Source organism: Narcine bancroftii, chromosome 14 (assembly GCF_036971445.1).
Source record: "Narcine bancroftii isolate sNarBan1 chromosome 14, sNarBan1.hap1, whole genome shotgun sequence".
Lineage (NCBI taxonomy): Eukaryota > Metazoa > Chordata > Chondrichthyes > Torpediniformes > Narcinidae > Narcine > Narcine bancroftii.
Window position 1 is genome coordinate 23365908 of NC_091482.1, and position 468562 is coordinate 23834469.

General features: G+C 41.9%; 1 protein-coding gene across 1 annotated transcript; it reads right to left on the reverse strand.

The window, feature by feature from the left end:
- Positions 1–33873: 33873 nt before the first annotated feature.
- On the reverse strand, positions 33874–397829 carry LOC138749949 (calcium-binding protein 8). The gene is made up of 6 exons (XM_069912045.1): positions 397712–397829; positions 353813–353956; positions 323158–323270; positions 55332–55485; positions 52147–52149; positions 33874–34403 (listed from the first exon to the last, which is right to left on the reverse strand). The coding sequence occupies exons 1-6, from the start codon at positions 397827–397829 to the stop codon at positions 34276–34278; spliced, it is 660 nt and encodes a 219-aa protein (XP_069768146.1). The 3' UTR covers positions 33874–34275.
- Between the last annotated feature and the right edge of the window lie 70733 nt (positions 397830–468562).

Here is a 468562-nt window from a genome sequence, read left to right on the forward strand (position 1 = left end):
GATTGACAAAATAAAACAGAAAATGGTGAACAAAGGGAGTGAAAAACAAAAACATAATCTGAACAGATGAGACGTGAGAGAAGCATTGGGATATAAGCCCAGTGTAAAATAGGATTGATTTTTCTCATCCTCTTTCCAGGATAAAATATAGAGGAAGAGGGTGGAATGGTTGGTGTGGCGGTTAACGATTGGGTCAAGGGTTCAAATCCCGCACTGTCCAAAAGGAGTTTGTACCTTCTCCCCATGTCTGCATGGGGTTTCCCTGGGTCTCCAGTTTCCTCCCACCTTTCTAAACATACTGCGGTGTAGGTTAATTGGGTGTAAGTTGGGCAGAATGTACTCATGGGGCAAAATGGCCTGTTACTGTGCTGTATGTCTAAATTGGGTTAAACAAAACCTTGACTGCTATACACCACACGTTATATTAGATGAGACAAGGCTTGAGATAACTATTCAAATTCAGATTCAGATGCAGTGTTAAAAAAGCCATTGATACTGTTCTGTTTAGCCACACTGCCATCAAGTGGAATGCCATCAACAGCTTGTCATAACGGCTTTGTGTTTAACACTGTTTAGAAAATGTTCAAGAGTTTGTGTAAGCTCTAAATGGTGGTAGACGCCAATAAAACGTCAAAAGGTTCTTCAACTCAGAATGAGGTCAAATCATTTGGATTCGCATTTTGATGTTGGAGAACATGAATCAATAGCAACTAGCATTATCACCTTTGGATAGTGAGGGTCTGAAGCACCTCTGTTGGGTGAGCACGTAGTCAGGCAATAAAGACGGTTTCCGTGAAAAGGAGCAACATACTTCAACAATGAGCTGCAGGTCAACATGCAATGACATTCCAAGAGGGATTCACGGCAGTAAAGGTGAAAGCCATGAAATGTTTTACGCTGACCTTTCAGAGAGGTAATATTAAGCAACACACTGCAGGAGCTTAACAGGTCAGGCCACATCCAAGGAAAGCAATAGGCAATCAACGTTTCGGCCGTAATAGCGAGAAAGAGGGCAGGATGTGGGGGAGGAGCACAGGCTGGCAGGTATCAGGTGAGAGAAGAAAGTAAGGAGCTGGGAGATGATAAGAGGAGGGGGCAGAGGGCCAAAGAGGATGAACTCTGATAGGAGTACTGTAGATCATAGAATGAAGGGAAGAGGTAGGGTGCTAGAGGAAGGAAGGTGAGGTGATGGGCAGGTAGAGAGGGCAGGGACGGGAATGGAGGAATAAGGCCAGAGTGATTGGGGAAATCCATTGGGGAGGGGGAAAAGAGATCAAGGGGGAGATTACCAGAAATTGGAGAAGTTAATGTTTATGCTGCCTGGTTGGAGATGGCCAAGATATTCTAAGGTGTTGTTCTTTTAATTTGGCTGTGGAATCAACTTGGCAATACAGTAGGCCATGGACAAACATGGGCAATGGGAGGTGGAATTAAGGTGACTGACTGGCCACTGGGAGATCCTGGCTGTTAAGCTGGACAGAGCCAATGCGCTCCACCAAGCGATTTCCCCAAGATACGTCCAGTCTTCCTGATCTAGAGGAGATGGCATCGGGAGCACCAGATGCAATAAATGATCCACAGGTGAAGTGCTGTTTCACTTGGAAGGACTTTGTGAGGGGCCTAACTCGTGCTGAGGGAAGGTGTAGGTGCATGTGGACCACTGGGTTTGGTCGCAGAGATAAGTACCGATCGGGGGGGGGGGGTCAATTAGTGGGGAGTCAATTAGTGGGGAGGGACGAGTGGACAATAGAATCACCGAGAGAGAGAGTGATCCCGGCAGAAATTGGAGAGGGAAAGGGAGAGGGAGATGTATTTGGTAGTGGAATGCCATTGGAGGTGTCAGGAATAGGTATGATTAAGATGTTGGTTGTGGAGATTGCAGGTGAGGACAAGGGAAACTCAATCCCTGTTAAGTCAGGGGTGGGAGGATATGGGAGAGGGCAATTGTATGGGTAATGAAAATGCAGGTGAGCGCTTCATTGATAGCAGTGGAGAGGAATCCACTTTTACTGAAGAAAGAGGATATTTCAGATGTCCTGGAATGGAAAGCCTCGTAATGGGAGCAGGTGCAACAGAGATGGAGGAACTGAGAGGAGGGAATAGCGTAGACTGGGTGGGAAGGGGTGTAGCCCAGGTTAGAGTCAGTAGGTTTGCGAAAGATGTCGGTAGATAGTCTGTCTCCCAAGATCGAGACAGGGAAATGAATAAAAGGGAGAGAGGTCCTGGAGATGGAGCAAATGAATTTGAGGACAGGGTGGAAGTTGATAAAATTGACAAGCTCATCATGGATGAAGGACACAGCATCAACTGTTAATGTAGTGCAGAAAGAGCTGGGGACCATTGCCTGTGTAGGTTTGCGACATGAATGTTCCATTTAGCCAATGAAATGGCTAACGAGTACCCACGGCTACACCTTTAATCTGAAGAGTGTGGGAGGAGTTGAAGGAGAAATTACCGAGTGCCAGTTTTTCCAGGTGGTAGAGGGGGACTAGTTGGGTCTGCTATCCTGGAAGAAGTGGAGAGCCTAGAGGTCTTTCTCATGGGGGGAGGGGGGAAGAGTCCTCAGCATCTGGGTATGCATAGTGAAAATCAGACGGTCAGGGCCAAGGAACCGAAACTAGTTAAAGAGGAGGTGTCGTGGGTGGAGATGGGAATAGACTGAACCAAGCAAGCAGAATGGATTTGAGATGCAATGAGACGAGACACTTTTCGATCCAACCTATGCAGTTCCGAAGTGATGCATTGCATAGACAACAAACATTACCACTGCCACTTTGAGCTGCTTTCTGCATCATTTCTGAGGACCAGCCAAAAATAGAACCCCACACACACACACACACACACACACACATATATATATATATATATATATATATATATCATGCTTTATCACTGCTGAGTGCCCCATAAAACATAACCATTTGGAAACCCGCCTGTAGAATAGGCCTGCCAGTGTTTATTTTAGAATGGAGAACTCACACTGGTCTGCGCCCAAGATGGTGGCTCCCATGCTTGGTAGGCCAGACTTTGAGGGTTGCAGGCTCTGGGAAGCAGCAGACTGGCCCAGGGCACCAGACCGGGTGATCAACCCTCCCCCCCTCCACCCACCCCACCCCACTCTCTCACCCACCCACCCCATTGAGATGCTGAAGCCTGGGAGAAAACACTACAGGGAAGGCGCCCCACCTGCGGACTCATGCTAGTCTGCAAGCGGCCAGAGCCAGGCTCGGGGGAGTGGGGGGGTCAGGATCCGTGAGGGTTCCGAAGCCATCGGCCAGGGCTCAAAGGGCCTCAGATGCTGACAGCGGGGGGAATTCACATCCAGGGGCCAAGGAGACTGTCTTGGATGCCTGGAACTCGGGTTCACTACTGGAATGGACAGGAGTCCATGGGCTATGGAGGTTACGGGAGCACAGGAGGCAGCTGCTCCGGAGGAGGTGGTGGGTTCCACGGACGCAATGTCTCTTTTGCTTCTCCTTCTCTTCCTGGTAGCGGTGTAATAGCCCCTCTTTGTGTGCTTTTTCAAGGCAACCAAAGTAAACATATTTTGTGTATTTATGTAGGTGCCAATAAAAGAACCTTGAAAGAGAAAATACTTTCTTGAAGGCAAAAAACTCTGAACTAAACAGGGTGCAATAATGTCTCTGGTGATGCAAAGTATTTCTTGAACGGATTATTCAGAGTCAATTGCTTATCAATAAAGCAGGGCTGTAAACCTTGTAAGGTTAATTCTCACCATCACTGTGGGTCATTTTGCATCAGCAAGGGTTACAGTTGTTGGAATCTAGGGGTTAAAATATCACGGAATATATGACTATGTAACAATTTTATATTAGCGCCTTTGGAAGACTACACAAAAGAGTCTGGAAAAACAACCAACTGAAAAACCTCACAAAGATAAGCGTATACAGAGCCGTTGTCATACCCACACTCCTGTTCGGCTCCGAATCATGGGTCCTCTACCGGCACCACCTACGGCTCCTAGAACGCTTCCACCAGCGTTGTCTCCGCTCCATCCTCAACATCCATTGGAGCGCTTACATCCCTAACGTCGAAGTACTCGAGATGGCAGAGGTCGACAGCATCGAGTCCACGCTCCTGAAGATCCAGCTGCGCTGGATGGGTCACGTCTCCAGAATGGAGGACCATCGCCTTCCCAAGATCGTGTTATATGGCGAGCTCTCCACTGGCCACCGTGACAGAGGTGCACCAAAGAAAAGGTACAAGGACTGCCTAAAGAAATCTCTTGGTGCCTGCCACATTGACCACCGCCAGTGGGCTGATAACGCCTCAAACCGTGCATCTTGGCGCCTCACAGTTTGGCGGGCAGCAACCTCCTTTGAAGAAGACCGCAGAGCCCACCTCACTGACAAAAGGCAAAGGAGGAAAAACCCAACACCCAACCCCAACCAACCAATTTTCCCCTGCAACCGCTGCAATCGTGTCTGCCTGTCCCGCATCGGACTTGTCAGCCACAAACGAGCCTGCAACTGACGTGGACTTTTTACCCCCTCCATAAATCTTCGTCCGCGAAGCCAAGCCAAAGAAGATATTTACTTCATGGTTAAGGGAAAAGAGTAATGTAATTAAGTGGCAATCACAGCATGGAGTAAAGTTGGCTGGGTACAGTAGGGGTAGAATTGTCTGATCCCAAAATACAAGGGAGAGGAAATGTATGAAACGATTTAGTAGGAATGCTCAAAGTGAAGGAGGTGTTGAGTAGCACAGGAGACACAGGCCAGACCAGAACAAAGAGTATCCTATAAGAAACAAAGGGAATGGAAAGCCAGTCCAGGAAGAAGATTAAGGCATGAGGAGGTGTTAAGGAGAACAGAAGAAATTGGCCATACAGGAACAGAACGATGATTGGAAATATCTGGGGTAGGAACTGATTTCTGTTCAAAACAATAGGGTGGTCTGATCTTGAGGATTTAAGATAAGAGATCTACACCCGAGATAAACTGTAGAATAGGAAATTGCTGGTGATATACTTTATGTAAGAAATCTAGCAAAGAAAGCTAACTTTTGTTCTGTATGGTAATTTGGATCTATATAAAGTGAGCAGACTGGACAATAGGGGTCAGTCTTGGGGAATAGCTCCACTGTGCAGGTGACTTATGAACTAACGACTGACCCAGAGCTCTGTTAAGCTTTATTCTTGTGCTGTGTAATAAACTGATTGTTGAACACCGAATACCTTCTCCTATCACTTCATTCTAAAGAACATGCTGGACTCAGACGACACGTAGACTAAATTAAGGGTAGGGTAAAGCCAGAGTCCGACACAGTGAGGTTTAATCAAAAGAGGTTATTTTTCTTCTCATACTTTGATGAAGGGTTCTAGCCCGAAACGCCAGTTCTGTATCTTTACCTTTGCTACATAAAGGACACTGTTTGACCTGCTGAGATTCTCCAGCATTGTGTGTTTTTTCACTTCAACCACGGTATCTACAGAATTTTGTGATTCACTTCTTAATCAGGGAATTATCGGTTCAGCAGCTCTCCATGGACTGTACGTGGACACGTCAGCAGAGGGAGCTCTAGCAACACCTTGACGTTAGAATGAGTTGGAGTGAAACACAAAAGTCTACAGGCGCTGTGATGGTAGTCAAACCACAGAGAAATGCTGCAGGAACACAGTCCATTTCTCAGTGTCCATAGGGGGTAAAGATAAAGGCATGAACCATTCTTCAAGGTACAGTATAACCATATAACAATTACAGTATAGAAACAAGCCCTCTAGTCCGCCCCGATTTAAGTGAACTCCACTAGTCCCACCTACCCACTCCCTCTCCATAACCCACCAGTCCCCTCACATCCATGTGCTCATCCAACCCTCTCTTAAATGACAAAATTGACCCTGCTGCAACCACCTCTTCCGGAAGGTCATTCCACTCAGCCATTGAGAAAGAGGCCCAGGCCATAGTGGAAGCTGTACAGCTGTGAATGCAGAGATCGGGAACAGAGGGAAAAGTAAAGAGAGAGACAGAGAGAGTCAGAGAGGAAAGAAGACTTGGTTGGGGAAGGGTGGGGTGGCTGACAGAAGCCAGAGAAGTAGATGTTAATTCTGTGAGATTGGAAGGTGCCCGGACTGATTATGAGGTGTTGTTCCTCCCTTGACTTGCATGGCCTCTCTGTGCTATCTGAAGTACCAGGATGTAAAAACAACAGGAGAAGGAACAAGCTCAAATTCTAATAGGTACTCTCAACTCCTAAGACATCATCCTAAAATAATCCCTTCTTAACTGCAGACATGTTTGCGAAACATTGGCTCTTATAACTCTTTTAAGACAAGGAGGCACTGGGCAGGTAGATTTCAACTGGCTGGGTAACGTGGATGATGTGGAGGGACATCATTTAATCATTTCCCTGACTAGCAAACAGTAGATGTATAAGAGACTTGCCTTTGAAGCTTTGGAACGGAAGGGGTTGTGGGGGGTGGGGGATTGCATAAGCCTGGGATATCAGAAATGTACTGGAAAGATCATAAATCTTTGTTGGAGAGAAAAGAGGTGGATATTGGAAGCATGCTTAACACATTCCCAAATGTCCTAGTTTAAAATATCTTTATGGTTCATGTAACCTATTTTATTTATCGCTGAAGATAAAGCAATACAACATGAGAAGTGGCCCTTCATCCCATGTGGCTGTGCTGAACATTATGCCCAAGTTAACGTAAAAGTCTTTTGAACATTGTTCTATTCCTTGTATATTCATGTGCCTATCTAAAAGCATCGTAAACGATACTATAGTATCTGGTTCAGCCACCAAACCAAACCCCTCACTCCATGCACCTATTTCAATTCCGCATTCCATTCCCTTCTTAACATGCACTGCCAAACAGAGACCACCTGCAAATTGGAGGAAGACCACCTTATCTTTAATCTGGGCACCCTCCCACCGGATGGTATGAACATTGGCTTCTCCAGTTTCATTTAACACCACCCACCCCCCCCACCCCCCAACACACTTCCTCTCCATGTCTCCCTTCTTCCATCCCGGTCTCTCTCCCTCCCTTCCCTTTCCCAGAGCCAAAATCAATTCTCACCTCTCTTCATATCATATCCAATTAACACCTTTTGTTGGTCTGGACTCCTCCCCCTGCCAATCTTCAGTCTGATACCTTCCAGTTCTTATACCTTGGAGAGGGGCTCAGGCCTGAACCGCTGGAAGTATATCTTTATCTCCTATAGACACTGCAAGACCTGCTAAGTTCCTCTGGCATTTCTGTGTTAATACTACAACCACAGCATCTGCAGACTTTCACACTTCACCTCTCTTGCAATATGATGTCAGAAATGAACCTATCTTGCTTCTGGGTCCACGGAGGTCAGTTCAATAATGTTCAAGGGCCATGCTGTTGGCATATGATATTAATGACGTCTCTCATTTAGCTGAGTATCAATGACTAAAAATAATCGATTCACTCAGAGGAACTCAGCGGGAGGGTAATAACGGTTGTGCTTTGAATTGAATCCCTTTCGCCATTCACCCTGTCACCTTCTATTCCACGTTTCTCCTTCTTTAGACTTTTGTACTCGAAGGAAAGCTCATTTGATAACTCTGGATGTTTGAGAACTTACAGTAAGCAGCAAGCCTGTCAGCATCTCGAGAAGGGGAAGACAGGATTGTGTTTTGGATTGTTACAGTTCCTGATAAAGAACACACGTTAAATTTTTCAATGACTGCTCGGAATTTTGAAGTGCAAAGCGTTCTTTTGACGTGGAGGGAAATTAACTTATGAAAATATATTTTTAACAAAGCAAGATGAATTAAAAGAACCACCTCCGTCACTCCTCTCCGAGAGGAGAGGTGATGATGCTGACATGTTTGAACGTGCCTTCTCTAAGTTCTTTTGATGCAACACAGTGTACGTTTACAAGGATTAATGATAAACGGAAGATATAGCTTGATCAGTGCTTGTACCATAGTGGAAAGGTTGAGTCAATGAAAGCAGAAATAGATTGCTTGGGAAACTGTATAATAAAATACGTGGTGCTTTCACTGGGCATTCACTTTGTATGAGTTTCAAGAATGAGGTTTGCAATTCAAGGGACATAATGTAATCGATCATTGGATAGTCTATAATTTGAAAAAAAGCACCATCAAAAAGAATTTTGCATAAAGGAACTATAGCTTTCAAGGGAATGTATAGTTTATTCTAGTACTGTGGGGAGCTTTTCGAGAAACACTGAAGACTCTTCATTTGTGGACCTGGGTTAGAGGAATCAAGGCAGCCTATGGGAGAAGGTTCTGGATCCCAAATTGGTTTGGCCATAGGACATTGACAATGATAGTGGAGGGCTGCTTTTATAATGGGACAGCAGTTACGAGTGGTGGTCCAAAAGAATCAGTTCTGGGACTCTTGTGAACGATGGGGATGTGAATGCAGGTGGCGTGATCAGTACGTTCGCAGATAACATGGTAGGGTCATTGACACTGTAGCGGGGAATCGCAGGTGATTGGTGAAATTGGCTGAGGAATGGAAGATAGTTTATGATAAATGTCGACTGATGCATTTTGGGAGTACTATCTGAGTCTCGTGCTAGTCCATGAATGGTAAGTTTTTTGCAAGTATTGAATAACCGAGAGACATGAAAGTTCCAAGATCTTTGACAGTGGCAAGCAGGTAGATTACATAGTCAAGAAGACATATGGGATTCTGTTTTATATTGGTTGCGAAATTGAGCATTAGAGCAGGGAAGTTATGTTCCAAATTTATGAAATACACTGCACAATGAAGATTTTGCTTCCTGAACACTTATAGGTGTAATTTATGGATTGTGGCTTGTGGCTATTCTTTGGAGACCAGGATGATGGTCTTCGTTCCTTAGGGCTCTCAAAAGTGGCCCACTGAGCGAAGACATCTGTACGTGCATTTGTTCTGAGGTGAGAATCCTCTGTGTGAAATGGACAATTCGGCTGATTCCCCCTGTCGGGGGAATTAATGAACCACGCCGCGACCAAAGTAATCGTCACTTCGACTAACCTGTACCTGGGTTTTGCAAGCCTCATGGAAATCACACATTTCATTTCACCTCTGCAGCTAAAGCCAGAGGTTTTTTTTTTCATATTTTTATAAATTTTATTTTTCATTGCATCAATACATGTACAGTATTTATCCATATCATACGAATAATAAAAACTCTGATGCAAAAGGAATATATTTTTCACATTTTCACCCCCCAAAACAGTAGGGAAAAAAAGAAAAAAATGGGAAAGCAAAAGCCTGTCTAACAAACATTTATCTTTTAATTGATTAATTTCAAATTTACATAATAATCTTAAATTAGGGTCGGTTGGGTGGGGGCGTGGAGGACACTGTAGGTAAGGTCATAGCAATAAAATCCATGGAGGGTTTCCAAATCTTACCAAATTTTTCTGGTTGATTTCGTAAATTGTACTTTATTTTTCTCTCAACCCTACAATATATGGTTTCCACATTTTCTCGCTATTGCTACATATAAAAACTTCTTCTGATAAATATCCAAGTTCAATTGAAAAATTTCACCCAATAGAAATATTCTGGGATCCTTCAAATTCTCATCTCAATAAAAGACATATTTTTCCAAAACCTATCTACATTTTCACATTGCCAGACTGCATGCAGGAAAGATCCTACTTCTTTATTACATCTAAAACATTGATCAGGGCAATTTCAATTAATTCCATGTAATTTGTATGGAGTATAATATAATTGATGTCAAAAATTAAACTGTACCATTTGATATCTGACATTAATTATATTAGTTACACTTTCATAGCATAATTTTGACCATACTTCCTCCTGAATCTGAATATTTAAACCCTTTTCCCATCTCAATTTAGATTTAATAATTCCTTTTTCAGGAAACTCTCTTGCAACCAAAACCAGAGTTGTGATAACTGTTCATCCGAAAGGGTATTTCTCACACACACACATTCACGCATAGTTGGGGTAAATTTGCCTAGTGTTATATTATTAGTAGTTATTAATAAATTTATTGTTTTAAAATAAAAAATAATAAGACTGTCTTGGTGAATTCTATTGCTGATGGGCTGTGACATGACATCTGTCATATTTTAAGTTTACTTCAAACATGCAAAACCAGGAAGTTGAAAATTCATTTTCTGAACTCACATTTGGGCTTCTCTCCCTGCTGATCTTGGTGCAATCACTGATGAACATGGCGAAAGGTTTCACCAGGACATTGGGACCACTGAAAAGCGGTGTCAAGGCAATTGAAATCTATCAATGCTGGTCAACTATTGTTGGACACTGACACGAGAGGCATCAGATGCTGAGGACAAATGAAAAGCAAAGACAACACATTTTTAGGTCAGTTGAACTCATGCAATGTGTCAGCGTCATTATTTGATTAATCCTGCTAAATACAATAAAACTAATTTAATGTTTCTCCAACTTCCTACATGATACTGCAAATCTGAAATTATCTTTGAGTTCAGCTTGAAGTTGTCCCCAATTTTTTTTTCAGGAAGCAAACCCTTTGAAAAAATTAGTTGCCCGATGATTATTGATCAGACTTCAGTGTGTTATCTTGGTCACCACACTAGAGAACAGATATGATGCCACTGCAGAGGTGCAGAGGAGATTCACGAGGATGTTACTTGGGATGAAGCATTTCAGTTATGAGGAGAGACTGAAGAGCCTATGTTGGTTTTTTCTGGAGTGGAGGTTAAGAGGGAACATGATTAAGGCATATTCAGAGGTGCTTTGACAGGATTGATGCCTGGAAACTTTTCTCTTTATCACCAGAGGACATAGATTTAGGGTAAAGTATAAGATTTAGAGGTGATGAGAGGGGAACCATTTTAGTCCAGATAGTCTACCTGAAACGGAGTAAATAGTGGAAACAGATTCCATTACAGCTTACGATGAGTGTGTAGATGAGCATTGAATTGCCTCGAATCAATTGCTGGAAGATGGGATTAGTCCGAATAGGTGTCCACTGGTTTGCACCGATGTGGGGTGGGGGGGGTGGGTGGGTGGGGTGCCGTTGAATGATCTGTTTCATGCTCTATGACTACGACTTTAAGACACATTTGTATACATGCACCAGGAATTTTAAAATTAGGCTTAATTGTTAACATATGTGATATCAAACTTTCATTCCAATTGAAAAAAATAACTCTAAAGTTTTCTCTCTTCAAGTTGATTTTCTCTCTGAATCATTTTAAAATCTAAATGTAGATGCAACTATTTATTTTTTATGGATGTATTCAGAAGGTAGTTTGTTGTGTACAATGTTAATCTTTTGAATTACTCATCAGTGATGGATGTTATATAAAACGTGTTTTTTTTTAAATTTCAGAATTTTCATTCACTGAGTGTGGATGTCACTATAAATGTCGTATTATTATCAATTGCCACTTCCTTTTAATATAAGCAGCCAGTTAAACAAAACTGCTGTTTCTGTGTTAGCAGACATGTGGGCCAGACCAGTTAAAAGCAGCAAATCTCCTTATCTGAAGGACATTACTTTGGCTGTTGGTGCAGTAATTTAACTGTGTGTAACCCTCACTTGCAGAGATAGATGGAGATTCATTGGGGTGGAAAGGATGTCAACCCTTCAGAAGCCTCCCAAGATTGGACCCAAAACATAAATGGCATCATGAAGAAAGCACGTCAGCACCTCTACTTCCTCAGGAGTTTGCGAAGGTTTGGTATGACCCTGGCAAGTTTCTACAGATGTGTGGCATCACGGTCTGGTATGGGGACACCAATAGCCCTCCAAAAGGTTGTGGACTCAGGCCAGGACATCACAAGCAAAACACTTCCCACCATCGAGAAGTTCTACAGGGAATGCTGCTGTCAGAGAGCAGCAGCAATCGCCAAGGATCCACATCACCCAGCACACGTTCTGTTCTCGCTGCTGCCATCAGGAAAGAGGTCTAGGTGCCACAAGACTCGCACCACCAGGTTCAGGAACAGCTGCTACCCCTCCACCATCAGACTCCTCAATGACAAACTCAATCAGGGACTCATTAAAAGACTCTTACTTGTACACTTTATAGATTTTTTCTCTCTGTCAGTTTGTTTACATTTATTTATTTACATGTATACATATTTTCTTGAGTACAATAAGTTGTAATTCTGCCGTGTCCGCAGGAAAAAAGAATCTCAGGGTTTTATGAGATGTCATGTATGTTCTCTGACAATAAATGTGAACTTTGAACTTTGAATATTGATGATCTTTCGAGAAGTATCCTAATCTATAATTAATGACCTGTTGAACTTTTCCTCTTAATAGACATCTGATTTGACAACCAAACAATGTTATGTCATCAGTTCATTTTGAAAAGGCAAGTGCCATTTGTAACCACTCTAAGTATTGAAAATATCCCATTCCCAAGGTTCAAATCAAGAGGCTGCCATTTGGCTCCTGGTATATCACATTTTATCTGTGTCAACATTTCAACACCCGTTCTCCTGAAGAATTAAGATGTTTAAATGTATTTGGAAATAATCACTGATGCCACTGATTAACTTGGTGTTAATTAGTTCTTTGCAATGACATGAATCCAACTGTTAACTTATTTTTATTAACCCAGCCTCAGTTTACAAATTGGAATGACTGAAATCTTGCCATGTGTAATTTGGCTGATGCCCCAGGATATTTTGGAAATCTCTTTCATGGGTGATGGAACACTTAATTAACTTATTGTAACTCAATTATACTTAAAGCAGCCAGGCAGAAACTGCAGTCAGAATGACCCTAACAAATAGGAGATGAGAGAGGCCTTTTACATCAGAGGACATATTTAAGACATTTTCCAATGTTACTTCCTGTCAGAGTCATTCATACAAAGAATGTGTCCATGATTCCATTGTGCTTCATAAGTTTTGATCCATAGAGTGTGACAATATGGGAAGCAGTAAATCCTTATTGTCCAGGAATTCTACTGGATCCTGGTTGTGGTGATTGGGAGTCAGTGATCCTTCTGACCACTAGAGGGCATCGAAGACAAGTGTTCCACCTCAGGTTAGATGCAAAGTCGTGAGTTGTTAATAAAATATAATGAATACAAAAGAACCCAAGTTTCTTTATTACAATTTTAAAAAATCACATGGAGAGTGTTAAGCCTCCTGACGCTGTGAATTGGACTGGAAATGTCAACCATGAGTGACCGTTGTTCAAACAACGATTCCGACTGCATCCGCAAGCCATTGGACTCGATAGAAAACCGAATTAAAGATTGCACTACTACTTACTGTGGCGGGATCTCAAGCACTAAACGTTTTCAGCACATTTGTTTTTGCTGAGGCAGATGACCATGGTAAGTTCAACAATGTCATCAATATGTTTGATGAACATTACTCACTAAAGAAAAATGAAACGTTCGAGAGGTATGTGTTTCACTCGCGTGCACAGCTATGGGCAGAGAGCTTTGATACTTTTTTAACGGACTTGAAATAGAAAGCAAGAACATGCAATTTTGGATCACTGCAACACTCAATGATCCGCAATCAATTGTGTTTGAAATTATTGACAAGAAAGTTGGAGAGAGAGAGAGCTTGCTACAAATGATGGAGCTTACCTTAGCTGGAGCTGCGTAGATATGCCTCGCCAGTGAATTAGCTCTGCAGCACGTGATAAACTTCGGTGAGAGTACAAGGGCCAGTGAAAATGAAGGCACAGCTGTAGCCACAGTGTCTGAACACATACATTAATAGAGAACAAGACTTAGGAAACAACAAAAAGACAATTGTAAATGAATTGACCCTCAACATGCACCAAAGGAATGTCCCGCCCAACAAGTACAAAGGACAGAATCACTATGCAAAGCATTGTTTTTCCCAAGTGAAAGTGTGCACAATATAGAAGAAACTGCTTTCAGTGATATATTCTTCGTGAGCATGGTAGCACAGGAAAGTTTCAAACCAGCAGACACTGATCAGCCAAGCATGAACAGAGTTGAGCAGGACAAGTGGATGGTGCCTTTACATGCAAATGGAGCAGCTATTCCTTTCAGGTTAGACACAGGGGCAAAAGCTCATTTGATCTGTGAATGTGACATCAGGGCAATGAAGATAAAGCCACACATCCATCCAAATTCTGTTCACCTCGAGGCCTACAATGGAGTCCACATTGACATAAAAGGCACATGTAGACTCAAGGTGAAAGTTAAAGGTAAATGGCACCTCCTCATGTTTTCAGTAGTCCCAGATGGACATGACTCATTGCTTGGTAACAAAGCACATGAAAACTTAGGCCTAGTCAAGAGGGTGCACCACATTAACAGGACAGCATAGAGGAAATGCTAGATCAATTTCCAGACATCTTCAATGGGTTTGGTGTTCTACCATTCACCTATAAGATACAGTTAAAGGAGGACGCACAGGCAGTAGTGCATGCCCCAAGGTGGGTTCCAGCGCCAAACTGGAACATGACCGAATGACACCACTAGGGTCATAAAGAAAGTGGAGGATCCCACAGAATGAGTGAATTCAATGGAATGTGTCAAAAAGAAAAACAAGTGTTCATGGATCCAAAAGACTTGAATGCCAGTATAAAGAGGGAACATTATCAGATTCCAACCAGGGATGAAATTACAAGTGAAATGGCCAGTGCAAAGTTTTTCAACAAATTGGATGTGTCCCATGGGTTCTGTCAAATAAAGCTGCATGAAGATAGCACAAAATACTGTACATTCAATACACCATCCAATACTCCTGTTTAAGGATGCCTTTTGGAATTTCCTCAGCTCCTGAAATGTTCCACAGGGCAATGGAGCACATCATAGAGGGCATAAATAGGGTATGCGTATAAATGTATGACATGATCCAATGGGGAGCAAAACAACGAGATGCTCATCAATGTGCTACAACGCATGCAGAAGCGTGGATTAAAGAGAGCAAAATGTCAGATTAGTGTTAAGAAAATCATCTTTCTGGGAGATAAGCTGTCGGAGGCAAGGGTGGAGCCAGACAAGAGCCCAGACCCACTGACAAAAAGGGCACATTGAGAGTGCTGGGAATGATCAATTTTATTTGTAAATTCATACCAGACCTGTTTCCAAAACAATGTACCTGAGGAAGTTGTTACAAGGAAGAATGGGGATGACTGAAGACCATTCTAACTACAGAAATGGTGCTTTTGACATTCTTTGACCCATCCAGAAGGACGAAAATATCTACGGATGCTTCAAAAGATGGAATAGGTGCCGGACTTCTTAAGGCTGTGGGAAGGTAGGAAGCCAGTTGCATATTGTAATGCGCGTCGAAAGAACCAAAGACTTGCAAACCAAGGCTTTTATTAACTAAAAGACTGGAGCACATCACAAGTAGGTTGACCAGTCCAGAATGACCTGGTCTGGCTAGGAGCAATCCTTTAAGACCTGCCAGTAGGTGGGGCTACACTCTCAGCCAATCACAGTCATCCTACACTACCATCTGTACATATGTACATATACACATTGGTGATAGAATCTGTACTATCACATTCACACCTTTTTTGAGAACCGACCCCAGGGTGGATGGAGGTTAGGGGCTGTACTGGTCAGGGGGCCTGACCATCCGGCGTGACCGCCGTGGCGCCGGGATTGGGGTCGCCAGAGTTGTGTCGCCGGGTGCGGCCACTGCTCACTCAATTCCCCAATGGCGTTGTCGACAGACTGGCCTGAACTGGTGGGGTGGTGCTGATCCCTCTGTTGAAGCACATGATCTGGGGGAGAAGGAATAGGGGGAGGTTGGGTTAAAGGCACTGCTGTGCCTGATCCGGCTTGGGCTAGGTCCCTTACCGAGATTGTGTCCTCCCATCCGTCCGGGTACTCAATGTAGACATAATGTGGGTTCGCATGGAGCAGAGTCACTCAAGGCTGTAGACTGTAGGTCGATGTCGAGGTGTTCCAGCTCCATCCCTTCAAAATTTATTTTTAGTTAATAAAATTCTAATGCGCGTCAAAAGAACCAAAAACATTGATCCAAACCAAGGCTTTTATTAACTAAAAGACTGGAGCATATCACAAGTAGGTTGACCAGTCCAGAATGACCTGGTCTGGCTAGGAGCAATCCTTTAAGACCTGCCAGTAGGTATGGCTACACTCTCAGCCAATCACAGTCATCCTACACTACCATCTGAACATATGTACATATACACGTTGGTGATAGAATCTGTACTATCACACATATGTATCAAGGACAATGACCACATCTGAACGTTGAAATGGGCAAATAGAAAAAGAGTGTTTAGGAATGGTCTATGGACTAGAGGAATTCCACAGTTCTGTATATGATCTACCAACATTAATGGCAGAAAATGTCCGCAAGCCATTAATAGTCATAATTGAGAAAAGTCTCAGTGAAATGTCAACACAAATCCAAAGACTGATGAAGCTACAATGTTATGACTTTGAATTGGTGTACACACCAGGGAAATGTACTGTGGTACCGGATGCTCTGTCCAGCGCAAAGATGCAGAGTGAAGCACACAATGAGTGTTCCACAGAGACAGATGTGAATCTCCATGTGAACCCGATCACTGAATCTCTTGCCATATCTGACATGAAATCCAAGCAGATCACAGCTGAAACAGAAAAGGACATAGTTCTACAGAGGTTCATCAAGAATCTGAATGAAGGGAGGCCTAAAGGTGAATGTCAGCCTTACTATAACATCAGAGCTGAGCTGAATGTAGTCAATGGGCTTCTACTCAAACAGAGCAGGATTATCATTCCTCAATCACTGTGTCAAGAGAAGCTGAAAAGGGTGCAAGAGGGGCACCTTGGAATGGAAAAATGCAAGAGGAGGGCCAGCACTGCCTGTTTATTGGCCAAGGATAAATACTGACATTGATAGGATGGTTTCCAGCTGCGAGACCAGTCTGAAACATCACACAAAGCAGACAAAGGAACCCATGATAATAACTGACGTACCAGAGGAGAAAGTTGGAATTGATCTGTTCCATCTGGATGGAAAGAATTACCTGCTGGCTATTGACTATCTATGGAACTATCCTGAGATTGCGCTGCTTCCTAACATCTGCTTGCCTGTATGGTCGAATAAATGAAAATAATCTTTGCAAGACATGGAATTGCTCAAATTGTCTACAGTGAAAATGGACCATGCTGTAGAGAATTCTGTAGAGAATTCCAGATCTTTACAGAAGAGTATGATTTTCAACATTTTCAACATCCTCTATATCTCCAGTCAAATGGTAAAGCAGAGAAAAGAGTTCACAAAGTTAAATAACTGCTCAATAAAGCTCAAGACTGGCTTAGATCCTTATCCAGCTGTGTTGAGTTACTGAGCTTCTCCACTTGAATATGCAGGTCACCCGCTGAGCTGCTGATGAGACATAGACTACAAACCACACCTCCCTTCTCTGCAGATCCAAACAAGAACAGAGATGTCAAATGGAAACAAAAGCATCAGCAAAGGAGACAAAAAGCAAACTATGACAAGTCAGCAAGAAGCTGACTGGCACAACACGACACTGTGAGACTCGGAGATTCCAACACCTGGGTCAAGAAGGCCATTGTTCTGGAGGAAGTAAATCCAAGATCCTACACTGTCAGAACAGGGAATGGTCGAATACTGAGGAGGAATCGAAAGAGCCTGCTGAAAACACAAGTGATACTTCAAGAACAGACAAGAAGACCATTGTTCTGGAGGAAGTACATCCAAGATCCTTCACTGTCAGAACAGGGGATGGTCGAATACTGAAGAGGAATCGAAAGAGCCTGCTGAAAATACAAGTGATGCTTCAAGAACAGACAAATGAAGAAGATACAGCCCGTACCACACAGAGGAAACACCACTAGTAGAGGACCAGTGGAGCTGACACATGCACCTGTGTTAAGAAGATCCACACCAAGGTGGGGGGGGGAATTCGTAAGCATTCTCCCACCCCCAGAACGAGGTATTGTGACCCACAGCCTAGTGTCACAGCAGGATCAATGGCTGTCACCATTACCTATAATCCCCCCAAGCAGTTGGAATTGCTCTGCCAGTGCCAGCACCAGGGAAGCATGCATGCCTGTTGCCTGCAATGCATTGTGGCAAGGATGACAATACAAAAGAGGAGAAATCCATGGGGGCCATGCATGAGGAGCACGGGACGGGAAGGGTCCGCGCAGCTGCCCGAGGCATCACATCCAACCTGTAGTGCCGAGGGCCTGTTGAAACTACCTTAGTCTCCACGCTGATGGAAGCTATTCCCCTCTGCTGCCTGTTAGATAGGTGCATGGAGGCAGGTAGGCAGCTGGTAGCTCTGTATTTTTTACTTTATATATTTTTTGTATATGTGTGTGTGTGTGTGTGTGTGCAGGCAGACGATAATGAACTGAACTTGAAATGCAGTGTAGAGAAAGAAAAAAAGGCTTGCTTCTTGGAACGTTTATCACAGTCTACCACACAACACTAATGGGGGGGGGGGGGGTCATAGAAACCCTCAGGCACGATCTGTGAAGTGTACATCCTGGACAGCGCAGAGTCCCTTTGGACACCCGAGTGCTCCTTAATGAGAGCAGGACACATGCTCCAGATGCTGACACCAGAAGGGAGTTTACTGGCACGTGCAGGGCAGCACCACCACTCACAGCCTCCCCCACCCCCACTGAACAAGTTTTCGAAGGTCAGATCGTGCCCCCTGCAGCTACCTTAATGCTAAGACTTGTTATGGCACCGACCCTATCCAAGCATGTTATTAAAGTACCCGAAAGGCTGAATCACTAAAAGAAAAAGAACTGCACACTTAAAAAGTTTGTACTGATGATGTTTGTGTTTAACTTTAAATTGAAATGGACACTGCATTACCATGTAAATTGAACATCTTAAGGAAAGGGAATGTGGTGATTGGGAGTTGGTGATCCTTATTAACCACTAGAAGGCACCGGAGACTAATGTTCTACCACAGGTTAGATGAAAAATGGATGTCCTACAAGGTCGTGAGCTGTTAATAAAATATAATTAATACAAAAGAACCCAAGTTTCTTTATTACAATAAAAGAAATGTCACACTGGTGAAGCTGTAAAAATCACTGCAACAATTCTCTGACGCCCAATGATATTTCAGTTGTATACCCATTGCTAAAAATTTCAATTCCCCCAGGCCTAAACTTGCACTGGACATTTTTTTCTCAAAGATAATATGTTGCCAGATCTAGAGGATAGTTTCAGCATCTCTCTCTCTCTCTCTCACCTCCTCTCTCTTTATTTCTCCCTCACTCACTCTGATTTCCTATTTTATCTCATTCCAAACAATTGAATTGAGTTGTTTATTGTAATGTGTACCAAGATACAGTGAAAAACTTTATTGTGTGTGCTATCCAGGCAAGTCAATCAATACTTCAGTACAGCAGATAGTGCAATATTAGCAATAGATCGGAAAGGTTGAGAAAGAGAGAGAGAAATGGGCCAAACACAGGCAAATGGACTAGCCTGTTCAGCCTGGACTGGTTGGGCTGTCCATGCTGAACAAGATGGTGCAGTAGTGCAGTAAGTCAAAGATTGCGGGGTCTGTGAATTATTGGCATCTTCCTTAATCTAAAACTTATGTAAAGAGGGAGACAGAGAACCTCTACGAGGTTATTTCTTGATTAGGATATGGCTGAAATGGAGCTGCCTCTCAATCTCAGAGGTATTTTACATATTGCACCTAGTTTTTGTGTCCTGTCTACAAATTGAATCCCCGATGAAGGTGCTGACAGAGGATCTGTCTTATTTCCCATTGTGAGGCCTTCAACAAAGAGAACAACCAAAACCTTTGTGGTCTGATTCCTGATTCACCTCATTACAGTGAATCGTTGAACCTAATGTGGCAGAATTGGTATTACAGGATGAGGAAATCTAATACAAGTCCATACTGATATATAAATATTTGGTCCATTTTCTTTTTAACAGAACACATTTCCATTCCCTTGAGTGTCAGACTTTTTACTGTGAAGAAAGAAAGGCATATTGCAAATCTAAGAGTAAAACACTAAAGTGTGCAGAAGCTGTGATTATAGTTAAAAACACAGAGATGCTGGAAAAACTCAGCAGGTCTCACGGTGTCCGGCCTGAGCCCTTCTTCACAAAGAGCCCTACCTTGAAAAAAGGCTCAGACTTGAACCAATATATCTTTACCTCCCATTGATGCTGCGAGACTCACTGAGTTTCTCCAGAAGTCTTGTGTTTTGATTTGAAAATCTAAGCCGCTATCCAAATGCCTTACTAGGTATCTTTCAAATTGACCAACGTGCACTGGGAAGAAGCCGGTTTCGTCTCAGGGGTGTGCACAGATTAAAGATCTCCATCAGGGGGTTGCATTTATTGTCCCCCTGAGATCAGAAAGGAAAATTATCCAACCATTCATTTCCTGGTTTCTATTAAGCATACCCAGTTGAACAATTGGCATTTGTGAAGGGATGTGAGCGTCATTCTCAATCCCACTCTTGTCAAGATCTTGCCAGTTTTCATTTCAGTACTTACAAGTAAAGAGTGGAAATTAAGGAGAAAAATTTGGTTCAATTAATCAGTCATCCGTGCACAGAAATTTAGACCTAACTCTGTATCAATGCACAGGATATCGTGCAGGTAACTGAGGCTGCATTGTACATAAGATAGACCTTGGCATTTTATTATTGGAGTTCATATGTAAGGAATTATTATCCATTGCATTTAGGTGGCCTATTAATCTGAGACCTTCCTCTAAAACATAATTGGGACCCTTTTTTAAAAAATGTAATCAAATAATTTGTCCATTAATCAGAATACACCAGTCTTCAATACTTCAGTCACGTAAATTGAACTGTAGCTTGAGGTTTGTCACATTGTGTTGTTTCTGTCCATCTTTTATATATATTGCAGCAACATTATAAAATGGGAAAATGCCTTCCTTTCAATATATTAGCCAAGCGTGGATCATTCAGCATTCAACAAACTTCATGTCTTAACCAAGCTATTTATTTGAAACCTTGAGCTATTGCCCAGTAAAATCGTTATATTATATGGAAATATCCTCGAGCATTACCTGATAATAAATTGGAAGGCCACATTTTATTAATATGAATGATCTTATTAAACCAGTATTAAAAGTGATTGAAGTACTATTTCTTAAAAATAAGCAACATTAACTAGCGATTCTAATTTCTCATTAAATGGATTTTCTGTATCTGAATAATGATTGCTCCATTTTCCAAGCCTTTATTGAGCCATCCATTTGAAGAATAGAAGAACCAAATATTTATAGTTACAGCATATTATAAATGTTCACAAGTTTCGCAGTCAATAGCCCCTTTCACACTGCCGATTCCATATGGGTTAACCAGCTAATTTAGCGGGCCCATACCCGGTAATCGTGTGGTGTGAAACGTACCAACCTGGCAGGGTGAGTTAAATGCAGCCAGGCTCTGATTCTTGGTGGGGGCCCATCTCAGAGCTCAGCTGAGTTAACTCATTAATCGCCTTTTGGCAGTGCGAAACCCTAACCCGCTCTCCCATTGTCACCGCTGGAGGTGGGAAACCCCTTAAAATGGCATGTTGCCGATTAACCAGATGAATCACAGTGCAGTGGGAAAGGCTCCCGAGTGTAGCAGGTCCAGTGAGTTTAGCCGCTTCCTTGGAGGGTTGGCCGTGTGAAAGGGAAGCATGAATTCCTTTTGAAGAATTGGCGCCATAAGAATGCAGGAAAGCAGTCATTTTTGCACCATGTATTGCCACAAGCACTAATATGATTTAAGGTCACTATTTTTGATGGCAGAAAGAAGGATGAATGCTTGCTAGGACATTGGGAAAATCTCTTTCAACCAATGGGAAGCCACATTATCTTGTACCTTTGTTTAAAATCTCATCTGAAATCGGGCCTCATTGCTGTTCCAATATCCCAGCTGATATTACTGTCTCAAACTCTGACCTTCTTGACTCAGAGGCAAATATGAGAGCCAAGCTGTCAGATTACAGGAGATTGGGTTTCTATTTGCCACAGGCCGAACAATAATCTTACAAACCATTCATAGCCCATCAGCAAATCGCAAAGTTTCACATCTTTAAATTAGAAAATAGCTTGTGTTTTTATAGATGGTGGAAGAATTGTGAAAGGTGAGATTAGACCTTTGATACCATGCTTTACAATAAAGTATATCTAATAAAGCTAGTGAAATATTAATCAATTGAAACACATAGTCTTCAAAATGTTAGAACTCCAAGTTTGTTCACAGCCCCCATCATAACTTAAATCTGCATATATTTGGCTCTGGTTATTAGTGTTGGCTCATACTCTGCAGAGGGAACATTAATAGGTGTGATTTTCTGCCTGAACTCTCTCCAGCCAGATGGCGTTAACACCGACTTTTCTGGTTTCTGATAACCTGCTCTCCTCTCTCTCTTCCACCCCCCCTTGCCTTCCCCCTTCCAACTCTCCTCCCCCCTTCCCCCTCTATTCACCTTGACACCCCTCCTCCCCCCACTTGCTGCTGCCCCCTCCCTTCACCCATCACTTCCAGCCTTTGCGACCATGCATCCCCCCCCCCCCACTCTTTTGTTCGGATGCCTGCCGACATTTGTCTGTACCTTGATGAAGGGCTCAAGCTTAAAACGTCGGTTATGTATTTTTACCTTTGCTAGATAAAGGACACCATTTGACTTGCTGAGCTTCTTCAGTGTTGTGTTTTTACTTCTAACCATGGTGTCTACAGTTTTGTTTTGCAGATTTGCACAATATAGTTGTTGACATGCTCAGCGGTTTAAACCAAACAACAATTAGAACTATCAGTATGATCTGAGAATGCCACCGCATGGAAAGACATTTTGTGATCTAAGCCTTAATTTATTCAGTTGAAAGTGCTTTCCAATCCCCAGGAGCGAATGGGAAATCAACACAGTAAGGCATGCACAGTATGCTCTGAGAGGTTATATTTTCTCATGTTTTACTACAAAGGATGGATGTGTTGGCATTGGAGAGGGTTCAGAGGAGGTTTACAAGGATGACCCCCACCCCCCACCCCCAGAGTGAAAGGATTTCAGGTGAGGAGCGTTTGAAGGCTAGGGGATTGTACTCGCTGGGGTTTAGGAGAATAAAGGAGAATCTCATTGAAACTTCTTGAACACTATGAAGTGGATGTGGATGTGGAGAAAATGTTGCCTATTATGGGGGAATCTGGAACCAGAAGGGGGCAGCTTCAGAATACAAAAACGTTCCTTTAGAACAGAGATGAGGAAGAAGGTGACGAGATTTGTAGAATTCATTGCCGCGGACAGCTGGGGATGCCCAGTCATTGAGCAAGGCAGGAGAATGGGCTCGAAAAGGATGAAATAGCAAGGCAGACTTGGTAAGTTGAATGGCCTAATTCCTCTCCTATGTCTTATTATCACATGGACTTCTTGAAATATTCCATTCAGTGTCATGTGAAATACAGGCGTCTTGTTTGAAAACTGAAATGTTGCACCCACCATAATCGCCTTTCATTTTGCTGTTTTGATTTTAATTTTCCATGCAGGTTCCTCCTGGGGCAAATTCAGGAAAATGAATTGGGCAACTTGGTCAGTATGGACAAGCTGGGCCAAAAGGCCTATTTTTGTGCATTAAAACTCCACGACTCTAATGCAGGGTTTCCCAAACTTTTTATTTCCACTCACATCCCATCTCAAGCAATCCCTAGGCCATAGGTGCTCTGTGATTAGTAATGGATTGCTTGAGGTGGTGTGTGAGTGGGAAGGGAAGGCTGAGAACCACTGTTACTGAAATATTTTGTTTGAGAAAATTTGTCATTGGCCCATTTACTTTGGAGTTATGAAGCCGTGCACATAACGAGTCAATGTAGTACGATGAAAACAGTGATTCTCAACCTTTTTCTTTCCGCTCACACACCACCTTAAGTAATCACAGAGCACTTAGGGCAAAAGGAATACATAAAGTGGTATATGAGTGGAAAGAAAGAGTTTGGGAAACCCTGCATATTTCATCTTGGCACTTTCCATTGGCCAGAGGTAAATATGAGTATTCTGCACATGGATCTAATTGCTTTGCAGCAATTTTCGATGCTAAAAGCTGTGTATAAATACATTTTCTGCTGCTGTTTAAGATTAGGGCAACAAGGTGAGCAATGCTATTACAGCACCAGTGTCCCAGGTTTGAATCTGACATTGCCTGCAAGAAATGTGTACATTCTCCCAGTGACCACATGGGGATCCTCCCATATTTCACAGATGTACAGGTTTGATAGGTTGATCAGTCATATAGATCTAATTGCTTTGTGGAGGGCTCATGGGCCAGAAGGGCCTGTTACTGCACTGCATTTCTAAATTAACCATGTAAAAATTACAGTATGGAAACAGGCCATCTCAGCCCCTCTAGTCCACACCGATTTAAGTGAACTCCACTAGTCCCACCTACCTGCTTCCTGTCCATTACCCTCCGACCCCCTCACATCCATGCACTCATCCAACCTTCTCGTAAATGGCAAGGTTGGCCCTACTGCAGCCACCTCTCTTCCGGAGGACATTCCACTCAGCCACCACTCTCTGAGTGAAGAAGCTTCCTCTTATGTTACTTCAAAACTTTTGCCCCTAACCCTTAATTTATGACCCCTCGTTCCAATCTCCCGACCCTCAAGGGGAAGAGCCAATTCACATCGACTCTGTCTATTCCCCTCATAATTTTAAATATCTCTATCAAATCCCCCCCCTCAACCTTCTACGCTCCAATGAATAAAGACCCAGTCTACTCAATCTTTCTTTGTTTTCTAGAGACTGCAATCCAGGCAACATTTTAGTAAATCTTCTCTACACCCTCTCTACCTTATTGATATCCTTCCTAGAATTTGGGGACCAGAACTGCACACAATATTCCAAATTAATGAAAATTAAATAAATATGAGCACTTAAGAAGCCTGAGACTTCCGAAAATGTCAAAGTATTTGAGGGGGAGTGGTGAAAGACTGCAGAATGTTTGACCACCTTTCCAAGCCAGAAACTGTGCTTGTTCCAATTTAACAGCAATAATCTTACTTCGTCTATCTATTTATTTATTAATTATCCATCTCTTATTTATTCATCTATTTATCAATTTCTGTATTTATCTATTTATCTATTTAATTATCTATCCATTTATTTATTTATCTGTCTGTCTATTTAGTTATTTTCAATTTTTTAAATTTAAATTTAAACGTGCAACACAGTAACCAACCCTTATGGCCCATAAGTCTGTGCCACCCAATTATGCCCAAATGACCTACATTTTTTTAAAGGGTGGGAGGAAACCCACGATTAAAACAGGGGTTTTCAAACCTTTTTCTTTCCCCTCATATCCCACCTTAAAACCCCTGTCTTAATCGTATCTAATTGACTTGTTCTGTGCATGGTTTCATAACGCCAAAGGAAATGGGCCAGTGACAATTCTTCTCAAGCAAAATATTTCAGTCATGATTGGGTCTCGAGCAGTGGTTCTCAGTGAACACCACCACATACCACCCTAAGCAATCCGTTACTAATCACAGAGCACCGATGGCATAGGGAATACTTAAGCCGGTATGTGAGTGGAAAGATAAAGGTTGAGAACTACTGTGAAGAAAGGCCAAACCTTATCAAGAAGGAGAAAAAGAAAATCATTCGCATTTAATTCCAGGGCTGGTGTAAAACCTCACAAAATGCCGTAACAATAACACACTGTAAATAATTATTTGTGCAAAATTCTTCAATAATCTCAGACAAGCTTAAAATCAAATGAAGCTTCTGATTATTTTATTAACATAAATAATTTGACAAAACCCTGAGAAATATTATTAAAACAAAAACAAATGGATCAAGTGCAGAAACAGTTTTGTTTTGCAGATTTGCACAATATAGTTGTTGACATGCTCAGCGGTTTAAACCAAACAACAATTAGAACTATCAGTATGATCTGAGAACGCCACCGCATGGAAAGACATTTTGTGATCTAAGCCTTAATTTATTCAGTTGAAAGTGCTTTCCAATCCCCAGGAGCGAATGGGAAATCAACACAGTAAGGCATGCACAGTATGCTCTGAGAGGTTATATTTTCTCATGAAACCAGATACATATATGTTTTCCATTTTTCTATTTTTTTTGGTGGGTGAGAATACACTTAGCTTAGTAAGCTTTAAAAGCAGGACTAAAGACAGCCTTGAAATTATTCTACTTACTGCAGGCCCCATAAAGAGTTCATATGGTTAGATCATCATATATAAATCTGAATCAAAGTTTTTTTTTGTTGCCTGGATTACTTCAATTCAGGTTCTGCACAAATGGCAGTTCACCGACAGCCTACACTTGTTCTGGCTATTCCCACCAACCTGCTTTGCATCCCCGTTATCCAGTGAAAGTTAACCCCGAGATTGAGGGGGGGAGGGGGGAAGACTCCCATTTCTGATCACATTAAACCACTTCACAGTGTTAATACCCCAACCAGGTGTGCAGTGCTGCCGGAGCTCACCGGAGCGCCATTCTACCACCTCAGGGGAGGGGCAGCTCCGGCACCTCCTCGGTCTCCGTTTTTGGTGAGCTCCGGCCCCTAAAATAATGAGCTCAACCATTTATCATAGGTTGAAGTTTATTGTCACTATGTAGATTAGAAGCTCCATTATAAAATGATGCTGTGCTAACATTTAATAGAGGTAGATTGTGACTTCATTGACACATTTGAGATGGGTGATTGCCAATCAACTGTTCACATCTCTTCCCTTTTCATTATAACCTGCTTCACATTATTTCACAGAAGCTACGCCAGATCATTGGTAGGAGAATAATCGATGCTGTTAATGTGACCTTACTTTTATTGATGATTTGATTAAGTAAATAATAACAGCTTTGACGGTGCAATCTCCAATTAGATATTCTCAGCTCACACTTATAATTTTTCAAAGAGAGACACAAGATTTTGGAATCTGGAGTAAAGAGTGCGACACTGTAGGGACAAAGGAGTGTTAGGGCAGCAGCATCCATGGAGGGAAATGAACAGTCAATGCTTCGGGTCGGGACCCTCTCTTTGAGCCTCCAAAATGAATGCTGAGTCCCTCCATCTCTTTATTGTTTGCTCTAAGTTTTCGAAGGTCAATTCTCTGAAACTTAGTTAAAAGATTTTTGGAACACTGTGGCAAATAACTTGTGTGTTGCTTCCAACAGAGGTTAGCTCTTAAAATTGACATTAACATTGCCATTGTTACACTCAAGCACTCTCTTGAAGTTCATCATTTCTTTGTCCTGTGAAACTCTGTTTGGTGAGAAAGAATGGCTTGAGGGATTCTTCGCAAATTCTTTACATGACTTTTCATTCTAAATGTTTAAAATTGAACTTAAGAAGTATAATTTTATAGCACATAAACATGCTCTCCTGTGCTGATCACAGAAAGAGCCAAAATATTGCATTCTAAATCCAAAAGGTCGAGGATGATCTTGGCAGCTGACCATGCATTGCACTCCACCATTTCAAAGTCTTCAATTGACTGCTACCAAGGAATTATTTGGCAACACTCCTGGCTCAGATCTGGTGGAGTGAAATCAAGAACTCTCTTAAGTTCCTTTGGGAAAAGAACCCCTTGCACAAACCATCAAATGCTGGTAACTGGGACTAAATTGTAGTGTCAGAGTTGGGAGGGGTGAGGGAGCAGGAAAGTGAATAAAAGCTCAGTATGGCACTGAGCCCTTGAGTTGTATCAAGATTCAGTATTTATTAAACACTCTGTAATCACAATTTGGCACTTCATCTTGTTACAGAAACTGTTCTGCACAAGTTTTACCCAACTTAGTGCTGAAGAAAACAAAGATAATGCAGGAGGCAGAGTTTATTAAAAGGGAGAGAGGTGGATGCTTCTAATAAACCATCATTTCCACCGGGATTACCTCAGAACACCCTGTAATGAAACCTCATAAAGTAATGGTGGCATTGTACATCACAAGAGGGCCAGATAAAACACGAAAATGGTGAACTATAACGCACACATGTTTGAGCATCTTCATTCATTGGTAAATAACACGTAGCTCTTACGATCATAAGACTGCAGCATATCCAAAATAATATAAAAATAATTTAAATTTCACTTTAAAATTAGAATATAAATGATGTTGCTTTAAGTGCTTTCATTCTGGAAAATGTAGTAAGAGGGCGAAGAGTTTCATTGCTGTAAAGTGACAAAATGACACATCATGTTATAGGGGTGGGGGGGGGGCGAAAGATTTTGTTAACCGCGTGAATGTATGTATCTACGTAATTCAGATTGGATAAATAATATTCTCTCACATTATTTATTAAAGCATGCCAAAATGTACTATATATCTAATATTTACAACATTTAAACACTTTTGTCCTTTATTTTTCTTTTACTTTGTAACTATTCTAAAACAGAAGTTCTGAATTACAGTCATTGTGGAGAATCATGGAGCTCAGTTTGAGTCCTCACAGAAATTCCATCTTCAGTTCACAGTGATAATCAAGGTTTCTTTATTTTCTGACTCTAAACTATCATAATTCCATTTGATGCTTATTTTGCTGTTTTCTAACCAGTATATCCACACTCCCAGTTTATACTCAGCAAATGAAGGAAAACTGCAGTAGCACAGAAGTAACAGCACTTTTCTGCAGACTAAGTGGCTGTAGCGTGTGCAACTTATGTGCAAGGGTCAAGGCAACCTTACACTCTATTCTCTGCACTATGTACGGAAGATACAGCGGTGCGTAACGCTTGTCCCTGATAAAACTCCAATGCTCTTCCAGGGTGCCCCCTTGTCACCAACTGGGATTCTGTTCAAGGGAACTTATTTCGAGTTCCCATTCATCCAGAGATGGCAGTCTGTTGCTAAAGCACAGAGGGTCCCAAGGTCAGCCCCTGAAATGCAGAGTTAGCTGGTTACAGCAAAGGGATGGAGCAAGAGGATGAAGATCAAGTAAGATCCTTAATCCTGATTTCCCATCACTTCAAGAGCATGTGCTGAGACGCTCATTGCCTCGGGCTTCGGGAGATCACAGAGTGAAGGCACGGGTTAGCGTAGAGGTTAGCCCAGCGCTATCACAGCACCAGTGATCGGAACCGGGGTTAGAATCCCCCGCTGTCTAAATGTAGTTTGTACCGTGTCTGCGTGGGTTTCCTCCATTTTTCTCCTGCCGTTCAAAACATACTGAGGGTTGTAGGTCAATTGGGTGTAAATTGGGCGGCACGGGCCTGTTACTGTGCTGTATGTCTAAATTTATTTATAAAAATTAAATTCTAAATGAGAATTTAGAAGTTAGACTACTTGAGAATGCCCTTCTTCTTGCACATTTGGATACAAAGAATTGGGAGCTCTGCGCAGTACCATGATATAATTTGAAGGAGAAAGGAAATTATTGAAGCAACAACCGTATAATATACTCTCTTGGCTTGACTGAGAGTATTTAACCCAATATCAAAGGATCTTAAACAAATTCAGAAGGCTGTTGCAACAAGAGAGTACATTAGTGGGCACTAATGGAAGTACAGACTTCAAGTTAATGATCTTCAGTTAACTATTTCCTCATCATGTCAAACCTGGAGGACAACCCCATCATGATGGAGAAGAAAAGGTGGCATAGACTCGTGGGGAAAAATCTGCTGTGACCATGTCATGCCTTCTTTCATTTTATTCTCAATTTCTAATTTCCACTGGAACTGTGAATCTCTGCAGTTCTGATCATTTGGAGTAGAAGGGCTATTGGCCATCAACCAAAGATTCAAATGGGAGCAGCATAACGTGTTTAGTGATGAATAAATGGGCTGGGAGAGAAGTTGGGAGTGGTGGGGTGGGGGGGGGGGGGGAGGGGAGGGGACTAAAGGAGAATAATAATGAAACAAAATACTGATGATATCATTTAACTCAATAAAGACCAATTGTTCTGGTTACTAAGAGCTGTAGCATGTGGAATGAAGTGGTAAAAGAAATAGATGCTGGAAATACTCAGCAGGATGGGATGATACTCATCTGTGGATGCAGAAACAAAGTGAGATTTCAAGATATTAACTTTTTGTCAGAGCTGATTATATCCAGCACTTTCTGCTTTTATTTTAGTTCTCTACATTTTCATGCTATTTAATTATAATGCTCTGTGCAGTAGAAACGATCGTTCCTCCCCCCCTCCCCCTAAAGGGATCATTAAACTCAAATTCTCGAGAATATTTCTGGGAATGGTGGGCTTGAATTAGGTCAGGCTGGATAGGGCTGGACCTTCTCTCCTTGGAGCGTTGGAGTCTGAGGCGTGATCATATAGATAGAGGTATGTCAAATCACAAGGGGTATCGATAAAGTAAATTGCCGTTGTCATTTTTTTTCCAGGAAGAGGAATCTTAAAACTGGAGGGCATAGATGTAAGGTGAGAGGGGCAAAGTTTGGAAAGGACCTTTAACACACTGAGGGTGACAGGTTTGTAAAACAAATTGCCAGAGGCAGGTACAATATCAACATTTAAAAGACTTGTTTTTACATTCGGTTTGGTTATGTGAGGCGGTTAAACCCTTTTGGAATAAAATTACGGAATTTTTGGAAGTTATGTTTAAATTAAAAATCACTTGACCCTAAGATATTTTTATTGGGTTATATTAAAACATTGAGTTTGGAATTAAAATTAGATAAATTTCAAACTGCTTTAGCAGTTCCATTGAAAAATGAGACCGAATTGAATATCCAATGATGGTACATGGAGATGAGATCATGTATTCCTTTGGAGAAAATAACATATAATTTATTCTTTTTGTATTAAAACTTAGAGCCCCTATATGGAACAGATGCGATTAAATTATTAATGTTTTCTTTCTCATACATTGGTGGTGCGGTCCCAATCCATGGCAAATGATTGAATGGCATTGTTATAGATTTCCTTCTCTTTCTCTTCTTTTCTTTGGGGTAGTTGAGAGGGAGGTTGGGGGCTTTTATGGGATAAAACATTATGTATTGGATTGTATTCTGATTGTATGATTCATTATTATTTCTAAATAAAATTTTCAAAAAAATGTAAAAGACATTTAGACATGTACATGGATATGAAAGTTTGGAGGGATATGAGGCAAATGGGACAAGTTTTGTCAGCCTGGATAAGTTGGGCTGAATGGCCAGTTTTGGTGCTGTAAAAACCAGTGACTCAGAGATACTTATTGCTGTCAAAGGGAGGGAATGACTTGTATCTACCCTTCTTTCTTCTTTGGCTTGGCTTCGCGGACGAAGATTTATGGAGGGTTATGTCCACGTCTGCTGCAGGCTCGTTGGTGACTGACAAGTCCGATGCGGGACAGGCAGGCACGGTTGCAGCGGTTGCAAGGGAAAATTGGTTGGTTAGGGTTGGGTGTTGGGTTTTCCCTCCTTTGTCTATCCTTACTTAGTCACTAGATGGAGCACTTCACCAAGGTTTACATCACCAAAGTCTTCCTTCAGGAAGACTAATGACAATCACCGAAGGGCCTGGCAGAGGATCTGTATCTTACGGCTGACTCCAGAGCTTTCTGGGGTTGCTTTGACCTTCAAAAACCTAGCATAAAATTGAGCTCATGGTGAAAGCTGGCTTTTAATAATCAATTGATATCCAAAGACGGCACACGGCACTTCATAATCAATTGATCACAATCAGGACAGACTTGGTCTGGTTTGTTTATCAACATTGTGAGTTATATAATGACAAAATCCTCCAAGTATTATATTTTTGCAACATTTTTAAAAAATAACTTATAGGCCACATTTTTGAGAAATGTTACAATCAGCAGATTTGCTGCTCCAAGATTTACGAATTTTAAATTAACAAAATGAGATGTTCCTGATAGAAATTCAACAGACCTGGTGCTTAACTAAGGGAAAAAACTAGACTTTTTCCAACAGTGCTTCTCACTTTAGGCACAGTCACCTGAACCCTTAGTGCCTTTGAGACAGAAAGAAGGCAACGGGAGGAGGATTATTGGAAGATATTGGGGTTGGAGAAAGGTAAGAACATGAAATAGTAGACTTGATTGGATAAGTAATTCTAGAACTGTTGAAGAATGGAGAGTTTTGTGACACGAAGAATAATCTGCTGGACAACTGCGGATGGACAAACTAAAACCAGTGCACTTCACTCTGGTGAATGAAAAAGCAATGGGATGAGTGATTGCTGACAGCAGGGGGACTGGTGAAGATCAGGGATCTATCGACTAGTGAAAAATATAACACCGATGAAGTGCAAAAGGCTGTGAAATAGTGAAGAATGAAGGACATTGGAGGTGGTAAAATATTGTTTCTCTTGCCGTTGGTGTTGGTGGGAGAATCAGACATTCACCTGTCCAACAGAATCCCGAAACTGCCTTGGATGTTTTTAGGAGCCCATTGACCGATTCAGATTAACAGGGTCAACCCTGGATGCTACCAACCGGCACAATGCTGACTTATGTAAATTGAGTCCAAACAGGAATAGGTGTGATTGGTACGTGAGAACAGCAGTCAATGCCCAATCAATATATTGGCCATCTCAGTGGATGCACAAACCTTGTTTCTTCAAACACGAAAAGCCTCACACTCAGATGATCTCTGTCAATCAATTTAATGGTTTTGTAAGAAGTTATGTGGAACTATGTGGTATAAATAAAAATAATAAATTGGGACTGATGACAACAATTGTAAGTTTATTATTGAGTGCCTTCTGTTGATGGAGTAGTTGGCCATGTCATCTTTTCTCTGTGCAGGATTGGTTGAAAGGCGGGGAGATTGAAGCCAAGAATCTTGACCATGTGGCCAGTGCTGAGGTATTTATTTAGTCCCCACGGAGTCTTTGATCGGGATAGTGGGCCTGTTTCCTTCCTATGGTCATTGACTACAGAATCCCAGAATGGACAGCATAATTTTCAATGCTTTTGCTGTGCTATTCACTCCCAGTCCAAGGCTCAACAGAAATGAGCTGGAGACTGACCACCATGAGGTTTAATTTTCATTGGCTGGATAATATTGGAGAGAAAGTCTTCATTAGCACTTCATGGTTACACTGACAGTTTTCCCTAACCTTGGAGCAAATTCCCAGGATTATGATGGATCTCATTTTACTTGCGTTGCTATTCCCATGAATAGCAACACCCCCAATAATTATGTGCACCAATCAATGAGGACGCCGGTGAATGAGCCTCATAGGCAATGCACCTCCCAATGAATGTGCATTCCTCTGTGTTGACTAATGAATAGACACTTTTCTGAAGATACCAATTGTTCCAGCAACAGGGTCAAGAAGTGAGTCAGTCAGTGATTGAGTATGACAACTGATGATTGGTGATAGGGCGGCATGGTTATTGTAGCAGTTAGCACAGCATTGTTACAGCGACCGGGACTGTCTGTGAGGAGTCTGTTCATTCTCCCCATGTCTGCGTGCACTTCTTCTGGGGGCTCCGGTTTCCTCCCACCCTCCAAGACATTCCGGGGGCGGTAGGTGTAATTGGCCAGCACAGGCTCGAGGGCCAGAAAGGCCTGTTACTCTACTGTATGTATGTCTAAATTTAAATTTAGCATTAAAAAAAAACTGGAAATCATTTTTTTTTCTCAATTAACTTGAATGAGGGGCAACGTTTTCCCTGCAACATGTTGCCGATGACATCACTGCTACTAGCAGAAGCCCAATGAAATTAGATCAGGTAATGCTGATTTTGCAGGCTAAACATTGCTACTGTGACAGGCTGTAACAATGTACGCTCTCCTTTCTGAATCAGAAACAACAAATTCCACTGGGTTCACCAAATGCACCAGAGAAGGGCAAGGTTTGTCTGCCTTATCAACTGGTAGCAGTCCAAGTCATGAGACAAGTGGTGTGACGTTACTTCAAGCATTACTCTATGGTTCCCACAATCAGAGTAGACCCCACAGCACCAGAAACTTGAGTTGTATCTATTGCTTCTCCTGGATGTTTACTACCACAAAATGTGCAACAGATTCACTCCCAATCCAAGGCTCAACAGAAATGAGCTGGAGACTGACCACCATGAGGTTTAATTTTCATTGGTTGGATAATATTGGAGAGAAAGTCTGCATTAGCACTGACAGTTTTCCCTAACCTTGGAACAAATTCCCAGGATTATGATGGATCTCATTTCATTTGCGTTGCTATTCCCATGTATTGCTATAATTCAGAACTTCTGCATCTTATTGCATTATCAAAAGCAGTCTTTAATAATTCAGCCCTTTCATAAAAAAAAGATTCTTGTCTGTGGGTTCTCATGTTTGTGAAGTTAAAATGAATCAATTCCGTTTGGGCTCCATGTTCCCAGTATCAACATGTTCTACTCCTCTATACATCTTGCTGTGTTTCTAATCCAGGAGTCGGTTGGAGATAGATTACCCACTGACGGAATCGTGCACTGCCAGCGCACGCCAGCAGGTGGCGAATTAGGACGCTACTCCATACCATTCCTGAGTATCTGATTTGCGGCAATCAACATGACACTTATGATGAAGGCCACTCCAAACGCACAGATCAGGCTCTTCCTCACGCATGTCTGTCTGTTCTTCTTTTGGGAATGCACTGGCGGGAGGAAAGAAGAAAACCGTGAGGGCCAGACAATAATATCAAAAGGCAAATACAAACAAGAAAACAATGGAAATACTCAATATTTGGGGAGCCAGGACTTGGGTTAGCATTGGTTGGGATAGCATGGCTGAAACTAATTTATCACAGATGACTCGTCTGAAGGAGATGCAAATAAAAACTGAGGAGGGGAGAGAACAGAATAAAAGGGAAAAGACCCTGCTGTATCCCGAATACGATATGCAGTAAAAGCCCCGTTAACCCCTCATGCTTGGAATTTTCCCAATACCAGAGTGGAAGATTTTGTTATAAAATGGCAGGAGTTGTGGAATAAAAGTTAGACCATAGACTATAAAACCATAAGGTTCAGGCGAATCTGCTAAAGGGAGCAGAGTGGTCAGGGCTGTGGCTGTGGGAGTGGAGGAACAAACACTGGGGAGCCAGATGTCAAAGGGTCATGATTTGCAAACAGATAGCGAACTACTGAAGTTGTATTGTCTTGGTATATCTTTATGCCACTGCAACAAAAACTGGCAATTGTCTTCAGTCCATTATGGGTATAGAGGAGTCACGAGTTCAACTTTGGCTTTGTGCAACTACAGCAAATCATCTGATAAGCATACTGCCTGCTCGTGAGCAACAGAGCCAAAAGTCCTTGGCCTTCACCCATCCTACACACAAGCCCCTTTGCCACTGGCACCTTGTCCCAGGGATTAACTGTCAGCAGGTTGGCGGCAAATGACATCATTTCACACCGGGAATTAACCACCTCCACCCCTACTCATATCCCTGGCATTTGCTGATGCCAATGGGCTGATAAACCCAGTGGAAAAGGGACACCAGAAAGTCACCCGTTTCCATTTGAAGGTAGAACACTCCAATCCCCGGGGAGGAGTTGCGTCCAGCGGAAAAGCAATTACTGTCCTAGTTAAGGGTGCCCAGTGGAAACACCACAAACGGCTTTCTCTCCTGGGACATTGCACAGCCAATTAATCCTGGGATGCTAGTGGAAAAAGGGGCGTCAGATGAGGCAGTATATTATCTACTTGCTTAAATGCATGGATTTTTAAAAAACGTTCCGGAGTTGAACGTTAATGGGGTGTAATTGGGCAACACGGATTTGTGGGCCGTGTTACCACACTGTATGTCTAAATTTAAAAATTGAATATCAACAACCAAATATGATGACAAAGTGAACTAAGCCTTGTTTTATTTCGACAAGTTTCAATTTAAATTCTATTTAAGTAAAAGATCTTGGGGCTGAATATCAAAGCAATACTCAACCTTTAGATTTGTTGCATGCAGAGTGCTAATTCATCCGAAACTAGACATAGAAATTGTTTAATTTCAAAGAGATAACACCAGTAAAATATATCACTGTTCCATTTTATCTCAGGAGGAGAGACATCATAAGGACTATTTTTCTCTTCAAACTTAATTTGTGAAATCTCTTATGAACACGTAAACAAAAGCTGTGTTCCTTAACTCAAGTCAATGTCATAAATGGAGGAGATGTTATTGTTGTTTGAAATTTTGGTCATAAAAAGCTTCTGTTTTCTTATTAACTAATGAAGTGACGTAGAAAAAAAGCTATACTTCAAATCCTGCTGTTGTTCCAGAATTGATTGCAAAATGGCTTTGAAAGTTCCACAGGATTCAGGATGACTTGCTTCCACTTGAAATCTGCAAGTTCTGACGTGGCCAATAAGACCACTGTGTGAACGACAGACTCTTTCACAGAGGCGGGAGGTTGGGGGTCGACGGGTTGGGTGGGTGGTCTTCTCCTTCTATCACACGTAAAGGGTCTTTCTGGGCTTCCAGCACTTCTCCTCAAGGTTCTCAATATTCTGAATGCTCCTCCTCAACTTTGAGGTGTCATGAGGTAGAACTCCAAGGAGTTAATGGGGATGTTCACTTCTAATAGGAGGCTTTGAGAACATTGTAGAATCTTTTCCTCTGATTGCCTACAACTTCTTCCCATGACAAGATGTTGGAATAAACTGTTTCTGTCAGGATTGTGGTGTGGCCTTGCCAACAGAGCGAACTAGGCTTAAAATTTGGTCTGGAAGAAGATTAAAGATTCAAGATTCCTTTTTTGTCATGTAATAGAACAGAACATGTAATATTACACAAAATTGCTTTCTGCTTGCCATAAAGCAAACAATGAATCACCTGGTTCCCTTACAGCAAGAGATTCCTTCAGAAGCACTGAGTGCCCATGGATTTCCTCCAGTGCTCCAGTTCAATTCACCAGCAAGCCAAGCTTCAGATCCAAACCTCCAATAGGATGAGGTAGCCCTCAGCTCCCAAGGCCCTTCAGGAATCCTTCTTGCTGACAGCACTCTCTTGAATCCCCAATCCAATACCTAGTTTTCATGAGAGATACTCCAGCACCCCACAGCCCATGTGGGTCCCCCGACCGCAAGTCGCCTGCAGCCTTTGTGGATCACTGAGCCCCTCGCTGGCATGCTGCTGTGGTCACCATCTGTTATATGTGGATTGTGGAGGAAAACGTGGCCTGCCTTCCCTGTCTGAAATTTATTTGGAAGTCACATCACCTTTCAATCAAGGTTGAACTCCGGTCACCCATTAGTTCACATCTTGCCATTGGCTAATTTAAATCACCTAGTCATTATTGGTTAAATGCCCAGATCAGAATGGTATAAAACATCACTGCATAGCACATTTCTTTCTCTCTGCCTCGTTGTCCAAGCCTCAGACATTGCTCCAGCTAGGTTGCTACTGTGGACATCACTGGAAGTGTCATGGGTAAGATGTGCACTACACCGAAGCTGAGCCATAGAACTGCGAAAGATCAGTACTTGCAGCGGGCCACACCCACATTGGTACATGGAGCTAGGTGTGCGTGTAAAAGTTCCTCTCTGTAGAGTGTGTACTCAATTGTGTGAGCATGTAGAGTATAGGGGGCCATTGGTATTGGAGTCCAACCTGTGCCCAATATGAATGTCTATATCGTTGTTTAAGTAATGTAGTAATCGAGTACCATTTGACGTTCTTCCCTGTTTGTCTCCTGCGTGTTACGTGTGATTGTGTGTCCAGACTCGTCTCTCTGTAAGCCCACCGAACCTGATACCCTTCCAAACACAACACCGTCCTGTAGAGTTATCGCCTCTGTTTCTCCTTCTCCTTCCTGCTTCTGGTGCGCTGCACCAGTCCCCTGCTCCCTGGAGTCTGCAACCCCTCATGGCCACTGCCGAACACAGGAGCATCGAACACCTCTTAGGCCCAGACCTGTGTGACTGCAGGATTTTACTTACAGACACCATCGGCTCCTTTAACATCCAGTTTAAACCCTGTGCAGAGCTGTCGGCGCAGTGTCCCTGCTCTCCCGGGTCCGCACCAGCGGCAGTGAGACCATTGTAGCAGCTTCACCAAGTTTTCCTCCTTACATTTATTTTGCTGGAAGTGATTGACGACGGTACTTTTCCAGTGTCTTGAGATGCCACAGCAAATTAGTCTAGCTCGCAGCTTCATATAGGAAGGCAGGGATCACTGCAGCATTATAAACCATGGTTTTCATGGCAGATCCAGGACCTTGATCTTCAAGCACCCTTTTCAATCAGCAGTGGTGAACATCATCACTGATGGCTGCTTCGTGGAGAGGTCATTCCCAAAAACTCTTTTGCTCAGTCCGCTCTGAAAATCTACACTGCCTGAGAGCAGTGCAATGCCATGGGGATGGATTGGAGGAGCCCCTTCCACTCACTGACGTTGGGTTTAAGGCTCTTTCTTTTGTACGAGCCAGTGACAGAGTTGACAATGGCTTGGAGCTGACCTCAACACATCTGCACACTGCGGCTCGATTTGTGAGTGTATTTGGCACAGACTAACCCTGAATAAATGAGTAGGAGGAGGTTCACCAGGTTGATTCCAGAGATGAGGGGAGTAACATAAGAGGAGAGATTGAGGCATCTGTCACTGTAGTCACTGGAATTTAAAAGAATGAGAGGGGACCTTATAAAAACATGTAAAATATGAAAGGCATAGATAAGGTTCAGTAGGTTGATTCTATTGTCAGAAGAGTCCAAAACTCAGGGGCATAGCCTCAAGATTCAGGGTAGTAGATTTAGTACAGAGATGAGGAGGAGAGGAGAGGTCTGACATGGCGGCGATGCCGGAACCCCGCTGTAACAGCAGCGCTGCCGCTGGTGAGGTCCCTCATAGAGCAAGAGAGTGGAGATACAGCACGCCCGTGGGGTCCAACTGCCCAATCAATTGTGTCAGCTCTGCGCGGGCTTTGAATGGTCCATCGAGGGAGCCGACGGTTATTTTAATTGAAATCCCATGACCATGGGTCTGCGCCCAAGATGGCAGCACCTATTAATCGGCAGCAGCCACGAGGTGTTTCAGTCTCTGGGAAAACGGGGGACAGGAGCAGAGCACCAGAGGACAGGAAGACCACCCCTCCCCACCCCCACCCCCCCTGCCGGCTGAGAGGGAGAAGCAGAGGAGACAATCCATGGGATGGTGACCACGGTGGCGGACCAGTCAGGGGGCTCTGCGGCTGAGGGACCAGTCCATGCGGCGGGCTTCTGGCGACTTGAGGTGAGAAACCTGCGGAAGCTGTGGGCTGTTGGAGACTGGCTCGAACTGGCTGGAGGGGTGCCAGGTATCAGAACCGGGATGCGAAGAGGTCCCGAGGGTACTGAAAGGTTCCTGACCGTGTTGGAGGTTCGGATCTGGATCTCGGATGCTAATGGTTTGGACTGGACTCTGTGTGGCTGTGGAGGCTGCGGATGTGCTGGATGCCAATCTATGGACACTTAGTGACTCTGGGTGGACTCTCTTTTGCCTCTCTCTTTCGGATTGTAAGTCTGACTGTAAGAGGCACTTAGGCAATTCCTGCCAGTGGTGAATCTGTCTACCTTGCAGCAGGCAAATTGAAATTTGGGGCACAAATCAGTGGTGACCTTTGGTTTAAGTTTAATAGAGTTGAAAGGTATATTACTGTGGCAAAGCTCCAATAATGGCGCGTGACTAACAACATATTTTCATCATTATCGAATGTTACTCCTATTACATTTCTAGTTCAAATTTTGGATGTTATATTGTAGTATTAGAACTTTTCCAATGAGCCCAGTAATTTAAAATTCCAATGAGTTTAAAAGCATCATGGGAAATAGGACCATGGCATGTTTAACCAGTGTGCAGAAAACAGGGCCTGTTACATTCAAAGGGACCATGAAAAATAGGGGATTGGTGTGGGGAAAGGGATCATGGGAAATGGGGCTGGAGAGGGTAAAAGGATCATGGGGCTGGAGAGGAGAAATGGATCATGGGGCTGGAGAGGGGAAAGGGATCATGGGAAATGGGGCTGGAGAGGGTAAAAGGATCATGGGGCTGGAGAGGAGAAACAGATCATGGGGCTGGAGAGGGGAAAGGGATCATGGGAAATGGGGCTGGAGAGGGTAAAAGGATCATGGGGCTGGAGAGGAGAAACGGATCATGGGGCTGGAGAGGGGAAAGGGATCATGGGAAATGGGGCTGGAGAGGGTAAAAGGATCATGGGGCTTCAGAGGGGAAGGGATCATGGGAAATGGGGTTGGAAATGGTAAAAGGATCATGGGGCTGGAGAGGGTAAAGGGTTCATGGGAAATGGGGCTGGAGAGGGTAAAAGGATCATGGGAAATGGGCCTGGTGAGGGTGAAAGAATCATGGGGCTGGAGAGGGGAAAGGGATCATGGAAAATGTGGCTGGATAAGGTAAAAGGATCATGGGAAATGGGGCTGGAGAGGGTGAAAGAATCATGGGGTTGGAGAGGGTAAAGGGATCATGGGGCTGGAGAGAGGAAAGGGATCATGGGAAATGAAGCCCGAGATTAAAGGATCATGGGAAATAGGGCTGGAGAGGGTAAACGGATCATGGAAAATGGGGATGGAGAGGGTAAAAGGATCATGGAAAATGGGGCTGGAGAGGGTGAAAGAATCATGGGGCTGGAGAGGGTAAAGGGATTATGGGAAATGGGGCTGGAGAGGGTAAAAGGATCATGGGGCTGGAGAGGGGAAAGGGATCATGGGAAATGGGGCTGGAAAGGGTAAAAGGATAATGGGGCTGGAGAGGGAAAAGCAGGGGTCTCAAGCTTGCAGCCCGCGGGCCAACTGCGGCCCTCGGGACGATAGTTTGTGGCCCCGCCTTAATATGAAAGTTTAAGGTTAGTGCGGCCTGCGAGTTTGATATGATTGGCACTTTTCAGTGTTGTGTGCGGAGCTGAACGAACCTACCAATCACGGTGGGGTATATTGCTCTTGGGGGCGGGACATCAGCTGGGCTTATTGCGAATATAAGCATATTTGTATGAATTTTCTATTTGTCATTATATGCACGCGGCACATGCGCAATTTCCGCGGCTGCTCCCGCTTCACGCGCTTCGGCGCGTGAACTTCAATAAGTCCAAGTACAGGTCCAGACTTACAGACGAGCAGCTTCAAGCCCTACTGAGGGTCTCAACTGCCTCCTCCCTTAAGCCAAATGTGGCTCGGCTATGCGAGAGGAAGCGCTGCCAGATCTCTAGGAGTAAGAAGTAGGCAGAAGAAGACATGTTCATAACAGTTTATGTTCAATGTTCCATTCATGTTCAGAAAGTTAAAGGTTAAAGAACTGTTAATACAGACATTTGAATCTGAATAATAATAATTACATTTCTCCAGTCAGCAACTATATGTGGTTTCTTCAGTCTTCTATATCTGCTGTATTATTATTATTTTCATTATTATTATTTTCATTTTATTTATTTATTACTGATTGATTTTATTTTTTTTATGAATTGTTAATTTTTTTATTTTTTCATCTTATTTTGTGTTAAAAAATAAAAATAAAGACATTTGATAACATTGGAATGTTTTGTAAGTGTTTTTCTTGTGGAAAACTTGATGCGGCCCAGCCTCACCCAGGTAAATTGAATTTGAGACCCCTGGGGTAAAGGGATCATGGAAAATGGGGCTGGAAAGGGTAAAAGGATCATGGGGCTGGAGAGGGTAAAAGGATCATGGGAAATGAAGCCCGAGATTAAAGGATCATGGGAAATAGGGCTGGAGAGGGTAAATGGATCATGGAAAATGGGGCTGGAGAGGGTAAAAGGTTCATGGGAAATGAAGCCTGAGATTAAAGGATCATGGAAAATAGGGCTGGAGAGCGTAAAAGGTTCATGGGAAATGAAGCCTGAGATTAAAGGATCATGGAAAATCGGGCTGGAGAGGGTAAAAGGATCATGGAGTCCGAGATTAAAGAAAGCATTGGAAATGGGGCTGGAGGGGGTAAAGAGATCATGGGAAATGGAGCTGGAGAGGGTAAAGGGATCATGGGAAATGGAGCTGGAGAGGGTAAAGGCATCATGGGAAGGGGCTGGAGAGGGTAATAGGATCATGGGAAACAAGCGGGAGAGGGTAAAGGGAGATGTCGATTCATCAGGATCTCCGAACAATCAGTTAGAGGATCATCTGGGCTTTGCTTCTGACATGAAAAAGAAATTGTTTGCTGAATTAACAGCACTGACCCTGTTAACAGTAGTCAGTTCAGTTGTCATCACGGAACACCAAGCAGTTTAATTAGTGCCGTTTGCAAAGGGGTTTGTACTAACATCAGTGGACCCTGACACAAATTATTGAGCCATCCATCTAGTTTATCTGCAGTGCATGGCCAAACCATGTTAGCGATCACTCCCAGAAATGCTCAGAGGTTAGACATTAGCAAGAACAGACCAGTGAACGCTTTGATGTTATTTTATTACATGCAATTCAAGAATCAGATTGCTGCGTCCATATCCTTTTGCCTCTCTCATCTATTCCTTTGATCATATTTAACATATTTTCTAGCTCCCGGGTGGTATTTTCAGATTCTGTAATACCAATTAATAGCAATTATTTTCTTTACATGTACTCTTCAAGGTATTAGAACATAAATATATAAGAAATAAGTGCAATAGAACCCCATCAGACCCGTCAAGCCTGCTCTGCTATTTAATGAGAATGATCTGATTATCGGCTCATCTCCACCTTCCCTCTGTCAGATTCCTTTAATTTCAGCCACATCCGTTCACTCTGCTCCCTATTTCACTTCTCGAATCACCAGAGATCCACACTGGAATCATAACAACAAAACACCACTGAGAGACTGGCCATATTCCTTCTGGTCCTTGGCCGGCAAAGACAGCGCCAGTGTGCATACAAAATTATTTGGTGTAAGTGATCACAAGCTGGGATTTCACAACTTTTGACCTCACAGCAGATTTCCACAGCAGCGAAAGCAAAAAGATGACACGTGCCTTTAGAAACACTGCACCATTTACTCCAATTAAAAAAATTAAATCAAACCAGACATTAAACTTAAGTAAAACATAAAAGTCTGCATATGCTGTGAGTGAAGTAAAAAACACAATGCTGGAGAAACTGAGCAGGTCAAACAGTGTACTTTATATAGCAAAGATAAAGATACATCTAAATACACTGTTTGACCTGCTCAGTTTCTCCAGACAATAAACTCATTGATTCACAAGTAGTTTTATTAATATATGACCAGCAGTGTTCCTGAATTAGTCACAGATTCATTCAGTTTTACAGCACAGAAGCAAGATCTTCAGCCCAATTTGTCCCCACTGACTAAGCTATTTACCCAAGCTAGTCCCATTTGCCTGCATTTGGCCACACATCCTTCGAGGTATCACAGGTCCTTCCAGGCGGAGTCCTAGGAGGATGGAGAGTGGCCAACGTTGTTCCTTAGTTCAAGAAGGTAAATTGGGATAATTCAGGAAATGATAGCCAGATGAGCCAGTGGTAGGGAAGCCATTGGGAAGAAAAATTAGAGAAAGGCTCTACGTACATTTGGAAAGCTGCAGCCTGATTGGGGACAGTCAGTATGGCTTTGAGTGGGGCACATCATGTCTTACAAGCTTGACTGAGTGTTTTGAGGAGGTGAAGTATACGGACAGGGTAGTGGATGTTGTCTTCATGGACAGCATTTGACATGGTTGGCTGATCCAGAAGATAAGGGTTCCTGTGTTCCTTGCTGAATTAATAGTTTGGATTCAGAATTGGCTGGTCCATGGAAGACAGAGGGTGGTGGAGGAAGAGTATTATTCTGACTGAAGGTGTGTGACTAGTCGCATTTTCCTAGTTTGTTGCTGTGATCCCTGTTGTGGTTGATGTAAATAAATGACTAGGATGAAAATATACATAGGAAGGTTAGTAAATCTGTAGATGACAAAGATTGATGGAATTCTGGACCATGCAAAGGGCAACTGAAGAATACAACAGGATACAGATGTGGGGAGAGAAATGGGCAGATTGTCTAAGGTGTTGCCCTTTGAAAAGTTGAAGATAAGAGGAGGGTATACAGTTAACATCAGGATGCTGAACAACTTTGATGTACAGCAGGATCTGAAGTCTGTAGCTCACTGAGAGGGTCCAGACAAGTAGATAGGGTGGTAAAGAAAATGAATGGCATGCTTGCCTTCATCACTTGGGACATAGATGTAAGAGTAAGAAAATCATGTTTGCAATTCTGGCCATCCAATTGCAGGAAGGACATGGAATCTTTGGAAGGTGTATAGATGAAACTTATTTGCTGGATTAGGGGGCATGAACTTTATGGAGAGATTGGACACACTTGGATTGTATTCTCAATGGTCAGAGGCCAAGATAGACCTGATAAAACTTCATGAGATTATTATGAACCATAGATAGGTCTGACAGTTTCTCCCAACCCCCAACCCGGGTAAAAATTTCTAATGCTGGATTACATTTAAGGTGAGAGAGGGAGAGTTTAAAGGAGATGTTTTATCTACAAAGGTGCCCAGAATATGCTGCCAGGGATAATGTTGAAAGCAGATACAATATTAGCATTTAAGAGGCTTTTAGATCGACACTTAAATATACAGTGTATGGAGGGGTATGGTTTATGTGCAAGTGGAAGAGAGTTTGATTTGACGTTGTTGAAGTCAGCCCACGCCATAAGAAAACAAACAGCAGAACTAGGCTCTTTATTTCACCTTGGTAACTCTAGTGGGAGTGAGGGGGTTCAAGAACGTTCAGTAAGTCCTTCACTACACTGAGCCCAACACACAAAGCATCGGAGTGTTCTTTTGGGCATGAGACGCTACAAGTTTCACACATCTGGTGATTTTGTGTTTATACTAACATGTCCTCCTGTGGTGTCTGCAAACAAAAGTGTTTCCTTCACTCAAGGATTATTTACAATCTTGTGGTGTCAGTTACCATCCTACTACAACACAGAGAGAGTCATATAGGAAAAGCAATTATATTTCCACCATCTTACAGGAGACTACTGCATTTTCAATGCATTAAACCTTTAAGCATATTCCTATTACAATATAACAATTACAGTATGGAAACAGGCCATCTCGGCCCCTCTAGTCTGCACCAATTTAAGTAAACTCCACTAGTCCCACCTACCTGCTCCCTCTCCATACCCTACCAGTCCCCTCACATCCATGCACTCATCCAACCTACTCTTAAATGACAAAATTGACCCTGCTGCAACCACCTCTTCCAGAAGGTCATTCCACTCAGCCACCACTCTCTGAGTGAAGAAACTACCACTTATGTTACTCTAAAGTTCTGCCCCCTTAACCCTTAATTTATGGCTCCTCATTCCAATCTCTCTTACCCTCAAGGGAAAGAGCCTATTCACATCTACAAATTTATTCATTTCACAACAAGGTATTTGGCAGAGCTGTGCTGTGCTATTATCTGCTGTATATTCAATACCCTTTCAATCCTTATCTCTGTCTAAATGTGTTAAATACACCACAATTGTACCTGCTTCCATCACTGCCTCTGGCAGCTCCCGGTCCCTTCCGTATATCCACCACTGTCTGTGAGAGAAAAAACTGCCCCTGATCCCTTTTAAATCTTTCCCCTGTCATCTTAAATCTGTGCCCTCTAGTTATTGACACCCAAACCCTGGGAAAAATACTGATTATTTACCTTAGCTGCATTCCTTATGATTTAATAAATCTCAATGAGATCCCCTCTCAGCTTCCTATGGCTCAGGGAGAATTGTCTGATCCAGCCACATAATTAAAGCCAGTCCCAGCAAAATTTCCGAAATCATGTTGCTGAAGAAACAGGCCTGCAATCCAACTGCTAAAAAATCACATCATCTAGGGGCTGGGTTAAATAAGCCAGAGTTGTGACCAATGACAAATGAATAAGGGATTCATAACTTGTGATATTTCAATATTTTAATGATTGGCCATCATCAAGGCACTGAAACAATGCAAGAAAAGAGTAAAATTTTCTGGGGCAGCGCAGTTAACCTAGTGGTTAGCACAACACAATTTCAACGCCAGCCACCCAGGTTCGAATCTAGCCCTGTCTCTTAGGATTTTGTACAAGCAGGTACAATTGTGGTGTATTTAACACATTTAGACAGAGATAAGGATTGAAAGGCTATTGAATATGCAGCAGATAATAGCTGTGTGGGTTTCCTCCAGGTGCTCCGGTTTCTTCCCACCCTTCAAAATGTTCGGGGCTTGTCGGTTAATTGGGGTATTTGGGCAGGACGGGCTTGGGGGCCGGAAAGGCCTGTTATCGTGCTGTATGTCTAAATTTAAATTTAATTTACAGGATAGCTTCCTTATATTATTTACACATACTGTGTCTTTGAGTTGACAGAATGAATGTTTGTGACCCTGTTCTGTTGTTGACTAGCAGACCCCTCATTTGACTCTTCTTTCTTAAGCACATACTCTACATATTCCCTGAAGATACCACAGTAGTGGGTTGTATAAAAAGGGGAGATGAGTCAGAACACAGGAGGGAGATCGAAAACGTGTGCTCCAACAACATCCTCGTACTTAATGTTACTGTAAACAGTGGCTGCCATTGGCTGCTTTGTACCTGCTGCAATCGCACTGTAGTCACTGTACTCACAACAGCACATCACGCATGCACGGGCTCCATGAGGGCGCTTTGGTTGAATTGAGTACTAGCAGGGAGCAGACGCCATGCTACGGGCTCTCTCTCCCCCTTTCTCTTTGATTGTGTAAAGTTGTTTGGTTCACCTCCTCTGCCAACTTGTCTAAGTGATTCAGCACACAGTAACGAATGAACATGGTGTCAGAAGTGGGACTGAGAGCATCCCAAGCCAGGGGCCTTCCAGTCGATCGCAGCGAGTAACCAGAACCACATTTGCATCAGTCACCCTAGCAGCGAATGGATTTAGTCGGCGTTTGAAGGAAATGTAGCGGAGAACTGGTGTATTTTTGAGCAAGAGTACCACATATTTATTGTGGCAGCGCACAGCAACAAGCCTGCCCGTACCAGAGCGTACATTTTGCTAAACTTGGCGGGGCTGGAAGCCACTGCAAGAGAGAGGTTGTTTGTGTACGCAGATGAAATGCGCAAAGGGGAACTCGTCACCAGCTCAGCTGAGTCGAGGGAGAACCCCGAATGTTTAAAATGAAGATTCAGGGAAATGTGCAATTCACAGACAAACATGATGATGGAAAGACACAGGTTTAATAGTAGAGACCAAAAGCCTGGCAAGTCAATCCACTCATATGTCAGTGATTTGAAAATCAAGGTGAAAACCTATAATTTTGGAATGCTCTTTGAGGAATTAATTAAAGATAGGATGGTTTGTAGTATTTGTGACAGCAGTATGCGGAAAGCACTTCTGTGTGACAGTGAGCTAACGCTAGCAAAGCCCATCTCTACCTGTCTGGGGTACAAAACTACCAAGGAAAGCAGCAAAAATCTGGCCTCTCCACAACACCAGGCCATGAGCATTGACAAAATCCAGACGGGACTGGCGAACAGACAGTGGCTGGAGGCCAGGAGAAAGAGCCATCCAGGCCACCCCACACCCTCATCCAGGGCAAGGTGCGGCAACTTAGGAGGCGATCACATGCCGAGAAGAGAAATGGCCCAGCATTCAGCCAGCAATGTAGAACCTGTAGGAAGTGGAGCCATTTCAATCCAGCAGATCAATCCAGATCAATCCAGCAAATCAATTTACAGACCAGACCCAGAAGGGATGATCAACCAGTTGGAGCCAGAACAGGGGAGAGACAGCCCTGATGATGAGTACTATGTCAATGGGCTGGCCCCACGGATAGCAGGTAACCCAGCAGAAACCCAGATCAGAGGAAACAATGAAATATTTGTATCCATGAAAGTCAACGGCACAGCGGCAGAGATGAAGGTCGACACAGGAACAAGATGCAACGTCATGTCACTAAAGACATTCAACCGGCTAAAAAAAGTGGAACAGGGTAAACCATGTGTCAGGTCAATGAGTCTGGTGGTGTACAGAGGCAGCAAAATCTAAACCAATGGCTACGGTGCTATGTACAGGGATGATTACATTCTTTGTGGCTCACAAGGACATCATGCCTCTGCTCGGCCTGAGCACATGCGTGGACATGTTCAGCAGAGAAGTATGCCAGATAAACCCCTCCGAAGAAGACCTATCGCAGAGAATCTTTTTCCCGAATATGGCGAGCTTTTCACGGATGAGCTGGGGAGGCCGCCGGTGACATACAGGTGAAGCCCGTGGTTCGTCCGGAGCACCACATACCGGTGAGAGAGAAGGTCAAGGCCAAGCTGGACAGAATACAGGTCTTGGGCAAAATCACTCCAGTTTTGGAGCCAACTGAATGGGTGTCACAAGACTCAGGAACTGCTACTACACCCCTCCATCTTCAGGCAAACTCAATAAGGAATTTTATTTCTGCACTTTATTGATTCCCCACCCCCCCCCCCCCCCCTCGGCTTTTCAGTCAGTTCTTTTAGTGTGTTCACTGTGTAGTTTTTTTTTGCACTACCAATAAGTGGTAATTCTGTCTTGCCCGCAGGAAAAATAAATCTCAAGTATGTACCTGACAATAAATCTGACATGGATATTAGAGAACCATAGCACAATGATAAATGATACATTACACTTTGCTCCCCTTCTGTTTTTAAAACAAGGAGAGATACAATTAATATATTAGAATATGCATTTCATGAAAAACCATTACATTGTTTGAAGTGTCCCATCATTTCTTTTGGTGTGTAAAAATGTTTAGTTGTATCAGAATTTCTCAGACCAGGCACAACATTTATTGGACCCTGCGCTGGATTCACTTGAACAAAAGTTCATTCTTGAGTGTTCACCAGATTTATCTCCAATAGTCTATTTACACGAACACCCTGGAATCTGCCACCAATTTCAAACAAATATCTTTTAGTTCTGCAAATCTTTACCTCCCACATGACTAGTTTGGTGGAGCTTGCTTTGTTTGAAACTGTTTTCTTTCAGATTAGTGTCACCGAGACTTTATAAATTAACTGCACAGATTCAACTCTAGAAGCTAAGTTTGGTTGAAGGAGCATCAGTGTGTTCTCAATCTCTTCGTCAGGAGTCCTGCTGTTTATACCCACTTTGCAAAGTTATTCTGCACACAGCAGCAGGGAGACCAACTAACCAATGTTTCATGCTGAGTTTTCAATAACCCTCAAATATTTGCTTCTTAAGAGCGGCCTCAACTTCTCTGACCGACCTCTCAATATTTTCATTTGGGGCAGAATGCTTTGAGAATTTTTTTTTACCATTCTATTTCAGAAAATCTGCTGATTAGGAATTGTTGCCCGGAATAACCTCTTCAAGTAAGCCTGAACGAACTAGGAGAGCTTCAGTGGCTTGGCTTTCCCTGTATTCAGTTGTCTGCACTTGTATGCTTACTGTTCCATTTCACATTTCTTTTCAGCAAGCACTGGGATGGCCTGAGGCCGATAGATGGATTTTCAAAAAATTGGGGAATTGAGTGTTATGGGTAAATGGAGCTAAATCCACAGCCATGATCTTTCCCGTTTCATGACCCAGCACCTGAGCTTTGCTTTGCTCACGTACTCAGCAATGTGGTATAAAAGCGATATTACATTTATACAGGCAGTGAATAGACCTTAATCACTGAGAAAGTTTAGTGCCCCTTTATTGAAAGTTTATATGGCTGCACCATTTCATCAGATGCAAGGATCGACAATGAGATAGACAACAGACTTGCCAAGGCAAATAGCGCCTTTGGAAGACGACACAAAAGAGTCTGGAAAAACAACCAACTGAAAAACCTCACAAAGATAAGCGTATACAGAGCCGTTGTCATACCCACACTCCTGTTCGGCTCCGAATCATGGGTCCTCTACCGGCATCATCTACGGCTCCTAGAACGCTTCCACCAGCGTTGTCTCCGCTCCATCCTCAACATTCATTGGAGCGCTTTCATCCCTAACGTCGAAGTACTCGAGATGGCAGAGGTCGACAGCATCGAGTCCACGCTGCTGAAGATCCAGCTGCGCTGGGTGGGTCACGTCTCCAGAATGGAGGACCATCGCCTTCCCAAGATCGTGCTATATGGCGAGCTCTCCACTGGCCACCGTGACAGAGGTGCACCAAAGAAAAGGTCAAGGACTGCCTAAAGAAATCTCTTGGTGCCTGCCACATTGACCACAGCCAGTGGGCTGATATCGCTCAAACCGTGCATCTTGGCGCCTCACAGTTTGGCGGGCAGCAACCTCCTTTGAAGAAGACCGCAGAGCCCACCTCACTGACAAAAGGCAAAGGAGGAAAAACCCAACACCCAACCCCAACCCACCAATTTTCCCCTGCAACCGCTGCAACCGTGTCTGCCTGTCCCGCATCGGACTTGTCAGCCACAAACGAGCCTGCAGCTGACGTGGACATTTACCCCCTCCTTAAATCTTCGTCCGCGAAGCCAAGCCAAAGAAAAGAAAGAAAAAAGAAAAGAATATTCATTTACAAAAATGCACAATGCTGGAGAAACTCAGCAGGCCTAACTGTGTCCTTTATATAGCAAAGGTAAAATACTTCCATACTGTCTTTGTCACAATCCCACATAGTGCTTCCCTCATTTTTGCGGAGATGGAAAGATGCTGTCCCTCCCACTCATACTCAATGGTTGTCGGATGTGATGGCGTGTCTGCCTCTAAAAAAGAATTAGGTGTTCTACTTCTGCAATGGATCTTGACTGTCTTTTTCTTTGGGCTCCTTTTCTCAATTTACTATCAAAACTTTTAGATTATTCATCTCTGCTTTTTTCTTGTGACCTCCATTGTTATTATTAGTAGCAGTGGACTCCTTAACTTGGCCAACAGCCCTCACAGGGTGGGGTTTGATTCTTAGTTGAGGTTCTTTTCTTTTACTTCCTTCTATTTAATAACATGGGTTCATATGTACCTTGTTCATTATTATTTGTAACTTGATATTAATTTACTTTATTTTTTATCATGTGCACCTATCTTAAAATCAATAAAAAGATTGAAAAAGAAAGGTTAAAAATACATAACTGACGTTTCAGGGTTCATCAAGGTATGGAAAAACGTCAACATTTTTCCGTACCTTGATGAAGGGCTTCAGCCCGAAACGTCGGTTATATATTTTTACCTTTGCTGCGTAAAGGACACGGCTTGACCTGCTGAGTTTCTCCAGCATTGTGTGTGTTTACTTCAACCACGGTGTCTGCAGATTTTCATGTTGTACTCTACTAATTTATAAATCTATTAGTATGACAGTTGTGGAAGACTTACGTAATGTGGGTCTTTAATTTAAAATTTTTATCGAGTGATGAGACATTTCCCTACCCAGAGCACATGAAATCCTTTATCCCATGATAATGGCATATTTCAAGGAGACACTCAATGGAAAATATATGAACTTTGGGAGAGGTAAAGTTCTCCATTTCAAATCAGAGATGAATAAGAACTTGCTAGTGTGAACCAAAGCAGGGGGCGGGGGGGGGGGGATCTCAGCTAGGTTATGCAAATTGATCGAAGACAAACTGGCTTGAGTGCATTGTAGAAGAGCAGACTGACAGCTACTGTCTAGTTACGCACATGATGAGTAGTTGATTGGGGAAGCTCCCAGCAGGTAGATGTCACATTTAGATTTCACTCCAGCAAGAATCAACATGCCTGAACACAAAATGATGTATAATGAATGATATGAAGACTGACAATATCCAAAGAGGAAATCATTTTCGGGAAATTCTACCTTTTGCTTTCCTTTTTTTCAGATTTCAGATTTTTTTTAACAGATTTCAGATTTAGTGTCATATATGACATCACATACAACCCTGAGATTCCTTTTTCCTGCGGGCACAGCTGAATTACCACTAATTAGTAGTGCAAAATATAAACTGCACACAGCATAAACATGTAAACCAACAAAGAACTGTAAACAGATCACAAATGTAAACAAACTGATTGTGCAATACAAGGAGAACAAAAAAGAAAATCAATAAAGTGCACAAGTAAGAGTCCTTAAAGGAGTGTCTGAGTTTGTCGTTGAGGAGTCTGGTGGTAAAGGGGTAGCAGCTGTTCCTGAACCTGGTGGTGCGAGTCTTGTGACACCGACACCTCTTTCCTGATGGCAGCAGTGAGAACAGTGCAATGGCACTGGGTGGTGAGGGTCTTTGATGATTGCTGCTGCCCTCCGATGGTTGCGTTCCCTGTAGATGCACTAAGATTCAATTTATTGTCATGCTTCTGCCTGCGATAAGGCAGACAGATTCGCCATCGGCAGGAAGTGCCTCTTGCAGTCAGAGAGAGAGAAGCAAAAGAGAGCTCACCCAGAGTCACTGAGAGTCCATAGATTCACCTCTGGTGCTTCCGCAGCCACTCAGAGTCCAGTCCAAACCATTGGCCACACAAGCTCCAGATCCAAACCACCAACATAATCACGAACCCTTCAGCACCTTCGGCACCACCTTACATCCCTGGTACCCCATCAGCCAATCTCCAACAGTCCACAGCCTGGCGCGAGTCCCCCAACAGCAGTCTCCAGCAGCTCATAGCCTCCGTGGGTTGCTCACCTCGAGTCACTAGCAACCCACCACACGAAAGACCAATGTCTTTCAACCACAGGGCCCTCGCACTGATCCACCGCAATCGTCACTGACCCATGGGTTATCTCCTCTGCTCCTTCTCAGATGGTGGGGGGAGGAGGTGGGAGGTGATCTCCCCGTTTTCTGTGCCCTTTGAAAGTCCTCTGGTTTCCTGGAGTCTACAACCCATCATGACCTGCTGCTGCTCAGAGGTGCCACCATCTTGGGCACAGACCCCTCAGTCACAGAATTTTAATTACAGCTACTGTTGGCTCCTTTAACAAACAATACAAAGCCTGTGCAGAGCTGGCGGCAGTTGACCAAGTGTTGGACCCTGCTGTATCTCCACTCTTTGCTCTCAGTGCTCCGGCAACAACACTATTTCATGATGCCATGTGGGGAGGGTTTTACCTGTTATGTCCTGGGCTTTTGGAGGGCTTTACACTCAGGGGTATTGGTGTTCCTGTACCAGACGGTGATGCAACCGGTCAGCGCACTTTCCAGCACACATCTGCAGAAATTTGCCAGGGTTTCTGATGTCATACTAAATTTTCACAAACTCCTAAGAAAGCAGAGACGTTGACGTGCTTTCTTCACGATGTTCTTGGCATGTTGGGTCCAGGAACGATCCTCCAAGACAGTGACTCCCAAGAACTTAAATGTTCTCACCCTCTCTACCTCTCATCCCCCAATGATCACTGGATTGTATATCTCTGGCTTTATAATCCCCATCTGCAATTCACCAGGCTGATCAATCCAAGCCAGTGTCCCAGGCCCTTCAATCGATTCTCTTTAATGACTGGGTCACAAATACCTCTGATCAGCACCATCTCAGCTTCTTTGTGTTCTCCTCCTCCTCTCTGAAGCTGAGACTCAGCTTCATGTATTTGTAGGTTTGCCTCATGTTGAACCAGGACAAAGAATATTGATATTTAATCTCCTTGGGGAAATGAGATATTTCTCCTGAATGCCAATGCAAAACAAAACCTTGCCAGCATTCCCATCCCACCCAGATCCTATCATTTTATGGTCCCAACAGGATTCAAATCCATAGCAGTGTGGTTGCCGGTTTTATTTTTAAATTCACTCCGTGTGTAAACTCGGATTGCTTTCCGTCAACTTTGACAGATTTTCCTTTAACAACCTTCAGGAGTCAGCAACAAAAGATTTCAAAGTCACTAAAAGTTGCAGGCAACACATGAATTAGCAATGGAGAGGACAGTCTGAAAATAAGCAATACATTACCATTAATATCGGAGTGCGGTAAAGCCACAAAAGTCTATAATCTTGCAGCTACAGGCTGTGTGTGTGTGTGTGTGTGTGTGTGTGTGTGTGTGTGTGTGTGTGTGTGTGTGTGTGTGTGTGTGTGTGTGTGTGTGTGTGTGTGTGTGTGTGTGTGTGTGTGTGTGCGTGCGTGCGCGTGGGTGTTGGACAGCTCGAAATAACAGAGGAGGTTCTTGCAATCATTCTACCTCATCTCAAAGGGTTGGCAGAAATGTTAATTAATTTTGTGACATCATTATTTCCAAGAATTAATTCAAAAAGGGATGAACTGCGTAAAGGTCAGCCATCCAAGAAAGGCACATTTGCTATTGATATGTTGTCCGTGTAATTTCATTTGGGGATACCAGTTTGAATCAATCCATTCAGCATTCACAGAGGAGCGATGAATCCAATTATTGCTAGCTGGTGATAAAATTAAAGTAGGAAAAAGAGTTAATTTCTTAAAGGGGTGTTCAGCCAAGCGCAATCATTAGTTTAGCAATTGACTCAGCTCAACCATTTTTTTTTCAACTGCGTTGCTTATGGAGAATTCCAGCTTGCAACCAATTTTATTTGCTTTCAGGAAAAATGGGGCTTCTTAATCAAGATGTGGTCATAAATCACCTTTGCTGTAATAAAGCAGCCTGATTCATAAAGTCAGAATTTATGGAGCATAATTTGCACAACCATTGGAAGGCTATAGGTAGATGGTGAATGAAGAAAACAGGGATTGTAACATGGTCACATCAGATCTATTCCAACAATAGATTACTATATGAATGGCAATAGATTAAGAGATTAGGAAGTGCAGAGAGACCTAGGGGTACTTGTACATCAGTCTCTGAAGGCGAGCATGCAGGTACAACAGGCAGTTAAAAAGGCAAATGGTATGTTGGCCTTCATATCAAGAGGGTTTGAGTCTAGGAACAAGGATACCTTACTACAGCTGTACAGGGCCTTGGTGAGACCCCACCTGGAGTATTGTGTGCAGTTTTGGTCACCTTATCTAAGGAAGGATGTTCTTGCAATGGAGGGAGTGCAAAGGCGATTCACCAGGCTGATACCTGGAATGGCAGGAATGACTTATGAGGAAAGATTGCGCAAATTGGGATTGTACTCGCTGGAGTTTATAAGATTGAGAGGGGATCTCATAGAGACGTATAAAATTCTGGCAGTACTGGACAGAATGGATGCAGATGGGATGTTTCCAATGGTGGGGGAGTCCAGAACCCGGGGCCATGGTTTGAGGATAATAGGCAAACCATTTAGGACCGAGATGAGGAGGAATTTCTTTACCCAGAGGGTGGTGAATCTGTGGAATTCATTTCCACAGAGGGCAGTGGAGGCAGGTTCATTAAATATATTTAAGAGGGAATTAGATCTATTTCTTCAGTATAAGGGTATTAAAGGTCACAGAGAGAAGGCGGGGACGGGGTACTGAACTTTAAGATCAGCCACGATCTCGTTGAATGGCGGAGCAGGCTCGAGGGGTCGAATGACCTACTCCTGCTCCTATCTTCTATGTTTCTATGTTTCTATATCTGGCAGGAGGAAAGTAAACGATTCTTATCCTGATTGAAATAAAAATAGCAAGCTTACATGCAATCGTGCATCTATGGATAGTGGGGTGCACCTTGCATTAAAGAGATAGGCAAGGTTTGTGACTGTGCCCAGTAACACATGTCAGGGAAATCCGAATCAGATGAAACTTTTAGTGCCCCTCATTTGATTCCGTTTTGACCCAAGATAACGCAATAAGTCATAAAGTCAGTGCATTGGTAAGATTTGTACGTTGGGCTTACCTTCAAATTCAGTATGACAATTACTTGAACTTTCATTCAGGCTCTCCTCCTCTGTTACGATGATGTTCTCAATGTCTTTCATTGTCAAATGGTCCCGAAATGCATGAAATAATATGTGCTTCAGTTCTTCCAGTGTAATCCTCTGCATATCAAACTGGTGGAAAGATAAGAATCAATCCATGTCCAAAATTAAATAATCTTTAGTTAATTTGACGAAAGTTCAATATCTCACAGAGGCTGCACCAGAAGTGTAGCAGTAATTAATCTTCCTCACCGTTGTTTCCAGCCATATTCATTGCTTCTCTGAGTAGAAGGATCCCAGCCACATTTCTGCCCAAAACGCTGCCATTGCAGGCTTAGTGAATTGGCCCAATGCAATGCAAGTTTCAGACTTGCTTGATAGAAATTTAAAAAGAAAATCAAGTCTGTAACCTGCTGATAATAAACCAGGTTATTCATTTGTGGATATTGGAATCCATATTCATATTTAAAAGGCTGGAGTATTATCCTTTGGTTGCTCTGGAAACAAATTTTCTCATGGTTTCTCTGTATGTGACAATAGATGAACTCAAAATTGCCATACATGGCCATATTTCTAGACTGGCAGCCATATTGTTCATCATGTTGACACTGCTCCCAACATCATAAAATTGTATACTTCTACCTCAGTAAGATCAGTAATTCCATCTGCTTTGTTGAAATCCTTACACCTTTTGCTCAGATTCAACCATTCTAATGCTCTCTTGATCTTGGGTTCCATGTGCTTATCTCTGTAAACAACTTTTCCTGCCCTGTCCTCTCGAACCAACTCCCATCACCCCATGAATCACTGTATCCCAGCCAAGAAACTTTTCATATTTTAAGATTTTTGCCTCCCCACTATCCTGTTTATTTTGTTGGGTCTTGTGAAGCTCAACAGCATGTGCAGATCACTGTCCTTCTCCTCTTCAATATCCTATTTTAATAATTCCACCACTGTCAGTCATGCCTTTAATTGCAAAGAGCTCAAGTCCTGTAAATCCTTCCGCAAAGGGATAAGCAGGTAGATGGATTCCTATTATCAGATCAGCCATGATCACGTTGAATGGTGGACCAGACTCAAGGGGTTGGATGGCTCCTATTTCTTGAACTCTCCTTCCTTGTCATAAGCTAGGGCTTTTCAGTTTGGAACGATGGAGAATGAGGGATGACTTAATTGAGGTATATAAGATTATAAGGGGTATATATGGAGTGGACAGCCATCACTTTTTTCCCCAGAGTGGCAATAGCAAATACCAGAGGACATCTGTTTAAGGTGAGAGGAGAAAAGTTCAGGGGAGATGTCAGAGCTACATTTTTTATATATATACAAAGGGAGTGGTGAGAACCTGGAATGCACTGTCAGGGTAATGGTCGATGCAATAGGAGGATTTGAAAGATTCTAAGATGTCTTACGCCCACCCCTCCTCTTTCACTACTATTCGGGGCCCCAAAACAGTCTTTCCAAATGAAGCAAGACCTCACTTGGGAATTTGCAGGGGTAGGGGTTACATACTGCATCCGGTGCTCCCGCTGTGGTCTCCTCTTCATCAAAGAGGCTGGATGCAGACTGACAGATTGCTTCATTAAGCACCTCCGCTCTGTTTGCCGCAACAGTTCTCCCAGGGGTGACCAACTTCAATTCCCCGACTCAGTCCCTTGCTAACATATCTGTCCATGGTCTTGTGCACCGTCAGATTGAGACCACACGCAAATTGCAGGGTCAACACCTCTGGCCGCCGTCCAACCAGATGGAATTAACATCGTTTCCATTAGCCTCCCCCTTTCTCCATCTCACTACCACTCTCTCTCTCTCCCTTCCTTCCTTGTCCCTCTTTTTACTTTCCTCCATACACAGAACCAAAACTACCACCCCCCCCACATCAATTCTCACCTTTCCTCTCTCCTGTTATCCTATCCCAATCAACTCATTTGAATTGTTAACATATTTACAGGCAAAGTTTTAAAGGACAATGATTTGTTGTGTTGCTCTAATAGAAAAGTCTTAAACAACAGCAACAATGTTTAGATCATACAGCAATTATGCCCTGCTAGTTAGGCTAGTCTGCTGTGCACAAATTGACTCCCACATTCCTATGTTATAGTGGCTACATTTCAAAATTCGTTGTTATCCTGTGGGCATGAAAGGAATTATACAAATGTAAACCCTTTCTGTCTTTCTTGCATCTCATTGTTTGTGGCAATTTGCAGATCATTAATTGACTGCTGTAATTATTTTAATAAATTTGTCCTTTTCATTCAGCATTTAGTGAAAAACTGAGTACTGTATATGCCATGCGCTGCCTTATTCATCAATGACAAAATAACTAACTGAATTGGAAAAACAATGTTTCAAATGCATAACTTTGAGCAGCACAGACAAGATGCTGGGCCATGGGCTGATGGAAGATAGCATTTCCCCTGCTATTTCCCACACATGGAATTATCAATCTCTGGCTTGTGCCTACGAGATGTGCCAAATGCAGGGCAGTTTTTACCTCAGTAGTCGAAGGTTCTTCAGAACATATGCTGTTCTCTAGGTGTGAATTTTACAGGCACATTAGTAAAGCCCTGTCACAAATGACAGATCTGTTTATTCTTTGACAAGGGCAAGAAGGAGAAAGAGGACATTATATACTAAAAAAGAATTTCGCTTGACAATTGTGCTGTGCTAGATATAGGAGTCCATTAAGGTGATGGAAATCAACAGCATCTGATGGCAGGGATGTCTGAAGAGTCACAGAAATCAGTGCTACAAGTTGTACCTGATAAATCAACTAGAATTCTTCAGTGAACACAACAGATTACACATGAGCAAAATTGTGGATATTTTACATTTTGACTTTCAAAAAGCCCTTGACCAGGTCTTTCACAGGAGAGTTATGACTACTGCGAAAGCTCACAGGATCCAAGATTGTAAATTGGATAATTAGTTGGCTGGATAATGGGGAACAGAAGGTAGTCGTTCTAATTGCATTGTTGGCAGCATTATCCCTTGGTAATAATCCTATGACCTTTTATTGATAACCTCTTTGAATGTTTTTTTAAATACAATATCTAACTTTATAGATGATACACAGGGAAAATTCAGAATTTATAAATCTAAAATTAAATTTAGACATACAGCAGGGTAACAGGCCATTTTGGCCCACGAGTCCAATTTACCCCCTATTAACCTACACCCCGCCCCCCTCCCCATACCTCTGGATGGTGGAAGGAAACCGGAGCCCCTGGAGAAGACACACGCAGTACGAACAGACAGCATAGGATTTGAACCCTAGTCCGCTCCTGATCACTGGTGCTGTAAAGGTATTGCATTAACTGCTATGCCAATCGTGCCACCTCAGAATATTCTGAGGTGAAAAAATGATTCAAAGAGCAGGCATTTAGCAATTGTAGATTAATATTCTCTCTAAATTCTCAGTAATCTAATGCACAGCAGGGATACACAGGAGACTCAAGTTTGACTAGAGAGCATCAAGACAGGATATCTATGCACGATATCAGTAAACTATTTTAAAAGTAAATATATACTTGAGAGCAGCAGATGTCAAACGAAACCAAATGTGGAGCAAATAACAGTGTGTTAAATGTGCCCACTTTAAAGTGTAAATAATCCAGATGAGGAAGGGATAAGCTTCAAGATCTGAATCATTGCAAATGCTGAGTTATTCGCTAATGGCTTCCTCATTTAACATGCTGTAGAAGTTTAGGGTGCATACTTAGTGATGGAAATGCATGTATCATAGAGAGATGTTGGTTCTCACAATGTCAATCAGCCTCTCATCTTCTCACCCTGAAAAAAATGAAACATTCTATGATTTTTCTACAACTCTGGGACACTCGCCAAGTCCCATGTAGGTGTACCGCTGCTGAAAATTCTGCACCATCTCCACTCAACGTTTGTAATGTCTTGGGAGGGAATAATACCATCCGTAATAATAACACCTGATCCTGATGCAGGGCCTCAACCTGAAATTTCAACCATCCCTTTGCATCCAGTTTTATTCTTACTCCAGATTCCAGCATCTTCAGTCTTTGGTGTATCTGTCTTAATAATAACACGCTCCTGCCTCGCTGTTCCTTCATTATTGCTGGGTCTAGATCCCGGATTCTTTACCCAAAAGCATTCTGGGAATAACTTCAGGAGTAAAACACAAAAATCTAGAGACACCATGTATGAAGTAAAATCAAAGCTGGAGAAACTCAGCAGGTCAAACATTCGTAACGACCAAGACCAGCAGCAATAGAAATTCACCAAGACAATGGTATCTTCAAAACAATCATTTTTGTTAATGACTATTAAATAATATAAAATTTTATTTAACTCTAAATTTAACCCCCAACTATGCGCAAATATGTGTGTGGTATGGCAAAACCCAAACCATTACAGTTCAGGCATGATTCTGAAAAGATGATTCAAATTCAAAGTTCAATCTTAAACATCTTGTGTTGAAACTTAAATCTTTAATTTGATGTTCAGAATTAATTATGAGGTATGTTCGGACACCTAGTCATCAGACTTCTCAAAACTCACGAATTCTTGTCAAGTTGCTTTCAGAGAAATATTTCTTCATACGAATGATTTTACAATTCCCCTCTCTTGTGTAGAGGTGACACAACTTATGATTTCTGTAATGCTTTCAGAAACCCAGGTAAGGGTTAAACAAAATAACCATCAGAATAGTTATAATCCAACTGCAAGAATGATATTGCTTTCTTTTACCCAGGTAAGGGTTTGCCAACAGTGAGCATTACAACAGCAGCATCACTTCTCTCCCTCTCTCCCCCTCCCCCCTCTCTACCTCTCTCTCAACAGCCTCTCTTTTTAAATTTTTTATTTTATTTTTTACACTATGAACCATACTGACCAAAATACACACAAACATTTCCCTCTTGAATATACACAGTGTCATTTTCTCCCTTTTCCCCCTCCCTTCCCTCCCTCCTCACTCACTCAATGTTCAACATATACGATACATTAAACCCATTAAACAATGTCATCACACAATGAAAATAAACAAGAAAATTGTGTCATCTACTTTTACACACTGGGTCAGTTCATTTAATCTTCTTCTCCTTCTGTCATTTTAGGGGGTGGAGGTCCACGGTAGGCCCTCTCTGTTGTGTTCCATGTACGGTTCCCAAATTTGTTTGAATACTGTGACGTTATTTCTTAAATTATATGTTATTTTTTCCAATGTACCATTGCTGTATTTCCAGGTTGACATAATACATTTTTTTGCTGCAGCTGAGGCTATCATAATAAACCTTTTTTGCGCTTCATCCAGTTTGAGGCCTAATTCTTTACTTCTTATATTACTCAGAAGTAAGATCTCTGGATTTTTTGGTCTGTTGCTTTTTGTGATTTTATTTAATACCTGATTTAGATCTTCCCAAAACTTTTCCACTTTCTCACATGCCCAAATTGCATGTACTGTTGTTCCCGTTTACTTCTTACAGTGAAAACATCTGTCTGATACTGTTGGGTCCCATTTATTTAAATTTTGGGGCATGGTGTATAGCCTGTGTAACCAATTATATTGTATCATGCATAACCTCATGTTTATTGTATTTCTCATAGTTCTGGAACATAGCTTTTCCCATGTTTCATTCTTTATCTTTATGTTTAGAACTTGTTCCCATTTTTGTTTTGGTTTACAGCTTGTTTCCTTGTTCTCTTTCTCTTGCAGTTTGATGTACATGTTTGTTATAAATCTTTTAATTATCATTGTGTCTGTAATCACATATTCAAAATTGCTTCCTTCTGGTAACCTCAGCCTGCCTCCCAATTTGTCCTTCAAGTAGGTTTTCAGTTGGTGGTATGCAAACATTGTACCGTGAGTTATACCATATTTGTCCTTCATTTGTTCAAAAGATAATAATTTATTTCCCGAAAAACAATTTTCTATTCTTTTGATCCCTTTTCTCTTCCATTCTCTAAAGGAAAGGTTATCTATTGTGAAAGGGATTAGTTGATTTTGCGTCAACATTAGTTTTGGTAGTTGATAATCTATTTTATTACTTTCTACGTGAATCTTCTTCCAAATGTTGAGCAGATGGTGCAGTACTGGTGAATTCCTATGTTGCATCAGCTTTTCATCCCACTTATATATTATATGTTCAGGTACCTTCTCCCCTATTTTATTTAGCTCTAATCTGGTCCAATCTGGTTTTTCCCTTGTTTGATAAAAATCTGATAGGTATCTTAATTGTGCTGCTCTATAATAATTCTTAAAGTTGGGTAGCTGTAAACCCCCTTGTTTGTACCATTCCGTTAATTTATCTAGCACTATCCTCGGTTTCCCCCCTTTCCATAAGAATTTCCTTATTATTTTCTTTAGCTCCTTGAAGAATTTCTGTTAGGTGAATTGGTAACGATTGAAATAGGAATTGTATCCTTGGGAAGATATTCATTTTAATACAATTTACCCTTCCTATCAGTGTTATAAGTCTTTCCAATGTTCTAAGTCGTCTTGTAATTTCTTCATTAATGGCTGATAATTTAGTTGGTATAAATGGCCTAGATTATTATCTAGTTGTATACCTAGGTATCGAATTGCTTGTGTTTGCCATCTAAATGGTGATTCTTTCTTACACTTTGTGAAATCCGCATTATTCATTGACGTTGCTTCACTTTTATTTGTGTTGATCTTGTACCCCAATACTTCTCCATATTCCTTCAGTTTCTTATGTAATTCTTTTATTGATATTTTTGTTTCTGTTAAGTATAATATGATGTCATCTGCAAATAGACTGATTTTATATTCTTTCTCTTTTATTTTTATCCCTCTTATTTTATTTTCAGTTCTTATCAGTTTTTCCAGTGGTTCTATAGCTAACGTGACCAGTGAGGGAGATAGTGGACATCCCTGCCTAGTTGATCTGCTTAATTTAAATTGGTTTGATATAAATCCATTTACTGTCACCTTCGCCAATGGTCCCTTATATAATGCTTTAATCCAGTTAATATATTTCTCTGGTAGGTTGAACCTCAGTAATACTTTGAATAAATAATTCCATTCTACTCTGTCAAAGGCTTTCTCTGCGTCTAAGGCAACCGCCACTGTTAAAGGTAGTTTCCTTGTACTGCATGGATTAAGTTAATGAACTTACAGATATTGTCCGTTGTTCGTCTTTTCTTAATAAATCTAGTTTGATCTAGTTTTAGTATTTTTGGTACACAGTCGGCCAATCTGTTTGCTAATATTTTAGCTATTATCTGTGTTAAGTAGAAATATTGGTCTATACGATGCTGGTGTTAGTAGATCTTTCTCCGTCTTTGGTATTACTGTAATTATTGCTGTTTTGCCTGAATCTGGCATGTTTTGTGTTTCTTCAATCTGGTTCATTACTTCCAGGAGAGGAGGAATTAATAAGTCTTTAAATGTTTTATAGAATTCTATTGGGAGTCCATCCTCTCCCAGCGTTTTATTGTTTGGTAGTTTTTTTAATATATCCTGTATTTCCTCTAATTCAAATGGTTTGATTAATTTATTTTGCTCCTCTTCTTGCAATTTCAGTAGTTCAATTTTAGCTGGAAACTCATCTATTTTGTCTTTTTTCCCTTCGTTCTCAGTTCGATATAGTTGCTCGTAGAATTCCTTGAAGTTTTCATTGATCTCCATTGGATTATATGTAATTTGTTTGTCCTTTTTCCTTGATGCCAATACCGTTCTTTTATTTGTTCTGTCTTAAGCTGCCCAGCTAGTATTTTGTGCTTTTTTTCTCCTAGTTCATAATACTTCTGTTTTGTCTTCATTATGTTCTTCTTCTCCTTGTATGTTTGTAGTGTTTCATATTTTATTTTTTTGACCGCCAATTCTCTTCTTTTTGTTGTATCTTCCCTTATTGCTAATTCTTTTTCTGTACTTACTATTTCCCTTTCCAGCTGTTCTATTTCCCGATTGTAGTCCTTCTTTATCTTAGTTACATAACTTATTATCTGCCCTCTGATGAACGCTTTCATTGCATCCCATAGTATAAACTTATCTTTCACTGATTCCGTATTTATTTCAAAGTTCATTTTAATTTGTCGCTCAATGAATTCTCTAAAATCCTGTCTTTTAAGTAGCATGGAGTTTAATCTCCATCTATACGTTGTCAGTGGGATGTCCTCCAGCTCTATTGCTAATAACAGGGGTGAGTGATCCGATAACAATCTAGCTTTATATTCCGTTTTCCTAACTCTCCCTTGGATGTGGGCTGACAACAGGAACAGGTCTATCCTTGAGTATGTTTTATGTCTACCCGAATAATATGAGTATTTCTTCTCCTTTGGGTGTTGTCTCCTCCATATATCCAAAAGTTGCATTTCCTGCATCGATTTAACCATAAATTTGGTTACTTTGTTCTTTCTGCTAGTCTTTTTTCCAGTTTTATCCATCTTTGAGTCCAAATTAAGGTTAAAGTCCCCTTCTATCAGTATATTCCCCTGCGTATCTGCAATCTTCAAAAAGATATCTTGCATAAATTTTTGATCCTCTTCATTAGATGCATATACATTGAGAAAATTCCAAAATTCTGAATATATCTGACACTTTATCATTACATATCTCCCTGCTGGATCTATTATTTCCTCCTCTATTTTGATTGGTACATTTTTATTTATTAATATAGCTACACCTCTGGCTTTTGAATTATATGATGCTGCCGTTACGTGCCCTACCCAGTCTCTCTTTAATTTCTTGTGCTCCACTTCAGTTAGATGTGTTTCCTGCACGAATGCTATATCAATTTTTTCTTTCTTCAGTAAATTTAACAACCTCTTCTTTTTGATTTGGTTATGTATTCCATTAATATTTATAGTCATATAGTTCAACATGGCCGTTTCATACTTTGTTTACCTCTCATTTCCACTTCCTCATCACCACCTTTCCTCCTTATCCATTTCTGATTTTTTTTTTTGAACACACTGTAAGACAACACTTCTAAAACATAAAATATTTCCACTATTCCCACATCTAAAATTCCCTTAACCCCAAATGTCCCCACCCCCCCCCCCCCTCTGAGTTGCCCCTTGTCCCTTCCTGGGCAACCACATCTCCCCTCTCCATTTGGACTGTGAACCTGCTCACAAACATCAACTGATTTCGCAGTGACTGTTATTCTCTCCCACCCAGCCTCCTCCAGAAAAGACTTTTATCTTCACATATAACAAAGCTCACCCTCTTAATTCTCCCCTTACTTCCTTTCTTCCCCTTCTTAGTTCTTACTTATACATTATTTTTCTTCTTTATATGAAGTTTGTCATCATTCTTGTTCTTGTTACATCTCTTCATCTCTCTGTCTGTTTTGCAGGCATTTTGCAAATTCCGGATCCGAGAACAGTCTGCTTTGCTGCCCCGGGATAACTATTTTAAGCACCGCTGGATATCTTAACATAAATTTATAGCCTTTGTTCCATAGGATCGATTTTGCTGCGTTAAACTCCTTCCTCTTCTTCAGGAGCTCAAAACTTATGTCTGGGTAGAAAAAAAATTTGACCTTTGCATTCCAGTGGCTTTTTGTCTTCTCTTATTTTTTTCATTGCCTTCTCCAATATATTTTCTCTTGTCGTATGTCTCAGGAATTTTACTAGAATGGATCTTGATTTTTGTTGTGGCTGTGGTTTTGGGGCTAATGTTCTGTGTGCCCTTTCTATTTTCATTCCTTCCCGTATTTCTGGCATTCCTAGGACCCTGGGGATCCATTCTTTTATAAATTCTTTCATATCTTTGTCTTCTTCATCTTCCTTAAGGCCCACTATCTTTATATTGTTTCTCCTATTATAGTTTTCCATTATATCCATCTTCTGAGCTAACAACTCCTGTGTTTCTTTAACATTTTTATCAGATTCTTCCAATTTCCTTTTTAAGTCGTCCACTTCCATTTCTACAGCTGTTTCTCGTTCTTCCACCTTGTCTACTATTTTCCCTATTTCTGTCATGACCACCTCTAATCTACTCACTTTTTCTTCTGTACCTTTTATTCTTCTTTTTATTTCACTAAATTCTCATGTCAGCCATTCTTTTAATGCTTCTATATATTCTTGAATTTTTTTTTATCCATGTACTGTCCATTCCCTTCCATTTCTCTGTGCAGAGCTTGATGCTCTCACTCCTCTTCCCCTGTGTCCGCTCTAGGACCTGTGTCCTCTACCTCTCTTCCTTGTATCTGTGTCTCTTCTGACTTTCTTGTTGGGCTGTTTGTCTCAGTTTGCTGGATGTTTTTTTTTTATTAATGGTGTCTTGATGTTGGTCCTCTTCCTCTGTGCTGGTCATCTGCTGTGTCTCTGATTTCCTTTTTTCATTTTCCTCCCTCCTGTTCCCATTATTTTTATATCTTCCCGCTGGGAGCCCTGCTGTCGGGTCTTTCTCAGCTGTTCATGCTGTGGAGTTCCACTCCACAGCTGGTCCCCCCTCCCATCAGTGTTGTCTTTGTCGGGCACACCACGCATGCGTGATTCCTCACCGCATGTGCGGTTGCGCACCTCTGTTCGGCTCCACGAGCCATCCTTGTAGTCCTGCGTTCAGTGGGTCGCAACGCTTCAGGGTTTCCACTGACCTCAGGGAGTGGGCTCCTCTTTCCATGGCGGGTCCATGCTTCTTCGTACAGGTAAGGCCTTCACCTTTCTCTTCTGGCATCTTTCCTTCTTCTTTTCTTCCCATTGTTTTTGGCTTTTCTTTCTTTGCTGCCATTTCCTCCACACCTTTATTTTTTATTTGTTGTGGTTTGTGTGTCTGTGGCTTTGCTTTTTCTTTACTTTTTTCCTTCTTTTCTGGAGAGGGCTGGTATTCTCCAACCGGCCACTACTCCATCATGTGACTCCTCCCCTCTCAACAGCCTCTCTGAAGCCACTTTAATTCTATGTCCCTCCCCTGACAAGGAGAACACAACAGCAGTCCATCTCATAGAATTTCACTGCATTTCTGTCTCTAGATGATTCACTGATGAATTCAAAATGCTGCATCAGTGTCTTTAATCACATGACTGCTTTGATCACTACTGGCTCTATTAGCTTCATTTTCCCAAAAAGATGAGTTAACAAGCAGATGGTCTTCTGTTTAAACAGAGATCCCTTTGAGTAAGCACTCAATGGAGAACAATTACACTAGTTTTATGGCTCTGAACTGAACAATGATATGGTTCTTCATCTCCTACTTGATGGAGCCTCCGCATCTGCTTCAAAATGGTGTTATGGGCGTGCTTTCCCTATCCAACCCACAAAGTAACCTTACTATAGACAGAAAATTAGGTGGTGCTCCTTCAATCATGAAGGACGTCTTGGTATGTGCTGTACATGAGCCATGGACATACATGTCAGCATGGGAGTGGGGCACAGAAGTGAAACGGTTGGCCACTGGGAGATGCCCATCACTGATGCGGACAGAGCAAATGTGCTAAGCAATCTCCTCCCAGTCTGCATCCAGTCTTTCTAATGTAGAGAAGGCTACAACAGAAGCACTGGATACAGTAGATAACTCTTGCGGATACACTTGGAAGAACTATTTGAGGCCCTGAATGGTGGAGAGGGAAGAGGTGTGGGCTCAAGTGTGGCACTTTCTGCGGCTGCAGGGGAAGGTGCCAAGGGAGCGATTAATGGGAAGGGATGTGGACAAGGGACAAGAGCAGACCCTGGATGGTGGAGATGGGAGGAGAGTGGAGGATGTCTCTGATAGTGACGGAAATTACAGAAGATCATGTATAGGATGCAGAGGTTGGTTGGGTGGTAGGAGATGACAAGTGGAATCCTGTTTTTGTGGTTATTGGGGACAGAGGGGGCCAGGGCAGCTGAGCAGAAAATGGAAGAGATGCGGGTCAGTGCTACATTTTTGGTAGAAGGAGGACATTTTGGATGATCTGACATGGAAGACCTCATCTTGGCAACAGATTCAAGGGAGTCAAAGGAATTGAGTGAAAGGAATCGCTTCACCAAAAGGACTACTGAAGTCTAAGAAGGAAGCTAGCCCTCAGCTTAATGGCATGAAGGATGGACAGTAAATATTTGCCTTGCTAAGAATGACCTAGAACCTGGAAATAAATTAACTAAAAATCTATTGGAATTTTTGTCTTTCTGAAGCATTGCATACTGACGATCCACAGGAAATTGTTTGGGATCAAGATTGATTTATTTCCATCCTGGTTATGTGAGCACTGAGATGATTAATGAGATAGATGTGGTACCAGATGGGGAAGACAGGATCGGTGGGTAAATCTCTTGTGAGATGGAGTCCTCCATCCCCTCTTAACACAGGGCTCATTTATGTTCCTGGTGCATGACGTTGAGATTTCCAATGCCAATTCAAATGGTCCTTCCCCTCCCTGAATGATCAGGGGCCAGAGGTCCCTCAGCATTTGTGGGAATGTTTTATTTCTTTAAGGCTTTGAGTATATCTTTGAACCTTTTTCTCTCTCTAATGATAATTTCTTTGCGTGGCGCAGCATCTGTTTCGATGATGGACATTGGAGCTATGTAGCCGGCCCAAAGAAGTGCCTAGGTGCAACTAGATTCTCAGTACTTAGAGTTATACACTGGAGAAGGGCACTGATATAGGATAGCTTATTCTTCAAGTGCATTTAGAAGATTTTCGAGGGTCCTGAGATACCTACTCTGGGTAGTCCCAGTCTCAGGGACTGCTGAGCTGTGCCATACCCCAAGTTTTAGTTTTCAAACTGTCTTTTTCTCAATGCACCATGCACAGCACAGACACTAGCTAGTTGAGGTTGGTGGTGAATTTACTAAGAGATAAATCTAAAGATATGGGGAATGGTCCATGCTTTCCAACTTCTAACCATTATCTTTTATAGAAAGCAGTGTTGTGCAGAATAGTCAGGTTGGTGGAGGATTATCTTTGCAAATGTTGACTATCCTCTCATATGCATTAATGATGATGAAATGCCATTCTGAGTACAAGGATATTACTCCATGCTCAGCCACTGTTGACATTCATGGAATTATCTGCCCAAGGAAGAAGTAGAGACTACCTCATTAAATATAGTTAAGACACAGTTGGATAGATTTTTGTATAGTAGGAGAATTAAGGGTGATGTGGAAAAGGTAAGCAGGTGGATCCAAGTTCATAGCCAGATCAGCCATGAACATATTCTTTCTCTTTGGCTTGGCTTCGCGAATGAAGATTAATGGAGGGGTAATGTCCACGTCAGCTGCAGGCACGTTTGTGGCTGACAAGTCCAATGCGGGACAGGCATACACGGTTGCAGTGGTTGCAAGGGAAAATTGGTTGGTTGGGGTTGGGTGTTGGGTTTTTCCTCCTTTGTCAGTGAGGTGGGCTCTGCGGTCTTCTTCAAAGGAGGTTGCTGCCTGCCGAAATGTGAGGCGCCAAGATGCACGGTTTGAGGCGTTATCAGCCCACTGGCGGTGGTCAATGTGTCAGGCACCAAGAGATTTATTTAGGCAGTCCTTGTACCTCTTCTTTGGTGCACCTCTGTCTCAGTGACCAGTGGAGAGCTCGCCATATAACACGATCTTGGGAAGGCGATGGTCCTCCATTCTGGAGACGTGACCTACCCAGCGCAGTTGGATCTTCAGCAGCATGGATTCGATGCTGTCGGCCTCTGCCATCTTGAGTACTTCGATGTTGGTGATGAAGTCGCTCCAATGAATGTTGAGGATGGAGCGGAGACAACGCTGGTGGAAGCGTTCTAGGAGCCGTAGGTGATGCCGGTAGAGGACCCATGATTCGGAGCTGAACAGGAGTGTGGGTATGACAACGGCTCTGTATACACTAATCTTTGTGAGGTTTTTCAGTTGGTTGTTTTTCCAGACTCTTTTGTGCAGTCTTCCAAAGGCGCTATTTGCCTTGGCGAGTCTGTTGTCTATCTCGTTGTCGATCCTTGCATCTGATGAAATGGTGCAGCCGAGATAGGTAAACTGGTTGACCGCTTTGAGTTTTGTGTGCCCGATGGAGATGTGGGGGGGCTGGAGGTCATGGTGGGGAGCTGGCTGATGGAGGACCTCAGTTTTCTTCAGGCTGACTTCCAGGCCAAACATTTTGGCAGTTTCCGCAAAACAGGACGTCAAGCGCTGAAGAGCTGGCTCTGAATGTTAAATTCTGAATATTAAATGGACGAGAAAGCTTGATGGCCCAGATGGCCGACTCCTGCTCCAATTTCTTATATTCTAATCAAAGCAGGTCTAGTTTTTGCTCTGCAAATGCTCAGTTTGGTTTAGTTGCAGATGTGTTCTTGCTGTGATACATAATATCACAATCAGTCAACGTACGATACAGAGTCTCAGCAGCAAAATTCAGAAACAACAGCTTTTAATGATGAAGCCAACACTTGACATCAAATCCAGTGTTATGTTATTTCTATAATTATTGGGAGAATTATTTTCTAAGTATTGGTCATGTTTGGAGACCGGGCACTCTCTGAAGAATGGGGAGAAAATGGATCTCACTCGAAACTTGTGCAGAAATGTACAATTCCTCCATGGCACCGAGACAGGGAAGAGCACACCAGAAATTTATGCTCACTTCAAAGACACACAATTAGTGTGCCGTTACATGGCTTGAGATTGATATGAGCAAGTGAATGGAAAGCATTGAACCTTTCACATAGCTGATAGCAATAATCAAATCCAGGTCCGACAAAGATAATCTCGCCTCCAGTCAATTACACCAGTGTACTTCAATACCTTGCAAACACATTCATCAACCATCTCTATTAAATGGGATTCAGAAATATGTTGAATCACACCATTACCCACATTATCCCATACCTCAGAGTTATGTAAAGGGTCAGCTACTCAGCTGCAGTAGGCATTATTTCCCTGTCCCTCATGGGGCAAGCTGATACATAGCTGCCAGCAAAACCTGCATACGAGTGGATGATTATCTCAGAGCCTTGGTGGAGAGAGTGCTTGATCACTGGAGCAGCAGCTGCAGAATTCATAGGTAATGACAATATAACCATATAAAAATTACAGTATGGAAACAGGCCATCTCAGCCCCTCTAGTCCATCCTGATTCAAGTGAATTCCTCCAGTCTCATTTACCTGCACCCTGCCCATAAACCTCCAACCCCCTCACATCCATGCATCCATTCAACATTTTCTTAAATGACAAAATTGACCCTGCTGCAACCACCTCTTCCAGAAGGTCATTCCACTCAGCCACCACTCTCTGAGTGAAGAAACCCCCCTCTCATATTAATTCTGAACTTTTGCCCCTTAACTCTTAACTCATGCCCTCTTGTTCCAATCTCACCTACCCTCAAGGGGAAGAGCCTATTCACATCTACTCTATCTATCCCCTTCATAATTTTAAATACCTCTATCAAATCCTCCCTCAACTTTCTAAGTTCCAGTGAATAAAGACCCATGGAAAATTACACATTCCACTTCACCATCCTTACACACTCCCTGTTGATTTACAAAGCTGATGCACCCCCCTCTAATCCTTCCCTCGCCATCACACTGCCTTTAGTCAGGCCCAGACTAAAACTCTTCTATTTCTTGCTGAGGCATATATTAATTTCTCCCAATCATCTATGGGACTATCCAGATTGAGTGAGGTGCATCTATGGGACTATCCAAATTGAGTGAGATGCAATATGTTTGTTTGTACAGGTTACAGTTTCCCCTGGAGTAGGTCTCTTGAATCTAGAGATTTTTTTTCTATGACAAGCCCTCCATCTCTTCAGTAACTTCAGATTCCCCGAACCAGCTTTCCACCGACATATACTACAAACCCTGCAACTCCCACAACTACCTTGACTACACTTCCTCACACGCTGCCCCTGCAAGAATTCCATTCCCTTCTCTCAATTTCCCCGTCTCCACCACATCTATTCCAAAGATGAGGTCTTCCAGTCCAGATCTGAAATGTCTGCCACAAACGTGGCTTCCCCTCCACCACTATCAACTCAGCACTTACCCGCATCTCCTCCATTTCCCACTAATCTGCCCTGGCCCCCTCTTCCCCCAGATGCAATAAACATAGAATCCCCCTCATCCTCACCTACCACCCCACCACCCTCAGCATCCAACACATTGGATGCTGAGGCTGGAATTTCCGGCACTTACTACAGGATCCCACCATCAGACACATTTTTCCTTCCCCTCCCCTCTTGGCCTTCCACAGGGACCGCTCCCTCCGTAATTCCCTCCTGCACTCATCCCTCCCCACCCAAGGCAGCCATGGCACCTTCCCCTGTGCCCACACCTCACCACCTCACCACGGTCCGAGGCCCCAAAATAGGCCTTTCTTGTGAAGCAACACTTCACTTGTACATCCAGAGGACTTATTTACTGCATTTGGTGCACCTTCTTGTGGCCTTCTCTACACTGGAGAAACCGGTAACAGACTGGGAGATCGCTTTGCTCAACACCCTCTGCTCCATTTGCAACCACAGTGACTTCCCAGTAGCCAACCACTTCAATTCCAAGTCACACTCCCATGTTCGCATGTCTATCTATGACCTTATGTACTGTCCCACCCAGACCACCTGTAGATTGGAGGAAAAACACCTTATATTCAGACTGGGCATCCTCCAGCCACATGGAATGAACATTGACTTTACTGACTTTAAACCTGCTCACCTTTTTTTTCTCCTCCCCCTTTCCTATCTTACCAGTTCTTCCACCCACCCAGCCACCCCTCCTCCTCCTCATCATTGCTGCCCCCTCCCTCCTTTCTCCACCTGTTATCTCCTCCCTTTACCACCCCTCCCTCTCCCCCACTCTTTTGTTTGGATACTTGCCAGCATTTTCTCATACTTTGATGAAGGACTCAAGCCCGAAACATCGGTTCTGCATCTTTGCCTTCAATACATAAAGGACACAGTTTGACCTGCTGAGCTTCTCCGGCGTTCTGTGTTTTTACTTTCTTCTACACAATGTCTTTAGCCACACCCTTAATATCATAAAACTATACGACATAAGAGAAGATATAGGCTATTCAGCCAATCAAGTCTGCCTCACCATTGAATCATGAGGTGATCCATTTTCCCACCCAGCCCTACTGCCCGATCTTCTTCCTATAACTTTTGATGCCTTGGCTAATTAAGAACATATCAATCTCTGCCTTAAATATACCCAATCACCTGACCTCCACAACCACCTGTGGCAACAAATTTCACAGATTTACCACACTCTGGTTGAAGAAATTCTGTTCTAATTAGAAGCCCTTCAATCCTCAATATCTGTGTGGTACCATCCAGCATATGACACAGTACGTAATCTGGAAAGTCCTCACCATAAATCCTTACAATCTGTCTGGCTACCTCAAGAAGCGAACTATTGAAGAAGGCTGAGGGGGTGGGGGGTGGGGGGTGGTGGCGTGCAGAATAGTTATTGACTCTCCCGATGGAGAACTGAGAACAAAATGAAAATCCAGCCCCAACCTTGCACAGAACTGAGTCTATTTTCAGCACCACGGAAGTGGTTGCTATCCCGATTTCAACATCATACAGTTTTCCCAAAGTGATGTTACTGGTGCACAAAATCTGATTTCAGGCATTAGGAAGCTTCTCCTGGTGCTGCACTGCTGAATGGAGATGTTGAGCCATCTCTATTCCAGGATTGATCTTGGGGAATGGTAGAAGTATCGGGATTTCTGGCCCTTCTCTCCTCTGGCAGGATGCCAGTATTCATCTTCCATCCCTACAGGTCCATCACTACCTTTGCTGTAAGTCAGTCACCTGTCCAGAGTGTTGCTGCCAAAGTTTTCTTGGCCTAATGTTCACCAGGATCATTTTTGAGGGTAAACTGCACCCTATGGGCATTCTGTAGCTCCGAGAAGACTGTTTCCTTGGAAACTTACCAAGCAGGTGTATAATTTTAAAAGTTTAGGAAATAACATTTGAATGAAGGATTTCTCATGACTAGTTCAGAAGAAGGGACACAGGGTGAAATTTCGAGTCTCAGGTAAAAGCTGCCACGCACCATTTTGATTTAACGAGAGCTGAAAAATTCCTTTATTATTGGTTTGAAAATATAAACTTGTGGATTGAGGACTGAGTACTCAGCCCCGATTGATTAATTTCAAAATCAATCAGAATAATCACAGACTGAATTGGATAATAAACCACCTTTCAATGCTTCGTGATGCCCAATCACCGGACAGGCAGTAGAATTTTTATGTTCAGTGTCACTAAGGTTTAAATGCAGCTGCTTATCCTCACACAGCAAGATCCCACAAACAACACTAAAAAGCATGACAAAATGATCTGCTTTAGTGATATGGACTGACTGGTGAAAGCCGAGCGTGACATTGAAGGAACCTGCTTGCACTCACCACATATACTCGTGTAATAGTCGAATTGCGTGGACTAATTTTTAAGGGTAAAATTTAGGGGTTCAGCTATTACACAGACACTACATTTGACCGCAGTAAGCCGTTCAGAGCATTGGGAGCTCAAATGGGCGGCCAGCCGGCTTGGGGCGTCGGACGCTCTGATGGGCGGGTAGCCAGGACCACGGTTGGGACGTCGGGATCTCCAGTGGGCAGGCAGCCGGGGGCCAAAAATGAGGAGGTCGGCTTTTACATGCGATATATTGAAAATACCAGATTTACGGGCCAGAAATAGGGGAGATGGCTATTGCGCAAGTATAGGCATTCACAAGCAAAAGCTGACAAAGTCTTTTAGAAATGCTAGGTTGGAAAATAGCTTCATCCCACAGGCTGTGAGGTAGATAAATCGGTATCCTGTAACTGAGTAAATCTTTCCAAGATATTCATACTTAATTATTTTAAATTATATCTTTATGTACATGATTATTATGTACTGTGTATTGTATGCCCTGTGGTCTGGAAATATGCTGCTTCTTGAATGGCATCTGTACAGTTCAATGATAATAAACTTGAAATTGAAGGTAATATTACATGGAAAGATGACATCACCAACAGAGCAGGGTCTCTACAGAATCACCCTGGCACCTCAAATCACATTATTTCCCCTCAACTCTGGTACAGATTGAAGACTTACATAAAAAGGTAACTGGGACTTTATACTTGGGGACATTAACATAAAGGCAAGGGAGTCATGAACATGGAGGCAACACTCATCCGATTATATTCAGAGTTCCAAATTACAATACTGGAAAACTATTTTGGAAGAAATAAAGAAAGAATACAAAAAGAAACATAGTTAAACAGCAGAAAAAGGGATTAGAACAAAGAGTTTCATTCAAAAGACAGACACAATTTACATTTTTGATCCTTCTTTGTGCAAGAAAGAAACTTTAAAGATGAATTGATTATATTACGACATGTGTTCTGTTTAAACATTTGTTTGATGTTTAACAATATATTTTTACAATATAGTTTTAGTTGGGCAAATTTAACTATTTCCTGGTCTTCAAAGATTAATTATTTTTGCAGTTTCTTAGCATATTTCACTGGGCTATATGTTTGGTTTCTCCATATTTAATTGGAATGGCATCCAGGAATGAACTTCCACAAATTTATGAAAATGCAGATGAGATGGACAATGTGAAACAGTCAAACATCAATCACAGAACCAGCCATAGCCAGCAGTCCATCTCAGCACCCATGGAATTCTGCTTCTGTGAAGAGTGTAGGAAGAAAGAGGGATAGAAAGAAAGCAATGATTTTGGAATACAAAAATTCCACTCGGCCCAGTACTATACTCCTATGTCTGTGTGGCCGAACACCGCTCTAAGTCCATTTACAAGTTTGCAGATGGCATCACTGTTATCAGCCAGATCTCAAAAAGTGATGAGACGGAGAGCAGGAAGGAGATGGAGAGCCTGGTGTCATGATGTCTTGATAACAATCTCCCCCTTGATGTCAGCAAAGCAAAAGCACTGCCATTGACTTCAGGAAATGGAGGGAAACACACACCACTCTGTGTTCATCATGAGTGCTTAGGTAGAGATGGGGAGAGCTCCACATTCAAAGGAATAAATAACACCGCAAAATATACCCTGGTCCAAACCTTACAATGAAGAAAGTGCACAGATGCCTATAGGAATTCAATATATTCCCACAGTCTTTTACCAATTTTTACAGGTGTATCACATTTTTTTTCTGGCAACTGATCTTCCCAAGACTGCAAGAAACTTCAGAGAGTTAAGAACACAGCTCAGGTCACTCACCAGGCAAACCAACCTCCGCTTCATTAACTCTGTCAATTTAGACGTACATACAGCACGGTAGCAGGCCATTTCAACTCATGATTCCTTGCTGCCCAATTTACACCCCATTACACTACACTATGCTTTAAAGGGTGAGAAGAAACTGGAGCCCCCTATTGTTTCAGGAAAGTTGCTGACATATTAAAGGAGCATCCCATCTCGGTCAGCCACTCTTCTCCTCACCACCCCCCCCCCCAACTATTGTTGAGCAGAGGATACATGAGCACAAACCTTCAAAATTCAAGGGCAGGTTCATTCCTGCTGTTATCTGACTTAAATGGACCTCTCACTGGTATTGTTTTAACTGTATTTTTCTATATACCATACTCTTTGTCTTTCTAACATTATATTCTATACTTTAATGGATTGTAATACTACAACCTGCATCATTTTCTTGCAAAAGCTACTGGACTAACATATGTGTTGACTTACCTGGATAGCACTCAAAACAAATCTTTTTACTGTGCATTGATAAACGTGACCGTAAATAATTCAATCAGTATCTCATTGCGATATAAGTGTTTCACTGTCAGTTTCCATTGAACAGGTTTGTAGAAGATGATGCTCTGGGACTGCAGAAGATGCTACCCAGCACCACTTACAATTGACTGCTGTTTCTACAATATTTACAATGCCAATGAAGTTGTGAAGTGAGAAGCTTAAACAAGCCTGATGACAAGCTGTTGAGAAAATGGGGCATGTTCCTTCCTTTATTTCTATTTGTTACGTTCATTTTCCAAATTTGGAAAATGGCCAATCCTTTTGAGCAGAGATCAAAGAACTTTACATAAACCTTCCAGAACATGCCTGCATGCTTACAATACCCAAAATACTTGATACTAACTATTCGCTCTAAATATTTCGCAAGCTGCAAACAGTACCATCAGTTGGTGCCTTGGCCAATTACTTCACCCACAAATGGAATGTTTTCATTCAACACCTACAAGGCACTTCATCTCACACTCAAGTGCCTACAATATTCTGCAGTAATTATTATCTTGGCAGCTGAATTCTAATCCACACATTTCACATCCATGTCACTACTGCATGGTTTTTAGGGGTACAAAGTTTCAACTGCAAGTTCACAGTTGCCATAATGGTATTATTTGCCCTTCAAAAAAACCCCAGATCGAACAAATTTAAGCAGCTGAAATACTTTGCGAAAGAAAGTGCTTATTTCTCTAGCTCCAAACATGGGGCAAACAACAGAGGAAGAGAGCAAACAGGACCCAAATGAGCAGAGCTGTGGCCTCTCAGCTCCTGTAACCTGGGTTCATTCCTGACCTCTGGTGTTTCTGTGGGGCAGGTCCACCCTCTCACTCTATGGGCTTCCCTCAGGTTCCTTGGCTTCCTCACACATCCAAAGGAAAAGTGGCTAGTCGGTTAATTGGTAGGTGTAGGTGAGTGGGGAAATCTGGAAGAAATTGAGAGGAATGTGAGGAAAATAGGTTACAGGGATAATTAGTAGGAAGAATGGGATTATTCAGATGAGCTGGTCTCAAGAAAGAGCAGTGTATTCCCCATTGCAATTCTGAGAGAACACATCGTCCCAATAAGTTATGAAATGATATGGACTGAAGGACCTGTAGTGTGCTGTCCTATCCTAACCATGATACATGTCCAAAGAAAAGCTTTATTCCATGATTTTAACCCCTGGCTCCAGGCAGCCTCTGCAGCCACACAGCCTCCTGTCCGTTCCATTGGCAAACCCATGCTCCCAGTTATGAAGCTCCAAAACAATCAGGATGCTTTCAGCACTGAGGGCCTCACAAACCTCTGTCCCAATGTTTAGGTCAACATCCCGTGGACTGTGTGAGCGCTGAGACCTGGATGTTGGGCTCCACTGTGGTGGCCATCTTCCCTGTACAATCATCTCACAGGCTTCTCCTTCTGGGTAAGGGGGGTTGTACAGAAAGATTTTTCCCTCTCTTCCATTGCTCTGCATTGGTCGGCTTATCTCCTGAAGCTCGCCACCCATTGTGGTCCGCTACCAAGCATGAGTGCCGCCCTCTCAGGCTCAGACCTTCATGCTTTCAAAGATAATAAATAAAACACCATCATCCCCTTTAACAGGCCACGTAGCCTGTATGGTGCCATCAGTATCAGGATCAAGCAGTGGGATCCTGTGGAGGAGAGCAGTGTCCCAGGTCCACAGCAGCAGCACCGCCATTTAGGCTTTTTAAAAAAAAAATCACATCCTCTGATTCCTTCCTGTCTTCAACTCATTCCAATTCTTTCCTGACTTCAAAGAATGTCAGGTGTTTCATCAACCAAAAGATTCCTTTCATGAATCCATTGAAAAGAAGACATTATTTTAGTACAGGACTTGATGTGTGCTTTCATGACAGCTGCCAAAAGGCTCATTAAACCAATTTAAGTTGCCTGCCAAGACACATTTATTAGCATTTTAATTTTAAAGTATAAAGGGTCAAAATACTAAATAAACCCAGGAACAATTTACTGAATGACTAGAGCCCATTGCAGTTCAATTTTACCAATAAAGATACATACAATAGCTTATACAGTAAAACCCTTGGTATCCAGCACCTATGGGGATCAGTGTATTTTCTGGTTGCTTGAGATTATATGGTTGCATGGATTTGGCGAACCAACAGTGAATACGCACCAATTTTAAACTTGCCTATTTTTTACCTATTGATTTTCCTCAATTTTATTTTTGCCGGTTGCTTGAATTCCAGATGCCAGGGATTTTACTGTATAATATGATTCTGAATGAAGGCAGTAATGTAGGTGACAAGGAAAAGCAACAACTGTCCCAAGTTGCTGCACAAGTTTACAATTAATGGAAGCCCTGGATATCAAACGGTTTGTATTTAACTCAGGATGCAGGAGACCTTTGGAAGATGCAGAAAACCATTCTGGGGCACATAGTCAAGGCCACAAAAATTTGACCAAGACTTTATTCAGCACATTTCCTCTGAACTTTACCTGAAAAGAATGTTATTTCACCCAACTTCTGAAGAGTTTCCTGGGGAATGAATGCTTGATTGTTGACACCTTGCAGAGGTCTCCTTTGGTCTTCATGTGAGGTCAGGCAGAATTTTATCAGCTGCTGCTGGAGGGAAGGATAGGAGAGTGAAGGATGACATCCTTCCACCTCCTGTGTGATACTTCCACCAAATATCGCCACCAGGAACTCCAATGCCATGCCCAAAAGTATGCTTGGACCAGACGTCTTCACTTTCTGGTATAAGTTCTGTACCACTGAGCAGAAGAAAATCTGTAGCAGTGGTATCAGTCAGCACAATTCTACTAGATCACTAGTAGAATCCAGTTCAAATCCAGCACTGTCTATGTGCATTCTCCCCATGTCTGTGTGGGTTTTTTCTGGGTGATCCAGTTTCCTCCCACCCTTCAAAATGTAATGGGTTGTAGGTCATTTGGGTGTAATTGGCACAGGCTCGAGAGGGCCTGTGAATGTGCTATACATCTAAATTTAAATTTAAAGCCCATGCATCCCTCTCTGAGCTTCAAAACAAGGCAGCTCCTTGTTGCAATACATTATTGTGTTGTGTTATGAGCCCAGAGGACCCAAAAACCCAGGAAGAATAGAAATTCACCAAGACAAATGGTTACTTAAACAAAAGTTGCTTTTAATTATCTTTAAACATGAAACCAGATCAAACTTTAACATTACTATTAACTTACTTAACTTAACCCCCTTCTAATTCTAAGCACACGTGTTTATATAAGTTCAGAAAAGTTCTTTGATTCACAATCCAATCTCATTCCTCACTCCTGCAAGTTCACTGGTTGCAGGCAATTCTTATACTGTGTACAGAATTTAACATTTATGAATTTCACCAGGCTTTGGTGCTTGAAAGGTAAATGGTTAACGCTCAGGAAGGTTCTTGTTGGTTTTCAGAGAGAGATTTGTTGCTCGTTGGTCACCCTCAACTGATCCCCCCCAATCAACCACCTCAGTGTCTTGCCAAAGAAACTTGCCCATCAGGGTTTACTAGATGATAACCTCTTTCTTTCAGGTCACCACAGAGTTCCTCTTCTGTTTCCCTTATTTCAAGTTTCCCTTATTTCCTCTTGTATGGACCACAAGAGCTTTGACCAGGCTGAACTAAGAACTCACAACTCATCTTCAAAATTGGGTGTTTCCACAAGCTTGTCAGATTGTCCTGTTCCAGTCCCAGCTACTGCTGCTGACTGTAGAACTGTAGCATTGAATTGTCTCTCTAAACCACAAGACGCTCTTAGAACAGCAAAGTGCACTCAGACTGCGGCACCCAACCCAATCATCTGAGCTCATTCATCTGTTGCTTTCCAAAAAAAATAATCCACTGCTCCACAGCATGTCCAATTAACACCTATTTGTGAAGTCCTTACAGGCATTTTTCATAGATTTTGCAAAGGCACCCGGAGCCTGGGCTGTCTGGCTTGAGCTCGGGCATTTTAAATGAGATCTGTTTTGAAGTGTTTGTATGTGACCTACACTAAAAAAAACCTGCCACAATTTATCTCCTTTTAAAACATATCTTTATACAGTATAAAATATAACATAATCCATCACAGTTGGTGCATTAGAATTCTTTCCACTAAAACCAATGACTTCAATGGAATGAATTTCAGAACCAGGAATTTTCATGCTTCCGGAGGTAAAGACTGTGGCACCCACTTCATTCCTGCATTCATCTGAAGGATAAAATAACCACAGTTGTCCTTATAATATGAGCCACAAATAATTCAAGAACATGAAGCATTTTAAAAAGTTTTATTTTAAATTCTTCTTGATTTAGCAAAGATGCTACCAAGGGGTTTGTGGATGGAGTTTAGCGGAAAAAGAATAACAGGCCTCAGCAATGTGCATTTGTGAATACAGTCGGAGAGGAATCCCTGATTGTAGCAAAATAGAACATGGTGTAAAATGTCAGTACTTGCGGAAGATGGGTGGGTGAAATTTCATGCAAGATGTCTCTTACATTTTCATTTCAGTTTTTAAACATCACAGCTTTTGCTTTTCATCTGTTAAGGGTATAGTTATTCATCTTCATTTTTCTATTACAAGAATTAAATAATCCACAGTTCTCTGACATTTTTGAATTGCATTGTTTGGCACAATGAAGTAAAACAGAAAAAAATTATATCTATAGGAAGGACTTCATTACCACATCTCCTTCCAAATATGATCCCGACCTGCAGCTCTGAGAGGGAACATTAAACAGGCAATTGCTTCTGCAGTATCTGTCTGACGCGTATTCATTTTAATTATAGCTTCCATTAGGTAAATTCATTCTTAAATTAGCAGTGAACAAAAAGTAGTGAAGCCAATAGTTTTGGCTTAATCAAATGCAGCCAGTTCCTGTGATCTCTGAGGAGCCCTTTGCTTCAGGATTAGTATTCCAGCCAGAACCATTGCCAGCCACAGACCAACCCCTCAAGTTGAAGCTCAATCCTCACAGAATTCACTTCATTAAATGAAGTTAAACTAAGTGTACGGCAAACATTGTAGGAGTACGTTGAAGAAAAATAGAGCCACTTATACGTACAAAGGTCATTGATCCAACTCAATCTTCAACAAAATTGTGCATCAGTAACATGAGATCATCAAGCTACATGCATATGAGAAAATGGTTTTCAACATCAACTCTGCCTCTACCGAGATGGACAAGGACAAGATGTCCTGTTAACAATCCAGGATCACTGGCACTTTCTACATTACGTTATTATGCAAGGGGCCACAAAGAAGAGGCTCGTTGCTTCTCCATCTAGGACTGATGTGATGAGCATGAGAAAGGGATTGAGTCAACCACAAACACAAGATATTCCTGGTCTGAAAGCTGCACTTTTCTTCAAGAGACAGGAGACCATTTTACAGGTAGAAAACTCATGATCCAATCCAAAGAAGAGAGAGTGCAGGAGGGTCAGCATCTCCCGGTTAGCCAGGACATGGTGGATTACATCTACAGACAAAACAACTAACTCCCCAAGGCACTGAGAACCGGGAATGGAATGGATTCATCAAGGACACAGAGGGAGTTCTTCGTCCATGATTCTGTCCTTGGCACAAGTGCCTTGGCTTCTCTCTGGCAGCAAACGTTCTGAGCAACAGCCAAAGAAGAAGAATGAACAGGAGTACAGAAACAAGAGAACACGAATGTACCATTCAGGTCCCTCAGCCTCTTTAACCCTGGATTCAGGTCTGGTGATCTGCAACCTAACTACACTGAACAAGACATTTTTTCACGAGGATAGTTCTCTGAACAAAAATTGGGGATTATGGTAAACTATTTCAAGGTGAAGTTCAGATTTGCTGTTTCACCTAGGAAGTTGGAGAATCATTAAATTAACTTTTGTTAAATGTAGTATGTTTAATCACATGGCGATGTTGACACATTGCATTAGTTCAACTGACCTACAAATATTTTGCCACAGATTTTCAATTGTACTCAGCATCTGATACCTCTTTTCCATAGTCTCAATGTCCTAGTGAAACTTTTCATCACGGCCTATTGTAGGTCGGTGGTGAAGGTGACCCCGCGGCCTACCCGGATTATTTGTGCATTTGGAGTGGGCAGTGGAGTGAGAGGGTAGAAGGGCTCAACAGGCTTGGGCAGTATTAAGGACAGTAGGTTTACAGGTGTTAATTTGGGGACTGGAAGTATGAGTGTGAGATCAGTGTGGGGTGTCAGATGGGGAAGGTCCTAGAGTCTCCCAGCCTCCCAGATGGCCATATCTGCACCCGATGTGTCAAGCTGCAGCTCCTAAGGGACCATGTTAGGGAACTGGAGTTGCAGGGAGAGTGAGTGAGGAGGTGATAGAGAGGAGCTATGGGCAGGTAGTCATGGGAGATGGCCAAGTGGGTAACAGTCAGGAGGGGGAAGGGAAGAGATAGGTACTAGAGAGTACCACAATGACTGTGCCCCTTACCAATAAGTTCTCCTGCTTGAGTACTGTTGGAGGGGACAGCCTACCTGGGGGAAGCAACAGTGACAGTGCCTCTGCCACAGAGTCCAACCTTGAGACTCAGAAGGGTAGGGAAAGGAAGAGAGGGCAGTAGTGATAGAGGACTCTATAGTTAGGAAGTTGTAAAAATGGTTCTGTGGATGCAGGAAGAAAAGACAGATGGTGGTTTGCCTCCCAGGTGCCAGGATGTTTCAGATTGTGTCCAAGATATCCTGCAGTAGGAGGAAGAACAGCCAGAGGTTGTGGTACATATTGGTACAAATTACATAGGTAGGAAGAAGGAAGAGGTCCTATAAAAAGATTATAGGAAGTTAGGAAGGAAGTTGAGAAGTAGACCTCATAGGTAGTAATCTTGGGATTACTGCCTGAGCCAAAAGACAGTGAATATAGGAATAGAATGAGGTGGAGGGTAAATGTGTGGTTGAGGGATTGGAGCAGGGGCCAGGGATTCAGGTTTCTGGACCACTGGGATCTGTACTTGAATTCCAGGGGAACCAATATCCTGGTGGGGATGTTTACAAAGGCTACTGGGGAGAATTTAAACTAGAATTGTTGAAGGGTGGGAACTGAACTGAAGAGAATGGAGAAAATGAGTTGGCTCACAACTAGAGAAAGCTTGGAGACAGTGCGAGAGGGAAGATAGACAGATGATAAGAGAAGGGAAGTGCTCAGATGGACGGTTTGAGATGTGTCTATTTTAATGCAAGGAGCATTGTATCGAAAGGAGAGAGAGGCCAGAAGCCGGGGAGACCTACTCCACAAGGTCTCCCCTGACAATGACCCCTGATATCAGAAGTGACTCTGCGCACATGCGAGGAGTCGTGCGTGCGCAAAGCACATAAAAAATGGAGGAAATTTTAATCAAGGTTCCAGCTCTAGTGATCAAGAAGAAGACCTGGAAAAGCAAAGGAAAGAACAAGAACGAATGACAATCAAGAAAAAAGTAGAAAAAGGTATAGCAGCTTCTTTATCTTCTGGTGAATTAAAACAAATGTTAGACTTTTTGACAATCCACGGAAGTGCTAACTGATGAAGACAGGAAGAATGGTGACAAGATGGAACGATTAATGCAACAAGCGGACACTAGATTTAAAATCGTGGATGGAAAAATTAAAGGGAATGAGTTTGAGATTCAAAATATTAAAGATCAAATGAAGAAAGCACAAGTGGAGGCAGCTGTTAAGCATGATGTTAATGCAAAAAATAGACATTTTGGAAAATTTCAGTAGATGGAATAATATCAAGATGGTTGGACTTAAAGAAGGGGATGAGGGTCAAGACTTGAAAAAATTAACTGCAATGACTTGGAGATAGGGCATTGAGACCTAAACCTCAACCTGACCCAAAGGTCCCATCCAATACTTGTCAGATTCCTTCAATATGAAGTAAGAGAGAAGATATTGGAGCTGGCACCGAAACAAGCTAAAGACAATCACCTTTGATTTATAAGTTTTGATTTGTTGAAACAGAGAAAGGAGTTTAATCTGGTTAAAGATGTATTGTGGAAAGAAGGCTATGCCTTTGCTTTGAGATATCCAACTGTTTTGAAATTATTCGTCCCGGGAGGGAGGAATAGATTTTTTTTACTGAGCCTAATGAAGCAAAGGTATATGCGATTCATTGCCTGTTAAAGATCAGCCGATGGTTGTGGATATTTGAATTCATTATATAACTGAGAGGTTGAAAATACATAGAGTTTTGAGAGAGTTTAAAGGGGGAGGAAGGTTTAACCTATATTGTGCGTGATCTAATATACTGGATAAGATTAACGGATTAAAAAGTCTATTGATAAGCTTATAGTAAGAGATGGTATTTTGTTCCGAGTGAGTTAGTGGGGAATGTGATGCTGACCACTAAGCCATGGGCACTAATGTGACCAGTTTAGCATCCTGTACACATCAGGGTAACAGAGATACTTTAACATCACGCACCTCTGGGGTTTTTCCTTCTTTTTGCTTTCTTTCTTATCTTTTCTTTTTTTTTTGGTTCTTAGCCTGGACTGTTTATAGATGTAAGATATTCCAAGTTGGATAGATCAAGAGGAATTATGGTTAAAAATAAGGTAACAAAAGATCTAAAAAATTTTATGAATGAAATGAAACTTATTGATAGTTGGAGGAAGATGCTTCTTGATACTAGAGATTATTCATTTTATTCTTATAGGCATAAGATATATTCGATATATTCCCATATAGATATGTTTTTAATCGCCTTTCAACTCCAGACAAGAATTCATAGTATTGAATATCAAGCAAGGATATTTTCTGACCTTTATTTATGTCAGTTTTACTGGAGAAGGAGCAAAATATAGGTTATAGATGAAGGTTTAATTCAGCATTGCTGAAGAGGAAAGATTTTTGTTAATTTATAAGGCAACAGATAAAACTTTTTATGGACCTGAATGAACATTCTGTAAGTAATAGGTTTGTGGCATGGGATTCTTTGAAGGCTTATTTAAGAGGTGTGACAGTGTATATAGATATGTTTTTGGGAGATAAATTGGGGCAGCTTTGTAAGTGTATGTCATATACAAACACTTTAAAACATCTTATTTAAAATATTGGAGTTCTGCCCCATGGTAGACATATTAGCTCCACAGCTTTTGAAAGAGCTTTGGAGACTTCCCAAGAGACTTCACTAATGGATTATTGTTTACAAAAGGCAACAGATGAAAGATCTTGTTGGAGCCGCCTTCTATCTGGAGTAGAGCTTGCTGTTCTAAGAGGGTCATGTGGTTTTGCAAGCAGAGAGAGTCAAACAGGTTTACTGTCTAAGAGAGAGAGACAGACAGACAGACAGACAGACAGACAGACAGAGATCATTCTACAGTGTTGCAGTCAGCAGAAGCAGCTGGGACTGGAACAGGACAAGCTGGCAAGTGGAAAGCCCCTTTTGGAAGACGGCCTGGTCAAAACCCTTGTGGTTCATGCAAGAGGAGAGGACGTGCTGTCTAATGTTTCACTTGGAATAAGGGAAACAAAAAGGAACTCTGTGGTGACCTGAAAGAAATAACATCATCTGGAGAACCCTGAAGGGGCAAGTTTCATCAGCCACTGGAGTGGCTGATGGAAGTACATCAGTTGTGAATGTCCTGGAGCAACACATCTCTCTCTGAAAACCAACAAGAACCTTTCTGAGCAGTAACCATTTATCTTTCAAGCACCAAAGTCTGGTGAACTTTATAAATGTTATATTCTGTGCACAATATAAGAATTGCCTGCAACCAATGAACTTGGAGGAATGAGAAGTGAGATTGCACTGTGAACCAAAGAACTTTTCTGAACTTACACACATATTACATACACGTGAGCGAAGAATTAGAAGGGGGTTAAGTTAGGTTAGTTAAGTTAAAGTGTGATTCTGTTTTCATGTTTAAAGATAATTAAAAACAACTTTTGTTCAAGTAAACATTTGTCTTGGTGAATATCTATTGCTGCTGGGTTTATGGATCCTCTGGGCTTGTTACAGAGGACAAACAAAAAGTTACACAACTAAGGTTAAAAAAGAATATATGTCAGAAGTTAATTCTTTGGAAAATAAAATAATAAAGATGGAAAAAGAACTGCAAAGTTGAGGGAATGGTGAACAAAGGAAAATATTGGATTTAAAGAAATTGAAACTTATTACAATACAAACATATAGAGAAGGACATAAGACAAACCCGACAAAAATATTATGAATTGGGAGATAGAGCACATAAAGTTTTAGGATGGCAATTGAAGAATGAGCAAGTATTGAGAACAATAGTAGCTGTAATAGAAGATTCAGGTCATTTTACTTATAAAACACAAGGTATTAATGATGTGTTTATAAAATTTTATAAGAAATTATACAAATTGGAATCTTTGAAAGATGGGGATAAAATAGATGAATATTTGACTGAAATTATGTTTCCACTAAACATAGAAGAGAAGACAGAATTAACAAATCCATTTACAATTACAGAATATTTATTGATTTATTTACCAAACAATGAGGCTCCAGCGGAGGATGGTTTCCCTCTGGAATTATATAAAGAATTTAAAGTTATTAATTTCAATATTTATGGGGTTGTTAGATCAAATGGAAGATCTTTGGGACTTACCTGAGTTTTTTAAAACTACGTTAATAACAGTTATCCCAAAAAAGGAAGGACCCTTTGCTGCCATCTTCATATAGAGCAATTTCACCATTGAATACTGATTATAAAATTTTGTCCAAACTAATAGCTAATAGATTAGCTAAATGTTTACCTAAATTGATTAATATGGACCAAACAGGTTTTATTAAAAATAGAAGATCAGTGAATAATATTGTTAGACTTTTAAGTTTAATAGATATGTTTCAGCAAAGAAAAAATAGAAGCAATGGCTTTAGCTTTAGATGCAGAAAGGCATTTGATAGATTAGAATAGGATTATTTATTTAATGCTGACAAATTTTATAAATTGGATAAGAACATTATATAATTCTCCAAAGGCTAATGTGATTACAAATAGACAAAGAGCAAAAATTGTTTGGTTGGAAAGATCATCTAGACAAGGATGTCCACTATCTCCTTTTTTATTTGCATTAGCTACAGAAACTTTAGCCAAGGTGATTAGAAGTGATAATGAGATTGATAAAGAATGATAAAGAACACAAAATTAGTCTTTTTGAAGATGATGTAATACTATATCTTATAAACCCTGAAAGATTGATTGGCGGAGTATGAGTTAGTATCAGGTTAAAAAATATTGATAAAAGTGTAGTGATGCCCAATGATCGAGACAGATTATATTCAAGTCAAAAAAAGGACAAAATTTAAATGGCAGAATGGGGCAATTAAATATTTAGGAATTCATGTTTACAAGAATTTAAATAATTTATTTAAATTAAATTTCATACATTTATTGAGGAAAATTAAAGATTTACTAAAATGGTAATGTTTGCCAATTTCTTTATAGGAAGGATTAATTGTGTGAAGATGAATATCTTTCCTAGAATAAAATAACTTTTTTCAATCTTTACCAATTTTCGTACAAATAATGTTTTTTCAAGGTTTAAATAAAAGTGTAAGAAGATTTATTTGGAGAGATAAAACACCTCGGATGGCATTGGAAAAATTAACATGGAAATTTGATCAAGGGGGACTTCGATTGCCTAATTAAAAAAATTATTATAAAGCATCTCAGCTTAGATTTTTGGCTTTTTGTTAAAGACAGCAAATTGAAATGAGCAAAATAGCAGAAAGTAATTCTGAACATATTTTATATAAATGGCACGAGGGATTATTAAAAGGAAAATTAGATACACCAATTTTGAAGTATACTCTTAAAGTATAGAATGAAGTACATGTAAGATCAGTCGGCTAAAATGATATTAAATCAAAATCCTTTAATTCCTTTTACAGTTAATAATTGTTTTTTCGATGTTTGGTATAATTGTGGAATAAAAAAAATAAGAGATTGTTTTTTGAGATCCATTTTTTTGACTTTTGATCAATTGAAAGGAAAGTATAATATACCACATAACACTATTTTTTTCTTATTATCAACTTAAATTATATTTAAAAAGAAAGTTAGGGAGGAATTTTAAATTACCAGAACAAAGTCCATTTGAATATCTAATCATGGAACATTTATTGAAAGATTTATTACTAATATTCAGAAAAATTATTTATTTAAATCTAAATCCAGATGGGAAAAATATTTAAATATACAGATTCAAGAAGAAGTATGCTCAAAATTATGCTATGAAAGTGTAACTAATACAAATAATGTTAGCTCTCAAATGGTACAATTTAATTTCCTACATCCATTATATGATACTCCATACAAATTACATGCACTTCATTCAATGTTTAATAGGATGAAATAAATAGGATTTTTACTGCATGCAGTCTGGCAATGTGAAAAGGTAGATACATTTTGGAAGGATACAAGTATTTTATTGGGACGAGTTTTGAAGATGCAGATTTTGAAGGATCCTGGAGTATTTCTATTGGGAGATATTTCCCAATTGAAGATAGATATTTATCAAAAAAAGTTTTTAAGTGTAGAAATAGCAAAAGCAAAGAAATTTCTAGTTGTAACATGGAAATCGGGTGATACTGTGGGGTTGAATAGATGGCAAACAAAATTATTAAATTGTACACCATTAGAAAGAATAACGTAATAATGCACGAAATCAACCAGAAAAATTTAATTAGATTTGGAAACCCTACATGGATTTTATTGCTACGACTTTAACTGCAGCGTCCACCACACCCCCATCCAACCCACCCTAATTAGTTATGGTTTAAGATTATTATATAAACTGCAATTAATTAATTAAAAGATATAAGTTTATTAGACAGTCTTTCCTTTTTCTTTTTTCCTACTTTTTTGGGGAGGGAGTGGGGGGGGGGGGTGGGTGGGAGAAAATATATAAAAAAACTGTATTCTTTTTGTGTCATAGTTTTTATTATTCTTATGTTATGGATAGGTATTGTATATGTTTTGACGCAAATGAAAAATAAAATTAAAAAAAGAAAATCAATAAAGTGAGAGTCAAAAAAACAGAAAGACTAGAGATAGCTCAGGTTGGTAAGTTGATGGAGAAGATCCTGAGAGGCAGGATTTATGAACATTTGGCAGGTATAATATGATTAGTCAACATGGTTTTGTCAAGGGCAGGTCGTGCCTTATGAACCTGAATGATTTGTTTGAGGACGTGACTAAACACATTAAAACCATATAACCATTACAGTACAGTAACAGACCATATCGGCCCTTCTCGTCTGCACTGATTTAAGTGAAACTTCACCAGTTCCACCTACCTACAAAAGTATTGTGCTCAGTTCTGGTCACCTCACCACCAGAAAGATGTGGAAGCCTTAGAAAGGGTGCAGAAGAGATTTACAAGGATGTTGTCTGGATTACGGAGCAGATTGACTGAACTTGGCCTTTTCTCTTTTGGAGTGGTGGGGGATAAGTGACTTGATAGATTATGAGAGGCATAGATTGTGCAGAGAATCAGAGGCTTTCTCCCTGGGCTGAAATGGTTGCCACAAGAGGACACGGGTTAAAGGTGATGGGGAGTAGGTAGAGAGGAGATATCAGGGGTAAGGGTAAGTTTTTTTTAATACAGAGAGTGGTGGGAATGGGATGCCGGCAATGGTAGTGGAGGCAGATATATTAGGGTTATTTAAGAGAATTTTGAACAGATATATGGATATGAGAAAAATAGAAAGTCTAGTGATTTCTAAAGCAGGGACATGTTCGGCACATCTTGGTGTGCTGAACGGCCTGTATTGTCTGGTAGGTTTTCTATGTTTCAATGTTCCGCACTGACCGCACCAAGATCAGCATGGAAGAAGTCCAGGTGTAAATGCAGGAAATTAATTTTAAATGACATGGTTTTGTATGCTTGAAGCAGGCTTATAATATGACAGGAAATCACAAAAATAGCACATGACGGTAAATGATAGGAATATTTTAAGATGTTTTTTTTGTGATCAGCAGCCCAAAATCCATAAAATGCACCCAAAAATGTTCAGGAAGCAAAATCTTCATTGTCCAGTGCTATTAATCCATTTAATATGGCATCGTGATGCCTGCGCTCACCTTTGCCATAGTGCTACGGCTGCAAGAAACACCTGTTTAATAAAGGCAATTATCGCCACATGTACTGCTTAATGAATAATGAGAGAAAATGTAATGGATGATGTCAGTGTCTAAAATGAGTGTCTAAAATGGAAATGATGAAGCAATTTCAGTGCCCAATGCCACTGGTGGTGGAAAACAGAAATTGTCACCATTTTGTGTTTTAATTTTAAGAATATACTTTCTAGCAATTGCAATTGAGTCATGTCTGTACCTGCGTTCATTGTACCAGCATTCCAAATGACAATGCATCAACATCAATCATGCTTCCACCTTGGACAGTGGGCCCCATGAAGTGTTGGAGAGGCAATTACATGGGGTCCTCCAGCTCCTCTGTAAAGTGGAGCTAGACTGTGGTCCTCTTGCAGTGGTTGCGCCACATCTCAGTACATCTTTCAGCACGTACCACATTCTCCTGCGCCCTGGAATGTGACACTTGTTGGCACGGTTGGTTTAGTGGTTCGTGCAACGCCTTTCCAGCCCCAGTGATCGGGACCGGGGTTCAAATCCCACGTTGTCTGCAAGAAGTTTGTAGGTTCTCCCCATGTCTGTGTGGGTTTTCACTGGGGGCTCCAGTTTCCTCCCACCCTTCAAAATGTTCCAGGGTTGTAGGTTAATTGGGTATAAATTGGGCGGCATGGACTCGTGGGCAAAAATGGCCTGTCTAAATTTAAATGTAAACATCTCTGTAATAGAGGTCCACACATTACAGGAAGACCAAAGTGGGTCATTCACTGAGTTGATGGTCTTCCAGCAATAGCTGACAATTGGCACAGTAGTGCCAATAGAACAGACAATAATCATAGAGTCCTCTGTTGCACAGCTACTCAAATGGACAATTCATGAGGGATGAGACAATTGTCTGATCTATAAATATCACCTTGAGGCAACTAGGTGGTGGATCAGACTCTGGCTGTGCAAGAGGAGAGCCCCTCTTACTGCTAGCCATTTGAGGTCTTGGTGCTTGTTTCTGTTCTGGTGAAATATATTCTGGCAAATAACATCAATTATCTATTTAGAACATCATCCCATAACATCCATGCTCTCCTTCTCCAATGGGGCCTATAGGGCATTCCATACTGATCACTGTCTGATGTGTTTGTGGTCAATTATGCTTTTCTGCAACAAAGTCTATCCGAATGGAACATGGCTCAACCCATCCTTTGCGACAGTAGAAAGAGGCAGAACATCAGCATGTAGTGACCCTTGGTGATTACGAGCTCAGGCACTCCACAAAGCTCGATGCCTCAGAGAGTGCTGTCAGGATGAAGGTTATGTTGGGAAATAGTCATCCAGTTAAAGCTAAAGGATGAGCTATCCCTCCCTGTCCAATTCAGTCAGCTACTGCAGGCCAAACAGCCACCGGTTTCTGCTAACATTTTAGTAGGCGTCAACTTAATCTTCACCTCATATATTTGCCTTTTCTTTTTAACTTTTAAGATCTGCTAAAAATTGCCAGAGAGGGTTACAATTTATTTTTCAATATTTTATATTTTTTTGGCAGAAGAGCCTCACAGCGTCCACGAGAAGCAAAGGGATATAGCTAACATTTTGGCCTGAGCAGTGACTCTGAAGGACTTTGTCAGTTGCCGGTCCTTCAACCTCGAGGCATCTCCTCCCTTCAAGACAGGGTCAGCCAGTCCACTTTGTGTGCAATACTGATGGCAATCCTTCTCTACCTTAATGACTTTATGGTCTGTACAAATGAGGTTGTACTGACCACCCTCCTCCTGTTTGGCTCTGAGTCGTAGGTCACCTACTGTCACCACCTTGAGTGCTTCCACCAGCCATGCCACTGCACCATCCTCAACATCCACTGGAGGGACTTCATCACCAATATTGAAGTTCTTGAACAGGCAGAGGTTACCAGCATCAAGACGGTGCTATGCTGAGCAGGGCATGTCTCTAGGATGGAGGATCATCGCCTGCCCAAGATTGTGCTGCTTGATGAACTCTCCACTGGCCATCATGACAGAGGAGCTCTGAAAAAGAGGTACAAGCACTCTCTGAAGAAATCCCTTGGTCCCTGTCACAATGACCGCCGCCAGTGGTCTGCTCTAGCCTCCGATCGCGCGGCCTGGCAACACACCATTTGCCAGTCTCTCTCCTCCTTTGAGAATGCACACAGGGCTGGGCTGGAGGACAAAAGGAGATGGAGGAAGAACCGTGACACAGCAGCACCAAACCCAGAGCAAAATTTCCCTTACAGCCACTGCGGCCAGGCATGTCGGTCCCGCATTGGCCTCGTCAGCCACCAGCGAGCCTGCAGCAGACATTGATGGCCCCCTTCCTAAATTTTCATTCACAAAGCCAAGCATGAAACCAATGAATATTGGAGAGCTGCTTAATGAACCCCATTTTCATATCTGTATATCCTATTCTTTTATTACTCAAAGGTCACTTTAATGTTTCATTATAGCCATTAGTGTAAATGTCAAACCTTTCAATTTTTTTCCATTATCGTGGGCAGAACACACTTTGCAAAACATATTTTGCAGTGCACTGTATTTTTTGCATATAATTTCTCATGTAATAAATGATAAATGCAAGGAACAGGATCCTGTTGGCTACTGACAGTACAGTAAGTTCCTGGGCCAGTCACACAGGCCGTCTCCTGTTGCACAAGCTGTGGGGAGGAATGGGGGCTCCGAGCAGAGCAACAGTTCAGTCTGAGGGGTGGGTGGGTGCTGGGGAAAGGGACTGGTACCAAACCACAAAATTGGAATCACAAGTAGCTCTTGATGGACTCCCACTTGAATGATCATGTTAGAATAATGGGTAAAAGAGCAGAAATCCCAAAGGTCCCTGAAAGCACATGCACGCACACGCCCGCACACACACTCATACAACACACACACGTGCATGTGCACACATACACACATACTCAACACACACACACAACAATATTATTGCTGTCTGTGGTTGAGCAGACTACCACTGACAACATGGCGCTTTACCAACTGATAACAATCCATTTTTGGATATATAGAAATGGTATGTAGTCCTCTTCTTTCTCATTCTTGTGGGATTGAGGGTTACTTGTTTCCAGTCCAGTTTGGCCAACATGGGCCCCACAGACTCTTCTTCAGATGGGGCAGATGGTGACAGAAGGGTGGGAGTGCAGGAAGTTTGTAAAGTGTTGTGCTCCTTTTGACATGTATGTGAGTCTTTGCCTTCTCCCGAGCTTCTCAATCCTACCGTGAACGTTCCTTTTGAACTTTGAGAGGTGGAGAGCCAAAGGTTCCCAGGCATGTTGGATGTGGTATTTCTTGAAGGAGGTTTGTGTGTCTTCCTATTCAAGTACACTTTCTCCTCTGACCTGCAGGTTGCCAAATGTCTTCAACACGTAACTGGAAGACCGAAGCCTGGGCAAAAGGGGTATCGCCTTTCCTCTGGAATGAAGGCTTAACCAATATGCTGGGACCTCATCCAAAAAAAGAACCATCAATTCTGCTCCGATAGTAATAATAACCATTGTTGGGCAGCACATCGTCAACAAAGAAGACCTTCACAACGTGGATTTTCTCCATCTGCTTGTATTTTCTCCAAGGCATGTTGGCAGGTTAAGTGACTATTGTAAATGATCCCACAGTGTGGGTTAATGACAAAAAGAATCAAAGGATACTGATAGGCACGTAATACAGTAGAAGTCCTAAAGTCCAGATACCAGAAAACCACACCACCTGAGATTCAGGACTTTTTGAAAATATTCAAACTTTTTAAATTTAGCGGGCTTTTATGTGGATGTGTGCCTGCGTTAGCACCACGGATGCACAGCGACAACCATATATATTGCACAGGTATTTACAAACCCATAATAATGGATCCTAAAGTGAATAAACTTGGCGGTACGAAGAGAAAGAAGAACACGCTGAAACTGAGTGACAAACTTGAAATAATCAAGAAACTAGTACGTGGTGTGAGAATATTGTTCTCATGGAAATGTACAATGTCGGAAAGTCCATAATTTATGATATAAAAAAAATAGGCTACTGCAGAAAAGTCCATGGATGGTTAGTAAATTTGTGGAACAGAAGCATAGCTTCAGTCTTCAAGATGCGCTCATGGTGCAAAATAATCACAAAGAAATTAGAAATTTGTAATCAAGGAAATGTACGAAGATATTTAAAGGAAGCAAAAGAAACATTAATCAGTGCAGCAGGATGCAGTAGAAGCTGCAAGTTTTCCATTCATAAACAGTACAGCTTTTTTCCTTAAGTATGAATTTTAAAAGTACTGCCCGAGAATCCAGAAAATCTGAAAATCCGGACCGACCCAATCCACGAGCAGTACGGATTTTCCAGAATTCTACTGTATAAAGGGAAGGATATGAGATGAATAGGACTCCTTCCCTGGGAGCCAGCATGGACCCAAGGGCTAAATGGTCTCCCTCTGTAACATGAGAAGTTAAATTACAGATCAAAAGTTAAGATCTGCTGCACCATCTATTAGCGTACATTTGTTGTGCAGAGTTCATCAGACTCCCAGGATAATTAGCCAAGAAATCAAAACATGATAAGGAAAATAAAATGAAAGGTAGCCATTCTCATCTGGTGAATTTCACCCTTCTCTTACAACACCGGCTGTTCAAAGTCTCTTGCTCCCTCACGTTTGACGTTCTCTCAGTCTGACACAGTATTTGCTCATATTTACTGGAGTCATGGACACACAGTGACAAGAGAAAATCACAGAATGGGGGGAGGGGGAGAGGGAGGGGTGAAGTGTGTGTGTGTGTGTGTGTGTGTGTGTGTGTGTGTGTGTGTGTGTGTGTGTGTGTGTGTGTGTGTGTGTGTGTGTGTGTGTGTGTGTGTGTGTGTGTGAGAGAGAGAGAGAGAAAGCAAAAAAGATCAGAGAGACACAGAAACAGTAAAATTTAAAGGAATAGAAGAATGAAAGAGAACAAACATAACAGAAAATGGGCTCAGATTCATATTTTATCTAAAAACAGAATTTTTGGAAGTATGATATATGGGAATTTAAAATTGCGCATTGGTGAAATGTTGCAGTTCCCAGCTGAGAATACAGTAGGCTGCACTCTCGACCAGGCTGACCATCAATATTAATCTCACTTATATGCATGATATGTGAATGTTAAATTGGATGTTAAATTTTATGCAGATTGCATTTTAATTATCTTTTATTTTCTGTGGGGATTGCAAAGCATGTCCACATTTATAAATCTTCAAATACATTTCCCTTTTAACCTTTTAAATGGTGCTTTCTTAAACATAAATACAGTCCTATTTTGATTATAACATCCAAAATTTAAAATAATGATTGCTGCAGTGAGTACAGCCCTCTGTTGGAGTTGTACAAGGGATAATAGGAGATTTGCTTTAATTAGAGGTAAATTGCTAACAGCCAGTGTCACTCATGGTCAAAAAGCTAGACAAAGCTAACTGGCAAAATTGAGAAAAAATGGCATAAGAACATAAGAAATGGGAGCAGGAGTCGGCCATCCGGCCCTGTCGAGTCTGCTCCACCATTCGATGAGATCATGGCTGATCTGCTGATAGGCTCATTTCCACCTACCTTCCTTTTCTTCATATCCCTTAATTCCCCAACTATGTAAAAATCCATCCAACCTTGTCTTAAATATAGTTACTGTGGTCACCTCCAGTGCTTCAATGGGCAGTGAATGATTGGCTCAGTGTTCTACCATCTGCTGTACTCTGACCATCAATATCCTGGCAGCATGTCCGATTACTGTCACCACCACCATTACCTCCATCCAAGCTCCTCTAAGGACGTGTTGTGCAAGTCAGTTCTGCAAGTCATCTCGGTCAGTTCCTCACTAAAATAAAATGAAAATGATTTGAAGCCTGCATCTCATTTCAGCACTTCTCCAATTAACTAGGTGCAACAATGTGAACGAAATATAACGTCATGTCATTCATTGATCTCTAACAATCAAGAAACGATTGGTGATCAACAGCATGGCATGAGCAAATTTAAGCAAGCTTTCGTCGCAGAATTTATTTTTTATTTCAAGCTGATTGTCCATGCCATTTTATTTGAAGAGAAAAATTGGTTAGGACACAAGCTCTGGATAAATTCTTCAGCTTTTGGTTGCAAACGTTTCATGCAGAAGTCAGCCATAGGCTGCTGTCGCCATCGGTGATGGTGCTACTGCTTCTGTGGCTGACGTTGTTCTGTTGTAGCCATCGGGGAAGAGATACAGGAGTATTAGAGCCAGAACCACCAGGCTGAGGAACAGCTTCCTCCCACAGGCAGTGAGGCCTGCTCATACTATCCCTCTATGACTCCACTATTTATTTAACAATATTTATATATTTTATATAGATATATACATACTGTATATGCTTCATTTCTCTGAATGTGGGTTAGTTCTATATGTACGTTTGTATGTTTTTGCACTGAGAACCGGAGAATGCTGTTTCGTCGGGTTATAGAATTAGATAATAATATACTTGAATTTGATATACAACCTAATCCATCCCTACTGCCTTTTCACATCTCCATGTGCTTTCTCCCCATCTCTCCAACCCTCCTTCACTCCCTCATTCAGTACCCCTTCCTTCCCACCCTCCATTCCTTCTCCCTCTGTCCACAACTCCTCTTCTTTCCGCCTTCTTCCTCTTGCTCCCACTCACTGCTCCCTCCCTCCCTCCCTTTTCATTCTGCACTCCAAATCAGTAGCAGTTTATTGTTTTTTAAAAATCCTGCACGGTAACAGCCCCTCCCAGCCCACAAGCTCTAACAGCCCCTCCCAGCCCACAAGCTCGTGCTGCCTACAAATACATCAATTATCCAACAAAGCCAATACAGTTTTTGGAAGGTGGGAGGAAATGGAAGCACCCGGAGAAAACCCACACAGACACGGGGAAAACACACAAACTCCTCACTGACAGTACTGGATTTCAACCAGGGTCACTGGCACTGTTATATTAACCCCTACGCATAACCATGCATTAAAATGGCATTGTTTGATGCCAGGGGTGAAGAACTCAAATTTTCTGAATTGAATGCCCAGGTTAGAAAAAAATTTAGAATATATAAAAGAATCTGCCACCTTATAGGGTCAAGACAGGTAATCTCCATTGAAAAAGTTTATCTGTAAAAAGTATGAAGTCATGAGGTTGAAAGTGACATTAAGTTGGGATGAAGCAATTTTGTGCATATAACTGCATGTCTTAGGATCAGTCACATTTTTTGGCAAGGATCTTATGATTCCTGGCACAGTTTTTCAAGTGTCAACAATGACATTTATCAATGGTGAAATACCCAAATATGCATCTTTAATGTGATTTTCAACCTCATTGGTTTGAAAAACACCAGAAGCTGTTCACTCACAGAAGAACTCGCTTTTACCAACACTAAATGCCCAGAGATGCAATTTCAAAAGGGCCAACCACATGCAACTTGTATTCACAGACAGATTACTGGCCCCTCCAGCCCGGGTAAGAAACCTGCATAGGAGAAGGCCACTCCGATATAAGACCTACGACCCAAGGACCTCGCTGCCACGTCCCAGCTTGCTTGGCCACGGCACACGAACCATGGGTGTAAAGGGTGGGGCCAGTACTGCGCGCACTGCACTCCACCTAAAAGCTCCTTTGCGCAGGCCCGAGGACAGGTCCACGTCCTCCCCCTCCACGTCCTCCCCCTCCACGTCCTCCCCCTCCACGTCCTCCCCCTCCACGTCCTCCCCCTCCACGTCCTTCCCCTCCACGTCCTCTCCCTCTACGCCTTCCCCCTCAAAAGATGCTCACAAACTCAAGCTAGCATGCTGGAACATCAGAACCATGCTAGACAAGGCTGACAGCCACCGACCTGAACGTCGGTCTGCCCTCATTGCACATGAACTCCTCAGACTTGACATCGACATAGCCGCTCTCAGTGAAGTCCGCCTGGCAGATGTAGGCAGCCTCCAAGAACGCGGCGCGGGCTACACACTCTACTGGTCTGGCAAGCCTTCGGATGAACGACGCCTATCTGGTGTAGGCTTCATGGTCAAGAGCTTCATTGCCTCCAAACTCGAAAACCTTCCGACAGGCCTCTCGGACCGAATCATGACCATGCGACTCCCCCTTCAGAACAAGCGTCACATCACCCTCATCAGTGTCTATGCTCCAACCCTCCAGGCGGAACCAGCAGAAAAGGACAAGTTCTACACCGACCTGCGCAACCTCATCCAACGCACCCCTACAGCCGACAAGGTTGTCATCCTGGGCGACTTCAACGCTCGTGTCGGCAAAGACTCAGAAACCTGGCCAGGAATCCTGGGCAAGCATGGCGTCGGCAAGTGCAACGACAATGGGCGCCTCCTGTTGGAGCTCTGCGCAGAACAGCGGCTTGTCATTACAAACACCCTTTTTCAGCAGAGGGACAGCCTTAAGACCACCTGGATGCATCCCCGATCCAAACACTGGCACCTCCTGGACTACATCCTGGTGCGAGAAAGTGACAAACGAGATGTGCTCCACACCAGGGTCATGCCTAGCGCGGAATGCCACACTGACCACCGGCTGGTTCGCTGCAAGCTCAACCTTCACTTCAAACCAAAGCCCAGGAACAATAAAGCCCCCAGAAAGAGGTTCAATGTTGGAAACCTGCAGTCAGACGAAGCGAGAAGAAACTTCCAGGCAAACCTCAAAGCAAAGCTCGACGATGCAATCCGCCTCACGGACCCGTCCCCTGAAACCCTCTGGGATCAGTTGAAGACTACCATACTGCAATCCACTGAAGAGGTACTGGGCTTCTCCTCCAGGAAAAACAAGGACTGGTTTGACGAAAACAGCCAGGAAATCCAGGAGCTGCTGGCAAAGAAGCGAGCTGCCCACCAGGCTCACCTTACAAAGCCGTCCTGTCCAGAGAAGAAACAAGCCTTCCGTCGCGCATGCAGCCATCTTCAGCGCAAACTCCGGGAGATCCAAAATGAGTGGTGGACTAGCCTCGCCAAACGAACCCAGCTCAGCGCGGACATTGGCGACTTCAGGGGTTTCTACGAGGCTCTAAAGGCTGTGTACGGCCCCTCACCCCAAGCCCAAAGCCCGCTGCGCAGCTCAGACGGCAAAGTCCTCCTCAGCGACAAGATCTCCATCCTCAACCGATGGTCAGAACACTTTCAATCTCTTTTCAGTGCCAACCGCTCAGTCCAAGATTCCGCCCTGCTCCAGCTCCCTCAACAGCCCCTAAGGCTAGAGCTGGATGAGGTTCCCACCCTGGATGAGACATATAAGGCAATCGAACAACTGAAAAGTGGCAAAGCAGCAGGTATGGATGGAATCCCCCCAGAAGTCTGGAAGGCTGGCGGCAAAACTCTGCATGCCAAACTGCATGAGTTTTTCAAGCTTTGTTGGGACCAAGGTAAACTGCCTCAGGATCTTCGTGATGCCACCATCATCACCCTGAACAAAAACAAAGGCGAGAAATCAGACTGCTCAAACAACAGGGGAATCACGTTGCTCTCCATTGCAGGCAAAATCTTCGCTAGGATTCTACTAAATAGAATAATACCTAGTGTCGCCGAGAATATTCTCCCAGAATCACAGTGCGGCTTTCGCGCAAACAGAGGAACTACTGACATGGTCTTTGCCCTCAGACAGCTCCAAGAAAAATGCAGAGAACAAAACAAAGGACTCTACATCACCTTTGTTGACCTCACCAAAGCCTTCGACACCGTGAGCAGGAAAGGGCTTTGGCAAATACTAGAGCGCATCGGATGTCCCCCAAAGTTCCTCAACATGATTATCCAACTGCACGAAAACCAACAAGGTCGGGTCAGATACAGCAATGAGCTCTCTGAACCCTTCTCCATTAACAATGGCGTGAAGCAAGGCTGTGTTCTGGCACCAACCCTCTTTTCAATCTTCTTCAGCATGATGCTGAACCAAGCCATGAAAGACCCCAACAATGAAGACGCTGTTTACATCCGGTACCGCACGGATGGCAGTCTCTTCAATCTGAGGCGCCTGCAAGCTCACACCAAGACACAAGAGAAACTTGTGCGTGAACTACTCTTTGCAGACGATGCCGCTTTAGTTGCCCATTCAGAGCCAGCTCTTCAGCGCTTGACGTCCTGCTTTGCGGAAACTGCCAAAATGTTTGGCCTGGAAGTCAGCCTGAAGAAAACTGAGGTCCTCCATCAGCCAGCTCCCCACCATGATTACCAGCCCCCCCACATCTCCATCGGGCACACAAAACTCAAAACGGTCAACCAGTTTACCTATCTCGGCTGCACCATTTCATCAGATGCAAGGATCGACAATGAGATAGACAACAGACTCGCCAAGGCAAATAGCGCCTTTTGAAGACTACACAAAAGAGTCTGGAAAAACAACCAACTGAAAAACCTCACAAAGATAAGCGTATACAGAGCCGTTGTCATACCCACACTCCTGTTCGGCTCCGAATCATGGGTCCTCTACCGGCACCACCTACGGCTCCTAGAACGCTTCCACCAGCGTTGTCTCCGCTCCATCCTCAACATCCATTGGAGCGCTTACATCCCTAACGTCGAAGTACTCGAGATGGCAGAGGTCGACAGCATCGAGTCCACGCTGCTGAAGATCCAGCTGCGCTGGTTGGGTCACGTCTCCAGAATGGAGGACCATCGCCTTCCCAAGATCGTGTTATATGGCGAGCTCTCCACTGGCCACCGTGACAGAGGTGCACCAAAGTAAAGGTACAAGGACTGCCTAAAGAAATCTCTTGGTGCCTGCCACATTGACCACCGCCAGTGGGCTGATATCGCCTCAAACCGTGCATCTTGGCGCCTCACAGTTTGGCGGGCAGCAACCTCCTTTGAAGAAGACCGCAGAGCCTACCTCACTGACAAAAGGCAAAGGAGGAAAAACCCAACACCCAACCCCAACCCACCAATTTTCCCCTGCAACCGCTGCAATCGTGTCTGCCTGTCCCGCATCGGACTTGTCAGCCACAAACGAGCCTGCAGCTGACGTGGACTTTTTACCCCCTCCATAAATCTTCGTCCGCGAAGCCAAGCCAAAGAAAAGAAAAGTCGAACCCCTGTTATCCAGATTTCATGCAACTGGCAGCCCCAAGCAACCAGCACTTATCTGCCATCTACCAGTCCCTATAGGTGTTGGAAACCAGGGATTTTACTGAATTACACACACACACACACACACACACACACACACACACACACACACACACAGCTTGCATTGAAGGCGGATCCTTCCCTGCATCTTCATACGCATTGTCACAGGCCAATCTGACTTACAATGGGCATTTGGCTCAGCTGAACCCTCCTCTTCCCGATGGCATTGTACTTGTACGCAATTTCTGAAAGAATCCTGCCACCGCAGCAAGTCATCATTACTTGTCTTCTAGCTATCTGTCACAGTCCATTGTTACTGTCAGAAGCATTGTGGTTTTGGAGCCTCGCAATAATTGTCTAATGACGGCGGCATTGATTGCTTTCAAAGGTTAGACATAGTTAACAATTAGCCTGTGGTCACTTGATATGACATCAAACAAGCAGACCAGCTTGTCATCTCTAATGAATGATCACCAGAAAGTTATCCAGGGAATAGGCAAATATTACTTAACAATGGGAGCTTAAAGATTTGCAGCATCCATTCATCTTGTGGTCAAACCTGTGCAAACAATCAGGAAGTGAAAGCATGGAAAAACAGCAGCCAGTTACATTAAAATTCTTAATTAAGCACAAACTGCACAAATGGAATGGGTCAACAATGTAAATGGTGCAAGATATTTGGTTTTAAAGGTCATTCAAGTAAATTTTATATTAGATTTAAATTTAGACATGCATGCCCTTTCAGCCCTTGAGCTTGTTCCACCCAATTACAACCAATCGAGTTTTGAAGGGTGGGAGAAATCGGAGCAGCTGGAGGAGACCCATGCAGACATGGGGAGAACATAGAAACTCCTTACAGACAGGGCCGGATTCGAACCCAAGTCACTGGTGTTGTAACAGGATTGCGCTATCCAGGCCGCCCTGATTAATCTGCTTCCCTGGCGTGAGCACTGCACTGTTGAATGAGATCATGAAATAATCATGATTGATTATTTCAACCTCAGTACCACTCTTATTGTTTAAGCCCCAAATCACTTGATTCCAAAATGGACTGATTTCTGATGGGAATAAACTCAGCAACTGTTTTTCCACAGCTCTCTACCGCAGAGAATGACAAAGAACTATCATGTTGTGAAGGAATACATTTATTCTCAGCTTTGAATATCTGATCTCTTATTTTAATACAGCCTCTCCCTGACTTACGACCATCTGTACATACGACCAAAATATACTGTATAAATAAAAAAAAGAAAATCTATGTAAATATAAAAATTACGCTTTGTTAATGGCAGCGTTACCAGTGTTAATGGTTGCATCTGATAGTCACTGTCAGACAATATCCCACCATTGTGTATATCATAGCATCGCTCAGTTCTCACGATAAAAGAATGCTGTCCAGGTAAAGTGGGCTGTCAGGAGAGCGTGCGGCAGTGGGATCAGCGTGGGGACTGTTAACGGGCTGTCGGGAGATTGTGGAGCAGTGGGATCAGATTGGGGACTAATAGTGGGCTGTAGAGAGAGTGCGGGGCAGTGGGATCAGTGTGGGGACCGATAGTGGACTGTCGGAGAGTGCAGGCAGTGGGATCAGTGTGGGGACTGATAGTGGGCTGTCGGAGAGAGTGTGGGGCAGTGGGATCAGATTGGGGACTGATAGCAGGCTGTCAGGAGAGCGTGGGGCAGTGGGATCAGCATGGGGACTGATAGTGTGCTGTCGAGAGAGTGTGGGGCAGTAGGATTAGCGTGGGGACTGATAACGGGCTATTGGGAGAATGCGGGGCAGTGGGATCAGCGTGGGGATTGATAGTGGGCTGTCGAGAGAGTGTGGGGCAGTGGGATCAGCGTGGGGACTGATAGTGGGCTGTCGGAGAGTGCAGGCAGTGGGATCAGTGTGGAGACTGATAGTGGGCTGTCGAGAGAGTGTGGGGCAGTGGGATTAGATTGGGGACTGATAGTGGGCTGTCGAGAGAGCGTGGGACAGTGGGATTAGATTGGGGACTGATAGTGGGCTGTCGAGAGAGCGTGGGACAGTGGGATCAGATTGGGGACTGATAGCGGGCTGTCTGGAGAGTGTGAGGCAGTGGGATCAGCATGGGGACTGACAGTGGGCTGTCGAGAGAGTGTGGGGCAGTGGGATTAGTGTGGGGACTGATAACGGGCTATTGGGAGAATGCGGGGCAGTGGGATCAGCTTGGGGACTGATAGTGGACTGTTGGAGAGTGCAGGCAGTGGGATCAGTCTGAGGACCAATTGTGGGCTGTTGAGAGAGTGCGGGGCAGTGGGATCAGCTGGGGACTGATAGCGGGCTGTCGAGAGAGTGTGGGGCAGTGGGATTAGCGTGGGGACTGATAACGGGCTATTGGGAGAACGCGGGACAGTGGGATCAGTGTGGGGACTGACAGTGGGCTGTCGAGAGAGTGTGGGGCAGTGGGATTAGCGTGGGGACTGATAACGGGCTATTGGGAGAATGCGGGGCAGTGGGATCAGCGTGGGGACTGATAGCAGGCTGTCAGGATATCGTGTGGCAGTGGGATCAGCTTGGGGACTGATAGTGGGCTGTCGAGAGAGTGTGGGGCAGTGGGATTAGCGTGGGGACTGATAACGGGCTATTGGGAGAATGCGGGGCAGTGGGATCAGCGTGGGGACTGATAGTGAGCTGTCGAGAGAGTGTGGGGCAGTGGGATTAGCGTGGGGACTGATAACGGGCTATTGGGAGAATGCGGGGCAGTGGGATCAGCTTGGGGACTGATAGTGGACTGTTGGAGAGTGCGGGCAGTGGGATCAGTCTGGGGACCAATTGTGGTCTGTTGAGAGAGTGCGGGGCAGTGGGATCAGCTGGGGACTGATAGCGGGCTGTCGAGAGAGTGTGGGGCAGTGGGATTAGCGTGGGGACTGATAACGGGCTATTGGGAGAACGCGGGACAGTGGGATCAGCATGGGGACTGACAGTGGGCTGTCGAGAGAGTGTGGGGCAGTGGGATTAGCATGGGGACTGATAACGGGCTATTGGGAGAATGCGGGGCAGTGGGATCAGCGTGGGGACTGATAGTGGGCTGTCGAGAGAGTGTGGGGCAGTGGGATTAGCGTGGGGACTGATAACAGGCTATTGGGAGAATGCGGGGCAGTGGGATCAGCGTGGGGACAGATAGTGAGCTGTCGATAGAGTGTGGGGCAGTGGGATTAGCGTGGGGACTGATAACGGGCTATTGGGAGAATGCGGGGCAGTGGGATCAGCTTGGGGACTGATAGTGGACTGTTGGAGAGTGCGGGCAGTGGAATCAGTCTGGGGACCAATTGTGGGCTGTTGGGAGAGTGTGGGGCAGTGGGATCAGCTGGGGACTGATAGCGGGCTGTCGAGAGAGTGTGGGGCAGTGGGATTAGCATGGGGACAGATAACGGGCTATTGGGAGAATGCGGGGCAGTGGGATCAGCGTGGGGCCTGATAGTGGGCTGTCAGGAGAGTGTGGGGCAGTGGGATCAGTGTGGGGACTGATAACGGGCTATTGGGAGAACGCGGGGCTGTGGGATCAGTGTGGGGACTGATAGTGGGCTGTCGAGAGAGCGTGGGGCAGTAGGATTCCGTGGGGACTATGTGCCATCCTAACATATTTCTGACTTAAGTCTATTTCAAGTTACGACCAGTCAGTGAGAATGGAACTCTAGCGTGTGTCAGGGAATAGATGTACTGTGAACTCTGATTTCAGACACCCAGCTAGGGTGCCCGCAACTATTCTGTAAAGCCCTTAGAGAATTTCTATAAGTAAGTCGTTTTCTTCTAAAGTTAAGAGCATGCAGACCTGATCTGATTAATCTCTTCTCATACAACAAGCCTGTCATTCCAGAAATGAGTCAGATAAACTTTGCCATATTGCAAATATACCATTCCTCAGGTAGAATAATTGGAGCAAGACACTGCTACTGTTGTACTCAATTCCTCTTGCAACGAAGTCCACTATACTGTTTTCCTTCCTACTCGCTGCATTTTGCCTTTTGTGACCTGTGTAAATGAAAATCTCGGTTCCTCTGAACAGTAGTCCCTTTCTGTTTCTCACTGTTTAAAAAGCACACCACTTTTCCGCATTTTTGAACTAAATGGACGACTTCATATTTTCACATTATAATTCCATGTCATGACCTTACCACAACAATTTAACATGTTTCTATCCCCTGGACTCTCTGCATTTCCCTTACAAACCCCAACACTTCCACTAGCAAAGTTGGAGTTATTGGTAGCATCGATCCTTATAGTACACTGGAGGCTAAAAATTAAAAAATAACCCCTTTTTTTCCAACTATCTTTTGTTTGTTAACCAATCTTCTAATAATCTCTTGTGTAGCAACCTAGAGATAGCTTTCTGAATATCCAAATACATAATCTCAATTTCAATGTTCTGGTCATTTCAACTTTGAAAACTCTGACCAATTATCTTTTATAGACCCACATTGACTTTGTCCAATCAAATTATTATTCTATAAGTGCCCTGTAATCAGTTACTCTACAAATAATTCCACATTTTCCCAACGTCTGATGTCAGGCTAATTAGAATTTTGGTCTTTGCTCTCTCTTTCCTCTTTTGTTAAATAGTGGGATTGTAGCCACTCACCAGAGGCTTTAATCGGCCCGGCTCGGGAGATTCTGAGTGATGTCATAATGTCACAGTGCGATGGCATCATTTGGATCATACAGGGCTTTCAAAAGTTGCGCCTGACCGTTTGAGTACATGACTTTTACTGAACTTCGACTCGATTGCGTCTGATCACTTTCTCGTTCTTTATTTCTCACTGCCACACAGTTGCTGCAGGATTACAAGTTGCCATCTTGCAATCAAAGGGAACTCCGTGGAAGTTTGGGAATTGAATGCATCCAAAACAGCCACAGTCATTACCTTCAAAATGTTCAGAGGCAGTTCATCAGGTCTTGGGGATTTATCTCATTTCAGTCCCATTTCTACTTTGCAAATGTTTTACTGAAGCTCCTCATTTATTCTAGTTCTGTAGTTCTCCGTTATTTCTTTCAGGATTCTGTGCCTTCTCACATGAAGAGTGATGTAAAATATTTGTTTAATTTCACTGTGATTTACAAATTTCCTAATTTTTAAAAATATTTCAGTCAGGAAGGGGTTCATATTTACTTCATTTTTCAAATCCATTGGCCTTGAGCAATCCACAGATGCTTTGGTTATTCTCTGGACCATTTTACTGTCCCTTATCTTGCCGAATTCTGCATTTTTTTCCAATCTTCAGGCTTGCTGATTTTCTGAAAACATTCTAAGCCTTTTCCTTTTATGTGTAATATTATCTCTAACTTCAATAGCCATAGCTGACCCACTTTTCCTGTTGGGTTATTGAGGATGAGAGGGATATGTATTCGCTGCAAGCTATGTTTTTTTTTAACCAAAAATAAGACTTTATTCACAATAAATTCAGGTGCATGTGCAATGAAGGGGGAGTGTGACTGTGATGCACGCCCCCCCCCCCTTCCCCCCGAGAGTGCTGACCCTGCATGACCATTTTGGTAAGTTTAAAATAGCCTTAATTGTTCTTGAGATCACTATATTCAGTGATTACCATTGGCATACCTAGCTTTCCCAACACTAAAACTGTGCCCCTTCCCCAATAAAGCTTACTTGCACATTTTGCACTTGCACTGAAATTGCTCCCCTCCCCTCTTAAAATGTACTTGCATACTTTGATTCTATCACTAATGTGTCTATGTACAGATGGTAGTGTAGGATGACTGTGATTGGCTGAGAGTGTAGCCACATCTACTGGCAGGTCTTAAAGGATTGCTCCTAGCCAGACCAGGTCATTCTGGACTGGTCGACCTACTTGTGATATGCTCCAGTCTTTTAGTTAATAAAAGCCTTGGTTTGGATCAACAAGTCTTTGATTCTTTCAACGCTCATTACATTGTTAAAGCAAAACTTATGCTGGCGGCAGCTGGCTCAATGCAGGATCAGTGGCCGTCTTCGTTACCCATAAGCTCCCCATGCAGCTGGAACTGCTCTGGGCAATGAAGACAGCCATTGCTCCCACGTTCAGCCATCTTCGCGAGCTGCTGGAGTGGCCCCGAAACGGCCCAATCAGATGCCAGAACGACGCTCCGGTGAGCTCCAGCAGCACCGCACCCCTGCTGCCGCATAAATGAGATGGGGGAGCCGGGGCTAGGAGTGAAGTGGATGGGGGGAGGGGCTAGGAGTGAGGCAAACAGCTGGGGCGAGGACAGTGGCACCCTTTTAAAATTAGTGATTTTAGCCTATTTAATCAGACAACTATGAGATACAACACACCCGTAGACTATGGTAAATAACCCCGATTGAAGGTGATAGATAATTGGCTAAAATTGCTCATGTAAGGTTGGTGATTTTAGCCAATTATCACCTTTAATCGGGGATATTAACGTAGACTATCAGTGTGGTATCTCATAGCTGCTCCACAATGATGGAAACGAAAATGTTTCTCATAATTCATAGCCCTTGAAAATCTGGGGCTGTCGCATATGCTACTTTCACCACTATGTTAATCTGGCCCTAAACCCTTCTCTTTAAAATTTTAGAGTCCTAGTTTTTCAACTGTCTCAGACAATGGTCCTAGCCCAATTTCAGTGAAACCCATCTCAGTGGAACAGATCCCTCTTTCACAGAAACGGTTAAGTCTGATTTGTAATATATAAAGTGCACTTTCATCCTTGCAGAATTATACTGGCTGATTCTTTTGAGTATATGAGAAAGTGTCCCATGAATTGAAACTATCCTCTAACGATACAATTCCTTATCACTAGAGCATCCAAATTCAGAACCCCATTTTAAATTACTTGCTCTTTTACAATAATTGCTCCAGTCTCTGCTCTCTTCCCCAGAGGCAACAATAAATGTGTACCTGATGGACAAGTGCAAGACTAATGTTTGGATCTCCATTCATTGTCATGGCCTCCTGTCCCTGTTAATGCACTGATCTGCAGTAATCACTCTAAGGCTGTGATTACCTCCAGAAACAAAGCATCCTAACATCCAGGCTTAATGCTTCTATGGACAATATTAAATTTACCCCTCCTTAATATAGTTCAGCAACTGAACCTCAAACTAAGAGTCAAAGATCTTCTAGCCACACACTGTTAAATCACGTGTGGCTTCCATAGCCCTATTATATCTAATCACCTCTTTCAACCTTTGCAAGTTAGCGCCTTTAATGGCTGGTACAGATTGGGTACCTTTTTATTCGTGATAATTTCACTTGTTTTGAACAATTGGTGGTAAAATTTAAGTTACCTAATACTTTTTTTAGAAATCTACAAATTTTGTTCCGTCTCAGATCCCTGACTTTCCAGAAATCCACGAGGCAAACATCCTTGATACACTTTTTGATTTCCAACTTTCTCATAAAGGCTCAATATCTCTTATTTATAATAATTTGCTCGATTTAAGAATAGCCTCATTAGTTAAAATCACCACACACACACACCCACACACACGCACGCACGCACACACACGCACACACACCCACGCACACACACACACACACACTGGTTCAGTGATATTATGTCTTGATTAAGCTTAAAAAAATTAGATATGCCTTTAAAGAGTCAAATATTAACTTCCAAAAGACGTGGGGCCCATTTATCATAATCTTAAGAATTTGGGTTGTTCTGAAGCTTTGGTGCTGAACTGTCCATCTCCAAGTTATTGGCACTTGATTCCTATATGTTAACTTTGAACCTTGCGTAGTGGTAGGGGTTTTGAATTTTTTTTTAAAAATCTTCCCTTACAGGTTTTTTGTGTGTGTGTTGTTAAATTCTATTTCTTTAGTAAAATTGAGCTCTGAATTTTTTTTAATCATGAGTTGTTTTTTGTTATAATTCATTTTTTTTCCTCTCTTTAATCTTACAGCAGAATATATATTGTTTAATTGTTTATAATGTAAGCACCAATAAAAAAAAATTAAAAAAGAAAGATGTGGCTTCAATTGTTCCCAATAATTTCCAGGAACACACAACTGCAGCACATCACCTGCCTCGCATCCTTTGTATTAAGATGGGCAGACAGAGTTACTTTCCCAAGTACCTGAGTTCAACTTGCTAGTTCTATCCTGATTACCCAATTTCCTGCTAAAGTCTACTTGTTTGCCCTTTTATAGAATCCCAATTTAAAAGTTCAGATAAAGAGAATTGAATCATAAAGCTTGAAGAAAAGCATTCAGCCCTACAACATCATAGCAGGAGATTGTCAAGGCTCTGCCTAATCAATTAATCACCTCATCGCCAGAACATAGGGATACTTGATGACGATTGCTGCATTCATTTCCATTCGCTCAGATGATGATACGGTCAGTGTTTGATTACTGGATAATCTGGATCCTGGAGTATTGCCTGATAAGTGGGAAGTTACAAGTGCATCATACAAAATACCAACCATTAATGTCACCCAGCAAGAAAATCATTTTCATTTGGCGGTCGGAGGCAAAGGCTTTTCGAAAACCCCAAAGGTTATCAACAACCTGAGGTCACTCGTGGTAAGAAACTTAATTCAATGATCAACGATATTGTAGCAAGATGAGGTTTTTGCATTCTTTCTTTGGCTTGGCTTCGCGGACGAAGATTTAAGGAGGGGGTAAAAGTCCACGTCAGCTGCAGGCTCGTTTGTGGCTGACAAGTCCGATGCGGGACAGGCAGACACGGTTGCAGCGGCTGCAGGGGAAAATTGGTTGGTTGGGGTTGGGTGTTGGGTTTTTCCTCCTTTGCCTTTTGTCAGTGAGGTGGGCTCTGCGGTCTTCTTCAAAGGAGGTTGCTGCCCGCCAAACTGTGAGGCGCCAAGATGCACGGTTTGAGGCGATATCAGCACACCGGCGGTGGTCAATGTGGCAGGCACCAAGAGATTTCTTTAGGCAGTCCTTGTACCTTTTCTTTGGTGCACCTCTGTCACGGTGGCCAGTGGAGAGCTCGCCATATAACACGATCTTGGGAAGGCGATGGTCCTCCATTCTGGAGACGTGACCCACCCAGCACAGCTGGATCTTCAGCAGCGTGGACTCGATGCTGTCGACCTCTGCCATCTCGTGTACTTCGACGTTAGGGATGAAAGCGCTCCAATGGATGTTGAGGATGGAGCGGAGACAACGCTGGTGGAAGCGTTCTAGGAGCCGTAGGTGATGCCGGTAGAGGACCCATGATTCGGAGCCGAACAGGAGTGTGGGTATGACAACGGCTCTGTATACACTTATCTTTGTGAGGTTTTTCAGTTGGTTGTTTTTCCAGACTCTTTTGTGTAGTCTTCCAAAGGCGCTATTTGCCTTGGGGAGTCTGTTGTCTATCTCATTGTCCATCCTTGCATCTGATGAAATGGTGCAGCCGAGATAGGTAAACTGGTTGACCGTTTTGAGTTTATTGTGCCCGATGGAGATGTGGGGGGGCTGGTAGTCATGGTGGGGAGCTGGCTGATGGAGGACCTCAGTTTTCTTCAGGCTGACTTCCAGGCCAAACATTTTGGCAGTTTCCGCAAAGCAGGACGTCAAGCGCTGAAGAGCTGGCTCTGAATGGGCAACTAAAGTGGCATCGTCTGCAAAGAGTAGTTCACGGACAAGTTTCTCTTGTGTCTTGGTGTGAGCTTGCAGGCGCCTCAGATTGAAGAGACTGCCATCCGTGCGGTACCGGATGTAAACAGCGTCTTCATTGTTGGGGTCTTTCATGGCTTGGTTCAGCATCATGCTGAAGAAGATTGAAAAGAGGGTTGGTGCGAGAACACAGCCTTGCTTCACGCCATTGTTAATGGAGAAGGGTTCAGAGAGCTCATTGCTGTATCTGACCCGACCTTGTTGGTTTTCGTGCAGTTGGATAATCATGTTGAGGAACTTTGGGGGACATCCCATGCGCTCTAGTATTTGCCAAAGCCCTTTCCTGCTCACAGTGTCGAAGGCTTTGGTGAGGTCAACAAAGGTGATGTAGAGTCCTTTGTTTTGTTCTCTGCACTTTTCTTGGAGCTGTCTGAGGGCAAAGACCATGTCAGTAGTTCCTCTGTTTGCGCGAAAGCCGCACTGTGATTCTGGGAGAATATTCTCGGCGACACTAGGTATTATTCTATTTAGTAGAATCCTAGCGAAGATTTTGCCTGCAATGGAGAGCAGCGTGATTCCCCTGTATTTTGAGCAGTCTGATCACGCTGCTCTCCATTGCAGGCAAAATCTTCGCTAGGTTTTTGCATTACTAGCCAACCAAATATGAACATTTATTATTTATTAATTTTTGTCTTCCCTCCTTTACATTCATAGTCCTTTTTTCTCTCTTTATAGCATCTTAATTTTACTTATGTTTCAGGGAAGCTGCAAGTTCCGTGGCATCTGTGCATTGAACTTGTGTATATCAGATTTCAGATTTATTGACATCACATACAACCCTGAGATTCTTTTTCCTTAGGGCAAGGTAGAATTACCATTTACTAGTACTGCAAAAAAAACTGTACACATATGTACACAAGTAAACACAATAAAGAATGGTAAACAAACTGACTGCAATACAGAGAGAAAGAAAATCAATAAAGTGCCCAAGTAAGAGTCCTTAAATTAGTCTCTGATTCAGTTTGTCATTGAGGAGTCTGATGGTTGAGGGATAGCAGCTGTTCCTGATTCTGGTGGTGCTCGTCCTCTGGCACCTATACTTCTTTTCTGATGGTAGCAGAGAGAACAGAGCGTGCGCTGGGTGGTGGATCCTTGATGATTGCTGCTTCTCTCCGACGGCATCCTTCCCTGTAGGTGTTCTTGATGGTAGAGAGGATTTTGTCTGAACTGTGATGTCCTGGGTTGTTTCCACTACCTTTTTCAATAGACAATAGACAATAGACAATAGGAGCTGGAGTAGGCCATTTGGCCCGTCGGGCCAGCACCGCCATTTTAGATCATGGCTGATCATTACCATCAGTACCCCTTTCCAGCCTTATCCCCATAACCCTTAACTCCGTTACCCACAAGAGTCTTATCTAACTCTCTTTTGAACATAGTCAGCGAATCCGCCTCTACCACCCTCTGTGCAGAGCATTCCACAGATTCACACTTCTCTGGGTAAAAAAATGTTTTCTCATCTCCGTCCTAAAGGGCCTACCCTGTATTCTTAAACTATGCCCTCTACTCCTCGTCTCCCCCATCATTGGGAACAAGTAATCAGACTTCACCTTATCTATCCCCCTGATGATTTTATATACCTCAATCATGTCCCCCCTCATCCTTCTAAACTCCAATGGACACAAGTCCAGTTTTTCTAGCCTTGCTGCATATGACAACCCTGCCATGCCTGGAACTAACCTTGTAAATCTGCGCTGCACACCCTCTATAGCTAGTATGTCCTTCCTCAAGTTTGGAGACCAGAACTGGACGCAATACTCCAGGTGGGGTCTCACCAGGGCCCTGTATAACTGTAGAAGGGCGTCTCTGTTCCTATACTCCAATCCCCTCTTTATGAAAGCCAACATTCCATTTGCCTTCTTCACAGCTTTCTGAACCTGCATGCTAGCCTTCAGTGACCGGTAAACAAGTACACCCAGATCCATTTGTATTTCCCCACTCCCTAGCTTGTCTCCATTTAAATAATACTCAGCTTTCCTATTACTTCCCCCAAAATGAATAACCTCACATTTGTTCACATTGAAATTCATCTTCCATTTAGCCGCCCACTCCTCCAGCCTGTCAAGTCCCTCTGCATTTTCCTTACATCCTCCTCACACCCCACACCGCCACCCAGTTTAGTGTCATCTGCAAATTTGCTCATGTTATTTATAATCCCCTCATCCAAATCATTAACATAAATTACAAACAACTGAGGACCCAACACTGATCCCTGAGGCACTCCACTCGTCACATCCTGCCATTCTGAAAAAGACCCATTTACTCCAACCCTTTGTTTCCTATCTCTTAACCAATTTCCTATCCATGTCAGCACCTTACCTCCAATACCATGCTCCCTGATCTTGCCCACTAGACTCCCGTGCGGTACCTTATCAAAGGCCTTCTGGAAGTCCAAATACACCACATCCACTGGCTCTCCCGAGTCCACCCTCTTTGTCACATCCTCAAAAAATTCCAGAAGGTTAGTCAAGCATGACTTACCCTTAAGGAATCCATGCTGACTAGCCCTTATACTATTATTACTGACTAAGTGTTCTGCTATTTCTCCTTTTATGATGGACTCCAATATCTTCCCCACCACTGATGTCAGGCTAACCGGTCTATAATTTCCCGTTTTCTCCCTCCCTCCTTTCTTAAAAAGCGGCACCACATCAGCCACTCTCCAATCCTCAGGGACCTCCCCGGAATCTATGGAACTTTAGAAAATGTCGACCAGTGCCTCCACAATTTCCATAGCCACCTCTTTAAGCACCCTAGGATGCAGCCCATCAGGCCCTGGGGATTTATCAGTCCTCAGTCCCAACAATTTACTCATAACCTCCTGCTTCTGGATCCGGATATCCATTAGATCCCCTACCTCCCCAGTAAAGTTCCCCAAGTCTCTTGGTACCGCATGACCACTACCCCCTAACTGATTATAACCTATATCCTCCTTGGTGAAGACAGTTGCAAAGTATTTGTTAAATTCCTCTGCCATCTCCTTGTTTCCGGTAATAATTTCACCCTTGCCCATTTTCAAAGGGCCAATTTTAGACCGAACCAATTTCTTCCTCTTCACATACTTAAAAAAGCTTTTGCTATCCTCCGCAATATTATCTGCTAATTTCCTCTCGTACTTCATTTTCCCATCTCTTATGGCTTTCTTAGTTACCCTCTGATGTTCTTTGAAGGTTTCCCAATCCTCTAATTTCCCACTCCGCTTCGCTATCTTATAATTACTCCCTTTGGACTTGATAATGCACTTGATTTCCTTAGTTAGCCAGGGCTGCCATCTGCATCTCCTAGAGCCTTTCCTCCACTTTGGAATAAATTTGTCCTGAATCCTGTGAAAAATGTCCATAAAAACCTGCCATTTTTCCCCAGTTGTCCTCCCAGCTAGTGTATCTTCACATTTTATTTTGGATAGCTCCTCCCTCATAGCTGCAAAATTCCCTTTATTTAACTGAAGTACAGATGCTTCCGACTTCCTTTCCATTTCCCTTTCTAATTGCAGCTTAAAAGTAACCATACCATGGTCACTATTCCCTAATGGCTCCCCTGCATCAAGGTCACTTATTAAGTTTGCGTCGCTGCACAGCACCCAGTCCAGAATCGACTTCCCCCTGCTAGGTTCCAAGAAAGTATCTCGTAGAAATTCTATAAACTCGCTCTCTTGTGTTCCTGCCCCCATCTGATTATCCCAGTCCACCTTCATGTTGAAGTCCCCCATAACTACCACTTTGACATGCCACTCTTAATTCCTGATTTATACTACTACCGATATCTGAGCTACTTTTCGGAGGCCTGTAAATGACCCCCATTATATTCCTCTTGCCCTTGCAATTTCTTAATTCAATCCAAGCAGATTCTACCTCACCTGTTTCAATGTCCTTCCTTTCAAACGCCTGAATCTCATTTCTTACCAACAGAGCTACCCCACCTCCTCTTCTTAACTTTCTGTCCTTTCTAAAGGACGTGTACCCTGGAACATTTATTTCCCAATCCTGCCCTTCCCGCAGCCATGTCTCCGTTATTCCGACAATGTCATAACGTCCCATTGCCATTTGCGCCTCAAGCTCATCCATTTTATTCCTTACACTCCTTGCATTCATACACAATACCTTGATGCCATACCTCCTTTCTCCCTCCACCTTGGTTCTTGGTGCATTCGTTCTTATTCTCCTATCACTTTTAGCTCCCTTATTCCTTATTGTTTCACCGTCTATCGGAACCACCCCTATATTCTCTCTCCTATCTACTTCCCTATCAGTCCTGTTACCTTCCCCCTGCCAAATTAGTTTAAATCAGCTCCGACAGCTTTATTAAACCTAACTGCCAGTATATTGGCCCCCTTCGCATTCAGGTGTAAACCATCCCTCCTGTACAGGTCCCGTCTTCCCCAGAAGAGATCCCAATGGTCAATGAACCTGAATCCCTGCACTCTGCACCATTCCCTCAGCCACATGTTTAACCTCTTGATTTTATTATTCTTTCCCCCACCCTCGCACAGTACAGGAAGCAGCCCTGAGATTACAATCCTGGAGGTCCTGCTTCTCAACCTCCTTCCGAGCTCACGGTAGTCTCTCTTCAGGATCTCCTCCTTCAATCTATCTAAGTCATTTGTGCCCACGTGTATCAGGACCTCTGGCTGGTCTCCTTCCCCCCCCAGGATACTCTGAACCCTATCCGAGACGTCACGTACCCTGGCTCCTGGGAGGCAACACACCATACGGGAACACTTGTCAGGTTCGCAGAATCTTCTGTCCGTTCCCCTAACGATGGAGTCCCCAATGACCACCTTGTTCCCCTTCTTCTCCTTCCGTACCACTGTCTCCTTTGGCGCTACCTCTGGCAGGTTATCTTCCCCTACTTCATCCAATACTGTATATTCGTTGCTAAGATCTGTAGCCACTGGGGTGCTCTCCACAGAGCTAGCAACTTTTGCCCCACTCCTGACAGTAGTCCACTTTCCTGACCCCCCCAATCCAGGGGTAAGTACTTCCCTGGGTTTATGCTCAGGGGTACTGGTGTCTCTAAAGCCGACACAGTCGATTGTGATGCAGCCGGTCCGCCACACCTCTGTGGAAGTTTGCTGGGTTTCCAATGTCAGACCATACTGACAATAAACTTTCATTCATTCATTCAATTGTTGCTCAAAGTCCTTTCAACGTATGCAAAATATGTTCAGAGTATGATGATGTAGCCCCCGCCCACCCCCCTCCAAAGCAGATCCCACGATTGACTGACTACAAGCTACCTTTTCCACACGGATTGCCTTATGAATTACTTATGGACAATGGCCCTCAATTTACATCAGAACATTTTTAAAAATTTACACGTGACAACAATATTGTCCACACCCTATCACCCAAGTACTAATGGGGAGGCAGAACATTTTGTACAAACATTCAAAAAAGCAATGAAAACCATGAAACTTCTAAATTCCTTCTGGACACACAAAATCACAGATTTCTTATTGGGGTACAGAAACACGCTGCATTCTACCACAAAACGCACCCCAGCAAAACTAATGTTTGGCCGCAACCTGCGGACCAGGCTGTCCACAGTTCATCACAGTTCATCCAATTGCAAAAAGCAGCATCGCCAACAGACCTCACTTAGAACATTGGAAGTGGGCGAGAGAATTCTGGTCCAAGATTATAGACAATATAAAGACCCATGGGTGGTAGGAGTAATCTTACAAGAATTGAGCCCCAGCTCATACTCTGTTCTAATGGGGGACAGATTGTGGAAGCGACACATTGACCAATTACGAGCATTGACTGACACTAAGGTCCATGAACTGCCTCATGAACTGGAGGAGACCTGCCATGGCCTGCCCCGACCATCCCACCTCTCAGGCTGAGTGACGGGGTTGGGGGGGCAGAGACGGTTGCGGAACCAAGCAGTCCAATGAGGAGTCCAGCAGAGGTTAGTCTATTAGAAGTAAAGGATGAGAAAGCATCATGTCTCCGAGTCTTAATTGTGAAAGTGCATACACAACAGTACTTATGCAATCAAATGACAATAAACTTGTCTTGACTTGACTTAAAGATATGAAATTCATTATTAAATCCCGGATCAAATATAACACCAAGGTTGTGATCAAGCTCCAAGGAGAAAAATAGGATTGTAAGTAAGATAACAGAGCTTGTAACCAGTCTAGAAAGTGATGATATCATTCTTTTAAATATTTAATTGGAGAGAATGCATGCTCATCCATTATTGGATGCAGGACAAGCATTCTGCCAACTTGGAGTCAGTGGAGAGTTGAATAGAGGTGGTGGGAAGGCAGTTCTTGGTGTCATCAATATGCATGTGGAACCTGATACTGCACTTTTAGGTGATGTTTTCAAGGAGAGGCATGTAGATAAGAATTCAGAGGTGGGCTAGCATAGATCCAAGCTTTCAAGTTCAAGTTTATCTATCATATTATTGTACAAATACAACCTGATGAAACAGCATTCTCCAGCCTTGGTGCGACTCACAGCAAACACCCTTACAATCAAGCAATACGTATGCACAGTACCGATATTCAAGTATTTAAATAAATAAAGGTTTCTGTTAAATAAATAGGATGGTTTGTAAGAGCCCATTCAGCATTTTCTCTGCCCCTGGGAAGAAGCTGTTTCACAGTTTGGTGGGATACTTCTGTATTGCTTTCCCAATGGGAGTTGCTGAAAGATGCTGTGTGTGGAGTGGAAGTGGTCCTCAATGATTGTACTAGTCAACGATCCCAGTAAATCCCATTGATGATGGGTGGGGGGGGGGGGGGGGGAATGGAAGAGGGGGAGGAAGAAACCATTACTTTCTAAATGTGTTACCTTTAATGTTCCCATCTGTAAGTGCCACTCCAATTTATGGAACTACTTGGCCTGGAAATAGACGATCCAGGGATCATTGGGGGGATCAGAAGTGGAGAGGGTGAGCAAATTTAAATTCCTGAGAATCATTATCTCAGAGGATCTTTCCTGGACTTAACATACTAATGTCACTGTGAAGAAAGCAAGTCAATGCCTCAACTTCTGAAGAGTTTTCGGAGGTTTGGTGTGACATCGAAACTTCTACAGATGTGTAGTGGAAAGTGTGCTGACCAGCTGCATCACAGGCACCAATTCTCCTAAGCATAAAGCTCTGAAAAAGGTGGTGGTTATCGAAGAGTACATCACAGGAAGAACTCTCCCCATCATCGAGAACATCGACAGGGAACACTGCTGTCAGAGAGCAAGAGTAATCATCAGGGATCCACACCACACAGCACGAACTCTGCTGCCTGCCATCAGGAAAGAGGAGTAGGTGTCACAGGAATTATACCTCCACCATCAGACTCCTAAACAACAACCTCAATCAGACACTCATTTAAGGATTCTAACGTTACACATTATTTATTCGTGGATATTTATTTCCTGTATTATGCAGTTTGTTTGCACTTCCTTTTTGTTTATAAGTATCTTTCCTTTAGTGCAGATTTTTTTTTTGCACTAGTGATAAGTAGAAATTCTACCTGGCCTGCAGGAGAAAGAATCTCAGGGTTGTGTGTGATGTCTTGTATGTACTCTGACAATTAATCTGAACTTTGAACTTTGTTAGTGCCTCTATCACCGCCTCACAGCGATGGTCCACCAGTACCTTTGTGGAGGCATTAAGGGCTGATGAGCATTATATGATGGCCTTGTCAGCAGCCAACACATCGCAGACGTGACTATACATAAGGTTTGGCAGGTTGAATAATCCTTATCAAGAGTACTTGTTTGGTATTCGTCACCTCCATGGGGATGATACAGAAAAACATTGAAGTGATGAATATATAATAATTTGGAGTGTATCCAGAGAAATGTGCAGCAATGCTAACAAAAGGTTCAGGACAGAGAGCAGGAGGTTAGGCAGTAATTGCCCTGACACCAGTGAGGAAAATGTTGAACCTAACAGGGTAAAAGGTCCCCTCCTTCAGGCACAGGCAACATCCAAGGTGAAAGGAAGGTTCCTGAGATAATCAAAACTCATACCTCATTTTAAGATGTCGAATCAAAAAAATGTTTAGAAAGGATTGTAGAATGAAGAGAAAATAGGAAGCAATTGATACAAAAAGTAGTTTAAGACTGTGCCATTTTTAAAAACAGATTTTGTAAAATGATGGATAGCTTGCCTTTATTTCAATCAGTATTAATGTTTGTTGCATATGTATTTCCAAATATGTTGAGAATATCTGTAGATGAAGGAGCAGCTGTTACATATTCCAAGCAACAGATGTTGGAGCCAGTCAAGGACAACTTTTACATGGCATATCAAGCTTTTCTGATTTTTTTCCAATTCTTTAGTGCCAGAACTACCAACAATGAACATTGGAAAACATCCTGTATTTACTGAAAGGATACAACCATATAATAGCCTTTTCTAATGGGATGTATGGATCTGCCATAAAAATTAATATAAAATACAACAGAAGGATAAGGAGATGCACAGAAATCTCCAGGTGCTGGAACCTGGAGCAACAAACAGCCTGCTGGTGGAACCCAGTGGGTTGAACAGCATCAGAGGGAGGACAGAAACTGTCAGTGTCTCGGGTTGGAATCCAGACCCCTCATCAAACAGATTATGTTGTGTTTGTATTGTATATAGATATATTTTTGGGAGATAAATTGGAGCAGGTTTTTTAGTGTAGGTCACATACAAATACTTTAAAACAGATCTTATTTAAAATACTGGAGCTCTGCCCCATGTCGGCACCAATAGCCTTTGCAAAAGTTTTGGAGAGGGCCTAAGACTTCACTAATGGGTTGTTGTTTACAAAAAAGGCAACAGATGAAAGAACCTGTTGGAACCATAGTCTGGAGTGGAACTTGCTGTTCTAAGAGGGTCATGTGGTTTGGCAAGCAGAGAGAGTAAAACAGGTTGTCTCCCTGAGAGAGAGAGAGAGAGAGAGAGAGAGAGAGAGAGAGAGAGAGAGAGAGAGAGAGAGAGAGAGGAGAGAGAGAGAGAGATCAGTTCTGCGGTTTTATAGTCAGCAGCAGAAGCTGGGACTGGAACAGGACAAGCTGGCAAGCTTGTGGAAACTCCCATTTGAAAGATGGGTTGTGAGTGCTTGGTTCAGCCTGGTCAAAGCCCTTGTGGTTCATGCAAGTGGAGAGGACTAGCTGCCTAATGTTTCACTTGACTTAAGAGAAACAAAAAGGAACTCTGTGGTGACCTGAAAGAAAGAGGTTATCATCTGGAGAACTCTGAGGGGGAAAATTTATTCGGCAAGACACTGAAGTGGCTGATTAAAAAGGAATCAGTTGTGGGTGTCCAGCAACCAACAAATCTCTCTCTGAAAACCAACAAGAACCTTCCTGAGTGGTAACCATTTACCTTTCAAGTACCAAAGCCTGGTGAACTTGATAAATGTTAAATTCTGTGCACAGTATAAGAATTGCCTGCAACCAGTGAACTTGGAGGAATGAGAAGTGAGATTGGACTGTGAACCAAGGAACTTTTCTGAACTTGCACACACATTATGTACACTTGCACTTAGAATTAGAAGGGGGTTAAGTTAGGTTAGTCAAGTCAATAGTGATAAGTTAAAGTGTGATTCTGTTTTCATGTTTAAAGATAATTAAAAACACCTTTTGTTGAAGTAACCATTTGTCTTGGTGAATATCTATTGCTGCTGGGTTTTGGGGTCCTCTGGGCTCGTATCACAGACACTACTGGAGATCCTCAGCAGGCCAAGCAGCATTGAGGGAGAGTTAACATGTTACTTTGATATTTCTCACAACCTGAAATATTAAGCCTGTTTCTCTCCGCAAATGCAGCTGACCTCTTGGTATCTCCTTTAGCTTCTTCTATTTTCTCATTCCCCAAAGATTTGAATTTTCTTTGCTGTTTGATTAAATGATAAAAGATCCTGGGAAAAGTAACTGGAAATTAAATAACATTTTTTTTTAAATTATGGTCAGATTTGTTTTAAATCATAGTAGATGCCAGATAAGTGAACTTGCCGGTTGCTTGAGATTGTGTGTTGCGTGGATTGGCAAACTGACCGTGAGGGTGCGCCAATTTTAAACCTTTGGATTTTTTTACCTGTTTACTTTCCACAATTTTTTTGCTGGTTGGTTGAGGCTGACGGTTACTTGTATTCCGAATAATGGGATTTTACCCTAATTGGTTAATATTTGGAACTCATTACCATTGGAGGTAGTGGAATTAGAAACAATCATTAAATTATGGTCAGAGTTGGAAGCACATTCCTGCATAATCATATACACGACGCAGGTTAGGAGGAGAGGTCATATGGCATGTTTAACTTTCAGTGGTTGGGCATAGCTTATAAAAGTTGGGACGTTACGTTGCAATTTTACAACACACTAGCTAGACGGCTCTTGGAATTTTGTGTGACACACTATAAAATGGATGAGGTTTCACTGGAGAGAGTAAAGGGGAAATTCACCAGGCTATTGCAGGATTTGCAATAGAGATTAATATTTCCTGGACCAAAGGAGGCCCAGGACTGACCTGATAGAGGTATATATAATTATAAGATGCCTAGATAGGGTAACTAGTCAGATTTGTTGCCTGTAGTAGGGGTATCAAATGTTAAAGCTGCTAAAGAAGGAATTTTAAAGGGAATTCAAGATGAAAGTTTACACAGAGTAGAACATTAAAATCCCCAGTATCTGGCACCTATGGGGATTGGTAGATGCCAGATAAGTGAACTTGCCGGTTGCTTGAGATTGTGTGTTGCATGGATTGGCAAACTGACCGTGAGGGTGTGCCAATTTTAAACCTTTGGATTTTTTTACGTTTACTTTCCACAATTTTTTTTGCTGGTTGGTTGAGGCTGACGGTTACTTGTATTCCGAATAATGGGATTTTACCCTAATTGGTTAATATTTGGAACTCATTACCATTGGAGGTAGTGGAATTAGAAACAATCATTACATTTAACCAATATTTAAATGGAACTTGAATAGGCAAGGCATGGAAAGATGCAGACCTAGCAGGCAAATGGGATGATTGTAGATGGGCATAGTGGATTGGCATGGACAAGGTGGCTGGAGTTGTGCTGTACAATTCTATAGCTCATGACTGAATGTGGATTGGTACAGTGTAGGCTCCTGTGAGCTGTGTATGTGTCATGTTGTTATTCTGCTATCTAGCACAGAAGCAAGGGGATCACTTTCATTCCCTTACACTTCCACCTTCATTCAGCTGACAGCCAACTTCCATTTCCACCTCTCACTGTAGTGACACATGGAAATAGACCTGGAATATTTTGCTCTGTTACAGGGGAAGCAGAAAAACAGAAAATAACTATGCATTCCTCACTGTTGGGAGAATAAAGTGTCCAACGCTAGTACAGCTTTGTTTGAAAAGTTCAGTTTTATAATCAAAATTGGCAGCTATTTACATTAATTTGCATTTATTCCATTCCTGAATAACTTTGTAGCCAATTCTCCTACGTGTAAATTGTCCAGTATTTGAAATGGGTAAAGAACTGGGCTCAGGCAATCTTCCCAACATTCCAATCTCCACATCATTATTGCAACTACCAGTGATGCTGACTGGATGATCAATCAAACATAAGAAGTGAATTCACATAAAGGCTAAAATTGTTCAATTAATTTGATCACTTTAGCTTTTTTTTCTTACTTTCCAGAAGGATGGTGCAATCTGCGAAGAGGAGAAGAAGCTTGTGACGATTAATTAAATGCTAGTTAAACATACCAATGAGATGACAAGGCAATGCCACCAACAGATAGGCAGATTTACCATTGCAATTGAACTTTGGAGAGAAATAAAGGCTCATAGCCAAAATTGGAGTCTTAGATCCTGTGATGTTTTACATTGACTCCAATGACATATTGTGTAATACGTCAAACAAGACACAAGGGATTTGAGAGGGACATAGACCTTGCATGGGCAGATGGTGTTAGTTAGGTTGATTTCATGGACAGTGCAGACAGGTTGGTACTAAGGGCATGTTTCTGTGTTGTATTGTTCTATGTTCATTTTTATTTCTCAAACAATTACCTTCAATGTATGAAGAAGATGTCATCTTGATCAAAGGGCATCACCTTTCCTTTGTGAAACACAGAAGTCTGCAGACATTGTGATTGCAGTCAAATAAAGAGGAACTCAGCAGGTCTCACAGCATTCATAAGAGGTAAAGGTTGCTGGAAGAATTCTTACCTTGAAGAAGGTCTTAAGCCCAACACTCTGGTTTACCTTCTATGGACGCTATAAGAACAGTTGAGTTCCTTCAGTATTTTTGTGTTTTTAATTTTATCACCTTTCTTTTGTTGGTTTGATTATTTTTAGGGTTTCTTTTAGATCCAAAGGAGAGTTTGCACGCCCAAGATATTCTGAACAGAGAAGGGCCGAGTGCTACCTATGAATGCAGTGGGCAAGGCTCAGTCTTTCTTTGTTAATTTTCTGCCCTTAATTCCAAGGAGCACAGCAGGTGCTGAAAAACAGACAGTTGTCCTTGACAGTAGATGTGATCAACTTACAAGAAAACACTGTAATACTATAAGAGGCAACGAGTTCTTCCCAACTGGTCATGACTGAAATTCATTTGGTATTCCACATGAAAAACTTTCTGTTAGATTACACTTGTAGCACCACAGCTAAAATCCAGAGCGCATTTTGCGAGAAGATATCTAGATGACATTAGTGTCTATATTTACACACAATTCAGGAGAAGTAGAATGTGTTGGAACCCATTCATTTTTTCCCAGTGCCTTGATAAGAAACAGTGTTGATGGATTTTAATCCATTTGCACCTTGCTTCACCTTTGGAGACCAATTCTTTTCTTTTGTTGACAAACTAAAAACCAGGTGCGACGGAAGGCTTGTTTCTTCTCTAGGCAGGACGGCTTTGTAAGGTGAGCCTGGTGGGCAGCTCGCTTCTTTGCCAGCAGCTCCTGGATTTTCTGGCTGTTATCGTCGAACCAGTCCTTATTTTTCCTGGAGGAGAATCCCAGTACCTCTTCAGTGGATTGCAGTATGGTAGTCTTCAGCTGATCCCAGAGGGTATCAGGGGACGAGTCCGTGAGGCGGATTGCATCGTCGAGCTTTGCTTTGAGGTTATCCTGGAAGTTTCCTCTCACTTCGTCTGACTGCAGGTTTCCAACATTGAACCTCTTTCTGGGGGCTTTACTGTTCCTGGGCTTTGGCTTGAAGTGAAGGTTGAGCTTGCAGCGAACAAGCCGTGGTCAGTGTGGCATTCCGCGCTGGGCATGACCCTGGTGTGGAGCACATCTCGTTTGTCTCTTTCTCGCACCAGGACGTAGTCCAGGAGGTGCCAGTGTTTGGATTAGGGATGCATCCAGGTAGTCTTCAAGCTGTCCCTCTGCTGAAAAAGGGTGTTTGTAATGACAAGCCGCTGTTCTGCGCAGAGCTCCAACAGGAGGCGCTCATTGTCGTTGCACTTGCCGACACCATGCTTGCCCAGGATTCCTGGCCAGGTTTCTGAGTCTTTGCCGAGCGATGAAGTCACCAAGGATGACAACCTTGTCGGCCGTAGGGGTGCGTTGAATGAGGTTGCGTAGGTCAGTGTAGAACTTGTCCTTTTCTGCTGGTTCCGCCTGGAGGGTTGGAGCATAGACACTGATGAGGGTGATGTGACGCTTGTTTTGAAGGGGGAGTCGCATGGACATGATCCAGTCCGAGTGGCCTGTCGGAAGGTTTTCGAGTTTGGAGGCAATGGAGTTCTTGACCATGAAGCCTACACCAGATAGGCGTCATTCATCCAAAGGCTTGCCAGTCCAGTAGAGTGTGTAGCCCGCGCTGCGTTCTTGGAGGCTGCCTACATCTGCCAGGCGGACTTCACTATGTCGATGTCAAGTCTGAGGAGTTCATGTGCAATGAGGACAGACCAACGTTTAGGTCGGTGGCTGTCAGCCTTGTCTAGCATGGTTCTGATGTTCCAGCATGCTAGCTTGAGTTTGTGAGCATCTTTTGAGGGGGAGGACGTGGAGGGGGAGGACGTGGACATGTCCTCGGGCCTGCGCAAAGGAGCTTTTAGGTGGAGTGAAGTGCGCACAGTACTGGCCCCTTCTGTTGCGCATACAGCCATCTTCAGCGCAAACTCCTGGAGATCCAAAATGAGTGGTGGACTAGCCTCGCCAAGCAAACGCAGCTCAGCGCGGACATTGGCGACTTCAGGGGTTTCTACGAGGCTCTAAAGGCTGTGTACAGCCCCTCACCCCAAGTCCAAAGCCCGCTGCGCAGCTCAGACGGCAAAGTCCTCCTCAGCGACAAGATCTCCATCCTCAACCGATGGTCAGAACACTTCCAATCTCTTTTCAGTGCCAACCGCTCAGTCCAAGATTCCGCCCTGCTCCAGCTCCCCCAACAGCCCCTAAGGCTAGAGCTGGATGAGGTCCTCACCCAGGATGAGACATATAAGGCAATTGAACAACTGAAAAGTGGCAAAGCAGCAGGTATGGATGGAATCCCCCCAGAGGTCTGGAAGGCAGGCGGCAAAACTCTGCATGTCAAACTGCATGAGTTTTTCAAGCTTTGTTGGGACCAAGGAAAACTGCCTCAGGATCTTCGTGATGCCATCATTATCACCCTGTACAAAAACAAAGGCGAGAAATCAGACTGCTCAAACTACAGGGGAATCACGCTGCTCTCCATTGCAGGCAAAATCTTCGCTAGGATTCTCCTAAATAGAATAATACCTAGTGTCGCCGAGAATATTCTCCCAGAATCTGTCGGCCGTAGGGGTGCGTTGAATGAGGTTGCGTAGGTCAATCTGAGGCGCCTGCACGCTCACACCAAGACACAAGAGAAACTTGTCCGTGAACTACTCTTTGCAGACGATGCCGCTTTAGTTGCCCATTCAGAGCCAGCTCTTCAGCGCTTGACGTCCTGTTTTGCGGAAACTGCCAAAGTGTTTGGCCTGGAAGTCACCCTGAAGAAAACTGAGGTCCTCCATCAGCCAGCTCCCCACCATGACTACCAGCCCCCCCACATCTCCATTGGGCACACAAAACTCGAAACGGTCAACCAGTTTACCTATCTCGGCTGCACCATTTCATCAGATGCAAGGATCAACAATGAGATAGACAACAGACTCGCCAAGGCAAATAGCGCCTTTGGAAGACTACACAAAAGAGTCTGGAAAAACAACCAACTGAAAAACCTCACAAAGATAAGCATATACAGAGCCGTTGTCATACCCACACTCCTGTTCGGCTCCGAATCATGAGTCCTCTACCGGCATCACCTACGGCTCCTAGAACGCTTCCACCAGCGTTGTCTCCGCTCCATCCTCAACATTCATTGGAGCGACTTCATCCCTAACATCGAAGTACTCGAGATGGCAGAGGCCGACAGCATCGAGTCCACGCTGCTGAAGATCCAGCTGCGCTGGGTGGGTCGCGTCTCCAGAATGGAGGACCATCGCCTTCCCAAGATCATGTTATATGGCGAGCTCTCCACTGGCCACCGAGACAGAGGTGCACCAAAGAAGAGGTACAAGGATTGCCTAAAGAAATCTCTTGGTCCCTGCCACATTGACCACCGCCAGTGGGCTGATCTCGCCTCAAACCGTGCATCTTGGCGCCTCACAGTTCGGCGGGCAGCAACCTCCTTTGAAGAAGACCGCAGAGCCCACCTCACTGACAAAAGACAAAGGAGGAAAAACCCAACACCCAACCCCAACCAACCAATTTTCCCCTGCAACCGCTGCAACCATGTCTGCCTGTCCCACATCGGACTTGTCAGCCACAAATGAGCCTGCAGCTGACGTGGACATTTACCCCCTCCATAAATCTTCGTCTGCGAAGCCAAGCCAAAGAAAGAAAAACCAGGTTTGAAATTAAAACAAAAATACGAGAGATATTTTGCATGTATGGCAGCATCTGTGAAGTGTAAAACGAAGGGAACATTTCAAGATGATGATCTTTCTCATCAATTGATACACCCTGATCTGCCAGAGTTTCCAGCACTTTCTAATTCTATTTCCTAATTCATCTGTGTGAATTAACTGTGTGAATTTCTTTTGCTGTTTGAGAGATATTAGAAGGAAATGCAATAATATTTATAATTAATTGAATCATTATTGAATGTTTCACTTCAAGGAGTCGTTAGATTTACAAGAAATATGAAGCCTAACATTTATAATGAAGTTAGCTGTCAACTCCTTTCTCAGTTTCCTATAGCAGGGTAGAGGTTTAACAATGGGTTCACAGCATACGATTAATGCCTCCCTCCTCAAATGTCTCCTGAGCTCAGGTAGGATAGACACTTCTTCTTTCAAGGCATCCAGCTCTGCCTTGATCTAATAATTGATCTGCATTAACCACCAAACTCTGTTGCACTGACATTGCTAATATAAAATGAATGGTGACAGAGCTATGGAGTAAGTTCAATTTGCCCTCTACAAGTTCTCAGCTGGAAAATTTACACGGCAGTGAGTCAACAAGGCATACTAAATTGAAAAAATAATGTTTGATCCTAAGTCTCTTGTTTTGCAATGACAAAAGCAATCTCTTTAAATGGTTAGGGATTATGCAGTGGATAGGGATGGCAAATATTCTACTTAGGCCTCAACAGATGAATATTTGCTCACTCAATGTTAATCTAAGTACAAGTGAGCATTTCAACACCAGTAGGTAAATAGCAGAGAGAAGTGAGAAAAATAGGGCTATAGCTCCAGGAGATTTCAGTTTCCCAAATATTAACTTGAATTACCTTAGCGTAGAAAGCTCAAAGTGGAATGGAGTGCTTTAGTTGCAAAGGTCTGTTTTCCCTGGAGATGAGGAATTCGAGAGATGATCTGATTGTGGTGTATAAAATTACCGGTGTAGATAGGGTAGGAATTTTTTTTCACCTCATTAGTATTGAATAAAACTGGAAGTCATCGGTTTAGGGAAAGGAGTAAGAGATTTATAGGGGATCTGAGGGGGCCCTTCTGCACCCAGAAAGTGGTGAGCACTTGGAATGCATTGCTGAAGAGAACGGTGGAAGCAAACTTGCCAACAGTATTTACGAGGTGTCAAAGACTTGAACGCCTCGAAATTGAAGGCTACAAGATAAGCGCCGGAAGATGGTATTAAGGTGGTTGGGAACCTGCTGCTGAGTATGACTGTTGTGGGCTGAATGGACTGTATCTACATGACCCTTAATAAACAAACCAAGTTTCTTTTTCTCTTTAGACTAAGCGAGATAGAAATATTAACAATGAGATCAATTCGACAAATCTGTGAATTTGCCAAATGTTGTTTCCTTTTATTGATTTAGAAATACCTTACGTTGTTAGTGAAAATCCATTTCCTCAAACCTCAGACAGTTAGTGTGTTACTGCAGATCTGATCTTTCCCAGTGGTGGATGATGATACAGATTATTCTTCCGCTGACCTTTGAATGCTAAAAAGAAAATAGGTCTGATCGATGCTGAGCTATATGAAATGTATAATTCTGTCTACAATTTTGACTTCTGAGACTAAGGCATTGAATAATATGCTATATTACATTTTGAAGCCTATCCCAACACAGTAGTGATTCTATATAGACTTTGGGAAAAGTGAACACTGTTGTGGCATTGATCATAAGGTAGATGGTCGCAGACGTGTTTTCCCCAGGGTCTAAAATGAGAGGCCATAGATTTGAGGGGGCAATAGGCAGGTAAATGGATAGGAAATGTTTAGAGAGTTATAGGCTAAAGGTAGGCAAATGGGACTAGCTTAGGATATACAATTAACAAACCAATAACGCTTTAGTAGAGAGGACCAACTTCCTTGCAGTTCACTTAACTAGTGGCTTGTTGTGGACCCACAACATCTCCTCGCTTGTCAGGAAGTGACGCCACTTCCTGAGAAGACTCAAGTGGGCAAGGCTACTGGCCCACCATCATGTCAGCCTCATACAGGAGCTCTATCGAAACCATCTTGGCCGGCTGCCTCACAGTGTGATACGGTTGCTGCAGAGAAATAGGTCAATCCACAGGACCAGAAGAGTGGAAACAAGGCTCATTGGAGAGTCTCCCTCCCACATCATCGGCGTGAACAATGGGGATCGTTGTCTGAAGAGAGAGCACAAAAATCATTGAGGACCCCTTCCACCCTCCGCACAGCGTCTTTCAGCGGCTCTAGTCGGGAGGTATCAGAGCCGGCACCACCAAGCTGAGAAATAGCTTCTTCCCACGGACGGTGAGAACGCTGAACAATCAAAGGAACTGCTCACACTAACCATCCGAGACTCTCATATTCAAGAAACAACATTTATTTATTTGAATATATGAATTAATAGTCTGCATTATATATTGTTTGTCTGTATGTGTGTTATGTCTGTTTGTGATTCTGCATGTTTTACACTGAGGACCAGAGAAGGGTGTTTCATTGGGTTGTACTTGTGCAATCAAATGACAATAAATTTGATGACTTGATCAAATTGGTTGATATGGATCCCTGAAGAGCTTGTTTCCTTGCTGTAAAATTTAAATTGTCCTTTTCCCTCTGATAGGAAGATACTGTAGAATCCAATTGCCTATGAATCCTACAACCATCAAGGTAGTAGTGCCAAATAACTGGAAGTGACTTCTAAAAGCCTTAACTCGACACACTTTCTCTTGTCTCCTCCTCAGGATGTCAACTTGGTGCAGGTTGGCATGTTTTGCAGTCATGAGGACCTGCTATAAACTCAGAGTTGTTATCTATTGAATGAAACATTATGAATGAAACTGCCTTCATCCCAGGTTCTGTCATATGTCTGTGGCTGAATCGTTGGGAGCTTCTCTGTTATATTTGATGGAATGCCAATTAACATGTTAATATTCACTGATTCTTCTTTCCTTTCTTGGGCTGGGAGATGCTCATCAGTTCCAGTCTCTCATATTTGGGACAAGAGGTATGGGTTCAAGCCTTGCTTCAAAGCTGAGCTCATATATCAGTATTGTAACAAGGGAATGCTGCAGAATTGCAGATGCTGTGTTTCAGATACAATATCAAAACCTCATCTACCCTTCCAGGTTGATGCAAGAGATCCCATAATAGAACTTGAAAAACATCAAGAGAGCTCAGTCACAAATCTTGGACAACCACTGAACAAACTTGATCCAAGTTTACCTACTGTTTGACTCATTGTCTCCTTGCTGTCTGTGAGGTCTTATTGAATGTAAATTGGCTGCAATATTTTCCTTCATAATTACATGATAATACTCCTGAAATCTTTTATTAGTTAAAAAAATTCTTTGGAATGTTTGAAGTTGTGAAAGATGCAATAAAAATGTAATTTGATTCGTCATTATCACCCACATTTCAGAACCCTAGCAAGAAGGAAGAAGGTAGCAACACTAGAAAAAGAGCTGCCTTGTAAACATAAACCACAGCAGTAACCTCCCGCAGAAAAGAGGAATATTGATAACCCAGCATCCAAGGAAGCCAGCAAAATTCCCGTAGAACCACCCTCAGGGTGGGCAGCTGGGGAAAAGAAGCAGCAGATTGGTGGGTGTGATCTCAAAAGAAAGAGAGCAAGAAGGAACTAGATCATAGAAATTGCTTGGTGTTCTAGTTGTATTACTTAATGCCACATTCACCATTGTGTATCACACAGCGCCGGTACAGTTTGGCCAAGGACTAATTTCCTCTCTTCGCTTTAAGCCATTTGTTCTCTCTTATTAGTCTTGCATGTAATTTATTGCAACCCTATGGAGTCATGTTGAGTTAAACATGAAAGTCTGCAGACACCAAATTGAAGTACAAACTCAATGCTGAAGAAACTCAGCAGGTCAAACAGTGTACTTGAGTTTTTTTTTCCTCTTTTTACATTTAGAAATACAGCTCTGTAACATGCCAATTTGGCTCTACAAGTCCTTGCAGCCCAATTTACACCCCATTAACCTATGTTTTTGAAGGATGGGAGCCCCCAGAGAAAGCCCAAGCAGAAACGGGGAGAACATATTACATATATGTACATATTACAGATACGGGGAGAACTCCTTACAGACAGTGCAGGATTCAAACTCATGTCCGGTCCCTTTTGATGGTGGTGTAAAGGCATTGCACTAACCCCTACACCAACCATGCCACCCAAAATATCAAAGATAAAGATGCATAAAGATACATAACCAACGTTTTGGGATTGAGCCTTTCATCAAGGTATGGGAGTTATGTTTACCACAATAAGTGACCTTTGTGCATTGTTAATCCAAAACAAAAGGAACCCTATCATAACCTGGTGACGGTTTGGAGATGAAAGATCCCATGATACTATTTCAAAGATGGGCAGGGTTATTCCTTATAGCCCAGCCAGAATGTGTCCATCCAAATACTAAAATAGTTGCTGATCATTTTAGTGGTGTTCAGGGTCTTGTGCGTAAATATGCTGTTGAATTGCCTACATTACAGAGTGACCACTCTATGTTCTCTTTCTGCCCAGCAAATGAGTGCTATTCCCTGAACTGAAAATTCACCGTGCACAACACACTGTAGTTTAACCCTCCAACCTGGTGGACAGCTTTGTTGTTGTGAGACCATGCCTAAAAAGTCAGTTGTTAACTTTTGAATGAAATGTTATCAACTAAACTACCTTTTTTATTGAATATTTTATTTAATTGTCCATACATGCAGTAACTACAATTATTATAATATACAAATACCAAAAAAACCCAAATTGATTACATACGATGGTTTTCAGCCTGCCCCAAAACCACTCTCTCCCACCCAACCTCCGCCAAAAAGAAAAAATACAAATTGAAAAGTAAAAAATTATAAGTATAAAAAGATAATAAAAAAGAAAAAGCAACAAAGAATCTTGGACTGTAGAGAGAGATGTTGTGCAGTACAACTCATCAGTTCTAACACAAACATATGGGAGAAGAATTCTGCAGGGCTAGAGGGGTAAAAAGGCTATCACTACAAATTTAATCACATTATCTGAGTATATGGGTACCAAATTTGTAAAAACATAGATTATTTATTCCTTAGATTGTAAGTAATTTTTTTTTCCCAAAGGGATACAACTTTGAATTTCAGCATGTCACCTTGGCAATGCTAAAGATATATCCGATTTCCAAGTGATTGCAATATATTTTCTCTGCTAATGCTAATTTAACAAATTTCAAATGATAAATTGATAATTTTAATTTAGGAGTTTGACTTGAGTAAACTTGTACCTCTCACTTTGTTCGTTTTAGATTGGTCACAGTGTTCGAACTACCGAAAGAAAATAGACACACACACCGAGAGCAGTTCAGTTTATACAAGTCTTTATTAATAAATCTAAAGCTGAATTCACACTACAATATGCAAGCCCTTCCCAATTATACTTATCAATGCCTGGACTGGTCCCAACTGCCAAATCAAGGCAACGACTGCACACTTGTCTGGGCGCCGGTAGCAGCTTCTCCACCTCCCCGGACCGGAACTTCGGTTTGAAATCTTGAAGTTCTTCTTCTTGCTGAGAGATGTTGCCACCTCTTGGAGAGTCTCAAACTTCAGCAGTGGGACCATGGCTTATATTACCCAAAAGTTGTTTACTTCAGATCATATCTCTTTGAACAAATGATTTAATTATCTTCAAGGTCTTCTGACAGTCTGCAACCAACAAAAGACAACTGCATCTCTTCGCCTCATGGTGGAAGTTGGATAATGTCTACTGATTCATATGCATCCCTGGGCCCCATAGTGTAAATTTAGATAATGTCTTCCTATTCAACTGCATCCTGGGCCTCATAGTGGAATTGAGATTATGTCTTCTGATGCAACTGCATCCCTTCTTTCATAAGCTAGTCTAAATCCTCCATTCCAGAGTTGTACCTTAAATATTTCCTAATAAAAACAGGAAAAACAACTCCTTGTTGTAACTTCTTGTAAAAAATTACTCATAGACACCCAAAAGGGTCTCACATTTGGAGAAGACCATGTTGAATGTACGAAAGATCCTAAATCCTCACCACATCAAAAACATTGATCTGATAAATCTGATTTCAATCTATTCAACTAATGTGGTGTAAGATATAATTGATGTTAAAAAAAATTGTATTGAACTAATCTGTACTTTAAATTAATAGAATTAGTCATAGAATCTCTATATAAATTTTACCAAATTTGTTGATCTATTGTAATATTCAAATCTGTTTCCCACCTCTGCCTAGATGTGTACAATCTTAATTTAGGAGTTCCTACATCATAACAAATATATCAAAGAAATAATTTTTTTGACATTCCCACTCCTAATAAGAAGTTCTACCTCAATACAATTAGACAAAAACATTGTTGGCCCTAATTTATCTCTCAAATATGCCCTTAATTGAAAATAACTAAAGAGTAGTACATGGTAAATCATATTTGTTCCTCAATTATTCAAACAACATTAATTATCCTCTTTCATCTCTCTTTGGCTTGGCTTCGTGGACGAAGATTTATGGAGGGGGTAAAAGTCCACGTCAGCTGCAGGCTCATTTGTGGCTGAAAAGTCCGATGCGGGACAGGCTCTTTCATAGCAGTCTTACATTAACAATCCTTTTATGATATCATATATTTAAGAACTGATTATCTCTTGAAAAAAAAACTAAAAGAGGATTAATCAATGGCATTTAGGTGATAAAGACCCTCCACCAATATCTTGATTCATTTTATTCCAAACATTAAGTAAATGCTTAAATTAAACTGGTTCTATTAACTGCCGGTGACTGTATTGTTGGCAGCCTCTGGTCATATGTGATGGAATATCAATTGATATGTACAAGTTTGCTGATTCTTCTGTCATTTCTTTGGCTGGGAGATGCAATAGTGCAGTCATTTACATTCATAAGACTCCGCACACAGCAAGGAGACAATAAATCAAACAAGAAGGTAATCTTTGATCATATCTGTTCAGGATTTAACCAAGATCTGCAACTGAGCACTCTTGCTGTTCTTTGAATTCTATGACAGGACCTCTTGCACCAAACTCGGTTTGGAAATCCATTCACAAGTCTGTGTTGCGATTCAGATCTTAAACCTGCAGCCTCTCTCTTCACAGGGGTCTTCACCTCTCTGCTACCACCTAGGAAATTCATCTGTGACAGCCCCAGAGGACCCCAAAACCCAGCAGTAATAGAAATACACCAAGACAAATGGTTACTTCAACAAAAGTTACTTTTAATTTTCTGTAAATATAAAAACAGGATTAAACTTTAACTTATTACTATTAACTTAACCTAACTTGCCCCCTTCTAATTCTAAGCGTACATGTATTTAATGTGTGTATATCGTCAGAAAAGTTCTTTGATTCACAGTCCAATCTCACTTCTCACTCCTCCAAGTTCACTGGTATCAGGTAATTCTTATACTATGCACAGAATTTAACATTTATGAATCTTCACCAGGCTTTGGTGCTTGAAAAGTAAATGGTTACTGCTTAGGAAGGTTCTTGTTGGTTTTCAGAGAGAGATTTGTTGCTCGTTGGAAAGACACAAACTGATTCCTTCCGATCAGCCACTTCAGTGTCTTGCCGAAGAAACTTGCCCCATCAGAGTTTTCCAGATGATAACCTCTTTCTTTCAGGTCACCACAGAGTTCCTTTTCTGTTTCCCTTATCTGAGATGAAACACTATACAGCCAGCCATCTCCTCTTGTATGGACCACACAGGCTGAACTAAGAACTCACAACCAGTCTTCAAAATGGGATTTCAAACAAGTTTCCAAAAGCCACTGCAGAAAACCTGCTCTCTCTCTCTCTCAGAGAAAGCCTGTTTGGTTTCTTTTCTCTCTCACTCTCTCGCTCTTGCTCTCTCTCTCTCTCAGAGAAAGTCTGTTTGCTCTCTCCCTCTCTCTCTCTCTCTCTCTCTCTCTCTCTCTCTCTCTTCTCTCTCTCTCTCTCTCTCTTCTGTCTTCTCTCTCTCTCTCCCTCTCTTCTCTCTCTCTCTCTCTCACCAGACCCAATCTTCTCAGTCCTTTCATCTGTTGCTTTCCAAAACAATAATCCATTACTCCATGTCCAATTAACACCTACTTGTGAAGTCCTTCAGCAAAGCACTTTCCATTGTCTTTACAAAGGCACTGGGAGCCTGGATTGTCTGGCTTGAGCAGAGATCTGGCATTTTAAATGAGATCTGTGTTTGTATTTGTTTGTGACCTACACTAAAAAAAACCCACAATTTATCTCCTTTAAAACATATCTATATACAATATAAAAATATGACATAATCTGTCACACATCGAATAATCATGGTCTTGTGCTGTGAAGAAATAACTGACAATTTATGTCCAATTTCAGTCCATTGCTCTTTGATTAGCTGTGAGCCTTATTTCAATGCTGCTGTTTACCTACATACACCAAACAGAGAGAAAAAGGCAGAGGTCCATCCTTCCTTCAAAGGCTATGCAGTTAGTTTGACGCTTGTAATATGAGCAGATGCTAGTGTGAGAGATGAGAAAAACTGATATTGCAATATGAACATGAAGAAATGAAGAAAATAAAATTGATAAATAAGTAAATGAATGAAGCCAGTACAAACAACATGAGACATGGATATTAGAAGGCAGGAAGCTGACACTGTCTGAGTAAGATAAGAATCTCCTAGAGAATCAGCAAGTTCACTAACTAAAGGAAATAAGGACAGACAATTGATGATAGAAGTAGAGTTAGTCTGAACGAGATAAGGGTCTCCAAGCCCCAGATAGAATTAGCAAGGCTTGCATAAATAATTAGAAAACCCCTAGACAGTATTAGCCAGTTCTACATCTTCTTTGGCTTGGCTTCGCGGACGAAGATTTATGGAGGGGGTAAATGTCCACGTCAACTGCAGGCTCGTTTGTGGCTGACAAGTCCGATGCAGGACAGGCAGACACGGTTGCAGCGGTTGCAGGGGAAAATTGGTTGGTTGGGGTTGGGTGTTGGGTTTTTCCTCCTTTGCCTTTTGTCAGTGAGGTGGGCTCTGCGGTCTTCTTCAAAGGAGGTTGCTGCCCGCCGAACTGTGAGGCGCCAAGATGCACGGTTTGAGGCGATTTCTTTAGGCAGTCCTTGTACCTTTTCTTTGGTGCACCTCTGTCATGGTGGCCAGTGGAGAGCTCGCCATATAACACGATCTTGGGAAGGCGATGGTCCTCCATTCTGGAGACGTGACCCACCCAGCGCAGCTGGATCTTCAGCAGCGTGGACTCGATGCTGTTGACCTCTGCCATCTCGAGTACTTCGACGTTAGGGATGAAAGCGCTCCAATGAATGTTGAGGATGGAGCGGAGACAACGCTGGTGGAAGCGTTCTAGGAGCCGTAGGTGATGCCGGTAGAGGACCCATGATTTGAAGCCGAACAGGAGTGTGGGTATGACAACGGCTCTGTATACGCTTATCTTTGTGAGGTTTTTCAGTTGGTTGTTTTTCCAGACTCTTTTGTGTAGTCTTCCAAGACACAAGAGAAACTTGTCCGTGAACTACTCTTTGCAGACGATGCCGCTTTAGATGCCCATTCAGAGCCAGCTCTTCAGCGCTTGACGTCCTGTTTTGCGGAAACTGCCAAAATGTTTGGCCTGGAAGTCAGCCTGAAGAAAACTGAGGTCCTCCATCAGCCAGCTCTCCACCATGACTACCAGCCCCCCCACATCTCCATCGGGCACACAAAACTCAAAACGGTCAACCAGTTTACCTATCTCGGCTGCACCATTTCATCAGATGCAAGGATCGACAACGAGATAGACAACAGACTCGCCAAGGCAAATAGCGCCTTTGGAAGACTACACCAGTTCTACATATATAATTAGTAAGCCATACACAGATTTATCAAGTTATGCATATTTAATTAGTAAACCCTAGACAGGATTAGCAAACTCTGCATATGAAGGGACTGTAGCTCGAGAGTTGGAAAGGTGTGAATGGAGACAAGGGCAAGGTTATGAATAAGGACAATGGGGATAATGACGTGAGAAGACACCGACAGGATACCCCCTGGTCCTCCAAGTGCACAGAAACAGCACGTAGGCAGGCAGGATTGTCTAATGCCAAACCTCTCCAGCAGGAGGCAGAAGAATGTAAGGGGGGTGGGGTTATTCCTATACTGAGATAAACTGTATAAAAGTTGGGTGAGCCCCAGTGTATGTGTGTATTCCCAGGGTAAGGGGAAGCACCCAACTTTGCATTGTTGTATAATAAATGTTCTTTGTTCTCAATTTTTGTCTCGAGCAATTTCTTTAAAGGTAAATTCTGTTTCTAACACTAGAGATGTTTCTGCAACTGACGCACAGCTCAATTGTTCCCCGAACAAAATGAATTCAAAGCAAACTATTACATTAGCATTGAGATACATTTCCAGGATTTGGAGGGCTGGCAAAATTAATGATAAAGGGATAATTTTAGCATTCGATATAGAGATGCATTACTGGAGCACCACTGTGTCAAGAAGCAGGAATGAACCTTTGCCTTCCCTGGTTAGATATGAAGGACTCTTTGGCCTCCCCTAGTTGGCTGCACGGCTCTTTCCATCCAAGAGAGTTCTCTCTGGTATCAAACTCATTGGCCAGAGATTATCCTAAATTTGCTTGAAAAGTAAATGGTTACTGCTTTGGAAGATTCTTGTTGGTTTTCAGAGAGAGATTTGTTGCTCGTTGGAAAGACACAAACTGATTCCTTCCGATCAGCCACTTCAGTTTCTTGCCGAAGAAACTTGCCCCATCAGGGTTTTCCAGATGATAACCTCTTTCTTTCAGGTCACCACAGAGTTCCTTTTCTGTTTCCCTTATCTGAGATGAAACACTATACAGCCAGCCATCTCCTCTTGTATGGACCACACAGGCTGAACTAAGAACTCACAACCAGTCTTCAGAATGGGATTTCAAACAAGCTTCCAAAAGCCACTGCAGAAAACCTGCTCTCTCTCTCTCAGAGAAAGCCTGTTTGGTCTCTTTTCTCTCTTTCTCTCTCTCTCTCTCTCTCTCTCTCTCTCTCTCTCTCTCTCTCTCTCGAGCTGTGCAGCATTTAAAGGGGAAAAAGGCAGCTTCCAGTGGGAGGTGAAGGAGAGAGACCACGGGAGTGAATCTGTCAACACATGGAGCAGCCACTGTTTGTCCCCTGCCCTTGGAAATGTATAGCCACGCATCACAGCCCTGAGTAGCTGCACTGATCACACCAGCCCACCCATCATGAGCCCTCAAAGGCAGCCCTTGCATATTGTCCCAGTAGTTCACTCCTCGCTGACCAGTGAAAGGATACAGTCTCCGCTTCACCTCTGCAGCAGTGGCGGCATGGGACAAGGATTTGTGGCAGGCTCCCAGCACAGTGATACATGGCCCACTCAAATGTTTCTTTTTAAACGTATGGCGTGCACGCACTAATGAATGTTCAGACTTCATGACAAAGAGGGCTACAACCAATCAGTGTACGCAGAGATCAAAACAGATGAACTATACTTCACACGGTACAGTGAATATGGTAATGAAAGGAATTTGAATATAGGATGTTGTCATCGTCATGTGCTTTAAATAATAATAATTTTAAAGGGCAGATGGAGAAATCACCCCACTATACAATTAATGCAAACTGCATTGCCATTCAGACGTTAATTGTACATAAACTTCTCACAGAAAATGATTTCCTAATTATCACCACAAGTACCCTTCTAATGACAGAACAGTTGTTAATTACTGCCAATCAGTCTCTTCCTCAGAAATTAAACAATTCCTTCAAATTTTGAACCAATTTAGAAGATTTTTTTTATATTGAATTTTCTTTTATTTCCTCTTAAGTCATACCTTTCTTGGGCTCTCAATATTTCTCTTTCAACACCAGATTTAGCACTGAATTCACCCTCATAAATTATCTCCTCTCGTTGCTCTATTTTTCACCAGGTTTTGATAACGGACTCTGTATCCATTTGATCACTTAGAGCCAAAGATGGACTGTGGCTTTTGTTGTGCGGCATTTACAGATAATATTGCCTGGAGCACCTTGTCAGAGGAAGTACAGTAAGTGGATAAAATAGCAACATTTAAGAAACATTTGACTGACACAAGAATAGGCAGGGAATGGAGGGATATAGATCAAGGGCTGACAGACGTACAGCTCATGATGATAGGTATGGAATTCAAAGCAAGTTATTTGAGAAAATAAACCTGGAATTTAAAACAAAAAGCTGGCATCGGTAGTGGTGACCATAAATCTATCAGACTGTGGGAAACATTAGAGGGAAGAAACCCTCCAATAACTTCCTGCTCTGGTCCAGGTTTGATTCAACTCATATGGCGTTGCAGTTAGCTCATGTCTGAAAGTGTCAAACAAGCCATTTTTTTTTTTGCAAACGCAATTAGCATGAGAAATAAATTTTGGGCTCAGCTGCAATGTACATATCCCAGAATAAATACCAAAATATCTATATAGAATATTAATCTATCTCAGCGATTGTTATATCCGATCATGCTTCTGTCATTTTGACTTTGATTTTTTTTTGACGTCCCTTTTGCAAAAAGACAATGGAGGTTTACTACCACTTTACTTACAGACAAAGAATTTAAAAAATTTCTGGAGAAGCAAATGCAGTTTTTCTTTACTACTAATTCCTGCCCGTCGATGTCTAATTTGATGTTTTGGATACAATGAAAGCTTATATGAGGGAACAAATTATTTCTTATACAGCCAATATGAAGAAAAAGACTAATAAAGAAAGATTAGAATTAATTCATCAGATTAAGCTCAAGATATATATCTGGAATTATACAAAAGAAGATTAGAACTTAAAACCAAAATTCGACCTTCTCTCTACATATCCTATTGAACAACAATTGTGGAGAGGCAAGAGTCATTTTTTATATTCATGGTGAAAAATCGGGTAAGCTAACTGGCAGGACAACTGAAGGGAATCTCATTTAAAAAAAACAAATGAACAAGGTTTGGATGAGAGACGATAGAATGACAACAGATCATTTTAAAATTAATGAGACGTAAAGAATCATGCACACCTTTTAAAAATTTTTGATATACAGCAGAGTGACAGGCCCTTTTGACCCATGAGACTGCCCCTCAATCACACCCTGGTACATCTTGGAGGGTGGGAGGAAACCGGAGCCCTCGGGGAAAATCCATGTAGATACAGAGAGAATGTAGTTACAGAAAGCCCAAGATTCGAACCCCGACAGTTGGTGCTGCAACGGTACTGCACTATCCATTACGCCAACCGCGCTGCCCCTAACTATATAAGATGTTAGTGAGTCTACATTCGTAGTGCTACGGCCAGATCAATACATGATGGATCCTATAAGTTAGAAAGAGTAGAGAAAAAGTTCACGAGGGTATTTCCAGGACATGTCCTTACAGAGTTATATAAAATCCTGAATGGCATAGAGAGGGCAGGTGATCATTGCCTTATTCTCAGGGAAGGGCAATCTAACACTAGGAAACACAGGTTGAAGTTGAAAGAGGGTGAATAAAAGTAGTTTTAGATCTATAAAAGACCTGAGGGGCAACCTTTCACATAATGGGTGGTGGGTATATGGAACTTACAGCGAGAGGATGTGATAGAGAGAGTAACATGAAGACAAGTGCAAGCATGGGAAAGGTTTCGAAGGATATGAACAAATGCAGGCAAATAGACAGCTAATTTCTCTGCTCTACGATTCTATGATTAACTCATTCAGGTCTGTGCATAGAATTGATTAATGCAGTTTTCATCTGCTTGGCGCCTACTTTTTCAACGCTGCCCTGATACTTTTCTAGGATGAGGGAGCCATGGAAACCGTACATGGCCGTAAACAAACACTGCTGGCAGGAACTGACCTGTCATGTCATGAATACCTCCCTTCAATGCACCATAGCTAGCCTACAGTGCAGGCAAGTGCTTGTGCCGATCTGCCTGTTCCTGCAGATTGATGGTGTTTTCCCCTTGTAAGAAGTTTGGCTCCAACACTGCAGTGAGAAATAACCTATGGGATAGGGGAGCTGTCATCTACAGCAGGCTCAAATGACCCTGAGGAAAGTGCAACTTTTTTTTAAACTATTGAACTTCATATGTCCTTAACGGTTAAATTCAATGTGGTCATGACATTCAGCATCAAATGTTACCCCGACTGAACCTCCTCGGACATTTCTAGAGTCCTCCATATTGATTTACATGGAGAACAGACATACATGCACAAATATATTTGAGATGATCATTATACCTTTGAGAAGAATGTACTATTTTAATACCAGACTATCTGCTTATGGAGTCCAGGCTATGTGATGTGTAAGTCAGGTGTCAAAAGTAATCGAATCCATCAACTCTGGAAAGCGTGCAAGGTCACAATTCCTCTGCCTGAAATTGATTAATAAAGTGTTTTATCTGCCAAGTGTGGGAGGACAGCTCTAAGGGAAGGTTATGAAAAGTCTCCATGTAACAGCATAGTTCCTGAGATTCTTTATTCTGCAGTTCACCTCTTTAACCATTTGTTTCCAAACTGGAGCAAGAGCAGGAACTGACAGAGAGAATAATTTAACAGGCTAGACATCAAAGTCTTGACTTTAAAATGCAGCAAAAAGGCACTGAGTTTTGATGCTATGACCTGGATAATCTTGAACCTGCCCTGGATTGTTGCAAGATTTCTCACTGCCTTCGAGCAGCCCAAACTTCACAGTTCTGATCCAGTCCATGCCAACCCCCAGATTCTTCACCCCAGCCCCAGCATAGTCTCCTCATTCACCTCTTAAAGTATTCATCTGGTTAGATTTCCATAGTCAAAGGGCAACCGCGTTAAAGACGACACCCTGTTGAGAGCGAAGCATCAGGTTTGGTAGGTCTCAAACTCTGGACATAGTTATGATGGGGAAGGATCTTATGTACAGAAGGCAATTGTGAGAAATGGTAACAGATGCAACACACACACACACACACACACACATACACACAGAGTTTACAGTAGCTATGAGAAAGTAATAGTGGACAATTAATAACAAAGGTGGCGAAAATAGCGTGGAAACAAAATACACACACACAATGAACTGGTACATACAATGATCAGGGAAAAATCACTACAATGCCCCAGCGCCCTTTGACTCAGGGCAGGCATGGGCCTATGCTACAATGGACACTAATTAAATGCTCCCAACCCTCTTAACAGTGCACATCTTACCAACATTTTCTCCAGCGCCCTTCCACATCTCTAGGCCTGAAGTGAAGCAGGGTAGTCCCAAGCTGGCAAAAAGAAAAAGCACAAAGAACACATGGCACCTTTATAATGCTAGAGGGTCCAGCCAAGGTTGTTAGCAGGAACTAATGGCTCAGTGCCAGGAGGGTTAATCCAATTACAAGACCCAATGGCCCAAGGCCAAGTACAGGCAGGCTGGAGAGTCCAGTCCAGGTAATTTACATGGTTCCAACAGCAAGATGTGCACTAATGGGTGAGGCAGAACCAAACCTTGATTTGCTGGTGTGTCCTCCGACTAGGTAGAGGGCAGTGCTGTCACATGACAGCCACAATCCTTCCCAGTACAGCATCACAAGGCCACAAAGATTTTATTCCACTTATATAAAGTTTTGGACTAAATTAAGGGGAACAACACCTTTGAATGGGGATTGTTAAGGACCTGAGATAATCACTACTGAGACCCATGACTCCAACAAAGGAGGACATTCTCACTGCTGCACTGGGGGTTGTCATCACTGCTGTCCTGCTATTGATTTCAACAGGAGAACAAATCAATGGGCTTCCTGGACCTTGCACCATCACTACCCTGATTTACGCCACACATGGGAGGGAGAAGGTGCCAACCATCTTTGTCGGGAGATGATGGAGGAATCAGGATGAGTTCTCAATGCTTTACTTGTTCATTGAACTATCAGCTGATTTGCTGATTTGAAGATAAAGAGTAAAGCTTTCTGAGACTGTTGAAAACAATGGATGTTAAATGCTGAAATCTTTTTTAGGTAACAGCCCAGTAACAAACCCTTCCAGCCCATGAGTTCATGGCACCCAAATACCCCAATTAACATGTAAACCTCATACATTTTGAAGGGAGGGAGGAAACTGGAGCACCGGGAGGATACTCACACAGACGTGGGGCGAATGTAGAAACTCCTTACAGACAGCACCAGATTCAAGCGCGGATCACTGGTGCTGTAATAGCATTGCACTAACTGCTATGCCACCCTGCTTTTCAGTATTTGTGCTTTTCATGGGATTATAGTTGACTCAGAGCTTTGGCCTGAGAGACCAAATGACGTGATTAGTCAAGTCCCCAGCTTCAATCCTACTCTCCAATGCTGTCTGTGTGGAGTTTGCACTTTTTCCCTCGACCTCATGCATTCTCCCAGATGCTCTGACTTTCTCCAGCATCCCAAGGACGTGCAGGTTGTTCACTGTCAATTCCAACTACATTGAGGGGAAGAATTAAAAGGGAATGGATGGGAATGCAGGAAGAATAATAACTGGATTTGCATATGATTAGTACAAATGGGTGCTTGATAGTGGATGTGGTCAAAGGGCTTGTTTCCATGCTGGATGACTTTATAAGTATAGAGCATTTTCTGTGTTTTGGAGTGTACAAGTTTATGGACAGGTATCAGTGTCAACTGAAACAAACTCTATCTGATTCACAAATAGGGCAAGCTAAAGTGAAGCTGGAGTGGCCTCTCCGGGGTGCAAGACAGGGCAGAATTGATATGGAGATCCATCTGTTGCCCATGCAGTGGGATCGCCTCTCCATGCTAATTTCAGTCCAAAAGAACTATGAAAGTCGATACAGTTTGGAGCCAGCAGCATTGCAGAAGTTACCGTGCCACTGCTGGGTACAGCAATCAGCCACCTTCGGGACTCCTACTCCGGATTTTTCCTCGGGGTTTCTCCAAAAGCCTTTCCCATGAGCGGGTATAGCCACAAAGCAGCGGAAGTTTGAAATCAGAGTTTTCCTTCTCCTAGATGAGATACCATCCATGGTTAATGAGCCCCATCTGCCCAGAGCCACTGGTTTTAAGGTGCCAGTGGCCTGCCTTTGACCTCCTGTCAGTGAGAACAGCTTCGCCGGGAATAAGAACTATATCATGCGTGAAGGCCAGGAGTTGGATTTGGTTGTCAGAGGCTGTTTGAGATGCCCGCCATGAAAAGCATTTGTGTATCAGTGGGAGCTCGTCCCCACGACCACCCTTCAGCTATGGCAACCTTTAGAATCAGGAGTCTGAATTATAAGGGCAGGCTGATACTTCATGTGGATCCCAGATGGACCCTCATTGTTTCTAAGATATGGAAGATGAAAGACTATATTATTAGGCTTGATTTGAATATCTTGTTGCAAGGTTGGCAGGAGTTCCAGGCTTTGGTAAATTGAGGAAGAAAAACTAAAGGTAATATAAGCCTGTGTTTGGGATTAATTACAAGATATTATTTTGATGTGCGATGCAGAACATTAGCTAGTTTATTGGTGGGTTACAGGTAATTTGTGGACACTCAGTTTCCAGAGATCCATTGGCTACCACACCTGGGCCTGTACTGTCTGCATCAGATGGATTTCCCAGAGAAATACAAGGAATGAGAATCCACACATGTCCAATAGATTACTCATTCCTGACTGGAGGAAATTGGGCTCATCTGAGAACAAAAATATCTCCTCTCAACAAAATCACATTTGGAGATGATGGTGATTATTTTAGTGGATGTAGTATGAGGAATATTAAACATCCTGACAAGGAGAAAAGGACAGTATTGCAAGAAATTAATGCTGGTCATTGTGGTGAACAAACACTTTGCAGTGATTTGCAATTAGCTAAGGAATTAAATTGTTTATTTTAAATGGATTAAGATCTCAATTAAAGTCAATGCATCACAAACACAACACCCATTCTCACTACAAATGTGAAAATAATTCTGGGTATTTTTCAATTGTCTTTAAATAATAATTTCATTGAACAACAAGATCTATTTATCTGTCCAGGATTAGCACACATCTCAATTTCAGTGTCAACTCAATTCAACATCAGAGGAGGATTGTCAATTAATTGCCATCTACGCAGGCGATTAATATAAGGCAAAAACACAATTTTAGCACATTAATTGTGGGCAGTAATGAGAAAGCTGGTGTTCTAAATAAAAATGGCTTCACAAGTGTTTTCACAGGCCAGCTATGTTGCATCAGATATCAAAGAGCTTCCCCAACCTGCCACTAACTTACACTTCTCAGTCACCTAATCCCAAGTCTCCCTGTCAGTTATCCTCTTCCACCTATCCCTATCAGTCACCCACTCTCACTCCCTCCGTCAGTCACCAATCTCACATTCACCCAATCAGAGCATAGAAGACAAGAACATAAGAAAGAGGAGCAGGAGTCGGCCATCCGTTGAGCCTGCTCTGCCATTCAATGAGATCATGGCTGATCTGATGATAGGCTCCTCTCTACCTGCGGCCTATTCCCCATATCTCTTAATTCTACTACTATGCAAAAATCTATCCAAGCTCGTCTTAAATATTTTTTCTGAGGTAGCCTTCACTGCTTCAATGAGCAGCGAATTCCACAGATTCACCACCCTCTGGGAAAACAGTTCTTCCTCATCTCTGACCTAAATCTATACCCTGGATCTTGAGGCTGTGTCCCCTCATTCTGGTCTCCCCCACCAATGGAAACAATTTACCTACCTTTATTTTGTCTATGCCTTTCTTCATTTTGTATGTTTCTATAAGATCCGATCTCATTCTTCTAAATTCAAGTGAGTACAGTCACAGAGAACTCAATTTCTCCTCATCTGTGGAATCAACCCGGTGAACCTCCTCCGCATCGTCTCCAAAGCCAGTTTATCATTCCTCAAGTAAGGAGATTCCATGCATTTCTCCAGATGGGACCTCACCTGAACCTTGTACAGTTGCAGTAAGGAGATTCCATGCAGTTCTCCAGATGGGACCTCACCTGAACCTTGTACAGTTGCAGTAAGGAGATTCCATGCAGTTCTCTAGATGGGACCTCACCTGAACCTTGTACAGTTGCAGTAAGGAGATTCCATGCAGTTCTCCAGAAGGGACCTCACCTGAATCTTGTACAGTTGCAGTAAGGAGATTCCATGCAGTTCTCCAGATGGGACCTCACCTGAACCTTGTACAGTTGCAGTAAGGAGATTCCATGCAGTTCTCCAGATGGGACCTTACCTGAACCTTGTACAGTTGCAGTAAGGAGATTCCATGAAGTTCTCCAGATGGGACCTCACCTGAACCTTGTACAGTTGCAGTAAGGAGATTCCATGCAGTTCTCCAGATGGGACCTCACCTGAACCTTGTACAGTTGCAGTAAGGAGATTCCATGCAGTTCTCCAGATGGGACCTCACCTGAACCTTGTACAGTTGCAGTAAGGAGATTCCATGCAGTTCTCCAGATGGAACCTCACCTGAACCTTGTACAGTTACAGTAAGGAGATTCCATGCAGTTCTCCAGATGGGACCTCACCTGAACCTTGTACAGTTGCAGTAAGGAGATTTATGCACAAGCACTCCTAAGTCCCACTCCCACTCCTCCCGTCAGTCACCCATTCTTACCTCCCCGCCAGTCACCCACTCCCACATCCCCCTGCCAGTCACTCATTCCCACCAACAATTGTGTCTCTGATGAGTTGCATTACAGTTAAATAATTGCCAAATTTTCTCTGGAAGTGACAGAAGTTGTACTGGAGGATATCAGATGCCAGAAATGAGTGACTACCGGTCAGTGAGCCTTCTATCAGTTGTGGAGAAATAATAAAAGAAGTTCCCAAGGAATAAGATTTATGTACAGTTTGGAAAGGCAGAGGTTGATCAAAAATACTCAGCATGACTTTGTGTGGGGAAACTCCTGCCTCATTAATTTGATTTGTGTGTGTGTGTGTGTGTGTGTGTGTGTGTGTGTGTGTGTGTGTGTGTGTGTGTGTGTGTGTGTGTGTGTGTGTGTGTGTGTGTGTGTGTGTGTGTGTGGAAGCTTTACGCAGGCAAGAATTCAGATGTGGTCTGTTTGTATTTTAGTTGGACATTGACATGGTTCAACATGATAGGTTGGTCCTGAAGGTTAACCATATAACCACTTACAGCACAGAACAGGCCAGTTCGGCCCTACTAGTCCATGCCGTAACAAATCCCCACCCTCCTAGTCCCACTGACCAGCACCCGGTCCATACCCCTCCAGTCCTCTCCTCTCCATGTAACTATCCAGTCAATCCTTAAATGTAACCAACGATCCCGCCTCAATCACATCTGCCGGAAGCTCATTCCACATCCCTAAAGAAATTTCCCCTCATGTTCCCCTTATAATTTTCCCCCTTCAAAATTAAACCATGCCCTCTAGTTTGAATCTCCCCCACTCTTAATTGAAAAAGCCTATCCACATTTACTCTGTCTGTCCCTTTTAAAATATTAAACACCTCTATCAAGTCCCCCCTCAATCTTCTATGCTCCATAGAAAAAAGCCCTAGTCTGCACAACCTTTCCCTGTAATTCAAACCTTGAAATCCTGTCAACATTCTCGTGAACCTTCTCTGCACTCTCTCTATTTTGTTTATATCTTTCCTATAATTTGGGGACCAAAACTGTACACAGTACTCCAAATTTGGCCTCACCAGTGCCTTGTACAATTTCATCATAACTTCCCTACTCTTGAATTCAATACTCCGATTTATGAAGGCCAACATTCCAAATGCCTTCTTCACCACACCATCTACCTGAGTATCAGCCTTGAGGGTACTATTTACCATCACTCCTAAATCCCTTTGTTGCTCTGCACTCCTCAACTGTCTACCATTCAATGTATATGACCTATTTAAATTTGCCTTTCCAAAATGTAGCACCTCACATTTATCTGTATTAAATTCCATCAGCCATTTCTCAGCCCACACCTCCAGCCTTTTAATCACCTTTTAATCTATGGTAATCTTCCTCACTCTCCACAACACCACCAATCTTTGTATCATCCGCAAACATGCTTATCCAACTCTCCACCCCTACTTCTAGATCGTTAATATATATAACAAACAATAGTGGACCCAAGACCGATCCCTGAGGAACTCCACTAGTCACCGGCATCCAATTGGACAAACAATTTTCTACCACTACTCTCTGACTCCTCCCATTCAACCATTGCTGAATCCATTTCATTACCTCCTTATTTATACCTAATGCCTCCACCTTTATTCCTAACCTCCTGTGGGGAACTTTGTCAAAAGCTTTACTAAAGTCTAAATAGACAACATCCACAGCTTTCCCTTCATTAACCTTTATTGTAACCCCTTCGAAAACTCAATCAGGTTTGTCAAGCATGATCTACCCCTGACAAAACCATGCTGATTACTCCCTATCAATCCCTGTACCTCCAAATATTTGTAAATACCATCCCTCAGAACACTTTCCATCAACTTGCCCACCACAGACGTCAGACTCACGGTTTACATTTGGACCCTTAAACAGCGGAACCACATGTGCAACCCTCCAATCCTTTGGCACTACCCCCGTGGCCAGTGACATCCTAAATATCTCTGTTAATGGCCCCACTATCTGTCCACAAGCCTCCCTGAGTGTATCCCTTAAGGCATTTGGGATCCAGGATGAGCTGGATAATTAGATCCAAAATGGTTGGTAGCAGGAGGCAAAAGGATGGTGGTGGGGCAAGTCTGGGGACCAGAGATGTATTTCCGGGATTGGTGCTTGAATCTTTGCTCTTTTTGAAATATATCAAGGAATTAAATATGGATGTAGGAGGTTATATCTAAAAATCAATACATAATAGGAAAATTTTAAGGTGATTTTCAAGATCAACAGCTCAAAATCCGTAAAACACCCCCAAAAGTATTTAGGAAGCAAAATCAGTGATAATCTGTGAAGTGAATGGCTCCAGCAGTTGTTCTACCACTGATGGTCTCTTCTTTGTCTGTGAACGTGGCACAGCAAAATGCTCACCAGCCACGAATGACAGCATCGGAAACTTTGAAGGGCTGCAGACTTAAAATTCTTCTTTGGGAATAAATCTTATCCATCATAAACATGAGTGCAAAGTGTACTTCTTGTTCCATTTATAATCAAGGAGTATCATAAGCCATGTTCCATCCATTTGTGCTTCAGTCAATTCTTTGTCTTCATGCATCGTAAGGCCCATATTCAAGGATGACTTGAACTGTCGAATCCTTCAGGCTCCATCATTCATTGTGAAATCATTTGTGCATGCATTCCAGGATTCCAGCCTGATAGGTATGATCAAATAGCTGACAGGCACTACCTCAGACTACAGGGCAGTGTATTTGATCAGGCACTTCCCACAGAACGGGAAACAGCACTGCAGAATTGCTCACAGACTCAGTAAGATGGAAGGAAGGTAACCGCTAACAAATCCCAACCAGTGGGAGAATTGGTGAATCAGGAAATGAGGAAAAGACAGCTCCATCAGGAGAGATGAGACTAGAAATGGTTACAATGGAATCATAAACTGTTGAGTGTATGAAAGCATGAATGTGAGAGCTTGTTGCCATATACATCTGTGCAACATACATTTGTATCAAAATTCTTGCATCTTGCAGGCATGTAAGATACACCACCAACAAATTACCTCAATATGCAATGAATCAGACAACAAAAAAATAAATATTAAGGATAGATAACTAAATATTGACAGATGCAGTCAGTACAAAAAAAAAGTTTCAATAATGGAGATAGATCTTTTCATGGTCCTGGAGTAATTTATGGTGAGGATTAGAGTATGGGAAGATTCAAGAGCCTGATAGCTGTTGGGTGGGGGGTGGGGGGGAGGTGGAATCTTAAACCTAGAGGGCTTCTGTCCCTTCTGTCTGAAGGTAGAGGTTGTGACCAAGGTGATTGGGATCCTTCATGAAGTTAAACTGCCTTCTTGAGGCAGTATCTCACATAGTTGGCTTCAATGGATAGAAGATCAATGCCCATGGTAGATTTGGCTAGGCTTGCCACTTTCTGCATTCCTGGATACTCGTGCAGGTTGTGATGCCACCAGTCAGAATCATTTCCATGGTACACCTGAACAAGTTCGCTAGAGTATCTGACAACATCCTCACAAAGTAGAAGTGTTGGTCCATCTTCTTTATGGTTGCCTCAATGTGTTGGCTCCAGGAGAGATCCTCTAAAATGTGGACACCATAACACCAATGAGGACATCTTTAGTCAAGGAGTCCTCGGACTGAAACTTAAGCCCCTGTTTCTCTTTGCACAGAGGCTGCCAGTGGTTCGACCATTCTCTGTTCAGATGTCCAGCATTGGCAGCTTTTCCTATCTTCAACTGGCTTCCGGATGTGCACTGCACACCAGCCCACCACTGTAATCACCTGCAAACCTCCAAGTGCTCGAGGAAAATCCTAACTTCTTCAAAGCTAAATTGCATTATGAAAATAAATGTCCCAGTGTACAAAAGAATTCTGATGTCTCATCTAAAGGAATTTCTTAAAAAAGGAGAAAAATATTGGTTTGATTTATGGAGGTAATTTCGGAGAGTGACCTAGGCAGCAAAGTCCCAGGAATAAGGAAAGTTAGGACTGAGGCGGCTGCTTATCTAAAGTCTGAAGTTTATTGAATGGGGCTTTTGGAATTGGTTTTTACTCTTATTTGTCTATACCTGTGGTCACTGCTTGCAGGGTCCTAAATGAGACGCAACATTCTCTGGATGTGCCCTAGTCTGATTCAATCATGTGGGATGCATTTTTGTCGAGTCAAGTTTATTATCATCTGATTGCACAAGTACCACCCGACGAAACAGCTTTCTCTGGTCCTCAACGCATAACTCGCAGACACACAGCCAGGCAAGCAATACATATGCAGAACAAGTATTTACTTCTACAAACAAATAAATATTGTTTCATGAATATGAGAGACTTGGATGGTTAGTATGAGCCGTTCCTTTGGTTGAGTCCATATCAGAATCAAACATATACGTTAGGGAACTATTTTCTGTGTTCTCTTTTAAAAGGACAAGGAAACAACATAGGTAACCATTCAACATTACTTATTTAAAACTTTCCTCTAACATCAATCAAATTGACTTCAGCAGATGAAGTGTGGAGAGGGAGAGGGAGGTGTGATCAGTTTTGACCTTTGAATGATCATAGCAAGCATCCTGATGTACATCGCTGTAATGGCAAAAGGGTTAAGTGAACAGGGAGGCAAATCAAAATAGGGGAGGTTGCGTTTCCCAGAGGAGTCACTTTTTATCCAGGAAAATAACTCTAGATCTGCCACAGCTGGCAACTTCCAGTGCATGCATTTCAACCTACTCCAACCAGAATTGATTGGGGAGTCTGAAACTGCTGCCTAAAGGTGTTTATTTGAGCTACATTGAGAGTTACAAGTATCTACAGATTGCCTTTCACTATGTTTGTCAGCCAGAGTAATAATGAATTCAATCAGTAGCTTCTGAATGGATAAACTCAGCAGGTCAAACAACATCAATAGGAAGTAACGACTTCAATCCTGAGCCCTTCGTCAAGATATAAGTAAAAAGCCTACAGATGCCTGAATGAAAAGGTTGGGGGAATGCAGTCTAACAGGTGAGAGATCATAGGTGGATATGGGTGGGAGGGTGGAAGAGAAAAAAGCTGGGAAGTGATAGAGGGAATGGGTAGCTCTGAATGGAGGAGGAAGGGAAGTGGGTGGGGAGCTGGAGAGAGAGGGATAGGGAAAGATAGACTGGGGAAGGGTTTAACACAAACTGGAGAAGTCATTGTTAATGCCATCTAGTTGGAGAGTACCCAGATAAAATTTGCAGGTAACCCTGGTTTGCCATGGCTACCCTTTTGACTTAGAGAAAGTGGGATGAGCGAAAGGAGAAGTTATTGAGGGTGAAAACAAGCTCTGCCAGGCGGAGGAGGGAGGTGATGGAGGGGGACTGATGGAGCCTGTTTTTGAGAAATAAACAAAGAGCTTCGAGACCTTAGGTATGGGGAATGGAGGTATATAGATATTGGAAATCCATGGGGAAAATGAGGCGGTCGAGTCAAGGAAACTGGAAGCTGTTGAAGTGATAGATGTTATGTGAGGTATTGTTGGAAGGGAATGGATCAGTGGGGACAAAATGGAGTTGAGGTAAATGATATCAGTTAGGTGGGGCAGGAGCATGTGGAAACAATGGGTCTACTGGGACAATTGGATTTGTGGATCTAGGGTAGAAGATAGAACCAGGGATTGCTGAGTTTAGGAAAAATGAGAATAGAGGCCATGGGAAGGAGATGACTGGAAGTGATGAGGTCAGTGATGGTTTCTAGATATTTCATAGTGGGATCCTGTTCAATGCATATAGAGCAGGTGTCTAGTCAAGGTAGAGGTCCTTGTGCCTGACCTCAAAAGCACCATCCTTGTCTGTGGGTTTGATATTGAGGCTGGAAATGGTGTGGAGAGAGTGGGTGGTGTGATTAGAATAAGCAAGGAGATTAGAATAAGCAAGGAGATTGGTGAAGTCAAGATGGCTGATGTCTTAGCAGCAGTTGGAACAAAAAGAACCAGAGTGAGCAGGAGGCCAGAACGCAATATCCAAGAGGAGGAGGTATGAAGAAGGCTTAAGGCGGGAGAAGGGGTCTTCAGTCCCCTCTCCATTCAGAGATCTACCCGCTGTCCCTATCACTTCTCAGCTTCTCTTCCTCCCTCCCATTCATATCTACCTCTAACCCCTTACCTGTAGCCTGCACTCCTTCCCCAGCCCTTCCTCTCTCCCTCTCCTTTCCTGTCCACACCACTCTGTGATGAATAAGGGGTGGCTTAAGGTGGGATGGGGTGGGAAGGGAAGATTGAGAATCCAGACCCAATTGTTACTGAAATATTTTGCTTGAGGAAAATGGTCATCGGCCCATTTCCCATGAAACCATGTGCATCACGAGTCAATTGGGTATGATTAAAATAGTGGTTTTCAAACTTTTTCTTTCCACCCACATATCACTTGCTAATCACAGAGCATCGATTCCTTAAAGTAGTAGAAAAAGGTTGAAAACCACTGTTCTAAACTAATCAAAGCCTATCAGTTTGTTTAACTTCATTCTTTTGGAGTCATTGTTGATGCATCACTCAGGTTATATGATTAGAGTTCACATCATTTCTACTTTTGAAAACCTGATGAAGAGTTCCAGCCACTGGCACTGTATTACTTTAGTTCATGTCATCTGTGGGATTCTAGTCATACTTTGCTGAACAAAAGCTGCGCTCCTTTCAAGACCAAAACTGGAAAACCCCAGGTGAAGAGGGTTCTGCTCCTTTGAACTCTTTATAATCCAAACAAAGGCAGAAATGAAGAGAAACAGCTGTGATCTGTAGCAGACAGATGTGGAAATGGCTGCCACCAGCCTCACTGCCACTGAGTGAGTTTAACCAGTACTCCCAGCTCTGCTCGACCCATCCCCAGCCCCTTCCACCAGTTGTTGCAGATCGGGCAGGGGGTTGTGGGGAAATGGCCAGTTGAAGTGTCCCATTCCCACCCAGAAAAAGATGCCTGCAGGGCCTGCAAATCCATTCCCATCCATCTCGCCAGTCTCCCAAACACTTGTTTGCAGGTGATCGAAACCTGGGGAGGACCTGCATATTGTACTTGAGATGTAGACTCCAAGCTGCACATTACTGTAGACATGGTCCAACTTGACACTGCACAGTTGGAGCAAAATGCTCTGCTCCTTTTTTTAAGTGTCTTTCACTTAGAAATATTATTATTGAATTTTCCTTTATGATTCATTTTTATCTCCGTCTGCTGCACTTGTGTGTACAGACTCTAGAATTCTCTTGGACTTCGTGTTATTAGCTTTTCATCATTTATGAAAAGATTCAAATCTATTCTTTTTTGTTTCAAAATGAATGACCTCGGATTTACCAAAAATGAAATCCATATATGTTTATTAATTCACTCAATCAGTCAATGTTGTTTTGTAATTCCCTGCACCTACCTATGTTACCTACTGTGCTACCAATCTTTGTGTCAACAGCAAACATAGATATATAGCCCTCTGGAGATAGAATGAGGAGAGTAAGATATATCTAATTCTAATTCTAGAGTTCATGGAACAGGGAGACAAAGGAACAACTGCAGAGAGCTGTGCGATAGACTGTTGCCTAATCAACTTAGGTACTAGTAACTCACATACCTGCTCAGGTAAAGTTTAAAACAAAACCTTTCCCAGGTGAGGAATAGTATGTGTGAGGGTAGAATCCCAGAACATGGAATACGAGGGTAAGGTAGCTTGTGCTGGCTGGCCTCCCTCCTTTCCTGTCACCATCGATCACTGAGCCTGACGATTTGCTCTGTTTTTTGGTTAACCAACGGCTCAGATTTTAAATTCTCATCCTGGTTTCTAAATCCCTCCATGGCCTCACTTGTCCCTATCTCTGTCATCATCTCTCGCTCTACCAACTACCATTCTCCAAGGTTCCTGACACCGTATGTGGACCCAGCCGACGAGAGGAGAGGGCCATACTGGATTTAGATCTGGGAAATGAACCGGGTCAGGTGGTGGACCTCTCTGGGGGGGGGGGGGGGGGGGGGGGAGGGGGGGGAAGCATTTTGGTGAGGGTGACCACAACTCCCTTAGCTTTAGCATGAAAAAGGATAAAAAACAGACAAAATGGGAAAGTGCTTAACTAGGGAAGGGATAATTATGAAGGGATGAGGCAGGAGCTAGCGAGAGTAAATTGTAAACAGATATTCAAGGGCGAATGCACAGACGTGATGTAGAGGAAGTTTAGGAACCACTTGTGCTAAGTTCAGGATAGGTTTATCCCACTGGGACAAGGAAAATATGGTAGGAAAAGGAAACCATGGCTGATGAAACAGGTGAGGCAACAAATCACAAGGAAGAAGGAAGCTGGTGTTAGATATAGGAAGCAGGAAACAGGAAGGGCTCATGAGAAATATATGGTAGCCAAAAAGGAGCTTAAGAAAGGAGAGCTTGAAGGGGGCATGAGAAGGCCTTAGAATGTAGGATTAAGGAGAACCCCAAGGTGTTCTAATGTGAAGAACAGAAGGATGACCAGAATGAAGGTCGGGCTGTTAAAGGATAAAGGAGGCAACATGTGCCTGGAGTCGGAGGAGGTTGGGGAGGTCCTAAATGAACAATTTGCTTCAGTATCCACAAAAGGAAAGAACCTTGATGCCGAAATTGAACAGGCCTGTGTGCTGGACAATGTGGAGATTAAATAAGAGGAAGTGTTGGACCTTCTTTTTTTTTTTTTTCTTTTTTTTTCACACCATCAATCACATTAGCCATGATATACACTATTTCTTTTTCACACATATACAGTGACTTTTTCTCCCCCCCCCCCCCCCTTCCTCCCAAACCACCCCCCCACAGTGTTGGACCTTCTTAAAAACATTAAGATTGATAAGTCCCCGAGGACAGATGCGATACACTCCAGGTTTCTCAGGGAAGTGATAGAAAAGATAACTGGGACGGTAGCTATGATCTTAGAATCCTCTTTGGCCACAGGAGAGGTGGCAGAGGATTAGAGAATGACAAATGTAGTCCCCTTGTTTAAAAGGTAATAGGGAGAGTCCTGGGAATTATAGACCAGTGATTCTTACATCAGTGGTGTACAATCTATTGGAAAAGATTCTTAAGGATGGGATCTAAAAGCATTTGGAGAAGTCCAGTCTACTAAAGGATAGTCAGCATGGCTTTGTGAAGGGAAGGGCATGCCTCATGAGCTTTAATGAGTTTTTTGAAAAGGTAACAAAAGAAATTGATGAGGCAAGGGTGGTAGTTGTGGTCTACGTGGATTCTAGCAAGGCATTTGACAAGGTACTCCATGAAACTCATCCAGAAAGACATGATGCATAGGATCAGGGGAACCTTGGCTATGTGGATTAAACATTGGTTTGCAGATAGCAGAGAGTAGTAGTGAAGGAAAATATTCTTCCTGGAGGTCAGTGACCAATGGAGGATCTGTTCTGGGACCCCTGCTCTTTGTGATTTTTTTTATAAATGACCTGGATGAAAAGACAGAAGGATGGGTCAGTAAGTTTGCGGATGAAACGAGGATTGGAAGAGTTGTAGATAGAGCTGGTTGTCGGAGATTACAAGAGGATATAGATAGGATGCAAAGTTGGGCAGAAAAGGGGCAGATGGAGTTCAATCCGGATAAGTGTGTGAGGTGATGCATTTTGGAAGGGCAAACTAGAAGGCTGACTACAGGGTTAATGGTTGGTTACTTAAGTGTGTGGATGAACAGAAGGACCTTGGAATTCAGATCTATACATCCCTTAAGTTGATGGGACAGTTAAGAAGGCCAATGGGAGGCTGGACTTCATTAATAAGGGGATTGAGTTCAAGAGTAGAGAGGTCATGTTACAACCCTACAAATTTAGGGTAAATATTGTGTTCAGTTCTGGTCACCTCATTATAGGAAGGATGTGGAAGCTATGGAGAGAGTGTAGAGGTGATTTACCAGGATATTGCCTGGATTGGAAAACAAGTCTCATGAGGCAAAGTTAGTCGAGCTGGGACTTTTCTCTTTGGAGAGTAGAAGGATGAGAGGAGACTTGATAGAAGTCTACAAGATTATGAGAGGCATAGATAGGGTGGACAACCAGCACCTGTTTCCCAGGGCAGGAATAGCAAACACCAGAGGACTTGTTTATAAAGTTAAAGGAGTAAAGTTTAGGGGAGGTGACAGGAGTAAGTTTTTTTGACACAGAGAGTTGTGGGTGCCTGGAATGCCTTGCCAGTGAAGGTGATGGACGTTGAAACTTTAGGGGCATTTAGGAGACTCTTAGACAGGCACATGGACAAAAAAAAATAGGGTTATGGGATAGGGTGGGTTTTGTCCTTTTTTTTGAGGAATACATGAGTCAGTACAATCCTGAGTGCCGAGGGGCCTGTACTGTGCTGTACTGTTCCATGTTCTATGTTTTTTACTGGAATTCCGCTGATTCTGGTTTCTTGATCATCCCCAAAGTTATCGGGGTCTTTGAGTGCCAAGACTCTAAATTCTGGAAATCCTTTCTGCCCCTTCAGCTATTACTCCACCTTTCAGTTGTTCCAAAGGCGACCTCTTTGACAAAGCTTTGTCATCTATTGCAACGAGATTTGCCATGAAATTTTGTTTGCTAAATTTTCAGTGAAATTGCCTTGGGATAAGTTCATTATAGGCAAGCTGGTGTGTTTATGCTTGTCACTGTATCACACAATGTTTGGGTTGCACTGACCAAAGCTAGTCCCTTTTAAAAAAAACTGATAGAGCAGCATGTGGCGACCACATCCTGGCTATTATTCACCTGCAGCCCTTGATACTGATATTCTTTTATTCATTTTATTAGTCGCAGACCTGTCACATCATTTATGATGCCATTAATCATCTGCCTACTGCAGAAAGCTGTCAAGATGTAGTCCATTCAACTTGTGGTGTAATTCAGACAATGTGCTGTTTGATAGAGTGAAGGGCAATGAACCAAGTATTCATCTGTTACAAAAATTAAAGTATTATTCACTGGACCTCTTCCTTTAGATTCAGAGACCCAGAAGTTCACACATTCAGCACTGAGCATCTGAAAATCTCTTACGACCAGAATGATTGAATGGGTTTCTACAATAGATCATGCCACGTTGTATATTTTGACCAGGCACTTCCAAACACTTACCATTTTACACCAGTGGCGCAACTACCATGTCAGTCTCACAAGGACTGACGTCACCCGTATACAGCTCGCCTCTGGAACATGGTCTGGGAAATCGTGTTACAGTGTTCCAAGGAGCTGCTGAAGTTGGTGGGCCCCACTAGTACCATAGCGCTGTTGTCTCGTTTACATATAAAAGAGTTCAGCCCAGCACCAGAAACTCAACCAGTTATGCCTTTTTTAGGTTATTCGCTACTCGTTACCTCAAGAGTCAAGGCAGTGCAAAATTGCACAGTACAGGTTGTACCTCGCTTATCCAACGCTCTGTGGTCCAGCAAGTCCCGTGGACTGGCATGTTTGAATCTGCTGCCGTTAGTACAAACAGACAGCGTGGGACTTGAACCCCAGTCCTGATCATTGGTACTGCAAAGGCCTTGCGTTTACTGCTATACTAATTGTGCCATCCCACAGTATTATTTCCTGTTTTATGCTTTGTTCTTTCTTTGATATGTTTACATAAGGGGTTCCCCTCGGAGTCAATTTCTGTTCCCCGGCATCTTCTGTGGTTCGGCAATGGCCAGGTCCCAACATTGCTGGATTAAAGAGGTACAACCTGTATTCGCTTTTGTCTGCCATAAGACAGATTCGCCTGAAGAGCCTCAGAAAATGTCAGAGAAAGAGAAGGAAAAGAGTCCCCTCAGAGTCTCTTAAGTGTCTGTGGATTCATGTTCTTCACTCTCACAGACACTGCAGCCACACAGAATCCGGACCAAACCATCAGCAGCCCAAGCTCCACATCTGAACGTCCGACACGATCAGGAAACCCTCAGACAACGATCCGAAAACGATCTCAACCCAAAGGCCAACCCAAGCACTGACCTTGTGATCCAAGCCCCGGTCTGAGCATTGCCCCACTGCATTTTGAGATCATTATGGAAACACTGGGGGGCTGCAGAACATCTATCTTGCCTGTTTATAATGGCACACATCAACTTCTTTTCTTTCTTTTTAAAATATTGTTGAGTTTAACACATAAAAGTGCAGTCAGAAATTTAGAGAGCACATAACAATTCAATCGTATACAAGTAAATGTGCAAATGAAGGAGAAAAAAACAGAAATATTAAATGAAACTACATTAACAATTATTTGTTAACCTCAAAGAGAATTAATAGGAATAATCTATATAAGCGTTAAACCCATTTATTGAGATAAATGATATATAAAAAAAGAAAATTAAAGAAAAATCTAAAAACTACAACTCTACTCAAGGATATCTCATATAATTGAAAAGAAACAATAGTGTGGAACCGTTGAGAGCCCCTAATCAACTTCTCAAACAAAATGACGGCACTATATTCATCTACCGACCCAGAGTTAATGTACATTGGCTAGGAAACTTTGCCAATTGCTCAGCACTTTGAGATCCAAGTCAGCAATGTTATTAAGTGAAAGTTTTCCCTATCTTTGGCATTTTAACATAGGGTCAGGAAATTCATATACATTAGTGAATTAAAGTGTTATTACTATTATTATAAGTTTTGTGGCTTTATGACAAGAGATACATAACACAGCACTCAATAAAATATTTCACTCTTTTTGCCAAAGTGGAACTGTGTCCTTTCATAGCCACCAACTTAAGTTGCTTTTAAACTGAACCAGATGAGGTCAGTTGTTAGGATCTTATAAGCACAAAAGAATGCCATTCAGGCAGTCGTTTAAAAAACCTTTCTATTTACTGTCACTCCTGCACATTTTCCCCAAAGCCCATGCATCGTTTTCCTGTCCATATATACATATTTTAAAGAAAAGGAAAAATAAAGAAAGTTTTTATTGCCTGTGGTGGTACACCACCGGCCTACTGCAAGGGGAAACCTCTGTAAATGCAGGAGTGTAAGGGGACAGGACAGCACCTGGCCGGCTGTCAATAAGTCGGCCTGAATGGATCAAGCCCCACCCGGTCGGGTGTCAATCACCCTCTGGGATATAAGCCTGCGCCGGCCTCCCGAGGCCTCACTCGGAAAAAGGTACAGGAGCCTAAAGATGAGCATCCAACGGCACAAGGACAGCTTCTTCCATCATATACCTGAATAATCAATGAATCAAAGACACTGCCTTACTTTTCGTGCATTTTTTTATGTTGTAAGGTGGTTATAATGTGAATGTCTGCACTAGGACACCAAATTTCATGACTTGTTCTTGACAATAAATTCTGATTCTGATATTACTGCTGAGAAAGGATTTCAGGATTTGAACCTAATGAAGGAACAGCAACAATTTTCTAATTCAGGGTAAATGTATGACTTAGAAAGGAAGCTGAATGTTTTTCTGTTCATCTTCCTTCTTCTTGGTGTAGAGATCAGCTTCAGTCAGGATAAACTAGGGTAGTAAATGCAAAGCGTTTTGAGGATAAGTGCTGGAGAATAAAAATGAATGGTTGAGGTGATGAATGGGTGGCCTTATACCCTACTACTTTGTTCTGGGTGGTTTTGAATGTCTTGAGGATTTTTAGAGCGACATTCATATTGGTAAGAGGAGAGATTCCATCACATGATGTGTACCTTGTAAATGTTCTATGGTGTCAAAGAGTTGACATGCTCCATGGAATTTCTCATCAGTGACGTCGCGCAGGATATTGTTGGTGAGGGACTCGTGCTGCGATGAACTGGGAATGGGATGGCTGACCTCCATCAACCCCCACCATCCTCCTGCATGAGAGAAAGATGGCTGTGGTCGATGGACAGCCCAATTGACTTCAATCACATTGCTGCTTTAACATCATTCTCTCCTGATCTCTCGAATTCAGATCTTTGGTCCAAGTTTGCTTGAAGCTGAGGTCCGGAGTCAAATGGATGTCACTATATCTAAATTAAGCATCAATGAGCAGGTTAACGAGTGAGGAAGTATCCCTCGTTATCAAGTCATGCTAATGGTTTATGAGGTTACACGACACTAGAAAGTAGGTAGCGAGAGGTATGTTTGTTTCTGTTTTAGTTTGCTGGTTAAGGTAGTAATGTGCCTTTTTTTGGGCATGAAATCTACTTGCTATTTGGTGAAATACTAAATTAAATCACACTCCTGTTCGGCTCCGAATCATGGGTCCTCTACCGGCATCGCCTACGGCTCCTAGAACGCTTCCACCAGCGTCGTCTCCGCTCCATCCTCAACATTCATTGGAGCGACTTCATCGAAGTACTCGAGATGGCGGAGGCCGACAGCATCGAATCCACGCTGCTGAAGATCCAACTGCGCTGGGTAGGTCACGTCTCCAGAATGGAAGACCATCGCCTTCCCAAGATCGTGTTCTAGGGCGAGCTCTCCACTGGACATCGAGACACCAAAGAGGTGCCTAAAGAAATCTCTTGGCGTCTGCCCCATTGACCACCGCCAGTGGGCTGATCTCGCCTCAAACCGTGCATCTTGGCGCCTCACAGCTCGGCGGGCAGCAACCTCCTTCAAAGAAGACCGCAGAGCCCACCTCACTGACAAAAGACAAAGGAGGAAAAACCCAACACCCAACCCCAACCCACCAATTTTCCCCTGCAACCGCTGCAACCGTGTCTGCCTGTCCCGCATCGGACTTGTCAGCCACAAACGAGCCTGCAGCTGACGTGGACATTACCCCTCCATAAATCTTCGTCCGCGAAGCCAAGCCAAAGAAGAAAGAAATCATCTAAGGGTAATTCAAAACATGATTGTTCCAGTATATTGAATTTTGATGTCAAAATAATTAAATTATTCTGATACTTAATGTTTATATTGCGATCTTAATAAATTAATTTACTTTCACCCTCACCTCGTGAAATTCTGTCAAAGTACTCACAGTTCCAGAACCCACAATTTTCTATAATTTTGCACTGCAAAGCAAACTGAAAACTGAAATGGCTCTGATTAGCGTGGATAGCATTTAAATCAATAGAAGCACAGGAATTGTCACCAGTTGATCTCCCAACCCAAAATATATCAACAGAATCATAAATCCAAAAACTCAATCATCTCACACTGAGAAAATGAACACTTTATATTATTTTAATATGGAAACAGTCCCTTCCCGTCCATGAGCCCACGCTGCCCAATAACACCCAAGTTCGTGGATTACTAAGCTCATACATTGTTGGAACATGGGAGGAAACAGGAGCACCCAGGGGAAATCAACGTGGACACAGGGAGAATGTACAAACCCCTTACCGACAGTAGCAGAGAGTGTTGCGCTAACTGCTATGCTAAGCTAAGCGTGCTACCCAGGTAACCTCAATAATTAAGAAGTTCCTTTTACATAATGTGCTTAACCATAGTAAAATATCTTGCTGTATTCCACAACTGTCATGGGGAAAACTTGAATACAGAGACAGAGAATATTTTGTATCTGTTAAATTCTCAGAACCTGGCTATCGCTGGAAATGACAGTCTTTGACTCCCCACCCTAATTGCCCTTGAATTGAGAGGCTTGTTTGGCCACCTCAGAGGGCATTTTAAGAGCCAACCATATTGATGGGTCTGGAGGCACATGCGTAACAGACCAACAAGAATAGTAGATTCCATCCCAGGAAGAACAGAGAACTAGATATATTTCTGAAACAATGTAGTAGATTCGTGGTCGTCATTAGCTGATTAATAATAGATCATGAACAAAATGCCATGATAGGATTTGAACTTGTGCCTTAAATACAGGAAGAGAGGTGTAGGGATATAAATGTTTCACAGAAACAATTTGAGGTATGAAACAAAGCAGATGAAAGAATGTCTTCAAAGGGGTTGTAGGGATCTCTGAAAGCAGAGACACAGACTTCCAGATAGCTTTTGATAATGTTCAACACAAGAGATTGGTCACAAAAAATAGAAGTGTATGTAAATTAATGAGAGCTCTCAATTATATGCAGTTATGCAGCACAAATTTAAGGTTTACCTTTTAATACAGTAATTGCATGTCTTACCAAAATAATTTTGAAAAATAGTAACATTTTGGATAATATTTCCTGTGGGCCAACTGTAGTCCACTCTCTGATCACAGGCCCATGCTGCACATTGTTCAAGCCCTGTTATCATTGATCATTCAGAAAGACGAGGAGACCATTGGCCTATTTAAATTAAAATCAAAACACTTTCCAATGGAAAGCATTTTGTCCCAATTCCTTGATGATAATTACAGATTTATTTTTTTTTAAAAAAGGCAACTTGTCATGTCACTTAACGGCCCCAAAGATTAGATGCAACATTTTGACACTGGTCAGAAGTAAGGACCAAAATGACACTATCTGCAAGAATTTAAAAAAAAACTTACATTGAATTCCTGATAACACAAAGTTAGGTGGTAAATGTAATAGCGTTAATGGATGCAGAAAGTTGAAGAGGGACATTAATTGGTTGTGTCCATATAAAACTGCGGCAAATAGTTGAAAGCAGTGATACGAGGCCTTTCATCAGATTTCTCATTTCCTCCATTCCTACAAGGAGAATTGAGGTAAACACAAGAGCACTATTGTTAATGCTACTTCTTTTACTATCTATCTTTTGTTTTTAATTAGTTCTTTTTAATTTAATATAATGTATACTATTGTAGTTGGATTTTTCAATAAGTATCTGTTCAGCTCCAGCAAGTAAGAATTTCACAACTATCACATTTTGACGAGAAATTAGAATAAAATTTAACCAATTGAATGGAAAAGTAAGTTCGATGTACTACTTTAAATTGCGGTAATGAATGTCAGGCACAGAGAGAAGTTGAATTAAACAATTTCAAGATAGAATCCCACGTAGCGTCGGAAAATTCTTGTGGGAAATCTTGCTCCTATCATTTCTTAGTCTTGTCTTGTGATAGATGTAAGACTGAAGATGGTTTTGGTCATGGTTCCTTGCTTTCCTGTTAATGGGAAAGTATCTTCCGACCCTTGTCTTTAGTTCTTCATATTAATTTTGCTCCTAATCGTTTTCTTTCCCTATCTGGAATAAGTAAGTCAGATGATTTAAATTTGTCTGGGCCTCAATCCCACATAGTGTCTTTACTCTTCTTATTACCAGAAGAGCTATACTTGAGAGATGGAAGGATGCTGCCCCTCCTACACATACCCAATGTTTATCTGATGTGATGGCATCCTTGACCCTGGAAAAAATTAGATGCTCTATTAATATAATGAACCTTAATTTTTTTAATTCATGGGGTCCTTTCCTTAATTATTTCAGAATTTTTAAGATTACGGATCCCATTTTACGGTTTGGTGTTTCTTTTTTTCATGCATTAATGGAAGATAAATGTTGAATCACAAGGGAAGGGTTAGATTATTAGAATAATTTTCCTTTTATATATTTTTGGGGCTATTTTTGACTCATAAGTTGTTTACAGCTATTTGTTGGATGTATATTCTTGTTATTACCTATGTGCAAGCATATAAAAAGCTCAATTAAAATATTGGAAAGAGAGAATTTCACTGCATATATTGTACTGTGGTGGCTCACCACTCGGCAGGTGAACCGGCCCCGTTTGTAAGCAACGCGGCAGGGCAGCCAGACAAAATGGCACTATCAGGGATGTTCCCTACCTCCCAGCACGGGGCTCAGAAGCCCGCGCTGGGGGACCACGTGATGCCCGGATGACGTCAGCGCCCTCCAGCATGGTTCTCAGCCAGGTCTGGGCTGGGAGTATAAGTACAACCCAGCAGCCTGCAATAAACGAGTCTGCTCACTGAGCTCAACCCGTCTTGTTGTGTGTTCTTTCAGTAGCAGTGTAGCTGCCGCTACAATTGGTGACCCTGACTGGTTTAAACGTCTTTGAACCCATCATGAATGAGCCTGGGATCGGTGCTATAGCCGTGAAACTGCCTGAATTCTGGGTTCAGGAGCCGGAGACCTGGTTCGGTCACGCGGAGGCTCAGTTTCACCTCCGCCAGATTTCGTCGGACATAACCAAATTCTACCCTGTGGTTACTGCCCTGGACCAGGCCACTGACAGATGCGTGCTGCGCCTTGTTCAGCACCCACCCACCGAAGACAAATACGAGACCATCAAGCAAGTGCTTACCGGATCCCTCAGACTATCCAGACACCAGCGTGCCGCTCGGATGCTGCACCTCGACGCCCTGGAGGACATGTCCCCGATAGAGTTGATGGATGAGATGCTCGCACTCATGGGTGAGCACACCAACTGCCCACTCTTCGAGTGCATTTTCCTCAACCACATGCCCAGGGACATCCGGCCACTGCTGGTCCAGGAGAGCTTCACCGACTCAAGGAAGGTCGCCCAGAAGGCCAAAGAGCTATGGCTCACATGATTCCCAGAGGGCTCAGCGGCCCAGCAGGTCACGAGGCATGGGCACGACCATGCCAAGCCCACCCCGAGCCCTGTGGTAGAGCATCCAGCCCCTGCAGGGGCCCCCAAGAGCATAACCAAGGCCACAGTATCTGCTCCAGGCCTCTGCTTCTACCACCAGCACTGGGGAGCCAAGGCTCGGAAGTGTCGTCAGCCCTGCTCGTTCCAGGGAAATGACCAGGCCGGCCGGTGTTAATGGCTGTGCCAGCTGACCAAAGATACAGCCTCCTCTACCTGCGGGACTCAGTCAGTGGCCGGCGGTTCCTTGTTGACACTGGAACCCAGATCAGCGTCATCCCAGGAACCGACCTTATGGACCTCCCCTCCGTGTGGCCAACGCAACAGCAATCCAGATGTATGGAGACAAGACAGTCCACTTCCAGATCGGTCAATGAAATTTCGCGAGTTCCCGACACTCCTCAACCCACAGTTCTCCACTGCTTCGCCGCGCTACGGGGTGTTCCACCACATCCCCACCCAGGGCCCACTGGTTCACACCAAGGCATGCCGGCTCCCGCCTGACAAGCTCCAGTTGGCGAAGGAGGAGTTTTCGCATCTGTTGGAACTGGGGATCATTCAGTGGTTTGACAGCCCGTGGGCCTTGCCGTTCCACCTGGTCCCGAAAGTCTCCAGCGGCTGGAGTCCCTGCGGAGACTATCGACAGCTCAACGAAGCAACAGTTCCTGACCATTACCCCATCTCTCACATCCAAGACTTTATGGTCAACCTGCACAGTACGAGGGTTTTCTCCAAGGTTGACCTGGTGAGCGGATATCACTAGATCCCAGTGCAGACAGTTCGTTTGGCATGGGCTGCGGAAGCAGATCGCGGGCTGGGCCAGAACATGCACCCATTGCCAGACATCCAAGGTGCACATGCACACCAGGGAGCCCGTACAGGAGTTCGAGCACATCCCGGAACGGTTCAGCCACATTCACATGGACATCGTCGGGCCCTTACCCGTTTCCTGGGGCACCATTACCTGTTTACGATGGTGGACCGCACCACTTGCTGGCCTGAGGCAATTCCGATGCCAGACACCTCCACCGACTCCCGCTCCCGAGCACTGTTGCATGGTTGGGTCACCCGGTTCGGCATCCCGGGTCACCTCACCAGCGATCAGGGTGCCCAGTTCACATCTGCGCTCTGGGCACAGCTCACCAATAGGTTGGGGATCCAGCTACACCACACCACGGCCTACCACCCGCAGGCCAATGGACTGGTCAAACGTCTGCACCGCCACCTTAAGTCAGCATTCATGGCCCACCTCACCGGTCCTGACAGGGCGGACGAACTGCCTTGGGTGCTCCTGGGCATCCGCTCCATTCCCAAGGAAGATCTGCAGGCGTCATCTGCTGAGCTGATGATGCAGGCACTACCTGGTGAGTTCGTCAACGCACCTCACAATCCCCAGTGGTCGCCGCATGAACTACTTCCTCACCTCAGGGCACAATTGGACTCATTTGAACCCCCACCACCACCCAGGCATGGCACCCGCCTGTCTCACGTTCCTGGTGAATTGCTTTCCACGGAGTACATTTTCGTTCGGCGGGGCCTGACCGCGACACCTCAACAGTGAGTGTACGAGGGGCCGTACAGGGTTGGACAGCATTCCAGCTCCACGTTCATGCTGAACATTGGCAGCAGGCAGAAGCCAGCACACCTCGATCCAACTGAGCCCGTGGTCGTAGCCCAGCCCAAAAAGCGAGGCCACCCAGCAAAAAAGGACATTGGCGCCAGTTCTGGGGGGGGCGCTGTGTGGCGGCTCCCCACTAGGCAGGCGAACCAGCCCCGCTTGTAAGCCACGCAGTGGGGAAGCCAGTCAAAATGGCACCATTGGGGGTGTTCCCTTCCTCCCAGCACGGGGCTTAGAAGCCTGTGCTGGGGGACCAAGTGATGCCCGGGTGACGTCAGTGCCCTCCAGCACAGTTCTCAGCCAGGTCCGGGCTGGGAATATAAGTACAGGCCAGCAGCCTGCAATAAACTAGTCTGCTCACTGAGCTCAACCCGTCTGGTTGTGTGTGTTATTGCAGGAGCAATACTGCCGCTACAGTACAATGTTTATGACAGTAAACTCATTGTCATTATGGGTGGCACAGTTGCCAGAGCGGTTAGTGCAACGCCTTTACAGCACCAGTGATCAGTACCGGAGTTCGAATCCCGCTCTGTCCATACGTTCTCCTCATGTCTGTGTGGGATTTCTCTGGATGCTCCGGTTTCCTCCCTTCGTTCAAAACGAACAGGCTAATTCGGTGTAAATTGGGCAGTGCGGTTTGTGGGCCGAAATGGCCAATTTTTTTTTTTAAATCATCATTATTAACAGTGTCCCTCAATCAGTATCAGGTTTGCAAATGAACATGAACTTCTGCACCAAATTGTTTTGTGTAGGACAATAAAGAACAAAGGTTGTAAATGCAGCCACTAATGCAGAGCAGGCTTCATCAAAATGTTTGATCAGGGTTGCTACCTATTGGATTCATAGTGAACATCACCACCAATAATGCAGTTACAGAAACTATACATATTGATGTGTCAACCTGTGCAGTGGGGCTGTAACTTATCTGGATGGATGTCTCCAAAACCAGTACAAGCAAAAGCACCAACAATATTACAAATGTCTGATTCCGTCTTAATTGCATAATCACTTAAATAGAGAAGCAGAAATGGGGACTGGATAGCAACTACATACCCTGCAGCTGACAGAGCCGGGTTCAGACCAGCTACTTTAGCTGGAGGGGTTTTTTCAAAATGAGCACTTTTGATGAATAGTTCATCTTTTCCGGAGGAAGGGGAATCAGACCAAGTCTGGTACTGCAATTATTTAAACTGAACGGATATACAGCAGGCTGATAAATCTTCAGGTTCCATGGATTTGTTCTGCTTGCTGCTGGTCAGGTATCACAGATATAGAAGGGTTAATAGTATTTTTTTTATTTACAGCATGATTCTGGCCTCTACTTTGATGAAAACTGCATTTACTTGCTGCATTTACAACCTTTGTTCTTTATCAGATATTCGACCACCAACAATGGATTAGAAAACAACCCCTAAAGGAAACCCAGCAAGTGATATGAAACTGGAAACCTTGCAAATAGACAAGGTAATGTCAGTACTGCACAATTGTTCAGCAAAAGGAGGTCCCTCCCATCCGATAGCCTACAGGTCACCCTTGGGCAAGGTGTAGTACCTGTTCAGTCTCCTAATCAGGGTCATGTGAAGCCATGGATTGCAGATGGTGGATGGGTTTTACAAGCAGATTCTATAAATTGGAATTTATGGTTGTAAAAGTTAAATTGCTGGGCAGATGAATTTGCTGGTCAATGGCCAGGGTTACCTGCCCAGTATGGACACTGCAACTGAAGAAGGCAACGAGAAACCACTTCAGTATTTTTCCCTTTGTATAATCATGAACTCAACATTGACTGCGGTCTCTGCTCAAAGATGGAGCCTTCAGCGAAGGAGAAGAGGCAACAACTACAATTTGGAGGGTCAGAGATCATGACAGATGATGGAGAGTCCTGATTGCCAATGCTGAGCAGCAAAGCACCTAAAAGATGATGAACGGCATTAACTGAAAATGAAAACAATGCCACTGCATTTTGCAGCAGTCAACCAAACACCTCACCCCAATAGCTGTGGTCTCACTGCAAATGGTAATGATGAATCAGTCAGAGTTAACTGAAAACAGATTAATGAGCCCAGTCCCACTTTCCTTCGTTGATCAAAATCAGATCATATCTATAAATCTGCTGACAGTACCATGGTAGTGGGTTGTATAAAGGTAGGGGATGAGTCAGCATGAGGGAGATTGAAAACTTGGCTGAATGGTGCATCAACAACAACCTCGCACTCAATGTCACCAAAGCCAAGGAGCTGACTTAAGGAAGGGAAAACTAGAGGTACAATCCAGTGATCACTGGGGGAACCAGAGGTGGAGAGGGTGAGAAAATTCTTGGGAGTGACTATCTCAGAGGATCTCTCCTGGAGCCAACACACCAATGGCATCATGAAGAAAGCACGTCAGTGCCGCTACTTCCTCAGGAGTTTGTGGAGGTTTTGTCTGACATTGGAAACCCTGGCAAATTTCGACAGATTTGTGGGGGAAAGTGTGCTGACTGGATGTCCTACAAAAGGTAGTGGACACTGCCTAGGACATCACAGACAAAATCCCTCCCAGCATCGAGGATATCTACAGGGAACACTGCCGTCAGAGAGCAGCAGCAATCTTCAAGGATCCACATCACCCAGCACATGCTCTGATCTCACTGCTACCATCAGGAAAGGTGTCTCATGACTCACCACCAGGTTCAGGGAACAGCTGTTACCCCTCCACCATCAGACTCTTCAACAACATGTTCAATCAGGACCTCCTTCTTTTGCAATGAATTGATTTTTTTTCTCCTCTCTATATTGCAGTCAGATTGTTTACATTTTTTTTGCACTACCAATAAGTGGTAATTTTCCCTCACCCTCAAGCAAAGGAATTTCAGGGTTGTAGGAGATGTCATGCATGAACTCTGACAATAAATCTGAAATCTGAAATATCTCAAATTTAGTGGAACAATGCTTCATTTTAAAGCATGCCTACCATCATCTCGGCTCCCATTTTCTACTTAGAGATATATTGTGTTCTGAGGTTTAGCTGCTCCATATTTAAGTAAACCTCGCATTTGCCAAGACAACTGTCCACAAGGAGACTTGATAAAATTCCCTGGTACTGCACAAGTATTGCATTGATTCTAAAGCAATCCAGGATATCGCCCGCTTCATTATTATATAAACACAGGTTCTTTCTTTTAAATATTGTAGGATGGGGGAGTGGGGGAGGATAATGAAGTACGGAATTCCAACTCCTGAGTAAGAATCAATTGGTGTAGAAGAAGCCGATTGACAAATAAATTCAGTTGCATTAAGTGACCACAGTCCACATCTTTCTGCATGGATATTATATCAATAGCATATATTTTATAAAAACCATTAACTTTTGTCAAAGGGAAACCTCAGTCACATTTAACATTCTGATTGCTATCAGATGTTGTTAAATAAACTGCAGTTTTCTGAACCCCAGCTCAGAACCAAGTTAACTTGATCATGGCACCCTGCAGATTTAGTTAGACTGCTGCCACAAGTTTATCTTTTAATGTTTAACCTTGTCTGTTGATATCCTTCTTCATCTTGATATTTAAATATGCAGGTGACAGAACACAAGGAGTTTCCATAGAATATTACAGTATGAAAATAGGACCCTTTGGCCCTTCTAGATTGTGCCAAACCATTTTTCTGCCTAGTCGACCTGACTTGCACCCTTTCCATAACTCTCCATACTTCTCCCATCCATGTACCTGTCCAAATTCTTCTTAAATTTTAAAATTGAGCCCGTATTCCCCACTTCACCTGACAGTTCGTTCCAGACTCCCACCACTCTCTGTGTGAAAAAGTTCCTCCTCGTGTTCCCCCTAAACTTTTCCCCGTCACTCTTAACCCATGTCTTCTGCTTTGTATCTCACCTACCTCAGTGAAAAAAGTCTGCCTACGATTATTCTGTCTATCCCCTCCTAATTTTAAATACTTCTACCAAATCTCCCCTCATTCTTCTACACTCCAAGGAATAAAGTCCTAACCTGATAACCTTTCCCTGTAACTCATTTCCTGAAGTCAGGGCAACCACCTAGTAAATCTTCCCTACACTCTTTCTATCTTATTGACAGCTTTCCTGTAGTTAGGTGACCAAAACTGTACGCAATTCTCCAAATTTGGCCTCACCAGTGTCTTAAACAACTTTACCATAACACTCCAACTCCTAAACTCAACATGCCAAAAGCTCTCTTTACAACTCTATCCATCACTTTCAGAGAATTGCATATCTGTATTTTCAGATCCCTCTGTCCTACTTCACTCTTCAGTGCCCTACCATTTCTTGGTTTGTCCTTCTAAATCCAACACCTCACACTTGTCTACATTAAATTCCATCCAGCATTTTCAGTCCATTTTTCCCAGCTTGTCCAGATCCCTCTGCAAGCTTTGAAAACCTTCTTCACTGTCCGCAACACCTCCAATATTAGTATCATCTGCAAACTTGCTGATCCAATTTACTACATTATCGTCCAGATCATTGATATAGACAATAAACAACAATGGTCCCAGCACAAATCCCTTAGGCACATGATAAGTCACAGGCCTGCAGTCTAAGAAGCCATCATACATCATTATTCTCTGACTTGTCCCGTCCAGCCATTGTTGAATGCAGTTTACTACTTCACCATGAATACTGAACGTCTGAGCCTTCCTAACCTCCCATGTGGGATTTTCTCAAAGGCCTTACTGAAGTGCATGTAGACAACATCCACAGCCTTTCCTTTGTCAACATTCTTGGTAACCTCCTCAAAAAAACTCTATAAGATTGGTTAAGCATGACCTACCACACACAAATGCATGTTGATGATCTCAAATCAGTCCCTGATTATCCAAATAATTTCATATCCAATCCCTAAGATTGCCTTCCAATAATTTACCTATTACTGAGATCAGGCTCACCAGCCAATAATTTCCAGGGTTATTTTTGGAACCTTTTTTAAACAATGGAACAACTTGAGCTACCCTCCAATCCTCTGGCATCACACCCGTGGCTAAGGTCATTTTAAATATTTCTGCCAGAGCCCCTGAAATTTCTACACAAGCCATGCTCAAGATCCAAGGGTATATCCTGACAGGCTCTGGGGATTTATCTACCCTTACTTGCTTTAAGACAGCAAGCACCTTCCTCTTTAATCTGTATAGGTTCCATGACCTCACCGTTTGTTTTCCTTACTTGAATCTGTGCCACTTTCTCGAGTAAATACTGATGCAAAAAAACTATTTAAGTTTTCCCCTTTCTCTTTTGACTCCATACAAAGCTGACCATTCTGATACTCATGACCAATTTTGTTCCTTACTAACTTTTTGCTCTTAATATACCTTCGGATTTTCCTTCACATTCTCTGCCAAACCAACCTCATGTCTTCTTTTAGCCTTCCTGATTTCTTTCTTGAAATTTTTCTTGCATTTTTATACTCCTCAGGTACCTCATTTTCTCTATATTGCCTATACCTGCTATACCTATCTTTTCTTCTGAACCAGATCCCAAATCCCTCAAAAGACAAGGTTCCCTATGCTGCATTTTTAATCCTAACAGGAACATACAAACTCTGTATGCTCAAAATTTCACCTTTGAAGGTCTTCCACTTACCTTGCACATCCTTGCCCAAAAACAACTTATCTTATTCCACACATTCTAGATCCTTTCTCATCTCTTCAAAATTAGCCTTTCTCCAATTTAGAATCTCAGCCTGAGGCCCAGACCTATCCTTCTCCATAATTCTAATGGCATTATGATCACTGGACCCAAAATGTTCCCCTGCACATACTTCTGTTACCTGTCCTGTCTCATTCCCTAATAGGAGATCCAGTACAGCAGGCTCCCTAGTTAGTACCTCTGCATATTGATTTAGAAAACTTTCCAGAAGACATTTTACAAACACTAAGCCATTCAGCATTTTTACAGTATGGCAATCCTAGTCAATATGTGGAAAGTTAAAATCTCATACTATTACAACCTTATATTTCCGGCAGCTGTCTGCTATCTTTCTACAGATTTGCTCCTCTAATTTTTGTTGACTGTTGGGTGGTCTATAATATAATCCCATGAGTCTGGTCATACCTTTCCTGTTCCTCAGCTCCACCCATATAGCTTCAGCAATTGGCCATGTGGCCTAATGGATAAGGCGTCTGACTTCAGATCAGAAGATTGCAGGTTTGAGTCCTGCACTTTTAGGGGTGGCATGGTTGCTGGAGCAGTTAGCCTAACACCTTTATAGGGCCAGTGATCGGGACTGGGATTTGAATCCCGCACTGCCTAAAGGAGTTTGTATGCTCTCCCCATGTCTGCGTGGGTTTTCCCTGGGGGTTCCAGTTTCCTCCCACCATTCAAATCTTACGAGAGGAGTAGGTTAATTGGGTGTATGTTGGGTGACATCGACTCATGGGCCAAAATGGCCTGTTAGCATGCTGTATGTCTAAATTTAAATTTAGATGAGCCTTCTGGTCTGTCATACAGGTGTGACATTTTCCCTGACAAGCAATGCCATTCCCCCTTTCAATTCCCCCCATCCCCCCCCCCCCCCCCCCCACATTCTATTGCACCTGAAGCAACAGAAGCCCGGAACATTGAGCTGCCAATCTTGCTCCTCCTGCAATCAAGTTTCACTAATGGCCACAATGTCATAATTATCTGATCTGATAAATCCATTTGGGTGGTACTCAGTGGCTGGTATAAATAACAAGGGAACAACACCATCACCAGCACGGAATAGTGAAGCCGTCCAGTCAAAGTTACAGCTCATAGATCTTCTCTGCACACTTTCCAGCTTAATGATACATTTCCTCTAACTGGGTGACCTGAACTCTGCACAATACTGCAAGTGTGGTCTCATCCATGACTTGCACAGTGTAACATGTCATCTCTGATACTGTACTCAAAGCCCTGACCAAAGAAGCCAAGCCTGCCAAAGCCTTCTTTACACTCAGTCTACCTGTGTCGCCAATTTCACGGAGCACGTACCTGCAACACTAAAGTGCTCCAGCAAGTTTATTTCTTGAGCTGCTAACAATTCCAAGGATTGGAATCGATCAAGCCCTTTTGAGTTAGCTATCTTTACACATTTTAAGGCCTTCAGCCCCTTCTGTAATGTGGAATCTTCAATTTACATGATTTATTTCCCTGAGTTCCCTAGACTCCATGTCTTTCTCCATAGTAAATACACGAGAAATATCTGTTACCACTTCGCTCATCTCATAAGGTTCCACAAATAGATGACCTTGTTGATCTTTAAAGGGCTCTATTCTCTCCACGGTTAATCTTTTTGCCTTTAATATACTTCAAAATCTCTTGAGATTCTCCTTAACCTTAACTGCCACAGCAGTCTCATACATTCTCCTTGCTCTCCCGATTTCCTTCTTAAATTAACTCCTGTATCCTCTATTCTCCTTAAAGAATTAACTTGATCTCACTTGTCTATAACTTACATGAACCACCTTCTTTTTCTTGAACAGATCTTCAATATCTCTGATCCTTCAGGATTCTCTTATCTTACCAGCAGTTCCCTTTACTCTTACAGGGATGTGCTGTCACCGAATACTCCATAGTTCTCTTTTTAAAAGCCTCCCACTTGCCAGTTTATTGCCCTCATCCTTAATGAAAAGAAAATCATCATTATTGGTGTTGAGAAGTTACACAACGAATAGTCATTAAGAATCAGAGGATGATCCCAGCTATTAAAGGGCCTGTGACTCAGGTTCGAATCTGGCACTGTCTGTCAAGCGGTTGTACGCTCTCCCTATGTCTGCATGAGTTTCTTGCGGGTGCTCCGGTTTCCTCCCACCCTACAAAATGTATGGGGTTGTAGGTTATTTTGGGTGTAATTGGGCAGCATGGGTTGAAATGGCTGGAATTGGCTTCTACCCTTTTTAAAATTCATTGAGATTATAAATATCTTCACAAGAGGATGGAGCTGGATAAAAGGATTTAAGCAGCTGGTCAGCAGTGACTAAAGATTTGGAGCAATGCCACAGTCTGGTTTAATACTGATTCTACATAACATGGAGCCAATTTCTAAGGCCTATCAAATTTGAATGGGGTGTTCTACTGTCCCTCCCAGATGATAGACCCCAAGACTTTTGTGATGTCGCAAATGGCCAAGGGTAGTGGCTGGTGCTGCTCTTTAGTCTCTATTTTCAGAGTTGTCAGGTGGTGAAGATTATACTCACTGCTCTCAGGATGGGGAGAATCCACACTGCTAATCAGGGAGCAAATCTTCAGCCACTGAGAGGATGCAATCACGGACAACTCTGGCAATGGTCGACGGCAGGGAGAGCTCTCTATGGTCACCACAGTCTTGCCTTGTTGATGGATCTATTATAGCACCTTTGAGATCCCTTGTAATTTTCTTCCATCCCAAGATGAAAATACTGAGGCTATAGATTGGTGACTGAAACTCTTCACCATTAAATTTTAGCAGTTCAGTCAGGATAACCTCTGCTGCTAAGGCCTTGTTTTGTGTTTGGAGATTTGGCCTTCTGAACCACTTCCCAAGTTAGGAGTGGCAGCAAGGCTGGTCTGACAGGTTGCTGTGGAACGGAATGCAGGGTACTCACATCAAGGACATGATTAAATAGATCTTTGTTGTTCCCCCCAAGGGGGCTGTAATAGCACAGATTCTATCACCAATGTGTATATGTACAGATTGTAGTGTAGGATGACTGTGATTGGCTGAGAGTGTAGCCACACCTACTGGCAGGTCTTAAAGGATTGCTCCAAGCCAGACCAGGTCATTCTGGACTGGTCGACCTACTTGTGATAGGCTCCAGTCTTTTAGTTAATAAAAGCCTTGGTCTGGATCAACAAGTCTTTGGTTCTTTCGACGCGCTCTACGGGGCATCCCTGTTTTTGTCAGGAAGGAGCAACAGTGACTGCACTTCCGGAGAAGAATGAACCAGGCATGGCTACCGGTGACCATCATGTCAACCTTCTACAGGAGCTCTATCGAGAGCGTCCTGGCTGGCTACATCACCGTGTGGTACGATAAATGAATTGGAGGTCAAACCACAAAACTATAAAAGTGGCAGAGAGCATCACTGGGGGGGGGGGGCGGGGGGGCATCGATGTGATCTACTGTGAGAGTTGTCTGAAGAGGATGTGCAAAATCATTGAGGACCCCTTCCACTCCACACACAGCATTCTTTCAGCTGCTCCCATTGGGAAAGAGATACAGACATACCAGCACCACCAGGCTGAGGAACAATTTATTTCCAACAGCAGTGAGATTGCTGAACAACTGAAGGAACCACTCACACTAACCCTCCAAGACTTTCATATTCACGGAACAATATTTATTTATTTATTTGCCTATGTGAGTATTTGTCCAGCATTGTTTGTCTGTATGTGGGTTATATCTGGCTGTGTGTTTTGCACTGAGGACTGGAGAACATGGCACGGTTAGGATAGTGGTTAGCACCGTACTGCTACAGCACCAGTGATCATGACCGTAAGGAGTTTGTACGTTCTCCCCATGTCTGCGTGGGTTTCCTTTGGGTGCTCCACTTTCCTCCCACCATTCAAAACCTACTGGGGGATTGTAGGTCAATTGCATGTAATTGGGGCAGCACAGGCTTGTGGGCCGAAAGGGCCTGTTACCAAGCTATATGCCTAAATAAAAAGAAACAGTGTTTTGTTGGGATGCACTTATTCATTCAGATGACAATACATTTGACTTGATGTACCTTTTAACTCTCAGTCAGAGCGGGCTTGAGATTTTCACAACAGGTGTTTTTTTATAGGACTGAACAACCAGTGCATGTCATGGCTGTCAGTGAGTTATGGAGCCTCCGTGGTTTTTCCATCCTGGATTTTCATGTGGATAAGATCCCAGTAGAATTGCTTTGTGTTATGGATAGAGTCATGGAGTTCACAGATTACCACCCTTGATGAATAAATTTCTCCTGATCTCAATTCTATAAGGCATGCATTATATCCTGAGGTTGTGACCTTAGTCCTGGGCTCCCCATCCACCGGAACATCCTCCCTGCATTTAGCTTGCCTATTCTTGTTAGAATATACATAACTTTCCATAAGCTCCCCTCTCATCCTTCTGTATCCAAGAGAATACATTCTCTCTTCATACGTGAACCCTGCCATTCTGCGAATTGTTTCGTAAACCTCTGTTGAACTCTTGGGTGACTAGGGGACCCAAACTGTACACAAAACCCAGATGCGGGTTCAACAGGGCTTGTACATAGGCAGTGAGACTATTCAAATCTTCTTGCAATAGAGACCAGCAAACTATTTAACTTCCTAATGGCTTTGTTACACTTGAATGCTTCAATATCTTTGAATTCTGGTCACTGAATGGTTGCTTTCAGTGACCAGAATACGAAGACACTCAAGTTTTGTTTCAGCTTCCGTTATCCCCAAGCTATCACCATTGAAATGTAGTTTAACGTGGGTAATTCACATTTATGTGTGCTGAACAAAACTTACACACATTTGCTTTTCACCCAACTTGTTTAATGTAACTTTATTTAAAAAGAACAGCAAAAAGGAATTTCACCTGAACCAAATTGTGTTTGAGACTGATGCTGGACAACAAAACCCCTAATCTATTGAGCCAGTAAATGTTCAGCATGCCAATTTTTTAAAACATAGAACAACACAGGAGCAGGTCCTTTGGGCCACAGTTCAAACATGATGCCCAACACAGTTTATGGAGCATTTCCAATGCGATATGCCACAAAAATGTCCTAAATTAGAGCGTAAATTAGACAATAAACCCTCTCAAGACTCTCCAACACTCAATAAAATTATAGCTGATCTAATCGCTCGACTGCTCCTCCATAATGTTTGATTCTTCCAAAGTCCAAAAATCTCTCTCGACACTGAATGGTTCAGCGCCAAGGACTCTCCGGGGAAGAGAATTCACAACCATCTGAGACAAGAACCATCTTATGTGTTTAAACGATGCCTCCCTGCTCTCAATCTTTCCAACAAATTAGTTTATTTCTTCTTATTTGGATATATTAAACTAATGTTTGTAATTTTCCCAGCCTGCAATTTTAAAAAATGTATAAACCTTATTCCATAATAAATGATATGCAGAAAATAATTAGTAGACAGTATTTTGGTTGTAATTTGTGTAAAATGCCTGGGGTTTAATCTTCTTTTTGCAAATAAGTGATGATATGCCTGTCATTAAGTTCATCATTTATTGTTAACGATGCTGATGTCAGTGCCAGAATAATAATGCACATAGTCCAGTGCATAATGACATGGTGACATTAGCTCAGTTAACAAACCAGGCGACTCTAATGCTCAACTGCCTTATGTCACTTTCCCTTCACTTCTGTCTAACACATGTGGAGAAGAAGCAGCGCTCGTGGCAAACATAATCAAATAATCTTAAGGCAATTTCGTCTTCCTCTAAATGAAATTGGCAAAAATAGTTTAGGAATGAGTCCATAGGACGATATTGGAACAATACATTATGGAAACAGTTAGGGAATATCCTACCTTGTATAATAAAAGTGAATTAGTACTCCCTTTTCAAGGGATCCTCTAGGGAAAAATAAGAACAATGTGATCCACTTTTTTATTGCATTCAAGAGAAAAAGAAGTCAGGAAATAGCCAAAGGGTGGCACGATTAGCACAGCAGTTAACACAATGCTGTTACAGCCTGAGCAACCTGGGTTCCAAACCAACACTGTGTGTGAGGAGATGACCTGTGTGGGTTTCCTTCCACCCTTCAAAAATATATGGGGTTTGTAGGTTAATTGGTGTATTTAGGTTGCTTGGATTATTGGCCGGAAAGCCCTGTAACGTGGCTGTATATCTATTTTTTTTATTTAAAAAATGTTATATTACAAAGGCATTGGGGAAAATTAATTAAGCTGGAGCAGGAAATTGGATTAAAAAGCTTGCCATTGGTTAAACATTAGAAATATTTATAGAAGTACTTCATTGTTTTGAACAAGGAATAAATGCTTGTTCCGTGGCTGATTAGAGAGGCCACAACTCATCAACCAGTTGGTTTATTCATTTACAGGATTGTAAAGCCTTACAGCTTTCTCCCCACAGGGCTACGTGGATTCATTTGTTGAATATAGTTGAGGCAGAACACAAAGGAGGTATTTGGATTAATCAAGAAAGTAACTGGAACCCAGGGCCTGCTGTGATCCTATTAAATAGACTCCTATTAAATGGCCTCTGCCCATCAATATTTCTTGCCTATTCTTGTTCATGAACAGACTCTAGTGTGATCTCTGTTCTCCTTTGTCCCCACGATTAAAAATGTCATCCTTATCTTAAATCCTTCCCTGACTTTGTTTGTGCCATTTCAGTGACCTCTTCAGCCCCACAACTTCTCCACCCATTCCAACAAATTCATTCTCTTCTTTACCCTCCACTTTGTCACTATGCTTTCAATAGCCATGTCCCACTCTGGAATTCTCACCCTAGATCCCTCTATCTCCTCAGTGCTCTCTTCCTTTTGGACAAAGCTTACAGTCCAATTCCAATTTTTTGAGTTGATGACAATTTATTATCCTAACACTTTGAGATGTGCTTGTAAGTTAAAGGCACCTATAGTAACTTCAATCTAATAAATAATCACTTGAAGGCTAAGTGAGACACATATACTAGTGACACGTTTTCAATTACTTTCAATACAAGTCCAGATGTATTTTAATTCTTTATTTTAACACATAAACTTAAAATGATCTTCTCTAACATTAAAGTTAAACATCTGTATAAACTTCCAGTAACATTTATGATGACAGTCAACTAAAGTTATGAGTGTTTCACTCACCAGCCTACTGCAGGGGGCAATCTTTGTACCTGCAGGAAGACCACTTAAGGGGCTGATTCCACCTGGCCAGCTGTAAATCAGCCGACCTGAATAGACCACCTAAGGGGCTGACTCCTCCTGGCCAGCTGTCAATCAGCCGACCCGAATATAAACCTGAGCTGGTCGCACGGGGAGCCACCAAGGCTTGAACTGGTGTTCAGAATTTTAATGGAATAAAGCCTGTTGTATAGTCTTTGTGCTTGCTTGCTGCTACCTCAGTGCACCACACCCTTCTCAACGGCTCCATGTTTATAATATTCTATCTAAGCTTCCAATTTGCCCTCCACCCCACCATGCATGAACACAACAAAGATGGTCATGGAAAGTAAAACTAACTCGGGACACTTCCGACGATCCCGGGAACCAAACGGGACGTAAGTAAAAGAGTTACACATCTTAACCACGACAATACCGCCCCTAATTATTATAATTACATAATGTCTTAAATAATAATTACTCAATAATACAAATAACACATAAAATTTAAACTTTATACAGATCTTCTTTCTCCATAAGGTCAGAGGTTACCAGTACATAGCCTTGAAAAAGAGTAATCTTTACCACCACTCTGGATCAATAAAGTCTGTCACCCATGTCTCCAGATTTTTGAGTTAAAACGTCCATCAGTAGACCTCAAATCCTCCTCAGACAAAATAACCGCAGCTTTCTCTTTGAGTTTAACGTGAGGTACTTCTTCAGCATGTCGTTTGGCTTCAGCATTCTGCTTCTCCAAGGAAGAATTTGAACATCAGATTTTGAAAATTCATTTGATCCTCTCAATTTCAATGAACGAGCCTCTAACCTTCTCTGCAACAGATTTGTTCATCTTTTTCTTCCTTTTCCACAGTTGGTAATAAATAAGACGAGATTCAAACGACATTATTTCTTCATCTTGTTTCTCACATTGCTGAATTGAAATGCAATTTCTCCTTCTTTCTGCTTTGTTAGTAACTGATTTTCAAGTTACATCCTTGTTTGTTTTCCGTAGTCAACTCTTGTGTTATGACTTGTTCTCACTCAAACGTTGAATCTCCTTCTCCAACCTTTTACATTCTGATAATGCTGAATCTCTTTCTTCAAAAACTGTATTAATTTCTTCAGGAGATATTTTTTCTTTCACTTTCTGACCTTGCGAATTTTATTTACAATTAAATCTTTATCTTGTCACCCTCTTTCTGGATCTTTCCTTAGTCACTTTCGAAACTAAAGAATCATTGGATTCATTCTCATCCAGTTTTGTTTTATCTGGAAATCAGAAGCCAAGTGTCTCCGTCCATCCCACATTCGATAGGGTAATTTATCTAAGATGATTTGCATGTTACTAGGCATGTCAAGCTCACTAATGTCAATATTTTCTATGGCATTACAACATCTTCTTAGAAAGAGAGTGTTTGTTCATAGAGCCTTTGATCATTCAGTTTTATTGATGACCATTTAAGAGCTTTATCCATAGAAGCTAAAAACAATTCGATGCTTGTTGCCAAAATTCTTCTCTAGAAAATATTTAGCTCTGTCAAATCCTCTATCTGAGAACTCGTTACAAGTTCCGTTGTGTCTCCTTCTGTATACATTTCCAAATAATAAAGACAGTCTCCAGGGTCTTGACACTTGGTTTCAATATTGCATCTAAAAGATCTCATGAACTCTTGGTAATGAAGTGGGTCTCCATCAAAAGCTTGAATCTCCTTCTTGGGCAAAGAAGATAGAGACTGTAGCTGGATCAAAGATGCAGCTATTTCGGTGTTTCTTCTCATGGATGATAGTTTGCTGCTCTCTTCACAGCCTCTTGTAGCAGGTAATGTATCTGAAAACCTCATGTGTAGGTTCACCCATATTTCTGATGCTTGACTCGAACACCAAGGAAGTTGCAGCATTTGGCTGAATGCAGGCCACAGCTCCGTGGTGGATTTTACCACTGGTACACGTGGCTTGGCTACACCACGCACTGGAAGGATCTGTTCTTGTATATACATGTCCGTGGTACTAAGATATCTGTCTTAATAATTGGTTTTGTTTCCTGTGGCTCTTTCTTAAAATATGATTCTAAACCATCATATAATTAGGTAATCTACTTCGATCGCCAGATACCTCTGAACTTTTTAGTGCATTCGACGAGGAATCAATAACTACTCTCCTTTTTCTCAATTCCATCTGCTCCTTTTGCCTCCTTGGCTGCTTCCTTATCTGCTCCTCTTTCTTCCTTAGCTGCTCCCGCTTCAGCTCCACTTAGCTGCTCCTCCTCTTTTCATAGCTGGTCCACTGACATGTCCTTTTGAGGTACATTTATCCTTAACCATTCATGTTCTGGGAGGAGTCACGTGATGGAGTAGTGGCCGGACGGTGAACTCCAGCCCTCTCCAGAAAAGTCGGGAAAAACAAGAGAAAACACAAAGGCACAGAAATAAAAGTTACAGAAAAGTGAGTATAAAGGTGGAAAGAAGATGGCGACAAAAAAAGAAAAATCGAAAGCAACGGCAAGAAGAGAGGAAGAGAAGACAAAGGAGGAAAAAGGTGAAGGCCTTACCTGTCCGAAGAGGCCCGCTGCGGAGAGAGAAACCCGCTCCCTCAGGTCGGTAAATAATGGACTACAAAAATGGCTCGCTGAGCCGAGTAAAAGTGCGCAACCGCGCATGCGCGATACTTCACGCATGCGCGATGCGAATGAAAAAAAACACACCGACGGGAGGGGGGTCCAGCTGGGGAGTCGATCTCCACAGCCGGCAACGACAGCTGCAGAACACCTGCAGCAAGAAGAGACCACAGAAGACAATAGAAACAAGAAAGAAGAGGAGGAAAGGGCAACAAAGAAACAACAGATGGTCAACCCAGAGGAAGAAGAAGAGGAAGAGTATGGTGAAATAGAAGAAGAAAAGATAGGCAAGGCAAAGGATATACTTGCTCTTATTAAAGGATACATGGAGTAATTTAAAGAATGGCAAACACAGGAATTTAAGGATTTAAGAAAAAGAATAAACAACACAGAAGAGAAAATAAATAAAATGGAGATGACCTTAACAGAAATGGGAAAAAAAATGGACAAGATGGAAGAGCGGGCAGTAGCAGCAGAAATGGAGGTAGAAGACTTAAAAAAGAAATTGGAGAAATCTAATAAAAAAACTAAAGAGACACAAGAACTACTAGCTCAAAAAATAGATACAATGGAAAACCATAACAGAAGAAATAACATAAAGATAGTGGGCCTTAAGGAAGATGAAGAAGGCAAGAATATGAGGGAGTTTATAAAAGATTGGATCCCTAAGACCCTAGGATGTCCAGAACTACAGCATGAAATGGAAATAGAAAGGGCACATAGAGTATTGGCCTCTAAACCACAACCACAACAAAAACCAAGATCTATTGTAGTAAAATTCCTAAGATATACTACAAGAGAAAAGGTACTGGAGAAGACAATGGAAAAAGTAAGAGAGGGCAACAAACCACTGGAGTATAAAGGGCAAAAAATCTTCATTTATCCAGATATAAGTTTTGAACTCCTAAAGAAGAGAAAAGAGTTCAATACAGCAAAGGCGATTTTATGGAAGAAAGGGTATAAATTTATAGTAAAGCATCCAGCGGTATTGAAAATATTTATTCCAGGATAACAAAACAGACTATTCTCGGATCCAGAAGAAGCACGAAAATTTGCAAAACAATTACAAAAATAGACTGAGGGAGGAAGACGGGTAATGAGAGTTAAAATGATCACGATTGATATGTATGTGGGTAAAGACAAAAATAGACTGAGGGATGAAGACGGGTAATGAGAGTAAAAATGATCACGATTGATATGTATGCGGGTAAAGAGGTATAAGAGTGAATAGAGACAATGAGCATACATGAATGTATCTGTACTTAGAGGAAAATATAGATAGTATAGACAAGAATTAATAAGGGAAGGTAATGGAATAGAGAGAATAAGGAGGGAATTAAAAGAGTGACCTTTGTGACATATGAAAAGTGAAATCTTTTCTGGGGGAGGCGGGGTGGGGGGAAATAGCGGTCACTGCAAAATCAGTTGACGCTTGCGAGTGGATTCGCAAATTCAAATGGAGAGGGGAGATGTGGTTGTCCGACAAGGGATAAAGGACAACTCAGGAGGTGAAGGGGAGATTGGCGATAAATAAGATAGAAATAGGAGAATAAGGAAAATGTTAGATGTTGTAGGAATGTTGTCTTATAAAGAGTTGAAAATAAGAAAACAGAAATGGAAAAGGAGGAAAAGTAATGATGGAAAAACGGAAAGAGAAGATAAACAAAATATAAAAGGGCTACGCTGAACTATATGTCTTTAAATATTAATGGAATACATAACCAAATTAAAAGGAAGAAACTACCAAATTTAAATGAATAAATGTATTCCATTAGAAAAAATAACATATTGGTTAAGAAATAATATTGAAATATTCGAACAAGTATAGGAGCCTTACATTAAATACAATAGCGAAAACCTACTGGGGACAAACATTACCTAAGTTGATGGAAGGAGAAGGAAAGAAAAGAATGGACTCAGTAGAATTTCTGGTGTAATTTTGTTGAATGACAACATTGTCTGACTGGCTTAATGCAACCTAGATTGTATACCTAAAATGGATGAGAGGGGGGGGGGGTGGGGGGGTGGTTTGGGAGGAAAGCGGGGGGGAGAAAAAGTCACTGTATATGTGTGAAAAAGAAATAGTGTATATCATGGCTAATGTGATTTATGGGGTGAAAAATAAAAAAATTTTAAAAAAAAACATTCATGTTCTGCACCAGTAGCAGCCTTTCCATCTCTTAATTTTAAACGTGTTGATGTTGCATTAGAAACTCTGCAGCTTGAGCCAAAACAACTTTGTTTGCTTCTCTTATGTTCGCTATTTGATGTCCTGTCACCTGTTTCTATTCCTTCCTGCAGGTGAAATGTTAATTTAATACTTGACTCCATCTCTAATTCGAATTATACAACCATTGCATCTTCACCACCATTTGGTGACACCATCATTAGTCTTTTCTTCATCACTTTTTGGCTTCCGCGATGATCTTGCAATATCTTCATTCCCATCAACCAAAAACTTGGATTCTTCCCTTGCCAGATTCAGTCTTGCAATGAGAACACTTTTAATTCCAACTGTATCTAGTTTCCATTGTCTCAGTTCTTCTCTGAGATCCGCAACCTTCAATGTCTTCAATACATTGCTTCTTAACAGCGAAGTCAACAGCTGCTTCAGCCATTTTTACTCGTCTTGTTCCACTATCGTTCGATCCCACACAACAACGAGCGAAATCAACAGTTCCCAATGGACTAGCTGCAGTGAAATCAAAAGTGTGTTCAAACTTTCCACAAATATAGAGAAGGAGTCCACAGACTTAAGATTCTAATGGCTATAATGTGCTGCTATTAACAAACTAGTTTTCACCGCAGCATCCGTCAATAATATCGCTGATTTTCAAGAAACAGCTTTCACCAACGTGATTATAAAACACTTTGTTATTAGATTAGAAACTTTATATCCCTCCCTGGCCGAAGCTCATAGCAGATGGATGTGGATTACAAACTGCCCCCAACTCAAAGCATTTCCAAGATGGCCGACGTATTACTTTACATATCAATCCAAAGCACAGAGAGTTTCTTTTCTATTTTCTAACGTTCAATTTTCTGTTTCAAACAATAAACTTTAGTTGACTATATATAGCGACCGATCCAATAAATAGTCACTTGAAGGCTGTGAGACACTAATTAGTGATGCTTTTTCAATTAGTTTCAATGCAAGTTCAGATGTATTTTAATTCTTTATTTTAACACATAAACTTGAAATTATCTTCTTTAATGTTGACATTAAATATCCATAAATAACATCTGTATAAACTTCCAGTAACATTTATGATCACCCACCCTTCTCTATAGCTCTATGTTTATAATATTCTATCTAAACTCCCGATTCGAACTCTATCCCACCCTCCATGCTCCATCCTCCAAACATTCCGCGCTTGCTCCAGTCAGCACTCCAACACCCAAACACACTACGCATGCTCCTGGAACCCCGCATGCACACAACAAAGAAAGTAAAACTAACTCAGGACGCCTCCAACACTCGCAGGAACCAAATGGGACGCTGACCTAACAAGGTAAGTAAAAGAATGACACATTTTGACCACTACAATACCATAATCGGTGACTTCAGTTTTCATTGGTACTTATGACATCAAGCAGTTGAATGACTGCATCAAATGGTACATCACTAGAAAAACTACCATAATGTCTGGTATGTTAAAAATGTGGTATATTTTAACATAATGTTACACAGAGCTGTGGACAATGTTCCCTCTAATTTTTAGCAGTCAGTGCGCACAAGAATCTTAGGCTGTGCAATTTTTTCTCCTCTGTGACAAAAGGATGTACGCACTGAATGCTTCTGCAAATGTAAACTTGATATTGTTTCAAGCACAGCCTATCTCTCGTGGCTAATAAAACTGTATTGGCATGTTTTGATATAATGCAAGTATGATTAACTACTTGTTTAACTGACGAGTTAACAGAAACAGTTAGCTAAGAGATTATTTTCCAAAAGTGTAATTATTAACGACTACATTATTTTAGATAACTATTCTTTTGGGCGCACATTCATTTCCTTTGTGCGCTGGTGGCAAAATGAGTGTGCGCGCACACAGCTTAGCGGGAACAATGAGTGTGGATGCCTGAACGGGGTGCCAGGGATATGTGATAGCACCAGATGCAATAATAATTCTTAGAGGTTTTTACTTAAATGCACGAATTTATACAGGGAAGGAAGGGATATAACCATGTGCAGGCAGATAACTTGGCATTGTGTTCAACGCAGACATCACTGGCTGTCGGGCTTATTTGTGTGCTGCATTATTTTTACATTTTCTTTTTTTTTAATTTAAACATACAGCGCAGTAACAGGCCCTTTCAGCCCACAAGCCCATGCTGCCCAATTATACCCCAATGACCTATAATCCCAGTACGTTTTGAATGGCAGGAGGAAACCAGAGCACCCAGAGGAAATCCATGCAGTCACGGGAGAACGTAACAACTCCTTACAGACTGGAATGGATTCAAACTCTGGTTGCTGGCACTGTAATAGCGTTACACCAACCGCTACGTTAACCGTGCCACGCCATTCACCAGTGGAAAGTGCAGTAGCTAGCTTCCACTCATGTAGAAACCTGCTCAAAGTAAGAGTTACTGCAAGTTCGCACATAGTTTTATAAAGATGGATTGTACCACTGGACATCACAATTGTCTTCAGGGTAGAATTCAACCTCTAAATCTTCCCAAAATCTTTTTTTTTTCATTATTCTTGCACTATTTAATTTATTTTGTAATATTGTGTATATAAATGCTGCCAAACAATGAATTTCAAGACATACTCATGACAATAAATTCTGATTCTGATTCTGACACAAGATGGGAAAGTAAGTTTTAAGATAGAATTGCTGAATGTATGGAAATGTCTTTCTTCTAACCTGACAGCCAGTGTCATAAGGATTAATTTCATGGAGAAACTGAAACCAAACCCCTCTCATCTTAAAAGTACCAGGAGCCACTGGATAGATTCAAGGCAGCATTGGTGATATGTTTTCCTCTATATCTGTTTTGTTGGATCATGAGAATGTAGGAAATGGAAGGTAAGTGTAGGCTATGTGACCCTTGAGACACCTCTGCCATCTTGATTGGTCTAAACATTGTTCTCAACACCAGTTTTCTTAAATTTTGTTATTTATTTACATAAGTTGGCATTCGGCCTTGCCCGCAGGGAAAAGTATTTCAGGGTTGTATGTGATGTCTTGTATTTCTTCTACTGGCTATCCCTCCCATAGGATGATGCCAGTTCCTTTCAGTCAGTTTGTGGAGATGTATACAAGGATGCCCCACTCCTCAGAAAGAAACAGTGTGTGTGTGAATGGATTTAGGTGAGTAGGGGTTTCACAGGTCCAGACCCACCCTCTTGACATCCCCTCCCGGATCCAGCGGTATAGTGAGATCCAAGATGGCTGGGAGGAAAGTTCTGTTGCAGTGAATGGCCAGACCAAGCATTGATGCAAGGGTTGTCCTTATCCGCATTTCATGGCACGTGCTTGCTAGATGGCTGTTGACCCAACAAGAGAGTTCAACCGCCCATCAACAGGTCTTGTTTTTCATCCTGCAGGGTGTCTAGCCACCCTCCACACCAGGCAAACTTGGTGAGGGAGCCAGTTTAGTCACCAACCACCCCACCATGCAGCAGGTAGTACTGGCATACATGGTACCAGTAGCACTCAGACAAGTGACCTTCCATGTATTTACTCTGAAAATAGATCTGAAATCAGTTCCATACTAGTTCCCCAGAACTCTTGGTTCCTCTGTAGTCCTAAATTAGATGAGTCCTGGGAGTGACTATGCTTAATGACTCACTGTCTGTCTATAATACACAACTCGTAAGGGTAGCATGGCCAGGAGGTACAGCAGATGCCTCTGATTCTTCACAGCTTTAGGAGCCTAGTTAAATCAAGGGTTATTGTGTGGAATTTTCACATCTTCCCTGTGATTCTGTTGGTTCCTGCCTATATTCCAAACTGATCACTGGAAATGACCCTTTGGTTGTATGTAAGTGGCAAAAGAATTATAAGAGAGATGATGAACATGTGTGGAAATAAAAAGAACAGGGGACAAGGAGAGGGGGGGAAATTGGACTGATGACAGTCAAATATAAAACAGGCTGAATGGTGTGTTCGATATTGTGGGAAGATTCACAAACCTCAAAGAGAGAAAATACTTCATCTTAGTCCAAAGTAATCTACAGTTTATTGTGAGACCAAGACCCCAGTTCTGGACTCCTCATCGTATCAAACCAGCAAAGCTCTTATCAGAATTTTGTATATTTCACTTCTCCTTCCTCCAAACTCTGGGGAATATAGACTAAATCCATTAAATACTTTCTCATATGATTCCTATCCTCACAGGAATCAACCATCACTGCACAAAAGCAAGTATATCCTTCCCTAAGAGGGAGAATGAACCATTATTACTCCTGGTTCAGATACTTCCTCTCTCATCTATTCCATCACAACACTGATGTGTTGTACAGAACCTAAAGTCTCCATCATTTTCTGCATTGCACCAAAACAACAGATTCATCACAATTTGATGACCAAAACAATTCATACTTTTAAGGCTATAAAAATAATGTAAATTAACCTTTAAACTCTACAGAATTCAGTGAAGAATCATGATACATTCTTCGAAAAAGACATTATATTTCGTTCTTTAAAGCAGTATACTTTACTCCTGAGAACTTACATATCACATAATTGCTAAAAATTGGAGAGATATATATATATATATATATATATATATATACACACACACACACATATATACACACACCTATATATTTCTTTGGCTTGGCTTTGCGGACGAAGATTTATGGAGGGGGTAAAAGTCCACGTCAGCTGCAGGCTCGATTGTGGCTGGCAAGTCCGATGCGGGACAGGCAGACACGGTTGCAGCAGTTGCAGGGGTATATAAAAAAATTATATATATAGATATATATTTATATATATTATATATATAGCGATGCATATGTTTAATATTCCAATTTACAAGTCTACAGCTTGATCTAACTTTGAGAAGATTATTTGAAGTGTGCAGGGTAGGTAAATACTGAAAGAGTTTGTACGTATTCTTAGTGTTCTGTCCTGCCTGATTCAAAAGCCATTCTCTTGTTGTGCAAACATTTTTCCTGTGACAAAAGTACATGTCCCCTGAATGCTTGTGTAAATGTAAACTTGAAATTGTTTCAAGATAATTTTGGAACAGCCTGTGGCTAATAAAACTCCATCGGCATGTTTTACTATAAATCAAGTATGATTGCATTCCACAAAGTAACATATTTAGTTAAGATTTTATTCTATACTTTAAACTAGGTAACTGATCTTTTGCGCACACATTCATTTCCTTTGTGCGCTGGTGGCAAAATGTGTGCGCGCACACATGCGCACAGTTTAGAGGGAGCAGGCACTGGTAACAAACCAAATCTCCTCCAACTCTTCATGAACTCTAGCTATTGGTGAGCCTTCTTTGTAATTGCATCAACATGGAGGCCCCAGGACAGATCTTCAGAGATGTTGACACCCAGGAATTTGAAGTACTTACCCCTTTCCACTGCTGACCCCTTGATGAGGCCTGATTTGTATTCTCCAGATTTCCCCCTCCTGAAGTTCACAACCAGCACTTTGGTTTTGCCAAAGTTGAGTGCAAGGTTATTGTTGTGACACCATTCAACTGGCTAATCTATCTCCTTCCTGTACGCTGCCTCAGAACCGACTGTGATTCTGCCGATCACCACGGTGCCATTGACAAATATTTAGATGGCATTTGAATTGTCCCTGGCCACAGAATCATCCGTGTGGAGTGAGTAGAGCAGTGGGTTAAGCACGCATCCTCGGGGTGATGCCTGTGTTGATCGCCAGTGAGGAGGAGACATTGTTTCCCATTTGTACTGACTGTGAGGAAGTCAAGGATCTAGTTGCAGAGGGGGTGCAGAAGCACAGGCTTTTGGGAACTTGACCAGCACTGAGGGTATGAGGGCATAAATCAAGCACTTAGCTAATAAAACTGTCTGCTCATTATCGCATGGTTGTTTTTTGAAAGCTTTATTTCCTATATTATACATTCCCTTTATACTGACATTATAACTGTACCACTAAAGTACAGGGAGACCCCAGGTCATGAATGAGATCCATTCCTATATCTATCTTTAAGTCGAATTTGTAGATAAGTTGGAACAGGTATATACAGTTCTTATTTAGTGTCAGTTAGTCAAATGTTTTTCTTAGTACTGTAAAAAAAGCATTAAAGAAACTTCTTAAAACAGTTTAGATAGAAAAAAAGTTCATGATTAAAAGTTAAAACCTACTCTTACATAGGAACATAGTAAGTCGGAACAGGAGTAGGCCAAAAATGGCCCATCGAGCCTGCTCCGCCATTCAATAAGATCGTGGCTGATCTTGTACCATCAATGTCCTGCACTCTGGACGGGGCACTCATGAGGTAACATTATGCGCATACGTGAAATGGGTGTGCAATTTGTTCGTAATTACAAGTTGTCTGTAAGTCAGATGTTCGTAACCCGGGAACTCCTTGTACTTCATTGGTTACAAAGCACTTTGAGGCATGCCAATACTGTATAAGCTGCCTTATAAAATTGAAACCGAGGAGCAGGGAAGGATAACAATTCCTTTGCTTGAAATCCCACTGCTGCAACATTCAATGAAGCTGAAATCATCATGTGCTTCAGAACCTTGTACCTTCATATACTCCATCTGAGTGCAGTCAGAGGACTGAAGTTGAAGCCACAGTGGAGTAAGGTCCTGGGGAAGTGCTAGGGAAGGGTGGCCAAACTATGGCCTATGGGCCAACTGCAGCCTATTTCCCATTTTAAGCGGCCCATTAGAAGCTCAAGGACACCTGCATGGGTGCCCTCTCAAGCACCCACACGGTTGGTCCTCCCAGCTCATGCTCATATCTGGCTTTGCACAACAGTAATGTCGCAACCTCAGGTTTCACCACACTGTGGTCTCCGGGAGGGGAGAGCATGCACAGAAGCAGAGCGGTGACTGAAGGGATGGGAGTTGGACAAGTGGAAAACAGAGGAGGACTCCCACCTCACCCTCCTCCCTTCCCCCCCCCACCTCACCCAGCCCCCAAACACAAAGTAGTTCCTCACTGTGTGAGAGCCCAGGCAGGGACCACCAGTTCAGTTGGGGAAGACCACAGCTGCCTTAGATCTGGTTCCCAGCCAGCATCAGGTCAGCATGCAGGAAGTCAAGCCCTGTCCTCCCTCGAACTTGGGTTACGTCTCCACAGCGAACTGCAGAGCCTTGGCCTCCTGAGCTCAAGATTCAGCCCACATAAAGAGAACAGGAGAAAATCCTCCCCCCCCACCCCTCCACCCTTGAATCCATTTATGCAGAAAGAGGATTAGGAAAGCACGTTAGCACCTCTATTTTCTCAGAAGTTTGCGGAGATTTGGTGTGACATCAAAATCCTGAGCAAAATTTCTACAGAGGTGTAGTGACCAGCTGCATCACAGCCTGGTATGGAAGCACTAATTCCTCAACCAAAAAGCTCTCAAAAGGTAGTGAACACAACCTAGTACACCACAGGCAAAACTCCCCCCACCATCAAGAAAACAGTGCACCTGATGCCAAATGAGTTTTGTGGAAGAAGTACCCAGAGAAAGTTTGACACGAGATGACGGAGCAGTGAGATCATGGGAGTAATGTGTAATATAAAGCAAACAATCAATCTAAAGTTAAAATTGACAAATTCATGTTTAGTATGTAACTAGATTGCACAGAAAGCCAGCTGGGGAATGTTCCTTAAAGGTTCTGTATCCAGAGAATCAAGAGAGCTTCAATGTGGATCTCATTATAGCAATCCAGGAAGATATCACACCAATACTTGGAGCCCATAACAGTTCAGCAGATGGGACTGATAGTGGAAAGCTACAACAAAATCATGAGAAAACTTCAATGCAATCAACTCAAAAATGAATGCACAGATGTCTCACATGGAACAGGGAAAATGGATATGCAAATTTTGCAGATGGGTCTCTGATGGCAGCCAATTAAAAAGAGGCACCCTCCAACCACAGAGGAGCCAAAGACCGTCCACTGCCTAGTGTTTGATGTGTAGCGAGGGCGAAGCTCTAATAGACTGACAAGAGAGGTAGGTAGTAGAAGACACTAGTGATCCAAGAAACATCATAGATTCGATCAAAAGTGATCAAGACTGAGGAGGATTTACAACATCAGTGGAAGAGGCGGTGGACCTGTTCTGGAATACAAAGCTAACAATGAAGTTTAGGAGATATTGTGCTGAGAGAAGCCCTCAGCTACTGGGCAGTTATTCTGGTTGTCTTTTTTTCCTTTTGCTGTTCATATTAAAGGAAGAATGTATCCTTTATGAGAGAATAACAACTTGCCCAGTGTAAGGACTGTGACTGATTTGCTTTCTCTTGCACAATCTGTAAGGTAGAACATGCCAGAGCCTCTGAGGAGAAGCTGCCTGTCAAATCAGGCATACAGTGGAAAAATGCTGTCGAGCTGTGTGCAAATTCTTTTGCTTGATAAAGCACTTGGTTAGCTTAAAGTAACCAACCTTTGCCCACCACCTTATATAATCAATGAGTGAGAAACTTACTTAATTTTGAGAAGAAAAATTTAGTCACAGAGCTCTGGGCCCTACACTTTAGTCCACTATATCTATGCCAATCATCAAATACTCTGAGTACTGCAGCCTCCTATTCCTCATCCAGACACCAATGAAATGTGAGGGTTTCTGCCTCCATCATCCCCTCAGGCCACACCTTCCCGATTCCAACCACCCTCTGTGTAAAATGATTCCTCCATCAGTCCCCACTCAACCACCTACCCTTTTGCCCTCTGGAGATAAACATCTCTGCATCTGGAGATTTGTAGGTTATCCTTCAAAATTCGGTACAAGGTCCTCTCTCAGCACCCATTGCTATTTGCTTGATGAAGGGTTGAAGGAAAAGAACTAAACCTGAGATAAACTGCAAATTCCTTCAATGCTCTCAGCATCACTGGAGAACAAAACTTTAATGGGACAGGTCCACATGATTCTACTGATAGCAATAGGAGAAAAGATCAGCTCATAAATCACCCACACATATTTAAAAATTGACTTGACAATAGTAGATGACTGCAAATAGATTTGGGACCACATGCACCTGCCCATATTCTTGCCTTGTCCCAGCCCAAAGCCTTTAAACTGGAGATGCTGAAAGCGATTAAACTCATGATAGACCTACCTCTCCCTCAGGACCCAAACAAATCATGTTGGGCGCATAACTAACAGTACAAGGAACCCATCCTGCTTACAAAATCACTGACTGAACACTTCAGCTTGCAGCTTCTGGCATCCTGTAGTTCAGTCACACTCCTCATCCTCCACATACAAGAAGGGTGATAGGACACTGCCACATCAGTCTCAATGATTTGCCCATAATGAATCGAGTTGATGGGAAAGGTTCATTTCACTGAGAAAATTCATATTTAAGGAACGATCAAATTGCATTCAGGATGACTAAAACAGAGCTTTAAAATAAGGTGCTAGTGAGAAGTGGGGTTTAAATTCTTCAAAATTATGCAGCCTGTTATTTCAATATAACCTTTATGCTGACTTGAATATGACACTTAGAGAATAATGAGGCATCAGACTGACGTGATCAGTGCCCAATGAGTGATTAGCATTTATAGGGCATTAATTTGATGCATAAGTAAGTACATTTCAAGTGTCTGAACTGCAGATTTCAACGGTGGGCATTCATTATCATGACTACCTCCAGGAAAAAAATAAGTTCAAAGCAAATGTAATTTTTTTTAACTACTGCCTTGCAACGTCTTCATGTAATGTTGTTTTAAACAAGCAAAACTGATAACATAATAGTGTGGTTATTAGCTTGAAACATACTGCATCATACAATTTAAGGGAGATAAATTAATAGGGACATTTAAAACTTAAGAACCCCAGATTAACAAATTAATCAGCTCTTCAAGAAGTCAAGTAGGCAATCTCACCCAATCAACCACATATTAATAGTCAAGATTTATTGCCACCAGGAATCTAAGAGACTGGAGGTCATTTAAATTGTTTTGCCTATGCAAGGTATTCAACTGAGATTAACGATTATAATTTGACTTCCCTGTAACTTTTATATTCTTTATTTTCAAATATGACCATAAAACAAAGAAGCAGAAACAGGTTATTCAGCCCATCGAGTCTGCCCTGAGCTGACCCATTTTCCCACTGCTCAGCTTATTCCCCATAACCTTGATGTCCTGGCTGATCAAGAACCTATCAATCTAACACACATGTGCTGCAGAAGTTTGTCTTGAAATGCCAGCAGCATGAGATTTGGGGGCATGTAACTCCCATTCCTTAACTCTAATTTTCCAGCCCCCTAATACTGAAAATGAGTCAGAATATCCACTGTGGATGAAGACATAATGCTCTTCGGAGATTTATGATTATGGGTTACAAGAATTATCAGGTCCTTTACAATAGTGATTGTGGAAGAATGTTGAACATTCAGAGATGGGTTGAATCCCACTGAAGTGGCCAGTAGTGCATCCTTGCTGCTTCTGGACAACAAGGAATTCTTGGACTCAAAGAATCCATCTAGTGCACAGTGTCTTCAGCCAACTGCCATCAAGTCAAAGGTACAAGGGCATCGAAATCAGGACCGCCAGACGGGGGGAATAGTTCTTCCCACAGACTGTGAGACTGATGAACAGTGAAGGAAGAGAAGTTTAGGGGAGCATCATGAGTGCCTGGAATGCCTTGCCAGGGATGGAGGTGGAGGCTGAAACATTAGGGGCATTTAAGAGACTCTTAGATAGGCACATGATTGGAAGCCAAATAGAAGGTTATAGGGTAGGGAGGAGTATATGGGTCATCAAAACATCAAGGGCCAAAGGGCCTGAACTATGCTATCGTGTTCTACGTTCTATCCTGTAATTATGACGATGATCCCAAATATTCACAAATATTTACTTTGATTATTTACGTGATCTTTATCTATTGTGTGTTTTTCTGCCTGTACCATGGTCTGGAGAGACACTGTTTTGAGATAATGTATAAGAGAAATCTTTAGAATATTAGAACCCTTAGAAACTTTTTAGTGTCTATGTTCAATGCCTAAGAAGAGGTGAAAGGTTAGAAGCAGCATGGTGTTTTTGGGCCTCTCACTGACTGGTACTAATTGAAACAACCTTGTGGTGCCTAAAGAGGGAGGAAAAACTGAAAGTGCAGGAATGCATGAAGATAAGGGATCCTAATGTTTTCTCTGAGTCTGAAACACTTGTTTCTAAACAGCATGTTTCTCAACCTTGATGTAAAATCTACAAGACTACAAGTGGGGAAGGGAGTTGCTGCTTGCCCAACATGTAATGCTTTACTTTTAGATCATGAGGTCGCGACTGATGTAACCTTTTTCTAACTTGCTTAATCCATCCCTTTGTTGGGTGGAGATCCTACAGGATTGCTTCAACTGTGACAGCAGTAAAGGGCTCTTCTAAGTAGCTACCTAATAAAGAGTTAACCCATAGATTTCGGTGTGCCTTGCCTGCTTGTATTGGGAGCGATGCAAACCAGAACCACAGTTTAATCAGGTTGTATATGTGCAATCAGATGATAATAAACTTGAGCTTTGTTACAGAAATAATTACATTAATTTCATTTGGTTTTTTTTCCAGGTCAATCTTCCAAGCAAATCTACAGTTAAAACAGCATCTCACTCCATTGGATTGGAGCCCAATGTACGTCTTTAAAGAAACGTTACACCGGTTTTCGGGTTTCTTCTCACCTACACAGAAGACCAAGTTCCAACTGAAACAGCAGACACAGAGCCACATCTCAGTGAGCAGGTACTGTGGCTAAGTCTTGCTGCCTGCTCATTCAGTTCCATTTTATAGAAACTATAAAACTATATTCTTCTGGTGAATATCTTGAGCTTCATCACTTGTCTTGTTACCATTGCAAATACTTTCACTGAATTCTCAGAAGCTGTCAAAATGTTGGGAATCCACACGAGATATCATCTTAGCTATCTCTGGATTACAATTGTTAATGTCTTTTAATCAATACAATATTCATATATTCTTATCTTGATGGTGTTCTGTACCTGCAGTCCAGTTTTAACTTGGTCTTCTGTGCAGGTGAGAAGAAACCTGAAAACTGATATTGCTCGTAAGCACAATCAATGCTGCAAGTACCTGCCTCACCAACATCATAAAAAGTGACTTCAATTTCTTACATTTGTAGGAAGTAGACTTGCATATAAAACCCATAACACTTTTCTAAACCTTACAGTGTGCTTTCTCATCTTTAAAGATCTAGAGTCCAGACATCTTTGACCCACCACATTCCTGCCTTTTAAAGTAGGGTGCCCAAAACCTTTTTTTTAAATTGTGTCCCATCTTGGACCTTTTTTTTTCCCCTCCCTACCTTCGCCCACCAGATCTCCGCTCGCAAGTATAAACATCGGATAAAAAAAAAGATATATATTTGTTCTTTTGAGGAATTGCATTCCAAACCAAAGTAAAATCAAGCATTCATTTAAAAGAGCTACACTTGAAAGAACAGTTGATGTATGAAATGGCATCTTGTGAGAAGCGTGGTGCTGCTGGCTGACATACAATCTGTGGTATCTTGAAGATCACAGTGGCTTTTGTTAAATAATGCACAGAATGTTAGTTTTGGTTCCATCAGACAGAACCATAGAATTGTAGTCATAGATACTTAATAAATATAGCTCACTCTGGGATTTCTATGAAGCACCTTTTAATAAACTGACTTTCAAAATGTTCAGATCTTTGCTCCTACTGTAAATTTACCATCCCTCCCTGTGTGAAAGAATGAGATTTATTATGTTTTTTTATTCATTATTCTTTTCTCCAAAATGAACGCGTTTGCTGTTACTGCCCACTTATTTTACTGCCGTGATAAATCTGCAGGTGTGCTGCATTCTTCTCCGTTATGAATAAACAAAACCAGCCAGCCACGCTTTCATCTTGCATTCAAATCATTTACAAATTGGAAAGATAAACATGAAAAATTGATTCCAACCAATGAAAATGAAGTTAATTTTCACCGTTGCTTCAAGATTTCGCCCTGCTATAAATCTTCGTCCGCGAAGCCAAGCCAAAGAGAAGAAAGAAATCTGATGACGACGGCTGGCTCTTAGACAGACATCCTGGACCCGATATTTTCCTTTCTCTTCTTGCCAAAAATACTCAGTCTGTCATCTTATCTCTTATCGAGCCCAGTGCTGCTTACTCTTTGTTCTACATTCTCAGCTTGAGATCACTTTAGGTCAACTGGATTAGCTTTGGTTCACTGCTTAAGGCAGCTGGATCTAGTTTCTCACTGAAAAGCTGGACATCCTGTAATGTGACACTGAAGCAAATTAGAATTATCATAAATCTTTTGTGGATGAGTTATTTTTTACTTCAAAGGCAGACTTCCAGGTATAAGTTATTGGAAATTTAAACAAACAGCTGATTTTCCAGGGATTGTAGCTTGGTTGAATGTAACTCTGATGTTAATTCAATCTAAATTTAATATTATTGTGCACTGTTAGACAGAATCAGACACACACAAAGATAAAGACTGTACAATCCACAAAGACTTCCACAGAGCCGGGCTGGCTGTGGCTGCAGCAACTCTGAGTGAGGCCTCGGGAGGCTAGCACAGGCTTATATCCCAGAGGGTGATTGACACCCGACTGATTGACAGCCAGCCAGGTGTTGTCCTGTCCCCTTACACTCCTGCAGGTACAGAGGTTTCCCCCTGCAGTAGGTCGGTGGTGTACCACCACAACTTGCAACCCAAGAAATCAAATTTTATAAGTACATTGAACTATGAGCTAGTGCCCTGTTACATTGTCATTCTAACATGTGTACATGTTAGGTGAGATGCATATCCAGGCTGTGTTTCAGCTTTCCACCTCTTTGGGCTGTGCCAACTTTATCAGAAGCAATTTGTCAGCTTTTTCTAGTCTTTTTTTTTCCATTCCAACCATGCTAATTAAAGTTGAGAATTTATATCTGATAAAATTTGTCATTTGCTTTGCTCTAGTTATTCTCGACTCTTCCATAGACCAGAACAAAGATGCAGGGAATCTAGCAGATTCTTCTGTTGCAAAGATAGGAGGGTTATTACCATAGACATTTTAAATTATGAAAATATTTCATCAGATAAATACAGAGAAAATGCTTTATCTGATCCAAGCTACCACTGGTAAGACACATTTATCACACTTCCCTCACAGTCCTTGGAAAGACATTGTGAGCCATATTCCTAAAGGATTTCAGGATTAATTATGGAAGTACTTGCAGAAGGCTGCTATGTAACAACTCCTGGTATTTGAACCCAGTGACAATATAGTTCCAGGTCACAATGATGTCGAGCCTTGAGAGGAAATTGCTTGTGATAGCATTCTTATGCACCTGCTACCTTTAAACTCCGAGATGATAAAGGTCCTGGGTTTGATTCTGAGGTCTGGGTGAGTTATTGCACTGCACTTCATGAATCGCGCATGAATAGCCACTCTTTAGGAAGAATATGAAAGGTGGTGGATTGAATACCAATTGTCCTGGATGGTGTCAAACTTCATGAATGGTGTTAGAGCTGCAATCAACTGAGCAAGTGAAGTGTCCACTGTTATAGTTGCGATGTGTCTTGTTGATGATGGTAAAAAGAGGTCAAAAGATGAATCACTCCTCTCAGAATATTCAGCTTCTGGCCAGCCTTTGTAGACTTAGTATTAGAATAGCTAGCTAGTAAGTTAAGTTATTGATCATGGTTGAAACTCAAAATATTGATTAGAATTATAGTTCATAATGCATTGAATGACAGGGAGGGGGAGATGATCATCATCTGACCAACCGTGCAGAATGAATTAATTCATTCGGCAGTCTATGTCATTACTGTGGAGGTGTAAATAGAACTGAACACCACTCAATCATTTAGCAAACATCAGCATCTCTGATGGAGGGATCATTGTTGAAGCTACTGGGACCTTGAGGAAATTCTGCTGTGTTGTTCTGGAACTAAGATGATTGAGAATTAACAACCATTGCCATACAGTAGAGATGGTTGTTAATTCTTTCTCATTGACCTCTGTTATCAAGGTGCCTTGAACATCCTGCTCAGGTAAATGCTGCCTTGAAAGCATTCAATCTCACCTTGCCTTCACATTCAGCGCTCTCATCCATGTGGGAGCCAAGGGACCTGTTGATCCTTCAAGTAAGCATCAGGGACCATATAGTGTACATGAGCTGAATAGAGTATTTTAGGGACAGTACAAAGTGATGCATTTTAGGTAGAGAAACCAAGCCAGGACATACAGAGTGAATGGCATTTAAAGATCCAATGCAATCATCGAAGTTTAACATAAAAAACAAAGAATTTGGAATTGATTTGGATGGTGCACAAAAAAGATTTGTTAAGATAGCTCTAGCCGTAGCAAAAAAATGTATTATGTCAACCTGGAAATTGGAAGATAATTTGAAAATACAACAATGGTATATAGAAATGAATAAATGTATTCCATTAGAAAAAATAACATATAGTTTAAGAAATAATATTGAAATATTTGAACAAATATGGGAGCCTTACATGAAACACAATAGAGAAAACATACCAGGGACATTCACTACCTAAATTAACGAAAGGAGAAGGAAATGAAAAGAATTGACTCAGTGGAATTTCTTGTTTATTTTTATTGAATGACAACATTGTTTGACTGGTTTAATGTATCTTAGATTTTGTACTTTAAATGGATGGGGGGGAGGTAGGGAGGGTGGGATGGGAGGAGGGAGGGAGGGGGGAGAAAATGGCACTGTATATATTTGAAAAGGAAAATGTATGTATCATGGTCAATGTGGTTTATGGTGTGAAAAATAAAAAATTTAAAAAAAAACTAAAAATGCTGCAAACAACCAATAACACCAGCATGATGTACTTAGAGAGAAGCAGAGTTTCAAATCAGAGACCGTTCATCGGTTGGGTACAGTGAGGAACTACAGGACCCCCTGAGTCTCTCCAACTTCGTTTCTCCAGAAAACAAGTTAATTTTACTGCATTGAACCACCGTTATGCTGGGATTGGCTCCTCCTGGCTGGACACTCCTCCCGAGATCGATCCTACCCATAGCCCCTTGTATGCTCCCCATTCCACTCTGCCTCGATCAGTCAATGAGGTGGACTATAGTTAATAAAGGCCTGATAGTTTCGCAACTTCAGCCTTTTCTCATTATTGACGGTGCATCATTTATGGTGCAGAATGAACAAGGAAGAGAGGATGGGTCAAAGCGAAGATCCTTAACAGAGTGAGACCAAGGTTTGATGAGGTGATCGCAATATTTACAGAATCACCTGGTTAATAGATTAACAAGAGAGAGAGAAAAGAGAAAAAAATTTAAAGCTGAGAAATGCAAATCAGAACTGTTAATGAAACTTGAAATCAAAAGGAGAATTCTGGCAGTTCAGGTGTTTGGTGAAGATGAAAGAAAGTAAGTTAATAAGATTACAATCGAAGCCAGCTCTGATCCCCCCCTGTCTGTAAGGAGTTTTTAACCTTCTCCCCGTGTCTGTGTGGGTATTCCTCCAGGGGCTCCAGTTTCCTCCCTCCATTTGAAATGTACCTGTGTTGGATGGGGGGTGGGGGGGGAGAGGAGGGGGGATGTAGGTTAATTGGGTGACCCACACTCATGGGCCAAAAGGGCCTATTACCGTGCAGTATGGCTAAAGAAAAGAAACGAGAGCTGCATCATTCCCTAATGGAAGAAGAATCGTTATTTCTCATGCTTCCACTCGGTCTCATTGAAACAGTTCTGAAGGTCACAGAGTGGGAATGGAATGGAGAATGAAACAGAGAGGCTCAGGGTGTTCCACTGACATCCCATCACTTAACAGGTGCTCTGCAGAGCCATTACCCAATCTGCTTTGGGTTTCTCAAGTGTCGTGGAGACCACGTCAGAAACACTGAATGAACTAGGATTAGAGCTGCGAGTGAATTGCTGCTTTACTCAGAAGGAGTATTCATAGTGAGAATGGAAAAGGTAAAAAGAGAAGGTGTTATATCTCCACATTTTATTGTGTTCCTTTCCTTTTTGACATCTTGGCACATATTGACTTAGGCGGAGGGATTAGTGCCCCATCAGTGAGCTGCGCCGCACTGTTTGCCACCTGGCGCTTTCAATTTGAGCTGGTACCACCATAGTCACTGACCACCTGCTGGAAATCTCTGACCCATGGTTCCTGCTGCAGCAAGGGACAATAGCCTGGTCCCAAACTGAGAATCAAGTCGGATCGCAGGGATCACAAAATAAGTGAATCAGCTCTCCATCTCCACCATGAGACAATTAAGATGTATATTTAATGTTGTCAGTATTCTTCAATCTGGCTTTTCTCCTCTTAATTTCTAATGGAAGTAGCTCCACACTATAAGGTGATTAGTAGTGGTATCTTGTTTACAAAATGGTGGACCTTAAAATGTGCCACCAGCAGCTGTATTCAGATCAGATACTACTTATTGTAATTAAACAGAAATCTCATATTACACCAAACTGCCTTTAATCTGTGTATAAATAATTCATTATCCTGCTGCCACCTTGTGCTCCACCCTCCCCAATTACTAATGGCTCTCAAAATGCCATTCGCCATTGGCATTTCCTGGTGCCACTTACAGTTGGAGAAAGAGAAGCAAAAGAGTGATGGAGTGTCCATGGATTCGCCTCCAGTGCTCCCTCAGCCTCTGCAGCCACACAGGACTTCAGTTCAACTCAATCCATCGGCAATCTGAGCCTAGATCCGAACCTTTGATGCGATGAGGAAGCTTTCAGCACCCAGGACCCTTCAGGTGCCCTTCTTGACCTCAGCACCTTTTTAGGATCCTGTTCTGGTACCTGAGCCAATCTCCAGCAGTTCACAGCCTGGTGCAAGTCCCAGAGGCATATCTTCGCAAAATATTGCCCATGGCAGGGGTGGCCAGTGCGTCAAAATAAATGGCAATAAGGAGGTCTTGCAAGAGCTGGTCTTGGTGGCTGCCATGTTGTATTGGGCGTTGTATAAATTGAGAGCAAATAAAAGGACGAGGATCGGTGATGGGTGGGGGATGGAGGCAGTGCTGACCTGGGGGTGATGGGTGGTGGCAATGGCTCTGATGGGGGGGAGTGGTGCTGGCTCAGTGGTGTACCCCCCCTTCAAGTGGCACTCAGTGGGCATGCCGTGCTTGCCATAACCTAAGTACACCACTGGTGAGTCGTTTTACCTCGTTGCCAATAGCCCGTGGCCAGTATCGATTCCACGCCTGCAAGATGCCAGCAGCTCACTGCCTGGGTGTGCATCCTTCAGCTGCCGAGCCCCTCACTGGTCTGCCACTATGGTCACTGCCCTTGGAGTTATCTCCTCTGTTTTTCCTTCTCAAGAGGCAGTGTTCTCCCCATTACTAGTGCCCTGCTCACAGTCCACTGCTCCCCCGGAGTCTGCAACCTCTTATGGCCACTGCCGTACATGAGTGCTAAGACCCCACAGTTGCAGGATTTAAAATAAAAACACCGTCATCTCTTTTAATTGACTGTTTAAAGCATAAACGGAACTGATGTCCGTTGGACTGGGAGGTAGTACCAGTACTCTTTGGGGGAGCGCTACCTCTCCACTCCCTGCTCTCCCTGGGTCCGCACCAATGGCAGCGCTGCCATTACAGAATCTCTGGCAGTGCCATCATTTTTGGGGGGAATGGAAATGGGTCACCTAAACAGCAGATGGACCATGAATGCAGCCTTTTTCAAGCAACAAGCATCATCCCCTCATTATATTGTATACTATGTTGACAGTTGTGTGATTACATAGTCAAGCTATAAAAAGTATTTAGACACATACTACAACTACATTTTTTCCTACAGTGGGATCGGTCTATGTATTTAATGTCAAGAGACAAATAAAGAATTGCAATACCTCTTTGTACTCTGCAGCCAGCAAAGCATACTTGATTTATTTCTTTAACAATTACGTGAAGTTGCATTCATGACAAATTCATCTTCTTGAATTTTTTCTAATGTGCTAAATCTACCCAGTGTTAGACACGGAGGCTCGTGTTTCTTCATGAGATTATTTAGCATCCAAAAGAAATCTTTTGAAATCCTGATTCCTTTCTATCATTGCACAATTTTATTTCTGTTCTTTTTTCACATGCGAACTGGAGAGTGCAGACAGGTTTTGTTCCTCCAATTTGCTTCAATCACCAAGACCACCTTAAATTGGAGGAACAACACCTGATTTTCCGTCTGGACACTCTCCAGCCAGATGGCATGAACATTGACTTTTCCAGTTTCTGCTAACCTGCTCTCCTCTTCCCCCTCCCCCTTCCCTTCCCCTTATCTGTTCTTCTCCCTCCCTTCATCCAGCCATCCCTCCCTCCCTTCTCCACCTATCACCACTCTTTTGTTTGGATGCCTGCCAACATTTTTCCATACCTTGATGAAGGGCTCTAGCCCAAAACGTCGGTTATGTATTTTTCCCTTTGGTATATAAAGGACCTGCTGAGTTCCTCCACCTTTGTGTTTTTACTTCAACCACAGTGCAGATTTTCATGTTTTACCATGATAGGTCAATAGTAAAGTGAACTCCAAGGAACTTAGTGCTCTCCTCTTTCTCCACTACAGAGCTCTCACTGTGTAGTGAAGCATAGTCATTCCTGGTCCTTCTGAAGTCCATGATCATCTCCTTCATCTTGTCCATGTTGAGACTCAGTTTGAGCAATTCACCTACTGACCCCATATATTTTTGGAATGTGGGAGGAAACCAGAGCATCCAAAACCTTCACAGGTCACTGGGAGAATGTACAAACCCCTTACAGACAGAGCCAAATTTCAAACCCATGGCGCTGAAATAGCGTCGTGCTAACTGCAATGCTAACCTTGCTGCCTGGTTATAGCTGAACCAAAAAGCCTTTTTTCAGTATTAGCCTATGTTGAGGAGTTAAAAAGCAGTTGGACCATGGAGTGAATGCAACTAAGCAAAATGTCATGTTGTGTTTGGCCTGACAACCAAATTCCAGTGGATGTTTCAGAACAGAGCTTTGTGGGCAGTGGGAATCTTGGTCAGTGGAAGCCAGTTATAGTTGTCACTGCCGTGACAGTAAACATTAACACAGAACAAGGAGTGCAGGAATGATTCTATTGTTCATCATAGCTCAGCTATTTGATACCTTAACCACACAGCTGGACTGAATGAAGAGCAATGGTTTTAAAGTCATTAGATGGATGATGGAAATCTATGACTGGATTTGGCAGGTCACAGTGTATCTGAGAGAAAAAAAGTTCATGTTTCATTTTCATTAAAACTCACAAACAATAGAGATAAAATATGTTTTAAGATGCAGAGAAAATTAGCAGGGAAAGAAAAATAACATGAAATTGAGGTGATAGTGCAGGCTGTGGAAGGGTAGGAAAGGGAATAGTGGAAAACCAGTCTACCAGAAGTGTTGATAAGGGAAGCCAAATAGATATCTAAGATTACCTGGAGAATAAAATTATGAATGCAGGAATTGTTGATTATCTAAAATTGTGGAACTCATTACAGGTAATCTCTGGTCTGCTGAACCATAGGTTGGGGAATGGTTTTATTTATTGAAAAAGTTAAGGTTGCAGGCAGTGAAGACCTTGAGGGATTTCAATCTCATTATTTTGTTACCTATCACTTGTGGACTGTAAGCTTAATAAATCAATGGAGATTATCAGTTACCAGTGAGAGATTAAAGCCTGTCGCTTGAACCATGCAAGTGTGGCTCAGTGCTTCACAGAGTGACCAGGAATTTGATCGCCTCTAGTACCAGCCACAGCTTCAACCAATAACAACACTTAAACCAATGAACTGAACCTTAATCCAACTCTGAACATATCTGCCAGCTGTTTAACCATTGGTATTTCTAACATCATCTTGCAGCAGCTAAAAGAAAAGTTACACGAGTTTCAAGTACCAATGGCAGGAAACTTGCCTAAATCTCATAATGTCCTTAATAAAACTTCAGCAGAAACTTCCAATGTTGCTTATTTATGGTCGCGGCATGGCTATCAAGGACGCGGCATGGCTATCAAGGAAGTTTAACATTTAGAATGAATTTACATTCATAAATTGTTTCAAAGGCCTACTCAAACATCAAGTGGTCTGTAAAATATAATATCTCTTTGCACATTTGGACAACATTCCTGCAATCTGAAAATGCAAAAGGGATCTGCAAACCAGCTCTGCCCTTCTAAAGTTTTCTGTGTGACATTATGTATTTTTCTCTTTTCTTGACTATAACCAATTAATTTAAAAAAACAATAAATTCCTGGTAAATTTGTCATCACTAACAGTGCTCATTAGGAGAATCAGCCTGAAAGAAACCATTCAGCAATGGAACAAACTTCCTGGCTTACCCCCAAAACAGCCATCATTTCTATATGGGTTCTAAAGCCTTCCTACCATTGTCAATCTGGTAATTAAAAGGTCAATACTTTAAAAGTAATTGTAATACCATGGTTGGCGTGGGGCAGCACGGTGAGTGTGACGGTTAGTGCAATGCCTTTACAGCGCCAGCGATCAGGACCGAGATTTGAATCCTGCGCTGTCTGTAAGGAGTTTGTACATCCTCCCATGTCTGTGTGGGCTTTGCCCGGGGGGCTCCGGTTTCCTCCCACCATTCAAAACCTACCGAGAGTCTAAGTTAATTTGGTGTAAATTAGGCGGCATGGACTCGTGGGCCGAAATTGCCTGTTACCGTGCTGTATGTCTATATTTTTTAAAATGTTAAAAAACATTTCACAATGATACCTGACACCTATTACATCCAGTGAAGGCCATTTTTCTGCTGACCCTCCCTAATAAATATATTTTCAGCTGATTACATAAAATAATTTGGTAAAATATTACAGGAAAAGGATCCTTTTATTTATTGAGCAAATTGTTATGAAATTAGTTGGTTAAAAATTAGTGTTGGATGCAAGGCTAAAGGTGATTTTTAAAAGGGAACAAAATACTTAATGCAAAATCAGGGAACTGTGGTGTGATGATGTTAAAGAAAAAATATACAAATTCATATTGCATCTCTCTCTAAATTTTTTATAGGAATTGAGCTACTTTTGAAATGTGATCATGAATTTGAAGCAGCAAGCTCCCACAAACAGTATTGGGATAATAACAGATAACCACTTGAGAAAAATTGATAAAGGGACAAAGATTGGCTAGGTGACCAAGATAACTCATTTCCTTTCTCAAAACCTGCATCATTCCAGTGTTTTTCAAACTGCCCCCCCTCCCAAACTAACATTCCACCTTAAGCAATCCCTATACCATAAGTGGTCTGTAATTAGTAAGGGATTGCTTAAGGTGGTATGTGAGTGGAAAGGAAAAAAGTTTGAAAACCACTGTTTTAATCGTAACTCATTGACTCATTATGTGCACCGTTTCAGAGCTCCAAAGGAAATGGGCCAATTACTATTCTTCTCAGGCAAAATATTTCAGTAACACTGGGTCTAGAGCAGCGATTCTCAACCTTCCCTTCCCACTCACATCCCACTTTTTTTGTTAATTTTTTTTATTTTTCACACTATGAACCATATTAACCAAAATACACACAAACATTTTCCTCTTGAATATACAGAGTCATTTTCTCCCCTTTTTCCCCCCTCTCTTCCCTCCCTCCTTCCCACCCCCCTCCAAATCCACTAAACGTTCAACATATACAATACAATAAACCCATTAAACAATGTCATCACACAATGAAAATAAACAAGAAAATTGTGTCATCTACTTTTACACACTGGATCAAGTCATTTTGTCTTCTTCTCATTCTATCATTTTAGGGGGTGTAAGTCCGCAGTAGGCCCTCTCTGTTGTGTTCCATGTACGGTTCCCAAATTTGTTCACATAATGTGACTTTGGGGGCGTGGCAAGATGGCGTAAGGAACAGACGTGCCTTCCAGTCCTCTCCTGACTCTAACTTATTGTTTTGTCTTTAAGTGCCCGTTAAAACTTTTTTTTAAAGTTTATAAATAGTATGAGATGTTGAATTAATACCTAATGGTACATTTGTTAAAAAAAAGTAAAAGGAAACATCAACAGATTGTTAAAAAATTATATTTTCCGAAATTATCTGAGCCTGCTTGTTTACAAAAAGCCACGACTCAGCGTGAAATGGATCCAGGAAAACAAGCGAAGAATTCGGCCTTGGAGCTCCGTTCTGATTCCATAAGTCTTTCTGAAGGTCGTTTTCAGCTGCCTTTAGAACAAAGGTCTGGCCGGATGCCAGTATTTCAAACAATGTCTACTGAGACTTTGACTGCTGAATTAGCTGGGGCGCCACCAGTTGGAGAGTTAAAGAGTTGTTATTTGACTGCTATACCACCAGTTATAACAGCTCTTCCAGATACTGATGTAACAAAGCTTTTAAAGGAGGTTTAGATCAAAGATAACCCTGATCATCAGCCTTCTGACACTTCTGGGGGGTCTGTGGCAGGGGCTCTTACACGGAGTCAAACTGCAAGAAAAGCTACTAAATTAAAAGAAGGGATAGAAGGTCCTCTGATTCCACAAGAACAGCAGGATCCCACCATGTCTGGATCTACTGATGTTGATATACTTTTCAAGAGTCTTGAACATAAGATATTTTCTTCAATGATGCATTTAGGTGATTCTATGAATAATCTTACTTCTAAGATTAATGCATTGGTGGATGTCAATACTCAACAGATGGCTGATTATGGAGCTTTTAAAGTTGAAACTATTGAAAGACTTGAGATGTGTGATCAAGGATTATCTGATGTACAAGATCAATTGCAAGATGTGAATAAAACAATTGAAACGTTACAGATTCAGAATAAAAATTTAGCAAAAAAGGTTGATTATTTGGAGAACCAATCCAGACGGAATAATGTGAAAATTGTCGGCTTGCCAGAAGGCATAGAAGGGCCAGATCCAAGAAAATTTTTCACTGAATGGATTCCACAAGTGTTGGGACAAGATAAGTTTTCTGAAGGTTTAATATTGGAACGGGCTCATAGAGCTTTGAGAAGGAGACCTTTTTCAGGACAGAATCCAAGACCTGTTCTGGTTCACTGTTTAAATTACTGTGATAGAGAGACTATTTTACGTATGGCTATTAGAAATGCACAGCAAAACAAATCTCCTTTGATGGTTCAGAGTAATCGTGTTTTCTTCTATCCGGATTTGAGTCAGGAAATTATGTTTCAACGACGTGAATTTAATTCTGTGAAAGAATTATTGTGGAAAAAAGGATATAAGGCAACATTTAGATACCCTGCGGTACTGAAGATTTTTCAGGATGGATATCAACCAGTTCTTTGATAATCCTAAAGAAGCTATGGATTTTGCTCAGTCTTTACCAATTACGCAATTCCAGGAACGACGTAGTCCTCCACGGTCTCCAAAGAGGGCAGAGCTGCAAGAAGGGAATTTGATTTCTGGAAGAAATGGAAGAAACGGTGGTCGCAATGGCAAAGGAAACTCGTTTAATAGATAAGGAACATTTGAAACTCAAACGTGAATGGGTTGGGCACGTTTTTTATTCTTCGTTTAATTCTAAGGCAAAAGGTGTGGCAATTTTGGTACATAAGAATCTACCATTTTAGTTACAGAGTGAAGAGAAAAATGGTGGAAGATTATTAAAATTAAATTGTACAATCTTTAATGAGGCATGGACTTTGCTAGATGTTTATGCTCCTAATGTTGAGGATACAGCTTTTGTTGTGGATATGTCTTTATTACTTGGACAATTGAACTCTAATGTGATGTTGGGGGAGATTTGAATGTGGTGTTGGAGCCTTTATTGGATAAGTACTCAAGAGTAATTAAGAAGTCTAAGATGGCAATCCAAGTGATTAATATGATGGCAGATTTGAATTTAATTGATATTTGGCGAAGAGTTAATCCTACAGAGAAAGATTTTTCTTTTTATTCCTCGCGACATAATTCTTTTTCTAGAATTGATTATTTTTTAATATCAGCATATTTGCAGGATAGGGTTACATCTGTGGAGTATAAGGCTAGACTGGTTTCGGATCATTCATTATTATTATAATATTTGAGTTCACAAGATGTTCAGAAAGCTTCAAGATGGAGATTTAATACTATGCTATTACGACGCGAATTTAATTCTGCGAAAGAACGGTTGTGGAAAAAAAGACATAGGGCAACATTCAGGTATTCTGCGGTACTGAAGATTTTTTAGGATGGAAATTAGCCAAAATTCTTTGACAATCCTAAAGAGGTTATGGACTTTGCTTAGTCTCTACCAATCATGCAGTTTCAGGAACGATGTAGTCCTTCAAGGTCTCCAAAGAGAGTAGAGATGTAAGGTGGTATCCAGATTTTTAAAAGAAATGGAAGCAATGGTGATCGAAGGGGTAACGTTGATTTTAAAAAATAAATCTTTTATCTTTTTTTTGAAGAGAGTTTAAATAGTTTAAATAATGATGATAGTTTAATGAAATGGGAGTTGGGAGAGGGAACTGGGTGGGCACTAGTTTCCAGAAGTCATCAGCTACCTGTGAGTTATCTCACACCCAATATTTTGGGGGAGTTACCGCTTTGGGCGGTTTAAACAGGAGGAGGTAGTTGTGACCTCCGACCAGTTTTTTTTTTCTTTTTAATTTTTGGGTTAAGAAGTGAAGGTTTTTTTTAATTATTTTTTTTTAAATAAATAATAATTTTTTTAAAACTTTTTTTGTTTTGATTGTAATTGAGAGGGAATTAGGAGGTTTTTTTTCTCTCCTTTTTTTCTCTTTTTTGGGTTTTTTTTCTCTTTTTTCTTTCATTTTTAAGAGGATGATGTCACAGAAGATAATAAGTCAAAAATTGAGGATGTTGAATTAGATGAAGAGGAAGATGAGGGGAAAGGTGATAAGAAGAAGAAGAAAATTAAGTACAAATACATTGAGGGAGAAGAGTTTAATAAAATTAAGTTAATTTTGATAGAGAATTTTGAAGATGTTATAAATGAAGAATATGGAGAATTTTATAAGAGTCTGAACTTTTTTTTCTTTTTTTTTCTTTTTTTTATATAATAAAAAGTTCTGTATAATAAAAAGTTTATCTGATTGTTTTTCTAAGGGATGTTTTTGTTCTCTCGATGAATTATAAAGGAAACTTGGTATTAATGGAAATTCTGTATTTATGTATTATTAATTATGATTTTTTGTATAACAGACGTGGTTGATATATGATTTTAATATTTGAATTTAGTTTTAAAGTGGATTTCATTTGTTAAATACATGAATTATGTTTGATTTAAATATATGTTTAAGGGTATTATTTTAGTATTGATATTTTTTTTGTTGTTAAGTTTTATCCTTTTTTTCATAAGTGGGGTTTTTTCTATTTTATTTACAACATTGTTAATTAATTCTTTACTATTTATTTTGGGGGGAGGGTTGGATTAATTTTAAATTAGATGATTAATGTTGTGTTATAATTATTGGGGGGGTTAATTTGTGTAGTTTAATGATGTAGTATTCTAATTTTTATTATCTTATTTTTTATTATTTCTTTAAATGTAATTTTTATTTTATTCATGTCATAAAATTTTAAATAAAGTTTAAAAAAATAATAATAATGTGACTTTATTTTTTAAATTATATGTTATTTTTTCTGATGGAATACATTTATTCATTTCTATTACCATTGCTGTACTCTCAGGCTCTCTTCTGATTTCCAAGTTGGCATTATACATTTTTTTGCTACAGCTAATGCTATCATAATAAATCTTTTTTGCGCTTCATCCAGTTTGAGGCCAAATTCTTTACTTCTTATATTACTTAGAAGAAAGATCTCTGGATTTTTTGGTATGTTGCTTTTTGTGATTTTATCTAATACCTGATTTAGATCTTCTGAAAACTTTTTCACTTTCTCACATGCCCAAATTGTTGTTCCCATTTCCTTCTTACAGTGAAAACATCTATCTGATAATGTTGGATCCCATTTATTTAACTTTTGTGGCGTGATATATAGCCTGTGTAACCAATTATATTGCATCATGCGTAACCTCATATTTATTATATTTTTCATAGTTCTGGAGCATAGCTTTTCCCATATTTCAGTTTTTATCTTTATGTTCAGATCTTGTTCCCACTTTTTTTGGGGTTTATAGCTTATTTCATCATTTTCATTCTCTTGCAGCTTGATGTACATGTTTGTTATAAATCTTTTAATTATCATTGTGTCTGTAATCACATATTCAAAGCTGCTTCCTTCTGGTAATCTCAGTCTGCTTCCCAGTTTGTCCTTTACGTAGGTTTTCAGTTTGTGATATTCTAACATTGTACCGTGAGTTATTCCATATTTGTACTTCATTTGTTGGAATGATAATAAATTATTTCCCAAAAAACAATTTTCTATTCTTTTAATCCCTTTTCTCTTCCATTCTCTAAAGGAAAGGTTATCTATTGTGTGAGGGATTAGATAATTTTGCGTCAATAATAATTTTGGTAGTTGGTAATTTGTTTTTTTCCTTTCTACTGAATCTTCTTCCAAATATTGAGCAGATGGTGCAGTACTGCTAAACTTCTATATTGCACCAGTTTTTCATCCCACTTATAAAGTATATGTTCTGGTACCTTCTCCCCTATTTTATCTAGCTCTATCCTGGTCCAATCTGCTTTTTCCCTTATTTGATAAAAATCTGTTAGTTATCTTAATTGTGCTGCTCCATAATAATTCTTAAAGTTTGGTAGCTGCAAACCACCTTATTTGTACCATTCTGTTAATTTATCTAGTGGTATCCTCGGTTTCCCCCCTTTCCATAAGAATTTCCTTATTACTTTCTTTAGCTCATTGAAGAATTTTTCTGTTAAGGGAATTGGTAACGATTGAATTAGGTATAGTATCCTTGGTTAGATATTCTTTTTTTTCACACTATGAACCATATTGACCAAAATACACAAAAACATTGCCCTCTTGAATATGCACAGTGTTATTTTCTCCCCTTTTTTCCCCTCCCTTCCCTCCCTACTTCACCCCCCCCTCCCCACTCACTCAATGTTCAACATATATGATACATTAAACCCATTAAACAATGTAATCACACAATGAAAATGAACAAGAAATTTGTGTCTTCTACTTTTACACACTGGGTCAGTTCATTTTGTCTTCTTCTCCTTCTGTCATTTTAGGTAGTGGAGGTCGCGGTAGGACTTCTCTGTTGTGTTCCATGTATGGTTCCCAAATTTGTTCGAATACTGTGATGTTATTTCTTAAATTATATGTTATTTTTTCCAATGGAATACACTTATTCATTTCTATGTATCATTGCTGTATTCTCAGGCTATCTTCTGATTTCCAGGTTGACATAATACATATTTTGCCACAGCTAAGGCTATCATAATAAATCTTTTTTGTGCTCCATCCATATCGAGTCCAAGTTCTTTACTTCTTATATTACTTAGAAGAAAGATCTCTGGATTTTTTGGTATGTTGCTTTTTGTGATTTTATTTAATACCTGGTTTCGATCTTCCCAAAACTTTTCCACTTTCTCACATGCCCAAATTGCATGTACTGTTGTTCCCGTTTCCTTCTTGCAGCGAAAACATCTGTCTGATATTGTTGGGTCCCATTTATTTAACTTTTGGTGCGTGGTGTATAGCCTGTGTAACCAATTATATTGTATCATGCGTAACCTCGTGTTTATTGTATTTCTCACAGTTCCGGAGCATAGCTTTTCCCATGTTTCATTCTTTATCTTTATGTTTAGATCTTGTTCCAATTTTTGTTTGGGTTTACAGCTTGTTTCCTCGTTCTCTTTCTCTTGCAGTTTGATGTACATGTTTGTTATAAATCTTTTAATTATCATTATGTCTGAAATCACATATTCAAAATTTCTTCCTTCTGGTAACCTCAGCCTGCTTCACAATTTATCCTTCAAGTAGGTTTTCAGTTGGTGGTATGCAAACATTGTACCATAAGTTATACCATATTTATCCTTCATTTGTTCAAAAGATAATAATTTATTTCCCGAAAAACAATTTTCTATTCTTTTGATCCCTTTTCTCTCCCATTCTCTAAAGGAAAGGTTATCTATTGTTAAAAGAATTAGTTGATTTTGCGTCAATATTAATTTTGGTAGTTGATAATTTATTTTATTCCTTTCTACGTGAATCTTCTTCCAAATGTTGAGCAGATGGTGCAGTACTGGTGAATTCCCATGTTGCACCAGCTTTTCATCCCACTTATATAGTATATGTTCAGGTACCTTCTCCCCTATTTTATCTAGCTTTAAACTGGTCAAATCTGGTTTTTCCCTTGTTTGATAAAAATCTGATAGGTATCTTAATTGTGCTGCTCTACAATAATTCTTAAAGTTTGGTAGCTGTAAGCTCCCTTGTTTGTACCATTCTGTTAATTTATCTAGCGCTATCCTCGGTTTCCCCCCTTTCCATAAGAATTTCCTTATTATTTTCTTTAGTTCCTTGAAGAATTTCTCTGTTAGGTGAATTGGAATAGGTATTGTATCCTTGGGAAGATATTCATTTTAATGCAATTTACCCTTCCTATCAGTGTTAGTGGTAAGTCTTTCCAATGTTCTAAGTCGTCTTGTAATTTCTTCATTAATTTAGTTTGTATAGTTGGCCTAGATTATTATCTAGTCTAATTCCTAGGTATCAGATTGCTTGTGTTTGCCATTTAAATGGTGATTCTTTTTTAAACTTTGTGAATTATTCAATTATTCATTGGCATCGCTTCACTTTTATTTGCGTTGATCTTGTACCCTGATATTTCTCCATATTCCTTCAATTTCTTATGTAATTCTTTTATTGATAATTCTGGTTCTGTTAAGAATACTATGATGACATCTGCAAATAGACTGATTTTATATTCCTTCTCTTTTATTTTTATCCCTTTTTTTAAATTTTCTTTTCTTATCAGTTCTGCCAATGGTTCTATTGCTAAAGCAAACAGTGAGGGAGATAGTGGACATCCCTGCCTAGGTGACCTGTTTAATTTAAATTGATTCGATATATATCCATTTACTGTCACCTTTGCCATTGGACCCTTACATAATGCTTTAATCCAATTAATATATTTCTCTGGTAGGTTGAACCTCTGTAATACTTTGAATAAATAATTCCATTCTACCCTGTCAAAGGCTTTCTCTGCGTCTAAAGCAACAGCAACTGTTGGCATCTTATTTCCTTGTACTGCATTCATTAAGTTAATGAACTTACACACATTGTCCGTTGTTCATCTTTTCTTAATAAATCCAGTTTGATCTAGTTTTACTATTTTTGGTACACAGTCAGCCAATCTGTTTGCTAATAGTTTTGCTATTATCTTATAATCTGAGTTAAGTAGAGATATTGGTCTTTATGATGCTGGTGTTAGTGGATCTTTCCCCATCTTTGGTATTACTATAATTATTGCTGTTTAACATGAATCTGGCATGTTTTGTGTTTCTTCTATCTGGTTCACTACTTCCAGGAGAGGAGGAATTAGTAACTCTTTAAATGTTTTATAGAATTCTATTGGGAATCCATCCTCCCAGGCATTTTATTGTTCGGTAGCTTTTTTAATATATCTTGTATTTCGTCTATTTCAAATGGTTTTATCGATTTGTTTTGCTCCTCTTCTTGCAATTTCGGTAGTTCAGTTTTAACTAGAAACTCATCTATTTTGTCTTCTTTCCCTTCGTTCTCAGTTCGGTATAATTGCTCATAGAATTCCTTAAATTTTCATCGATCTCTGTTGGGTTATATGTAATTTGTTTGTCCTTTTTTCTTGATGCCAATACAGTTCTTTTAGCTTGTTTGTTTTAAGCTGACAAGCCAGTATTTTGTGCGTTTTTTCTCCTAGCTCGTAATACTTCTGCTTTATTTTCATTATGTTCTTCTCCACCTTATACATTTGTAGTGTTTCATATTTTATTTTTTTGTCCGCCAATTCTCTTCTTTTTGTTGTATCTTCCCTTGTTGCTAGTTTTTTCTGTACTTACTATTTCCCTTTCCAGCTGTTCTATTTTCTGATTGTTGTCCTTTTTCATCTTAGTTACATAACTTATTATCTGCTCTCTGATGAAGGCTTTCATTGCATCCCATAATATAAATGTGTCCTTCACTGATTCCGTATTTATTTCAAAGTACATTTTAATTTGGCGCTCAATAAAAAAATTCTCTAAAATCCTGCCTTTTAAGTAGCATGGAGTTTAACCTCCATCTATATGTTCCTGGTGGGATGTCCTCCAGTTCTATTGCTAATAACAGGGGTGAGTGATCAGATAACAATCTAGCTTTATATTCCATTTTCCTAACTCTCCCTTGGATAGGGGCTGACAACAGGAACAGGTCAATCCTTGAGTATGTTTTATGTCTACTTGAATAATATGAGTATTCCTTCTCCTTTGGGTGTTGTCTCCTCCATATATCCAAAAGTTGCATTTCCTGCATTGATTTAACCATAAATTTGGCTACTTTGTTCTTTCTGCTAGTCTTTTGTCCAGTTTTATCCATCTTTGAATCCAAATTAAGGTTAAAGTCCCCTCCTATCAATATATTCCCCTGCGTATCTACAATCTTCAAAAAAATATCTTATATAAACTTTTGATTCTCTTCATTAGGTGCATATATATTGACCAAATTCCAGAATTCTGAATATATCTGACACTTTATCATTACATACCTCCCTGCTGGATCTATTATTTCCTCCTCTATTTTGATTGGTACATTTTTATTGATTAATATAGCTACACCTCTGGTTTTTGAGTTATATGATGCTGCCGTTACGTGCCCTACCCAGTCTCTCTTTAAATTATTATGTTCCACTTCAGTTAGATGCATTTCCTGCGCGAATGCTATATCTTTTTTTTTCTTTTTTCAGTCAATTTAATAGCCTCTTCCTTTTGATTTGGATATGTTTTCCGTTAATATTTATGGTCATATTGTTTAACATGGCCATCTCATACTTTGTTTACATCTTATTTCCGCTTCCTCACCACCACCTTTCCCCTTTACCCCATTTCCATTTCTCAGTTTTCTTTTTTTGTATGCACTGTATGACAACAACTCACATCCCACCTTAAGCACTCCCTTACCAATCATAGAGCCCTTATGGCATAGGGATTACTTTTTTTTTTTTTTTTTTTAATTTTTTATTTTTCACACCATAAATCACAATAGCCATGATATACACTTTTTCTTTTCCACACATTTACAGTGACTTTTTCTCCCTCCCCTCTCCCTCCTCCCAAGCCACCCCCCCACCCCCCCCCCCTCTCATCCATTTTAGGTATACAATCTAGGTTGCATTAATTCAGTTAGACAATGTTGTCATTCAACAAAAATACACCAGAAATTCTACTGAGTCCATTCTTTTCTTTTCTTCTCCTTCCATCAACTTAGGTAATGTTTGTTCCCGGTAGGTTTTCGCTATTGTATTTAATGTAAGGCTCCCATACTTGTTTGAATATTTCAATATTATTTCTTAAACTATATGTTATTTTTTCTAATGGAATACATTTATTCATTTCTATATACCATTGTTGTATTTTCAAATTATCTTCCAATTTCCAGGTTGACATAATACATTTTTTTGCTACGGCTAGGGCTATCTTGACAAATCTTTTTTGTGCATCTTCCAAGTCAATTCCAAATTCTTTATTTTTTATGTTACTTAGGAGAAAGATCTCTGGATTCTTTGGTATATTGTTTTCTGTTATTTTATTTAATATCTGATTGAGATCATCCCAAAATTTTTCTACTCTCTCACATGTCCAGATTGCATGAATTGTTGTTCCCCTTTCTTTTTTACATCGAAAACATCTATCAGATACTGTTGGGTCCCATTTATTTAACTTTTGCGGTGTAATGTATAGTCTGTGTAACCAATTATATTGTATCATACGCAGCCTCGTATTTATTGTATTTCTCATCGTTCCAGAGCATAACTTCTCCCATGTTTCCTTTAAATTGGTACAACATAGAACTTCTCCAGTATTACACCATCTCCTCAATATATGGAAGAAGATTCATGTAGAAAGAAATAAAATAAATTACCAAATACCAAAACTAATATTGACGCAAAATAAGCTACTCCCTTTTACAATAGACAACCTTGCCTTTAGAAAATGGGAAAAAAAAGGGATTAAAAGAATAGAAAATTGTTTTTCAGGAAGTAGATTCTTATCCTTTGAACAAATGAGAGATAAGTACAATATAACTGGAGATACAGCGCTGGCATATTACCAACTGAGATCCTACTTGAAAGATAAATTAGGAAGCAACTTGAGTTTACCAGAGGGAAGTAACCTTGAATATGTGATTACAGATACAATGTTAATCAAAAGATTTATAAAAAATATGTATATTAAACTGCAAGAAAAGGAAAATGAGGAAACAAATGGTAAAACTAAACAAAAATGGGAACAAGATTTAAATATAAGCATAGGGATTACTTAAGGGGGAATGTCAGTTGAAGGGGGCAGTTTGCAAACCACTGATTTAAAGTAAGGCAGACCCTTGGTTTAATGTCACATTCTTCAAACAAGACAATGCGTACAACATTAGGTAAAATTTCTCTGCCAACAAGAGGTGACAATTTCCTCATAAACTGCAAGACTTGCAAAGAGAGCCTATTATCAGATTAGTTCATGCAAGGTAGAGATGCATTTGTTCTTACCCTCAAAAGTGTCTGCCCTGGTTGTCTCTTTCTGGCCTTTTATAGATGGCCAGAAGAGTTACAAAAAGTAAGGCTTCTCCTCCTTGCAGCAGAAAATATCTAATTGAGAAATGTTTCCTCACCTAAACACCATTGATAAATAGCTAGAATGCCAGGATGAGGTGGATCTAAACGATTAACAACCCCCCCAAAAAAAAAATTTCCATTAATGCGAACCAGCTCTACACTACATGAAAAAAGACTTTCATGTAAAAGTTACTTTTAATAATCTTAGAATGTCCCAAAGCTATTTCCAGCCAATTAATTACTTTCAATTTTAGTCTCTCTTATCCTGAGGACAGCTCTTCAATCATCTCTCAACTTGTTTCTGGTGAGGTCATAAAAATTACATAATTTATAGTCTTTATCTTCTTGGGATATGTGAGATCAACATCAAATGCACTAAGCCCCATCTTCCTGATTCTATGCATTGTAACTGCTATAGCAAGGGACTTTAACTCAAACTGCACCACATGGAAATGTATTTAGACATACAGCACGGTAATAGGCCACTTTGGCCCATGAGCCCATGCCAGTACAACCCCCAATAGAAACGGTGGGAAGAAACCGGAGCCCCAGGGGAAAACCCATGCAGACATATCTTCTAGAGCAGATATGCAGTGGAAAGACAATGCCCTGGACGTGACCAAGTTGAATTAGTTGGAAAAGAATGGGTGGATAATCATTGGAATTATTTATATTCACAATCTGACAACATCAGTCCCACACTGATGGTGAATCAGGGAATCAGTTCTGCAGGTGTCACACTTTGTACACATTCTGCAGGCACTGCAAGACACAACTGTGGAATCATAAAGGGGTTGGTAAACACATGCACAGCTAATTAGGAAATGGAAATATTATGAACCATTTTAAAGGGTGTTAAGAGAATCAAGTTGCTTTTTTGATATTTGTCGGAGTCAGCATTTAGAGAGCTATTAGGAATAGGGGAGGGTGGAACATAAGGTTGGAGCAGTGTGGTGAATTATTTATATACCTTTGTTGTTAGGAGTTAATAGCCTAGAAATTCAATCACAGGAGTCTACTTTTTTAATCACTATATAAAAGTCAATATTTTCTCTGGAGTGGGACATGATTACAAATGTTTTCAAGATGGAATTTTGCTTCAGTGGAAATAAGACCGTGTAATTCCTGCCACCAATCGTAGTTGTGTGGTTGGTGCATGTTTCTGTGTCAGGTAAGCATGTAATGCAGTAATTTTCCATGCAACACTCTGACATTAAAAAAAAACTGCTGGTACAATTCTGTCTGCAAGGACTGGAAGTGTGTCTGTTTTTGAGCACCCTCAGTCCTGAAACAGCATGGTTTAAAGCCAGCCCTGAGCAGAGCACAGACCCCAGCCGTCGATCCAATCTGGAAGATATTTATCTCTCCCATTCTATCTCCAGCCATTCCACCAACTTTCTAACCTTCTGTGATCTCACAACCCCCAGGCTCTGACCTTTCAAGTCACAGCCATAATCTCCTAACTCCCAAGTTCCAATCAAAAGTCCACATCTTTTTACACCCTCCCCCCCCACCCCCCCACCCACCCCAAAGACCCACAGGCCCAGTTTCCCGAATCTCCTAAAAGACTCCGATCCTTTGACTTCCAGGTTACTGACCATCTGATCCGCAATGACCAATATCTCAGAGGCCACGAAAGCAGAGCCAGATGAGTGAATTGTCAAATTGTCAAATTGTCAAAGACAGGTAGAAAATCGGACAGAATATAAAAAAACAGCAATGAAACACTAGAAGATGAAAAATAAATTTTTAGTGAGCAAGAAAGGGCCAAACAGAAAAATAAAAGTTACTATTGTAATTAAGGGAGGAAGTAAATCTGGGGGGTTCGTGGTGGAAAACAAGGAGATGAATTAGACAGGTATTTTGTGTCAGCCTACAGATTACAGGATGCTAGTAACAACCTAGAAATAGCTGCAAATCTGGGATTGGAGGAGAGGGACAAAATTGGAAAATAACAATAACCAGGGATGTGGCACTGAGCATATTATTAGAGCTGCAGGTTGACAAGTTTACATCTCTTCACCTGGGGTCTTGAAGCAAGTGGCTACAGATGTGGTAGACATTGTTTATCTTTAATCTTGCATAATTCCTTGGATTCAGGGAAAGTTTCAAGTTCAAGTTTCTTATCATTCTTTCAATGCTTGGAGCACCCTTGACTTTTTTGGCTTCCAAGTCAACTGATAATTTGGTAGTCAGGCACACTGTACTAATTTGGTTTCAATTTAGAAAACATTTTGGTTACTGATTAGCCTGATTCTATGTAACCCCCTTTTTTTTAAACCTTCGGTCTAAGACAGGGGTGTCAAATTCAAATTAACGGAGGGCCAAAATTTAAAACTTGGACTAAGTAGAGGGCCGAACTAAATATTTATTGAAAATTTTCAACAACATCTGCATGTTTTCTCTTCTTTCAACATATGTAATGTTAAATTTTTTCTTATTAAAATAAATGTTTAATAATAGTTTTGGATAAACTCTTTCCAGAAGCATTAACAAATGAGAAATAAAATATTCAATAAATAATATTTCTCTATAGAGGATTTGTCAAATGTTGCTAGTGCGCTGTCGAATAGTAAAATCTGAGGGCTATTGAGAATGTGGGAGAATAACATGATTCCTGAAACAATCAAATGGGTGACTGATTGTGGGCATGAACTCTAGCAGGGTTATTTGCCATGCCCTTTTTCCATTGGTACAGATATCCTTTGATTTACACACTTTTCAAGTTTTCTGCCTAATGAGCGTATCCAGGTGCAGGACCATTTTTAACCAGGAATATATTTATCACTGTGACATGAAACTATTGGAAGATTGTTTTATCCTGAGATTAAAGTTCATAATACTTACTCAGGCCTGTGAGCGGGAGGGCGGGGTTTGCGGGCGATCGGGTTGGACAACGACAGTGCGGGGACATCGGCTCTCGCTGCAGGGCGGCATCTCGGCGGATCAGCGGCCCCGTCACCGTGAGTCGCAGGTCGGCCTGCGGCAGGGAGAGGGAGTGGGCAACGGTCCTGGCGAGGTCAGGCCCCCCCTGAGTTTCTGCCAGACCCCCCTTGACCTGCTGAGTTTCTCCCGGACCCCCCTTGACCTGCTGAGTTTCTGCCGGACCCCCCTTGACCTGCTGAGTTTCTCCCGGAACCCCTTGACCTGCTGAGTTTCTCCCAGACCCCCTCCCCTTGACCTTCTGAGTTTCTCCCGGACCCCTCCCCCTTGACCTGCTGAGTTTCTCCCGGATCCCCCTTTGACCTGCTGAGTTTCTCCCGCATCCCCCTTTGACTGCTGAGTTTCTCCCGGACCCCCCTTGACCTGCTGAGTTTCTCCCGGACCTCCATTGACCTGCTGAGTTTCTCCCAGACCCCCCTTGACCTGCTGAGTTTCTCCCGGACCCCCTTTTCTTTCCGTGCCGATGTCCCAGGACCTTTCCAGGGCAGTCTCCGCGCTCAGGACCGCGCTGGGATCCCGGTCAGCGGTGGAGGAGCAGGTGAGCGCGGCTAATCCCGATCCAGCCCACGCCATTCCCGAGATTGGCGGGGGGGGTTCCACCCTACCTGCCCGACCAGCCTCGCTCTCCACGTGTACTCCGGGCACCCGCCGCTGGTCCAGCGGCCGGCGCCCCCATCGCCCAGCGGGGAGCCCCAATCTTCCCTCCGGCATCCTGACTCCATCTGCAGCTCCAAGAAACGCTGTGCCACTGGAGTTCCGGGCGCTGGGAAGCGGCCTTGGCTTCCCCTGACACCGGCCAGGCCACGCTGCTGTGGGGGGGTGGGCAGGGGGACACGACAGCGTGTTTATAAAATCACCCACCACTACTTTTCAAGGACCAGGATTTTTCTCTCTCTCTCTCTCACCCTGGGACACAGCGGTTACTGTGCATGCACTATACTGGCGCGGCGGCCAGCGGGCCATCTCTAATACATTTTTGATATGATCTTGACATGTGTGGTCTAAGATATCGGTTATATTCAATGGCTTAGCTTAGGTATCCTATCTTTTTTAGATCTATAATATTGACCAAAATCTTGCTTCTTTTGGACAATTATCTATTAAATTTAAAATAGCTAAACATCACTTTTTTTACTATTTACAGATTAGGAGCTTGTTAAATTCTTTAACTTTGAAGCTTCCACAGGACTTAGATCCTAACCTTATTTGGGAAGTATATAATTTTAAACCTAATCATAAAGGATGGCTTTCAGCCCTTTTTGAACTACTTTTAAGATCTAGAGATAGATCCCTGGGTGGTATTAAGAAAATATGGGAACAAGACTTTCAACAACCATTTGCCGAGGCTACACGGGATTCTATTTTAAAACATGTTCCCTCATCTTCTCAACATTCATTAATACAATTTAAAATAGTCCATCAGGCCCACTTTTCCAAGGTTCTGTTAGCTAAATTTTATCCTAGCATCTCTTCAAAATGTGATAAATGAGGAAGGTATTTTGTATCATATGTTTTGGTTATGTCCTCTCTCTCTCTCTCTCTCTCTCTCTCTCTCTCTCTCTCTCTCTCTCTCTCTCATTTCTGGCAAGGGGTATTTCGTATTTTATTGTAAGTTCTTGATATTAACTTGACTCCTCGCCCTTTTTTTTGCTATATTTGGAGTGAGTGGCTTTTGCTTCCCTCATGGCGAGAAGGGCCATTTTGCTGAAATGGAAAGACGCTGTCCCTGTTGACGACACTTTCCATTTTCTAGTATTTCCCAATTTCAAAACATGTCATCCTCTACAGAAATGTAAGCATCGATATTCCGAATTACTAACTTAATATTCCAATAAATCAAACTTTGTAATTGCAGCTTTATGTAGCCTTTAATTGGTTGATAAAACATTTTTGTATAACTTTGCATTGAGATTTCATAACTTGAGTAAATAAAGCATACTGTATAATGATAACGATTTCTTCTTTAAGCAATTAAACCAAAATTAAGATGATTAAGATGAAATAAGATAAAATAAGATGAAATAAGATTAATTCAAAGAAAAGTATCTCGACCTTACATCTCTGCCATGATTCTTCAAGGAATGAACAACAAGCAAGCTCCAAGTCTGCACGGATATTATGACATAGGACATCATAGCAACTATGGTAACACTACAAACAACACTTCTGCTTAAAGGGATAGGCACAGAATTACTAATAAGCAAAAACATAAGGTTTTAACCTTTACAGTCCCTCCCATTCATACTCAATAGTTGTCGTATGTGATGGCATGTTTTTCACTAGAAAAAAATTATGTGTTCTACTACTGCAATGGATTTTAATTTTCTTTTTCTTTGGGCTCCTTTTCTCAATTTACTATCAAAACTTGTAAATGATTGATTTTTTTTTTTGTTTCCCCACCCCCCATTGTTATTATTAGTAGCAGTGAACTCCTTAACTTGGCCAGCAGCCCTCACAGGTTGCAGTTCGATTCTTAGTTTAGAAATACATGGTTTTTTTTAATCTCTTCTTTTTTTTCCAATAACAAAGGTTCATATGTACCTTGGTCACTGTTATTTGATATTTGTAACTCATTATTAATTTACTTCATCACTGTTATCAAGTGTACCTACATGTTAAAACCAATAAAAAGATTGAAAAAGAAGTTTCTTATCATCCCATTGCAAAAGTACAACCCAATGAAAGAGCGTTCTCCGGTCCTCAGTGCAAAACATGCAGGTAGGCAACCAGGTATAACTCGCATGCAAACAATAGATACTGTATGCAGGACAAATGTACATATATAAAAATAAATAAATAGATTGTGTTTAGTAATTATTGAAGTTTAGGACAGTTAGTGTGAGCAGTTAATTTGGTCGTTCAGCATTCTCAGGAGCTGGGAAGAAGCTGTTTTTCAGCCTGGTGGGCATTTGCTCTGATACTCTTTCATCCAACTGGAGTACTGTAGTTGGAAGGTGGTATGTGATGGGGTGTTAGGGTCCTCAATGATTTTCCATGCCCTATTCAGACAACAATACTGGCTACTGGCAGATCATGTCAATGGTGGGGGGGGGGGGGGGGGTGGAGAGAGGGAGGCCCCAGAGATACTCTCTGCCATTTATAGTCCTGTGGATTGACTCCAATTCAATTCTCTACTATAACCATTCAACACTGTAATTCAGCCAGTCAGGACACGCTCCCTTAGAAGGGTGACATAACGGTGGTCGGTAGCCTTACCCACTTCAATCTTCTCAGGAAGTGCAGTGGCTGTTGCACCTTCCTGACAAGAGAGGAAATGTTATGTGTTCACAATAGGTTACTAGTTAAGTGAACTCTGAAGAACTTGATGCTCTCTAATAGAGTTTTTGATGTGTAGTGGAGCATGGTCACACTTGGTCCTCCCAAAGTCCATGATCTTCGTCTTTTCCACATTGAGTCTCACATCATATCCCAAGATCCTCCATCTCTTCGCTGTAGTGTGACTCATCATTTTTGCTAACGAAGCCAACTACTGTTGTATCATCTAAAAACTTGACATCTCTCTTGGTGCTGGATTTAGCGATGTAGCGGTGGATCAGTAGTGTGAATAGAAGCAGGTTGAGCACACAGCCCTGAGGTGAGCCTGTGCTCAGCGTCACAGAGCACGACGATCTGCTACCAACCTGGAAAGATTGTGGTCTTTCCATAGGAAGTCCAAAGTCCAGTTACAGCGAGGGATGTTGAGTAGCAGTGAAGGCAGCTTCTCCATTAACCTCTGGGGAATGATCATATTAAACATCGAACAGAAATCTATCAACAGTGTGACAGATTATAGATTTGTTTTTTGGAGATAAGTTGGGGCAGTTTTTTTTAGTGTAGGTCACATACAAACACTTTAAAACAGATCTTACTTAAAATACTGGAGCTCTGCTTGTGTTAGACAGGCTGGCTCCAAGAGCCTTTGCAAAATCTTTGGAGAGTGCCAAAGATACTTCATTAATGGATTGTTGTTTACAAAAAGGCAACAGATGAAAGAATTCATCAGACCTGCAGGCTGTCTGGAATGGAACTAGCTTTTCTAAGAGGGTCATGTGGTTTTGCAAGCAGAAAGAGAAAAACAGGCTTTTTCTCTGAGTGAGAGAGAGAGAATTCAGTTCTGCAGTGCTCCGGTCAGCAGCAGCAACTGGGACTGGAATAGGACAAGCTGGCAAGCTTGTGGAAAAACCCCATTTGGAAGATGGGTTGTGAGTGCTTAGTTCAGCCTGGTCAAACCCCTTGTGGTTCATACAACAAGAGACGACTGGCTGCCTAATGTTTCACTTGAAATAAAGGAAACAAAAAGGAACTCTGTGATGACTTGAAAGAAAGAGGTTATCATCTGGATAACCCTGATGGGGCAAGTTTCTTTGGCAAGACACTGAAGTGGCTGGTTACAAGGAATCAGTTGGGGGTGTCCAGCGGACAACAAATCTCTCTCTGAAAACTGACAAGAACCTTCCTGAGCGGTAACCATTTACCTTTCAAGCACCAAAGCCTGGTGAATTTTATAAATGTTAAGTTTTGTGCACAGTATAAGAATCGCCTGCAACCAGTAAAATTGGAGGAATGAGAAGTGAGATTGGACTGTGAATCAAAGAACTTTTCTGAACTTATATACATATTACATACATGTGTGCTTAGAATTAGAAGGTCCTGTTTTCCTGTTTAAAGATAATTAAAAGCAACTTTTGTTGAAGTAACCATTTGTCTTGGTGAATATCTATTGCTGCTGGGTTTTGGGGTCCTCTGGGCTCATAACAACAGCACCCTGGCATATGAGGAGTTGTTCTCCAGGTGGGTCAGGATAGAGTAGAGGGACACGGCTATAGCATTATCAGTGGAACAGTTTCTTCTGTTGAAGAATTAAAATGAGTCCAGAATCTCTGGGAGGTGTGCTTTGATGCATGCCATCACCAAACGCTTAAAGCATTTCATTATGCTACAGGGGAGTCGTCATTGAGGACTTTTGCTGCTGCCTTCTTTGGTGCCGGGATAGAGGTAACTGTCTTGAAACCTGCATGGAAAATTGACTGTTGCAGTGAGGTGTTGAATATGTCTGTAAAGACCTCCGTCAGTTCGTCTGCGCAGTCCTTCAGTACCCAACTAGGTATGTTGTCTAGTCCATCTGCCTTGTGTGGGTTCGCAATGGGTCGGGTTCTCCTCCCCTCGGCTGCATCAAGGTGACACGGAGCATTCATTAGAGTAGAAAATTAGCAAATATAGCTCCATGATTGAAAAAGAATGAGGAAAAAAATAGGTTAGGTTAATATTTGGTCTTGGAAAAAAATTGAGAAGTTGTAATAAAAGACACCTGGAAGACACCTGGAAACTGCAAGGTAATCAGTATGGTTTTGTGAAAGAGTAATCTCCTTCTCTGGAGTTCTTGGAAAAGTGCCGAGGATAAAGTGGAACTGCTGGAGGTTCTATGCTTCAATTTCCTGAAGACTTATGATAAGAAACTGCATCAAAGGTCATTGCAGGAATGGTGCAGCAGGTAACATGTAGAGAATTTTAACCAGCTAACAGGAAGAGTAGACATGAATGAGTCTTTTTCTCGTTTACAAGTGATTTGCCACAGGGATCTTCGCTGGAGACCTCAGTAATTTTTTACAATTCATATAAGTGGCTTGGAAGATTGCCAAATTTACTGATGACATAAAGAATGACAGAATAATGTTATAAGAGGATTAAGATAAATTACATTAAATGGGCACAGATATGGCAAATGGAAAATGATGCGTGATAATGTGCAATTGCCCACTTTGGCACAAAAAAAATTACAAAAGGAAATGATCTAAATGGTGAATTATTTCAGAGCTTTGGGATGAAGAGACAGCAAGGTGTCCAGCTCCACGAACATACTAAAGACTAGCGAGCATGCAATCAATTGGGAAAGCCAACTGAATATTATTGTATATTTCTATGGAAATTGAATATAAAAATCAGGATGCCATGCTTTCATGTATGGTGGGCACTGGGAAAACCACATTTGATACATTGGACATGCTATTAGTTTCCTTAAGGAAGCATTCAAATGCTTTGAATGCAATTGTTAACATAAATCAAATATAAAGAAGTGTATGACAACTAATGCTACAACACACATTTATTTGCTTTGCAAAGCGGGCGCTCTGTTACACGAGAAGACCTGTTGTAACATACAACAGGTCCTTTCTGCAAGAAAGCCCATATGCAGGTGGGCTCAAGCCTTTTGTATATGGTTTGGCTTCCCCTTCTACAGCGACTATTCATGTGATCTATAATCTGCAGACTTCAGAGAAACATCTAGCGTGAGTTTCAAAAACACCATGGCCTTGGTTCACGCACCTTGCAGCTGTGCTACTAAAAGAAAACAATTTCTTTAACAGACTAGTATTTTCCCATAAAAATATTCTTTTTAAGCATTTTCTTGCTGCTAAAATTTATAGACAGAAAAGAAGCAAATAAAGCACATCTTTATGATCTATGCTATAATTTATCACAGTCAAAGAGAGATTATGGATCTGTAATATGTGGGTTGTCCAATGAGGAACACTTACACAGGCCAGTCTTGCTAGAATTTAAAAGAATGGGAGTGACCTCTATTGAAATATATAAAATATGTCCTGCAAACCAGCAGGTTGCGGTGGGTACAGCTGTGCATCCCAACCCCAGCCATCTGTTCATGAGGAATTATATATGGATCTTAAATCATTCAGCTGAATACTCAGATTTTACCAAATTGTGTGAAAGGATTGTCACAATCTCTATTTGAAGTCTGTTCAGTTAAAAAAAAATCATGAAGTTAAGTTCACCATATAAATTAAAGCCGGTTTGTGCACACATTTTGAGACCTAAATTTAACTGAAAATAATTCTCCAAAATTAAGAGGACAAGATAATGTTGATGGATTGTGTGAATGGCCAGAGGCTATTTCCCAGGGCTGAAATGGTTAACACCAGGGGCATAGTTTTAAGGTGCTTGGGAGTAAATTCAAGGGTGGTGGGGGTGGGGGGGTGGTGTAAGAGATAGGTTTTACACACAGAATGGTGGGTGCATGGAATGCACTGGGAGCAATCGTGGTGGAGCAGATGCAATAGGATCTTTTAAAAGATTATTAGATAAGTACATCAAATTGAGAAAAATGGGGCGGGGGGGGGGTTATACCATAGGGAAATTCTAGACAGTTATAGAGTGGGTTATTATGTTGTCACAGGGCTCAGGGCCTGTAGTGTGCTGTCAATTTCTATATCTATGTTCTACGAAGATTTTTTAGTTTGTAAAATGCTCTCAGATCATAAGAAAATTATCTTCCCCAACATTTGGGGGTATAATTTAGTGGAGTCTTAAAAAAGCAGCCTCTATCCTCAAAGGCCCCCCACCACCCAGACCACCCCCTTTCCAATCTGCTAGCATCAGGGAAAAGGTACAGGAGCCTAAAGACGAGCACTCAGCTTCTTCCCCACTGCCATCAGATTCCTGAATAATCAATGAACCAAAGACACTGGCCTCACTTTTTGTGCACTATTTTTTTTCTGTGTTGTTTTGTTGTAAGATGGTTAGAATCTGAATGTTTGCACTGTAATACTCCCACAAAACACTGAATTAATCATGAAAATAAATTCTGATTTGCATGAACAGAAAATGCTTTGACCACATCACAGTGTGGAACCAATCTTTGTTCACCTCAAGTTAACTTTTATTTACTCTGTTGGACACAATATGCATGTCCAAACTGCAGCACTAAATAAAGAGGAAAAATTATGAAATACTTTGGACTCATTAAGACCAAATATTTTGCCATTCAGTTGCCGGTTCACATCTTGATTGGATCAGAAAAATGACTGCACCCAAACAAGTTTACAATCAGAGCAAGAGTTTTTTTTACACTGTGCATTAGTGATGTGACTCATTATCGTGCCATAAAGATATAATTACTTTGGTGCTTATTTCCCAATGGACTTGTGTTTATTCCTACATAAAATAAAATTCCACGGATTCCAAGCATGTTAGCCTTGTGACATTTCTCTTTCTCTAGGAACGTGCCAGTGAATGGCACCACTCTGGTGTCAAGTCAAAGAGCAAAGACATTTGTTCTTTTTCTCTCCCCACGGATTCAGTTGGACCTGCTGAGTTTTTTTTTTCTGGTTTCTGTTTTCACTCAAGAGAAAATAACAGATCTACCTTCTGCCCCTACCGTGCTCCTTGAGGCAGCAGGGACGGTTTTCATGCAGAGTGAAAAAAGTGGTGAAAGCAAATTTACTGACAGCATTTAGAAATGTCCAGACAGCATTTGAATAGGCTAGATGGAAGGCCAAGCACTGGAAGGTTGGATAAATATGAATGGGTGCCCTCTAGTTGACTTGGATGTGATGTATGGCATGGCCTGCTTCTGTCCTGTATGATGCTCGGATTCCATGACTCTAGGACATCACACCCAACAGCGTGGAATTAAATTCCTCAAGTTAAGAACTGCTTTCTGATGACTCATCTAAGCATTCATTGTTCGTAAGCGAGAGTCCTGCAGACCATTTTAACATAGCAGGGCAGTCTCAATAGGCTGAATACTCTATTCTGCTCCTATATCTTACAGTCTTAGATGGTTCCACACTCTGTCAGTGGAGTTATTCTTTATGTTTGCAATGCTGTAGTGAGCAGCATAGCGTCATGTGTGAAATACATCAACAGCCATAGCCTATACGTTTCCCGAGGCAAAGTGTCTGACAATGAGGGTTACTCAAATTCTGAGAGCATGGCAAACACTCATCTTCCTTTTGCTGGGCAAACCTCTGTCAATCAAACACAACTGACACTATTGCCCTCAAAGTCAAGGTCAACCTCACCCTCAGAAACCTTTGCAGGGTCTCGACTGGACTATGACGCGTTGTTGCTCTTTGTAGCAATACAAATGTCAAGAATAGTTATCCAGCCAAATGAAGAGCCTTTCATGTTTGATAAATATGATATTTATCTGCTCATCTGGAGGGGCCATTTGGGTAACGAGGAGCTTGTGTGCTTATAGAGGGCACTTCAGTTCTTACAGCCACTTTGCTTGGAACCTTCGTCACCAGTTCCCTTTGCTCCTGGAGGCTGCCTTCTCTACATTTTGTTCTTCAGAAGATGACGTAGGTTATTCTTCACTCTGGGAGGACTCTGCCAATCTCCACCATGATAACACAGTCATATTCATTTGCCATTGTATTTTGGAATGCTGGTTTCCTAATTTTGTGACTCTTTAGGGTTACTTCTCAAGGTCAGAGCTGTGGGGAAAAGTGCAGGAAACCTGGCCTCAATCACCTGGCGTCACCAAAATAGATCAGCATGGTATGAGGCCGCTGACTACCACGTTCTTGGAACTGGTATTGATGACTTTCAAAGCTTTTAAAGGTAAAGCTTTTAAAGATCTGCTTGAAAATATTACAGAGACTGCAGACACTGTTCTAAAGATGGGAAGGCAGGGTGTATAAATGCCTAAGCCTACTCCTGTTCCCCTCTCCACAGATATTGATGCAACTGTTGAGTGTTTGCATTGTCTTCTGCTTTAACTCAGCGCAGGCCTGGAACTGAACCTTCCCTGTGCAATTCTGCGCTAGAGGTTTTACACCCCCTTCCCCCAATTTAGTGCGATACATATAATAAAAAATGTAATTGTCTCACCAAGTGCGCAACTGACTCATTTTTCCCCAGGCCCTTTAAGTTGTTACGTGGTACATCAACTTTTTCTCCAAGTGGCTAGATTCAGGCCCAAATGAAATAGATATTCAAATTGGCATATCTTCCCATTATCAGCAAGGCTTGTGCCTAATTACCCAAATGAACACCAAGCGCACTTTGAATCTGTATAAAGCTTCTTATTCACTATTAATTTTGAATGCTCAGCATTCAGTGGTAGGACATCAAGTGCATCAAAAAAAATTTACACAATTTTAGGGCAGTATAGTTGGTGTAGCGGTTAACGCAACGCCGTTACAGCAACCAGCAATCAGGAGCGGGGTTCGCATCCCATACTGTCTGTAAGGAGTTTTCACGTTCTCCCCATGTCTGCATGGGTTTTCTCCGGGGATCTAGTTTCCTTCAAAACATTCCAGGGGATGTAGGTTAATTTGGTGCAAATTGTGTGGCAAGGACTCGTGGCTGGAAATGGCCTGTTATGTCAAAAAAAAATGTTTTAAACTACCAGAAAGTCTTGACCCCGTCTGAGCAGAAATTCCTGTGAGATTATCACCCGGTTAACTCAGTGGTTCTCAACCTTTTTCTTTCTGCTCACATCCCACTCTAATTATTCCCTATGCCATAGGTGCTCTGTGATTAGGAAGGGATTGCTTAAGGTGGTATGCAGGTGAAAATAAAAAGTTTGAAAATCACTGTTTTAATCGCATCAGATTGACTTATGTGCATGGTTTCAGAACTCCAATGACAATTTTTCTCAAGCAAAATATTTCAGCAACAATTGGGTCTGGAGCAGTGGTTCTCAACCTTCCCTTCCCACCCACATACCACCTTAAGCAATGCCTTACTAATGTTCTCCCAGAATCACAGTGTGGCTTTCGCGCAAACAGAGGAACTACTGACATGGTCTTTGCCCTCAGACAGCTCCAAGAAAAGTGCAGAGAACAAAACAAAGGACTCTTCATCACCCTTATTGACCTCACCAAAGCCTTCAACACCGTGAGCAGGAAAGGGCTTTGGCAAATACTAGAGCGCCTCGCATGCCCCCCAAAGTTCCTCAACAAGGTTATCCAACTGCACGAAAACCAACAAGGTCGGGTCAGATACAGCAATGAGCTCTCTGAACCCTTCTCCATTAACAATGGCGTGAAGCAAGGCCGCGTTCTCGCACCAACCCTCTTTTCAATCTTCTTCAGCATGATGCTGAAACAAGCCATGAAAGACCTCAACAATGAATACGCTGTTTACATCCGGAACCGCATGGATGGCAGTCTCTTCAATCTGAGGCGCCTGCAAGCTCACACCGACACAAGAGCAACTTGTCCGTGAACTACTCTTTGCAGACGATGCCGCTTTAGTTGCCCATTCAGAGCCAGCTCTTCAGCGCTTGACGTCCTGTTTTGCGGAAACTGCCAAAATGTTTAGCCTGGAAGTCAGCCTGAAGAAAACTGAGGTCCCTACCATGACTACCAGCCCCCCCACATCTCCATAGGGCACACAAAACTCAAAATGGTCAACCAGTTTACCTATCTCGGCTGCACCATTTCATCGGATGCAAGGATCGATACCGAGACAGACAACAGACTCGCCAAGGCAAATAGCGGCTTTGGAAGACTGCACAAAAAAGTCTGGAAAAACAACCAACTGAAAAACCTCACAAAGATTAGCGTATACAGAGCCGTTGTCATACCCACACTCCTGTTCGGCTCTGAATCATGGGTCCTCTACCAGCATCACCTACGGCTCCTAGAACGCTTCCACCAGCGTTGTCTCCGCTCCATCCTCAACATTCATTGGAGCGACTTCATCTCCAACATCGAAGTACTCGAGATGGCAGAGGCCGACAGCATCGAATGCACGCTGCTGAAGATCAAACTGTGCTGGGTAGGTCACGTCTCCAGAATTGAGGACCATTGCCTTCCAAAGATCGTGTTATATGGCGAGCTCTCCACTGGCCACCGAGACAGAGGTGCACCAAAGAAGAGGTACAAGGAATGCTTAAAGAAAGCTCTTGGTGCCTGCCACATTGACCACCACCAGTGGGCTGATCTCGCCTCAAACCGTGCATCTTGGCGCCTCACAGTTCGGCGGGCAGCAACCTCCTTTGAAGAAGACCGCAGAGCCCACCTCACTGACAAAAGAAAAAGGAGGAAAACCCAACACCCAACCCCAACCAACCAATTTTCCCTTGCAACCGCTGCAACCGTGTCTGCCTGTCCCGCATCGGACTTGTCAGCCACTTGACGAGGACATTACCCACTCATAAATCTTCGTCCGTGAAGCCAAGCCAAAGAAGACTAATCACAGAGCACAGATGGCATAGGGATTACTTAAGGTGGTATGTGAATGGAAAGAAAAAGGTTGAGAACCACTGGGTTAACCTATTTGTTATTGTTGGCTGAAGGGCAAATATCACCCTGGACTCCACATGGTTATTTTAGACCAGTGGTTCCCAACCTTTTACTTTCCACTCACATACCACTTTAAGTCATCCCTGTGCCAAGGATTAGTAAGGGATTGCTTAAGGTGGGATGTGAGTAGGAAGGGAAGGTTGAGAATCACTGCTCTAGACCCAATTATTACTGAAATATTTTGCTTGAGAAAAATTGTCATTGGCCCATTTCCTTTGGAGTTATGAAACCATACACATAATGAGTCAATTAGGTACGATTAAAATGGCGATTTTTCAAACCTTTTTCTTTCCATTCACATCCCACCTTAAGCAATCCCTATGCCAAAGTGCTCTGTGATTAATAATGGATTTTCAAACTTTTTCTTTCCACCCACATACCACCTTAAGCAATCCCTTACTAATCACAGAACACTTATGGCATAGGGAATACTTAAAGTGGTATGTGAGTGGAAAGTAAAAGGTTAGGAACCACTATTTTAGACTGAATAATGTTGGGACATTTTTTTTGAAGCTGCTTCAGAATGAGAAGTGGTGCCTGGGGGGGTCCAATAAGAGGTGAGGGATAAGCAAGGTAATAACTGATTGAATTATCTTTTAAAAGTCATAACGGTTGTTAGAGACCATAGGGGCAGCACAGTTAGTGTAGTGGTTGCACAGTTAGCAGTAGGCACATCACTATTATAGCACCAACGACCCAGGTTTGAATCCAGCACTGTGTTTAAGGAACTTGCATGGGATTCCTCTGGGTGCTCTGGGTTTCTATCACCCTTCAAAACATATGGGGGTTGTAGGTTAATTGGGGTATTTGGGCAACACAGGCTCATGGGCCGGTAGTGTCTGTTCTCATGCTCTATGTCTAAATGTAATAAGTTTAATTAAAGTGATAATGACAGACACGGCCAAATAAACTCAATGAAATTACAAGGAGAGGAAACACAGTAGATTCAATCTGGATGGATATTTTCCAAAGCATTTGATAAGGTAGTGCTGAAGAAATTAATCGAGAATCTTGCAGTGAGTGACTTTAAAATGAAATGCAACAGTACAAATACTGGGAAAGATAAGATGCGTCATGAATAGAAGCTTTCAATACTTAGATTGTGCCTGTGGGCTGTTCTAGGGTTGGATTATGGCACCATTAGTGCTCTCTGTGTGAAATGATGAACTTCAACACTTGCTGATTCAGCACTTTGAAGAGAGGAATAAACCACCCAGCATAACATTTATGAGGGCAGAAGAGAAACATGCCCAAAAGAACAGGCAGACATGGCATAAATCAGAACAAAGATTACAGGCCTATATATTCAGGAAATTAATGGATGAAAGTATAGCTAACTTGTCAACATCTCATAACTGTGGAGCTAATAATGAATGTAGAACTTGAACAGATTCTGCCAGAGACGCAATGGTCAGTTCTCCAAGTTGGAGACAGCTGACCGGTCATTCACTCTTCCAAGGGTTCTGACTGATCTACACATTGTATCCAAGTTTTTAACGTGTTTTTTTTTGGCTTTTCAAACATTTGAAGTAGTTTTCATTTCCTGTGAGCAAAAGAAAATTCACAAGGGAGTAGAAGCAATGCAAACTGGTTTAAAAGAACTAGTTAAAAAGGAAATGGATTTTGAAGTGTTCACATGGTTGTCCTGTAAATAAAAAATCCAGTCAATTTGAGTGCATCTAGCTGGCTCCACGATGAGATCAGAGGCCAGTCAATCTGTTCCTTGGAGAGCAGATGTTCCAGGGCACTAGGAGAACAAACTTATACCTTTGATTTTTTTTTAAATTATTGCGTTGGCTTTTTTTGCCCAATGCTTGGAAATGGCACTTGAAGATGTATCCTCCAGGAGGAATGAACAATATCCAAGATCATTTTAATCAAGTCTTGCATTGACCACTGCGCATAAACCCCTCTTCCTAAGACAGGAGTACAGTGTGGACGTACTGAATAATACCTCTAAAGACATCCAGGCTTGTTTTTTGTCTCATGTTGAGACATAAGTACAACATATTTAAAACAATTTATAAATGGATTGGGCTGGATTGTTTCCATTCCAGGCAGTGAGTAGGCACCGCGCGAATGAGACGTCAGACCACATCTCAGGTACACCTTGTGTGGAAGTAAGGATCTGTAGATGAGTATAGATCGATCAATGTTAATTAATGCCAACCTGGGCCTTTCTGTTTTGTAAAAGAATGCAGAGGGTTGTAAATATTCAGGGAGTGAAGGGCCCCATTACTTGTGTTGCCAGGCAAACCCAGCCGAGCCAGTAAATCGCCATCCACCCCGGCGTTTCCCCAGATCAGATGACGTGCAAGAACAATGCTTGAGGAAAGCGGAACCTGATTGGCTACGTGATGGGGCACGCAAAATTATTTGAGGACCACTTCCAGCCTGCACACAGCATCTTTCAGCTGCTCTCATCAGGGAAGAGATGCAGGAGTGTCAGAGCCAGCACCACCAGGCTGAGGAACAGCTCCTTCCCTCGGGCAGTGAGGATGCTGAACAATCAAAGGAACCGCTCACACTAACCGTCCGAGACTGTCGTATGTACAAAACAATATTTATTTAATTTATAGATTAAAATACTTATCCTGCATATGTATTGTCTGTCCGATGGTGTGTCTGTATGTTTTGCATTGAAGGTTGTTTTGTCGGGTTTTACTTGTGCAATCAGATGTGCAATAAACTTGATTTGCTTCACATAATGATGCAAATTGCGGATGAATAGTGTGCAACTTAATGTTCATAGGGTAATGCTTGAAGAAGACTGTTTTTGATTGGTTAAGTCAGATTACGGCGGGGTATACAAACCCATGTCATTGTATGCTAGGGGAGCTCCCTGATCTGCAACAGAGGGTGACAGACTTCCCACCAAGCTTGTAAGTAATAGTGTCTGAGTGCTCCATTATTTACAGTTCGTTTGCTGAAGAATAGAGCACCCTCCGAGGCCTGGACGGAGGGGGTCAAAAAAAACAACCATCCATATTTGACATACTTTGACAGAAGGAAAAACCAAAAGTGTTTGTTTGCTTTTAATGAAAGCTGGAAAATGTTAACAGTTTTTAGATATTTCTGACATTTAAAGACATTTAAAAACACTGCAGTTTTCAATGTAAATAATTTTTAAGTATTGTTAAAAAACTAAGAATACAAATAATCCATTGATAAAACTTGCAAATAATTAAAATGATGTAGCGGGCCGAGCGGCCGCATAGCGCAGTGGGCTGAGCCGTCACCCGTGCGGCGGGCCGAGCGGCCACGCAGCTCTGTGAGCCTGGTCGTCGCTCACTCACCTGGCCCGGGGGGGGGGCGCGCGGCACTGCGGGCTGGGTTGCGGCGCACTGAGGAGTTGGGTACTCACCTCCAAGATGGCCCGGGACTCCCGTCGTCTTTACTTTAAGACACGCGTCTTTCGGGTGTCCAGGCCGGAAAGGATTTAAAAGAGGAGCCAAATTTGAATTAAAAGTTTTTGCTGACTAATACTGTGTCTGATGAATTCATTCAGTAGCTCTCCTGGAGTAGTCACTACAATGGGATATTTTAATATCCTCTTTTCAAAACATTTTGCAATAAAATACTATCACCCTATGTAATTACTTGAATCAGAATTTATAACAAGTTCCGAAATGTGTTGCTTTGCAGCAGTATCACAGTGCAAACATTTATATACCCTACTTTAGAAAAAGAAATAAAAATAGTGCATGGAAGTCAAAGTCAGGCAGTGTCTTTGGTTCATTGGTTATTCAGGAATCTGATGGCAGCGGGGAAGAAGCTGTCCTTGTGCCGCTGAGTGTTCGTCTTCAGGCTTCTGTACCTTTTCCCTTATGGTAGCAGAGTGAAGAGAGCAAAAATACTAATGAAATTTAATAAACTGAATGTTCCTTCCCTTGGTATCGATGTTGCAGGGATTTACAAGTGGAAAAATGGTTCACAATTTATTAAAATTATAGTAATAATCCTATAATTAAAATGATAGTACCAAGCGTGTCCATTTTATAAATTGTTTCAAACAGCCCTATACAGACAGCAAAAGGAGCAGAGAGCTCACGTGGTGAGCTGGACAACATTTGTCCTTCAGCTAATATGATCAGGGAGGTTAAGTGGTACTTTAGTTCATTGATGAATGTGGCTTCCTGAGTCCTGGATTTTCCTCTTTACAGGTGAAAATCTTTCTCACTTATCTTTTCTCTCCCCATTTTTTTTCACGGCACTTGTGGCAGCTAGAAAATTAATTCATCATGGGTAGAATCCTGGCATGTGCCATGTATCTGAGGTACAGAGAGAAAATGTGGAAATACAGGACCATTAGGATGCAGAGCAGATTGTAAGCTTTCTCTCAATGTTAAAGTTTATTCGTTGGGGATTCCAGTAATTGCATTTAAACTTATTCTCCCAGCAGAGAAAGTGACTGAAAGAGATTGATGAGGCTGTTCAAGTACTATGTATGGGGGTCATTTACAAATTAGTGCCCAGGTGTCTTATCCAGTATCAGCGCTTGGTGATAGATTGTGTGGCTGCAGTACGCAATTTTCCAATATTCATATGGGAGGGGGCTGATAATGTTTCATGGTGTCACTTTATGTTTGTGAAATTCAGGGTGGGAGGGGTAAAGAAAGAAAGGATGAAGGAAATTAATTAAAATCATCGGATCAGATTTTCAGATTTATTGTCAGAGTACATACATGACATCACATACAACTCTGAGATTCCTTTTGCCTGCAGGGATGGCAGAATTACCACTAATTGGTAGTGCAAAAAATAAACAGTACACAGCGTGAACATGTCAACAAATGAAAGAATTGTAAACAGATAACGAATATAAACAAACTGACTGTGCAAACAGAAGAAAATCAATAAAGTGCTCAAGTAAGAGTCTTTAAAGGAGTCTGATGGTGGAGGGGCAGCAGCTGTTCTTGATCCTGGTGGTGCAAGTCTTGTGGCATCTAGACCTCTTTCCTGATGGCAGCAGCGAGAACAGAGCATGTGCTGGGTGGTGGGGGTCTTTGATGATTGCTGCTGCCTTCCGACAGCAGCATTCCCTGTAGTGGGGAGGGTTTTGCCTGTGATGTCCTGGGCTGTGTCCACCATCTTTTGGAGGGCTTTATGTTCCCATACCAGATGGGATGCAGCCAGTCCGCACGCTTTCCATCAAGACTCTGTAGAAATTTGCCATGGTTCTGTTGTCATACCAAACCTCCACAAATTTCTGAGGGAGTAAAGGCACTGATGTGCTTTCTTCATGATGCCATTGGTGTGTTGGGTCCAGAAAAGATATTCTGAGATAGTGACTCCCAAAAACTTAAATTTGCTCACCTTCTCCACCTCTGATCCCTCAATGTTCACTTTCTTTTCCTGGAGTCAACAATCAACTCCTTAGTTTTGATGACATTGAATGCAAGGTTGTTAGTGCACCCTTCAGTCAAGTTTTCAGTTAATTTTTATACCATGCTTTATGGGACCACAGGATGCTCAAAAGTGCTTTTGAAGGGTAGTCATGTATGCTATGCAGGAACATTTAGCTGCCAGCTAACGCAAAGCAACATCCCAAAAACAGAGTGTGAAATCCACATACCATTTTTGGTGATACTTTTTTAAAAATTTATTCATTATTTAGGATGCAGGCATCGTTGGCAAGGCCAACATTTACTGCCCATCATTCCTTGCCCTGAAGAAGCTGGTGATGAACCTCCATCCTTGAGGTGAAAGTGTTGCCAGAGTGCAACTGGGGAGGCAGTTTCAGGGTTTCAATCCAGGGACAAAGTAGAGCTTGTAGAGGGATCTTTACCAGTTGGAAAAATGGCAGATGGAATTTGATGCAGACCAGTATGCCTGCGTCCATTATAGTTTAAACTTGAATCTGTAAAAAATCAATTCTTAAGTCTTCTCAAATATCGTTTTGACTTCTGGATCCTTTTAAGTCACAGCTCAGAAGTAATTATGAAGCACTTTTAAACATTATATTTTCAGATCTCCTTAAACTCACGAGTCTATGGAAGATCCGTCTTTCAGAGATTTTCTTCAGAGGAGTGATCATGTTCTGGGCACAAATCAGAAGTGGTAATTCTTATTTAAAAGCCACATGTTGTATTTCCTGTGATAAGGATAATACAAGTCCTGTCTTTCCAGGAGATCAAGTTTTCTGTCTTCAGTTTTCTTTCATGAGGAGGCTGCCTTCTTTATTTTCAAGAGTAGTCAGAAAGTGGTCTTCTTTTTGAAGTCCATTTTTTGTGTATTCCACTTTTATTAGGAGTAACACATATTCTAGATACTGTAATTTAACCCTATCTTTCACAAGGGCCCAACTCCTGTGTGTCCCACAGGGTCTTGACTTCTGAACTGATTCAAAATGTCCGAACTTGCCAATGTAATCATGCGACATTATATCAACGAGACAATCAATTGATTCCATGTACTGGAATCTTTAACAGTTTTAGTTTCATTTCTGCAAAACCTCTTGCCTTTTCCAAAACCACTCCATATCCATTACAACCTCTGATCTCATCTCTGCTCCAAGAGTCTTAAGTGGTCTGGTTGGTTCCAGAAAGTCTAATGATCCTGTTTTTGTTTAAAACAGATGGCTTCCTTCAGCAGTTCTTATTGAGTACTTAGATACTTCAGTTTTTTAATAAAGCAAACACCCCATTGTTCTTGAATCCATTAAAATCCACTTGAGTTCCATTAGGTCTGTCTTTCTAGATGCTGTGACTCCAATTGAACTTTCCCTTATTGCAATGGTATTTCTGCAAATGTGCTGTGACCTGTGTGTGACCCTGTACCAGCCCACAAATTTACTCTCTAGAAATACATTTAATGACTTAACTTACTTTACTAAGTCATCAGTTTTATATGAAATATAGCTTGGCATTAACTTAAATAACATTAAAACAGATCCATTGCACATACTACAGATATGGTACATTGGTGGTAGGCAGAATGATTACTTAGGATGGTGATTAGGTTCCAATCAAGGAGGTTGTTTTGTCCTGGATCTGGATAATGGAAAGTTTCCTGAGAGTGGTTGGAGATATAACCATATAAGCAAATAGAGACCATCCCATTGCATTACTGCTTTGTGTGTCATTGATGCTGGAGAGTCAGTGGGTGAATCATTTTCCAAAGAACACTCATCTTCTGACCTGCCCTTGATTAGTAACAGTGGAGCTAACACCATCTCTATAGCACACTGCTGGTCCCAGGCCACCCTCTGTCTCCCACCACCAAGCCAATTCTGTATCCAACTGAGCTGTTCGTCTTGCATCAAAAGATGTCCTAGCCCACACCCCTACTCATGCATGCACGTACACCCTCTCTGATAAAATTGTGCTATTATTAATCTTTAATTAAAAAATATATATTTTTAGTGGTTATTTTGTGGGTTTGGACAAAGACCCTTACACGCAGAAGCCATTTTGGAAGTCAAAATGTCTGATAAGTTCATTGTTTGGTGGAAGCTGTGTAAACAGCCATAAAGCAAGCAATTGACCATTGAAATGTTGAAAACAATGAATGTTTACTCAGAAACAGCTGTGCACGCAAGGAAGCCATTTGCTGGTTGAGCTGTGCAAACAACTCGGAACCACATGAGCTCATGAACCTTTGGAATTTAAACTTCAAAAACAGCAATAATGTCATGACACAAGATTAAAGACATTTTCAGAGAACATATCACTGAAACCAGAGACGTTTGAAACAAGAAGAAGTTGCTTGGCCTTCCTGTAAGTAAGGCAGGATTGAAGATACAGTAACCAGAAAGGATCCCTGATAAAAGGGGAACTCAGAATAAGTGTCTTTCAAAAGAGAATTACCACTTCTGACTGTCTCTTTAAAAGAGAGAGAGAGTGTCCATTTCTACATGAGGACTTCATCTAAGCCTTTCCTGAGCTTGCAAAATCATCCAGTACTGAAACCTTCATGCAGAGGGGAAAATCATTTGTATGAAATAAGAATTCTCTGAAAGCTCCTCCACAAGAATTTCGTAAGTTTTGAGAAGTCTGATGCCTCACGCCTATCGATAATTGCTATTGAGCGAACTGTAATGGTTTTGGTTTTGCCACACACACACGCACATGTGTACATTTGTGCATAGTGGGGTTAAGTTTAGAGTTAAGTAAGAAGCATTATATTATTAAATTATTGTTTTGAAGATACCATTGTCTAGGTGAATTTCCATTGTCACTGATCTAGTACGTAACACCCATGACCACCCGCATGCAGACACACCACCCCCACCCCCCCACCATGCACGCTCATGCACTGCTCCCTACTCTCACACCGTCCAGAAACAATCACAGAATAACCACCAAACATGTATTTTTTTTAATTTTTCCCCACACTCCATGAACAACTGAGGTTTTACCATTCTAATTTCCAAGCTTGGTAAAATAGACTAACTCAGCATTTTTATCAATGCTTGAGTAAGTCCCTGTTCTCTGACATATATCCTGTGGTTCAACCAGCAGCAGGCATCTCCATAAGCACAGATTCAGCTGTGTGTCAGTGTGTGAACACTAATCCAGGAGACTTCAGTGGAATTGGAAGTTTATGCAAATACATTATCAATTAAATCAGACCCACAAGCAGCAGGACTTGTATTATCTCTCCCAGTTCAGATGCTTTTCATTAATATTTTGTACAAAAATACTTCTATCCTTCCGATTTTATGCCTGTGGGCAACACTGAACGCGTCATTGACTCATAGGAAATGTCTTCAGAGACAGACGGATAGCAAAGAAAAGGACAAATGGTCCATTCAGAAAAAAAAACTGGAGTGTCCACGCTGCAGCATTCAACCTTTTTCCTCAAAAGGTGTTCAAAGATTTGGCTGGGTTTATTTCATGCTTTCTAATTGGACATTATCAAGAAACTTTTATCCCCTCTTGAAGTAAACGAATGACAACCATTAAGTTGTTATTGATGATATAAGAAAATATAGAAGCCAATTTGCATGCAAGTTTGTACAAACAGCATTGACTGTGTTGAATTAAGGATAAATTAGCCAAGAGAATTTACTGCTCTTCGCAAATACTGTTGCTTCATGTTACAGTTCACCTAAGGGTAGACTGGACTTTGGTTTATCAGCTCATCTACAACAGTGCAGGACTCTCTCCATATGGACCTTGTGTCATCAAAGACAGGGTATGGAGTAGATCGTAAAGCCAGTCTTTTTCCAAGCAAAATAGCACCGCTATTGTCATTTGGGCCACAGCTCCCACAAAGGATACATTTAACGCAAAAAAAATTAATGGAATGGATTCTACTGGAGAGAAAAATTTACAACTATGTGTAGGACGGTAAAGAAATAACAAACTCCAGATGGTGGAATCTGGAACAAAAAAGCAATATACTGGAGAAAATCAGGAACCTGAAACATCAACAATTCTTCCCCCCCCTCCCCCCCCCACCCCACCCCCACCATTAGATGCTACTCTAGCTTCTAAATTCTTCAGCAATATGTTTTTGGTAAAGAAGCAGTAAGCCTACTACTAGATAAGTATTCCAAAAGGAATTTACACATCTGTTTTTATATTAAATGCGTTCTTTGCTTCACGTTTTCCTGAATATGTAATGTTGTGAGACTGATGTAATGAGTTTTGCCAACTGTTTTTTCTCAATTCTTTTATTTAGAATTGCAGGTGCTCCTCAACTTATGTTGGGGTTGCAATCCGATTAAACCCATCATAAGTTGAAAAATCGTACCACACCTACTGAACAACATACCTTAAATGTGCTCAGACCACTTACCATAGCCTACAACTGGGCACATTTATCTAAAACAAAGTCAGTTTTATAATTAAATGTTGAATACCTTTTATTCCACACTGAAAATAACAATTTCTAATCATAAAATATAGCAAAAAATCGTTGTTGTTGAGGAGCAGGTGTAGAGTGTTTTGTTGCATCTGCAACTGTAACAATATGAATGGAAAAGAAGAAAGAAACCAAATCACGAATTTACATGTGTGTTTCATTGTCACAAGACATCCACAACATGTGATAGCCAAAGAAGTAGTACTATGTAGTAATTACTGTCATTTGTTATTAATTCTCGGTCTGTGCCAGTATTTAAATGTCCATTCTTAAATGCCTTTGAGAAGGAGGTGGTGAGCTCCCTTTTAAAACCACAGCAATTTTTCAAGTGTGGGCATACCCATAATGCTGTTAGTCAAGTTTATTGTCATCTGATTGCACAAGTACAACCTGACAGAACAGCGCTCTCCGGTCCTCGGTGCAAAACACGCAGACATACAACCAGACATAACACACATACAGACATAAATAATGCATAAGCAGGATAAGTATTCATATCTACAAATAAATAAATAAGTGTTGTTTCATGGATATGAGAGTCTTGGATGTTAGTGTGACCAGTTCCTTTGGTTCTTCAGCTTTCTCACTGTCGGTGGGAAGAAGCTGTTCCTCAGGCTCTGATACTCCTGTATCTCTTTTCTGGCAGGAGCAGCTAAAAGATGCTGTGTGCGGGGTGGAAGGGTCCTCCATGATTTTGTTGGGAATGGAGATAGATGGTTTTTGACTCAGTAACGGTGAAGGAACAGTGATATATTTCCAAGTCACAATGTCATGTGGCTTGGAGGGCAACCTCCAAGAGGAGACGTTCTCACAACATGCTACCCATGTTCTCCTGGCTAGTAAAAGTGTGAGTTTTGAAAGTGCTTCCAAGGAGTCTTGGTGAGTTCTACAATGTTAGGCTGCTTGCAGAGGACCCCTTCTCTGCGTGCCAGGCATGATGTGAGAATAAATTTAATCTTCCAGTGGATCCTGGAGATGGTACTGACTGCTGCTGGGATGGAGTGAGTGAATGGTGGAGGATGGGGTGTCTATGGAGCAGGCTGCCAGGTCCTATATGGTGTTGAGCTTCTTGACTGTTGATGTAATAATTGCAGTAGGCAATTAACAAACACAAGCTCCCGCAAGCAATTATGTAGTTATGTACAGATAAATTGATTTAATGATGCTAATTGAGGGGTTGCTATTAATCAAGAGACCAGGGAAAGTTCCTCAACTTTTCTTGATAATTGAAATTATATCTGTCCTCGAGTGGACAGGGCCTCCATTTCATCAGAGAGTCACAGAATACAGAAACTGGCTCTTTAGCCCATCATGTCCATGCCTAGTTTTCATCTATACTAATCCCATCTCCCAGCACTTGGTCCATAGCCTACTGCACCTTGAGGATTTAAGCGGTCATCCAGGTACATCTTCAATGTTGAGAGTGCATCTGCCTCTATCATCATCTGAGACTGTGCGGCATGGACAACCTTCTCGATGAACACCCCACCACACCTATGCACTCATTTCAACTGTGCTTGGGAGCAGTAGTTGGTGGCATCTACATCTATAAGATGCACTTACAGAGAGTTAAGTTTAGAGTCACGTTTCACCTGATATAGTGCCAAGGGTTCTTTCACGAGCAGTTGAACATTAACATTTTCTCAAATACCCTCCAACCCTCACAATCGTCACTTTAAACCAGTGGTTTTCGAATTGCCCCACCCACCCGCCCCCACATACTCACATTCCACCTGAAGCAATTCCTATGCCATAGGTGCTCTGTGATTAGTAAGGGTGGTATGTGAGTGGAAAGAAAAAGTTTGAAAACCTCTGTTTTAATCGTACCTAATTGACTCGATATGTGTATGGTTTCATAGCTCCAATTACAATTTTTCTCAAGCAAAATATTTCAGTAGCAATTGGGTCCAGAGCAGTGATTCACAGCCTTCCCTTCCCACTCACATACCATGAATAGTAATCCCTTGCTGATCACAGAGAATCCTTTGGCGTAGGGATTACTTAAGGTGATATGCCCTCAGACAGCTCCAAGAAAAGTGCAGAGAACAAAACAAAGGACTCTACATCACCTTTGTTGACCTCACCAAAGCCTTTGACACCGTGAGTAGGAAAGGGCTTTGGCAAATACTAGAGCGCCTCGGATGCCCCCCAAAGTTCCTCAACATGGTTATCCAACTGCACGAAAACCAACAAGGTCGGGTCAGATACAGCAATGAGCTCTCTGAACCCTTCTCCATTAACAATGGCGTGATGCAAGGCTGCGTTCTTGCACCAACCCTCTTTTCAATCTTCTTCAGCATGATGCTGAAACAAGCCGTGAAAGACCTCAACAATGAAGACGCTATTTACATCCGGTACTGCACGGATGGCAGTCTCTTCGATCTGAGGCGCCTGCAAGCTCACACCAAGACACAAGAGCAACTTGTCCGTGAACTACTCTTTGCAGACGATGCCACTTTAGTTGCCCATTCAGAGCCAGCTCTTCAGCGCTTGACGTCCTGTTTTGCAGAAACTGCCAAAATGTTTAGCCTGGAAGTCAGCCTGAAGAAAACTGAGGTCCTCCATCAGCCAACTCCCCACCATGACTACCAGACCCCCACAAAACTCAAAACGGTCAACCAGTTTACTTATCTCGGCTGGACCATTTCATCGGATGCAAGGATCGGCAACAAGATAGACAACAGACTCGCCAAGGCAAATAGCGCCTTTGGAAGACTACACAAAAGAGTCTGGAAAAACAACCAACTGAAAAACCTCACAAAGATTAGCGTATACAGAGCCATTATCATACCCACACTCCTGTTCGGCTCAGAATCATGGGTCCTCTACCAGCATCACCTACGGCTCCTAGAACGCTTCCACCAGTGTTGTCTCTGCTCCATCCTCAACATTCATTGGAGCGACTTCATCTCCAACATCGAAGTACTCGAGATGGCAGAGGCCGACAGCATCAAATCCATGCTGCTGAAGATCAAACTGTGCTGGGTAGGTCACGTCTCCAGAATGGAGGACCATCACCTTCCCAAGATCGTGTTATATGGCGAGCTCTCTCCACTGGCCACCGAGACAGAGGTGCACCAAAGAAGAGGTACAAGGACCGCCTAAAGAAATCTCTTGGTGCCCGCCACATTGACCACCGCCAGTGGGTTGATATCGCCTCAAACCGTGCATCTTGGCGCCTCACAGTTCGGCGGGAAGCAACCTCCTTTGAAGAAGACCACAGAGCCCACCTCACTGACAAAAATACAAAGGAGGGAAAACCCAACACCCAACCCCAACCAACCAATTTTCCCTCGCAACCGCTGCAACCGTATCTGCCTGTCCCGCATCGGACTTGTCAGCCACAAACGAGCCTGCAGCTGACGTGGACATTACCCCTCCATAAATCTTCGTCCGCAAAGCCAAGCCAAAGAAGAAAAAGAAAGATGTGGGTTTAGGGAGGCAGTCTGAAAAGCACTGCTTTAAAGCAATGGCCTCTGGTTTTATTGTTGTGGAGAAAAGCCTCTCACTGTCCACCTTATCTATACCTCATGATTTTGTGCAACTTTATCAGCTTTCCCCCCCCGCCCCACCACCCCAACAGGTCCCCCCCCACCCCCAGCCTCCTCTGCTCTGAGGAAAAAGAAACTCAGCCTATCCTTTTGGCTGAGAAGAGCCCTCCCAGGCAATTATAGTATTTTTTTCATTAGTGGTATAGTTGAGAGGTTTTTATGTAAGAGCAAGGATCAAATCCCGTGCTGTCTGTAAGGAGCACATTCTCCCTGTGACTTCGTGGGTTTTCCCCGAGGTTTCGAGTTTCCTCCCACCGTTGAAAAATATACTGGTGGTGTAGATTAATTAGGTGTAAATTGGGTGGCATGGACATGTGGGCCAAAATGGCCTGTCAGTCTAATTTTTAATATAAAAATTTAAACTTGCAGATGTGAACTTCTTTGTGTTCCCCTTTCAAATCAGAATCCCCATTTCATTGCACTCTCTTAAAATCATAGTCGGTCTTAATTCATCTCTGAAAAAAGCTCTTAATTGAAAGTACCAGAAGAGTGTATTTATTTTTATTATATGAATACTGTATTTATTTTTTAACTGTTCAAATGACATCAATGGCTCTTGTACATAACAATCTTCTGCATATCTAATCTCTTTGTGAGACCAGGCATGTAGAATTAAATTGTCCATTGTTAAAGGAATTAATCTATTTTGAATCAAGGGCATTTTTGGAGATATTTTTCTTGATTCAATTAAATTGTTCAATTTGTCCCAAATATTCAAAATGTGCTTTATTAATGGTGCCTCCTTTCCAGCAGAAATAGATTTAATGTCCCACTTGTATATAAAATCTTCAGCTACTCTCTCTCTGACTTTGTGCAAAGAAGGAAGTGACAAATTTCATCTGGGTTGCCCAAAAGTAATATTTACAATTCGTGAGTTGTAAACCTCCCATATGATACATCCAAGTTAATTCTTCCATGGAGTTTCTGGCTGGTTTACTTTTCCAAAGAAGCTTCCTAATTGACTTATTCAAGTTTTGAAAAAAATTCTGCAGTAATTGTATTGTAAGTGTGGGAATATATTCATTTTGATACAGTCCACTCTTCTGATCAATGTTATTGGAAAAGTTACCCATTTATTTAAATCTTCTTCAACTTTCTTAAGCAAGGGGAGGTAGCTCAATTTATACAAGCTTAATTCCCAGGTATTTGATCTTATTTATTTGATCTAAATTTGATCTATTTCTTTTACAATCTGTATAATCCCTCTCCATTAAAGACATAATTTCACTTTTATTCCAATTTATTTTTTACCCAGAGACCCTCCCATAGTCTCCCAATTGCAAATGAAATCTTTGTAGAGAGGTTACAAGCTCTGTCAGACACATTAATACATCATCTACAAAAAGACTAATCTTACATTCTTCTGAACCTTTTAATGTTTGGATCCCACCGTATAGTTTCCACTAGAGGTTCTATGGCCAATACAAAGAGAGCTGGAGATAGTGGACATCCTTGTCTACTTGACCTAGATAGTGGGAATGTCAGAGATATTTGACCATTGGTCATAACTCTAGCTTTGGGTTTATTATATAGAGTTCATATCCAATTTATACAATGTTAATCTAATCCAAATTTCTCTATTACTTTAAATAAAATGTCCCATTCCAATCTATCAAAGGCCTTTTCCACATCCAAAACAACTGTCACACTAAATTCACCTCTTTTGTGGACCAAATGAATTACACTTGTTACATTGTCTGCTGATTGCAACTTGATTGATTGATTCAGGTTTACAAAACCTGTTTGGTTCTTATTTATCAATTTAGGCAAAATTTTGCCCATCAGTTTGCCAAAGCCTTGGCTAGTATTTAACAAATAAATCAGCCTATATGATGATGGTTTCAATGCATCCCTATCTTTAGGAATCACCATTGAGAAAGATTCTGATGGAGTAAGTGATCCAACCGCCTGATTCAATGCCTCCATAAAAGGAGGCATTAATAAATTAAATTCTTTGTAAAATTCCAGTGGAAAGCCATCTTCATGGGGGGACCTACTAATATGTAATGAAATTAATGTATCCCCTATTTCTAATTGAGTAAAAAATGCATTCAATTCCATCTGCTCAGCCAAATCCAAATTAAGCAAAGCCAATTGTGACAAATAGTCATCTATTTTATTAAAATTTCCTTGTGAATCTGATTTATATTCTTTGGCTTGGCTTCGCGGACGAAGATTTATGGAGGGGGTAAATGTCCACGTCAGCTGCAGGCTCGTTGGTGGCTGGAGGTATGGCAGCCATAATTGCACGATGCAGGGTTGAATACGTAAGACACATTCTCCTTTTGAATTTTCTATCTTTTTTTCCCGCATATTTGCGATCTGGGTAAGACAAAGAGTTGGATTTTCTGAATTGGATTCCAAATCCTGACAGTTCTTCTATCTTTCTTTTTCTCTCCTTCATCCTATTTTCTTATTCACTTTCTTTAATGTTTCTACTTTCTTTATCAAGGGGTTTTGTTTAGGGGAGGAGGGGTGGGGATGTTTTAAAATTTGGACAACCTGTATCAATGGTTCCTTTTCATTTATTTTGTTTGTGATGGTTAGTTCTTGATACTAGTTTGACCACAAAATTAATATAAAATATTCAAAAAAATTCAAATTCAAATTTAAAAACTATAGATTGAGTTATTTTTCACCTATGTTACTTGAACTGTGATGATTTTACTGTCTTCCACAGTTAAGATCTCCTTATCTGCAAGTCAGTCTGAGAAGCTAACATTACCTAAACATTTTTTGTTTATTCCCTTGAATAAGTTAAATCACTCACTGCTGTGTACAAAAGCTGAGCTTTATTGAAACTCAGAAAGAAATCTAACCAGATGACAGGGAGATGTTGCCTCTTACCAGTAAGAAGACATATTTAATTCTATTCTTTCTCCAAGAGTCAGAAAAAAAGATAAGTGGAGGAAAAAAAATGCCTGGAATTTATTAATAAACAATTGGATGCCGCAAAGTCTTGCGGCTGGGAGCATTTAATTTTTTTCAATTTAGATATGTTGGCTGACAAAATTTAAAAGACAAAAATTGTCCCATAGACTGAGAGATACAAAGGAGTTAATGTGCATAGAAAGTGGAAGGGAGGAAGAAGAGAAATAAAAGGGAAGGATAGAATGGGTGTGATATATTTGTAACGATTTAAGTGAATCGTGTACATGTGAAGTGATGGCACTGAGTTGTATGCAACACAACCATCGGATGGTTGGTGGTTATGGAGCAGCTAATCAAATGGGCTGTTTTGACTGGTTGGTGTCGAGTTTCCTGAGAACCGTTGGATGTGCGTTCATCTAGACAAGAGGAGAGTATTCCACCACACTCATTATTAGTGCCTCCTATAAATGGTATTAAAACTTTCAGGTGTTAGGTAGTGAGTCACAGCAGGAGAGCCAACGTCGAACCTGCATTTATTTATGTGGCTGGTCCAGTTTCTAAGTATTGACGATGTGGAGTCTTACAATGGTAAGACCATTGAATGTAAACTGTAGGACTTGTGCTCTGCCTTGTTGAAGATTATCATTGCCTGACATATTTTTCAAATGTTATTTGCCACATATCAGCCCATGCCTGAATATTGTCTAATCATGCAGGCATGGGATGTAAGAGTTGTCAAGAGAACTGAACATTCTGTACCCACCAGTGAATATTCATACTTTTCACATTGCGATGAGTGGTAAGTCATTGACAAAATAGCTGAAAATGGTTGACCCTCCGACACTACTCTGGGACTGGGATGATTAACTACAACCATCAAGTATGAATTCAGCCTCTGGGATTCCTCTTTGATATCTATCGACCAGATTTACAAAGGCTCCTTGTGAAACATTCATTCAATGTCTACAGTGGTCAACTCTGGAATTCAGTTCCTTTGACCAAAACTGTGATGAGGTCTGAAACCCCTGTGGTCTGATGAAACCCAAACAGAGCACCACTGAGCAGTTATATGAGCAAGTGCTGCTTGATAGCACTGCCTGTGACACCTTCCTCCTGTTGTAGATAATCGACAAGAGATACCGATTGAGTTGGAAAACTTTCTGATGGGGTTCTTCTTATCACCCAGTGATTATTACTGATCTCAAAATTCTGCAGTCAGGGCAGACAAAATGTTTTTCATGTCTTTTTCTGGGCAGATCTGCGGGGCTGGAAAACCAGTGGAGACAACAGCAATGAAACGGATACAGTGGGAATCAGTAGTAATGAGAGAATGATTAGCAACAGAAAATTAAATACCAAACAGAGGGCAGAAAAGCAAGAGTAGTGACATTAATGTTTTAGCAGGAAATGGCATAAAATTACAACTCAAGAGGAGGGAAATGTTTACTGCTGGTAACCTTTTCAATATAGAGAATTATATTAAAAATACTTCAGCACTGAAATCTGCCAAAGGGGAATGCTGATGGAGATCCTTATTAATTTGATAACTGAAACCCAAAATGTCTTCATATTGGTAGTGTAGAAATTGGAGGATTATTTCAATCTGCAGCAACTTGAAATAGCAAGATGCTGTAAGTTTGGCATGAAGAATCACAGAGCAGGAGAAACAGTCATTTGTGATATTGTTCTGTAGAAGGATTACAGGACTAATCTAGATATTACAACTTTGATGTATCTTTAAATTAGGTGCTATGGGATAGTTGTGCGTGGCTTAACTTACTACTGGGTTCAGTTCAACTTGTTAACTGTGTACATTTTTACTTTTGACCTGGCTTGTAATGTTACAACTGGCAGTGAAAAATGTTCCAATAGATTTTCTCTTTTCTTGTTTGGCCTGCAGGGTGTTTCCAGTAAATATATTTTTTTTTAAACTGCAGATGCTGGAGATGTAAAATAGTGGAATGACTCATCAAGTTGCGCTTCATCAGAGGAAATGGAGATAACAATTCAAGTCGAAGACCATTCATCGGAACTGATGCAAGTATTGTCCAAGAAAACTAAAGATGAATTGGAAAGATTGGTGTGTGCCAGGGCTGATACTGCCAAGACACTCTTGCAATCACTTTTACACAAATATGAAGAAATCTTTTAGGGTGCTCACACTGCCATTACTGGTATTAAGACACACGCACGCACGCAGACAGACACAAAGCAAGCTCGTGTCAAAATGGAAAATTGTGAACCTCATCCAGTGCTACATTAAATGTCAAGTGAAAGGAGAGTTAGACAAGCTAAAACTAGAGTCTAAATGAGCATAACTCTAAGAGAATGGCCATCCGCAATCATGGAAGTACTCAAGATTGATAAAATGTTTGGACTTTGCCATGAAGTAGCTCAACCAAATAATCAATGATGACTAGCATTTGTTCCCAATGTGTCAACACCTCAGTATAGATCTAGTGGATTCCAAATGTTCTCATGTTTAAAATACAAGTGAACACATTGATGTGCAAATAGAAAATGGAAGTAACAGTCGTCGAATTTGGAGTGAAGATGTTTTACCAGTTTCAATTAGAAAAAGCTTTCGTCTTAGTTACTGTGATCTATTGTGGCTTATGCACATCAGCTGCCAAATGTGACTAATACTTTGGCTTGCTGAGGTGGCCACTACCTTTAGAAATATCAATATTACATGTACCATGCTCCAAGTTTAGTTGAGTGTCAACTCCCATGTGAAACAGAAAAGTTTTACTTTATGCTCCTGGCCTGATTTTGTTTGTTATACTTCACAGTCCACTGGGGGAAAAAACACACACAGTTACTCAATTCGAGGACCAAAACTGGCAATTCCAAATACCTGGCTTCTGGAATGTAGAGATGGGCGATCCTATCGAAAGATAAATGCACAATTGACATTCAGTTTTTGAAACAGATTAAGATCGCATGTGTCTTATCCAAATCCAACATGAACATTGCAAAGTAATCAACGAGCTGTTGTTTAGCTAATAACTACTGGATGATGACTTACCAGTCACCTCTGCAGAAACTGTTGAGACAATACAGTTTGCTTCTGAAATGAATCCACACAATTAAAAGCATTGGCCAATCCAGATATGAATATACAGCCATTTTACAACAGGAATGCCCACTAATCTTTCTTTGCCTTACAGAAGGCAAAAGTTCAAGTATATCACATTTCTTGTATTATTATGTTACAATAAACAAAATCTTGATCTTAATCAAGGGTGACTGAGATGAGGATGTTCGGTAGAATAATCATCCCTAATGTACTAACATTGATCATTTCCAATAAGAATATATAGCTATTAAGAATATTACTGTTGTCAAAAGCTTTCATACATCAACCAGGAATTGATAAAGACATGGAAGATATTCTGCTATCCTCTTGAACAGTCTGTCAAGTGTTCAGGATGAAACCTCCAAAGACACTCTTACTGATACGAAAGTAGCTAAAGTGACCGTTTCAGAAAATGATTTTTGTCAAAAGGGCAAAGTAACTTTCTGATTCTTATTGAGAGCCATTCAAAATAGGCTCAAGTTCAATGCATGGGATCACGCGGAAGAATGAACAACTGAGAACCCGAGCGCAATGTTTGCAGAACATGGGTACACCTGATGATGGGGAGAACTCACGTTGTGGGGAGAAGCTTCATCAAGTATCCATTTATTTCTCCCACATCACTAAACCTCAAAAAATGCAGCCAGAAGGTCTGAATGCATTCTAAAGGATGATTTGAAATGACAGGTTGTTCACACTATTCAGGTTTAATGACTTTTCACCATTTTTCCAACATTCTATTCAAGGTTCATAGGATGACGCATGCTCCAACGGCATTCATTCCCCCCAAAAAAATTATTGGCGCATTGCAAATTTTGAATGTATTCGACTTCATGAGAACAGTGTTTGGAAGGAAGGGAGAAGGACAACAGCTGAAATCAAATTTGTACTTACAACTCATCAATAGAAGTAAAACAGAAGCAATTCAGACAGTACAACAAACGAGCATTACATCTGGGAAACAAGCGCGCCACACAGAAATCAGATATTGGCAAGACAATACCATCTGCTTTTAGCGAGCACTTCCTTATTCAAGTGGAAATCTGGAACTCTCTCCCCCAGGGTGTTCAATTTAGGTTAACTGAAAATCCAAAAAGAGGTTTTAGGCAGGTTTACAGAATCAATATTGTCAATGAGGTTGGAATAAATTTCCGCAATGAATCTCTAAATAGGCTTGAGTTACTCCTGTTTTAATTTTCCTAAATACAGCTTCATCTAACCTGATATAATGATTTGAGAAGCCTCTGGAATCCGTAATCAAAATGAGAGAATGCCTCCATGAAAATAACTCTGAAGATAAATGGTCGTACAAAGTCCAAAAAAAAAGTGGATCTTGGCTGAAGAATCTAATTAACTTATTTTAGGAGCTGACATCCCAAATGGATTGGGAGACTGTGTAACTTGGAGCACGATGACTGACTGCAGCATAAGAGATTTGGATCAGTGGTAACAAAAGTAACAAATTAATGGTTGCCTCGAGATAAAGAAAGAGATGTTGGACAAGATGAATCTTCATTGTAATGGAGAAATATGATGGGAGAGCTTTAGGGTTTCTGCTGACACCCCTTCTGTTCCTGGTATTAAATGACCTTGAAATATAATTTTAATGCAAACTGGCCTACCTCATAGATAAACATAATTTGAGATTCAAAAAATAGAACTAAAATCTCATAAAAGCAGAGACCAATGGTGGAAAACAGAGTCAGTTTCTCGATTCGTTATTTTAAATTGGGAATAACTGGATTGATCCATTAAGGATCATGAAAAGCCCCTAATATATTATAAGAGCATCCTTCAAGGGAAATACCTGTAATGATACAATATTATAAAGATATGCTGTTGAATATGAAGCACCGAAAACAAGAACCAGTATTTTAAATTTGTGAGAAATATACAAATTTCTTCTTTGGCTTGGCTTCGCGGACGAAGATTTATGGAGGGGGTAAAAAAAGTCCACGTCAGCTGCAGGCTCGTTTGTGGCTGACCAGTCCGATGCGGGACAGGCAGACACGATTGCAGCGGTTGCAAGGGAAAATTGGTTGGTTGGGGTTGGGTGTTGGGTTTTTCCTCCTTTGCCTTTTGTCAGTGAGGTGGGCTCTGCGGTCTTCTTCAAAGGAGGCTGCTGCCCGCCAAACTGTGAGGCGCCAAGATGCACGGTTTGAGGCGTTATCAGCCCACTGGCGGTGGTCAATGTGGCAGGCACCAAGAGATTTCTTTAGGCAGTCCTTGTACCTTTTCTTTGGTGCACCTCTGTCACGGTGGCCAGTGGAGAGCTCGCCATATAATACGATCTTGGGAAGGCGATGGTCCTCCATTCTGGAGACGTGACCCATCCAGCGCAGCTGGATCTTCAGCAGCGTGGACTCGATGCTGTCGACCTCTGCCATCTCAAGTACCTCGACGTTAGGGGTGTGAGCGCTCCAATGGATGTTGAGGATGGAGCGGAGACAACGCTGGTGGAAGCGTTCTAGGAGCCGTAGGTGGTGCCGGTAGAGGACCCATGATTCGGAGCCGAACAGGAGTGTGGGTATGACAACGGCTCTGTATACGCTTATCTTTGTGAGGTTTTTCAGTTGGTTGTTTTTCCAGACTCTTTTGTGTAGTCTTCCAAAGGCGCTATTTGCCTTGGCGAGTCTGTTGTCTATCTCATTGTCGATCCTTGCATCTGATGAAATGGTGCAGCCGAGATAGGTAAACTGGTTGACCGTTTTGAGTTTTGTGTGCCCGATGGAGATGTGGGGGGGCTGGTAGTCATGGTGGGGAGCTGGCTGATGGAGGACCTCAGTTTTCTTCAGGCTGACTTCCAGGCCAAACATTTTGGCAGTTTCCGCAAAGCAGGACGTCAAGCGCTGAAGAGCTGGCTCTGAATGGGCAACTAAAGCGGCATCATCTGCAAAGAGTAGTTCACGGACAAGTTTCTCTTGTGTCTTGGTGTGAGCTTGCAGGCGCCTCAGATTGAAGAGACTGCCATCCGTGCGGTACCGGATGTAAACAGCGTCTTCATTGTTGGGGTCTTTCATGGCTTGGTTCAGCATCATGCTGAAGAAGATTGAAAAGAGGGTTGGTGCGAGAACACAGCCTTGCTTCACGCCATTGTTAATGGAGAAGGGTTCAGAGAGCTCATTGCTGTATCTGACCCGACCTTGTTGGTTTTCGTGCAGTTGGATAATCATGTTGAGGAACTTTGGGGGACATCCGATGCGCTCTAGTATTTGCCAAAGCCCTTTCCTGCTCACGGTGTCGAAGGCTTTGGTGAGGTCAACAAAGGTGATGTAGAGTCCTTTGTTTTGTTCTCTGCACTTTTCTTGGAGCTGTCTGAGGGCAAAGACCATGTCAGTGGTTCCTCTGTTTGCGCGAAAGCCGCACTGTGATTCTGGGAGAATATTCTCAGCGACACTAGGTATTATTCTATTTAGTAGAATCCTAGCGAAGATTTTGCCTGCAATGGAGAGCAACGTGATTCCCCTGTAGTTTGAGCAGTCTGATTTCTCGCCTTTGTTTTTGTACAGGGTGATGATGGTGGCATCACGAAGATCCTGAGGCAGTTTACCTTGGTCCCAACAAAGCTTGAAAAACTTTGTTGTAAACTTTGTTGTAAATTTGTAAACGGATACAAATTTAGAGGATAACTAAATAACAAATAGAGTCTATCAGCCTATGCATGCAGAAGGAGGATATAAGTAAAATACTTAATGAATGCTTTGCAGTTGTCTTCACAAATATGGGGATGATATTAAATTGTTAAGGGGGTGGGCTGTGAAGTATTAGAAAGGATAGATAGAGCAAAGGAGAGAGGATTAATGGCCTTAGCATCTCTGAAGGTAAATAGATTACAAAGCAAAGATGAAATATAGACTGTGCAAGAAAGCAAGGCAGGAAATTGAAGAAGCTCTGACTACAACATGTTCATCTTCCCCAGCAGTAGGAGTGATACCAGAAGATTAATAGCTGCTTAAAGGGAAGGAAGGAATCAACCAAATTATTGTAGACAAGTTTTTAGAAGTTTGGTGGGCAAATTATTGGAATCCATTCTATGGGACAGTAAAAGGCTTTTCTGAAGAGCCACAGATTCATCAAAGATGTTTGAACCAATTAGATAAGGGAAGACTCTTCCTGATTACAGACTTACATTTTGAGACAATCACAGAAGTACCAATAATAGTCGTGAGCTTAAAGCAGCCAACATGGATTTCAGCCAGCCTTCCAACCAGGTCTCAAATCCTTTGGGATCCAAATTGAATCGAAAACTGGCTTTGTGATGGAATACTTTTGTGATTGGAAACAATTACTTCCACAGGGATCAGTGCAAAATCCCTTGCCTTTTATAAAATATATCAAAGTCTTAAACTTAAATGTAAGAGGGATAATAAAGAAGTTATCAAATGACAGAAAAACATTGCTTGTGTGGGGGAAAAAATGGAATGACAGCATAAAACTAATGAGGCTATTGTGTGGAGTGAAGAAACAGAGAGGCATAAATTTATACATTTACATTCCCTTATAGATAATGGGCAAGATCACTAAGATGGATACAAAGGCATAGGGGGTACTTTTCTTTATTGGCCAAAGAATGGAATAGACAGAGGGAAGGTTAGACTAGAGCCCCTTTTCCACTGTCATCCCAATTAGTTGGATGTGCAGTGTCCCAGGATAGTAAGCCCTTTGTGCTGTTTCCACTGGGCTACTCTTAGCTGGGACACAACTCATCGCCAGGGATCGGACTGTTGTACCTTCAACTGGAAACGAATGTCTTTCTGCTGTCCCATTTCCACTGGTTTTATCAGCACGCCGGCGTCAGCTGACACGGGAAATATGAGTAAGGGTCGAGATGGTTAATCCCAGGTGTGAAATTATGTCATTTGACACCGGCTTGCTGACAGTTTTCTTTTTCCACTCGACCCTGTCCCAGTTAATTCCTAGGTCAAGGTGACAGTGGCAAAGGGGCTTGGATCTAGGTACCAAACTGCATATCACAGCTTAAGTACTGTACCTAGGTCTGGTCACCACTTTAAAGAAAGTTGTGATTTAACAGGATGCAGTATATAAAACAGATTTACCAGAATCTTGCAAGAGGAAAATTATAGCTCTGAAGAAATATTGTTGTGAACATACACAAAATTTGTTGTTTTGAGACAGCAAAAATGCTATAAATTACATTATAAAAATTAAATCAGTGGAAAAGAAGAGAAAAGGTGAGATAGTGTCAGTGGTCCATCGCCCATTCAGAATCTGACGCCAGAGGGGAAGAAACTGTTTTTGTACCGTTAGGTGTTCGTCTTTGGGCTCCTGTACCTCTTTCCTTAGGGTAACATTTAGAAGAGGGCATCAACTGGGTGGTGAGGGTCCTTGAGTATAGAGGCTGCTTTCATGAGTCACTGCCTCTTGTCGATGTCCTTAATGGAGGGAAGACTGATGCCCATGATGGTGCTGGCCAACTTCACAACTCTTCACCTCTTCCTGCCTGGTGTATTAGCACCTCCATAACAGACAGCGATGTAACCAGTCAGAATGCTCTCCACAGTACACCTGTAGAAATTTGCAAGCGTCTTTGGTGATATACCAAATCTCCTCAAACTCCTCACGAAGTATGACCTTTTTCTTGATTGCATTGACATGAAGGCCTTAGATTGATCTTCAGAGATATTGACAACTAGGAATTTGAATTTCTTTACCCTTTGCACTGCTGACCCCTCAGTGATCTCCTGGATTCCCCTTCTTGAAGTCCACAATCAATTCCTTAGTTTTGCTAACATTGAGTGGAAGGTTGTTGTAAGGCTTTTAATAACTTACATTCAATGGCCAGTAAACACAATAGTCCTCAGGTGAATCTGAGTTAAGGCGGGAAAACTAGAGTTTATATTGGAGTAGGTGAGGGTGGAGCCAGGAGAGGAGCCAGCCATCTGAACAATACATAGACAGTGAATTCCAGTTCATTGCACTATAAAAGTTTGAGTAGCTGAGACAAAGTAAATAAGAAGGATCCAGTTTTCTCAGAAGGGCGAGAAACCAGGAGACAATGAGACATGAAGTTTGAATTCACATTGCAAAATTACATTGAAAAGAGTGACATTAGACAAATATTGGTTTTTGCCTGAAGAATTAGCAAAGAGATGGCACATAACATCTATCCCTTTAAGCCAGTGATTTTCAAACTGCCACCCGCCCCCCCAACTCACATTCCACTTAAGCAATCCCTACACCATAAGTGCTCTGATATTAGTAAGAGATTGCTTAAGGTGGGATGTGAGTGGGAAAGGAAGGTTGGGAATCCCTGCTCTAGACCCAGTTGTTACTGAAATACTTTGCTTGAGAAAAATTGTCATTAGCCCATTTCCTTTGGAGTTCTGAAACCGTGCACATAACGAGTCAATGAGGTACGATTAAAACAGTGGTTTTCAAACCTTTTCTTTCCACTCACATACCACTTAAGCAATCCTTTACTAATCACAGAGCACACCTATGGCATAGGGATTACTTAAAGTGGAATATGTATTTTGGGGGGGCGGAAGGCAGTTTGAAAACACTGTTTTAAACCATATAAACCCAACAGAAAACGTAGACCAATGATGGCAAACAAAAGTAGTTAAAAATTATTCAAAATCAAAAAGATTTCTAATGTTGCTTGACAGGGCAGTGAGGAATAGACAATTTTCAAAATTCAGCAGAGGAGAATCTAGATGTTGAATAGAATAGGAAAGGTTACACCAGAACTACATACCACAGTCTGAATACTGCAATTCTGATCATCATATTACAGAAGAGTGATGAGGGCACTAGAGAGGGTTCAGAGGAGAATTAGCAAAAATGGAAGCATAGAAAAAAAGGAAGAATTATTTTTTTGGAAAAGGAAAAAGTGAGACAAATTAAACTTAGAAGTCATGGAAAACTTGCCAGAAATAATATGGAAGAAGCCATCTCATGCAAATAAGGAGAAGGAAGAAATTAGATGTTTAAAAATAGTTATTAAACAAATTGATGGGACTTTAATTCCTCACGACGTGTGGACCTTCATCCAAAGTGTTTGAAAGAGGCGGCTATGGAGATAGTGGTGTTCTTTCAAATTCCATAGATTCTTCAAGGCTTTGCATAGATTGGAAAGTAGCAAATGTAACCTCATAATTTAAAACGTGAGTGAGAGAGAAAATGAGAAACTACAATCCAATTATCCTGACATTGTTAGCATCTATTAATAAGTGGTTCAATGCAGACAGAAAATAATTGGAATCACATTGTAAAAGATTCTATTTTTGAGTCATCCAGAAGCAACAGTTATTAGGAAAACACATCTTTATTAAAATATTAATTCAGCTTCCCTACATTTAACCCAAGGTTTTAGGGGATGCATATTAACAGCAATCCCACAGGTTCTCTCCCAGACTAATACATTAGCATTTAGATAAGCCATTCAAAGTCACACACTGTTAACGCGAGCTGACAGAAGCGTTAACAACTTAGCGATCAAGTAGAATCTGTCAAAGTGAAACTGATTCATTCATAAACATTTCCCGTGCACATAACTGTTGTCTGAATCACTACAACTGCCAACTACAAGGAAGCGTATCATCGAGAGGTGCCGATAATGTCTCCCTTTCACCGCCAATCTTAATCTGACTTTTCCTCTCCTTTGTGAATCTTAAGAACTCAATTAATTCCCGAACCTTCTGATTTACATGTGTTAATTAAATCATGAAACTCATATGCATTGGACACAGATGTCAAGGCATATTAGAGACAAGACCGTCTAGACAATATTTCATCTGTTTGTAAGATATGAAGTTTGAGCAATATTGACTGTGCTTTTGGATATCTGATTGGCACTAATCATTTACATTTCTTAAGAAAGGACACAAGTTTTGATATTAGCAAGGAACTGTAACAATATACTTCAAATGAATTCAAAGAGATATGCTTATCAACTTGTAAGAGATATGATGCCAATAATTATATAAATATTGTGCTGTTTCACTGTGATTTTTCAATGAGGTTCAATATTGACCAAGGTGACATTGTCTACCTGACATCACTATCATTCATTCCCCCACCCCACCCCCAGCGTGACTTAATAAATGTGTCTTATATCCTCTATAGTTCTGTTGTGTACTTTTGACAGCACTGACTGTCACAACATGGATTTATGAAAGAGAAATCGTGTTTGACCACTTTTGGAACGTTTCGGGTTTTAACTTGCCAAATAGAAAAGGAGAGAATAAGTGGATGCAGTGTAATTGTATTTTAAGGCATTTGACATGTCATGGTAGAACAGGTTAAACAAATTGAAAGCACATGGGATTGGGTGTAATACTCCTGTGAGAACTGAGGCGGCTTTGTACCATTTCCATAATGCTGAAAAAGAAAACAAACCAGCTGTCCATATGATTTGTTTTCTCTCATCCTTTATAAACCTGTAGAATTTATTTATCTGTGAAGCAAAGAAATTTATTCCACTACTCTAACCACCCTCTCTGTAGGAGAGGAGGTGAAGAAAAGTGGTTATGTCAAGCTATGAAAATGACCATGTGAAAATACTGCGCAGGCCTGACGCTTCAGGCAGGGTTAGTTTGTATTATATACACCACTGCATCGAAATAACACATCAAAGTCGATTTTGATTGATTCTGTTTACAATGAGTCATTTGCTGTTGAAAATCTTTACTGATCTCAGTTTACCACCAGTAATAAAAAAAAGTTTTTCTCATCTGGGGGGAGCTTGCAAATGCAATAATCTTTACTCAAATAGATATGCAGCTGGTGATTAGGTTATCAAGTAAATACCTGTCGTTTGATATGTTGCTGGAATTAGGATCACAGAATAGACTCTCAAATAGTGGAAGACAGTCTCACCTTGAACTTGTTGGAGCAATGTATCAAAAGCGGTTTTTACACTTATATCCCAGTAAATCGGCCACTCAGTTAGGAATGGCGTTTTTGCTGTTTCCATTTGGCCACTCTTAACCGGGTTACTCCACACTCTCATACTCACCACGAGATATCCCCAGGGATAGGAGTGTTCTACCTTCTACTGGAGACAGCATGGCACATCAAGCGATGGTGGATCTGCCATAAATCCTGATCAATGTCTTATGATCTTATATTTAAACAAGATTAATCAAGCCTAATTGTAACATAATTAAGCTTTATGTACAGCAGAGTATGAGCCCTTCAGCCCTGTTGTTCTTGTGCCGACCTATATAAACCTTTATAAGGGACTGTAAAAAAGTGCTAGCAATAAATAGCAATAGCGGACAATTTTTAAACAGCGTGGGAAACTTGGTAGCATTATGACACACAATTTATAAAGCGATGGCAGACCTGCCCTCCTAGAATTCCATGCAGCAGAGAAAGGGTATGGAGTGTTTTCTCTGCCACATGGAATTCTGGGAGGGCAGGCCCACCGTCCCTTTTTCACTTGGTCTTTATAAATTGTGTGCTATTGCACTACCAACTTTCCCACACCGTTTAGAAATTGTCCACTATTGCTATTTATTGCTGCACTTTCTCTTTCTCCCACTGTGACTTTCCCACGGCAAAGTTTATACCTTCATTTGAATCTTTGTTTTCCTTCACGTTCCTCCACTCACACAAAACTTGTGTCTTTTCTGTCCTAGAAGGCAATTCTCAGTTTCACACTTGACGAATTGGAATGCCAGCATCTGCGGAGGCAGTCTATCCCTGGCGTGAAATGGCGTCATTTCAAGCCTGCATTCAGACTAATTTAGTTTCACACTTGACCCATACCCTGCCAATTGTCCGTTAATTCCTGGGATAAGACGTAAGTGTGAAAGGGGCTACTGAGTGAAGTTTTCCCTTAGAATTCAGCTGTGGTGCGCTGTTAGCCAGAATCAGACACACACAAGGTAAAGACTGTACAACAGGCTTTAATCCACAAAGACTTCCACAGAGCCATGCTGGCTATGGCTGCAGCAACTCTGAGTGAGGCCTTGGGAGGCTGGCGCAGGCTTTATATCCTGGAGGGTGATTGATACCCGACTGGGTGGGGCTTGATCCATTCAGGCCGACTGATTGACAGCCGACCAGGCGTTGTCCTGTCCCCTTACACTCCTGCAGGTTACAGAGGTTGCCCCCTGCAGTAGGCTGGTGGTGTACCACCACAACAGCACTCTAAAAATGACTGGGAATGTGAATCAAAGGCAGCATGGTTAGCATAGCAGTTAGTGCAATGCTGTTACAGCGCCAGCAACTGGGATTCAATCGGGCATTGTCTGTAAGGAGTTTCTATGTTCTCCCCATGTTTCCTCCCACCCGTACTGGGGGTGTAAGTCAATTGGGCAGGCATGGGTTCATAGGCCATGGAGGATTTGAACAATGGGACACAGAGTCATATTCATTACGAATGTGGTTTAAGGACAGAGAAACAACTGGATGCAACCAAAATTGAAAAAAAGTGTGGAGCTAAATGACACACTTACCATGTTACATGAGCTGGGCTGTAGTTACTTGGTTTGCTTTCTTTCCCCTTTGTTTAACATGGCAGGGCCATGCCTTCAGGTAAAGCTGCCTTGCTTAGGACAGATGGGATCCAGCAAAAAGATGAATGATACATTTGTGCATGTAGTCATCTTAAAGACTGAATTAGCTGTGAATTATCTGGGGCACAGGGAGATAAAATATTTGGCAATCAAGAACTTCAAATTATATGTTTTTGTTTCATTTGTGGTTGTTTATATTGAAGAATCTGTCCATAAGAAACACTGCCTGAAAGCAGCAAGGTACAATCCTCACATGGAGAAGTATTTGACTTAACAATTGGCAGCGCAGGTGCCTGAAGTGTTTTAAGCATCGTGTAGATAATTTGTCAAATTGTCGTAGAAAAAAAGCACTAATCTTATTTACAGTTCATACACAAAAGTACTGGAGAAACTCAGCACGTGTCCAGCATCCATAGGAGGCAAAGATATATAACCAATGTTTCGGGCCTGAGCCCTTCCTCAAGATAGGAGCAAAAAGCTGACAGGTGCCTGAATAAAATGGAGATAGGTGGAGGGAAACAGGGGCAGGGGCACAGGCCAAGGTGGATATGGATAGGATGGCAAGAGAGAAAATTGATTGGGTGAAGTGGGTAAGACTGTGAATGGAGAGCTGGAGGAAAGGAGGCAGAGGGATAAGGAAAGAGAGAGATGGGGATGTGTGGGTTGCTAACAAAAACTAGAGAAGTGAATGTTAAACCCATCTGGTTGGAAGGTGCCCAGGCAGAATATGAGGTGCTGTCCTCTAATTTGTGGGTCATCTCAGTTCATCAGTGCTTGAGACGATGGACAGACGTGCAGGCATGGGAATGAGGCGGGGAATTGAAATTGGTTGCCTTTAGTAGATCCCTGTTATTATAGCAGACAGAGTGAAGGTCCAGTCTCTCTGATATAGTGGAGGCAGTAGATGACCCCCTGCAGGTTCAGGTGTTGCTTCATTTGAAAGGATCCTTTGGACACCCCCCCCCCACCCACCCAGTGGCGGAGAGGGAGGAGATGTGGACGCATGGAGCATTTCCTGTGGTCACAGGGTAAGTACCAAGGAGGCTATTGTGGAAAGGGATGAGTGGACGAAGGCGGAGAGGGGAAGGTGGCCAAAATTGCGTTGGAAATGTTGGATGTGGAGGCTGGTGGCATGGTAGGGGTCTGGAGGGGGCCAAGGTAGATGTGTGTGAAAATGGAGGCTATACAAGTGAGTGTCAAGCTGATGGCAGTAGAGGGGAAGCCATATTGTTTGAAGGAGGAAATATCGGATGATCTCACATGGAAGACCTCGTCCAGAGAGCAGATGCAGCGGAGACAGAGGAATTACGAGTAATGAATAGAATCTTTTCAAGGTGTTTACAATATATTTCGGTATTGAAAGAACGGTTGTTAGTGTATGTGAAGGTCCTTGCCTTTATATTAAGGTCAGGATGGCACATCAGAGTGGCAAGCAATGTCAGCGGATAGTCGAAAATATCCACACTCAAATTCAGCTGGTTTTTCAAAGTAACATTTTGCAACAAACCCCCCCCCCCCCCCACCGCCCCCTGCTCTCACACCAAAAATATCTGCGATTCACCATTGGAAGTTGCCATGGAAATTAAACTTGAGCTTGCTGTGATTCATAATCCACACTCCCTGAGAGCAACCCTTTACATCAGAAGCCTACATTACTGATTGGTCAAGAACTGTGGAAGATTTACTCTTTTGTCAAGTAATTGCAGAAGCGATTTGTACAATTGATGTTTTTTCCAATTTCCACCTAGGTATTCTCCATTCTATTCTAAAGACGCCAGAGTTAATTTTTAGCTGAGGGATTGACAGCTGGTCAAGGAACCTGGTTAGTCACTCATTTGCCCATCAAAGAGTCATCAATAATCTGGGGAGCATTCTCCATGCAGTGGATCAGAATGGTGAAAGACGACAAGCGACTGTGGCCTACTGGGAGAGAGGTTGCCGACCGGTTGTGATGATGGAGTATGTAGCTCCTGGAGAACAGGGGACCATGTTATATGTTTGGGCCACAAGTGCTCTCTTGCTCCTCTCGGGCCTGTAAAAATAATTTGGCACTTAACTTCCTAAGTTAAGAAAGGGGCGCAAGTTTAGCATAGCGGTGGGCACCATGCAATTACAGCATCCAGCGACCGAGGAACGAATCTAGTGCTGCCAGTCAGGAGTTTGTAGACTCTCCTCATAATTTGTGTGGGTGCACCAGTTTCCTCCCACCCTCCAAAACAAATGGGCTTGGTTCGTTAATTGGGTGTAATCAGGCAGCACAGGTTTCAAAGGCCAGAATGGGCTTCTACTCTGCTATATTATCAACTTCTAAAATAAAGATATATTTTCTCCATTATCATTGGAATTGATTCAGTGTGACCAGTTCCTATGTAAAATAGTAGTGCAATCTTGATGACTATAATGTAGGGACATATTGGGCCAATCATTCAGGTGCTATGTTTGTTAAGTTCCTTTCAAATAGATGTGTTAATCAGGGGTAGCGAACCATCAAATCCAATTTTAAGTTTGTTGCATCCCATTATGTGAAAGGGGTGTTGCACAAAATTAATGCCATCAATTCCTATCAGCATCCTAGCCAGTTAATGCCAAAGCTGAGCAGTCCTGATGTAGGGCCATCAGCTGTCACGTTAACTCAGTTTCTGTATTCTCTCCACACATGCTGGTTATTCCCACCATAGAGATGACCTGGCTTCATTCCCCTTTCTCAGGACTCATTATTTGCAATTCAATCACTCTTGGTACCCAAACGCTGTCTTTCCTTCACTCCTACTCGTCTTTGGAAATGTATACAGTAGTTCCCTATATTTCCCAGTTCTGATGAAAAGTCATTGACCTGGCCTTCTGAGTATTTCACACATTTTGGGGGGGGACATTATTTGTGATGCTTCAATGTTAGGAAATGTTTGCTTTTCAATCTTAACTCTTCACAAAGTAGATGTTACTGGTAAGAGAACAAGGGAACATAACCATTCAATTAAAATTGAAGTGTTATACTGAACTAGATTATCTGGTTTTCATCACTTGGCTTTTTGTGGGAAGTTGCTCTGTGAAAATTAGAAATTTCGTGTTATACCCTCGCATGTTACTGCACAAGATGAGATCAGCTAAGTCAGCTCAGTCTTAGGGTTCCAAAAGGACCACATCGTTGCAAGTCTGGGATCATGTAAGTACACTATAACGTTGTAGAATTTCACAGCAAAGAAAGGAGGCAATTTGATTCATCACCTGTGAGAGCTCTACCTGTTCTTCAAATTCCATTCTTCTTATCTTTTAATTTTATTTACTTTTACCCATTTAAAAATAAACCCTACCAGCTTTCCCATCAGAGAATTTCATGGCTCAGAGGCACTCAATATATAAATAAATTCTCTTCTGTCTTCCTTGAATCTTTTGTTGATGATCTTAAATTGCTACCTCTGACATAACTGGTTTCACAGACCAGTGGTAGAATACACTCATACCGGCTCAGGCCCAAAATGTCTGTAATATATCTGTACCATCTATGGACACTGCCAGACAGCATTTCTATGTTTTGAGTAGATTAGTTTTTTGCAGAGAACCCAATCAATGCCTCTCATAATCATTTGCCTTCCTTTCCACGTTTTGCCTTCTCGTGGGTAGGGCCCGGTTTCTCTTGAAATTCTTCTGATATAAAGCCTCTCATCCATATGTCTGTGAATCTCTTCTGTGACCTCTTTATGCCAGAATACCATTCCAAGAATAGGAGATATGGACATAGTATTCAAACTGTGCCTTTTATGGTGATTTGCCTGGTTTGGTTTGAGCACAATTTTGGACTAATCAATATATGATTCTCCATCACCCCAAAGTGGATCAACCTGTTCCTTATCATCTCATTCCTCCTTTTCTCTACAAACTTTTCCCCAGGTAAAAACTTTTAATCTTGCCACGTCTCTAAATTGAATTATTTCAACACCGGTAGTTGTGCCTCCACTTGCCAAAGCCCTCAGTAATGGAAATTCCTCGCAATATTCCTCTACAGTTTTTTCTTTAAGTCACTCTTTAAAACTTATCTCTGACCAAACTGTTGTCAGCTATCCCTGTGTCTCCATTTGGGGCTTAATATCAAACGTTTTATTAGCTAATAGGAAGTACTTTGGAACATTTTTGTGATTGTGATAAACCACTGTTGTATTGGATTTGCCTGGTCGGGCACACCCATTGGCCGGCTGTACCACAACTCCCTCCTCAGTGCAGAAGAGTCGAGCTGTATGGCTGTGCCTTTGTTCTTTAGTGAGCAAAAGCTATCGGTCTCTCAACCTCGCTCTAATATTAACAGAATTTATTGTTGGGATACTGCTGTTTACGATTCCCCCTGCATTATCCCATGGGATACTAGAGTATTAGATTGACATTAATTCACTCACACTGATACTACCATCAATTGCCAAGGAAAAAACTTGGAAGTGGTGAGGATTTGTGAGGAACTTAAACATAAACGAGAAAATAAATGAGCCCATAAAGTTTTACAGGTTCCATAACTCTGTTCTACAATACAATCTAGTTCGCCCACACAAATTCTGTAAAAGTGTTGCAAAAGCTTCATCCACTTTATCCATTGTGGCAATCTAGCAACTAACAAATCATTTAAATGACTGAAAGTCTCATAATTAACGATTTTAGTTATATTCAGGTGAATCTGATCTTGTTTTCCTATTATGAGTTCCAGAATAGTTCCCAAAAGTGGACATTATCTCTTCAAAATGGAAGCGACTGTACTTTCAATAAATATGCCTCTTCCAACAATCCAATCACTTCAAGTTAGCCAACAAAAAAACTAAAGCTGTAGAGTTACAAGACATCAAAAAGTAGGCTAATAGCTTCGAGCACAAGGCAATTAGATTCACATCCATGTGGCAAAGAAGAAAATGACCTCTTTTCATATCTCTTGATATTAAACTATGAATTGTTCATGACTACTTTCAATGTCAAATTAATATGTTTTCAAATAAAATGAGAAAATTTACATTTGGATAGCACCATCTCCAGCACAAAATGATCCAAAATGTTTTTGCAGCTTACCGAAAGATTTGGAAGTGAAATCACTGTTGTAATATAGGAAATAGAGCTTCTAATTTTACACAGCAAGTTCCCAGAAAACCCCAATTGATAATATCCAGATCATTTGTTTCAGTGATAACCAAATGTCTAGTGACATAAATTTGCAATGTAATACTACAACACCGAGACACATCTCTCCTTCCGTTTCCCTTCCAGCGTTCCAAAGGAACCATTTGCCACTTCCTAGTCTGCTGTTCCAACTCTACCTACATCCTCTCCAGGCACCTGCCTATGTAATTGCTGGGGATACACTTTTTTCCTCTGTACTTCTGTTGGAATCTAGGGGTTAAAACATTATGAAAGAAATGATTAATTAATAAGTTTATATTTACTGCATGGTTCAGGGAAAAAGAGGAATGTGATTAAGTGGCAATCACAGCATGGAGCAAAGTTGGCTGAGCAAAATGGTCTGCTCCCAAATACAGGGAGAGGAAATGCATAAAACGATTTAGGAGGAATGCTCAAACTGAAGGAGGTGGTGAGTAGCACAGGAGACACAGGCCAGACCAGAACAAAGAATGGCCTGCAAGAAACAAAGGGAATGGAAAACCAGTCTAGGAGGAAGATTAAGGCATGAGGAGGTGTTAAAGAGAACAGCAGAAATTGGCCAGACAAGAACAGAATGGTGATTAGAAATATCTGGGGATGAATTAATTTCTGATCAACACAACAGGATAGTCTGGCCTGGAGGATTAAGATGGGAGTGCTACACCCCAGATATCTGCAAAACAGGAGATGACTTGTGATAACCCTTATGCAAAAAGATCTAGCAAAGGAAGACAACTTTTGTTCTGTATGATAATGAAATCTAGCAAAGGAAGCCAACTTTTGTTCTGTATGATAAGGTTGACCTATATAAACTGAACCAACTGGACAATAGGGGTCAGTCTTGGGGAGTAGCTCACTGTGCAGGTGACCTATGAACTAATGAGTGACCCAGAGCTCTGTTAAGTTTTATTCTTGTGCTGTGTAATAAATTGACTGTTGAACCGAATACCTTCTCCTAACACTTCATTCAAAGAACACACTGGACTCAGACTACACATAGACTAAATTAAGAGTAAGGTAAAGCCAGAGTCCGACAATTTGGTGACCCCGACGTGATGAAGATGGAGAAGTGACGGAAGAAAAAGTTACGAAACACCGGTCGATTGTGGTGTGGTGATAACAACAAGTGACCATCCTACAAAGGGAGGTAAGCAGACGCCTGTTTTAACGAAGTTCTGCTATTGGCAAAGATAAATTGTGTGTTGTCACTACTCTGCAAAAGCCCTCGTTAAAGCCAAAGAATAAAACAAAAGGGGGTTGGAGTCCCCCTAGTAAAACGGGGTTGGAGTCCCCTGTAGTAGAAGGGGGTTGGAGTCCTCCTAGTAGAACAGGGTTGGAGTCCCCTGTAGTAAAAGGGGGTTGGAGTCCTCCTAGTAGAATGGGGTTGGAGTCCCCTGTAGTAAAAAGGGGGTTGGAGTCCTCCTAGTAGAAAGGGGGTTGGAGTCCTCCTAGTACAACGGGGTTGGAGTCCCCTCGTAGCGATCTCGAGAGATAGGTTTAGACACTTGGCCAATTAGAATAAGGTGTATGGTGATGGTTATTTGTTTCTGTAGTGTGTATTAGGTATTTGATTAAGAATCGTGTACCATAGTAGTGTATAAGTATCTGTATAAGGTGCATTGTGATAGTTATTTGTTTTTATAGTGTGTAATAAGTATTTGATTAAGGATCGTATACCATAGTAGTGTATAATCAGTATCTGTATAAGGTGTATTGTGTTATAGTTATTTGTTTCTATAGTGGATAAGTATCTGTTTAAGAATCGTCTAGTGTATCATAATAGTTTATAATAAGTATTTGTTTAAGGATTGTGTACAGTGTGCCGCTGGTGTTTATAATAACGTGGGAAGGGACGAAGTAGATTGCAGGGTGTCAAAATCCTACCAGGGGAGAGACCCAGTGAAGTACGAAGTCTAAAGGGTTAAAGATCAGAACGGAGATGGAAGGAGTAAATAGGGATGTAGGGCAAGAGCTCGGGGGAGACAGAGGGGTTCCCCCATCTGTAAACCGACAGTGGGAAAAAACAAGGAATCAATTACTGGGAGGATTACCGAAGGGAGAGGAGGTACAGGCTATGGCACGGTATGAACAGATATGGAAAGAGCTGCAGAGTCAGGGGAAGGTACCGCTAGGGTTTGAAAAAATCCGGCTGGTAATGTACTTAGGAGAAGCAGAGAGGGAAACGGCAAAGGAGGTACAGGAACATGAGGCAAAGGGACAAGGATCTATCTGGAAAAGAAGAAGGCTTAAACAGCAGAAAGAAGTGAAGGAACAGAGAAGGGCAGATTTACACAATATCACATTGGCTTGCATGGCTGTGGAAGTGAACCTTCAACATGATATTAAAAAGGGACCCCCTATCATAAAGGAGAAAACGGGGGAGGTTAAGCCGTCAGCCCCGCTATATCCAAAGTTACCAGAGACGTTGCCACCACCTTATCCGATTCCACAGATGCCAGTGATGCAGATAAATGAGGGAATAGTGAATGTCACTGAATTAGCAGGTCACGAACTCCAGAGGGCGAAGGAGAGACTTAAGAGAGTTATGCAGGAAAGGGTGGAGGAAATGAAGGAGTTAACGAAGGAAATACAGAATGTATGTAAAGTAAGGGAAACTAGTATGCCACTGGAAAAAACAAATGAGAGAGAGCAAGAACAGACACTTGAGAATGCCTTCTCGGTGGGAATGTCAGAGGATCACTCACCCCCACTCCTCACAATAGACAAAAGGAGTCAGAGGATGAGGAGATCTTGACCTTTTTGAGTCAGTGTAAGGAGAGTTGGACGGATAAAGCAGGAGTACACCCAGCCACAGATCCCTTGCAGACTACACTCTTTAGGTCTGCAGTAACGAGTGGACTGCCAGCTGTAGTTAGGGAGGCGTTAGAGAATAACCCTGATATTCCTGGTTGCTCGACTGAGCAATGGGAAAAACATTTGACCCATCACATGAAACGTTACAGGGCTAAGCAAAAGGAGGACAAACAAATTACGGAGTCTGCACAAGTGCAACTCCTTAAGCTTCAATTGGAAGAGGCTAGGAAAAAGGCAAATGAGACAAAAAAGAATTCCTCAAAGGGTGCGAACCAGATGATTCAGCAGCCAACGCAGCCACCACAAGGGAATAATATGAGTTGGCACCCGGCCCCAAATTGGGCACCGGGTCCCACCTATATGGGCAGAATGGGAGGTCCAATGGGGGGATTCCGAGTAAGAGGGAGAGGTCGGGGTGCTCCACAAATGCAGCCAGCCGTATGTTTTGTATGCGGTCAGCCAGGACACTGGAAGAGAGACTGCCCCCTAGTTTGGGGTCCTCAGGACACTGGGGGAAGGGGATATGGACCACCACAAAATGAGCATTGGGTCTAGCCCTAGAGATCGTCAGTGCCACCCCCGGTACATCAGGCACCCCATGCGGCTCTAGCTCCGAAGAGACAATTCCCTTTGCTGACAGAGGAGGAGCAATATTGCCCACAGTGACTGAGCCCGAGCACCCACGAGCAGGCTAGGTTGGCAGACCCTTTCCTGCAGATTAAAGTTATGGACATGGAAGTATCCTTTTTTAGTGGATACGGGAGCCAGATTTTCAACACTCACTGGCACTGAATTTCAAGATAAAACATCATCCTCTAGCGTCCAGCTGATAGGGCTCGGGGAAATCAGGAAGCAGACATGGCTGCTAAAAGGGCAGCAGGATACGGCCCTCAGTTTATTATGATACAGGCAGACAGAACAGCACATGACTTATTACCACCGTGTAGGGTAGAAGTAATAATACAGGAACAAGCAAAGGCATCACCTTAGGAAAGGATGGTATGGGAGGAAAGGGGGGGGTGGCCACTACGGTAGGACTGACATCTGAACAGCTGGAATGGTATGAGATGGCAGGTGAGGCCATTCCTCATGTCACCCTTGCAATTGGCACTACTCACCAGGCAAAAGATTTGGGACCGATGTGTCGGAACTTGATGTCCCTTAGTGACTGGTCTAACACCCAAATACCGACAGTGCAGTTCTCCTCATCTGGTCAGGCATACAGAATTTTGTCTCCGACATATGATCAAGTCCTCCTTGAGCATAGACAGATTGAACGCTTTCATTGTAGAGAGAAGATGGATCACCCCGACTTGGCCCCTATGCTAGATTCTCTCCCTGAGAACCTGTGGTCAGTGGGATCAGCAGATGTGGGTTTTTGTCAGTAGGTTGATCCCATAACCTTCGAACTGTCAGATTACACCCCTATTTGGCAGATGCAGTATCCCCACAAACCTGAAGCTGAGGAAGGTTTGGCAGAGACCATGGATGGCCTTATGTATTCAGGGGTGTTGGAACATTCGCGTTCTAGTTGGAATACACCCATTTTACCTGTTCCTAAACAAGACACGGGCAAATATCGGATGGCCCATGACTTAAGGCGCATCAATGGTATTGTGAGAACACCCACAGTTCCAGCACCAAACCCATATACTGCCATGACTGCTTTAACCCCCAACTACAAGTGGTTCTCTTGCATAGATTTAGCGGATGCTTTCTTTTGCTTGCCGCTGGCAGAACCATTAAGAGATGTGTTTTCGTTCACGTATAGAGGTAGAAAGTTGCGGTATACTAGGCTTCCGCAGGGCTTTATCTTATCTCCAGGGATTTTCAATCAGGTGTTGAAAGAACAGCTGGGGGGGCTAGCACTGCCAGGTGGGGTAGTTCTGATCCAGTATGTAGATGACATCCTATTAGCAGCACCTGATCATACTTCCTGTTTGGAGGCCACCTGTCTCCTGCTAGTGCAGCTGTTCAAGGCAGGCTTTAAAGTCTCTCGCTCAAAGCTGCAATGCTGCAAACAGGTGGTCACCTTTTTAGGGAGAATGGTCTCAGCGAAAGGCACAGGGATTTCCCCTACACATCGAACAGCGATACTACATCATCCAAAACCAAAGACAGTAAAAGAGATGCTTTCGTTTTTGGGTTTGTCAGGTTATAGTAGGCAGTTTATCCCATCGTATGGTGAGTTGACACATCCACTGCGAACTTTGGTGAATGAGCAGGGGATGAGGAATCTGGGAGCTACACTTGATTGGACTGCACAGGCTGAGATGAGTTTTATTCTATTGAAGCAAGCTCTTACAACAGCTACAGATTTGGCGATTCCAAATTATAAACTACCTTTCTTTTTGGATGTTTCTGAAAAAGCACACACAATTGATGGTGTTCTTTTTCAGAAAAAAAGGGGGTGGAAGATGTGTGCTCATGTTTGTGAGTATCACACTAGACCCAACGGAAGACAGACACCCACCATGTACGAGACATGCAGCGGGAGTAGCAAAGATTTTACAAAAGGTGGCACACATAGTAATGGGACATGGCCTGACGGTATTAACAACACATAGCATTGTAGCATTTGTGAGCTCGACAGCATTTACAATGACTTCACTAAGGCAGACGAGACTAGAAAAGATCCTGAATGCTCCAAATGTTACATTTACCCATGAAGGCATTAACATGGCAGACAATATGGGAGAGGGAGAACCACACTGTTGTGAGAAGAGGGTAGTGAAGGATATTAAAATAAGACCTGACTTACAGGCTACACCCTTAAGAGAACCAGATGAAACCTTGTTTACAGATGGGTGTTGTTACAGACACCCCACAAATGGATTGAAAGCTGCCTATGCGGTGGTACGAAAAACTACAGGAGGATTTGAAGAAATCATTACAGGGACAGTGAGAGGAAAGGAGTCAGCACAACTCGCAGAACTACAGGGAATGATAGCAGCATTAGAATGGGCAGAAGGGAAGGAGGTCAATATATATACAGACTCGGCATATGTGGTAGGGACAATACAGGTTGAGCTTAGTCAATGGATTAGAAGTGGGTTTTTAACAGCAGCAATGACCCCAATTAAACACGAGAAGGAGGTTAGAAAACTGGCTGAGGCCCTCCTGAAACCAAGGGCATTAGCAGTTCTTAAATGTAAAGGACATGATAGAACAGATACGATGGTGGCTCAGGGAAATCAGGAAGCGGACATGGCTGCTAAAAGGGCAGCAGGATACGGCCCTCGGTTTATTATGATACAGGCAGACAGAACAGCACATGACTTATTACCACCGTGTAGGGTAGAAGTAATAATACAGGAACAAGCAAAGGCATCACCTTAGGAAAGGATGGTATGGGAGGAAAGGGGGGCAACCGAGGATCAAGGACTATGGAGATCGATAGACGGGAGGCCAGTTTTACCATCTGGACTCATGAAACCCCTCCTCGAGGAGGCGCATGGGCTAACACACTGTGGAAAGAAGCAGATGATAAGGTACTTGATACATTGGTGGCACCCCTTCCTGCCGGCGATGATGGAGAACCATATTAGAGAGTGTGAGGTATGTATAACTTTCAATGTCAAGGCGACTGTAAAGCCACATGAAGGACAGTTCCCGTTACCTTATGTTACCAGGGCAGGAAATTGTACTTGATTATACGGACATGATTGAGAGGGTAAGTGGCTATCGATACCTCTTAGTAGCAGTAGATGTGTTCACAGGGTGGCCGGAGGCAATCCCTGCCAAAAGAGAAGATGCAAGGACAGTATGTAAATTCCTGATCAACCAGTATATTCCGAGACACGGATTTCCTAGAAAAATTAGGTCCGATAATGGAAGTCATTTTAAGAATAAAGATCTACAGGAGGTAGAAGCGATGTTGGGGATGAAACATGCCTTTGGAACGGTGTATCATCCACAATCCCAAGGGAAAGTGGAGAGGATGAACCAAACAATAAAAGGTAAGATCGGGAAAGTACAGGCACGGACCAAACTAAATTGGGTGGATGCGTTGCCCCTGGCATTAATGTCAATAAGGAGTTCGGTAAGTTCTGTGACAGGATTTACTCCATATGAACTACAAACGGGGCACCAGTTTCCGGGACTGGGAGCCGGAATTCAGACTACGAAGAATGAGGTAAGTTCAATGCGATGCAAGCTTTATTATGATAAACTAACGGCTCTGGTGTCAGATTTTTCACAACAGGTCACAAGTCCCAACAGAAAAGAGGAAACACCGATACCTTCAGTCGCGGAGTGGGTTCTGCTAAAGGTCATCAAAAGAAAGTGGTCAGAGCCCAGGTGGACAGGACCTTACAGAGTGGTGGAGAGGACGTCCCACGCGGTTCGACTACAGGGAAAAGGCGAGACGTGGTATCATTGGAGTCAGTGTGCAGCAATGGACCCACCGACACGGACACTGGAACAGATTTGAATGGAGATGACTGGGACTCTGTAAAGAAACCATGGACTAAGAACACTTAACACGTCCCTTTTTATAGAGACTATTGGACTACGGTGACTGTATTTCAGTATTCGAAGTGATATTTCTATATTGAAGTCAACAGAATTTAGGGGGCTGTGATGGACACTATGTGGGGACTATGGGTGATGTTGTTCCTAGCCCTTGAAACATCTGGAGAAGGAAACAACTGTACAAAGTGTTTGTGGTCAGCATGGGGGGCCCATAACGAACCGGAACAGTAGTTTGCGGATTGGACTGACTTTCCTGAACACTGTGTTGGGGCCCCCACTGGACTGAAGTGTGTTCATAATGGCCAAGTTTGTGAGGTTAAGTTTAACAAGGGGTCGGAGATGCCGGTCCTTGCAAAAACTCATGAGGTCTTGGTCCCATAAGTTAACTGGTGGTTGGTCTCATTTTCATGAGACCAAAAGGGGGAACTGTTGGAATCTAGGGGTTAAAACATTATGAAAGAAATGATTAATTAATAAGTTTATATTTACTGCATGGTTCAGGGAAAAAGAGGAATGTGATTAAGTGGCAATCACAGCATGGAGCAAAGTTGGCTGAGCAAAATGGTCTGCTCCCAAATACAGGGAGAGGAAATGCATAAAACGATTTAGGAGGAATGCTCAAACTGAAGGAGGTGGTGAGTAGCACAGGAGACACAGGCCAGACCAGAACAAAGAATGGCCTGCAAGAAACAAAGGGAATGGAAAACCAGTCTAGGAGGAAGATTAAGGCATGAGGAGGTGTTAAAGAGAACAGCAGAAATTGGCCAGACAAGAACAGAATGGTGATTAGAAATATCTGGGGATGAATTAATTTCTGATCAACACAACAGGATAGTCTGGCCTGGAGGATTAAGATGGGAGTGCTACACCCCAGATATCTGCAAAACAGGAGATGACTTGTGATAACCCTTATGCAAAAAGATCTAGCAAAGGAAGACAACTTTTGTTCTGTATGATAATGAAATCTAGCAAAGGAAGCCAACTTTTGTTCTGTATGATAAGGTTGACCTATATAAATTGAACCAACTGGACAATAGGGGTCAGTCTTGGGGAGTAGCTCACTGTGCAGGTGACCTATGAACTAATGAGTGACCCAGAGCTCTGTTAAGTTTTATTCTTGTGCTGTGTAATAAATTGACTGTTGAACCGAATACCTTCTCCTATCACTTCATTCAAAGAACACGCTGGACTCAGACTACACATAGACTAAATTAAGAGTAAGGTAAAGCCAGAGTCCGACACTTCCCACCATTCAGTGACTCAAACGCTCCTTTCAAGTGAGGTAGTAATTCACTTTTAGTCCTTCCAATGTAACATTCTTCCTGCGATGCTCATGATGTAGTTTGATCTGTTTTGGAGAAGCTAATTGAAGATTGGGTCACAGAATATCCCTATACTATCAGCAAGCGTCCCATTGCCTATTAATTTAAATCACCATATCATTCCCACTCTTTGTCTTTGGCCTGTTACCCTATTCCAATAAAGCCTAACTTAAGTAAAAACACAAAACACTGGAGAAACTCAGCTGGTCAAACAGTGTCCTTTATGTAGTAAAGGTAGAAGTACATAACCAACATTTTGGGTTTGAGCTTTTTGTCAAGGTATGAGAGAATGTCGGCAGGCATCCAAACACAAAGATGGGGGGGGGAGGGGGGTGGCAAAGGCAGGAGATGATAGGTGGAGAAGGGAGGGAGGGGACAGCAGCGATCAGGGGGAGGAGGGATGGCTGGGTGGGTGGAGGGTGAAGAGAGGAGAGAACTGAAAAAACTGGAAAGGGGAAGGGAAACAAAAGGGGAGCAAGTTTAGCAGAAAGCAGAGGTCGATGTTGATGCCATCTGGCTGCTGAGTGCCCAGATGGAAAATAAGGAGTTGTTCCAGATTGTCAGGGTGGGATAGTACATAAGGGCATGAACAGACATGTGAGTGTGGGAGTGTGGCTCAGAATTGAAATGGTTGGCTACTGGGAGGTCTCTGCTGTGGCGGACGGAGTAGAGGTGCTCAGCGAAGTGATCTCCCAAACTGCGGCTGGTCTCTTCGATGTAGAGAAGACCAAGGATAAGTACCTGACAATACTGAATTCAACCTTTTCATGCCATATCATACCTTGATAATTCTGAAGAAAGATCGTCATCTTGTAATATTAACTCAGTATTTCTCCCTCCATAGATGGCACCTGACCTGTCAAATATTTCCAGTACTGTCCTTTATTTCAGATTTACATCAGCTGCAGTGTTTTACATCTTGCAATTCCAGCCCTTCCCCACCTCCCCCCAACCCCTCTCTCTTACTATCTGAACCTCAGACAAATCAGCAATGATTTACAAGCCTTTCTTCCCTCTCTCAGCTGGCTCCACCGTCTTTTGTTTCATTCATTGTCTCTTAGTCCACCCGACCAAAACTAATCCCATTCTTTACTCCACCCTTCCATTTCAAGCATGCTTCATATCTAACTGTTCCTAGTTCTCATGAAAAGTCACAGTTTCTCAGAGTACTTTCAGTATTTTCTACTCTAATAACAAAGTGACATTATCTTGGCTACAACGATGCATTAAAGCACACAATGTGTTATCAACGAGGTGTAAGCACTCTTCCCACTTCTGTTGGAGAGCTAAGTATTGATGAGACCCATGAGAGAGCGTCTCTGCACTTCTATGAAAGGTTCTCATTAGTTTATTTTGTGTCAATCTGAGGGAGAACATAGAGCCTCGGTCTAGCATCTCATAGGAAAAGCAGCAACTTAAATGGGGTGGCAATCACTTAGTACTTCATGGAGATACCATCTTAGTTCATGCTTGAAGCCTCTGGAGTTTGACCTAAGTCCATAATATTCTAACACATAAGCCCCTTTCACACTTGCATCCCATTAAATTGGCCATTCAATGTTCTGGGATAGGAATGGGAGTTTGGCTTTTCACACTTGACCATCCCTAACTGGAACAATGAACGGTTTCACACTTCCAAGGAGCCATTCCGGGGTTAGGACTCTTCTGCCTTCTACCAGTGATGTCATGACGCATCAAGGGATGGTGGACTTACCCTAAATCCAGATCAATGTATTATGATCTTATATTTGAACAAAATTAATCATGCTTAATTATAACATAATTAAGCTTTATGTACAGCACAGTATGAGCTCTTCTGCCCCTGTTGTTGTTGTGCCAACCTATATAAACCTTGATAAGGGACTGTGGGAAAGTGCTAGCAATAAATAGCAATGGTGGACAATTTTTAAGCAGGGTGGAAAAGTTGGTAGCACTATCGCATACAATTTATAAATGCCATAGAAAAAGCGAGGGTAGACCAGCCCTCCCAGAATTTCACACAGCAGAGAAAGGGCTGTATGCCCAGCTGCATGCACAAAGCATTCATGGAGGGGTTTCTCTGCCACGCAGCATTCTGGGAAGTCAGGTTCGCCATTGCTTTTTCCCCACAGTCTTTATAAATTGTGCTCTATAACGCTACCAATTTTCCCACGCTGTTTAAAAGTTGTCTGCTATGGCTATTTATTGCTATTTATTTCCTCTCCTCTCTCTCTCCACCTCTGCAACTTTCCCATGGCAAAGTTTATACCTTCATTTTAATCTTTTCTTCCTTCACGTTCCTGCACTCATGCAAAAACTTGGGTCATTTCAATCCCACAAGGCAATTACCTGTTTCACACTTGCCTGATTACAATGCCGATGGGATTGTAATAGGGGTCGAAGCCATCCATCCCCAGTGTGAGATTACATCATCCGACGCCTGCATTGAGCTGATTTTGCTTTCATACTAGGCACTTTAAAGGCCAATTGGCGGTTAATTCCTGGGATCACTAGCAAGTGTGGAAGGGGCTAGAGATGCAAATAATGGCAATGTCGATCTAAATTTTGCTTCAAAAATTTTTTGTGAGAGTCTGCTTGATTAATCCTAGGAAATTGCCGCATATAATAGGAAGAAGCTAATCATTATTCTATAATTTTATTTGAAGTGACATGTGTTGAAAATAATTTACACAGATAACGACAACATAATGGCAATTGGGATATTCCATCGTATTCCACTGGCTTCAGATACAACTTCAGCCATTTTGAAAAATCAAACAACGTTTAAGCCAAAAGATAGCGAGGCTGTTAAAGAGACAGGAAAACCAATTGCTTCAGAATGCACAAATCCCAATTTAAAGGACTGTTGGAGAATGGATCAAAATCCACTAACTCATCCTCAAATGCCAAATCCTGTATGAATCATACAATTAAAAAATTGACACCATTAATTTCATAACCATTCCTTTAGATGCTAACACAAAATCCTACTAAACTGCATTGGGCATCCACAAGCACAGGTGCCCTCTGGTAAGACAGCAATAGATAGTGTCTATTTGAAAATGTCAAAGTCCCAACTAGAAAATATATAATGATCTCTAAAGTTTGGTTATATAATGAGGTTCTGAATTTTTTTTTAACCACTGTTCATAAAGGTTATAAAGCAGAGCAAAGGAACACAATAACCCTTCGGAACCTCAGAAAATTAAATGCTTTGCATGGCTTCAGAGACTTAAAATAAATTTTAGTGTCTAGATACGATCAGCACTACAATTGAAAACTCTGAGATTGCTGCATTGCGTCAATATATTCATTTCCAAGAGGACAACAGGATTAAATTATATTTCAATGATATTCAGACACATATCAAGATGAGATAGAATGTTGTCAATACATAACAATAATTAGATCAGGCTGGATGGGGTATGATATTAGCATCAAAATAAAATGCAAAAGCCAGGCAAACAACAAAAGGGACAGGGGAAGCCTTTGTTGGCAGTACAAAACGTGCATTGGTTCCTGCTTGGTTTAGCCCTTCGTGTTCATGGCTGTTCTTTTCCTAAGGATTTTCCTTCATACTGCTGCGGGGAGAGCCGAAGGCAAACATTCCGGGAAGAGTAGAACTGAGAATACTTTGTAGAAGGATCAGAATCATGTGTTGCCAGTCGCTGACTTCATTTCAATGTCACCTTTTGAACCAATCTGGGTTTTTTTTCGTTTCAAAGCAAATGATTATAACCGCACCATCTGAATAAAGATATCATTTCCAATCTTTAATTCACTGATGGAATCTTTCATTTGTACTTGTTTTCGACCACGAGGGGGAAAAAATCTATCACTATTGATTTCATCCATAAAATTGAAGATCACTGCATTATTTGAAAAGACCAGATACGTTCGACTTGTATGAGAACCAATGGTTTCAATGCTACAATTTAAGTAACCCTGGTGATTTATCCTCATGGTGTTTGTGAGATCATGCTCTGGGTGCTGCCCAATTTTTTTTTAATGTATGCAGAAACCATGATAACAGGCCTTTCTGGCTCATGAGTCCATGCCATCCAAATTCTTCTAATTAACCAACATTGGAGAAATATATTACCGAATTCAGACATTTTGAGTTGTTTTAGAAGCATTCAGTTGGAGCTGATAGAAGTCAAAACCCTGTGACACAGGGGTTGAAAGACAAGGTTGAGTTATAGTAACCAGAATTGGTGCTGTTATTGTGTGTTACTCCTGGAAATAGGGGAAACACAGAATCAGTGGCTTTTGAAACAAGGAAGACCATTTTGCTGTCTCTTTGGAAGAGAGGACAGATTTCTACTGGGTCTATTTTTGTGTGGCCACTTCATTTAACCCTTGTCTGGTTTGTGACTTCACCATGGAAGAGAATAACCATATTTGTTTAACCCATGTCTGGGTTTGTGAATTCATCGTGGAAGAAAATTATGAGTAAAGAGACCGGAAGATATAATGTTTAAAAGCATTTTATAATTATTTCTGAACTTAGAATTTAAGACCTTCAAGCAAGACTAACTTTTAAAGATTGATTTTTCAGTGGGACTTTAATAACACACACACACACACACACACATACACACACACACACACACACACATTTACATGTGTGCATAGTGGGGTTAAATTTAGATAAGTAAGTTTAGAGATAAGTAAAAAGTGTTATGTTGTTAATAGTTTAATTTTTTAAAAATCTATTATTTTGAATACCATTGTCTGGTGAATTTTCCATTGCTGTTCCTGTGTTAGTGCTAACAAAGACCCCTTAGTCCCAAAAATAATTAAAAGGGTTGATAATTAGTAAAAAAAGACACAGATGTTATAGTGGCCGATGTGAGAGCCCACTACTCAGCCCATCTAGTCAATGCTAACACTTGGAGCAGCCACATCAATCCTGCTCCCCCACTTATAACCCTGTCGCTCTCCTATCTCACATGCCCCTCAACTCCATCCTGATTCTCCAACCACCCCGCCTTCCATACAAGGGAGGTAACCTACCAAAGACAGTTTACCTAAAAAACAAGTCTTCAGGATTTGAGAGGAAACTGAAGCACCCAGAGTAAACTGAGAAGGTCACAGAAGAATGAGTAAACTCCACATAGCCTGCACCAGAGATTAGAATCAAACCTAGATCACTGGAGCCACAAGGCAACACGTTACCTGTTGAGTACAAGCAGCCCCCCACCCCCCCACGGTTATAAAAGGCCAACTTATGAACAACTCATACTTATGAGCAGACTACATGTGGCTTCAGCGGTTCAAAGTCAGCGTAACTTGCCCTGTTAGCCTGTACTTTAGCACAAGAAAATGCTCCAAGCCTTTTCAATGGTTTAGCAACTGCACATGCGACAAGTTCTGACTTACCTCTAAGATAGACCTCGGAACAGATCTCATTCATAACCTAGGTACTCCCTGTACTGAGCATTCATGTTGGAAATAAACTGACGGCTGAGATTATGTGCTCTAGTCTCTGTAATGAGAATTGAACACAATTGACTGAGAAGAGGATCTCGAGGATAGACGCAGAGCTTAATTGATTATTTAGAGCTATAATGAGTAAATATAGAAGATTCCATTGTTATACCTTCTCACCTTTCTCCATCAATAAATACCATCCAAACCTATTATTTTGACATGACTTAAGATTGACTGTCCTAGTTTTATCAATCCAAGGATCATTTGCTTGCATGTGCAGCTGTGGGTCTGTCTCAATTACAGAAAACGCACACAGCGGTCGGTGTACCTACCGAAAATAGACCCTATGGCAGGCACTGAAATTGTGCCCCTGTCCAAACATCTGACACCCATCTTTTGGATAACCAGCTCAAAAATACAAGTCAAGCTCATTAATCTTTTAATTAACAAATTGTGGCACTACATGAAAATTATAACAGCACCTTCCTTGCTTTCACTATGAAAATTGGTCTATGCTGTGATCAAAGTCAGCTTTTTTCAGTTTCTTCTCTTTCTACATTCACCAGGGCAAGATCACAGATAAAATCTGGTCAATAAACCCAACCACCACCATCGCCTTCCCCTCCTGTCGTGTCCACGTTCTCTGCAGCAGCCTCACCCTTAATCTCATCATACTCGGATTTATCTGACTTGACTTCCTCCTCAGCTTGTGACACATTTGTACTTGATGCACCTTTGGATACTAACAAACGTATGAGGTGCAGGTGACTCCATGGAACACGTCAAACTACTTGGTCCGGGCTTTTCAAAGAAGGGCATGAACTTGCTCAATTTCTTGGCTTCCTCTGCCTCCAACTTTCATCTTTCCTGTCCTTCAGCTCCACTTTCCTTCTTCTTTGTGAGGAAATGTTTCATGGTTTTCTAGCACAATGCTCCAAAATAGGGAAATGGCATTTTTAATAAGAACATTACATTTCATAGATTTTGCACAAAGTTCTAGGATACCTCCCTTGTTTACATGGGAGAATGGTCCTACTGCCAGTGGGCACATGTTGTGTTGGCAAGAGTATCATGTTTGGTGGATTTGCAGAGAAATGAGTCTGGACACAAGTGTTACAATCAGAGGTAACTTTAATTAACACACAGGAAACAAACAGAAGAGAATTTTAAATGGACACGACACTGTTTCACTTAAGCAACGATATAGACATTCACCTCAAACTTCAGTTGAACTCTAATAATGGTAAACCTATACTTCGCCCGCCCACACACTACAAACAAGGACTCTGACACACACACACACACACACACACACACACACACACACACACACACACACACACACACACACACACATACACACACACACACACACACACACACACACACACACACACACACACACACACACACACACACACACACAGTTCCATGACCAACGGGGTCACAATACTATAGTTCAGCTTCAGTGTAGCATACACCTTACCAGCGACACTTCCAGCAATGTCCACATCAGTGGCCTGGCATGGAGCGGTGGCCATGGCTTCAACTACAAGGCAGAGAGAAAGAATGTGTTGTGCATTGGTGTTATACACAGTGCTAATCTAGGTGATTTAAATTAGCCAACAGCAAGGTGTGCACTAATGGGTGGCCGAAGTCCAACATTGATTTAGAGGTGACGTGACTTCCAAATAAGTTTCAGGTGGGAAGGTTTCATGACCAGCAACAATCCACACATTCCAGACAAGCAGAGAAGCCATGATTCCTCCACACAGAGCAGGACAAAAACAGAAGGGACACACACGGAGATCTCAAAGGATTGTCCACCAAGTTAAGATTCCAAAAGTAGAGAGAGCTAATGCAATGAAATAATTTGAAAATTTGACATTTTAAAATCAAAGCAAAGCCAGGTTCACAACCAAAGAGCAAAGGGAGAATGGTGAACAAAGCTGATGTATCAGTGTATGGGCTTTAAAGGATTGGGAGGAGCTCAAAATTTTGTAGGAAAGAGAATTGCCAGGAGACTACAAAAATTTCAAAGGCATAATGAGACATTTATCAGCAATGGGATGAAATGTAAATGTCTGCAGGACACAGAGGTGTCAGAATGTGATGTAGACCAGCCATTCTCAACCTTTTTTTGACTGCAGCCCCCACTTAGGACTCTGCTCTCCCTGTGAAGAGTCAAGTTCAGTTGATTTTTTCTGTACTTCCCTTCTACTGACTACACAAAAAAAAACATCTTAAAAATATTTTATAATTTCAGTCCATGGACCCCTTTAAATGTGCTGTGGCCTCCGTTGAGTGTGTATTTGCAGTCAGAAGGTCAACTATAACTCCAACGTTATAAGCTGTCTTGACCTGCACTGGACAGTGCTGGAGGGATGGATGGAATAAATGACAAAGAAATTACATTTGTGGAGAAGACTGAAGACAATGGGGATGGGTTTTTCCAATGGTTTGGTTTCTTTCCAGATGTAGGAAGTGGAGAGCATAGACAGGGAAAGGGATGCCCCAGAGGAGCAAGAGGTTAGGATTAGGTACAAGGAAGGAGATCTGCCAACCTTACCATGTCTTTCCTAAATGTGACTCCAGAAAACAGCAAAGTAGTTGACTTTTTTGATGCCTCCTCAGGTTAGGAGCAAATAAGGAGGGACAATAGAGGTTGGTTGGCATTGTCAGTGATGCCCGTATCCTGTAAATAGAGGAGGGACAATAGAGGTTGGTTGGCATTGTCAGTGATGCCCGTATCCTGTAAATAGAGGAGGGACAATAGAGGTTGGTTGGCATTGTCAGTGATGCCCGTATCCTGTAAATAGAGGAGGGACAATAGAGGTTGGTTGGCATTGTCAGTGATGCCCGTATCCTGTAAATAGAGGAGGGACAATAGAGGTTGGTTGGCATTGTCAGTGATGCCCGCATCCTGTAAATAGAGGAGGGACAATAGAGGTTGGTTGGCATTGTCAGTGATGCCCGAATCCTGTAAATAAGTAAAGGGAAGATTTATGCATCATTGTACAAATGGGAGACAGAAAAGGAGTTGAGAGACGTAGTGCTTAAGTAGAAGAAGGCATTATCCATGTGCATACTACTGCCCACTACTGCTTTCTGACCACAAGAAGAGAATCTTCCCTATGTACAAAGAAACATTAAAATCTTTCTACTGTCATTTTTTTCTCCAGACATTTTAGATCAATCTAATGGGCCAATCCAAACCTCAGATTTTTATATATCCAGATTTGCTTGAGATCAAAATTAATCAACATCACCCATTGTTTGGAAATTACCTTGCAGTTTTGAGCTATTTCAGACCATGATAAATTCTGATATCAATCTCGTAAAATAGGTGTCAACGGTATGTCTAAAGTTAAAGCATAATAGATTTGCAAAAACAAACACTTAACAACAAATAAATTACTAATGTTTTTATCATTCCTTATCTTAAACAGGAAGGAAGCCTTTCATGCATCTACTTGAGCAGATAAAATAATCAATAATCCATTTCTTACTTTTAAATATATTTTTATTGTTTTACAATATAAACAATTGAACAGTTCAACTATGCAATGCGCTACAATGCAATTATACAATGTGGACTTCAGGAGAAAGTCAGGGAAACACGACCCAGTCCTCATTGAGAGTTCAGTAGTGGAGAGGGTCAAGAACTTCAAATTCCTGGGTGTCAACATCTCTGAGGAACTGGAGCCTCCACGTTGATGCAATCACAAAGAAGGCTCGCCAGCGGCTATACTTTGTGAGGTGTCTGAGGAGGTTTGGTATGTCACCGAAGACCCTCGTAAACTTCTGTGTGGAGCATTTTGGCTGGTTGCATCACTGTCTGGTATGGAGGTACCATCTCTCAGGACAAGAATAAACTCCAGAGGGTTGTTAACTCGGTCTGCAACATCACAGGCCCCAGACTTCACTCCATCGAGAACATCTACATGAGGCGGTGTCTTAAAAAAGCAGCCTCTATCCTCAGAGACCCCACCACCCAGGCTACGCTCTCTTCACTCTGCTACCATCTGGGAAAAAGAGCAGATGAACACTCAATGGCTCAAGGACAGCTTCTTCCCTGTTGCCACCTGATTCATGAATAATCAATGAATCAAAGACACTGCCTTACTTTTCGTGCACTATTTTTATTATTTTATAGTAATGTTGTAAGATGTTTGCCCTGTGACGCTGCTGCAAACCCCGAATTTCATGACTTGTTCATGACAATAAATCCTGATTCAGATTCTGACAAGATTCAAAAAAGAAAGAAAAATTCTTTCCTTCTCTTCTCCTTCTATAATTTTATTAATGTTTACATTTTTCATAGTTGAACAAAACAATTATCTATTATATTATCAAAATCAAAAGAAAGAAAAGAGAAAATCCCAAACAAACAAGAAAATAAACACAGAAATCAAAACCCTTTTCTTTCAAACAGGTTTAAAGCCAGAAATGACAAGTGCACACACCACAGGGAAGTTCATTTGCATGTCTATGTAGCATGAACAGCAGGGAACCAGCAACTGGTTTTACATCCTTCTTGTTTTAATTCTGTGGAGATGAAAACCTCCCCCAGGGAGTGGTTCAGTTGAGGCAGGAATTGGGACAGAATTGCCCTGCTTCAGGGCTATGTGGTGATATGTAATTACACCACTAGGTCACCAGGGGTCATCCCAGTGACCTTGTATATAAAGTAGTCCAGAGCTAGTCTAGCCTTCAAGGTTTGTCTTGCCACTCAGCTATCAGACATAAAAAACAAAGAATTTGGAATTGATTTGGAGGATGCACAAAAAAGATTTGTTAAGATAGCCCTAGCCGTAGCAAAAAAATGTATTATGTCAACCTGGAAATTGGAAGGTAATTTGAAAATACAACAATGGTATATAGAAATGAATAAATGTATTCCATTAGAAAAAATAACATATAGTTTAAGAAATAATATTGAAATATTCAAACAAGTATGGGAGCCTTACATTAAATACAATAGCGAAAACCTACCGGGGACAAACATTACCTAAGTTGATGGAAGGAGAAGGAAAGAAAAGAATGGACTCAGTAGAATTTCTGGTGTATTTTTGTTGAATGACAACATTGTCTGACTGGTTTAATGCAACCTAGATTGTATACCTAAAATGGATGAGGGGGGGGGCGGTGGGGGGGAGGCTTGGGAGGAGGGAGTGGGGGGAGAAAAAGTCACTGTATATGTGTGAAAAAGAAAAAGTGTATATCATGGCTAATGTGATTTATGGTGTGAAAAATAAAAAATTTAAAAAAAAAGGTTTGTCTTGCAGAGACAAGATGTCTTAGTGTACATATTAGTTTATTAAAGCTGCCTTATACTAACACTGCTGTTGTGGTTATTGTCAGTACAATTTAATAAACTAATGTGATAGCTACTAGGATGGAAGCTGCTTCTGATCCAACGCACATTCCCGACCACCTGGAGACTCTTCCTGAGGAATGGAATCTGGGGACAACTAGTACGCACGTGTTTCCGAGGACAGAGACGGCGAGGATAAGGCAGGTAAGAAACAGCCAAGAGCCCTGCCTGCCCGTGGGTTCGACGGTACAGGCGCAGCCGACCCTAAACTGTTGGAATATAGGGGTTAATTAATCATAGAAAATATGTAGACTTTATGCTTATGTACTATTCAGTTTGTATACATGAATCCAGTACTATGTAACAATTTAATATTTACCTCATGGTGAAGGGAAAGAGTAATGTAAGTAAGGGGCAGCCACAGTATGCAGCAAAGTTGGCTGATTACAGTAGGTTTAGAATTGTCTGCTCTCAAAATACAAAAGAGAGAATAAGTATGAAACAATTTAGTAGGAATGTTAAAAAGGAGGTGTTGATGAGCACAGGAGACGACGGCCAGACAAGAACAAAGAGAATCCTGACAGAGACTGTCAGAAACAAAGAGAATGGAAACTAACTCAGTAAGACAGAAGGAGGTGTTGAGTAGAACAGAAGAATATGGCCAGATGAGAACAAAGAAATAATTAGAAATATCTGGGGTCTGAATTGATTTCTGATCAAAACAACAGGATATTCTGGCCTTGAGGATTAAGATGGGAGCTCTACACCCCAGATATTTGCAGAGCAGGAAATTACTTGTGATAAATCTTATGTAAGAAATCTAGCAAAGAAAGCCAACTTTTGTTCTGTATGATAATGAAATCTAGCAAAGGAAGCCAACTTTTGTTCTGTATGATAAGGTTGAGCTATATAAACTGTAGAGACTGGACAGTAGAGGTCAGTCTTGGGAAATAGGTGACCTATGAACTAACGACTGAACCAGATCTCTGTTAAGCTTTATTCTTGTGCTGTGTCATAAACTGATTATTGAACCGAATACCTTCTCCTATCGCTTCATTTAACGAACATGCTGGACTCAGACGACACATAGACTAAATTAAGGGTAGGGTAAAGCCAGAGTCCAACAAAACCCCGGTCCGATCAGAAAGGGGCCACTACAAGTGCGGGTGGAAGGATCTCCACAAAGTCATGCTCCCAAACGCCACGTATGCGCAGAATTCCCAACCACTCCAGAGCCAGGGAAAGCAGACACCGCTACCGTCATTCCCCCAGCAGCAGTTTCCCTAGTACCACGGAGACCTGGCACTACTGCTGGGATCCACCCCTAAGCCCGCTCCAAATGTCCCAAAGCCAGAGACTCAGCGAACAGCTCCAAGTGCCCAGGTTACTCCTCCAGCAGACACAAGCCCCACAGAGGCTCTACCAGCAGCTCCCAGTACCCCAGGGTCCATCCTTGCTACACCTAAGGGACCAGAGACTGCGGCTTAGCCATGTGCTGTGATCAGACAGGCTGGAGCTCGACCCCAGAAATCCCAGAGCCGGCATGCACTTCGGCCGCTGGCAGAGATGCTTTCTGAATTATGTGGAGGGTGCTGAGGCATCGGATAAAGAGCTATTAATGCTGCTGTTAGCGCAGCTGGGAGACCATCCTTACTCCCTTATACAGGATGCTAGGTCCTACCAAGAGGCAATGAGCATTTTATAGAGGCATTACAGTAAGGGGGAAAAACCCAACACCCAACCCCAACCAACCAATTTTCCCTTGCAACCGCTGCAATCGTGTCTGCCTGTCCCGCATCGGACTTGTCAGCCACAAACGAGCCTGCAGCTGACGTGGACTTTTTACCCCCTCCATAAATCTTCGTCCGCGAAGCCAAGCCAAAGAGAACAGTAAGGGGCATAGTGAACTCCACTCCCGGTACAGAGTCATGACCAGGTCACAACAAGTAGGGGAGTCTGCCAGAGACTTTATACTTTCTCTGAAAGACCTGGCGAGAGGCTGCAACTTTAAAGCAGTATCAGTCAGGAGTATGCGGAGGAACTTATTAGGGACAGAATTGTTGCGGGCATACGGTCCACTGAGACGAGACATCGATTGCTGGAGAAAGGAATGGTGGGGCTAGATGAGGCAGAGACTATTGCAGAAGCCAGGAAAGAATTGGAGGAGTACTCACTGGACCCTGGGGATTGCACAAATGTCACACTGCTGGACTCTCTAGCCCCACGAAACGAAAAGTTTGCTGCCTCACAGGAATTCACAGCAGCAGCACACCTTGAGGGTCCAAAGTGACAGAAAAAGCACCCCAGAGCCCTCTGCCCTGCCAGAGAAGATGTCTGTCCCAAATGTGGAAAACAAAGTGGGCATTATGAAAAAGTCTGCAGAAGCCCCAAGGCCACAGCCAAGGCCCATTCTCATGCTAATGAGAGGCGAGAAAGCTCTTCTTTCTCCACAGACAAACAGAAGAAGAATGCCATGTGCAGCCGGCCATCTTGGACAAATGCTACAGAGCAGAGGACAAAGTCTTCAGGAGATGAATATGACGCCGAGTACTATCGGATGGAAGGACACGAAGGACACGCCAGACTTGCTTCCCTACTCATGAATCAGGCAAGTCCACTCAATTTATCTGATGCCACTGTGTGCATCAAAATTAATTATGTGAGGGTAAATTGTTTAATAGATAGTGGAAGCACTGTAAGTTTTATTGACCAGGGTTTAGTCAACCGCCTTGCCCTCCCCACATGCCCGAGTGAGCACCAGATCCTGTTAGCAGCCAGCAGCCTTGCAGCTGAGGTAAAACAGCTGAGGTAAATCCAGGGTACAAAATACAAAGGGTTCAAATTACTAGTTCTCCCTCACCTCTGTGCCCCAGTACTATTGGGGTTAGATTTTCAGTGCCAGTTAGGAAGCATTACAATAATGCACAACGGGCCTCACCGCCCACTACACCTTATGAAGAAACAACACCGCAGCCTGTCTGTCCTGAACATAGAACCCCCTCCGCTGTTCACACTCCTGACCCCAGAATGCACACCAATAGCCACAAAGAGCAGGAGGTACAGCCCGAGGGATAGAGCCTTCATTAGGACAGAGGTCCGCAGGCTACTACAGGAGGACATCATGGAGCAGAGCACCAGCCCCTGGAGAGCCCAGGTGTTTGTAGTAAAGTCAGGAGAAAAACTGCGCATGGTAGTGGATTACAGCCAGACAATCAACAAATTTACACAACTAGATGCCTACCCCCTGCCACGCATAGCAGACATGGTCAACAACATTGTGCAGTATAAGGTGTTCTCCACCACAGACCTGAAGGCAGCATACCACCAACTGCCCTTTAGAAATAGCGATCGCATTTACACGGCATTTGAGGCAGACAACAGGCTGTATCAATTTCTGTGACTTCCCTTCGGTGTCACCAATGGAGTGTCCCTGTTTCAGAGAGAAATGGACTGAATAGCAGATGAGTTTCAACTGAAAGTGATGTTCCCCTACTTAGACAACGTGACAATCTGTGGCCACACTCAGGAGGATCATGACACGAATTTAAAATGCTTCTTCCAAGCAGCCAAGGAAATGAACCTAACGTACAACAGGGACAAATGCATCTTTAGCGGCAGGAAGTTGCCAATCCTGGGCTACATAGTGCAGAACGGGGAAATCAGCCAAAACCCAGCCTGTATGCGCCCTCTCCTAGACTTCCCAATGCCACACACGCTGAAAGCACAAAAAAGGTGTTTGGGGCTGTTCGCTTACTATGCCCAATGGGTCCCCAACTACACCGACAGCGCCCGCCCACTTATAAAAGCCTCAGTTTTCCCACTGTGCCCAACAGCCACCAGAGCATTGGGGACATCAGGGACCATATCGTTAAAGCTACCATGAGGTCCATAGATGAGTCAATCCCGTTTCAAGTAGAAACGGATGCATCCAATGTGGCTCTGGCAGCCACCCTAAACCAAGACGGACGACCGGTGGCCTTTTTCTCATGAACCCTACAGGGGTCAGAAGTAAGAGACTCAGCAGTAGAGAAGGAGGCCCTTACCATTGTGGAAGCAGTAAGACACTGGCGACATTATCTGGCGTGCAAGCACTTCACCCTCGTCACGGACCAACGGTCTGTGGCTTTTATGTTCGATAACCAGAACAGGAGGAGAATTAAGAATGACAAAATCCTGCGCTGGCGGATAGAATTATCTACATTTAACTACAACATTCTATACCGCCCTGGGAGACTCAGCGAGCCCCCGGACGCACTGTCCAGAAGCACTTGTGCCATCCTTAACCACACGTCCCAGTTGCAGAGCTTGCACAATGAGCTGGGCCACCCGCGGGTTGCTAGACTGTTTAACTTCATTAAAACCTGAAACTTCCCATTTTCAGTAGAGGAAGTGAGGTCAGTGAACAAGAGCTGCCCCATCTGTGCGTAATGCAAACCGCAATTTTACCGGCCAGACAAAGCCACCTTGAAAAAGCTACCAAACCTTTTGAGCACCTCAGCCTCGATTTTAAAGGCCCACTCCCGTCCAATAATAGAAATGTCTATTTCCTAAACGTAAAAGATGAATATTCCACATTTCCCCTTCGCAATCCCGTGTTCTGATGTATCAGCAGCCATGGTTATAAAATGCTTCCAACCCATCTTCAGCATATTTGGGTACCCAAACTACAGACACACAGACAGGGATGCTACATTCATGAGCGCAGAAGTACAGCAGTACCTGCACAAGAGAGGGATTGCTACCAGCCGCACGACAAGTTACAATCCCGGGGGAATGGACAAGTCGAAAGGGAAAATGCCACTATCTGGAAAACAGTCCTCTTGACTTTAAAAGCAAAAGACCTGCCTGTTACTAGATGGCAAGAAGTGTTGCCAGAAGCCCTACATGCTATACGTTCTTTTTTGTGTACTGCCACTAACATGACCCCACATGACCGTATCTTTTCTTTCACAAGGAAAGCCATGACGGGGACAGTACTGCCTAAATGGATGATGACACCGGGACCTGTTCTCCTCCGGAAGCACTGCAGACCCCACAAAGTGGACCCGCTGGTGGATCAAGTGGAGTTGAGGCACGCAAACCCTCAGTACGCCTTCGTCACATTCCCAGATGGAAGAGAAGACTCGGTGGCCACCAGGGATCTCACGCCGGCCGGATGTGTGAACAACGCGGAGGAAACACAGATGTCTATGGATCAACAAGGTACGCAGCAGCAGTAACTAGAACAGTCGTCCATCGAGTCACCCCTGAGGACTATACCACCCACCCCGAAAATCAGGACCCTGGGTACGCCCGCTCCACAAAATATCACCACCCTAGACTTGATGGCAGGTCCTAATCCCATACAAGAGGATCCCCAGCCCAAACGGCCACATGGCCATCTAGTGCTTCCCACTCCCACACCTCCACCAAGAAAGGCGGAAAGACAGACCGCACACCCCACCCCTGTACCACTACCGAGGACGTCCAGAAGGCAACGGAAGCCATGAAAAATTTTGGACATATGAACTTACAAACAAGGGAAGGAGGACAGTGGGGTGGGGGGGAGATAACAATTTTTTAAGGTGGGGTGAATGCAATGATATGTAATTACACCACTAGGTCACCAGAGGTCATCCCAGTGACCTTGTCTATAAAGCAGTCCAGAGCTACAGTCTAGCCTTCCAGGTTCCTCTTGCAGAGACAAGACCTCTTAGTGTACATATTAGTTTATTAAATTGTAGCTGTCTTATATTTGCACTGCTGGTGTGGTTATTGTCAGTACAGACTATTATCAGTCTCATTTCCTAATGACAGTTAATAAGTACATTCCATTGAGGAGAGGATATTGGAATATGATACACATTAGAAGTATGTCATCCACCTGATTTTCTGTGACACGTCTCAGCCACACACAACCCAGGAATCAAGTGATGCCGAACTGGTGAAGAGAATAACAAGAAGTAAAATTATTTAAAAAAAAATAAGTTAATCAGTTTTATCAGCAACTCAGAACCTGCACTCAAGGCAGAGGAAGTGGAACTCCAGAGGCACCTGTATGGCAACCAGGTGTCAAGTTCAAGTTTATTGTCATCTGACTGGCCATATACAACCAGACAAAACAGCGTTTCTCTGGACCGTTGCGCGCACACACACCCAGCCGCACAGACAAAATACACAGTACATAATAATCACAAATATATATCAAGATATAATTTAAAATAAATATATATAAATATTTGGGACTAATTTACTTGGTTACAGGATACCATTCATCAATCTCACACGCTGCGGGGAGAAGCTATTCCCCAGCTGTAGTCCTGATTTTGAATCTCCCTCTTGATGGTAGTGCTGGATGGGTCTTCTTAATGCTTTGAGGCCTATGTAAACAATGCTCCTGGTAAATATCAATAGAAGAAAGGGAGACCCCAGTGATCTTCTCGGTCATTTTGATGATCCTCTGGATTGACTTCCGGTCCATTGCTTTGCAGCTGCCGTACCACTCAATGATGCAGTCAAATAGGATACTCTCAATTGTGCTCCTATATAATCTTGTCAAGATGGGCCTTGTCTTCCTCAACCTCCTTAGGAAGTGCAGCTACAGCTGTGGCTTCCTGACTAATAAGGAAGGTTATTTCAGGGGGTGCTGTGGTCCATTATATGCATGCCAAGGAACTTTGTGTTCTCCACTCCCTCCATGACGGAGCCATAGATGTGTGGCGAAGAGTGGTCCACTCTCCCAGCCACATCCTGGACTTGATCTGTAAGTGGGAAGGTTTATTCAGGGATCAGCTATGAGGAAACTGAAAAAAGAAGAGCTCATATCTCAGTTGTCCTCGGAGCCCCACGGTCATCAGCAGTACCCAGCAAAAGTGACGAATTTAGAGTTCTCTTCAAGGTCCTCGGCCATAGAAATTCAAATGGAGTGCAAGCTTCAAAATTCATTCCATCTCCTATCACAGTTGATCACAATATTAAGAAGCTAGCAATGGTTTTAAACTTTCAATTTAGTTATGAGAAATGCTCACAAATTCCTGATTGTACAGATATCTGGGCCGAAAGGTTCACTATTTCTGCACCATCCAGGATCTGCAGCCTTGTTAAGATGTGTTCTCATGTGGCTTTAGTGAAGAAAATGTCAGGAAGACTTACTGGAGGATGAAACACAAAAGTCTGCAGACACTGTGATTGTAAGTAAAAACACGCAGAAATGCTGGAGAAACTCAGCCGGTTTCTCTGCGTCCACAGGAGATAAAGATATATGACCGACGTTTTGACCCTGAACCCTTCCTCAAGAAATAAGCAAAGAACAGGAAGGAACAAGAATAAAGAGACCGAACACTGGCTGGGGGAGAGGAGCCCAGACCCAACAAAAGGTGATAATTGGAGATGATGAGGTGAGAATTGATTTTGGTTTTGTGAAAGGAGACAAAGGGAAAAGGGGAGAGAGAGAGAGAGACAGACAGACAGACAGACAGACAGGGGTGGGTAAAGGTGGCAAGGGGAAGAAGATGGGAGGTGGTTTAACGAAAACCAGAGAAATCAATGTTAATCCCATCTGGTTGGAGGGTGGCCAAACAGAAGACAAGGTGTTGCTCCTCCAATTTGCGGGTGGTCTCAGTCAGGCAGTGCATGAGCCATGGACAGGCAAGGTAATGGGACAGGGAATTGAAATGAGTGGCCCTGAGAGATCCATGCTATTGTGGCGAATTGAGCCAAGGTCCACAACAAACAATCCCCCATTGACTTACCAGAGAGCCAGTCACTTTTTTTAAAATAAAAGGCAAAAAGATGTCCTGAAACACTGTATTTTGCCCTTGTTAATCAAAAAACAATTTAAAATCCCTTCTTCATGGATGTTGCACAGTGGCTTTGGAAGTTTTTGCTGTGGGTAGTTAAATTCAAATGAAAAAATGTGTTTTTAATTTGTGTTTAATTGGGTGACCCTGGCTCAGATCGGAAAACAGCAACATTCATTGTCATCAGTGCCCCAGGGTTCAGAAGAGCAATATGTCATTGCAACCCAGATTGCTTTCTTTCAAGTGCCCCCTACTGGACCACGTGCCTTCACACACCAGCTGAGGATGTCAGGCCTTGAGCTTTGGAGACTCCTTGACCAAACAAACTCACAAGTCCAATTGGACAAGATCTCAGAACATTACCTGCATCAGAGTGTCTTCAATCCAAGATTTTATTCATGTGAGCAGATAGAGATGAGTCTTATTTATCTTACATAATATTTTGACTTTTTTGTTGACCTTTTTAATGCTAGTGCTTTTTACCAGCCAAGAAGATTTGAAGTGCCTCTCAAATTATATATTCATGTTATATTTATCAGTTCTATTTTACACTACACTAGAAATATATTTTTTTAAAATTTAGATATATGTGTAAATTCAGAACTCCCCATGATAAAAAATGAATACAAGTCAAGATTTTCCTATATTATTCATTTATGGCTCTTTGGTGCATCTATACCCATTGCCTCATCATGTACAATTTTGTTGGCCCTCATTAATCACGGTTAAAAGTGGCTATACGAAGAAGTAATCACTTCTCATATATAATGTTATGGTCTGCATCTACACCCGCTCGGTTACTTGTTCCCTTGTCAACCACCTGTGTTAACTAATTATATTGTCCTTAAGAAACAAAATGGCGAGACTCACGACTGACCTGGATTTTCAGGCAATAGTTGCTTCAGTTTTGTTTAATTCATTGGCTAGAAATGGAGATCAGTGGCAAAGACATCATTCATCTTCCATCACAATACACTAAAGTGCTGGAGAAACTCACCTGGTCACACTGCATCTATAAGGAGTAAAGGGTAAACAATGTTCCGGGCCTGAGCCCTTTGTCAAGGTGTGAGCGGGGAAAAAAAACAGGCAGGATAAAAAGGTGAAGGGGGGGAGGTGGGGGGAAGAGGAAAGGAAGGAGGGAGGAAGGGGTGGGGGGGTGGGAGGGGGGAAGCACCAGTAACATGTAAGAGGTCATAGGCGGATACAGGTGGGAGAGTAGAAGAGAAAAATCCTGTCAAGTGATGGGGGGAGGGAAACTCTCTGGCTAGAGAGGGGGGGGGAAGGGGGTTGGAGGAAAGGAAAAATATGGATAGAGAAAGAGAGAGACTCGGGGAGGGGTTTAACAGAAATTGAAGACATCAGTGTTTGATTGAAGAGTGCCCAGACGGGATAGCCTCAGTTTGGCAGTGCATGAGGTCATGAATAGACATGTTGGTGTGGGATCGGTGTGTGGAATTAAAATAGTTGGCCTCTGGGAAGTCCTCGCTATTGCAGAGTGAAGGTGCTCATTCATAGTCTATCACCCACTGCCTTTGACCTAATGACTTGAGGGAGCATATAGGAGTCAAACATAAGGCTATACCAGGCAAAGGTAACAGATGTGATGACGGATCAGATAGGGCGACAGAGTTAGTGTATCAGTTAGCGCAAACCCATCACAGTGCCAGCAATCAGGTATAAAATCCGGCGCTATCAAGATTCAACAATCTTGATTCAAGATCTGTACAGAGTTTATATGTACTCCCTATGTATGTGTGGGTTTCCCCTTGGGTGCTCCAGTTTCCTCCCACCCTCCAAAACTATATAGGATTTGTAGGTTAATTGGGTGAGGTGGGCTCATGGGTCAGAAGGACCTGTTACCATGCTGAATGTCTAATTTAATTTTAATTTCCCGAATATTAGTTAAACCAAACTGATTTTCATGGCAACTAAGCAGATACTCAGAATTTTTTACATATCAGTATGTTTTTATTATGTTAACTATTCAAATTTCCAAGTGGTGCGATTTGAACATTTCTCCAGAAAATCAAAGCCTCTGGTTTAACTTCATGTGACATCCAATTACATGAGCACCTCATGTGGATGAATGGTGTTAGCCAAAAGACTATGCACGGATACATAAAGAAATCAATAGCATTATTGTCTGCTGCAGGTATCCAGATCACCAGCTTCCCCAGGGAACCCACCACTCTAATTTTAAGAACAGTTGAATTCTCCAAAGAGTTGGAGGTTAGAACGCCATGTGTAAGCATGATGCCCAGATTCATTCCTTCAAATACGTCAATAGTAAAGGATTCTACGATACAATTTTAAAATAATTGGTAAAAGAAATAGAGGAAAGGTTAGGGAAAAAAATTATTGACATGATTTGAAACAAAATTTTCAGGGCTATGAGAAAAGAGTTTGGGTGTGAGATTATTTCAATAGATATTCTGAAAAATGGCACAGCCATGAGGTGGTTAGTGAACCATTTTTGTGCTCTATATAACTGTATGTTTGGGACTTGCAACATCATATCACCCCAGTAAATGCTGCATTTTAAACACTTCTCACAGTGCCATTATAAGCTTACCTACTAGTCCACAATTCTTTCATCAGAAAGGCATAACTTTAACGAATATTGGATGGTCAAATGGATACCAAATGAACAGTGCAATAATGTATTCAAACCTCTAGAGGAGAGCTTGAACCTTCTGACCCCAGACTTTTAGATATCTCCGCCAATAGAGGAGAGCTTGAACCTCCTGACCCCAGCCTTTTAGATATCTCCGCCAATAGAGGAGAGCTTGAATCTTCTGACCCCAGCCTTTTAGATATCTCCGCCAATAGAGGAGAGCTTGAACCTTCTGACCCCAGACTTTTAGATATCTCCGCCAATAGAGGAGAGCTTGAACCTTCTGACCCCAGACTTTTAGATATCTCCGCCAATAGAGGAGAGCTTGAACCTTCTGACCCCAGCCTTTTAGATATCTCCGCCAATAGAGAGCTTGAACCTTCTGACCCCAGACTTTTAGATATCTCCACCAATAGAGGAGAGCTTGAACTTTCTGACCCCAGCCTTTTAGATATCTACACCAATATGATGCAGATCTTCACTCATTGACAGAATCAGCCTGCCCCTATCTTCCCATATTCTGTAATTTCCATTATTTTATTTCAGTCAAGCAACCAAATTTTTGTGCCTGAACAACACACATCAATGCAAGAATAATCTGTCCATCTCCTTTACTTCTGCTGACCATAAGACCATAAGAAATAGGAGCAGAATGCATTCACTCAGCTCATTAAGTCTGCTCTGCCATTCAAATAATGGCTGAAGTATGTATTGACACTTCGCTACTCTTGTGGTTCATCACTGACATGCCCTTTCCCACCATCTTCTAACCTCACTTTTTTCCTAAGTGCTGCGTTGAAGTAAATTGCCCGCACAGCTGAAGCCAAGAGGGATTTGCTGTGACCTGTATCTCCTATGCTGGGCAGATAGATACAAAGCGAAGAGAAATGCAAGGACAGTATGCCTAATGTATGAGAGACAGAGAGGGCAAGGAGAGACAGACAGAGAGGCAGGAAGGGAGTCAGACAGACAAAGACAGAGAGACCGAAATAGAGACAGAGAAACAGAGAGAGAGAGAGGTAGACAGAGACAGTGAGGGAGATGGGGAGAGTGAGAGAGAGAGACAGACAGACAGACAGACAATGGGGTACAGTGAAAGAACAGAAACAGACAGACATAAAGCAGACATTGAAAACAGCCCGGGGGGGGGGGGGGGGGAAACCCACCAGGTACAGTAATAAAGAGACGGCATTTTCCCCTCGAACTAAATAGCATCATCTATCTACACTGGACAAGTTCTATCTCCTGAATTTTGAAGGCAAGGCTTTTATTGAGGTAGTCGTAGAAACAAAATGGATAAACCAATTTAACTTTCGGTAAAGTTCAACTAAATCAATAGATATCAATTGAATTTATTCCGCAGATGGGTTTCTCTTTAACTTGTAAATAATTATTAAGCAGCAAAAATCAGCAATAATGAAAATCAGGGAAAAACATTTATTGCAAAAATTGCATCATTTCAAAGCACTTCGTACAATTACAATTTTGGAAAGCATAACTATAATCTACAGACGACTGTAGCAGATATTTTGTACAGAGCAATAAGATTAAATGAATATTTAATCTGTTTTTAATGAAGGAAGAATATTGCTCAATTCGATTTGATTTTAGATCATGATAGATATGATCTTTAACTTTAACCTTCCAACCTCATTTAAAGGAAAGCTGCTCTAATAATTCAACAATTTGGTTCAGCAACAAAGCATCAGCGAAAATTACAAGGGCTTGAAACCAAGAGTGAAAATTTTGCTGATTAAGAGAAATCATCTTAAATCTGACACTTGCTGACGGTCTTAACTCATTAGCCAGTTGTTGTGTTGAGGAATCGTGGCCTCCCTGCCTGTCTGGAATGTGTGGATAGCAGGTGGTCACATGTCCTCCCCGTCTGAAACTTATTCGGAAGGCACATCAACTGTCAATCAAGGTTGGACTCCAGCTACCTATTATGCACACTAATTGGCTAATTGGCCATTGGCTAATTTAAATCACCTTGAGTCATTATTGGCTAGAAAATATTAGCACTGTATATAACACCAATGCACAGCACATTCTTTCTCTCTGCCTTGTGGTCCAAGCCCTGGACATCACTCCATGCCAGGTCGCTACTGTGGACATTATTGGCTAGAAAATATTAGCACTGTATATAACACCAATCCACAGCACATTCTTTCTCTCTGCCTTGTGGTCCAAGCCCTGGACATCACTCCATGCCAGGTCACTACTGTGGACATTATTGGCTAGAAAATATTAGCGCTGTATATAACACCAATGCACAGCACATTCTTTCTCTCTGCCTTGTGGTCCAAGCCCTGGACATCACTCCATGCCAGGTCGCTACTGTGGACATTATTGGCTAGAAAATATTAGCACTGTATATAACACCAATCCACAGCACATTCTTTCTCTCTGCCTTGTGGTCCAAGCCCTGGACATCACTCCATGCCAGGTCGCTACTGTGGACATTATTGGAAGTGTTGCATGTAAGGTGTGCTCTACACTGATCCTGAGCTATAGTATTGCAATAGATCAGTACTTGCAGAGAGCCTGTTGATCAGGGAACTGGCTATGTGTAAGAATCCCTGTTTGAAGTGTGTGAGTGGGTTAAGTATAGGTTTACCATTGTTGGAGTCCAACCAAAGTCTGAGGTGAATATCTATATTGTCGCTTAAGTGAAATAGTGATCGAGTACCGTTTAACGTTCTCCCCATGTGTTAATAAAAGTTACCTGTGATTGTAGCACAGACTCATCTCTCTGTGAACCCACCGAATATGATATTCTTCTCAACATGACACCAGTCAATTGAGTTTTTGTAGTAGTTGCAACTGTGGCACAATTTGCTTAAATTCTGCCTTAACATTGATATCTATTATCGCTTCCAGAGAACTACAACCAGCCTATTCACCTATCACTCCATGAAACATTTTTTATACAGCACCATTATATATATCTTGAATATGCCTCACTTACTTCATTCTTAATTGCACCAAAGTTAAATGCACAACAAACTGCAAATGCTGGATATTGGAGCAAAAATAAAATCAAACTGCTGGTGTAACTCAGTGGTCAGGAACATCTGTGGAGGCAAACTTGCCTTGTAATAAAACCAATAGATGTGTACCCGAAGAGACCAAGTCCCAAGCTGATCACTGCTTTAGGTCTCCAATCTGTAATTCCCTTCAAAGTCCCAAGATAAACTAGGTTCAATAAACAGGCAACTGCAGTCATCCTGAAACATTGACCAGTCACTCAGTGCAGTTGGGTGAGACAGTCCTCGTTCAGCATGGCCAAATGTACAAAGTTTAGTCTCCTAGGTTCAGGATGCCCAAAGCTCTGAGCTTCCTGGTTTCTAGATGAACATTTAGTGAAAAAGCATGATAATTTTTTTAAGAAGTGAAATGTTTATTGACTTCAGCTCATCATTCAACACAATCATACCTCAGTACCTGATAAGGAAGTTGAGCCTGCTGGGTCTAAACACCTCTCTCTGCAATTGGATTCTTGACTTCCTGTTGGGGAGACCTCAGGCAGCCTGGATCAGTAACAGCATCTCCAAGGCCATCACACCAAGTATGGTGGGCCCCCCAGGGCTGCGGGCTTAGTCCACTGCTGTTCACTCTGCTGGCCCACAACTGTACAGCTAAACACGGCTTGAACCACATTATCAAGTTCGCTGTCAAAATGACAGTAGTGAGCCTCATCAGTAAGAATGACAAGTCAACGTACAGAGATGATGTGCAATCACTAATGGACTGGTGCACAGCCAACAGCCTGTATCTGAGGATTAAATAAAACAAAAAAGATGGTTGTCGACTTCACGACCATTGACAGCTCCACCGCTGAAGTCATCAAGAGGATCAAATTCCTTGGAATATATTTGATGGAGAATCTCACCTTGTCCCTTAACACCAGCTCCACAGCCAAGAAAAGCCCAGCAGCTCCTCGGCTTCCTGCGAAGGCTGAGGAAAGTTCATCTCCCACCCTCCATCCTCACTACATTTTGCAGAGGATGTATCGAGAGCATCCTGAACAACTGCATCACCTCTTGGTTTGGACCCTGTACCTCCTCAGACCGCAAGTCCCTGCTGAGGATAGTGAAATCAGCAGAAAAGATCATTGGGGGCTTCTTCCTACCATGAAGGACATCTACAACACTCGATGCAGGCGAAACGCAATAAACATTGTGAAGGACTCCACACACCCCTCATGTAAACTGTTCTCCCTTCTGCCATCTGGTAGGAGGTACTGCAGCACTCTGGCCCCTATATTCAAATTGGGCAAGTTCTTCCCCCAAGCCATCAGACTCCTGAACTCCCAGAACATTTGGCGATAGGGTACCATGGACTTTTACTGTATATGTCTTGATATTTTAATGTGTTGAACTTCTATTCTAACTTATATTTATGTAAATATGCTCCGTGGTCCCAGAGAAAGAGTATCTTGTCTTTACTGTGCGAGCATGGTATGAACGATAAATAAAAGTGACTTGACTTGTTTGGAGAGAAATGGGAATAAATCTGCCAACTGTTGCCTAATTTTCAAGAGAGCATGCAATTTTATTTACATGTTTGTTGTAGGTCTCACCTTTTTTGAGCAAAATCTCAAAGAAAAAAATGTGCTGGTTTTTGTTAAAAAAAATATACAATCATGTAAAGAAAACGTTTTCAGGTAGTGGAATTACAAGCATTGACGAGAAATCATTCTATAGTTTTTCTCCTCAGTCAATAAATGAAGAAAGGTCATTAACCCCAAAGACTGAACTGTAAAAGGCACCAAACCAGAGATAATGTTGGTGGGAAGAAGATCAAGTGTTCATGAACACTCTGCAAAGAACTATTGACTCAGATTCAGTAAAATTTGGGTTTTAATGCAAATCCAACAGTGAGTCAAACATAACTGGCAAATGGAAGAATTATAGTGAAGTGCATTGTGATCCAAGTTAACCATAGGCTCTGCATATCACAGAGGAGTACGTGGTAGTACTACAGTTTGGATGAAAGAAAACCCACAACAAGTTAGAGGGACTACAGTGTCTGTCCTATCAACTCAACAGGCCATAACGAGTGCAATGGATGCAGCAGATGACCCCTGCTGATTCACAAGTATTGCTTCACTTGGAAGGACTGTTTGGGTCCCCGAATGGTGGTGAGGGAGGAGGTATGGACACAAGTGTATAAATTTGCTTCTGGTCACAGGGTTAGGTACTGAGGGGGGCGATTAGTGGGAAGGGATGAGTGGTCCAGGGATTCCCAAAAGGAGTGGTCCCGTGAAAAGAGGAGAGGTGAGGGGAAGATGTGATAGGATCACGTTGTAGATGGCGGAATATGCAGAGGATAATATGTTAGATGCGGATTTGACAGGGTGGTCGGTAAGGACAAAGGAATTCCTGTCCTTGCTGTGCCCAGGAATGGAGAGGGCCAGGGCAGATATGCAGCAAATAGAGGATACATGGGTAAGAGTTGAGTTGATCGCTTTAGTGGGGCCTCCTCTGCACTGGAGAGACTGGACACAGACTGGATGATCATTTCATAGATCAACTTTGCTCTGTCTGCTGCAATAACAAATGTGGCTTCCCCTCTACCATCAACTCTGTCACTTGGGGAGTGCAGAGGGTGTGGACCACACCGGGTGTGACACAATCAAAGGGAGCAACACCAAAATGACTGTCTATAAAATCTATAAAAATGTATTTTTTAAATAAAAATATCCCAGTAGTTAGTTATATCAATAAAAACATTTTCGTACGCCCAGGTTACAAGCAGCAATACACCTACAAGGCTAAAGCTCGATGCTAATTTACTTTTTAAACCTTCCAATGTGCTCCAGTCAGAGCTGTCATTATTAACCAGTTACAAAGATGCTTCAAATCACGTGGTTTCGTCTGCACGCGCTCCAAGCACGCGCTGTTTTGCCCGTTGCTGGTGCTTTTATAGTCGCTACTTCTGTCAAATTTTCTGGTGCTTTCACCACAATATTGTGGTAATTAGTATTTGTGATTTATGACCAACATTAGTGCAAAAAACATTACTAAGGATTCTATATGGTCTGGTATGGGAGGAGGTCCATGGGGGAAGGGGTGACACCATGAGTTATCACACTAGGTTACACCAACCCTAGTGATTCCCCTTCTTCTCTCCTCTCCTCTTCTCCCTCCCCTCCCCCACCCTCACTTTTTTATTCAGGCTACTGCCTTTTTTTTCCCTCACACTTTGATGAAGGGCTCAGCCCCGAAACCTTGGCTATCTATTTTTGCTTCCTGTGGATGTTACGTGACCTGATGAGTTTCTCCAGCAGTTCTGTGCATTGGAATACCTAGAGATTATTTGTTTTATTTGAACAATTCATGACAAGTCACCAGGTGTTTATTTTAAGTTTTGCCTCTGGTAAGTCCAAGCTTGATGGCCTTGCGCACTCAAGGCTTTTCATCGCACACTCTGCTTTTGCAGAGAACATGTGAAGCTAATTAAATCCAAGACTGGATCTGATAGGAACAGTCTATGTGGTGGTCACTGGGAAGAGACATTTGGGGTGAAGAGAGGAAAATCAGGTACAATAATAGCAAGCAGGTCCAGTGAATGGGTGGAGGGGCTGTTGCAGATGAGTATGGAGTAGGATGCAAATTGTAACCATGGCTAGCCAGGGTTTCAGGTTTGTGGTCAGGCGCTGAGTTTGATAGTCGTGAAATAGCCTTGCAAGTTGAATAACTTGGAGGTTAATTAAATGGTAAAATTGGTATTGGGACAGATGGCGAGGAGTAATCAATGATGTAACTGTTGAATGGGAATGGGGTAGTGGTCTGAATGCAAAGTTGTTGGTTGGGATTAGTGTTTGGTGATGTAAATCTTGTGGGACATCAAGAGGGCTTGGATGCAAAAAGAGTGGTTTAGGGATGACGATAGAGTCTGCTGGTCATTGGGTGGACTGCAGTTAGATCAGATGATCTTTGGGTGGAGAAGGTGAAGATTTCAGACATGGTGAATTTTGGGCAGGCTCATCATGAATGGTGGGGCATATGGAGTTCTTGAAAAAGCCAAGTATGTGGGCATGTTAAAGAAGGTCCTCTGGAATTAGGTCAGCACCAATATGGGTCTTGCTTACAAAGAGGACTCATGACTGAAGTAGGCTCAGCAGACACTTTGAAGGGTTACTTCCTCATAAATGCCTGGAGCATGTATGTACTCAAGCATGCGCTGTGAACTTGGACATCACTACACGTATCCAAGGTCTTTCGCACATCTGTGTCAAATGAACGGAGGAACAGGAATGAATGTCACAGACTACACGCCTCACATGAAAACCCTTGGCTTTCAATCAGAAATTGGAACTGTGGTGTTTCAAAATGTGGTCTTTGTACATGATCCAATTTCTAGGCAAAAAGATTTCCACTGGAAGGATACAGTGAAATGCAGACACAACATTGATAGAATTAAATATATTGCAAATGTTAATCACACGAAAGGAGTCTTAATCCAGAATATAATTAACAGGGTTTGATAGTTCCTTGGGCCACATACAGTAAATAAGTTTGTACTGGTGTCTGTTGATTTATTCTTCTGACTCTATCCATTCAAAGATTACAGGAATCTTGCTGCAGAAAAGGAAGATTCTCCATCCTTTTATTCCATCTGCAAAGAGTTATCCAACCACATTCAGACAAGAATCTACGAAATAGAACACTTGGCCCACCAAATCTACTAATCTTGGCCGATCGAATCATTAACTCAGCTCTGCATTCTCATCTCCCCGTGCTAACCTTTCATCTCCTCCTCATCAAAAATGTATCAACTGCTGCTTTAAAAATATACGAAGATCCTGCGTCCACCCCTCAAAAGTTAAAAATCGGGGTTTCTGCAGCCCGCTGTAAGTCGCTGCATTACCCTCAAAGAAAGTAAAATGCCCTTTTTCTGTCTTAAATGGGTGACCCCTTATTTTTAAACAGTGAACCCAACTTCTAGATTCTCTATCAAGGGAATTATTATCTTCACATCCATCTGTTAAGACAATGTGTGAATCAACTTCTCTCTGTTCTCTTGTGTCCTCACATCCTCAACAATATGTATGTGGTGAAACGACCACTAGGCTACTGCAGTGGGCGATATCTGTACCTGCAGGAAGACCATCCAATGACTGTCTCCACCTGGCCGGCTGTCAATCAGCCAACCCAAATATAGGCCTGAGCCGGCCGCTCCTGAGCCAGTCACTCAGGAGCCACCACAGCTGAACTGCTGGGTACAGACTTAGAGCAGAATGAAGCCTGTAGTACAGTCTTTCGAATTTTTGTGTATGCTTGCTGCTACCATGGCACGTTACCATATACAATTCACTTTGTGAAAGTTACCATTGCCTCTCTTCCACCAATCTTTTTTGCAAGAATTGCACGTAATATTAATAGACTGCTGCTTTAAAAAATATATTTCCTTAGTAGATCTTTTTGCCGGATATTTTAAACATCTTTCTTCTGGTTGATTCCAGAGATGAGCCTGTGAGGAGAGATTGAGTCGTCTGGGACCGTGCTCGTTAGAATTTAGAAGAATGAGAGGAAATCTTATGGAAACATAAAATTATGAAAGGCATAGATAAGATACAGGTAGATAAGTTGTTTCTACTGGTGGGGGAGACTAGCACTAGGGGATGTAGCCCCAAGATTCAGGGAAGTAGATTGAGTTCAGAGGTGAGGAGGAACCACTTTTCCCAGAGGATAATGAGTTTGTGGAATTGGCTGCTTATTGAAGCAGTGAAGGCAACCTCAGTAAATATATTGAAAACAAGGTTGGATAGATTCTTACATAGTAGGGGAATGAAGGGATGGGGGAAAAGGCTGATCATCAGATCAGCCATGATCTCTTTGAATGGTGGAACAGGCTTGATGGACCAGATGGCCGACTCCTGCTCCCTCTTCTTATATTTTCTTCCATACTGATTTTTTTTTTTATCTAGTGGAAACTTTATCAAGAAATTATCGTTATCAAGATTTTCAACATTTCTGTTTAAGCTCCTTTCTACCTACTTTCCTCCAAATGGAACAATCCCATGTTTGCTATCCTTTTCATGCATCTGAAGTCTCTCATCTCTGATGGCATCTTTTTGTTGAGCAGCTGATTTGGGAGTGTGGTTCTCCACATTTATCATTTGCAAATTAACACCTACTAGAGCCAAGTGAACAATTGAAATATTGGAGGGCAACATTAAAATTGATCACTCTTGTCTCATAATTACTCATGTTGTTTGGATTCATTGAAGTGTAACTATCCATAGAATTAGAGCTCTCCACCACAAATAATAATGTATTCAGTCATTTTAGAAAACCTTTCTCAGTTTCATGGCTGGATGAGGTTTTTAAAGTTGATACAAGAGTTGTAAAGCAAGAAAAATCCAGATCTTACATATCCAAAATTAAAAACAGAGAATGCTTGCAATATTTGGCATGTCAGGCAACTTCTGAGGAGAGAGAAGGTGGATAGGTGAATATAATATGTTTTAAGACACAGAGAAAGGAGATGGTTGGAGAAAACAAAGCAAATGTTTGTGATAAAGGTAGAGACTAGAGAGATATTGGTGGTGCTCCTTGAGTGAGGATGATGAAAGCTTGTTCCCTGTGGAAAAGATGCAAATAGAAGGAGAGGAAAAAGGATGCTGGAATTGTACTGGTAAGTGCAGGCAGGAAATCTAAATGCAGGCGGCTTCCACATTGCAGGGATGGCGTTTCTAAAAAACCACCTATTCTACTTCCCACAATGAAAAGACATCATCAAGAAATGAAAGTTGGAAAAAAGAATGCTCTGTGTGAAGGCGGTGTTGTCGGAGCTGCTTTAACGGCAGCACTGCCGCTGATGCGGACCCCCGGAGACTGGGAAAACAGCACTCCCACGGGGTCCATCTGCCCAGTCCGACTGTCGTCGGCTCTGTACAGGCTTTTAAATGCCTGTTAAAGGAGCCAACAGTGGGTTTATTTTAAAAAGTCTGCAATCACAGGGTCTGCGCCCAAGATGGCGGTGCCCAAGATCGGCAGCAGCCACGAGGGGCAGCAGAATCCGGGGAAGTGAAGGACTAGCACCAGAAAATGGAGAGTCCACCCCACCCCTCTCTGGTTGGGAAGGAGAAGCAGAGGAGATGAACCATGGGATGGTGACCACAACAGCGAAACATTGAGGGGTTCTGCAGTTGAAGAAACATGCAGGCGGCAGGCTGTTAACGATTCAAGGTGAGGAACCCTCGCAGGCTGCTGGTGACTGCAGTCAAGGGATTCTCACCAGGCTGCAGACTGCTGGAGACGCGGTAGAGACTGGCTGAAGATGTACCAGGTATTGGAACTGGAACGTGAGAGGGTGCTGAAATGTTCCTGATCGTGTCTGAGGTTCTGATCTGGAGCTCAAGCTGCCAATGGTTTGGACTGTGTTCCTGCAGGGGCTGTGGAAGTGCTGGAGGCAAATCCATGGACAGTGACTCTAGGGGGAACTCTCTTTTGGTTCTCTTTCTCTGGCTGTAAGAGGCGCTTCAGGCAATTTCTGTCAATGGCCACAGGAAAAAACAAATTCTCTGTCATATTACATTGTCTTTATTACATGACAATAAATTGAATCTTGAACCTTCATGTGTTTATTTCACATAAATTCAATGAGGATGAATTGTTTTGGTCTGAGATTTTTTTGAGTGTGATTTGTGATTCGCTAACTGCAAATTTGTGTTACCCTAAACTTTATAACACAGAGATTTACCTGTGGAAGAATATGTTAGAAATAATCAGTAAAATGGACGGAGAAAACACCTGGTGATCTTTCATCAGAATCGCCCAGTTTTGAAAACTGTGCCTAGGAACTGCAGAAAGCACAGCTGCAGGGTGGCATGGTTAGTGCAACACAGTTATAGCACCAGCAACTGGGACTGGCATTCGAATCCCGCACTGTCTGTAAGGAGTTTATACATTCTCCGCGTGTCCGCCTGGGCTTCCTCCGGTTGCTCTGGTTTCCTCCCACCGTTCAAAACGTTCCAGGGGTTGTATGTCACTTGGGTGTAATTGGGTGGCACGGGCTCATGGCCCAAAATGGCCTGCTATTATGCTGGAGGTCTAAATTTAAATTTAAAGTGGCAAATCTAGTCAAGTCCATTCTGAGCAGTTATCTCCTATCCAGTGAAGACAATTGCATGAGACGCTGTCTCAAGGAGGCATCCAAATCATAAATGAGACCTATCACCCTGGTCACAACCTCTAGGTTCAAGAGGTATTTTTCCAACAGCTAACAGGCTCTTGAGCCTTTCCAGTACTATCCTTACCCTAACTATAACCTACTCTATCATCAATATGTACAACTTTTCTTTCTTTGGCTTGGCTTCGTGGACGAAGATTTATGGAGGGGGTAAAAGTCCACGTCAGCTGCAGGCTCGTTTGTGGCTGACAAGTCCGATGCGGGACAGGCAGACACGGTTGCAGCGGCTGCAGGGGAAAAATGGTTGGTTGGGGTTGGGTGTTGGGTTTTTCCTCCTTTGCCTTTTGTCAGTGAGGTGGGCTCTGCGGTCTTCTTCAAAGGAGGTTGCTGCCCGCCAAACTGTGAGGCGCCAAGATGCACGGTTTGAGGCGATATCAGCCCACCGGCGGTGGTCAATGTGGCAGGCACCAAGAGATTTCTTTAGGCAGTCCTTGTACCTTTTCTTTGGTGCACCTCTGTCACGGTGGCCAGTGGAGAGCTCGCCATATAACACGATCTTGGGAAGGCGATGGTCCTCCATTCTGGAGACGTGACCCACCCAGCGCAGCTGGATCTTCAGCAGCGTGGACTCGATGCTGTCGACCTCTGCCATCTCGAGTACTTCGACGTTAGGGATGAAAGCGCTCCAATGGATGTTGAGGATGGAGCGGAGACAACGCTGGTGGAAGCGTTCTAGGAGCCGTAGGTGATGCCGGTAGAGGAGCCATGATTCGGAGTCGAACAGGAGTGTGGGTATGACAACGGCTCTGTATACGCTTATCTTTGTGAGGTTTTTCAGTTGGTTGTTTTTCCAGACTCTTTTGTGTAGTCTTCCAAAGGCGCTATTTGCCTTGGCGAGTCTGTTGTCTATCTCATTGTACAACTGAAATGTCACTAACTACCACTGTGAATATTTATCTCTCTATCTTTTTTAACTTATTATCTATTTTTTGTCTTGGCATTTTTATGGTCGTTTAATTTATACTGTTGTTTTATCTTATGTAGCAGTATGGCTACAGTATGTAAACTTTTCAATACACCTGAATAGTGGTTAGCGTCGACGATCGGAACTGGACTGGGGTTCAAGTCCCACACTATGTGTGAGGAGTTTGTACGTTCTCTGTGTGGGTTTTCTCCATGAACTCCAGTTTCCTCCCATCCTTCAAAACGTAGCAGTGGGTGTAGGATAATGGGGAGTAAATTGGGCCGAAATGGCCTGTTGCCGTGCTTTATGTCTTTTTTTTATTAAAAAATAATAAAAATTTTAAAATAAGCTCTCATCTCATCATCTCCTATCAGTTTTAACTGCTGAGACTCCTTATCCAAGATTGCTGAATTCATTCCTGAATTCTGAGGGTTGTAACATATCAAGTCGAGGATGAGCTTAGGTTCCTCGAGCTTACATTGGGTTTTGTTAGTACAGGGCAAAAAACTAAATACAAGGCAGGTCTGAGCACAAATGAAGTGGAGAATTAAAGTGACTTAAAAAAGGTGTTCAAGTAAAGTCAAGTTTATTGTCATCTTATTTTACAAGTTCAACTCAACGAAACAGCGTTCTCCAGTCCTCGGTGCAAAACACGCAGACATACAGCCAGACATAACACACATACAGACAAACAATGCACATGCAGGACAAGTAGTTCATCTGTACTAATAAATAAATATATTGTTTTGTACATATGAGAGTCTCAGAGGGTCAGTGTGAGCAGTTCCTTTGGTCATTCAGCATTTTCACCGCCGTGTGAAGAAGCTGCTCCTCAGCCTGATGGGGCTGGCTCCGATACTCCTGTATCTCTTCCCCGATGGGAGCAGGTGAAAGATGCTGTGTGCAGGGTGAAAGGGGTCTTCGACGATTTTGTGCGCCCTCTTCAGGCAATGATCCCAGTAGATCACATCAGTGGGGGGAGGGAGACTCGTGTCGCCGGTGTCACACAGCTGTCTGTGAAATTTCTGTGTGTACCCCCGCTTTGCCTTCCAGATTGCACAGGAGAGTTCAACCCTGACTGATCTTACAGCAAAGTTATAGTCCATCAGTGTTTGCTTTCCCCAATGCAGACCTTATCATCAATATTGGAGTCACTGCAACCACACTGAGTTTCCAGCCTATCCTGAGGGTTTTTCCACCATTTTCCATTCTACCACACAAAAGGCTGGTCAAAAAAAAGTAGGTATTCAAGTTGAAGAGTGAGATGGAGAGACAGAAGATGCAAATATTCAACAACAGACTGTACATTAGCCGAAAGGGCACAGAGGGGCATGCTACTGCGTCACAACTCTGGTTGGCCCGGCTCAATTACTTAAGGTGGGATGTGAGTGGGGGAAAAAAAGGTAGAGAGAAAGAAGGACAGAACAAGAGAGAAAAAGAGAGAGAAAGAGAACCAGTGCTCTGGACTCAACTGTTATTGAAATATTTTGCTTGAGAAAAATTGTCATTGGAGTTCTGAAACCGTGCACATAACGAGTCAATTAGGTACGATTAAAACAGTGGTTTTCAACCTTTTTCTTTCCACCCACATCCCACCTTAAGCAATCCCTTACTAATCACAGAGCACCTATGGCATAGGGAATCCTTAAAGTGGGATGTGAGTGAAAATAAAAAGTTTGAAACCACTGCCATAGAAGAAAGAAGAAGCAGAAGTGGGGGAATGGGATTGCACTGAATAACAATTTTTAAAATGGGATTTCTGGTGTGATGAGGATTGGAAGGCTAAATAACTAGAGACAACTCCCGTAGATGGTGGCAGTTGGCCAAAGCCAAAAAGTTTCTCAATATCAAAGAACAGGAAACTGAGGAATAAAGAGAGATTTTAATTAAGAGCAGGTTAAGGTCACTTGGCTCCTCGATATTTCTCCACCCTAAGATAAGATCATGACTTCAACCTCAAAAGAAAAACAATTTTAGAGGAGAGGAGGAGTGGGGTCCTCTGACTTCAAGAGCTTCTTTGAAGTGCCTTAAGCAAACAAGAGGCAAGAGTGCAGAGCTGGTCGAGTTAGTCTGAAGACACATTTCTTGGCCCTTGCAGTCTTTATGGATATAAGTATTGCAATCTTTAAAAAAAAAAATTTAACGGCACAGTTCCAGCCCACGAGTCCATGCTGCCCAAATACATGCATCCTATGTTTTTGGAATGTGGGAGGAAACTGAGGAAAGCTATGGTCACAGGGAGAATGTGCAAACTCCTTATAGACAGCATTGGATTCAGACCCAGATCGCTGGTGCTGTAATAGTGTTGCACTAACCACCATGCCAACTGGGCTGCCCATTCAAAATTACATAGAACATGTGAGATTTTCAGAGTCTGATGATTATTCCATAAGTGACTTATGGAAACCTTAAGGTGTGTCTCCTTTTGGCAGTTTAAAAAGTTGTACTCCCTGCAAATATAAAGTTACAGAATCACTGCATGGAAATAGACCCATCAGCCCAACTCATCCATGCCCAATGAGCTGGTCCCATTTTCTGCCACTTGGCTCATATTCCCCCATCACCTCCTTATCCATATACCTGCCCAAGTGTCTTTTAAATGATATAACTCCACCCATTTAAATGTCGAATTATGCCCAAATGAAAGTTAAATTGGCCCCTGGGAAAAAGTCTATGATTATTTATTTTATCTATCCCCTTCATAATTTTATAAATCTCTAATCCGTTTCTCCCCCACCCCCACCCCCCTCAGCCTCCTACACATCAGGAAGAAAAGTACAACCTACCCAGCCTCTTCCTATAGTTCAAGTCATGGTAACATTATTGTGAATTTTTCCTAGATCCTTTCCAACTTAATGATATCTTTCCTATTGTTGGTCAATCAGAACTCTGAACATTACTCCAAGTGTGGTCTCACCAATATGTGTAAGCTGTACTCTATACCCTGATTGATGAGCCTTCTTTATCTCCCTGTCTACCTGCGTTGCCATGTTCATAGAACTGTCCCTCTCTGTCTCTCTGTTCTCCAACATTCTCCCGGGTCAAGACATTTACTGTTCAAAGAGGGAAGTTCGAGAAAGAAACATGACAGTTATGAGGTGCAGGCATATTTTCATTTGTCCCACCCTCTCTGCAATAACAAACCTGTTTCTCAATTCGAACAAATGGTCTTTGATCAGAATATTTACTCACTTTTTCTTTCTGTAGATGCTACCTGAAGTTGCACCCTCCCTGAAGTTGCACCCTGGCTTCCTCCAGACGAAGCCATTTGGTGAAGTCACAGAACATATCAAGTGATCACCCCCACACGTATAACCCAGACGTTGAACACACACAAAACAATTACATGGTGCCATGGGGGTCAGAATTCAAATGCACAAATCTTCAATGAAGCCACAACTGCAATCTGAATTATTGCCAACCTCTTGCAAATCTGCAAGTGATGACAGAGAGATGTTCAAATGCAACCAGTTAATGCCCTTATATCGGCAGGGTTCAAAATTCTGAGCACTGTGAATCCTGAAGAAAATAAACCTTTCTGTAAATCAACAGCTGGCTACAGAAGTCAAACACAAAGGTCTGCAGACACCATGGTTGAAGTATAAACACAAATGCTGGAGAAACACAGCAGGTCAAACATTGTCCTTTATACAGCAAAAAGAAAGAATCATCACCGACATTTCACGCTTCATCAAGGTATGAAAAATTCCCCACCATTATGTTCGAGTGCCTGTCTACATTTTTTCATTCCTTGATGTATTACGTTTTTTTTTTCTTTGCTACATAAAGGACACTGTTTGACCTGCTGAATTTCTCCAGCATTGTATTTTTACTAGCTGGCTATCGAAATACATTTTAAAGGAAAAACACAAAGCTTTTTACCTCTTACACTTTTAAGAACCACATTTTTAACAATTAATGTGTTATATCACATCAGATGGTAGCTCGTTCCACACTCCTACCACTCTCTGAGTGAAATTTCCCCTAATGTTCACCCTAAACCTTTCCCATTTCAGTTTAAAACTATGACCCCTCGTATTTATCTCCCCCAATCTAAATGGAAAGAACCTACTTGCATCCACCCTGTCTATACCTCTCATAATCTTGTAAACCTCTATCAAAATCTCCCCTCATTCTTCTTCGTTCCAAGGAATAAAGTCCTCACCCGGTGATTTTTTTCCCTGTAATTCAACTCCTGAAGACCTGGCAAAATCCTAGTAAATTTTCTTGGGCTGAAACATCAAATGAACAGTTTTCTAAATGTGACTCCCAAAAGCCATCAGCTTATTTTAATCTGCAGATTCAAGTGCATCCAACATTTGAAGAAATTGACGTCAGATTGCTTCACATCACATTGATCATGCATTTCACCCAGAATCATCAGCAAGTTTACCAGCTCCATTTATGAATTGTTAATGGCGCTGAGGTAGCTTTAGTTTCAAGGGGTAAACATCTCCAGTGACCTGTCCAGGTCCACCCACGTCAACACACTGGCCAAAAAAAAAAACATACAGGAAGGATATCAATAAGACTGAAAGAGTGCAGAGAAAATTTATTAGGATTTCGCCAGGACTTCAAGAGTTGAATTACAAGGAAAAAAATCACCGGGTGAGGACTTTATTCCTTGGAGCGAAGAAAAATGAGGGGAGATTTTGATATAAGATTATGAGAGGTATAGACAGGGTGGATGCAAGTAGGTTCTTTCCATTTAGATTGGGGGAGATAAATAGGAGGGGGTTAGAGTTTTAAGCTGAAATAGGAAAGGTTTAGGGGGGAGCGTTAGGGGAAAATTCACTCAGAGAGTGGTGGGAGTGTGGAACGAGCTACCATCTGATGTGGTGAATGCAGGTTTGATCTTAAAAAAAAGATACATGGATGGGAGAGATCTGGAGGGTTATAGAGTGGGAACAGGTCAGAAGGACTAGCACAGTGGTTCTCAACCTTTTTCTTTCCACTCACACACCTCTTTAAGTAATCCTTATGCCACAGGTGCCCTGTGATTAGTAAGGGATTGCATAAGGTGGTATCTGGGTGGAAAGAAAAAGTATGAAAACTACTGTTTTAATTGTACCTAATTGACATGTGCATGGTTTCATAACTCCAAAGGAAATGGGCCAATGACAACTTTTCTTAAGCAAAATATTTCAGTAACAATTGGGACTAAAGCAGTAATTCTCAACCTTCCCTTCCCACTCACATACGACCTTAAGCAATCCTTTACTAAGCACAGAGCACCAATGGCATAGGGATTACTTGAAGTGTTATGTGAGTTGAAATAAAAAGGTTGAGAACCACTGGACTAGCAAAATAGTGGTCAGCACAGACTAGATGAGCCAAATAGCTTGTTTTCTGTGCTGTAGTCTTCTATGGTTCAAGTGTCTCTACTTCCTCAGAAGCATGAGGACATTTGGCATTTCACCTATGTTGCTCAATAATTTCTAAAATGCAACACTGAAACTATTCTGTATGGAGGTGCCAACTCTCAGGACAAGAGTAAACTCCAGAGGGTTGTTAACTCAGCCTGCAACATCACAGGCATAAAGGACATCTACATGAGGTGGTGACTTAAAAAATCAGCCTCTATCCTCAAAGACCCCCCACCTCCCAGGCCAAGCCCTCTTCACTGCTACCATCGGGAAAAAGATACAGGAGCCTGAAGATGAGCACTCAGCGGCACAGGGACAGCTTCTTCCCCGCTGCCATCAGATTCTTGAATAATCAATGAGCCAAAGAGCTGCATCAGATTCCTGAATAATCAATGAGCCAAAGAGCTGCATCAGATTCCTGAATAATTAATGAGCCAAAGAAACTGCCTTACTTTTTGTGCACTTAGTATTTTTATTTTTATAGCAATGTTGTAAGATGGATATAATATTAATGTTTGCACCGTGATGCTTCCGCAAAACACTGAATTTCATGACTTGTTCATGACAATAAATTCTGATTCTGTAACTGCACTATACTCTAAATTCCTTGCTGTACTATGTAGCGACAGGTCGCAAAACAACTTTCTCACTGCACCTTATTGTGACAATAAACGAACTTATGCTTGAATTAGTTTGATTGGTTAATAATAATAGCCTGTAATTCAGATCAATGAAACACTTATAGACCAGCATGAAGATTCCAATATTACAGAACAGATATTGGGCCAGGGACCATGAAGGAAAGGGGATGTTACTTTATGGTAGGGAACATGCAGGAGTTTTGAACCGCTTTACTCTTCTAGTTTAATTATTCTGCACAATCCTAGCCCACAACCAGCCCAATTGACTGGCTAGAGGTTTCATGATCAAAAACTCCTTTAGAAAGGGGCGTAACATAGCAGAGACGTCCATTCACAGTGACGCGAGGCTGCAGAGAGTTTTGGGGAAATGCTCCCAACTCCTGGCTGTAAAGTTATTCACCTGTGGATTCAACCCTTCTCTTCCTTTACCTGACAAGTTTCCCCAGACATGGGAAACCCAACCACCAATAGTGAAAATTGGAATTACTTCAAAAATGATGACACATAATACCACTAAAATCCTTAAATTGCCAACATAGCTCCTGCAACCAAAATGGTCGTCCAGTTCACTTCATATCTCCACTAAATACGCATGAGGCTCGGCTTAAGGCTGGCGTCAAAATTTTGACCCAGACATTTTTGTTGGCTAAGATTTGCTCTGACCTCCCATTAAAGCACAGTTTGTTGACACATATAAATTATTAAAAACTACAGTAAAACCTCTGTTATCCAGAATTCAGGCAACCAGCGTTCTCAATCAACTGCCAAAAATAAATAAATAAATAGATTTATTGACATAAATAAATAGAATAAGAATAAATATGTTTAAAATTGTAAAAGTAAATGTTCTCTGAAGTAACACATAAAACTTTGATGAAGATGGGAGCAAATACCCAGCCAGTGGAGTGCATTGATCATGCTTTGCTCGTAGCAGCTGTTTGAATAAAGTTGTATGAAACAGCAATGGCATCGTCCAGGATGAAGAGGTGGTTGATACCGCTCGCCATTGGGGTGACTCTCTTAAAGTATCTCCTTATCCCTGCTTAGTAAGTGTCACCCCAGTCAGAGGTTCTATCTGCAAACTTAGGGGAGAAGGGTTAATTATCTATAACATTATTGTTCATCTTTCAGCCAGCTCTATGGAGGGGGAGGAATCTGCAGATGCAATGACAGTTAAATGTTTTCAAATAATGTGACTGAAAATAAAGTAAAATGTTTTAAGGTTTATATATTCATGCAAGTGAAATTTGTTCAGTGTAAGTACAGTATAGTATTTTTGTCTTTTAAACTGTTTATTCTGAATGTAGGTATATTAGTTAGGTATTGTAAGAGTCTCAAACAACTGAAAAGCTCACTTTTCCAACATCTTCCAATCCCAGTAGGTACAGGATACCAGGGGTTTTACTGTATATGCTTCTTTCGACACACTCAAAAGCAAGACTAGGATAAGGACAATTTGGTGACCTTGGAACAACATTTTCCAATTCATTATCATAAAGCATATTAAACTGTCCATTGCTATTCTGAGAAAGTTAACTGTTTAATCTCATATGGTTTCCCCACTGCCTTTCTAATGTTTCTGTTTCAAAGATACATTAAATTTCCTTTGCAAGGTTGCTATTGAGTCTACATTGTCTGTTGTTTCGGGGAGGGTGATACCAGGGCATAACAACTCACTGAATAAAAAATAGATTTCTCTCTAGTCCTTTTGCCAATTATCTTAAATCTGTCTTCTCTCATAACCAACCCTTCTGCTAATTGGTGTTATTTTCTGTGAGTTATTGCCAGTGCTAAAACAACACTGCACAGTAAGTCTTCATAACTAATTTGTTAAGGATATGATGACATCTTGAAAAAAAATATTAGCCTGTTTTTTGGATTGCTGAAGTTGAATAATTTATTCTTAAGTTGCAGGAGACAGACATGGGCTTTCAGTGACGTTCTAAGCATCTTCCCCAAAGGAACTCAATTTCCCTGATATTATCTTATCTTGTTAGATGCAAGACATGGTGACTAATAGTTGACTTGTAACAATACACTACCAGCCCTCTCCAGTTGAATTAATGATAGTAAATACACGAGTGCCATTGCGTCCATGGAAACAGCACACTTCCATGAGCAACTCTTCACTGAGGACCTCTTAATCATGACACATGCAGGAATGCCTCGTGTTCACCTCTGGGTCATTTATGAGGTCTTACTATGTTTAGAAACTTGTGATTCAACAGCTTCCACAAAACTCCAAGATAGAAACTAACCATCACACCCTGGAATAGACGTTGCATTTGTTTTTATAATTGTAAAATGGTGTCAGTGGAAAACCATTTGAAATTAATAGAAATTGGAAATAGCTTTACCCGGTATAATCTACCTATTAGTCCAAGACCATCTGGTATGTTTATATGAGATTACCTCATTTTTTGTCACTATAACATTTGTTTCTGCAGATAATTAAATGGCAAAATATTGGCACTTCAACTGAATAGACCACAGTACAAATTGAGCTTGAAAGTAACAATATCCCAAGGGCAGGCACTGCTTTATTTTGCCACACCATTAGAAGTTGAGTCATGTGTAGAAGTTTCATTGTTGAGGACTGAGACACAAAATGCTGGAGGAACTCAGCAGGCCAGGCAGCATCCATGAGATGCTATAAATAGTCAAAGTTTTGTGCCAGGAATAGCAAAAAAAAAGGCAAAAGCTCAAATAAAAGGGGTGATGTAAGGGTTAAAATGTATTTCATGCTAGCAAATTCTGTTATGTGGTTCTCAAGCAATTGCTTACATTTTCGTTTGAGTGTCTCCTAGCAATGAATTTGAGCCAAGGTCTAAGGACTTGTTAAAGATTACACATGTTAGTTTAATTTCCTTTTTTAAAAAATGGTAAGGAATTATAATGTCTGACAATTTTTATTGTCCATCTAACAAAGTTTTATCACCATCTAACAATGTTTAATGGCTTGCAATAATGTATAGCAACTGATAATAATGTTTAATAAACCATGGAAAACTCAACTCAACTTTTGTACAGATTTGTTTGAATATCCTCAAAGCAATTATAAAGGAAAATAGTCGCTATAGGTGGGGTGTAGGGGAGGGGGAGGAGCATGAGGTGATAGGTGAACGTAGGGGTGAAGAGGAGGAAGGGGAAAAGAGTAAGAAGCTAGGAGGAAGAGGCAGTAGGCTGAGAAAGATGCACTCTGATAGGAGGTCAGTAGGTCATGGAATGGAAAGCGAGAGGAAGGAAAGTGTGGGAAATGGACAGGTAGAAAAGGTAAGATAGGGAACAGGAGGAATGAGAGATTGGGGAAAGCAAGTGGTAACGAAAAAAGGGGAGTTATTAGAAATAGGAGAAGTCAATGCTGATATTTGAAGTGTAGATTGTGGAGGGTCATGTAAGCCCTCTGTCTGGAATCTAGTGAGAATGTGGATTACAGAGGGGCATGTAGCCTGGTGGGAATATAGATTGTGTAGGGGGTGTGTAACCTTTCCACTTCACCTATCAATTAAGGTCAAGTCTTGCCCACAGGTCATTAGCCCCTTCAATTGGTTTATCGATACTTGGGACGGACCCTGCAGCTGATGATATGATAAAGCCCACCCCACATGAGCCATTTTCCTCTTTTTTCTTCTGGGACAACCCGAGCTCTACTCCAGGTTGGGAACCGTGGACAATGCTGGTGGATCATAGAAACATAGAAGATAAGAACAGGAGTAGGTCATTCAACCCTTTGAGCCTGCTCCGCCATTCAACGAGATCATGGCTGATCTTAAAGTTCAGTACCCCGTCCCCGCCTTCTCTCCGTAACCTTTAATACCCTTATACTGAAGAAATAGATCTAATTCCCTCTTAAATATATTTAATGAACCTGCCTCTACTGCCCTCTGTGGCAATGAATTCCACCCTCTGGGTAAAGAAATTCCTCCTCATCTCGGTCCTAAATGGTTTGCCTATTATCCTCAAACCATGGCCCCAGGGTTCTGGATTTTCCCATCCTTGGAAACATCCCATCTGCATCCACTCTGTCCAGTCCTGCCAGAATTTTATATGTCTCTATGAGATCCCCTCTCAATCTTCTAAATTCCAGCGAGTACAATCCCAATTTGCGCAATCTTTCCTCCTAAGTCATTCCTGCCATTCCAGGTATCAGCCTGGTGAATCGCCTCTGCACTCCCTCCATTGCAAGAACATCCTTCCTTAGATAAGGTGACCAAAACTGCACACAATACTCCAGGTGGGGTTTCACCAAGGCCCTGTACAGCTGCAGTAAGGTATCCTTGTTCCTAGACTCAAACCCTCTTGATATGAAGGCCAGCATACCATTTGCCTTTTTAACCGCCTGCTGTACCTGCATGCTCCCCTTCAGAGACTGATGTACAAGTACCCCTAGGTCTCTCTGCACTTCCCCATCTCTTAATCTATTGCCATTCAAATAGTAATCTGCCCTCCGGTTTGTATTACCAAAGTGGATAACCTCACATTTATCCACATTGTAATGCATTTGCCATGTATCTGCCCAGTCCCTCAATTTATCCAAATCATACTGGAGCTTCCTGACCCCCTCTTCCATGCACACAACCCCTCCTAGCTTAGTGTTATCTGAAAATTTGGAGATATTACATCCAAACCCCTCATCCAGATCATTAATGTAAATTGTGAACAGCTGGGGTCCCAGTACAGATCCCTGTGGCACCCCACTGGTCACCGCCTGCCACTCAGAAAATGAGCCATTTATCCCAGCTCCCTGTCTTCTACCTGCCAGCCAGTTCTCAATCCACATCAATACTTTGCCCCCAATCCCATGAGCCTTGATTTTGGAAGCCAGTCGTTTATGCGGGACCTTATCGAAGGCCTTTTGGAAGTCCAGGTACACCACATCCACTGGCTCTCCCCCATCTATTTTACCTGTCACCATCTCAAAGAATTCCAATAGATTTGTCAAGCACGATTTACCTTTTGTAAATCCATGTTGACTCCGTCCGATCCCTTCTCTGCTAGTCATATGCTCTGCTATTACATCCTTAATAATGGATTCCATCATTTTGCCCACTACTGATGTAAGGCTCACCGGCCTATAATTCCCCGCTTTTTCTCTACCCCCCTTTTTAAATAGTGGGGTAACATTAGCTACCCTCCAATCCATGGGTACTGATCCTGAGTCTATCATTGGGAAGGTGTGCGCAGATAAAGGGTTGGGAGCTCTAGTATTGTGTGCCCAGTGTCTCTAGTTTAGTTTGATAAAAGCTGTGCCATGTATTCTTACACAGTTACACGGATATCAAGGGGTGGCGGGTATTGTATGTGATAACATGATTGTAAAGATTTACAACCGTGAGTGGTTGCAAGTGTATTGTTTAATCCGGTGAAGGGGTTTGTGTGTGTTTTTTTACCGTTCTATCAGCTGTGTTCAGGCTCATTACCCTTTGTTATATCTCTTTATTACTTGGGAGGTTTCTTAAATAAGAGATGCAAAATTCAAAAAACATTGCTGTTTCCTTTTATGTGGTGGATATTCTCCTTGTCTTTTTCTTCACTGATATTACTGTATTCCTCAGACCAGACTTGCACATCTTCACCCAGTGCTTTGCTTTACCACAGGCTCTACATTCTGAACCATATGCGGAGCATTTTCTTTCGGTCATCGAAGGGGTGTTGTCTGTCACACTTCCTGCAGGTCTTGGAGGTTTGCACTTTTCTGATTGTGTTCTTTATAGCATCAACCCTTCCGTCTCTTTGCTGTGGGTGGGTCTGCATAGATGGGGATTTCATTTGCTTCTTCATGGCATAAAAGGTTCTAGCTGTGTCTATAGCTTCAGCCAGCCTCAAGCTATCCTTCCCTATAAGAGACCTTTGCACTTCGGGATGGGCACTCCCTCATATTACCTGATCAACTAATCTATCCTCTATAATCCTTATATCTGCATTTGGCAGCAACAATTTTTAGTCTAGGGAGGAAGTTATCAACAGTTTCATCAGTCTCTTGCATTAAGCCTTGAATTTCATAGCGTTTAATTCTATGATTAGACCTGGGTTCAAGATGAGAAGCAAACTTTGCAAATATCTGCTTGGGACCATTTTTCTCAATGTCTGTAAGCTCCCAGCTATTAAATAAGTCAAGGCCTCGCTCCCCTGTCCAGAGAAGTATAGAACTGATCTTGTCCTCTGATGTTGCATTTTTAAAATAGATTTTGAATGCTCCATTGCACATCTGCTGAAACTTTTTAAATGATTCAACATCTTCAGCCTCCCAGCCATCACTGGATGAACTGCTGTTGTTCCAGCCATTTTATTTTCCAGTAATGTTTTTTATATTCTTCCCCTTCATATTTCAGTGAATTATCATCAATTGTATGGTTTTATTCTGATTCTTCTATACTGCAGCCACCATGTTATGTCTCTGTGTTACTTGGAAGACTTCTTAAATAACATAGACTCAAATAACAAAAGAAACTTTACTCACTGATGCCTTCCACCATCTCAGGAAACTGTTCACACACACATATATGTACATACATCCCACAGGGGTGCTCTACAGTTACCACAGTGAGAAGGGTGTATTCTTACACAGTTACAAAATAGTTCACATTATCCTGACTATATAACACACTTGGGACCCATCGAACTGGTTTCACACACACACAACAATGTTGTCTAGTTAGAGACTGCTACTTGGAGAGGAATCTTGCAAAAAAAAAGGCTCAATTGTATGGAAGCATTGTGCTTTCTTAATGGCCTGTGGGTGACATAGCAACAGCTCAGGTTTTATCCATGGGCTTATCATGACAAGGGGAATGATGGAAGTGCTGCAATAGGAAGAAAAGCAGCTTGAAAGTTGAAATGGAGTTAGAATCGGCATACCAGCTATAGCATTATTTCCTGATGTGCAGGTCTTGATTTCTGGTGGTTCTTGCACCCAGTCAAGCTGGGCACACTTGAACGCTCAGAAGTTGAGCCTAACAATTGCTGAGGTGGGCTCAAACAAACCACATCTGCGGGCCTCAGGTCTACCGCAGAGTTCAACAACCCCCCCCCTTTATCATCTGACCTCCTTATATGCAGATGGCACAAGACAACACAAGGACAAGGACTCATGCACCATCCTTGCAGCCCCCTCGCCAGAGAATAAACATCTCTAAAATTTACCCACTTGGCAGAGCATGCCTGCTTGGAGCAGACCAGACTTTACGGAACCCATCGAAAATATTCAAAATAGCGAGATCAGTTGAATGCATGTTAGAGGAGCTATTTCTTCCAGTAAATCATTTAAATTGGCAAGGGAACTAGAGAAAAAAATAAGAAGAGCAGCTACACTGCGATACTGTCAGAGTGGCTTGAGTAGTCTGCCTAAGAATTTCCAAAGTGGATATTGTGGAGAAAAAAACTGCAACATGAAACTTTAACTGGACATCTCTTAACAATCTACCATATGCATGGCTCACGGGATGGGCTCAATTTTGCAGTGTGTTTCTTTGCTGCTACGTCTGAATATTTGCAAATAGTTCTGCACCTCGATGACACTGACAGCTCACCATTCCACTCACAAATCATACCAATGATCTCATTAAGGATACAAGTGATCCACTGAATAATTTGTATACTGTGAGTCTCCCCTGGAGATCACGAGGTGGCAAGTGTCATCTTTTGTCATATTGGGTCCACTTCCATGACAATTATTGCTATTTGTTTTGCACGTCCACAGCACAATCTGGCAGCTTGCCACATTTCTGTGTTGTTGAGCAGCAGAGTGAACAAAATGCTGGAACAACTGAGTGACTTTTACCAACAGTAGCAGATGTCAAACAGTCAATACAGAAGAAAAATCAATGCAGTGCCTCAAATTGCCATAAACAAAGCAGGCAAATTTTCACCAATCTTGAAAAGATTCGTTTTTGTTCTGAACTATAACTCTAAATCCAAAATTATGAATGTTATTGAACAAACTAGGAGTAATAACATTATTGCAATGCACCAATCTTACTCTTTAAACTTGATAAATATACTGATTGCTCCAGTCCCCAACCACACCACCCTGCACATGTTCTTGGCTGTTACTGCTCGAACAATAAATAATACCTTTATAAGTGTGTTTGAAATATTAGATATAGTTTATGCATCAAATCCTGCCCATTATTTTAGCTTAAACTATGGCTTACTATTGAATGCATAGAATGATTAACTGGCTGAAATTAAAGTTAAATCTGAAGATTCTACAAATTGATTAATTTGCTTTGTGTTGCACCCGGTAAACGGTGTGACTTTACATATTTATGTACAATTCCATTGTTGTGTAATATTGCATGAGATTTTTTACGGGCACAGATTACGGGCACAATTACCACAAGGCATCAAATGATCTTACCTGCCAAAATATCGAATCTATTGTGCTGCCGTGAAAACCTTCTCGCACTTCAGATGACAGAAGCTTTGGACCAAGTATTGTCATAAATTCGTCAAAATCCACTTGCCCATCACCTGTAAAACACAAAAAGGCAAATAATCAATGCTGCTAATCCTCCTGTTTTGATAACGTTTATTTTGGAGTTATTAAGATATCATTTATTGAGGTTTACTCCAGATAGCTGCCTTTACATCAGAGTTACCGCAACTCAGTCATTGTCCATTTACTATTTTGTCTTTATAAAGGGTTCCTGCTCAAAACGTCAATCGACCGTTTCCACCCATGGATCCTGTCGGACTTGTTGAGTTCCTCTGGCAATTCTTTGCCTACTCAAGATTCCAGCTTCTGCAGCTTTTGTGTTTCTCAGTATTTGTCCACTCCACTTCATGATAGAGGGGAAATTTAAGAACAGGATGGAAGAGATGAAAAGGATAAGCTCATGTGAAACGACATTATATTATACAGTACAACTCCAATTTTTCAAAATGGCTGGGACCGGGCCTATTTCGGATAAATGATTTTTTTTCAGAGAACTGGCCAATTTTTAAAAACAGCCCAGTAGCAACAGCAAATCACTTGCAACAGTGTTTAAATAACAAGGGATGGCTTTTTAAGCATGAAATAATGTTTCATTCTCACCAACAAAAACAACCTGGACAAAATAAGATAATTCCCATCAAAAACTCAAAATTCTACTCAGACATTTTTTTCCAAAATGTTTTCAACCCGTGATATCAGTTCAGTTCCAATAAAAATTTTGGATAACTGAAGATTTCCGATTGTTTCAGAGGCGAACTGACATCGCAGGTTGAAAAAAAATTTGGAATTTTGGCAATGATGTCATTTCGGCTTCTAAATTTTTCAGATAAATGAGGATTTCTGATTTTTCTGAAAACCTCAATTAACAGAAAAAAATTTCAGAGCTGAACAGATGTAACTTCCAGGTCCAAAAAATGTTGGATAACTGAGAATTTTGGATAATCCAATTTCACATAATCAGAGCTGCAATGTAATTGTTGGGGCGCTGGCACGTTTGAGTTCTTTCTATGTTCATTTGCCGACAGTAGATGCTCATCTAATGAATTACGACTTTGAACAAACTTCAATCCAGATATAATATATCTTCAAGCACAATATGAGTGAGCTCAGTTTACGGGGTATTGTCAAATCAATACAGGTATACCCCATTTTACGAATACTCACTTTATGAAAATTTGTTTTGACAAAGAAACCTGTGTTCGCTTTTACAAAAGGATATGAATGGGTTTTTGCTTTTACAAAAATAGCCTTCAATAGTAGTGAATGGGTCTTCACTTTACATCATTTCATCTTACGAAATGTTTCATAGGAACGCTCTAGTTTTGAAAAGTGGGGTATACCTGTATAGAAAAAACAGATTTCCAGAGTCTGTGAATTATAAGGATGACTCAGATGGAAACTCCATTAGAATTTCCACCCCTCTGATTGTATCTTCTCTGCTCTCGACTGCATTGGAAACCTGTCCAAACTAGCATTATGGCACTGACATTATGGCATCTTCCATTTGGCAGTTTACCGGATCCCTAGTGCACTGCATCAGCATCTCCATGTACATGGGACAAACTCACAATGCCTTGTCGGAGAGGTTCAGCAATTGATCTCAGCCTCTTATCTCTTTTGTGTCCCCTAGAATCCTTCACGACTGCCTGTGCCGTCCTGAATCTGAGCTTTGTGAGCAGAGAGCCATAGGAGGCACAGAGTTACAGCAGTTAGTGGTGGATTCGATCCAGATCTCAGATGTTCTCAAATTCTGAGAGAAAGCAGCAGCTTGATGGTCTGAATGTGAAAATAAAAAAAAGTGACCACACCCTGAGTGCTCTAGAGCTGGAAACCTGTACAATTTCACAGTAGCCCTCTTGACACAGCACAGACTGAGTCCCCAGCTCCTCCCACCATGCCCACTCCATTCTCCTTCATGGAGTAAGAAATTGAAGTGCAAAGGCTAGTGATCTGTTCAGTTGGCAACCCTTTTGAGTAATGACCATGTAGTTCAGTCCCATATCGCACAGTGGGGAACTTTGAAGTTGAGCTGACCTCCAAATGTTTCAGACACATGATTTAGGTTCCAATTCAACACATACAGCCTCTTCCACTCTCACTTTTTACCACATGAATGACTGAAAACTTTGGGTCTAATCTTATAAGTCTTTTACTATACTACATTTACTCTAAATTCCAAAGGAGCTCTGCACAGACTGAAAACACAGTTGCTATATTCTACGCCTCTAATACTCATTGCTAGATATTATTGACATCCGCCCATGGTGCTGAATCCCTCTGCTCCTTTAACCCTCCATCCGTGAATTATTCTTTATTCACATTACACAGTCAACTCCACCCTTCCCTCCCCCCACCCCGGTATCCGGCACCAATGGGGATTGGTAAACACCGGATAAGTGAATTTGCGGGTTGCTTGAGATTGTGTGTTGCGTGATTGGCAAACTGACTGCTCGGGGTGGTGGGGCAATTTTAAATTTCAGTATTTTTACCTATTTATTTTCCACAATTTTTTTTGCAGGTTGCTTGTGTGATCCTTACATTTAAATGTCACTGTCTCACAAGATACATTTGCTGTTGTTTCCACCAGGTTTCCTGATTAAATATTTGTCCGAAACAATTGTTTTCCTCATCAGGTTCTAAAATTCCTCACTTCAAAACCAAATAACAGAGGAGGAGTCACGTGATGGAGTAGTGGCCGGACGGTGAACTCCAGCCCTCTCCAGAAAAGTCGGGAAAAACAAGAGAAAACACAAAGGCACAGAAATAAAAGTTACAGAAAAGTGAGTATAAAGGTGGAAAGAAGATGGCGACAAAAAAAGAAAAATCGAAAGCAACGGCAAGAAGAGAGGAAGAGAAGACAAAGGAGGAAAAAGGTGAAGGCCTTACCTGTCCGAAGAGGCCCGCTGCGGAGAGAGAAACCCGCTCCCTCAGGTCGGTAAATAATGGACTACAAAAATGGCTCGCTGAGCCGAGTAAAAATGCGCGATGCGAATGAAAAAAAACACACCGACGGGAGGGGGGACCAGCTGGGGAGTCGATCTCCACAGCCGGCAACGACAGCTGCAGAACACCTGCAGCAAGAAGAGACCACAGAAGACAATAGAAACAAGAAAGAAGAGGAGGAAAGGGCAACAAAGAAACAACAGATGGTCAACCCAGAGGAAGAAGAAGAGGAAGAGTACAGTGAAATAGAAGAAGAAAAGATAGGCAAGGCAAAGGATATACTTGCTCTTATTAAAGGATACATGGAGTCATTTAAAGAATGGCAAACACAGGAATTTAATGATTTAAGAAGAAGAATAAACAACACAGAAGAGAAAATAAATAAAATGGAGATGACCTTAACAGAAATGGGAAAAAAAATGGACAAGATGGAAGAGCGGGCAGTAGCAGCAGAAATGGAGGTAGAAGACTTAAAAAAGAAATTGGAGGAATCTAATAAAAAAACTAAAGAGACACAAGAACTACTAGCTCAAAAAATAGATATAATGGAAAACCATAACAGAAGAAATAACATAAAGATAGTGGGCCTTAAGGAAGATGAAGAAGGCAAGAATATGAGGGAGTTTATAAAAGATTGGATCCCTAAGACCCTAGGATGTCCAGAACTACAGCATGAAATGGAAATAGAAAGGGCACATAGAGTATTGGCCTCTAAACCACAACCACAACAAAAACCAAGATCTATTGTAGTAAAATTCCTAAGATATACTACAAGAGAAAAGGTACTGGAGAAGACAATGGAAAAAGTAAGAGAGGGCAACAAACCACTGGAGTATAAAGGGCAAAAAATCTTCATTTATCCAGATATAAGTTTTGAACTCCTAAAGAAGAGAAAAGAGTTCAATACAGCAAAGGCGATTTTATGGAAGAAAGGGTATAAATTTATACTAAAGCATCCAGCGGTATTGAAAATATTTATTCCAGGACAACAAAACAGACTATTCTCGGATCCAGAAGAAGCACGAAAATTTGCAGAACAATTACAAAAATAGACTGAGGGAGGAAGACGGGTAATGAGAGTTAAAATGATCACGATTGATATGTATGTGGGTAAAGACAAAAATAGACTGAGGGATGAAGACGGGTAATGAGAGTAAAAATGATCACGATTGATATGTATGCGGGTAAAGAGGTATAAGAGTGAATAGAGACAATGAGCATACATGAATGTATCTGTACTTAGAGGAAAATATAGATAGTATAGACAAGAATTAATAAGGGAAGGTAATGGAATAGAGAGAATAAGGAGGGAATTAAAAGAGTGACCTTTGTGACATATGAAAAGTGAAATCTTTTCTGGGGGAGGCGGGGTGGGGGGAAATAGCGGTCACTGCAAAATCAGTTGACGCTTGCGAGTGGATTCGCAAATCCAAATGGAGAGGGGAGATGTGGTTGTCCGACAAGGGATAAAGGACAACTCAGGAGGTGAAGGGGAGATTGGGGATAAATAAGATAGAAATAGGAGAATAAGGAAAATGTTAGATGTTGTAGGAATGTTGTCTTATAAAGAGTTGAAAATAAGAAAACAGAAATGGAAAAGGAGGAAAAGTAATGATGGAAAAACGGAAAGAGAAGATAAACAAAATATAAAAGGGCTACGCTGAACTATATGTCTTTAAATATTAATGGAATACATAACCAAATTAAAAGGAAGAAACTACCAAATTTAAATGAATAAATGTATTCCATTAAAAAAAATAACATATTGGTTAAGAAATAATATTGAAATATTCGAACAAGTATAGGAGCCTTACATTAAATACAATAGCGAAAACCTACCGGGGACAAACATTACCTAAGTTGATGGAAGGAGAAGGAAAGAAAAGAATGGACTCTGTAGAATTTCTGGTGTAATTTTGTTGAATGACAACATTGTCTGACTGGCTTAATGCAACCTAGATTGTATACCTAAAATGGATGAGGGGGGGGTGGGGGGGTGGTTTGGGAGGAAAGGGGGGGGAGAGAAAAAGTCACTGTATATGTGTGAAAAAGAAATAGTGTATATCATGGCTAATGTGATTTATGGTGTGAAAAATAAAAAAATTTTAAAAAAAACCCAAATAACAGAGAAATCCATTAAATATACATCTCAGGGACTTGCAAACATCGCATTATTTTTATCAATGCTCACATACAACAATGGGTTGTTTCCAGAATGAAAGCTATGAAAAATGATGAATATTTCTAACACTCAAGAACATAAGAAATCGAAGCAAGAGTCGGCCATCAGGCCCATCAAATCAGTTCCACCATTCAATGAGATCATAAGTAAAATACCAAAGTCTGTAGACACTGTGGTTGAAGTAAAAACACAGTGTTGGAGAAATTCAGCAGGTCAAACAGTGCACTTTATATAGCAAAGATAAAGATACATAACCAATGTTTCAGACTAGAACCCTTCATCAAGGTATGGAAAAATCTCGGCAGGCACCTGAATGAAAAGGTTGGGGGGATGGGTAAAGGGAGGAGACTGGTCAAAGGCGGGAGATGGTTAGGGGAAGGAGAGCACAGCACAAGCAGGGGGAGGAGGAATAGCTCAGTGAATAGAAAGGGAAGGGGGTGGAGAGCTGTGAAAGAAGACAAGGGGAAGATGTGGGAGGGAGAATGAAAAGCAGGTTAGCAGAAACCAGAGAAGTCGATGTTAATGCCATCTGGCTAGAGAGTGTCCAGACTAACAATTGAGTGTTGTTCCTGCAACTTATGGGTGGTCTTGATGGGATAGAACATGAGGTCATGAATTGGCATGTGAGTATGTGACACAGAATTGAAATGGTTGGCCACTGGGAGATCCCTGTCATTGTGTGGACAGAGCAAAGGTGCCCAGTGAAGCAATCTCCCAGTCCTTCCGATGTAGAGAAGGCCACAAAGGGAGCACCGGATGCAGTAGATCACTATTGTGGATACACGTGAAGTGTTGCTTCACTTGTAAGGCCTTTTGGGGCCCCAAACTATGGTGAGGGTGGAGCTGTAGGCGTAGGTGTTGCACTTCCAGAAACCACAGTGGGGATTCATGAAGGGAGCAGTGCCTATGGAAGGCAGAGAGAGGAGGAGAGGGGAAGATATGTTTGGTAGTGGGATTCTGTTGTAGGTGCCACCTCATGTTCAATAAGATCATGGTTGATCTGATGATAGGCTCATCTCCACCTACTTGCCTTTTCCCTATATCCTTTAATTCCTCCACTTTGTAAAAACCTTGTCACTGAGGTAGCCTCCACTGCTTCAATGGGAAGCAAATTCCACAGATTCACCACCATCTGGGAAATTAAGTTTCTCCTCATCTCCATCCGAAATTTACTACTCTGAAGCTTGAGGCTATGTCCCCTAGTTCTGGTCTCCTCTACCATTGGAAACAACCTACCTACCTCTATCTTATAATGTTATACATTTCTATCCCTTATCATTATTTCTAAATTCAAAAGAATAGATCCCCAAAAGACAATCTCTCCTAATGGTACAACCCTCTAATCTCTGGAATCAACCTGGTGAACCTCCTTTGCACTGCTTCCAAAGCCAGTACATCCTTCTTCAAGTAAGGAGACCAGAATTGCACGCAGTACTCCAGATGTAGCTTCACCAGTATCTTGTACAGTTGCAGCATAACCCACCTGTTCTTAAATTCAGTCCCTCGAGCAATGAAGGCCAACATTCCATTTGACTTCTTGCCTCCTGCTGCACCTGTAAACCAACCTTTTGCCATTCATGCACAAACATTCCCAAGTCCTTCTGCAAATCAGCATGCTGCAATAACTTGCTATGTTATCTGATCTTCCATTTTTTCTTCCATTTAACCTCACATTTACCAAAGTTGTTCTCCATCTGCAAACCCTTGCCCATTCACTTAATCTCTCTATATCTCTCTGCAGACTCTCCATATCCTCTGCACAATTTCCTTTTCCACTCAATTTAGTTCCATCAACAAACTTAGATACACTACATCAATGGTTCTCAATCATTTTTTTTCCACTCACAACCCACTTTGAGTAATCTCTATGCCATAGGTGCTCTGTGATTAGTAAGGGATTACTTAAGGTGGTATGTGAGTGGGAAGAGAAGGTTGAGAATCACTGCACTCGACCCAATTGTTAATGAAATATTTTACTTGAGAAAAATGGTCTTTGGCCCATTTCCTTTGGAGTTATGAAACCGTGCACATAATGAGTCAATTAGGTACGATTAAAACAGTGGTTTTTCAAACTTTTTCTTTCCACTCACACACCACCTTAAGCGATCCCTTTCTAATCACAGAGCACCTGTGGCATAGGGAATACTTAAAGTGATATGTGAGTGGAAAGAAAAATCTTGAGAACCACTGGATTATACTTTGCCTCCACTTCAAGATCATTAATGTATATCGTGAACAGTTGTGGGCCCAGCACTGACCCTGGTGGCACCCTACTCACCATTGATTGCCAACGAGAACAACCCTGTACCCTAACTCTCTGCTTTCTACTGGTTAACAAATCCTCTATCCATGCTATTACATCACCCCCAACTCTATGCATTTCAATCTTATGTATGTCTTCTATGTGGCATTTAAATAACATCAAAATCTATGTAAAAAAGGATAAAAGGAAGAAACAGGCTGCTGGAGAAACTCAGCCAGATAGGCAACATCTGTCATCCAAATGAAGGGGCTCAACCCAAAATATTGACTGTCTACGTCCGCCTGACCTGCTGAGTTCCTCCACCAATTATTTTGCTCCAGTTTCCAACATCTGCAGTCAAAAAGGATTAATTGTTTAAAAAGTTCAAGCAAAATATTTTTTGAATATATTTAAAAATCTTTCTTAACTACTATTTTAAAAGATGGCAACTAATTAATCTTACTTCCTTGCAGCTTTCTCCCTTCACTAAAATCAATAGGCAACCTGCTTCTACCCTGTAAATGCAACTTCCTCTCCATGAGTTCAACATCAAAGTGCGTTGAGAAATAAAAACATAAAAAGCTGCTGTATGTTTTTAATGCTACGGTATGGGGATTTGCATATAGTTAGCAAGGCCAGAAATGATTGCATGTCTTTTATTTCTCTGAACAAGAAACGATGATGCACCCTAGTTGCATTCCTGCAGATCTCCTGATGGAGGTGCAATGATGCAGTTTGTGTATCCACTGTAACTGCCCTGCAGCCATCGCATACCACGTGGCTTGTCTGGGATGGAGTCGTACTACTCCACCCCTCTCCTCCGGGCAAATGGGAAGTTTTATATCACATGCCTGATGCGCACTTTGCAAATGGAGAAAAGGCTTTGTAAAGTCAAAATATGTCAGGCTACAGAATCCCAATCTCTGATGTACTCTTAGTGGCACTGCATTTATATGGATAATCTCATTAAGTTTCTGGTCAACTGTGACAAACATAATGTCAATGGTAATAGCGTGAGTATCACAGAAATTCAGGTTATACTCCTTCCTTGGAGATGGTCATTTAATGATAATTATAAGGCCAAATAAAGACAAAGTATACAAAAATCGTGTGGGGGGCACAGGAGAAATCTCATTCGTCAAGTTCCCCCTCTCCTAATTTCCCTGCACTTATACTCCCTCTCTCTTTGTTTGTCTCCCATGCACATCAACTCCCATGCAACTCTTGCCCTGATGTTACCAACTCCCAGACTATTCAACGAATTTCATGACTTGCTCATGACAATAAATTCTGTTTCTGCTTTTGATAACCTACCCACGAGCACTTCTATGGGATACGGAGCACCTAGAGGAAATTCACATGATCACTGAGAGAACATGCAAACTGCACAGGAATAACACCTGGGATTAGGATGAGGCACGGGTCCCTGGATCTGTGAGGCAGTAATGTTAACTGCTGTGCCAGAGAGCTGATATTTGTGTTGGGTGGCCCTACAAGTTCTATTCTCAGGTGCACTTCACTACAGCAATTTGGCGCCACTAAATTGCTTGCAAACTCGCTTCATAGGACAGTTAAGCCAAACACATTGTTGGGAATCTAGAGTGACACATATGGTAGTCCAGCTAAGGGAACCAAGTTTGCTTCTCCGAAGACAATTCATGAATCATAACCCTAAAAATACAATAAATACGTGATCACCATTTATTGAAACTTTTTTCATTCCATTTCAAGACAGGGTGATTAATCCAGCTTAAATTCCCCATTCACCTTGATAGGATTTAAACTTGTATTTCTGATTTGCGGTTATATGACATGGTTCTGTTCATAATTTAACTACAAAGCCACAGCTTATATTCAATGTCAGTTGACGGCATTCTCTTATAAATCCAAGCCAATTAGTTCTACAGTAAAAGTGACACAGTGAAATCTTGAACTATCATTTTATCCACAGGCCTTGATACATGTTCACCTTTCTGAGAGCTTCCCAGTCTGGTTTTGTCCCAGATGTTATAGAATTCCAAAGTGTGAATACTGCAATGCTCATGCTGGCATAATTAAATTTTATTTACATATTGAATAGGATCTTTGTCGAAGTCACAGCTAAACAGTGCGAACTTCATCCTGATAAAATTTTGAGTTGGATTTGAAAACAGCTGAATTAATTATGTTTCCCTGTTTCACTCTTCAGTGAAGATGGCAAGATATTGTATTTGGCTGAAAGTTCAACAGTTATAGACATGATTTACAACGCACACACAAACATGCCTTATCTTTGAATGCTTCACTATATTTCTGAATGTTCAATAGTGTTGAAAATGAACTGTCAAGACTAGGAACAGCTTTCAGGTGAAATTTAATTAATGTTCAAATTTAACTCAATCCATAAAAATCATACAATTGCTTTTAGTATTTTTAAAATAATTTCCAAAATAAAAATTGCAGCTGTTTGGAATAACATTCAGGCTAGTTAATATCTAGTTTATGTGCCACTGAGGCTCCAATGCAAAACTGAGGTCTGTAAAATGCACTGTTGTCACAGCATATGCAAGTTTAATATACATGGTTGCCATTGTTTGTCACTGAAGATCATGACATCTCATCTTTAGTATTGTGTACGTAGAAGGCTGATTTGGCCAATCTGGTCTTGAAAGTTCCCTTCACACAGTGATAGAGAGGTGGTAGGATGCCATCATTAGTGCTTCTTGGTTATTGAGATTCCCTTTTCCCCTTTTCTTGCTTCATTCTAGCTTCCTCTTATGAACAACAACCACCTTTTAATCCAGGTACACCAAATAGGATGATCCACTGCTTGTTGATCCCAGCGTGCAGTTCGGCTGCCAGATTTTCACAAGAAGTAGCAAGGCAAGATAAGACACCAGACGCACAGATCCTGTCCTAGAACCATTTGAATGTTTACCCAGGTTTTACTTTCCAAGAGAGTCAAAAATACTCATTGATCAGACAAGTGCTTCAGAAGTTGGAGGAAGTGGTTACCCATGAGGCTTCCATTTTAATTAAATATTCAGAAGAAATGCTGACAGCCAATCATTTAGTCGAAGATACTCAGATGCTTGCTTGATAGACTATTAATGTAACTATATTTGTTACAGAAACAAGAGAAATAAAATTTGGGGGATTATCGCAAAATATATTCAAGTATATCAAATATTTTATAATTATTAATATTTTTCTAAAATTGCAGCATTGCCCAATTTTACTGATTAACAAATTTTTTTCTCAAAAGCTTTGCTTCCTTGAAAGAAATTGGGAATTATGATCAACAATTTCAAGCTAAATGCAAAAATAATTTCAGATTTGCTGTATCACGTAGGAAGTTGGAGAAACATGAAATTAACTTTTATTGAATTTAGCATATTTAATCACATAATAATCCTCTACCGGCATCACCTACGGCTCCTCCTAGAACGCTTCCACCAGCGTTGTCTCCGCTCCATCCTCAACATTCATTGGAGTGACTTCATCCCTAACATCGAAGTACTCGAGATGGCAGAGGCCGACAGCATCGAATCCACGCTGCTGAAGATCCAACTGCGCTGGGTAGGTCACGTCTCCAGAATGGAGGACCGTCGCCTTCCCAAGATCGTGTTATATGGCGAGCTCTCCACTGGCCACCGTGACAGAGGTGCACCAAAGAAGAGGTACAAGGACTGCCTAAAGAAATCTCTTGGTGCCTGCCACATTGACCACCGCCAGTGGGCTGATCTCGCCTCAAACCGTGCATCTTGGCGCCTCACAGTTCGGCGGGCAGCAACCTCCTTTGAAGAAGACCGCAGAGCCCACCTCACTGTCAAAAGACAAAGGAGGAAAAACCCAAAACCCAACCCCAACCCACCAATTTTCCCCTGCATCCGCTGCAACCGTGTCTGCCTGTCCCGCATCGGACTTGTCAGCCACAAACGAGCCTGCAGCTGACGTGGACATTTACCCCCTCCATAAATCTTCGTCTGCGAAGCCAAGCCAAAGAGAATGCTGAGACATTTGTGTGAGGTCAACTGAACTAAAAATGTTTTGCCTCTGACTTTCTGATGCCTCTTGAGTCAGTATCCATCAATAGTTGGCCAGCATTGATGGATGCAATGTGCCCTGATACCACTTTTCCATGATCCTAATGCCCTGGTGAACCCCTTCACCATGTTCATCACTGACTGCACCAAGATCAGCAGGGAGGAAGTCCAAGTGCGAATGTAGAAAGTGAATTTTCAATGACTTTTGGCCCTTGATGGTTTTCCATGCTTGTAGCATCATTGAAAATATGACAGGAAATCACAAAAAGAGGTTATATATAAACAATCGGTACAGATAAGAAAATTTTAAGATGATTTACATGATCAGCAGCCCAAAATCCATAAAAATGTTCAGGAAGAAAAATCTTCATTGTCCAGTGTAATCTTTACAGATTCAATTCCAACAAATCTAAATTCTGCATGATGATTTTGTTTGCCATTTGCACACAAAGGGTCAATATACATATTTATTAAGATTCAGCTACTTTAAACCATCTGAAATAGAGAGGGAAATCATTTTCACTTGTCATGTTCACTTGTCAATGCTCACAAAACATGGCTCCAATCTTTACAGTGAATCTCAAATTGCAACAACAAAGTTCAGCAAAATGTTCCCAAGTTATTCTACAGGAGCATTGTCCATTGAAATTTCACATTGAAATCACATTAAGATATTGGCATGTAGACACTAACCAAACATTTGGTCAAAGAAGTAAGGTTTTAAGAAACAAGGTTATAAGGAAGAAGTCAAAATGATCTAATTTAATAGCAAATTAAATTTCAAGGATTCCATTGCACATCTGGAAAATATAGTTTCAGTGAAACAAAAAATGATTCAGGATAATCAATCCCCTTCTGTGATTAAAAAAAAACCACATAATCCTTTCAAATTGAAAAGAAAGGGCGACATTCTCTGAAGTTTAAAACAAGGAAAACAAAAGATTACTGAGAAGCTAGTTCACCTGATTGAGCTGGAGATGAGGTTGAATGGAATTGGAAGGTGCATTTGTGACGGGGATGGTGGGGGGTCGGTCATTTAAGTGTTATTTTCAAATTGAAGGAAAAGACCAGCGATTTAAATTATTCTCATCAACCAGGTTGGCTGCAACTGTAGCCATGAGGTGTATAAGTATGAGATAGGGAGAGCACATTGGCGATAAGATGAGAAACTACATAAAGAACACAGGTACTACTGGAAATCGATGGCTAGTGCATGATTGTGGCCTTGATTGGATCAATAAATTATGTGTCATGTTGAGGTGCTTTGTTCTGGCAGTAAAGGAGGGGGGAACAATAAGGAATAACATGATGTGGGTAGACTGATTCCTCTTTTCTCTGCATTGCTTGTGTGTATTGCTGAATGCTGGCCCTTCTTGTTCTCCAATAATGCCATTAATAGTGGTGAACAGCCACCTTCTTCAGAGAACCATAGCATTCTTGCACTGAAGGTACTCCAACATTGCTGCCCTGGCACTGCAAATCACCCAGAACACACAAGAGAAAAACCATGTTCTAAGTGCAGATGTGATATGATTTGGAGTCCACCTCGCAGAACAAGTAATAGGACGTCATAAAAAAGGAAAGAGCTGCTGGAGAAACTCAGCAGGTCATTAATAGGTAAAAATGGCCAGACATCCTCTGGACCCTTTATCCTGTCTCTGTCAAGTGTCCTGAACCAAAGTGTTGACAAGACGATGTCTGAACTGGTGATTTCCTCCAGCAATTTATTACTTGCTCGAGATTCCTGCACTTACAGTCTTTGTACTTCTCGGATGAGGGAATGTTGCCTCCGTCCCGTTGACAAGTCCATAGTTCGGGGTGGCCAAAATGCAACTCAGGAGCCACATGCAGCTTTTTGACATGTAATGTGTGGCCTGCATGTTGGCTGGAGGAGGTACCAGCACATCTGAAGCCTCCCCAGGGTACTCCAAATCCCTGCAGATAAACCAGGGGGTCCTGGAATGGTCATAGCCTAGGCTATGTGACAAGGAGAGGAATGAAGGAGTGGGCGCTGTCGGAATGACCCCTGTGCCACAAACATGGGGTGTGCAGTAGGAGGGTCGGGAAAAGCTGAGGGTAGGCACAGAGGTCAGGAAGCTGGGCTTGGATCAGGAAAGCTCTGTTGAGGAATGCCCTGTCCCAAAGGTGGGATGTCTGTCCAGGCACTCTGGCTGGGGGAAGCAAGTTGATGGAGAGGCTGGAGGGGTCCATAATGAGGACCCCATCTAGGTCCCAAGCCAGGGCAGAGCTGGAGCTGGCAGCAGCAGTGAAGATCCTGTCAGTGACCACGGGCAAGTCCTGGCCCCACCAGATAGAGAGACATCACCAGGCAGTGCAGGGATTAGACCACTCTATACCCAATCCTCCACTCCCAGCAGTCATTCACTCCAACCTGCTGGTGAGTGGGAAGAGAAGAGCAGAGGATAGGACTGGGAGGAGCAAAGCTGTGGCCCTCTGACTCTCTGTTCTAAGCGGACGGCCTTCAATCCTGAAGTTGTGCCTTCTTGTCCTTGACTCTCCCACCATGGGAAACAACCATTCAGAATGTTTCAATGAGATCTCCCTCAGTCTCTTGGCATGGTTCAAGAAATTAAGTGACTGCAGTGTCTAAAATTCTCCTGCTCCAGCCGTAATTAGGAACCTTGTGTAGGCCATTTACCAATCAATGTCTCAGTCTGGGATGATAGTGAGCAATAGTGTGTACTGGCATCACTAGGGGGTTGCAGGGGGTGTAGACCACACCGGATGACACCATCAGATGGGGTGACACCAAAATGAGAGCCTATAAAATTTCTGTGTTTCAGAAAAAAAATGTTTTAATAAAAATATCCCTGCAGTTAGTTATAACAACAAAAACATTTTTCATAAACCCAGCTTACATGTATCAATATACCTACAAGGCTAAAACTCAATACTAATTTACTTTTTGAACCTTCTAATATCTCCAGTCAGAGCTGTCATTTATTACCCAATTACAGTGATGCTTCGAATCACATAGTTTCGTCTGCACTCGCTACAAATACACCTTGTTGCGTTCTTTGCTGCCGTCTATATGATATTGTAATTTAAAGATGTAATTTAAATTTTGCTAGTTGTTTATTTCACTACTATTGCCATTACATTCAGTGAGATACAGGAATTATGATCTACGAAAAACATTACTAAGGATTCTGTATGGAGTGGAATGGGAGGAAGTCCATGGTTGACATCATGAGTTAAATATAGAAACATAGAAAATAGGGGTAGGATAGGGTATTTGGCCCTTCAAGCCTACACCGCCATTCATTTTGATCATGGCTGATCATCTACTCAGTACCCAGTACCTGCCTTATCCCAATACCCCCTGATCCCCTTAGCCACAAGGGCCAAATCTAACTCCCTCTTAAATATAGATAAGAAAGCGGCTTCAACTACTTTCTGTGTCAAAGAATTCCACAGATTCACCACTCTCTGAGAGAATTTATTTTAGCATCTCAGTCCTAAAAGACTTCCTCCTTATCCTTAAACTGTGACCACTGTTTCTGGTTTTCCCCAACATCAAGAACAACCTCCCAGCCTGTCCAATTCTTTAAGAATATTACACTTTTCTATAAGATCTCCCCTCAATCTTTTAAATTCCAGTGAGTATAAGCCTGGAAGATCCAGCCTTTCTTCATATGTAAGTCCTGCCATCCCTGGTAATCATCTAGTGAAGCTTTTTTGCACTCCTCTATGGCCAGGATATCTTTCCTCAGATAAGGAGACCAAAACTGCACACAATACTCTGGTGTCTCACCAGGGCCCTGTACGGCTGCAGTAAAACCTCTCTGCTCCTTTACTCGAATCCTCTTGCTATGAATGCCAACACACCATTTGATTTCCTTGCTGCCTACTGTACCTGCACGTCCACTTTCAATGACTGGTGCATAGCGACACCCAGGTCTCATTGCATCTCTCCTTTTCCTAATCGGACACCATTTAGGTAATAATCTTCTCTCCTGTTCTTGCCTCCAAAATGGATAACCTCACATTTATCCAGATTATATTGCATCTGCCATGCATTGGCCCACTCACCTAACTTGACCAAGTCACCCTACATCCTCTTAGCATCCTCTACACAGCTAACCCTGCCACCCAGCTTCAAGCCATCTGCAAACTTGGAGATGCTGCTTTCTGTTCCCTCATCTAAGTCATTCATATATATTGTAAATAACTGGGGTCCTAGCACTGAGCCTTGCAGTACCCCACTAGTCACTGCCTGCCATTCTGAAAAGAACCCATTTATTCCTACTCTTTGCTTCCTGTCTGTTAACCTCTCTATCCACCTCAATACCATCCCTCCTATACTGTGTGCTTTAAGTTTGTACACTAATCTCCTGTGCAAGACTTTATCAAGTGTTCTGTAAGTCCAGATATACCACATCCACTGGTTCTCCCTTATCCACTCTACTAGTTACATCCTCAAAAAATTCTATAAGATTCATCAGACATGATTTTCCCTTCATAAAACCATGCTGACTCAGTCTGATGATATCACTACTTTCCTAATGTGCTACATTACATCTTTAATAAGTGACGCTAGCATTTTCCCTACTACCGATGTCAGGCTCGCTGGTCTATAATTTCCCGTTTTATCTCTCCCTCCCTTCTTAAAAAGTGGGGTCACGTTTGCCACCCTCCAATCCTCAGGAACTAATCCAGAATCTAAAGAGTTGCCATACTGGGTGACACCAGCCTTAGTAACGCCCTTGTAGTGATGGCATTCAGTGTAACGGGCAAATGGTGAAGTGTCCAGAATTCCCATGGCACGTCCAAGTAGTGTTGTTGCATTTGGATAATGCATCTCTGTTGGCGCTGTTCATGGAACGTCTCCCACTTAGTCTGCTTCCATTCTCCCTCCATCTAATCACCAAGTAAATAATGATTCCTTTAGATAGCACAGGGATCGTCTCTGCTGATCAGAAATGTTTTATGGGTGTGTAGCTCACACAAAAGGAATTGCATTTTCAAGATTTATTTTGACAGGGGAGGTGCTAGCTGCATGTTTCTTTGCGGTCAGAAGTCCTGCTCCAATTTCTTTTTACTTCTGTTCAAGGTGAAATTTATTTGAATGAGCCCACTAAACTCTCATAAAAAAAAAGAAAGGTTCATCATTCATTTTTTACTACTTAACAAGAATGATTTTTAATTGATCTAGACCAGACATTCTCAACAGGGGTCACAGCACATTTAGGTAAAAGCTTTATTTTCTATTCACCTCATGTAACATGAATATTTTTAATGTTTTGTTTTTACGTAGTAGGTAGGAGAGAAGCATGTAAGAAACTTGACTGCTTCTCAGGGAAGGGGCCACAGGGTCGGCATCATGCGGGGCATTTGCGGCCTGTGCCCTCCCAAATGAGTTATTGTGCCCCCCCCCACCCACCCACCCACAATACTAGCATCACGGGGTGACATAACAAAGTGGGTGTCACCAAAATGAATCACTTGGATTTGTCAGGAAGCACGTACGTCTTCTATGCTGGAGGGAGGGGGAAGTGTGAAGCCAGAGGCCCCTCTGCTGACTGAGTTCTCAAACGACAGTTTGTGCCCCCCCCCACCCCCATCATTAGATTTGTCTGACATCAAATCTGGAAGGGGCCACATAAACTTTGAGCAGAGTCCTGGTGGGGTGGGGTGGTCATAGCCAGGAAAAAAAGGTTGAGAATGGCTAATTTAAACAAATCAAATATAATTTCTGAATGAATTAAAACATTTTTTTTTTCCAATTTTGTAATGATCTCCAGAGTACACAAGCTGTCAAGAGACTATCAGGGCAGCAATGGTCAGGACTTAGTTTTCATAATAAGGAGCATGGTTATCAGTTGTAACTTGTCCTACTTTACAAAATCCCTATGACAGCGAGGCCAGATGCTGAGTCACCACAAAGGTTAAGTGCAATTGTGGGATAAATGGGATCCAATGCAATCTGGCCAAATATATCCATGGATGTGACAGACGATGACATCTTACAGGATACGAAAGATATCAGCAATATTACATTGAGATGATCCCTGTTCTAATTTCATCCTCACTGATGACTGAGATAGGGTCATACATCCATTCTGACTGATACTGAGGGAATTAAAGAAACATGCTAACAGCTCTGTTGAATTTGACCCAGATCACAAGATGGAAATGGCCCACAGTCTGCTGTGACACAGGCACTGCACACCAGTGTGGCTCATTAGTGTCTCGAAAAGTAATCAGACAACCAGATGGCTGAGCAGCACTGGAGATGTTCAATAAAGCACAATATCCAATCAGAAAGTACCTTTCACAATTCTTTCAGTGCTTAACATGTAGGAGAACACAAGGCGACCTGTCAAGGATTGACATTAATGGGAAAGGGAGCCACAGGCTCCCGACAGTCCACTGACTGTGGGGTGATATGGTAGCCGCAACTTTTGGGAATTCAAATGAAATTGATCTATGACACTACAGAAAGGTAGGGAGGTGAATGGCTGCTTGACATCTTCACAACAAAAGAAGCTTGTTGGTGGGTCATCTTATAGTTGGTTATTGTGGACTTCAGGAGAACACAAACCAGTGCTCATCGAGGGGTCAGCACTGGAGAGGGTTAAGAACCTCAAATTCCTGGGTGTCAACATCTCCAAGAATCTGTCCTGGAGCCTCCACGCTGATGCAATCACGAAGAAGGCTCACCAGCGGCTATACTTTGTGAGAAACCTGAAGAGATTCAGTATGTTCACTGAAGACTCTCTTAAACTTCTACAGGTATACCATGGAGAGCATTCTGGCTGGTTGCATCACTGCCTGGTACAGAGGTGCTCAGGACAAGAAAAAATTACAGAGGGTTGAAAAGTTAGCCACCAGACTTCACTCCATCAAGGATCTCCTCAAGTGATGGTGTCTTAACAAAGCAACCTCTCTCCTCAAGGACACTCTTCACTACCATCGGGGTAAAGGTACAGGAACCTGAAGACCTGATCACTCAACGGCTCAAAGACAGTGTCTTCCCCTCTGCTATCATATTCCTGAATGAATAATGAACCAAAGAAACTTCTTTACTTTGTCTTTTTCTTACATTCTTTTTATTTATTTTGTAATGTAATGTTTATAATATTAGCACTGTGAAGATGGTGCCGCAAAACAATGATTTTTGTGGCATGTTCATGACAATAAATTTGGATTCTATTTACCTCTCACAGAATGCATACAGTGAGTGCTTTTTCTTTGAAGACTCGTTCCTTTGCTTCAGTTTGTGAGGTAATCTAAGAAATTAGACATGTGATTGGTTATGTTAGATCTGTAGAACACTGACCTACTGACAAGGTTTGCCAGTGTGCGGCAAAATCCATAGCACCTTGAAAGTGAAAAGGGTTTATAAAAAGCCTAGCATAGGTTTTGAGTATAAGAGTGGGTCCAGCATGTTGCAGTTGTACACACACAGTTTTGTGTACAGTTCTGGGTGCCACATTAGAGAAAGCATGTGGTAGCACTGCAGAACGTGAAGAAAAGATTCACCAAAATGTTGCATGAAATGGTGTGCTGCAATCTTAATGGATGTCTACAATATCTCACTCCATTTCAACAGGCCTCAATCGTACCTGTGCCCATTAGCACTCAAATCCACAGTGATGAAATGTCTTGAAAGGCAAATCAGTTCCTGTCTGAGCGGCGATGTGGATCAATTCCAATTTTCCCACCGCAGCAACAGGTCGGCAGCAGATGCCACCTCATTGAGTCTACACAAAGCCCTGGAACACGTGGACAGCAAAAAGGAGCAATAAGTCAGCTCACTGGAGGGAGATAAAAAATTTGGCTGAATGACATACTAATAACAACCTCACACTCAATATTCCTCAGGGGAATCAGAGGAAGATAGGGTGAGAAAATTTAAATTCCTGGGAGTCACTATGTCAGAGGGCCTTTCCTGGACCCAACACACAAATGTCAATGTGAAGACAGCACATAAGCGCTTCTACTTCCTGAAAACCCTTGGCAAACTTCTACAGACATGTAGTGTGCTGACCACCTGCATCACGAACTAATATGGGGGCACCTATACCTCTGAGCCAAAAACCCTGGCAAAAGGTAGTGGACACAGCTCAGTACATCACAGGCAAAACTCTCTCCACCATTGAGAAAATCTGCAATCGGAAGGCAGCAATAATCATCAAGGATCCACACCATGCTCAGTTCTCACTGCCACAAGACTCTTATCACCAGGTTCAGGAAGAGCTGATACCCCTCCACCATCAGACTCCTCAATAACAAACTCAAGCAGAGACTCTTAAATTACAAATTATTATTTATTCCTGAATTGTTTTTCTGAATTGTATAGTTAGTTTGTTTACATTTTTCTTTATATTATTTTCTTTTGTATACGTATCTTTTCTTGAGGTCAAATTTTTTGTACTACTGATAAGTAGAAATTCTGCCTGGCCCGCAGAAAAGAAGAATCTCAGGGTTGTATGTGATCTCATGTATGTATTCTGACAATAAAACTGAATTTTGAAACTTTGATAGGCTGGCTTTATTTTCACTGCAACGTAAGAGATAATGTTACGAAGGTTTTCAAAATTATGAGGGGCATAGATGTGATAGAGTCTAAAACTAAAATGAATACATTTAAGAGGGGATAAATTTATGGAGATCTGAGTGGTAAGTTTTTTCACACAGAATGTGGTAAATATTTTGAATAAGCTGCTAGAATAGGTACTTGGCACAGGGTACCATTACAATATTTAAAATGAATTTGAACCAGGATATAGTTGTGAATAGTGAAAAAAAATAAACTAGCCAATGCTTTATGATTTATTTTTCACTATTCACAACTATATCCTGGTGCCTATAATACTCTGCACCTATGTAAATGTGCAGACTGTATTAAATTAAAAAAAAGACTGCTTTAGGGAGAATTAACCATGTGGAATTATAATGCTGTGGCAGTAAATGGTTATGTTTAGTTACTAAATATTACTACATCCAAGATAAATAGGAATGGGAAGAGAGGAAGGGTATTGGAAGTATTGATTGAAGAGAATATTGCATTTGTGCATAGAGTGGAAGTCCTGAAGTGGTCAGGGACATGATCCAGAGAAGCTCAGGAGTCAGAGGGCAGGATAACAGCCACAGTTTCTCCACTGGTCCAAAAATGAATCCTCTCATGACTAATCTCTGCTTAGTTCACATTAAGAACGATGTCCTCTTGTTCATATTGCCTCTCATTCTTCCTACAGACATTTTGTAATTTGTATTTTTTTGCACGATGTGTCACTCGCCAGGTGTTCGCCTATTGCTCCTACCTCCCTATATTTTCCTCACAGTTCACTCTTCTTCCAAGTCTTGAGTAAAATGCCAATGGGGAAATTGTGCTCTGGATGCCCAAACCTGATGAGAAAACAGGAGTTTTGGACTGAATTTCTGGGAACATCACCATCCAGATTTTTGTGAGAGCTGAGATTCAATGCAAGGGTCTTTAGATTATTGGGACTACTCCAAAGATCTAGTGGGCAAAATAGAGGGCAGCATATCCGTAGGCAATTCAAGAGATGTGAAAATAAACCATAGGGGAGTTCCAATATTCATAAAGGTTGGGATGGTGAAGGGCAGAGAGGGAGAGGAGGACATTTCAAAGGGTGTTCAGGAAAAATCCCTTGACCAGTCCATTTCTGATGCAACAAAGATGGGGCCTTGTGAAAATTGGTTCTAGGGAATGATAAATGCTGAGAAGAACCTCTATTCCAGGGAGAATACTTGGGCAGCAATAATGATATAGTCACAGCTTTAGAATAGCTGCATTCAGAAAATGGACCACCCTGAAGTAGGAGCTCCCCAAGGTTTCCTGAATCACAGCGAAGTTAAAGCATGGAGGAAGACCATTCAGATCACTTCTGCTTACTAGGTTCCCTGGATAATTAGAATCAAAGGTTACAGGGCTTGTCATAGAAAATGCAGAGGAGATTAAAAATTGAACTAAGAGGGACCAAGAGTAACTATGAGAAAAGATGGGCAGTAAACATAAAATGGAATCCATAAGCATATAAGCAGATGGTGCTGATCACAGATCAGATGGAAGATCTGTTCATGGAGGAGGCTGAAGGCAAGGCCAGGATATTAAATGAGGATTTACGAAGAAGATGATGCAGCTGGAGTCTCAGCAAAGAAGTTGTGGGATTTTTGGGTAATTCAAAAATGATAAAGTATTTAGAGCGGCATTAAGATTAAAATTAAAACCACGTCCCAAGAGCTACAGGATGTTAGAGAAAAAAATAGTGGAGCTATTGACCATATTCTCAAGTGCACGGGGTGTTATTTAAAACTAGAGGATTGCCAAAATTAAACCTTGGTTCCAAAAACTGGATAAACCCAATAATCGAAGAATGATCAATTTATTGTCAATGGTGGAAAGCTTCCAGAAATAACAGAATTTGCTTGTACATATGTGGATTGAATGGGAAACAGCCACTCGCATTTCTTGAGGTAAATCATATTTAATAGGTGAGAAAACATTTTCATAAAATAAAATGGGTGACAGAAATATGGCTGATCTGGTAATACATAAATTTTCAAGTGACATTCCAGAAAGTGCTAAATAATGGGCATCGTTAAATTGATAAAAATGGTATGAAAAGGAGAAACAAAAAAATCTGGATGGTGATGTTCCCAGAAATTCAGTCCAAAATTCCTGTTTTCTCATCAGGTTTGGGCATCCAGAGCACAATTTCCCCATTGGCATTTTACTCAAGACTTGGAAGAAGAGTGAACTGTGAGGAAAATATAGGGAGGTAGGAGCAATAGGCGAACACCTGGCGAGTGACACATCGTGCAAAAAAATACAAATTACAAAATGTCTGTAGGAAGAATGAGAGGCAATATGAACAAGAGGACATCGTTCTTAATGTGAACTAAGCAGAGATTAGTCATGAGAGGATTCATTTTTGGACCAATGGAGAAACTGTGGCTGTTATCCTGCCCTCTGACTCCTGAGCTTCTCTGGATCCTGAATCCTCAAAGTGAAGAAGCAATCAGTATTCAGGATGTTATTGAGTACCTTGAGGTCATGCATCTAGAGCACATTTGGTCGTTGTCTAAACAGGGAACATTATGCAGTAGGGGTTGTGAAACGGTTCAGATAATAAAATGGCCAAGGGACTACTGCGGCATAGACCTAGACCATAACATGGGCCAGTATGCATAAAATGAACACAGAAACCTGTACAGCTGCCAAGCTGGGGTGCCTGCCAATGAGGGGTCCGCTAATGAAGGTTCCAATAGAAAGCACATCATTCATTACTCCTTGATTTTGGCAAGTGATTGCAAGTTGCAATATATTGGAAAAGACCAGAGATATAAAGCCAAGATATTGCTCACTTGGACAGCCATGATCACTGACTTTGTCCCTTACCTGGTAGCAGTTCCTGGGAAACTGGTCAGTCCTGGTCACTACAAAATATCTTCAGACACAGCCAGGGATGATATAGACAGTAAGAAAATAACAGTAAGAAAATATTCTCATTAGCAAATCAGTCCAGAATCAAGGACATAAATAGGAATGGTGAAATAATTGAAGGATATGAAGGAGAAATGTATGTGTTAGAATCTAGAATGCACAGCTTGGAGATCAATGGGGCAGATGCCACATAGCATTCAAAAAGGAATCAGAGAAGTACTTCAAAGAGAAAAAGAATTACCAGGACTGAGGGGTAAAGTAGAAGCAGCTCAATTGTTATTTTGTCAAGCTAACACAATCCTCCAAGTCAACCAATCAATATCACTGTCCTCTCCCAGACCAGCATCCCCATTTGGTCAGGCATTTACACTCGCTGGACCATGTTGTTGCATATCCAACTCCAAGCTCCAGGAATAGGCGCACTATTCCAGATTCTTGCATAGGAAGAGATTGTTGTGGGCACACCGAGCCTCTGTGAATTAATCTAAAATGCCCTCTGACTCCTGAATCCTCAAAGTGAAGAAGCAATCAGTATTCAGGATGTAATTGAGAACCTTGAGGTCATGCATCTAGAGCACATTTGGGCATTGTCTCAACAGGGAAGATTATGCAGTTCCCACATTGGTCTCATTAGCCACCTCAGAGCCCACAAATCTAGAATGGAAGTCAGTCATCCTGAATCCTGAAGGAGTGTTTAAGATGGGATGAAGAGATCCAAATGGTTTCCCTCCAGGTTGTAACTGTTCTGTGCTTCTGCAATTTGGGGAAACCTCAAAGTGTTCCACAGCCGTTCAAGTGTTCTTGAAATGTAGCCATTGCCGCAATGTAAGGAGTGCAGCAGACTGTGCACAATGAGCTCTAACAAACACCACCACAATGATAGCCAGGTTATTTGCTCTGACTTTTTACAAGAGCTAAATATTGGTCAGGATGTTGGGGCAACTCTACTTCTCTTGACCAAATTAGCCTTTATTTTCACCTGGGAGAGCATAGCCTCAGACACACAAAAAAAATGGCACCTTCGGCTCTGTCCATTCTGCATTGGAATGTGGTGCTCAAATCTCACTAGTGGGCCTCCTCTACGTAAAGACTCTGCAGAAGGAACGGAAAATTGTGAGCAGCATGCATTCTAGTAGAGTCAGTCTTTGGAGGTTTTTGGTCATGCCTGGCTTGCGTCTGTGTGTGCAACTAATGCACTCATCCCTGGCTGTGTCTGAAGATATTTTGTAGTGACCAGGACTGACCAGTTTCCCAGGAACTGCCACCAGGTAAGGGACAAAGTCAGTGATCATGGCTGTCCAAGTGAGCAATATCTTGGCTTTATATCTCTGGTCTTTTCCAATATATTGCAACTTGCAATCACTTGCCAAAATCAAGGAGTAATGAATGATGTGCTTTCTATTGGAACCCTCATTGGCAGGCACCCCAGCTTGGCAGCTGTACAGGTTTCTGTGTTCATTTTATGCATACTGGCCCATGTTATGGTCTAGGTCTATGCCATTTTATTATCTGAAATAACTGTAACAGTTACAGCTCTATATGGACAAACACAGCATACCTGAACGTTACGGTTCTCTCAAGCAACATGACCACAGGAGGGGAAAATCAGCACCGTGACCTTTCATTTAGTTATATTGGATCAGGTCATTTTTACATTAAAAAGAAAAGATGAACGATTATAAATTATTACCAGAAATGTAGTGTAGCAAAACTGTTCTAACATTTACTCATTACAGTTTACTATCAAACTTGCTGCTTCTGGATACGAGGCAAAATATGCTTATTGAACTTTAGGAGAACATGAAGGTCTGCAGACACCATGGTTGCAGTAAAAAGACAATGCTGGAGGAATTTGGCTGGTTATACAGTGTACTTTGTATCTCGTGAAGCAGATGAAGGGCTCTGGCAGACTCCTTTGGATAGAGTTTTCTTCCAAAGAATCCCATCCCTCGCCACAATCGTCCAGCAGGATGAACCATAACCTTCGTCGCAGCCATTTGCTTCAACTATTCTGAAGCATTACTTGACGTATATTCATCACCACTGCATGGGTTCCTGCAGTGGTCATGTGTCTTTGTCTTTGCTATATAAGGTGCACTGTTTGAACTGTTGAGTTTCTCCAGCATCGTGTTTTTTATTGAACTTCAGTTTTTTAAAATTATATTGTGGACAATTTGACTGCGGTAAAAAGGGTAATTTAATATGTTGCCTCATGGGCAGAAGGGGTTGTTGTCAGGCTGCAACTCTAAATTAAATGAAAACTGAAGTGCAGATTCTTATTTTTTTATTGCTCTGCTCGAGTGAAGGCCATTTCATTAAGGATAAATTAACTGCTCCATATTGTTTTGTTGCATAGGTGAGAGGACTCTTTGCTATGATTTCTGCATGAACCATCCTGTCACCAACGAGCCCTTAAAATCCTTCATGTAGTTTCATGCGTTGAAATTGAGAGGGTTGATGTACTCAGTTCAACTGAATGAAGGTCATAGATTCTTTGTTTAATAAAAGGCATGTATGAACTTGATTCTCGTGTATACTGAGATGCATCAGCAATTAATACATAGATTTGTGTTTTGGTTGACGATACAATGTATTAACGATGCAGTCCCAGTGCAGCAGTGTATCAGGCATGCTGCCAGGAAACAGCCAAGCAGAGGAGGTCAATTCATTGAAATGTTCTCACTATTTCAGATTGAGGTGGTAGGAACCCATGCAGTGCTGACGAATATACGTCAAGTAATGCTTCAGAATAGTTGAAGCATATGGCTGCGACAAAGGTTACGGTTCATCCTGCTGGAAGATTGGGATTCTTTGGAAGAAAACTTGATCCAAAGGGGATAGAGTAGTGTGATGGGTTGACACTTATAAACTAAACCTGGGAACTGAACCTGCAAAGAAATTGACCAGGACTTTTAGTTTGCAAAATGTTGCCATGGTGAACAATGAAAATGTGGAGCTCTATTTTAATACGTTCTTTATTCCTCTTCACTGACTACTCAGAACATCAAAGTAGTACACTTCATCAAGTAGTGACCTTTATAAATGGGTCAATGGGCTGTTTTGTTTTCATGGCAACAATTAAATGTGGCAAGCGTAAGGCATCAAGTCTCGTTGAATATTCATACAAGGTGGGCTACCGTCAAACATTTCCTTTCAAACAGCATACATCTGAGACTTTCTTCTCAGCTTCCAACTGCACACAACAGGAGGCAGTTTATGTGGATAAAGACCTTGAACTCACTGCAGGCAACCTCTGAAGACAATGGAGATAGATATTAGATTGGTGGAGGAAGAGGTAATACTTCTTAGCAGGAATATCTTCCAGCACATTCTCATTGTTTGTATCAGTAGCAGGAGAATTGGGGCAAATTGGTGGGTTGTGCATTGATGAATCTGGAGGCCCATGGACTGTAGTCTTTGATCTGTCTGGAGATTTGAAGTATCTTCAACAAATCACCACCTTGCTCATTTAGAATCAGATTACTGTATTTCTATTCACCAGTGATGTTGTTTGGTTAAAGTTTACATGGAGACTGGCTTGAGGCAGTGGGGTTCACTTTGTAAGGAATAGGGATTCCACCTGGCCAATCACTACATATTAATTGCATGAAATGTTTTGGTTAGGTAATCGCGACAAGTCAAGTTTATTGTCATCTGATTGTGAAAGTATAAACTGATGAAACAGCGTTCTCCGGTCCTCGGTGCAAAACACGCAGACCCACAACCAGACATAACACACATGCAGACAAATAATACATATGCAGGGCAAGTCCATATTAATAAATAAATAATATTTTGTACAAATGACAGTCTCAGATGGTTAGTGTGAGCAGTCCCTTTGGTTGTTCAGCATTCACAGTGCACATTGGAAATTCCTCAGCCTAATGGTGCTGGCTCAGATACTCCTGTATCTTTTCCCCGATGGGAGCAGGTGAAAGATGTTGTGTGCAGGGTGGAAGGGGTCCTCAATGATTTTGAGACAATAAACCTGGTGCATCACATAAGTGGGGGGGGGGGGGGGGGGGAGGGTGGTTGTGGCTTAAGAATACTCCAGTGATCCTCTCTGCCACTCTTATGGTCCTGTGGATTCATTTCTCTGTAGCAACTGTTCCACACCGTGATGCAGCTGGCCAGGATGCTCTCGATAGAGCTCCTATAGAAGGTTGACGTTATGTGGCTGGTAGACTTGCCCCCTTCAGTCTTCTCAGGAAGTGAAGTCTCCGTTGTGTCTTCCTGACAAGTGAGGAGATGTTCAGTGTCCATGATAGATCATTAGTTAGGTGAACTCCAAGGAACATGGTGCTCCCCACTCACTCTATTACAGAGTTGTGATGTGTAGTGGAGCGTGGTCATTCCTGGTCCTCCTGAGGTCCACGATCATCTTGTCCACGTTGAGACTCAAGTTGCTACTCTTGCACCATTTCGATTAAGATCTTAGATCTTAATTTAAGATTGAAGGGGGAAAATTATAAGGGGAACATGAGGGGAAATTTCTTTATGCAAAGGGTGGTGGGGATGTGGAATGAGCTTCCGACAGACGTGGTCGAGGCGGGATCATTGGTTACATTTAAGGAAAGACTAGATAGTTACATGGATAGGAGAGGACTGGAGGGGTATGGACCGGGTGCTGGTCAATGGGACTAGGAGGGTGGGGATTTGTTACGGCATTAACTAGTAGGGCCAAACTGGCCTGTTCTGTGCTGTAAGTGGTTATATGGTTATATATGGTTATATGGTAACTCTTCCCTGATGAGTTGCTGACGAGGCCAACTATGAGGTAATTCAGAGCATGACAACAATGGAACCTAGATGAGTAAAACACGACAGTCCGCAGACGCCGTGATTGAAATAAAAACACAATTCTGAAGAACTCAGCAGGTTAAACTGAGCATTTTACATAGCAAAGATGAAGATACATAACCATTGCTTCTGACCTGAGTCTTTCATCATTGTATGAGCAAAATCTAGGCAGGCACATGAATAAAATGGTAGGAAGAAGAGGTAACAGGTGGATAAGGGAGGGAAAGCACAATAGCAAATAGGGTGGGATTAGGAAGAGACAGAGAACAGGGAGTGGACTAGCAGAAACTGGAGAAGTCAATGTTAATGCCAAATGGTTGGAGAGTTCCCAGATGGAATATTAGGTGGTTCTCCTCCAATTTACCAGTGACCTTGGTTTGGCAGAGCATGAGGTCATGGACAGACATGTTAGCGTGGGAGTGGAGCGCAGAATTGAAACGGATTGGAGCTTAAATAATGCGCCGAATTTGGAAATTTCAGAAACGCAGAAAATTTGTAGTCCTTTTGCAACCATTTTTCATGAGGAAACTAATAAAAATGTTTGAACACTGACAGTCAGCTATTCAAATATATTTCCACAGTGATGAAGGTGATCTGCAGTTCATTTTTCAGCGCAGAATGAATCTCAATCACTCTAAACCAGTGAGGTACAGCCTGTGTAGCCAGTTATCCCCAGGCAATTCCAAACACTAGTGCTTGGATCTGAACAGGCAAGAATAGATGTGAGCACATTGCCTCTACAATTCACATTCCCTGCATTCAGGTTGCAGCAATCAAAGAAAATAGCTTTAAGTCATCATTTTCTGAAAGACTCACTCCTCACTGATTTTAATGGTCCTTCTCTTATGGAGAGACTTAAAATAATATATAACGTATCTCCATCATGAAAAGTACTAAATGTCAAAGTGTGCATCGACGTACAATCTGTATCAAGTCTGTACTCTAATTAAGTTCTTGCACTTTTAAGCAGAAACACGTTAAAACTATCTAAAAAAGTTAGAATAGATCCAGATTCAGAAATGTTGTTTTGTGTACAACCTCATCAAGGAGAAACCCAGCCAAATGCACTCCAGCATTCTGCATCGGTTGCCCCCATTCATATAATTATGGGTATATACCACAATAATATTTCCAAGTAAATTACATTGTTTGCAGTGCTGTCTTCTTCAAATATGTTTGCCCTTAAGGTATATAAATAATTATAACAAAACAGTTACACTCACAGCAACAGGGCACTATTCCAAATTACTCATCCCACATTTGTCAGAATTTTGTACCATAATAAATGACTTTAATATACAAAATGATAAACATTTGAAATCTCAATCTCCATTCCCTTCACAGCTTCTAGAATCTTATTTTGTGCTTAAAATGTAATCAAACTATTTCTTTAACAAGGGTTCTTCTTAGAATAAATCTCTTTGAGATATTATCTGATCATTAAGGGTCTAACATAATTCTTTAAACTGAATTGTTTTGCAAGGGAACGACACTTTATCTGGGAAATCTCCACCCTCCTGCAAATCACAAAGCTAAAAGATTTATTTAGATAAATTCAAGTAAAGAAAGAAACTTGTTGATAGATACTAAATAATTTATCTAAAATAATGTTATTTACAAAAAGTTGTGGAACACTTGCACAAATTTGATCCTGACTTTAAATATAAATTCTATTCTTTCATAGAACATTGGTTACTAACGAATATTGGCCTGAAAAGTGGCAGATGGAGTTCAATCCAAGTAAGGGTGAGGTGATGCATTTTGGTAGGTCAAGCCTAAAGGCAGAGTAAGGTAGACAGTAAGCCCCTTTTTCCAGGACAAGTCTGTAGAAAGTGAAGGGAGTGGTGGTGGAGGCTGGAACAATAGTTACATTTAAGAGACTCTTAGTCAGTCACATGGATGAAAGAAAAATAGAGGGTTACAAGATAGGGAGAGTTTAGGGTTTTTTTTGGTAGGGATATATAGACCAAAGGGCCTGTACTACGCTGTAATTTTCTGTGTTTTATGTAAGTAGCCACTGTCAATGCCCCATTTCTGCTCTTGGCTGTACAATCGATCCTCATGAATTTGCTCCATGAGCCTTCATGAATGTCCAAAGGAAGATCCTTGTAGACTGGACTGTCATAAAACTGATTAAAATTTCTTTTAATAACAGTGTGCTGCCAGCACACTAGATAGAACTATCCGACACAACCAACGTGAGCTGGCTAACATCATCATTAGAGAATTATTTTTAAATTTAGACATAGAGAGCAGTAACATGGCCATTTCAGCCCACGTCCAACCCAATTAATTAACCCCCCCACCCCCTGGTACATTGCAATAGACCAGTACAAAGGCCCAACTCTGAGAAGAGTTGGCTTCATTTTTCCACTTCCCTGCAATTCTTCATTGGAACAGAAATCCATTCAAAAGCTACAACTGAGACTGTTTCCATCGATCTATCTGGAAATTTAGGCCAAATCTGAGCCATTCAATGTTTTTTTTTAAAAACTGGACATTGTCACTGTGCAACTTTTCTAATCCCCTAAGTTTCTGAACACTGGTTATCGACACTTCAGCCATTGGAAACTATGTACTTCATTCAACTCTTTAGGATTTGAAATACTTCTATCAAATCTTTTACTTATTTTCTGCTCTGATGAAAACAATTCCATCTTTTCCATAGTAATTATTGAGAGAAATGTCCTTTAACACTTCAGTAAGATGTAATTAAGTACCCTTCCCTCTCACCCACCTGCATGCATGTGCACGGGCACAGAGTAAAACCCAAAAGCCTGCAGACCGATTGAAGTAAAACCATTATGCTGTAGCAACTCAGCCGTTCAAACAGTGTGTTTTATATAGTAAAGATAAGGATACATAACCAACATTTCGGGCTTGAGCCCTTCATTAAGGCATTACATTCTTTGATCTACACATGCACATGCACACGAATCTCTTCTTACCATCCATATCCAACCTCTGCATGATGATGGCAAGTTCCACCTCACTAGGCATGTAGCCCAGGGATCTCATGGCCATGCCCAACTCTTGCTTTGAAATGAACCCATTGCCATCACGATCCAAAACTCGAAAAGCTTCTCTTATTTCTGTTGAAATACACAAAACAAACATTAACAGTTCAAGTCTAAGAAAGTTGCATACATCCAATGTATTTAAAACAAATCTCAGGATGCCTCAGATCTTGTTTGGGCTCCCACATTCTTCTGAAGAGTTGTGAAAATAATATGGGGGAAAAAATGGGAGCTTACAAGAAGTCCCACGAACAGGAGTGAAATAATGAACAGATATTCACTCTGCAGAGAGATGGTATGGTAGCATAGGTTACTGCACAGTGAGATAGAATGCAGAATCTGTGATCCAAAAACCTGCACAACAATTGGAATTTAATTAAATAAACAGGAAATGTGATTAAATAAGCCTGTTAGCCAATGTGAAACAATTGGGTTACTATAAAACTTATCTACTCCAGTATAGTTTTTCATGCTGTTTGGCTGATGTGACTCCAGACCTGCAATGAAATCAACTCCTAAAAGTCCTTTTAATTCAGGAGCCAATCGAGAAGCACAATAAATTCTTGCATTGACTATAACACCCACATCCCCTGAATGCATACGAATGATCATCCTACTTTCTTCTTACCACTCTGCTGCTCCAAAAAAAGAAATGAAGAGTTTCTTCAGTGGGCTGTTTAAGAACAAAATCTTAACCAGGGGCACACATGTACACACCCACTCCCCTCCAACCCCCCCCCCCCCCCGTACATGCACGCCTGAGTTCCCCATTGTGACGTTTCTTTTATTACAATAAAGAAACTTGGGTTCTTTTTAAAACAACTAGATTTATTAACTAAGCAAACAGCACTAAGGACAGAACCCACACAGACTAGACCTGATGTGAAGGTATCCATCTTGAATCTACCCAAGATGCAACATTCCCCAGATGCTATACTCTCCATCTCTGATGGTACCCCTGGTGGTAGAACTCTATCACTACATCCCCTGTTCTTGAGATGCTTAATCTAACATGACATATTAATACATATTCTTTCAATTTAAAGTTCAAGATGAATGTAACACAATGTCAGCAGCACAAACTTTTAAATGGGCAGTTCTTCAAACAGGTCTCATAGCTGGAAACCATCCTGTCAATGTCAGCATTTATCCCTGGCCAATAAACAGCAATTCTGGCCATCCTCTCACATTTTTCCATTCCATGCTCCTTTTCAGAATCTCTTGTCTCAGTGATTGAGGAATGTTAGGTCTGCTTTGTTCATGAATGAGTGAGACAAACACCAGGCTGAGTCGAAATCAGGGTTCTTTGTTCTTTATTACCGGATTGTAACACTTGCGACTAACCATGTTAGTCGGAGAATGCATTCTGCCGTTATCAGCAAAATGGTGATTTTTTATACCCTTGGATATGTGCTTAGAACATCATCATATCATTACTTGTCCAATGACTAAAACTGTTGCTATCCTTTCCCTGCTAGCTTCCTGCCTCTCAATCCATCAATGTCTCTCTTATCTTGTAAGTACAAGGATGCATTCACATCTTGTTACAGCCCTGTACATTCCCATCTCATGATGTTTTACCTAACAGGAGTACAAGGACACCTCCCCTTCTTGTTACTGCCCTGTACAGGGTAACTCCCTACACATTCCCATCTCATGATGTTTTACCTTACAGGAATGACAATTCTGCTCTGTCTGAGTAGAAGCCCATTGACAACATTCAGCTCAGCTCTGATGTTGTAGTAACACAATAAGTTTCCCTGGTGTGTACACCAATTCAAAAACATAATGTTGTAGCTTCATCATCAGTCTTTGGATTCTTGGCAACATTTCACTGAGATTTTATTTTTGATTATCACTATTAATGGCTTGTGGTCTGTCTCTGTCACAAATATTGGTGGACCCTACACATAACTGTGAAATTTCTCGAGTCCATTTCTCGAGTCTAGACACTCTCTTTCTTGATCTGTGCACATCGACATTCAGATGTTGTCATCGTCCTTGATGCGTGTGCCACTGGCTTCCAATCTTCTCCCACAGCCTGAAGTTGTACGGCACCTAATCCATCTTTTGAGGTGACTGTAGATATTTTTGTCCTTCTGGATGTGTCAAAAGCACCAGTTCTCTAGTGAGAATGGTCTAGTCACCCCCATTCTTACTCGTGGTTTTTGGTCCATTGGTCCTGTAACAATTTCCTTAGGAATATTGTTTTGGAAGAGAGGTTTAATATTAATCATTCCCAGCACTCTCAAATGTCCTTTTTGTCATTGAGTCTGAGAATCTCTAAAATTGCTTTCACCTTTCTCTTGTCTGGCTCCACACCTGCCTCTGACAGTTTATTTCCAAGAAAGCTGATTTCCTTCACACAGAACTGACATTTTTTTTTCTGTTTAGCTTTAATCCATGTTCTAGCACTTTGACCAGCCTCTCGTTGTGTTGTTTTTTGTGCGGATACCCATAGGATTATGTACCCCATTTATGCCCTCTATGATGTGCTCCATTGTCCTGTGGAGCACTTCCGGAGCTGAGGAAATTCAGACAGGACTATCCGCCAAACGCTGTATTAAATGTACAGTATTTTGTGCTGTTTTATTTGCTAGAAGCCCTAGGATGCATCCAATTTGGTGAAAAACTTTGCACCAGCCATTTCACTTGTTGGAATCTGATAACGTTCCCTCTTTATATTGGCTTTCAAGTCTTTTGGGTCCATGCACAAGCATAGGTCACCGTTCTTCTTTTTGACACACTATTGAATTCACCCATTTTGTGGGCTCCTCCACTTTTTTTATGACCCCTAGTGCCATCATTCAGTCAAGTTCTTGCTTGAGCTTTTCTTTTAGTGGCGCTGGAACCTGCCTCAGGGCATGCACTTACTGGTCGTGTGTCTTCCTTTAACCGTATCTTAGAGGTGAATGGTAGAACACCAAACCCCTTGAAGATGTCTGGAAATTGATCCAGTATTTCCTCTGTGCTGTCCTGCACATGGTCACTGTTAATGTGAGACACCCTCTTAACTAGGTTTAAGTTTTTACATGTTTTGTCACCAACGAGTGAATAATGTCCATCTGGGACAACTGTAAACACTAAAACGGCATCATCTGCAAAGAGTAGTTCACGGACAAGTTTCTCTTGTGTCTTGGTGTGAGCTTGCAGGCGCCTCAGATTGAAGAGACTGCCATCCGTGCGGTACCGGATGTAAACAGCGTCTTCATTGTTGGGGTCTTTCATGGCTTTGTTCAGCATCATGCTGAAGAAGATTGAAAAGAGGGTTGGTGCCAGAACACAGCCTTGCTTGCTCAAACTACAGGGGAATCACGTTGCTCTCCATTGCAGGCAAAATCTTCGCTAGGATTCTACTAAATAGAATAATACCTAGTGTCGCCGAGAATATCCTCCCAGAATCACAGTGCGGCTTTCGCGCAAACAGAGGAACTACTGACATGGTCTTTGCCCTCAGACAGCTCCAAGAAAAATGCAGAGAACAAAACAAAGGACTCTACATCACCTTTGTTGACCTCACCAAAGCCTTCGACACCGTGAGCAGGAAAGGGCTTTGGCAAATACTAGAGCGCATCGGATGTCCCCCAAAGTTCCTCAACATGATTATCCAACTGCACGAAAACCAACAAGGTCGGGTCAGATACAGCAATGAGCTCTCTGAACCCTTCTCCATTAACAATGGCGTGAAGCAAGGCTGTGTTCTCGCACCAACCCTCTTTTCAATCTTCTTCAGCATGATGCTGAACCAAGCCATGAAAGACCCCAACAATGAAGACGCTGTTTACATCCGGTACCGCACGGATGGCAGTCTCTTCAATCTGAGGCGCCTGCAAGCTCACACCAAGACACAAGAGAAACTTGTCCGTGAACTACTCTTTGCAGACGATGCCGCTTTAGTTGCCCATTCAGAGCCAGCTCTTCAGCGCTTGACGTCCTGCTTTGCGGAAACTGCCAAAATGTTTGGCCTGGAAGTCAGCCTGAAGAAAACTGAGGTCCTCCATCAGCCAGCTCCCCACCATGATTACCAGCCCCCCCACATCTCCATCGGGCACACAAAACTCAAAACGGTCAACCAGTTTACCTATCTCGGCTGCACCATTTCATCAGATGCAAGGATCGACAATGAGATAGACAACAGACTCGCCAAGGCAAATAGCGCCTTTGGAAGACTACACAAAAGAGTCTGGAAAAACAACCAACTGAAAAACCTCACAAAGATAAGCGTATACAGAGCCGTTGTCATACCCACACTCCTGTTCGGCTCCGAATCATGGGTCCTCTACCGGCACCACCTACGGCTCCTAGAACGCTTCCACCAGCGTTGTCTCCGCTCCATCCTCAACATCCATTGGAGCGCTTACATCCCTAACGTCGAAGTACTCGAGATGGCAGAGGTCGACAGCATCGAGTCCACGCTGCTGAAGATCCAGCTGCGCTGGATGGGTCACGTCTCCAGAATGGAGGACCATCGCCTTCCCAAGATCGTGTTATATGGCGAGCTCTCCACTGGCCACCGTGACAGAGGTGCACCAAAGAAAAGGTACAAGGACTGCCGAAAGAAATCTCTTGGTGCCTGCCACATTGACCACCGCCAGTGGGCTGATATCGCCTCAAACCGTGCATCTTGGCGCCTCACAGTTTGGCGGGCAGCAACCTCCTTTGAAGAAGACCGCAGAGCCTACCTCACTGACAAAAGGCAAAGGAGGAAAAACCCAACACCCATCCCCAACCAACCAATTTTCCCCTGCAACCGCTGCAATCGTGTCTGCCTGTCCCGCATCGGACTTGTCAGCCACAAACGAGTCTGCAGCTGACGTGGACTTTTTACGCGGACATTGGCGACTTCAGGGGTTTCTACGAGGCTCTAAAGGCTGTGTACGGCCCCTCACCCCAAGTCCAAAGCCCGCTGCGCAGCTCAGACGGCAAAGTCCTCCTCAGCGACAAGATCTCCATCCTCAACCGATGGTCAGAACACTTCCAATCTCTTTTCAGTGCCAACCGCTCAGTCCAAGATTCCGCCCTGCTCCAGCTCCCTCAACAGCCCCTAAGGCTAGAGCTGGATGAGGTTCCCACCCTGGATGAGACATATAAGGCAATCGAACAACTGAAAAGTGGCAAAGCAGCAGGTATGGATGGAATCCCCTCAGAAGTCTGGAAGGCTGGCGGCAAAACTTTGCATGCCAAACTGCATGAGTTTTTCAAGCTTTGTTGGGACCAAGGTAAACTGCCTCAGGATCTTCGTGATGCCACCATCATCACCCTGTACAAAAACAAAGGCGATTTTCCCCAAGTGCTGCAGAGCTAATTCACTGGCGTGGCATATCTTCACAGCTCCAGCTAAGGTAAGCCCTGTCTCTCACAGCAACATCTCTCTCATTTTCTTATTATTCATTCCAAACACAATTTGATTTCAGATCATTGAATCTTGCAGCGATCCAAAATTGCACGTTCTTGCTTTTAATTTTAAGTCTGTTAAAGAAGTATCAAAGCTCTCTCCCTGTGACTGTGTGCACAACTAAAACACACATCTCTTGAAGGTTTCATTTTTATTTAGTTAACAGTGTTCATCAAGCATCTCGATACCCTTGTCAAATTTGCTATGGTCTCCCGACTCAGCAAAAATAAATGTGCTGAAAACATCTAGAGCTTGAGGTCCCACCACGTTAAGTAGCATTGCAATCTTCCATGTATCTGGTTGGCTATTAATGCCAATCACTTGGAGGTAAAGTCCATAATCCTCTGCTCAAACAACCTCCACTCTTGGTCAATATTTCCAGTCCAATTTACAGCGTAAGAAGTTTGCACACTGCACACTATGCACACTGTGGGAATTTTTCACTCCTGTGGCTGTTTCTTCCACTCCTGGTACCATGTGATGTTTCTTTTATTATAATAAAGAAACTTGGATTCTTTATAAAACAACTAGATTGATTAACTAAGCAAACAGCACTACAGACACACACAGACCAGGCCTCAGGTGGAGGCATCCATTTTGAATCTACTAAAGGTGCAACACCAGGCCCAAGATGCAACATTCCCCAGATACTACGCATTCGTCTCTGACTCCTCCTGGTGGTAGCACTCTGCCATTACATCCATTGGAATAATTTCTGAGTTAAACAAAATTAACACCAGTTCTGACAAAAAAAAAATTTAAAACTGAAATAAATTATATCTGGAAAGAGGTATAGTTGACACAAGACTCGTACCACCTGGTTTAGGAACCCCTCCACAATCACACTCCTAAACACAAACTCAATCAGACTCATTTAAAGACTCTCCTATTGCACATTATTTATTACACAATATTTGTTTCTGTATTGCAGTTTGTTTACATTTCTCTCTTTTGTGAAGGTACTTTTTCTTGAGTACAGATTTTGCATTACCGATAAGTAGAAATTCTACCTGGCCCACAGGAAAAAGAATTTCAGGGTTGTATGTGATGTCATATATGTACTCTGACAATAAATATGAACTTTGAGAACAACCCCTTAGTTTCATCTTTACCAGTCAAACTAAATGACAACTGCAGGCCTTGGCACAAAGCAAAAGCAGGATCAGTGAACTCTGGCATCAATAGCGACACTTGTGATTCCAGTGAAATTAATCTCAGGAACAGGAAGGAGAAAAATCAGCAAGGTTCCATCGAATGTCTATCGCTGTGAAACGTAGTATTGCTGGGATTTGAGTGGCTCTTTGAGTGGTGTCACATCAACAATCTTGTGCTCGAAGTTAACAAACCAAGGAGATGACTGGACTTCAGGAGGGAGTTAGGGGAACACAATCCAGCCCTCATCGATGGTTCGGTAGTGGAGAGGGTCAAGAACACTGAAAATTGGTGCCTTACAGCGGCGACTCTTGGCGAGCAGCTCTGAGGGGGAAATAATCAAATATTCGCATTCAGAACTCCTAAATATCAAACAAAATAATGAGAAACAAAATCAATCTTACCCGAGAGCATAGAGTCTAAAATCACTTGGAATCAGCAGAACCCAGCAGAATCAGTCTCCGTTGGGCCAAGTGACTTTTAAACGGCTCACTCAAGTACAACAACAACGCAGCGGGACTTTTAAACGGCTCACACAGGTACAACAACAACTCAAGCAGGTATAAGAACAACTCTAGCAGGTATAACAATAACTCCAGTAGCAGACCCACGAGCAGGTAAAGAAGATCCAACCACGTGGATGGAGGGGAGTGGGGGGGGGCTACATGTCATGCTGATATACCAGGACCTGAGGCTTCCGCTCCCCACAATCCACCTGGCCAGTGTATGGTCCTTGGAGAACGAACTCGATGAACTCCAAGCCAGACTGCAACATCAGAGAGACATCAGGGAGTGGTGCGTGATGTGCTTTATGGAAGCATGGCTAAATACGGACATTCTGGACTTGACGCTGCAGACCAAAGGCTACACCCTCCATCGCATTGATCAAACATCAGCGTCTGGAAGAACCAGGGGAGGCATCAATTGTGTCATCATCAATTCATTGTGGTGCACAGATGTGATGGTCATGTCCCAGTCCTGCTCCCTCAACCTGGAAAATCCGGTGATCAAGTGTCGCCCATTTAACCTGCCAAGGGAGTTCACTACTATTATCCTGGTTGGAGTGCATATTCCATCCCAGGCTAACATCAGGCTGGCACTGGAGGGTCTGAGCACAGTGATAAACAGCCATGAGATAGGACATCCTGATGCCTTTGTGATCATTGTGGAAGACTTCAATCAGGCCAATCTGAAGAAGACTCTGACCAACTACCACCAACATGTCACCTGTGAGACCAGGGGAACCAACAAACACAACCACTGCTTCACCACCATGAAGAACGCATACCGAGCCAGACCACGATCGCACTTTGGCAAGTCTGATCACCTGGTTATATTTCTACTCCCAGCGTACAAGCAGAGACTGAAGACTACACCAGCAGTGGTGAAGACGGCGAAGGTATGGTCGAGAGAGGTGGAAGAGCGTCTGCAGGACTGCTTTGAATCGGTGGACTGGAACGTATTCATGAACATAGACTTGAATGAATATGCAACAGCTGTCACCGACTTCATCAAGACCTGGGTAGATGAGTCTGTGTACATGTGCAAGTACTAGGTACTCCCCAACCAGAACCCCTGGATGAATCAGAGAATCTGCGACCTGCTGAGGCAGGAATAAGGACAGGGATCGAGATCATTACAGAAAGTCCAGTTACGACCTGTGGAAGGCCATCTCTGAAGCAAAGTGGCGATTCTGGCAGAAGCTAGAGACAGAGACAGATACACAACAACTATAACAGAGCATTACAGCCTTCAAAGTGAGGATGAATACTATAGATGCTTATGATGCTTCACTACTCAATGAGCTGAACACCTTCTATGCCCACTTTGAGAAGAAGAACCAAACAGTACCTACCCTGAAAAGGCTGAGACCCTGTGATATCTGTCTCTGAGGGCGACGTCAGAACATCATTCAAGAGGGTGAACCCTTGAAAGGCGACAGACAGGCCTTGAAGGCGTAGCTGGCAGGGGACTGAAAATTTGCGCCAAGCAACTAGCTGAAGTGTCCGCGGACATTTTCAACCTCGTGGCACTCAGAGGTTCCCACCTGCTTCAAAAAGGCATCAACCAAGATGAGTAGCATGGGCTGTCTCAACGAATACCGTCCAGTAGAACTAACTTCTGTGATGAAATGCTTCGAGAGGTTGGTCATAGCCAGAATTAACACATACCTAAGTAAAGATCTGGACCCACTGCAATGTGCCTATGGTCACAATTGCTCTACAGCAGATGCAATATATCTGGTTCTCCATTCAGCTCTGGATCACTTCAAAAACAGCAATTCATGCATACAGCTGCTCTTCATATACTACAGCAATGCCATTATTCCCTCAGTGCTGATCAAGAAACTACAAACTGTACCCCCCTCTGCATCTGGATCCTTGACTTTCTCATCGGAAGACCACAGTCAGTACAAATTGGAAACAATGTCTCCTTCTCACTGATTATCAACACAGGCACACCCCAAGGATGAGTGCTCAGACCACAGCTTTACTCATTATACACCCACGTCTGTGTGGCCAGGCACAATTCCAATGCCGCCTACAAGTTTGCCGATAACACCGCAGTTGTCGATACCATCACAAATGGCAATAGGGAAGCGTACGGGGGGAGATAGATCAGCTCGTTGAATGGTGTAATGACAACAACCTTGACCTTGTGTTCAACATCATCAAAACCAAGGAGATGATTGTGGACTTCAGGAGGAAGTCAGGGGAACACGACCCAGTCCTCATCGAAGGGCTCAGTAGTGGAGAAGGTCAAGAACTTCAAATTCCTGGGTGTCAACATCACCAAGGATCTGTCCCGGAGTCTCCACATTGATGCAATCACAAAGAAGGCTCACCAGCGTCTGTACTTTGTGAGGTGTCTGAGGTGGTTCGGTATGTCACCAAAGACACTTGAAACTTCTACAAGAGCATTCTGGCTGGTTGCATCACTGCCTGGTATGAAAGCGCCAACTCTCAGGACAAGAATAAACTCCAGAGGGTTGCTAACTCGGCCTGCGACATCACAGGCACCAGACTTCACTTCATCGAGGATATCTACATGAGGCAGCATCTTAAAAATGTAGCCTCGATCCTAAATTACCCCCACCACCAGGCCATGCCCTCTTCACTCGGCTACCATTGCGGAAAAGGTACAGGAGCCTAAACACCTGCACCCAGCTTCTTCCCCGCTGCCATCAGATTCCTGAATAATCAATGAACCAAAGGCACTGCCTTACTTCTTTGCATTACTATTTTAATGTCATGTCATTAAATGTCATAAGATGGTCATAATATGAAAGTTTACCCTGTGTTACTGCCGCAAAACACCGAATTTCATGATTCGTTCATGACAATAAATTCTGATTCTGATTCTCAACATCCAGAACATAAAGCAACAACCTTAACAGGAGTGCACACCCACAAGGAAATATTGCAAATTAAGGGAATAGTGCAAGCACAAGTTGAATTTGATTAACTGTTGCATTGCCATTAACTAGTATTTGGGATGGGTATGTTTGGAGCATTGGGTGACAAGTGAAGCAAGAAGAACTCAGCAGGTCAAGCAGCATCTGTAAAAGGCCAAAAGAATGTGTCAACTTTTGTGGTCAAGACCCTGCATCGGGACTTGTAGTGGGGGGTGGTGATGACAGGGGAAAGATGGACAGCATATCGAAGGGGAACAGGAGTGATGAGGTGATAGGTTAAACAAGTCAGGAGGGAATTACTGAGTAGATGAAGCCAGCTGGAGAAGTAGAAGTATCAGGTTGTTGCAAGATTACCAAAGGTCCAGTAAACCCCATGGCCCAGATTCATGATTTTATTATCCTCACCGTGGTCTACACAGCTACACTTATCCAGAATTACTCCAATAAAATGACGGTCATGTTTGCTTCATCATCACAAAAACGTGACAAGGGTGGCGTGGTTGGCATAGCGATTAGCGCGATGCTGTTACAGCACCAATGATTGGGACCGGGGTTCGAACCTCATGCAGTTTGTATGTCCTCCCAGTGTCTGTGTGGGCTTTTCCTGGGGACTCCGGTTTCCTCCTACTGGTCAAAACAAACAGGAGGTGTAGGCCACAGGCTTGTGGGCCGAAAGAGCGTGTTACCATGCTGTATGTCTAAATTTTTTTTAAATGCAAATAAAAATACTGATCAGAAAAATACATTCCTGTTCCCCATGATCCCATTTCATAGTCTGCTACATTTTCAATCTCTAAGCCGTCCTGAGAAAAACACCATTTCCAATTAGCGTTCAATTTCTTGTATAACCCAGTGGATTTGCCCATAATTTTGTAACCTTTTGCCACATTACAGAAGATATTGATTTACTGGATCGATGTGAAGAAACAAAAGGCAAGTATTTTCCATTTAGTGACATAAATGAGACTGCATGCAGTCATCTTCATTGCTGGGAACAAATGCTACAGAAATGAAATACAGGAGCACTCAAACGATCGAGTGAAATGAAATGAAAAAAATGATTTTTTTTTAAAATTTGTCATGAAATATAGAAGGGCAGATAATTAAGAATTGATCCATCGGGAGAGAGGGCTCACGACTCCCTGGATTCGTGTGGAGAGGATGCGGTCAGGAATTTGGATGTTTCTGCTGATCAGTGTCAAGAGATGTCATCGGTCTGATGCGAGCTGCCAGAAAATATTCCATCAGTAATGGCAACTAATTAGAATCACCAACAGCCACTTACCTCGTCAAGTTCAGCATTTTACATTAAAAGTAAGAAAATAAATCTTGGGGAATAATCAGTGCAGCAGTGGCTTCCACTAGAGCAGTGGTTTTCAAACTGCCCCCCTAAACTCACATCCACTTTAAGTAATCCCTATGCCATAAATGCTCTGTGTTTAGTAAGGGATTGCTTAAGGTGGTATGTGGGTGAAAAGAAAAGTTTGAAAACCACTGTTTTAATCGTACCTCATTGACTCATTATGTGCACGGTTTCAGAACTCCAAAGGAAATGGGCCAATGACAATTTTTCTCAAGCAAAATATTTCAGGAACAATTGGGTCTGGAACAGTGATTCTCAACCTTCCCTTTCCACTCACAGACCATCTTAAGCAATCCCTTACTAATCACAGAGCACCGATGGCATAGGGATTACTTAAAGTGGAATGTGAATTTAGGGGGGGCAGTTTGAAAACCACTGCACTAGAGCATCAGGAACTATACCGTAAACATCAGGAACTATACCATAACATAAACCCTTACAATCGACTCTCTATTAAGGATTTCACCATCTGCATCATCGAAGTAAATTCCTCTGTTTTAGCAGTTACAAGGAAGCACAATAAAAAGATGAAAAATGAAGATAATCCAGTCCTTCAGAAATAACTAATTTGTTGGAAGGTTTTCAATTTAAATTTAGACATGCAGCACGGTAACAGGCCATTTTGGCTAATGAGCCTGTGCCGCCCAATTTACACCTGATGGACCTACAACCCCCGGTACGTTTTTGAACTTTGCGAGGAAACTGGAGCCCCCGGGGAAAACCCACACAGACACGGGGAGGACCTACAAACAGACAGCGCAGGATTCGAACTGCAGTCCCGATCGCTGGTGCCATAGCAGCCTTGCACGAACCGCTACGCCAACCATTCCGCCCATTTGGCCAGAGTGACGACAGCGTTGGATGATCAGCAGTCCAAGCACGACTGCAGCAGGTCCTCATTATCAGCTCCACTGACTCCCTCATGGTACATTAACTAAACTTCACACAAATCTTCTCCCTTGCCTCGTAAGAGCACCTTTAACTGTCTGTCCCTGAAGATTTATTGATTCTGTCTTGAAACAGTCTAAAGCCAGCCAAGCAAGTGAGACCAAGCTAATTGCAGATCATCCCATGATACATGACATGTCACTGATACTTCCTCAGTTAAAAGTTTCAGGAAATGTGTTTAAACTTTTTTTAAAATGTTCAATCTAGTTTGCATCTTTCTAGGACAATGTGGAAGGATTGTTGACAACCCTATTCAATTTCCACTGGAATGTTTCTTCTTAGATCACCACTGTTCATCCAACGACATTTGTTTGCATTCTTTGCAGGCGCCAGCAATGAGTAATAAACAATAAATTAGGGGATATTATCATGATCCACATCGTTCAGTAACCTAATTTCAACAGAGTTCTTTAATTTGCTCAAAGTGGAGAGCTGTTGTACTTGACATTGGAATTCATTTTATTCCCTTCAATGGAATGAATTTTGGGAGCGAAGTGAAATGAGCTTAACAGAACAATAGAGCAGAGAAGATTTCCCAGCCAATACTTCCTAACTAAGAGGTGATTAGGCTTGTAGAGATTCAGGAACGATTCACAAGGACGTGAGCTCGAATGGAGGGCTTGAGTTATAAAGCAGAATTGGACAGGCTGGGTCTGCTTTCCCTGGAGTGAAGGAGGCTGAGAGGTGACATGATAAAATTTTGGGAGGCCAAGATATAGTAGATCCCTGGTGTCAGCTTCATGTGGTAAACATTCAGTGCAGGCGCCAGCAATACACGAGACATACACTGACCAAGGCTACACACACACACACACACACACACACACACCACACCTCACACACACGCACGCACGCACGCACGCACGCACCATCTTCGATCTACAGAATTCTGGTATCATTCAAAGAACAGCATAATCAAGTCCAATTTCAACTTTGTGTTTTTCAATTAATTGGCAAGCCTCTGATAACTTCAAAATAAGAGCCAAGGTTCACATGGGAGAAGCAAGGAAATATTTGTTCAGAGCATGGGTTCCAGAAGAATAGATCACTCTCAGGTGCCATGTGCTCCAGCTATGCTAATTTTCCACAAGACTGTCTGAAATAGATGTAAAGCAACAGGGGAAAATTTGATGCATCATACACCTTAAATGTAAAATGTGAGTGGGGATGCCAAGTTGAAGATTTAGATCAGTGGTTTTCAAACTGCCCTGCTAAGCTCTCATTCCACCTTAAGCAATCCCTTTGACATTGGTGCTCTGTGATGAGTAAAGGATTGCTTAAGGTGGGATGTAAGTGGGAAAGGAAGGTTGAGAACCATTGCTCTAGACCTAAATGTTAATGAAATATTTTGTTTGAGAAAAATTGTTATTGGCCCCTTTCCTTTGGAGTTATGAAATCACAAGTCAATTAGTTATGATTAAAACAGTGGTTTTCAAACCTTTTTCTTTCCACCCACATATCACCTTAAGCAATCCCTCACTAATCACAGAGCACTTACGGCATAGGGATTGCATAAGGTGGAATGTGAGGTTGGTGGAGGGGGGGGTGCAGTTTGAAAACCAGTGATTTAGATGCTGTTCTATTTCTGCAAGATGTTTGATTGCAGTAGGCAACAAAGATTTTGCTTCCTGTACATTTCTGGGTGGATTTTGTGGATTTTTGGCTGCTGACCACAAAAATCACCTTAAAATGTTTTGTACCATATTTTAGATATGTGATTTCCTGTCATACTTTAAGTCTATTCCAAGCACAGAAAACCATGAAGTGCGACATATCATCCAAAATTCATTTTCTACATTCGCACTTGGACTTCTTCCCTGCTGATCTGGGTGCAGTCAGTGACAAACACAGAGAAAGGTTTCACCAGGACGTTGCGACCAAGGAAAAGCGGTATCAGGGCAACTGGAATCCATCAACGCTGGCCGACTGTTGTTGGACGCAAACGAAAATCAGTGGCAAAACCTTTTTAGGTCAGTTGAACTAACATAACGTGTCGGCCTTGTTATGCGATTAAACTTGGCAAATTCAAAAAAATGTTAATTTAATGTTTCTCCAACATCCTACGTGATACAGCACATCTGAAATTCTCTTTATGTTCGGCTTGAAGTTGTCAATCATAATCCCCAATTATTTTTCAGAAAGCAAACCTTTTGAAAAAAAATTGTTGTCCCGTTTAATCAACAAATTAACTCAGCCTCTCAGTGCAAATAATGATCAGTTGCAGCTTAAAACCAAAATGAATTGAGGCAAATCCTGTTCCAGGCACAGTGGACAGTTTCACCCAGCTTACTGTACAGAATGCAGTCTATGAGAATATGGAAATGACAACAAATACAGAGGGCTGGGTACTTTAATGAATTATATGCAAACACCTGAAATCAAGGCTCACATCATAAAAATGATCTTGGATGTGCACCCTTTGATTCTGTGTCCATTTGGGATTCTGGGGATTTTTCCAAAATTCTTTGGTGGCAGGTTCAGGCAGTATTTGGAATATTTAAGTACAAATCATCAAACAAGCAAAAGCAAAATTGATATTCATTTCAGAAAGGTAAATATATTCAAATTCTTTATAAACTTGTATTTCATTCTACAACTGCTGTGTACTCTGGAGGTCGAAATTTTCAATTTACTGCTGTCACATTCTGTCCTGGCATAACAATGTTGTCAAGTCTACCACTGATGTATGTCGCCCCGACTGGTGCTACCCTGAATCAAGAGGGAGATCGCTGCTGTAAATTTTACTTTCTGCGGTTTCTTTCATTGTTAAATATGCCGCTGGGGGAACAAGTGCATAAAGAATCAATCACGGGACCATCAAACATTGTTCTTTTCCGGCTGCAGATCATCCTCCATGACTACACCACACAGATCTCCGAGACGAGCATAATTGTTTAGTCAAGCTGTGATCATTGTAGAAATGGCTTTGAGATGAAAAGAAGTTCATTTTTAATTTGAATCTGGCGGAGTTGCCTTGAACACAGCACAAGTCCATGGGCCAAATTAACAGAGTGGTGTTTAAGTTGTTAGTCTCCTTTTTCACATCAAACTTGGAGGGGTCAGTAAACTGGGTCACGAAGTTGGAATCATTCTCTGCAGCAAAAATCAATTAATTTCCCCAAAATCTGTTGGGTCACAAGTCTTGGTCAGGTTCAGCCTGATGGGACAAATGTAAAATTCTACAAATTAGATTAAAGGATCTCAATATACCCTTCCAGAATACTGGCGAAACAAAAATTGTCAATTCATATGAAAAATCACGTAGCTCAGTTGTACCTTACTAAGACCAAAATACATCAAATCAATCGAATACTCCACAAGGAGTTAAATAAATTAATTAACTTGTGTGATTAGTAAAGTACAAGAGAAAACACAAATGGTCTCCTGGAAGTACTGGTGAAAGCAAACAATATTTAAAAGGGAAATGCAAAAGGAAAAATTGGCACATGAAAAATAGGTGAATAAATCGATGGTTGCCTCTCACGTTATCAAACTCACAGACATGAAGTGTGAACTGTGAGAGAAACTGCTGCAAGCGCTCCTCACGGGAACTGGGCTGGCAGTGGAGGAAACTGGAGGAATTCAGCAGGTTAAAAGGCATCGCTGGAGGCAAAGATTTGGTTTACAAAGCAACATTGAATGGTTCGCTCTATTGGGGAGATGGGTTGCAGTTCTATTTTATATACAATTACATTCTCTATTCTTATGTAATTTGCATGTTTCAATATCGTGTCCCTAATTTTCTTAAAAGACTAAGGAAGATCAGCTAGCCTTCCCTTATCTCTCGATAATGTCTACAGGTGTGTCATCAAAAGCATTCTTCCTGGATGCATCATGCGTGGGAGCTGCTCTGCCCCAGATTAGAAAAGGGCAGCAGAAGCAGAAGAGAGTAGAATGCAAACTTCCCTTGACTTTCATGGGCTCCAGCCACATCTCCCGCTGCCTAGAAAAGGAGCTAACAAATTGAAGGACCCATCAGACCTTGGACACGCTCACTTGCATCAGGGAGAATGCTCAAGAATCAGAAACCGTCAATCAACAGGCTTAAAGACAATTTATTCCCCACAGTCTCTGTGCTCGCGAATGAACCCCTCAACATTGCTATCATCCTGCCCTTGCTTGGTGCTGATTGATCTTCCTTTCATTGTTAACTCTATTCTCCATAAATGTTGTTCTTTACATGAACGTTAGCTGCAGAAGAAGTCTTTTCACTGTACTAGATGTGACAAATAATCTTATAGCATCACTTAGTTTCAATTCTAAATATGGAGGAAACCAAGAGCTTTACGCTCATCAGTGGGCTTCATACGTCTACAAGACTGCAGGTTAAAGAACTCTACCTGGAACTCACTAGTGTCCTTCTGTTAATCTCTGCCCTAATATCACAAGTTTCAATTTCAACCCCAAGTTGGGGGTAACATGACACAATCCATGTTGTCTTCCCATGCAAGACTCCTTGACAATGGACCAATGGGTTGGTGTAGCGGTTAGCACAATGCCTTTACAGCGCCAGCAATCGGGACCAGGATTCGAATCCCACAACTTCAATCTTTGTGCAATTGATCGTGTATCACCAGTCTAGATTACTTATACCTTTAGAACGATTCTCATGTATAACACAGTTTACTTGTCTCCGTGGCTCATTTGTACCACCACATTCCCTTCAATAACTTCCTCAAGTGGAATATTATCCACCCCTTTTGAGGATCCATATACACAAATATTTCCATGAAATTCTTAACTACCTTGGATGTGGCATGTTTGGTGCAGATTCACCTTATTTAACTCTAAACCTTTCACGCAAATACTGATTTTACTCAATGTTATGGTTTTCAAGCATATCCCCTATAAAGAAATCCCGTCTGTAAAGAGTTTGTTCTCGTCATGTCTACATGGGTTTTCCCCGGAGATTCTTATTTCCTCCCACTGTTCAAAACATAACAGGGTGTTGGTTAATTGGGTATAGATTGGCCAGCATGGACTCATGGGCCGAAATAGCCTGCTGTATATCTAAAAAATAATTTAAAAAATTAGTCTGGCCCAGGCAACCTGGAAGCAAAGGAGAGTGGGTTTAATTGAAATTGTGCCACAATGCGAATTTGATCCTGTCGTCGTGAGGAAGGGCTCAGGCCCCAAATGTTGGTAATATATCTGTGTCTTCCATAGATGTTGAAAGGACCAGTTGAGTTTCTCCAGCATTTCGGTGTTTTTCCCAGGAGGAAGAAGATCCACAAGTGTGAGATCACGCACTGCCAGCCCAGTTCCCACGAGGACCGCTTGAGGCAGTTTCTCTCACAATTCAGACTTCATGTCTGTGAGTTTGATAACACGAGAGGCAACCATCCATCCCAATACTGCCAGATCCTGACAGATTTATTCACCTATTTTTCATGCGCCAATTTTTCCTTTTGCATATCCCTTTTAAATATTGTTTGCTTTCACCAGTACTTCCAAGAGACCATTTCAGTGTCCTCATGAATCTCTGTATAAATTCAACTCCTAAGCCTCCCTGTCACCTGTTCAATGTTAATATTATTTTGCCAATTTTCTCTGTTGAAGTGCCTCTTAATTAAAAAAAAATCTACTTATCACTTCTTCTGAAAAGAATACCATATTCTGCCAGTCTCCCTTCATAACAAAACCCTACAATATCCAGAATTGTCTAAATTAATTCCCCCGCACCCCCCCCCCCTGCAACTCTTTCCATGGTCCTAAATCCCCTGAAAAGCAAGGCAATCAAATAAATCTAATCATAATGCTTCTATGTTCCACATCCTAATTTTTTAACTCTAAGATCTAAAATACGGCTTCTATTGCAAATTAACATATTTGTCATACATTTAAAGATTTTAGTGACTTCCATCTATTAAATATTACCTCAATCTCCCTCAAGATTTTCCAACAACCATCTGCCCAATCTGCTAACTTACTCAACAATTCTTGTGTCCTTATGAAGTTTTGATGGTGCTCTTTAGAACCAGATGTGGTGAAACCACCATTGTACACATTTGTCATTACATGGCCCCAGTTTGAGTCTGGGTCAGTGTGAGCGACCAACACAAGGATGTGGTCCATCTCTTGCAAACAAAAGCCTTCAGTTTCGGTAACTTCAATCTTTGTGCAATTGATCGTGCATCATCAGTCTAGGTTACTTATACCTTTAGAACGATTCTCATGTATAACACAGTTTACTTGTCTCCGTGGCTCATTTGTACCACCACATTCCCTTCAATAACTTCCTCATGTGGAATATTATCCAACCCCTTTTGAGGATCCATATACACAAATATTTCCATGAAATTCTTAACTACCTTGGATGTGGCATGTTGGGTGCAGATTCACCTTATTTAACTCTAAACCTTTCATGCAAATACTGATTTTACTCAATGTTATGCTTTTCAAGCATATCCCCTATAAAGAAATATCAATGCAATGGCCAAGAAAATGCATCAACACCTCTGCTCCCTCAGAAGCCTGAAGGCACAATTCTACAAGTTTACCAATGACACTATAGTTGTCGCTGAATCACAAAGTGTGCAGGAGGGAGATAGATCAGCTCGTTGAATGGTGTAACGACAACAACCTTGACCTTATGTTCAATGTCAACAAAACCAAGGAGGTGATTGTGGACTTCAGGAGGAAGTTAGGGGAACACGACTAAGTCCTCATTAAAGGCTCAGTAGTGGAGAGTGTCAAGAATTTCAAATTCCTGGGTGTCAACATTTCTGAGAATCTGTCTTTGAGCCTCCATGTTGATGCAATCACAAAGAAGGCTCGCCAGTAGCTATATTTTGTGAGATGCCTGAGAAGATTCAGTACTCAATGAAGACTCTTGTTAGCTTCTATAGGCGTACCATGGAGAGCATTCTGGCTGGTTGCATCACTGCCTGGTATGGAGACTCCAACTCTTATGACAAGAATAAACTCCAGAGGGTTGTTAACTCGGCCTGTGACATCACGGGCACCATACTCCCCTCCATCAAGGATATCTATACGTGTCTCAAAAAAGCAGCCTCTATCCTCAAAGACCCCCACCATCCAGGCCATGCATTCTTCACTCTGCTACCATCAGGGAAAAGGTAGAGGAACTTAAAGATGAGCATTCAATGGCACAGGGACAGCTTCTTCCCTGCTGCCATCAAATTCCTGAATAATCAATGAACCAAAATCATTGTAAGATGGTTATAATATGAATATTTGTACTAGGACACTGCCGCAAAACACCAAACTAGTGATTTGTTCATGACAATAAATTCTGATTCTGAAATTTGGCATGTCACCAGCATACATTAACATCTTCTACAGGTGTACCATTGGTAGCATCCAGTCAGGGTGCATCACTGCATGGTACAGAAACTGTGCCATGCAAGACTCCAAGAAACTGCAGAAGGGTGTGAATGAGGTTTAATCCACATCCTTTCTCTCGGTCCACTCTTGCCTTGGAAAAGCAGCCAACATATTAAAAAACTCATGCCACCCCAGTCACACTCTCCTCACACCCAGCAGGAAGAAGATCGACAAGCGTGAGATCACGCACCTCCAGATTCAAAGACAGTTTCTTTCCTGAATGAACAATGAAATAGTCAAATTTATGTTGTCTTTGCTCTGTACCAGCCGGTCTCTCTGTAAGTCTGAATGTTTGTACTTTGGCACTGTGCTTACTTGTCATACGAAGTACGAGTGGCCAACCAGTCTCCTTGCTAAACAACCTCTAAAACTGTTCTAAATAGGCATGACAATAAATATGAATTTGAACCTGAACCTCAATCGGAAAAGTACAGGAGGAAAAAAAAGCAGTGACGAAATAAGAGGGAAGTTGTAACAGTTGGTTAAAGTAAGTTTTTGAGATCAGTTGCATTGACTTGCTTTTTTGAATAAAGAAATCTAAGCCCAAGAATAGATTAACCCTGAAGTAGTTAAATACTGCAAACTAATGCCTCCTGTGGAACTCAAGAAAAAAACAGGGAAACCTCAGTTCTGATCAACCTTTAAGGACCCGACACCTGCTCACAGCAAGAGCTCAACCGAAATTATTAAAGACTTGGCGGTGGTTCTGAGGAAAGTTGCAAACTGCATCACATTGCTTAAATCAATCTACAAATGGAGGGAAATGAAACATAGCTTGACTTCAAAAGCAATCAACTGAAAATAGAGCAGGATTGCAGACTTGTAGAAGAGACTGTCTGATACAGAAGACTGATTACAATCTGCTAACAAGCACACTGACATGTTTAAAAGGAAAATGGTGCTAGCTAATAGACAAGTAGACCTGGAAAATTGCTCGGAGAAGAACAATATTAGATTCCCATAATTTTCTTTCAGAATCTTAGTTTGGGAGAACAATGGAAAATTACAAAGCCCATGCAACCATCTTCGGATTCCTCATATTGCAAAATAAACATCTTTGAGGTACAATACGCAACTGTTAGTTGTTCATTATGTTTGAGCTGAATAATGAAATCTGCAAGGAAGTAACTGAACTGGTGGATATAGTGGATTCTTCAATTCCAATTATCCCAGTGTCACAGATGTTCTCCGTTATTGTTCCATTACAGCTCCACTCGATCCATCTTTGGTTTCCTTACTTTCCCACCTTCATCATCTTCATTTTGTCATTTATTTTCTCCTCTCTTCCACTTAATGACAGGGTTTTTCATACCCCGGGCGAGCGGTCACCCAACTTGGACCCGAGTAAAATTCCAGGGGAGGCAGGACCTCCCAGGCCTTTCACCCCCATGGTCCAAATACCCTGTAATTTGCCCTCCTGGCAATTTATTGGGGGGACCCACCCCCAGCAATGACATAATAAATTAATCATTATGCACTCACAGGAAATGAGTGTGTGTCTATCTATATATATATATATATATATATATATCCCTAACGTCGAAGTACTCGAGATGGCAGAGGTCGACAGCATCGAGTCCATGCTGCTGAAGATCCAGCTGCGCTGGGTGGGTCACATCTCCAGAATGGAGGACCATCGCCTTCCCAAGATCGTGTTATATGGCGAGCTCTCCACTGGCCACCGTGACAGAGGTGCACCAAAGAAGAGGTACAAGGACTGCCTAAAGAAATCTCTTGGTGCCTGCCACATTGACCACCGCCAGTGGGCTGATCTCGCCTCAAACCGTGCATCTTGGCGCCTCACAGTTCGGCGGGCAGCAACCTCCTTTGAAGAAGACCGCAGAGCCCACCTCACTGACAAAAGGCAAAGGAGGAAAAACCCAACACCCAACCCCAACCAACCAATTTTCCCCTGCAACCGCTGCAACCGTGTCTGCCTGTCCCGCATCGGACTTGTCAGCCACAAACGAGCCTGCAGCTGACGTGGACATTTACCCCCTCCATAAATCTTCGTCCGCGAAGCCAAGCCAAAGAAAGGAAGAATATATTTTTTTTTTTAATTTATATCTCTATCTATATTTATATGTGTGATACACACATACTCACACATATATGTACATATCGAGCAATTAACAAATATCAGAATAAACTGATTTACTGAAGTTGACAAGCTTAAATGCTGCAATGACAACATGATGACTCAGCTAATGTCTCAATCATTCCCCTGTCTGGTCATTTGCCAATTCAGACTGTAGGGAGAGAGTGGCCTGGGAAAATTACCCGGGTCTGTGCCCCTACCTCTTTATGGGAATCCCTGTTTTACACGGTGGTGTGAAGAGGCCTACAAACTACCCTGCTTTACCCTTCATATGCTGTACCTCTGTCAGAATCAGAATTCAGAATCAGAATTTATTGTCATGAACATGTCGCAAAATTTGTTGTTTTGTAGCAGCGTCACAGGTGCAAATATTACTACAAATTACATTTAAAAATAAATAAATAAAGATAAATAAATAGATAAGTAAATAAAATGAAATAAGTAATAAATAGTGCAAGAGAAAGTGAGGTAGTGTCTATGGTTCATTGTCCATTCAGAAATCTGATGGCGGAGGGGAAGAAGCCGCTTTTGTACCATCGGATGTTCATCTTCAGGCTCCTGTCCCTCCCTCCTGATGGTAGCAGAGGAAAGAGGACATGGCCTGGCGGTGAGGATCCTTGAGGATAGAGGCTGCTTTTTTAAGGCTCCACCTCTTGTCCTCGATGGGGTGAAGACTAATGCCCATGAAGATGCTGGCCGAGTTCACAACTCTCTGCAGTCTTTTGCTGTCCTGTGCACCAGCGTCTCCATTCCAGACATTGATGCATCTCGTCAGGAATGCTCTCCACGGTACATTTGCAGGAGTCTTTGGTGACCTACCAAATCTCCTCAAGCTCCTCACAAAGTATAGCCTTTGGTGGCCCTTCTTCATGATTGAATCGTGATGGAGTCCCCAGGAGAGATCTTCAGAGGTGTTGACACCCAGGAATTTGAAGTTAACTTTTTTCCACTGTTGACCCCTCAATGAGGACTGGTTTGTGTTTCCCTGACCTCCCCTCAATCCACAATCAGTTTCTTAGTATTGTTAAGTTGAGTGTAAGGTTGTTGTTGTGACATTACTCAACCTACTGATCTATCTCACTCCTGTATGCTTCCTCCTTTCCCTGGTTCTGTACTGGCATTGTACCTGTTATATTAATAACTTTTGCCACTTCAGATGAAAGATCATTGACCCGTGACTTTCCAAGATTCTCTTCCGTTGTTTACTTATCTGTGAATTTTTAAATTCAAGATTATGCCGGAGGGTGTCTATATGACATGTAAAATTAAGTGCGTTACTGTATCTCTGTACACATGCCAGTGAACCAAACCCTAAAGTGCTAACTCTCTTCACTCAGATGTTGCCTGACATGGTGAGAATCAGATATTCAAAGGATCCCTGCATAAAAGTAACCGAGAGCTAAATACAGGAAATATAAAAGTATTCATTTTAGAGGGAGTGTTGTGAAGATTGGCTTGATTGAATTACAAGATGGTATGAGGAGAGACTATAGAACAGTAACAGGCTCTTTGGCCCATCTAGTCTGTGTCAAACTATTATTCTGCCTTGTCCCATCAACCTGCACCCAGACCAGAGTCCTCCATATCCCTCCTATCAAATTTTTTTTTAAATCTCAAAATTAAGCCCGCATTCATCATCTCAGCTGGCAGCTTGCTTCACCTGCTCACCACTGTGAAAAAGTTCCCCTTAATTTTCCCCGTTTCACTATTAACTCTGTCCTCTTGAGAACATACAAGAATTTACAGATGCTCGAAACTGGAATGGCCAACATTTTGGGTCGGAACCCTTCATCAAGATGGGACCTAATCCTGAAACATTGACAATTCTTTTTTTCTTCTATTGATGTTGAGTTCCTCCAGCAGATTGCTTTTTGCTCTGTTCTCTTGAGTTCAGAATACGAGGTGCCAAACAAAATACTTTGAGAGGTTGACAGAGCAAAGGGAGGATGTTTCGCCTGACAAAGAAATGTAAAACAAGAGGGTCAAAGTCTCAAAATAAGACTGAAATAAGGAGGAATTCCTTCAGTCGGGGGGGAGGGTGGTGATCTCTTTGAATTCTCTACCATCAAGGACAGTGGAGGATCTGTCATTGATTGCATTCCACACTGAGGCTGGTTTGTTTCTGGATATTAGTGCAAATCTAGCTTATGGGCACGGGATAAGAAAAAGGTCCAGAGGTAAAAGATAAGCCATAAACTGGCCGAATGCGTTGAGCAAGCTCTCAAAGTATTTTGTTTGGCACCTCGTATTCTGAATTCAAGAGAACAGAGTGCAAATATGGTATAACTCACGGTACAATGTTTGCATACCACCAACTGAAAACCTACTTGAAGGACAAATTGGGAAGCAGACTGAGGTTACCAGAAGGAAGCAATTTTGAATATGTGATTACAGACACAATGATAATTAAAAGATTTATAACAAACATGTACATCAAACTGCAAGAGAAAGAGAATGAGGAAACAAGCTGTAAACCCAAACAAAAATGGGAACAAGATCTAAACATAAAGATAAAGAATGAAATATGGGAAAGCTATGCTCCGGAACTATGAGAAATACAATAAACACGAGGTTATGCATGATACAATATAATTGGTTACACAGGCCATATATCATGCCCCAAAAGTTAAATAAATGGGACCCAACAGTATCACATAGATGTTTTTGCTGTAAGAAGGAAACGGGAACAACAGTACATGCAATTTGGGCATGTGAGAAAGTGGAAAAGTTTTGGGAAGATCTAAATCAGGTATTAAATAAAATCACAAAACGCAACATACCAAAAAATCCAGAGACCTTTCTTCTAAGTAATATAAGAAGTAAAGAACTTGGACTCGATTTGGATGGAGCACAAAAAAGATTTATTATGATAGCCTTAGCTGTAGCAAAAAATGTATTATAACATTACATAACATAACATAACAATTACAGCACGGAAACAGGCCATTAGGCCCTTCTAGTCCACACCGAACCAAACACCCCTTTCTAGTCCCACCTCCATGCACAATGCCCATAACCCTCCATCTTCTTCTCATCCATATACCCGTCCAACCTTTTCTTAAATAATACAATTGACTCCGCCGCCACTATTTCTCCCGGAAGATCATTCCACACGGCTACCACTCTCTGAGTAAAGAAGTTCCCCCTCATGTTACCTCTAAACCTCTGCCCCTTAATTCTTAACTCATGTCCTCTTGTTTTAATCTTTCCTCCTCTTAACGGAAATAGTCTATCCACATCCACTCTGTCTATCCCTTTCATAATCTTAAATACTTCTATCAAATCCCCTCTCAACCTTCTACGCTCCAAAGAATAAAGACCTAATCTGTCCAATCTCTCCCTATACTCTAGATGCTTAAACCCAGGTAACATTCTGGTAAACCTTCTCTGCACTCTCTCCACTCTGTTTATATCCTTCCTATAATTATGCGACCAGAACTGCACACAGAACTCCAAATTAGGCCGCACCAACGTCTTATACAATCTCAACATCACCTCCCAACTCCTATATTCCATGCAATGATTGATAAAGGCCAGCATACTAAAAGCCTTCTTCACCACCCTATTCACGTGAGTTTCTACCTTCAGGGAACGATGTACCGTCACTCCTAAATCTTTCTGCTCTTCTGTATTCCTCAATGCTCTCCCATTTACCACGTATGTCCTATTCTGATTCTTCTTACCAAAATGAAGCACCTCACACTTATCAGCATTAAATTCCATCTGCCATTTTTCAGCCCACTTTTCTAAGCAGCCCAAATCCCTCTGCAATCCTTGAAAACCTTCTTCATTATCCACTATTCCACCTATCTTAGTATCGTCTGCATATTTACTAATCCAATTCACCACCCCATCATCTAGATCATTAATGTATATAACGAACAACAATGGGCCCAATACAGATCCTTGAGGCACACCACTGGTCACCGGCCTCCAACCTGACAGACAATTATCCACTACCACTCTCTGGCCTCTCCCTTTCAGCCAATGTTCAATCCATTTGACTATCTTAAAATTTATACCTAAAGACTGCACTTTCCTAACTAACCTTCCATGTGGTACCTTATCGAAGGCCTTACTGAAGTCCATATAGACAACATCCACTGCGCTACCCTCATCCACATTCCTAGTCACCTCTTCAAAAAATTCAATCAGATTGGTCAAACATGACCTTCCTCCCACAAATCCATGTTGAGTGCTCCTGATCAGACCCTGTCTATCCAGATGTTTGTAAGTACTATCTCTAAGAATTTTCTCCATTAATTTACCTGGAGATTAGAAGGTAGCAATGGTACATAGAAATAAATAAATGTATTCCATTGGAAAAAATAACATATAATTTAAGAAATAACGTCACAGTATTCAAATAAATTTGGGAACCGTACATGGAACACAACAGAGAAGTCCTACCGCGGACCTCCACCCCCTAAAATGACAGTAGGAGAAGAAAACGAAATGAACTAACCCAGTGTGTAAAAGTGGATGACACAAATTTCTTGTTTATTTTCACTGTGTGATGACATTGTTTAATGGGTTTAATGTATCATATATGTTGAACGTTGAGTGGGTGGGGAAGGGGGGTGAAGGAGGGAGGGAAGGGAAGGGGGAAAAGGGAGAAAATGACACTGTGTATATTCAAGAGTGAAATGTTTGTGTGTATTTTGGGCAGTATGGTTCACAGTGTGAAAATTTTTAAAATTTTTTTTAAAAAAAGTATAGAAATGCCACTGACTTGCTTCTAATTTTCTTACCTTCCTATTATTTTCTGCTCTGAATTCAGAATTCTGGCATCTTCAGGTCTCTTTCTTTACATGTCATTATGTCATTTGTCAAGTTTAGAAACTTGATCTGATTCTATGTCAGTTTTGGAGAAATATTGGAACGTATAAAATGTGCTTGAAAGTCCACATACTCCTCCAAAAGATTAATATATTCCAAAGTTAATATTTCCAAAATAAAAACAAATTGCTCAAAATACACAGCTCAGGCAACAGCTGTTAGGAAAGAAACAAACAAAGGTAAATGGACAATGAAGATTTTGCTTCCTGAATACTTTTGGGTGTATTTTATGGATTTTCAGCTGTTAATCACAAAAATTGTCATAAAACTTTCCTATCACATAGCATTTTTTAGATATAGCCTCTTTTGTGATTGCCTGTCATAATTTAAGCCTACTAGTATATTGCCCAAAAAGCAAGCTGTTTTGGTCAATATGCTATGCAAATGATGTCTTAGGCCAGGCATGCTTCATCAGGATAGGTGCAGACAGGTTATAAAAGCAGCTCACTTATGCAGATGCTGTGCATTACAATGACATAGATTGAACGCATGTTGATGAACATGTTCTTCAGGCAATAGCTTAACAATAGCATTTATTGTCTTCAGGAAGACTCAGTACAGCAGTGAGGTCTCATCAATGTCACCACAGCTGTGACACATTCTGTTACATTTGTAGTGAGTATTCACTTAATGCTAAATTCAATAAAAGTGAATTTAACATCTCTCCAAATTCCTATGTGATACAGCAAATCTGAAATTATCTTTGTGTTCACCTTGAAGTTGTCTATTATAATCCCCTATTATTTTTCAGGAAGCAAACTTTTTGGAAAAAAAAAATATGTTGTCATGTTTCAGATGATTGACATTACCTCTGGTGCCTGACCTGTTGAGTACTTCGAGCATTTTCAAGTTTGTCTTTTAGAAATCTAGGTATTTGCAATTTTCTGCTTTTGGAAAACAATTCCAAAACTGTACCATAAAATCCAAATATGAAAACAGATGGTAACATTTCAATTTCATTGACTTTAATCATTATTTAAGAGGCTTTTTCCTTGCAGTGGGGTTCATTGCAAATAAGCAACATTCATTCCCAAATGCTGATACCAGGGTTTACATTAAATTCTAAACTTTCACAGCTTATTGCCTGCTTTTTTTCTAAAAATTAATCAATAACTTCTCAAACATATAGACACAAAATATTTTCCTGGATCATCAACTTTCAAACTTTTTTCTTTTATCATAAATCAATGACAAAGAATTAAAATAGCACATTGAACTTTGTGCAGACACGGACCAATAAGAGCTGAATTTCCACACCTTCTGATCAATATTTCACATCAAGGGAGATTATCAATTATCGACATGGCAACACCACCTCTTTACCAGGGTTGTCAATGTGATAAATATTGTGTGGTGTATTCAGAGGGAAAGGAGATCAGATTTTATTTCCTCAGTATTTTGAGAAGAGATGGCTGATCAAAGATTCACTTACCAGGAACTGATGTGGATACTTAATTGTTGTTTAATACTGTTACGCTTTTGAGACTGAGCACCAGATGTTGATGGAGTTCATCTGATAAAGCTGAATCAATATTGAAGACTGTTTTCATGTTATCACACTACTCGCAGTTCAAGCCAAGATTCTTCACACCAGCTTTCCCGAGGAAAGATTGCAGAGCAAATAGAACAGCATGGAATCTAGTCATAAATCTTATTAAATGTCATTCTTTAAACAAAGGGAATTGGGTCCAAAACAAGGGCAGAATGATATTCTTCAAATTCCTTCTGATTTCTTCTCTTGCTCTTCCTGTCTTATTATTTTATAATTCAGATGATGATTAAGTTCTATGATTATCTTCAACCCTCCAGTACATTTCCCAGATGGTTACTCAGGTGTGGAGAGTAAATATCACCAGACTAGCACCAAGCTTAACCCTTTCCTCAACTTCCCCCATATGACAGTCAATGTGAAAATGGGTGGTCATTAGGAGCAAATGAAATTGATCCTTTCTAAGTCCAGAGACATGGAAATTCATTACAACACCTTCTTCTAATGCAGCATTGATCCAGGAATCCAGTCCAAGGTATTCACAATCTGGATCAGTCAATACGTCAATACTTGGACATTCACAGTATCTACCAAATCAGTCAGACATTTTTTTTTCTCAGCAATAACCTTTCTTCTCACCCCTAGAATTCGCTCCCCAAATCATCTGCCACTCCACCCCCCTGCATCTCTCCTTCTTTCCCTGAGATGTCTCTTAAAATCAATCACTTGATTAAACCTTTGATCAACTCTTCTTATATTCCCTTCTGCGATTATTATTGAATTTTGTTCAATAACTCTCCTGTGAAATGCCCTGGAGGGCTTCACAATTTTAAAAGCACCTCATAAAAAATATTGGCTGCATTGAAGAACTGTTCACCATATATATTTCTTTTTGTTATTTTGTTGTGTGATGGTACTGTACCATCTATATGTGAACCCAGAACTATTTTGAAATGAATGGCTTTTAACTTAGTTCGAGACAGGTACCAAATGTTGACCTTCCTAGAGTCACCTACCTTCTTTGATAGAAGGTTTCAATTTATTCACAAAAATCTGAAATTATATAGGAAATCCACAGACGCTTAGTCAGGATTTAAAAAGGGGATTAAATATGTTCAACTTTACTCTTTCTTATACCGCCCAATCTTGCACACACAATTATTCCTTCCCTGCAAACCTTCCCCCCCCCCACCTCAAGTTAAGCTTATCTCTTTTTGCAGAAATTCACTTGAAAATGCATTACTATAGTTGTATAGCCATAGAAGCAGGCCCATTGGCCCATTTAATCCAGACTGGTCATAAAGCATCTTCAATGATACTGAATCATATTCTCGTTTTCTTCTTATTTCCATCGGCTCCTCGCAAATTCTATCATTCATTGGCACAAGAGGGAAATTTACCGTAGCCATTTAACCTACTGACCCGATATCTCTGGGATTTAGTTGGAAATCAGGGCACCCAGAGGGGGGAAAAAAACCCATGAACACACAGGGGAACCTGCAAACCCCACACAGACAGCACCTGATGACAGGAGTGAACCAGGTTTTTGGATCTCTGAGGCAGGAATTCTAGGAGCTGTTCTCCTGTGTTATCCTAATAAAAGTTAAAGAACAGCAGAATGATTCTGTGGCTCAGGGAGTTTCTGGTTCTCCAGAAGCATGGTAATGAAAATCCACAGATAGGCTTATTCATTAAATGCCTTGTTAAATGTGATTAAGAATTAATTATCTTAGCTTTCTATGTGCATGGATTCACTTTTTTTTTTAAATGTAGACATACAGCTCGGTAACAGGCCCTTTCATCCTTCAAGCCTGTGCCGCCCAATCCAACCCAGTTGACCTATACCCACCAACCCCCCACACCCCGTATATTTTGAATGGTGGGAGGAAACCGGAACACCTAAAGGAAACCCACGCAGACACATACAAACTCCTTACAGACAGCACGCAATTCAAAGCCCTGTTCCAGATGCTGGCACTCTAACAGTTTTGCACTAACCGTTCCGCTAACCATGCCACCCTTGCTAGTGTTTCTGGGTTAACATTTTAGTATTTCAGAACCGTGGAACACTACAGCACACAAACAGGCTCTTTGGCCCATCTAGTCTGTGTCAAACTAATACTCTGTCTAGTCCCATCAACCTGAGCCTAGACCATAGTCCTCCATACCCCTCCCATCTTGTATCCATCCAATTTTTTCTAAAAATGTCAAAATTAACCCTGCGTTCATCACCTCAGTTGGCAGCTCATTCCATATGCTCACCACTCTCTGTGTGAAAAAGTTCTGTTCCCTTTACCTGTGGTTCTCAACTTTTTTCTTCCCCCTCACATACCACTTTAAGTATTCCCTATGCCATAGGTGCTCTGTGATTAGGGATTGTTTAAGGTGGAAAGAAAAAGTTTAAAAACCACTACTTTAATCATACCTAATTGACTCATCATGTGCACGGTTTCAGAACTCCAAAGGAAATGGGCCAATGACAATATTTCTCAAGCAAAATATTTCAGTAACCATTGGGTCTAGAGCAGTGGTTCTCAGCCTTCCCTTCCCACTCACATACCACCTTATGCAATCCCTTACTAATCACAGAGCTCTAATGGCCGTAGGGATTACTTAAAGTGGTATGTGAGTGGAAAGAAAAAGGTTGAGAACCACTGCTGTAAACATTTCCCCTAGTTCTTGTCTCACCTGGTTGCACTCATAATTTTGTATGCATTTTACTTCAAGCTGGCTATGATATAAATGGATTAAATTATAAGGATGAATTTGTAACATTATGGGAGTGAGAGGAGTGAGTAGATATTTTCCAACCAAAATATACTATTGATGACTATATTGCAGCAGAATAAAATAAGGGGGAAGACTGGGACTCAGAGAATCTTCCACTGAGATGATAGTTGAACATGGAATGAGGTGACTAGCTTGGCAGGGATTCTGTGACAGGTGCCTCACCCGATTCATTCTCATCTCTCATGCCTTGTGAATCTTTTACAGTCCACTCTTTTGACTTGAAAAACTAGAATTTTTGAAAATTGTATTTTCATTAAAATGGCAATCAAAGGAACTTTAGGCTCTATCCATTATTCCCACAGCCCTGCCAGGGAACACTTTTCAAAAGGAGCACAAATTGTTAACCAGTTTTAATACCTCATCACTAATATTTCAAACGCAGATTCCTGCAAGGATCGGGGAATGTAATTTGCATAATCCTGCTATTTTTACTTTGCTGCACCGTCAATAACTCCAAAAGACTAGAAGTTATGTAAAACTGACAGGCTTCTTATTAGCGATAGAATGGAGGCACATCCATGCTGGTCGACTGTCCTGAACTGAGGCGGGGTCTGTGGGACAGTCACTTTTATTCAAGGGTCTGTGGAAGGAGCCACAGATACAGTCAACCCAGGGGGGCCTGTCCAGACAGTTAAACTTACATACAGTGGTTTACATATTCACTCCTTGTTTTAAAAAGAGTCCGGTGGGGTGAAGTGGGTTTCCTTTAGGTGTTCCGGTTTCCTCCCACCATTCAAAATATATGGGGTGTGGGGGGGTTGGTGAGTATAGGTCAACTGGGTTGGATTGGGCGGCACAGGCTTGAAGGATGAAATGTCTACATTTTTTTTAAAAAGTGAATCCATGCACATTAGATGTTATTACAAATTAAGTTCTTTGGGTGGTCTGGTCTACCACTCCAACCTGTGGCGCAGCTACTAAGTCCTGGACAGTATGGAACACATATATGTAGTTGTCGGTGTCGGCTTGGTGGATGTGTGACAACGAGTCTGGCGTGCCATCCGCTGGGGCTGGGGTAACATGCCATGGCCCTGGTGCAGCATGGGTGACGGGGTGTGGGGTGATCGATAATGGTCTCAGGAACCCCTGAGGGAGCCAGGTCCCCAACAGAGACCGTGTCCTCATGCCCATCAAGTTATGCCACATAGGCATATTGGGGGTTGGCATGGAGGAGATGGACCCTTTCGTCCAGTGCTTCCGGCCCTGGGGACATCAGTCAGGCTGACAGCATTGTCCCTGAAGAGGACTTCCTAGGGAAGGAGAACATTCTTTCATGTGGAGTGGCATTAGTCGCTATACATAAGAGTGATAGGTTGAGTTAAGCGCCTCTGGGAGGATGTCTTGCCAATAGGAAACTAGAAGGCCTCTAGACCGCAGGGCTAGGAGGGTGGCCTTTCTGACAGTAGTGTTCTCCCTTTCCACCTGCCCGTTCTCTCAGGGTTGCAACTGGTGGTCCTGCTCGTGGCGATACCTCTGGCCAGCAGGTACTGGCACAGCTCGTTGCTCATGAAAAAAGACCCCCAGTTGATACAAATATAGCTGGGGAAGCCAAATAGAATGAAGAGACTGCGCAGGGCCTTGATGATTGTAGCAGTTGTCATGTCCAAGCAGGGAATGGTGCATGGGAAATGTGAGTACTCATCAATGATGTTGAGGAAGTAGACGTTGCGGTCAGAGGAGGGGAGGGGTCCTTTGAAATCAATCCTCAGATGTTCAAAGGCCCGGGTAGCCTTTATCAGATGAGCTCTGTCTGGTTGATAGAAGTGCGGTTTGCACTCTGCATAGACCTGGCAGTTTCTGGTCATGGTCCTGATCTCCTCAATGGAGTAAGGCAGTTTGCGGGCTTTGAACCTGGTGACTTAGGGTGGCAGAGCTCATTGTGGGGAATTTGCAATTGGTCTATTTGTGAGCTGGCACGTTTCCACAGGATAGAGCATCTGGCGGCTCATTAAGTTTCCCAAGATATTGGAGGAGTCACGTGATGGAGTAGTGGCCGGACGGTGAACTCCAGCCCTCTCCAGAAAAGTCGGGAAAAACAAGAGAAAATACAAAGGCACAGAAATACAAGTTAAAGAAAAGTGAGTATAAAGGTGGAAAGAAGATGGAGACAAAAGGAGAAAAATCAAAATCAACGGAAAGAAGAGAGGAAGAGAAGACAACGGAGGAAAAAGGTGAAGGCCTTACCTGTCCGAAGAGGCCCGCTGTGGAGAGAAGACCCCACTACCTCAGGTCGGTAGAAAAAGAACTACAACAATGGCTCACAGAGCCGAGTAAAAGTGCGCAACCGCGCATGCGCGAGGAGTCGCGCATGCGCGATGCGCATGAAAAAAAACACACCGACGGGAGGGGGGACCAGCTGGGGAGTCGATCTCCACAGCCGGCAACGACAGCTGCAGAACACCTGCAGCAAGAAGAGACCACAGAAGACAATGGAAACAAGAAAGAAGAGGAGGAAAGGGCAACAAAGAAACAACAGATGGCCAACCCAGAGGAAGAAGAAGAGGAAGAATACAGTGAAATAGATAAAGGGAAAGGCAAGGTAAAGGATATACTTGCTCTTGTTAGAGGATACATGGAGTCATTTAAAGAATGGCAAACACAGGAATTCAATGATTTAAGAAGAAGAATAAACAACACAGAAAAGAAAATAAATAAAATGGATATGACCTTAACAGAAATGGGAAAAAAAATGGACAAGATGGAAGAACGGGCAATAGCAGCAGAAATGGAGGTAGAAGACTTAAAAAAGAAATTGGAGGAATCTAATAAAAAAACTAAAGAGACACAAGAATTACTAGCCCAAAAAATAGATATAATGGAAAATTATAACAGAAGAAATAACATAAAGACAGTGGGCCTTAAGGAAGATGAAGAAGGCAAGAATATGAGGGAGTTTATAAAAGAATGGATCCCTAAGGCCCTAGGATGTCCAGAACTACAGCAAGAAATGGAAATTGAAAGGGCACATAGAGCATTGGCCCCTAAACCACAACCACAACAAAAACCAAGATCTATTGTAGTAAAATTCCTAAGATATACTACAAGAGAAAAGGTACTGGAGAAGACAATGGAAAAAGTAAGAGAGGGCAACAAACCACTGGAGTATAAAGGGCAAAAAATCTTCATTTATCCAGATATAAGCTTTGAACTCCTAAAGAAGAGAAAAGAGTTCAATACAGCAAAAGCGATTTTATGGAAGAAAGGATATAAATTTACACTGAAGCATCCTGCGGTATTGAAAATATTTATTCCAGGACAACAAAACAGACTATTCTCGGATCCAGAAGAAGCACGAAAATTTGCAGAACAATTACAAAAATAGACTGAGGGATGAAGACGGGTAATGAGAGCAAAAATGATCACGATTGATATGTATGTGGGTAAAGACAAAAATAGACTGAGGGATGAAGACGGGTAAGGAGGGTAAAAATGACCACGATTGATATGTATGCGGGTAAAGAGGTATAAGAGTGAATAGAGACAATGGGCATATGTGAAAGTATCTGTAATTAGAGGAAAACATAGAGAGTATAGACAAGAATTAATAAGGGAAGGTAATGGAATAGAGAGAATAAGGAGGGAATTAAAAGAGTGACCTTTGTGACATATAAAAAGCGAAATCTGGGTGGGGGAAAAGAGCGGTCACTGCAAAATCAGTTGACGCTTGCGAGTGGATTCGCAAATCCAAATGGAGAGGGGAGATGTGGTTGTCCGACAAGGGATAAAGGGCAACTCAGGAGGGGAAGGGGAGATTGGGGATAAAGAAGATAGAAATAGGAGAATAAGGAAAATGTTGGATGTTGTAGGAATGTTGTCTGGTAAAGAGTTGAAAATAAGAAAACAGAAATGGAAAAGGAGGAAAGGTAATGATGGAAAAACGGAAAGAGAAGATAAACAAAATATAAAATGGCTACGCTGAACTATATGACTCTAAATATTAATGGAATACATAACCAAATTAAAAGGAAGAAACTACTAAATTTACTGAAAAAGGAAAAAATAGATATAGCATTTGTCCAAGAAACACACTTAACTGAATTGGAGCACAAGAAATTAAAGAGAGATTGGGTAGGACATGTAACAGCAGCATTGTATAATTCAAAAGCAAGAGGAGTGGCTATATTAATTAGCAAAAATGTGCCATTTAAAATAGAAGAGGAAATAATAGATCCAGCAGGGAGATATGTTATGATAAAATGTCAGATATATTCAGAGCTTTGGAATCTACTTAATATATATTCACCTAACGAAGAAGATCAAAAGTTTATGCAAGATATCTTTTTGAAGGTAGCTAATACGCAAGGGAACATACTAATAGGAGGGGATTTCAATCTGAATTTGGATCCAAATATGGATAAAACGGGGAAAAAAATTAACAGGAAGAACAAAGTAACCAAATTTATAATTAAATCAATGCAAGAAATGAAACTTGTGGACATATGGAGGAAACAAAACCCCAAAAGAAAAGGAATACTCATACTACTCGACTAGACATAAAACATACTCAAGGATAGACCTATTCCTGTTATCAGCCCACATTCAAGGGAGAGTTAGGAAAACGGAATATAAAGCTAGACTATTATCGGACCACTCACCCCTGTTATTGGCAATAGAGCTAGAGGACATCCCTCCAAGAATGTATAGATGGAGATTAAACCCCATGCTACTTAAAAGACAGGATTTTAGAGAATTTATTGAAAAACAACTAAAAATGTACTTTGAAGTAAATACGGAATCAGTGGAAGATAAGTTTATACTATGGGACGCAATGAAAGCATTCATTAGAGGGCAAATAATAAGTTATGCAACCAAGATGAAGAAGGACTATAATCAGGAAACAGAGCAGTTGGAAAGGGAAATAATAAACATAGAAAAAAAATTAGCAATAAAGGAAGATACAACCAAAAGAAGAGAATTGGCGGATAAAAAAATAAAATATGAAACATTACAAACATATAAGGTGGAGAAGAATATAATGAAGACAAAACAGAAATATTATGAACTAGGTGAAAAAACACACAAAATCTTAGCATGGCAGCTTAAGACAGAGCAAACTAAGAAAATGGTATTGGCAACAAGGAAAAAAGACAAACAAATTACATATAATCCAAAAGAAATTAAGGAAAACTTCAGAGAATTCTATGAACAATTATACCGAACCGAAAACGAAGGGAAAGAAGGGAAAATAGATGAATTTTTGACTAAAATTGAACTACCAAAACTACAAATAGAGGAACAAAATAAATTAACAGAACCATTTGGAACAGTAGAAATACAAGAGATAATAAAAAATTTACCAAATAATAAGACACCAGGAGAGGATGGACTCCCAATAGAATTCTACAAAACATTTAAAGACTTAATAATACCGCCCCTCCTGGATGTAATCAACCAGATTGATGAGACACAAAACTTACCAGATTCATGTAAAACAGCAATAATTACAGTGATACTAAAACAAGGGAAAGATCCACTCTCACCAGCGTCATATAGACCAATATCTCTGCTAAACACAGATTATAAGATAATAGCTAAACTATTAGCGAACAGATTAGCAGAACAGGTACCGAAAATGGTAAATTTAGACCAAACTGGATTTATCAAAAAAAGACGCACAACAGACAATATTTGTAAATTTATTAACTTAATTCATGCAGTAGAAGGAAATAAAGCACCGGCAGTAGCAGTTGCTTTAGACGCAGAGAAGGCCTTCGACAGAGTAGAATGGAATTACTTGTTCAAAGTATTGCAAAAATTCAGTTTACCGGAGAAGTTTATTAATTGGATTAAAGCATTATATGAGGGACTGTTAGCGAAAGTGACAGTAAATGGACATGTATCAAAGCAATTTAACTTAAGCAGGTCAACGCGGCAGGGATGCCCACTATCATCATTATTGTTTGCGCTAGCTATAGAACCACTAGCAGAATCGATAAGAAGAGATAATAATATAAAAGGAATAAAAATAAAAGACAGGGAATATAAAATCAGTCTGTTTGCGGATGATGTGATAGTGTACTTAACAGAACCAGAACTATCAATAAAAGAACTATATAAGAAATTGAAGGAATATGGAGAAGTGTCGGGATACAAGATAAACGTAAATAAAAGTGAAGCAATGCCTATGAATAACGCGGATTTCTCAAAATTTAAGGAGGAATCCCCATTCAGATGGCAAACGCAGGCAATAAGATACCTAGGTGTGCAAATAAACAAAAATCTAGGCCAATTATATAAACTCAATTACAATCCACTAATGAAAAAATTACAGGACGATTTAGAGCATTGGAAAGAGCTACCACTAACACTGATAGGAAGGATAAACTGTATTAAAATGAACATTTTTCCAAGGATACTATACTTATTTCAGGCATTGCCAATACAACTGACAGAAAAATTCTTCAAAGAGTTAAAGAAAATAATAAGGAGATTTTTATGGAGAGGGGGGAAACCGAGGATAGCACTAGATAAATTAACAGAATGGTATAAACAAGGAGGCTTACAATTGCCAAACTTCAAAAATTATTATAGAGCCGCACAATTAAGGTACCTATCAGATTTTTATCAAACAAGGGAAAAACCAGACTGGACGAGACTAGAATTAGATAAAATAGGGGAAAAGATACCTGAACACATATTATATAAATGGGACGAAAAATTGGTACAACATAGAACTTCTCTAGTATTACACCATCTCCTCAATATATGGAAGAAGATTCATGTAGAAAGAAATAAAATAAATTACCAAATACCAAAACTAATATTGACGCAAAATAAGCTACTCCCTTTTACAATAGACAACCTTGCCTTTAGAAAATGGGAAAAAAAAGGGATTAAAAGAATAGAAAATTGTTTTTCAGGAAGTAGATTCTTATCCTTTGAACAAATGAGAGATAAGTACAATATAACTGGAGATACAGCGCTGGCATATTACCAACTGAGATCCTACTTGAAAGATAAATTAGGAAGCAACTTGAGTTTACCAGAGGGAAGTAACCTTGAATATGTGATTACAGATACAATGTTAATCAAAAGATTTATAAAAAATATGTATATTAAACTGCAAGAAAAGGAGAATGAGGAAACAAATGGTAAAACTAAACAAAAATGGGAACAAGATTTAAATATAAAGATAAAAAAGGAAACATGGGAGAAGTTATGCTCTGGAACGATGAGAAATACAATAAATACGAGGCTGCGTATGATACAATATAATTGGTTACACAGACTATACATTACACCGCAAAAGTTAAATAAATGGGACCCAACAGTATCTGATAGATGTTTTCGATGTAAAAAAGAAAGGGGAACAACAATTCATGCAATCTGGACATGTGAGAGAGTAGAAAAATTTTGGGATGATCTCAATCAGATATTAAATAAAATAACAGAAAACAATATACCAAAGAATCCAGAGATCTTTCTCCTAAGTAACATAAAAAATAAAGAATTTGGAATTGACTTGGAAGATGCACAAAAAAGATTTGTCAAGATAGCCCTAGCCGTAGCAAAAAAATGTATTATGTCAACCTGGAAATTGGAAGATAATTTGAAAATACAACAATGGTATATAGAAATGAATAAATGTATTCCATTAGAAAAAATAACATATAGTTTACGAAATAATACTGAAATATTCAAACAAGTATGGGAGCCTTACATTAAATACAATAGCTAAAACCTACCAGGAACAAACATTACCTAAGATGATGGAAGGAGAAGAAAAGAAAAGAATGGACTCAGTAGAATTTCTGGTGTATTTTTGTTGAATGACAACATTGTCTAACTGAATTAATGCAACCTAGATTGTATACCTAAAATGGATGAGAGGGGGGGGGGTGGGGGGGTGGCTTGGGAGGAGGGAGGGGGGAGGGAGAAAAAGTCACTGTAAATGTGTGGAAAAGAAAAAGTGTATATCATGGCTATTGTGATTTATGGTGTGAAAAATAAAAAATTTTTAAAAAAAAAGTTTCCCAAGATATTTTAATTTTAGGTGGAAAGTTCAATTCTCTATCTCAATATCTGGTTGTTTTTGATTTTACCTTACTGGCTGATTGGTGAACATGAAAGCAACTGCACGTTAGTCCGTCAGCAAGGTAAATCGTGCACTGAGGAGGTAGTGTCTTCATTGCTGTACTGCCTTGACAGATGAGTGTCAAATTTCGGGGCCCTGGAGGATACAGGAATAGAAGGCTTTGGGTCTGCCCACCTGATTAATGGTGGCAGCTAGATCGAAGTCAGATGTATTGCTCTCCACCTGAAATGGGGTGGATTCATCCACAGCGTGCATCATGACCTTGGCAATGTCTGCTTTGATGTGGCTGAAGGCCGCACAGGCCTCTGACATCAAGAGAAAGGAGCTAGATTTAACAAGGGGGCGGGCCTTGTCCACATAATTGGAGACACACTGGGCATAGTAGGAGATGAAGCCCAGGCGCTTTTTCAGGGCTTTGAGGCTGTGGGGAAAGGGGAGTTCCAAAAGCAGATGCATGTGATCGACATTGTCTAGATATGGGAATTGGCCTGCAGCTCATACTGGTCAACCATTCAGTCCATCTCCCACTGGAAGACTGAGACTCCGCTGGTGATGCCAAAGGGAACCCTCAGGAAATGGTAGAGACGGCCATCTCCCTCAAACCCAGCATATTGATTAGATGGGGAGCTGATGGTATGCAGACTTTAGATCAATGGTGGAGAATATCTGATATTGAGTGATTTGGTTTACCATATCGGATATGCAGGGAAAATGGTACACATCCAGCAGCGTGTATCTGTTACTGGTCTGACTAGTCAATAACCATTCTGTTTTTCTCCTCATTCTTTACTTCCACCACTGGGCTTTCCAGGGGCTGGTGCTGGCTTCAATGATCCCCTCATTGAGTAGCCACTGCACCTCTGACCTAATAAAGGCCCTGTCCCCACCTACCTTTGGTGGCAATGGGTTTACAGACAGGAGTGAGGTTAGCAAACATTGGTGGAGGGGTGATCTTGAGAGTTGAGTGTCCGCACGTCATGCGCAGTGGGCTATCTTCAGCTTGCTGGTTGGAAACGGTGGAGGAAGAGGCCAGGGGTTTTTGCTGGTGGATCATAGTGGGTGGTTTAAAAACTGCTGGTTACAGACAGTGAGGGGAAGGAAGGGGCCCATCATACTCCATTGTCACACTTTTAAAGTAGCATTGAAAGTCCAGCTGAATGGGACTTCGAGGCCAAGATGACTTTGTGGTTTACTGGCCTTACCACGAGGGAGTAACGCTGCACTGTGTCGAGGTGGATGAAGCATTCCAATCTCCCACTATTGAACAGGCAGCTCGTCTCATGGCCGTTTAATCGCCTCCCTGACTAAAATCTTTAGAACCAGTGATCCTTATTTGCTACCTTGATCCAGCATGAATGGAGACCAGATCGCTGTCTATAGATGTAGCGGAGTGTTTGGTTATTTGGTCCCAAGATGGTGATGTCCAAAATGGTAGCTCCCACAGCTCACATGCAGCGCTGCTGGATTTCAAAGACGGCAGCATGCAAGATAGTGATCCCCGTGGCCCACACGCGGCACTGCTGGTTTGGAGTGACTTGGACTTACACACCTTCACGTAATGTCCTTTCTTCCCACAGTTAGAGCAAACCACATCTTTTGTCGAGCAGCATTTCCTCGAGTGCTTGTTCAGGACGCAGACGTAGCCCTTTGGCTACTCGCAGAGTACAGTGGCCGTGGTCGGACTGCTGACAGGACATGATAATAGTGGTGTTCAGTGTTCACAGAGAACAGTGCCCATGTTCAGGTCACTGGTGGGATGTGGCGGTGGGGGCATTCCACAGGGTTGCAGCCAGTCCACATCCCAATATGGCGACGCCTGGGGAAACCACAAGGTGGCCACATTCTCAGCCAAGAAGGCTTCTTTATTCTGGAGGGCCACCTCTAGCATGCCTGCCAGTTCGACTGCCCTCCGCAAGTTGACCTCATCTTGCTCCAGTTGGACCTGATGCCTGCCACATAAGCGCCTTTGATCAGGTCCTCGGTGTTCACCGTGGACATCACAACTTTACAGTTGCAGGCCTGACTGAGAGCTTGCAGGACCCGGAGGTATTCAGAGCTTAATTCCCCTGTTTTCGGGTAGCCAGGAGGTGTCTCGCGTAGACCTCATTTACCTTTCTCAGGTATTGGCCTTTCAGGACGTCCATCGCCTCTGGATATGACCCGGGAACGTAGTACCTGCAGCTTATCGTTCTCTGATCGAACAATAGTAGATGGCGCCTGCAGGAACACCTCGAAGCAACGCAGCCAGAGGTCAAAATTGTTGGAGGCTTCAGACAACTGAGGGTCGATTTCCAACTTCTCTGGTTTTAGGATCAACCCCATTATCAAAATTTATTGCTAATAAAATTGATGCATCACCAATAACTCCAAAAGACTAGAAGTTATGTAAAAATGATAGACTTTTATTAGCAATGAAATGGATCCATGTCCATGCTGGTGAACAGTCCTGAACTGGGGAGAGGGCTGTGGGACAGTCACCTTTATTCAGGAGTCTGTGGGAGGAGCCACAGGTACAGTCGACCCAGGGGTGAATATCCACACAATTAAATATACATGTAGTGGTTTACCACATACTTCTATGCATTTTTTTTGCATATTTCTTTAATGATAACGTAGAGTCAGATTTATTCCAGTGTATGTAAAAACTAACACAAGTCCAATGTTTAATATTCAACTCTGTTGAAACCGCCTCCCTGACAAAAATCTTTAGAACCAGTGATCCTTATTTGCTACCCTATCTTAGTTGGGATGTTAAAAAGCTGAAAATTCAAATGACTCTTGAGAACTACCTTGATGAAGGGCACAAGCCAAATGTCATTTATGTAATTAAATTTATATTTAGACATACAGCACAGTTATAGGCCATTTCGACCCACGAGCCCATGCCACCCGGTATATTTTGAAGGGTGGGAGGAAACCCACACAGACACCGGGAGTTGTACACGCTCCTTTCGGACAGCACACGATTTTTCTTTACCTCTGCCATATAAAGTACACTGTTTGACCAGCTGAGTTTCTCCAGCATTGCGTTGCTACTAGAATGTCGCATGAAGGATGTGACAGACAAGGCATTAAAATGTTATCAGATATGTTATCCAATTTCAAGCACTCCATTATAAAATAACACAAAGTGCAGAATATAAATTAACCAAAGGGGTTAAAGAAACAATAATTAGGAGAAAGGTGGTAAATCCATGACAGTCTTTTTTTAAAATTTTGAAAAATTGGATGAAGTGGCTGTATAGAGTTGCTAAGCAGGGGTCATTGGTTTAGAGAGGAAGAAGATTAAGAGAAATCTCCTCCCGTGGAGACTTAATGGGAAACTTCACTGCGAAAGCAGACAGAGGCAGAGACCTTTGCACACTATCTTCAGAAATGAGTAGCTTAAAGCAGAACAAGACAAAGATAGGCAGATTGTTACTGAAAGAGCTGGTACAGATCTGATGGGCGAAACGACCTCATGCCAAGTCTCTGTGGTCTTATTAATGTGTATCATGTAGGGTTTCCTTTTAGTTTGGCTCCACTTTCTCTAACCTACTAATATTTTATCTAGTTCGTCGATGAATGCAGGACTGCATTTTTTTCCCCTCTTGTTATTCTTTAGCAATTTTATGGTCCCTGGGCTATTTTTGTTATTTTAAACACATTTTCACTTACATTAAATTGGTTCCCAACTTCAAAGGAATAATTTTCTCAGATGACACTGTTTTAAATTGCGTCATGTCATCTTGATAAAAATATTCCTCAGCTCTTAAATCACTTCATCATTAAAAGAATGATTAGTTTGGAAACATCATTGTCATTTATTGCTACAAATTTACAAATGATTAAATGTGAAAAAGACCCTCGGGCCGCCATTATTCTTGTGCATTGCTTGGTCTACCTAATGTTCTCTAAACGTACCTGTGGAATCAAGGAATCAAAGAAAAATGGGCCTTTTGACAAATGAACTATTGTTTCACCAGGAACCAACAGGGCGACCCCTGAATTTTTGCTTCCTCTTCTCGCTTTTTAATGCAAAGAGCGAAACAACAATAACTTGATTTCCAAATGCATTTGTTATTTATACGCAGAGGCTAGACCCCAGGTGATGGATTAAATCATTTCTATTTTGTTTTCGTCTGGTGGAACAAACTGTACAGGCTATTCCACCATCACAGAGAGTAAAAAAAAGACATTTTAATATTTATCATGTTAATTCCAGCTGTGGTTCTCCAGAAGAATCAATTGCAATAAAGTTGTCCGCGACAAGCAAATGAAATATATTATTTAAAAACTTTGATTCTATCAAAGATGTATTATTCATTAATTCATAATCAGTCAAGGGATTCCTAACGCCTATCTATCCCACTCTTAATTAAAGTTGGCCCTATTATCTCTGCTTCTTCGCAGGCGTTCCAGGTCACGTCGTTAGAATTCACCCCGGGGAATGAGCTGCAGGTCTCTGCCCATACTCCACGCTCATGTCACCGAGCTGTGCAACATTGAGCAGGCATGCTAAAGAAATTCAGATGTGAGTAGTTTCTCCGGAGAGCGTTGCCAAGTTCAGCTTGCAACATTTGAGACGACAACACTTTGCTCCGGTTCCCCCGATCACGCACAGAAAATTGAGCACCAATTTCAAAATTTGAGGCGGAATTAACACCTTGCGAGTTGCAGGGAAATGCATTTGGGGAGGGGTGGGGGAGTAAACATTTAACCCTCGGTGGTCGCGACTCGAGGCGCACATTGGAAAGTGACCTTTGTCTTCAAGAGCCGACCGCCAATATGCATCCCTTTGCATATTGAAGGCAAAGCACGGCCAAGAGGCCGTTCTGTCCATCTGACTCCGTCTCCTGCCCCAAAGTTCCCCATTCACTCCGGCTGATGGTGAATCAGACGCTTGGGATCAAGACGCTTGTTGCAACAACTGATCACATAAAGGTCGGGGGGGGTGGGGGGGTTAAAACAGCGCCTTACCATCCAGCTCCTCTTCGGAAATGTTGGCCAACTGTTCGCTCTCGCTGCCGTCTGACAGCGACCCGCTCAGGTAGTTCCCTTTGTACAAGAGGCCGGTGTGCACAGGATGGAAAGGCATTTTCACCCCCTGCAAGAGAAATCAAACGCATCGGTCAGCCCGAGTTGCGCCGCCTCTCCTCGGGCACGGGCACAGGGTCTCTCCCGCCCCATTGGGGTTTTGGGTGAGATGCGGTATGTCCCTGCCAGCCGGGCGGAGGGGAAGGTGGGGAGGGGGGACGAGGGCGATCTTAACTTCCACCACCAGCAAGGTGACCAGGCTCTCAGTCACAGCTCTCGTCCGCGCTGAGAGCCGGGGCTTTATAAATGAGGGGGGCGGAGGAGGCACGGGCGGTGCGAGGGGCTGCGGAGGTGGTACCTGGAGAAGGAGCCTGCTCCCGCGGCTACAGGTCAGAGGCTGGCGCCCAGCAGCAGAGGAGGAGGAGGGGGGCTGCCTTGCACCGGATCGAGCAGCGTCTCCTGTCCGGGAGTGCTGGAGTGGGGGTGGGGGGATTGGCACTCGGACTAGGACCAGTGCAGAGGGTCCGAGCGGGCTTGGAAGGTACCGGAGTGGCCCGGCTCTGGGGGGCTGACCACTGCTTCACTTTGCCCATTTCCAGTCGGGGGACGCAGTGCCGACGGGCGGGGGTGGGGTGGTGGTGGGGGGGGGGGGGTCCATTCGCCTGAAACTCCCATTCATCAGGCGCCCTGGGTTGTTCCTGCACAGCCATACCCAAAGTTGCTCCGGATCTCGCGTCGCTGCCAAACATTGGGGCAGGAAGGGGCAACTGGAATCCGTTCGCTCTCTCGCTGGATTGACCGGGCTCTGAGCTGCCCTCGGCTCAACGGTGCAGCCTTTCAAGGGGCGACTTCTCCCTTGTCCCCGTCATGTTTGTGGAGAGGGCGATGCGCATGCTTTGAGCAGCGGCAATTGAAGCCCCGTTCGCATCGAATCCCCACCACGTCCTCCTGCTCCAGTACATTATCCTCGAGGTGATGTGTCGACCCCTTTTGACGGAGAGCAGCACCTTTCTCTCTCTCTCTCTGAAGCGCAGATCCTCACTGGTCCATCCACTGAAAATAAAGCATAATTAACATGGCTATAACAGGATTAAAAAGCAGGTGAAGGTGGCCACCGTCAGATTTCTTGTCAGATCACATACAACCCTGAGATTCTTTTTTTTCCCCTGCAGGTCACGAATGCAGACTGTGCAATACAGGGAAAGCAAAAGAGAATCAATAAAGTGCACAAGAGAGAGCCCTCAAAGGAGTCTCTGATTGACTTCCTGGTTGAGGATCTTGTCCAATCTCCCCACCTCATAGACTAGCAACAGACCCTTGAGGGTCAATGGCCCCTTTTCCACTGGAACCTTGTCCCAGGAATTGAGGGCCGGTGGGAAAGGGAGACGGTCAGCGCTCCAGGGCGCCAATTCAAGCCGGAGATTGGCGGCCTTGACCCTTCGTCGCGTCCCCGGCGTCAGCTGACGCCGGCGTGCTGATTATTGTTAGATTCTCCCATCCCAGGGGATGCAAGCATTTGTGTCCTGGTTAAAAGTGGCCCAGTGGAAACAGTAAAAACAGCTTATTTAACTGGACGACCAATTAACTGGGAGGCCAGTGTAAAAAGGGCGAGAGAGATCAGTGCTGATTTGTATCTTATCTCCATCTTGCAGCACTATCAATTAGACCCAACAGGCCAGGTCGAGATAAATAGGCTTTAATTACTATAAACTTACAGTCATATCTTACATGCTGTTGGCCTGATTCCAAGGCAAAACTGAGGGAGCGGGATTGGGCGATACCGCCTTTATTACGGATCCTGGAGGGGGAGGAGATACAATATTGGGGATGGGCCAACCAGTGCAATGACTGCAACACAGTGTTCCACGTTGGTTCTTTGCGACTTCTGACTAGCAAATAAAAATCAATCCAAATTTAAGTTCATAACCAAGCTTGCAATAGAAGGTGAGCAGAAGGGGGGGGGGGGCTGTGGGGGTTCAAAAGGGATCTGATAGGCAGAGAGAGTGGTAAATATATGGAACGAGCTGCCAGAAGTAGTGGTGGAGACAGGCATGATTGTATTGTTTAAAATATATTTAGACAGGTATATTGGTTGGAAAGGTTTTGTGTAATATGGGCCAAACACAGGCAAATAGGACTAACTTGGGTAGGTAGCTTGGTCAGCAGGGAGCAGTTGGTCTGAAAGGCCCATTTCCATGGTGGAAAACTCTGACTGCATTTACAGATGTTTGTAAGGGACACACATCCTTCCTGACCTTAGTAAAAACACAACTCTGGAGAAACCAGCAGGTCAAACGGCATAACTTAATATAGCAAAGATAAAGATGCATAACCAACGTTACGGACTTGAACTCTTCATCAAGGTATGAGCAAAATGTAGGCAGGTGCCAGAATATAATAGGGGAAGGGCTGGGGGAGGAGCATAGTCCCACAGGCAGGAAGTAATAGATGAATGAGGGAGGGAGGGCACATCAGCAAGCAGGGGGAGATGGTTCTGTGAATGGAGAGGGAAGGGGGTGGAGAGCTGGAGGAAGAGAGACATAAGGAAGAGAGGGAGAACAGGGAGTGGTCTAGCAAAAACCAGAGAAGTTAATAGGCACTTACAAGCAGGGAAAATACCCGTCTCTAAAGGTGGAGGTTCTCACCCTCATAGCTAAAGATGTACCTTTCTGAATGCGCCGTGGCCAGCTCTGAGGCGCCGATTCCAATCCTTCTCAGGGATAATCGACGGAGCGCTGCGCTCCACTGCCTGACTTGAATGTACAGCTGCTGCAAACAGCTGGTTAGGGGTGGGCTGATGATGCAGTAAGACTGCGACCCATTTCCCCACTTACCCCTCTCCCTCCATGACCAAGGCTGGAGCAGTGGGCAGGAGCCGTCAGGGCAGCGGGAGTCAGTAGGGCAGCGGAAGTCATCAGCGGGGTCTGGTGGGCAGCAGGAGCCATCAGTGGGAGCGGAACCCAGCAGGAGCCATTGGAGAAGCGGGAGCCATTAGAGGGGGCCGGCGGGGCAGCAGGAGCTGTCAGCAGGGCAGTGGGAGCCATCAGGGGCCACCGGTGTAGGCTGGGACAGTCTCATTGGGCTGCTTTAGCCTTCAAGGTCGCTCTCTGTGGCTCAAAATGCGCCAGAGCAATGGCCGTCTTCCCTACCCATAATCCCCCATGCAGCTGAAACTGTTCTGGGAACCACTGAGCGGTTCCACCTGTATAGGGGATTATGGGTAGGGAAGACAGCCATTGCTCTGACACATATTTATGACAGGTGGCACTTGACACCAGTCGCCCCCACCTCCATTGGCTCCAGGGGCGCTACAAGGTGCTTCTGGATATGAATGGGACACTGGAGTAGCCTTTTAGGGTTGCTGTTAAGTTTGAACGTTAAGTTTTAAGTTTTTGATCTGCTCTTGTAGCCGGCCTCCAGGAGGCCTGACATGAAATAGCCTAATGTTTATGAAATCTGGTTGGAGAATGCCTAGACGGAATATTAGGTGTTGCTCCTCCAATTTACAGATGTCCCTGGTTTGGCAGTGTTTCTTGCGCCTTCACCGAACTATTCCCCCCTCCCGCTGTTTTCTTGTTTTTTCTCCTAGACAGCACCCCATGCTCTCTCTCTCTCTCTCTCGCTTTTCCCCATCCTTCTGCCTCCTTACCTCCAGCTCTCCACCCCTTCCCTCTCCATTCACAGTTATTCCCCCCTTTTCTCTTGTGCCCTCACTCCCTTATTACCACTATTAACTCTTGCCTGTGGATCTGGCTCCTCCCCCTGCCCCTCTCCCCCCCACCATTTTATTCACATGCCTGCCTATATTTTGCTCATACCTCAATGGAGGACTCAAGCATGAAGTGTTAGTTGTGCCTCCTTATCTTTTGCAATATAAAGAACACTGCTGAGTTTCTCCAGTATTGTGTTTTTACTTCAACCACTGCAGCCTTTTGTGTTTCACTCCTTTCTGACCTTATCTGATTTCTTAGCTTCTGAATTAAAGGCAACGTCTCTTTCCCCTGGATAACCCCAATGGCAATAGAAATATTGCACTACCAATCCTAGCAAAAGCATAAATTCAATCAAACTACAAATTTATTTTCTTTTTTTTCTGATATAACTCTTAGATTCTGCCTGCGATACCTTTCCTTGTAAATGTGCCGATATTTTTTAAAAATCTATTCTAGAAAATGAATCCTGTCGAGAAGAATGAAAAGAAAAATCTTTCTCTGTAGGATTAACCCTTCTCCAAATATCTACCAACTTTAAATCTTTAATTAAAGCCCCAATTTGTATCACCATCTTTGATTTCCTAATACATTTTGGGGATTTAATTCATCAAAGGATCCAAAACACAATTGATATCTCCCCCAACTAAAATATTTTCATTAGCTTGACTTAACATAAAAGCGTCTGAAATAAAACATTCATCACCCACATTAGGTGCATAGATATTAAGTAAAGTCCAAAGTTCATCAAAGATTTTACAATCCACTTTTAAAACTCTCCCAGCATTCCCCTCTACAGCATGCAACTCAAAAAATAAATTCTTATGAACTAGAATCGCTACACCTTTTGCCTTAGAATTAAAGGATGAAAAAAAAAACACATGACCAACCCAATCTCTTTTCAATTTCAAATGCTCATTTTCAGTCAAATGTGTTTCTTGTAAAAAAGCAATATCAAGCAATATCATTTTCATTTTCTTAATATTAAGCTTTCGCTTAATTGAATTATTTAATCCCTGAACATTAAAAGTTGCTACAAATTTATTTTCTGTACCTACTCATCAATTCAATTTTATCTGAGTTATCTTCACTTTCTGTATCACACCTGAAATATTGCTGGGATGCCATTAGAGTTCCCCTGGATAGCTTCTTCCTCAGACCACCATAGTATCAATCCTGGCTTATTCAGAGCTAAATAAATATATTAATAGTGAAAGGGTGTAGGGAGCTCTGAGGAGAGGGAGCATTGGTGCCGATAGCTGCGCCTCACTAAGGTGGGGATGGTAGGCATCATTGGACCTCACTCATCTCCTAAATTTCTCACTTGTTGGCTCCTCGTGCCACAGCCTGGAAACCGCTTCAGCTAGCGGGCGAAAACAAGTGAGAGGGTGGTGTCATTACTTCACCGCTAGCAGAGAAGGTGGAAGAGGAGACATCTCCCAATGGTTGCAATGGGTGGGGAGGCTTGCGAGCACGCCGCAAGAATTGCCGTGAACCCACAACACTCAGGGCTTGTCTACCTAGCGGGTGAATCCTGGATTCGCGGACTGTGCGGAAGAAACCATCACTGGTTCAATGGGCAGAAAGGTGATTCTCAGCATGCGACATGGAGTGCTAAGAGGGTGCAGTGAGACACATACAGAACACTGCTGGCCATCCACTGCATCCTGACCTGTCTCTAGCCATTTCGACTATGTCTTGCCAATGGGTCTAGATAGGCTGGGGCGAGAGAGTGAGGTTGACGACCTGTGCAACTCTCCCTCACTTTAATCCAAGTCAAGTGCAAGTTATGACTTAAACTCAACGCGCTGATTTTGAAATCATGGTCATCTTCGACTACGAAGGACGAACAATAGCAACAACAACATACATTAATTAAAGTATTACGGCAATTCAGTGCTACAGGCAGTACAGCGAACAGAATATATTAATGCTTATGGTGGTGAGTCTGAATTAATTCAAGATTATCTTATACAGAAACCACACTGATCTTGTTTCCCTTTTAATGCCCAATAAAGGCACACAATGACAATGTGGTTGGCAATATGCAAGAACCATTCCACATATGTTCATCTTCTGCTGAGCTTGCTGTGTGTCAGGACAACGGTTGTTTTGAAATGGGAAGGGTGTGAAGAGGAACAGTAGAATGGAAACCTTTTACAATATTAGATAGAATGTGGAGGGCCAGGAGAGTCGCTTGCATTCATGAAGAGAAGGAGGGGACAAAATGTGGTGTAGCCAAGTTTGCGGATGACACCAAATTGAGTGGAAGAGCAAATTATAATGAGGATGTGGAGAGTCTGCAGAGGGATATAGTTAAGCTGGATGAGTGGGCAAAGGTCTGACAGATGGAGTACAATGTTAGTAAGTGTGAGGTTATCCACTTTGGCAAGAAAAATAAAAGAGTTGAATATTATTTAAAAGCTGAAAAACTACAGCATACTGTAGTGCAGAGGGACTTGGGAGTGCTTGTGCATGAATCGCAAAAAGTTAGGTTGCAGGTGCAGCAGGTTATTAAGAAGGCAAATGGAATGTTGGCCTTCATCGCTAGAGGAATTGAATTCAGGAGTAGGGAGGTAATGTTACAACTGTATAAGGTACTGGTGAGACCGCACCTGGAGTACTGTGTCCAGTTCTGGTCTCCATATTTGAGGAAGGATATACTGGCTTTGGAGACGGTCCAGAGGAGGTTTACTTGGTTGATCCCTGGGATGAAGGGGTTGACTTATGATGAAAGATTAAATCGTCTAGGATTGTATTCGCTCGAGTTCAGAAGAATGAGAGGAGATCTTATAGCAACATATAGGATTATGAAGGGTATGGATAGGATAGATGTAGGAAGGTTTTTTGAGCTGGCTGGGGAAACTAAAATGAGAGGACACACTCTGAAGATTCGGGGGAATAGATTTAGGACGGAGATGAGGAAAATTAGTTTTTCCCAGAGAATAGTGAATGTTTGGAATTCTCTAACCAGGGAAGTGGTCGAGGCTGCTTCATTAAACATATTTAAAATTCGGTTAGATAAATTTTTAAATGATAGAGAAATTAGGGGATATGGGGAGAAGGCAGGTAGGTGGGATTAGGTCATAAATTAGATCAGCCATGATCCTATTGAATGGCGGAGCAGGCTCGATGGGCCATTTTTGGCCTACTCCTGTTCCTATGTCTTCAGGGTAAAACATAATGAATGAGTGGACTATAAAGAAGGTGAATTGAGGTTGGGGAATTTTAGTTGATGGGCAAACAACATTAGTGTCCACATGGGCTTTGGGACAGCTTTTTAGATGTTGTTGAGGAGGGATTACTCACTGAATAATCTGGTGAGAAGAATTAAAGGTCAAGGTTCCATTATTCTCATGTAATACTACATTTAGAATGTAACGTACATGAAATTCTTTTAACTTTTGTCTACCGTAAGGCAGACAGAGAGTCACAACTTTGTCCAGCGCCCCTCACAGAAACCTACAGCACCTGGTGTTCCTCGCTAGTCTCCCTCCAAGTACTGACCCATCCTGGGCCTGCTTAGCTTCCGAGATCAGACAATCCCAGGCGTATTCAGGCTATTGTGTTTTAAGGAGATGAAAGAGCTCAGAAATGCTCAAAGAGAAGTAATGGGTGAAATAAAGTGTATTAACTGACAGAGAGTGGCTGAGTAATAGGGTCACCCACATAGAAATATGACAAACTGAGGGAGCAGAGCTGGCCAGGAAGCATCCGTGAAGGGAAAGAGATCGTCAACATTTTTGGCCGAGACCCTGCCCCGAACAAACAAACACAATTGCCATTCTTGGCAGTGTGGAGAAACAAGATTCAGGATTATTGTATTGTTATGTATTAAAACCAAAAAGTGATAATACACAAAATTTCCTTTTGTCTACTGTAAGGCAGACAAAGATTTGCTATCAGCAGAAATTGTCCAGTGCCCCTTACAGCCAGAGAAAGAGAAGCAAAAGAGAGACCCCCAGGGTCAATGCATGTCCATGGATTTGCCTCATGTGCTCTGGCAGCCTCGCCAGCCACACAACTTCAGTCCAAACCATCGGCAAGCCGAGCTCCAGATGCAAACCTCCGACATGATCAGGAAGCCTCCAGCACCCTCTTGTATCCCGGCTCCAATACTTGGTACCCCCATCAGCTAATCTCGAGTCAGTCTCCAGCAATCCTGCCTGGTGTGAGTACCTCTACTGCACATACCAGCAGCCCGCAGCCTGCATGGGTTCCTCACCTCAGGTCGCCAATAGCCTGCTGTCTGTGTGTTCTTCAGCCTTAAAGCACCTCGCTGCAGAAAGGGGCACTGGACAATCACTGCTTTAGTGCTGTGGTCACCTTCCCATGGTAATCTCCTCTGCTTCTCCTTCTCAAATGGTGGGGGGAGGGCATGGTCTCCCCATTTTCTGGTGCCCTGCACTGCTTGGCCTTGTTCTCTGCTTCCCTGGACTGTTATAGGGTATTGGTGACATAATTCACGATTGGGATGAAGGAAGCAATAGAATTGTTGCATGAAATATACAGTATTATCAGTGAAGTAACTTAGTGACTGGATTGTAATCCAAATTTCACATGGCAGCCAGGGAGTTTAAATTCATTTAGTGTAAATGTTTGTGCTCACAGAGTCTTAACCACAGTCCATTGCAAAGGACAGGTGAGGAGGCCAAGCAGTGAACCTGTAATATATTCAAGTGCCCCTTCATTCTGTCGTAAAGCTCAGAAACATGAACTTCAGCTCCATGTCCATACTCACCATCAAACACCCATTTGCTGTATATTACATTAATCCCACACTTATTTTATTTTACAAGTTCCCAGTGGTCTTTATAACAGTGGTAGGGAAATTATTGGAGAAATTTGTAAGGGATTGGATTTATGGGCATTTGGAAAGGCAGGGACTGATTAATGATCAAACCATGGCTTTGTACAGGGAAAATCCCATCTCACTAATTTGATTGAGTTTTTTGAGATGATAATACAGGAGATTGATGAAGACATGGCAATAAATATTGTCTACATGGAGTTTAGTAAGCCTTTTGACAAGATCCTGCATGTATACAAAGCTGGAGAAACTTAGCAGGTAAAGCAGTGGCCTTTATATAGCAAAAGTAAAAATATATAACCGATGTTTCGGGGTTTGATGAAGGGCTCAAGCCCGAAACATTGGTTATGTATTTTACCTTTGCTATTTAAAGGACACTGCGTGACCTGCTGAATTTCTCCAGCATTGTGTTTTTACTTCAACCACGGTGTCTGTAGATTTTTGTGTTTTACTTTAGTTCTGCATGGTCCAAAAGATTATGGCACTTGGACACAAGGTGAACTCTCTAATTGGGTCCAAAATTGGCTTACTTGTGGGAGAGATAGGGTTGGAAGGATATCTCCCTGATTGGAAGTCTCTGATTGTTGGTGACCTTTGAGCACTGATGCTGGGACCTCTGTAGTTTGTGAGACATTTTAATAATTTGGATGCAAATGTCGGAGGTATGATCAGTAAGGTTGTGACTGACACAGAAACTGGTGGTATTTAGATGGCGAGGATGATTTTCCAAAGCAATGCCAGGATATGGATCAGTTGAAAGGTTGAAGACACCACTGGCTGATGAAGTATATTCCCAACAGGCGCGAGCTGATTCATTTTGGGAAGTCAAATAAGGGTATGGAATATTCAGCAAATGCTTAGGCATGAAGGAATGTTGATGAACATGGGGACCTTGGGGTTCAAGTCTATAGTTCCTTGAAAGTGTCAATACTGGGGAGTAGGGTGGTGAAGAAGGCAGATGACATAAGACTTGGGACGTTATGTTGCAATTTTACAAAACACTGGTTGAACCACACTTTCAACATGATATGCGGTTCGGGTCACCAATCTACTGGATGGATGCGATTGTGCAGGAGAGTGTGCCGAGGAGGTTTACTGGGATATTGCTGGTTTGCTGGACTTTAGTTACGGGGATAGATTCAATAGTTTGGGCTTGTTTTCTCTGCGGGAAAGGAGGTTGATTCACATGATTATGAGAAGCATGCAAGAGGGGTATGGTTAAAATCTTTTTTCCCATGGTAGTGATATCAAAAACAAGAGGCCATTGGTTTAAGTTGACAGGAAGAAGCCTATGTCTGTGCTGTGTGACAGCACTCTTCACTCAGAGCAATTTACAGTAAAAAATAAAATGCCAACCCCTGGTTGTCTATGGAATATGGAAGGAAACTGGGTCGGTGCTCTAAGACTCTATAGCTTTAGACATGACGGAGGCCATTCTTTGAGTCTATACTGCTTTATAGAGCAGTCCCATTCCCCCATTAATATTCCCTCTAATCTATTCTCCCAATATTTCCATCAGCTCCCCCTAGATTCAACACCCAGTATCCAATTAACCTAACAACCAGTATATTTTTGAAATGTGGTTGAGAACCAGATCAAGCCCATTTGGTCTCTACGCTGATGTCATCAGTGGTCAGGAATGAAGCTGGGTTTCTAGAGTTGTACTAACTAACCACCAGCAGTGCCATTGTTTCAATCAAGGTAACAATGGGATAACAACTTTAAAGTGCCAAATATTATCCACAAATATCACATTAAAAATACAACATTCACAAACATAACCCAGTCAGTAGTTTTGGCACCATAATTGATATTTGCAGCAGTTACAGAAGTTGAAGTCATGAGAACACCCAGCATTATTGACATCCATCACTGGTCTGAACCAAGTCTCCTCACCATGACATACAGTAGAAGCATCACATGTTGATTCTTAAGCATAGTTGCACTTACGACAGAAATATGATCAAACTAATAGTCTACTTTGCTATCCTTCACATCGTCACTTCTCAGGTTCCATGGAGAAAGGAGACTTTACTCTATTTGTCTCCAATCTTCACAAATCCTGGACTGGTCTACTTCCATTATTTCCCAATGTTCCCTCTCCTTGTCTTCAACTTGCCAGGGATTTCAATACACAAACTTTAGTAATGCAATCTGTACCCACTAGTTCTAGCTATTTTCTCTACTGCTATGTCAAAACAACCTTCCAATACCTGCAAGGTATACATTTTGTTTTCTATGTCTGTGGCTCCTTTGAATGAATGAATGAACAAGTTAATTAATTAGTTGGATGAATGATTGAATGGATGAAAGAAAATTAAAGTTTCTGGTCAAATACATAAGTATAAGTTAGTACACCTTATTACTCCCATTTTCAGATTCTTTTCATTTGAATGGGACTGTCAATCAGGCTGCAATCCCTGCAGGCCCTGGAGAATGACTGTAGGTTGAGAGGCACCCAAATTCCATACTTCTGAGGAGAGGGGAAATGCCTGGAGGCACAGGGGCAGAGACTATGTGACCAACATATTAAAGCAACTGTACACTTGGCTCAGGGTCCATTTTAAGGAATCAGCACTGGGAGAAGTGGCCATTTTAAGGGATAGTGTGTTGAAGTTGGCATCATGTGGTAATAGACTGTCTGATTTCTCCGTGTTCTAGGGGAATGAGTATGCCAAAAGGGAAGGTCTCTTTGAAAGGGTTCTGGAAACCAGAGGAATTCTGCAGTTGGATTGTGACCATTGTGACGGTCACTTGGAATGGCTGACCCATGAAAGCTTTGTGAGAATCGTTCGCTCCATGTCCCTGATGCAAATAAAGGGGAGTTTTGACTGCCACTCTTTGGAAAAGGACATTTATCCGGAAGCACCTCGATAAGGATTTTGTGAGTTTACAACAGTCTGTCACCCCTGTCTCTCCCACCTGCCACATGAATTTCTTTGCATCCATTTAAAGCCTGCATGACAACATTGGATTTTCTGAGACTGAATTTTGAACTGCCTTTCCAGAATTGTGCCTGAGCTGTAGTGGCTTGGGGTATTCCACACACACTCACACATAAGTATATTCGCGCATAGCTGGGGATGAAGTAGATAAGTTTAGATAAGGTGTTATATTATTGTTAATTAATAATGTAAACATTATTTTAAATATAACACTGTCTGGGCTCGTTTCTATTGCTGCTGTCTGGTATGTAACAACCTTCCCAGACTCCTAAAACACACCACCAACAGCTTAACTGTTATTAACACATAAGGTTCCATAAGGAGAACAAAAAACAACAAATGTTAAAAAAAGAAGAGAAAATATAAGTAATACAAAAATGTCAGTAGTACAGATAGGTCTTGAAGACGTGATATGGTTAGGGTAATAAAGGAAGGTTGTTGGACAAAACTATTCTTGAATATATTCTGGAACATGGAGGGTACTCTCAACATCAATGTACAGAAAATGTCCTAAAATCCAGACTGCTTGCAGATTGGGTCTGTCTGGATCTTCAGATTTTCCAGATTCTTGTGGAGTACATTTACATTTAAGATTTATTGTCAGAGTACGTACATGACATCACATACAACCCTGAGATTTCTTTTTCCTGCAGGCACAGCAGAATTACCATTAATTAGTTGTGCAAAAAAACCTACACATCATAAAAATGTAAGCAAAGAACTGTAAACAGATAACGAATGTAAACAAACTGCAATACAGAGAGAACAAAAGAAAATCAATGAAATGCAGAAGTAATAGTCCTTAAATGAGTCTGTGATTGAGTTTGTCATTGAGGAGTCTGATGGTGGAGGGGTAGCAGCTGTTCCTGAACCTGATGGTGGTATCTATACGTTTTTCCTGATGGCAATAGCGAGAAAAGAGCGTGTGCTGGGTGGTGAGGGTCTTTGATTATTGCTACTCCCCTCTGACAGCAGCTTTCCCTGTAGATATACTCAATAGTGCGGAGGGTTTTGCCTGTGATATCCTGGGCTGTGTCCACTATCTTCTGGAGGGATTTATACTCAGGAGTATTGGTGTCTCCATGATGTAGCCGGTCAGCACACCTTTCACCATACCTCTGCAGAAATTTGCCAGGGTTTCTGGTGTCATACCAAACCTCCGCAAACTCCTGAGGAAGTAGAGGCATTGATGTGCTTTCTTCACGATGCCTTTGTTATATTGGGTCCAGAAAAGGTCCTCTGAGATAATGACTCCTAAGAACCTAAATTTGCTCACCCTCTCCACTTCTAATTCCCCCAATGATCACTGAATTCCATACTTCTGGCTTTCCTTTCTTGAAGTCAACAACCAGCTCCTTAGTTTCGGTGACATTAAGTGCAAGGTTGTTGTTGGCGCACCATTCAGCCAAGTTTTCAATCTCCATCCTGTATGTTGACTCATCCCCTTCCTTTATACAACCTATTACTGTTTGCATCTGCAAATTTGTAGATGGTATTATTGTTGTACCGAGCTATACAGTTGTAGGTGTAAAGTGAATAGAGCAGGGGGCTAAGAAAACAGCCCTGTGGTGCTCCGGTACTGGTGGAGATTGTGGAGGAGAAGTTCTTACCAATTTTTACTGATTGTGGTCTGGAGGTGAGGAAATCCATGATTCAATTACATGGTGGGATGTCAACTCCCAGATCTTGGAGTTTACTGATCAGTTTTGAGGGGATAATGGTGTTAAATGCTGAACTGTAGTCCAATTAGAATATCCTGATGTATGCATCTTTGCTGTCCAGGTGTTCTGCGGCTTTGTGTAGAGCCAGTCAGATGGCATCTGCCGTAGACCTGTTCTACAATATGCGAACTGGAATGGATCCGTGTCACTCCTCAGACAGGAGCTGAGCTGCCTCATCACCAGCCTTTCAAAACACTGTTGCTATAAGTGCTATTGGTTGATAGTTGTTCAGGCAGGTTATTTAAGGAGAATAAAGAGATGAACAAGTAAATTTTGATAGTTTATTGATAAAACATTTTTCCATATAAAATACAACAAGATACATTTTTTCTTTCATTTTCGCAACTTTTACGTGGTCACAGTGCACCTTTGGCACTTACACTTACACATGCCCGCGCACACACAAAAGAGTGCTAAATTTTAAAAGTGAGAGTTTTTGAGAAGTCCGGATTCTCAGGTGGACCGGATTTCTGGCATCTGGGATTTTTTTTAACTTTTACTGCTTTACTGAAACAAAATGATGGCCCACTTCTCCTGCCATTGTGTGGAAACAGGGCCCACACAGCTGATGGCCCAATAAAATTAAATAATGAAACCTTGTGATTCCAAATATAATCTTCAATGATCTTTTGGAGTATATTTTGCTTTCAGTTTTGGTCAGTGTGCATGACACGTTAGACAGCACGTAGCGGTTTGCCATGATATGGCTAATTGTTGCACCAACGCAAGTTTTGTGCCCTTGTTGGTGCACCAGAGGTGACTCACCTCGGCTTTTCTTCCACAGATTTACATATATTGGTGATATTTGTTCTAATGCTAGGAATCCATTTTATTTAACAGCTGCTGAAGTGGTGTCAGCATGCTTGCAAAGCCTGTTCAAAAGGTAGCAAAGTACTGATTTAGAAATCCAACAATACATGTCCAGGGTTCTAATAATGGCCTTCATTTTCTTGTTAATTGTTTACAGCTTGTTTAAATTTACTATCAAACTTAAAATACTCATTGTTCCTGCAAGCACATTAGTTTACATTTTAAGTTTCAAGTTACATTGATGCAGTTTTCTAAACATTTGTTGAAGAACCTTTGTGGCTGTGGCAAATTGAATCTCGCCCTCATTGAACACAACCAGTTCCCCAATCCAGTGCACTGCCAGACTGAGACAGTCTGGAGGAACAACTCCTTCTGATTGGGCACCCTCCAACCAATGGCATTAATATTGACTTCTCTGGCTTTCTTTAAACCCCCCCTCCCCCAATGGGGAAGGCCTTCCCCCCAGCTGGTCTCTCTCCCTTTTCTCCGTCTCCTTCCGCACATCCATTCTCACCTTTTCCCCTTAACATAGCCAAATGAAAACCTTTTGTTGGTCTGGATTCTGTGGATCTTCTTATTCTGCTTATCCCTTGAAGAAGGGCTCAGGCCTGAAAAGTTGGCAATAGACCTGCCTCCTATGGACACTGAAAGACCTGCTGAGTTCCTCCAGCATTTTGGTGTGCTCTCACTACAATCACCGCATCTGCAGACCTTCGTGTTTCACTCCCCCTGCAGAATCGTATCCATGTCGCTTGGAATTTTATCTCGTACACTAGCTTGTCTGTGGATACAATGGATTGCCACCCTTGTGGATGTCAATTCTCAAGTAGCGTTGACTCTCTTTAGCACAACGTTGTGGGCCTGTACTGTGTTGTACTAATCTATGTTCTATCTTCTTCAGTAATATTAGCATTAGCATAAGCAGGGGACAGATCCAGATCTGTGAAGAGTTTTATTTCTGTCAAATCAAAACAAAAATGTTTGAAATCTGAACAGAGAGTATTGTTTGACATCAACTGAATTCTGAAATCACTGTTTTATTTCTTTTGCGGTATGTACAACTTAAAATGCATGTCATCTGTCTCAAAGTTGGTCAAGCCTTCCTTGTGTTTTCCTTCCAGAGGCACGTTGCTTAACTCCCACTGATTCATCTTCAACTTCCTGTGTCCAGCTTCACAGAGTGATTTTGTTTGCTGCAGGACAATCCTCTTGTCTCTCCCCTCACAGACACACGATGGTTCCCACTGTAACAATAGATCTGTTAGCACACCTTTCACATTCAAACTCAACGTCAGGGAGACAGAAGATTCTGAAATCCGGAGGTAAAAATCAATCTCCAGGAGGAATTTAACAGGTGGAGCATTATCATTAGGGAGGGGTTGGAAGGGAGGAATCATCCCCAATGTGGGGTGAAACCCTTTATCAAGACAAGAAACCCTTCATCACCAGTGTTAGAGCTGCTGCCATTACTCCTGTCGGGTGATGTATATAGATAGCATGCTGATGTTACATTCATTTGCTATTTTGAGGTCATTTCCATCTATGTTTAACTAACTTGGACTGCTTCTGCCCATCCACTTATTTTTCAACCCACGAGTTGGACACATATCCAGGATGGAATGCAGTGACGATCCTTTCAGAGAAACTGTACAGTGACTTATTCTCTCACTTGACTTCTACTAACAGGTACCAAACTGATAACTTTGCACAATCCCTGATGACGCTGGGTTGAATTGTATATATAGTTTCTCTATTACTTCCTTAAATGGGCTATCGACTGGTCCATGGCTCATACACATAGTACACTAGCGCGTAGAATCAGTGGAGAACACAAAGTTCCTTGCATATAAAGAACCACCTATCCTGGACTCTCAACACCTCCTCATTCGTCAGGAAGGCACAGCAGTGCCTGCACTTCCTAAGGAGGCTGTGGATGGCAAGGCTACCGGCCCCTAGCTTGACAAACTTTAACAGGAGCACAGTTGAGAGTGTCCGTCTGGCGGCATCTTTGAGTGCTATGGTAGCTACGAAGCATCAGACCATAAATCTACACAGAGGATCATTATAACGACCACAATGATCATTGGGATCTCCTTTTCCTCTATAAATGACATTTATTAGGAGTGCTGCCTAAAGAGGGCTCAAAACCCACCAAACAGGAGTGAACCTAAGGCATCCTCAGTACAGAAGCTATTGATCTGAACACCATTAGAACACTTGTTCTTTTTTCTGTTGCAGTCTGTCTCATTCATATTTCATCTGTGTTTATTACGAGGGAGGAATGCCTATGTTAGGATACGGGGAGCTTGCGACAGGATTGGGTGGACTCAGAACTCTTGGTCATAATCATGAGGCATAATTGTGAGTTGGTGCTGTTGAAGGTCACTCTCTCTGGCTCCCCATATTAGTCCCTCCATTAACCATGGCATTATAAAATCAATCTTAAAGTGAAGGACATAACGAAAACGTTTTAAATGCAGCAGAGGAAGGTATTTTAATGGATTATGTGCCCAATTCATTTTTATGCAAAGCACTGAGATTGGATTGGGCATTTGGCTCGGAGGTTTCAGAAGGGCTATTTCGTACCATATAACTCATTCATTTCCTCCCTGCCACAACCATTTTCATTTTAATTGTTTGCTGGAGTAAATGTGAAGGCATTGAAATGGTACTATTCAATTTAAAATCAACAGTTCTTAAAAAAAACATTTTTGCTCTGAGTATTGTATCATTTGATGGTATTAGTCATTCGTTCAAGTTGATGGCTTGATGACAACAGTAGCGTCAGCAGTATATCTAGGACCCTGCAGCCAACAGTCATCAGAGTGGGAGAGCAAGGTAAGGAGCAATAGAGCCAGTGCAGATCCAGTAGTGATGACTACTGTTACGTCTTAAACCACCAATTCAAAAGAGTTAAATTTGAACTCTATTTATTATTGACTATTAACAATATGATGTCAACATAATTAACCTGACTATAAATATCTGTAGCAAATATACAGATATGTTATATTTATAAACAGTGTATATGTAAAAAGCCCAGATCATTACAGTCCCAATATTCAAAATGAAAAAAATCCCCCAAAACTCCAGATCAGCCAGTCCAAAAAAACACAGTCCATAGAATTCATTCTCAAATTTCAGTTCTTTAACTGATAACAAAGGACGTCATACTGAACGTTGGAGAGAAAAATGGCTGACTTGCAGTAAACTTGCGAATTCTCACTGATGAGGTATGTGCATTTTGCACAGCTCTCCAGCTGCCATTCCGACTTCCACTCTCTGCTGGATTCTCCCTTTGTTCTCTAAAGTTCCAAGCAATTGGCAAGTCAGCACTCAATTGGACAAGTTGTACTGAGTTCTTAGCAGTAAGCCATTCTTTATAATGACAGTCCACAGTTCGTGATCCATAACACCTCCCACCCACAAAGAAAATTTTAGTCTGTAAGAATGAAATCTTAATAATTAATTAGTGTTACAACATAAAGCAAAACACTATGTTCATCTACAAGCACACACAATAACTAGTTTCATTTACAAAGTTTAGGACCTAGAAAGAATATCAGAAATCACATTATCCTTTCCTTTAATTGTATGTTATCATCAAATCATATGCTTATAAAATCAAACTCCAATTTAAAAAAGTATCTATTCTTATTCTTCATTTTACATAAAAACAAAACAATAGATTATGATCAGTCCACACCGTAAGTAGTTTTTGAGCTGCACAAATGTAAACATCAACAAAAGAGTTAGCAACTCTTTCTCGATGGTGGAATAATTCTTCTGATGATTATTAAATTTCTTTGAGAAGTAGGTTACAGGATGGTCAATATCATCATTATTCTTCTTCTGTAATAGCTTCATCACTGGCATCCATGGTTAAAGAAAACTGTTTCTCTAAGTCAGGTGACTTAAGGACAGGCTGGTGGCATAAAATGCCCTTCAATTTTACAAATCTCCTTGGCAACATTTTGACCAGACAACATTTTTCTCCCTTCTTAAGCAGTTTTATTAGAGGGAGTGTAATATCTGCAAAGTTTTTACAAAACTTATGATAGTAGCCAATCATTTCCAGGAAACTTCAAAGAATTTTCTTACTAATTGGAACAGGGAGCTTAGAGATAGTCAAAACATTTGCCTCAACTAGCCCCCCACGACATAACGCAGATAAGTAACAGTTGCATGAGCAAACTCACTTTTACTTAGATTAACTATGAGATTTGCTTTTGAAAGTCGATAAAACAATTCTTTGAACTCAAGGACATGGTCTTCCCACGTGTCACTACTTATAACTAAATCAGCAATGTGAGCACCTGTGTACTTCAACCCCTGAATTATAGAATTAATCATCTTTGAAATGCCCCCAGAGTTTTCTTCTTTATTCCAAAGGGCATGACATTATACTCTTACAGCCCAGAAGGCATTACAAATACAGAAATCTCTTTACCCCTATCTGTGAAATACCCAAGTAACCTTTCAACCTTTTAATAAGAAATGTTGCCTTCTTGTCTATGCAATCATCTACTCTAGGAATAGAATAAACATCTGTCTTTCTCACAATATTTACCTTCCTAGAGTCAGTGCAAAACCTAACAGTTCTATCTAGCACTCAAACATCAAGTGAACTCCAATTTGAAGTAGACTTTCTAATGATACCATTCTTCATCATGTAGTCAATTTCCTGATCTACTAGTCTGCACTGTTCCATATTCATCCAATAGCGATGCTGTTTAATAGCATCACCTACATCAATATTCATGATAAGTGATGGAAATTTTCTAAAGTACATCTGGAAATAAGTTCTCACATTTTTAAATTGTCTCATTTATTTTTCCTTTCTGAAGTTTGGAGGTGAGCCAACTTTGTTTCCATGTCCTGCAAAACCATGAAATTTTCCAACCTCAGGCTTATCTATTTTTGTGTCCAGTAACCTTCTCTGAAACTTGTTTTATTTGTCTCCTCATTATCCTGGTCAACACCATCACCTCTGGCGAAGGTTTAGTCTCACTGTGAGGTACCTGCTCAAAATAGGGCTTAAACGTATTTTCATTACAGACCTGAATTTCCTGTCCGCGATTAAGTGTTTCAATAACATAAGTGATCTCATTAATTTTAGACTTAACTTGATGTGGTCCTTAAAACCTAGCCCTAAGTGGATTTGAATGTGAAGGAAACATACTTTGTCACCAGGTTTAAAATTTCTCATCTTTGCCTTGTTATCTTCTGTTGAGTGGCCTTTGCCATTTCACAAGCTTTATGCAACCAATCCTTAAATTTATAGACATAATCCAACAAATTTAAATGCACATCAATACTAACCACCATTCTTTTAATAACATCAATGGACCTCTCACCTCATGTCCAAAAACCAATTTGAATGGACTAAAACCAAGTGATTATTGGAAAGACTCCGTCACTGCAAATAAAAGCAAATGAACTCCTTCAACCCAATCTTTCTTATTCTCAAAACAATAAGTTCTCATCATGTTTTTCATGCTCGAATAGAACCTCTCCAAGGTTTCTCCAGGCAGGCCAACCAAGGTGAAAAACATTAACAAAGCCTTCTCAGTTTCCTTTACTTTAATGTTTCTCAGAGGAATGACCTCCAGAAACCTGTGGCTGCACGACAAATATTGATTTCCAGCTTCGGCTATGGGCAATGGCCAACGCAGCCCTTTTTCTTTTCTCCAGGGTGGAGTTCAATGATTCTCTTCAGAAGTGACTTTTCCTTTGACCCCGATGGGAATTCAACAAGTCCCCTTTGACCACGATGGGAATTCAACAAGCTTGTTATGCTCTTTCTTTAATTCCCCTCTTTACCATAAGAGACCATTGGTTTTGTGGCCCATTTACATTCACAGTCACTTTCTCAAAGTGCTGAAAATATTTATCTATCTCAGCTTCCTTAAATGGAGGAACCTAACATCTCTACTGGCCATAAACCCCTCACCATGACCAAGAATTTGATCTTGGGTCTCTTCTTTTCTCCTGTCATTTTCCACTCTATTATTTTTCTAGCTTTTGTAGCCTAATTTTCTCCTCTGCCTCTAGTTCCATTTCCAATTCTCCTTTGGCTCTTAGCTGCTTCTATTTCTAATCTCTTCTGTTCCATTTCTATGTCCAACTTCTTTTGTCTCTCGGCTACCTCCAGTTCCATTCTCTTTAATTCCAACTGTATTTGCTCAGAAGTTTTACTCTTGGGAAACTGCTCTCACACTTCTTCTTCAAACATTCCTACCTCTCTGTAGTATTTTGCAATTTTTCTCCTAATCTCCACCTTTTCTCCTTTGTGGTCCTACTAAAGCAATAGTAACCAACTCTTGCTTTTCAGCCTTTTTCATATTCTCAAGAAAGGGTAATGTCAAAAGTCCCTCTATACCCATGGTTGCCGGCCGGTCTGCTGCTGTCGATTACACACACACACTAGCTTTTAGTTATTTCCTAGACCAAGCTGGAATTCCATTAATCACTAAGCTCCAGCCTGATTCAGACTCAGACGATTGATCGCTAATCAATTGACTTCTAAGATCCCAAATTTGTTTGAATCCCAGACAAGTCTCCACTTTGTAATGTCTCAAACTACCAACAGAAGACGCAATTCAAAAGGATTAAATTTTAATTCTATATTTATTAATGATTATTAACAATATAATGTCTTTACACAATTAACCCCACTGTAAGTATCTATAGCAAATATATATTTATAAACAGTATGTATGTGAAAACCAAGACCATTACATTTTGTGCCCCCTATTTAAAAAGGAAATAACCCCCAAAACAACAGGTCAGTCAGTCAAGTAAGTCAGTCCATAAAACAGTCCACAGAATTCAATCTCAAAGTTCATTTCCTTAATTGATAATAAAGGATGCCCTTATTGAATGTTGGAGAAAGAAATGACTGATGTTGCGTTGCAGTAAACTTACGAATCTCTTATGAGGCATGTGCATTTCACACAGCTCTCCAGCTGCCCTCTGCCACTCCAATTGGTGTTCTGCTGCTTTGCAGCTGGATTCTCCCTTAGCTCTCAAAGGTTCCAAGCAACTGGTGACTCAGCATCCAGCTGTACTACAAGTTGCACAGAGCTCTTAGCAGGAATCCATCCTTTATAATGACAGCTCACAGTCCAAAAGGTCAGCCCATGATCCATAACACTGCAAGGTAGCACTGGATGACTCTAAGGTAGGACCTATTGGGTTAGGAATAAGGAATAATAAAGAAATTGATATAATCTTATACTATATAATTATAGGAGAAGTGAGAAGAGATCAACAGACAACTTTTCAGTTAAATTGCAAAATAGAATATTGGAGGAGTTGATATTCAAATACTTAAATACAGTAAAACTCTTGGTATACAGCACCTATGGGGATTGGGAGATGCCTGATAGGTGTATTTTCCAGTTGCTTGCGACATATTCTTATAATACACCTACATTGAGAATAAACAGTTTGGAAGACAAAAAAATACTATACTGTACTTACAATGAACAAACTTCACTTGCATGGATATATAAACCTGAAAGCATTTTACTTTATTTTCAGTCACATTCTTTGAAAACATTTAAATGTCATTGCATCTGCAGGTTCCTCCCCCTCCAAGGAGCTGCCCGAAAGATGAACAATAACATTATAGATAATTAATACCCCTCCCCCAAGTTTTCAGATAATGATCTTATTTATTTTTCTGTTTTAAATTTATTTTCCTCGATTCCTTTTTGCCGGTTGCTTGCTTGAATTTTGAATTTTGGTTTTATTGTTCCCCTCAATTGAACTGGGATTATAAATGTAAACAGTAAAAGGAGACAAAATTCACAAGACAACTTAACTGATCATGTTTCTTGTACTCAAACTAGTTGCAGGGAATGTGCTTTGTCCGAGAACTTGAACAATGGTTTAGCTTAGTTATGAGAAAGAACAAAGTAAAGCAATGTCCAAAATTGTTCACAGCTAAGGTCTTCAATTGGGACTGGACACATTCCTGGAGAAGTGGAAGCCAGAGCATCCAAAGTTAAATCATGTTGGATGAAACGGTCAGGGCTCATTTTTATCGCTGCTGTCATGTATGTAACAGGTGATAAGTAGCAAAGACATCATGAAGTTCCAAGCCATGACTATGGCAAACAATGAGAGGAGTGCACCTCCCATTGATATTCAATGGTATTGCCATGGCCATGTGCCCCACAGTCAACTTGCAGTAGTCATCATGGATTAGAAAGTCAAATGGGCAGCTATATAAATACCATGGTTAAAACAGCAGCTATTATGCAGAAAGTGACTCACTTGCTAACACAGGAAAGCTACAAGACAGAAACCAGGAGCCTGATAGAATCTCTGTTTGTTAGGAGTGCAGCTTCAATGATCCACAAGAAGCTTAATCCCAAGCAGAATGACACTCAATCTTCCATGTTCCTTCAAATCACACATCATTCTGGCTGAGAAATATATGTGCCATTTCTCTGTCGGCGCTGGATCTAAATCCAGGAAATATTGATGCAACAAACCCAGGGGAGAACCTTCAGCGGGAGGACAGAAGCAGTGAAAGAGACACCACCATCTCAAGGGCAATTATGGAGAGGTGATAAATTCAGGGCTTGGAAATGGCACCAAGATTCAGAAATATGTAAGGGTTGATTTGCTGGACTGCTCGCAAAATAAACCCTTCTTACTGACCGAAGTAAAACAAACTTTAGATTCCCGTGCTGACAAGTCAGTCCCTGGCCTCATGCTCTGCCAAACTGCAGCCACATGTAAATTGGAGGAGCCACACCTAATATTCCGTCTGGGCACTCTCCAACCGGATGGTAATAACACCAACTTCTCCAGTTTCTGCTAATTCACTCCCCATTCTCCCTCTTCTCTTTCCTCCAGCTTTCTACCCTCTTCCCCCTCCATTCACAGAGCCATTGCCCCTCCCGCCCTCCCTCCCTTATCCACCTATTACCTCCTAACTTTGGGGCTGTGCTACTCCCCCTGCCCCTCCCCCCCCCACCATTTTGTTCAGGCGACTGCCTACATTTTGCTCATACATTGATGAAGGGCTCAAGCCCAAAACGTCGGTTACCTTTGCTGTATAAAGTGCTCTGATTGACCTACTGAGTTTCTCCAGCTTAGTGTTTTTATTTTTGTGTGTACCATACTGTGGGAAACTAAGTGGAAATCATAACCTTGCAATTCTCTTTCATCGTGGGAAGGGTGCCATTGAATGGGAAAACACACCTCTCTTGCTAAAAGTGGCACAGTGTGAACCAACAACTACAGTCCAGTCAATTCATTATGAGGCATTATGTAAAAATTAAAGTTCAAAACAAAACTGATCGGCACTTCGTAAAAATACTTCTTAGTAAATGAGAGCAGCATGGATTTCCAAACAGCAAATTGTGTTTGACTAACTTGATGCAATTGTTCAATAAAGTAATGAAGTGAGTTGATGAAGAAAATGTGATTAATTATTTGTGTGTGGATTTTCAAAAGGTCTTAGATTAAGTACCACATAGTAAATGCAAACAAAACTGAATTCTGTTGGATTAAAGGAACTGAGACCATAGGTATACAAAGTGTGCTGAAGAACAAAAAAGCAGAGAGAAATAATTTCATCCATTAAGCAGTATTTCTGATATATATTATTGACCTAGACCTGAATCTACAGGGCAGAATTGTAAAATTTACAGTTAACATGTGACTCAAAAATGGAGTGAATTATGATGGTAGAATACATTAGGCTAATTAGATGAATAGGGACATTCCATAAGTATTTTTTTAGGAGAACTGCACTGTGATACTGGCTGCTGGCAACTCGACGCAAGGAACCCGTGGAAGCTATGGGCTGCTGGAGATTGCTGTCACCAGGGCTGCGGACTGCTGGGGACTGACCTGAACTGGCAGGAGGGGTACCAGGTATCGGAACCAGGATACGAGGAGGGGTTGAGGGTGCTGAAGGATTTCTGACCATGTCGGAGGTTTTGATCTAGAGCTTGGGTTGCCAATGGTTTGGAATAGACTCTTGTGTGGCGGTGGGGGGCTGCAGAAGTGCCGAAGGTGAATCTATGGACACTCAGTGACTCTGGGGATGGGGGGAGGGGCTCTCTTTTGCTTCTCTCTTGGACTGTAAGTCTGACTGTAAGAGATGCTTAGCCAATTCCTGCCAGTGACAAATCTGTCTGTCTTGTAGCAGGCAAGAAGAAATTTCATATAATATGACACTGTTATATTATAATGATAATAAATTGAATCTTGAATCTTGATATATTTTGGTCAAATATAGCGGGGGAATATGAACTAAATGTAGTTCGTAACAAAATTTTTTTGTGTGTTGATTTTATTCATTGAGAAAATTGTGTTAAATCATTTATGAAACACTGCTCTAATGACAGAGTCCGACACCCACCCCTTCCTTCATATCCCTCAATTGCTTCTACAAGTACTGTTACGAGCCCAGAGGACCCCAAAACCCAGCAGCAATAGATATTCACCAAGACAAGTGGTCACTTAAACAGAAGTTGCTTTTAATTATCTTTAAACATGGAAATAGAATCACACTTTAACTTAACTAACCTAACTTAATTCTAAGCACATGCGTGTGTAATGTGTGTTTAAGTTCAAAAAAGTTCTTTGGTTCACAGTCCAATCTCACTTCTCATTTCTCCAAGTTCACTAGTTGCAGGCAATTCTTATGCTGTGCACAGAATTTGACATTTATAAAGTTCACCAGGTTTTGGTGCTTGAAAGGTTACTGCTCAGGAAGGTTCTTGTTGGTTTCCAGAGAGAGATTTGTTGTTCCAGGATATCCACAACTGATGTACTTCCATCAGCCACTCCAGTGTCTTTCTGATGAAACTTGCCTCTTCAGGGTTGTCCAGATGATAACCTCTTTCTTTCAGGTGATCACAGAGTTTCTTTTTGTTTCTCTTATTCCAAGTGAAACATTAGACAGCCAGTCTTCTCCTCTTGCATGAACCACAAGGGCTTTCACCAGGTCATCTTCCAAATGGGGCTTTCCACAAGCTTGCCAGTTTCTCCTGTTCCAGTCCCAGCTGCGTCTGCTGGCTGTAACACCGTACAAGTGATTTATACCCCTCTCTCTCTCTCTCTCTCTCTCTCTCTCTCTGTGAGAGAGAAAGCCTATTTAACTCTCTGTTTGCAAAACCACATGATCTTCTTAGAACATCTCCAGACAATCTGCGGCTCCAACTAGCTCTTTCAACTGTTGCCTTTTGTAGACAACAATCCATTAGTGAAGACTCTTGAGTACTCTCCAAAGGTCTTGCAAAAGCTGTGGAGCTCTTTGAAATAGCTCCAGTATTTCAAATAAGATCTGTTTTAAAGTGTTTGTATGTGACCTACTCTAACAAACCTTTCCAAAATTATCTCCCAAATACATGGCTATGTATTCTGCCGCAGTACGCCATCAAAAACATCCTGTATCACACAAACCTTCCTCCGCTCCATCAACTCCATCGACACTTCTTGCTGCATCAGAAAAGCTGCCAACAAACTGAAGGGCGCCTATCCCACTCCGACCACAGTGTCTTTCCTTTCCTCCCATCGGGGGAGAAGGGTCAAGAGTGTGAAATTATGCACCAACAGGTTCACAGACAGAGGCAGTCATCAGGATCCTGAACGAATCCCACAATCATTTCCTTGTGCTGCTCTTACTATATATTAAGTGCTCTTTTCACTGTTTATCACACATTGCAATATACTCTTGTTCTTCTTGTATCGCTGAATGCATGTTAGGGTTGATGCTGGACTGCTTCCCCCCTCTCCGTGTATCAGGTAAAATATAACAACATCGCTGAACTTGAACTTGAGAGGGCACCATATTGTTGGAAGGATGCCAAGATCCTAGAGGGGATTGAAAGGACTTAAAGAGTTTAGATTCATGGAGAGATGGGAGAAAGAGAGTTAATTTCCAGAGTAGATGGAGTTCAGAGAAGTTCAAAATAATAAAGGTTATAAGAGTGCAGATCAGTGGTTCTCAACCTTTTTCATTCCACTCACATACCACTTTAAGTATTCCCTATGCCATCGGTGCTCTGTGATTAGTAAGGGATTGCTTACGGTGGTATGTGGGTCAAAATAAAAAGTTTGAAAACCACTATTTTAATCGCACTTAATTGACTCATTATGTGCATGGTTTCATAACTCCTAAGTAAATGGGCCAATGGCAATTTTTCTCAAGCAAAATATTTGATTAATGATTGGGTCTGGAGCAGTGATTTTCAACCTTCCCTTCCCACTCACATACCACCTTAATCAATCCCTTACTAATCACAGAGCACTGATGGCCTAGGGATTACTTAAAGTGGTATGTGACTGGAAAGAAAATTGTTGAGAACCACTGGAGTAGATGTTTCCAGAAAATGAAATTGAAGGCGTGTGAAACAGGCGGGAAAGGGGGAAAGTGCATGCATTTTCTGAAAAGCATTATCTGAAAGAATAGCTGACACAGATCAACTGTAACATTCAGAAAGGAAATGGATAAATATTTGAAGTAGGAGAATGTTCAGAGTTATGGGAATCGAGGAAAGGAATGGATTTGACTGGATAACACAAACACAATGTATCAAGTTTCTGCCTCTGTACTTATAATTCAGATTCAAACATTCCATTCCAAAATCACCCACAGCTAGGGCATTGCATGCCTGTGTGCATTTGAGAAGTTCACGAGAATATGTTGTAAAATTGGGGGGGTGGGGGAGTTTATAGTCTTCAAATCAAAAAATACAGGGGTCAATAAGAGCAGGTTAACTTGCCATTGGCTGCTTTCTGTGGGATGCTGCTGTGTACAGATGAGCCATTGCATTTGCAGAGCAAGTACTGTACCTAATTATAGATATTGACTGGATGTCATGATGGGAAGTTTCATCCAGTGCCCCCCCCCCCCGCAACTCACCATAAGGAGAGCTGTAATCCCCTCTCCATTGACGATTTGAACTGAACTGCAGTCCTGAAACCTGCACATCTTCTAGTCGCATACCTGACTGCAGAAACATTATAATCTGCCATCAGATTGCAACTGTACTCTGCTGCCTTCTAGTGATCAAAAATAATCTGCTGGCCTATTTGAATTTGGAGTCACACCTTTTAACCTGGGCAAATTATCCTTAACGAACATCAAAAAAGATGGCAGAATTCCCTACCCTCCGGAAGAACCTACCTTGTCATTAATAAAAAGTATCTAGGCTCGTGCATCTTTTTTTGCATATTGGAATATTTTTTATATATCAAGAGAGACAAATTGATATGGAGTTTCATTGATTTTGAAGGACAAATAGCAGATGTTTGCAAAGTAAAATATTTATACAGAATCTCAGTTGGCATAGCCATTCGCGTAACGCCTTTACAGCGCCAGCGATCGGGATCAGACCTGGGTTCGTGTTCCATGCTGTGGGTAAGGAGTTTAAACGTTCTTTCTGTGTCTACATGGGTTTTCTCTGGGGGCTTTGGCTTCCTCTGACCTTGCAAAATGTACCGAGGGTGTAAATTGGGCCTGTAACTGTGCTGTATGCCGAAAAGAAAAAAATCAATATCCTGAATATAGATTGATTTTGTTTCTGACTGTGTGAATCACCAACACATTTATTCTCAAGTTTGGTTTGAAAATTACTCCAGAAAGCAAGCAGGGAACTCAATCCCTCCTAGAAGGCAGGCTTGAGCACATTTTGAAGAGCTCCTGGCAATGAGACTAATTGTAGTGTTCTCCTTTTTGGAGAAGCATATTTCTTCAGATTGGGTTACAGAATTTAAAAAGTGTATTTACTTCTCAATGCATTTCATTTATCATTGCTTTTGTTTCAGCATCAACCAAAGAGACACCTGGGCATGAGTTGTTTCTTCATTTCGCGATACAATACCAGATTTTATTTTACTTCATTTCTTCTTATATTTCCTTCTCCCAATTTTCCCAATTTTTATTATGGCTGTCTATAGTTTGAATTATATTGTCTTTCCAATAGCTGAAAGAGCTCTTGGCTCTATATTCCATGAAATCGAATATATTATTATGATCTCCCGTTTTAGTAAAATGGGATTATCACTGTGAGGGATAGTATGGACAGGATGGACTGAATGGTCAAAGTTTACATTTAACATTTCGCACAACACAAAAGTCACAGCCCAGCGATAATTCGATACATTAGAAGAACTGAGGGAAGGTTTGTCACAGTCTGTTCCAGAGTTCAACACATTTGCAAAGACACTGATTTTGCAAAGGGAGAACCATTCTGACTGCTGGAGAGAAAGTAGCTTTTTGAAGCAGCTCTTGTGCCCAGCCATTTTTTTGTGGAATTCAGAGCAAAGCATGCTTTGTGAATGATTGGGCCTTTTCGGTGGATTGACCTGTACCAGGAGAATCTTTGTGGGAAGCAAAGTGTTTCCGTTTGAGCTCACTTGGAGAGACCACTTCATTTTAAGTGTGACCAGCAGTGAAGTTACTTGAAGAGACCAGTGTCAGGACTTGGAAGCTTCATGGAGGCCACCCAGTTTGAGTCTTGTCTACAAAAGGACCGGGTGTGCTATGACCACAGCTCTGTGGATGGACATTTCTTCAAGGCCAATGTAAGAAGAATTTGTGAGTCTGTTTGAGCCACAACTCCAGTTTTCCCATCAGCTCAACATTAATTCTGGGCATCAAATTTCAAAGGCCTTCACTTCAACACTGAATTTAAAAGAGTGAACTTTGACCTGGACTGTAATGGTTTGGGTATCTCTCTCTCTCTCACACACACACACACACACACACACACACACACACACACACACACACACACACACACTAGACACCTGCGCTGGGGATAGATTTAATGTTAAGGATAGTTTAAAAATTAAGACTACAGTTTTAGAGTTAGAAATAAAATTAGTGTTTTAAAATTAATCGCTGTCTAGTTCATTGCCTATCGCTGCTCGTTACACCCGGTTCGTAACAAAATAAATAAAAGAGATGTGGTCAATATTTAAATCAAATGCAAAGAAAAAATTCAAATATATCGTCAATAATAAAGATGGTGACAAAAGGAAGCACAATTTTGGAAAGAAGCAAGTTGGAAAGCAAATAGAAACTGCAAAATTAAATAATCAATGAACAGAACATGGAAAAGTAAATTATTTCACTGACACATAAATAACAAAGCAAATTAGCACTGGGCTACAAAGCAATGAATAATGAACTCAAGTTCGGTATTGAAAGGACCAGTATTGAATTAAATAATTGAAAAGAAGTGTAATATTTTTAATAATGATTGATTTGCTTAAAATTAATTAATTAGACAACTGATAACCAGCATGCATTGCATCAATATTTAATGAAATAAGTTAGGCAACTAATATATATAATTTATTGATTTTTAAAGTGATTAAGAGAAGAAAGGCTCCTAGAGAACAGGGGGACAGACAACGCTATTTACAAATTTAGCAAGAGAGAGTAAGTCTAGTACATGCAACTAAAGACCAGTTATATTCATTGCAGGCGTCAGAAAGATAATGGAGCTTCACTCAAAGCAAAATATTTCAAAGAACAGAAAGCAGCAGCAAAAAGTTCAAATAGATCTATCACTAAATGCATTACCAAAAGACCCATCAGGTGGGGGAATGGACACGCTTATCAATCAGAAAACACAGTGTAAGAATTAAAGGCAGCACAAAAAAAAAATGACAGAGACAGGTAATGGGGCCCTCCAGGGACTGGTGGCCACCGTTGTCCACAAGCTACAGAAATAATTTAGGCTCGGGGATCGGAAGCAAAATCTACAGATGTGCTTGTGGTAGAGATGATATTCTATGCAATAGAAAACACATAAAAAAAAAATTAGATGGCATTCTTTGGCTTGGCTTCGCGGACGAAGATTTATGGAGGGGGTAAAAAGTCCACGTCAGCTGCAGGCTCGTTTGTGGCTGACAAGTCCGATGCGGGACAGGCAGACACGGTTGCAGCGGCTGCAGGGGAAAATTGGTTGGTTGGGGTTGGGTGTTGGGTTTTTCCTCCTTTGCCTTTTGTCAGTGAGGTGGGCTCTGCGGTCTTCTTCAAAGGAGGTTGCTGCCCGCCGAACTGTGAGGCGCCAAGATGCACGGTTTGAGGCGTTATCAGCCCACTGGCGGGGGTCAATGTGGCAGGCACCCAGAGATTTCTTTAGGCAGTCCTTGTACCTTTACTTTGGTGCACCTCTGTCACGGTGGCCAGTGGAGAGCTCGCCATATAACACGATTATGGGGAACTGGTATGTTATCAGAAAATAAGTTTAGTGGTGGATGAGTGAGGTGCTGGAATCAGTAGAGAATAAAAAGGTCACACACTGTAAGAGCATAAGACAGGAGTAGAAATAGGCTATTCAGCCCATTGAGATTGCCCTGCCATTTAATCACAAGCTAATCTATTTCCCCACTCAGCCCCACTGTCTGGCCTTCTCCCAATAGCCTTTGATGCCCTGGTTAATCAAGAATCTATCAAACTCTATCTTAAATACACCCAATGACCTGGCCTCCACACCGCCAGCAGCAACAAATTCCCTCTGGATGAAGAAATTCCTATGCATCTCTGTTCTAACCAGACCCCCTTCAATCCTGAAGTTGTGCGCACCCCACCCCCACTTTGCCCTGGACTCTGCCACCAAGGGAAACAACCTTTGTACATCTACTCTGTCCACGCCTTTAAACATAGGAAATGTTTCAGTGAGATCCCCCCTCATTCTCGTATATTCCAATGAGTACAGGCCAAGAGCTCCTCATATGATAACTCTTTCATTCCTGGAATCATCCTAGTGAACCTTCCCTGAAATGTCTCCAACATCAGCACATCTTTCCTTAAATGAGGAGTCCAGAACTGCTCACAGTACTCCAAGTCTCCGGTGCTTTATAAAGCCTCAACATTACATTCCTGCTTTTATATTCTTTTTCCCTTGAATGCCTTTGCATTGCATTTGTCTTTGTGACAGAGTGTATAGATGTGTTTGGGAGATAAATTGGGAAAGGTTTGTTAGAGCAGGTCACACACAAACACTTTGAAACACAGAATTTTTGCAGGAGCTTTTGCAAGATGCTCAGACTCATGATGGACTGTTATTTGCAAAAGGCAACAAATCTAATAACAGGCAGTAGTAGCTTTGTCTGGAAAGGAGCATTTACTATCTGGAAGGTCATGTGATCTTTGCAGGCAGAAAGCAGAAAAAAACAGGCTTAGCTCTCAGAGTTGGAGGGAGTGTGAGAGGGAGAGAGAGTAGAGACACAGACATTGGTTCCGGAGGGACAAGATGGCAAGCTTTGAAAGTCGGCCTGGTCAAAGGAGACGACTGGCTGTCCGGTGTTTCCCTTGGAATAGAAGAAACGGAAAGGAACTCTATGGTGACCTGAAAGAAATAGGTTATCATCTGGAGAACCCTGAAGAGGGTAAGTTTCGTCAGCAAGACACTGGAGTGGGTGATTAAAAAGGAATCAGTTGTGGCTGTCCTGGAACAAGAAAAACTCTCTGAGAACCAACAAGAACCTTTCTGAGTGGTAACCATTTTCCTGTTAAGCACCAAAGCCTGGTGAACTTTATTAATGTTAACTTCTGTGCACAGTACAAGAATTGCCTGCGACCAGTGAGATTGGACTGTAAAGCAAAGAACTTTGCTGAACTTACACACACGTGCGCTTAGAATTAGAAGGGGGTTAAGTGAGTCAATAGAGATAAGTTAAAGTTTGATACTTGTTTCATGTTCAAAGATAATTAAAAGCAACTTTTGTTTAAGTAACCCTTTGTCATGGCGCATAACTTTTGCTGCTGGGTTTTGGGGTCCTCTGGACTGGTAACACCTTCTTCACCAACATGCAGGTTTACATCAAACTTACCTCAACTTGCAAGTTTACAATCAGAGTCCAAACAATGAGATAAGACCAACACAAAACAGATATATTCACAGTGCGGATTAATAAGAATTTTCAAGAAGCCATTGACGTTAATTTCTAAAGGTCTGGAGTTATGTTAAATCTTTCTCTCTGATGTTAACCAAGATATGGAAGGACTAGAGAAGAAATAAAATATTTTATATTAGTAAGAGAATTACGTCTATCAGATTGGATTATTTTTCCTTTAAAATAAAGAAAGCTGAAGCTTTTTCCTGATAATGGCTTCATCTGATAAAGATATTGAACAATGTGAGAAGCTGGACTGCATAGAGGGGCTGCTGCCACCAGCCTCAATCCTCTCCTCCAGTGCTGTCTGTACGCAGGTTGCATATTTTCCTTGGGATTGCAGAGCTTTCCCCCAATTACGCCACCCACATCCCAAAAGTGCACCTGATGCATCAGTAATTAGCTACTGGAGGTGGGTGACCAAAAAAAACCCCAGGCTGGGGAGTTGATGGGCTGCCTGGAAGAAATATAAGGCATTGTTCCTCCACTTTGTGGGTGGCCTTGGTTGGGCATGGTGTTTCACATTGTCTTTGGTTAAATTATTTAAGCACTATGTACCATACCCTGCCTGAAAAAGTTGAGTTCTGGCTGCAGGGTACAGTGAAAGCAAAATGAAGAGTTAATTATTATCCATTTGTACTTTGAATCACAGCTGTATGGGCAAGAGTCTGATGACCTGCCCGAGAGGGTTCAGTGCAAGTGGGCAAAATAGCAGACATCCTGAAGGCATGCTGTGAGGACGAGTGGATTGAGCAAGCTCGCAGCTCAGGACCAGATATTTCAGAGACCACAATGGAAGAAGGACCTGCACCTGATGGGGTACTAAAGGCAGAGTGGTAGTTAAAGTGTAGCTGCGCATTATTGAAGGATGATGTCTAAAGTCGTCAGGTTTAATGTCATTTGATTGCACGTCAAACCGACGAAACATCGTTCTCAGGTCTTCACTGCAAGACACGCAGACACATAGCCAGATATAACCCATACAGATAAACAATACAAATGCAGGAGAAGTATACATATACACAAATAAATATTGTTTCGTACATATGAGAGTCTTGGATGCTTAAGTGTGAGCAGTTCCTTTGGTCGTTCAGCATTCTCAGTGGGAAGAAGCTGTTCCCAGCCTGGTGGTGCTGGCCCTGATCCTCCTGTTCCTCTTTCCCGATGGGAGCAGCTGAAAGATGATGTGTGCAGGTTGAAGGGGTCCTCAATTATTTTGCGCATCCGCTAAACAATGATCCCGGAAGATCACGTCGATGGGGGGGAGGGAGACTCGAGATCCTTTCTGCCATACTTATGGACCTCTGAGTTACAGAGGTGGGTCACATGACCAAATAGACCAAGTAAACACAGAAGAAAGCACAAGACACACGGGAGAGTGTAGATTCTTGTTGCACAAATGAATGTTTTGCATATGCTTCAATAGAGTCATTTTCATGAACCAAAAGGCACTGCATTTTCTAAATGTACAAGATCTGATTCCCTAGTGTAGGGCAAGGATTACTCATACCCAAAGAGGTTACAGATGGAATTGAAGGCACCCACTTGCCCTATAAGAAAATATCGTGCTCTGACTGCAGCCGTCTGGGAAGACTGATGGCCTTCAACAACTGACAGGGAGTTGAACGTGGGATAAAAGATGCTTGATGGTGGAAAGCCATATTTTGCTCCTTGGAGCCACCAACATTGTCTTTCTGCGCCATATGGTCAATTACACCAATCTGTTGAGGGCTGCATTAACCTCATGGAAATTCTTTTATCCCATGTTACAAGGCCAGAGCCAAGGCAGCAGACTCAGCTGTCACTGAAGGGATCCGACTGTTAATAGGAACTCTCCTCATTGCTCTTTTACTGTAACATTTCTGTTACGGTGGGCTCAGCAGGTGTACGGATACAGGAAATTTCCTCTGCTATGCAGGAAAGATGGAGGCCAGCCTATGGAATGGGCTGGGCCAATATGATGTTTATATCCTCCATTCTCCCTGACAGCCAATGTGTTTAAACACAAAGTGCTGGAAGCACTCAGTGGTTCAAGCAGTGTCAGTGGAAGATAAAGGATGGTTGTCAGTCTGAGCTGGTGCCCTTCAGCAAACACTTTGGGGGAAAAAAAAGTTGTTAATAAAGAATACATGCGCATAAAGTGCAAGGTCTGTTTGTCCTCACTTTCCTCCAATAAAAAATGAAGGAGTTGAGTGCTGATATTTACAATGGTTACTTAACTTCCAGCATTTAGATTACGCCTGTGGTCTCACATCTTCTCTGCGATCCCTCTTAGCAAGCAGCACTGGCAGATTCCAAACTCTACTGGAACTGCCTGACTTTAACCAATGTTCTTTTATTCATACAGAGGATTTATTGATCAGCATTGACTCACTATCCCCTAAATCCCAACTGCAATCTGCGAGCTGAGGGTATTGTCTACTTAGATCCGTGAAGACTTTGACCAAGCAACGAGGAAGGAATGAAGACACATGAGACATATCCGATGTGGCTTCCTCTGGGTGTTCTTCAAAGTCTTCCAGGCAATAGCTTTTTGGAAGTGCCATTGGGAAAAAAAAGTTGGCGAGCTTTTGCCAGGCATCTTGTTGTGAAATAAATAAATATTTAAGATGGAAGATGATATGCTAATCAAACAGGAGGTTCTATCTTGGGTGGTGCTAAATAACGTTGGAGTTCCTATCAAGGAGTTGTACTGAAAGCCAAATCCCTAGCTTCATACCTGCTTTTACACTTGACTGTTGCAGTTACCCCCTCCGGTGAACATCAACTTACCTCCAGCCATTCAATAGCGCCAGGTTGGGAATCAATAATGCCTCTCTACTCTTGTGTGGCCTGATTGCTTCTTACAGCATACCCAACTCTAACCAATGGAGATTCCCATTTACTCAAGCTTCTTGCTGCCTTCTTGCTAGTCGGCTGCGAGCTTGATGTCAAGCAGAACAATTTTCCCCTCACATCTGAAACTAGGTGTTTTGTCCATGTCTGAACCCAAGGCTATTTTTCATAGAATGCCATGTGCATCCCCCAAAGTTAATGCTTTTCACAAGAAAAGGTGGATTCATTCCAAAAGAGTTGCAGGTTATCTTAATTCTACCATTGTCCCTTCAGACTTGGTACACGGGCCAAAACAAGGCAGAACTGTGAAAAGGTAGTAGCAAGGATTTTTAATACATTCAAATATTGAGTGAAATTATCCTTCCTTCAAGATGTTACCACCAGCTAGAGTTTGCAAAAGGAATTTTTCTGGGTAGTTTGACTGCACAAGAGGCCTGCTTTAATCTTGTGTGATTGACACAGGATGCTATTAAGCACACACATATAAGTCATCTTGATTATACTCAGTGCAGATTATCTTCTGTCATATCTTGAAACTAACAGCAGAACTGATGAGAGCACATATTATATCACAATGAATTCCAATCAACGTAATTGTACAGCATCTTGGCTTTAATCTATGACTCAGGAACCATTTCTAGTGAACGACATATGCATCATTTTTTTCTGATTTCAATATGCTTTGAATGTGTCAGATGTGATGACAAAATGGTTCTGAAGCAGAAGTGAATGCTTAAGCCTTTTATGAATTTACTGGCAGTTGACCAAATTCAGAAAAGTGCTTTGTTTATGGCAACTGTCAGTAAATTGACAAAGGAAACTGCCCAATCAGCACCACTGAATTAATTTTGCAGAAAGTACTTTGTGGAAAGAGGTAAAAAAAAAACAACTTATTTCTTCACTTGCATGTTTCCTTGATGCTTTCTTCATTTTCCAACTTCCCTGGGCAAAAACTCAGAAATATCTCAGCTTGATCATGGAGCTGTGGAAATTAGGATTTTATAGCATGCAACAGGCCATTTGGCCCAACAAATCCATGCCAACAGATACCCACCTGAACTTGTCCCACGTTCCTGCATTTAGTCCATAATCCCACTATATCTTTCCAATCCATGTACCTGTCCAACTGCCTTTTAAACATTGTAACTGTACCCAGCTCTACCACTTCCTCCATCTATCCACCACTCTAAACACGCAAAACTTTCCACCGTCTTTTTTTTTTAAAACTCACCTAGCTTTAGATTCTCCTGCCCTTGAAAAAAAGACCATCCACCATATCTATGCCCCTTTCAATTTTTTAGATCCATCAGTCTCTTACCCTCTTGGGGGAAAAGCCCCAGCCTATCCAATCTATTGTTATACCTCAAGCCCACCAGTTCTGGTAATAACTTTGTGATTCTTTTCTGCATCATTAATAATATCTTTTTGATAGCTCGGTAACTAAAATTTGACAGAATGGTCCAAGTGGTCTCAACAATATGTTGTACAGTTGTGACATGACATCCCAATTCTTGTTCTCTATGCCCTGACCAATTAAGGCAGGCTTACTAAACACCTGCTTCATCACCTCTGCTAACACTTTCAAGGAACTATGTACCTATAGCTTTAAGTCTCTCTCCTTACACAACACTCTCTAAAGTCCTGTAATTTATTGTGCAAATCCTGCCAAAAGATACTTTGGTTTAACTTACCAAAATTTAGGACTTCACACTTGTCCAAGTAAAGTTCCTTGCTCACTTCCCCCCCACCCCCCCACCCCCCCACCCCACCATCATCTAGACCCTGTTGTAATCTCAGATAACCTTCTTCTCTGTCCATTATATCACCAACTTACAAACCATACCACTTATATTGTATTCCACATTGTTAGTATAAGTGACGGACAACAGTGGGCCTTGTATATATCCTTGTGGAACATCATTGACCATAGGCCTCCATATCTGAGAAACAACTCTCCACTACTACCCTTTGACTCCTACCACCAAGCCAATGGCGTATCAAATTGGCCAGCTCACCTTGGATCCTACATAAACACATGCGACCTTGTCAAAGGCCATGTTGAAGACCTTGTAGACAATGTCTACACTCTCATATGTCCTCTTGGTAATAACATCTCTTGCACAAATCAATGCTGACGATCTCTAATCAGCTTCTGTCTTTCCAACTGCAGGCGCATCCTGTCTCTCACCATCTCCTCCTTTGATATTAGGCTCATCAATCTGTAGATCCTTGGTTTGTATTTGCATCCCTCCTTAAATAAAAACTCTCTGCAGTCTTCCGGTCCCTCAAGCATGCCTAACAACACAAATATCTCTGTCAAAGCTCCAGCTTCCTAAAATGTCCTCACATATACTTGCTGATGCTTATGCACTTTCAGACTGCCAGACCTCCTCTATTGTTGGATCTTATATGGATATGTTTCAAGACATCACCATCCTCTTCCTTTACCTCATTCCAACTCAGAGATAGTTTTTTCAGTGACGTCAATACTTTGTACCATCACTACATCCAAAGTGTTTCTTGATGTCAGACTTTTTTTGGTAGCGTTGCTGGAGAATGTCTTGAAGGGCTTTGTGAAAGAAATCAGTGTGTATGAAAGGTTGACTGCTGGTTGAGTAATGAAGCCAGTGAAATGAAACGATCCTGTGCCAACAACCACCAAAGAAATGCTGGTAGGTTCATTTGACCCTGGTGTAGCTGATTGGCTGGAGACTTTGGAGGGGTTGTTGGACATGTGAATGAGAATAGGTGGCGGGCAAATAAATAGGTGATAGGGGTAAATGTAACTGCTCTGAAAGCTGGCATTAAATTGATGGACTGAATGACCTTGCTCTGCATTGGCAGAAAACTATTAAAATATGATAGCCGGGAAGCCTCTGAACTACATAAAGATAATGAATCCAAGTTTTCCCATATCTCAGAGTAACAGCCGAAACCTAAAGCAATTGCGAATATTTACATATATTTATTTTAAATTGTATCTTTATGTATGTATGTGCTGTGTATTTTGTGTGCACCTTGGTCCAGAGAAACGTCGTTTCATCTGATTGTATATGTACAGTCAGAGGATAATAAACTTGAACTTAAACAATTGCTGAATTCAAACACAGTGAACTTCAGTGGCCATTCAGTGCTTCCAATTGCAATTGAGAAAAGCCTTCTCGTAAATTCACATAGCGTTTCCTCGCTTCAAAGCCCACTGCTTACAAAACACGTGTAGTCATAAAAGTTACCTCAACAGACAGATTCCAAATGTAATCTGATGCTACTCCATCATTATGAAGATACTGAGGACAACTTGCACCTGTCCTTTGTCTATTGCCCAAAGGTACCTTTAACATGTGCATCAAGACCTCTGCAAACACCCCGAGTACTGCTTAAAGTAAGGAAGATGTTCAATGAAATATTTGGCGCAATAAAAACCCCATACATAACTCCTTCATGGCAAAAGTCCGACTTAGCTCAGTTCATCCAAGTATATTTACAGCAGAGCAAATGCTTCTCTTTTTTGCTGAGTAATCCCTTTATAAATAATGAACACATCAGTGTAGCTTAGCAACACTGGTCACTGAGGAAGCACGGGTGTCGCTAAAATGCAATGGAGCATCTCCATTGTCTGCAAATATGAAGTAATCACATCGTTCAGGAAAGGTGTCGCTGGTACAAAGTTCCAAAAGACTTTTTATACCTATTCTTTTCCTTTTAAAATCAAGGTATACAAGATTACCAAGGGGCAAGACAGGGTGAATTTGGATTATATGTTCCCAATGTTGGGAGAAACTAGGATTAGAGGGCATAGTTTAAGAATACAGGGAAGGCCCTTTAGGATGGAGATGAGGAGAATATTTTTTTTAACCCAGAGAAGTGTGGATCTGTGGAATGCTTTGCCACAGAGAGTGGCAGGGGCAGATTCACTGGATATGTTCAAAAGGGAGCTAGATAAGGCTCTTGTGGGCAGAGGAGTTAAGGGTTATGGGGATAAGGTTGGGAATGGGTACTTACAGAGAATGATCAGCCATGATCTGAAAAATGGCGGTGCTGGTTCGACGGGCCAATTGGCCGACTCCAGCACCTACTGTCAATTGCTATTTTTACGTGGATTATCATTCAAAGGTGTTAAACTGTGGTACTGAAATGAATGATTCAGACTTATTTTCAGAGTACATACATGAGATCACATACAACCCTGAGATTCATTTCATGCAGGCGTGGCAGAATTACCACGTACTGGAAGTGCAAAATAACTGTCCACAACGTACACATGTAAACAAGAAATGTAAACAACTGTGTGCAATACAGAGAGTGCAAAAGTAAGAGTCCTTAAATGAGGGCCTGAAGGAGTTTGTTGTTGAGGAGTCTGATGGTGGAGGGGTTGCAGCTGTTCCTGAATCTGGTGGTACCAGTCTTGCAGCAGCTGGACCTCTTTCCTGATGACAGCAGTGAGAACAGAGCACGTGCTGGGTGGTGTGGATCCTTAGTGATTGGTGCTGCTCCCCATAGATGCTCTCAATGGTGGGAAGGGCTTTTCCCGCACCCACTACCTTTTGCAGCCAGCTCCCCACCATGACCACCAGCCCACATCTCCATTGTGCACACAGAACTCAAAACGGTCAACCAGTTTACCTACCTCGGCTGCACCATTTCAACTGATGAAAGGATCGACAAAGAGATAAACAACAGACTCGCCAAGGCAAATAGCGCCTTTGGAAGACTACACAAAAGAGTCTGGAAAAACAACCACCTGAAGAAACACACAAAGATCAGCATGTACAGAGCTGTTGTCATACCCATGCTCCTGTTCGGCTCCGAATCATGGGTCCTCTACCAGCATCACCTATGGCTCCTAGAACACTTCCATCAGCGCTATCTCCGCTCCATCCTCAACATTCATTGGAATGACTTCATCACCAACATCGAAATACTCGAGCTGGCAGAGTCCGCAAGCATCGAATCCATGCTGCTGAAGACCCAACTGCGCTGGGTGGGTCACGTCTCCAGAGTGGAGGACCATCGCCTTCTCAAGATCGTGTTGTATGGCGAGCTCTCCACTGGCCACCGAGACAGAGGTGCACCAAAGAAGAGGTACAAGGACTGCTTAAAGAAATCTCTTGGTGCCTGCCATATTGACCACTGCCAGTGGGCTGATAGCGCCTCCAACCGTGCATCTTGGTGCCTCACAGTTCAGCGGGCAGCAACCTCCTTTGAAGAAGACCGCAGAGCCCATCTCACTGACAAAAGACAAAAGAGGAAAAACCCAACACCCAACCCTAACCAACCAATTTTCCCTTGCAACTGCTGCAACCGTGCCTGCCTGTCCCGCATCAGACTTGTCAGTCACCAACGAGCCTGCAGCAGACGTGGATATACCCCTCCATCAATCTTTGTCCGTGAAGCCAAGCCAAAGAAAGATGCATGGGGGCTCAGGGATGAGATGAAAGGGAAGGAATAGCAAGCAGAAGTAATGAGTTCACTTCCAATTTGATCTGACAATGTGTGAACATTCCTGGGATCCACTTCATTTCCCCAAATAGTAAACTGAAATTGCCACCTCGCTATCTTCCAGCAGCAAAAGAAATGTTGTTTCAAGACTAATCATTTCCATTGCAAATGAGAGAAACAATGATTGTTTAATGGTTAAGTTCCTCAGAGAAACAGGAGCGGGAGCTGTCCAATCAGGACAACAGGCTAAATAAACCAAACAGAGCAACAAAGCAATAAAAGGACGCTGCATTAAATGGCACATCATTCCTTTAAATTTCAGTCAACCTGCAGTTCAGGCTCCTTGCACAGATTCGGCATGTGCAGAAAACCAGAGAGACGAAGCCTTCCACTGCACAACGTGAAACTTGTCTTCACACCACAGCTGTGTGCAGGCTCGCTTACCCAGAAATGGCGTACAAATTTGACCCCATCGGTGTTAACATTTCATAATTTTAAAAAAATAAATGGCTTAAAGAAACCTGAAAAAGCTGCACATTTAGCCTCATTAGAGCACAATGCGTAATCACCTCGGACTAAATGGAGAGCCATTATGTGTGATTACACTGTGTGGAAACAGTGTGGCGCATGTTTTGAGTCTAGACACGTAGAGGTAATGAGCTTCAACATAAGGCAAGTGCTATTACTGGTGCTGCCTGTGCAGTATTTGTCTAATGAATCCACATTTTAAACACCATCTTGTGCCTCTCTCCTGCCACTGGCCAAATGGGCAAAAGAATCAGTTTAAAAATATATATAAAGCAGGAAAAGAAGTAATTGAAGTAAGTAAAAAAAAACATTCCACTTGAACACGAAGATCAATTTATAAACCATATTCATGTTTCTACCTTCACTGGTTTCTTGGATTTTTTTTTAAACCAAATTAAATCGAATGGAGCACGATCTGAAGATTATGGGCCAAGTTGTGCGGGAATGACTGACGAGTAATTAGAGATCTGGTCCAATGAATGGGTTCGAAAAATGTGCTTTATACATTTTACTTTATTTCAGTATTTTTAATTAACTGTTGAGATTCTGCATTTTTAGTTAAATGCAATGGTTTATGATCATTTTAATTATTTATATCCACTTGAATGTTTCTGACTACTGGACATTTAAAGTCAAGAGAGGAAATAAAAGCAAGATTCAATGCTATCATAAATAATGAGATCCAAATTACTTAAAATAACATTCGATGGGAAATGGTCTGCTTTGGAAGAGCTTTAGATGGGGTTGGTTCTGCTTTGGAAGAGCTTTAGATGGTAGTTGGGGTTGGGTCTGCTTTGGAAGCAACTACTTGGAGGGTGAGTCAGTCTGTTCATTCCTCTGCACCTGGAGAAGGTAAATGCAAGAGGGGCGAGATTGTGGACACAACACCCCGCAGTGCATTGCTGGAGAATGTCTTGAAGGGCTTTGTGAAAGAAATCAATGTGTATGAAAGAAATCAGTGTGTATGAAAGGTTGACTGCTGGTTGAGTAATGAAGCTGGTTGAGTAGTGAAATGAAATGATCCTGTGCCAACAACCACCAAAGAAACGCTAGTAGGTTCATTTGACCCTGGTGTAGCTGATTGGCTGGAGACTTTGGAGGAGTTGATGGACATGTGAATGAGAATAGGTGGCGGGCAAATAAATAGGTGATAGGGGTAAATGTAACTGCTCTGAAAGCTGGCATTAAATTGATGGACTGAATGACCTTGCTCTGCATTGGCAGAAAACTATTAAAATATGATAGCCGGGAAGCCTCTGAACTACATAAAGATAATGAATCCAAGTTTTCCCATATCTCAGAGCTTTAGATGGTAGTTGGGGTTGGGTCTGCTTTGGAAGCAACTATTTGGAGGGTGAGTCAGTCTGTTCATTCCTCTGCACCTGGAGGTAAATGCAAGAGGGGCGAGATTGTGGACACCACATCCCGCAGTGCGTTAGGTCCACGATAATGAGGCCCACTTCCACAGATAGTGAGAGAGAGAGAGAGAGTGTGTGTGTGTGTGTGTGTGTGTGTGTGTGTGTGTGTGTGTGTGTGTGTGTGTGTGTGTGTGTGTGTGTGTGTGTGTGTGTGTGTGTGTGTGTGAGAGAGATGGAATGCGTGAAATCAGATCTGGCGTTGTGTCTTGCCCAACTGCTGTTTGCTTCCAGCTCTTGGCTGAAAACCCTCACTAATCTGCTTTGCTGTGACATTTAACTCTTATTTAACCTCCACCCAAGGCTGCTTGCAATTCCTCCTTGGATCTCAGGCAGCTGGTTGTAAACCTGCACTACGTCACTCGAGGCCAAATGGCCTCTTCCTGAGCAATAATCAATTTTAACCTTCCCCTCCTCCCTTCCTCTGGTGGAATCTGGACAGCTTAAAAACAAATAGATTAGTTTCCCAAGTCTAAGCTTCATTGCACCACAGCCAGATGAAAAACTTGCCGCTGTTTCAAGACCATTAGAAATAGGAGCACAAGTAGACCATCTGATCATTGGAGCCTGTTCATCAAGATCTTGGCTGATCGTCGGCCTCCATACTTGCACTGGTACAATATTCATTGATTTCTTTGATGTACATAAATAGAAACATAGAAAAAAAAACATAGAAACATAGAAGATAGGAGCAGCAGTAGGTCATTCGACCCGTCGAGCCTGCTCTGCCATTCAACGAGATCATGGCTGATCTTAAAGTTCAATACCCCATCTCCGCCTTCTCTCCGTAACCTTTAATACCCTTATACTGAAGAAATAGATCTAATTCCCTCTTAAATATATTTAATGAACCTGCCTCTACTGCCCTCTGTGGCAATGAATTCCACAGATTCACCACCCTCTGGGTAAAGAAATTCCTCCTCATCTCAGTCCTAAATGGTTTGCCTATTATCCTCAAACCATGGCCCCGGGTTCTGGATTTTCCCATCATCGGAAACATCCCATCTGCATCCATTCTGTCCAGTCCTGCCAGAATTTTATATGTCTCTATGAGATCCCCTCTCAATCTTCTAAACTCCAGCGAGTACAATCCCAATTTGTGCAATCTTTCCTCATAAGTCATTCCTGCCATTCCAGGTATCAGCCTGGTGAATCGCCTCTGCACTCCCTCCATTGCAAGAACATCCTTCCTTAGATAAGGTGACCAAAACTGCACACAATACTCCAGGTGGGGTCTCACCAAGGCCCTGTACAGCTGCAGTAAGGTATCCTTGTTCCTATATTCAAACCCTCTTGATATGAAGGCCAACATACCATTTGCCTTTTTAACCGCCTGCTGTACCTGCATGCTCCCCTTCAGAGACTGGTGTACAAGTACCCCTAGGTCTCTCTGCACTTCCACATCTCTTAATCTATTGCGATTCAAATAGTAATCTGGCCTCCGGTTTGTATTACCAAAGTGGATAACCTCACATTTATCCACATTGTAGTGCATTTGCCATGTATCTGCCCAGTCCCTCAATTTATCCAAATCACACTGGAGCTTCCTGACCCCCTCTTCCGTGCACACAACCCCTCCTAGCTTAGTGTCATCTGCAAATTTGGAGATATTACATCCAATCCCCTCATCCATGGAAATGCTTTGATTAAGTTTACAAATCCATCCTGGATTTACAACACCCTTGAAAATAAAAACTTTTATTTACATGGCACCATTGCGGTGTCACTGAGCACTTTACCCTCCGAGGTACATTCACTGCCATAATGTACGGAACGAGGCAAACAATTCCACAAGCAACTGATAATCCTTTGTACAGAGGTTGGTTGAGATAGAGATGTTGGCCAAGGCACAGGATAAACACTCTCATTCTTCATTGAAGTGGTGCCATTGCGTTAACTACAGAAGGCAGTTGGGTTTTGAATTCAACCCCTCACTGAGAAGACCGCCTCCCCTCCTGCACCTCTCTTTCTCCATAGCAATGCAGGATCAGCCCAAAAGTTTAGTTTTGGAGGACTAGGATCTGAGAGAGGGGGTAGTCAGAGAAGAGGACATGAAGAGGAAAGGGTCAGAAAGAAAGATGTGAGGAGCCAGGAGAGTGAAGGACCAGCAGAACGAGCAGGGGGTTTCTTCAGTTCAGTGGTTGGCAGCAGAAGGCTGCAGAGATGTGTCACGTGGGTCCAAAGTCTCCGGCTCCTGATCGCAGCGTCACTGAGTAAGAACATATGGCCTGTGGCAGTTCGGTACAAGGTAGAGGGAAATTAGTTTTCAGGCTGTCGTGTCTCTTGTTTACGTTTATTTATCACCTGGTGCTGTGAGAGGGGTTCCTCTGCAGTGCTGAGCTGCCCTTGAATACAGAATAAAAGATAGATCTTCTCAACAGCACTAACCACTAACATCCACTAACCAGTTTCTGTTACAAAGGACGAGTGAAAAGTCTATTAGTTAGTATGAAGGACGAAGGAGAAGCTTGATTCACCTCTGCCCTATACATCTACTGTAGCAAGTCTCCTGCCTATCCCTGGAGATAGTTACCTGTGTGCATTAACAATGGGCAGAAATCAGTCTGGATGTACCTGTCACTTCATTATGTTTCCTCAGTTTGCTTTCCTTAAGAAAACATTTTTCTTTAAATTGAGAGATAGTGTACAGTAACAGGCCCTTCTGGCCCACAAGTCTGCGCTGCCCAAATCCACCAATTAGTCTACTCCTTTGGAAGGTGGGATGAAACCGGAAAGCCAGGTGGAAACCCACGTGGAGACAGGGAGAAGATACAAACTGCTTTTGTCAGCGGCAGATTTTCGAAACTGGGACACTGGCACTGCAACAGTATCGCACTAACCGCTCCGTTAAGCAGAGGTGAAAAATCTGCCTGAGATGGGCCCTACCACATGAAGGAAGATTCAACCATTGACACAGATACAGTTGGCAATAAAACTGAAGATTAGGAGGAAATCTGAAGAGAAGTTGCACATTAATTAAACATTTAATGCAATGCAGCTGCTTGGGATTCAGAGGTAATAAAATTCTAATTGAGAATTTTTACATGAACCTAAGAAGCTTTGTTCCCTCTTCCTTCATTCAAAGGTCTATAATTAGAACCAAGCTATATTCCCAGATCAGGGTAATTGCAGTCACGGTAATTAGTATTACAAACAGGTTTTAATAACTTTAATTTTTGAAAGTAGATTTTTCTTGTTCAATGCCAGAGTTCTTTGCTTACGTGTTGGTAAGTTCTTTCCTTACGTGTTGGTAACACGTAATGCTTTAGGTGTTGGTAAGTTGTGATCCTTAATCCTTTGGTTGTATCAGCAAGCAAGCAAGTTAGCAATGTTTCATTAACTAGAAGATGCACAAATACATAGGATTTCAAGCCATTTAATACCATTTAGATTCTTTTCTAGTTCTCCTCTAACATTATAGTTGTGATGCCCATAGAAAATATTGGAACAGAAGCTTCATCCTCTCAGATGGATACAGTAAAACCCCTAGCATCTGGCCCCTATGGGGATTGGTATGTTGCATGGCTGGCGAACTAATGGCGACGTGCACCAATTTTAAACTTCCGCATTTTTTAAATCTATCCTTTTTCCGTGATTCTTTTGCTGGTTGCTGGAAGCTGCCAATTGCTTCAATTCTGGACAACAAGGATTTTAGTGAATAAGGGTTTAAAACTGTATTAGTTCCTGACACCTTAAAAGGCAGACAATCAAATTATTTGACTTTGCATGATGGACTTGCTTTCATAGGGATCCTTTGCCCAGCCCAGTTAACATAGAAATAACAAGGAGTTGAATTTGGATTAGTGACAGAGGAATATATTGCCAAGTATCAATGTGATGGATTCAAGTATTGCCAGTGGCCCTGGGCTTGGCCACATCCATAGCCCTGCGACTCCGACGTCATGGGAAGAATGGAAGGTCAAGAGGAGAAATAAAAGAAAGATTCTTACTGCTATCATAAATACAGTAATGAGATCCAAATTATTTTATTGAAATAATGTTAAATAGGAAAGGATTTACAACATTAGTTTCTGCATAAAATTTAGCATGAAACTTCCTTAGCAAGTAAAATGAATGAAGACCAATTTTCAGCTGGAGGCTATTTACAACTGATGTTTGTGTGGTTGAGTTGGAGAATCTGGTCCTAGATGCTGGGGAAGGTGGGGTGGGAGGGGTTTGGTGAAGTGGTGGGGGATCAATGTAGGCAGAAGGATGACCTGAAGCATTTTACAGCTGTGCACATGGTACTGAAACCAGAGAACTGAGTTTGGAGAAGCCCTGTGTTCTTCCACGGGACCATAAGAGTGGCAGAAAGGATCAATGGGGTCTCCCCACTCCCCAACCCAGCCAATCAATGGGATTTAACAAGATTGCTGACTAAGGAGAGATCATAAAAAAGTGAAGGCTCCTACCACCCTGCACACAACATTTTTCAGTTAGTCCTGCTGGGAAAGATATACTGGGCCAGAACCACAATCAGCAAGAATTCTGTACCACTGATGAAGTGCTCATACAAACCCTCCATGACTTTATTTAATATTATGTCATACAAGTACCGTGTATATGTATCATTTGTCTCTATGTGTGTTTGGAGTGTGTCGCACCGAGGAAAAGAAACGCTGCTCTGTTAAGGTTGTGCTTGTTCAATCGGATGATAAATGAACTTGAAGGCTTCATTGGAAGCTACTCAGGCAAACCAAATTAACGAGATATTTATTGGGCATTTGGATAACAGAAGATATGTAAATATTCTCCCTCTGTGTCCAGAAACACACTGCCTGTTCTTGCCAGATTTCAACAACTTAATGCTGAATATTGTAACCTACTCTTTAAGAATGAAGGACATGTGCAACTGCACAGATGGGCTGATGAATATCCCATCTCCCACGTTGGACTAGCAAGCTGCCTACTAACACCAGTTTAGTCAGTATGCTGGTCTATTCTCATTAAATAACACTTCACTGAACCATCTCTCTCTGTCACTCTTGAACTTCTCTTCTGTGTCTTACTTGTGGTACTATGCGTGAGATGTTCAGTTGGACTGCTTGCAAAACAAACTTTATTACTGAATCTTGGTAGTTGTGACCATAAACTTGTCCTGTTACATGGTTTCAGCTTTGGTTGAGGGTTGCCAGGCAACCATTTGGCTCTCTTGGTTTAGTAATAAGCACATGAAAATAGCCCCAAAAGACCATCGTTTTCATGGTACATGGACAATTTAGGTCTACATCAACATCTAACAGCCACATCTCCAAGATGTGAGTGTGTTATCACAATGGAACAGCACTTGAATCATTATTTGGTGAGCTGTATTAACCATTGAATCAGCTATTCACAGTTTTATTCCTCCTTTAAATTCTAAACCCCATCCCAATCTCCTCCCGACTTCTGCCATGATATCAGCTTTGATGAAACATGTAGTCATCCTGCTTCCTCGGTTTATGAGTGGGGCAACATTTTGCTGGACCATTACTTCATTGCCCTCCTCTCTTCCCAAGCCTAAAGCATTGTTCAGCTTCAAACTTCAGGGAGGTTAGGCTAGTGACTCCTTGTTGCCATTCAAAAAAAAATTACAGATGCTGCTAATCTTCACCATGAGGAGGAGTCTTTGAACTGAAACATTAACTCTGTTTCTCTCTCTGCTGATGCTGCCTGCCTGGCCGAGTGTTTCCAACATTTTTTTGTTTTGACTTCAGGCTTTTTGTTCTTCCTTCCTGCACCTTCTCCAGATTAGCATTGTCCTTTCTTGGATGAGTAAATTAAACCTGGACATAGTATTTCACAGGTCTTAGGAATGCCTTTACGATTACCATTAACTGTTTAATTATTTTACAAATAACAACTTAGCCAATAAAACTCATAATCCTGCTTGCATTGGCTGTACTTTCTTGAGTTGCACTTAATCCTGACGAAGGATCAGTGATCACAAACCAGGTTTACTTCCTTCATCCAACCGACAAAGCACTAAATGCAGAACCTGATTGAGTGATTTATGTTCTTTTGCAATCTCCTATCATAAGTCTAAATTCTTTTAAAAGGTTTGGTGTCACCTGCCAATTGAATTTTCATTAGCTCTACTTTATCCAGATCATGAAAGGCATAAATGAAGAACTCAGACCAGATCCCACAAAGAAACTGTTACACTTAAAGCCACCGTCCCTTTGCGCAGAACAGCGGCTTGTCATTACAAACACCCTTTTTCAGCAGAGGGACAGCCTTAAGACCACCTGGATGCATCCCCGATCCAAACACTGGCAACTCCTGGACTACATCCTGGTGCGAGAAAGTGACAAACAAGATGTGCTCCACACCAGGGTCATGCCTAGCGCGGAATGCCACACTGACCACCGGCTGGTTCGCTGCAAGCTCAACCTTCACTTCAAGCCAAAGCCCAGGAACAATAAAGCCCCCAGAAAGAGGTTCAATGTTGGAAACCTGCAGTCAGACGAAGCGAGAGGAAACTTCCAGGCAAACCTCAAAGCAAAGCTCGACGATGCAGCCCGCCTCACGGACCCGTCCCCTGAAACCCTCTGGGATCAGTTGAAGACTACCATACTGCAATCCACTGAAGAGGTACTGGGCTTCTCCTCCAGGAAAAACAAGGACTGGTTTGACGAAAACAGCCAGGAAATCCAGGAGCTGCTGGCAAAGAAGCGAGCTGCCCACCAGGCTCACCTTACAAAGCCGTCCTGTCCAGAGAAGAAACAAGCCTTCCGTCGCGGATGCAGCCATCCTCAGCGCAAACTCCAGGAGATCCAAAATGAGTGGTGGACTAGCCTCGCCAAACGAACCCAGCTCAGCGCGGACGTTGGCGACTTCAGGGGTTTCTACGAGGCTCTAAAGGCTGTGTACGGCCCCTCACCCCAAGTCCAAAGCCCGCTGCGCAGCTCAGACGGCAAAGTCCTCCTCAGCGACAAGATCTCCATCCTCAACCGATGGTCAGAACACTTCCAATCTCTTTTCAGTGCCAAGATTCCGCCCTGCTCCAGCTCCCTCAACAGCCCCTAAGGCTAGAGCTGGATGAGGTCCTCACCCTGGATGAGACATATAAGGCAATCGAACAACTGAAAAGTGGCAAAGCAGCAGGTATGGATGGAATCCCCCCAGAGGTCTGGAAGGCTGGCGGCAAAACTCTGCATGCCAAACTGCATGAGTTTTTCAAGCTTTGTTGGGACCAAGGAAAACTGCCTCAGGATCTTCGTGATGCCACCATCATCACCCTGTACAAAAACAAAGGCGAGAAATCAGACTGCTCAAACTACAGGGGAATCACGTTGCTCTCCATTGCAGGCAAAATCTTCGCTAGGATTCTACTAAATAGAATATTCTCCCAGAATCACAGTGCGGCTTTCGCGCAAACAGAGGAACTACTGACATGGTCTTTGCCCTCAGACAGCTCCAAGAAAGGTGCAGAGAACAAAACAAAGGACTCTACATCACCTTTGTTGACCTCACCAAAGCCTTCGACACCGTGAGCAGGAAAGGGCTTTGGCAAATACTAGAGCGCATCGGATGTCCCCCAAAGTTCCTCAACATGATTATCCAACTGCACGAAAACCAACAAGGTCAGGTCAGATACAGCAATGAGCTCTCTGAACCCTTCTCCATTAACAATGGCGTGAAGCAAGGCTATGTTCTCGCACCAACCCTCTTTTCAATCTTCTTCAGCATGATGCTGAACCAAGCCATGAAAGACCCCAACAATGAAGACGCTGTTTACATCCGGTACCGCACGGATGGCAGTCTCTTCAATCTGAGGCGCCTGCAAGCTCACACCAAGACACAAGAGAAACTTGTCCGTGAACTACTCTTTGCAGACGATGCCGCTTTAGTTGCCCATTCAGAGCCAGCTCTTCAGCGCTTGACGTCCTGCTTTGCGGAAACTGCCAAAATGTTTGGCCTGGAAGTCAGCCTGAAGAAAACTGAGGTCCTCCATCAGCCAGCTCCCCACCATGACTACCAGCCCCCCCACATCTCCATCGGGCACACAAAACTCAAAACGGTCAACCAGTTTACCTATCTCGGCTGCACCATTTCATCAGATGCAAGGATCGACAATGAGATAGACAACAGAGTCGCCAAGGCAAATAGCGCCTTTGGAAGACTACACAAAAGAGTCTGGAAAAACAACCAACTGAAAAACCTCACAAAGATAAGCGTATACAGAGCCGTTGTCATACCCACACTCCTGTTCGGCTCCGAATCATGGGTCCTCTACCGGCATCACCTACGGCTCCTAGAACGCTTCCACCAGCGTTGAATCCGCTCCATCCTCAACATCCATTGGAGCGCTTTCATCCCTAACGTCAAAGTACTCGAGATGGCAGAGGTCGACAGCATCGAGTCCACGCTGCTGAAGATCCAGCTGCGCTGGATGGGTCACGTCTCCAGAATGGAGGACCATCGCCTTCCCAAGATCGTGTTATATGGCGAGCTCTCCACTGGCCACCGTGACAGAGGTGCACCAAAGAAAAGGTACAAGGACTGCCTAAAGAAATCTCTTGGTGCCTGCCACATTGACCACCGCCAGTGGGCTGATAACGCCTCAAACCGTGCATCTTGGCGCCTCACAGTTTGGCGGGCAGCAACCTCCTTTGAAGAAGACCGCAGAGCCCACCTCACTGACAAAATGCAAAGAAGGAAAAACCCAACACCCAACCCCAACCAACCAATTTTCCCCTGCAGCCGCTGCAACCGTGTCTGCCTGTCCCGCATCGGACTTGTCAGCCACAAACGAGCCTGCAGCTGACGTGGACTTTTACCCCCTCCATAAATCTTCGTCCGAGAAGCCAAGCCAAAGAAAAGAAAGGTTCCATCATTGTTAGATAATACTATATTTAGAACATAACATACATGAAATTCTTTAACTTTGTCCACCGTAAGGCAGACAGAGAGTTGCCACTTAAAAATGAGGCCCCAGCGAGGAATGAACTCATGACCCGTGGTTTACAAGGCCAGTGGTCTAACCATTGAGGTATCGGAACAAATTTGTGATCCATTTTTTAAAACTTCAATCTTTGCAGTATGCAACCAAAATACTCAATCTTTGCAGTATGCAACCCCAAATTCTCAATCTTTGCAGTATGCAATCCCAAATTCTCAATCTTTGCAGTATGCAATCCAAAATTCTCAATCTTTACAGTTTGCAACCCCAAATTCTCAATCTTTGCAGTATGCAACCCCAAATTCTCAATCTTTGCACTATGCAACCCCAAATTCTCAATCTTTGCAGTATACAACCCCAAATTCTCATTCTTTGCAGTATGCAACTCAAAATTCAGTTTTAATACTCATTTATTGACTCCCTTGTGACAATGGTCCATAATTTTTCCCATTTGCCGGTCTGCGATGTGGCAGAATTGACTTTCATCTTTAGTTTAGTAAGGAGAGCACGTTGATTCTCCAACACACTTACACTTAGCTAGGTCTTGGGATGTGTATCACAGTATCACACATGGCCTCTGCCAATCCTTTCCATGCCCTGGATCATTTAACACTGGACAAGAAATCTCTCTCGACCAGCACTTTTCTTTGACTTTGTGGATTTTAATCCAAAATTCTTGGCATCAGCAGAACCAACTTTTCAAATTGCAGCAGCAAGTTGTTGGATCTCTAGTGATGCCTTCATTACCTTATTTGTTATTCCCAATGCATCCTTTTAATGCAGAAAACTCCAACCTCACATTTTTCACCATGAAGATAAAAACAATTAATTCCTTTTCATATTATGTACAATTCTCAATGTCTAGATTCATTCTGGCCTTCCTTTACTTCATCAGTCAATGGTAACTACCTTTGAATGTGTTTGTTTACCCTCTGAGACCTCTATTACTCCATCTATTGATGCCTTCCTTAAATACGCCTTCCTTGAGTGTTTCAATCATTGCCGATTGGTCTATTACTAGCTTCCAGGTCATGGATTATACAGCACAGAAATAGACCCTTCAACCCATCTTGTCATGCTGTGAGTCAAGCACCTATCTACCCTAATCCCATCCTCTAGTATTTGGCCCACATCTTTCCACGCCATGTCATTTCTAGTGTCTGTCTAAGCATTTTAAATCTTGTGAAAGTCTCTGTTTCCACCGCACACTCAAGCAGTGCCATTCAGGTTTCAACCATTCTCTGGGTGGAAAAAAAATTCCCCAGCACCTTCTACCCCTTTCATAGGCCCATGCTCTCCATTTTTAGCAACATCTGCTGTGGGGAAACATTTTTGACCTAATTATGCCCTTCATCATTTTGTACACCTCCATCAGGTCTCCCTTACTTTGTTCCAGAGAAAAGAAACTGATTAACCTAAGGTCTGCTCATAACTGAAGTGCTCCAACCCAACATCCTGGTGAATCTATTCTCCACTCTCACCATATCCTTACTCTCCTTTGGTGATCAAACCTGCACACAGTAGATCCAGTTAGCTGTGACCTAATCAAAGTGTCGTAAAGTTGTCCCATAATTTCTCTATTCATATATTTGATGCCCCAGCTAATGAAGGCAAGTATACCACATTCTTTTCTGCACATGCACTGCCACCTTATGGAATCCTTGGGCTTGTGCACTAAAGTCTCTTTATTCCTCAGTACCCCATTGATTCGTCCCACTCATTGTGTTAGTCCTACCCTTGTTGGCCTTTGCAAAATGCATCATCTCACACTTTGGAGGATTAAATTCCACAAGCTATTTCTCCATCTATTTCATCAACTCACAGTATCACTTGTGGAGATGTGGACCTTACTCCTCTAAGTTAAACTTGGTTGTAGTTTAGCATCATGGTACTGCAGCCTGGTCAGGTCACTAGTTAAGATCAAGGCCAATCTGCAATGATTGAAATATTCAAGGAAGGCTTATTTAAGGAAGGCATCAATAGATGAGTAGGTGCCCATAAAAGTACTATGTAAGCCAGTACTGCCTGTCGCATGGTCGGGCGACTAAACCAGCTCCCCCACCAGGCTTGCCTGGTGCAGAGGGTGGGCTAGACACCCTGCAGGATGGAAAAACAAGACCTGTCAAAGAGTGGACGGACCCTCTCATTGGGTCAACAGCCACCTAGCAATCACGTGCTGTGAAGCACGGAAAGGTCATCCCTTGCATCGAAGCTTGGTCTGGCCATTCCTTCCAACAGAACTTACCCCAGTTGTCTTGGACCTCACGATGCCACTGGGTCTGGGAGGGAATGTCGAGAGGGTAGGTGCAACCCTTACTCACCAAATCCATTCACACACACGCTGTTCCTTTTCTGAGGAATGGGGTGTCCTCATATTAAACCCCACAACCTGACTGAAAGGAACCATCATCATCCTAAGGGATGAAGAGCCAGAAAAAACTGCAGCCTGACAGTAGCCTCTGTTGCATGTTTTTGCTAACGGTACAAAGCCAGATGCTGCTCTTCCATCTACATTACTAGCTCATTACTCAACATTAACGTTTAATATATTAGCCACCAGAGGTGCATAGCAAACCATCCTTAATTGCCATAAATTGGAGGAACAACACTTAATTTTCCATCTGGGCACTCTCCAACTGAGATGGCATGAACATCAATTACTCCTCTTTCTGCTAGCCTACTCCCTGTTCTCTCTCCCTCCCTTCCCATTCCCTCTGCAATCTTTCCTCCAGCTCTCTATCCCCCTTCCCTCTCCATTTACCTCTTTCCCGTCCCCCTGCCCTCCCTCTCTTATCCACCTATTATCTCCTGGCTGTGGGACTGTGCTCCTCCCCTGCCCCCTTCTCCATTTTATTCCGGCACCTGACTACATTTTCGCTCATACCTTGATGAAGGGCTCAAGCCAGAAACGTTGGTTATGTATCTTTATCTTTGCTACATAAGGTACACTGTTTGACCTGCTGAGTATCTCCAGCCTTGTGGTTTTATTTATCCTAATTGCAACATAATCTGAAACTATAGAGGCAAGTTAAAACTTTCAGTCTCTGCAGATCTGAGAGTGAACTCCTGAATTTGCTGTGAAAGGTTTTTATTTCTTTCTCCAACCTTATCGGCTAAAAGAAACCCTGCAAATTGGTAGGAAAATAAATGAGCACCTTTGCAGTAGGTCTATCATTGATAAATAGCCCCTATCATCTTGCACACTAGACTCCGTTCTCAACACAATCCATGCAGTTCTGATCAGTAGCTCCTTTCATATTTACTTGCGACCTTGAACTATCAGGCTGAAGGATGTGCTCTTTTAAATTTTGGTATCTGGGCTTGATGATCTCGAATCTCCACCTTATTTGTCTCAAGACTTCAGCAATTCTAAATGTTTCTGAGAACATGACCCAAGAATTCCGATGACTCTGCTATCACACAGGAGTCACCAAGAGAAAATAAGTGCTTGCTTAAAGTTTCCTTCCACTAATGTTAAGAATGTCAAATGGGTTCTAGATGGGATGTCAAAACTAGTAGAGTAAGGCTTGATACCTTGTTTCAATGATCGGTCATCCGAAGATCCATATTTGGGACTATCACAAAGAAAAATACTTTGTGCCATAAATGACTCCCATAAATAATTATGATGGGTAAGTTTAAAAAAAAAAGGAATTAATAGTAGAACATTGTACAAGAATGGGAAAGATTAGCTGGCCCATATGGAGACAACACAGTAGTCCTGATGGATTGCTCCTTTTATTTTCAATCTGTAATCTTTCACAGGTTTGAGATAAAGCAGCACAGGAATTTATACAAATGTATTTTTTTAAAAAGTCTTTGTATTATGGGATGGAATGCTGCAGGAGAGAGGTGTATTGCATCTTCACTTTAACTCACCCATTATGGGAGCTACCCAATTTTAATCCAAATCAGAATTACAACAGGTCTAGAGATTCCAAAATACAAACAGAATATTCAGGAAATACCAGGCAAGGCACAGCATCCGTAGAGATGAATTGCTAATGTTTTAGGTCAATGACCTTGCCTCAGAACTGGGAAAATAGTAGACATTAAAAATAGGCTGGAGCTGCAGAGAAAGGAGGTAGAGGCAGAGGGAACAAAAGGAAGGTCAGTGAAAAGGGATAGAGGGATAGAGAGAATGGAGAGGTACTGGTGTCTGCTGAAAGGCCATGAATATCACAAGTTGCTGGGGAATGAGCAACATGGGATATAAGAATGGAACGGGTAATGATCTGAAATTGTCATATTCCATGTTGAGTCATCAAAGATGTAAAGTGCGGTCAAAGAATGAAATGCCCCTTCTTCAAAGCAATATTCAGAGTAATTAGAACTGTGTTACAGGTCAAAGACAGAGAAGTCAGAATGGGAGTGGCACATTAAAGTGGTGGGGGGGGGGGCACCTGAAAGATCAGCGTCACTCCCATTATGGATTGAACAGAGGTGTAAAGTGGTCTTCCCGAATTCAGTGCTGAGTTCAAGTCATACAATCAGCCTACAGGAGACACGGTTAGAGTAGCAGTTAGTGCAATGCTATTATAGTACCAGCCATCAGGGCCGGGGGGGTTTGAATCCTGCACTGTCTGCAAGGAGTTTCTAAGCTCTCCCCGGTCTGCATGGGTTTCCTTCAGGTGCTCTGGTTTCCACTCTTCAAAACATACTGGGGGGGGGTGGTGGCAAATTGGGTGTGATTGGGCAGGAGAGACTCGTGGGCCTAAAAGGCGTGTCACCATGCTGTATGTACTTTTAAAATGTATGCGCAAGATTTATATAAATATTTCAATTTTAAAAATTATGACGCCTTTTGAGTTAGCCAGACCTTCAAAATTTAGAGAATCAAAAGACTGCGAGTCTTTTCAGCCAGGGAACACTAATGACTAGCCCAACCTATGGCACTTGCTATTTTATACATCTTTCCCATTTACAATGCCCTAATTAGAAGTCTGCATAATCCACTTGTAAAGTTTAATTCAGAGCAAAGAGCCAAAAAGCATCATATGATTTGGTGTGTTTTAATTGAAATTGCAAGCAGGGGCATAAAGAAAAATGAAGCTCTAACTAGGGAGCAAGACCAACTTCACCCAGAAAAATTTTTAGACACTGAAGTTTTGAAGTTATCAATGCGTCATAGAGCCACACAGTGTGGAACGAGTCCTTTAGTCCAACTCATCCATGCTGACCTCAATGGCTTTCTGGACTCCTCCCATTTATCTGCATTTGTATTTTTTTAAAACTTTCCTTCCTTTTATAAATATTTTTATTGAGTAAACTTGCATACAATTTTTTTAAAGTAAACCACATAACAAATCATCTTGTATACATGTAAGCGTTAAAAAAAATTAATGAAAATACTTCGACAATTCCTTGATCAACATAAGAAACTAACAATTTAAATTGATCTATAATAACCAAATTAAACTCATATTTGCCAAGTTAAACGATAATTTAAAAAATTGCAAACCTTTGTCCAATTATTTTTTAAGATTAAATTAGAACCTTGCCATTCAACTGCACTGGTTGGTTTTTCATGTCAACCAGATAATTTTTTTAAATTAGCATCTCAAGAGAAAGTCTTAGCTTTTAGTACGTTGATAGCCAGACAAGCATTTTAAATGAAATGGAAAGATGAACTCCTGGCTTATGCACAGTGGTTACACGATGGAATGTCATATCTAAGCTTAGAGAAAATTAGGTATAGTATTAAAGATAAAAAGTTTCGGTTGGACAAGGTATGGGGTACATTTATTGTCATAAATGCCAGTTTTAGAGGATTTGGGTGCTGATCTATCAGCCTTCTAGAGGACACGACCTGTTCCATCTTTCTTGTAATCTTGATTAGAGGGTGGGGATAAACTAATTTTAGTTTTAGGGTTTCTTTTCTTTTAGATAAGTGGATTTGTTGGTTTAATTATAATTATCCTGTACTATATCCTTTTTTTTTAAATTTTAAGATATATTGTGATTTGTTGTAATAGTAATTAATCAATTTATATGTATAATTACTTTAACAGATAATCACAATTAATATTAAATATGGAATGTCTATGTTATTATTTTGCCTTGCTTTTTAATATTTTGCATATGGATGGTTATGTTTAACTCAATAAAAAATTTTAGAAAGAAAAAATATATAAAAGGAAAAAACCTAAAAACTATGTCTAATTTACCTCCTCCCTCTAATCAAGGTTACCTTGTAATATATTAAAAAGAAAAGGAAATTGTGGATCCGATGGCGACCTCCAAACATAAGACGGAGAATGTCCGGAGCATTAAAAAAAATTCTTAATTCTTCCAATCATGATAATATTTTTAATATTATATCTAATTTTCTCCAAACTTATACAAGACATTACATTATATTACATTATATAACCATGCCTTCCTTTCCTACCCACATATCTGTCCAAATGTCTTTTGAACATTGTAATCATACAATGTTCTATAGCTTCGTTAGGCAGCTCGTTGCAGATATGCACTACAATTGGAGTGAAAAAGTTGCCTCTCAGATACCTCCCCTCATACTGTAAACCAATTTGCAAACCTTGGGGGAAAGAGACTGCGGGGATTTGCTTTATCCCTGTCCTTCATGATTTTATACACCTTTATACATTACCCCTTCTGCTCCAGGGAATAAGCCCCTCCAGACCTGACAGCGTCCTCGTGAATCTCCTCTGCACCATTTACTGCTTGTTGTCTTCATTAGAGCATGAGCACAGGAAGTCCACAGAACAGTAGCTTTCAAAATCATCTTTACCAGCTTGTGAAAACTGATGGGCTGACCCAATGGCCATGAACTGCAATGGTAAGAAAGTGTAAAACAAATCGTTAATCCAAATTAGTAAATCCAAGTGCCCGTACTACTTAATGAAAAGTACAATTCCCTATGCAAAGAGGTTATTGCAATAGCTTCAACAACTGTGCTACAGTATTTCACAGCATAAATTAATGAAAAACAAAAGAGAACTTGACAGGAGGAACCTAGAGTAAAACGCAAATGTTTGCAGGTACCACGATTTGAGGTAAAGACACAATGCTGGAGAAACTCGGCAGGTCTAGCAGAGTACTTTATAAAGCAAAAATAAGCATTTTGGCTTGAGCCCTTCATCAAGGTATGAGCAAAATGTAGACAGGTGCCTGAACAGAATGGTGGAACTCATTCCCACAGGGAAGAGGTAATAGGTGGATAAGGGAGGGAGAGGTGTTCTCCGCTCCCTCTTTTGCTGTTGTGCCTTCCCTCCCTTATCCACATAATACCTCCTGCCTGCGGGTCTATGCTCCTCCCCACCATTTTGATCAGGAGGAATCAATCTGCTCAAGCATTATTTACCTCAAGCTGCAGTCGGAGAGTCTGCCGCGGAGGACTGTGAATTTGTCTCCAATGCACCAAAGGAACAGACAAATCCATAATCTTCCTATGGTTGCATTTTCCTTGAACGGGGACCCCCAAGTGCTCCAACAGCTATTCACTTCAATCCCACGACATTAGGAAAGTTAGTTGCCCGTGCCCACAATCAGCCCACCAAACCCATCAGCCAATTCTAGGCCAGGACTTCCAGCCCACCCAGACGCCAGGCACTTTCTGAAACTAAGCACGGTCACTTGGCATAAATGTCCTGAAATGCAGCGTGTTGTACACGCTACTCTTCATCAGCCATGTTTGGAGAAAAAAAACAATTTTTTGATTGCATCCTTGCCAGAAACTGTTCTTGTCCCAGCATTTCTGTGCACTGTACTGATGCTGCAGTATTGCCCAGCAGTTCATATTTAGAACATTGGATATTGGTCATATTATTGGAGGGTTGGTCCTGGAAAGTGGTGCATGGAAAATGTTCCAGACAAAACGCCTGTGGCCTTGCCCCAAGGCTGCTTCTAAGGAGTTCAAATTACTTTTTATCAGCACAAAACCTTGAGAAAGCAGATTGGCTAATAATTGAAGACTTCACAGGCACTAGAGTAGAATAATATAATGTAAAGGGGTTTTAAATGGGCATCCTACCTGAACCTACTCTCTGATAGCACTTATTTAGTCGTGATCAATAATGAAAGCTTATTTCATATTGAGATGATGTGACAACAGATTTGAATTGCAGCTTTAATACAGGTTTTCTCTCTATCTTTGACATTTCTTTTATCACACACTCATTTTCTCTGTAATCTGTGACCTTTGGAGAAACTGGTAAAGCTAATTTGTATAGCCATCTGCCTGACAGATTATAGTGGAAATGCTATCAATGACGTTTCCCATTAGGAAGGTAATTTTGACGTGTAAAATAGTTGAAGTAATGGTTTCACAAGATGGAGGCAGATGAAGATGTGCCAGCTTCATTAACTGAATATCTGAATAAGAATATTTAGACCAACAAAATTTTAAAATCCACTAATCGGACCCCACTGTGTCAGACCCAGAGGACCCCAAAACCCAGCACCAATAGAAATTCACTAAGACAAATGGTTACTTAAACAAAAATTACTTTTAATTTTCTTTAAACATAAAAACAGGATCAAATTTTAACTTATTACTATTAACTTAACCCCCTTCTAATTCTAAGCGCACATGCATGTAATTTGTATATAAGTTCAGAAAAGTTCTTTTGATTCACAGTCCAATCTCACTCCTCCAAGTTCACCGGTATCAGGCAATTCTTATACTGTGCACAGAATTTAACATTTATGAATCTTCACCAGGCTTTGGTGCTTGAAAAGTAAATGGTTACCGCTCAGGAAGGTTTTTGTTGTTTTTTAGAGAGAGATTTGTTGCTCATTGGACAAACTGATTCCTTCAGATTAGCCACTTCAGTGTCTTGCCCAAGAAATTTGCCCCATCAGGGTTTTCCAGACGATAATCTCTTTCTTTCAGGTCACCACAGAGATCCTTTACTGTTTCCCTTATCTCAGGTGAAACATTATACAGCCAGCCATCTCCTCTTGTATGGACCGCAAGGGCTTTGAACAGGCTGAACTAAGAACTCACAACCTGTCTTCAAAATGGGGTTTCAAACAAGCTTCCAAAAGCCACTACAGAAAACCAGCACATTCTCTCTCTCGCTCTGTGTCACACTCTGAGAAAAGCCTGTTTGACTCTCTCTCTGCTTGCAAAACCACATGACCTTCCTAAAACAACAAACTGCATTCAGACAGATTGCGTCCCTGGACCCAATCTTCTGAGTCCGTTCATCTGTTGCTTTCCAAAACAATAATCCATTACTCCACACCATGTCCAATTAACACCTCCTTGTGAAGACCTTCAGCAAAGCAGTTTCCATTGCCTTTACAAAGGCAGTGGGAGGCTGGACTGTCTGGCTTGAACAGAGCTCTGGCATTTTAAATGAGATCTGTGTTGTGAAATGTTTGTGTTTGTTTGTGACCTAAACTAAAAAAAAACCCACAATTTATCTCCTTTAAAACATATCTATTCTTTTTCTCTTCTCTTTGTCTTGGCTTCGCGGACGAAGATTTATGGAGGGGGTAAAAGTCCACGTCAGCTGCAGGCTCGTTTGTGTTGACAAGTCCGATGTGGGACAGGCAGACACAGTTGCAGCGGCTGCAGGGGAAAATTGGTTGGTTGGGGTTGGGTGTTGGGTTTTTCCTCCTTTGCCTTTTGTCAGTGAGGTGGGCTCTGCGGTCTTCTTCAAAGGAGGTTGCTGCCCGCCAAACTGTGAGGCGCCAAGATGCACGGTTTGAGCCGATATCAGCCCACTAGCGGTGGTCAATGTGGCAGGCACCAAGAGCAAATTAAAAGTAATTTTTGTTTAAGTAACCATTTGTCTTAGTGAATTTCTATTGGTGCTGGGTTTTGGGGTCCTCTGGGTCTGACACAGTGGGGTCCGATTAGTGGATTTTAAAATTTTGTTGGTCTAAGCAGTCCTTGTACCTTTTCTTTGGTGCACCTCTGTCACGGTGGCCAGTGGAGAGCTCGCCATATAACACGATCTTGGGAAGGCGATGGTCCTCCATTCTGGAGACGTGACCCACCCAGCCCAGCTGGATCTTCAGCAGCGTGGACTCGATGCTGTCGACCTCTGCCATCTCGAGTACTTCGACGTTAGGGATGAAAGCGCTCCAATGGATGTTGAGGATGGAGCGGAGACAACGCTGGTGGAAGCGTTCTAGGAGCCGTAGGTGATGCCGGTAGAGGACCCATGATTCGGAGCCGAACAGGAGTGTGGGTATGACAACGGCTCTGTATACGCTTATCTTTGTGAGGTTTTTCAGTTGGTTGTTTTTCCAGACTCTTTTGTGTAGTCTTCCAAAGGCTCTATTTGCCTTGGCGAGTCTGTTGTCTATCTCATTGTCGATCCTTGCATCTGATGAAATGGTGCAGCCGAGATAGGTAAACTGGTTGACCGTTTTGAGTTTTGTGTGCCCGATGGAGATGTGGGGGGGCTGGTAGTCATGGTGGGGAGCTGGCTGATGGAGGACCTCAGTTTTCTTCAGGCTGACTTCCAGGCCATACATTTTGGCAGTTTCCGCAAAGCAGGACGTCAAGCGCTGAAGAGCTGGCTCTGAATGGGCATCTAAAGCGGCATCGTCTACAAAGAGTAGTTCACGGACAAGTTTCTCTTGTGTCTTGGTGTGAGCTTGCAGGCGCCTCAGATTGAAGAGATTGCCATCCGTGCGGTACCGGATGTAAACAGCGTCTTCATTGTTGGGGTCTTTCATGGCTTGGTTCAGCATCATGCTGAAGATTGAAAAGAGGGTTGGTTCTCGCAAAACATATCTATACACAATATAAAATATAACATAATCTGTCACACTACTTTTCCAGAAACATCCTGTTGTCAGATGGAGAACGGTTAAAAAAAAGTTACAGAAATGGTGGAAAATTGTCTAATTTGACCAAAGGAAAAACGTGGAAAGAGGAACAAGGTAGAGGCATATCCAGAAATTCATGCCCTTGCGAAGCAAAACAAATGTCAGCCGGGGAATCTCAGCAGGACCAAGTAGCGTCAGTGAAGGAAAGAGGAATCAACGATTCAGGTCAGAACCCCTCATCAAGCCCATTGTACTGTTTCCAAAATGCATCCTATTGATTTCAAAATGTAAACATCTCTCAGTTGAGACTTTTACGCATTTCGTCTGTGCATATTTCTGCCGTTGTAACATGCACCCTGAATATGGTGTTGAGTAACTTCCCATAAATGGTGCGATCAGCCCAAACTAATTTGCATTCTTGTTCTGTAATCAAGTTGTGCCTATCATACACTGCAATGGGATATTTAGTCAAACAAATAGCAGTTTATGGTAAAGCTGCCTTTCTGATTGAAATGATCATCCAATAAATCAAACTTCCACAACTCAATGAGATCTTATTTCCAGCTATCTGTGCTGGATGAGCTAGCAACATTTCAAATAAATGTTTGAAGTATTTTCCAACTTAAATTCAGCCATGAAAGCAAGGGGGTAATAACCAATGGATATATTACATGCTAGTGACTAAGAGATTCTAGTCCAACAATTTAAGAGAGTATGCAGGTATCATACAAAATGTGCATGTAAATTGTGAGCAGATAGAATGAGCACAATCCTGATAAATGCACCTCAGCCTGATGCAAGTATGGACTGAACTCAATTGTTTTAAAGGGACTTTCAAAAGAAATGCAGGAGATAAAGAGGGCAGTGGCAGATCTGACGGGGAGAATCTCTAGTGCAGAGGACAGAATAGAGAGGGTGGAGGATACCGTAGAACACCTGGAAAGTCAGAGGGATGTCTGGAATAAGGAAGGAAATCCTGGAGACATTAGACATGCTTGAAAAGTTTATCAGAAGAAAGAGTGTTAAAATTGTGGGATTAAAGGAAGGGATAGAGGGGAATGATTTGATCAAATTTATTAAGGATTGGATGCCGGGTGTTCTGGGTGAGGACAAGGTAGGGGGAGATTTGAGGATAGAGTGGGCACACAGGTCTTTTTTTCCCAATCTGGATCCAGGGCAACGGCCATAGTCGGTCTTGGTGAAAATTTCCAAGACAGGGAAAGGGCTCTTCGAGCAGCGGCTGAGGGGACAAGGAGGGGGGGAGGGGGAGCCGTGATTAGGGGTAGCCAGACCCTTTTCTTTCCAGATATCTTGGTGATGTTGCTGAAGTGAAGGAAACAGTTTGATGAGGTGAAAAGGGTCTTGTGAGGCAAGGGGGTAGAATATAGATTATTACACCTGCCAACATTAAAGGTGATATTGGCTGGGGAGGGGGGAATAAAAAGTTTTACACAGAGGCAAAGGAGGCGATAAGATTCATTAGATCCCTAGAGACCACTCAGAAGGATGGGCAATAATGGCTGCTGGTTTGGGGATAATGCATGTATATATTACTGTAAATATTCTGCATTGCTTATTAAGTTCTGTCTAAAGTGATGGTATGTTATTTGGGGATGTATATATGAGAGGAATTTGGGGGTGACGCAGGAAGGGAGAGATTAAGATGGGTGCTACGGCCAAGCCTTGGTTTAGTAAGAGAATTGGTGTCAACCATAGGGTTAGTCGCGCTGGGAGGAATAAGGAGGGTTTAGGGGGGGTGGAAGGTGGAGGAGGAGTCAAATTGAGGGGATATATTATACTGTCTTTATTTGTTAAATATGGCTTTTCTTAATTTCCTTTAATTCACTTATGGGTGGGTGTGTAAATCTGCTTTCAAGGTCTAATGGGAAAAAGGGAGTGGAAGATAAGGGCTAAGGGAAGACTGTAAAGGGGGAGGGGAAGATATTAAGAAGATCCTGAGGTAATGGATGAAATAATTAAGGAACGGCAATGGGATTAATGGTCAAATAAAGAGGAAGAGAGTCTTGGCACACCTTAGAAAGATGAAGGTGGACATCGTATTTTTACAAGAGACCCACATCACAAGCCAAGAACACAAAGTTGAAGAGGAGGTGGGTGGGTCAAGTGCCATCATCCTCCTTCAGTTCTGGGAGCCAGGGGAGTTAACTATCCTAATAAGGAAGAATGTTCCAGTGGTGGTCCAGAGGGTGGTCACTGACCAGACGGGGAGATTCGTGATGATGTATTGTTAAATATACTCAGAATCCTGGACCCTGATAAATGTATACGCACTGAACTACGATGATGAGAAGTTTATACAGGATTTATTTTTGCAAATATCTGAAGGGGGGGGGGGGAGGTGGTGTTGATTGGAGGGGAATTCAAAAAGGATTGTTACAAAGGGGGGGCAGCTTATGTCATTTCAGTAACAGCATGTGATTTTTGCAGGAAGACAGAAGTTTTGCTCTCAGAGAGGGAGGGAGTGAAATATTTTGCTTGAAAAAATTGTCATTGGCCGATTTCCTTTGGAGTTATGAAATTGTGCACATAATGAGTCAATGAGGTACGATTAAAATGGCGATTTTTCAAACCTTTTTCTTTCCATTCACATCCCACCTTAAGCAATCCCTATGCCAAAGAGCTCTGTGATTAATAAGGGATTGCTTAAGGTGGGATGTGAGTGTAGGGGGGCAGTTTGAAAACCGCTGCCTTATAGTAACTAAAACTGAACATTAACCGTTTTCAGAGTTGTCACAAATTAATAACAGAATTAATAGCCTTTTAATTTTTATATCAAGTAAGATGTTGGTGTAACGTGATGCTGAGAGGCTGAAAGGACGTGCTCTCAGAGAGCTCCTGTCTAAAATCCTCTAAAACAAGGAAAATAATGTTTATAAATAGAAGTTAAACTTACCCACACTGAAGTAAGATGGGCAGGAAGATCGGGAAGCAGCCGATACAGGATCGGGACCTGCTGGAAGCAGTGGAAGCATCGAGTGAAAACTTGCTTGATGCTAGTGACCCGCAGGCTCCCACGCTGATAGCAGGGCCTAGTGCCAAAGGCGCGAGAATGAAGCCTGTGACGTCAGACTTGCCTGACCAAGATGTTCTGGCAGCAGTTCAGTCGCTGGTGACCCAGATTGGATGTCTGGAACAACGACTGAACGCCAAAATAAAAGAAGTCTCTGAGAGTCTGCCCAGCCTGTGGACTTCAATTAGGGCTCTGACAAATCGGGTTGGGGTCCTGGAAAGCAAGATGTGGACGTCCAAGATAGACAAGAAAATGTAGCAGACGCGTGGGTCGTCGAAAAACGCCAGCTGATATCTAAGTTAGACTATTCTGAAAACAGCTATCAGTGCAATAACATCAGACTACTGGGCCAGAAAGAGGTGGAGGAAGGGAAGGACTCTGTAGAGTACTCAGCCACCCTAAAAATCATGCTGCTGGGAGGGGAAACATTTTAATGAGCCATGGGACCTATGTTATGCGGCTGGGAATTACCAGGAAATGTGTAAGCCTGCAAGAATACAGGCTGAATTGAACCCTTGAAGGAACCGTGGACTGACTGCCTGAGAAGCAAAGGGGGGACTCAAATACCAAACTCTGCAAACATACAGAGTGGGAAAAAAATGCTCTTGCGATCCAAGCAAAGATGTTTTGAACTAGATGGGGGGGAAAAAAAAAACCAGATAAAACCTTGACATGGCAAAATGGAGGAAACTTCAATGACAATTAATGAGGTTCAGTCAGGGCCGGACTTGGTAACATAAAATCCAAAAGAAATAAATGAAATTGTACAAATCCGAAGCGCCAAGAGATTTAAATAAAATTGAGGAGTTCTTGGTGGGGATTGAGTTGCCGAGATTGGCCCAGGAGGAACGGATGGAATTAGATGCCCCATTTTCTCGTGAGGAAATGGAAAAGAGCTTGGGAACATTATAAACAAACAAATCACAGGGAGAAGACGAGTTTTACGAGGAATTCAAAGACCTATTGATACCATTGTTAATGGATGTAGAGAACCAGACGGCGGAGATGCAGACTCTCCCAGAATCTTTTTAAAAGCTATCATTGGAGTGATAGCTAAAAAGAACAGAGACCCATCGAAGCCATCCTCAAACAGATCCATCTCACTATTAAATACAGATTATAAAATAATAGCCAAGACACTGGCCGGTATGCTGGGTCGGTACCTTGCCAAGTTGATAGATCCAGATCAAGTGGGCTTCATCAGGAAGAGGCATTCTGCTAACAACTTGAGCAGACTATTTAATATTGTACATTTGGCAGAGGAAAAACAAGATCCAAGTATAATAGTTTCACTAGATGTAGAAAAGGCCTTTGTTCTGCTAGAATAGCCTTTTTTGTTTAAAGTTTTGGAAAAATTTGAAATGGGACAAACGTTTGTCAATCGGATAAAACCACTGTATGACAAACCACGGGCAAAAATTAGTGCAAATGGACAAATATCACCAACATTCCCCCTCAGTAGGTCCAGCAGGGCTGTCCTCCTGTCTCCAGGGCTGTTCTCCTGTCTCCAGGGCTGTTCGTTTTAGCAATTGGACCTTTGGTAGAGGGCATCAGGAAATATCCAGTGAGAAAGGGATTCAAAGTGGGTCAGCGCCAGCACAAAATAAATCTAATGGCAGATGACATGTTGTTGTACCTGACGGACCCAGCTGGGTCTTTGCCAAAGTTGCTTACCACATTGGAGGAGTATGGTACAATATAGGGCTATAAAGCCAACATAGATAAAAAGCAAAATCATACTACCGAATAAATTTGACCACAAAGAATACCAAATAAACTGCAATTTCAGTTGGCAGGCAGGAGCTGTGAAATACCTAGGAATTAAGATTGATAGCAACCTGGAAAATTTATAGAAACTCAACTACCCCCCCCCCCCCCCCCCCCATGGTGGAGAAGATTGAAGGTGGCTTAATGTGATGGATGGATAACCTTAATGGGAAGGGTCAACTACATAAAGATGAAGGTGATGCCAGGACTCCAATACCTCTTCTAGTCTTTGCCAATTCCATTGCCACAATATTTTTTTTATATATAAAGGTGCTGAATAATACCATAAGGAAATTCATCTGGAATGGGAAAGTACCTAGAATAGCCTTGAAAAAAGTGACGAGGGGTGGTGGGTTTAAGATTGCCTGATTCTAAGAAATATTATCTAGCAGCTCAGTTGAGGTTCCTTGCATTCATCTTTGAGGAAGGGGACTTGAGGTTCCTTGCATTCATCTTTGAGGAAGGGGAACCATCCACTTGGGTGCAAATGGGATTGCATGCAATGAGGGAAGAGAATGGTGAAGGATTTCATATACAAATGGGACGCCAAATTAATAGCAAAAACTAAAACAATTGATTAAAATCTGGCACAAGATCAATGAATGTATTGGAGAGAATGTGGAAATATTGGCAAAGGTGCCACTAACTCAATGAATTGATGCCCATGAACATGGGCAATAAAATCTTGGAGATTTGGCATCGGCAGAAGATCCAATATATTGAGGACTGCTACGAGGGGAGACAGCTTATGTCCTTCGAGCAGCTAAGGGGTAAATACGATTTGTCTTATGAGATCTTTCACGGTTTCTAAGATCGTTTCTAAGGGATAGGTGGGACCCTACAATGACCCCGCCTACACCTAGTGAGGTTGAAGGGTTGCTTCGACTGAGAAACACACGCAAATTTATTTCAAGAATGTACTTGGTACTCCAAAGTGAAAGCCCCAAGCAGGGGCTACACACATCAAGAGAGAGATGGGAGTCAGACTTGAACATCACAATTGACGAGAGATCTTGATCGGGCTGGTGTAGGTACAGTGTGACAACAATTATCAACTCTAGATACAGATTGGTTCAATGCAACTTTCTGCATCAGCTCTACCTCACACTGCAAAAAATTCACAAGGCAAAACTTGAGGTGCTGAGACGTGCTTCGGGTGTGGAGTGGAGCAGGGAACATTCGTTCATGCCACCTGGTCCTGGACAAAGGTAACCTTATCGCTGGATCCAACGTTATATCTGCTGAGGAACCTTATGGATGTAAGCTACAAATGAACCAAATTTCAAATTCAATTTGCATTTATCGCTTTGTTGTAGCAAAAAAATGCATAAGCGATGACCTTAGACGTGTAACTCCCCTCTTCTTATCAGTAAGTGGATTACAGAGATTCATGGCTGTATTCCCATGGGAAAATATTACGCATAATCTTAGAAACCAACAGCACCTTTGTTAAAATATGGTAGCCCTATCTGAAGCACTCGGGAGCACAGATGTAGCCACACCCCGACAAAAAGACAAATAGATCTACCAATAGGTGGATAAATGATTGTGATTAATAACGGGCCTCCATGGACACTTACTAGAAGCAACAACACCACATCCAGTTTCTTTTTTCTCTTTTTCTTCTCCCTTTCTTTTTGTTTTCTTCATCTTTCCCTTTATTGGGGGGGAGGGGGGTGTGGGAACGGGAGGGGGAGATGTAGATTGCTGGGAGATATTGATATATTCTGTAACAGTCAGTGATGTCTCCTCCTTGTTTATTGATGGAAAATGAAAAACAAAATAATCAAATAAAAGGTAAGATGTTGAATGATACATCATCATCTGGGACCAAACAGTGAAAGGTGGTGCAACAAAAAAAAAAGCAGCTCCATTTACTCTATATGAGCAACACTTCAATCCGATGCTTGGAAATGTGACCTCTACTGCAGCATTGATCATTTCTATTTCCAGTAACTACCTTCTCAATGGATCTGAGCAAAATCAATCAGCTCCTGCCAGTTACTGCTATATTAGTTGATATGATGCGACTCCAGAGAGACTAAAAACTGGCCATAACTAATTTCACTTTGGATAATTCCTGCAAATGGATAGAGGAGTTTTGCAATGCATCAGGCCATGGGCTTGATTCCGGCACCTGAAAACTCATATTCTACTGTCATATGTTATAAGCAAAGACTCAATAGACAAAAAAAAAAATCAAGTGTCACACAATTCAATAAAAGCAGACACAAATTTGGAAATTTAATCTACAAAATATATCACTAAGAATTTAAAATAAGAATTCTTCTACTATTGATCATTTATTGAGCACTTTGATTTTATTAAGGATGATCCAGGGAAGCTGGATCAGGCCAGTTATGAAGTTTTCACATTTGTGCGATCTCTTAGGAAAAAAAAACAAACGGCTTCTATTTCCCCCCTCCTTCAAATGTCTTCTTTATAATATATAAAAAAGGCTTTCTGCCCTGAGTGATTTATACGATTAGTAAGTGTGTAGATTACATGGACGTGGTAGTGTTGATCATGAGATTAGTCTTGTGGTCACTGAGTAATATTTTTCAGCTGCTCAATTGGGCCAAGCAATTGTAGCTTGAATTAGATGATTCATTTTGTGAGGTCTATTCAGGATAGATCATTAAGGCACAGAGGGGCCCTATCAAATCCATAAAGGTGGCAGTACAGGTCGATAAGATGGTGAAGGAGACATGTGGGATACTTGCTTTTCATTAGCTGAGGCACTGAATATAAGAGCATAGAATACAACTTTGGTTAGGCCATACCTGGAGTACTATGCGAAGTTCTGATAGACACACTAAGAATGCGCTGGAGAGGGTGCAGAGGAGATTCACCAGGATGGGCCTTGGATGGAACGTTTCAGCTATGAGTAGAAACTGGATAGGCTGGGTTTGTTTAGTTTCAGGGTTTGTGGAGGAGATCTGACAGTGACATATAAAATTAAAAGGTAGATCATGAGAAACCTTTTCCATAATGGAGAGGTTTAAAATGAGAAAGCATAGATAAGTAAGAGGGTAGAAAGTGATTCCAATAAGAAATACACTGCCCAGATAGGTGATGAAGACACAACATTTAAAAAGGGTCTGGATAAAATTTGACTCTCCAAGCTATGGGGACACACCAAGCTGGCAAATGGGACGAGTACAGATGGGTTCTTAATGGTTTGCATGGTCATGGGCTGAAGGGACTGCTTCTGTGCTGTATGGCTCTAATGCTTCATTGAGGAAACAATTCTCAATTGCATATGAAAAGCCATCTTTGACATATTCTGCACTGTAAATTCTTCCTCCCATTTAAATGAACATTTTCCCCACTTTATTTTATAAATGCTCTAAGCATTCATTTGTTTTGCAACAGGCAGCATGGGTGGTATAGTGGTTAGTGCAACACCTTTCAGCGTCAATGATCGGGACTGGGGTTCGAATCCCGCGCTGTCTGTAAGGGAGTTCTTCCATGTCTACGAGGGTTTTCCCCAGGAGCTCCGGTTTCCTTCCACCGTTCGAAAAGTACTGGGGGAGTCGGTTAATTGGGCAGCACGGACTTGTGGGCCAGTGGTCTTTTACTGTGCTGTATGTCTAAATTTTAATTTATAAATTTAACTTCAAATAAGCATTCTCAACCCATACAATAAATGTTAATGATATGACTGTGAAGAACTCTTCTTCTGTCGTGTCTGTCTCCGTTCCTAATTCTCCACCCTCCCCACTGCAGACTCCTTCTCCTGCCTTAAACCTTCTTCCTCCTATGGATGCTGCGGGACCTGCTGAGTTTCTCCAGCACTTTTGTGTTTTTAACTACAATCATGGTATCTGCAGACTTTCCTGTTTAACTACAAATACAATGATTAAATGTTGCAATGATTAAATTTATCAACCCCAAGATAAAGTGTTAATTATCATCAACAATTAATGATTATTCATTTGCCCCACACTGCAAGACATTGTGCAGCACCTTGCCAGCCACAGTTTAAGGATACAGTTCCCTCTCATGCTCAATTATACAAATTTGTCATTAGGAAAACAGAAAATAAAGTGATGTTAAGGTTATGAACTCCAACCACTTAAACAACTAAATGGTAAACCTGATTTGAAGAGAATTGCTCCTCTGCTAACAGCATAAAACCATCAATTTTGTGAATTATACAGGTAACGGCACTAAGAGATTATTATAGATCAGTGGTTCTCAGCCTTTTTCTTTCCACTCACATACCACTAAGTAATCCCTATGCCATAGGTGCTCTGTT

Excerpts from the sequence above, each read along its gene's own strand:
- LOC138749949 (XM_069912045.1), bottom strand. The coding sequence starts at position 397,829 with ATGCCTTTCCATCCTGTGCACACCGGCCTCTTGTACAAAGGGAACTAC. Across the intron at positions 353,957-397,711 it reads TTCCGAAGAGGAGCTGGATG|AAATAAGAGAAGCTTTTCGA; the intron begins GTAAGGCGCTGT and ends GTATTTCAACAG. Across the intron at positions 323,271-353,812 it reads GCAGAGGTTGGATATGGATG|GTGATGGGCAAGTGGATTTT; the intron begins GTAAGAAGAGAT and ends TGTGTTTTACAG.